Below are 576,716 nucleotides of genomic sequence, written 5' to 3'. Positions count from 1 at the left end.
AATCAAGAAATGAGCAGAGGACATGAACAGACATTTCTGCAAAGAAGACATCCAGATGGCCAACATGAAAAAGTACTCCATATCACTCGGCATCAGGGAAATACAATCCAAAACCACAAGGAGATATCACCTCACACCAGTCAGAATGGCTAAAATTAACAATTCAGGAAATGACAGATGGTGGCGAGGATGTGGAGAAAGGGGAACCCTCCTACACTGTTGGTGGGAATGCAAGCTGGTGCAACCACTCTAGAAAACAGCATGGAGGTTCCTCAAAATGTTGAAAATAGAACTTCCCTATGACCCAGCAATTGCACTACTGGGTATTCACACTAAAGATACAAACGTAGTGATCCAAAGGCGCCTGTGCACCCTAATGTTTATAGCAGCAATGTCCACAATAGTTAAACTATGGAAAGAACCCAGATGTCCATCAACAGATGAATGGATAAAGAAGAAGTGGCATATATACACAATGGAATACTATGCAGCCACATTTGCGAAATGTGGATGGAACTAGAGTGTATCATGCTTAGCGAAATAAGTCAAGCGGAGAAAGACAACTATCATATGATCTCCCTGATATGAGGAAGTAGTGATGCAACTTGGGGGGTTAAGGGGGTAGGAGAAGAATAAATGAAACAAGATGGGATTGGGAGGGAGACAAACCATAAGTGACTCTTAATCTCACAAAACAAACTGAGGGTTGCTGGGGCAAGGGGGGTTGTGAGAAGGTGGGTGGGGTTATGGACACTGGGGAGGGTATGTGCTTTGTTGAGTGCTGTGTGTAAACCTGGCGATTCACAGACCTGTACCCCTGGGGATAAAAATATGTTATATGTTTATAAAAAATTTTAAAAAATTAAAAAAAATACCCAAAGGAGACCACAAGGAAAAATACAATATTAAAAAAAGATGTGTGACACTATGGTATATAAGTGATAAATCACTAAATCCTACCCCTGAAATTAATATTAAACTGTATGTTAACTAATTGGAATTATTATTTATTTATTTATTTAATGGTCAGGGAAGGTCAGAGGGAAAGGAGGAGAATCTTAAGCAGACTCCACACAGAGCACAGAGCCTTACATGGGTCTCGATTTCACAACTGTAATGTCATGACCTGAGCTGAAATTAAGAGTTTGACTCTTAACCAACTGAGCAACTCAGGCACCCCTTAACTAACTGGAATTTAAACTAACACTTGAAAAAAATATTAAAAAATAAAAATAAATAGAAGTGAAGAGTAAAAAGGATGTGTATGAGAGAAATGTGAGATACACATTACACATGACTTTTCACTATGTATGTTATATTTAAGTAAAAACATTTTTTTAATTAAAAGTATTTTTTTCCAGCTGGTTTTGCGTTTTTAATACTCCAGATATTCTTTGAGGCCATTTTATCAATTTAAAATGAAATTACTCTTAATTTGTCACTTAGTGAATTAAGTTTATAAATTATTTTTTAGAGGTCTTTCATTTTTACAAATCCCATCAACACACTTACCACATGTATACCACATCACTTATTCATTTTTTAAAAATATTCTTAGTTAATTTCAATATACTTCAACAGTTTTACGATTCTGCTCCTGGAGATTTCTTATGAAGTTTAATTTTGAGTATACTTTGACAATTCCTGAAACTATTTTGAATATAATACTTTATATTGTTTTTCTTGAAGGGTTTTATGGTAGAGAAGCTATTGATTGCAATGTATTTATTTTTTTTCCTATTACTATACTTCAGGTAGAAAAGTCATGTAATATGTACATCTTAATTCATATTTATAATTTCCTTATTTATATCTTTGATTTTAAATTCTTTTAAAATCACATATGGTAGGAAATGATAGTTGTTTGCAGTGTCACGGACATACTCCTAGTTCACTAGGAGTATTACTAATGTAGTGGTTCATCCCAAGGGTATATTCATAGTACACTGATGGGACTCTCCCCAGGAATAAACACAACGGGTGCCTACTGACTGAGAGAACGAAAATACAGTAAATATTTTATTTATTTTCTTAAAGATTTTTTATTTATTTATTTGACAGAGATCACAAGTAGGCAGAGAGGCAGGCAGAGAGAGAAAGGGAAGCAGGCTCCCCACTGAGCAGAGAGCCCGATGCGGGGCTCGATCCCAGGACCCTGGGATCATGACCTGAGCTGAAGGCAGAGGCTTAACCCACTGACCCATCCAGGCGCCCCAGTAAATATTTTAAATATAGAGGGGCACCTGGGTGGCTCAGTGGGTTAAAGCCTCTGCCTTCAGCTCACTTCACGATCCCAGGGTCCTGGGATGGAGCCCCGCATCACGCTCTCTGTTCAGCAGGGAGCCTGCTTCCCCTTCTCTCTGCCTGCCTCTCTGTCTACTTGTGATCTCTGTCTGTGAAATAAATAAATAAATAAACATTAAAAAATTATTTTAAATATAAATTAATAGATAGGTAAATTTATTCTCTGATCTTACAAGGGATTTTTATTTCACCATTTTCAAATCTCTTCCTAAGTTTAAAGAATTTGGTCTTCTTTTTTTCTATATACCATACATTTCCTAGATTATACATCATATTATATGAATATCATACAAAACAATCATATATATGATTGTAATATTTCTGAAGAATTTAGCATCATCAATATTCAAAATCCATTATATGGCTACCTAGTCTTATTCTTTTTGACAAATGCTTGGCCATGCAGTCCAACAAGCCAAGTTGTATTTTGAGACAATGGTTTCACCTGCAAGACTTTTGTATTAAACTTCTCTACATTTCAGTATATTGGAAACAATATTAACATATTGTAAAAGTAGAAATGTTTTACTCAGTTGTATGTGTATCTATATATCTACATTTATCTTTGTCTATCCATGCAAATTACAATGATAATTTCACTGAGAGATTTTTTGATTGGTTCCCATTTTTACATAATTTTCACAAAAAATCCCTACATGATATCTTTCTAAAATGACACTATGATGATGATACACTCTGCTATAATATGAAATACGCCCATTAAGTATACATTAGTACTACTAAAATACACAGAAATTTCCTACTTGTATCCTGAGAAGCTAAATGGTCCAGGTTTTCTTTCCAAGTCAGACCACTAAGTGAATAGGGATGCAGCTTTAATGGTGGCTAGAGGTGCTATGTGGTAAAACAAAATAAAGCAAAGGATGAGCACCTACAGCTGTGCCTGGATATGTAGAGGAAAACAGGTAATACATATAGGAAACACCTATTTGCACAAGCCTGTCTTCTTCACACATATGCAGACACAGATACACACACACACTTAATTTATTTAAACTTACAACATAAATACAATTACTATTCATATGTTAGAAATGAGGAAACTGAAAAATTAAGGTACTTTATTAAGGCTATATGGAATGTTAAACAATGTTACACAGTAGTAAGTAGAGCTATGATTTAAACCCAACTGGTATATTTTATAATCCCTCATTTAACCATGTTGGATTTTGTTTGTTTGTTTGTTTTACCTCTTATGTAGAAGCTAAGAGTATATAGACAACATGACCTATATCTCTAGTTCATCATATTTATAAAGCACAGAGCACTATTCCTAACCTGTACACTCAACTAATGCTCCCTTTACTTCTATTTTTCTCTACTATGTGCAAAAACAGTATCTGCTGGGTATCAGATAGACTTTAACTTAGCATTACAATGCACTTTAGACTGTCAGACAAAAATCTTAGCAAACATTAAAATTTGGCAAGTGATTTCATTCTTAACCACAGTAGAGTAAATGATAGAATGATCACAGCTATTTGCCCGGGATGTCCAAGTTTGCAACTGTTACTTGTTATGATTATCAATAGCACTAAATTCCTGCTCAAAAGGGCATTCTAATTCAGAGGATAAATTTTATGACAACCCTACATATAAACTATATACCTGGTGCTGTTGACTGATTTGTTTTTTCCATAACCCCCTTTGTGATGGTATTTGGAGATGGTGCCTTGGGAGGTTATTAGATTTAGATGAGTTCATAACAGTGCGGTCCTTATAAGAGGAGAGAGCAGAGAACTTGGTCTCTTCACCCTATGAAAACACAGACAGAAGCTGTGAAAGCCAGGAGGGGGCTTTCACCAGAACCTAACTATGTTGGTGCCATGATCTCAGGCTTCCAGCCTCTAGAACTGTGAGAAAATAAGTTTCTGTTATTTAAGCTCAGTCTGTGCTATTTTGTTATGGCAGTTTGCACTGACATACACATGGCATCAAAATATTGTTAAATACATTGTATTACAACGTAATAACTTACAAACTAAAGTATATGCATATAATATCTAACTTGCTTTATAGTGTTTTCTATGGACTAGTCACAGTACTAAGTATTTTATCCCTGACCTTATGTTTGCAAATCACTGCCTCACTATAATTTCATCTTAATTCACATTAAAAAAATTCCACTAAAGTTTTGGTAATGGCAGTTTGTTATAGGAAGGAAAAACCAAAGCCACTACTAAACAAACTAACAGTTTATAATTATTAGACTGGCAGTCATTCTATGGTCATTTGCATTACTACATACTGCATATTGTAATAGATATTTACACAATAACATTTTGAGGAATTTTTTAAAAAACTAACATTTAACCTAAACATATACATAACTTTGAAGATTTAGCCATCAGAATATGTTAAATTTCATTTAGGTTATTTATATACCTAGCATCAGTTAAATGCTAAGGTTTATTCATGAGTAGATTTATATAGGCCTTTTAGTATTTTTGGTTTTAGAGAAGATTGATTTTCACAGATTTTGAGTGAAATGAAACACACACAACAGTCATTAATCTGTTCCTCCTTGTTTCCCCTCCCTCTCTGCTAGGGATCTGGTGTTATGGGTATAATTGTCTAGATTCTGCCACGGTCGCCAAACTAAAGAAAGAACCAAGATGCCCTTCAACGGATGAATGGATAAGGAAGATGTGGTCCATATAAACTATGGAGTATTATGCCTCCATCAGAAAGGATGAATACCCAACTTTTGTATCAACATGGACGGGACTGGAAGAGATTATGCTGAGTGAAATAAGGCAAGCAGAGAGAGTCAATTATCATATGGTTTCACTTATTTGGGGAGCATAACAAATATCATGGAGGACAAGGGGTGTTAGAGAGGAGAAGGGAGTTGGGGTAAATTGTAAGGGGAAGTGAATCACGAGAGACTATGGACTCTGAAAAACAATCTGAGGGGATTGAAGTGGCGGGGGGGCGGGAGATTGGGGTACCAGGTGGTGGGTATTATAGAGGGCATGAATTGCATGGAGCCCTGGGTTTGGTGAAAAAATAATGAATACTGTTTTTCTGAAAATAAATAAACTGGAAAAAAAATAGACACTTCAAAATGTTTCAGATTTTTTTCCTTTTGGTTTTTCCAATAAATCATCTTAAAAAACCATGACTTCCCTTCCCCATGCCTCTGAGAAGAATACAGTTTTCCTGATACTTAACTTTTAAGTAATTTTGGATCATCAAAATATATCTTGAATTTTTGATGGGAAGTGTCAGTTTTGTATATTAGAAGTCATGGACCAACAACAGATAAGACCAAGTCCTAAACATTATATAATCTTATGATGTCTCTCTCCATGCTTCTTTGTTATGTATAGGGTGACCTGGGACTGTCCAGGGTTAAATCTGCCACAATAATTCAGTAATATTAACTTTCATTCTTAAATGTGTCCCAGTTCAGAAGATAAATTATATGGTCACTCTATTTATGTGGAACATAATATGGATGGGAATGGAGGCAATTGAGAAGAATCTGGGAAAAGTATTTAATATCAGACCATAGTAGCTCTTCCAAAATATACCTCTTAGAGTCGGGCTTCCAGAGGGTATTCTTTGATTTCCCACGTACAGTGAAGCACATATAGTCAATATTAACTGCCAGGCTGTTATGAGCAAAAAAGAAACACAGCTCTTTATTCTCTTAAGACTATAAAGGGTCACCCTAGTAACTTGGCTCTTGAAATAGAAAAGAAATTAAAATTTTTCTTTTGTACAATCAGGACACATTTATACTTGTATATTATTAGTGCACAGTTACTTTAAGACACCTGATGGAGGGCCATAATTCAGTAATACAAACAGGTAAATTGGTGTAACTAGAAAACATTAGAATCTATGTATGAAGATGTGTTCTTTCCAAAGCAGAGGGGACTAAGATTCTGATTTAGTAGGTATGGAAAGGAGCTTCAGGATCTGTGCTGAACAGGTCAAAACCAAAAAATAAATTCCTATAGATAATGATAATTTTCCCCAGGTTGAGAAACACCACTGTAGCTCTACTTCACTTTGTAATACTATTGATTAGAACCTTTCAGACATGAGATACTCGTATGGCATCAGGTAGATTGGTGGACACAAATACAAGTGCTGTAATTTTTAAGACTTCAGGATAGTTGGGAAGGCAGGCAAAATGAGTAAGCAAGTAGTTAAATAGTTATATACCCAGAAACTGGTAAATGTCATCAAGAAAAAGAGCAGCAGGCTCTTTGTAAAAGATAACAGAGAAGGAGTCCTTTTGATTGGTAGTGGACAGCTCCAACTTGATGGGTGTGTCATTATTATAATGTGACCTTACCTTCCACATGAGTATGCCTGTGACCTAGATTCCCCATTAAATTTCTATATTTTTAAATAATTTTTTATTTTTTATAAACATATATTTTTATCCCCAGGGGTACAGGTCTGTGAATCACCAGGTTTACACACTTCACAGCATTCACCAAAGCACATACCCTCCCCAATGTCCATAATCCCACCCCCTTCTCCCAAACCCCCTCCCCCCAGCAACCCTCAGTTTGTTTTGTGAGATTAAGAGTCACTTATGGTTTGTCTCCCTCCCAATACCATCTTGTTTCATTTATTCTTCTCCTACCCACTTAAGCCCCCATGTTGCATCACCACTTCCTCATATCAGGAAGATCATATGATAGTTGTCTTTCTCTGCTTGACTTATTTCACTAAGCATGGTATGCTCTAGTTCCATCCATGTTGTCGCAAATGGCAAGATTTCATTTCTTTTGATGGCTGCATAGTATTCCATTGTGTATATATACCACATCTTCTTGATCCATTCATCTGTTGATGCACATCTAGGTTCTTTCCATAGTTTGGCTATTGTGGACATTGCTGCTATAAACATTCGGGTGCATGTGCCCCTTTGGATCACTACGTTTGTATCTTTAGTGCAGTAGTGCAATTGCTGGGTCATAGGGCAGTTCTATTTTCAACATTTTGAGGAACCTCCATGCTGTTTTCCAGAGTGGCTGCACCAGCTTGCATTCCCACCAACAGTGTAGGAGGGTTCCCCTTTCTCCTTATCCTCGCCAGCATCTGTCATTTCCTGACTTGTTGAATTTAGCCATTCTGACTGGTGTGAGGTGATATCTCATTGTGGTTTTGATTTGTATTTCCCTGATGCCGAGTGATATGTAGCACTTGTTCATGTGTCTGTTGGCCATCTGGATGTCTTCTTTGCAGAAATGTCTGTTCATGTCCTCTGCCCATTTCTTGATTGGATTACTTGTTCTTTGGGTGTTGAGTTTGCTAAGTTCTTTATAGATTCTGGACACTAGTCCTTTATCTGATATGTCGTTTGCAAATATCTTCTCCCATTCTGTCAGTTGTCTTTTGATTTTGTTAACTGTTTCCTTTGCTGTGCAAAAGCTTTTGATCTTGATGAAATCCCAATAGTTCATATTTTAACATGATTTTTTTCCCCCAGCAATGGCATATGACCTAAGAATGAGAAATCATTACTTTGTCTGGAAAATTTACTGCTTATGGGGAAAGAGGAGCCATCTTTACTTTGACATCACTACTACAAGGATGACTAAGCCTAGACCAACCAGTGGGCATATTTTCTACCACAAAGGAAAACTTTCCTATGAAAGTTGCCACCCAGTAAGAGGGTAAAGGTCAGAGATGAAGAGACAGAGCTCTAATGGCATAGTTGATAGTATGCTTGTTTTTCTGTACATGTAGCTTGGCTTCTGGAACTCAGCTTCATTCCTTTTATTGCCCAAGTATGTGACCCAGTGATTCTTTGTTTAGCTTACATTAGTTGGACAGTTGAGCTTCTGTCACTTTCAACTGAAAAATACTGACATTTGTCTGAGATACAGATTGCTTAATCTCAGTTCAATGGTTTTTTTTTTCATTTTAAATAATTAGATGCTTTTATTTTAATATTCTTAGGAGTATAGGGAGAGATAGGTGCTTTCTTTTTTTAATTTTGGGATCACTTCAAAACCTGAATTCCTTCTAAGAAAAACGATATGAATTGAATGTATTTTTTTTCAAGATTTTATTTATTCATTTGACACAGCAAGAGGGGTAACACAAGCAGGGGGAGTGGGAGAGGAGGAAGCAGGCTTCCCCCTGAGTAGGGAACCCAATGCCAGGCTAGATCCCAGGCCCCTGTGATCATGACCTGAGCCGAAGGCAGCTGCTTAACCGACTGAGCCACTCAGGCACCCCATGAATTGAATTTTAAAAATCTGTAGGTTTCCGTATCTGAGGAACTTGTAATGATTTCTGAAATTGTACCCAGCATGGAAATAAGTACTAAGCCAGAAATGAAAAAGTCTCATAATTCTCAAGGAGGCAGAATATGTCTTTGTATGCAGTACCTGAAACTTTCAGCAGATCTGAAGGACACTTGAATTGGTGGAAAGCTGGATCACTAAATGGCCAGGTGGTGAAAACAGGTTAACTTCCAGGAAAACAAAATTCACAGAAGAGAAAGTTTCCAGAGGGCTGAGGAGGAGCCTTTTTGGAGTAAAAGGTGTTAGTGGCTTAAATGCTTATCACTTTAAAAGGAGATCCTTCTCCCTAAGTAAAACAGGAACTTCAAATAAATAATAATAATAATCAATCAATCAATCAAGAGGTCAGCCCACCAAAAAAAAAAAAGGCCAACCCACAATTTATCACTGGCGTTTTGGTGAGGGCATACCACTGGGGACTTATGGGAGTGGCCTATCCACATAGAATATTTCATCACTGACCTTGCTTAGCATTGTTGGGTATCGTGGTAAACAAAGTTGGCCAATTTTCACTATTTTTTATTGCTACTTTTAAAAATTCTCCTGAGACTATGCAATCCCTTTTTACCTACCTTGGGGACAGCCTGCCCCAAGTGCCCCACACCCGTGGTATGCCATCAGCTTAGGTAATGCTGGCATGACTGTAATCACTAAAATAACTTCAGTCTTCCTTACTAGCCCTAGGAGAGTGGTTAACTTGGATGACTGGGAGAAGAGACAATTACCAAGCAAAAAACTGACCATCAGAGAGAAGGTATAACTACAAAATATCACTATAGACCCATGTGCAATTCCTCTCTGTTCATTAGCATAACTACACGAGAGAAAAAACAGTCCTTCATACCACAGAAAAGTAATAGACTATAATTTCCTGAGATACAAGGACTATGATGGTATTTTTTGCTGTTCAAGTCTGTGTATATAAATCCCACAAATCTGCTTTCTTCATACTGCCCTCTCAAATTAGGGGACTACACATTACACATGGCAGGTGTTTCCTGAAGTTGTATTCTCCAATACATCTGGATGGGGAGCTTAGGTAAGATGAATGAGACAGTCTACCAAAATATCCCGAGACCTTGCTGCTGTAAGCAGTCTCCCCAAAGTCACCTCAGGTGATAAAAATTACAGCCACCACTTTTTGAGGGCTTAGACTGTGCTGGATCCTATTCTCAAAGCTTAGAGTATTTTCTAATACTTATAAAATGTGATGACAAGATTACAATTAACCCTATCTAAAAATGATGACAATGAATCAGAGAGAGAATAAGAAATTTATTAGGTCACAAGTAGTATATTGTTTTCCTAAGACTTTCATAACACATTATCACAAATGGGCTAAAGAGCAAAATAAATGTATTGTCTCACGGCTGTGGAAGTCCCAAGTCTGAAATCAGTGTGTCGCAGTGTTGGTTCCTCTGGGAAGCTCGATGGGAGAATCTATTTCATGTATCTCTCCCAGCCTCTGATGCCTGTTGGCAATCTTTGGCATTCCTGGGCTAGTGGTTGCCCTCAAATATCTGCTTCGTCTTCACATGACCTTCCCCTTTGTGTCTCTGTATTTCTCTAGTTCCCCTCATCCTCTCATAAGAACACCAGTCACTGGACTAAGTCCTATATGTGCCCATCTTGAGATCCTTACCTTAACTACATCTGCAAAGACCCTTATGCTCCGTTTGGTCCTATGGCGAGGTTCTAGGTGGAAACGAGCATACACAATCTAGCTCCTTTCAACTACAATGTTAATCTGTTGTTAAAAATCTTCTGGGGGGCGGTTGGGTGGCTCAGTGGGTTCAGCCTCTGTCTTTGGCTCAGGTCATGGTCTCAGGGTCCTGGGATCCAGCCCCACATCAGACCCTCTGCTCAGGGGGCAGCCTGCTTTCCCCTCTCTCTCTCTCTGCCTGCCTCTCTGCCCACTTGTGATCTCTCTCTCTCTCTCTCTGTCAAATAAATAAGTAAAATCTTAAAAAAAAAAAAATCTTCTGTTGAAGCTTTTTGATAGTCTCTAATGGAATCCTACATTGGATTATTGGATTTCATGAATTTATCTTTTGCAGAGTACCTCAACAAACTAAAGATATGAAAGCAAAACCCTGGGAAGCAGTTTTGTGGGAGCAAGCCAACAGAGCACAGGTATGCAGCTATAGGATCTCGACAAAATCAGAGGGGAAGTGATGGTAAATCTCAAGGAGTGGATTGTTTATACATTCTTCAATCTTTTATAATTATTACTTTTGTCACACAGAATGAAGTTGAAGAATGCTTTTATTTCTCAGCTGTTTAGATTTTGTCTTTAGTGAAATGCTAATTGTGTACTTTATTTATTTTCTTTTCATATTATACCACTTATTTCTCCTTCTTTTGTATAGCTTATTTAAATATTGTAGAAGTTAACACTCTACAAAATACGTTGACTCTTTGCCTTTTCAATGTATTGTGATCATTTTCAATTGTCTTTTTCATTTGGATCTAGCTTCTTTTAAAATCTTTTTTATCAGGGTTATAAATAAATCTATATTTTCTTTCAGAATATCTGTATTTTCTGGTGTTACATTTAAATATTTGTACAAAGTGTGTGAAAATCTAAATTTGTCTTTTCTATGTTGCCACAAATCATTAAGTGATTAATTGTTCTTTTCCAATGAATTTAATTTCTACAAAACATTAAACAGTAATTGAGCATACTAAAGATTTTATATAATACTATTAAATTGGGTTTAATTTATAAATCTGATTTTAGGCTCTTTGAGAGTAGGAAGTGTGTTTACACTCCTCAGGTTTATCAGTCCATTAAAAAGAAGTGCTAAGGAGGGGTGCCTGGATGGCTCAGTGGGTTAAAGCCTCTGCCTTCAGCTCAGGTCATGGTCCCAGGATCCTGGAATCTAACCCCGCATCAGGCTCTCTGCTCTGTAGGGAGCCTACCTCCTCCTCTCTCTCTCTGTCTGCCTCTCTGCCTTACTTGTGATCTCTGTCTGTCAAATAAATAAATAAAATATATATATTTTTTTAAAGTGCTAAGGATAGGGGTTCTTTGGTGGCTCATTGGTTAAGTGTCTAACTCTTGATTTCAGATCAAGTCATGATCTCGGGGTTGTGAGACCAAGCTCCAGGTTGGGCTCCCTGCTGAGCATGGAGCCTGTTTCAGATTCTCTCTCTTCCTCTCCCTATGCCCTTTTCCCCACCCACCTTCTAGGCCCCCACTCTTCACCCCCTCCATGAATGCGGGAATGCATGCACTCTCTTTTTTTCTAAGAAAAAAAAATTTTTTTTCAAAAAATAAAAAGTACTAAGGATGTATTAAATTGAATGGAAAACACTCATCTCGACATTGGATGAAACTTAGAATATTTGTATTTACATTCCAAGAGCCCCAACTCAAAAGGTGTAGGTTGGAATTAAAATTTTATCACATTTTTATTAGAACTGTGTTGAAATTATAACTTACGAGACAGAAATGTGTATCCTCATATAGTAGATGCTATGTCATCTCATTTGCTTAGGTTTGTTTTGTTGTATTTCAGTACATATATAAAATTCAGTATGCAAATAAGTTATAATAATATAAATTCTATATGTTGCTATGTTAATACTAGAAAATTCATACTTTCTTTGTAATTGTGAATAGAACTTTCCATTCTACTGCACAATGCTTGTGGCTAACAATACCACTAATATTTTTACAGTTAATTGGTAAGCAGAAAATTTTGCAATAAGTGTACCACTTACTCACATAGTGGTAATTGTCTAATTGAATTGACCAGTGTTACAATAAATAATATTTAATAGTGATGACATTTAAGCATCCTTGTTTTTCTTCTGGTTTTAAAGAAATCCCTTTTAATATTTATTCTCGAATATGATACTGGCTCTTGGTGAAATGTTTTACTGTGGCTTTAAATTTAGTTAATAAAACAAATAAATTATGTTACTAGGCAATTTTAAAACTCTGAAATACATTATTAATATTCACATTCATTTTCTCTTTCACTTATTAGTATGAAGGTTTATTTATGAGATCGTGTTTGTTGAAACTCTTTTTTTTCCCTAAAATAAACCTTGTACAATTTGAAAAATAAACCCCAATTGCTATAGTGTGTCATTCTTATAAGGTACTTCAGATGTTAATTTACTAATTTCTGTTTTAAATGTTTGCATATTCATTCTGCAATAATATTAGAACACAAAGTGTTTTAGGTGCTTTGATAGTTGGGTTTTGGTGTAAAGTTTATATTAGTATTCTGAAATTAATGGGATATTTTTCTTCCTTATGCTTTGGGACCATTAGACTAATACAGATACTATTAATTTTTGAATGTTGAAACACACTTCTTTGTGTAGATGACTAGAGCTAGTGTGCTTTAAAGGGGTTTCACATTTGACAAACTTCATACTATCACATGATTTCTCTTATTTAGATTTCCTACAACTTCTCATAATGTATGTTTCCCTTCATAAATTTATACTGATTTCCAACTTGTTACCATATATTTTTTAAAAGCTAATTATCTTTTAATTACTTCAATTTTCTTTCTGTGATGATATATACTTTTCATGCATAATTTGTAATTTGATCTCCTTTTTTAGTATTTCATTTTCCAAAAGATTAGTTTTTTTAAAAATACATTATATATTTTTAAAATTAATAGCAAGACATTATATCAGTGCAATTATTCCATCTCTCTCTCTCTCTTTTTTTTTCTTCTTTTTTTTTTTTTTTTTTTGAGAGAGAGAGAATGCGTGCACCCTGGGCAGGGTCAAGGAAGGACAGAATCCCAAGCAGTCTCCATACTGGGCTGGAAGCCCTGATGCAGGGCTCAATCTCACCACCCTAAGATCATGACCTGAGCTGAAATCAAGAGTCTTCCCTCAACGGACTGAGCCACCCAGATGTCTGTCCATATCTCTTTTTAAAGCTGGTCTGAGTGAATTCTACTTTTAGCAAATAAATTATTTCTAATACAAACTACTTTCTTAATGTATTAGTTTAGTAGATATTTGACCATCTTTCATTTAAATTTACATTTATATTTTTAGAAAACTTTATCATATATTTGAATTCAAAAATAATTTTTTAACTCAGTATGGCATTTTTAAATAAGCATGCTTGTCGCATTTACATGTATTTCTTAATTGCTTTATTCTCACATTTATAATCTTATTTAATATTTTTTTGATTTAATGTTTTCTTTATCTTTATTTTTACTTTTGTAGCTATAGAAATTTTTGTTTCCCTCTATCATTTCAGTTGAAACAGAGGTTATTTTCAAACATTTATATAACATGCATGAACTTTAGTTAAAAATCAAGGTGTAACTATGTATGGAAAATAGTTTGGGAAGCCATGTTAGAATTATATGACCTTTTAAGGAACGCTAGGACAGAGCCACCATGATGCTCTCAGAAATTTGAAATGTCGGTAGTGATAAGCCACATTAATATGAGGTAGGGCTCTAAAAGCAATTTCTGTGAATCTCTACACATAAGATATGCATTGCCTTTGTTTCTGTTAGGATGCACAGCTCCAGATAGTATTTTAGAATTTAGGCCAGGCTCTCTATTTGTGCAATGTACCCATGACCTTCAAGTCACAGAAGGATGTCATTGCCGTTAATCCCTGCTCTGCATCATGCTTTTCACCCTGGTAATTGGCTTTTTGTCATCAGCATAACAACGTTCTTTAATATCACTCATATTGAAAATTTTCCCAGACAAAACATCTTGTCACTATGGTCTTCTAAAAGAACTGCATTTTTTCTGTCCAGTTTCCAGGAAAAATATTCACCATTATACCCCAAGAGTTTATTCATTTATTTATTTTTAGATGTTATTGATTTATGTGAGATAGAGGGAGAGAATGAGAGAGAGTGAGCTTGAGCTGGGAGTGGGGGATGTGCAGAGGAAGAGAGAAAAGCAGATTCTCCACTGAGCAGGGATTTTTTTTTTCCCCCTGATGCTGGGCTCAATCCCAGGGCCCCAGAATCATGACCTGAGCCAAAGGCAGATGCTTAATTTATGGGGACATCCAGGGACCCCCAGACCCCAGAATTTAGAGCCGTTCCTGGCACACAATAGGAGTTTAACCTATTTTTAATGATTAGATAAATAAACTGAAGATGCCTGATTTCCTGGCAAGTGCTGAAATACTCAGAAATTATTCCAAAAATTGTGTTTTCCCTTCCTAGTCAGAATCACTTTCTGCATGTCAGCTTTGTTAAGGAAGAAAGCAGCCAACTAAGACTTTTTCCACCTCTCACCTATCTAGTTTTCTAATTGGGGCCAGTAGTTGGCTATTCGTAATCATTGTTAAAGAGAATAATGTATATGTGTTTTCATGTTCTTAACATATGTATGTGACTTCATATTACTTTTAACTATCATATATTTTATATCAAAGTAAATTTAATACTAATTCACATACACATATTTATGAGTATATTCTTGTAATCACAAGTTTTGTAGTTTTTGTTTTTTTCATAAAGAGATTTGTGCAGAAATTTTCTTTTTCCTAATATCATTTAAAATTTTTCTATTCTCGGGGCGCCTGGGTGGCTCAGTGGGTTAAGCCGCTGCCTTCGGCTCCGGTCGTGATCTGGGGGTCGTGATCTCGGGGTCCTGGGATCAAGTCCCGCGTCCGGCTCTCTGCTCAGCGGGCAGCCTGCTTCCTTCTCTCTCTCTGCCTGCCTCTCTGACTACTTGTGATCTCTCTCTGTCAAATAAATAAATAAAATATTAAAAAAATATTTTCTATTCTCTTTGTTGTATTTGCCTGTTAAGATACATATATATCTCTGTAATACCTCCATTGTCCTAACTGTGGGGATATCAACTTTGTTTTTATTTCTAATATTTTTTCAATAGATCGTAAGATTTTCTTGAGATTACACTTACAGACCTCACTTGTTTTTTATTGAATATAATTTTATTATAACTTTATTATGATTCATTTGTATCCCAACACTCTTTTCTCTGACAGTTTTCACCTAATTTTGTAGTGGCCTCTGCACGAAATGAGTTGAACTTTTCATTTCTCACCTTCTTAGCCATACCCCAGGTAAATCACTTAACATTTTCCAAAATAATAGATTCTTTCATTTTTCTTCCTAAAGAAATTTTTTTGTACTAGTTACTTAAAAACTGTGGACTTCTCAGGTCATCTTCTGTTTTCCAACTCTTACTAGTGACATGAATATAGTGTCTTTTATAAGATATACATCAGTGAAAGAGTTGTCATAAATGATCAAAGATAAACCCTCATAGCACCAGGAGAGTAGTATGTAAACCAGAAAACTCAATATGAGATACCTGATCTCCTCAAGAAAAGAACATAATTGATGTATTTCTGTTAATTTTATAATTGTTTAGTATTAAAGCAATTTCTTTAATAAAAAATCACAATATAGAATTTGTCCATTGGGGCATCAATTTCTGAACATTCCATTAATACACAGGTAGAGAATTTCCTCATATACTTACGTCTCCTGAAAGGAGGAGCAGGAATTGAGATTTTATAACTCAAGATCTTTATTTTTCTTATGTAAAAAAGTGAGTACATCCACTTTAAGCACACTTACCACTTTTTTTTTTTTTTAATTTGAGTATAGCTGAGCCATGGTTACAATAGTTTCAGGTGTACAACACAGTGAGTCAATGAGTCTATATGTTATGCTACACTCACCACAAGTGTAGCTCTCATCAGGCACTATGTAATGCTATTATAATGCCATTCACTATAGTCTCTATGCTACCTTCTTTATTAAGACCTATATGTCATCAATTCTGTCCAAGACATTAGCTCTTAAAATCCCATTAAAATAATTACTTGGATTTAACTTAGTAACAGTCTTTGTTCTGTAGACCAGAATGCTGGAGCACTTAATCACATGAAAACACCTGAGGACAAGAGTTCTCTCTAAACATTCTATGTGTTTCTAGGTATGAAGCATAGAATTTTTTATAAAAAAAATATTGAATGTAACTTTTAATAAGCAAATGTGAAATATACATTTGACTATTTCCATAACATCTTACAAAATATAAGCAAAACATTTCACTAATTTATACCTCAATAGTTTGTCAGAGAAAATATATGGGTAGATCTGCCTACAGCTCAGATAACACGATGACTAATAGGGTTGTAATTTTTAAAAGTTGGCATTCCTTAGAAAACATACTTAATAAATATATAATATCATTTTAACTAATAGGAAATCAGTTGTCATGGCAGCTTTTCAGGAAATTTAATCTTTGTCTTCAAAGCATGCTACTTACTGAGGTGTTTCTAAAATGTAGGTAATGTGAAATTAGTGATATTAGACCCCATTATATCTACTTGTTTTTATAGAAGATTTATTTGAGGTATGGAATTCGCTCAGGTATGGGGACTATTTTGTGCATGGAATTTCTTAAAGCCTCCAGAAATGCCTTTTATTGTTAAAACATACACAGTGAAATGTACACATCAGACTAAGAATTCTAGTAGGTAGATTTATAATGAAGATGATAAATGTCCATACTAAATAGCTTTTGAAATGACAAAGGCAATAAACTAACCATTAGGTATGAGTTAGATAAGCTATGTTTTTCTTAACCTTTGGATCCAGTTTGAGTGGGTATGTGCATTCAATTTTCATTTCCATACAACAGTCAGAGATTTGACATAGCAATAACCATAGTTTTCTCTGATTAAAAAGGAAATCACATCAAACCCCTCCGATTGTTTTTCAGAGTCCATAGTCTCTCATGGTTCACCTCCCCTTTCAATTTCCCCCAACTCCCTTCTCCTCTCTAACTCCCCATGACCTCCATGCTATTTGTTATGCTCCACAAGTAAGTGAAACCATATGATAATTGACTCTCTCTGCTTGACTTATTTCACTCAGCATAATCTCTTCCAGTCCTGTCCATGTTGCTACAAAAGTTGGGTATTCATCCTTTCTGATGGAGGCAAAATACTCCATAGTGTATATGTTTGAAGTGGCGGGGGGTGGGAGGTTGGGGTACCATGTGGTGGGTATTATAGAGGGCACGGATTGCATGGAACACTGGGTGTGGTGCAAAAAATAATGAATACTGTTATGCTGAAAATAAATAAAAGAAAAAAATTAAAAAAAAAATAAAAAGGAAATCACGTCTTCTGTTTTGGCAACATAGCTGGTAATCACTACATACTGAAAATATATTAAAGGCCTCTACTTTTTCAAATTGGCAGTTATTTTACAACTATTAATGTAATGTTCTTACTTTCTTTTCTGTAATTAAAGGCAGAAAGCAATTGTGCAAGAAAATCTTTAAAGACACAAAATTATTACTATTTAGCATAACATATTTACTCATTAAAAAAAAAAAAGTTATTCAATACCAGTACCTATGTGACAGATACCATGTTGGAGGATATGATGTAATCACCCCCTAGATTAGGAGCACACCATTGATGGATAAGAAGAAAATTTTGAGAGACCAAAAGTGTCGTTTTTGTAAAAATCTGAGTCTTTTAAAAACAATACAGGAAAATCGTATGGTTGAAACTTAAATAGATATTATCTGGGAATGCTTCCTTGATATAATTTGTAACTGACATAATTTAGCTACTAGAGGTATTACTAACTTGAATTAGGGATGGAAAAAACTGGGAGAGACATATAGTTTTAGGGGGAAGGAAGGAGAAGTCATTCCAGGAAGAAGAAATAGAATCTTCACAGGCTAAATGGTAAGAGAAGTGAGAAAAGAATGGCATATATAATGGAGTATTCGTGGTTCAGTTTAGCTAGTACAAGAATGTTCTCATTGGGAAAGAAAGTCAGAGGTCAGACTCTGAGGCAGGTATTGAACTTTTTTTTTTTTTTTTTTCCTGGACAGCATCTTGATTTGAAATGTCTTTATTGATTCTGTGCATATTATATTGTGGGTTTCTAAAAGATACGTTTTGATGACAGACATGATTCCATTGTTTCTGTTTATTCGACTCAATCTGACCAAAGTTCCCCAGGTGGTGATGGTGTTCCCAGATCTGACACTACACGTTTTTATCATTCCATGTATTTTCTCACCTAGAAAAAGCTATTCTAGCTTTCTTCCAAAAATCTGAAGAAGGCTTTTCTCCTGTAGTGGGATGCTGCAGAGAACTTTCTTTATTGTGTATGTGTGTGTGTGTGTGTGTGTGTGTGTGAGAGAGAGAGAGAGAGAGAGAGAGAGAGAGAAAGAAATACTTATTTGGATCATTGCAGTAAATAACAGATTGAAAGCAGTATTGCCAGAAAGCAATGCCAAAGCAATTAGAAACAGGAATATTCAGCTCCTCTTTCCAAACCAAGGATTAGGAAAGGTAGAGAGAGAGAGAGAGAGAGAGAGAGATGGGTAATTAGTGACTACCTATAAGAACATCGAATATTAATAGGTCCCTAATGAAATCCCAAAACTGAAAATGCAACTATAACTTGCCTTTAGCCAGGCATCTTGCATGTAACAGATCTTTAATAATTAGGCTCTGAAACTGAGACATCCAGATCAGCTTTATATTTATGTATTCAGAAGAAGGACCTGTTTTGCTGAGTGAAGTTATTATTTACAGAATGTTAGTATTAATTTTAAACATGTAAACAATTATCCCACTCTTTCCCTTCATATATTATCATGCTTCCTGTACTTATAATTCAATGCTATGTTACCTTTTGCTTATTTTATTAACTTGACTGAAAAGGAAATGTAACAAGAATAAGCTTATACTTACAAGAAGTAAGATTATATGACTTACTTTTTTTCCAAACTTGAGCAATTTGGAAAATTTGGTTGCTATTTCATGTAATCCTACTAATACTTTTGAATGTCTGTTATTTCTGAATCAAGGGGGTTTATGAATCTGATAAGCAATATTTAAACTATATTTTTCAGGTATTTTTTAAAATATCAAAACAACAATGTGCATGTTGTATGAGTGATTATATGAAATAATATTTTATATATTTTATGGAATAGATGAAATAAAATTTCCACCATAAATAAATACTTTCCTAACCATAAAATATTGCCAGATAACCAACAGGGATTGAGCACCATGTTGGAACAAAAATAGTCCAGAACTACACTTTCAAAGTTGAGCACCTGCTGTAAAATAACCATCTGTGATTAACTGTAATTTAATTATGGATTCATTCCTTTTGTGTACACTGGAAAGATCTCATAGGTCTTCCCCAGTTGGTCGACAATCAACTTCTGGCATTTTGTTAAGGAAACTTGCATATTCTCTTAGTAGCACCTGCTAACTCTATCTCATTACAAATTTTGTAAAGAGCTTCAGGGATTTTATGGTGGCATTGATAGGCGAATAAATTATTAAACTTGGAATCAAAAGCTGCATTAATTAATCATCTGCCTGAGAAAGCTGATACCCTCAGCCTTAGGATAAGTTGGTGTTTACCTATAAGTCATAGGGTAACTTCAGATATTTAGTGGAATAATTTAGGTAGCTAAATATTTGTGACCCATTTTAATACAGAGAGGCTTTTCATTGTTTTATCCAGAACCATTTATCTAATTGTTGTCTCCCTTTATAAGAATTAGATGTGATCAAATGAATGGTGTTACATATTTTATCTTTGCATTGATTATCTGATTGCTCTTTTTAATTAGATATTTTTAAAATATCATATTCTTTTTTATTGTGTTCAGTTAGCCATGCAATACCATATTCTTATAAAGATTCTTCATTAAAATATTAATAGTTCAAATTTTTCTACCTTCACAATAACCATGAGGTAGAACCAATTTTTCTCTGACCCAGATCACCTTCTGTAATGGCAGAGTGAAGGACTGTGTGAACTCCCTCTAAAACAAACAAACAAAAAATATATGGTAAAAGAACTACAATTACAATTTTGGAAATCCTGTATTTTTTAAAAAAGATTTTATTTATTTGACAGAGAGAGACACAGTGAGAGGGGAATACAAGCAGAGGTAGTGGGAGAAAGAGAAGCAGGCTTTCAGCCAAGCAGAGAGCCCAATGTGGGGCTCGATCTCAGGACCCTGGGATCATGACCTGAGCTGAAGGCAGTCACTTAATAGCTGAGCCAACCAGGTGCCCCAGAAATCTTGTATTTAGCTAAAGCCACAAAACAAAAATCAGTTATCAAAGAGAAATTATTAATCTTCATTAAGATAGCAGTCTATAATGCTTTAATTTGGAGCAACTCAACACCCCCCCCCGCTTTTTTTCTCTAAATAATCTGAATAGATCTATAAAAACCAAAGAGTTTCAACTAGAAAAAGAGAGAGAGAAAGAACCAAAGAGAAGAGGTAGAGAGAGAAAAAGAAGTCCAGGCCCAAATGACTTCACTAATAAATTCCTGCAAACCTTTTTTGAAAGACTTAATAAGCATCCTTCACAAACTCTTCCAAAAAATAGATTACACTTCTCAACTTATTCTATGTGGTCACTATTACTATGATATGAAAATCAGACAAACATATTACAAGAAAAGTACAAGCATCATTTTGTGGCAGTGAGACCACAAACAAAGGAGAGTGCAGGGCTATTGTAGTAGGAAGAGGAGGAGTGTTGGGTGGCTGTGGTCTGCTGTGGAGGCCAGGTCAGTGATCCAGCTGCATGGCCTTCGCCTATGGGAATGGGTGGCAGCCTCCTTCTGAAAAGGTTTCAAAATGACCAAAGAGAAGCCTCTTCCCAAGAAGTTTCCATCGAGTAAAACAGACTTCAAAGCTATAGCACGTGATGAGTTTTTCAAAGATGGAAACAACGTGACGCATATATCCAATTCGAATGAGGTGACTGGCTTAAAGGAGTCTGAAGAAAAACTAAAGCAACAAGATTCTGCTCAAAGGGGAAAACATCCTTGTAATGCCACTAACAACCAAGGAGCAAGAGATGAAAGAGTGTGTCATTCAAATTAAGTACCTCAAGCAAGTCAAGCAGCCTAGTGTTGCCCAACTGAGATCAACAATGGTAGACCCAGTGATCAACTTGTTTTTTCCTAAAAATGAAAAATGAACTATAATAAGATGGAGCTGGGGGTCCATGGGGGACTCAATCCCAGAACTCGGGGATTATGACCTGAGCTGAAGGCAATCACTTAATCAACTGAGCCACCTAGGCACCCTTGTATTGCACTCTTAAAATTTATTTATTTATTTATTTGAGAGAGAGAGAAAGGGGAGGGACAGTGGGAGAAGCAGACTCCCCACTGAGCATGGAGCCAAACCTCACAGGGCTCAATCCCAGGACCTGAGCCAAAGGCAGATGCTTACCCAACCTGGCCACCCAGGCACTCCTGTATTGCACTCTTGATATTCAATTAAATGTGCCTTGAAAAAATATTCCAAGAAAACTACAGAGCAATAGTTCTTATGATTATAAATGCAGAATATCATCAGTAAAATGCTGACAGACTGAATCCCGCAAAGTATGAAAAGGATTGTATGCCATCATTAAGTAGAGTGTATCCCAGAAATATAAGGTAAATTTAAGATAAAAAAAAATCAATCAACATAATTCTGTATATGAATAGAATACATGATAAAAGCTATATTTATCATCTTTTCATGATAAAACTATTTAACAACTAGAAATACATGGGAATCCTCTAAGTCTGAGAGTAAAACATCCACAAATAACTGGATATTCAATGAAGAAAAATGAATGTTTCTTCTTAAAATCAGGAACAAAAAAACGGTATCCATTTTTACCACTTCAACTTAATATTTTAAGGAAGATTCTAGCCATGACAATTAGGTAAGAAAAAAGTAAAATGCACCCAGATTATAAAAAAAGAAGCAAGAGTATTTTTATTGGTAAGCAACCCAAACCTGGATATAGAAAATCCAAAGGAATGCACACACACACACACACACACACACATTATCTGAACTATTTGTTCATCACTGTGGTAATATCCAAGTTGTAAAACCAACTGTGTTTTTATACACGAGCAATAAATGATCTGAACATCAAATAAGGAAACAATTTAATTCATAATAGCAATAAAAAAATAAGTAGAAAAATTTTAACAGAAGAAACACCAGATTTTAACACTGAAATTTTCAAACCATACTGAGAGAAATTAAAGAAGATCAAAAACATCCCATGTTTCAAGACTTAACATTGTTAAAATGGCAATATTCCCCAAATGTATACATTCAAAGCAATTCCCATGTAATTCCTGCTAGCGTTTTGCAGAAATTGGAAAATTGATCTTAAAGTTTATGTGGAAATTCAAAGGATCCAGAATAACCAAAACTGTCTTAAAAAAAAAAAAAAGAACAAAGTTGGAGAACTCAGATTTCAACTGACACTTTACAGGCTACTGTAAAGGTAGTGTTACACTGGCAATAAACAGACACATGGATCATGAAGTAGAACCAAGAGTCAAGAAATATATACTATATTTATGGCCAATTGATTTTTGACAGAGATGCCAAGACAATTCAATGGGGAAAATAGTTTTTTCAACAAATGGTACTAGATGATTAGATATCTACATGCAAAATAATGAATGTGGACTCATACTTCACACAATACACAAAAATGAACTCACAGTAGATCACAGACTTCAGTGTAACAGTTAAATATGAAAAATTCTACAAGGAAGAATAGAAGTAAACATCTGTGATCTTGTATTAGGCTATAGTTCCTAATGTATGCCACCAACTGCAAAAGTGATACAAGAAAAATATAGGTAAAGAATTCTCACCACTTAATAATAAAAAGGAAAATGACCCAATTATAAAATGGACAAAGGATTTGAATCAACAGTTCTTCAAATAAAATATGTAAATTACTTATTTCATTCAGCAAAGTGTCTCCACGGTCCAACCATGTAGCACATATAGGAATATCTTTCACTACTGAGGCTGAATAATATTCCATTGTGTGTATACACCACATGTTGTTTATTCATTCATTTCTTGAATGGATAAGTCACGTGGATTGTTTACATCTTTTGTATGTTTTAAATAATGCTGCTATGAATAAGAGTGTATTAATATCTGTCAAGATCCTGCCTTCAGTATCTGCCCTTGGCTCTGGTCATGACCCTGGAGTCTTGGGATCTAGGCCTGCATTGGGCTCTCTGCTCAGTGGGGAGTCTGCTTCACCCTCTCCCTGCTACTCTACTTGTGTTCTCTCTCTCTCTCTGTCAAATAAATAAATAAATATATGTTACATATTTGTGGAACATAAGGAATAGCATGAGGGACATTAGGAGAAGGAAGGGAAAATGAAAGGGGAGAAATCAGAGTGGGAGAAGAACCATGAGAGACTGTGGACTCCAGGAAACAAACTGAGGGTTTTAGAAAGAAGGAGGGTGGGGGGATGGGAGAGCTGGGTGATGGGTATTAAGGAGGAATAATTTCATGGAGCCCTGGTTGTTATAAAACTAATGAATCATTGAACTCTACATCAAGAACTAATGATATACTGTATGGTGACTAACATGACATAATAAATAAAGAATAAGAAAAACAAACAAAAAATAATTCTATGTTTAATTTTTGAGGAACCAAAACTATGCTTTCCATAGTCTGTTCAGGAAGCTATAGCAAAACACCATAAACTGGGTGGTCTTAAATAACAGACATGTATATTTCATGATTCTGAAGGCTAAATCTAGGACCAAGGTGCTGGCCAATTTGGTGTGTAATGAGGGTCAGCTTTCTAGTTTGTTGATGGAATGTGTCATCACATGCCAGAAGGGAAAAGACACCTCCCTGAGATCTCTTTTATATGGGCATTAGTCACATTAATGAGAGCTCAACAAACATCATCAAGAAATCTTTGTTGCAAATAATCTTATACTGTAATAGTAGTAAAAACTGTTTCTCAAAAATACGTCTCCAAAAAACCATATGAATTATATGGAAGGGAAACTATTTAGAAAGTTCTTTCCATCTTGTAAGGGGACAAAAATCTTTCCATTTTAAGAGATAAAGTTGCCCATGTTAACTAAAATCACGTTACTATTTTGAAATTTAAGGACAGATATTAAGATGGATTATCTTGGGTATGATGAACTGCCAATAAGCATCTTTCTAGTAGTCTAGTAGACCTTTCTATAAAGAATAGACTGGAAAGTTGGAAACTAGTTTCCAGCTCCCCTTTCATTTGGGTTCATAATGTGGATTGTCCTCTGCCAATTAAATTGGCAGCCAGGATTTTGAAACTAGATTTTCATTGGCTTTTCCAAATTTCTGGTTTATGGGAGCCAAAGTCAGAATATTCAGTGGCATAAGGAAGGGAGATATAGAGCATTTCTCCTTCTCTCTGCCTCAGCTTTCTCTCTAGCAACTAACACAACTTCTCCATGGCTCCCACTCCAAAATGGAATGCCTACCAAGCTTACTGGATATCTATGGTCTCTAAACTCTGGTGACATTTCCTCTTTATCTTTCCTTAATAAGAGTAAGAGTGTTTCTTTGTCTTTAATCTTGGGAGTTAGGGAAGAGATCACTATTCACCTTTGGCTTCTGAGAAAACAAATTGTCTTAATTAAATTTCCTCTGTTTAAATTCTTAGCTTGGTTTTTGTGATTCTGGTAAATGATTGAAATACTGTAGACATTTCTTCTCTCAAATAAAGCCTTATAGAGAAAATTATTGCTTGAAGTTGCTACAGTAGACTCAGTGTGCATTGTCCAGTCAAAGCTTCATTTATATCAAGAATCTATGGAGAAAGCTGGCCTCAGCATTCTGGGTATCTAGTCACCATTTTGTTGATGTTGGCCTACAGTTGTGGCAGTGGCTTCTTGATTGCAGTTTTCAAAAATACAGAGGTACAGCTAAGATAATATGTTCTCAAACTCCCTATTTCTAGAGGTGTTCTCTGATTTCATAAACATTTCCATTTTCTGCTAACAAAACAAACAAACAAACCTAAAGCTGTCTTCCTGTATAGAACCTTTATTGATAAACCTGAGAGTTTAAAAATATAAAATTCAGCTTCAGTTAAGATATTACATTTTTTACTACATTTTAAAACATTGTACATTTTTATCTGATCCATTTTGAACCATAATTTATCAAAGAATTAGTGTTCACATTTTATTAAATTTATGAAAAGAATTTTTCTTACAATATGAAATAGTCTTTTCTTTTTTAAAAAGTTTTCTAGCTACTTATAGGACTTCAAGAGTTTCATAAACCTTGGATTGATTAAACAAATAAAAACTAAACCCTAACTTGAAAACCAATTTCAAGTGGTTATGTTGTCATGCATTTAAAATTATAGTGTTAAAACAACTTTTCTCAAGGGTATCCAATAACCTGAAATATATGACAACATGAAAGGTTTAAAGTTAAAAGAAATCCAATTTCTCTGGCAAGTTGGGTTTTTTTTTTCCATGTTGTATGGAATCCCAGAATTAAAATGTTAATACATATTATTATATTTTAATTTCTATTTTATTTTTTTTTCATATTTTTACATTTATTTTTTTTTTTTATAATTTTTTATTTTTATAAACATATATTTTTATCCCCAGGGGTACAGGTCTGTCCAGCAAACATTTCTTTTAATCACAGTGGTGTTACCAGTAGTACAATGAGATCTGGAAAACTGAGCTGTCTTGTTGCTCTGAATTAATAAATTTTCTTAATGCTAATTATTACCCTTTACCAACAGATTGCCAACACCACACGGTATATATTACTAATCAGAAAATACTGCAGAACAGGTTACAATGTGTAGAAAATAAAAATGAGACATGGTAACTCTGTAAGAGAAGGATTTACACTCTTAAGATTTCTTTAAATCTCTCTCTCTCTCTCTCTCACACACACAAACACACACACACACATATACACACAGAGTCAGACACTACCTATTTATCTATATAGGGATTTATATCTATATATATGGAAATAGGTGGATATATAATCTAAATACAAATATAGATCTATGGAGAAAGACGTTTAAGTATCCTTGGAATGTACATTTTTACATAAGCTTAATAATGCAAAGTATGTATTCACTCCATTGTAATGTCAGTTGGCATTTTCATAAAAATTGATAAATTTTAATTACTACAGTAATTAAGATGATCTTAGAAAATACTTATAATGAGCTGAAGTCATATGTTTTTTTGTCACCCTGGAGCTTTTAGGCACCTGCCATATGTTGCCTTTAATAATTACTACAGTGGCCTTCTCTATGCAACGTAAGTACTTATTATGTTACAGTGGCTTACACAATACATTCAGTTGTAACCAATATATATTTGAAAATGTCTCTATCTTTCCTTTTTCATTTTATTTGAAGATGCTTCTCCTCCTTGGGGGTGGGGAAAGATCAAAGAGATAGTTAAAGAAAATCATTTGGGAAACAATGTAAACAAACAAAACAACCAAACTGAAGTAGTGATCAGAAAGCCTGCATGTTAAGAAGCCTTTTTCTCTGTGGTTTGTGATTTGGGAAATAACATTTAACCTGTTTCAAACTGTTTCTCCTTTAGCTCTAGCAGATTAACAGAGGTGATTTCTTCTCATGTACATCATAAGCCATGAATTATAGTGGAAAAGTGACAGGCGGAAGAGAAGACTCCATGTAAAAAGTACATAAAGTACACAACGAAATAGAAATATAAAGCATTTTGTTACTCTTCTTTCCAAGATAGTTTTGAAAGCAAAGAGACATTAACAATTTGCACTACACTTCTCATGGTCAAAAGAAATACCAAGAATTTCTTTTGCAATGGAGTTTCGGCAGCTGTGGAGAAAAAGGATGACACATCCTATTGTTTTTGCGCTCAAATTCTTCTGCCTAGGACATGAAGAGAAAACATCTATCCTCTGCCCTTGCTTCTGCACTTGCCTGAGACCCTCAAGCTTTTAGGAAACGGAAACCTGTGATTATTGCAGACATATAATAAAATTAGCTGGAGGAATATTATATTATATAAACCCTCCGCGTGCACGCACGCGCGCACACACACACTAAATTATAAGGCTTTTCTCATTTATCTTTTAATGTACGGAATTTAAAAATATGGCCTTTAAAAATATGGCCTAGTTTATAAAACATGCCAAATGGATGTTTTTCAAAGAGCCCAGCAACTGGGAGGTAAAACTTAGATCTCAGAAATTCCAGTAGTTAGAATAATACTATTGATTTTATGTTCTCCACTTGTTTAATTCTGCCCTAGTATATTTTCCTACAAGGGTAAGTGGTAGGTATAAGCATAAGAAAATTTTTAAGGATATGAATGCAGTTTTTCTCCATGAAACTTGTGTTTTATGTACACTTTACAAAAGTGTCTATTTCCACAAACATTCTACATTCATTAATATGGGTTATCAGTATTGGTTTTTTTTAAAGATTTTATTTATTTATTTGTCAGCAAAAGACACAGCGAGAGAGTGAACACAAGCAGGGGGAGTGTGGGAGGGAGAAGCAGGTTTCCTGCCAAGCTAGGAGCCCTGTCTCGAGGCTCAATCCCAGGTCCCTGGGATCATGACCCGGGTGGAAGGCAGATGCTGAATGACTGACCCATTTGCCCCTCAGTATTGCTTTTTTTTTTTTTTTTAAGATTTTATTTATCTGACAGACAGAGATCACAAGTAGACAGAGAGGCAGGCAAAGAAAGAGGAGGAAGCAGGGTCCCTGAGGAGCAGAGAGCACGATGCGGGGCTCGATCCCAGAACCCTGGGATCATGACCTGAGCTGAAGGCAGAGGCTTTAACCCACTAAGCCAGCCAGGCGCCCCTCAGTATTGCTTTTTATTATAAAAAGCTGCAGAGAACAAAGCTGTTTGCTCTTGTTTGATTTGCAATTATTTTGTTATTGGAAAAGTTAAGTATTTTGCTAGTACAAATAATGACTTTTTCTGTTTCTTATTTCATATCTTGCCTAATGACATTATATCATTATATTAAATCAATAATATTTTATATTCTAATTCATATTGCTATCTTTACATTTCTAAGATATAAAAACTTTTTGTCACCATTTTGATTGCAACCTGATGAGAGATTCCAAATCAGAACTCTAAGCTCCTCCTAAATTCTTAAAGCCAAGAAAAGTGTGAGACAATAAATACAAGCAGTCCTCATTTTGGCTGGCTCTTTTTTTTTAATTTTTTAAAAGATTTCATTTATTTATTTGAGAGAGAGTAAAAATGAGAGAGATCACAGAAGGTGAGGGACAAGCAAACTCGTTGCTGAGCAGAGATCCCGATGTGGGGCTTGATCCAGGAACCTGGGATCATGATCTGAGCCAAAGGTAGTCACTTAACGGACAGAGCTACCCAGATGTCCCATTTTGCATAGTTCTAATATGCACAAATATAACTCACTGTTTTTTAGTTAAATAAAACTAGTCCCCCAACAACACCATTCCAATTACAGTTACATAGTCCATTAAATATGAGTAAATGCAGAATGTATACACTTTGCTGTTTGTTCTTTGGTCCATAAGTCTCTATGTAAACACAAAGGATGTTATCACTTTTAGTTATTAATCAACATTTTTTTCTGTCCGTTACTGACTGGTCACCACATATCTATTACTCAGTTCTTTCACAGACAGCAAAGCAGATAGTTGTGTTGTTTCCTGTGTCTTAGTGATAAACCCACATTTTTGTCATTTTACAAAAGTGGATAATCAAAAGAGGGACTTACCCAACAAAGATAAAACTAAAGCAAATTAAAAAAAAATTAAATATTTTACTGTGCTGTGCAAATAACTGCAGGATTCAAACTAAATGTAAATGAAACTATGGAAAAGAAAAAAAGAAAGAGAAATCACAGAACACGCCGAACATGCTTTAATGATCTTTGATCACTGTTTTGAAATTCTGAATAAATTTTTTGAACTTTTGTTTTTTAAATTTTTTTATTTTCTTAGAGAATTTATTTATTTGAGAGAGAAGACAAGAGGGGGGAGTGTCAGAGGGGGGAGGTTCAGAGGGAGAAGAAGACTCCCCACTGAGCAGGGAACCCTACACAGGACTGGATCCTGGGACTCCAGGATCATGACCTGAGCTGAAAGCAGTCGCTTAACCAACTGAGCCATCCAGGCAGCCCCAAACTTTAGCTTTTTTAATGAAGTCTCATGGGATAATCAAGTGTGCAGGTGACCGACCATAGGACATTCACACAATATCTTTGCCTGCCATTTCTTGCTGTATCATTTGCACAGGGCCTGCACGACACCCCATAAATAGAATGTTATGGTGGATCCTCCCTGAATGGGAAGCAGCAAGACTCAGGCAAGTAAAAGCTGAACATATATTTCTGGGATTGAGCAAGTGGGGGTGCTATTAGCCCAGAAAGGCCAAACATTTTTGTTTGAAACAGAACTTCTTTTGAATGCAGAAAGAAGACAATGGTGTTTTAAGATATTGAAACAACCAAGAAATTCTATGGTATTCTTTCTCACCATTGTTAATTCCCTGTCTTTATTTATGCTAAAATGATGACATAGAAGGAAAGAGAAAGATAAAGCAACTCATTCTTCACCATTCAGTCCATTACTTACTCATCAATACACTAAGGACAGTGCATATTGGTACAATGAATGTATATCAAGAAGTGAAATAAAGAGCAGTTGAATTAGATTTTAGAAGTGTTTTCCCTCTTTTGGTTAGTGGAGATAAAATTTCAGTTTAAAAATGGCATTCACTTTTACAGTGGGTCATGGAAAAAAGTTTGGTCAATTCATCCCAAAAATTCATAGGCTCTCCACAAGAATCTTCTTTTAATTTTCCCTGGAAATATAGAACATTAAAAAGTAATAATTGAACAGATTGAGTCGTTCTAGTTCTAGAACATTTATCACACTGCTATGCTAATAGAATCCACTTCCCCTTCCACAGGAAATGGAGGAGGAATCAGGCTATTGTAAACCTGCGTTTATAATAACAGAGGAAATGCAAGTGGTATGCAGGGGGTAGAATCCAGAGTTTCAGACATTTTATCCCGTTCCTGGAATTTTGTGCATTGGCCTTGTAATTCAGAATTTCAGCAGCTGAGTCATTCATTCAGACTAAGTGTGCTAAAGACTGTTTTCTAATCCACATTCATATACTCCATCCAAGTAAGTGCTAAAGTCAACCTAAATCAAGTGCCATGTTTTCTTTTCTCTTTTATTTCCTTAAAAAAAAAAAAATCAGTGTTCACATATACAAAAATTCCTAGCAACTTACTGAGTTTTTACTATCAGATACTATTTTCCAGGTGTCTCTGTTTTTAAACAAAGTTGGTCTCAACTTAAAAAAAAAAAAAAAGAAAGAAAGGAAAATACATAAAAGGTCCAAAGAAATGAGTGTCTTCTATAAGTAATCACTTATACATGTGTGTACTTGGAGCAGAAACTTCACGTTTATTGAAGAATGCAGAATTTTTGTCTTCTTTATACTGTGGTGTGATCTAAATTATTCTTTTAGCCTGATATTATAAGAGACATTCCAATTCCCAAAGCTTTGACATCTGTGCTCTTTGCAAACCTTTGCCCAATGTTTTTATTAACTCAATTTAATGGAACCTTTTTTATGGTGACCTTAAGAATTTAATAACTCCTCAATGCAAGGACAATACCACCTGCAGGCTCCGCTGGGATTAAACCGTGGTAGTTCAATATGTCTGCTGGAAGACATTAAAGAAAAGAAAGGGCGGTGGAGGGGGGCGAAGCCGCAACACAAATCAGGCACTTCCCTCTAACTGACAAGTCCTGCTACTGTTTATGATGGTCAGTCTGTTCCCGACACGTGTAGAAAATTTCTGTGGTTGCTAAGGCGATATGCAGCTCACTTGCAACTCCTTAATAATATTAATCTAACTTTGATCATGTCAGATAGGCTAGCGATCTTCAATTCCAAAGTGTCTCTCTTCCTGACAGACACTCTGCATATCTTACAGATGCAATCAATATGTTATTAGTCAACAACCTGACGCTAGCCCATGAATTAATCCCTTTCTGTCAACCTAGCAGTTTCCAGTCTTTGTAACCTCATCCTCTCAGTATGGATGGGACCTGGCTTAATCCAATTAAGGTAAAATTAACTTTTTTTTTCCTTGTGGTACTCTCCATCTATGTTAATTCAAATCTCTGAGGGCTGCTGCTCCAAGCAAATAATTTTATGCTTGACCTTTTATGTGCAAGATTAAAGTGGGATAGATGTATGCAAGGGAAGTCAATGAGCTGTCTCTCTATTTTCACCCTCCTTTAACTTCCTAGTAGTGCTTAAAAAAAAAAAAAAAAAAAAAAAAAAAAAAAAAAAAAAAAAATTCACCCGAACACACAGGATTGCTAAATGACAGTGATATATTTATTTGGGTTGCAAAAAGGACTCTGTCACTTCAGCTCTATGCTTAGTATATGCGTTACTTTTGTCTTTTTGAAAGGTAAATTAATAAGTGGTGACAGTACTCTGGGCAGTATTGTAGATTTGACAAGCAAACGATGTTAACAGTCTGTAATATGCAAAACTAATCATTTATATTCCTGGTACTTATGGGATACAGTGACGCTACCTGCTAAGAAAAAAAAAAGAAAGATTACTTCTTTCTGAGTCAAGGCATGAATGCCAGCCTTTCTCTATCATTTTACCAATATGAAGATTATATTAGGATAGTAGAGCAGGCTTTATTCTTAAGAACCTAGCATGCTCGGCTTTGAGGCTCAGTGGCTACCATACTTTAAAGATCAAAGATCTAGTAATCCTCAGGCCAACATTGGAAAGGAATCTGTCTCCTGGGCAGAATTGTTTCCATTTTATATCCCTTCTGTCCTCTTCCTCGCCCACCCCCACCCTCACCTCTTAGCTGGCTTTGGTCCCTATCTAACCTCCTTAGAGGCATTTAGGGAAATCTTGCTTTCCTCTGCAAATAAAATCTGTTCTGAGAAGATGATATATGACAAGTCATTTCCAATTCTGTGTGAATTTAAAGAAATATATTGTCTTCTTGCAGCTCTGTGAGAATAAGTCTTTGACCCTGCTACAGAGAAGTGAAATATTGATAAGGAAGAAATGGAAATATCTTTACTTCAGGAAACTCCAAATATTGGTTTCCGTTAGTAAGTGATTGTTGCTAGGAAGAACTATAAGAAGCAAAGACTCAACAAATAGAGAGCAGGGGAAATGGTCAGAGTTCAGACTAATGAAATATTAAATTTATTTTACATTTCTTATCAGCCACAGAATCCCAATGTGTATATAACCTATATGATTATTATTTTTTAAATTGAAGCAAATGAACATATAGTGTTATATTAGTTTCAGGTATACAATGTAATGAGTTAATAATTCTATACATTATACATTCTATGCTTTAATATAAAATGTTTTGATGAAATAGCAAACACCTCTAGATTTGGGCTCTCTACATTTTCATGAGGGACATTTGCTTTTATTTACTCTACCTTAGACCATTGGGATGTTTAAATATTAGACATTTTCTCATCAGTTCTGGAATGGTCTGCAATTTTCCCTATAAAACAAAGATTCCCCATTCTCCTGCTCTTTCTGTCTGAAATTCCAAGTAGATGTGTTGAGTATTTGCACTCTGCCAAGACCTTTAATTTCTTTTGCACCTTTTTCTATCTCCGTTTTCCTCTAGACATGGTCTTTGTCATTTTTCAATTTTCATGAAGAATTTTTTTGTGGCATTTTGTTCCTTTCTCAAGTTTTACCTTTAAACTAACAACTATATTTTATTTTCTTAAACAAAATAACCACATTTATTTTATATAGCATATCTGAGAAATTGCAATATCTTAAGTATTTGTGTATTTGCTGTGTATTGTTTCTGGTGGCTTACATTCATTATTCTTCGTTTCCTTGTGTGCTTTGTGATTTTAGGGCTCATGGGACCGTGGGATCTATATTTTTGTTATTGTATTAAAGAATGGTTCTTGTATAAATCATTATTTTTGTTCCTCCAGAAATAAATTTTTGTTTAGAGCACAAATTCAATGAAGGTCATAAAATTATGAATCTTCAGCAAAAACATCCCCCCTCTTCCAAATGCCTAGATTGAGACAGAGACATTTTTAGTATTTCTTTCTGTATGTCAGCTGTATTTCTTTTTCATCCTTACAAAAAGAATGTAACATCTGGAGTCCGGCTACACGCAGAATGTTTCCCACTACATCCATCACCAACTTTGTCCAGTCCAAGAAATTACTTTTTCTGTCCCTTGAATCTCATAGAGCCCTCAAAAACTGTAATTTGTGCAATCTGCATGTAAATTGTGTAATTTGCGCAGGATCAATCTCAGGGAATCTGTTGCAAATTCATGCTTACTTCTGGGGGTGCTTGGAACCTGAGTATGACCCTTGGTCAAACAATAAATTGTTCTAAATAATGTTTAGTATAGTCCCATAGAAGGATTTGAGACAGACCCAGAGGAAACTAGCAGCAGTTTATAAGCCCTGTTTATAGAAAATGATCAGATAGATGGTTTGTTCCTGGCTTCTGTTTTGTCTCTCTTGGTTTCCACTGTTGAGTATAGTAAGGCAGACTGGTTTTGACTACATTAACAAAGGGGTATAAAATTCCTTCCTTCTTTAATAGGGCAAAGGTGCCCCTGAGACTTAAGTATTCACCCCCCCAACCCCATCCTGAACCCATTCCCCATGTGGAGATTAACAGTCTCAGGACAAAGTGTGACTTGCATACCAAGAAAGGACCCTGGGAATTGTGAGTATAAGACTTGGGCTTCCCTGATGTTTGCCTGCGCCTTTCTTTCTCCTGCTGTACTGTATATTTTACCTCACGCATTACACCCTGTGGAGTATGGTGAGTCCTCTCAATTATCTGACCCCATGTAATTGCTCTTCAAGCATTTGACAGATACCCTCAGGGCAAAGCCCTTCAGAATGTGCTTTCCTCCTGCTCCAGTCCCAAGCTTCCTGCTCTCTTTGTTTTTAGCCTCTTAGAATTTATTTTCTTGCCAGATCAGCTTCCATTTTTAAAATATTTTCAAAATATTTTATTGAGCGGTTTTAGGTGCTTTCAGTGGGAAGGTCATTTAGGATGTCGACTGCGGCATACTGCCGGGGATGACAGCGAAAATTAATACAGAAAGATAGAAAGTGGAACTGAGGGAGACACCACTTATTATATCCTTATCAGAATATCAAAGTAGTTTTTACTGAAATAAATTGCCGAATGCTCATCTTACATATCACTGCCACCATCATTCCATCCACATACACGCGTCCAAGCGCAGAACTACTTAGCATTATGTATGTGTGTGTATATGATTTATATACAGAATAAACGAGTAATTCTTAAATGTTGGGGAATTTACACTTCCAAAATATCCTTCTCAACTCTGTGGCTGTTGTCATTAAATATGCCTGACTCTGGCCTTACGTATTATCTCATACAAAATGACAAATTATCATAAAGGGCATTAAGCCTTATGCATAATTTCCATCCTGAAGCGAATAGATGAATGTATCACCTTTTTTTACTGACAACGGGTTGTAATGAGAAAGGAAGGGGAAAATGATGAGTGCCCAGGTAAACTGGAAGAAGTCTTATGGGAAGGGAGGTGTGCGCCAGCTCAGAAAGGCGTAAAGTAGGAAGAATACAGGGTACCGTAGGCAAAGTTGATCACGTGTGCTTAGCTCTGGCCCAATATCCCCTGATAACTTGTAAAGACCATCATAGTTCGGCCTAACATGCTTTCATTGGCCAGATTGTATCTATTCGGCAAATAAAAAGAGAGAGATACTTCATTGCCCATGTGGGTCCTACCTGCTTGGCTTCCTTTTAATTGGCACCTGCTCTCTTCCGAGTGGTGGGTGGCAGAGTCTCAGTGAGTGTTCTGCCGCTGAGCGGCTATGATGAGCCAGCCTCCTTCAGAAAGATTCTAAGCTTTATTTCTGAGCTTAGCAGATTTAGCTGGTTTCATTTGTAGAAAACCTGCAAGTAAACCTTTCACCTGAATAAAGATGAAAGACATTTCCCATAGAGAAATCATCCAGGGACCCAAAAAGGAGACAGCTGGAGATAGACTATTTAAAAATCTTTTCCGCTCATTCTGATGATGTAAAAGAAGGATGAAAATTTCTGTATAGAGCTCAAAGAGGGTAAAATAAGTCTCACAGTCCTTCCTTGGTCCTGTGCTCTTCTTGTTAGCTGAAGAATCTATTGTCTTCCTTAAGAAGCGCATGCTGTGAACTAAAATTTTTTAAAAAATAAATAATAATGTTTCAGTATTTAAAAATTAACTCTTTGTTTAAACCTTAAATATATATATAAATATATATATATATAAAGATTTTATTTATTTATGTGTCAGAGAGACAGAGAGAGAGCACAAGCTGGCAGAGTGGCAGGCAGAGGCAAAGGGAGAAGCAGGCCTCTCACTGAGCAAGAACACTGATGCGACACTCAATCCCAAGACCTTGGGATCATGACCTGAGCCGAAGGCAGTGGCTTAACCCACTGAGCCACCCAGGTGTTCCAAAACCAGATATGTTTTATTTTATAGTGGAAAACACACTTGTTTCCATTTTAAGTTAGTGGGAAACTGGGCAATGATTGCTGTTTATTCATGGAAATTAAAAAAAAAAAGCTATTCTAGATTATTCTTATAATCTCAATAAAAATATCAATAGTCATAACAAATGAGAATAGCTCACCTTCAGACAAGACCTAAATTGATTAAATATTACCCAGAGTCATTCCAGTTTACTACAAACCAATAATTTCCTTGTAAGTTGAAAATTGTAAGCTCTCTTTTTTAAATGGATTTTGTGAAACAAAATGATTAAATGCATGTATGCCCTGACATAGAAATGAATTACTGAAAATTCTCCTAACTTCTCATTCCATGTTTTTGGACAGTGGGTAGCATAAGAGCATGAGGACATTTATTGTTCCACATTCACATATATTCCCATCCCCTGTCCTCTATAGCAGTTCTACATCTCAATAAAATGCACATCTTCTGGAGGCAAAGTATTCAGATGATCCATTCTCTAGGTCTGCAATGACCCTTAAAGCAAAATATTTAACTTCTATGAGTTTTATTCTTTCCATCTGCAAAATGGGGGCAGTCATTAACTACCTAAAGCAGAGTTCTTGTGATAAATTAACTGAGTATATATAAAACAATAAGAGTGGCTGGTACAAGCTAATCCTAATATCACTAAAAATATGAGCCATCATCATTATTGAAATATAGGGAAGTCTATTAATCTGGTGATCAATTGATAAAGTAACTCAGAAACATTAAACATCTGCTCTCCTAAACCTATGCCTTTGAGAAAAAGGAAATATAACTTACTCTGATTATAGGGGGAAAAAGTAAATCTCCTGTTTTGCTTCCATATGTACTCAAAGTATTTATTCTATTATTGACTCAAGGAACACTGAAGAAAAATAATTTTTAAAGTACAACTTGGAACAATAGTACCTGGTGACTATATTGTAGGGATACAAATGTATAATAATAAAAATGTGTACAGTTGTTACTGTTTGTTTCTACTGTGTGGGTTTTTTTTTATCATACAGGTCAAAAGTATATTTGTTCTTGTTTTAAAAGGGATAAATTATAATGATATAATCAAGTGATATTATACATACAGATCTTAGTAGAGTATCTACTGCATATAAAATATTCTTTAAAAAGATGTCATTATTATTACTATCATCTTTATCATTATTATTATTAGTACAAGCAGTATTTGAAAACTCAGTTCTTGTTTATTTTCTTTGAAACATTTCAATTAATAACCAAGATAATAAGAAATAAAACACCCAATAATTGTCACCCATGTAATGCCGACATTCTGCAACACTTTTGTAGCTTTTTATTCAAAACATGCATGCAAATAGAGATAAAGTTCTTCTTTGCAAAATAAGGGTTGGGTGGTTCTCCTTTTTACTTTATTGCTAGTTTGTTTAAACATATTTTGTGAAACATTCCCAGAAATTCTGTTTTCAAATGTCATCCTTAAAGGTAAGAATAAGTCTATCTCTCAGTAAAAATTGCTCTCTCTCCTGTGAATACTTCCATACTTCCTGTGAATTGCTGGAATTGCTGGAAAAAATCATTGGCATATTGTTAGTTAACCTTATGATACATAAGATAGTTCATTTTGTTTGCACTAAACACAAAGTTGAAGATATGAATTTAAAGAGACAAGAAACTGCAAATGATGTGAGATAAAATACACATAAAATAGTATAAGATACTCCCCATTCCCAGAAACAGTTTAGAGTAATGAGAAACTATAAGCAGTGAGAAGGCATCAGCTATTACAAAAGATGTCTTAGCATTAACGACTCTCTAGGTTGTACCACTTGTTTCAGATTACTTTCAATGTGAACTTTAAAACTTAAAAAATGTACTTCCTCAGTAATATACTCAGATTGACTAAAATGCGATTTCTGACCTACTTACAATGAAATAAACTTTTATTGTAGATATTCTTATAATTCATTAATATCCAACTTGAAAATCTTACTTTTAGATTGGCCACATTTCCCATAATTACATTCCTTTTACTTTACATTACATTCCTGTACACTTGTTTCTACTCTTCTCAGACCAATACTCTAGAGGTTAGTTAGCAGCTGGGTGCTTTGCCAAAGATGGCATAGAAGCTCTTTGTAAGTGCCATGACCCATTTCCTTTGTAGCAAGAATCTCAGTAACTTATGGTTGTGCTAATTCTTTCTATTTCAAGTTCTACACAGTTTTAATTATTTGGTTATTTGAAGTATTGAATGATTTGAACAAAGCAATAGTCACAATAGTCAAAATGTGAAAACAACCTGACTGTCCACTGATGAGTGAATGGATAAAGAAAATGTGCATATATAACCAATGGACTATTATTCAACCAGAAAAAAAGAAGAAAATTCTGCCATTTGTAGTATGGGTGAACTTTGAGAGTATTATGCTAAGTGAAATGAGTCAGGAGAGAATGACAAATACTGTATAAGACCACTTCTATATGGAATTAAAAAAAAAATGAACTCAGAATAAGAGATTGATGGTTACCAGGGACTGAAGGTAGGTGAAGGAAATGGGAGTTGATGTGTAAATGGTACAAACTTTCCATTAAAGATGAGTAAGTTCTGAAGATCTAACATACAGCATGATAACAATAGTTCAATACAACATAATGAACATAGATATACTGTGTTATATACATGAAATTTGTTGAAAGAATAGATCTTAGATGTTCTTGACACACACACACACACATGTGATGTTGTCTTTGATGTAATGGCTGTGTTAAATAACCTTATTACAGTAATCATTTCACAATACAAATGTATATAAAATTGTCACAGCATATACCTAAATTTACACAAAGTTATTTTTCATGTCTCAATAAAGCTGGAAAAAATAAAATGATAATCTTCACAAAAGGGAAAAATTTGACTAGGATTGCGATCACATATAACTAAAGAAGTCTGGCATCAAAGACTAATTAAGAAGGCTATCACAGTGCACCTTTGATTTGGAAGCATATAGGGCCATTCACATTAGATCATTCAGGTTTTAAATTGCTGAATATAAATTGAAGGTAGAATCTCACTCTTGTGAATTAGTCAAACAAGACGTTAATTTTGGAGTAGATGAAGACCAGTGAACACTCAGATATCCGTAAGATTCTCCAAGTGCATAGATACCAGGCTTATACAAGTTAGACTATTTGGGATTGCACTGGAAATCTAATATACCCTCACTGCTTTGTTCAAGTCATTCAATACTTCAAATAACCATCAGTAATTAAAAATGTGTAGAACTTGAAATAGAAAGAATTAGAACAACCATAAGTTATTGAGATTCATGAACAGAATTCTACATCCTAGAAGGACAGAGTGTAGAAATCAGGTCCCTAATGGTTAGGAGCCCTCTGGGTCTGACATTTAAGGGTTGATCTAAATAATTCAAATCACTTGCAATTTGCTGGAGTTGTAGCAGGCAAATATCAGAAGGGGGCAGCAAAGAGCTATCTGGGCTGAAGAAAGTATAACAATTTGAAGTGGAGAAAGAAGAGGAAGTTAATTTAATGTGGATTAAGTTACATGAAAAATGCTATTCCAGGTGGGTGTCAAATCACATCAGAGTTGTAGACCTAAGATGACCTGTGACCTCTGGGTGTTATTTTACCCTGGTTGTCTTCCTATCTCTGAACATTTCTATTCAATTTTCTTGCTTCGATCTTTTCTTCTATATGCATCCCTTAAATAATGGTAATAATTATCAATATACCAACAGAACCTCCACAAGCATGTAAGACAGCCTTAGTGCCAATTAGAAAACCATGCCATTTCTTGGCAGATGGATTTCAAATAGCAGTTCCCACCAGGGTCAATAACATCTCAAGCAAACCAAAAGCTGTTTATACTCTTTCTTATCCCCTCAGCCAAGCCACATGTTGCGAACCAGGAAAACAAGTCTTATGTGCTCAGAATTCACAGATTCCCTATCATTAACCACTCTTTCAATAACCAGACTTCATTGCTATCTTCAAACCAGATATTTCCACCAGCACATGTGGTAGACATGTCAAAAACCAAACTCAATCTATTACACCAGGAATACATGTTTTCTTGCATATTTGTTCTCCTGGTTAATCATGACTCCTTATATCCCATCTGTCAAGGTAGAAGGCTCTCATTCTCTATTTCCTATTAACTTTATCTTGTAAGTGACATCTCTACTTAGAAATTTACTAACCTCATTTCCCAAGACTTCATTAATACTGAACTTGGAGGATAAACATTAGTCATTAAAAATGGGTAGAACTAGGAAGAGAAGGTGTTTTCTTTTTGCTGATCTCCATAGAGTAGTTTACACTTTCTCACTCCATTCTTCATGCAACATTTAATCTCTCTTTATAGGAAACTACACTCTCTTCTCTTTGTAATGCCCAAATGCACACTTTCAGTTCTTACCTTCCTCAAAACTGTTCTACATCAGCTTTAGGGAAGTGTTTTGTCCTACTTATTTCTTTTATAACTTCTTTCCAACTAGTGTGAGTGTGCGTGTGTGTGTGTGTGTGTGTGTGCGTGTGCGTGTGTGTGTGTGTAGTCAGGAGTGGTCAGCCTCCTCTCTCTGCATCTTCTACATAGATATTATGGTCACATCCACGGCTTCAAAAGATATTATATGTCAAAGACTCCCCATACTTGTACTTATATCCACATATATGATATCTTCACTTAGAGGTCACTTGGACACTGAAAAATAAACATAATTAAAATACAATGTAAGTTCTTCCTTAACTATGATACTTCTTGGGCTGTATACATATCTGTTAGTTTAAAAAAAAAAAATCATTTACCCACATGCACAAGCCTGACTATTGGAAGGCATCTGTGATTCCTTGTTCTACCTCTCTTTCATCCCTCACAAAACATCAATCCCTGTCTTGCATTTTTCTTCCAAAATGCCAATACTTCCTCTCAATATACTCTATTGCTGTTAGAATTATTGTTTCTCCCTTAGATTGCTGTAATAAAACTCCTAATAATTAGTTTTACTCTACTTTTATCTATTCTATCACAGCTTTCTACAATGTAAATCAGATTGAATCACAACCTCCTACATTTGTCTTTACATGCTCCACAGAATCTATACAAAAGTGTACACAATTCTTAAAGTCCATTATTTGCTTTTCAGCTATTACTCTAGCTGAAGTTGTCATCTCTCAGTTCCCCACATCCTCCTCTGCCACTACAGGAAAAAAAGAAATTTCATTAAAAATAAAAAATAATAATAATAATGGTAAATATTTACTGAATATTTACTATATGCCAAGTATTGCAGTTGCTTAAGTGTATCAGATTCTCTCAGTTTCAGTTTTTCCACAGTCAACTGCAGTCCAGAAGCTAATGATACTCCTTATGAGGGATTCTCAGAAGGTCAATGGCAGCCTAACACTATGTCACAACACTTAATGTTATTCACTTCCATTCATCTCATTTGGGAGGCATTTTACCATCTCACATTATCACAAGGTGAGTACAGTAGAAGATTTCTAGAGACCACATTCACATAACTTTTATTATAATGTATTGTGATAAGTAATATATTTTATTATTTTATAATTAGTTATTACCATTAATCTCTTACCATATCTAATTTATAAATCAAACTTTATTATAGGTGTGTATAAATAGGGGAAAATACAGTATATAGAAATTTCTATACTATCTTTGGTTTCAGGCATGCCCTGGGGGTCTTGGAACATGTCCTCTGCAGACAAAGGGGAGTACAGTACTAACAGCACCATTATTTAGCATTCAAAATGGGAGCAAAACTCAAGATTTAAAGTAAAATAGTCGACCTACCAATTTATTCAATAAAAGAATTGGATACACAGCATTTACATTTGCCATATACATGTATATAATGTAAGGGCCTGCAAATATAATTGAGACTTAAATATACATACAATTAAGGAGGAACTGAGGTTTTTGGCCTTGGGAGACTGATCCTTAGTTATCTTTATGTTTCTTCTAGCAATGCAGTAATACATTCTACATTTAAAATTATGATACAATTAGATATGTAGTCACTCTATATATTATCTATTGGGAGATTATTGACATCCTGGAAGCAGGCATTATTGGAGTAAGGTACTAGTTTCATGAGTTGATAGCGGTCTTGACGACTACTTTCACTAAGGATTTTTTAAAATGAAATGTAAATTCTAGGTTTCTCTCTGGTCAGCTTCATTTTAAATGTCAAATCATATTTAAAACAATAGGCTCAACTCTTAAACATGTGATTCAGATATCATCCTAGCATGAGACAGCATAGGCAGATTTTCTCAGCTTCATATGGAAAGCAGATAACTGAGAACTCACTATCTCCAATTTCTACAGCATTGCAACACACAATGGCCAAAGCAAAGACATTGTTATTGACTATATTTTGAAAGCAAAACTTTGAATATGGAAGTGTCTTCAAATTTTCTTTATATGATTTAAATCTTTAATATTGTACAATCCACTTGCTAACAGGTTCAAGCCACTCTGGAATGTGGTTTCAACAATTGTATTCTCTTTTGTGGAAAGATCTAAGTATCTGACTGTGTATGACAAAAATACATCAAAAGTTATCCAGAAGGGGGTGCCTCGCTGGTTCTGTCAGAGGAGCCTGCCCGGCTCTATCAGAGGAGCCTGCCTGTACTTGATCCTGGGATTGTGAGGTTTAGCCCCATGTTCGATGTAGAGATTTTGAAAAAATAAATGAAGTGAAAAAATAAAAGTTCATTCAAGGGAACAACAACAAAAAACCCACCTTCTATTTCATCAAATGGTATTAAAGCTTTTACTTCTTCCTTTGCTTTTAGGGCTCTTGTATGTTTTATTATTATTTTGTTTTATGATGGTCAAAGCACATAACATAAAATTTACCATTGTAACCATTTTTAAGTATACAGTACAGTAGTGTTAACTAGATGCACATTGTTATGCAACATTTCTAGAACTTCTTCATCTTGCAAAACTGAAACTCTGGATCCATTGAGCAGCTCTCTTTTTTCCCCTCCTCCAAGCTCCCGGCAAAGGCCGGTCTACTTTTGTTTCTGAGAGTCTGATGATTTTAGATAGTTCAGCTCAGCAGAGTCATGCAGCATTCGTCTCTTTATGACTGGCTGATTTCACTTTGCATGATGTCCTCAAGTTGCTTTCGTGTCCCAGCATGCTGACTTGTCTTCAGTTTGCTGATTATCCTGCTTGGTCAGTTCTGTAGATTTGTTTTAATGAACTTTTCAGTTTAGTTACTGTATTCTTCAGCTCCAGAATTTTAGTTCTTTCTCCAGTTTCTATCTCTTTAGTGATACTCTTATTCTGTACCTTCATTGTTGTCCTGATTTCATTTAGTTGTCCATCTGCGTTGTCTCGTAATACTTGTAAGTTCCCATTTCTTTTCCCGGTTTTATGTTTATGTATTCCCGTCTGCAGTCATTTCCTGAATATATTTCTGAAGACAATTATTTGTCAGGTTTTTATTCATGCTTTCGTTCAACATCTTGGTAATATTTTTAAGCTCTACTCATTTACCATTTTGTGTCACAATTTCTAAAAGATCTTTTACTCACAATTCAGAAATTAAAGGAAATCTCCTTCAGATCACACTTTCAGAAGCTTGGAATATAGACATCAATGTTGGCAACAAAATTTTTTAGGAATGATCTCCATTTGTTTTACAAGACATAATATTGAAAGTACAAAAGTCATGCTCAAGACGTGAGCAGATCAAATCCATCCATTCCAATAGCAAGAACTAATGAGTGACTTGAAAAAAGAATTTACATTGCAAATGTAAATTTAAAAAAAAGAGATTTGAATCAAGATGAGGAGAAAGTCAGTATGATCTGTGAGCCCCCACATGCTCAGGGAGTGTGAGGAATGTGAGGAAACCCAAGCTGAGCAACTGAGCAACCCAAGCTGTGCATGTGAGGAAACCCAAGCTGAGCAACTCCAATGCAGTAGTGATACGCCCAAGCCCTGAGGTGTGTTTGATATCAACTAGTGTAGGTCAGATGTAATAATATTATATTTAAAAATACAGAGACCCAATCATGGGGAAATGCTGAAGCAGGCCACTTTGGTTCAAAAAAGGATTTGAAAGCCCTTTTTCTTACTTCCAAAACATATTGTGCTTTTAATTTTCTTTTCCTTTTAATTTATTTTTATTTAGAGAGAGAAAGCACATGCATGCACACCTGTGCAGTGGGAGCCGCAAAGGGAGAGGGAGACACTCTCAAGCAGACTCCATGTTGAGCACAGAGTCCTTGAAGAGCTCAATCTCACAACCCAGAGATCATGACCTGAGCCGAAACCAACAGTCAGAGTCAACTGACTGAGCCACCCAGGCACCCCTGTGTCTTTCATTTTCATTCATTTCAAATTTTATATTGAAATGATTCTATCCTTTACTAGTTTACAGGCATGGGAAACATGTTTCTGTTCTGTTTGCTTTTAATATTTGCATCATTACCATCTAGCTTGTGGTTCAACATGCATTAGGTTGTGAAGACAGGTTAAAGAATGAATGGTGGAGAAAAGGCATTGAAAACATGTTGTGAGTCCAACTAAGGTCTACCTGTATTAGATAGAATCTGTCAGCCCCGCAAGGGATTCAGCAGAGATTTAGAGAATGAAGTTTATGTGATATTTAATAATCAATGTCTTGGTCCCATCTGACATTTACCTACATAAACAGCAACAAAGATAGTTCCTATTATTTTTTATGTGCCTTAAAAGATCTTATTTGGTTTGTACTAAATTTCAAAAAAAAAGTTTTATTGTACCATCCTGCTAACATTATAAATAAAACTTTTATGAAAACTCAATACAGAGATCGTTATATATATATATGTTATTTGATATACATATAAGATCATTAAAAGAAAGGAACAAGCAACAGAATTTTAAATCACCTAAGTATAAAAATAGCACATTTTCCCATGAACCCACTGAATTAACTTCATTTATCCATTTAGTATCTGTATAAAATAGTTGGTACTCCTCATACAGTTATGCAGTCATTAACTCCCTGATTCATTTATTCAGTGAAACAGTAATAAAACAGGACATTCAGAGAGGGTGAGATTGAGCACTTAGTCGTAGGTCAACCCCTGAGGCATGGACGCAGGCTGGCTGTATCCTCCATCTTTGTACTATCAGGTCCAGTTGCCTGCTTTCTCTCTGAAGTTCTGTCTCCAGAATACAGTAACTTCTCCCTCCTTTTTTCCTCGACTTCCTGGGTAAGGTGTCGGTTGTTTGCTACTATCCCTACACCAATTGTGCTGCTTTTCTTAAACACTTAAACACTTAAACACTTCTATCATTTAAGAACAGTGGAAAAGATTATTAAGCAAAAAACCCAATTACTAGTTTAAATTTTCCAAAAAAAGGAATATGCTGGGTCTTTCCATCTGTTTCTTCATCTTGTTTAGGATATTCTTCTTCAATCTATCCTTTTTCCATAATTTCCTCTAACCAAATTAATTTATGATTTCACCTTAGAAATTACTTTCTTTAGAGGCAGCTGGGTGGCACCGTTGGTTGAAACTCTGGCTCTTGGCTTCAGCTCAGGTCATAAACTTAGGGTAGTGAGACAGCCCCGTCTCAGCCTCTGTGCTCAGTGTGGAGTCTGCATGAGTATCTCTCTTCCTCTCTCTCTCTATCCCTCCTGCTTGTGTTCCCTCTCTCTTTCTCCCTCTCTCTAAATAAATAAATCTTTTAAAAATAGAAAAGAAGGTAATTACTCTAAGAAGCCCACCCTTTTCCCCATAATTAGATGGTCTTCCCCATCTTTGTGGTTTCACAATATATTGTTCATCCACATAACAATATTTAAAACACTACACGTTTTTATTTTTGTTCTTTTTTGTCTGAATAACTCATTAAAATGTGCCTCATTGAGAGAAAATATATGTTTGTTATATTTATTATTTCTTCAATAAGTGATATCTGTGTCTAGAATATAGAGGACAAAATAAATATTTGCTCAATTGAATAGTTAACTAACAGGTAAATAAAATTGTATAAGACATTCATTTGAACTTAATGACCTCTGGTTTAAATACTGGGAAAACGTTGAAGAGCTGAGATATCAGAATGTCCTTTATTAGACACTGAGGATATACAAATTTGAAGCTATGATAATCCATGCTTTACACTACTTCAGCATAGACTACTTCAGCATAGACTTCAGCATAGACTAATGTGTTTGTCACATTTTATTATAATCTATCTCAAGCTTATCTTTTTTTCTATTCTTACTTGAGTTTCACCCAATAGTGGATCGCCTCCATGACTTGAATTAGCTCATTTCTACTGTTATGACCTTCACACTTAATACATTGCACCTTTGATATCCTTTTCCATGTGAAGGGAATTTCAGTGGAGCAATTTTTTGGTATCCTTCTGCCCAAAATAGGAAAAGGAATAACTTATATGATTGAAAATTTTGGGAAAAAAGAAAACAACTGGGTTTGCACTGCTTCCTTCTCTTTGGATCTGTTTATTCAAAGAAGAAATATATTCTAATATCCTTTTAGCCATGTGATAGACTTATTAGGGCAGGTGATCATGGGGGAAGAAATATGAATTTCAAATACCATCAAAGAATGTGGATCTATTTCTTTAATTCAATATTCAAATGATAATTGTAGCTGCACATTTAGGTTATATCCTCCAATTTTGTTTTACCAATTTTAAAAATAAAAGATCAGCATCTGACTCTTACTTCGATTGGTTCTACATTTAGGCAGAAAATACAGCATTCATTTATTCAGACTCTTAAAGGCTCCAAGAATTTTCATAATTATATCACCAGCCCAAATCTATCCATACCCACAAATACAACTGAGAACTCAATCTTTCCTTTCAGAGATTTCAGAGACTTACCAAGCTCAACACTTAAAAACTTTTATATCTCTATACTTCATAGTGTATATAGAATCCATTAAAATTGGTTATTTACACATGAAAAGGTGTTCCACATCACTTGGCATCAGGGAAATACAAATCAAAATCACAATGAGATACTATCTCACACCAGTCAGAATGATTATAATTAACAAGTCAGGAAATGACAGATGCTGGCAAGGATGCGGAGAAAGGGGAACCCTCCTACACTGTTGGTGGGAATGCAAGCTGATGCAACCACTCTGGAAAATAGCATGGAGTTTCCTCAAGAAGCTGAAAATAGAGCTACCCTATGACCCAGCAATGGCACTACTGGGTATTTGCCCTAAAGATACGAATGTAGTGATCTGAAAGGGCACCTGCACCCAATTGTTCATAGCAGCAATGTCCACAATAGCCAAACTATGGAAAGAACCTAGATGTCCATCAACAGATGAATGGATCATGAAGATGTGTTATGGAATGGAATACTGTACAGCCATCAAAAGAAATGAAATCTTGCCATTTGCGATGATGTGGATGGAACTAGAGGGTATTATGTTGAGTGAAATAAGTCAATCAGAGAAAGACAATTATCATATGATCTCCCTGATCTGAAGAATTTGAGAGGCAACATGGGGGGTTTGGAAGGTAGGGAAGGAAAAAATGAAACAAGATGGGATTGGGAGGGAGACAAATCGTAAGAGACTCTTAATCTCATAAAACAAACTGAGGGGAAGGGGGCTAGGGATAGGCTGGTGGCGTTATGGACACTGGGGAGGGTATGTGCTATTGTGAGTGCTGTGAAGTGTGTAAGCCTGGCAATTCACAGACCTGTACTCCTGGAGCTAATAATACATTATATGTTAATAAAAAATAAAAAAATTAATTTAAAAAAATAAATAAAATCAGGGTGCCTGGGTGGCTCAGTGGGTTAAGCCGCTGCCTTCGGCTCAGGTCATGATCTCAGGGTCCTGGGATCGAGTCCCACATCAGGCTCTCTGCTCAGCAGGGAGCCTGCTTCCTCCTCTATTTCTCTGCTTGCCTCTCTGCCTACTTGTGATCTCTCTCTGTCAAATAAATAAATAAAATCTTTAAAATAAATAAATAAATAAATAAAATCAATGTGACTTAATTTTTATCTAATGGCATATGTGTTAGCCATTAATTATAATAAAACCATAGTAAAATGTTTTTTAAAAAGGTTGTTTAACCAAATATTTGATATGTAAGAAACAAATGACAACTGGTGACTAACTGCGTTATGGTCTTTCTGCCTTCTGATCCTTCTACACTGAAATATTCTGAATTGTAGGTGGCAGAGTTAACACAATGAGTCTGATTGGTCCTTCACAGTTTGTAATCTTAAGAGATAAAGACAACTCGTGAATGATTTAAGGTATCTTTAATGGTTTGACTCTATTTCTCCTACTTCATCTCTTAACCCTCCCACTTAACAGTCTCTGTGCCATCCTTTTTGATCTTTCTATTCCTGGAAAAACCATGAAATGTGTCATTCACAGGACTTTGCCTTTGATATTCCCTGTGTCTGAGATTCTCCTCCCCACTTCTATCCCTGACTATTTTCTGTTGACTTTTAGAATTATCATATTTGGTATATCCCTCTTGGAATATTCTTTTGTCTCTGCTTTGGATAGCAACAGCAATTCATCTCCAAACTTTTAATTCACTCTGTTGTAAAATTCTTGATGCATTAACTTTACCAATATGCAATTTCCCTATTTTTAAATCTGTATCCCACTTCAATATTAAGGTAAGGACTGTGTCTTCATTAATATTATGTTCCTATGTCTTAACATTACTTCTATTATATATAAGGGTCAATAGTGACTAAGGGGTGACCAAATAATTTTTTTTTAATTCTCAAATTCCCCAACATAAAGCTAACTAAAAATTACCTTGAAAAGTTGGAATCAAGAAGTCTGAATTTTATCATCACTCTAATTAGCTTTTATTTTTATTTTGGCATGTTCTTTGCTTATCTTAAAAATGAAGATTGTGTGTCTGGTCTCAGAGAAAATACTAAAGGGTAAACAAAATAAATAGCCACAGACAAGTTAAAATTTGAGGAGTAACAAGAGTCTCTCTACAATCAATATTTTTTAAAGGGCATATTGATATTAAGATTAAACAGAGAGGACCACATATCTTTGAAAAGTGAAGAAAACATTATTTAAAACTTAGCAAAGGGGTTATGATGTCATCTTATAAAAATGGTTATCAAGCTAAAATATAAATGGAAAAATAAAATAAGATGCAGTGAATTGTAAAATGGTTATCCAGAGGAAGTGTCAAATGACAAATAAAGGGCACCTGGGTGGCTTAGTTGGTTAAGTGACCAACTGTTGATTTCAGCTCAGGTCATGACCTCAGGATCTTGAGATCAAGCCCCCTGTCAGGCTCTGTGCTCAGCAAGCATGGTGTCTGCTTGAGATACTCTCTTTCCCTCCTTCTGCCCTCCCTCCTCTCACATGAGTGTGCTCTTTCTAAATCAATCAATCAATCAATCAATCAATCTTTTTCTTTTTTAAAAGCATCTATAATAACACAGAAAATCTCACAGGATCAGCCTCATTCCTTTGCTTTAATCTTGTGCTCACTGAATCCAGTCAATTACTCATTGGGTTCTTAAGCTGCTAAATAAGGGAGCAGATGTCTTCCAAGTAGAATCTCTGGAAATAAATGCATTTAACAAAATTAATCTAAGTACCCAAATACCCTTCTGGATTACAGATCAACTTGATTATTCCTGTGAACTATGAAACTTGAGTTCATGACCTCCTTCCTGCCTTCTTCCGAAGAATCTGTCTGAATGTCTGAAAGCCTGCTTTAACATGTCAATATTTTAACAACACTACATAGGAGCAGAAATAATATTATCTTACCTTATAATGTGTTTTTATCTGTAAGCTGATAGTCTTGTTCATACTTTAAATTCTCATAAAAATAAAAATAAACAATTCATTGGAAATAATCTGTAATTTCACATTTCATATAAATATTTTCTAAAAACCCAAAAGAAAGAAATTTAGAAGACATAATGCACAAGTTCCACAAAGTAAAGGTGAAAGGATATAGCATTGTAGATTCATTATACCATTTACGTATTTTAGAACACAGCTATATCCATGAAAAGCATTTGTTTTCTTTCCAGAATTCTTTAGTTCAAGATGTGTCGTGACCACTTGTAGCTTTATAACTAGAAAGATTTCTCTATGAAATAATATATATTTCTTCATCTGAATTCAAATAAAGTATTTTAAGACAGCTACAAAGTAAAATAATGCATAATCAAAATTAATCATAGTAATGTTAGAAAGTAAATATGTTGGTGGCAGATGTTCATATAAAATAATTTTGGTGCTGGTTATCTTTCAGAATATTAAGCAAAATACAATGTTATGATTAGAAAAAAAGTTCTAGGATGTACTAAATTTTACAAAACAAAACGTACAGGTTCTTTTTAGTAGTTTTGTATGTTTTTAATTTGAAACTTTTATAAGATAATATATCTGCTTAACCAAGTAAAAATTTTTGCCACATTCTCCTTAGTTTTATAGTCATAGTTCTTCTCATTAGACTTTTTCTTGCCCATCAGGAAAATAACCTATGGTTCCCTATGAGCCACTAAAAATGGGGCTCTTGTTAGCATCTTACAATTGCTCCATAAATAACTTTATGAGGTAAGAAACCTATAAAAAGCTGTTGGTATCTCAGTGTGGAGACAAAAATGCATACTACAGTCTGTAAAGGAAGGAATCCTTCATGTGTTCCAAGGGACACACTTTGCCTATTTTTCTACAAGTCAAATTACTGAGATGTGGGATATAATACTACATGTTTTAAGAAAATTATAAACTTTTCCTATTCTTTCAAAATTATATTTATTTAAGTCATACAATTGTATCCTCACAGTGCAATTATAAATTATGAACTTGTAAGGCTACAATTATAATTTGTAATGTAGACGCTGAAAAGTAGGTAATTGTGACTAATACTCATGCTTTAAATTTTTTTAGAACAATTTGTCCCCTAAATTATTCTGCCCTTATAATATCCATTATAGTTCTTTTCTTGCCTGCTGCTGTTCACAGAGTTTTGATGATGGCAATGAGAGATTTATTTTTTAAAGTCCTTTGACACATGTGGATGCAAAGGGAGAAAAAGAATGCCACTGTGCCTCACATGGGACACAAAAATGAAAGATTCAAACTGTATTAATATTCATGAAGCAAACAACCAACTCTTATTTTTGAAATATTGACTGTAAGGATGTTTCATTTTCCATTTCAAAGAGATTACTATTAGCTAAGTGATCACTATACTCAGATAGCATTCTGATTTTAAAAAATGGTCAGGAGAAGATTGTCATTTGAGTTAAGGAAAGACCTACTGGCACTTGAACATAGGATAGTATTGCTGGAAATGTCCAGCCTCTTTGGATGTCTTCTCTTGAAGAGAATTGCAAAGCGGCAATTATAGACTTTTCTTTCTCTTTGGGAATTAATTTGATATGCATTTTTTAAATGGTAGATGTTTGTAGTGTAATGCCCAGATATTTTGCCAAAATTTTCATTTGTTTTCATCCCCTGGTCCAATTTTCCCAGTGACAGTCCAATGTCTATACACTGTCCTCCTCCACATTTCAGATCATGTACAAATTGCATAATTCTACATCTGTCAAGCCAAATTCTTTGTGAAACCATCTCCTGCCTTGATTTTAGTCATTTTGGACTCATCAACTACATATGCTCATCATATGCTTGTTTTCTCTGCCCCTGTGCAATGCCATTCAACCCTTGTCCTTCTTGAAGTCTTCTCTGACCAGCCATCTGAATAACATGACTTCCTGTTAACTCTGACAGTAGCTGAATATACTCTATGCATTTTAATCCCTGATCTACCTATACCTTTTATCCCATATTATAAACTCCTTCACAACAAAATAGTAATCATTATTACACTTCAATTTCCTCAGAAATTAGCATGATGCCTAGTATATAGCATGTGCTCACAAAATGATTCACTGAAATGCATTTATCTTCCATCTGCTTCTTCGTCTTATTTGTCCTATAAGAACCACATAACCACTTACATGAATACATTGCCAAGAAAAACCTTCATACACAATTGTCTCTTTTAAATCATTCAATTCCTGAATAGATTAACATACCAAAACATAAAAGAACACAAATATAAAATACTAACACTAATGAAAATATCCTCAGATAGACAATAGTATTAACATCAATATAATTTGGCATATATTGAGCACTTAATATGCACTATATGTGTGCTGAGTGCTTTATGGGTTTTGCCAAATTCAAATCTCACTAATAACCCATAGTGTAAAGATTATTATCACAGCTATTTAATATGTGAGGATATAAATGACTTGTTCAAGACAATACAGCTTGGGCTGTGTACATCAGAGTTAATCTAAGGACTGATTGACTTGAAAGCCCATTATAATTTTTTGAATACTTTATTATATAGCCTTTATAAAGCATTTTGTATTTGAACAAAATAAATATTTCCATAAATATTAGTTATTATTTATTGTCTATTTTATCTTACATTGTTTTTCAGTTGGATTATTTGTGCAAAACTTTGGTCTCAATTCCATGAAGCACATGCTTTCCTTCATAAGCTTAACATATCTACATTAGAAGTGGTAACTTTACACCTATCAAATATGTATGGAATAGAACTGACCCTAAATTGTAACAATGCCATAGACACCAGACCAGGTGAAATGATATGGAGGTTATCTGCTATACTATTTTAAAATCATTATAAGCTTTGATTACCTAATTACTAAAAATATTAAAACACAAGTTAGGCTGAATTTCTAAACAGATACAAAATCATGCATAGCCTATAATATAGTTTCCTATGACAGCTTTAAAAATTGAATCTTGTGTCTCAAAGACCTGCATTTCATAACTATTTTGGGTTTGCATTTCATTATATTTCTTTCCTAAAACTTTGAGTCTACATATTCTAAAGGTGACTTATGCAACCATCCCATTTGTAAAGTAAAAACAAAACTATGTTGAAATTGAAAGTTAGAATATGGGATTTGCTTTAAAATTCTTCAATAACAGTTGGAGGAAAGGCAGATAATGCAACAAAATTGGCAACATTTTCTTAATTACTAAGGCAGGGTTACAGGTACATTAGGGTTCATCATGTCATTCTATTTTCATGTTTTAATATTTCTATAATAAAGATTATTTTTAAAAGTAAAAATAAATAAATATGGCAAGTGTATGTGCATTCATTTCAGTTAAGATTTGTGTTTCCTCCATTTTTCCAATGCCTCGGAATCTAGATATTCTTTCAGCCACACAACAGAAAATGAGGTCTTTGTTTTTTGGTTTTTGGTTTTTGTTTTTCCTAACATAACTCTAATGTTACCAGGGCTACCTCTTTAACATCTATTTAATCAAAATGCTTTAAAGAAACAAATGTGTCTAATGTGTGTAAATTAAAGTTTAAGAGTCAAAAATTAAACCAGTGAACATGAAATTCACCAAATTTCTGGATCTACAAGCTGTCTTTCACTTTGAGCTAGACTGAAGGTGTTACTAATACCAACATATCAGACCATCCATTAACCCACAGGCCTAAAATATACCTGGCACTGTATTTTAATGCATCCTTGCAACATATCACAAGGATAATGTGGTCTTTCAAGAGTCTGTCTCATGGAGAATCTATTATCTTATCCTTTAATGGTGCAAAATAGACAATGATTATGAAAAGTAGTGCTTAAAGTTCAGAAACTTCTTTAAAATGAATTTCTCACTTCTTTGGGCATTAAAGTTTTTTTAAAAAAATTAATAATGATCACACTTAAAAAATTGAAATAAAAAGCCCTAACAATTGGGTGATTGTAGGAAAAGCTTAACCTTACAAAATAAACACCTGCCCCAAAATACACCTCTATTTATTCTATTTAACTAATTCTGTTTCATAATATATTCTGTCACCTAGAAAGTAAAAAGTAAGGCATTTTCAACGATGCACAGAAAAAGAGACACAAATGCAATAAGAAAAAGCAATTTAAGTAAAATGAGCCACTTGTTATCTATAGAAAAGTAAAAAAAAAAATAGATTACTGTAGAAGTTCAAGAATAAAAGCAATTTCACAACAACCATAATGTGAAAACCATATTTTGACTAAATATTTCACGAAACACTTACAGAAGCTGTAATGATTAAATATAAACGGTACAGTGCTAAAACAGTAATAAGTATCACCAGTTTAAAGGATTGTGTGTCACTAAACCACATCTTGAGATTATTACTTCATCTGTAAGAAAATTGTGCTTGCGTTTCAGAGACCACTCACTTTGTTCCTTCTCTAATATTAAGGATGTCAAAGAAAATATCATTAGTTATTAACACTTGTTTGTGTTATACATTGAAGAATCACAGAGGGTAGACTATGATAAGTTGAATAACGACTCACCAAAGATGTCCACACCCTAACGCCCAGAACCTACAAATATGACACATTACATGACAAAAAGAACTTTGTGGATATGATAAGGTTAAGAATTTTGAGATGGGTTTTCTCGTTTAGTGCTCTGAAAATATCATGCCAGCTCTTTCTGGCCTGCCAGGTCTCTGTGGACAAGTCAGCTGCCAATCTAATATTTTTACCATTGTATGTTACAGACTTCTTTTCCCGGGCTGCTTACAGGATTTTCTCTTTGTCGTTGAGACTTGTAAATTTTACTATTAGGTGACGGGGTGTGGGCCTATTCTTATTGATTTTGAGGGGCATTCTCTGAACCTCCTGAATTTTGATGCTCGTTCCCTTTGCCATATTGGGGAAATTCTCCCCAATAATTCTCTCCAGTATACCTTCTGCTCCCCTCTCACTTTCTTCTTCTTCTGGAATCCCAATTATTCTAATGTTGTTTCGTCTTATGGTGTCACTTATCTCTCGAATTCTCCCCTCGTGGTCCAGTAGCTGTTTGTCCCTCTTTTGCTCAGCTTCTTTATTCTCTGACATGCAGCCAAGAATACTATATCCAGCTAGGCTATCATTGAAAATAGAAGGAGAGATTAAAAGCTTCCAGGACAAACAACAACTGAAAGAATTTGCAAATACCAAACCAGCTCTACAGGAAATATTGAAAGGGATCCTCTAAGCAAAGAGAGAGCCTACAAGTGGTAGATCAGAAAGGAACAGAGACCATATACAGTAACAGTCACCTTACAGGCAATACAATGGCACTAAATTCATATCTCTCAATAGTTACCCTGAATGTGAATGGGCTAAATGCCCCTGTCAAAAGACACAGGGTATCAGAATGGATAAAAAAACAAAACCCATCTATATGTTGCCTCCAAGAAACACATTTTAAGCCCGAAGACACCTCCAGATTTAAAGTGAGGGGGTGGAAAAGAATTTACCATGCCAATGGACATCAGAAGAAAGCAGGAGTGGCAATCCTTATATCAGATCAATTAGATTTTAAGCCAAAGACTATAATAAGAGATGAGGAAGGACACTATATCATACTCAAAGGGTCTGTCCAACAAGAAGATTTAACAATTTTAAATATCTATGCCCCCAATGTGGGAGCAGCCAACTATATAAACCAATTAATAACAAAATCAAAGAAACACATCATCAATAATACAATGATAGTAGGGGACTTTAACACTCCCCTCACTGAAATGGACAGGTCATCCAAGCAAAAGATCAGCAAGGAAATAAAGGCCTTAAATGACACACTGGACCAGATGGACATCACAGATATATTCAGAATATTTCATCCCAAAGCAACAGAATACACATTCTTCTCTAGGGCACATGGAACATTCTCCAGAATAGATCACATCCTCGGTCCTAAATCAGGACTCAACCGGTATCAAAAGATTGGGATCATTCCCTGCATATTTTCAGACCACAATGCTCTAAAGCTAGAACTCAACCACAAAAGGAAGTTTGGAAAGAACCCAAATACATGGAGACTAAACAGTATCCTTCTAAAGAATGAATGGGTCAACCGGGAAATTAAAGAAGAATTGAAAAAAATCATGGAAACAAATGATAATGAAAATACAACGGTTCAAAATCTGTGGGACACAACAAAGGCAGTCCTGAGAGGAAAATATATAGCAGTACAAGCCTTTCTCAAGAAACAAGAAAGGTCTCAGGTACACAACCTAACCCTACACCTAAAGGAGCTGGAGAAAGAACAAGAAAGAAACCCTAAGCCCAGCAGGAGAAGAGAAATCATAAAGATCAGAGCAGAAATCAATGAAATAGAAACCAAAAAAAACAATAGAACAAATCAACGAAACTAGGAGCTGGTTCTTTGAAAGAATTAATAAAATTGATAAACCCCTGGCCCGACTTATCAAAAAGAAAAGAGAAAGGACCCAAATAAATAAAATCATGAATGAAAGAGGAGAGATCACAACTAACACCAAAGAAATACAAACTATTATAAGAACATACTATGAGCAACTCTACGGCAATAAATTTGATAATCTGGAAGAAATGGATGCATTCCTAGAAACATATAAACTACCACAACTGAACCAGGAAGAAATAGAAAGCCTGAACAGACCCATAACCAGTAAGGAGATAGAAACAGTCATTAAAAATCTCCAAACAAACAAAAGCCCAGGGCCAGACGGCTTCCCGGGGGAATTCTACCAAACATTTAAAGAAGAACTAATTCCTATTCTCCTGAAACTGTTCCAAAAAATAGAAATGGAAGGAAAACTTCCAAACTCATTTTATGAGGCCAGCATCACCTTGATCCCAAAACCAGACAAGGATCCCACCAAAAAAGAGAGCTATAGACCGATATCCTTGATGAACACAGATGCGAAAATACTCAACAAAATACTAGCCAATAGGATTCAACAGTACATTAAAAAGATTATTCACCACGACCAAGTGGGATTTATTCCAGGGCTGCAAGGTTGGTTCAACATCCGCAAATCAGTCAATGTGATACAACACATCAATAAAAGAAAGAACAAGAACCATATGATACTCTCAATAGATGCTGAAAAAGCATTTGACAAAGTACAACATCCCTTCCTGATCAAAACTCTTCAAAGTGTAGGGATAGAGGGCACATACCTCAATATCATCAAAGCCATCTATGAAAAACCCACCGCAAATATCATTCTCAATGGAGAAAAACTGAAAGCTTTTCCGCTAAGGTCAGGAACACGGCAGGGATGTCCATTATCACCACTGCTATTCAACATCGTACTAGAGGTCCTAGCCTCAGCAATCAGACAACAAAAGGAAATTAAAGGCATCCAAATCGGCAAAGAAGAAGTCAAATTATCACTCTTCGCAGATGATATGATACTATATGTGGAAAACCCAAAAGACTCCACTCCAAAACTGCTAGAACTTATACAGGAATTCAGTAAAGTGTCAGGATATAAAATCAATGCACAGAAATCAGTTGCATTTCTCTACACCAACAGCAAGACAGAAGAAAGAGATATTAAGGAGTCAATCCCATTTACAATTGCATCCAAAACCATAAGATACCTAGGAATAAACCTAACCAAAGAGACACAGAATCTATACTCAGAAAACTATAAAGTACTCATGAAAGAAATTGAAGAAGACACAAAGAAATGGAAAAATGTTCCATGCTCCTGGATTGGAAGAATAAATATTGTGAAAATGTCTATGCTACCTAAAGCAATCTACACATTTAATGCAATTCCTATCAAAGTACCATCCATCTTTTTCAAAGAAATGGAACAAATAATTCTAAAATTTATATGGAACCAGAAAAGACCTCGAATAGCCAAAGGGATATTGAAAAAGAAAGCCAACGTTGGTGGGCATCACAATTCCGGACTTCAAGCTCTATTACAAAGCTGTCATCATCAAGACAGCATGGTACTGGCACAAAAACAGACACATAGATCAATGGAACAGAATAGAGAGCCCAGAAATAGACCCTCAAATCTATGGTCATCTAATCTTCGACAAAGCAGGAAAGAATGTCCAATGGAAAAAAGACAGCCTTTTCAATAAATGGTGCTGGGAAAATTGGACAGCCACATGCAGAAAAATGAAATTGGACCATTTCCTTACACCACACACAAAAAATAGACTCAAAATGGATGAAGGACCTCAATGTACGAAAGGAATCCATCAAAATCCTTGAGGAGAACACGGGCAGCAACCTCTTCGACCTCTGCCGCAGCAACATCTTCCTAGGAACAACGCAAAAGGCAAGGGAAGCAAGGGAAAAAATGAACTACTGGGATTTCATCAAGATCAAAAGCTTTTGCACAGCAAAGGAAACAGTTAACAAAATCAAAAGACAACTGACAGAATGGGAGAAGATATTTGCAAACGACATATCAGATAAAGGACTAGTGTCCAGAATCTATAAAGAACTTAGCAAACTCAACATCCAAAGAACAAATAATCCAATCAAGAAATGGGCAGAGGACATGAACAGACATTTCTGCAAAGAAGACATCCAGATGGCCAACAGACACATGAAAAAGTGCTCCATATCACTCGGCATCAGGGAAATACAAATCAAAACCACAATGCGATATCACCTCACACCAGTCAGAATGGCTAAAATCAACAAGTCAGGAAATGACAGATGCTGGCGAGGATGCGGAGAAAGGGGAACCCTCCTACACTGTTGGTGGGAATGCAAGCTGGTGCAGCCACTCTGGAAAACAGCATGGAGGTTCCTCAAAATGTTGAAAATAGAACTGCCCTATGACCCAGCAATTGCACTATTGGGTATTTACCCTAAAGATACAAATGTAGTGATCCAAAGGGACACATGCACCCGAATGTTTATAGCAGCAATGTCCACAATAGCCAAACTATGGAAAGAACCTAGATGTGCATCAACAGATGAATGGATCAAGAAGATGTGGTATATATACACAATGGAATACTATGCAGCCATCAAAAGAAATGAAATCTTGCCATTTGCAACAACATGGATGGAACTAGAGCGTATCATGCTTAGCGAAATAAGTCAAGCAGAGAAAGACAACTATCATATGATCTCCCTGATATGAGGAAGTGGTGATGCAACATGGAGGCTTAAGTGGGTAGAAGAAGAATAAATGAAACAAGATGGGATTGGGAGGGAGACAAACCATAAGTGACTCTTAATCTCACAAAACAAACTGAGGGTTGCCGGGGGGAGGGGGTTTGGGAGAAGGGGGTGGGATTATGGACATTGGGGAGGGTATGTGATTTGGTGAGTGCTGTGAAGTGTGTAAACCTGGTGATTCACAGACTTGTACCCCTGGGGATAAAAATATATGTTTATAAAAAATAAAAAATTAAAAAAAAAAAAAAAGAATTTTGAGATGGGAACATTGCTCTTGATTATCTAGGTGGGACCAATTTGATTAGAAGACCCCTAATAAGAGGGCAGTTGGAGGGCCGTAGATACAAATGGTATTCTGATGATAGAGGTAGGGTACTAATTTGAAGAAGCCATGTTTCTAGCTTTGAAGATAGAGAAAAATCATGAGACAAGGAATATAGGAGGACTTTATAAGCTACAAAATGAAGAAAACCTCCAGAAGAAATGTAGGCCTTTTGACGCACTTTAGAGCTTCTTATCTTGAAAACTGTAAAAGAATAAACTACTATGTTTGTGATAATTTGTTATAGCAGCAATAGAAAATTGGTACAATTTCCCTCTGCTAAAGACACTTTCCAACATCTAGCATCAACAACAGGATGCTAAAAGCTAAGGCTATTTTACAGGCTAAGTTATGCTCCTGATTCAAATTTCCTTCCCAAAATTAGTTTTCTAGGAAATCTGACCTAAATTAGTAGTGGTCTAGGATGAAGGACATTTTAAGTGTGCACAGTGATATATTTCCCATTGTTTAATCAATGGTCACTATGACCCTATATTTAGGTAACCATACACTGGAGAAAGAATTATATTTAGATATTTCAAGGACACAGAATCCAACTGTACACTGATACCTATAGACTCAAAGCATTTTCAAGTTCTCTAATATAGATGGAGGATGCATGGGGACCAGATAATTAATGGAAATTGGTTCAGTTACAACTCACAGTCAGTCCACTTGGGACACAAACTCTAAATGTATAATTGGAATAGGCATATTTGATAATTATCGTAACTCCCACACTGGTTCCTTGGCCAAGGAAGAAAGAGTTGGCACAGTCGAGATTGGCAAGTAAAAGCTTTTGCTACTAAACTTTGGCCAAGATAATGCAATAATACCAATACTATATTTGGTGGGAAACAATTCTCCACGAACATCAGCCTGATTAGAGTGAGAAAATGATCTTTTGAATGTTCAACTGAGTTGCCCTCTTGGAGATAATGCCATGCAAGAATGAAGTGCTGTCCTCCAGGACACAGTGTGCACCCTTAATTAATGATCATGATACGATGCTGTTTCCCCCAGGAAACAGGAAGCAAGGGATGGAGTAAGAATATCTCCATTTATCATCATACTCAGTGATTCATTTCAGGGAATTTGTGCTTTATATCACAACACTGAACTCTGAAGATTTAGATTCCAGTCGCGGGAAGAGAATTCCTCCACCAGAGGCACAGCAGGTGTCCCCCTACACTTTAAGCTGCCATTTGATAAACTCAAGCCAAGCGGGGTGGGGATCACCATCCTGACAGGTAGGCTATTGTTACAGGCAGGCTACAATAGAGGCAGGAAAAAAAAATGATGATGTCATTATTGATCTCTTGGAATCCTTTGCCATATTTTCATGGTAAATTGGCAAGTGCCTCAGTTTTGGACTGAGACAAGTCTAGTGATCAGAGGTTCAGACCATTCAGGGATAAGTTTCTGGGTCATGCCGGTAGGAAAGTCACCTAGATCAGCAGAAATGCTAGCTGATGGTAAAGAGATTATAGTGGACATTATGAAGTAAACAACAAATATCAGTTGTGTCCTTAAGAATAGGTTTAGAGATCTGTGTTATAGTTGGTCTCATTAACCCTCCCTCCGTAGGTTTTTTTGAAGAAATGAGACTGACCAGAATACTGGAGGAGCTGTTTCCGAAACTCCTTATATGAAGCAAATGAATCCAGGAGTCACAAAAGGTGGGCTGAAGTTGATGGACCCAGAAACTCCCTTTCGGACTGAGATATTCATTCCCCCAGCTCTTGGTAGTGACTGTTGCTACTTATTAGCTAAGTACTTGTTCAGGTACTCTATGTAGTAGAAGAGAGCTGGTTCACCCAAAGTCATATTCCCACTTCAGGAGCCACATACACCCAAAGCCTAGTCCATGTAGCATAGGAAGCCTAGGATGATTCCTTCAGGGATGGCTAATTATGAAAAACCATACCAGCTCTAGAACTGCCTGTCTTATCAATGAGGTCTTTGATGCAATGCATCACAGCTCCACTATCTATCCACGTCTCCCTCTTTGGTGCCTCCACATATGTTGATCCCAAAGGGAACTTCCAATAGATTTTCTACCTATAAATCTTCATCTCTGGACCAAGACAAGTTTGAAGCATGTGAAAACAATGGGATATTTTGTCAGAATATCAAATGAGATTTATTACAAACTTCGGGTATCTGTTCTCTATTTCACTTACTCCTAATAATGACATATGAATTAATGAATATATATGTGCATTTATACATACCATATATATATATATATATATACACACACACACACACACACATACATATGTATGAGACTCTTGTTTGAAGCATTTATGGTTTTCTGAATTAGCCATTAGTATGACAACTACTGCTACAGATTACACTGTTCCCCAGAGCAAATTACCTGTCCTTTTATAGCAGCACCCACAGAATTGAAGTGTGAAACTGACAACCCAATTTTTCAAATGAATTTGCAGAGACTTCAGCCAAAAATAAGACAGAAGTAGAAAGAGAATGGTTCACACAAGAAAGAAATAGATTTTCTGCTTTGACTGCTTATAAGAACTTGAGATGATAAATGAACTGATAACAATAGTATCTCTTATTTTCAGGGAAAATGTCTTTATGTTTCATTTATCTGGTTATCAAAATACACAGAATATTTGAATAGTATTCAAGAATCCGCTTGTAAAAATATTGGTAATGTTTCCTCCATCCTATCTATATTCCACAGATAATATAGGATGCTATACAGATTGTCATAGATACATGTTTACTTTTTAATTGCAGATACTATTTTACCCTTTATTTTTGACATATTTATATTCATATCCCTTATAAGATTACTTATTTTTATTTTTCTGATTTTCACTTGTCTTCATGTTGATTGTTTTGCATATGCACTTGTTCGCAGGTATAAGATTAGTAATATACTTTTTTCCTTTTTTTTTAATGGTTTAGTCTAAAGAATAAGTCTGAACATTTTAAGGAGACCAGATTTTTTTAAAACTGGGCCCTGGCATTAGACTTAGTGGCCTGTATTATTTCCTGACTACTTCACACATCTGCACAGTATCGAAGTTCTGTGCTTTGGCTCACTTAACATCTTCTATTTGAAATTTTTCTTCCCTGGACCTTAAATTTATAACCTGCTTTTCAAGTACAGCTTTTCTCCAACAACTTAGTGATGGATCAAAATTACATATTTTATAAAAATAATAAATGATCTTTCTGCATCTTTGTGCCTACGTGTTTACAATTACACGTTCGCTCTAATAGTTTTTTTTTATTTTGAAAAAGCATAAAGAGTGAAGCAGATATTAAAGGAGGTATGTCCAAATTGTTTATATTTGATTTATAATTTCTGTCACTTCCAGTTCTCAACACCTCTTCATCCAAACATCTGAGACATATAGCATTTAATTCTGTTTGCTCTTTTTTTTAAAATGTAAACTGTACATTTTTTATTGAAATTTATTTTTGTTGAATGGTATTAGATAATTATTTGTTAATTCATCTTCCCAAATTTCAAATCAGTATTTCTAATATTATTTAATAAATAATACCTTTCGTTTTCATTAATCTGGGATTTCTTTTTTTTTTTTTTTTTACTTATTTTATAAATTAAACTCTGTTTGGGGAGATTATCTGTTCAATTCCTGTTTGTCCATGTAACCAGCTAATTAGCATAACTAAGCTTTCTTTTTTTGTAAAGTGAGCCAACAAAATTTATGATTAAATCGTACTGTAAGAATGAAATAGAAGTTTATATTATATCCATCACCAGAACCAAGAAATGATAATCCCTTACTATTTATGAATTCATGCATTTGTTTAGCACAATATGAGTTTATTTAATTAATCTTTTATTTCAAACACTCTCCTGGGCATTGGGATATACTACTGAAAGCAATTTTTGAAAAAAACATCTTCTGCTCTCCGAGATGTCAGAGTGTTTTGACACTGGAGATCAGACACATTACTGCTTGATTACATATGTGTGTATATTCATATGCTAAATTAATAGAAAGGAGTCCAAATAACCCAAATCGTGGATCTCAAGTGGATGTGTCCTAGAAGAGGAGATGCTCACATTGAGACATGTATATTTGGATCAGTATTACAGTGTTAACCCAGGGGGTCTAATTCTAAGGCATGCTGCCAACACTCTGATAGGAAATCCTACGTGCATTCATGTGAAAAACAGTTTTGAGATTATTTTTACAAGCATCCTAATTTTTAAATGAGTTTCACTTTTAAATGTAGAGATTCGCAATTGTTCCTAGACCTGGTAGTTAGTGGTGTCCTTTTTTACTACCCTCAGTTACTTTTCCAGACTACCATTTCTACTAGCTCTAAACACCATCTCTCCCTGGCCGTTGCCCTGAAAATCTGCTAGACACCGCTAGATGACCAGTATCCCATCAGGTTTTGATAATTTAGTAAAAAGCAGTAAGAAATGCTTTTTAAAATAAAATCTTTTCTGATCTTCTTTTATTCTTGTTTCTATTTGCATTCTCTAGTAGCTGTCTCAAGTTAAAATTAATATCCAACATGGAGTTTTATTGACGTTGCATCAATCTCTCAACAGTTTAGCATCAGGTGATATCTTTATAATGTTCAATTTTCTCAATCTAGAAATCTCTTACTGCTTTACTCAAGTCTTTGATATTTTCTAGGGAACATTTGTGGTTTGATAATTTGAGTATCATATATTTTATATTATCATCTTTTCCAAATATTAAGGGGTTTTTATTGCTCTTGGCTGCTGGTTATAAATATTTAGTGTGAACTCATTTGTAGTTCTGTTCATACTTTTTCAATGCCTTAAAATCTCTCTAATGAGGAAAACCTTCAAAAGCCTACAACTCTAGAAGTGTCATCAACTTCGTTCACTTTTTTCATATTAATTGCTTGATTCAAGATCGCAGAACTGGGAAGATCATATATCTTGGAACTACACAATCATAGCCACCATTACTGAGCTGTCAACAGAATTTTCCCACAAATAATAATTATGGTCCTTCATCCTCTTGAGAATCTTGCTACTCCCACCATCAAGATGTGGGTGCTATACATTCTCGCCTTGAGCCTGGGTGAACGTCAGTGACTTCCTTAATAGACAAGAATGTAGCTGATACAGCACTTCCCAACTGTTGAGTCTAGGTCGCATTAGAAAAAGAAAAACTAAAAAAATTTTCGCATGAAGCCAATTGAGAAAAGCCTCTCGCAAAGACCACATGCTTTGGAAAACCTTAGCCAAGTTCTGTTGGAACTTGAAGTTCAACTAGAAAGTTCTGTTATCCTGAAGCCTCTCAGCAGTAAAGATCACATAGAGACTATAGGGAGTTAGTGACATTTATTCTAGATCCTAAGCTGGTCATGTCTTTTCTGCCCAGATATGAGATATGTAATAGCAGATACCTTGGACTGACCATCATTGCAATATTTCTCCAAGGAAGAATTATTCATCTAGCATAAGTGAAACATTTTATCCTTTGAATAGCAACTACCCATTTCCCCCTCCCTCCAGCTTCTGCATTCTAATCTCTGACTCTGTGAGTTTGTCTATTTTAGATGCTGGATGGAGGATAAATGATATCATGTAGTATTTGTCTTTCTATGACTAGGTTATTTCACTTAGTATAATGTCTTCCAGTTTCATCCACGTTGTTACATATGGCAGTATTACCTTTTTAAAAGCTTAATGGTATTCCATTGTATGTAATACATTTTCTTTATCCATCATCAATAGACATTTAAGTTGTTTCCACATCTCAGCTATTGTGAATAATCCCACAATGAACATTGGTGTGCAAACTGCTCTTCAAGATCCTATTTCAAGTTTTTGGAGATATACTCAGAAATGAGATTGCAGATAATATGATAGTTCTATTTTTAATTTTTTGAGGAACCACACACTGTTTTCCATAGCAGCTACACCATTTTATATTCCTACCAACAGTTTACACCTTCCAATTTCTCTACATTCAACAGTTGCTATCTTTTGTTCTTTGATAACAGCCACCCTAACAGGTATGGAATGATATCTCGTCATGGTTTTGACTTGTATTTCCCTGGTTATTAGTGCTGATGAGCATCTTTTTATTTACCTTATCTCTTTATCATTATAAATATTTCTTTCTAACACACTCTCTATTCTTAAAACTCAGTCTTTAATAAAAACAACACTTCATCTTTATAGACCAACAATGATAATGTACATCAATAAAAATCTCACCTTTTAGATCCCATCTTATCACATAGAGAACTAGTAAGTTGTTAGAGGAGGAATGATATAATTGATTTCATCATTATTTCTGCCTTGTAATGTCAGCAACTTCACTTGCTTCAGCCCGAGTGCATCTTAATCATTATATTCAAAGACAATTGCTTGACTCTCCACCCCTAAAGCATTCTTGGCTTCCCTCCATTTTTTTAATAGTGTTAGATTTTTTTTTCTATATCCTCTTGGGTAAAAACCTGTAGTTAATATGCAGAGCATCTCACTTTGTAATCAGTACTTTTGAAAGGTTGTTACCAATGTTCTCTAAGGACCCTACAAATCCTGAATCAGGAGGAAACACCATGCCAATCTAATTATTCTTTGCCCTCAACCTCATATCAATGACAAAATTATATACATACCGTTAGTGTAATCAGAGTGTTTACTAAAAAAATATTATTTTGTTTAGGATGTTACAATGGCATACACACACAGACATATATACTTGCATACCTTGCATATACATATTTTGATATATTATACTTTAAAATATTTATATTATATTTAGTTCTCTCAACTTGTTTAGCTATAGATGTTCCTCAAGGAGATGCTGTATTTCATTACATAACCCCTCTGGGGCAGTCTATCCTTATATTTGTCCTCAGAAGAGTTGTAAGCCTGATAGTTCTGTAATAAGTGCAAGATGCTTCATATTATTTAAAATATTATCACAGGGAAGTACAACCTGTTCAAAATCCTTTGTGCCCTATTTCAGTTATTAATGAGGTTCTTTTTAAAAGAAGTATTAAAACCGGAGGGAAAGAGTAGAAATGCATTGACAGGGGAAATTTCTAAACTCTTAGGAATTTAGAGTTCCTTCTGTTTATACTAAAAGTCCATGAGTGTTGTAAAAGCATAGCGACTTTACAAAAAGTGTTTCATAATGGGCTATTTGAGGTTTAAGGACCATAAAATAAAAAAACACAGTAGTTTTAAATGACTTATGAATTTGACTCAATATATAGTGTCATGTTGGCTAAATCTGAGAAGAAAGTAAGAAAATGTGCTTCTATGTTTGAATAAATTTGTAACATTCTCTGTCTCAAAAAGAATCTAGATTCTATACTATGGGTTATTTAATATGCTATTTACCCCCACTTGTGTTATAATGCTTTATGGTGTCTTGTGCTAGGATTTAGTAGGTACAGGTAAAAGTGTTTTATAAATTTTCTTATACAAGCTGATGACATTCTTATACTATATTTCATACTTTGCAAAATATAAGTACATAAATAAATAAGCACCATGGTAAATCCTAAGTACTATATACAGAGGAAAAACACACTTGAGAGGCAAAAGACAGATTATTAGCTACAAAAGGCCAAGAGGCTAACTCAGTTCATAACAGAAACAGTGCAAGTAACCAGTCATCATACCATAATTAAAGAAAATAGAGGACATCATCAAGCTAGAAGGGAAAAAGGGATTGAAAACCAATCATGTTTGGCATTAATGGTTTCCATGTTCTCAAAGAGTATAAATCTCACAAGCTGAAAATAAAAGATGCAATTTTAAGCAAATAAATATTTAGGTAGGAAGTTGGGATTTTTTAACTTTTTTCTTTTTTGTCAAACATTTAGCTTATCACTTAACAAATAAAACATACATTTTTAAATCCTTAAATGGAATTCTTGTGTCACTGAAATTATAATAAGCTAATGGTATTCCAAATGACAAAGTAGAACTCTGCTCTTGGTATAATAAAATCATTAATTATGCTGGATTTTATAAAATATTTCTTTATGAACTGATTCTACTGGAAAATGAATTTGCTTAAGATTCAGAACTCTCTTGGTGTCAGTGATCACATCGCCAAATCTGTATCTTAAATTCTGATATTTCTCCCAGTAGCTCAGCTTTCTCCACTACATTTTCAACATGGAGACTGCTTACAGGAAATGCTCTAGAAACTTTTTCTACAACTGCTAATTTTGAAAGGAAAATTTAAAGACGTTTAAAAATAGGAGGTATTTAAAACCCATACTAAAAGTCAGATACCACATTCAAGCTGAGTTATATTAATTTTCAAGATGCTTGCTTTGTGGTAGGATGCAGTCCAACCAAACTACAGGAAAAACAGCAACAATTATTATTTTTCTGAGAATGTGTCTGAAAGCTTTATCATAAAAAGTATTTAGACGGTTTAGATAAATAAATGTACTTATTAATTTCCAATATTTAATTTAATTAAATAATTCAGTAATTTTATTTTCTCAAGTACTCAGAATTGTGATACCATGAATTATTTCAATAAAACATTCCTATTGAACTGAGGATTGCTGGAGGGTGGGCACTAGGGATGGGGAGCTGGGTTATGAACTCTAGGGAGGGTATGTGCTATGGTGAGTGCTATGAAATGTATAAGCCTGATGATTCATAGACCTGTACCCCTGGGGCAAATAATACATTATATGTTAATAAAAATAATTTTTAAAAGACAATTATGGGGTGTCTGGGTGGCTCAGTGGGTTAAGCCTCTGCCTTTGGCTCAGGTCACGATCTCAGGGTCCTGGGATCAAGCCCCACATCAGGCTCTCTGCTCAGCAAGGAGCCTGCTTCCCTCTCTCTCTGCCTGCCTCTCTGCCTACTTGTGATTTCTCTCTCTGCCAAATAAATGAAATCTTTTTAAAAAAAGACAAAAAAATCCTATTAAAATACACTATCTCAATAAATAGGTGACAAAATTCCATGTATGATCAAAACAATAGGGCACCTGGGTGGCTCAGATGGTTTAGGGTCGGCCTTAGGCTCAGGGCACGATCCCAGGGTCCTGGGATGGAGCCCAGCATTGGGCTCCCTGCTAGGCGGAGAACTTACTTCTCCCTCCCCCTCTCCCACTACTGCAACCCCTGCTTGTGCTCTCTTGCTTCTCTGTCACATAAGTAAATAGAATCTTAAAATAAATAAATAGGGGCTCCTGGGTGGCTCAGTGGCCGCTGCCTTCAGCTCAAGTCATGATCGCAGGATCCTAGGATCGAGTCCCGCATCAGGCTCTCTCTGCTCGGTGGGGAGCCTGCTTCCTCCTCTCTCTCTCTGCCTGCCTCTCTGCCTACTTGTGATCTCTCTCTGTCAAATGAATAAATAAAATCTTAAAATAAATAAATAAATAAATAAATACACTCATTTAGTAGTTATAGTTCAAGAACTGACCATGTTGTTCTAAAATCAGAGGCCTTTTTGAATAAAACTTGTTAATCTATTATTAAAAACATAGATTTGAATAACTTAGAATTTCAGAATGAAGCTTATGTGTAAAACATAGTAAAGTTTTCAAACCTCACAACTAAATTGCTTTTAAAAAAAAAAATGATTTTATTTATTTATTTATTTATTTGACAGAGAGAGAGAGAGAGTACAAGAAGGCAGAGTGGCAGGCAAAGGGAGAGGGAAAAGCAGTCTCCCCACTGAGCCATGAGCCTGGCATGGGTTCAATCCCAGGACCTTGGGATCATGAACTGAGCCCAAGGCAGCTGCTTAACTGACTGAGCCACCCAGGCGCCCCTAAATTGCTTCTTTATGTTGATACATTATAATGAAAGAAAGGTAATCTGGTTTATTTACACAACAGGGGAAAAGTAATTGTCGTGCATGCTAATGCTGGTTCTTTAAAATAGAGCCTTAGAAAAATGGTTTACAACTCTATCACTTATCTACATATTAAAAAATGTGTGGCAGATATTTTTGAGTGTTTGTTATGGAAATAGTATGACCAAAAAAATGGAACTAGGCTCAGATAGAGTATTGTATGAATTTTGTATTACCGAACGAGCTGCTAGATGTCTGCCAGTAAGCAATATACATCCACTAAAGTTAACATTTGTCTTAGTCACAAGGTTAAGAGGGATAGAAGCTTAACCATAGACTACAATAATCTATAACTCTTTCTAAGAAAGCATTGTTATTAAAGCATTAACAAAAAGAAAAAAAAGGAACCACTGAAAGGCATTCATGGGTAAATTGGAATATATTGTCAAATATAGGGCTCTTATCCTGGTTGACTTCATATTTTCAAGGCCTATCCATAAACTACTTTGACTGATAGCTTACCCGATTTCTTTAGTCATCAAAATATTCCGAACCATATTTCCCTTATCTGAAGACTGTCTTTCACAGTCATATTGCTGATGAGTTCACGATGTTTCCATTATTATCCCATTCATCTTTTTTTTGTTTGAAACCAAAGATTGATAATAAACTACAATTGGGATTCCATACTATGCACAACATTTTGTCCCACTGTTTTCTTTTACACCTCTGCAATTAATCTACAAATGTCTTTCAAAAGAGGAAATGTCTTTTTCACCATGATTACCCCCACAGTGCCTACCAAAGTGCCTTGTATTATTAGAACAAAATGTATAAGTTAATAAAGATAACTAGTGATTAGCCCCCATTAAGATGAACACTGAGGGTGGAAAATCTTTTCAGCTTTTTTCTTAATTTATAGTTGTTCACTTTAAACAAACTAGAATATTTTTTCCACTTTAATTTTCCAAATAAGAATTAAGTAGGCCCTTGATGTGTTAAGTAATCACCATTCCAAGAGGTTGTATTAGCTGAAATTATGAATATTTCCAAGTAATGTTAAACATTAGATAGCCTATTGGAAAAGTTGTAATGTTTGCAAAATAATTATGTAATGTGTGAGTTTGCTACCAAGATACAAAACAAAGTAGCCTATGCTAAATCCGTTGCAAACAATTAGACATTTGGTTTTGCCATAACTTGAATTTAGTAAATGGTATAGATTCTGATCTCAGAATTAATATAAGAATATTACTTTCTTTCTAAACTCTATAGTTAGTACTATTATTATGAAATTCACTGCTAAATTTCTATCACATTACTACAGTAGAAACAATGGCTATGACAGGCAACTAATGACATTGAAAGAGGATAGAACCTGGAGTTAGCTACTCTAAGTCCCCCTCCAGCTCTGTTGGTACTAGTTTGTGTAACTGAAATTAACTCCTTTCTCTCTCTGTTTATTCATCTATAGAATGGCAATTGAAATAAACCATTCTCCTCTCATCCCATAGAATTCTGGTCAATTTTAAATAATTCATGTGAAAACATTTGTAATAATACATAACAAAAATTACTGAATCTTGAATTATGATCATTTCTCTTTATTTTTCATTAGCATATACATATACTAAGAGTGGATATTCTGTTGGAATGTCACAAGGAAAGACTGACAATTCCCAACCCACTACCTATATCTCTAAGTTCTAGACCTATATATTCAACTGGATACATCCTTGCCTCCTTATATTGCACAGGTTTTTCAAACTCAATACACCTGTATGGAGTCCACCTTATATTATTCTCCTTCTACTGGACCTATAGTACATCCCCAAATCTGATCTTCCATTTGCAATCTGTCCTGTAAATGGTGTCACCATCTACTCACTTATTTAAGCCAGATAATCATCCTTGATTCATTCTTTTCCATTATCTCTCACATTTCTATTTGCTTGCTATTTTTCAGTTAATTAGCTTTGATTATTGCAATACACCTTAACTACCCTGCCTCTATCTCTGCTTTTATAATTTCTACACATTACACACAGAGTAATTATTTCTTTAAGATTTTATTTATGTATTTGACAGAGAGAAACAGAAAGAGGGAGAGAGAGAGACAAGCAGTGGGAGTGGGAGGCAGAAGGAGAAGCAGACTCCTTACCGAGCAGAGAGCCAGGAATGCGGGGCTCCAACCCCGGACTTCGGGATCCTGACCGGAGCCTAAAGCAGATGCATAGCTGACCTAATCAACCAGGTGCCCCAAGCAATCTTTCTGAACTTTGCATCTGATCATATATCTTTCCTGATCAACATTTTTTATGATTTCTGTTGTCTCCAATATAAAATATAAATGGCTCAGCACAATATAAAAGACACTTTCAAGAATTTGAAGCTTTCCCATTGTTACAGCTTTGCCATATTATAGTCATGTAAATATTTTAAGTTCCTAGGATCATTTTACTCTTCTAGGTCTGACGTATATGTTTTTTTTTAAAAGAAATATTGTTTACCTTGCTTATTTTTTCCCATTTTTGAAGATTTTAAGACTCAACTCGAATATCATCTTTGAAAAACAAATGCTTATTCTCTCCAATTTCTTCTCCCTTCTACTAACACTTGTTTGGTTAGGTGTCTCTCCTATGTGTTCCCAAAGCACTTCAATAATATCCTTTAACTCTTATTTCTCTATATGCCAGTCATCAATCTGTAGCATTAATCAGTGAATGTCTTTGATTGCAAGGAAAAATATCTTTTTCATACTTGCTTGTATTGTTGAATGAATAGAATTAATACATAAATAAATATGTCAAAGGGCTATGCTTTAAAGATCTGAACTCCAGTCAGAGCTATAAATTAACCAAGGGGTGAACAGTCAGAGGACACTGCTATTTTCAACACAAAACATCTAATAAACACATTCTATTGAATCAATCAATGTGCATTTATACATGTAAACACCAAAGGGATTTTCTTTTATGGAGTGAAAATAGAGAGCATCTTTAAAATATTTTTTTGCAGACAATTAAGAAATAGGTGCATAGATGGAAAAGGCAATCCTAAGAATAATCCAAACCGGATTTGCCTTTGAATTTCACCTCCACTTGCAATGCTCCACTTGCAATTCATACTTAGCATAAATAGAAGAATTTTAGATCATCTCTCAAAACTAGAAAATTCATTTCTTAATTTTTTCTAACTCAGGAAACGGCACCATCATTCATTTAATTTCTTAAGTCAAAGTGCTGGCAGTTTTACAGGTAACTAGTTTTCCTTTAACCTTATATGCAATATCAATAAACAATTGTGGATTATGATCTATGTAATTTATCATGCGTAACTATAGATAGACAAAAAGACAAAATAATAAATCTAATCTCAAGCTATTGAGTGCAGATGACATAATAAGGATTAAACCAGAGGAAGGTGCCAAGGGCTCCAGAAGTATAGAGGAAATCAAAGAATTGACATGACCAGATCCATACGTAAATTGCTTTGGAAGGAATATAAGCTAGAGAATGTAAAATTAGTGAGGAGCTAACCATAATTATTCAAGCATGAGAGTAAAATAATTAAATGTAGAAGGAAGGTCCTTTTCAATAGGTTGATGGGTCATGTCAAATTGAGACATTAGTCAACGCTAAGAAGACTTATAATGGTGAAGTAAAATACCAGTGTCCTTGAAGGTCTAGGTCAGGAAGATGAAAATCCTGAGCTGGAAACACAAGCATTCTGATAATTAAAGCAACCTAAAATAAACAGAATGTTGTCACTCTGAGTCTTCAAGGAAAGGGCCCAGGGATTACCACTGGGTACCATTTCTGCACCATTTAAGTGCACCATTTAAGTGCACCATTTTAAGTGCACCATTTCTGCACTTAAAAAGTCCTATAGAAGGTGGTACACAGAAAAAAGAAGAAGAAGGAGGAGGAAAAGGTTGTTTAACAGTTATGATTTGGGCCCCATGTTTAGGAAGAACAGAGGTTTTATATATGTATATAAAATATATATAATACACATATACATCATGCATACTTACTGGGACATATTTAAAGGATGTTTGAATTTGCAATGGATACAGTGTAAATGTTTAAGAAGAAAGGTATTCAAGCAAGTGCTAACTTTCTATGACGGACTATGTTATTTGAGAAAATATAACTATGTTATGGAAAAAGTAAGATTCTGATTTCAGAAATTATAAGCACAGGTTAAATATTTAACTGCTCAGCTTTACAAAACACAAATTCAACTTTTTTATTTCAGTTCTGGCAGAATACATTCTAACTTCTTGAAGTGCATTGGATCCTTCCTTTGGAACTATTTTGTGATACATTATAGCTATACATTTTTGCCAATTAGCTGAGATTTCTGCTTGACAGAAAGTCAGCCAATATATAGTTCTTTGAATATGTATTTGATAATACGGGGCTAGCAGTTTCTACAAAATGGAGTTATTTAGATCTATGAACATTTACACTGGCAGTTTTCAGAAATTACATTGTTGATAATGGAACAGATTTTGCCCATACCATCTGTTATCGTTGAGAGACTTTAATTTCACAAATGAAAAACTAGTTGATAAAATCATCAATGCTAAGACTGCTGAAAGGTATTTCTCCTCTAAATATTATGATTTATTTGTTTTCTCAACAATGTGTTCTTGATGATCTCAGCTATAGGATAAGACACGATGTATTTTACTTTATTTCTTTACTGAGCCTAATTTACCATTTGCCATCACTTAGCAAAAAGGATATAACCAGCAAATCAACCTAATCGTTCACTGAGAAAATTTGCATCATGGCAGTAGAAAGTAATGTCTTTCATTCCAATGATACAATAAGAAAGATAATTGTCACAAAACATACATAATGAAAGGAAAATGTACTCAAAATGTTATTGGAAAAGACCCAGATTATATCTCTGAGTTGCTGCCAAATTGATTTTTTTGCTATTTAATATTATTCCTCGCTGATAATAACTCCTTTTATCATTATCAGTGTGATCAACTCTGCAGTTGATTTGATTCAGTCACTAAGCCACACAAATCAAGAGATTGATGGTTCCTTTTGTAGCCACTGTATTACAACCTCTCAACATGGCTCTGGTGGTATAATCATCTTCTTAGGGTATAAAATTAATACCCAGAGATAGGATGGTAGATTTGTAGTGAATGATTTAAGTACCACAGGTGATTTTGTCTATATATTTTATATTGTGAGATGTAAACTATCATAGTCAATATAACTTGGACTTGGAAATCAAATTGCTCTGCCTACAAACCTTGATTCTTTCATGAGTCAGAAACTTTTTGAATCTTGACGTCTTTATCTGTAAAATGGAGATAACAATCCCCATTTTTAGAGATTTTTTTTTTAGGATAAAGTGAAATAACATGTGAAGAGTATTTCTTGCTAAAAGGATTACGCCAGCATCATGATTAAGAACTTGGTCCCCATAATCACACAGACCTGATCTGCCACAGGTTATTTTCATGCTTTGGCCAAAATCAGTTGATACCATTAATCATATCTTTGTTCATGAACAAAATGAAAATTATTCCTTCAGTATTTATTGGGCACTCACAATGCCTTCATGGAGTTTATTTTCTAGTAGGGAAATAATAATACCTAACATGTAAGGTAGTTTTTAATATTAAAAGAAGTAATGCACATACAACACTTAGCTACTAATAATTGTTTTATACAGTTGTTGGCTATTGTCATTAATACATGGGAGAAACCTTATTATATGGGAGAAACCCATTATTATATGGGAGAAGCTGAGGATTTAAGAGATAAAAGTAGTGGATGAAAATTGGTGAAAGGAGATGCTTGAGTGAGGGAGGGAAATAGAAGACAGAAGAAGACAGGAATGGATAGGTGTCTGTTCTCACAAGAATGGACAGGAATGGGGTGTGATGGGTGATGTCACTAATTGATTTGCCGAAAGCAGAAGGTCTGTGTAAGAAAGCAGTGGGAGAGGGGCGCCTGGGTGGCTTAGTGGGTTAAGCCGCTGCCTTCGGCTCAGGTCATGATCTCAGGGTCCTGGAATCGAGTCCCGCGTCGGGCTCTCTGCTCAGCAGGGAGCCTGCTTCCTTCTCTCTCTCTCTCTGCCTGCCTCTCAGTGTACTTGTAATGTAATTTCTCTCTGTCAAATAAATAAATAAAATCTTTAAAAAAAAAAAAAAAAGAAAGCAGTGGGAGAAAAGGTCTGAAAAATGATGTGATTGCACTTTATGAAAGGCATTGAAGTTATATTTTATTCTCTGGTCAATAGGGATTCCTGGTGCCTTCTGACGTGAATATTATTCTGTGAAAAATATAGAGTGGCCAGTTAGATTTCATTGCCCCCTTCTTATAGGATGTGAAATCCTTAGACCCCATCAAGGTCACATGATTTTAGGGGATCATATTTTAAAAATGCAAGGAATTAGTCCTATCACCATGTTCCATATTATAGATTTGGGGTCTTCTGATATATCCCTTCTAGAAAAAAATAGCCTTGAAACGAGTTTGATCCTTCCCGCATAGTAAACTGTTGTTTACTTCTCCTTGTCTCTTTTATCTTATCTGAAAATATAAAGCTGGAGCTTCAAAGTCATTAGGAATAGAGAGTCTGTCCTACACTTGAATATCCTTCATATGAAGTGCACTCCAGAGGAAGAATTTAATGATTATAGTAACAGACTGATGCTCTCAACACCCCTGAAATTCTGCCATGAAGGTCATTCTACAAGAAGTTCCTAGAAGCAGCGGCACACAGCTCTGCTCAAAACTCAGAGTAAGCGCCTCAATAGGTCACTTCCAGAGGTGAATCTGATCCTCAGTCTTGTTTGCTTGTCAGGCAAACATCTCCTTAGTTTTATTTTGAATTTAGGATGGCTGCAAACAACAAAAGAGAGATGAGACATGCACAGTGTCTTCTTCCAAGAGGAAACACACCAAGGTTGTGTGACTGAGCTAGACACCGGATTTCTAATTTCAACCCTGCAACTAATTTGGGAAGTCGAATGCTCTCACCTCAGTTAAGTCACATCCTTTTCTCTCCATAGTGAGTACAAAAAAGCATACTAACTGCTTATACGGAGGCATATGATTAGTGCCTGTGTTGTAAACAAATGTGTTCTTCCAAGATCCGCTGAAGATGTAGTTATTATACTCTTATATTTTATATTTTCTTCTCAGAGTACAAAGGAGTGATTTGTAGCCCTGTTGTATATCTTTAAATCTTTCTAATAATAATGTTTCTAACCATCATCTAACTCAGTTAAGTAGGAGAAGTGTTCCCTTAGTGAAAAGAGATTAAAAAGAAATATGAGCATATTGGGAAAAAAAAGAATAGCAGACAAAATTATCAGGAGAGACTAAATTTTACTGGAAAGATTAGAACACTATCCCAGGGTATGCTGTGAATGACTTGAGGACATAGAGAAAATACATTAAGAAAAATAAATCTTCCTAAACCTTGCCAACGTCAGTTAACACTAAATTAATACCTACAAGTAAATTTCCAGTTTTATGGTTTAATTCTGACTCGAAATGTTTGGATTTGTGAAGAACATGTCCAGGCCCGCTGTAAAGCAATTGTTAAATACCAGATACATAAGCTTCCCAAAAGTGGAATCTTTCCCAGTTTCTTCTGCAGCAAACATTACCCTGTATTTCTACTCCTCAACTTACATTTCAGCCTAAGTCTTTACAGTTAGGCTCACAGAACTGGCAGGTCATAAAAGTGGTAGGCTTAGGAGAAAATTTAACAAGGAAATTAATTCTATTTTCTTTCCAAAATATTATTTAGAAGGATATAGGAATCCATGTGTTAAAGCAGGAAACCAAAATCTAATTTCTCCCCCATAATTGTATACTAAAAATAGCAAGCAAATATTTTCATAAATTAAAAAAAATCCTTGACTCAGTTAATACAAAAATATGAATCCTGACTTTCAAAAATGTGTAATATTTTAAAGATGTAAAATGGTATTTGAGGACATACATATTTGAAGATCTGACAGAAACTATGTAATACGAAACACTTTCCTGAAAAGGGTGAATATAGTTGATTCAAATCTCTAAGAGAGATCTCTGGATTTTGATCCCAAGAACAATGTATACCTCACAATTCTTTTATATTTACTTCCATAATCACTAAAGAGCACCAAACCAGCGATTACTAAACATTACTAATATGAATATTTTTAGTAAACAATTTAGCACTTTGCACACCCATGTATTCATTGTAATCCTAGTCTTCCTAGTCACTCTGTCATTAAAATAAAGGAATGGGATCTCGGAATTTCCTGTACAGATTTCAAAAAGAGGGATACGTTATTAATAAAGTAAAAATGAGCTTACACATTTGTTTTTAGAGCCATTACCTGTGGCCCTTAAGTCTAATTATTTCTGTTAGCATTTAAGCAGTGCTTGTTAACCTTCAGGATATCTGTTAACACATGTAAACATCTGCTTTTCCTAAGTCCAGAGTCTGTATATTAATGAATTAACCAACTAGACTTTAATTCAAATGAGATCATCTCTGTGTGGTCTTTACCAAATTATTTTAACCTCCAAGAAATTCAGTTTCCTTATCTATAATATGGAGAAACTGGTACTGATCTCTTAGGGAAGAATTGAGTATTTAATTGAGATAGTTAAGTATGGAAAAACTATTATATTGCCTGCCAAATAATAAGGTATTTAAAAAATACATGCGTGGGGTCACCTGGGTCGCTCAATGGGTTAAGCCTATGCCTTCGGCTCAGGTCATGATCTCAGGGTCCTGGGATCCAGCCCTCCATCAGGCTCTCTGCTCAGCAGGGAACCTGCTTTCCCCTCTGTCTCTGCCTGCCTCTCTTCCTGCTTGTGATCTCTCTCTCTCTCTCTCTGTCAAATAAATAAATAAAATCTTTAAAAAAATACATCTGTGTTTTCAGGGAATTACTTTTGTATCTCTGTATCATTGTAGTTATGACCAACTTCCTTTTTTTGTAGTATATAGGAAGACATTTCTAGTTCTGGTAGACTGTGTCCATCAGAGTCTACCCATTGATTCAGGTTTATCTTTTGTCATATTTTATAAAACATTCTAACTCTAGAGGCTTATGTAAAAGTAGAATACATTTTACTTAAGTACTATAAAATCATTATTACCCAATAGAGGAGAAAAATATTTTCTATAGCCAATAATAAAGTTTTTAATTAAATAAAATTTCTTTTTAGTCAACTTAGAGTACAATTCTAGGCTCCCAATTTTAAAACATCTACCTATTTGTATTGCTGTTAAATGAGCTCTGCTGGTGTCTTTAGATGATATCATGTTCAGATATTACATTGTAAGTTATGATTAAGCAAAAAAAATCACTAAGAATATTCCTTATTTATTTTGTATAATAACTTACCTTGGGAGTCAGTTGGCATAGAGACTAAGAATGTACCTTCTGGGTCAAGAATTCCTGTTTTGAATACTGGCATGACATATGACTAGTTTGATGTTCCTGAGTAATTTCTTAAGGTCCACCTTCCTTAATTTTGTCTGTTTAAAATAAGGATATTAATAGCACATACTTCATGAAATTATTTGAAGATTAAATGAGTTAAAATATGCCATCATAGTAAGCAAAACACAAGTGTTAGCTACTGTCATTGTAGTGCTTCACTGTCTAGAATTGTAAAAAGAACCTTTTGAGAAGCTTCCAGCCTCCATCATATAAATTTATCGTGAACACTTTCACCCCCTAATTAGAAAAATTGTATACTTAAATTGTCACTTAAAATAAATTATATATATATATACATATATATATATATATAAAACCATATATATATATAAAACCAAATAGCAATAGCTCTTTATCAAAGGCTATCCAAAGGCATATCTTGAGTTTTTTTTTTTTTTTTTTAAACCCACTGAGCCACCCAGGTGCCCCTCTTGAGGCTTTTTTTTTTTTTTAATACTGATGAAAATATTTTTGTTTCAATGAACACAAGTTAATAGGTTTGGAATTTTGTTAATTAAAACTCATCTCTGACAACCAGTTGTACCTTCTAAAGGATTAAGATTAAGTGACGCAAGATTTCTGGCTTCTATCTTGGATAGAAAAGCTAGAAAAACTGTCACATCTAATTTACTAACAAGAATAAGTTAAGATGATATACCAAATCAGGAATCCAGAGAGCAGGAGTCACAAAATAATCAACAAGACAAGAAATGAAAGAAAGACTACAGTTTCAAAGGAGATACGGCATGTGGCAATAGGAGAAAGACAAAGATGTCCATACAAGTGGATAGGAAGAATTCAGCAATTCGTTTACTGAATTACAAAAATCAAGTGTGAAATAGTAGGAGGTATAAAACCTCAAAATTCTGTAGACACGTGGAGTTCGCACTCACAGGCTCTTTTCCGTAGAATACCCTGGGTGATCACAAAGACTGACAACGGCAGTGTACAAGGTAATGCTTTTCTTGGTGATGTAGAGCTGCACGAGTGGAGGACTGCTACCCTACCCAGTATCTACTCCACTAAAGAACAAAATACTAAGTTACCAGAAAAAGGAAAAGTAGAAATGCTTTTGCATTAAACAAATGCTTTTGCCTTAAACCTATTGCTTCCAAAAGAAAGATAAAAGAAAAAAACGCTTTACTCCTGGAGAACAAGCAGGAAACTCTCCTGGTCCCAGACAACTGCAGATCTCTTGCTGTTGGTGCCTTATGTGTTGACCTAAGACCAACCCAAAAAAGTACTCATTACATTGTATCCATTGTCTGTACATCAAAAGGATACAGAAATATTCAGTCTCTGATGAATTTCTTTTTTCAACTTCAGGACATTGAGGAATTATAGAGGGAGGCTGTGCCTTTTTTTTCTTCTGTTGATCTCTTTATTCTACCAGTTATCCACTAGTTGAAAAGTCTAAATGTCCATAATATGTACTCTGCTTATTCCCACTGACATTGAAAAGAATACTAGAAATAGGATCAACTGTAAGCCTACAAATTTAAAAAGATACCTGAGAGCTCTAAGTAAGTATTCAGACACATCTATGTTTCCTCGCATTGGCCATGCACATCTTTTCTTAAAATGTAGCATTGTTTTGGAATAAGTTACTTACGAGGAGTGAGATTTTAAGAACATTATTACGTTTACGGCCATTATCAATATATAAATGTACTGACTTTGTAGCAAACTCACTGGGATTTAGTGCTCAAAAAGTCAAATATTGGGATGCCTGGGTGGCTCAGTTGGTTGGACGACTGCCTTCGGCTCAGGTCATGATCCCGGAGTCCCAGGATCGAATCCCACATCAGGCTCCCAGCTCCATGGGGAGTCTGCTTCTCCCTCTGACCTTCTCCTCGCTCATGCTCTCTCTCTCAAATAAATAAATAAAATCTTTAAAAAAAAAAAAGTCAAATATTTATGAAGTCTATAAATATAACTGTGAAGAGTTTTGTGGAAAATAGTGGAAAATAATTTAGAGTACTTATTGAAAATTAAGTTTTGTGAAGTTCTAAGGGGGAAATACCAAAATAAATTCAGAGTAAACCAGGAACATTAGACTACACTCCCACTTTCACTGCTCATCACTCTTCATATTTTCCCTTCCTTGCCTACATATATTAGATTCCATAATGTAACACTCCCTTACAAATATAATCAATACTTTCAACACTTGCTAATCAATCTTTAGTTAAGCCCAGCAATTGACTCTCAAGAAGTTATCTACTATTTGAAAACATCTCTAAGCAGCATTGACTGCTGTCTTTAAACTCATGACCATTAGTCTCATGCTGGTGTTCAACAGTAATAAATTACAGCATCAAATTTCCCTAATAGATTTGGTTTCAACATGTTCCATTCCCCAAACCACTTCTCAGTTGAATCTCAGTTCTGTTTTCTGATGATAGTATCATTTCTGAGGATAGACAAATCTAGATGATATTGGAGGATCGTTCTCCTTTGGGAAGCTCAACAGAGCGATTTCTCAGCAAAACAGCAAAGACCACCTTTGGCTGACGTCAGCATTCTTGACAGGCCGAACTTTTGCAATAGCCTGGAGTGCAAAACATGGACCTATTCCCCAGTATTCAAGTTCTTTGAAATATTTCTCATTACTTAGAGGAAATACAGCTTCTGTAGTCCAGTTTACGCTAACCCTTTGGTATGTAAGACAGTGTGGGATGGGCTTGTTCAAGCTCTCATAGTCCATCTGCAGCCCACACAGCCTCCTCCCTGCAGTAACCTTGGTCTTGCTGGGCACGTGTCTACTTCGTCCAGGCTGTGCTGTGGAATAATGAGATTTCTAGGGATTGAGTGCACTCTAACATGTTTTTGTTTATAGGATTCCCCCCTATAAATGTTCGATTATATCTGTTCTTTTAAAGCAATGTGTTCATGGTGCTCTTGAGTGACATTGAGACATTACTGAGAAAATAGAAACAATCTTTTGGAAACTCACTTGTCTTTTCTCCACGAAATCTGCCAAAAAAGGCAGTTTAGCCTCGTGCTTAAGAAAGGCTTTTCTGGAGCCCACCTGATGGAGTTTGCATCCCAGGTCCCAGTTACCAGCTATATGACCTTGAGCAAATTGTTTTTCTATCCCAATTTTTTTTTTTTTTGGTCTGTAAAATAAGAATAATACAACTTGGGGGACACCTGGGTGGCTCAGTGGGTTAAGCCACTGCCTTCGGCTCAGGTCATGATCTCAGGGTCCTGGGATTGAGCCCTGCATCGGGCTCTCTGCTCTGCTCAGCGGGGAGCCTGCTTCCTCCTCTCTCTCTGCCTGCCTCTCTGCCTGCTTGTGATCTCTCTCTGTCAAATAAATAAATAAAATCTAAAAAAAAAAAAGAAAAAAAGAATAATACAACTTGGTAGAGTTGTAGGGAGGACTCAATTAATACACGTATACAACTTAAAACAGGCTCTGACATATAATGAACCAGTATTAGTGTTTGTTCAGTGAATGATGTCTATTGATAACTAAAAAAACATTCTCTGTGTTTCCTGCTAGTACAATGGAGGATGCAGGAGTCATCTTTTTTTTTTTTTTTTAAGACTTTATTTATTTGACAGACAGAGTATCACAAGTAGGAGAAGAGGCAGGCAGAAAGAGAGAGAGAGAGGAAGAAACAGGCTCCCCACTGAGCAGAGAGCCCGACCCACGGCTCGATCCCAGAACCCTGGAATCATGACCTGAGCTGAAGGCAGAGGCTTTAACCCACTGAGCCACCCAGGCGTCCCAAGAGTGGTCTTTTCGAAGGCCAACTCTATGTCTTGATTCGGGATCAGATCCTATTTATTTTATAAACATTTCACTTTTGCATGCTTTCTCTCTTTATGCTATCATCAATTTTTCTAACTCTTCCAGATCATTCTGACTGGCAGGAAAATAATCTTTATTATCTTTCAAATTAATAAAAATCTTTCCCTACCCTTTATCTTCTCCATGCACCAAATCAATTATATTCCCTCCTTGATGACAAATTCGTAGAAAAAGGTTAGTTGTGGCAGATTATATATTCCAAAACTGTCTCTAACAATATTTCTAGTTCCACTCTAAAGTCCCATCAAGAGATAGGTTTGTTTCCCCTCTCCTTGAACTCACTGTGATTTTGTTACTGCCTCTATAAATAGAATGTAAGAAGTGATGTCACTCTGGGCATAGGTAATAAAAAATAATATGTTTTCACATACATCTATTGGGATATTTACCCCTGTGGTCCAGCCATCCTATAATGAAGAACCCCCAGCCATATGGAGATGTCAAGTTTAGGGGCTCTGTTCAAAAGCTCCAAATAAAGTCAGTCTCCAACCAGCTTCATCCTCCAAACATGTGAGTGAGTAAGCCTTCAGATAATTTTAGCCCCAAACCTTTGAAACTTCCCATTCGAGGTCCCACGTATTATGGAGCAGAGATATTTTATTCCTGTGATGATCTGTTCAAATTCTTGATCCACAAAATCCATGAGTACAGTAACTAATGGTTTTTTTTGCCACTGAGTTGTGGAGTAATTTGATATGTGGCCATAATAACTGAAGCAGTTGTTTGTAATAATTGGAGTGACTACCTCAGGGCTCAGCAATTTTCATAAGGCAATGCCAAATTGTTGGAGATATGGAAATTATAGGAGAAAAGTTAAAATAAATGAAGATATCATTCTGAAATCCTGCTAACTGAATTTCTAGGAAAAGGTTATGAAAAATACAATTAAGAAATAAATAAATCAAAGAAGAAATCCTCTAAAGTGAAGAAAGACTCTTCATTTTACTTGCACATATGGGTGTGTCCATTGTTATCACCCTAAATTATCCAACTTATATAATCAGAAAATATATTAGTGGTAATATTATTCTTTCTACTCTTCTGTTTAAAAGATTATTTTACTTTCTTAATAATCAGGGTATATTAAGCATATAATATTAAAGCATATATTTTTAATTAAAAATTCAAAAGAAGTAATAATGTTTCAAAGGGTTTATGGTAGAGTTCTATATAAAATTTCTTTTCCTTCCAACATTGCCTTTTTAGATTGTTATCTTATCATTACAAATCTTGAAGAAATGTAATAAAACTAAACATCATTCCCTGTAGGATTCATGACATTTGATATATGTATTATTGACACTGACAAGAAAATTAATTTTAACTTTCAAAAAGTAGGACATCATCCATTCATAATTTGAAAACAAGGTGTAATTCAAGTTTTTAAAGATTGCCTGGTTTAAGCAAATGATGAATTTGTATGATTTCTTTACATAATACCTTTATATCAAAATTTCACATATTGGATGGAATGCTAGGAAAAACATAGCTTTTGCTAGTTACAAATATGTGCATAGTCATTACTTTTACCTACATATTTTAAATGTCCCCCAAATTCTGAATCTAATAATTATACAAATGAGTGAAAATAAATATTTATTCCTACCTTGAAACATGAACCATCTAAAGATCTGGTATCATCCTAATTCTGTCATTATCAATAACAGCACCACCTACAAATTGCTGATTTTTAATATTCCTGTTTGTACACAGCTACATTTTTTTCTTCAGTTTCCTTTTGTTGGTAACTACACTTCCTCTGGAAATTTAATCTATTGGTCTTAAACATGTGTTTTGTTTTTCTTCCCATCCCTTCACACCCTTTGTTGTTCCTCATATATTCACGTTCCATGAATATTGGCACTTTCTTGCCTACTTTTATCTCTGTCCTCTTTATTCTTCCATTAAAAATATCTCATGCTTGTTAATTTGAACTCTGTGCCAACATCATGGCTATACCCAAAGAGCAACCTCAGTAGGGCCGGGAAAAAAATCAAACACCCATACATGATGGGTGATCTCATTTTAAAATTTAAACATACCTCTCAGTTGTTCTCAGAAATTTCCACCAAACCTACACTATTTCCCAAGATACTTGATCATTAAATATTATCAGACAACATTTTTACACATTTTCATCTTTACTCAAACTTCAATGTCCCCTTTTTCCTTTTTATTTTCAGCGATGATATACTTTTTTCACTGAAAATGAGAAGATTCTCATCTTCACACCAATCAGTAATAACAACTGTTTGTGTGTCTGTTCACAGCCTCATATCACAATAAATGGTGCCATGTCCTTTCAGAAGTCAAACTTTCCACTTGTGTGCTATATTTCTCCTTTTCTCCCTCCTTACTCATGCATAGAATTTTTATTCTGCAATTATTTCTTTTCTCTCCTGTTGGCTTTCCGTTCTTGATGATGACCACATAAACAAATATGTAGATCTTTTTTTTCTTTTAAAAAAATCCCTTCTTTTGCCATATGGCAAATCCCAACTAATGGAATGTTCTTCAACATTTTATAGATCATAATCTTCATAATAGTTGGCTACATTTACAGTTTTCACTTCCTCACCTCTATCTATTTTGAACAATACAACCACTTGAACATAATGACCCCTTTCAAGATTACCAATAATGATTACACTCCCTGTATGGAGAATCCTCGTTACTCAAATGAGATGAGCAGCAGCTTTTGAAAAATGGATTATGTCCTCCTTCTAGACACACTTTTCACTTGATTGATAGGACACCACACTTTCTAAATGCTCTGCTCATTTGCATGTATTTCACAGCTATGTGTATGAAATATAGATAAATTCAAGCAAAAATATTTCCCATTAAATTAAAACATTTAAAATCATTGCTTTCCTTTGCATTTTATTTCAGTCCTCTCAAATTTTAAAATTATTTACTAGATTATGAATTAATCTAATCTTGTGCACCATACTATTCAGGAATATAAATTTTAATTATGCTCATGTATGAATATTTACAGCTTTGTAGTTGTTAAGTTTGTCCAAGCTTTATTCACATTTTTGATAAATAATAACAATAATGTGCCAAATAGTTTGCTTTGTTATTGACATTGTTGGTTTTTTTTTGTTGTTGTTGTTTATTTTTGAAAGAAATTTAGAATGTTTAAAAAGAAAGTATCATAACAAGAGAATTTTTAAATTTCCAGATAAGATCTCTACTCAAACCCACTGTATCCAAATGATTTAGAATCCACTTGACTTTCATCTTTAACATGAAAGGGACTTTCATGTAATTCAAATAAATTTTGGAGAGCAAATACAAGAGGCACATTCTTAGATTGCTCTCCATCTCTTTTATTCTTCTGCAAGGATTCAGATGCCAAGAAAGTAATTCAATAGTGTCAAGAATCAATTTTTTAAAAAGTCTTCTATTCAATATATTCTGCCAAAGTCTCTGACAGATTCACTCTGTTTACTTCCTTTGTGCATAACCCTTATTCCTCATCAGTGAAATGTGGTACTCAGCAGGCAGACACAATTCTACTGCCTCTATGTTTATTATAATAATAACTATTATTATTTTAGAATTGACTCGTGAAGACACTTTGTAGATTTATATCCTTCTCTCAAGTTAGATTAGGTGCTTTAACAGGAATAAGAAGAACGATGAATGGGTGTTAAAAATGTGAATAAGAGATTAAATTACTAAAGAACCATCCCACCTTAAGAACTTAGATTTTAAAATGAGGAAACTCTGAAAATAAGTGTGTTCATGATTCGATTTAGGAAAAATACCAAATAAAAAATAGAATTTAGGAATTGATAATAAGTGATCTGAAAATAATGAATGAAAACAATAAAAGTCTTAGAGTAAAAACAGCAAATACATTTTTAAAACTTGTTTAATAACACTAACACACACAAAAACCTGAAAATTATAAAAAGTAAAAGTATGATATTTAATATTAAAAATAGAAAAACTCAGCTACTGAAGATATTTAAGATACTTAGGATATCATTAAAATTCCAACACAAACCTTGAAAATCTAGACAAATTAGATAATTTTCCAGCAAAGTATAAAATGTCAAAATTGACCCTGTTAAAAGTATTAAGTTTGAATAACAAAACACTCTAAAGAGATAGTAAATGCAGAAAGCAGTAGATTCCATTTCTAACCTCAAAGTTAATGACATATCCACAGAACTTAAACCGAATGTTGATTAAAACAATATTCAAAGCTTATCCTAATGTTTTTATTAAGTTCACTTAACCTTAGTAATGAAACCTTATCAAGATGGTAAAGAAATACAAATTTAAATTGTGAAATAATTTTATTTATGACTATAGAAGCTATAATTCTAAATAAGGTAATAGCTAATTAAATTCAGCAAAAGGATATCAAAAGGATAATATATAAGTGGTCAGAGAGATTATATTCCAATATTGTAAAGATTTTTCCACATTTAGAATTCTACATGTATAATTTACTTAGAAACTATAATTTAGTTCAGAATTTACTTAGAACCAAAAATCCTATAGGAAGCAGGAATTTAAACTGTAAATCTAATTAAATAGCCTGAGAAACTATAAAATTTTAATAAGGGACATAAAAAAAAGCCTGGATATTGATTAAAAAATCAATCAACTCATTAAAACAGCAATCACAAAGAAACATGATTTCAATGCAATTTTTTAAATAAAATTATTTCAAATTTGTCATAGAAAAAACGATCGCCTTAGTAACTAAGAATTCATGGTTGAATTCTGGGAATTATATAGAGTGAACTACACCAAATCAATTCCTATATTCGGTGACAGTCATTAACAACTAGACAGTCTTGGTTTTCTTGACAAATCACATACCCATACCCTACTGCAACACAATAGAAGGGTTGTTGATGTCCAAAGAATTTTGTGAACTCTCTGTGGAAAAGGAAAAAAGGAAAATTGATAATTGATAAACAACTACCAATGTCCAATTTGCCATGTGAGATGTTAAATTTCTATGGGTTAAAAATCCACATGCAAAATATAAGATAAGAGAGTTACAGGTACTAGGTATAAATCTGAGAGTTGTTAAATAAACTTGTAGTGCTAGAGATCTTCCTATATTCTTTGCAATCACTTTTTTTCCTAGTTATACACTGAAAATACATAAATCATTCTTTTTCTACGTGCTGATTATGAATTTCCCATTTAAATGTTTCAGGTAGATCATTATCTCTTTCAAAATAATAATGTGAATCACAGCTGACTTTTTATTATCTGATACAAATTAATTCTGTTTGCATTGTGTGTATTTGGATATCTGGCTAGAGATTTAGGTTATTGACATTGAACTTAAAACAATATAAAAATTAAAAAGATCAATGAAACAAGATGGGATTGGGAGGGAGACAAACCATAAGTGACTCTTAATCTTACAAAACAAACTGAGGGTTGCTGGGGGGAGGGGTTTGGGAGAAGGGGTTGGGGTTATGGACATTGGGGAGGGTATGTTCTATGGTGAGTGCTGTGAAGTGTATAAACCTGGCGATTCACAAACCTGTACCCCTGGGGATAAAAATACATGTTTATAAAAAAATAATAATAAAAATAAAAATAAAAAAGATAGCCTCCAAAAGAAATCCATAAATATTTTATCAGTTTGTTTTTAAAATTTTAACATTTTAAAAATCAAAACGGGTTTTTAATCAGTGATATATCATATTTGAACTGGGAAAAGAGTGTTATTTCATTAGAGTAGTTTAAATGGTGTGTCCTATAATGGATAACATTTTGTCTGATATCTAAAATTTGAGTATTTTGTAAATCACCAAGAAGAACATAAGAAGTTCTACAGAGTGGAGGTGCCTGGCTCAGTCAGTTAAGCGTCTTCCTTCAGCTCAGGTCATGATCTCAGGGTCCTGGGACAGAGGCTCGTATTGGGCTTCCTGCTCAGCAAGCAGTCTGTTTCTCTCTCTTTCTCTTTCTTTCACTCCTTCTGCCCCTTCCCATTGCTCATTCTCTCTCTCTTAAATAAATAAATAAAATCTTTTTAAAAAGTTCTACAGAATGACATCCTGATTTGTAAAGATTAACATTCATTGATAAATAAGTTAATTAAGGTAGTTAGAATAAGCTATGAAAGCTGTAAATTGCTTACTAAGCACTGGTTTCACTCTATCTTACCAGTTTTATATGTGACATTCTCAATGCCAAGCAATTGTGTTTTTCTTTTATTTCCATTTACTCTTCTTTTACCATGACTAATTTTAAATACACACTAAGATGCTCAAATACATGGAATTTTTATTATAGCTTTTTGTTACTAGTTTCTAATTTGTTTTTGTTTCAAAAGAGAATGGGCTATATGTGATACCAGTTCTCAAAGAATAATGAAATTTATTCTATGGTAAATCGCATAATCATTTTTATGCATGTGCATTTACTCTTTAGAAGAGGGAATATTTTCCCATTGTTAGATACAGAATTCCATAAACATGCATTAGCTAAAGCTCATGATTTTATCAATTTTTTACATATTTTCTGATGTTTTCTGCTCAAGCTATCAATAGTTAAAAAAGTATATTGAAGTCTTATGCAATGATGTTGATTTTTCAGTTTTTCCTACAATGCCCTACATCTTTATTTTAATTATTTTAATATTTTTTGATGTATCTATTTTAAAGTCATTAGAGCTCTTTAACAAAGTCAACTTTTTCTCAAAAGATTTTTACTGTCTTCAATGATGCTTTTTATCTAAAGCTATTACTCTAAAAGTAATACAGCCTTATCTTTATTTATTCCTCAGTATATACTATAATACTGAGCTAATTGTAAAAACTTGAGACATTTGTCTTAAAAAAATTGACTTATTATTGTTTATCTTTATTTTATTTTTATTTTTTTTTTAATTTTTTATTTTTTATAAACATATATTTTTATCCCCAGGGATACAGGTCTGTGAATCACCAGGTTTACACACTTCACAGCACTCACCCAAGCACATACCCTCCCCAATGTCCATAATCCCACCCCCTTCTCCCAAACCCCCTCCCCCAGCAACTTTTTTTAAAGATTTTATTTATTTATTTGACAGTCAGAGATCACAAGTAGGCAGAGAGGCAGGCAGAGAGAGAGAGAGGAGGAAGCAGACTCTCCGCGGAGCAGACAGCCCAATGCGGGGCTCCATCCCAGGACCCTGGGATCATGACCTGAGCCAAAGGCAGAGGCTTTAACCCACTGAGCCACCCAGGCGCCCCTATTGTTTATCTTTAAATGACTGATTTTTAAGTGATTCTGAAGTCAGTATAAGATAACCATCTTTCAAGATGACATATGAAGATGTCATAGCACTGAAACAGCCATTAACACTTAGTCCAGATACCTTATTTAAACCTGATTTTCTACAATGTCAGGCACTATTATTGTAGGATTTGGATTTTGGTTTCTCGCTTTAGCATCAGCTGCTTCTCCCCTAGCCTCTGTAACTAACCTTTTGGTTGGTAACTTGATATATTTTAGGAAGTTCTGTTTAAAGACCAGGCTGATGTTTTCTAGATTGCCTACCATGGTCTAATTTTGTACTCTTGATTCAACCCTACCACCATGTACTGGTTCTTGTCTATTCCACATATGCCTGTTTTGCTAGCAAATCCCCATAGAGAGGAAATTTCCAGTTAGTTCTTTGTTGCCATCTCTTGGATCCTGAACATTACAATTAGAGTAGGCTGAAGTGATTTTTTTTTTTTTTCTAGTTATAGACAGTTTACTCCTTTGGAACCAAAAGTGTAAAGCAGGCCACTACAAAAGAAAAAAGCTGTTGGCAACAACACTTTTCACTAGTGGCTAAAACTTGCAGAAGTGTTATTAAATTATCTTGTGTGGCTAGAAATTCTGTGTGGAAGTTTAAAGATTTTCTACTATATTCAAAATATAAAAAGATTAGATAATTATACTCAGCCACAATTGAAGTACAAACATAACAACAGAAACCTAAAAGACTTTCTTTCTTAGATAAAGGACTATTTCATGTCTTACAGATTCTGTTAATATGTATCATATTTAACAAAAGTCAATATATTTAGATTTTATATATTTTATCAAACCATAAATAAATCTTAAATTGATGTTTAATTCATGCAAAATATGCTTGTAACCTGTGAAAAGACAGGAAATTGAGAATGTGGAGGTTCACAAAATATATTTTTAAATTAATTTTATTTATGTATAATTTATGTCTCATAAATAACAGACATTTATGTACACTGCCTGAAGACTTTTATAAAATATTTTATAAAAGATTTTGTCTATGTCTATGAGGTCTTTTTAGGGTAACCTGGGTTTTTATCAAAGACATAGATAACAAATTTCTTAAAAACGAAAATCAGAAGAGAATTTAATTGAGCTTAGGATATACTTAACACGTAATCATTTTCAAAAATCACACAGCTGTTTGAAAGAGCTCAGTGGGTTAGGCCCCTGACTTGTGATCTCTCTCTCTGTCAAATAAATAAATAAAATCTTAAAAAAAAAAAATCAAGAACAATGTGGGCTGCACCAGCTTGCATTCCCACCAACAGTGTTTATAAAATAGATACAAAGTTTCATATTCAGTAGACCCAGGACATTCCACAATAAGAAAAGGTAACTGAAGGAATTGTTATACTTTTTAAATTAGAACCTACTTCATTTACCTCTAAGATATAATAAAATGAATTAACAAACAAAGTAACATTTGTACTACCTCACTAATTAAAGTTTGAAAGCAGTATGCTCTCAATGCAGAGTTGTTTAGGAGATAGATTCTTAAATTCTTTTTTACTTAAACATAAGAAAGTGTTTAAAAACACAGAATCCAAGAGCTTCATCACGGGCTTTCATCACGGGCTTCTAATTCAGTGGAGATGAAGCAGAGGACTCTTTAAGTTAAACCCTCCCCTGGTAATAAAGATGCAGAGGGTTCCAAGACTATTCTTGAGAAAGAATGGGTAGAGAATGTTTTCCTAAGGGTGTACTATGAGTGGTCACACTTCACAGATATATATATTAGGTAACACCTAATAATTTAAATAATAAAAATAATTAAATGATACACACTAAGAAACTTGAAATCAATGACAATTTAACCAAGTAAGTATAGTTTCTTTTGTGTGTGTGTATGTATGTGTGTGTTATGTTATTCACCACACAATACAACTTTAGTTTTTGATGTAGTGTTCCAAGATTATTTACACATAATACCCAGTGCTCCATGCAATACGTGCCCTCCTTAATACCCAAGACCAGGCTCACCCTCCCCCACCATCTCAGGTTGTTTCTCAGAGTCCACAGTCTCTAAGCTTGGTTTCTTAATATTTTCAGAACATCACTGTGATTTTTCTAGGTTTATTTTAAGTTGTTTTGCAGGGCAATGAGCTTTGGACAAAACTGCTTATTCTTAACTGATACAACTATTTACTTGAAAAATCATTCAAAATAACTTTCCCATAGCAGTGATAGCTAGTCAGTATTTGTATGAGTCCATGACTGATTTGCAGTACTCTCCCAAATGTAAGTATCACTTATGTCTACCATCAATCCTCTTACCTCTACAGGACTTTGAGAAAATATTTTGCTTTTTCCAGTGCATAGTTAATAAGAAAAGGACAGCTATTGAATGTGTGTTTAACAGGATGAAGAGGAGACCTGGTATTAGAGAAAGTGTAATTGAAATGTAAGTAACTGAAGCATAAAAAAATTCACCAGTAAAGGCTTTTTATCACTTCAGTCTAGCCTTCAATTGCTTCCTATAATTTCTGTATATATGACTTTGCTCACTCTCTTGCTCTCTCTCAGGAAACATTTGTGATGTCAGAATTACAACCTGAGGTTACAGCACTGTGACACTTTCAGACTCTTCAAGGTTTGTCAAGCACAGTTAATTATATTTACTAGAAGTCTCTCACCTCTCATACTCATGCACCTTAATCATACACACAGAGGAAATCTATAAAGGTCTAGAATAAAAGGATTGTGCTTAAATGCTGCTTTTAGGACACAAAGATATATCTGAGATTTTGAAAATAAGGTAATCTGAACAGATAATTTTAAGTTTTCATTTTTTTTTTAAAGCTAGCGTGAAAACTGGCAATGGGCTTTTCAACATGGATGCTATAGTTCGAAAAATTTATTTGAACAAGGTGATTGGGTAGTAAGGAGGGCATGTGTGGTAATGAGCACTGGGTGTTATACGCAACGCATGAATTATTGAATACTACCTCAAAAACTCATGATGTACTATAGCTGGCTCACTGAACATAATGAAAAAATCCATTTGAAAACTCTAATTACTCAATATATTTCTACTGAATAATGAAAACTTTCCATATCTCATTTTGAGGCATTATATATTTTCTATAACTGAAACTATCAAAACTATTCTATAGTGGTTAGTAATAGAGAATTTTAAGTGCTACTAATTGAAATTTATGAAGTTTTCAATGCCAAAAGTCTATTTAGAAATACTCTATGACCAGTATTTTTGAAATTTTGTTGTACCAACTAGAAAAACAATATTTAATAAATTTTATTCAGTTTTTTATTAAAAACGTTAATACCTGTTTTGAATGTTGTGTACATTGGGAATATAAACATTTGAAGGTAATGTTGTTGGATATGAAACTTCTGTTCTTGACAAGAAAGATAAGAGAATTCATAAGCAAACATCAACTAAGTGACTCTTTAGTCATTTTGTAAACATTAGTTACAAAAATACAATAAAATCATATACAAAGATAAACACAAATATAATTTAGAACTAAAATATTTGGGAAAGCAATTCTAAACATTTATTTTAGGCTTCATTTTAAATTAACAAAGATAACACATGTAATGAAGATAAGAATCCAACAATGCAGAATTTTAATTTAAAAATGTTAATAATCTAAAAGTAAACAGTTTTGCTCTGTGAAAGTCTGTTAAGAAAATGAAAAGACAAGATACAGACTGAAAGAAAATATTTGCAAAACATATAAGTGGTAAAGGATTGTATCCAAAATATACAAAGAAGGTTTAAAACTCAACTATGAAAAAATACAACTTAATAATGGGTGAAACATTTGAATAGATACTTTACCAAAGAAGATATACAGATGGAAGATAGGTATGTGAAAAAACACTCAGTGTCATTTGTTATTACCAAAATATCCTCCACAAAGAATGGTACACAAACTAGAAACTGTTCTACATCCATACAATGGAATATAAAAAGAAATGAATAAAAAGAAATAAACTTTCAAGGCACAAAAAGATATGCATGGATAAATTTTAAATGCATATTTCTAAGTGAAAGGAACTAGTATGAAAGAGCTAAATACTATATGATTCAATCTATACGACATCCTAGAAAATATAAAATGATCAAGACAATAGATGGTTCATAGTTGGAAGGATGAATGTTGAATTTGTCTGACACCTCTGGATGCTTTACTCACACCTAGCCTGTTCTCTGTCCAGGGGACATGCACTCTTAAAGACAGATTTATTTATTTATTTATTTATTTATTTATTTATTTATTTGGGAGAGAGAGATTAAGAGGAAGGGGAGGAGCAGAAGGAGAGAGAGAATCCACAACAGACTCCCAACTGATTATGGAGCCCCACTTGAGGCTCCATCTCAGGACCTTGAGATCAGGACTCTGAGATCATAACCTGACCCTAAACCAAGAGTTGGTCTCTTAACTGACTGAGCTTCCCAGGTGCCCTGGACATGTGCTCTTAAACTTTCAGGGTTTCCTGTTCTCCTGTAAATTTTGGACCAAAGTTTTATTTTTTATCTCCCTTTAATGCTGGGGCTCCTGAAGGTGGGTGACCCTCAGTCTTAACTGTCTCCCCCACAGTGTCCTATACTCACAGGTTCAAGGGGCTCCCCTGAGAGCATACCCCATGCTGGCCCGCTCTCCTTGGGGCATGGACCCTTGAGTTTCAGTGTTGAAATGGAACAATGGTATAAATATTTATAATTTTTTATTCTGTTGTAAAAGGAGAGCAAATTTGTTTTTTTTATAAAGGTGACACAGATGTATATTTTGATAACCAAAATTATATGCTCAGTATTGTGATGGGGAGCATCACAGAGAGAACAGAATTAAAATGATTTTATAACAACAACAAAAAAATAGGTCATAGTTGCTTAAGTTGCTGGTGAGGTTTGAATAGATGAAACACACAGGATTCTTAGGGTGACAAACTATATTGTATAGTTCTAGAATGGCGAATTCATGATACTTTGCATTTCAAACCCATTGAACTTTACATTCCAAAGAGTAAACTTTAGTGTATGCAAATTTTACAAATCATTTAGAAGGTCTGGGCACAGGATGGAATGCAAACTGTGACAAAACAATCTAAATATGTTATGAATGTATGAAATAATCAAACATAAAGGGGGTAGTAACTAAAAATGAATAGAGACTGTAAGACTTAAAATACATGAAACTATGCACAGTCATCATATCATATTTGGTAAAGTTGTTTTACTATGGGGATTTAGGTTAACAGTTCTGAAACCGTTATACATATATAGTAGAATTCAACAATGAAATAAATGGGTGGCAGATGTTAGAAGCCAGGCTTTTCACTGTTGGAGTGGGAAGTTTCAGACAGGCAAAGTGAAAAAGCTAGAATGATCCATATGTTAATGGATTGGAGTTCCAGATAATGTGAACTCATAGTTAGCTCAGTGCAGACACAGATGGATCCATATAGAAATATTTATTTCTACCTTGGAAGCAATGTTGGCAGAGAAAAATGACATTAGGTAAAACTAAGGGCATCTGAATGAAGTACAAAGCTTAGTTAATAATAATGTATCAAAATTAATTCATTAGTTGTGCCAAATTACCATACTAATGTAATATGTTAATGTAGGGAAAACTAGATGTGAGATTTATGGGAAATATTTGTACTATTATTACAACTTTCCATAAAAAGAAAACTTCTAAATCAAAAGTTCATTCTTAAAGATTTTAATCTTTCACCCCACAAATGTCATTTCCAGTTAATAGCAAATGTTCAAATTTTGATGTATTCCTCCACACACTGTTTTACCATTTCCTATAAATTTAAGCAAATATCAACATTTCATTCTTTTGAGGGAAAAATGCATTTTGTGACTACAAAATATATCAGTTGTGTAGTTTGTTTTCATATTCTAAGTAATCTCCTATTGTTTCCTTAAATATGCTTAGGCATAGAGTTTAGTGGATGCATTTCCAGCAATCAAAATTGTCTTTTGGTTCAAAATTCAAAAATGTGAATAATTTGCTCTAAAAGTTACTTGCTTTTGCATTATTTTCATTAGCATTTAATTGTGTGCTCATCACTTTTAAGATGTGTTATCTCAAACAGAGATAACTCCCTCACTTGGGCTTTATGCTCAAGAACAGTAGAGTTCTGCCTAACAGTAAATTCCTTAACTGAGATACAATTAGTAAAGGCACAAACCTAATATAACTGAAGGGCTATCTACCTCCCTACAATAGTTGATGCCACCATTATATTTGAAATTAGTTTATATTTGGTGGTCAAATAATATGTATTATGCCGGTATGAGCTGAGGAGAAAATCAAGGTGAATTGATTTCCTCAGTTAAATGTAATCATTTATGTATGTATAATAATGGTCATAATGTACATTATGAACAGGTAAGAAAACCAAAACAATCAAAAGTCAAAGAAATTATAGTCATTGGAAACTGAAGAAGATCATAGCCAAATGTATAAATAACACCTGATTCCAGACTGATAAGTGATAATGACATTTAGGGAGATGTGTAATATTTAGATTACCTAAAACGTATACAGAGTCAGCTTGTAGTTAAAATTTCTTTACATGGGAAAAGAAAAACAAAACAATAAAGCAAAAAGCATAAATAGCCTAAATTATTTTAACAAAAAGAGACGGAAAATGTTATTTAACCTTCAAGTAACTCTAGCATGCATTAATGCTTCATCTACTCAGCCCCTACTAAAGAAACTTTAGTATATTCCTGCTTTCCCATTGCATAAAATCTCTAAATTTCATAGCCAAGTTTGTTTGTCATTTTAGCATGTAATTGACCTTTTTTCCTGAAAATCTTTCTGCCTGGATCCTGCCCTTCCCAGACATAAAGGGAAAAATATACTCCAAATGGAAGATTGTACAAAGTTAGAGATTCCAATTTTAGACAAATTTTCAGTCTATGAAAATGAAGAAATCATCCTCATCGACCCAGAAATCCTGAGACTGATAACCTATGCAAGTCTCCATAGAAATTGACATGACACTTTGCCAGTGTTTACATCACTTTATTTATTTTTGTCATTGTAATAGATACAGACCATGAATACATATGACTCTTGGCTGAACTTCATATATTTAATCTTATGTTTACTGTTTTTTTTTTTTTCCTAGTCAGTGATTAACTGGGACTGCATTGTAAATGGGATTTATTTCATGAGGATCTAAAAGGACCTTTGGGGATATTGAAAACTTTATCTTGATTGTAGCAGTGGATGCTTTAATGTACACATCTGTTAAAACTAGTGAGTACAGTTTTGTATATAAATTTGCCTCAATAAAGTGGATAAGTAAATATTTTATAAAAATAATCATGCCATAAAGTAATAATTCTTATTAGCTAGCTGATAATTACTCCTCAGTAAAACCACAGGGGAAAGAAAGAAATTTCTGCTCTAGGTGCTGCTGAAATTCTTTCATGTGATTTTCTTAACTGTGAACAGGAATATAATTTAAGGATAGACTAAAGTTTGTGAAATAAGGAATCATCTATCATCTATTTTGTGTATGCCTATTGTTAATTAATTATTGGCCCCAGAAATAGTCATCACTGTATTTAATGAAGCTCTATTGTTTTGATAGTTTTTCCCCAAAATATGTTCTCTATAATAATGGTGCACAAAATATTATTTTTGCTTGCTTATAAAGATGAACATGGATCATGTATTCCATTTTCAAATAAGCTTGGGAAAAATTATTTAAATAACTTATAACAGAAATCTCTGCTGTAGAATGTAAGTCTTTAATATACCCATAAATCTCATGATTCATTTAAAAAACCTACTATGCTATGCTTCCCATTTAAAAAAAAAATTTTATTTTATTTTTTTTGTACAGCATTTGTTTGGTTTTCTGTTTTGTGAAATAGGTTTGGGAAAAACTTATACGAATATTTCCATTCCCTGAAGTCACAGCCATATTTCTATATATTTTTCATTACTGCTGAAGAATGCAGTAAAATTCCCCGATGGCAATTGCTCTCTTCCACTTTAAACACTACTTTTGGTTAAAAAGAACAAACTGTGGTAAGTGATTTATCAATCTTAGAGGGGTTCCCACTCTGGTTTCATAAATGATAGTTTATATAAGTTAAACTAGCCTTCATGGAAAGCTCCAGCTCTACTAACTATTCTTTAAAAAGTTACATGTACTACAAATTTTCCCCCTAGGTGAACTTCTCCCTTTCCCAATGTATACAAGCAATAACCTCCTGCTTCCCAAATTTCTAGAGGCATGGTTGTCTCTAGTTTCTTCTGAGCTAAGACACAGAAACACTGTTGTTTTAGTTTAACATGATCAGTAATTTTGTATGCTTTTGTGGATACATGTGTTTTTATCTAAACTTTGTATATTATTATAAGTCCTTTCAATAGCATTACCATGAGTCATGGCTATTTGTTCTATTATCATTTGTTTCTCTATCATTAGCTCGCTACCTTAATGTCTAAATACATAGGTTTTCCAAAACATATTCGTATAGTTAGAAACTGTGTTATTCATCCTTTTGTTTTTTAATCAGTGTGGGGAAGGTCATTGACCTTCCATGACCACCAGTTGACCCAGAGGCTGTACTCACTTCATATCATTTTTGTAAAATTCCTAAAAATCTGACATGTTGTGATATAAGGTTATCAGCCATAATTTCAAAATGTGTGTTGCAGGGGCGCCTGGGTGGAGTTTCTGGGATCTGGAACTGGGATCTGGAACCTGGGAGTTCTGGGATTGAGTCCCGCATCGGGCTCCCAGCTCTATGGGGAGTCTGCATCTCCCTCTGACCTTCTCCTCTCTCATGCTCTCTCTCAGTCACTCTCTCTCAAATAAGTAAATAAAATCTTTTTAAAAAAAATGTATTTTGCGGAAGTAGCCAAATTGCCTTGTCAGTTGCATTGTAATAAATTCTCATCATGTTTTTAACCATGGCCATTTTTTAGTATTTTGTCATTTGCAGACAGTTATTATTTTACTCTGATGCTTTGACAAAAAGTGTTTCTGTGAATGTGGTTCATCTTCAAGGAGAATCATGGAAAAGTCTTTGATAATTACAAGTTTCTAAAAACCAAGATCAATCTGTCATCTTGTGGGAGAGGCAATAACAAAGTGATTCCCAAGACTACCAGCATAGTCCCACAATATGTCATAAGCTGGTAGCCCGAGATCTGTCCTATTCTTTTTCCCCAGATCAATAAAATGTACCCATTACATTGATGATATAATGTTCACATTGAAGACTTGCATATGCTGCAGGACTTTGCTAGACCATCTGTGAGGGAAAAGATAGGGGGTGAAACCAAAGAAAATTTAAGGTCCAGGCCCTGCCATAATGTTTCAGGAGACATTCTGTCAGGCAAGACCCATGTTATCCCATAAACTTTCTTTGATGAATGTAAAGGAGATGCAGGCCTTTGTGGAGATTCTGGGGTTTTAGAAGACTTTTATTCCCCACCCAGCATGATGCCTCTGCCCTTATGCCACCTGGTAAAGAAAGGGGACCTGTGGGACTAGGGATAAGAACAATAGGCCATATTTGAGAAGGCAAAAATACTAGTGAAACAGATTCAAGCTCTGAACAACCCCCAAACCGGGCTCCCATTTGACTGAGCTATGCTTATGACTATGTCATGGTCAGGCACTGGGGCAAAGACAACAGAAGGGGAGAGTGACCCTAGGATTTGGGTGCCAGTTCTGAAAGGGAGGAGATATGTGTATGATATGCTGTCATTGGACAATAGCTCCTGGGAATGCACAGTGCTGCTTAGATGGACACTTTCAGGAAAGAATGAAACCGCAGTCAATGGAATGAACACAGAGTGGTTTGGCTGGCAATTATTTATTAGCTCTGGCCACCAACCCTTTGCACTGACTGTTGGGTTGCTCTAAAGGAATTAACCTTACAGTTTGGACTGTTGGGAGCTGAGGGATAATTCATGACTGGGCCCTTGTGGGATCAGAATGTGTGAAGAGACATGTGGGGTCACCTTCAAGAGCCTGAGGCAATCCTCATTGCCTTCCACTTCCCACCTCATAAGGCATCGACAGCCCCTGACAACCAGGAAGCTGCTGTTCTAGTTCAGGTACCCTAGCACTGCCCCTTCAGTAGATACAGAAGATTCATACAGAAGAGCAGCGACCATAATACCCTGGTGGCATGGCAGACTGCCAAGGATCCTGGATTGCCCTTGAAATATAGTAACTTGCTTAATGTAGTAACAGCAGGTCATGTATGTTCTAAACACATCCAAGGCAACTGCCAAAGGAATTCCCATTCATTGGAATTCCCTACCAGGGAAGGAATAGCAAATTGATTACATTGGCCCTGAGTGAGGTTCTAAATATGGCTGGATACCCTTGTTAAATGGCTAGTGATCTAGGGTCACATTTCAAAAGTCATGATACAGAAGACTAGGCAAAAGAAGGTGACATTTGAATGCATGGTCCATCTTCCCTATAACCGACATGCACCAGGACTTGTAGAAAAGAAAATATTAAGTTACTAATATATAAAACCATCTCTGGTAGGTGGACTAATGTACTGTCACAGGCTTTAATATATTTGAATTCTCAGCCAATAGGGCTGTTGCCTCATATGCCAGATTGGGTACCCCTGCTGAGGCATCCAACACCATTACAGTACAGAAATTGCAGGAAACTGTACTGCTCAGACTCTCATAAAGGATCAATAAACTATGCTGTTCAGAATGCCAAGCCTCATAATGCCTGACAAAGATGTTATCTAGTGGAATTTGCATGGAATGTTTTGCTGGGATGTGTGAATTACTTTACACCCCTTGATGAGGGAGAACTACCCAATTTTCATTGGGATTTCATTGTCCTGCTGCAAGTTTGACCTTTTAAAAATGCCCTATACTGATAATGGAGCATGCACCATATGAAGAGAAGAGAGATGAAAGTTCTGGTCTGACATATCTTGTCCCATCTCTTCACACCTGCCAGTGCTGCCTCCCTGACCAACATGTATGGTATACACAACTAGATCAAATTCCTAAAGCTAACTTCTCTCTCCTCAAGGCCGGGGGGGGGGGGCATGTTCTATTTATCACTGGTACAATCATTTGGCTGCTCTCTCTGTTCCTTCCATTGGCCTGGAGGGCCTTTAAATTCACCCTGCAAACTTTTAATGACAGCCAACAGAGCCTATCCTTACAGAACACTGAAACGTCTCTAACAGGAAAAGCTGCCCTCCAAAATAGAATAGCCTTGGACATTATTAATGTTTCTCAAGGAGACACCTGTGCAGTTATCCAATTAGGAAGGTGTGTGTTTATACTTGATGAGTCTATTGTCATTATTAAATCACATGAGGATATAAGTGAATGTCCTGAATGAGCCAGCTCTCAGGGTAGGGGACGTAGTAGATGAACAGTCCCAGTAATTTTCCATTTTTGAGGAAAGTGTTGTCATAAATTTGGCTAATATTGTCTTTTTTTGTTTTTTGAGAGAGAGAGAGTGGGGGGGGTGGGGGCTAAGGAAAGGGCAGAAGGAAAGGGAGAGAGAGAGAATCTTAAACTCAAGAGCCTGAAATCATGACCTGAGCTGAAACCAAGAGTCAAACACTTAACCAGTGAGCCACCCAGGCACCCCTGGCTAATTATTGTCTTAACCTGTGTTTCCTCTTGCATGTGTCTGTCTGTTGCTGTGGCATCAGCTTCCAGTGCAGCTAGAGAGATGTGTACTGCTTGCCTTCTCTGTTCTCAGGGGCTGTCCCAAGGACATAGCCTTGAGATGGAAATGTGTTACGGAGACCCTCTGGACAGTATATATAACTGAATCCAGTAAAGTCCTCTATCTAAACTTTTAGGATTTGACAGAAGTGTGGGAATCTACCCATCTTGCAGACAGACCCCAAGACAAGCCTTGTAAATTCCCTCGTTCATTATAACTTCCATCTGTCCTTTGCCCACAGGAGTAGGTTTCAGATGATACCTGGGAAGCTCCCTAGGGGGTTGTGAACAGTGAGGGAATTCTATATGATTAATGAAGTTTTTCTCCTTGTATTTATGCTCTTAGAGGACATTTTGCTCTTTAATGAGGATAAAAATCATATATTTGAGTTTGGAAAATGTTTACTTGAAATTTATCTATGCAGGGTAACACCTTTCATGATTTTAATTGTGAAATATATACATATATATTTCATATATATTCACTGCACCTCAGATTCATATATGAGTGTGTGTGTATGTGTGTGTGTGTGTGTGTGTGTGTGTGTGTATATATACACAGACATATATATAATGAAAAGAGGAAAAAACAGGTACTAAGTATTTGAGTCATGGGAGGGAAGCACAGGCAAGATGTAATTGATCTGACAAACCTTTGATGGTGAGAGGCTAGTAGTTCTATCATATTCTATATTAAAAAAGAAGAAAGAAAGAAAAAGAAATTCATCTTCCCACATGGTCAGTGACCCATTATTCTCCAGATACCTAAACCTACTGATTTAAAAATAAAAGGAAAAAGCCCAACCAATAATCAAAATATAACTGCCTTAGCTTACCACATTTTCAGTGATAAGATAAAGGATGCAAATTAAATACTCATTGGGTATTTGAGATTAATATATGTGTGTACTTTGAGGGTACTGCTGCACACCTGCAAACAATATGACTTACACTTTTAAAAAAGAGGTCAAAAAATTTCATTGCTCTTTTAGGTATATTCAGGTAATATGTAGAAAGGTATTACTGTTTTAAATTAATATTTGTATTTCTATGTAGTGAACTATGTGGAAAGTAAATGATACATGCCTTTTACCTATCTCCAAAAATTAATGTAAATTTGTCCTTTATCACCATATGCACTTGGGAATATGCCCATTTATACCATATTAATTTTTATCAATAAAAAGCTCTTATATGCCTTGTGTAAAAATATTCTCAAAGTAATTCTCTAGTTAAATATGTTCCCATGAATTTAAGTAAAAATGTCTAGCTCTTGTTTATGAGAAGAAATGGATCTCCATACCAAGGATTATAATGTGACTACAGTTCTAAAATGTACAGTGCTACAATTATATATGTGTATAGACATTTTCCCTTAAAATATTTCATTTATGATCAAGCTAAGTTGTAAAATAATACTAACATATAACAACCAAATTGTGCCATTAAGGATTTGACTACATATTTAAGATAAAATTTTTTCCAAAGAAGGTTGCAATAGGCTATAGAATATACTTTCAGTAAGTAAAACAAATAATATTTGTCCTATAATCTTACATTGTAATATTATTTCTATCATGTATTTCCAGAATACTTACATATCCACTGACATAAATATATTTGTATTTATTTGTAAAATTATCTATTAAGATCAGTATTGTTAGCATTGCTTTATAGAAGCAATGTTACTGATTTTTAATGGGGTAAGTGGTTGTCCAAGGTCGTAAAAGTCATGCTGTTATAAGGAAGCAAAAATTTAATGTAAGCCTCACTCCCAAGTGTATATGGCTTCCACTCTATCATCTGTTTTACCATATTTTTTCATTTGTGAAATTTAGAGTGTTTATGCCATGATATAACACTAATATTGGTTATTGTGTGCTTATTCTGTTCCAGGTAGTATTCTAAATTCTCTTCCATGTAGCAAACTTAGGAAGCAGGAACTATTGTTATTTCCATTTTATGAATGAGGTAATTGATGGCTAGAGGGAATAAGTAATTTGCTGAAGTTTTTACAACAGCCAATGAATAGATGGGGATTTCCCCCATGCATCCTGCACTTGGAAGTGAGTCTAGATAATACCACAAAGTCTCTGGGTACAGCTTGGTATCAAGAATCAGTACCTAAATAAGCAAACTATTGTCTGCAAGTCTCCCTGTGTAGATGGGGTCTTAGATCTGTGTACATGTCTATGTATGTGTGTGTGTGTGTGTGTGTGTGTGTGTGTGTGCCTCCTCTTCTGGGAATTAGAATCACAGTTTCTTTTTTTTTTTTTTTAAGATTTATTTATTTATTTGACAGACAGAGATCACAAGTAGGCAGAGAGGCAGAGAGAGAGGAGGAAGCAGGCTCCCTGCTGAGCAGAGAGCCCGATGGATGTGGAGCTCCATCCCAGGACCCTGGGATCATGACCTGAGCTGAAAGCAGAGGCTTTAACCCACTGAGCCACCCAGGCACCCCAGAATCACACTGTTTCTGACTGGTCCATCTCTAGTAAGGCTGTTAATAGATGATATGCAGCTTGTTTTCATTGACTCATTTACCCCCAGGTTGGAGACCAACTCAACTAATTACATCTTTTATAAGAACCATATCTTCTTTTTTTTTTTAAAGATTTTATTTATTTATTTCTCAGAAAGAGAGAGAGACAAGCAGGAAGAGTCAGAGAGAGAAGCAGGCTCCCTGCAGAGCAAGAAACCTGATGCAAGACTCGATCCCAGGACCCTGGGATCATGACCTGAGCTGAAGGCAGCCGCTTAACTGACTGAGCCACCCAGGTGTCCCCCATATCTTCTTTTTGAATAGGACTTAGTGAACAACAAGATGGTATGTCAGTTATTGTACCATTCCATACTGAAACTGACAGAACAGCTTCTATTTTCTTAAAGAATGAGTCATATCAATAATCTTAAGCAACTTTTTAAACCACAGACTAACACTTAACTTTTTATACTTATGCACCTTCTAGCAAACCAAAAATTCTCTATCACAGAGACTATAATTCTCAGAGTTTTTTTATGTTAAAGACTGTAATAATAATATTTCTGCAATTGACTGCTATTAATTATAGTAATATTATTTGTAAAGTGCTTTAAAAGTACTTCCTTATGTGAGATGTTATGGGTTAATCTATACCAACAACTATCATAAAGGGAAAGTGCATAGACGAAGCATAACAATATAGCACTACATGAAATAATATTTAACTGAATAATGATGAAGCATGATGCATTTGAGCTGTACTCAGCAAAGTTTAAAAGCAAGTACTCATGATAACAATGAAAAGACAAACTCCAAGATATTCCAAAAATGGTGGCACCTGGGTGGCTCAGCCGATTAAGTATCTGATTCTATTTTGGCTCAGGCCATGATCTCATGGGTCATGGTATCAAGCCCCACATTAGACTCCCTGCTCAGTGTGGAGTCTGCTTCACTCTCTTGCCCCTCCAAGCTCGCTCTTTCTTCCTTTAAAATAAATAAATAAATCTTTAAAGAAAACCTCTATATAAAAACTTTAGAAAAAAATAAATATTTTTTATTTTTCTATTTTGTAAATAAAGCCTCACTTTAGTAGTAAGTTAATTATTTAAAGCTACACAAGTGGATTAATTAGGAAGGAGACTATCAGATCATAAGTTAGTGTCCAAGAGAGTGACTGGAGACAAGTGTGTCGAGTTGCCAAAAGACAACTGGCGAAAACTCAAAGGAGTAATTAAAATTTCAGCCCTCAACAAAAATGAGACTACAGCAGAACGTTAGTCAACCATAGTTGGGACCCTTCACAAATAAACACAGAGAAAGAAAAAATAGAGTGCCTCTGGCCTCATTGTTCTTCACTTAACTAAAAACAAAGTGTTCCTGAGAGAAATTTATTGACTAAACATGACCCAATCTTCATAAGTCAATCCTTTTAAGATGTTAATCTACCAGAACAAGACAAAAATAAACACATGTATGTGTTTGCAAATGAACATTAGTGCTGATGAATATATTGAAAATTGTAAGCTTTCCCCTCAAAGAAATTGTCCTTGTGGAAATCATACTCACTAATAGTATTCCAATATTATTCTAAACTGAAAGAAAACAGATGGTCAACTTGTGGTTGGTATGATACAGACAGGTAATCTGTCTGAGGAAAATCCAATATTTTGAAATACTGTAAATTGAATATTTTTGAGAAGAATATTTGAAAAAATGTGTTTGTAATACAGAATTACATAAAAATGGTCACAAATGATGGCTATACTTTTGCATTTTATGTAGCTTTCATGGTGCACATAATTCAAGTGGCTAGCACAGTTTTTCAAAATGAGCAACCCACAAACAAGCTTGTTTAGGAAGAATTTACATAAAGCCAATCTGTGACGACAATTCTGGTGTAACCAGTTCACTAAAGGATTGAACATTGTGAAGTTTAATCTAGTTTAGTAATGTTAAGATGTAAAAGGTGACTGGGGATTTGGGATCAGATGAGAAAATGTATAATTAAAGCATTTAGAGGTTTGGGTTATGATAAGTGATCAAATACTTGGTTGACAGAAGGTTATTTTCAATCAAATTATTATGTGACACACAGCACAGAGATTTCTAATTTCATATTCATTGTTGAAAGAATATGTCTCTTCCCTAAGAGTATTCAAGGTCATCAAAATAAGCTGACCACAGGAAAAATACGGATCTGACCTGGATGAGTACAGTTCTACATAATGGTGGAAAGGTTTAGCTTATACTATAAAAGAAAGCACTTTGTTATATATAATGGGTCTGCAAGATTATCTATTTTAAGGCATTTTTAGTATCACTAATAAAAGGAAAAACGTTTTCAATTATAATTACACAGATTCATAAGTTTTGTTTTAAAGATTTATTTATTTATTTGAGAGAGAGAGAGCATGAGCAGGAAGGGCAGAGGGAGAGGGAGAAAGAATCTCAAGCTGACTCTGCACTGAACATCGAGCAGGTCACAGGGCTCAGTCTCAGGACCCTGAGATAGGGCTCAGTCTCAGGACCTGAGCCCAAACCTAAAGTTGGATGCTTAACTAGCTGTGCCACCCAGGTGCCTCCTATATTCACAATTTTTAACATGCATCATGATTTAAGACATTCTAAAATGTGGGATAAAGTGCATCTTAGAATTGATAAAATCCAGGTTTTGCATTACAGATAAATTAATAACAGATATTTACAAAGACATCTGATTAATTGGGGCACATAAGCCCCAATAATCTAACTAGTATATTTTTTGTTTCTTTTCCTTTTTATTTTCTTATAATTCATACAAGTTCAGTTTTGTTAATGATGCCGAAGTCCCTATATGTTATGGGTTGAATTGTGTCCCCCTAAAGACACTGGATGTTCCAGCTGGCCAGTATCTTTGGGTGTGAACTTTTCTTGAAATAAGGTCTTGGCAGATGATCAAGTTAAGATGGGTCACTAAGGTGGGCCCTGATCTAATATTGTGTCCTTGTAAAAGGAGGAAGGCTTAAACACTAAAACAGATGCACACTGGGAGAATGCAGAGTAAAGATGAAGGCAGACATCGTACTGATGCATCTAGGTGTCAAGGAGTGATGCAGATTGTCAGCAAACTACTAGACCTAAGAGAAAGGCTAGGAACAAATTCCACCACACAACATTCAGAAGTAACCACGGCTGACTCTATCCTCCAGAACTCTTAGACAAAAAAATTTTTAAGCCCCCAGTTTGTGGTGCTTTCTTATGGCTGCCCTAGAAAATGAGCACATTAGGATAATTTACTCACACTTTACCAAAAAAATTTTTGGTGCTACTGTTTGAATAACAGAAATAATTATAATTTGTTTCTTCTTATTCTTCAGTTAGGCATATAACATAATCAGAACCCTAATATTACCAGCATTTTTACACTTTGCCTGTTATTCTCCACCTGTCGGAAGCTTATGTATTTAAAAAGTTGTGAATAAAGGATCTGAGAAAGAAATTAAATATTTGCTGCCTCTAAGCAGGCAAATAAAAATCTAAAATCATGTGCTTTCTTGAATTGACTAATATTTATCATAATGAAGTTTTCCAGAGATATGTCATGCTACACACTGGAATAGTTTACTTCTTTTAATACATACATGTCTCTGTGTGTACACACATGTCGGTAAGCCTGTGTGTGTTTAGGCCTTTTGTGTGTGCTGGAGAGGGAGGAGAGGGCTACATTTTCACATGTCCTTCTTCCAGTGTATCTTTTTGTTTGGTGTGGTTCAGTTTTGGTTTCCTTCAATAGGTCTACTCTTCACATCTTTCTTTAGTTAGTGTTTAAGAAAATCACATGTTGATTAGTAATTGTTAGACGCTTGTGTATCTAAAAAGAACCACTGTGGTTTATCCTTAGCTGTACTCAGGGAGTGTAGGGAAAGAAATACTTCCTCTGCTATCCTAGCTTCTATAGGGGAGGGAGAATAATTTTTCTTTACCCTTCTGAGTATTTGGCTAGGACTCCTGTAAGTTAACAAGAGGAAAACAAAGAGAAGTTTATTAGCATGTATACCTCAAGTATATATGGGAGATACCCAGGAAAAATGAGCAACTCAGAGATGGCTTAGAATTCCAGCTTAAATAGCAACTTCAACAAAGAACAATACATTTGCGGAGAAATGCCAAGACACAGGAAAGTCATTTTAGGCCTCCAAGAATTGAGATAGAGACCAATTAGTAAAGTCTGTTTTGTAGATTCCTTTGATACCTTCTCCAAGCTGATAGTGTCTAATTTATAGGGTGATTAACTTTTGTTCTTCCTGGTAGAGATGGAGGAGGGATGTCTTTAAAAATGGGAGGGCAGGGAACTTTTCTTGTATCTTCTTAATTGCCTTCAGTGCAAAATAATCCTTACCTCAAAATCACCTATTTTAGGGGGCGTGGTGGCAAAGTTGGTTAAGCCACCGACTCTTGATTTTGGCCCAGATCATGATCTCAGGGTGGGGAGGTCAAGAGGTCATCGCCTCCACTCTGCAGAGTCTGCCTAAGACCCCTCTGTCTTTGGGGTCCCTGGGTGGCTCAGGCTCTTAAGCATTTGCCTTCAGCTCAGGTCATGCTCTCACAGTCCTGGGATTGAGCCCTGTGCTTCTACCTCACCTGCTCCCCTTACTTGCTTGAAAGCTGTTAAGTAAACAAATAAAATCTTAAAAAAAAAAAAAAAAGATTCTCTCTCCCTCTGTCCCTCCTCTCCAAATCACATATTTTGGGGCGGTATATTCTGTTATCCTTCAGTTCAGTAGCTAGGTCTATGAAATAAGCAAAAAGCAAATTAACAGGTGAAAACATGTACAAAGCTATTAATATTTAGTATTGCATGCATGGGGGTATCAAGGAAAAAATCATGAATGCCCAAAATAATGGTGAGATTTGAGAACTTATGTATCATCTTAAGAAGGGAAGAGGAAGGGTGATATTGGCAACTTAGAGAAGAGAGTAAATGATTTTTAGTAAAATGAATGGGCCTTTTCTAAAACTTTTTTTTTTTTTTTGCTTTTTCTCTTTTCTTTTCTTTTCTTTTCTGCAAAAAGTTTTATTGTTTCCATTTGGCCTAGGGCTTGGGAGAGGCTTCAGTAAGAGGCTCAGGCAGAAGCCCTGACACCGGAGGGAAGGGGAGGCGGGGGTTGTCCATGAAAGGCTGTTGGGCTGGGGCTCCGACGCGTGAACCTTCCCAGAAGATACTCCTCCAGCCCAGCCTGGGGGCCGGCCAGCCTGCGCTGGTCGGGTGGTCACCACCTTCCTGGTGAGTTTCACCTCTGCTCGGAAGTGTCCCTCCAGGGAGTCACGGACGTGGCGGTCTCCGTGGCATAACTCAAGGCATGCAGATCCCAAAGGGCTCGGTTCGGGTTCTTCACCAGAAGCCTAGCGGCCTCCTTGGCATCCATAGTTTTACCCCACTTCTCTCGCACCGGCTTCTCTACTTTCCCTGAGACGGCGCACCTGCTTGGCGACTTTGCTTCTCCTCGCCAACTCGCCCAAGAGGCCCACGCGGGGCAGAGCCACGTCCTCCAGGAGACGCAGAGGCCCGGGGGCACATGTGCGAGGCGCGCGAACACTGGCTGCCCCGCCTGCGGAGCGCAGCCTCTGCCTTGGGTAGTTCTGACCAATCTGGGAGCTCGTGGTCGGTAGGTAGCAAGCTGCACAGCACAAACCAACCACATTGTTTAGCCTCATCGCGGAGGCAGAGGACGGCAGAAAAGATGGCCCGAGGTCGTGAGGGGAAAGGAGGTTGGAGGCAAGTCAGAGGCTGGTCAGAGTCTGGAAGACGGGGAGTCCTCGGTTCTGTTTCAGGGGAGCACTGCGGAAGGAAGAGACAAATCCCAGGCCGTTGGAGTACTGCCCCCTCCACACACACACTCTCTTTTTGAAACAGAACAAATCAGGGTGGGGAGCAGGTGGTAGTGTGATGTTGGAGAGCCCAGAGCTGGACGGGGAGGAAGCCCCGGGTGTGGCTCTACCTGCCAGGCCAGGGCACGCCAGCTTGGGTCTCCCATCTGGGGGAAGGGGAAAAGGAGGCAGAGGCGATAGCCACCTTTCCTGTCTGTCTGTCTGTCTGTCTCTCTCTCTCTCTCTCTCTCTCACACACACCGAATTAAATAAAAAGCAATTTCATAAAATAGAGATATAAGCACGTCCCCTGAGCCCCAGACTGGCCTGTGCAGGGTGGGAAGGGCAGCGCTGGAGGACAGCCTAGGGGCCTCTACCTTTTGACCTAGCTTTAGGCCCCTCTCCAACACCACAGAGGTAGGCGACTTTGAACAGGAAAGAAAACTCTAACTTCTAACTAACTTCACACCCTAAATTCCCTTGACCTCCTAGGCAGGTAGGTCCATCGGTGTGGAGGAATCCTGGGCTCAAAAGTTTTCTGTCCTCTCAGATCTGAAGCTTTCTCAGGAACAACTGCCTTGAACTTCCAGAGTAAGTGGGAGGTATGACAGTTTGTCCGGGTGCTGTGTGCCTTTCTAGTCTCTTCTGAGATAAGAGTCAGTCTTCTCTGGGAGATGAAATTCCTGGGGAGGGGATTAAAGCAATTGAGTTCTCTTTGGACAAGTCTGTTTTTCAGGCAGATCAGGAAAGTTCAGAGAAAGCTTCTTCCTGCATTTACTGTTTTTTCAGGTGCTCTCAGCTCAAAATTATCAATAGATCAAAGTGACATATTTGGTGATGGCATGTCAAAGTACTTCAAGGTGATACAGTTCTAGAGAAAATACCTGTGATAAACTCGGTAAAAAATCAACATGTGGAAAATAACCAGAATGTAATAGAAGACCATTTATATATGGCCACTATCATAATGCCGACAGATTTTTTTTTAATATTAACATCAGTATTTTCTGAGCCCAGACTAAAAATACCAAGATTTTTGTGCAAGTAGTTCATTTCAGAAAAAAAAATTGAAGCAATAGAAATGCCTGTCAAATGCTTCAGGGATGAATTGAGGGATTATATTTCATTTTTCCTTGATAAGTACAATCATATATGTTTAAAACACGCCTTCCAAACATGTCAAGAAATATACTATAATTTAAGATATATTTTTGAGCATTTCTTTCAAACTTTGTGGTATTTTTCAGAATTACAAAGAATTAGTATCCTTTGATAAAAATTGCTTTGGAGGGAGCTCTACTCCAGAACAGCTGTGTGAGGAGCTCTATCGCCCTCACCTCAGCAAAATAACCATGACAGGTAAAAATTACAAAAGGAGTGACCATTTAAAGTGTCTGCCAATAGTCCTAAGAACATACAGAAAATAAACTGTTTTCAGAAATCTCTACTAGACCTCAGGGCATTCGGGACCCTGGCTTCACCCAGCTCTTAGTTAAGGGCTGTGGAAGGGTCAGGCTGGCAGATTGTCCTTCTGTGCCATCGGCTAACTGCACGAGGGTGACATTGAGGAGTTAAACTTCAGTCAAGTGCAACTGATAAATTAGGGGCTCCTTTCTTCCACCTGGCCCCAATTTGTAGGGTGAATGGCCTTATCCAGATGTGGCAGGGGTGAGTACTTTGACCTAAGTTTCCCCCACCCCAGCTCACTTATATTGATTGTAGAGGTTCCTCCCTGAAGCAGGTGGAGAAGGCTAGGGTTAATTAACAACCTCTGTTGAACACCCTGCTTACAGCAGAACAGTCATTCCAAGAGAAGAGGGACACGGCCCCTACCCTCATCTTCAGAACTGAAGCTCAGATTTTTGCTCAGGGAGAGAGGCAAGCAATAAGAGCAGAGAACATGAAAGCTGTCCTCAAGAGAACTGTCTTTATTTGCGACATAATTTGGGAAAGTTTAAGCCTAAGAATGCTGTAAAGAAAAGAAAACAAACAAACACGGAGATTTTGATGATAATCCATTAAGATAAAGCTGGTAGTTTCAAGAAAGAAATTAATCACAGGCCAGCTCCTTTACCAAAGAGACCTAGGAAGAGATACCTAAAAAGAAGCTGCCTGTGGTCAGAACAAAAATTGACCTCAAAATACTCATGCAAAGGGACCTAATTTTTTTTTTTAAGATTTTTATTTTATTTATTTGACAGAAATCACAAGTAGACAGAGAGACAGGCAGAGAGAGAGGGAAGCAGGCTCCTTGCTGAGCAGAGGGCCGGATGTGGGGCTCAATCCCAGGAGCCTGGGATCATCACCTGAGCGGAAGGCAGAGGCTTTTAACCCACTGAGCCACCCAGGTGCCCTGCAAAGGGACCTAATTTTAACTCAAGTCCAACAATTACATCAAAATCAATAGAGTGCTTGGCTGGCAGTTAGTGGAAGATAACAGTCAGATGTGATCTCAGCAGAAGATGACAACATAGCAGAAGATCAAGGAAAGAGACAAAGCTTTGCTAAACACTGTTGTTCCATGGTTAGCGTGAATATGTTCAAGACGGAACTCTTGAGGACTGGTAGCAGAGGTTTTATATGGTGGGGAAAATAGACTTATGCACCCATGAGTATATGCCTCTAAATTAGTCCATCCAAGTCAATAAATAAATAGCAAGCACCATCAACAGCAAGCTCCAAAGAGAAACAGTTCCATATCCAGAGTCAGAAAGCAGTCATTGCAGGGCCCTGGGTTAAGCATTTAACTCTTGGCTTCCGCTTAGGCTCTGGTATTAGGGTGATGATATCCAGCCCTGCTTCAGGCTCCCTGTTCATTGGGAAGTCTACTTGAGATTGTGTTGGTCTCCCTGCTCCTCCCACTGTGCTCTCTCTCTCTAAAATAAATAAATCTTTTAAAAATAATAATAATAATAATAATAATGCAGTCCGCGCAAGCTGCTTGCATGAAACCTTTTGTCTCCACCTTAACAATAGACTGTCAATGCTAATGTCAGTCCCTCAATGATGCTGCCACACTTAAATACCATTGCTTTTATTATCAATTATTTCTGCGCCCAGTTTTTACCCACTGGAGTTGGTTTAAATGGTTTAATGGTTTAAGTGTTTGTAATATGTTTAAAATCTTTGTTTCTCAAATGATTTATTACCTAAATTTATCATTTTAAGGGTGAAGAGAAGCAAAACATTTCAATATATTAACCATTATTCCCTCACTTAAATATAACAAGTTCTTTGTAAGCACTACTGATGATGGAACATGTCTCTTTTCATTAAAAAAAATAATTTTAATATTTAATTATAAATCCTAAAATGTTGGTAGCTACTACATAAGGCAGCAAAAGAATGGCATAGTCCATACAAACTATGAAAAAAAATTAAGAACATAATTTGAAACTTTGCATTTACATTCAATATCTCAATACTGAGGACATTTATGACAGTAGAAGATGGTGACTGCATATTGGAACTATAATTTGTAGCCTTAAGAGAATTGGGAGTATTTAAAGATATCAAATCTTTGGGAGAATCTTTTATTTTTTATCATTTTTTTTGAAGCTTTTTCTCCAGGCACCAATACCAAAGGATAAAGAAACACAGTTCAAATGACAGCCACTTCACAAGCTTTGTAAAACTTGTGAAAAATACATTTCAAAAGGAAGAAAAACTCAAGTTTTTCCCATAAGTATATACCACTGGGTTCTGTTATTATTTTTGTTGTTTTGTCAAGTGAGAAGTTTAAGAAGGGAACCTGAACAAAATAAAGGTACTAGTTTGTGTTATAATTCAAGGGGCTTTATAATGAAAATTAAATGATATTAGAATGTTTAAGTACAGTTTTAAGGATTTCAAGCAAATGACTATATTATTAAAATAGAAATTTAAAAAAATGATTTCTGTTTCTGACATTCAAAATTTTTATACTTCTTTCTTTTTATATCTTTCCATCTTCTTTACCTCAAATGAATAAGATGTTTTGTGATTTTTTTTGTTTTAAATATTTTTCATATACAACTTTACTATTGAGATTTTCTTTTTATTTTTTTAAGTATAGCCATATATATCACATGGCAACATATAAACTTTTGATTAAATGTATTTTTTTTTAGAAATTAATGAAGGCATTAAGACTCTTATTCTCAGGGTTATAATAAAACAGAAAACTTAGTCCCAGCACATTAAAAAGAACATCAACTTAATTAATTCATTTTATAAAATTGAAAATATCTGCTGAGATTAAATACTATCTTTTCTGAGTTGAATTTTTATTTCAACTCCCATTGTGGATTCTCATTTATTAATAGCTGTAACTCCCAGAAATCATTGTTTTAAAATCTTATAAACATTTCTTTATTAGCTAAATATAGTTGGGAAGTCTAAAGTAAATAAAAAGCGATAAATTATTCTGTTTTCAACTATAACCTATTATGTATTTATAGCAAAAACCCAGTAGATTCAATTTAAGCTAATCTTAACCAACAATGAAAGATGAGTTCACTTCCTTGGAATCTTGGCTTAGTTTGGTGCCAAAAGCACTTGGACAGCAAATTCTCAAGCCTTACCATACCAGAAAGAGAGGAAACAACTTTGAAATAGTTTTCAGAAGTCAGAAAGGACACCTATACAACCTTGCCCTGTGTGTTTGGCTGCATAGCAAACACTGAGTAAAAGATTTGATTTCTCTTGTTTCAATTCAGTTGTTTTGCAATAACAGCCCTTGCCACTAGTAATGTAACACACACTTCCAAACTGAATCTGTTTAAGCTGCATAGTCTTACAACAGAAATAACTTTTGAAAAGGTACAGTACATGCTCTTTCTACTGGGTTTTTCATAGGACCAGACTATATACCTTTGTTGTTTAAAGTAAAATTTTCAAACTACTTTATATTTTTAGAAGTGACAATATATAACAGATGTAGAAAGGTGATCAAAATGAATTAAGGTAGGTGTTTAAAAAAATGACAGTGTTTCATTTCTTACTTTTTCCAGTTTTATTGAAACATAATTGACATTTGTTAAATTAACATTTAACATTATATAAATTTAAGGTGCATAGCATAATGATTTGATATAGGTATATATTGCTAAATGATTACTGACCTAAGTTTGATTACATCCATCACGTAAAATGGTTAATAGTTTTTTTCTTGTGATGAGTACTTCAAGATCTACTCTCTTAGCAATTTTCAAATATACCACACAGTATTGTTAACTCCAATCATTTTGTTGTACATTATATACGAACTAATTTATCTTATAACTAGATGTTTGTACCTTTTCACCACTTTCAACCAATTTCCCCACTTCCCAACTCTGGAAACCACAAATCTGATTTTTGTTTTTATGATTTTTTTGGTAATTTTTTTAAGATTTCACATGACTCCATAAATTAACACTCAATGAATGAGGTACCCCCAAAATATTGATAAATAAGATGTAGTCAGTCTTAGGAAAAATTAGTAAATTAGCGAAGCATTTGTTTCTTCATCTTTTTTTCAATTCATCTCTTCCTTGACATACATTTTGCCCTTTTGCTCCATAACTATTCAAGACTTTCTAGGCACTGCGCTGCCTAGTAGCTGACATATAATTTTGCCTTTTTTGTTATCTTCCCCATAAATACATATCCATCTGTTATCTATTTCCACAGGTCCATTAGTGTTTCTAAAGTAAACTTCATTAATCTAAAAAATAGTCTGGAAAAATGTGTTAATGGGTATTAATAGCTTACAGTTTGTTCTTCCAAAATAATATAGTTACTTTTCAAATAGGTTCTTCTGTGAATGTGCAGCATTAAGTATAAGGAATAATTATAGCAGTACAAATTTACACAGTTAACTAAATGGTTGGTTTGTTTGTTTGTTTGCTTGTTTTTGTAAACTGAGTCTTTTAGAGCCTATTCTGATAACACATACTTTGGAAAGTCCTTTGAAATATACCTCTAGTGGTCAAAATAAAGCATGATGACTTTTCAAGCACGTCCCAAACTTTGAGAGAATATTTTAAAACTTCGTTCTGTATCTGGTGGATATTCTGGGTACTAAAATCTCATCTGCATTTATTAGGGACCAGAGATCTGTAAGTGTACAATGAATGTACACTTGAAGGCTTGAGATTTATTGCATATATATAAGAATTATATACAATTTTTCCCACACCTTAAGCTTAATACTATGTAATACACTAATATCATATATAGCAGGTTTCTTATATTTTCTAATTTGTTCTCAACATTATTCAACTCTCAAACAATGGTGCCAAAAGTAAGTTTATTGTCTTTTTCTACTTTCATTTTCTTGTGGCTATTAAACTTGTTTTTAGATTTTTTTCTGCATTTTTGAAATTAAAGTGGTTACTTTTGCATGCCAGGTCCTTTTCATTAGTTCACTTTAGTCACATTGTCCTGTTCTGAAATCAAATATCAAACTTTTAAAAAATTGGCATGGTTAACTTATTTGTATAATTTTCTTTACCTCTGCTCGAGAGATTTTCTCTGCTTCACATACATTGATGAGAATGTCCGCCCCTCTGCTTATTCAGGGAGAGTGATACACCTATATATTCCCTCTGTCTCTGAGCTCCACTGTGCTTTCAGTAGCTGCCTCTGCCTATTAGCCCCACTTCTTCTATGTTCCTCCATAAAGTTTTCCTGATAATGAAACAGTGGAGTGATTACTTTTCATCCTGTACATCTGAATTAAGTCTTGGTTTAAAATGGATTTCCCCTTGCAAGAAACATGCATGCAATGATGCCTTTTGTGCTACACTGTTAAACATGGAAGAGGCATCACAGAAATTTGTGCTTTAACGTTTTCATAATCGCAGTTACACATGCTGTCTTTGTCTTTTAAAGCTATAAAGATATAGATGCAAAAATTATCAGGGAATTTCAAATTCAGTTTCTCCAGTTGACTTAAAAAAATGTACATTTAGGGGCGCCTGGGTGGCTTAGTGGGTTAGGCCTCTTTCTTCAGCTCAGGTCATGATCGCAGGGTCCTGAGATCGAGCCCCGCATTGGGCTCTCTGCTCAGCAGGGAGCCTGCTTCCCCCTCTCTCTTGGCTGCATCTCTGCCCACTTGTGATCTCTCTCTCTCTGTGTCAAACAAATAAATAAAATCTTTTTAAAAACACATTTATACATACATTAAAAATAATTAAAATATAACAAGAAAGCCCATATAGTAGATCATATCATTATGAATTGTTCTTCCTTTTCACTTTCAGTAATTTTCAAGAAGGCAACATGCTACAAATATTTCAAGATAATTTAATATGAAATATAGCATATATAACCCTCCCTTATATATGTAGATATAGATGATACAAATACAGACACAGATACATATTAGTCAAGGTTTCTTCAAGAATGCAGAAGCCTGTATATGTTCCAAGAATAGCAGAGGTCAGAGGAGTCATTACCAACAATTTCAGCCAGCAGTATGAAGACAGATGGTTCTTAATAATGCTCTAGAAAGTTACTGCCATTTATAAGGATCTTTGGGTAGTCTTCACAGATTTTGTGGTTTGGGCCACAAAAGTGAACAGTTATCCAGAAAGCCAACTGTGAACTTCCTATCTGTAACTGCCATAGGCACCTCTTCTCTCATTGTATATAAATTTTGTGAGATTACTTCTCATTGACAAATTTTGGACCAGAGTACAGGATGTGAACTTCCAAGAGACCACCTGGGACAAACACACATACAGAAAACTGAATGAAACTGAAATGTTCATGCAGCTGAGCAATAAATTATAAAAACAATATCCAATGTAAGTACTAATCAGATAAAAATAAAACAGCATCCATGAAGGTTGTCTCATACTTCTTCCTAAACTATTCTCTTTTTCCCCAAGAAGTGATCACAATCAAAAATTTTATAATAATTATTTCCTTACATTTCTTTATTTTTTTTACATATAACACAATTATTCTTAAATACAATAGCTTACATTGGCTAATTTGATCATATTATAATTGAAAACAAAGTATGTATTATGGTGTCTTGCTTCATTTACTAATCAGTAAGTTGTGAAATTTATTTATGTTACTTTGTGTAGGAGATATTTATTCATTATTGTCCAGATTTTTTGTTGTAAAACAGACATAACATAAAAGATGGTTTCATCTTGACCATTTTTAAGCATACAGTTCAATGGTAGTAAATGCATTTGTAATATTGTGCGGCTATCACCGCCATCTTTTTCTGTAATATTTTTATCTTACAAAACTGAAACTCTATGCCATTAAATAGTAACTCCCTATTTTCCTCTCCCCAGCCCCTGGTAACCATCATTATATTTTCTGTCTTTATAATTTGGACTACTCTTAAGTGACCCATATAGTGGAATCATACACTATATTAGCCTTTTTGTGACTGGCTTATATCCCTTAGCATTATGTTCTCTAGGTTCATTCATGTTGTAACATATTGCAGAATTTCCTTCATTTTTTAAATTTTTTTAAATTAATTTTTTATTTTTTATAAACATATATTTTTATCCCCAGGGGTACAGGTCTGTGAATCACCAGGTTTACACACTTCACAGCACTCACCAAAGCACATACCCTCCCCAATGTCCATAATCCCACCGCCTTCTCCCAAACCCCCTCCCCCCAGCAACCCTCAGTTTGTTTTGTGAGATTAAGAGTCACTTATGGTTTGTCTCCCTCCCAATCCCATCTTGTTTCATTGATTCTTCTCCTACCCACTTAAGCCCCCATGTTGCATCACCACTTCCTCATATCAGGGAGATCATATGATACTTGTCTTTCTCTGCTTGACTTATTTCTCTAAGCATGATACGCTCTAGTTCCATCCATGTTGTCGCAAATGACAAGATTTCATTTCTTTTGATGGCTGCATAGTATTCCATTGTGTATATATACCACATCTTCTTGATCCATTCATCTGTTGATGGACATCTAGGTTCTTTCCATAGTTTGGCTATTGTGGACATTGCTGCTATAAACATTCGGGTGCATGTGCCCCTTTGGATCACTACGTTTGTATCTTTAGGGTAAATACCCAATAGTGCAATTGCTGGGTCATAGGGCAATTCTATTTTCAACAATTTTAGGAACCTCCATGCTGTTTTCCAGAGTGGCTGCACCAGCTTGCATTCCCACCAACAGTGTAGGAGGGTTCCCCTTTCTCCGCATCCTCGCCAGCATCTGTCATTTCCTGACTTGTTGATTTTAGCCATTCTGACTGGTGTGAGGTGATATCTCATTGTGGTTTTGATTTGTATTTCCCTGATGCCAAGTGATATGGAGCACTTGTTCATGTGTCTGTTGGCCATCTGGATGTCTTCTTTGCAGAAATGTCTGTTCATGTCCTCTGCCCATTTCTTGATTGGATTATTTGTTCTTTGGGTGTTGAGTTTGCTAAGTTCTTTATAGATTCTGGACACTAGTCCTTTTTTTTTTTTTTTTTTTTTTTTTTTTTTTTAAAGATTTTATTTATTTGACAGAGAGAAATCACAAGTAGGCAGAGAGGCAGGCAGAGAGAGAGAGAGAGGAGGAAGCAGGCTCCCTGCTGAGCAGAGAGCCCGATGCGGGACTCGATCCCAGGACCCCGAGATCATGACCTGAGCCGAAGGCAGCGGCTTAACCACTGAGCCACCCAGGCGCCCCTGGACACTAGTCCTTTATCTTATATGTCGTTTTCAAATATCTTCTCCCATTCTGTCAGTTGTCTTTTGATTTTGTGAACTGTTTCCTTTGCTGTGCAAAAGCTTTTGATCTTGATGAAATCCCAATACTTCATTTTTGCCCTTGCTTCCCTTGCCTTTGGCGTTGTTCCTAGGAAGATGTTGCTGCGGCAGAGGTCGAAGAGGTTGCTGCCTGTGTTCTCCTCAAGGATTTTGATGGATTCCTTTCTCACATTGAGGTCCTTCATCCATTTTGAGTCTATTTTTGTGTGTGGTGTAAGGAAATGGTCCAATTTCATTTTTCTGCATGTGGCTGTCCAATTTTCCCAGCACCATTTATTGAAGAGGCTGTCTTTTTTCCATTGGACATTCTTTCCTGCTTTGTCGAAGATTAGTTGACCATAGAGTTGAGGGTCTATTTCTGGGCTCTCTATTCTGTTCTATTGATCTATGTGTCTGTTTTTGTGCCAGTACCATGCTGTCTTGATGATGTCAGCTTTGTAATAGAGCTTGAAGTCCGGAATTGTGATGCCACCAACATTGGCTTTCTTTTTCAATATCCCTTTGGCTATTCGAGGTCTTTTCTGGTTCCATATAAATTTTAGCATTATTTGTTCCATTTCTTTGAAAAAGATGGATGGTACTTTGATAGGAATTGCATTAAATGTGTAGATTGCTTTAGGTAGCATAGACATTTTCACAATATTTATTCTTCCAATCCAGGAGCATGGAACATTTTTCTATTTCTTTGTGTCTTCCTCAATTTTTTTCATGAGTACTTTAATTTTTCTGAGTATAGACTCTGTGTCTCTTTGGTTAGGTTTATTCCTAGGTATCTTATGGTTTTGGGTGCAATTGTAAATGGGATTGACTCCTTAATTTCTCTTTCTTCTGTCTTGCTGTTGGTGTAGAGAAATGCAACTGATTTCTGTGCATTGATTTTATATCCTGACACTTTACTGAATTCCTAGCAGTTTTGGAGTGGAGTCTTTTGGGTTTTCCACATATAGTATCATATCATCTGCGAAGAGTGATAATTTGACTTCTTCTTTGCCGATTTGGATGCCTTTAATTTCCTTTTGTTGTCTGATTGCTGAGGCTAGGACCTCTAGTACTATGTTGAATAGCAAGAATTTCCTTCATTTTTAAAGCTGAATAATATTCCACAGTATGCATATACAGCATTTTCTTATAGAGTCATCTACTAATGAACCCATGGGTTCCTTCCACATTTTAGCTATTGTGAATAAGGCTGCTATAAACATGAGTACACAAATATCTCTTTGAGACCCCGCTTTAAATTTTATTGGATATATACTCTAAACTAGAATTGCTGAATCATATGATCATTCTATTTTTAATTTTTAAGGAACTACCATACTGTTTTCCACAGTGGCATTGTACATCCTAACAACAGTGCACAAGGATTTTAATTTCTACACATCCTCACCAATATTTGTTGTTCTATTTTCTTTTTCCCATAGGAAACATCCTACTGTGGGTAGTAAGATGATAATCTCATTCTAGTTTTGACTTGTATTTCCTTAATATTTAGTGATGTTGAACATCTTATTGTTGTGCTTATTGGTCTTTTGTACGCCTTCTTTAGAGAAGTTTCTATTCAATTCCATTGCTCATTTTTTAACAGGGTGGTCTTTTATGGGGGGGGGTGTTTGTTTTTTGTTTGTTTCTTTGTTTTTGTTATTGTTTTTTTTCTGTTTTGAGATTTTGGGGTTCTCTATATATTCTGGATATTAATGCTTTACCAAATATATGATTTGCAAATATTTTCTACCATTGTGTGGTCTGCTTTTTATTTTGTAGATAGTGTCTTTTGGTGCTCAAATTTTTAAAAAATTTTCATGAAGATCAATCTATCTGTTTTTATATTGATGCCTGTGCCTTTTATGTCATATCCAAGAAAGCACTGCCAATACCAAATGTCATGAAATTTTGCCTTTATCTTCTTCTAAGAGTTTATAGTTTTAGGTGTTCCATTTAGGTCTTTGATCCACTTGGAGTTTATTTTTGTATATGTTTTTAGGTAAGAGTCCAACTTCATTCTTTTGCACATGGATATCCTGTTTTGCCAATGCCATTTACTAAAAAGAGAGTCCTTTTCTTGTTGAACAGTCTTGGTATCCTTGTCAAAAATCATTTGACTTCATCTGTAAAAGTTTATTTCTGGATTCCTGTTCTGTTCTTTTGATCTCTATGTCTGTGTTTATGCCAGTACCACACTGGTTGGGTTACTTACTGTAGCTTTGAAATTAAGTTTTGAAATCAGAAAGAGTGAGTCCTCCAGTTTTGTTCTTTTTCAAGATAGTTTTGGCCATGAAGGGTCGTTTGAGCCTCCATATGAATTTTTTGATAGGATTTTTTTTTTATTTCTGCCAAAATCATCATTGGGATTTTGATACGGATTGTATTGAATCTGCAGATTGCTTCTAGTAGTATTGACATTAGCATTATTAAATTTTCCAATCCATGTACGTGACATATGTTTCCATTTATTTGTGTCTTTAAATTCTTTAAGTAATTTTTTGTGGTTTTCACTGTATAAGTCTTTTACCTCCTTGGTAAATTCCCAAGTATTTATTCTCTTTGATACTATTCTATATTTAGCTGTTTTCTTTTTCACACTTTCAAATTGTTTATTACTGGTGTAAAGAAATGCAACTAGTTTTTGGGTGTTGATTTTGAATCCTGCTATTTTGCTATTTTGCTGAATTCATTTGTTCTGACAGCTTTTTTTTTTTTCTTTTTTTTTTGGTGGAACCTCTAGGTTTTTCTGCATATAGGATCACATAACCTGCAAACAGAGATAATTGTATATTTTTCCTTTCCAGTTTGGATGCCTTTCACTTCTTTTTCTTGCCAGATTGCTCTGGCAGAACTGCTAGTATTAAGTTGAATGGAAGTGGTTACAGCAGGCATTCTTGCCATGTTCTTGTCTTATATAAAACCTTTCAGCTCTTCAACATTAAAAATTATGTTAGTTATGGGCTTTTCACATATGGCTTTTATTATGTCGACCTAGTCTTCTTCTATTCCTAGACTGTTGAATGTTTTTATTATAAATGGATGTTAAATTTTATTATAAGCTTTTTCTGTGTGAATTGAGATGGCTTATTTTAAGATCATTGTAGATTCACATGCAGTTGTAGGGAATAATAAGAGATCCTGCATGTCTTTCACCCAGTTTACAATAATAATCTTGCAATTGGAATAATATTTTGAATATATCATTGTGCTTTTATCTTCTACCTTCTAAGTTTTGCCACTAATTCCAGATGTCTACCTGCTTTGGAATCAAGGAGAGAGAAATGGAAAGAGGTAGGGAAGCCAGGAGAACTGTTAAACTAGGAATGAAATAAGGAGACATGATTGCTGACTCAACACTAACATTATAAATAGACTTTGAAGCAAGTCATGATCTTTAAAGTTTTTACCTGAAAAATGGACTTACTAAACTTGCTAATTGTGATTAATATATTAGGATAAAATTTAATGCGCTAACATGATATTTATAAAAGAGAGTTCCTCAAAATACAGGAATTGGGAAGGAGTTATTGTGTCCTTTCTGATCCAAGGAACTGTGGGGGAAAAAACAACTAAAAAAGACGGACTGATAATTGTGTTTCTTCTCTTCACTCTCTTGCTTTGGGCTGAAGGGCAAGTTTTAGGTGAAATGAAGGGGATATAGAGGACATGAGATATTTGCATCAGTGTAATCTGAATCTATAAAGAAATAGTAATTCAATCTTAATAGTAACCTAGGATAGCCTGTTCATAATTATCTCAAAGTTAATTCAGTAGTATAGGATAATTATGTGGCATGAAGGCAACTGTTAAGTCATTTTTAGGAGTCACTATCAAATTCTCCTTTGGCATGAATTAGACCCAAATTTCCCAAAATACTTCCAATTAATAATACAGAAAATAGCAGAAATTAAAACCACCAGAAGTGCTTGAGGCTAGCTAAGACAAGGATCAAACGAAACAGCCTAATGCTGGAAAAGTGGAAACGGTGACTGCCTCGACCATGAGAGAGAGCTGGTTAATGCCTTGAACATGTGTCAGCTAAAGCAAGGCCAAGTCAGCCATGGATTATATTAGTCCTGCATAAAGACATGAGGCCACAGATTTCACCATTCACAGATACAGAGAAAACCCCTCCAAAGCCTTGTGATCGAGAGCATTTATATCTTAATCGTTACCAGTTCAGACAGTAGGTTAGACCAGTGACTACGCAGCAGACATCAAGCAACATGAGGATTCTGTGAGGTTTGAGGTTCTCTTTCTTTTGCTGCTAATAGAACATAGAAGTCAATATGCCACAACACTGTGGAGAGGAGCAGAGAGACAGAGATACAACATTGCTTAGACCAACTCAGAGAACTGGGAAGAGAATAAACATTGCTTAGACCAACCTTTAAATGTGTTTCATGGAGTAGAGTAAAATTTAGTATTCCTGCTGACCCATCAGTTGGCCTTGGAGATCAGGTTGGTTACACATAATATAAAGGTGTTTTCATCTGCAGATGTAGCTCATCATGAGTACTTCTTTAACCCAGTTATGTACCTATTGATATATATTTTCTCTCTACGCTACAGTTCAGTTGTTCCAAACTAGATCTTTCACTGTCTTCCTCATGTACTCACTAATTATTTTTTACTTTTAATGGTACAGTACTTCCCTGATCTTTACTTATGCAAATCACCATATGTTCTTAAACATTAAGTTTAATATGTTTATATCTCCGCTACAAAGACTTCACTCCTGACTTCAATCCATAAAAATTTTTCACTTCTCTAAAATATTATTTGTGATAATTATCACTCAGTTTAATATAAAATTACAAAAAGCAACATATAATCCATAGTTCGTTCTTTCTTTCCATATATCTCATATAAAGTATATATAACCTAGTACCTGGGAAAGAAACAACAATTTTAGAAAGAAGTATTTTCTCTGAAAAGTGGTGTCCATTGTCCTGTTGTCCTGTCTTAGAGATTTTCTGAGTTTTCCATTGTGTTTGTTAGGCTCACTCTACCTAATTAAATACATATCTTTTTGTCTCATATATTTTCATGTGAAATTTTTACCTTATTTCACAGCCTTTTGGAGAACTGTGACATGTATAAAGCATATGAAAAGTCTCTAAAACTAGGAATTCCTACAAAACCTGACATGCTTTCAGGTTTATTTACTATTTTAAATTAATATTGTCATTAACGAACACTGAAAAGATTCATGCTATTTGATTATGCAAACATATCATAAAATTATTCCTTTAAAAAATTACAAACTAAACAAAGGGAAAGATAATTAGCAAATAACTGAAAAATTCAACAAATTAATAATTTTACTTTATCAACTTGTTACCAAAGTAGTTAATATAAGCTTTTGCTTTATTGTCTCTATGATGTATTGTTGGAGTGTTTAAGTACTATCTGGTTTCTTCTTTATGTAACTGAAAAACCTACAACTGTGGTTAATTCACTGTCAATCTTGTGTGTTTCTGCACAATTAATCATAACAGCAGAGAAAATATGTGTGATTGAGAAGAGGCAGAAAATGAGGATAATGAAATTTATGGTCCTTAAAATAATGCACACTTACCACATCAGTCTTTCTCCCATTTGTCTTATATTCACCTTGAAGAAAAAAATATAAAAGGATAATATCATTGCTTCATTCCATATACTCTCTTTCACCACATAGATTCACAGTATTAGTTGAAATCATTTTATAATGTTTTACAAATATTCTTATTACTTTAACACATCTTCTCAGTCAGATGATGTTTTACAAATTAAAAACAGAATATATGTCTTTTAAATTCCTACCTTAACCACCTCATGTGGCAACTATGAATTTAAAAAAGTAAAAAATTGATTGGCATGCTTTGATATGAGTCCTATTCACTTTGGTTTCATTTCTAAACAATCACACAAATTTTCTTATTTTTCATAGACATATTCCTAAGAGTCAATCATGTATGCTTCCTAGGAATATATATTAAATTTGAATCTGCTTGTATTACTGTGCTGAAATATGTATTATTTAGTATCAATTACAACTAAAAAAATGTTGATTTAGGCCCTATATAGGGTTTTAAGTTAGATGTCATTATAAAATCCAAGATAATTTGCCTTCTATCAGCATTTTCTATTTTTTTGACACTTTCTTAAGTTTCATTTTATATATATATATATATATATATATGTACATATATATATAAAAGATACATTACAAAATATATATCTGGCTATATATGTATAATCTATATGAATATATATTATTCTGTAGTTAGAAATATATGTATATAACTGCAGTTAGAAATTGCTCCCCTAAAACAATGTCCCATGACTACCCAAGAAAAAAAGATAAGACCTAAAAATTATCTTTATATAGTCAAAAATGATATATTCTTTTATGGTATTTGGAGTTTTTTTTAATTGTTTTTATTAACATATAATGTATTATCTGCTTTAGGAGTACAGTTCTGTGAACCATCAGGCTTACACATTTCACAGCACTCACCATAGTACATAACCCTCCTCAGTGTCCATTACCCAACCACCCTATCCCTACCCTCCCACCACCCCAACAACCCTGTTTGTTTTGTGAGATTAAGAGTCTCTTGTGGTTTGTCTCCCTCCTGATTCTATCTTGTTTCATTTCTTCCTTCCCTACCCCCCAAGCCCCCCATGCTGCCTCTCAAATTCTTCAGATCAAGGAGGTCACATGATAATTGTCTTTCTCTGGTTGACTTATTTTGCTCAGCATAATACCCTCCAGTTCCTTCCATGTTGTTGCAAATGGCAAGAGTTCATTTCTTTTGATGGCTGCGTCATATTCCATTGTAGATTTATACCACATCTTCTTTATCCATTCATCTGTTAATGGACATCTAGGTTCTTTCCATAGTTTAGCTATTGTGGACATTGCTGCTATAAACATTCGGGTGCATGTGCCCCTTTGGTTACTACACTTGTATCTTTAGGGTAAATACCCAGTAGTGCTGGGTCATAGACTAGTTCTATTTTCAACTTTTTGAGGAACCTCCATACTGTTTTCCAGAGTAGCTACACCAGCTTTGCACTCTGATCTTTTATTGTATTTGTTAAACTTAATATGTCTCTTGGCATTTTATCAGCAAACTAGAAAGATAATTAAAGTAATATCACTCGATGAGTTTGTTCTTCCCCCTCTGGCAATGAGACCAAATATTTAAAATACGTTTTCTTAAGGAAGAACTATAAATGTTATTTTCAATAAAATCTCATATTTTAAATACATCTAAGACTGTTCTAGTTAAAAAGATTAGTTCATCATAGTTGCACATGTTCATTTACCCACACAATAATTTTTAAGAAATATGATTAGAATTTTCCCAGCATAAATTATTTGTACTCATCTCATTACTTACTGCTTTTGGTGGCTGACATATCTCAATAAATCAATAGTTATGTAGCTCTAAAATTTCTAATGTTCTGATTGCATGCAGAAGATTAATATATTTTGATTTATATACAATATTTAGATTAAATATAAAACATCTTGATTAGATATGTTTTATTAAAATAATATGGGAAATATTAATAAGGATGCTTAAGGAAATGCATTTCAAAAGCATGCTCACTGACATTTAAAAAAGATGTTTCCTAATATAAACACAAATAGCAGAGAATTTTAAATGCCTTTTTGGAAAGCAAGACTAAGAATTTGAACTTTAATTTCCTACTCTTCACCTCTTGGGCTCAGGCTTTTCATGGAGAATACAGAGTTGATTTGAGAAAACAAGAATTAATCCAAGTGTAAAATATGTAGAGTTGCTTTGTTTTTTCTATTTTTTTTTTATTATGTAAAAACCAAACATCTTGGAGAACTAGGACAGGATGAGTCCCTGCATAATAATTTTTGGGAGTATAAAATATTACCTGACCAAATTTGAATTATGTATTAGAAACCTTTATTTAGCCCTTAACTACCCATTCAAGACCTTTCGCTAGAAGTAGTGCTAGAAATAATCAGAGATACAAGATAAGGTTTGTTTCAAAGGCTGTATATCAGAGTGATATTTATGTGAATGAAAATTCTAAAGGAAAAATAAAACTAATGGTGAACAATGTGGAATTGTTTGACTAATGCACTGCATATATGAATAGTTATATATTAAGTAGAAATCACATTTTGGTTAATATTTAATGCTAAGTAAAATATTGAAGACATAAATCAGATGAAAATGCAAAGATAAAAAGCTATATATATATCATCTTATTCTCAATTATATAAATATAAATTTATGTATATAAGCATAAACACATACCTATACACACACATATACATATATACATGCATACGCATTAATGAAAAACAGTTCTTGGAAAGAAATATACAAAATGTTAATAGCAGAGTCAAGATGTCTCTTTAAATGTAAGATAATCAAATGTATTAAGTACTCCCTATATAGCCAATAAATAAATCCACACTATTTAGAAACTTCTCCCATCCTGTCTATTCCTGTAGTTCAATTTACATTCTTTAGCTATTTGTAAGGGACCCTTTAAAAATGCTCACTGCTTTAAATTCAAGTATTATTCATTTCTACTACTAACCTAGAAATTGAGGCTAAAGGAACTTAAATGTGAAAATATAATAAGACCTATGTGATAGGGAGTTTTAATTTGAAAATGAGATAACCACTAATTGGATTCAGAGTTTGGAAAAAAAAATTATGGGACTAACTTGTTAGAAATTAATTGATGAAGAAATTCACAGGACAGTAACTACCATAAAAAATAGATGAACTGAGGCATAAACAAAAACTCTGACCTTGGGGAAAAATGATTCAGAGAAAAGATTCTAACTTTTGTATTTGAAGGTATGCAGTGGACTAGAGGATGGAGTGTAATGGCGCTCATCAGTATGTAAAGAAGCACACTGGAAGAACAGACTTCCTGAATTGCTATGAAGAAGGTGTCGGATAAGGAAAGTTCCAGAAAAAAAAAAGTTTATACTTAATTATTCATAAAATATAAATCCTTCATATATCTATATGTTACACATTTTATGTTTTTTTTTCAATTTGTTTATTTTCAATTCTACGTCTCGCTGATCCAAATTAAGGCATCTAGAAACTGTGGATTTAGACATGTCCCTATAATGTTTGATTTTAGCGCTGTTCCTAGCATAGAATGGCAAAAGAGTAGAAGGAGTCATAGGAAGTTTTGGGAAGGAGATTAAAGGTTTTCTGTTTCTTCTGATTCTTTTAGTTTTTTTATTTATTTTTAAGGTTTTATTTATTTATTTGACAGAGAGAGACACAGCGAGGGAGGAACACAAGCTGGGGGAGTGGGAGAGGAGGGAAACAGGCTTCCCGCTGAGCAGGGCGCCAGATGCCAGGCTCCATACCAGGGTCCTGGGATCATGAGCTGAGCTGAAGGCAGTTGCTTAATGACTGAAGCACCCAGATGCCCCTCTTCTGATTCTTTTAAAGGTACACAAAAGGAAACTGAATGCATAAAAATGTATTGAGAAAAGAGAAAAAAGAAATCCCTACAGTGGTTTAATAAAAAAAAGTTTCCCCACCAACACACTACTCCTGTATCTCAACTCTTAACATAGGTAACTGTATAGCATAGATAACTGTATGCTCATTTAGTCATCTTTGCAATCTTTTTTTTAGCTAAATATGTGTTTGTTTTTGAAAAACTATTCAGAAGTCCAGATGTTAGACTTAGCAGGAAACCAAAGCATCTTTTATAAATATGTTCAAAGTACAAGTAATAGAGTACTGTGTAGTACAAAGTTCTATAAATATATTCAAAGAAAACCGTGTTTAAGATTTAAAGGAAAGTTTGATGACAGTGACTCAAGAAATTAATGAAGACAGCAAGAGATAAAAATCATGTTCAAAAGAACCAAATGAAAATTCTAAAGTTGCAAAGTTCAATACCTAATGTAAAAAAAAAAAAAAAAAAAAAAAAAAAAATTTCACCAGAAGGGCTCAATTGCAGGTTTCAGCTGGCAGAAGAAATAATGAGTAAACTTGAGGATAGCCCAGAAGCAGTTAGGCAACCTGAAGAAGAGAGAAAAAAATGAAGATGTTTCTCAGAGAACTTTGGGACACCGGGAAGCATGGCAACACACCCATGGTGGACTAGACTAGAAGAGAAGAGAAAGAAGTGCAGAAAACTACTTGAAGAAATGATGACTGAAACTTTCTAAACTTGAAAAAAACCTTAATGTACACATCTAAGAAAACCTGCAAACACTGTAGAGGATAATATAACCTATACAGCACAAAGTGTTGAACGAGACAAACAGAAAATCTTGGAAGCAACAAGAGCAAAACAATTTGTGCAGCAAAGCCCAGTAAGATTAGCAGCTCACTTATTAGAAATATTATGGAATGTCTTTAAGGCCTCATATTAATAAATAGTAAACTAGGCATACAGATCCTGTGGTCTTCATTGAAGGTAGATAAATATTGCTCTTCTGGAGTTCGGTGTTGAAAAATGCCTCACTTTCTTGATCTTTGAAACGAAGTCTATATAAGAAGAGTGAGTTGTTTGCATCTGGGTGTGAGCCAAAACTTGAGAAAATAAACAATCCAAGAGTTAAGTGAGAATATCAAAGTTGGTAACCCAGAAAGTATGGCTTGAAATGGAGCTGGTAAGTCAGAGTACCTGGTACTATCAAGAAAGCAAAGTGCTAGGAATGTAATCAAGCTTTTTAAAATGACAGTTTTAAAAATATAGTGAGCAGATGTAGACCAAGAAAGAGTAAATAGATTTCTTTTTTTTTTAATTTTTAAAACATATTTTTTTGGGGGGCAGCAGAGGGAGAGGGGAAGCAGATGCCCCACTGAGTGTGGAGCCAAAAACGGGGCTCCATCTCAAGACCCTGAGATCATGACCTCATCTAAAATCAAAAATAGAATGCTTAACCGACTGAGCTACCCAGGTGCCCCAAGGGTGGATAGATTTCTAACTCAAGAAGTTTGGATAGACTTAAATCAATTGTAAAAGATTTACTGCAGATCTTGTGTCTATATGTAAGTACTTCTGTAGGCTGTAAAGATGTGAGAGAGTAAAATAATTTGTTGGAAGAAAACCATAAGAGAAGGAAGAGGAATTCAGCAAAAGGTGCAGGAATCACGTGGAACGACACGGGAGACATTTTCAGTCCTAGAAGCAGTATGGACTATATAGCTCTTTGTTATAGTTGGTTAAGAAAGAAGCAAAGAAACAAGAAAAATTTAGCCATTTCTTAAGAGAAATGTGATGCACTCTCCTTCAGCATAAAAATAACTCTGTATTAATCTAAATGTTTTTTGATTATATGGAAATGTATTTCTTGAGAGTAAGAATCTGAGATAATAAAAATCTGGCATCTGGTATTATGATTCATAATACCTCCCAAAATGTGCTTTAATAGCTGAAAATTTCCCTCTGTGTCTTACTGTTACTTAAATTACATTGTCCATTAGGGAAATTGTGGTCACTGACATACAGTTCACATTCAGATAAACCCAAATTGTATTCTTTGACCTAGAAGTTTTAAATATATCATTAGGGTAGACTTGTACTTTTGAAGTTGTGATGGGTAAGCAGGGGGAAGACTGCTGTCAAATCAAAATCATTCCTTGGACAAATCCACTCTGTGACACATGCAAAGCCCGAGTGCCAGATACGGGTCTTGAACATTGAGATGTATACTTTGCATTTTCGCCATCTCATTATTTTGACAGGGTGTCTGGATGAGCTGGGATACACCAGCTGTAACAGGAATTATGAATGCCGGCACTGTAAGAACCCAAAAACATAACTCCGGAAAACTGTTCTGGATTGTATTAATCTGAGAATTCTAGCAGGTTATGACTCATCAAGTAAAGTTTGCCGTGTAAGTAAGGAAAACAAGACACCAGAATGATTTTGTTATTTTGGGGTGGCTCTCACTGTAAGCCTTATAACTACTCATAATTAAATATTTATGTGTAATTTCTGTGTGTGTATACATGCATGCATATATACATAAATACATACCTATATAATATTCATATATTCATGACATTGAGGCTTGACATTGAGTAACTGAACTCCTGTGAGCATGTTGTGAGTTTTAGATTTCAGCCCCATAGTAACTAGCATTTTGCATCCATGTTCTTTGCTGTAAACAGTACGGGGACTATTAAAATTATAGGGTGGTGAATTCCTTTTGGTTTCTCTCTTCTCCCTGTGTATGCCTCCTCTCCTTCCTGCTGCTTCCTGACATCTCCAGATGACAGTCGCCAAGTGCTGGCTCCCTTGGCCCTCTCCATCCAAGCTAGCACTCCTCACCAGAAGATAGTTTTAGTCTTTTATCTTAATTCAACTGGTATTAATTTGGCTAAACATGTCTGCACATTAAATAAAATGAAGGCCAATTACACACATTTTAGTAGGACCAGACTCACTGACATAATCACAGTGAAGAACATCTGTATTCATGGAAAGAGTGAATATCTTTATAGACATTTCAAGTGACTAGTCAGGCAGTCCAGGGAGATAGTGTAATCTGCTTTGGAGCAGAAGGGCAGAAGTCTGGATCTGACTTTTTTACCCATGTATAACAGCACCTGTTTCACCTATATGCAGAACATTCTCTGGGTAAAAGTATCCTTCCCAGTTTTGACATAGCACTGTATTTCCTTTATGTTCATCTGGCTTTGTTTCTTTGTTACATTTTCTTGAAAAGTTGTCCCCAGGGTTTATAAGCAACTCCTCCTTGGTGAAGTCTTTTTCTCCACTTTACTCCACTTTCCCAATTTGGGAAACCTGGCTTTTCCAATTCCACAGTAGGGCCTTTGGCTTCTTCTGTTTTGCGGTTCATCACTTAGCAGGTGCTGGCCACGGGGTGTGCTCTGTAAGTATCTGGTCAATAGAAACAGAAAACTTGTATCAGTGACTGATACTTTTAGAAAGACTTTTTAAAACCTCTGAAGAACATGTATACATAACTGTGAGGAGCTCAGCTGAACTGGAAAGTGCTAAATATTCAGGAGTTCAAGTAGCTGATCAAAGCAACAAATCCAAAATAAAAGTAACAATCAAACCTTTAATAACTTGTTGTGATTACGTAAACAAAAGCTAAAACCAGAGATTGTGCCTACTTGCCCCATCTGTCTCCTCCACCCCTGCGAACTTGAACTGGGGTACAGGTGAGGGTCAGCGGGGATCAGCACAGATCTAGGGGTCCTCTCACTGCCCAGGGAATTCTGAACAAGACTCCTACAACTTTATGGACCCTGAGACAGCAGAGGGGTGGGTAAGGAACAGGAACAGGACAGGGCTTGGAGAAGGAAAGTACTGAGTCCTGAATTAGAGAGGAGAAAAGTATCTTCAATATTTTCCCCTTTTCCTCTTACTTTATAAGGACACCTCTGGAGGTCCCAGATAACGAGACATAGGAACAAAAGTGCATAGGCAAAGAGTGCAAATATGTGGATATGCAAATTCACAGAAGGGACTGTGTCCTTGACTATGACTTTCTGGTGTGAGGATGTACAGCTTTTCCCCATGAAGCCTGCTAGTAAAGCCTCTGTACTAGTCTAGTGTCAGGCCTGAAAAATCACTCGGAGAATTTTTAAGTAGGTTATCAGCCTCCTTACACTCAAAGTGAACTATTGAAATCCGCATAATCTTTTCACAGCCTGTGTGAGGTTGTTCTTTGTTTGGGGCTTATTAATCTGAGTTTTATTTGTTTTGAAACTTTCTTCTGGATAGAAAAAATTATAATGCACAGTGTTGACTATAAACATGTTCTCTACAGACGCACAAGAAGACATGCATCATTCTAATTAACAATGTGTATGTTTCTCCTTTATGAAACAACTTATATAATAGAATCCAGAATCTTTTACGATACTTTAAGGAAACGGGGAAAACCTTGCTTAATAGAATTGCGACATTCAGTGTTCTGTAGCAAGCCATTTTCTCTTTCAGTGCTCCTTATGTATATTAAAACACAAGCAAAGTATTCATCTAAGCTTGATGCCTCTCCTAATGATCTCTTCTCCCTAATTTTGAGAATAAAATATAATATTTTCTCTTTACAAGTTAATTATATAGAAAAATAGCACTGCAGCCCTGAAGACTAGAAGAAAGTAATTAGACAGACATGTACTGCTTTAAATATTTTGAGACCCATCTGGGATAAGTGATGGCTTAGTCACTCTTCACACTTCTCTGACACTGGGGACGATGCTTAGTTTGCACCTAATAAACAGTCAAGAATGCATAAATGAATGGATGAGCTCCTCGTTTTGCTGGGTTGCGTGCCCGTCATGAATCTCTCCAGGGAATGACTTTGCTCTGACATCCAGTGCTGTTATCACACAATTCTGCATGTTCTCCTCCCATTTTCTGTCCAGGTTGTAGTTACAAATACAATATCCTGTAGAAACAAGGGGAAAACAAAAGCAAAAACAAAAACAAACAAACAAAACTTTGGCAGTTATGCAAAAAGCTGAGGGTCTTTCTACTTAGGAGGAAGCTATTTTATATTTGTTAAAAGCATGTATATAGAGGAAGAGAGATCTAGAATTGAGTTTCAGCTGTACCATTTCAGTTTTTCTACTAAAAAACCCCAAAAAACAAACAAACAAACAAACAAACAAAAGAAAAGAAAAAGGTAAACCACATATTTTTCTCTCCTCAAATGTTTTTAAGATGATTAAATAAATAATGAAAACAGAACTTCTGGTGAACTCAGAATTATAACTCCTAGAATTCAGCATTATACACTCTAGTCAAAACCTCAGCATGTACAGCATAGTGACTGTAGTTAAAAATGCTTCATTTTGTACTTGAAAATTGCTAAGGGAGTCGATCTTAAGCATTTTCACAACACAACAAGGTAACTGTGAGGTAATGGACATGTTCATTAACTTTTGTTGATCATTTCACAATGAGCATGCAATATGTCAAATTATCACATGTATGCATTAAATGTATTCAAATTTATTTGTCAATTACACCTCAAAAATGTGAGGGAAAAAAATAAGGGAAATTGATGTGCAGTATATTGCAACTCTCCCACCTCCTCTTCTGAGCTGATTCACCTGACCCTTGACTCGTGCACAGTTCCACAAGGTGAAATGGCACAGGATGAGTCTGTTCTTCCTTTGGTTTTAGGGTCTTGCTTATACCCTTGCAGAAAGTGAGTAGTCCTACCTCTCATCTTTGGCTTGTTGCTTTAACTGACTACTCTGTTGCCTGGCAGCTCAGCTGAGCTCCTGACAATCATCAGAATTGGCATTGAAAACCTCCTTTGTGCCAAGTCAAGAAACATTTTATCTCATTTGAAACACATCTTCTTACAGAATAAGCAAAATTTACCCTCCTATCATTTTATTTTACAGTTGAATCTACTCAACACCATAGGATGCCCCCAATTCCAGAGTACCTGCCTGGTGTTGGTTTGGAGACTGTGTCTGTGTCTCCTTAAATGGTAGCATTATAGACCCCATAATCCTAGGCAGTGGGCACAGCTTCCTTCGGCCTCATGTTATTGGTAAGGAGTCCTGTCCCAATTTCTTGCAGTGGACATTCATCACAGGTTTGCTTTTCTTATTTCTTTTACCGTGAAGCCAACTAGCTCTTAGCTACCTGTGTTTGCTTCGCTGCTTCAAGCTTCATTCTACCCTATTTTGTTTGTTTTGTTTTTGGTGAAGATCTTTTTCTTGATTTTGAAAATGGTTATGTCTTTTTTATTTTGTCTTTTATAGTTTGCTTTTCCTTGGAACATATTTATACCTATTTGTCAGTAACTTTTCTTGTTTTTATCTTTTGGTATTTAACAACGGTGACTTTTGGGCTATAGTTATCAGAACTACAACCTCCATATAATTAAAGTGTTGAATTGAGAATTAGAAGCAAACATATATTTTACTCATAATTTTTAATGAAGAACAATTAACCAATATTTTTTGTCTAAAACAATTATGCCTTTTAAGTTGCACTATAATTAATGTACGATACCAGATTTATTTCAGGTGTATATCATAGTGATTTGATATATTTATGTATTACAAAATGATTCCCATAAAAGTCTTGTTACCATCTGTGGCCATGCAAAGTTAATTTAATATTATTAACTACAGTCCTTATGCTATACATGATAGCACCATGATTTATTTATTTTACAACTAGAAGTTTGTACCCCTTAATCCCTTCCAGCTATTTTGCCCACCCCAACTGCTCTCCACTCTGGTAACCAAGAGTTTCCTTTATCTATGAATCTGTTTCAGTTTTGTTTATTTTCTTTATCCATTCAGTCTTTCAGGACACACTGAGCTTGTTTCCGTATTTTGGCTATTGTAAATAATGCTGCAGTGAACATAGGGGTACATATATTTCCTCAAATTGGTGTTTTCTTTCTTTCTTTATTTTTTATTTTTATTTTTTTTGGCTAAGTACCCTGAGGAGCAATTGCTGGATCAAATGGTAGCTCTATTTGTAATTTTTTGAGGAGCTTCTGTACTGTTTTCCATAGTGTCTGCACCAATTTACATTCTCACCAACAGAGCATGAGGATTCCCTGGCCAACACTTGTTATTTCTTATTCTTCTTGATAATAGCCATTCTGACAGGTGTGAGATGATACCTCATGGTGGTTTTGATTTCCATTTTCCCGATAATGAGTGAAATTGAGCATCTTTTCATGTGCCTGTTGGACACCTCTATGACTTTTGGAAAAAATGTCTACTGAAATCAGCTTGTTTGGGTTTTTTGATATTAAGTTGTGTAAGTTCTTTACATATTTTGGGTGCTAACCACTTTTTGTATATATTATTTGCAAATATCTTCTTCTGTTCAGTAGGTTGCCTTTCCATTTTGTTGATGGTTTCCTTCACTGTGCAAAAGCTTTTTAGTTTGATATAATTTTATTATAAAAGCTAAAATAGCTTTTGTTGTCTTTGTTTCAGGAGACTAGTCCAGAAAACTATTGCTAAGACCAGTGTCAGAGAGCTCATTGCTTATGTTTTCTTTTAAGAATTAAACGATTTCTGGTCTTACATCAAGTCTTCCCATTTATTTTTGTATGTGGTATAAGAAAGCAGTCCAGTTTCTTTTTTTTTTTTTTTTGAACGTGTAGCTGTTCTGTTTTCCCAGCACCGTTAATTAAAGAGAATGTCTTTTTCCTATCTTATATTTTTGCCTCCTCCGTTGTAGCTTAGTTGAGTGTATATGTGTGGATTTATTCCTGGCCTCGCTAGTCTATGTGTCTATTTTGTGGCAGTACCGTACTGTTTTGATTACTATATCTTTGTAGTATAGTTTGAAATTAGGGAGTGTGATACCTTCCGCTTTTTTCTTTATTTTCAGGATTGCTCTGACACTTGTGCCTTTTTTTCTTATTGTATAACTATAAATGTCAATTTTCAATACTACCTACCTACATTTTTTTCAGTCTCACCCATATACATTTCAAATAAATTAATGAAAAATATACTTTTTTAGGTTTTGTAACTTTAATAGCTTGATAACAAAGAAGAATCTTTTGAGGAAAAAGGGAATTTTATAATCAGAAGGAAACTTTAAATATGTTATGGTAATAAGATCTACCTAAGGAATTTTTTTAATCTAATTTCTGCTCATTCCATCCTATTAATTCTCATTTTCCTAGGGTTCATTGGTCTCTAGTACATTTCAGTCAAGTTCATTACCAACTAAATATGACTATAAGAATGTAAATTAGAGGGATGCCTGGGTGGTTAAGCCACTGACTTCAGCTCAGGTCATGATCCCAGGGTTCTGGGATAGCGTCCCACATGGGAAAAAAAAAATCCTTTCTCAGCAGGGAGCCTGCTTCTCACTCTGCCTGCTCTGCCTGCTTGTGTTCTCTCTCTCTCTCTGACAAATAAATAAATAAAATCTTTTAAAAAAGAAAAAAAAAGGATATAAATTAGAGGAAAAAATACACAAACTCTAGCTTTAGATTTCAATGCTACACATTATTTTAAATCCCCAGAGAGATTAAAATACATGTATAAAAGATTGTAACTCTTACGTTTTTGAACTCAGTTTTTAAATATTATTCTGTGAGATATTTAGGCAGAGATAATAAAATAAGTTACCTTACAAAAATTCCTAGGACACTATGCTCAATGAGAGAAATCAGACATGAAAAATACATATTGCATGATTTTATTTATATGAGCTGACCAGGAAAGGCAAATCTTTATAGATACAGAAAGCGTCCCGTTACCAAGGATGAGGGGTGGAAATGACTAACTGGGCATAAGATTTCTTTTTAAGATGATGGGAATGTTCTAAAATTTGATTTTGATCATATGTGAGCATGCCTTTAGAATTCTATAAATATGCCAGATTCATTGAATTGTTGAAACATGGCTATTTTGATAGAAAAAAATCGATAGAAAATAGTTTAACATAAAAAGAAAACACATGCTTTATGGCTTTAGAGTGAGAGGGACTTGGGCTCAAGTCACAGCTGCACCATCAGTTGGCTATCTAAACTTGAGCGATTTATTCCACTTCTCTGCACCTTAGTTTTCTCATCTCTAAAATGGAGGTAATAGTACCTTCCCTGTGATGATGAATTATAGCCCATAGAGATAAGAAAGGTAAATATGTTGTATCTTTTCTTCTAGCATTCACTTAACCATATATGATCTATTTGAGATATTTGGCATGTCTCTTTCTAGGAAGGTAAGACTGACCTCTTGAACCCACATCGGTTTTTGTTTTGTTTGGTTTTGCTTTGCTTTCTGTAATAAACATGAAGAGCCAGATCTAACTCTCCCTGTCAAATCTTACATATTTTCCTCAGTTTGCATTAGAAAGTTGTCAGCATTGTTTTCTCGATTTAAAAAAAAAAAAGAAAAGAAAAGAAAAAGAAAGAAAGTTCTTCTGCCCTATGAGGATGGAGATTGCAAGCCAGACTGAATATTAATACCAGAAGGGTTGAGTTTTAATGCTGTTGTCCTAGTTGGCTACTGTTGAAATCTTACTTGCAGAAAGGAGACAGCCATAGTATCCTATTAAAACTTCGCTACAAGTTGAACAGCCTAATGCCTCCTACTCACCTCTTTGTGAATACATTTGATGTAAGGGCTCCCTGAGAAATGAAAAGTGCTGAGGCTCTAATTTAAAAAATTTTGTTTCTCTTGGGCTAACAGGCACTACAGTTAATTTCAACTGTTGGCAGTAAACAACTCCAATATGAGGGCTCTTAAGCAGCAATCATTTTAAGAAAGCTTCCAGGGTGACAAAGCCCATGGTGCCAGCGACTCATTGAAATGACGGAAGCCACAAATACTAAGAAAGCCCAACTGAGCTCCATGGATTAATGAGATGTAATCATGCAGTTCAGAGAATCAAAACTTCATAGCCTGTTTTACTGGATGTGATTTTGTTAAGTGTGCCATTAAATTTGAAAGCAAGGCATTAGCTCGTCTTTGTCCCTGTATCTACGTGTTTCTGAATTAAAAAAATAAAAAACATATTCAGTTGTAAACTCTCAGGATGTTCTAAAGTGAAAAAAGTGATACTCTTTTCCCTTGATGTTTCCACTACTGTTTCTCTTATAAAAACCCAAAGCGATTTTGTAATACAGACACTAAATTGATTCAGATATGGTAATGCTGCATTTCAATACTTTTTATCTTTTGTATACTCAGAAATATTAAAAATCAAACACTTCTAAGCACTTTTTTCCCCCTATTCCCACAACGATACTTTAAACTGTTTGGTGGTTTCTAGGCAAAGTAATGTGGCTGCTTCGTGCCATAGCCTTAGGCTGCAAATGCTCTGAGTCCTCTGATTCTGTCCTTCAAAATTGTTCAAATTGTCTCAGTGCTTTGTTGAGCAGCAGCACCGACTCTCACATTCAGGCTCAACCATGTGAGCATCCCCAATAATTAGCAATCTTTCAACTTTTAAATAGCACATTGCCAACAACACTTATGAAATGCAGATCTTATTTTGGGTTACGTACAAACACTTCTGCTTTTCTAAAGACTGTAATGAGTTAGAATCCAAATAACAGTTAGACAAAAAATAAAGTCAAAACTGAACTCCTGGCCTCAGGGATTATGTATAATATTGATTATATGTTCATATTATCCTAGCAGTAACTGGCATCAGTTTGATAAATTGAAATTATCTACATTTGATCCTTATTGAGTTATTTTTCTGAACATATTGTGCAGAGTTCAGTTTTTGGAATATGGTACTGGAGTATTATCTTTTCGATTTTTCTATTTTTCGAACCATGTAGTATACTGGGTTTGCATATATACCTTAGTATAAACACATAAGTGAGTTAGAAGGAGTGCCCCTAATTATGGGTGTGCCTAAGATGGTGCCAGTGAAGATGATAATGAAGATGTATGGTTTATTTTTAATTATATTTTTAAAAAAGACTATTTCTTAGAGCAGTTTTAGGTTTATAACAAAATTAAGAGTAAGGTATTGAGATTTCCTATATAACCTCTACCCGCCGTGCGTGTGCAGCCTCCCCCATTACCAACATCACTCACCAGAATGGTACATTTTTTTACCAAGCATAAACCTACATTGATACATCGTGATCACACGAAATCTCTAGTTTACCTTAGGGTTCGCTCTTGGTGTTATATAGTCTTGAACTGAACAAATGTATAATGAAAAGTCATAATTTTTATAGAGAGTATTTTCACTGCCTTAAAAATCCAGTTCTCTGTCTATTCACTTTCCATCCCCACACCCAATATTTACTTTTTATCAGACCGCAAACTATGAATTGTCCGTGAACTATTGTATATACACCTTACATCAAACTCTCTATTACTATTCAATGGGCATATTCTTTCTTTTGGAAGTTTTCCACTGGTTTGGGGTAGATTGCAGAAATGGGTGATAAAAACTAGTATGGCAATCACCAGACACCGTGTTCTGTTTACATTTTTTCCATGTACAAAGCTAGAAATTAAATCATACATATTAGGAAAAATAATAAATAAGAAGCAAAAGTATAGTGTTGAAAGAGAAAAAGCCTGGGTTTGGGATTTTTGATGATTTTCTAGTTCTTGTCATTTGTGAGGCTCTGTCGTATTTGAATTACAGCGATATTTCAGCATGTTTCCTTTCCTTTCACTTGCTTGAATTCCATTATTTGCAGTCCACAAAACCTTACCTGAAGCTAATATTTTGATTATAAAATGTATACACACACATGTACATAAATCTGACATTCTACCATCATTTTAGATGACTGAGATTTGTATTCCAAAGTAGGCTACAGTTAATTAGTCAAGCCAATAACTGTATAAAGACAAAAACAGCAACAGAATCAGAATGATCAGTATATCTAGAATGAATACACCATCCATTTGTTATTGCCTTTGGGATGTTGGATTAGTAATTCACCACCTTTTTTATGCCAGTTTCCTAAACTGTCCAGGCAGATATTGAATTATGTAGTAGTTTCAATTGTGTGTAGAGTGGTCAGAGAGTTATACAGAAGACTCTCAAGGATTGGGGCTGAAGGGGCCAGGTGGGCAAAAAGAGCGAATGGACGGGGCCCTTCTGTCATTCAAAGGGCCCGGCTTTCATGCATACACATACTCTCACACAGACTTATGATACTTGCACATAAACATGTATTTGTCAATTCTGTGTGAAAATGAGTGATTCCCCTGCTTGACTTTGTCATCTTTAAAAATGTGTTCTGTTATTAGCATTCTGTGAGAAGAAAAGTTTTAAGGAACTAAACCGAGGCCACTCTTCACCAGTGGGAATCTTTTAAGTCTAAATCATTTTGCTTCAGTTAGGAGCAGGCTTTGAAATTAGAGAGAGACATCCAGGAATAGCTGGAGGGCTTGTCCAGGTCTTGAAGAAGTGTAACCATCTAAGACCTGTGACCAGGAGTAGTTCTGAAAATAAAAAATGCTTTTTTTTTTTTTTTGGCTTTAATTGACTTCAATGCATTTTTCTTCCAACTAAGACCTAGAGTTGTTTCCTAACCATGAAAAGATATCATTAACTTTTTTTTCATATGTTTTAAAAGGCAATACAAGCAGTGACAAAAAAAAGAACAGCGGCTGCAGAGAGTATCTGCAGTAAGATAGCAAGTGTTTCTGTAAAATAATTAGACACTGAACAAATAGCTAAATGTCTGTTCTCCCTTTCAAACTTCATACTATTAAAAAAATACTTACTACAATTACAACAATGAGAATAGTATAGGCCATTAAGAGAATGAGTTTTTTATTGGCAAAGAAAAAAGATAATATGGGGAGATAACATCATGAAAGAAAACAGATAGAAAGCCCCAGGAATGAGTCCCTTCACCAAAACTGGCCACAATTGTCTAAAGAGAATTGAGAGAATGAGAAAACAAGCCACAGACTGGGAGAAAATATTTGCTAAAGACGCATCTGATATAGGACCGTTAACAAAATATCCAACAATCTCTTACAACTCAACAATAAGACAAAAAAACCTAATGAAAAATGGGCCAAAGACTTTAACAGATACTTAACCAAAAAAGTGATGCAGGTGTCATATAAGCATATGAAAAGAGTCCATTAGATCATTTTAGCATCTAGAGTTGTCAACCTTATTAAAGTTCCCAAATAATTGTGTGAAATTTCTTGGAGTTTTCTAAAATTATTATTTTTTAACATTTGTTTAATCTAATTGAAAACATAAATGTAGCAACACAGTTATTAAAATTTATATTTTTCTAAATGTGGCAGATTTATCTGCCTTTGAATTTATTTTCTCATTGTATTATGTCCAGTATTGTCAAATACTAAATTTATACAAAAATATACATGTTAAAAATTATATATATATACATATCATATATATGATAAAATTATATCTGTAATTTCAATTAAAGAGAAAGACTGAAAAATAACTAACTGAAAAATACATGCAGACAATCAAAAATCAAAGAAAGGTAAAATTAGACAAATCACCAAGTAGATAATTTTTAGATAACAAATCCAGTGAATGATTGATTTGGATATGCTGCTTTTTACTCTTAAATATTGTATATAGTTGACCAGTTTCCCTTTGTCTTTACTAGAAAGCATTATGACTACACATTATTTGTCTAGACTGCAAACCTTCTAGTGCTATATGTGGGAAAGACTGGTGGGAAGAAATGTGGACTCAGGGAGCACAATATTATACTATTCCCATAAAGACATAGGTTTATGAGTACATTTATGAAAATATCTTCCAGAATGTAATTCATATGAAAAACATGATTATATTCTACTTAAAAGAAAGTATCTGTTGAAGAAGAAGGTTGTAGAAATAATCAAAAGGTAATTTTGATTAGTATCACCGTAGTACCTAATTTCTATGCTCCTGGATCCTTGGCAGCACTAGCAAGCCAACATAGACAAACTGAACACTCTTTTAACATTCTGTCACTGAGAAAAAATGAAAACTGGCTAACTGAAACCGCATTGTTAGATGAAATAAGAAAGTTCAGAGAAATGGTCATTCGACTAATGGACCATTCAGTAAATTAGTACAAATTGACCAGTTACTGAAGTGGCAAGAATGAACTTATATTGATGGAAACTGGTCTAACAATCCCATAAACATAAACTCTTGGCACTTAAGTGGAAAGGAATTCATAGGGATGCAGAGGAGTACCACAAAATAAGATAGCCAATAAAAAGATATTGCTGTTATAAACTTCTATTCACCTAAAAGGAAGACATGAAATATATAAACCACATCCCACAAACTGAAAGACCTACAAAAAGATATGATAGATTTTAAAAGGGCTCAATAAGAAACTCATAGATAAAGCTGTCAAAGTTTTTCCAAGGATTCACAGTATTTAAACAACATAATGAACAAAATTAGCCCAAAATATATTTTAGAATATTTCATCCAAATAATAATATAGATTGAACATTGATACAACCAAGCCAGGAAAGAGACTATAAAATAAGACATAGTTTAAAAAACATCTTCTCTGACTCAAAATGGAATAAGAAAATATTAAAGTCTAAATGCCTCATGGATTATTAGAAGATTAGACTGGACACCGAAATATCTAACAAAGAATGCCAGGAGAGGCATTATGTAATATATAAACTTGTATATTACAACATAACAGAGCTTAAAAGAAATTTTATAATTACATTTAATCCATTAATTAAAAAAGAATAACATTTAAAAGGAGCTCAGTTTTTAAATAATAAAATAATTAGTATTAAAGTCATATAAATAAAAAGCAGTAAAAAATATTGAAATGGAATAGAATAGAGTCCAAAAATGTCAAAAGATGGTTTTAGGAAATATCAGTAGATAGTTCTATAAGCAAAAGTGATAAAAAATAAATGGAGAAGCAAAACTGAAAAAGACTGTGAGTGATATACCCACATTTCAGGTTAAGGATTAACATCTACAATTAAAAAAAAAAAAGTAATAAAAGTTGTAAGAAAAATCTATAACTCAAACAAAAAAATGAGCAAAGGAAAAAGTAGAAAATTTGTATGTGGAATAAAAACCTTTTGAAAATAGGGCCTAGCGGAAATTGTTTGTGAGAGGGTAAATTTTTTGGAAAACCACCTTACCACCTTAAAGTGCTATTTTGCAGCTGTGCAAACACATATACACTAATTCAAATTATGAATATATGCTAGAGACATTTAACAGATTTAAATAGGGAAACACAAGTTTGCTCATTTCAGTTTTTTGTAATCATAAAACTTTGAAAAAGATTATCCATTAGTATAAGAATGATTAAATAAAATTTGGATATTCTTTTATTCATTCTGGGTAGTTTGCAAAACTAATTTGTTCATTCTAGACAGTTTTCAAAGTGAATAATGTTACTTGAAATGTTAAGTTTTGAGAAAATACCATTTATGAAAATGTAATTAAAAATCAGATATGTTTTTTCATAGGCATATGTAAATAGTTAAATGGCTTTATACATTCAAATTCATGATGGTGACTTTTAGGATGGATACATAAAAGAATAGGATTATGAACACTGTATAACAATTTTTTTATAAAAATAATCTGTATGGTATGATTCATCCTTTATAACATTCTGTAAAAGGCAAAACTATGTAGACCTGAAAGATCATTGATTGCCAGGGATGAATAGGCAAAACACAGAGGATTTTCAACACTGTGGAAATACTCCGTTTGACACCGTATCTAACCAATGTAAACTCTGCCTTGGGGTGATAATGACGTGTCTGCGCAGGTTCACATCTCTACCTTCCTGTCAGTTGTACTGTGTACCTGAAACTGATCTTGAAAAAATGAAGTTCTTAAAAACACCTGAGAAATGAGAAAATCTGAAAAACTAGCTAGGATGATGTAAGGTTTGGTTTATAATTTTGAATAGGCGTGATTGATTTGACTGAGGTAGAAAGTGAATCAGCCGATGACTTCTGGTATTGACCATTACATGGATCCAGACTTATAAGGAGAAAAACTCCAGGGTCTTGCTGGCAATCCTATACGACGATTACTAAGCTTGCTGCCTGAGGTGTTGTCTCTCCCCAGATAATAGGAGAGATCCGGACAGGAGCATTTGGCCTCATTTAGCAGATTCTGCAAGGGACTGTTGATTCCAGCGCTTGCCCAGTTGGGTAGGGCCTCTTTCCCTCACATCCACATTCTTTAGCCAGATGATGAGTTTATGGATATGAGTTTGTAGTCATGGAACTAATCAGAGGAGAGCAACCTGAAATAAATAGCCACGTCTGAGACTTAAATGACAGTCCTGAGCTGGGATACACTTACTCTGATACTCGCATTACAAAAGAAGATTTTTATAAAGAGTACTTAGTGTTTCCGATAATGACTATTGCTGGTGTGTGTGTTTTACCAGTTTTGTTTATAGGTGAACTACAGGTTGTGTCCAAGAAAAGGAGTGATTGCTCCTTTATTGGTGCCTGTTTTCTATCAGCCTGTTGAAGTAGCCTCTGCTTTAAATTTGTATTCCCCTCCAAATGATGGTTGGTGTGCTATTTCATTGTATACAAACAAACCAAAATCAAACCAAACAAACAAAAGGTCCTAACATAAATAAAGGTAAAAGATGAAGATACCTGGGTGGTATTCTTGATGTTTTATGGTTTTTAAGTAGTTTGCTAATAAATATGCCCATCTCCAGTGGGACCCTAAACTACGATGATGTCGGTAAATCTGGATGTATACAACAGGGGAGGGGGGTTGGGGAGACAGAAAACCACAGTACAGGATGGCAGAGATTATGGTAAGAAGTAGAGCCAGAGGAAATTTCATGGTTTACTTTCTTCTCTTAACTGATACACTACTCTACTGTTAATGCAGTAGATATAAATAATAATTTTGATAGTTTGCTATTTTAATACAGGTAATTTCATGTTTTTCTCTACCTCTGTGCATGTCCAATTACGGCATTACCATGAACTTCCCTGTTAAAAACCAATTACCTTCTTTTTGCTTCATATAACATTCTTCATTTGCCCTTTTAATTATTTTAATGGTTCTATAGAGTAATGCAATTATAAGAAAAATGAATAGTTTAAAATCTGAAGTTTGTCATTGGAAAACTAGCATGAGACACATAACAAGAGAATTCTCAGTAGGAGATCAGATGAACTGAAGGAGGCTTCTGCTTAGCTGACAATATTTAGGTTGTTGCCTGTTTTGTAATTTAAATCCCTCCCTCAGCTCTCTAAAGGACAGTAATTTAGATGTATCATTTAAACTTCTACTGTCACATTGTCTTCCCACAATTATTCAAGCTGAAGTAAAAAATTACTCCCAGGCTATTCTTAACCTGATATTTTATCAAATAAAGGGATATATGGATTGTTCTAGGGAGCATTTAAATAATAAATGAAAAGAATTCCAGATGCATACATTGTCCTTTAAAGTTAGAAAGGTTTCCTTCCTCAGAGGAGCAACTAAGATGCCAGGCCCTCTCCATGTTGACTTATTGGTGTCACCAAAAGGAACTAAATTGTTGTACAAATACAAAGAAAATAGACACATAGTCCTCGTGTGAATTATTCATGCTCAGTAGATGTTATCACACAGTTTCTGTTGAAAAATAAAAAACATATAGAGATATAGACACACAGACTCTTATGCTCACCCACATTAACAAACATTTTTTACCTTTAAAATACTTCATCATAAGACAAATAGGAATAATTAGAGTTTAGAAATTAGAAATCTTATGAAGGACCAGTCTGGTTCCCACTGGTAAGTGTAGGAACTTGAAATAAAAGTAATTTGTGCGCTCACCTAATACACCATTTAGCTCAGCAATTGATAGTTTCTGTAAGGCTTTCTCTCTTGTGCTTATTTCTTCCTTCTCCTCCTTTAACATAGAATGGTTAGTTAATTAATAATAAGGTCCAAAATAAACAGCTTCTATCAATTTTTAAAAATATTTATTATTAAGTTATTATCTCTCATTTTACTCCCTCAGAAAACATTTATTTCCAAGAAACTTTGGAAAAGGTAACAGCATTTTTCATTAGACTAACACAGCTCATTAGACCTGGTGATTAAATTGTACTTGTCTTTTTTTTTTTTAAAGACATCAACTAAACTGTACGTTATATTCATCATCAATTTCTTCACAGACATATCAGGTATCCTTGCAAACAATTAGGGCTTTGAAATAACTGTACATAGATTAGAATCTCAGTTCCCTCAATTTCTCTCCCCATGATCATTTCCAATAATTTCTGCCTTTAATTCCTTCAACTCCATTTTAGAGTTAAAAAAAAGTCTTTTTCTGTTTATAATCTCATATTTTTAATTGAGGTATAATTGACATATAACACTATATTAGTTTCAGATCTACCACATAATGATTCAATATTTAAATACATTGCAAAACAATCACCACAATAAGTCTAGTTTACATCCATCACACATAGTTTCAAATGTTTTTTCTTATGAGAACTTTTGAGATCTACTCTATTAGCACTTTTTCACTATGCAATACAGTATTATTAACTATAGTCCCCATGCTTACATTTCTTCCCCATGACTTTATTTTACAATGGGATGCTTGTGCTTTGTGACCCCTTTCACACATTTTCTCCCAGTCTTCATCCCCAACTTTGGCAACCATTAATCTGTTCTCTGTATCTAAGTCTGGCTTTGTTCTGTTTTGTTTGCTTCCATGTATCAATGAGATCATATGGTATTTGTATTTCTCTATCTGACTTACTAGACTTAGAATAAGGCCCTCAAGGTCCATTCATGTTGTTGCAAATGGTAAGATTTCATTCTTTTTAAGGACTGAATAGGATGTGTATATACATACTATTTTTTTTATCCACCCATCCATCAGTGGACACTTAGGTTAAATATCTTGGCTGTAATAAATAATGTTGCAATGAACATAAGAGTGCATATATCTCTTCAAATTGGTGTTTTTGTTTTCTTTGTATAAATACCCAGAAGTGGAATTGCTGGTATCAGCAGTGGAATCAGCAGTGGAATCAGACAATGGCTCTATCTATAAGTTTTTAAGGAATCTCTGTGCTGTTTTCCAGAGCAGCTGCACCAGTTTACAGTCCACCAACAGTGCACAAGTGATTCTTTTTCCTCCACATCCTTTCTTGCGTTTTGAGTGTAACTATCGTAATATGTGTGAGGTGATATCTCATTGTGGTTCTGACTTACATTTCCCTGATGATGAGTGATGTTGACTATCTTTTTATGTATCTGTTGACCATCTAGATGTCTTCCTTGGAAAAATGTCTATTCAGATCTTCTGCCCATTTTTTAATGGATTTGTATTCTTTTGGTTATTGAGTTATATGAGTTCTTTATATATTTTGGATGTTAACCCACTAGCAGATCTTTGCTTTGCAAATACTTTCTCCCATTCAGTAAGTTGCCTTTCATCTTGTTGATGGTTTTCTTTGTTGTGCAGAAGTTTTTTAGTTTATTGAAGGCCACTTGTTTATTTTTGCTTTGTTTCTCTTGCCCTTGGAATCAGATGAAAAAGCATCACTAAGACCAATGTAAAGAAGATTGTGTTTTCTTCTAAAAGTTTTATGATTTCAGGTTTAACATTCAAGTTTAATCCATTTTGAGTTGATTTTTGTGTATGGAATAAGATAGTGGGCCACTTTAACTTTGTGTTGCTGTCCAGTTTTCTGAACACCATTTGTTGAAGAGACTTTCCTTTCCTCATTGTATATTCTCAGCTCCTTTGTCATACATTAATCAGCCATATGTGTTAATTATATAAGAAGTCTTAAAACATTAAGATTATGTGTTAATTACTAATAACAAATAATTATTAATCACCTGGTGAAAATAAGCACTCACTCAAAACAGTATATAATACCATTACTGCTATCTTTCTGTTATTTTCATTTCAATCATTTTACCCCATTAGTAAAGAGCTACTTGTTTGCATTTTTCATTGATGATTTCTTCAATCCTTATGACTTGGTATCCATATAATATTATAATTGCATTACCTCTTTTGTTTTAAAAAAATGATATATCCAGGGTGCCTGAGTGACTCAGTCGGTTAAGCATCTGCCTTCGGCTCAGGTTTAGGTCATGATTCTGGTGTCCTAGAGATTGAGCCCCACATCTGACTCCTTGCTCGGCAAGGAGTCTGCTTCTCCCTCTGCCCCTCACCCTACCCGTGTTCTTGCTTACTTTCTCTGTCTCTCCCTCAAATAAATAAATAAAGTCTTTAAAAAAAGAAAAGAACTGGAAAAAAAAGAAAAAAAAAACAGAAAAAGAAAACAACTAAGATACCTACTTTGCCTGAAATATGATTTGCTAACTCATCTACCTGGTTCATTGAAAAAATGTTAATATGTGATTACATATGATGTCATCTCTTTTCTAGATACTTGGAATCTTCTGTTAAAATAGAGTCGTTCTGGGTCATTTAAGTACAAGGAATTTGGGGGGTTACTTCTTCGGAGCATATATTTAAATTTCCATATGTGTAATACAAGTCCTAACTAGTTATTTTTTAAATGTCCCATATTGCTGAAGAAAATATTTCTTATTCCTAAATAATATCCCATATTGCTGAAAAAAATACAGAAGCAGCTGGCTGATGAGGTCCATATATCCCACAAATACCTTCCATCTCTACGGTTGATGATTCAAATGGGACATAAAGATGTTAGTACATATGTGTCACCACTAAAATGTTTTAAATTTTGCCTCAAAATCTATCTCATGGGCTCTATTTACATATTGACAGTTTGTTTGTTAATGCCCCAAGTTGTCCCAGAAAAGTTGAGTCTAATGTGTGTCAGGAAGAAACACACTTTAAAACACTACTACTTTTCCTTTAAAAGAGTTAATAATGCAACTGATTATTTGAACTAGGAAGATTGTAGGATGTTATTGGATAATAAATATTCAGGATTAAATTCAGAAATTAACCTTAAGTGGACTCAATCCAATTTTATTCTTAAATTGTTATAGTATATGAAAACTTGATACTGGTCAGTGTTAAAATATTGGTTGCTATAAATATATCTGTAAGAACATATATCTACATCTCAAACTTATAAAATGTAAGAAGTACTTTATAGATTTGACGTCCTCATTATTGAATAGTACTGGGACTCAAGAGTACTCTTACATCTTATATTGCTACATCAACATTAGGCTTATGAGAACATTTAAATTGTATCATAACAGTCTTTTATCTACTAAATAACTTTTGGCTGGGAAGGTGTGTTTTTTTGTGTTACAGTTGCAGAATTGTGAAATTCTTCTGTATGTGTGGGTTTTGTTTATCCGTATTTTCCTCTATAATTTGACTGCATTATAGCTAATGTGTATTTATGACTCTTTTTTTTTTTTCTTTTTTTTTTTTTTAAATTTTTTATTTTTTATAAACATATACTTTTATCCCCAGGGGTACAAGTCTGTGAATCACCAGGTTTACACACTTCACAGCACTCACCAAATCACATACCCTCCCCAATGTCCATAATCCCACCCCCTTCTCCCAAACCCCCTCCCCCCGGCAACCCTCAGTTTGTTTTGTGAGATTAAGAGTCACTTATGGTTTGTCTCCCTCCCAATCCCATCTTGTTTCATTTATTCTTCTTCTACCCACTTAAGCCTCCATGTTGCATCACCACTTCCTCATATCAGGGAGATCATATGATAGTTGTCTTTCTCTGCTTGACTTATTTCACTAAGCATGATACGCTCTAGTTCCATCCATGTTGTTGCAAATGGCAAGATTTCATTTCTTTTGATGGCTGCATAGTATTCCATTGTGTATATATACCACATCTTCTTGATCCATTCATCTGTTGATGGACATCTAGGTTCTTTCCATAGTTTGGCTATTGTGGACATTGCTGCTATAAACATTCGGGTGCATGTGTCCCTTTGGATCACTACATTTGTATCTTTAGGGTAAATACCCAATAGTGCAATTGCTGGGTCATAGGGCAGTTCTATTTTCAACATTTTGAGGAACCTCCATGCTGTTTTCCAGAGTGGCTGCACCAGCTTGCATTCCCACCAACAGTGTAGGAGGGTTCCCCTTTCTCCGCATCCTCGCCAGCATCTGTCATTTCCTGACTTGTTGATTTTAGCCATTCTGACTGGTGTGAGGTGATATCGCATTGTGGTTTTGATTTGTATTTCCCTGATGCCGAGTGATATGGAGCACTTTTTCATGTGTCTGTTCGCCATCTGGATGTCTTCTTTGCAGAAATGTCTGTTCATGTCTTCTGCCCATTTCTTGATTGGATTATTTGTTCTTTGGGTGTTGAGTTTGCTAAGTTCTTTATAGATTCTGGACACTAGTCCTTTATCTGATATGTCGTTTGCAAATATCTTCTCCCATTCTGTCAGTTGTCTTTTGATTTTGTTAACTGTTTCCTTTGCTGTGCAAAAGCTTTTGATCTTGATGAAATCCCAGTAGTTCATTTTTTCCCTTGCTTCCCTTGCCTTTTGCGTTGTTCCTAGGAAGATGTTGCTGCGGCAGAGGTCGAAGAGGTTGCTGCCTGTGTTCTCCTCAAGGATTTTGATGGATTCCTTTCGTACATTGAGGTCCTTCATCCATTTTGAGTCTATTTTTGTGTGTGGTGTAAGGAAATGGTCCAATTTCATTTTTCTGCATGTGGCTGTCCAATTTTCCCAGCACCATTTATTGAAAAGGCTGTCTTTTTTCCATTGGACATTCTTTCCTGCTTTGTCGAAGATTAGTTGACCATAGATTTGAGGGTCTATTTCTGGACTCTCTATTCTGTTCCATTGATCTATGTGTCTGTTTTTGTGCCAGTACCATGCTGTCTTGATGATGACAGCTTTGTAATAGAGCTTGAAGTCCGGAATTGTGATGCCACCAACGTTGGCTTTCTTTTTCAATATCCCTTTGGCTATTAGAGGTCTTTTCTGGTTCCATATAAATTTTAGAATTATTTGTTCCATTTCTTTGAAAAAGATGGATGGTACTTTGATAGGAATTGCATTAAATGTGTAGATTGCTTTAGGTAGCATAGACATTTTCACAATATTAATTCTTCCAATCCAGGAGCATGGAACCTGTTTGCAGAATTGCTGTTCTTCTTCTCTTCGATCTGCCGATGGATTTTCAGGTGTTTGCAATCTTTAGATAAGCTATCTAGCTGATCTCCGGCTAGCTGAAGCAGTCTCAGCTTGCTACTTCTCCGCCATCTTGACTCCTTCCTCCTTAAAATATTACTTGTATACTCTTTTCTTGGTACAAATTTTCCCACTTAAGAATTTTGACTTGGGTTTATTTTTTTAATATAGGTCTTGAAACAAGAATTTTGGAGGGAAGGGGATTGCTCTTTTGCAGGTGCCTCTCCTTCTGTCCATTTTATTCTGTGAAGTTGTGCTTAGTTTCTATTTCTTAACACAGTACATAATTTCAAGGGAAGCTTTCTCATTTCTAATAGATTCCCTTAATGTGTGACTATAGTGATTATGGAGATTGGCAGTTATTATCACCTTTAATTATACTTTCTATTTGTGATGTTTTTATTACTTTTTTTCAATATCTTGATTTTGCAGAATTGATAAAGTCCTTTTCATATACATTTTTCTTTAATGATTTACAGAATATACACTTTATTCTTCCCATAGCACAGTCAACATTTTAGCAAGAATATGTTAATCAGAATCTTTGACTTCTTGTAGAATAAAAAAGAAATCAAAATAGAATGATTTCTCTTTGAACTTCCCTCTTCCTTTGCTATGCTGTTTATATCTATACTTTCAACTACAGTTTGTTTTGAATAGGAAATTTGCATTTGTATTACTTACTTAATATTTACTGTAAATTATCATTCATATCTTCTGATTTGCAGCATGAATTTCTTTGTTTGCCATAGCTGTTTCTCCTTTTTTTATTTCTGGATTAACTTTTCTAATGAATTAAATTTTCAAACTAATGAATGATAGTCTTTAGTAATCCTTTCGCTGAGGGTCTGTAGGGAGTAAATTTCTGTATCATTTTCACTCATGTTGACAGTGTGTCCTTCCACTCAGATAACAGTAGAGAGTAACCACGTTCCAATTTAACTTGTTTTCCACTTAACTTTGAAGCTATGACTCCAATGTTTATTGATCCATTCCTGTTTATAAAACATCTCTATCAATTTGATTGTCATACTTTTGCAGATCTGTCTTTTCTCTTTGATTGATTTTCATATTTGTCTTTGTATTTAAGGTTCTGCAATTTCAGTATGGCTTGGCTATGTGGTGGTTTTTCTAAAATTTACTTAATTTGCTACTATAACTTGGTAATGCTTTTAGCCAAGGAATTCAAACATTATATGGTGCTAGAAAATATTCAATCATAATATTCCTTCATCTTCACATAGTCTCCAAATATTCCTTCCCCTTCTTCTCAGTATTCCTTCCCTTTACTTCCTTTAGCTCTGTGGTAGAGCTATTCATTCTAACCACAGTATCTCTGCACCTATTTGTTATATTTTCCATTTATATCTCTATATGCTTTATTTCAGGCTACTTATATTTATTCTGCAATTTACTAATTATTTTTTTGGCTGTGTTATATCTACTATATATTCTGTTCATCAGTTGTTTGTGGGTGAATTTTTATTTAAAGAGGTGAATGTTACCATTTCCCAGGTTTTTTTTTACACCTTTTATTTCTTATTCATGTATTTTCTTTTATTGTATAATGAATTACCAAAACTTACCAGCTAAAAACAACATATTTTTTTTTCCCAGGCGTGGCTTAGTTGGACTCTGCTCCTGTCTTAAAAGCCAGTAGCCAGGATATCGGCCAACCTATATCTTCTTCCGGTGACTTGTCTGGGGAAGAATATTCTTCCAAGTTCATTTAGGTTATTAGGATTCATTTCCTTGTGACTCTGTAAGTGAGGGTCCTGGGTTCTCCTTACTGACATTAGTTTAAGGCCAACGACCACCATTCTGAAGGCTACCATGCTTCCCTGTCATGTGGTCCTCCCACAGACCCTCTTACCACATGGAAGCTTGCTTCTTCAGGGCCATCAGGAGAATCTATCTCTCCAGTGGCTAAGAGTCTTACATAACAAACACAGTCATGGGATTGACACCCCATCATCTTTATCAGATTCCACCTGCACTCCAGTGAAAGGGAGTGTACTAAAGTGTGACTCACTGGGCACGACCTACAATGTGCTCACCACATTATTTAAAACAGCCCCTTATTCATTTTCATTTTAATATCTTTTAAAATACTATATATTCATTATTATTACATTTTAAAAGATATTAAAATGTAATAATAATGATTATATAACCATGAATCTAGCCTGGTCTGTATCCATCTTTATCCCAGCATAGTCATACTATTTTTTTACTGAGGAAAGGACCTGTAAAAAATGACAAGAACTCGTATCAACCATAAATACTGTCTCACTGGACACTTTAACTTTTATAGAAAAAAGAAAATGTTCCTTAGTACTTATATATCCGTTTAGTTGAACTATTTTAGAACTCTGTTCACTTGCTTGGTCAAAGATTCTATCATCATTTAAGAAAATCCTCTGACTTCCTGTCTCTCATGGGGCTTACTTTAATCCCTTTGCTTGTGTATACCTATGTAGACTGATCCTTATTCTCTACTCTCTAGTGTCACTGGCTTTATCCTTCTGTCCATGTTCCTATTCATTGCTTCTCAGAGTCATTATGGTACTTACTGCCTCTCTCTATTTTTTTTTTTTTTAGTGTGGCTGTGTGTTTTACAGTATATTTTTTATCTCTTTTACCTTGCATTTCTTTGAATTCAGAGAAAACGTGGGTAGCTATGCTATAGGCAACTATGAGAAATAAAAAGAAAGAATGGCTCTAAAATGAAGGGATAGGCAAAATCATTATTATTGAGTATTTCTTTTTTATTCTGATATTCAACATTACTAAATCCACTTTGTTGGGCTTCTCCGGTGATGTCTGGACCAACTACGACCATTTCAGGTAACTGTAAATCCATCACAGCTTCTAAGATGTTTTGAAGCTGCAATTCAGTCTTGCTAAAAGACTGATGTTGCCAGTAGCATTAGAATGAGAATGTGGGAATCATTTCAGACCCTCTGGCCATGGCCGTAATATTGTTAGGTAAGATGGAACAGTGTATTCATTAAGGGTCTGCTTTATAATCTTGAGTAGTGAATGAATTGGAAGGTCCATCATCCGCTATCTATAGAGGTGGCCATGTATTTAAGCATGGCTGCAAGATAAGTAGGCAATCTGTAATCTTGCTATCTGAACAGGCAGAGGTTACTAACAATAGAGTGAGTATCGGAGAGAAAGAAAAGACGGGATGATAAAAGTCGTATCTTCATTACAAATGTGCTGTTTTAAGTGAGAGGAACCCCTTAGCAACTGCAGCAAATATTCAGAAGACCTAATGTTGTCAGCAAAGGAAAATAAGATTGTTTCAACCTTCCTGCCCGAGGCTGTTCTTTGGTTCATAGGAGCACATTACCATTCCCCTGAGATGCATGATAACATCCGCTGGTGATGAGGGATCCATAAAAATGCTTTCTTGATAGTAAGCAACACCAGGTTAAAGTTGCCTGGGTGTGTTTGTGCATCTTGGTTTAAATAAAGAGGAATCCAGTCTACAATCAGAACAAATTTCATCAGTTACATTAGATATCATTATCAAAATATTCTTATTTATTCAATAAAAGAGAAATATTTCTATGCTGAAAAATAATAGATGCAGAAGGTTGTACATAATTTTTGTTTTTGTTAATAAAGGAAAATGATAAAGATTGCCTTTCATTAGAATATTTCAAAATACAGTTGACAAAATGGTTTTAAATATTTTATTCAGTAGTGTATACCTAAATTGCAATTCCTTAAAAGTTTTATACTTGGGTTTTAACCAATATATGTTGAAAACTTTAATTGTCCTAAGAAACAATGCACTTATATTTCAAAGAATTAACTTTCCTCATCTTTTCTGTCTTGGCTGGTGAATGGTACTTTTCTTTCTAGCTAATGACCTAGCTAACCTAGGAATAAGTTTTAACACTAGCCGGTGGGGAAAAAAAAAAGGGTGGATTACTTTCAAAAACATGGGGGTAATAGCCATTTTTAGCATAAAATATTTCTCATAATGATGCTTTTCTGTCATGGGACTCTCTCATGAGAGATGCATTCTTTGACAATAATTGTGGAATGGAAGAGATTAATTCATTATGCAAAAATTAGCATTACTCCTATAGCAGCATTCCACCACTTATGTCTAAGTTCAAAATATCCCATTCACAAGTCAAAATTCCCTATTTCCATATATCTACCCTTAACAGAACTTAAAAGGCAGGAAAGACAAATAGTTCTGTGTATTTATAATGCATTGATTAGTTATTGAAGAAAATGTTCTATTTTTTGGTACCCCAGAAATTTTCATATTTCAGAGCAATAGAGCATAATGAGATTTGGGATGAATGAAGAATATGTTTCTTTTTCATCATGAGAAAAAGGTTTTTGTTAGAGCAACTACAAAGATCTCAAACTGACTCCTCTAAAATTATCTTTGTTTGCACAGTCTTTGAATGTACATTTTTCAGATTTTCAATATATTAACATGTTTCACAGACAAAAGAGTTCAGTATCATAATTTCATTGTATTTTGTTTTCCTGAAATTGAATGAAGCAGTGATTATTAATTTTTTCACACATGTTTTTTTGTTTCAATCCAAACTATTTGTTAGAGGCCTAGTCATTCATTATTTGTTTCTTCTCTTTCTCCTCCTCCTCCTTCTTCTTTTTAAAAGATGTATTTATTTATTTTAGAGAAAGCACGAGTAGGAGGGACAGAGGGAGAGGGAGAGAAAATCTCAGGCAGAATCAATCGCTGAGCTCAGAACCCAATGAGGGGTTCGATCTCATGACCCTAAAATCACCACCTGAGCCAAAACCAGGAGTCAGATGCTGTGCCACCCAGGTGCCCCTCCTTCTTCTTCCTCCTCCTCCTCCTCCTTCTTTTTATTATCATTATCATTATTATACTGCTACCTATAGCAGAGTCAGAATGTTGAGTATGCTTACTCACTACCATGCCTTGTATTTGTAGAAAATGAAGCATAAGAATGAAAAGGAATGACAGATAATGCATTTATTCTTCTCTTTTTTAGTAAAAAAAAAAAAATTAGAAGTAAAGAAAACAATAACATAACTAAAAGAATAAATAACAATTTTTAAAACTCTTGGAACCAATGAATCCTAACAATTTTGTTTTATTTGCTTTATATTTTCCATTAAAAGTACACAAGAGTACACATAAAGTGGAAATGTTTCATTTTCTTTTCTCTCTCTCTAGATTTGTCTTCCCTTAGGACCAACTATTTTAGAGTATTTAGGTGGTAAATCCTTTATGTTAAATGTTTGAAAATTTCTGCATTTAGCTTCATTTTATTAGCTGAATCTTATTTCTTACTGATAAACAATCTGTTACTATAATTTGTTTGATGTTTTCTTCCCAGATTCCAAGATTTTTCTCTTCATTCTTTTTTTAAAATATTTGTTTATTTATTTTACACAGAGAGAGAGAGACAGACAGAGAGTGTGAGTGAGTGGGGGGAGGGGTAGAGGGAGAGAGAGTCCTCAAGCAGACTTCCTGCTGAATGTGGAGCCCAGAGTGGGGCTTCATCCTAGCACCCCAAGATCATGACCTGAGCCAAAATAAGAGTTGACTGCTTAACCCAATGAGCCACCCAGGCACACCTTTCTCTTTATTCTTTGTTATTTTTCTGTGATATAACTGTGTATAAAGGAAAAAGAAAAAAGTCTGTCTTGCTTGGTATTTGGTGTGCTGTCCATCTGAAGAAGACAAATGAAGAAACTATTTGTTTCTTGTCAGTTTTGGAAAAAAAGCTCAGCTCTGATTGTCCCTGATATTCCCTATAATTCCTTCTCTTAACTCTTGGTATGTTCCCCATGTATGGGTGATGAAATTTCTCAGCTGAGCTGTATCTCTGAACTACTCTGTTATGTATATTTATTTATCTGCTTGTGGCTTGCTTAAGGTATATCTCAGTTTTGAAATATTTTTTAAAAGTAATTATGTTGTGTGTATGTATACATAGATAGATAGATATAGATAGATATAGATATAGATATAGATATGGTATATTTATTTTAGGATTTTTATTTATTTATTTGACACAGAGAGACAGCAAGAGAGGGATCACAGCAAGGGGAGTGGGAGAGGGAGAAGCAGGCTTCCCGCTGAGCAGGGAGCCCAATGTGAGACTCAATCCCAGGACCCTGGGATCATGACCTGAGCTGAAGGTGGGCACTCCCATTACATCTTCAATGTATTCTGAAATCCAGTGGAAAAATGGTAACTAATGTGCTTTGTGCTCATGGTATCTTAATGGGAGCCAGTAAAACATGATGATTAAGACCAAAGTTCTAAGTAAAACTTCCCAGGTTCCCTCTTGTTTTGCATGCTCTGAGGCAATTCACGAGGTATTTTTTGTCCTCGATTCCCCAGTTGAAAAGCAAAGATATTATTTTCTCACAGGGCTCTTCCAAGGGCTAAGAGCCTGTACATATAGAAGTTAATTACAAGAGCTCCTGACACATAGTACATAGTAAGCCCTCAGTAAATTTCAACTCTTGTTAACATAGGGTTAATATTTGTAGTTCTAGCTGATGGTGGTTTGGATACTATTACCACAGTTTGGATAGTTGGTTAGGAGTATTTTCAAGAGCCAGTAAATTAGTTTTTTCTGAATTAATGAAAGCATTAAGACAAGTTACATTTTTTTCATATTTCTCTTTAAAAAAATAAAATAAAGTTCAGAGTTTTCACTGTAATACTCAAACTGTTTAAATCATTCAACCAATGACTATAGTCATATACAGGAAAAGGATATATAACAAAGCAAACCTAAGTTAAGTACATTCTACTAATACATAATAACTAATATCAAGCAAGATTTTTCTCTAACAGCAATTAATTTTGCACATATCTTAAAATCCTGGTTTACACCAAAGAATAAAAACTTCCTGTCCTTACCTTTTTATTCTTTATTTGTAAATGACTCCTCTCATTACTTCCTACATGAAGCCAATGGATCTTTGGGACTATGCATTTTAACCTACCCCGTGGGCATCCCATCATCAAAGTCTTTAAGTAGCAACTTTCCAAAATAGTTTAGCTAGGGTTCTGATTTTGCCTAACTTGATGATTAATCTTCCAAAGCCAAGTATAGTGTAGGTCTTCTTTATGATTTAACTGTGCTCAGACCTTGCTTCTGGTCTCTGTCCTTGTTCATATGGTTAAATATAGAAAGGAAGAATAATATGACCTCATGATTCCTTTTAAGTTTCTTTTATATTAATCAGGAAGGCTTTTGGCAACATGTCCTGGATGTATTTATTTTTAAGTGCCTTCTGTATACATGGCACTGTTCTAAGCCCTAAGGATCTCATATGAAAAACGTGGTTTATATTCTAGTGGGTGTGGTGGGCATAAACAAATGCATCAATGCCCAAATAAAAATGTTATGTGATGATCTGTTTAAATTGTGAGAAATGTGACATTACTATACAGTGAGGGAAATGTTGGGGTTTTGTTCAGTTTCTTATATTTATGTTATTAATGGAAAATTTAGCATTTTACAGATTGGCATTGTGTCTAAAAAGACCGTTCCTGGAAAAAACTGCACCTTAAATCTCACTTATTAATATCTAAGTACTTGTTACTAAATTTCTTTGTTACTAATGTCTATGTAGAAATTATTGTAAAAATTCTGTAAAAGGTTGGGAGAGAAGGCTAAATAAAATTTATGCCACACATTTAAATAAATATGTTGAAGAAATGACTACATGATAGTTTATCTGCAAATTCCTTCTAAGAGACCTACCAGAAAATCTTAAAACCAGGTACAATAATGATAATTATGTAACATTTTTCTTGCTAGAGCTGGAGTTCTTGAATTTATTTATATTGTAAAAAGTTCTTATTCAGTATATTCACCATTGACTCATCACTCAAACTCTGCATGTGATTACAGATTAGGATACGACCTGCATTTTACAGTACTGATCACCTTTTTCTGACAAGTATTAGTCAGGTAGGGTTTCAAGATACCCAAGTCATCAGAAACTTTTACCAGTTCCTTCTCAAAACTTTAATAATATACCTAAATGACCTTAGTTTTTTCTCTCCTTACCCAACTGTCATTTCAAAATGCCTGAAGCTGAAATAATATTCTTTGCCTGGAGCAACCTCATGCCACCTGCCCCAGCTTGAACCACCTGCACTTCCTTCATCTCCCACTCTTCAACCGATTATATCATATTGTATTTGATTTTTTAGGTTGAATTTAAACTCCCGGTTAAGGTCATTCCTCCTTTTCTTAGATTTTTAGTTTCTTTGCCTTTCTTCTTTTTTTAATATGTAGAAGCTACTAGTTAAAATTTGCAAAGATTTTTTTTTCTTCTCTGCCTTCTCATCACTATTCCCCTTAATGAAGAATTATTTAATGACTTCTAAGACTGATGTGCTGTGGATTGTCCATTATTCCCTGTAGGAGCATAAGCCCCACATAGCTCAGTTACCTTTAATTTTAAATCTATTATAGACCCACTGAAATAAAGTCAATAATACGTCGCTGACAGATAAGACATCTTAATGTCGTTTTTGTCAGCTGACTTAGTTATTAAATTTAATAGCTTATAGGTGATTCATAAAGTATTATCTACATTAAAATAACTTAGTAAACGGGTGCCTGGCTGGCTCAATCATCAAGTGTCTACCTTCAACTCAGGTCATGATCCAGGGTCCTGAGATTGAGCCCCACATCAGGCTCCCTGCTCTGCATGAAGCCTGCTTCCCCCTCTTCCACTCCCCCTGCTTGTGTTCCCTTTCTTGCTCTGTGTCTCTCTCTGTCAAATAAATAAATAAAATCTTAAAAAAAATTAGTAAAATAAGTCAAGCTCTAAATGATGGCATTACATCACTACTTTTAAATAATAAAAATAACAGTGTTAATTTATTGAGAAAGGATTCTCAGTGTTATTAGGGGAATTATAGGAGTTATGTTGTGTCACTTCCATTACACAATTTTAATTTGCAGAGGGACTGACCAAGAAACAAGGAAGCCTGTTGAATGTCAAAATGGGTAAAATAAATAGTTAGACTCTTACATACTAGGTCTTCTCATCCACCTTTGTAGTAACTCAAGCTACTTTTTTTCAAGACCCCACCAGCCCCCTTAGACTAAAAAAAAGACGCATTTCTGTATTCTGATAACGCAAAGTTGGAGGATTTTTTAAAAATATACTCTAAATATATAGGCATTTTTATCCACTTGATTAATTGCCAAAATAATACAATTTTTAAAAAAAATCCAAATCAGTTTTTGTCTAATACTACCTAGGTGGATTGTCCCCAACATCTCATCAGTGTTTTCAAAGTGAGCAATTTAAGCAAATTTTTAAAAATTTCCTAAGAAATGACTGCTAGGTTCACCTATGTCTCTTATGCAAGTCTTACAGTCTCAATAATTGAGCATCTATCTGTGCAAGGGTATGTGCCAAACACGTGCCAAACGTTCCCCAAATTGGGAAAGACAAGGTCCCTCATAGATCATTTAATAAATGATCAAGGAAATATAAATCTAAAAGAAGTAAAGAATGGCTTTTATGTGTGTGTTTAAATCAACCTAAAATTTATAAAGAAATGTGATATAATCCACAGAAGCATTAAGAAAAGGAAGAAAGTGTTGATTCAAGTTGAGGCAAATATCGGAGGGTTTCTATAGCCAAGGATTAGAAAGAAAACTCTTCCCGCATGGATTTATTTATTCAACACATGTTTATTGAGTATGTACTGAGTGCCAAACACAATTCCAGATAGGAACCTATTAACATTTCTTCTAATCATGGAATCTATACTGGGAGTGAGGAAAAGCAATGAGTAGGCAAATAATATATGCTAGGAGACAATAAGTGCTATTTTAAAAAAGCAGGTGAGGAAATATAATAAAGTAAGCAGAGTAGTGATCTGTTGCACTAAAATGTTTGGACCAGGTGGACATCACTGAAGGTCAGATTTGAGTCAAGTTACAAAGAAGAGTTAGTTAGCCATCCAATATCTCTGGAAGGAGCATTTAAGGCAGAAAGAACAACCAAAGGAAAGAAAGGTTCTAAGGTCCAAGTAGACCTTATAGGTCTTGATAATCATTGCAAAAATGTTGGCTTTTACTCTGAGTGAAATAAGGAAGTACTGTGGAATTTCAGGCTTAGGAGTGACATGATCTATGTTAAGTTTATCATCTGTGTTGAGGATCAATATACAAGTGTATATGTAAATGAAGGTGGATGAGATTAGAAATAAAGAAACATATTATAAGACTTTTTTCAGTCCTCCAATTAAGTCCTAAGCTAAGGATGGCTTAGCTCTGGTGGTAGCAGTGGAAGTGGGAGAAGTTATTGGAATTTGAGAAAGATGGAGCTAACAGAATTTCCTAGCAAATTAAATATGGTATATGAATAGATTAACCATATAAATTATTGTCAAAACTGAAACTACTGTGAGAAAGAGGATACTAAAATAATCAGTAAATATATATTATAACTATATGTTAATTATATAATGATTATTGGATTTTAATTAATTGAATTCTTATATTTCCCAAATAATATATTTGCATTAATCTTCTGTTATGAAAAAATTACCACAAATTTAGCCACTTAAAACAGTACAAATGTATTAGCTCGCATTTAGAATAGGAGTTTGGATATAGATTAATTGGGTCCTCTACTTAGCATCTCACTAGGCTGACATCAAAGTTTATAAGGGTCACTGTCTCATCTGAGGTTTGGTATCCTCTTCCAAGCTCACTGGTTGGGGGCAGAGTTCAGTTCCTCATGGCAGACTGAAGTCCTACTTTCTTGAGGACTCTAAACTAGGGGACACTTTCAGCAATTTGATTTGCCCTCAAGTCCTAACTATGTGGCCCACTCCTAACATGGCAGCTAAATTAGTTGAAGTCAGCAAGAATCTCTCTCTAGTCCACTATAATTGAATTCCTTTTGAAACATGTTTTTATGGTTGTTGTTGTTTTTAATTTGAGAGTAGCTGACACAATGTTATGTTAGTTTCAGGCTTACAACATACTGATTCAGCAATTTTATCCATTATGATATGCCTACCACAAGTGTAGCTCCCTGTCACCTTACACTATTATAATACCATTAACTATATTGCTTATGCTCTGCCTTTTATTCCTGTAACTTATTCATTCCCTAACTGGAAGCCTGTATTTCCCACTCCCCTTCACCCATTTTGTCCACCTCCTACCCCTGTCAATGATCAGTTTATTCTCAACTACCAGTATTTATAGGTCTGATTCTACTTTTTGTTTATTTATTCTTTTTTTTTTTTTTTGTTACACACGTGAGTGAAATCATATGGTATTTTTCTTTCTCAGTCTGACTTACTTCACTTAGCCTAATACCCTCTAGGTCCATTCATGCTGTTGCAAATGGAACAATATCATCTTTTTTATGAGTATGTAATACATATGAATATATATATATATATATATATATATATATATATTCCACATATATATACCACATATTCCTTATCCATTTGTGTATAAGTGGACTCTTGGGTTGCTTCCATATCTTGGCTATTGTAAATATTACTGCAGTAAACATGGGCGTGCATATATCTTTTCAAATTAGTGCTTTCATTTTCTTTGGGTAAATATCCAGTAGTGAAATTACCAGATCATAGGGAGTTTCTAATTTTAAGTTTTTGAAGAATAGCTATACTGTTTTCCACAGTGGCTGCAACAGTTTACCTTTCCATGAACAGTGCGTGAGGGCTCCTCTTTCTCCACATCCTCACCAACACTTCTTATTTCTTATATTTTTCATTTTAGCCATCATTACAATAGAATGTTGTATAACCTCGTATAACACCAGAAGTGATTATCCTGTCATATTCTCAAACTCCTTCTCATACTCTACATGATGGAATTATCCAGGAGGCATGTAATAGGGGCAAGTACCTTGGCAGGAATCCCAGACATCTTTCTACCACAATTCATTTCTCAAAAGAGTTTTATTATTTTAATTTTTATAGAAGTTCTAGCAGTTTTCTTCACTATTACATTTAATGGTGAGTAAATCATTGTTGATGTACCTGGTTAGATCAGAGCAATTTTATGTTAAGTAAAGGATATTCTTAATTTTCTGAAAATAGTTGAAAAAACAGATTTACATGGTTGCAAAGGTTTCCAGGTAGGTATGTTTGAACATGTGAATCTGTGGAAGTTATAGAACTGACAATTAAGGAGAATCAGACCAAGAGAGGATCTTGTTTAGTGAGGGTTGATTCTATTTGAGCTAAATTTAATGGAACAACTAGCATTTGAGTGATGGAACATACTGGCAGTCATTTCTATCTCGTAGCCAAATTCCACTCTTAATTTTATCCTACGATCTAAGCCACACCCATAAAAGAATCGCAAGGTCTAAACACAATAATGGTGAGATAATTCTAAAGATCAAAGTTACCTTACCAAGTGGAAAAAATTTGCCTCACATAAAAAGTTACTGTGCTGTGTTCTTTCATGGAAGACACAGTGGCATTGCACAGTTATTTTGAAGAATTTTAGAAATATAGGGGCATACGATCCTCACATTTTCAATTAGATTTGTAGTAGGCATCATTTCTTCTCATTAGTGGCAGAGAAATAGCCCTTCACCACCCCCACTAAACTCACAGGTCCAATAAGGAAGTTCCACAACTGTACTTCAAAATTAGCAAATAAACATAGGAACTTGCCACATCTCGGTGATTATTGGTTATAAGGGAGTAATAAGTAGGTATCTGGAGAAATATGTTATCAATGAAGCTATTAAGAAAAATGAGTTGGAAAAGAAAGGGTAATTTATTAGCACCATTTTTTCAGTAAATTCTACACTTATAAATATGAAAATATAATAACAAGCTAGTATATGGTGAATTCGGAATTTAAATTCCTAGTTAAAGCTTAATCTTGCTCAAATAGAGAAAAATAGAATGATAATAAACAGGGAATCATCGTAATTGTACATGCAATGATCAAAATGTCAATGTACTGATTTTCCAAAATGCCATTAAAAAGGGTAATATTCTCACTTCCTCATATCAGGGAGATCATATGATAGTTGTCTTTCTCTGCTTGACTTATTTCGCTAAGCATGATACGCTCTAGTTCCATCCATGTTGTCGCAAATGGCAAGATTTCATTTCTTTTGATGGCTGCATAGTATTCCATTGTGTATATATACCACATCTTCTTGATCCATTCATCTGTTGATGGACATCTAGGTCCTTTCCATAGTTTGGCTATTGTGGAAATTGCTGCTGTGAAGTGTGTAAACCTGGCAATTCACAGACCTGTACCCCTGGGGATAAAAATACATGTTTATAAAAAAATAAAAATAAATAAGTAACAGTTTTTCACACAAGAGAATAAAACTTAGAGTTATGCATCTACCGCAAAAAAAAAAAAAAAGGGTAATATTCCAAGTTAAACCTATCCTGTTTCATTTGTTTTCCTTAAGGTCATACATTGCCAAATGGCATATGAATCCATTTCTACTGTCCTGTTGACAGTGATTACGCAGCCTGCTGTAAGATATCAAAGGAAACAAAGAACAGAGGGAAGATGACAAGACTTTGAATTAGAAGACTTGGGTTTAAGTGAAAGTACTGGTTCAATCCGATCACTTAATTTCCAGGAGGTGTTTTCTTCATTTGCAAAATGGACGTTATAGAACTTGTCCTGTGAACTTCAGTTTAAAATCATATCAAAATGAGATTATGTGAATGCCAATTATTTGAAAACTTTAAGGAATTTAAATAAGACATTTTTGTGACATTTTTTACAATGTATTTTTTTTTTAAGACTGTGTGGTTTGTTTTTTGGTTTGTTTGTGTGTTTGTTTGTTTGTTTTTTTAACTTTTGGAGAGAAAAAGAGTGGGGGGTGGGGCACAATCAGAGAGGAGGGGCAGAGGGATAAGCAGACTCCCTGCTGAGCAGGGAGTCTTTTGAGGGACTCAAACCCAGGGCCATTGGGATCATGACTGAGTCAAAGGCAGATGCTTAACCAGTTGAGGCACCCAGGCACCCTTACAGTCTATTCCTATTGAAAAAATGTTATGGTTAAATATTTTGTTTGTGAAATACCAGAAAAGAAATACTATCCAATTCCTATACCAACAGTAATCCTAACTTAGTTTTCTTAGTATGATACTGACACCCACAAAGGCATTAATAAAACTTACACTTGCTCACTAGTTCTAAATGCCTCTTATAAAATATTTGAAGGGGGATTTTCCAAGTTTCAAAAGATTTATGAGATCTCACCTATTGCCAAATAGGTGAAAAATTAAGGGGAAACATTTTCACTTATTGCAAATGTGATCTTGAATTTTACAGTTTGATCAGAATGATTTATTCACTATAAATTGAGAACATAGATCATAGCTAAATTTCAGCATTTTAATTCTAATTCTCCATGTGAATTTTAATTAAAACATAAATTATATTAATTTATTATTTATTGATTGATATCAGATTCACAAGTTTAGAAATTATGTTATATGGTTAATTAAGAAGTCTTTTTTTCTGATTCATTTCTTTTCTTTTAATATGAGAGAGAGAAAGAGAGCATGCAAGGGTTGGCAGGAGGGGGAAGGAGAGGGAAAAAGAAATCTTAAACAGGCCTCACACCCAGTGTGGAGCCCAACACAGGGCTCTGTCTGATGACCCTGCAATGATGACCTGAGGTGAAAGCAAGAGTCCGACACTTAACTGACTAAGCCACCCAAGCCCCCCTGATTCATTTCCTAGTAAACTTTATTTTCAAAGCACTTTTAAGTTTACAGAAAAATTAAAGATATAGTTTGAGAGCTCCCACATATCTCATAATATTTCATCTATAACCAGCATGTTATGTCAATATAGTAACTTTGTCACAAATAATGACCATACCTAAAGTCATACTATATTTAGATTTCCTCTATCTGTCTGTCTATCTATCTATCTATCTATCATCATTGCTTATGTCCTTTTTTGGTTCTGGGATCCAATCCAGGATATCATATTAATTACATTTAGTCCTGTTTCCTTAGGCTCTTCTTTTATGAAGATTACCTTGAGAGCTGAGGACCACTGACAAGATATTTTGTGGAATATCTCTCTATTGGAATTTGTCTTGTTTTGTTTGTTTGTTTGTTTGTTTTGTTTTGTTTTTTCCTTCATAATTAGAATGAAGTTATGGTTTGGGGACAGGAAAACCACAGAAGTAAAGTGAGAGTCTCATCATCTCATATTAAGGATACATGATTTGCATGATTTATCACGATTTAGCACTGTTCATATTAAGTTTGATCATCTGGCTGAAGCAGTATTTTTCAGTTTTCTCCACTGTAAAACTACAATTTTTTCTTCCTTTCCATAATGCATTCTTTGAAAAGAAGTCACTAGGCATGCCCCAGGGAGTAGGAAGTTACAGTCTACACAAGTGTGGGGTTTCTACACCAATTATTGGAATTCTTTGCATGGGAGATTTGTCATTTCTCCTCTGAGGTGTTTTTATTTTTTTTATTAATTTATTATCAGTATAGACTTTCAGAAATTTATTTTAGGTTTTGTATTATAATCCAGTACTACCTTATATTTTTGTTCAGCTTTGGCTAATGGGAACTTGTCCAGTTGGCTCCTAGGTGTCCCCCATCATTATGTGTGTGTGTGTGTGTGTGTGTGTGTGTGTATTTAAGAACTTCCTTACTTTCTGGCATTATAAGATGCTCCAGGCTAATAGTGTGTATTTCCTTTTATTCTTTTTCTTTTTCTTTTTTTTTTTAATAGTGTGTATTTTCTGTCTCAGTTCTAGAATCAACCAGGTAAGGAGCTCAGGCTTCTTTTATTAAAAAATAACATTAGAGACCAGAATTTGGGTCCAAGTGTACTTACTGCTTTTGAAGTATCTTTGCACATTGGCACTGTGAGCTGACAGAGAAAGGAAATATATATGAGTTTAGTAAGCTGTGGCTATAAACATGTCTATAAATATTTCTTTATGTAGCCATCTATCTTAAAGTAAGCATTAGTTCATACTAATGTCTCCAATCTGTCTTATTACCACGTGGCTCACTCTAGCTTTACCCACTTTGATTATCTGTAACCTTCCACTCCAACTGTGAAAAACCTGTTCCCCATCATCTGACATCCTATTACTTAACAGTTCAATAAATCTGAGGTAGAAATTATTAAAATGGGACTTTCAGAAATAAGTTTGAACATATTAAATCATATAAAGCTATACCTGCTGTCTCAGTGGAACCCTCAAAAATTCAGAATTTGTTTTGGACATATGACAACTGAGAACAGCACTGTTCGATTGTTATACAATGTGAGCCACATATATAATTCAGGATTTTTTTGTAGACACATTTAAAAAGTAAAAAGAAACAAGTATATATATAACTATATAATAAAATAACAATATATAGTACATAAATATAAAAATATATAAAACATATAGTGGTTTTAGAATTGTCAGTCCTTACTCTGTGGATAACAACTTTATCAAATTAAAGTACTCATGTATGGTTTCTTTTGCCTTTATTCGTACGGAATCCACTCATTTCCAGTATATTTTCCTCCATTTTTTTCAGTGAGGTTATTTCATACATATGCAAAAGTTACATTATTATGTCAAAATCTAAATTTCATCTTGGAATTTCTTAGTTCCTCAATGATTATTTATTTGACTACATTGAGGCTGACTCTTAGTGCTAAAAATTTCTATGTGTTTTGACAAAAAGACTATGTCATGTGTTCACCACTGCAGCTTCATCTAGAATAGTTTCACTTAAGACCATTAAAAATCCCTTGTGTTTTACCTATTAACTTTGCACCTTAAATTCCTATCAACAACTGACCTGCTATTATTTCTATAGTTTTTTCTTTTCCAAAATGTTATATAAATGTAATTACAAAGTATGTTGTCTTTTCACACTGGCTTCTTTCACCCATCAATATTCATTTATGAATAAAATTCATTTATGCCTTTGTATGGCTTATTGTTTTGTTATTTCTGAATAATATTCCATTTGTATTCGCTTACCACAATTCATTTATCCAGTAACCTATTGAAGGATATCTTGGTTGCTTCCTGTTTTGGCAATAATGAATAAAGTTGCTATAAATAGTCACTTACAGGTTTTGGTGTTTTCAAATGAGTTAGTAAATACCTAATAGTAAATTTCTAGAACACAACGTAAGATTATGTTCCATTTTGTAATATGGTGAACTCTCTTCCAAACTGGCTGTACCATTTTGCATTCCCATCAGCAATGAATGAGAGTTCCTATTGCTGAATATTCTCACCATCAATTGCTCTTTTCCATTTTTTTGGAATGAAGCCTTTAAATAGATATTTAGCGCTACCTCACAGTGTTGTAATTTACATTTCCCTAATGACAGATAATGTTGATATCTTTCCTTGTGCTATTTGCTATCTGTATATCTTTCTTGGAAAAACATCTGTTTGGGCCTTTTCCATATTACACAGTTGGATTGTTTTGTTTTCTCAGCATTGGGTTCTCAGGGTTCTCTATACACTTTGGATACATGCTCTTAACCAGATATATATTTTGCAAATATTTTCTCTCAGTATATAGCTCAACTTCATTCTCTTAAAAGTATTTTTGCAGAACAAAAGTTTTTCCATTTTAACAAACAGCCAACTATTTTTTTTTCCTTTTATAGATCATGCTTTTGGTTGTATTCTTTAAAGTAGTGGTGAATAATAGTAGACATCCATGCTTTGTAAACACCCATGCTTTGTTATTTCATCTTAGATGAAAAAGATTTTGTCTTTCATCATAAAATATAATGTTAGCTGAAAGTTACTTGTTGATGTTCTTTACCAAATTGAGGAATTCTTCCTCTATTCCCAGTTTTCTGAGTTTCTATCATAAATGGATGTTGGATATTATCAAATGCTTTTTCTGTATCAACTGATGAGATTATATAATTTTTATCCTTTAACCTCTTGATATACTGGATTACACTGATGTATTCTTGAATTTTGAACCAACCTTGCATACCTGTAATTAATCCCATTTGGTCTTAATTCATTTCACTTAATATGATAAATAAAAATATAAATTTAGAAAATTCAGATAATTGTAAAATCTATCACAATTATTTAAGTACAACATTATTATATTTTAGGGAATCCATCTGAGGTGTCTCATTTAATATATGGATGTTTTAAATCTAAAAGGTAGTATTATCATCATTAAATTACATTACTTTAATTAAATTGATTAAAAGCTTTTTACCAGCGTACCTAGGTGGTATAGTCAGTTAAATGTCCGACTCTTGATTTTGGATCAGGTCGTGATCTCAGGGTCATGGGATCAGCCCCACATCAGACTCGGGGTTCAGCTCTGAGTCTGCTTGTCCCTCTCCCTCTGCTCCTCCCCCTGCTCTCACTCTCTCTAAAATAAATAAATAAATAAAATCTTTTTTTTTTTAAGTAGTATTACCATCATAGAATTCCATTACTGCAATTAAATTGATTAGTCCTTTTGAAAATTCAGAACTTTATACTTTTTGTAACATGTATTTAGAGATTTTGCTTTAAAAAGACTAGAAAATGAAGGTCGTAAAAGTATAAGTATTTGCTTTCTTATATCTCCAACAGCTAGCATCTACTGGAGTATTTATGAGAAATTACTAAATTCTTTTTGTGCTGTTTTTATTTTTCTCCTTTGAGAGTAAAATATAATAAAACACCACATAAAACATCCATTTTCCTTGATTTGCTAATATTAACCAGTTTTTCCTGTATTAATCAAGAAAAATACAATTCCCTATAGTTAAAGCCATTCAAACTAACAGTAGGAATTTTTAATGTTGATGGAACTATTGATCATACAAACATTAAAATTATGTCTCCTGTAGTAAATGCCAATAAAAGAGTTGTACCTTAATCAGGAAATCAATAGACTTGTCAATAAAAAGCCTACATTTGGCAGGATGATGTTGTAAGAAGACCATGTCCGAGAGACCAGAAACTAAGTAACGCAGTGATTGACCTATTTATTTGACTTCAGGCTACTCTCAAATTGTGTATGAAGAGATACAGTCGCAGAAACAAAATACAGGAAGCTGCTTATTTCTCATTCGTCTAGTTTGAGTAATGGCTAGCTTATTATTGTAATAACCTTTACTTGTTTAGTTTTTAAAACACTTACCTTGTATTTCATATTATATTCTACTAATTGTTCCAAACGGGCTGAATATTTATGAGATCATTAATCATAATTTTCTACTCTCCTACAAACCCTGCTATTATTTTTCTAAACTGTTCTTTTTAGCAATATATATTTAAAAATCTGTGTACTTAATTTAATCCAAACTAAACCAAGCATATAGCTGAATTAAAGTATTTAAATATTTTAAGCTGACACAATCCAAAAAAAAGGATAATTACTGCATCAAAGAAGGCTTCACATTTTCTTTCTAAATTATTTTATTTTAGATAATTAATCTACTTATCTATTTAAGAAAAAATAAATACGAGAATCTGATTTTTTTTGCATTTTGCTGTTTCGAAATTCTTTGTTTAATTTATAAGTCAATTAAGACCATTTAAAAAGTATATCTTATTAAAAAATATATATGTATATATAATTTATTTATTTATTTGGAAGAAAAAGAGAGAGAGTGAGCGGGGAAGAAGCAGAGGGAAAGGGACAAACAGACTCCGCGTTGAGCTCAGAGCCTGACTTGGGTCTCAGTCCCAGGACCATGTTATCATGATGTGAGCCAAAATCTGGGGTCGATGCTCAAATGACTGAGCCACTGAGGTGCCCCAAGAGCATTTTTGTTAAGTGTAGAGGTCCAAACTGTGATAGTATAATTCTTCAAATGATGTTTTTTCCATAATGGTAGGTGTGTTATCAAGACTTGTAGAAAGAAAGATAAGAACAATCAAAAAGGGTGTCAATTTTGGGAGTCAAGATGGCAGAGAAGTAGCAGGCTGAGACTACTTCAGCTAGCCGGAGATCAGCTAGATAGCTTATCTAAAGATTGCAAACACCTGAAAATCCATTGGCAGATCGAAGACAAGAAGAACAGCAATTCTGGAAACAGAAAAACAACTGCTTTCTGAAAGGTAGGACCGGCGGAGAAGTGAATCCAAAGCGACAGGAAGATAGACCCGGGGGGGGGGGCGGCTCCAGGTAAGCGGCGGAGCAACGGAGCACAAAATCAGGACTTTTAAAAGTCTGTTCTGCTGAGGGACATCGCTCCAGAGGCTAAACCGGCGCGAAGCCCACACAGGGTCAGCGTGGCCTCAGGTCCCGCAGGGTCACAGAAGGATCGGGGGTGTCTGAGTGTCGCAGAGCTTGCGGGTATTGGAACGGGAAAGCCGGCTACAGAGACAAAGCCGACAGTAAGCTCACAGCTCGGTGTAACCTTGAACCGGTCGCAGGCTCGGTGAGCTCGGAGGGCGGCTGGAGGTGAGGCAGACGGGAGTAACTGGGCGCTGTTCTCTGAGGGTGCACTGAGGAGTGGGGCCCTGGGCTCTCGGCTCCTCCGGGCTGGAGACCAGGTGGCCGCCATTTGTATTCCCGTCCTCCGGAACTCTACAGAAAGCGCTCAGGGAACAAAAGCTCCTGAAAGCAAACCAAAGCGGATTACTCACCCTGGCCCCTGGGTAAGGGCGGCGGAATTCTGCGTGGGGCAAAGACACTTGAGAATCACTACAACAGGCCCCTCCCCCAGAAGATCAACAAGAAATCCAGCCGAGACCAAGTTCACCTACCAAGGAGTGCGGTTTCAATACCAGGGAGAGCAGCAGAATTCCAGAGGAGGAGAAAGCAAAGCACGGAACTCATGGCTTTTTCCCTGTGATTTTTTTTTTAGTCTTGCAGTTAATTTAATTTATTTCTTTTTCAGTTTTTCTTTTTTTTTCTCGCCTTCTGGTAAAATTTTTTTTAACTTTTACCTTTTTCTTTTTTAATGTTTTTTAACCAGTTTATCTAATATATATATTTTTTCTTTTTAGCATTTTTCTTATTTGTTTTCTTTTTTTAAAATTCTTTTCTTTTCTTTTTTTTTCTTTTTTCTTTTTTTTTTCTTCTTTCTTTCTTCCTTTTTGAACCTCTTTTTATCCCCTTCCTCCCCCCTGACGATTTGGGATCTCTTCTAATTTGGTTAAAGCATATTTTCCTGGGGTTGTTGCCACCCTTTTAGTATTTTCCTTGCTCCTTCATATACTCTTATCTGGACAAAATGACAAGACGGAAGAATTCAACACAAAAAAAAGAACAAGAGGCAGTACCGAAGGCTAGGGACCTAATCAATACAGACATTGGTAATATGTCAGATCTAGAGTTCAGAATGACAATTCTCAAGGTTCTAGCCGGGCTCGAAAAAGGCATGGAAGATATTAGAAAAACCCTCTTGAGAGATATAAAAGCCCTTTCTGGAGAAATAAAAGAACTAAAATCTAACCAAGTTGAAATCAAAAAAGCTATTAATGAGGTGCAATCAAAACTGGAGGCTCTCACTGCTAGGATAAATGAGGCAGAAGAAAGAATTAGTGATATAGAAGACCAAATGACAGAGAATAAAGAAGCTGAGCAAAAGAGGGACAAACAGCTACTGGACCAGAGGGGAGAATTTGAGAGATAAGTGACACCATAAGACGAAACAACATTAGAGTAATTGGGATTCCAGAAGAAGAAGAAAGAGAGAGGGGAGCAGAAGGTATACTGGAGAGAATTATTAGGGAGAATTTCCCCAATATGGCAAAGGGAATGAGCATCAAAATTCAGGAGGTTCAGAGAATGCCCCTCAAAATCAATAAGAATAGTCACCTAATAGTAAAATTTACAAGTCTCAGTGACAAAGAGAAAATCCTGAAAGCAGCCCGGGAAAAGAAGTCTGTAACATACAATGGTAAAAATATTAGAGTGGCAGCTGACTTATCCTCAGAGACCTGGCAGGCCAGAAAGAGCTGGCATGATATTTTCAAAGCACTAAACGAGAAAAACATGCAGCCAAGAATACTATATCCAGCTAGGCTATCATTGAAAATAGAAGGAGAGATTAAAAGCTTCCAGGACAAACAAAAACTGAAAGAATTTGCAAACACCAAACCAGCTCTACAGGAAATATTGAAAGGGGTCCTCTAAGCAAAGAGAGAGCCTACAAGTGGTAGATCAGAAAGGAACAGAGACCATATACAGTAACAGTCACCTTACAGGCGATACAATGGCCCTAAATTCATATCTCTCAATAGTTACCCTGAATGTTAATGGGATAAATACCGCTGTCAAAAGACACAGGCTATCAGAATGGATAAAAAAACAAAACCCATCTATATGTTGCCTCCAAGAAACTCATTTTAAGCCCGAAGACACCTGCAGATTTAAAGTGAGGGGGTGGAAAAGAATTTACCATGCTAATGGACATCAGAAGAAAGCAGGAGTGGCAATTCTTATATCAGATCAATTAGATTTTAAGCCAAAGAGTATAATAAGAGATGAGGAAGGACACTATATCATACTCAAAGGGTCTGTCCAACAAGAAGATTTAACAATTTTAAATATCTATGCCCCCAACGTGGGAGCAGCCAACTATATAAACCAATTAATAACAAAATCAAAGAAACACATCAACAATAATACAATAATAGTAGGGGACTTTAACACTCTCCTCACTGAAATGGACAGATCATCCAAGCAAAAGATCAGCAAGGAAATAAAGGCCTTAAACGACACACTGGACCAGATGGACATCACAGATATATTCAGAACATTTCATCCCAAAGCAACAGAATACACATTCTTCTCTAGTGCACATGGAACATTCTCCAGAATAGATCACATCCTCGGGCCTAAATCAGGACTCAACCAGTATCAAAAGATTGGGATCATTCCCTGCATATTTTCAGACCACAATGCTCTAAAGTTAGAACTCAACGACAAAAGGAAGTTTGGAAAGAACCCAAATACATGGAGACTAAACAGTATCCTTCTAAAGAATGAATGGGTCAACCGGGAAATTAAAGAAGAATTGAAAAAAATCATGGAAACAAATGATTATGAAAATACAACGGTTCAAAATCTGTGGGATACAACAAAGGCAGTCCTGAGAGGAAAATATATAGCAGTACAAGCCTTTCTCAAGAAACAAGAAAGGTCTCAGGTAAACAACCTAACCCTACACCTAAAGGAGCTGGAGAAAGAACAAGAAAGAAACCCTAAGCCCAGCAGGAGAAGAGAAATCATAAAGATCAGAGCAGAAATCAATGAAATAGAAACCAAAAAGACAATAGAACAAATCAACAAAACTAGGAGTTGGTTCTTTGAACGAATTAATAAAATTGATAAACCCCTGGCCAGACTTATCAAAAAGAAAAGAGAAAGGACCCAAATAAATAAAATCATGAATGAAAGAGGAGAGATCACAACTAACACCAAAGAAATACAAACTATGATAAGAACATACTATGAGCAACTCTACGCCAATAAATTTGATAATCTGGAAGAAATGGATGCATTCCTAGAAACATATAAACTACCACAACTGAACCAGGAAGAAATAGAAAGCCGGAACAGACCCAGTTCCTTACTGAACCAGTAAGGAGATTGAAACAGTCATTAATAATCTCCAAACAAACAAAAGCCCAAGGCCAGACGGTTTCCCGGGGGAATTCTACCAAACATTTAAAGAAGAACTAATTCCTATTCTCCTGAAAATGTTCCAAAAAATAGAAATGGAAGGAAAACTTCCAAAGTCATTTTATGAGGCCAGCATCACCTTGATCCCAAAACCAGAAAAGGATCCCATCAAAAAAGAGAGCTATAGACCAATATCCTTGATGAACACAGATGCGAAAATACTCAACAAAATATAGCCAATAGGATTCAACAGTACATTAAAAGGATTATTCACCACGACCAAGTGGGATTTATTCCAGGGCTGCAAGGTTGGTTCAACATCCGCAAATCAGTCAATGTGATACAACACATCAATAAAAGTAAGAACAAGAACCATATGATACTCTCCATAGATGCTGAAAAAGCATTTGACAAAGTACAGCATCCCTTCCTGATCAAAACTCTTCAAAGTGTAGGGATAGAGGGCACATACCTCAATATCATCAAAGCCATCTATGAAAAACCCACCGCAAATATCATTCTCAATGGAGAAAAACTGAAAGCTTTTCCGCTAAGGTCAGGAACATGGCAGGGATGTCCATTATCAACACTGCTATTCAACATAGTACTAGAGGTCCTAGCCTCAGCAATCAGGCAACAAAAGGAAATTAAAGGCATCCAAATCAGCAAAGAAGAAGTCAAATTATCACTCTTCGCAGATGATATGATACTATATGGGGAAAACTCAAAAGATTCCACTCCAAAACTGCTAGAACTTATACAGGAATTCAGTAAAGTGTCAGGATATAAAATCAATGCACATAAATCAGTTGCATTTCTCTACACCAACAACAAAACAGAAGAAAGAGAAATTAAGGAGTCAATCCCATTTACAATTGCACCCAAAACCTTAAGATACCTAGGAATGAACCTAACCAAAGAGGCACAGAATCTATACTCAGAAAACTATAAAGTACTCATGAAAGAAATTGAGGAAGACACAAAGAAATGGAAAAATGTTCCATGCTCCTGGATTGGAAGAATAAATATTGTGAAAATGTCTATGCTACCTAAAGCAATCTACACATTTAATGCAATTCCTATCAAAGTACCATCCATCTTTTTCAAAGAAATGGAACAAATAATGCTAAAATTTATATGGAACCAGAAAAGACCTCAAATAGCCAAAGGGATATTGAAAAAGAAAGCCAACGTTGGTGGCATCACAATTCAGGACTTCAAGCTCTATTACAAAGCTGTCATCATCAAGACAGCATGGTACTGGCACAAAAACAGACACATAGATCAGTGGAACAGATAGAGAGCCCAGAAATAGACCCTCGACTCTACAGTCAACTAATCTTCGACAAAGCAGGAAAGAATGTCCAATGGAAAAAAGACAGCCTCTTCAATAAATGGTGCTGGGAAAATTGGACAGCCACATGCAGAAAAATGAAATTGGACCATTTCCTTACACCACACACAAAAATAGACTCAAAATGGATGAAGGACATCAATGTGAGAAAGGAATCCATCAAAATCCTTGAGGAGAACACAGGCAGCAACCTCTTCGACCTCTGCCGCAGCAATATCTTCCTAGGAACAACGCCAAAGGCAAGGGAAGCAAGGGCAAAAATGAACTATTGGGATTTTATCAAGATCAAAAGCTTTTGCACAGCAAAGGAAATAGTTAATAAAATCAAAAGACAACTGACAGAATGGGAGAAGATATTTGCAAACGACATATCAGATAAAGGACTAGTGTCCAGAATCTATAAAGAACTTAGCAAACTCAACACCCAAAAAACAAATAATCCAATCAAGAAATGGGCAGAGGACATGAACAGACATTTCTGTAAAGAAGACATCCAGAGGCCAACAGACACATGAACAAGTGCTCCATATCACTCGGCATCAGGGAAATACAAATCAAAACCACAATGCGATATCACCTCACACCAGTCAGAATGGCTAAATTCAACAAGTCAGGAAATGACAGATGCTGGCGAGGATGCGGAGAAAGGGGAACCCTCCTACACTGTTGGTGGGAATGCAAGCTGGTGCAGCCACTCTGGAAAACAGCATGGAGGTTCCTCAAAATGTTGAAAATAGAACTGCCCTATGACCCAGCAATTGCACTATTGGGTATTTACCCTAAAGATACAAACGTAGTGATCCAAAGGGGCACGTGCACCCGAATGTTTATAGCAGCAATGTCCACAATAGCCAAACTATGGAAAGAACCTAGATGTCCATCAACAGATGAATGGATCAAGAAGATGTGGTATATATACACAATGGAATACTATGCAGCCATCAAAAGAAATGAAATCTTGCCATTTGCGACAACATGGATGGAACTAGAGTGTATCATTTTAGTGAAATATGTCAAGCAGAGAAAGACAACTATCATATGATCTTCCTGATATGAGGAAGTGGTGATGCAACATGGGGGCTTAAGTGGGTACGAGAAGAATCAATAAAACAAGATGGGATTGGGAGGGAGAGAAACCATAAGTGACTCTTAATCTCACAAAACAAACTGAGGGTTGCTGGGGGGAGGGGGTTTGGGAGAAGGGGGTGGGATTATGGACATTCGGGGGGGTATGTGCTTTGGTGAGTGCTGTGAAGTGTGTAAACCTGGTGATTCACACACCTGTACCCCTGGGGATATAAATATATGTTTATAAAAAATAAAAAATTAAAAAAATATATGAAAAAAAAAGGGTGTCAATTTTGGATTTCCTTTAAATTTTCCTAGAAACTTTTAGATTCTATAATTGAAATTATTAGTGGTATTGATTTCAATATGTATGTATGTGTATGTATTTGTATACATACAATGTACATATTGTATACATAACCATATAATATAACCATGCTATAACTAGTAACAACATTTGGCAACTGTTTAATTTTGAATTTTCAACAAATATTTGCAAGACAGCCACTAGCTCACTTGCTAAAAAATTGTTGCAAGTTTATAGAGTTGTTCTTTTCTCTCCCTTCTTCAATATTACAGGTAATAATTAGTTGAGAGAAATAGGAGTTTATATTATTTCTTTTAAGAAATAGTAATCTATAAATGTGAATAAAGTAATGTTAACAAATTATTTGTATCCTATGTATATTAGTGTAGAACTCAAAATCAAAATTTATATCATACCAAACAAAGATTCTAAAAGATTTATGGAAGTAAAGAAATAATTCTCTTGCAAAAGGACATCATAATTTGTTTTAAGCAGAGAAAAATATATTTTTAAGTTTCATGTACCCATAAATTAAACACTGCAAAGAAGCATGAGATTCTTTTTTTTACTCACCGAAAGTAAAAAAAAAAAAGTTGAAGACTATTAACTCTGATATTGACATTATTATTACTAAATGTTATATTTTATTGAAAGGAAATTAAGGTAATTATAATTTTATTAAGGAGGTCATTTCATGTGTTCAGAATGATTTCTTGTGATTAGATCTCTTTGTTCTCTTTCTAAAATGCTTCATAGTGTAAATGTCACAGATTACAGATGGCTCAATTAAATAATGGAAACATTTTTTACTTAGTCAATTAATATTAATTTTAAGAACTCTATATATCAATTGGAATGTACATTTATTTTTTTATAATATGTATCAGGTGATAAACATGATCTTTGAAAACTTTTGATGTTTCCAGTTCTGTTAGATATTGTTAAAAGCATATTCTGAAAAAAATGTAAGCATAAAGAATCCCAGCAGTATTCACTTTTTAAAGGAAACACTTAAATGCTTAATATTCTCATGTAATTAAAAAATCATAGTATAGTTACAATTTTTTAATAGTATCATTTTCTTGCTTTCTTTTTATTTTAAGTGTGAACTTTAAAGGTTTTCATGGTCTTTCCAACCAAAAGGATAGTGGAAGAAAATGTTATTAGAACATTTTTAATATTAAGATTAAAAAATACTTTTCATGTTAAATATGACAAAAAGTAGAAAGTGCTTTGTGTTTAAAGATGTGTAACAGTAAAGAAAGAAAATATTTTAAATAAAAGAGTTGAAAAGGGGATAATGGTGAAGTCATTTGAATTAAATTGTAAATTAGTTTTAATTTTACCTTAAAGGTCAAAAGACATAATTGGGAAGTTAAATCTACAGAAAAAATGTATTCTGAAAAGCAACACGTTAATGTTTAGTGAAAAGTGTTAATGATTAATGAAAAGTGTTTTTGTTTTAAATTATTAACTTACTGTTTTCTGTGATTAACTTAGGTAATCAAAGGTGATAATAATTGGGTTTTTTAAAATATATATTCTGCACATATTGGTTTATTATTTCTATTAAGTGCAAAAGCTGTCATTAAATCCTATAAGACCAGCAAAGTTAGAATCACTCACAGTGCTAATGAACTCTGCCAAAAATTTTAACAGTTTAATTATTTTCACACTGGAGAATCTTTAATTTTGACAATATTCTTCCTTGAAGCAATTCTAATTATATGGAATTTGAAGTTGAATTTGTACATTGATTAATGCCACAGTAATCAAATCCAAGTGTTAAATGAGTCTGAGTAATAAATCATTAAAAATGTAGTAATACAGACTCATTTGAAAATCAAAGAAATTAAATCACAATGTTTTTGCTTAGAACAACAAATGTGCAAATATTATGATTGCAAATTATTTATTTTACTTTTTATTTTAAAACATCCTTTCTTGAAACTTAATTTTTCAAATATGAGTGTATTACACTCAAATTTAATAATGTGTATTTATTACATCTATATGATTTTGGAGCTTGAGAAGAAAGCTCCAAAATCATATAGATGTAATAAATACACATTATTATGTGTATTATGTGTCTGCTTCCACTAAATATGATACATCAGGTTTCTGTATCTACATATGGTTTATTTCCTACTTTCTGAGGACATTGGTCTTGCTAGGGCCATTAGAGTGATAGATATTTCTTGATTATTCATCTTAATTAATATAATGTAGTGGATTAATGTGATGTGTTTGAATATCCAAATGGTTCAGATCTATTAAATGAAGAGGTGATATAGCTCTGGGGCAAAATTGTAAATGTGTTTTGTTACCTATTCCCCATAAATGTGAAACTGTTTCTAATCCTCTTTCTATTAACAATAAATAATAAAAAAGAAAGCATTCACCAAATAAATATGGCATTCTTGCACCCAACACCATTAATCTGTTTTAGCAAAGACTACGTATGTGGTACTGCAATTGGGCATGTTACTTGTTTGAGTTGGTCATAGCTTATAGTCATCCTCCAGGATCCATCTGTTTTCTGCAAGAGCCAGACTGGTGAAGGAAACAGAGATATGATGGGAACCATTGCTTCTGCATCCTTTAGATCTTTATTAATTTATACTATTTGGCCCAAATTGCATTATTGTTTTCTATTTGCCATCTTGGCAGTGTGGCATTTTTAGTCTTTATTTTGCCTTCTGTGTTATAAGAGACCTTACCCCACAAACCAAGTAATTGAAGTGGGAGTTATGCCAAATATTAAGTACGCCAATTGTAATTATACTTGGAGTTACTATAAAATGATCGCTAAGATGATTTCATGGGTCCTTATAGATCCAAAGTAAATCTGAACCTTGGTCATGAGTCCATTATACCAAAGGTAAAGACAAAGCCAAACAAATAAATAAAAGCACAATAAAACAAGTGATTATTAGCTCTCACAATCAACTGTGGAAAAGGTAGAGATATAAATTACGTTAACCAGCACAATTCCAGTAGGACTCCTTTTTATTTTTATTTCTTCCTTTCTATTCTGTTCTGTGTTTTGGCTTTATTCTATTACGCTGACTTTGTCAACTAAGCTAGAATCATGAACACCAGTGACTTCTAGGGTTATGTTTTTCCAGCTCCACTGCCAGAAAGGATGAACTCCTTTCCTTTTAGTTTAAACTTGGAAGTAGTGGACAAGAACTCTGGCTGGCCTCACTTCAGATCATAGAGCTGCTCAGGTGTCCAGAGATGTACTAGCTACCAATTAGTAGCCCCTACTGGAGCACTGTAGTTAGAGATGGACAAAAATAATCCACCTAAAAGAAGGTTTTGTGTATAGAAGTATGGAGGAATTCGAGAAATGATAGTAAAATGTGTAACTACTGAAGTGCAGAGCTGGTTCTAAATAGTTTCCCACAATTGATTAAATGATGGGGTTCATCAATAATATTGGACTTTTAATTTTAGGATAGATTTAAGTAATGAAAATGAGATGAAATATGGATAACATACTTCAAGAAAACCTTACATTCCTCTTACAGAAATGCAAAGAGCCTCTTAATCTCGTTCACTTTTTAAATGTCGTAGAACAATGTTACCTACTTAAGGAATAAATAAAACTAATGATTTTTTTTCAGCAAATAAATTATTCTTTATATGTTCAACTAGTAATAGTAATAGTTTTCTATTTTATGTTTTTCACATATCTTCTTGGATGTAAACCCTTTAGGAAATTTAACTTCAGATGACATTACTGCTTATAGAGAGAATAACTGAAATATTTTCTCACCAGTGTTTATATTCTTTAATAATATTCTTTAATAATATTGAAAAATATTGTGTATTTCCCAAAACTGGCATAAACTTATTATATAGGGAGACATTAGGGTTTTTTTTTTTTTGGCATAACTTGATTTCTAACATTTATATTTTATATAAAACCATTATTGTGAGAACTTAGTTTCAAAATCTAAATGATTCAGAGACATCTAATATAGTTAAATGGCTTGATCTCTACAGTAACATTAAAGTCCTTTTCTCTCTGAGTTACTAACATTTCATCTTTACTTAATTCAAGTGACTCTTTTACTGCCATTACTCTTCCAGTAATGACTATTACTGCTAGTTACCAAACTTTCAGCTAAAAAATAGATTTTCTTTCTGGGATGCCTGGGTGGCTCAGTCGGTTGGGCATTTGCCTTCAGCTTGGGTCGTGGTCCCAGAGTCCTGGGATCGAGTCCCGCCTGGGGCTCCCTACTCGGCAGGGAGCCTGCTTCTCCCTCTGTCTGCTCTGCCTGCTGCTGCCCCTGCTTGTGTGCACTCTCTCTCTGACAAATAAATAAAATCTTAAAAAAAATTCATTTTCTTTCTAAGCTTCTAAATGATAAAATGCATTATGAGTAATCAGAGTTATATATCTACAGCATTAGGTTCCAAATATATTCTTATTTTTATTATTGAGAAGTGATAATTGATATTAAATATTATGTTCTTTTCAAAATGTGTTCATAACTGATGTGTTTGAAAATATCATTGCAGTAATATAATTCATATTCTCTAACAATTTTCTACCTTCTTCATTCTCCATTCATTTTAGAAATATTTAGAGAGTAGGAATGGGAAATTATTATATGTTCTCTCAAATAGCTTCTAATTTGCTGCATTTCCTAATTTCATGTTAACAGAATATAGTTCTTAGGATTAGGGTATATTAGTTTTCCATTCATTTCCATTTTTTATCCTAGTAAATTAGATGTCTGTGCAAGCAGTTGAGGTAGTGGACTCAAACACTTTAGGCTCCAGGAGAGCAAATGCCAAGTCTTTCAATTCTCCTTTCTATAGCCAGTACCATGTACAATGGAGGGTCTTACATGCTGAATTAATTGAACTGAATTTGATAACATTAGTGCAAAGCCTTTACTAAGACAAAGGGGACTGTATATATTCAGTTTAATATCTACAGTTAATTACATTTATCTCTTAATTTTGCCCTAAACTGTAACCTGGTCATGAATGAAACACTGAAATAAAAAAAAAAAAAAAGAAAAAGAAAAAGAAATAAAAGATTAAGAAGATACAGTATAGGGCACCTGAGTGGCTCAGTGGGTTAAGCCTCTGCCTTCTGCTCAGGTCATTATCCCAGAGTCCTGGGATTGAGCCCCGCATCGGGCTCTCTGCTCAGCAGGGAGCCTGCTTCCTCCTCTCGCTCTCTCTGCCTGCCCCTCTGCCTACTTGTGATCTTTGTCTGTCAAATGAATAAATAAAATCTTTAAAAAAAAAAGATACGGTATAAACAATGCATGGTTATGTTAGTCATAATCATTGGGTATTCAACATACAGTGCCTTTTTTTTTTTTTTGCAAGGTATTTTTCTAGCCATCAAGGCAGGTAATTTTGAAATAAAGAAATATATCATGGAAAAAAACCTGTGCAATGTAACTTTAAGACACATAACCTCTAACCCAAGTGAACTTTCTGACGCATTCACATATGAAAATCTTTCTGGGATGTCCTTTCCCATTTATTGTTAAGACAGGTGGCAAAGAGAAAGTTAAATAAATTATAATAGTTCATTTGAATCCTGAAAATCAGAGACTAATATATCAAATTTATTGAGGCTACAGTATCAAAATACAGTATAATTTTTTTAAGTCTAAAAAAATACTATGATAATCTGAGAGAAAACCTTGAAATCTGGTTTAAATGTAGGTATTGAAGAACTAGTATTCATTATGATGAGGTATAGTAATTTGAGGAGGATATCAGCCAAGGCTGATTTCTTATCTAAAGGCTTGGCTGGGAAGGATCTGCTGCCAAGCTCACTCAAGCTGTTGTTGGCAGAATTCATTTCCTTCTGGCTATAGGATTCATGGTAACTTGCTTATTCAGAATTTTAAGCAACTCTATTGATAAGAGTATGTCTTATCTAACATAATTACCTCCCATCTTTACAATATAATGTAATGTAATCATGGGAGCGATATCTCATCAACTTTGCCATATATGTGTTAGAAGGAAATCACAAGCGTTGGTTTGAGAATCACACCATTCTCAAATGGTTGGTACTGCAAAAGAGAATAACTACCAAGTGGTGTAGATCATAGGGAGATCTTCAAGTCAGCCCAAAACATACCTCTGCAAATAAAAAAACACCAAATACAATAGAATAAAGAAGATATAAAGGGAACAATTAAAAAATGTTACTGATATATAGAAATAAGGTGAAATCTGAGCACCCTGTGGTACAAATTTATACATAAAATTGACCATTACAACTCCACCCCTTGCCATCTTGGTATCCATATATAACTCCTTTTTTTTTTTTTTCCATATATAGCTCCTTAAACCATATTTAATTTTTCAAATAAAGACGATAACAAGATCATAATTCCACCTAATGTGATAGAACTTAAGTACAATGATATCTAGTGAATATATCTAATGTTACACAGTAAGGGAATAAAAGAAAAAAATGCAAATATAACACATATATATGCATATATATCTCATCAAATGTCATATATATCAAAGATGTATATATACATACATACATACTGATAGCAAAATAAAGAGGAAATACTTATGACAATTTCAGTCCTCTTTTTTTGGTAACTGATCACATGGTTGTAGCTGCTATTTATAACTACTTTCTTCTACTACTCATTCTGTATTTTCTATGTCTTCAGCTAGCACTTCAGCAGACTGTGTTCTTTACCTGTGGGGTCATCCAAACCTTCATTCCTAGAGTCTGGGCCATTAATATCCCTCCTGGGTTGGATTGTGGTTTTCAATCGACATTAATCAAAGGGCATGGTAATACTAAAAGATGCCCTAAGGGATCTCCTGTCTTCCAGATGTATTCTTCCTGACTCTGTTGTAGCATAGCTTTCCAATTTCCCCACTTGGTAGTTAGATTCAATCACCAAAATGAGTAACTTAATGCCCTTCTTTGCCTGTGGATTCAGAGATATGAGGACCCCAAAGTAGCTGGACTGCAGCCTTAACTTTCAGTTCAAGGGTCTCATTTTGAGCTGCCTGATAGAAAATTAATTCCTCTGGAAATAAGACCCACAGGCCAGTAAAGGATAAAGTCTCAGAAAGAAAAATTTTGCTAGTGGGTCAGAAGGAGTAAAAGTGAGGAATGCCATTCCCATTTCCACCCCTTGATTCCTGGCTCTGTGAATTTTGGTTATGGGAAAAATAATACCATATATTGGATGCTAATTCAGAACATGTACAGCCTTTTGGAAAATGGTGCCCAATGCTACAAGGTATTGTCACCTAGCTGGTATTGTAACTTAGTTTTCAAAAAGCCATTCCATCATGCTTCAAGATGGTGGAGAAAAAGAAAGACTGGTGAATTTCTTGAGCATGGGCCCAATGCCACACTTCTTTTGCTGTGAGTTGAGTTCTTTGATTGGAAGCATGCTATATGGAAAACCATGACTGTGGATAAGCCCTTCTGTATATCCATGGATGGTAGTTTGGCATAAACATTGCCTTCAGGGAAGACAAATTATCCAGAGTAAATTTCTATTCCAGTAAGAACAAAATGCTACACCTTCTGTTATGGAAGGGGTGTAATTAACCTGTTACCAGGTTGCTGGCTGAGCACCCTAGGGAATAATGCCAATAGGAGTCGTGGTATTGACCTATGTTGCTGGCAGTCTGGACATTCAGTGGGTAGCTGTAGCCACATCAACCTTGTGAATGGAAGTCCATGTTGCTGGGTCCATGCATAACCTCCATTACTTACACAGTGGTCACTTTGTTCATAGACCCATTCATGAGATCGGGGGTGTTTGGGGAAAGAACTTACTGATAACCACTGCATGGTTTATCCTATTTACTTGATTATTAAAAGTCTCCTCTGCAATGTCACTCTTTGGTAAGCACTGACAAGGGACACATGCCCATTCAGAGAGGTCTATCCACATACCACTTCCACAGAGTTCCTTGTTACTAGCTTTCCAATTATGTTCCTTCTAAGTCCCTGCCCATCTGGTCAAATGACTGGCCACAGCCCATGAATCACTGTGTAATAGCATGGCTAGCCATTTCTCTTTCCAAGCAAAGTGAAGAACCAGGTATGCTGCTCAGAATACTGCACATCTGGTCAAATGACTGGCCACAGCCCATGAATCACTGTGTAATAGCATGGCTAGTCATTTCTCTTTCCAAACAAAGTGAAGAACCAGGTATGCTGCTCAGAATACTGCACTCTAAAAGAATTTCCCTTTACTACTGCCCTTTAGGGATGTCAGATAGAGGGATGTAGTGCTATAGCTGCCTACTTTTGGATGATACATGCATATCATCCAGAACCATGAGTAAACCAGGCCTGACTCTTCTCTTCCCTTGTCAACTGTCTGTAGGGAGGCCACTGGTGTGGGCTAGGAGAGAGAAAACCATACATCAGTGGTGGAAACCAGATATTTAGACCACTTTGTATAACTTATTTGTTATACAGGCCTTCAGAGCCTGCTCGGGCCTGATCCCATTTTGATGATGGAATGTGCTATACACACCTAACATTATGGCTTGGCACATCAAATAACCCCTAGTTTGTGATGAGCAGCTCAGATTGCATGTGCTGGCCCTGGTTAAGCAGTCAGTCTTTACTAAGGCAAGCCAAGCCCTGTTTCTCAAAAGGTGTATTTTTCTGCAAAGGATGGCTGTCTTAAGGTCCACACTGAGATTGATGTTTGGGAGCTGACGAGAGCTCTGAGCACCATCCCTCTCTACCATGGGTACTTTCCACACCACTGGATCCCCTGAATCATGTGGCCCAAATGGCAAAGTGGAACAGCTGACATGGCAATCTGGACCTGTTGTTGCACAGCCTTCTCCTGTTCTAGGGCTAACACAATATAAGCAGGTTTCTAGGTCACCCCAAAATAGACTAGAGTAGCACCTTCAAATGAGGAACAGTTGGCATTCATAATCCAAACACTCAATCAAACTCAATCAAAATTAAACTATTTTTTCTATTAATGGTACCATTTAAATGGAAATACATAATAACTGAGTAATAAAAAGCCAAACAGTGCAATTTAAAAATGAGCAAAGAATTTGAGCAGTCATATCTTTAAAGAAGATACACAAATAACTGACAAGCACATGTACCTGAAAGATGCTCAAAATCATTTTTTATATGTTAATACTGGTTAATTAATTATAATGAATGTACCAATCTAATATAACATGTTAACAATAGCGGAATTAGGGCTGAGGTATATATGGGAATGCTTTGTAACATCTTAGCCATTTTCCTATAAATCCCAAACTGTTTAAAAATAGAATTTATTTTTAAAAATCCATTTAAAACTCTGCAATATTGGGACGCCTGGGTGGCTCAGTGGGTTAAGCCGCTGCCTTCGGCTCAGGTCATGATCTCAGGGTCCTGGGATCGAGTCCCGCGTCGGGTTCTCTGCTCGGCAGGGAGCCTGCTTCTCTCTCTCTCGAGGAAGATGCAAAGCAAAATTCTAATGTCTTACCATTTTATAACCAATAGGACAACTGTAATCCCAAGACAGGAGATAATCAGTGAGAATGTGGGGATTTTGATACTCGCATAGGCTTCTGGTAAGATCATAATATGGTGCAGCTACTTTGGAAAACAATGTGGACTTCTTCAAAATGTTAAATAACAGAATTACTATATAATCCAGCATTCCACTTCTAGGTATATACCCAAGTAAAATGAAAACATAGATCCACGTGAAACATTTTGCCATGTTTAATCAAGTTCAAGTAAAAATGTATGCATGCATAGAAACTTTTATTAATTACGACAATATTTTCATTTAAATGACACTGTTTTAGTGCATTCTTTGGTTTGGTTTGGTTTGGTTTGGTTTGGTTTTAGAGAGGGACACGGGGAGGGGCTGAAAGAAGAAGGGAGAGGATCCTAAGCAGGCTCCATGCTCACTGCAGAATCCACGCAGGGTTCAATCTCATGACCCTCAGATCATGACCTGAGCCAAAATCAAGAGTTCAATGCCTAACTGACTAACCCAACCAGATGCCCTTAATAAAGTCCATATACTACATTTTGGTAGAATTCTTAAAGTGTTAATTGGTTCTAAAAATGATACCATTTGTTTTTATCTGTTAACTAAATAAGTAAATAAAAAGCTGCTTACATAACTTGTTTAACTCTGACTACAATCTATGATACTTAAAAATTTTAAGAAGAATTGATATACAGTGGCTTTTTTTGGCCAAAATTCAGGTACACTTTTAGTCTCTGGAAAAAAAAAGTTACTTCCACTGTAAAATGGTCAGTATTGTAAATATATCTTTACTGAGTTCTAATTCTCAGTACCAATTGGCATGGTTTATAACTTTATTTGGATGATCTCCAAGTTTATATCCATGCCACTACGCTTCATAATTACTTTATTTAAGAGGATTCATCAGATCCTTGCTACTCAGAGGTGGTCTGCTATCAACTTCTGGAATTATGACATATATTAACCAGATGTCAACATTACAGATTTTTAATTAGTTAAAAAGTATTTGTATCATTTCCTCATATCTCCAAGTACTATAGTCATTCCTTGCCGGACCTCCATGTCACTATTCAAATCAGACAGAAAACACTCTAGGGAAAGTGGCAGCCAAGGCCAAACATATGTTGCCACCACCCTCTCTTAGAGTAGTAACTTGGCAATAAACATGGATGTATACAAAAGAAAGAGAGGATCTATAAAAGTATGCATTCTTACTTCATTCCCAGTATAGACAATTTCAACTGTAACACCCTTCTCAAAAAATGTCCCTCATTTTACACTCAACTATCTCGGTGGAGAGAATCTTGCCAGATGTTAATACATGAGTAGCTGAGTGGTGTGAGTGAAGTTTTTCATCATAAGGTAGCAGAGAAACTGCCAGAAAAAGCAAGACAGCCCTATAGGACCTATATGAAAGAACTTACAGAAGAATTTAAGATGATCCTCCTATTTGAAACCCAAGAATCTCAATTACAAAACATCCAAGCAAAATGATTTTGTATAATAATGAAGAAAGCAGCTTTTGCAGTGAGGCAGGTTTGGCTTACATCCCTGCTCTGTCCCTTGTTGTGGGATACTGGAGAAGTTATTTAATACTGCTGGGTTTCATTCGTATATTAATGCATTTGAAAAATGATAGTGAGCATATACTGAACCAACACAGTGCTGGGAATAAAATCTTGTAAAAGTCAAATGAACATTTTCCTTATTGGAACATACATTCTTTTGGGAAAGATATACCAAATCCAGTTAAAAATCAATCATTAATGAATTCCCAGCAGACTTAGGTAAGAGCTTGCAAAGAGAAGATACAGAGTACCAGCATTGAGAATAATATTGCAAACTATATAAAGGGATGTTCAGGTAAAGCCCCTTGAGGGAGTTGGAAATTCGGGTCAGAACTGAAGAATAAAAACTACAGTATCTCTAGAATAGAGAATTTGTTGTAAATGATGATTGAAAAAAAAATTCTATAAGAATTTTTAGCATAGTTTCTGGCACAACATAAACACTCAAAATTGGGGTATCATAATATTACTATTTTTGTCATCACTATCTATTCTATTTGAAAGTTGCTCCAGAAAATATGTATTAAGGACTTCTTGGGGTGCATGTCTGACCAACATGTGGCTGACTACCTTGGGGTTTGGAGTTTTAGCTATTTTTTTTTTTAAGATTTTATTTATTTATTTATTTATTTATTTACAGAGAGAAATCACAAGTAGACGGAGAGGCAGACAGAGAGAGACAGAGGGAAGCAGGCTCCCCGCTGGGCAGAGAGCCCAATGCGGGACTCGATCCCAGCACCCTGAGATCATGACCTGAGCCGAAGGCAGCGGCTTAAACCACTGAGCCACCCAGGCGCCCGAGTTTTAGCTAATTTAAATGTAAAGGAAAACCACCAACTCCTTAATACCTTATTAGACCATTTATTGAAATGCACGTATTTATCATTTAAGAAATTTATTCCACTCCTCAAGTTTTAGGGGGAAAAATGTATATGTGTGTGTGTGTGTGTGTGTGTGTGTGTGTGTGTGGTAACCTTTGTAAAGTGTATGGAAGGTCTTCTTCAGTGCCTGGCACTTAAGAAATTATCATCTAATTCTTGGAATTATTTACCCGCTTTATCCAATAATACTAAAAATTTATGTTGTTTCATAAATTTTCATGTTTATCACCTTTATCCCAAATGGGCATATGACAGGTCCTCCACCAGAATTCTTATTAAATACCTCACAGTAAATAATGAGTACCTCCCTCCCCCTTTGCTCTAGTCCTTATCACCATGGCCTTGTGATGAAAGATAGGTCAGTTGTTCAAGTCTAGTTCCAGACACTTCACACTGAGAGAAGCAGAAACAATTTTTCTCCGCTTATAAAAGGCATAGGGGGCAACTGTCCTCCTCCTGAAAAGATTTCTTCCTTATTCCAGCCTTTTGTATGTAAATAAAATCCCTCCAGAGCCAGATAGCCCCAGGAGGTTTGCCTTTTACAATACAGAGATGTCTCCTTGAAATGTAAATAGCTAGGAAATGCTCCGGTCTCCCTGGTACCTTCTAAACTAACCTAGGTGCCTTTCCCTCAACGTAATTGATAGACTGACTATTAGATGAAAGAAGTTTTCAAGACACAACTACAGATTTAACTTTATGGTGTGTGAAAACACTTTTAGCAGAAGTGAAAGTAAACATTCTCTAACTGTATAGCATATGTTTCTGTATCTTAGGAGGCTAGGGCTCTATAAAAGAACACTGAGAAACCCACGGAAGTTTCATTTCTCCAAAATTTGTGTATGAGAAACTGATAGCATATGTAGAAAACATTCCTACTCCTCTCACTGATTTTGTTAAAAAGAAAAAAGAAAAAACACAACGTTATCACATCAAAACACAGTAAAATGTGTTCTTACTTCTTGAGGTTTTCTCGTGTACTCTGTATCTTTGTATTTAAAACTCAATTGTCTTATCAACTCTTTCGTGAAATTATGCTGAGATTAAACAAGAGTCCACCTGATCTCCTAAACAAAATTAAGTTTCTAAGCCTTGTCTTGCAATTGCAGAATTTAAGATGCAAATTTATTAAGAAAATATCATTCAAGCGAAAGTTTGACTACCATTTTTATGTCATTGGCTCTGGACTGCCTTTATAAAAGAGATGATTGCTTTTTTGATACCAATGGTAGGCAGTATTGTACTGTATTTAACTTTAGTTCAAATTTGTGTTTATTTAATCTAATTAAAGTCAGATTTTCAAATTAGTAAATGTCTCCAAGTGTGTAAGAACAGTGAAATCTGCTCTCAAAGGGGCATCTGTCTCCTAGACTACAGCACATGGTTTCACCTTCCCCTTCACCCACACCCCAAGTGTGCATCAGTATGGAGAGAGATGCAGTTCCATCTGTGACCCTGTGTAGTTCAAAATACTCCATAGAGTCAAATACTGGAGACAAACGGTGCTGAAAATGTATATTCATAAAGCAATATTCAATAATAGTCAATTGTACGGTATTAAGAATATCACCAAATGCCTTTTCATGAATGCTTGTATTTTAAGGAGACCAGTTTAGACATATGGCCATAGAACGTGACTATTTAAGTGGTCATCAACATCAACATTACTAACCATCATGTGTATAACAGAAAGGAATAAATATATAATTTATATGTATATAATACATGCATATATATGTGTCTTAAAAGCAGATTTCTAATTTTAAAGCATTGCTTTGGGGGCCCCTGGGTGGCTCAAGGGTTAAAGCCTCTGCCCTCGGCTCGGGTCATGATCCCAGAGTCCTGGGATCAAGCCCCACATCAGGCTCTCTGCTCAGTAGGGAGCCTGTTTCCTCCTCTCTCTCAGCCTGCCTTTCCACCTACTTGTGATCTCTGTCAAACAAATAAATTAAAAAAAAAATTTAAAGCATTGCTTTGATATATAGTGAACTTTATTGTTTTTTAAATTGATAGTGTCTTATATTAAAAAAAATACCTTCTTATGAATTTTAAAATTATGTCCACCCTTGAAGCAGCAAAAAATTCCTAGGAAGGAATGGCAGAACATGATTCCAATGGCAGAAAGAGAATATTTATAGAACTCTAGAGGCCTGAGTATTTGAATTTCTGCCACTCACCAGATCAGCTAGATTTGTGGAAGAACCTTACCTCAAAAAAGAATAAGAAAGTAGTGTCGTAATTTAGATTAAGACCATATATCTAAGATAACTTGAAGCATACATCACATAATGCATAAATGACTCATTGTACTCTTAGAAGAGGTTGCCTAGAAACCCTAATTCAGAAAACAAAATCAAAAGTTAACCAGATATCAGGCCAATCAAAGAAATAAGAATTGCCCACTGGATTAAAAGCTCATGAAATTTAGGGTCCTCCTTGCTGTGAGACCACAGGCATAGCCATGACTTCCATCAAAATTTAGAATTTGATGATGTTAAGATGTTTTGTTTTTAATCCTTAAAATTATTTTTGTTTTTACCAAAGCAATATATGTTTATATATATATTTAAAATAGGCATGGTCTATTTCCATATATCAAGATAAACAGAAGAATTTAACAAGTGAGTTTTAAAGATACATTAAGTAGGGATAAATGTAATTAAGGATGTGAAAGATTTTATGGATAATAATATGACAAAGCTTTATTGAAAGATATTGAAGACATCTTTAAGAAATGATTGTCTGTGGGGGTGCCTGGGTGACTCAGTTGGTTGGACAGCTGCATTCAGCTCAGGTCATGATTCTGGAGTCCCAGGATTGAGTCCTGCTTTGGGCTCCCTGCTCAGTGGGAAGTCTGCTTCTCCCTCTGACCCTCCCCCTTCTCATGCTCTCTCTCTCATTCTCAAATGAATAAATAAAATCTTAAAAAGAAATGAAGTCTATGGTCATGCCATGGAGATAAAATATTGTAAAAATTTTGGTGTTCCCCAAAGTAATATATAAATTCAAAGCAATGTCAACCTAAAGATCTCATTTAAATGGGACAAAACCTGATAGAGAGACAAACCATAAAAAACTCTTAATCTCAGGAGACAAACTGAGGGTTGCTGAAGTGGAGGTGGCTGGGAGGCATGGTGTGACTGGGTGCTGGACATTGGGGAGGGTATGTCCTATGGTGAGCACTGTGAATTGTGTAAGACTGATGAATCACAGACCTGTACCTCTGAAACAAATAATACATTATATGTTAATAAAAAATAAACAATTGATATGCTATTATCTAGAAGCCACGTGAGGGGCACCGGGATGGTTCAGCAGGTTAAAGTCTCTGCCTTCAGGTGAGGTCATGATCCCGGGGTCCCGGGATGGAGCCTCACATCGGGCTCTCTGCTCAGAGGAGAGCCTGCTTCCCCCTGTCTCTCTACCTGCCTCTCTGCCTACTTGTGATCTCTGTCAAATAAATAAATAAAATCTTTAAAAATAAATAAATAAATAAATGCCATGTGAGAACACAAAGGTCCAAGAACAATTCATTAATGTTGAAGTCATGGATAAGAAATCATGTGTAAGAAATCAAACTACAGTTAAAATATGCTATCCTAAGAGAACTATTTGATGAATTATCAAAAAGTAAATACACTTGTATACCCTCCATAAATAATTAGCTTTAGAAAATTCTCATTCCTGCACTTTTCCAAACACCTCCTTCTTCCTTCCTAAAGGGAACTTCTATCCTTATTTCTAATATTTCTTAACTTTTACATGTTTTCCTTTTAAACATTATAAATATAATATGCAATACTTCTTTTTAAAAATTAAGTATTATTCAAAATATCCTAAATCTGGAAACAATCCACATATTCATAAACACTAGAACAGATACTTAAAGAATGCTGTATTCAGATAAAGGGAAGACTACATGGTAATGGAATGAACAAACAACTTCCATCAACAATAAGAGAAGTATTTTTTTAAAGATTTATTTGTTTTAGAGAGAGAGAGGGAGAGAGAGCACAAGTGGGAAGGGCAGAGGCAGAATCTCATGGCAGGGAGAGAGAATCTTCTGCCAGCTCTCCACAGAGTGCAGAGCCTGACCTGAGGCTCAGTCCCAGTACCATGAGATCATGACTTAAGCCAAAACCGAGTCAGTTGCTTAGCCGCACCCCAAGAGAGATTGTTACAAACCACATTCTAAGCAGAAGAATTTTAAAAAAGAAATATTGTATATTATATTTATAATGTTTAAAAGGAAAACATGTAAAAGTTAAGAAATATTAGAAATAAGGATAGAAGTTCCCTTTAGGAAGGAAGAAGGAGGTGTTTGGAAAAGTGCAGGAATGAGAATTTTCTAAAGCTAATTATTTATGGAGGGTATACAAGTGTATTTACTTTTTGATAATTCATCAAATAGTTCTCTTAGGATAGCATATTTTAACTGTAGTTTGATTTCTTACACATGATTTCTTATCCATGACTTCAACATTAATGGCAGTATTATTGGTGTACTTATATATGCTTTTCCCTTGGGTATGTACCTAGGACTAGAATTGCTATGTCATAAAGTATGTTGATGCTCAACTTTAGTAGGTACTGCCATACAATTTAAAAGCATTTATACCAATTTATGTTTCCATCTGCAGTGTATGAAAGTTTATGTACACCCTTGACGACACTCAGTATTGTTTTTCTCATAAACTGTTTTATTTTGTTTTATTTTCCCATAAGGTAGGTCATATGATACTAGGGTAGTATATGTTAAACTAACTATAAAATTTTGAGCATAGTTTTTGACCATCTTTTCTTAGAGTTTATTTGGGCATCTTTTATATGAAGTACTCATTTAAATTTTTTTGTCTTTTTCACAGAGTTTTGGATCAACCTTTTATATTATATAAATACATCCTTTGATTGAGACATGTATTGAAAATATATTTTGACACTGTCTTTTATCAATTACTTATGGGGTATTTTAATCGTTAGTAGTCTCTAATTTTAATGTAGTTTAAATTGTCAATATTTTCTTCATGGAAGTGCTTTTTGTGTTCTTTTTAAGAAATCTTTGCCTACAGAGAGGATATTGTTTATTTTCCTACTTGTTTTTTTGAAGCCATATTACTTTTTTTTTTTTTTGAAATAAATGATTAACTGTCAGGTCATAATATTTTCCCCACCTACACACATGCATAAGGATCTGATTCTTCTTTGAACTACTTTCCATTTCAATTAAGGAAAATGATGGTCTTACTGAGTTAACTGTACTGAATTCATTTACAAGAATGACTATATGGGGGCGCCTGGGTGGCTCAGTTGGTTAAGCTGTTGCCTTCGGCTCAGCTCATGATCTCAGGGTCCTGGGATCGAGTCCTGCATCGGGCTCTCTGCTCAGCAGGGAGCCTGCTTCCCTCTCTCTCTCTGCCTGCCTCTCTGCCTACTTGTGATCTCTGTCTGTCAAATAAATAAATAAAATCTTTAAAAAAAAAAAGAATGACTATATGAATGTGTAAGTGGTTGTTGGAAATTTATGTTATATGTAAAAGCATTCTATCTCTTTCATTTTATCAGCATTGTCTTGTATATTTACTAGAGGAGTAGCTGAACCAAAGAGTGCAAGCCAGTCACATAACTGGGAGGCAAGGCAGGATGGGGAGCAACAAGGCTTGTGACTAGCAAGATAGCAAAGCTGGAGAGATGCAGGACTCAGTTACCCTGTGTTAAGGTGGTCTGCACCCATTGCAGCTTGTCTGTAATGGCTCTGTGGTGTGTTCATTTGTGTATATGTGAGTGTGCATATGTGTGTCTGTCTGAGAGTTTTGGAAGCTATGCCTGGGAGTTAAGAGAACGCTGCTAGGATGTTGGCCTGTACCTTTTCTTAAGCTTCAAGAAACTTGGTGCTAAACCAAGTCTACAATGTTTTGTGAGTTTTATTGTCATTCCAACCTTATACCCCTCTCTTTTTAGTGGAGATATATATATATATGTATATATTCTACTTCCCAGTAGAAGTCAATTTACATGTATATTGGATAATGATAAAAAAATTCAATTGTATTTAATATAGATAACCCAAGACCCTATAGAATGCATTAAAAAGACTATCTTTTGGGGCGCCTGGGTGGCTCAGTGGGTTAAGCCGCTGCCTTCGGCTCAGGTCATGATCTCAGGGTCCTAGGATTGAGTCCCGCATCGGGCTCTCTGCTCAGCAGGGAGCCTGCTTCCTCCTCTCTCTCTCTGCCTGCCTCTCTGCCTACTTGTGATTTCTGTCAAATAAATAAATAAAATCTTAAAAAAAAAAAAAAAAGACTATCTTTTTCACTCTGCTCTGCAGTGCCTACTTTTCCATAAATAAATGGTCCATATGGGTCTGTTTTAGGATTCTTTGTTATTTCATTGTTTTACTTTTTTTTTTTAAGATTTATTTTTTTTATTTGAGAGAAAGAGAGCATTCACAACAATGGGGAGGGGTACAAGGTGAGAGAGAGACTCTAGCAGACTCCCCACTGAGCCTGGAACCTGACTCCTGGCTGGATCCCATGACCCCCAAGATCATGACCTGAGCAGAAATCCAGTTGGGCACTTAACCAGCTGAACTACCTGGTCACCCCTCATTGCTTTGCTTTCATTCTTCTCCAATGGTATGTTTTCCTAACAGTGAGGGCTTTGTACTGGATTTTTACAGTTGTATTATCTTCAACTTTTGTCTTTATTCTCCAATATTTCCTTGGCTAATTCATAACCCTTATAATATCCATATAAAGTCTAGAATCAGCTTGTCAAATACCATAAGAAACGTAGTACATCAAGGTTTGAATTAAACCTACAGGTCAATTATGGGAAAATTTATCTCTTGACAATATTTAAATTTACAGTACATTAACTTGTTATACCTTCTAATCTAGGTTAAGTAAAATTATTAACTGAACAATTAAGGAAATATGTTTTAAATTTCTGTTACATTTAAAGTTCTATCCTATGCTCTTTTATAATATTATTTAATTGTATTTTAATAGTAATCCTATGACAGTCATTTTATTATCTTTACTTAATAGCCAAAGATGCTGGTAATTTCTGGAGCTGAATTAGTTCTCCCCTTTTCTTCCCAATAAGCACTAAAATTGTTTTCAGAAATGTTTTAGTTATTTTCAGTGATTTAGTTATTATTTGAATTTTATGTTCTCGAATAGTTTTTCTCATCAAATGTCTACTTCTTTCCCATTTCATTATTTTCCGGTTTTAATTACATGTAATAAACACCTGTTCTTCTATTACTATTATTTGTATAGTTTTTATTTTATCAGCCCCTCTATTTCACAGCTGCGATGCTTTCATAGGATTGTACAGTTGAAAGGACTCACAAGATTCTGTAGACTATACTTAGTAGTACTTTAATCAAGGTCAAAGATACAGGAAAGCTGGAGAAAGGAGAGGCAAACCTCAGGGTCCCACGATACACCCCGATGTAGCACCCAAGACTCTCCTTAACCCACAAAATATGCTTCATCTTTGGATTATGAGCCACTAAAAATAAGAGCACAGAATCCTCATTTTACGACAACTTGGACAAAAGTTTCTGGTACAACCTCTTACAACACTAGTTATGTTGCCAAGCCTTTTCTTTAACCAGTTAAACCATATAAAGTAGCCTCTATATATCTCTAAAAATACTAGAGCAAGACAAAACAGGATTAACTCGGAATTCCACCAGGGGAGTCTTAAACTTTAATTACACAATATAAACTTACTAATTAGCTCATCTCATTCTTAACTCAGGCCAGAGTCAATACTAGAGGTCCAGGCATTTTTGGAGCTAGACATAAGTATGTTCCAATCTGCCTGTAAGATAACTCTATGTTACACAATACTCCCAGCCAGTTATTTATATGTTTTTTTTTAATTAGGAGCAGGGATTGTATTTCAGTTTTGTGTTATATCTTCAACACTTTGGTTATCAAACTACTTCATGCAGTGATACTTCAAGGAACAGCAGCAACATTCATATTTTTGAATGTTAAGTAAATTGTTTTCCACAAATTAAGCAACTTTCAAAATTTAAATTTCACAATTAAATGTTTAAGGTTTAACAGCGGTGCAAGAGATCACCATTCACACAATACAGCTCTCTATATTCCAAAACAAGTTAAATTGAAGATTTCATTATTGCCATAGCTCATTTATACAAAGAGCTTGTGAAAATGAATTCTAATGTAGGTCGTATATCACATATTTACATACAAATAAAACTTTTGCAGAGGCATAAACAATATATATTTTTAAAGATTTAAAATGGAGATTTTAAAGATTTAAAATGGAGAAAGAGGGGAAGAGCAAAGGGAGAAGCACAGAGAGTCTTATGCAGTCTCTTAAGATGAACTCAGGGCTCCATTTCATGACCTGGAGACCAGGACCTGAGCCACCAAGAGTCAGTCTCTTAACTGACTGCACCACCCAAGCACCCTGCATATACAATATTTTTAACTTTATGATTTATTCAGTAGATAAGTAATGATTTGCCTTGGAATTAATAAGTACTTTTCAATAAGGAAGTTATATTTGCTAAACAATTTTGAGAACAGGAAACAGAAAAGAAGGGCCTACTATAATCATTAAAAAAGAAACCAAAAATTCACCATGATCTCAGAAGAATATTTTTCAAATTATTAACTTACAAGGAAGAATACAAAATTCGATATGACCTCAATTAACCACTTTAAATGTTAAACCTTTGGATCTTTTAAGATGGAGGTTCAGGAAATTTTATACTCAAAATAATTCTAATTTGAAATATCAAATTTTTTGGAATAGACTAAATTTTGTGACTTCATAAAATCTAGTAAACACATTATATCTATTTATAGCTACTAATTAGAGCATATTCCTAAGCCAGAACATTATGAAGAGTTGGGGGAATGAAACAAATATAAAAGTTAGGCATAAGAAGTTTGTAGTAGTTATCAGGAAGACAGAAATTCTCATGATACTGAAAAATAATACCTCTACTGCTGATAAGAAAATATACTAGCTTTGGGAAGAATACTAATCTTGGATAAAGAAGAGGGCCATCATAGGAATTTACAGAAACCATGGAATACTGGCAGACTTTCTTAGATAGAGTTGGAAAAAAGGCATTAACAGGTATAAAAGGGAAAGAAGTTTCAGAAGGCCTGTTTAAGTGGTATGTTATTATTCACATGGTTGTGAAATACAAACTCACAATAAGTCTTACTGTATTTAAAATAGAGTATTAGAAACTTTGAATATAGTGAACTTTGAATATATATAGGCTACAGATTCCAGAATATGGAATTTTTTATTGGCATTGCGTTGTATCTTTAGATCAAAAGTTAACAAAGCTGACATCTTGGCAACATAGTCTATTCATGAACATGGAATATCTCTATATTTATTTAGTTCTTTGATTTCTTTTATTAGAGTATAGTTTTCTTATACTAACCTTATACATATTTTGTTAGATTTATACTTCATTTTGGGGAGTGCTAACATAAATTATATTATATGTCTTATTTCAAATTCCTCTGTGAATTGCTGGTATAAAAGAAAGTGATTGACTTTTGTATATTAACCTTTTATCCTGCAACATTGCTATAACACTTATTAGCCTCAGGAAGAGATATTTTTAAGTAACTATTTAAATATTTATTTCTTTGGTATAACCACTTGATAAAAGGCCAACTGTAGACTTTCTCTAAATTATTTAGTTATCATGCTGTGATAGCTATTAAGTTAATGTTTGACTTCAAATCAAGCAGAATATACTTACCAGTTTGTACAAAATCCCTAGCTACAAAGAATGTTAAATATATAGTTCCATTAGAAAATTGCAGGTGTACTTGGTAGTTTTATGATTTCAGATATCTCTTTTTACTCTTAGAAGAAACGAGCAACTGATCACTGATATCACGGAGAGGAAAATATTGTGAAAGATAACAGGTGTTAAAACTGCTGAAATTTAGACAAAGAGGCAATTTCATAGTATTGCATCATCTGCTTAGTAGTGTTTGTGAAATGTATGAACTGTTCTCCATGGATATTTGAAAAGAGCATTAAAGTGATCATAGTATTATCATTGTCTAATAAAAGAGAAGGTACTTGGCTCAGTCATCTTAAAGGAAATATTAAACTCCTAAGCCACTGATAAGAATCTGACTCATTGATCTGTCTTACTTCTACAATAAATATAATCATTTATGTCACCAAAGGGAGGAATTTTTTCAAGTAAATGAAATACAAGGATTATTGCAAACATCTTGGTAATCATTATTACAAGTATATCATTGATTCCATACACCTGTAAAATTGTAATAATAAATTAGAATATTCATTTATGTTTACATGTCCTCTGTCAGTAAAATTTAAAATCTCTGATTTAAATGAATGCTATTTTGTTTTCTGGGAGTGCAAGCATTAACTGTCAGTTTTAGGAGACAATTTCAAACATGTATTTATAAATATTAAAAACCTCATGGAAATTCTTCAGAAAATGCTTAGTATATGCTCATCTTATTATCATGTGGAAACTTAAAATATGTTTTTTGTTAGAGAAACTGAAGTATGACAGCTCTGTTGTTTAATTATAGATAATAGGAAAAAGATAAGGTCCTAGAAAATCAACAAAATAGCAGACTATCCTGATAGAAATGTACATATCTAAGTTCTGATTAATATATAAGAATAAGTTATTGTGGTTTTAATTAGCAATTTTTTGATAATCAATGAATCTGAATATGTTTTCATAAGATTATTGGCTTTTTATATATTCTCTTTTCTGAAATGTAAGCTTCTATTTCATTTGTGATTATTTTTCTTAATTTATTTATAATATGTATTTAAATGATGTGGATATATAACCTCTGTCAGATGTATGTATTATACATAACTTCTCTCATTTTGGCTTGGTTCTTAATTTTATCACTTTACTTTTCCTACTTTTTGCCTAACTTCTAAGGTCATGGAAACACTTTTTTCTATTTTTTTTTTCTTTTCAAAGCACTTTATCATTTTACTTTCACATTTAGATCAGAAATATATCTGAATTTATTTTTGTGTACTATAGGGTAAAGGTCAAAATATGTTATTTTCCATATGGATAACCAGTGATTCAGCACTATTTATTGAAAAGATGGTCCTTTTCGTGCTGCAACATTGTTTTACATAAATCAGACAAACATATATGTGTGTGTCACTTTAGGTTATCTGTTCTATTCCACTGTTTTATCTGCTTTCGTACCAGAACCAGTATCAGATTGCTATGACTTCATAATAATTATAGCATCTTTTTTTATGTTCTTGGCCTTTGACATTAATATTTAAACTTGAACCTGACACATTTTATAAGCCATTAGTTTACAAACTGAACAAAATTTCAGCACATAAGTACTAGAATAATTAACTGTAGCAGAGTGCCTTAGTTACTGAGCAGAAAAAAAAGGAAAGAAAACGGAAATAACCAAAATAGTCACTGCTGTAAGAATGAATCAGTAAATCGTGGTATTCACAAAATGAAATATTACATCAGGAAAGAGAATGAAGTTCAGTTTCAAGCTACAACAAAGATAAATCTCAACATCAGGTGTAGAATGACAGTGTTTTATAAAGTTCAACAAGTAAAACTATTTAAGAGATACATAGATAGAAATAGGCAAGATAAAATGGTCTAGGTACGTGTGTGTGTATGATGAAAACATTTTTGAAGAAAGAGATTAATAAAGCCAAAAATCTGATGGGGAAAAAATGGGAGAAACACATAGGTTGGTAAGAGGCTATTACCTAGGAAGGTTCTTGGATATATTCTGCTTCTTGCTCAGCAGAGTTTTTACATATATGCTTGAATAAATAATCCCAAGTTTTTTTAAAAAATTGGAATTGTTCTCTTGAAACTAAAATATGCATTATTCAACTTTGCACTTGAGATCTGAAACAATTAGTCAATTACATAAACACATTGGTCATATAAATATTAATTCATTTCATACCAAATCAGTGAACATGGTTGTTTCCCCTAATTTTTTTGTTACTGTTACCTGAAGGACATTTATATTTTAACTGTATTTCTATATTTTAAATCCTGCAGGCTTCTTTCATTGTGAATTGATATGATAACAAAAAATTGGGGGTTATAAATAAAATTCACATAGAAAATTGATATTTTATAAGATCTGAGTAGAATAGAAACCAATCTAATATAATACATTTTGAAAGTTCTAATACCTGGTCTCTTCCAAGAGGAACTTTATGTTTAACCAGATTGAAAGTTGCAGATCTGCTCATATAAATGCAAACTCGATGTGCCTTACAGGAAAGGCCATTTCCTCAATCTAAATCTCTTTAAATATCTAATCTAATATTGGAAAAATTTCATCAGAAAAGTAACAACAAACTTTTCTATAAAGGCCAGGGAGTATCCAAAAGAAAATGGGAAAAATAAATAATTAGAGATATAATGTGCAATAGTTACTTTCAGCAATACATTCATCCATACATACAGTTTATTCTTTTCCCTATATCTCAATAGATCTGTCCCTATAACATAAAGACTACTTTGTGCTTCTAGGAATAATCAAAAGGCTTACTATTTTAAACAGGTATGTACATAGAAGAATAAAGACTAATTTTCACCAGTGTCAAATGGAAAAAGGAGATTTTGAAAATGAATGCAACTTTTGCAAAGAATTGTTGCATGATGTTTTGAGACACCCAAAAGGAGATGTGTTATATTTTTGCTCCTTTAAGCCTGCTGTTCTTCATACAAAGAATATTATTTTCTAAGAATTCTAAATCTGCAGGCAAAAGCCTGTCAACCAGTATCATTTAATAGTTGTAGAAAGAAGCCTAGGAAGATTGTTTATGAATCAGATATTATGGGATCAACCTCATTATTTATTATTTGCTATGGTACGTAAAGATCTCTCTCTCTAAACTCTGACTGGACCTCTTTCCTTCTTTTTATTTAGTTAACTGGTGAGCTCATTTAAGTTCAGTTACCATCTACATGATGGCAAGTCCTACTCGTACATTCTTACCCAAGATGTCTCCTCTTATTTCCAGACTTATGTACTCAATTATTTACTCTGTATTTCACTTAGATCACTGTAATACACTTCTTATGGTTAACATGTCCAATGCTGAGTTCTGGACATTCTCTTGAAACCTGTCAATTCAATTATTTTGGTAGCACAAGTTGAATCCAGATGCCATCTTTCATAAATTCAACTTATATTCAATTTCTCAGTACATTCTGCGGACTCTACTTGAAATGTATACCAGAATTTGACCAGTTCTCAGAATCTCCATTGCTACTTTTGCCCAAACCATCCTAACTTTTTATCTCATAATTTGTTGCAGTGCCTTCATTGGTCACCTTTTGGTCTTGCCTTATTACTTTCTCCTATCCAATGGCAACCAAGAGGAATGTTTAGGATTATTATTCAGATAGCATCATGCCATTGTTCCAAACTCTTTAAAGCCTTTCTGTGAGACTCAGAGAAAAAACAAAAGCTCTTTCAATGTATCCATCCTCCTGTTAACTTTTTGAAATTGTCACTTACCGTTCTGTTCCTTATCAAAAGACCTCGGCTTCCTTGGTGTTCTGCATACACATCAGACATTTTCCTCATAGTAAGACCTTTGACCACGGTTCACTCCTACACCACTCCTGTGTACTTCTATGATTAGCAACTGAAATAGTAATATGGGAAGTCTAACATTTGTATTTCATTAATTAATATGTATTATATTAATATCATATTAAATGTAATATTTATGCACCTCATTAATATATTTTCATTTCTTTGATAGAAATAAATGGCTGAGGTTGTTATTATTGTGTTATATGGTAAATATATGTTTAACTTTTTAAGAAACTGTCAAATTGTTTTCCAAAATGGCTATTCCATTTTACATGCCTCCCAGTAATAGTATGAGACCTCCATTGGCTCTGCATCCTTATCCGTATCTTATCTGTATAAACTTTAAATTTCTAGTCTTGCTTAGGAAGTCTTTCCTGATACTTAGATTGTACCTTTTTTTACATCTTTATCATTCATTCTTTTTTTTTTTGCATTTGAGTGCATAACTCATAACTATGAGTGCTTGTTATATATGGTACAAAATATTTATGTTTACTTTCTTCTGTATGAGTGGAGTGCTTATGAGAAATATTGTTCTGTGGTTTTGTTTCCTTATAAGATCTTTCTGTAATTTTGGTATCAGGGCAGTGCTGATGGGGTATTAATATAATTCTAACACTATAGAATAAGTTAGAGCTTTCCCTGGTTCATTTGTACATTTTATATAAATTCTATTTTCCTCTCTCTTTAATCAATGATATTACTTTTTAATACTTTTAGTGCTTGTTCTAGAGTTTGCAATAAACATTTTAAACTAATCTAAACCCCTCTTCAAATAACATTGTACCACATCATGTACACTGTTGTTACCTCACAGCTCTCTCCCATCTGTTATGACATTGCTGTCATTAATTTCACTTACTCATATGCTGTAAAGACCCAATATATTGTTGCTATGAACTAACTTTAAAATCAGTTATCTTTTATTTGTTTTTAAGATTTATATATCTATATTAGAGAGGGAAAGAGCAAAGAGAGGGGCAGAAAGAGAGGAAGAGAGAGAATCTCAAGCAGACTCTCCATTGAGGGTAGAACCAGACATGGTGCTCAATCTCATGACCCTGAGATCATGACCTGAGAGGAATGAAGATTCAAATGCCCAACCAACTGTACCATCCAGGTGCCCCTAAAAGAAAAAAAAAAAAAGATGGTTATCTTTTAGATCAATTAAGAATAAGAAGAGCCAAATGTCTTATTAAACCTTTATCCTTTGTTTAACACTCTTCCTTTCTTTATATAGATCTGAGTTTCTGACTTATATCATTTGCTTCTGTCTGAAAAAGTTCTTTTAACAATTCTTTAACTTTTTATTTTTTATGAACATATAATATGTTTTTATCCCCAGGGGTACAAGTCTGTGAATCACCAGGATAACACACTTCACAGCACTCACCATAGCACATACCTTCCCCAATGTCCATAACTCCATCCCCCTTCTCCCAACCCCCTCCCCCCAGCAACCCTCAGTTTGTTCTGTGAGATTAAGAGTCACTTATGGTTTGTCTCCCTCCCAATCCCATCTTGTTTCATTTATTCTTCTCCTACCCCCTTCAGCCCCCATGTTGCATCTCCGCTTCCTCATATCAGAGAGATCATATGATAGTTGTCTTTCTCCGCTTGACTTATTTCGTTAAGCATGATACCCTCTAGTTCCATCCACGTTGTTGCAAATGGCAAGATATCATTTCTTTTGATGGCTGCATAGTATTCCATTGTGTATATATACCACATCTTTTGATCCATTCATCTGTTGATGGACATCTAGGTTCTTTCCATAGTTTGGCTATTATGGACATTGCTGCTATAAACATTCAGGTGCACGTGCCCCTTTGGAGCACCACGTTTGTATCTTTAGGGTAAATACCCAGTAGTGTAATTGCTGGGTCATAGGGTGGTTCTATTTTCAACATTTTGAGGAACCTCCATGCTGTTTTCCAGAGTGGTTGCACCAGCTTGCATTCCCACCAACAGTGTAGGAGGGTTCCCCTTTCTCCACATCCTTGCCAGCATCTGTCATTTCCTTACTTGTTAATTTTAGCCATTCTGACTAGTGTGAGGTGATATCTCATTGTGGTTTTGATTTGTATTTCCCTGATGCCGAGTGATATGGAGCACTTTTTCATGTGTCTGTTGGCCATCTGGATGTCTTCTTTGCAGAAATGTCTGTTCATGTCCTCTGCCCATTTCTTGATTGGGTTATTAGTTCTTTGGGTGTTGAGTTTGCTAAGTTCTTTATAGATTTTGGACACTAGTTCTTTATCTGATATGTCATTTGCAAATATCTTCTCCCATTCTATCAGTTGTCTTTTGGTTTTGTTAACTGTTTCCTTTGCTATGCAAAAGCTTTAGATCTTGATGAAATCCCAATAGTTCATTTTTGCCCTTGCTTCCCTTGCCTTTGGCGATGTTCCTAGGAAGATGTTGCTGCGGCTGAGGTCGAAGAGGTTGCTGCCTATGTTCTTCTCAAGGATTTTGATGGGTTCCTTTCTCACATTGATGTCCTTCATCCATTTTGAGTCTATTTTTGTGTGTGGTGTAAGGAAATGGTCCAATTTCATTTTTCTGCATGTGGCTGTCCAATTTTCCCAACAACATTATTGAAGAAGCTGTCTTTTTTCTATTGGACATTCTTTCCCGCTTTGTCGAATATTAGTTGACCATAGAGTTGATTTCTGGGATTTCTATTCTGTTCCATTGATCAATGTGTCTGTTTTTGTTCCAGTACCATGCTGTCTTGATGATGACAGCTTTGTAATAGAGCTTGAAGTCTGGAATTGTGATGCCACCAACTTTGGCTTTCTTTTTCAATATTCCTTTGGCTATTCGAGGTCTTTTCTGGTTCCATATAAATTTTAGCATTATTTGTTCCATTTCTTTGAAAAAGATGGATGGTACTTTGATAGGAATTGCATTAAATGTGTAGATTGCTTTAGGTAGCATAGACATTTTCACAATATTTATTCTTCCAATCCAGGAGCATGGAACATTTTTCCATTTCTTTGTGTCTTCCTCAATTTCTTTCATGAGTACTTTATAGTTTTCTGAGTATAGATACTTTGCCTCTTTTGTTAGGTTTATTCCTAGGTATCTTATGGTTTGGGGTGCAATTGAAAATGGGACTGACTCCTTAATTTTTCTTTCTTCTGTCTTGTTGTTGGTGTAGAGAAATGTAACTGATTTCTGTGCTTTGATTTTATATTCTGACACTTTACTGAATTCCTGTATAAGTTCTAGCAGTTTTGGAGTGGAGTCTTTTGGGTTTTCCACATATAGTATCATATCATCTGCGAAGAGTGATAATTTGACTTCTTCTTTGCCGATTTGGATGCCTTTAATTTCCTTTTGTTGTCTGATTGCTGAGGCTAGGACCTCTAGTACGATGTTGAATAGCAGTGGTGATAATGGACATCCCTGCCGTGTTCCTGACCTTAGCGGAAAAGCTTTCAGTTTTTCTCCATTGAGAATGATATTTGCGGTGGGTTTTTCATAGATGGCTTTGATGATATTGAGGTATGTGCCCTCTATCCCTACACTTTGAAGAGTTTTGATCAGGAAGGGATGTTGTACTTTGTCAAATGCTTTTTCAGCATCTATTGAGAGGATCATATGGTTCTTGTTCTTTCTTTTATTGATGTGTTGTATCACACTGATTGATTTGCAGATGTTGAACCAACCTTGCAGCCCTGGAACAAATCCCACTTGGTCATGCTGAATAATCCTTTTAATGTACTGTTGAATCCTATTGGCTAGTATTTGGTGAGAATTTTCACATCCGTGTTCATCAAGGATATTGGTCTATAGCTTTCTTTTTTGATGAGATCCTTGTCTGGTTTTGGGATCAAGGTGATGCTGGCCTCATAAAATGACTTTGGAAGTTTTCCTTCCATTTCTATTTTTTGGAACGGTTTCAGGAGAATAGGAATTATTTCTTCTTTAAATGTTTGGTAGAATTCCCCCGGGAAGCCGTCTGGCCCTGGGCTTTTGTTTGTTTGGAGATTTTTGATGACTGTTTCAATCTCCTTACTGGTTATGGGTCTGTTCAGGCTTTCTATTTCTTCCTGGTTCAGTTGTGGTAGTTTATATGTTTCTAGGAATGCATCCATTTCTTCCAGATTGTCAAATTTGTTGGCGTAGAGTTGCTCATAGTATGTTCCTATAATTGTTTGTATTTCTTTGGTGTTAGTTGTGATCTCTCCTTTTTCATTCATGATTTTATTTATTTGGGTCCTTTCTCTTTTCTTTTTGATAAGTCTGGCCAGGGGTTTATCAATCTTATTAATTCTTTCAAAGAACCAGCTCCTAGTTTTGTTGATTTGTTCTATTGTTTTTTTGTTTTCTATTTCATTGATTTCTGCTCTGATCTTTATGATTTCTCTTCTCCTTCTGGGTTTAGGGTTTCTTTCTTGTTCTTTCTCCAGCTCCTTTAGGTATAGGGTTATTTTGTGTACTTGAGACCTTTCTTGTTTCTTTTTCTTTTTTTAAGATTTTATTTATTTATTTGACAGACAGAGATCACAAGTAGGCAGAGAGTCAGACAGAGAGAGGAGGAAGCAGGCTCCCTGCTGAGCAGAAAGCCTGATGCGGGGCTAGATCCCAGGGCCCTGGGATCATGACCTGAGCTGAAGGCAGAGGCTTTAACCCACTGAGCCACCCAGGCACCCCACCTTTCTTGTTTCTTGGGAATGTCCTGTACTGCTATATATTTTCTCTTTTAACAATTCTTGCATGGCATGTCTGCTAACAATGAATCCTCTCTGTTTTAGTTTGTCTACAAAGGTCATTATTTTTTCTTGAAATTTAAAAGATAACTTTGCTTGATAAAGAATTCTGTGTTTGTGGCTTTTTTTTTTCCTTTTCTCACATCAAATATTTTACTACATTGTCTTTTTGCTTGTATGGTTTCTGAAAAGAAGTATAATGTAATTCTTATCTTTTTTCTGTATGTTTGTGAGAGAAGGTTTGTTTTTGTTGTTGTTGTTGTTTTCTTTCCAATCTAGTTTATTTGGAAATTTTTCTCTTTGTCTTTGGTTTTCTGAAGTTTGCATATTTGATGATTAATGCTGTGGATCAACTTAGCATTGGCTGGGCTAAGGATGCCCAGATAGCTGGTAAAACATTATTTCCGGGTGTGTCTATAAGGGTGTTTCTGGAAGATATTAGAATTTGTCTTAGTAGACTGAGTAAAGAAGATCTGTCCTCACCAATGTGGTGGTCTTCATCCAAACCACTGAGAACCCTAATAGAACAAAAAAGTAGAGGCAGGGTGAATTCTCTTTCTCTCTCTCTCCTTGAGTTGGGACACCTGTCATCTGTCTTCTCCCCTTAGACATTAGAGCTCCTGGTTGTCAAGCTTTTGAACTCTGGAACTTCCCTAGCACCATCTCACTGCCCCTTCTACAATGCTCCTCCCCTTCACAAGGTCTTCGGCCTTGGGCTGGGCATTATACCATTCCCCTCCACTGATTCTCAGACCTATGGACTCAACTGAATTGTGCTTTTGGCTTTCCAGGTTCTCCAGCTTGCAAGTGTCATATTGTGAAACTCCTGATAAAATTATGATGTAATTTATAATATAATAATGGCTAGGACTTCACCCATAATCAAGTGATCCAATTCCCATAATAAATCTTTTACATATTTTTTTCCTCTGAAATAAATAAATATATATAAGTAATAAATATATGATATACCTAGGTGTAGATGTTTTGATAATTCCTTACACTATATTCTCTGAGCTATGGTGCTGTGGGTTTTTTTTTTTATTGTCACTGATTCCTCAAAAGTTTTGGCAATTATTATTTCCAATTGTTTCTTCTCTCTGTTCTCTCTTTATCCTGAATTTTATATTCCAATTGTGCATGTTATGCCTTCTGAAATTGCCCCACAATCCATAATTGTTCTAGTCACCTCTTTTTATTTATTAATTTTTTTCTCTTTATATTTCAGATGAGGAATTTGTAACTGACCAGTATTTATCCTCACTGATATCTTCCTTTGCTAGGTCCAGTCTACAGCCCAAGAAAGGTACATTTCATTCTGTTTCAGTATTTTGGATTTCTAGCATTTCCTTTTTTCCCCCTGAGTTCCATCTTTCTGCTTACATTCCCTGTTCATTTTGCATGTTGTCTACTTTTTCTACTATGGCTCTAAACACATTAATCATAGTTACTATGTATTCTTTATCTGATTATTCTAAAATTTTTATTGTATCTGAGTTTGGTTCAAATTCTTGATTTGTCTCTTCAGGCAGTAGTTTGTCTTGCCTTTCACATTTTTTTGTTGAAAGACAAACACGATATTTTGGGAAATTGGAACCGAGATAAACAGACCTTTCTGGTGAGACTTTATTCTAATATGGCTGGGAGTGTGCTCTATTCCTTATTTACTCTAGTTGTAGGTGTTAGGGGGCTTTAAATTATTCTGGTATCTAATGGTTTTGTCTCCCCTGCACCTTTGGACTTCTCTAAGAACTCCTCTCAGTATGTGTTTCTTGCAGCTTTAATTCTCTTTCAACTATAATCCACTTATTTTAGGAAAGTTCTGTTTGTATGGGGACAATATGGGGTAGAAGGTAAGCATCCTATAATCTTATGATTAAATCTCTGTCTTTCAGTGGGCCAGTGTCCCTACATTATAATGTTCACAAGTGTTTCTTTTCTTCAACCCTTTTTCTCAGGCTAGACCAGAAAGCTGGAGGAATTGGCGTTGGGTAATGCTCCTTCCCCCCATCAGGATAAGGCTCTGATAAAGTCACCTCCTTCAAGTTCTTTCTTTTAGAGAGTCCTCTATATATTTCACACCAGTCATGCTTTCTCTCCCAGGGTCAGTGATTGGAAATGATCTTTCTTGGCTTTTTATGATGAGTATCTAGTACACGTGATAATGTTCCTAGAGATACTGACTGAAAGTTGGAAAGAAGGTTGCCATGACTGAGGCCCATGCCCTCAAGCTGTCCCACACTCAGCCTCCAGCAAAAATTCATGAAAATTTTATGAAAATCTGTGTTCCTACCAGTTGAGTGCTCTAGTAGCATCTGCTCCTGGTAAGGAGATCTTAGCTTTAACTATCTTTACTTGCCTATCTCTCTAGTTTTGGGAGGTAGTGTGGTAGTGTTTTGCCCTGCAAACTCAATTCTCTGATGGGTCCAAGAAAAGTCCCTGGCTTTTGTTTCTTCAGCTTTTTCTTTGCTCTAAGGACAGAATGACAACTTCCAAGCTCATTACATGTCGGGGCTGCTATTTATTTGCAAAGATTAGTATTCTGTTCTGAAGTATTACTCTACCAGCAGAGTTCCTTAGGACTGAGTTAACATTCAAACTTATAAACTTCACCCAGCTCTAATTTTACCTAGGTTTTTAAAAACTTGCGGGTTAAGAAATAACATAGCTTTCATTGTATGCACATAACCAAAATACCATAACTCTAAGGAACAACTCCTGTCCCCAGTCTGTCCTTGACCACAGGATGATCTGAATGTATGTGGCTACCTCCACTCAGGGAAATCTTTAATTTAAGGGTTATTTAAGCATTTATACTTAGTCGATACATCTTGGTCAATAACAGCCAGTGCATGTAACTAGCTATCATACATGTGATTTACTCAGGTCCCTCAGAAGTGTAATTAACCCCTTAATCTCTGATACACCTGTATCTCATCAATACAATTTATCCTTTGCTTGATCTTCATAATGAGTTTGGTAGTCCCACATATAAGTCCATGTGTCATGCATGTAGTGTAGGTAAACCCGTAAATTATCTTACATTCAATATTTGACCAAAGATCAAGTCTACAGACATTTCTGAGACTAGAAAAGGACAGAAAACCAACTCAACCATTTTCTTCCCTTTTTATTTGTTATTCTCAGTTTTCTCTTCTGAGAAATCTGTTTACTACATTGAAGCTACAAGACAATGGAGTGGCATCTTCATTCCACTGAGAGTAAAAGACTTCAGCCTGAGGGACCCAACTCAGACCAAATTTTAAAGCTATTAATATTTTTACATTTTAAATTTAAACTAAGGCATTTCTTGCTTCTGATCCTTATGGTCAATAATTAAGAAATCTACTAAAACTATATTCTACTTTATTTTTTCTACTATATAAAATTTTCAGTTACTAGAATTAATTTGTATTCTTAATTTTCCTCTCCTCTGCATTTTTTAAAAATTTGGTTTCATCTCCCATAATCTCCCATTATTTTTCTGTAATTGGAGATGAGTTATCTTCCTATCTCTCTGGAACTCTGTCCCTTTTGAGTGACTTATTCTTTGTATTTGTTAATTCATTGTATTTCATTATATTGTTGCAGTTCCCTAAAAATTGCTGGAAGATGAAAAGTTCTCCTTTTCTGCAGGCATCTAGAACAAAAAGTGCAGGTGGTCAGTACCCTGGTGAGGAAGTGTAAGAAGTCCTCCTGATTGAAGGTGTATCTCAACTCTCTATCTTGAGAAGCAGGAAAGACACAACACAGCTATTCTGCCCCAATCACAGGAGGTGATAGTTAATGGGGTGTGGGAAATTTTTGGAGAGTTCACAGAACCTATCATTAATTTAGATGTGGTGTGTGATATAAAAAGTAAAATCAGTAATGACTTGCAGAGTTTCTTACAACAGTGCACAATACAAATATGCATAACTTTCTACTTTCACCCTACTAATTATATCAACCACTTTTGTTAAGTTGACATTCTGTTTTTATAGTTGTATACCTGTGAAAATGTTTTTTCACAGCTGAGCCATATAGAATAGCATTTCATTTCATAGAAAATATTTTTATTTCTCTGGAAATAATAACTGCTTCATTTTTTGTTTATTTTTTTTCTACTCATTTAACACATTCATCCACAAACTCTAAGTGTAATTGTTATAAATAGGTAAAATTCCTCAAGAAAATGACAAATTCCATTTTTTCCTTCTCTAACAACCTCCAGCATTCCTTTATCATCTTTTCAGGCTGGACTGTGAGCCTGCTGTATATAGTTTTAAATGACTAGGGAAACATTTCTTTCATTAGGAGAGGTCTTTCTTTTTTTGGATTGGAATAGCTTTTCCAAAAATCCGTCTTCCTTAATTGCGTATGTCTTCCCAAATTAAATAATTCCCTATTTTGGTGGAACAAATCCTTTTGTGGCCATCTGAATAAAAATCCACAAGAAGTACATTTCTGTGATTTTTGAGATCTTGAGTAATGAAAGTATATTTCAACTGTGTATCTGCTCTCTTTAGTCTTTTTTCTCTTAGTTATTTCTTTCTAACTGGTTTTGTTGTTGTTGTTGTTTTAAAGATTTAAGGGCACCTGGGTGGCTCAGTGGGTTCGGGCCTCTGCCTTTGGCTCAGGTAGTGATCCCGGGATCTTGGGATCAAGACCCATGTTGGGCTGTCTGCTCAGTGGGGAGCCTGCTTCCCCCTCTCTCTCTGCCTGCCTCTTTGTCTACTTGTGATCTCTGTCTGTCAAATAAATAAAATCTTAAAAAAAAAAAAGATTCATTTATTTGTCAGAGAGAGAGAGCACGTGCATACAAGCAGGCAGAGTGGCAGGCAGAGGCAGAGAGAGAAGCAGGCTCCTTTCTGAGCAAGGAACCCAATGGGGGCCTCGATTCCAGGGCCCTGGCATCATGACCCCAGCCAAAGGCAGATGCTTAGCAGACTGAGCCACCCAGGTGTCCCTCTCTCTGTTTCAATGTAAACTTTTTTCCACTGGAGTACTTACAAATAGAATACTAAAATGCAGTTTGGAAGTTCTCTGGGCATGGGTGATCCTTACCGTACAGACAGATGGGTCAGGAAACTGGCTCTTTCATTGGAGAGTCCCCAAAATTCAGTATAGAGTTGTCTTGTTTTGTTTGCTCTTAGATTCATTTCCCCAGAAAAGAATTCTCAGTTTGTTGTCCGGGGGAATGTAAACTTGGATTTCATTATTCTGAGAGAATTCAAAAGAAAGAACTTGGAGGTATCAAAATTTATTGTGAAAATGTTCCATTTATCCACATATCTTTAGTAGGGTGCCTCATCACCTTCCTCTTCCCCTGTGCTGACTGTTCATATTCTAGCACTTTATCTGTTCCAGTGTCTAAGAGCGGACTGTTTACTTCTGCCAACGCTTGGGTTGGGGAAGGGGCTGGCCACTTGATGATAGGACTGACACGGGATCTGTGGATTAACCATCTCCTCAACCAGGTATTTAATCAAGCCTCCTTTTTTCAAGATTCTAATATTCAGTCTTTAAAATTACCCAAACCTCTGATTCTCTATGCTTTCTAAGATTCTCTATAAAACACTGCTTTTTCTTTCCACTGTGAAGGCAGTTAATTTTCTTTTATTTTTTTCTTAATCTGATATGCTAAGTTATCTTATTTCTTTGTCTTTCTTACACTTTCCAAAGTTTTACTGATATTTACAGTTTGCTTTCTCTTCTTTCCCATCATCTTTGTTTCTATTTTTAAAATTTGCTTGTTTTGTTATGAATTTTAGTGCTGTAATGTCAGAAATATTTTCATCCAGATGTGCCTTACAGTATGTCCCTGCCCTCAGTTTTGCAGGGTTAAATGAAGAACATATAACAAAGAGAAAAAAAAAATTAAGTTATGACCTTATATCTTACCTTTTATAGTTAGAAAAATATGGCTTATAAGAAAGAAAATATAAGTAAAATTAAAAACTAAAAAGATATTTAAGCCTTCCTTAAAGACTTCTCCACATAAAACTTGAGCCAAGGCAATTTGGGTAAAAGAGCTAAAGACCATACTGAGAACAAAGAAAATGACTTTCGCTTTCAACTAAGTTTTGCTTCTGGAGGGATAGAGAATTACAACTTGCCTCTGTCTTTACACCCCCTTTTCATTATTAAGCCAATTACCTCATAGATTAATTCTTTTGGTATGACTTCACATATCTTACTACATTTCTTATTCCAGTCTAAAAATGGTATACTCTCAAAGGCTATTTTAGACTTGGTATTTCATAAATACACAAACTTTTCTGATATCTCAGGCATACTTTAATTTTTTTATGAAAAATACACAAAATCACTCTTTTTTCCCATGGTACATGTATTTTATATGGATCTACTCAATATATCCATACCATTGCTAGTTAATAGAAAAAACATTTGTTCTTTCCATACAGAGGGTGCAACAAGAATGACAAATCAAGGCACATTAGAGCAAGTGTAATAGTACATTAACTATCCTCAGCTACTGCAAGGTGATAATGTCTCACAATTGTCATTTAAAATAAGATGCAGTACATCATGATGTAATCTCCTTGGTAGTTTGGCTTCCAAGCTACCAAGATAAATTTCTAAATATTCTAAGATAAATTAGATCTTAGAGTATTAGTTTAATCTTAGAAATTTTAAAATTATCTAAGACTGGATAAATTTCTAAATCCTCTAAGAACAAAGAATTACTGCAAAGAAACAAATAAACAGGCATGCCTGAGTGGCTCAGTCCCTTAAGTGTCTGCCTGCAGCTCAGGTCACTACCCTGCCGTCCTAGGTCCTAGGATTGAGCCCTGCATCAGGCTCCCTGTTCAGCAAGGAGTCTCTTCTCCCTCTGCCTACTTCTTCCCCCATTTGAGCGCTCTCTCTCTTTCAAAATAAATAAAATATTTTTTTTATATAAATAAAATCTTAAAAAAAAAAGAAACAAGCAAAAAGAGTAAGGAAGCATTTACTATTAACTTGTAAAGAGAGAAGTATCACAATACAGTGATACTTCAAATGCAGTGATACACAAATACAGAGAAGTTTTATCACAATACAATACGGTAATTATTATTCAACCATGTTTAAGTCTGCATGATCCCAATTTACCCTACCTTAGCTAAAAACAACATTAATATGTAGATATAGATCTGAGTTTGGTAAATAAGATATTAATATGATTTTACAATCATATTAAATAAAAATAATACCATAGGTAAAAATCAATTTGTAAAAAAATTATGCCTACAGCCCTGTGAAAATAGACTTAATTTTATGTGTAAATGCAGAGGGAGAAAGTAGAATAAAAGCTATAATAACATCATATGAGAGAGATTAAAGAAATGCACATCTGAAACAGAAGAAAAAAATCATTAGTATTATGCAAGCAGAGTACTCTGAACACGCAGATTTATGCAATGCAAGTCTCCAGGAAAAAAAAAAAAAAGCTTTTTTTCTAAAAAGCATTTTGATTTAGCATTTATTAATAAATAAAATTTATGTATTATTTAGAGATAGCACCATTTTTATTAACTTTCTTTTTGTAAATTTTTAATCCTAAAGATTAATTTAAAATACAATGTATTTCTGGGATGAGGCTCAGTCAGTTAAGCATCTGACTCTTATCAATTCAAGTCTTGACCTCAGGGTGGTGAATTAAAAAATTAAAAAAATAAAATAAAATAATGAAATAAAATATATTGTCAATCCCTTCACCTATTTCATCCATTCTCCCACCAGTCTCCTCTCTGGTAGACAATCTATTTGTTCTTGGTAGTTAAGAGTCTGTTTTTTGGTCTGTTTTAGGAGATTAAGAGTACACGTATCTTGAACACTGATGAATATATGGAAGTGTTGAATCACTATGTTGTACACCTGAAACTAATATAGCTTTGTATATTAATTACACTGGACTTAAAAAAAAGAAAGAGAGAGCGAGTTTGACTAACTTGAATAAATACATATATACATACATACATATATACAATGTATTAATGATGTATTTATAATAGCAATAGTAATGCATTATACTTTAAGTTCATCCTTGGGGTCAAATGATCATATTAATATGCAAAAGGGGGGGTGCCTGGGTGACTCAATGGGTTAAGCTTCCCCCTTTAGCTCTGGTCATGATCTCAGGGTCTTGGGATGAGCTCCACTTTGGGCTCTCTGCTCAGCAGGGAGCCTACTTTCCCCACGCCCCTGCCTGTTGCTCTGCCTACTTGTGATCTCTGTCTGTCAAATAAGTAAAATCTTTGAAAAAAAAAAAAAGTTAATCCTTAGGACTGAAATTATGAGTAATAAATTTGGTCATAACTCTATTAATCATGCTTGTAGATATTTTCTGGAATGGAAACTAATTCTTGCATTTTACATTCAATTAGAGCTTTTATGGTTAGTGAAGGTGTGTTTTATTTTAAAATTTATTTTAACATACAGTGCCATAATTAATGCTTTTAATATAACTGTTAGATTTTTCCTAGGTAATGTCTATGAGATTACTAATTGTTGTATTTTGGAAACTGAATATGTGTTTGTGGCAGTTTCTATCCCACAACTTTGTTTCTGTTTTCACAAATAATTTATTCTGTTAATTAAATAATAGCATATTGAACCAGAACGCAGCGGCTTAAAAGCATAAATAAAAAATGACATTGAAATTATACAATCCAAATTAAACAGAAATTTGTCTTATTAGTAACAGAAAACAAGCTTCACACATAGACCTATAGCAAAGTAGACTTTAAAATTTTTTTAATAAACACACGGACATCTATATAACTAAGTGTTTTAAAAATCTCTACAACCAAACCTAGTTCTAAGTACCTAAAGTAAGTTTAGGCTTATTTAGATTCAGAATTTTCACCATTTTTAACGTTTACTCCCTCCACTTAAAAAATTATTTGCCAAGTCACACATATGTTAGTACCTATATCATCCAGAATGATATAGGTACTATATCAGGAAAAAGGATGATCAAACTCAAAGAATTTAATAAAGGAACTATTTACAAAAGGAAACCAACAGGGGGGATAGGGTACTCTAGAGGTCACATTATAAGTACCATTAGGCCTCAGTAGTCTAGAGAAGAGACCAATTACTCAAACCCTGAGTGGCTGTATGGAAAGGGTCAGGAGCTGTGGGAAGTAGACAGACAACCAAATATAACCTGAGAGTGAGGAAAATCAATGCCCTAAATCTTCTTTCCTCCTCTGTTTTAAAGTATCTTCTATTGGCCAAATTCAGCAGTTTGATTTGCAAGGATCTCTTGAAGCAGACTCTGGGTTTAGCCTCTTCAGACGAAAAGCAGCGTGGAGAAGATGGACGGTAGCATTGGAGGTGGTCCAGTGTCAGCACCACAGACAGTAAGTAAATAGTGTATGGCTAATGGTTTGGAAGAAAAGTCATCAACTTTTAGTTTTTCTGGTTGAAAGATTATTTAGGGAATAGAACATGTGGGGAGTAGCAGAGACAGTAGCCAAATAGATAATTAGGAGGCTGACTGTGAAAAGGCATAGCACTATAAATTGAGTTTGGGCTTTAACCTATAGGAAATGATAAGAAAAGTTCTGAGAAAGGATATTGCATGATTATGTTTGTTTGCGCTTCAGAGAGATCATACGGTATGTGTAGATTACAAAGAGTGATCAAAGGCCATGGGCAAAGGTAACACTTGATTTCAGAATGACAAATAGGAAGCCACTGATTTCATTCCCTGAGATCAAGAGATTATTGGAGGAGAGAGAATTTGAAGTCAAGGAAGGGAAGATAATTAGCTCGATTTTAGACATGCTGAATATAATAAGTTTTCAGCGGAATAACCAAGTTAGAATTTCCAGAAAATAGTGGTATATATTCCCTTGGTGCTTAGAAAATACAATAAGTTGGCAACAATTATTTGGAAGCTATCAATCTAGAATGGTAATTAAAGCCAAAGTAGAGAAGAAATTAGACACAGATTGCAAAAGGAAAACAGTACAAATTAAAGCCCCAATATATATCAAGATTTAAAGGAATGAGGAGTTGGGTGGGGTTTCTTCTTTGTTTCTTTGTTTTTAAGATTTCCTAGTCTTTTTTTTTTTTTTAAAGATTTTATTTATTTATTTGACAGACAGAGATCACAAGTAGGCAGAGAAGCAGGCAGAGAAAGATGAGGAAGCAGGCTACCCGCTGAGCAGAGAGCCCGATGCGGGGCTCGATCCCATGACCCTGGGATCATGACCCGAGCCGAAGGCAGAGGCTTTAACCCACTGAGCCACCCAGGCGCCCCAAGATTTCCTAGTCTTGACCATTTGTTTCCTCATTAAACTTAAGAAGTTGTACTGTCTTTGAGGCATTGTAGTAGGCCCTTAGGACAACATCGTGAAGTTGTTTAGTCTTGCCTTTGCAGACCTTCCCGTCAGAGAGCTGACAGACAATGAACATATAAACCAATAAATATATAATTATCAAGTATGGTTAGAATTAAAGAAACAGACTTCAATGATAATTTGTATTGGAATACACTTGGGTAAGACCTTTAAAAGTCATAGTTATTTAAACTGAAGCCGAAAGAGAAGCAGTCCACAGCAGGAAGAGTAAGAATAGAATACCCGGGGCGCCTGGGTGGCTCAGTGGTTAAAGCCTCTGCCTTCAGCTCAGGTCATGATCCCAGGGTCCTGGGATCGAGCCCCGCATCGGGCTCTCTGCTCAGCAGGGAGCCTGCCTCCTCCTCTCTCTCTCTCTCTCTGCCTGCCTCTCTGCCTACTTGTGATCTGTCAAATAAATAAAAACCTTTAAAAAAAAAAAAAAAAAAAAAGAAATAGAATACCCATCATTTGAAAAGGCAATTGGAAGCCTCTTTTCTTTTACCAAGATCGTAAAGAACTCCTACCTTTTCCTCTCAGAGTTTTATAATTCTGTTTTTTAACCTTGAGGCCTTTGGGCCACAACCGTTGTAGAACCGTCCTTTGATGGAGAACTTGTATTTCTCCTGAGAAGATTTTACAGTTCCTGCTGTAGAATCTTGGGCTAGAGTAATCATTACACTATGTCTATGTTTATCAAATCATCATTTTTATAACTTATATACACATAATTTTTGTTGAAAATAAAGATACTGATGGAGATTTTGAATATATTCATTGTTTTGATTTTGGTGACGATTCCTTAGATACACACATATATCCAAACTTACCAAATTGCACACTTAAGATATGTTCAGCCAATTCTGTGCCAATTATGCCTCTATGAGGCTCTTAAATACTTAGTAATGAAAATTACCTTTGTTCTTAGAAAGTCACCGTTAACTGGGTGTGGTGCATAAGCAATGAATCTTGGAACACTGAAAAAATAAAATTAAATTAAAAAAAAAAAAGTCATCATTAAAGGTGAGAAAATGAAAACCACACAGTGAGAAGAGATATTTGCAATACATTTTCTATCACAAGATCTTTTTTCAATAATCACAGAATATTTTTTAAAATAATGACAATATACAATATTGATGAATGTCCCTAATGTGATTATATAGGCATGTTTGTCTCATGCTGCAGGAGGACAAAGTTGTATAGCTTTATTCCAAGGTGATTTATCAAAATTTTATGTATATTTTAAAGCATAAAGTTGCATATTTTTTTGTCACAAAAGTACACCTCTAAGATTTTGCAATAAAAATATTCAAACAACTACTCTAGATATGTATAAAGGAGTTTGCAGCATTTTTATTAATAGTTTTAAATAAAGGAAAATTAAGAATTGCTAAATTGTATTATCAAAAATTTCAAACAATAGAATTAAATGCTGCCAGAATAAGTGGTGATTTAGGTACTTCAAAAGAAAAAATGTTCAAGATAGATTATGTGTTTTATTTTTGCTTACATATATAGGATATATGTATACATACAAACATGTGCAAATCACTTTAATTTATGATAACTAATCTCACTAGTGAACTATGACTAATGCTATGAAGTTGAGTTTACAGATTTTTTCCAAATAAAAAGCTTTTTACAATAAGCAATCAATTAAATGACCTAAACCAAAAATCTACAATTGTAATAAGCCTTTTGAATTAATGGGAGAGAATGAGCATGTGAAGTGAAGGCAATCCCTTTTCTTGATAATAACTTGATATTGGACCTTTAGAGAATTTATTTTGGAGAAATAAATACACTACAAATCATACTCTTTTTTTTTTTTAACAATTCATTATGTTTTAAGTAAGGTAGAATATCTGAGTTTGAGAAGAGAGAAAAACAGGAACATCATGATATAAATTAACTTGCTGTCATTAATTTCACTTCTTAAAAATTAAAATTAAAAAATGCCATTCATTTGTACAATGCCTTATTCACTTCCAAAGGCTTCATTTAAAACAATAACATTTAAATTATTTCAGCTCAATGGAAACTGCCATGGTAATTAGTACAAGTAGGCAAGGATCATACTAAATGAAATTAGAATTTTCATGCTCTTTGTAGGTTTTGAGAGATCAAAAGAGCTAGACTTTTTATTTTACAAAGGTGTGCAGTTTTTGCAGTAAAAGGAAAGAAAGAATGTGTTTCTTTACTTGCCACAGAATATTGTGAATGTTATGATTTACAAAAGATATTCTCTGTTTGAAACCCCGTACTTTTATGCTTATAGGGACTATGTGCTCTATTTTTCAATCTCATTTTTTCATACATAAAAATTTCTTTGATTTTTGGTCTTATCAAAAATCTTACAATGTACATGTAAATAAATATTGCCCTCATGTAATTTAGCTTGTAATAACATTTCCTAAAAGTGCCTTCTTGGAAAATATTAGGAGGATATATAGTTATTAAATAGTCAAATACATAATTGGACTTTCCTTATCTTTCTCTTACATGTGTGTATAAAACCACTATCTGCTTATAATTTATGACACTCAGGAAATACCATAGAAATTACAAGTATACCAGCAAGTAGAGTTAATGTATTTAAAACCTGTTTACTTTTACATTATAGTTTGCATTTCAGTTTTATCTAATTGCAAGATCCATACTTTTGAATAGTAACTGTGTGTGAAATTGATTCCAATGTGGAACGATTTTTAAAAATTTATTCCATAAGGCAGTGATCTAAAGTAATAATGAATGTGTGAGAAGTATGGAAGTATAAGCTCTAATTTTTCTAAATCCTGGATATTCATCTTCTCTAATCTAATAAAATCACTTGAATTTATGGGAGTTAAGGTTGAATTTTTGGAATTTTTTTTTTCTGAAAATCTTTGGGATTCAGATTGTAGAGGCATTGAGGAAGTATAAAGTATCACAGAATTTGTACAGATATGCCCGTGGAAGTCTTCCTAAAGAGATTGGTATTCTGTAACAGTCATCTGGATCATGTCACTGTCCGATTTGGGAAACAGAATTAAATAGATAAAAGCTTTGAAGGGTAAGGTCCTGATACCCTGCTAGTAGGTTTTATTATTATAGTGAGATAAAAATGGCAAAGGCAGATTTTAGCTGAGGCAGTTTAGAGGAAAGAGGATCTGATAAATTGCTCTCTTTCCCAAAAGCTGAATGGAATAATCCAGCAAAGTCCTGAAATATCAGTATACCACAGTCAGAGTTCTTGCTTTAGATCACAAGATGGGTTACTGGATTTGGAGGTATTACCACATTTCATGCTGTTTTGTTTTGCCAATTAGGTGGTTAATTTTTTAAATTTATTTTCAACTTACTATTGTCATGAAAAATTAAGCATATCCACTAATAAGCAAAGGCAAGTCCATACTAGAATATTATTGCATTAGTATTTTAACGAAAATATTATAACCAAACTTCAGTCAATATTTGCATTTTGAATAATGTTCTTGTCATTTTAAATATATTAAACAAGGTTTTAGCTAGCACATTTTTTCTTTATAAATTGTACTTAGTTGACATTCAGAAATTTATAGGGAAAGGAGGTATGCTTAATTATATAAATATTTAAGAAATAATTCAGTTGTACAACTTTCTGTTTTCCTTCTACTGTTTATATCTAAAGGCTTGGAGAAGACACGCTTTTATTATTACCATATAATAATAAAATAGTACACTCAGAACTCATTTGCAGCAGTGGATGCAGAAAAGAGGTTTAACAAGATCCATATTATCTTCTATTTTTTAATTGATTTTACTTTGTTTTTGTTTTTTAAAGATTTTATTTATTTATTTGATGGAGGGAGAGAGGGGGGGAGAGTACAAAGGAAGAGTGAGAGAAAGAAGCAAACTCCCCACTTATCAGAAAGCCTCACATAGGTCTGGATCCCGGGACCCTGTGATCATGACCTGAGCCAAAGCTAAAGGCTTAACCAAATAAGCCACCCAGGTGCGCCATTATCTTCTATTTCATAGGTTCTTTTGAGTTAATTTGCACCCAGGCTTCATTCTGTTTCATGGACTGTGACAGAAATGATATGGCTCCCTCCTGAGAAAAGCAGTTAAGGCCAATGTACCTCCTCAGTCTCTCATTATTTTCAGTATTGACCATGAATGCTATGTGTTGAGATGACAGTGGAATACGATAGAAACAGTCTAGCTACTTGAACCACTGGACTGAGGATTTCTGTTTGGAGGGTATCCCAGCCAGCATCGGATCTTGTGTGAGAAAGAAATATAAGGAGATGCTCCATTGTTATCTAATGATATTTAACATTTCAGGGTCTACTACTTACAATGGCGTTAACTAATACAAAGAGCACAGAGATCAATTACACTGGATAAAGATTAGAAGGTGTTGGTGAAAGAGAAGGCAAAAGGAGATTAGCCTGAGTGGACATTGGTAAACTAGCCTTAAAAAGGTAGAAGGGAAGGGGGTGATAATGTGTGTGGGAAAAAAATCTCATGGAAGAAATTATACATAAAAATTAAGACTTTGGGGGCGCCTGGGAGGCTCAGTGGGTTAAAGCCTCTGCCTTCGGCTCAGGTCGTGATCCCAGGGTCCTGGGATCGAGCCCCACATCGGGCTCTCTGCTCCGCAGGGAGCATGCTTCCTCCTTTCTCTCTGCCTGCCTCTCTGCCTACCTGCTCTGTCTGTCAAATAAATAAATAAAATCTTAAAAGAAAAATTAAGACTTTGATATAATCTAGAAAATATTTTCCTGTACTCTATTGTCATGTGATATATAATTTTTGATTCTTAAGGGTGATTCTTAAGGGTGATTAAGAAAGTGTGGAAAACTAGACTTCTGTCAATTTTAATGGCTCTGTCTTATTCCATATATCTTACTTTTCCTCCTCTAAAATAACTACAATATTAGCCAGGATCCTATCAGGAAAGGAAAGCAGAAGCTAATTAGGATATGTAAGGAAGATATAAAAAAGGAGTTATTTACAAAGCTTTGCACCAAATGAAGACAAATATGGCTAGCTTTTGAGTGATTGTCACCATTCTTAGGACCATGAGAGATGAAGGAAGAGTGCAAGTCACTGAAACTAAAAAGGAGAGAGTATTGGAGAAAAGTTACTTTGGGGCCATGGCTTTATTCCAAGAGACACAGCCAGCCTAAATCTATCAAACAGGGAGGGAGTTAGAGAAACTGATACCCTGAGCTTACTCTCCTCTTCCCAAATATGCTGAAAATTGCTTTCGATAACATTGGATTTAAGAGTGTAAGCTAAGGTCTCTTATTGATTATCTATACAGGTCAGCTTCTTGGAGGAGATGGCAGGGTGGAAAGATAATTAATAGTAGAATGGACAGTCAAACAGAAAAATTCGACATTATCCACACATCATAACCCTCAATACCCAGTTCTGCTTTCAACTAGATGAAAAGTTCATGTCCACAACATACATAGTGTGCAGTTAGGATTAGCTACTTTATAATCTGGAATGATAGCAATTCTCTCATATTCCCATATCAAACCTAAAATACTAGTCACTACTGCCCTTGCTTCTATAGCTGGGAGATAAGCCCTTAACTGGTTAGTATTGATAATTTCATCCACTACCCATTTCAGGTTCCCACTAACTTTTATGAGTAACTCAATCGCACATGGTTCTTTACTTGATGGCATGATTATGAGTTGTTGGCTATTTTGTTTGTATGTGTTTAGGGGCTGTGTGTGTGAGAGAGAGAGAGGGAGAGTTGTTTTCATTTTTTTTTTTTTTTAACCTGAGAAATATCTGACAAGGAATTACTAAGAGGCACTCTAAAATAACTTAGGACTGCAACTATAGTCTTACTCGCCCCCTTGTCTTGCCTTTGTTATCCACTACACCAAATTGTCAATTGACAAATTGGAGCCACATTGGTTCCTATTGAAATCCCTTCTTTCAATTCACTTAGTCAGCAGCATTCAGGAGTCTAGAATGAATTTTTTTATGTAGTGGTTGTCCTTCACAGAATGAAGGAGGAAGTGCCAGGTCTCTTAAGAGTTAGCTAATACCTGGCACTGTGTTACTTCCTCTGCATGCTCTTGACCAGAGCCAATCAAAAGTCCAACCCATATTCAAAGGAAGGAAAACTAGTCTCCATCCCTTGATGGGAGATTGGCATGAACAATTTTTTGGTGAAATTGTTAGTGACCATCTTTGGAAATAAATGCATCACAATTACTTACTGCCAAAGGTAATCCCAATATTACTGAAATTGCTCGGTTCTAAGGCCATGGTTGAGGGAAACTTGTGCTATAACTTGACTCTGCTATAGGGTCCTCTCTTGCTATCAGCCACACTCAAAACTAACATCCTCAAGGAAGGTGAGTAAAAGAGTTATAGAAAATGTGCAATGTGATATATGTTTTCTCCAAACTCTAAAAAGACCCACCTACTATAATGTCATTTTTCATGGTAGTTCATGATTCTCTCACATTAGAGGGAAAAACCTGACTTGCACCAGACCCATGGACTCTTGAAAATTTGATTGATGTGATAGTTTCCAAACAATTTTGCAGCATTTATCTCATAACCTTTGACACAGATATATCTTACTAAACAATTTAGTTTTCTTACTTCCTATTCACCAGATCCAATTAACATAGCATCATCAATATAAAGGATGATAGTAATGCTTTTTGAGGCTCACAGTTTTCCTCCAGATTATATTATGACAGAGATAAAAGAGTTTATATTTCTTGAAATAAGACTTTAAGATTTGACAGCATTTTCTTGCCCTCTCAAATAAAAGCAAACTGCTTCTAATTTTCTTTAATGACATAAATGGAGGGGAGGGAGAAGCATTTTCAGGTCAGGACCTACAAACAAGGTCATAGATTCTGTTCATGGGCTTTATCTTCCCTGTTCCAGAGCTGTGTTGATAGAAAATCAGCAATTTTGGAGGACCAAAATATAGCATTTGGGTTTGCAGTTGTCATTAAGAGATGAATTTTTGTGTTGGCAAAGCAAATCCTCCTTGGATAGCTTTCCATTTTGCTCTAATTTCTTACATCTAATTAAACAATATTTTTAGGCACCAATCTTTATTGAATCTTTTCAGTGCATATAACTTAGCTTTTGTAGAAACACTTTTCTTTTGCCTTCATATTGCATTGGTTCATATAATTTTAATTAAGCTTCATTAAAATTATACTTACAGAAACAAGTACAACTAACACAAAAGGTTTTGAAAAAACATAACTGACTCTTGGTAAGTTAACATAAAACTTGAAGGACAAGGCCATAACTGTGCAGGCATGTTAGGGAGTAGCTGACTGGCAACAAGTATTCATTAGGGCATTAGCTTGTTTAAATCAAGATCAGTTAAGAGGTAGGTTAGTATGTATTCAAAAGACAGAAGATTATCTGATTAAAGGTAGGGCAGGGGACTAAGAACCTGCCCTTTCAGTCCATTTCTTATCTTACTAAAAAAGACAAAGACAGAGAAATGAATATTTCATTGACCAAACAAGCTAGTTAAATGAGATGTATTAGCAGCCACAGGTATACAAAATAGGACAATATTTAGAATTCTGATGAGATTATATATTGATCCATTTGGATTTTGCACTGTCTAAAAAATGGGAATCTATTAGTAGCTAAATAGGAATTTAAATTAATTGGCTAAATGGGAACATCTTAGCAAACTTACTATATTACTTTCTACTGCTGCCATAACAAATTACCACAAACACAGCAGCTTCAAACAACACGATTTTTTTTCTCTTAGAATGTTTGATGTCAGAAGTCTTAGATTAAAGTTTCTATAGGGATATGTTCATTTCAGGGGCTTCAGGAAATTGTTTCCTTGCCTTTTTTAGCTTTTGCAGGGTCCTTTACTCCTTGGCTCATGGCCTCTGGTATACATCACTCTCACTTCTTTCTTATGTGCTTAAATCTCCTCATATTGAATCTGATTCTTTTGCTTCTCTTTTAGAGGAGCCTTTGGAATTACACTGGATCCATCTACATAATGCAGAGTAACCACCCATTTCAGATTTTTAACTTAATCAAATTTACAACATCCCTTTTGCCATGTAAGGAAACATAGTCACAGGTCCTGGGGACTAGGACATGCGTATCTGTGGAGGTTATTATTTAGCCTGTGACACTCAGGAAGGGAGATTTGCAAGAGTGAGTGTCAGCATTCAAAACCGTGATGAAGTGTATGTGATTTTTGCATTCTACTCTTAATAGTTGTGAGTTATTCTTTCATATTCTCCATAATTCTTGTCTGCCAAAAATTTTGCACTATTTCATATCTACTTTTTAGTTCATTATTCTCCAGGTTTTTCTAATTTACTGTGTAAAGTATACCTTTTATTTATAAACAATTCCACTTTTTCATTCATAAAATTTCCAATGGGTACATTTACATAATATTTCTAGTCATTTGTAAATTCCCCAAATTCCCATTAAATATTTCATGTGTAATCACTTTGTACTCAGTATTAAATCACTTCAATATTTAATGTACATGGTGCTATATAAATCTTTATATATTGTGTTTTCTGAATCACACCTGGTTGGCCATTTCCTTATTTGTTATTAATGCATATATACATAATGTATACATAGGAAACATAGTATACATATATATATATAAATTTCAAAAATGACTAGTATATAAATCCTACTTATTCAAATCAATGAACTGATACAAAGTGAATCCACTCCTCTCACCATTCTAGGTCAAAAAGTAGAGAACTATCCACGCCCAGAATTTCCATGTGTAATGTCTAACACAAAGATAACAGATAACATCTTGATGTCTAACTCTATATATTATCTTTTTAAATTTATTTATTTGACAGACATAAATTACAAGTTGGCATAGAGGCAGGCAGAGAGAGAGAGGAGGAAGCAGGCTCCCCACTGAGGAGAGAGCCCAATGTGGGGCTCGATCCCAGGACCCTGGGATCATGACCTGAGCTGAAGGCAGAGGCTTTAACCCACTGAGCCACCCAGGCACATCTATATTATCTTTTTACAAGATATTTGTATCTTTTTCTTAATTTTTTCTATTAACCATTATGCTAGTACTTTTCATTCATGTTATGGTATAAAACTTTAATGAATATTTATGTTTTTTTAGTTAACATATAATGTATTATTTGTTTCAGGGTACGGGTCTGTTATTCATCAGTCTTACACAATTCACAGCACGCACCCTCCCCAGTGTCCATCATGCAGTGACCCCATCCTTCCCACTCCCCTCCCCTCCAACAACCCTCCATTTGTCATATTTTTGTTGTTGCACACGACTGGATTCTATGAACGTGCTACAGTTCCTTAAAAATGTCAAAAGATATATGGGATTCTTTCCTGTTTTGGATATTATGAATAATATTGCTTAAGATATATTTGTAGGTCTTTTAGTATTCACATGCAAACTTCAGTTTGAGTGAATGCCTGAGTATACGTGGATCTGCATATTCAACCTTAGAAGATTCTGCCAAAATATTCATGATGGAAACTTAGAGATGATTTTGTAGTGGTTGTATCAATTTGTTCTTCAATCATTGGTAGTTGGGAGCTCTCATTACTCCATATCTATGTTAAACTTAGAATTATCAGTGTTTAAAATTCAGCAATCATGATGATGTTTGAACTGTCATTTTCCTGATGACTGACTTGAGTAAATATTTATAGTTATATTCTATATAAGATATATTTTTCCATCCTATTGCTTACGACTCTTCTGTCATAATGGCAATTTTTATGAAGAGATTTCTTTTTATATGTTTTGTTTTGTCTAATTTAATTTTAACATTTCTTTTAAGGTACTATAATTTCAAGTCTTATTGTAGAAATCTTTTTTATTCCAATGTCTCTTATAAATTTAGCATTTTTACATTTTACATTTAGATCCTCATATAGTCAGGAATTTCTTTTTGTACACGGTGAAATGCAGAAATCAATTGTCATCTTTTCTCATACTGACAACTAGATGAATCTATCACCATCTTTTGAAAAGACCATTCTTGCTGTACTGTTTTCACAATGTGAAATTTGTCCAAGATGAAGTGTAAAGATATACATGTGTGGTTTTGAATTTCAATTCTGTGGTTTTTTGTTTGGCTGGTTGGTTCGTTGGTTTTGGTTTTCTACCTTTAGATTGGTAAGACACTCTCTTTCTTTTACTGCCCTTATTGAGATGTAATTGATATACAAAGAACTGCACATACATAAGAGGTACAATTTGATGTGTTTGAACATATGCAAACATCCATGATATAAGAAAAGAAATAGACATAACCAACACCTCCCAGTTTTTTTGTGTCCTTTTTTGGTGTGCATGCTAATCACTTAACATGCAGTCCACCCTCAACAAATTTTGAAGTGTACCATATCATATTGTTAATTATTGGAATCATGTGATACAGCATAACTCTAGAACTTATTAATACATCATGTCTATAATTTTATATATATTTAATAACAACTCCTCATTTTCCTCACTCCCCACTACCACCAGTTTATGGCAACCACTATTGTATTCTCTACTTCTATAAGTTTTGACAATTTTAGATAACTTTCATGCAAGTGAAATCATACTGTATTTGTCCTTCTGTGTTGGCTTATTCCTCCACATCTGTCCATGTTATTGCAAATTTTTTTAAAGTAGAATAAAGTGGAATAAAGTAGAATATTATTCCATTCTATATAGATACCACAATTTCTTTATCCATTCATTTGTTGATGGACACTTGGGTTAGAGATCCTGATTTTAATTCTTTTGTATGTATATCCAGGGGCAGGATTGCTTGATCAGATGGGAAACTAGTTGATTTTCAAATATTAAACTACCCTTTCATTCTTGGAATAAAACTAATTAATTTTAGATGATACTAGTCTGATTATTAATATTTTGTTTATAATTTGTCAACTATGGTAATTAGAGGGATTTTCTTTTCTTAATATGCGATGTTAAATTTAATACTTTCACCTCATATGACACAGTACCTGAAAAGATTTTCATAATATTGGCTTTTTTTTTTTTTTTTTAGATATTTGGTAGAATCCACTGTTGAAGACCCATGATTGTTTAGTTTCATAGGAAATTTTTTATTACAGAGTCCATATTTCTAATATTTATAGGAATATTGGGACTTAAAATGTTTCATATTGCCAGTTTGGGTAAATTACGGTTTTCTGGAAATTTATATATTTCATCTAAATTATCAAGGTTAGCTGCATAAAGTTACTCATAATATCATCTTCAGAATCGTTCTAGTAGTATCTCTAATGTTGTCCCCTTTTGCATTTTTTTTAAGATTTTATTTATTTATTTGACAGAGAGAAAGGTCACAAGTAGGCAGAGAGGCAGGCAGAGTGAGTGGGGGAAGTAGGCTCCCTGCTGAGCAAAGAGCCCAATGGGGGCCTCGATCCTAAGACCCTGAGATCATGACCTGAGCTGAAGGCAGAGGCTTAATCCACTGAGCCACCCAGGTGCTCCCCCTTTGCATATTAATATGATCAGTTGTGCTCTTTTTCTATTTATCTTGGTCTGTCATGGTAGAAATTTATTCATTTCATTTTTTTTAAGATAACCAATTTATGTTTTTTTTCTATTTCATTTTTATACTTTAATAAAATTATTTTATTTTTTCCATTTTTATGTTATGGTACATTTAATTTCCATGTATTTTTCAATTTCTTGACACAATGTTTAGGTGATTTTTTTTTCCTTTTATATCTTTACAATAAAATAAAGGTTTAAAAAACTATAGATTTCCCATTAAGCATGGCTTTGGCTCATTTCCATAAGGTTTACATGTCATATTTTGATATTTATTTAGTTATAAACATTTTCTTATTCCATGATGATTTCTTTTATCCATCAATTATTTAGAAATTTTTGCCTAATTTTGAAATACATTATATTCTCTAGCTTAGCATGTAGCTTAGTCCCACTACAGACAGAGATCACACTCTGTATAATTTATTATCTTACAAATATGTTCACACTTACTGCAGGCATTTTTTTTTTTTTTTGGTAAATATTCAATGTAGACTTGACAAGAATATGTACAATGCAGATGTTGTATTGAGTCTTCTTCATTGTTGATGACATTCACATCTTCTATAGTCTTTACCATTTTACTCTTTCTAGGTTAGTTCTCTATACGTTTACATATGTGACTCACATATAATTATATATTATAGCTTATGTATAAATATGTATTATAATTTATAATTTATATAATATATATAATATAATATATACAATGTGTATTATTATATGTAGTATATAAGATTTATAAATTTTCCTATATCTTTTACATAATATGGAAGGGCAAAGTGACCTCAATCCTTGGGAATATTGAATATCTCTAGGGGTTGAGAATGGTATGCAACTGACCCACAAGGATCTTCTTACTTTTCTCCATAAGTGAGTAATAAATCTAAGGCTTCTGGTTACTTATTTTCAGCCCCTATAGTTTTGAGAAAATATCTGTCAGATTTCTTTAAAACCATTTTTTAAAAATTTTGTCAAATGTGGTTTTCTTTAAGTGTTAAATATTTTTTTATACATCTGAGACAGTGATACAGAGAGAGAGCAAGGAGGAGGGGGAGAAGCAGAGGGAGAGGGAGAAACAGACTCCCCATTGAGCAGGAAGCCCGAAGCAGGGCTCGATCCCAGGACCTGGAGATCATGACTTCAGTTGAAGACAGACACAATCATCTGAGCCACCCAGGCAACCCTGAATGTTTTTTTAAAAATATTATTTAAATGTGGTTTTATTCTTTAAATGTGATTCTTTTGATGTGATTCCATGATTTAGTGACTCTAAGTTCAACTTCAGATGTGTGCTATTAAACTCATTTCTTTATTCAAATGTCACACTGAATTGTGATTATTTTCAGGACTTAATATAATATTGTAGAACTGCTTGCTTCTGTCAAAATAAATAGAAAAATATATTTATTCAAACTCAATTTCTATAATATATGTAACTATATATGTTCTTTTATTTACCAATCTATTTACCAATTTATCCAGTGATTTATTTTTTTTTTTAAAGATTTTTATTTATTTATTTGACAGAGAGAAATCACAAGTAGATGGAGAGGCAGGCAGAGAGAGAGAGAGAGGGAAGCAGGCTCCCTGCTGAGCAGAGAGCCCGATGCAGGACTCGATCTCAGGACCCTGAGATCATGACCTGAGCCGAAGGCAGCGGCTTAACGCACTGAGCCACCCAGGCGCCCACCAGTGATTTATTTACCAATAATTTTTCATTAAGTATCAAAGAATCTGTTCATGTCTGTGATTTTTAAGGACTGTGTAAAACTATGTTTTATTTTATTTTTCTAAATAAGCTCCATGCCCAAAATGGGGCTTGAACTCATGACCCCAAGATTGAGAGTCAGATGCTCTTCTGACTGAGACAGCCAGGCACCCCTAGACTGTGTAAAATTTTAAACAACATTTTAAATAATTCTGTTTTATCTAAAAATATAAAGATGAAGAGGAGAGGGAGTTGAGGGAAATTGGAAGGGGAGGTGAACCATGAGACACTATGGACTCTGTAAAACAACCTGAGGGTTTTGAAGGGGCAGGGGGTGGGAGGTTGGGGAGACTAGGTGGTGGGTATTAGAGAGGGCACGGACTGCATGGAGCCCTGGGTGTGGTGCAAAAATAATGAATACTGTTATACTGAAAATAAATAAAAAGTAAATAAATAAAAAAATATATCTATATGTACTAACAATCCTTTTTTTTTTATTTGTAATATTTTGTACAATTCAAAGATGCTGAGTGTACTAAGTAGCAAGATAATAATGTAGTGACTAGGTTTATTTATTTTTTTTTTAATTTAAATTTTTTTTTTAAATTTATTTGACAGACAGAGATCACAAATAGGCAGAGAGGGAGGGAGGAAAGCAGACTCCCTGCTGAACAGAGAACCCAATGCGGGGTTCAATCCCAGGACCTTGGGATCATGACCTGAGCCGAAAGCAGAGGCTTTAACCCACTGAGCCACCCAGGCGCCCCTAGGGGCTAGGTTTAAACAAGACTGATGTGCTACAAATCTTCCCTTTCTGGTCCTCTTCTTTCTATTCTTGTTCCAGTGTTGATCTCTTACTTTCTTTAAGCTTTATCCATCACCTCTATAGAGACAAACATGAGAGGAATAAATCCCAGCTTGATATTTCATGTTCTTTACTCACATTTCTACATTTTTTTCTCCTGGAATTTTATCAACAACTCAAACACAATCTACCCTGATAAATTTATCGAGTTCTGCACAAAACTGGGTTTCCACTCCTTATTCATGATACTAGCATTTTTTTTTTCCTGGTAACCCTGAGTCAGATAATAATCATCACAACACTGACATTTATTGACTGCCTGAAATGTGTCACATTCTCTGACATTCCTTATATGTAAAATGAACATTTAGATGAGACTTCTCTTTGTCTCAGTTTTACATATGAGTAATCAGGAGGCTATGGAATTTTCATATGGTGGATCAGCTATAATTTATGCTTTCAGGTCTAAATTCAAACAATTCTGCTTCTTACAACTATGCAGTATTACCTTAGTATGAAATGTTCAGTTATTTGTTACTCCTCCAATTTTATACTATTCAATAATAAGAGACGAAATGAGTTTTCCTTACCATCTCAATTTTTTTTTATAATTATAAGATATTGGAAAAGTAACAAATGACCCTTGATTTCATCCTAAGTTAATATTGCATAATGGCATTTGGAGCAGAATTGCTTGAATTTACATGTACAACCTATAGCTAAACAACCTGATGCAAATTTCATTGTCTCCCCTTTACTCATTTGTAAAATGGAGACAATATGAAATCCTACTTAAAAATGGGTTTGACATATATAGCATGCAGGATAATGTTTGTCTCAATAAATAGACATATATTTTCCATCCATTCCCACTTCCCCATTCTTGCAGCTGTTATTTTCTGTTATTAATTATTATCTGTTAACAAACTGCATACTCTCTTAATTACTTTTTCTGATTTAGCTTTCTCCTGTTTACCTTTGGGCCAGTCAGCCAAGCAATTCCACAGACACAGAAAATTTAGACTAATTTGAATAGCAAATCCCTCTGGTTGATTCTCTTCCGTGATGAAACCATTTAAATGACTGACTGCTTACCTATCAAAGCTAGATTTTTTGGTTACCTGGGTGGCTCAGTGGGTTAAAGCCTCTGGGTGGCTCAGTGGGTTAAAGTGTCTGCCTTCAGCTCAGGTCATGATCCCAGGGGCCTGGAATCGAGCCCCGCATGGGCTCTCTGCTCAGCAGGGATCCTGCTTCCTCCTCTCTCTCTGCCTGCCTCTCTGCCTACTTGTGGTCTTTGTCCAATAAATAAATAAAATCTTTAGGAAAAAAAACCTAGATTTTGTTAGGTTGAAAATCAATGTCTCTATCAATATTCTGTCAGGTAAAGCAAAACAAAATGAAAACAAATTATACCTCTGCCCTTAGCTACTATTATTGTTGGTTGTGGATTAGAAAGTTGGTTCCAAAGGTTTAAGATAAGAACTATAAACAAAACAAAAAGCAAAGTAATCATAAAGGGAGAAAATAACTCCCAACTCCAAAAGGCTTGACTATAACTAAATGGAATATGTTAACAAAACCAAAAATAAATGTAACCCAAACATAGATAGATAGATAGTGTGCGCTTTGACCAAAAGACTTGGAAACTGTGGTTCTGCAGGCCAGACATTCTTGAGTGTAGTAATGTATATGAAAGTGGTGAATACAATAAATTTGAATATTATAATCCTTAATAAAAGATGGATATGTTAGACTGGCTTAGCCTGGTGCCATTACATATTTGAACAAAATAATTATGGTGCTCTAATGGCACACATTTACAGCAGGTTTTTCAGAATATGCTGAAACATTTTGCAGATTTTCTAAAGGTGGCAATCAATGATAATGCAAAACAAGCCAATTTGCCTTGTGTCACAGTTATATATTTAGTTATAAATGAATAACTTAGCATTACAATTTTGTATAGTAGCCTGAGGAAATTTAGTACGACCAAAATGCCCTTTAGATATAAAACTAAATACTAATGGTATGCCAGGAATGGGGACAAATGTTTCCTAAGCCTATGGACTTGAGGATACGATTTTCTTACAGCATGAATTTAATAAAATTATGACTGACATTATAACTTTTAAGATTCTTAGTAGGAAGCAGAATTAACCAACTCCTGCTCATTTGAGTAAAAACATGATTAATTCCAAAGATACTGAATAAATCATAGTTTATTCAGAACTTCCTTGAAGCCAGGGAAATAATGCCTTCATTCACAGGAGAAGCTGAAGAAGGTACACTTTCACTTTGGATGCACACACAGATAAGCTGGCATCACAGGATCCTGCAACACTGGCCCGCTCGACAATGGGCAAGGCTAGAGTAGCGACCGTGGTTTTGCCTCTGAGCATTAGGTGCCAATCTACTACCGCCTCCCACTTTGACCTCTATTCTGCCTGTGAAAAACTAAATGCTACAAGAATCGCCTTTCTGCCATAAACATTTGGGAAGCCAGACAGTATGTGTGAAATAATAGTATCCAAAGGTCTTGGGAAAAGGGGGGAGAAAAAAAAAAGAGATGTTATACATTTTTTGTAGTTTATTATCAGAGGCACTTTCAAGGTCACAGTAAAGGAGAGGGAAACCAAAGAGCTCCTACACAGGTCAGGGAAGAGTTTGCATGGCCATCAGCTGTAGCAGAGGTACTTCTTTACACAGGGCAATGGGAAGAATCATCTGAAAAGTCATGCCTTAAAATGGGGCTGAATTAGCCCTAGATAAAGGCTGCCCTGAGCATGCCCGAAAAAAAAAAAAAATCTTAAAACACACACTTATTTTTATTTGAGTATAGTTGACACATGATGTTATATTATTTTCAAATGTACAATTTAGTGTTTGGACAAGTTGATGTACTATACCACATTCATTTCAGTACCATTACATTGCTATTCTAATATCATTGATTCTGTTCTTTATGTTCTGTTTTTACGCTTGTGACTTACTCATTCTGTAACTGGAAGGCTATACCTCCCTTGCTCCCTAACCCATTCTGCCCACCCCCCACTCCCTTTCCCCCTCTGACAACTGCACTTCAGATGGCCAGCTCAGGGAGGCATGAGTGGTTCAGTCGTTTAAGCATCTGCCTTCGGCTCAGGTCACTATCCCAGGTTCTTGGGAGTGAGTCCCGCATTGGGCTCCCTGCTTGGCGGAAGCCTACTTCTCCCTCTGCCCTTCACCCTACTCTTGTGCCCTCTCTCACTCTCTCTCTCTCTCAAATAAATAAATAAAATCTTTTTTAAAAAATAAAATAAATAGGGGCGCCTGGGTGGTTCAGTGGGTTAAAGCCTCTGCCTTCGGCTCAGGTCATGATCCCAGGGTGCTGGGATCTAGCCCCATATAGGGCTCTCTGCCTGGCAGGGAGCCTACTCCCAGCCCCACCCCCACCCCGTCCGCCTACTTGTGATCTGTCAAATAAACAAATAAAATCTAAATAAATAAATAAAATGGCCAGCTGATCTGGACTAACTTAACTTCATTCCAGAAGAAGAATCCAACACTATTTAAAGGAAAACAACAAAGATCTACAAGCAACAAAATAAAATTCATAGGGCCCAGAAGCCAACAAAAATTACCAGGAATAAAAAACAACAACGTAAAACAGGTATCTCTATGACCAGTAATACAAGAAAAATTCAGTAAATAAAGCACATCAGAAATGACAGAGATAAAAAAAAGAAAAGAGAGAGAGAAAGAAATGACAGAGATGATCTGTTTGCAGACAAAACAATAAAAACAATTAACAAAAATATAAATATTGTCGAGAATGGGAATGAAAACACAGGTAAGAGAGTGAATCAAGATACAAAACAGACTTAAATGGAGCCCGAATAAATAAAAACTGCTGTGTATCCAATAAAAATTTCCTGGATGGACTACATGGCAGGTTAAACTACAGAAAGAAGTCTGTGAAATTGAAGATACAGTGATAGATATTAGCTGAAATGAAGTACAAAGAGCAAAAGGGACTGAAAAACTAAATAGGGATTAATTCACAGATTAGACAGAATAGTATTCATGTGTGTGGCATTCTGAAAGGAGCAGAATGAGAGAAGGAGGAAGAAAAAATATTTGAAGAAATAACGTTTGCAAAATTTCTGAAAATTACGAGAGGTGTAAATCACAGAAACAAATGTTCAATGAGCCCCAAACAGAATAAAACTAAAGATAACAGTATAAAGTTACATCATAATCAAATTGTTGACCAACAATGATTGGGGGAAATTCCTTTAAATCAGAGGGAAGAAAGAACATGTATGTTTCATATGCTACAAACATGTAATAAATGTTTCATTTCTCCCAATATGAACAAAGCTATGAAAAGCACTATCTTTATATAACTTTTGTGCATTTTCATTTCATTCCTTAAATATAAATATTTGGAGGAAAAAATAACTGGGTCAAAAACCATGCCATATAAAAACTTTCTACACACACTACTTAATATCCTTTTGAAAGTTTATACATATTAAACTGCCACCATCATTATAAGCACGCCATTAACCTATATCTTTATAAATAATGAATATTGTGATTTGAAATAATTACCAAAGTTGATTTATCTTAAATGAACTTACCATAAGCTCATTTTTTTAAAATAAGCATAGTTTCTTATAAAATATTGGCATTTTTAAAGCTTGGCTTCTTTTTTTTTTTTTTTTTAATTTTATTTCTTTATTTGACAGAGAGAGAGATCACAAGTAGACAGAGAGGCAGGCAGCGGGGTGGGGCAGGGGGGAGAAGCAGGCTCCCTGCTGAGCAGAGACCCTGATGCAGGGCTTGATCCCAGGACCCTGAGACCATGACCTGAGCCAAAGGCAGAGGCTTTAAACTACCGAGCCACCCAGGTGCCCCTTGGCTTCTTAAATCAACATTGACTTTTGCTCTGTGTCTTTTGAGACCTTGACCTTTACTATTATTTTGAAAATTTTTAGAATAGTTAATACCTTAATGAACCAAGTACATGAGATACTCTAAAGCACCTGAAAGAAAGGTGAGACATTGGGTGAGGGAACCAAGAGACCTGGCACTGGAACATAAAGTTTTTCCAGGAAGAATGAAAATCAACAAATGCAGGAGAGGCAGTACCTAACATTAGCAGAAAATGTAAGTAAGATGAAGAATAATCGGATCTGTGGATTGAAAGGACTCACTGTGTTCCAGACTGGATTGGTGAGAGAACAAATAAACATAAGCAAGCAACATTCCTGAATCCTAACGATAAGTAGAAAAATTTGCAAGCTTTCTGCAGAGAAAGTAGAAGTTATGGACAAAGGAAACGTAAAACAGTGGTTTCTGACCTCTCAACTGGAATGTTATAAGCATGAAGTTTGAATGATATCAACAGTCTATTGAGAGAAAAGATTGCAAACTGTGAAATCTTATCTGTCAGGATGAAAGAAAGATACCAGAGTATAGAAAGGAGCAGCAGTATATCAACCATGTACCACATCTGAACAAAATTCATGGCAAAATACACTTATCAAACAGCAGTGAACCCGAACAGCAACGTCAAGTTGGGAAAAGATGAAGACGATGAAAATATTGGTGAGCAATGAGTCATGACTGGAGAAATGTTCGTTTGTTTGCTTGTTTTTATGACACTGCCTATTAATCTTTTAGAATTCCCATTTTCTAATTTAAAGCAGGTTAAGCTTCCTATAAAACAATTACACACATAGGATATAAAACAAGTATGATCAGGGCGCTAGGCAAGATGAAAAATAATCTGGGACCATTGTTTGGGAAAGAAAGCATTAGGACATAGTATCAGAAAAATGGTCAGATGAGTGAACACATTTTCACAAAATATTGAATACATGCAACAATCCAGCGAAATTAGGATTTAAAGAAAATCAGAGTAAAGTATTTGAACCATGAAGATACCAAATCAGAGGGCTTAGATACCCAGGAGCGAGCTGAGTAACAAGAATTTTCTGCAGGGTGCCATCAGACCCGCATGTGCCTTGGCTACTTAACCTTTTCTTCTTTCCCTCTACAGGGCACTGCTTTCCATTTTATAGCCCTATCCATATCGATCATAAAAAGGTCTCCTTGATGAATTGAATAGAGGAAGAGTCCCTAATAAATCTCTTTCTGCATTTTCCCTTCCTAGTATCTATTTCTTGGCACTCCTATGACATCTAAGATGACTGACTGTTCTTACTTCTGTCCCCAAAACCCTTCAAAACATCCACACATACAAATACACAGACGATGATATCAGACCCTGTTGACTTTTGTTCTTTAGGTACTGATAAAGTGATGTCTGGAGTATTTCTGTTGACAAAAATGGCCTTATAAAATTTGTTCATCTTCAGACTTTCTGACATTTTTTACCTATTGCTTCCACATACCATGAGCAGCAGCAGAACTGAAATTCACATATTCCTCAAATTCATCATGCCTTTTTTTCTCTGTGCTTTTGCTTACACTACTCTTTTAACCTAGAACTTTCTTTCCACTTCTTTATCTACCTATCTGTATCAAATTTAACTCAGCTTTGGAAGACTAACCCAAGTTATATTCATTGTCACACTTATTTACCAACCTACTTTAAGTTATTCACAGCATTCTAAAGATCTATGTTAATACCTTGATATATCACTATAGCATTTTGTTTTTATTATCTGATTGCAGTCTTACAAATCACGGGTCTCAGAATGTGAAGCCAAATTTTATTTCTCTATATCTCCAAATTATATCACAGTAACTGATACCTAGTAGTCGCTCAATAAATAAAATTCGAGGGCACCTGAGTGACTCAGTTTGTTAAGCGTCTGCAGGTCCAGTCATCATCCCAGGGTCTTGGGATGAGTCCCACATCCCGCTCCCTGCTCCACAGGGGAGCCTGCTTCTCCCTCTGCCTCTCTCTCTCTGTCTCTCATGAATAAACTTTAACAAAAATCTTTTAAAAATAAGATAAAATAAAACTTGAGAGAGTAACCAGAATATCCATTTTACTCTTACTCATTAACTTAATTGTACTATTTGTATCATTGACATCATTTATTCTGATCTTTTGTTTGTTTTACTGAGGAAGCAATTACCACTAGAGCAGTCCTCAGTCCACATACATTCCTTAAATTGGTAATGGAGGAAAAATATTAATTACAGTTGTTCATTAATTCTACCATTCTAATATATTTGTAATGTTTTGATATATTTTAAAAATCTGTCAGAGTTAAAATACTCAGTCTAATTGAAATACAAAGTTTTCTGAGAGAGTAGATAGAAAGTTCTGACATTTAAAGCTGAATTTTGATGAAGCTATATAATTGCATACACAAACTTGCCATGTAAAAAGATAATTTGCATGTACAAATTGCAGAATAGTTACATTTTTTACTAAACCGTATGCATACTTTTGAAAGTAGTTCTGACTTTTTGAAAAAAGGACCCTTTAATAAGTTGCTTTGCTTTTTAAAAATGTTATGGAAGTGGGGGACGCCTGGGTGGCCTAGTCAGTTAAGCATCTGCCCTTGGCTCAGGGCATGATCTCAGGGTCCTGGGATTGAGTTCTGCTTCCTGCTCCCTGCTCAGCAGAGTCTGCTTTACCCTCTGCCTGCCATTCTTTCTGCTTTTGCTCGGTCTCTCTCTGTGTCTCAAATGAAAATAAAATCTGTAAAGAAAAAAAACTTATGGAACTGATATCTATTTTTTAACAAAGAAAACTAATCTCTCAAAAAACACTATCAGCTGATGTCTTTTTTTTTTTCTCCGCCCAAAGATTTTATTTATTTATTTGTCAGAGAGAGAGAGAGAGAGCACACAAGCAGGCAGAGTGGCAGGCAGAGGCAGAGAGAGAAGCAGGCTCCCTGCTGAGCAAGGAGCCCTATGTGGGACTCGATCCTAGACCATGACCTGAGCCGAAGACAGTGGCTTAACGGACCGAGACACCCAAGTGTCCCAGTTGATGTCTTAATATCGAAACAACAAGCATTCAATATACTTTAAATGTAACAACTTTAATTTTTGTGATGACATACTTTCCCAAACTTAAAATGATTAACTGATCAAGAAATACTTATTTGGTAAAGTATGAACTGTTTTAATGGCTAAGAAAATTAAACAAAGGAAGATTTTACTTTTCATATTTTATAAATAGATATATATATAAATATATCTATATTTATATATAAATCTATAAATTTATAAATTTATAGATTTATATATAAATATAGATATATTTATATATATATCTATTTATAAAATATGAAAAGTAGAATCTTCATATATATATATATATATATATATTCCTATATATATATATATCTCAGAAATAGTGCAGTTAAGCTTTACCAAAGTACAGAAATTCTATAAGGACTATATAAAAACACAAAGAGACTAATAATGGAAGACAGAGCTTGGCATTGCCTTATTACTGACCTATGATGAACATGAGAATACATGTGACATTGATAGTATGGTTGGGTTAACTCATCTACTTTCAGAAATCAAGCAATTAAGGACCCAGTTAGCTTTGAGCAGCAAGGTCACCTTCATGATCGATGACTGAAGAAACTCTTCTTAAAGAGAAATAGCACTTAAAACCCCATTGCCTTCTACATTGGTGTATATCCCACTTTTATCCTGCTGTGTTTATTGTCTACTTTTGAAAGAAACCAAGATAAGTCCACAAAGTTATTCTCTTAAGACAAAGAGAAGACTATTTGAAGACTATTTAAAAAAAATCATTAATGTGAATCTTACTATCTTAAAAATTGTCTTTGTCTACATATCACGCTTTAGGTAAAATCTTTTGACTGATGCTCTTTAAGCAGACATCATATTTTCGCTCAAATGCACATGGTACTTTATTGAACTTTAAACAATAACTAAAGGAACATTTTGTAGTTTAGCAAATAGTTTTATCAGTGGTTTTGGTATTTTCCTAAACAATAACATCTTATTTTTAAAGTCACAATTCTGTGGCAAGATTCTCATGATTCGAAAAAAGAAAAAAAATACACTAACAGATTTATTTTAAGAGTTATATTTCATATTTTATTTTTTGGACATTCAATGGTGATAAAAGATAATTTTTGCAACTGCCCACTATACAGATTGATTCGCCTGAATACACCATTTCTGATCAGTCAAAATAATAGTGAATATACTTTATTAATTAAAAATATCTTGTATATTTAATAGTTCATTATTGCTTCAGTCCCTTATTTCTTAATTTAAAATGAATCACAGAATATGTTTTTAAAAAAAAACTCTTACTTATTACTTTACAATTTACATATCTATTTTTGTTACTTCTATTGACCCAATTTTTTGAATGTTTAATTATTGTTGATTATCATAGACACCATACTGTTCCTTCTGTGGGTTAGCAGAGCAACTCATGTTCTTCAAAATAAATCTTATATATGAATAACCCCTTATATTTCTATGTGACTCATAATTTTCCCCTGATCTGGTGTTATTAACAGGTTCAAAGTAGTCATAAACCTAGCTGAAGAATGCAGGACTGTGACAAATATTCATAGCAGAAATTCCAGAGAAAAAAATTAGATGACCATTTGGGTCAGAAAGCTTAAGGATGTTCTACATAAGTGGTGAATCACTAAATTCTACTCTTGAAAGCAATATCACAGTATACTTTAACTAACTAGAATTTAAATAAAAACTTGAAACAAAAAGAAAGCAGGGTATTGGCAAGGAAGACACTTGTAAAGGATGTTAAAATGGGACTCTTTATGTGTTCCAAAGTTCGCTACTAAATTGCTTTAACAGAACTTGCTAGGACAATGACAAGAACTAATTCAACCCAAATGAAATAAAAGGAGATTCAAAGAGGAGTGTTAACTTGCCTCAGAAAACGAAAGTACTAGTCAAAGGAGACCTTCATAAGACCTCTCCTCATGTTATTTTTCCCCAAGGTTCTTACTTGTTCTCTTCCCTACCCCCAACTCCAGCAAACCCACTCTAATACTGGAAGTCAGAATCCTTGGTAACTAACCTGGCAAAGGAGGAAATTTGACATACAGGATAATAGTAACTAACCATGCCCCCACATCATGTTCTTTCCATGATTCTTGCAAGAAGTAGGAGCAAGCTAGGGGAAGAGAGCTGTGCCCTTGTTCTGTGACCAAAAGTGTCCAAGATATTTAATTCTCTGAGTATTTATTTGCAAAGGACAAAATTAGAATATACAGTTGTGTGTGTTACAATCTCTTTGTGCTGGGTTGTTCAACATAATGGTAAATACATTAAAGTTGGTAGGAATGTATTTAAGTTTGACTGCAAAAAAAGGATGTCCAGGGTCATGGTCTTGATGAATATTGTATAATCAGTGACTAGAAGATTTGGACCAACCCAGGTGAAAAAAGTTAACAGTTAAATAAGAACACACACATTATGTATATAATAATTTATTTCATCTACTCTTACCTTGTCTGGTAAAGCAGCCTGTAGCTCATGTATAACAGTTGTGTTTGGTTTTAATATGATAATTAATTAGCATCCAAAATTTTGACATACAGGACCACAATTTAGGTGTCCTAAAAAAAGTCTTCAGCCTGCCATCCATATATGAAATGGCCTAATGATTCATCTTCCACTTTACTGAATCACTACTTACATTTATCTATTACTCAACAGTTAAAATAGTCATTTTACTTAATTTCAGCATTGCACTGCTGAACCAATTTAACAATACATTCCCCATTGCTGTCTTTTCACTTACTAGCCATATCTGGACATCATGCAGATTACAACTGACTTAGTGCTATCTCCAAATTCTTGTTCAAATATCAGTCCTGGAATTCTGGAGAATACATCAGTCTCAATGGTAGCTTCAGAGAAGGTGCTCAGTGATTCCATTTTTTCTATCACAAATAATGCTATGGACTTTAAAGGTCACACTAGACAACTCAGAAAACAATTCTCCTTTAAATCTAAGAACTATTTGTTCTGGTTGGGTAGCTGGAAGGGTTATCCTTGTTATGAAATGCCACTTTTTTTTTTTAAGAAGCCATGCCCAGAACTGTGAGAAGCTGAATCAATTTGGCTAGCAGAGTAGAGATGCTTTCCCAGGGCACATATCATACATCTCTACCTTTTCACTGTAGCAACTTTGGAGTCTTTGTAGATGAAGTCTTATTACCAATAATAAAAATGGTAAATAGTTCATTGAGACAGAAGTTCTTTTTAGGTTTTTATTAGAGATATTCTACTTTATTTCAGGCAGGCGTCTTCTTAACAAGAAATATTTATAGACATGGAAGCTAACAAAGAAAGGATTCATAATCAGAAAAATTTTAAGAGAAGGATGTGACATGAAAAGTTTCAGTGTAGCCTCTTGTATCTGTATCTGAATGGAAAGTCCCCTGAGGTCTTTCCACCACCGCATCTCAGAAGAATTTATTTACATACGGCTAAGACTCAAGTAGCTTGACCTCTCAGAAATGATGGTTTACACTAGTTCCTGTCCCTGACACATAAAATATTTTCAAAAAAAAAGAAACTTGCAGATGTGAAATATGACCCAAAAGTGGTTCATAAGACCAGTTAACAGAGTACCACAGGGACACCATAGTATTACTATCTCATAATATTGCAGGGACATAGTACTTGCCTGCTATATCTCATCTCCCCACCCCAAAATGGATCCAAATGAAATCTATATAGTTTTTCCCTCAACGTTTTACCCAAAGAAATCAAGAAACTCTTATTTGAATTTGTGTTATAGCAACAAAGATAAAGCTGTGACAAACAGTGCTAAAGGTTTTAGGCCACAAGATATCCGTTTCTGCTCAGATTTAGCTGGTAAACAATTTTTTGAAAATAAGACTTGTCTATAAGTTGACAAAAATATGCCATTCATTGGTACTTAGATTTAATGGGTAATAAAATCTTAAATTAGACATAGAAATCCAGGTTAAAGTTTTAACTCTGGCATTTATTCATTATATTGCTTTTTTTGTTTTATCTTTGCGCTTTTTATGTTTTATCTTTGATTGCAAAATGGATCTATAGTACTTGGATCTGTATCACCCATTGTATTTATACTGTTTGTTTATATAATAAGGTAAGTTTCCTAGAGCACTTCTTTTACCTTTAGTATTCCATGGACCTATCCTAAAGGTAGACTCAGTCAAAAATGTACTTCTCTATATAGATTTGTAATCTCTAATATGCAGATAATTATTGTTGCCCTACATTATGAAGCATGAGCACCAGGATAAATGATGTGTTTATGAGTTGCCACCTAAGTAAGGAAGCTAAGAAAGAAAACTCTAATGTCTGTTACTTGATGATTGTAATCCAAAATACTAAATAAGCCAAAAGTTCTTCCTGATTCATTCTTAATATGAAATGATTGATGATGGAGAAAGAAGAAGATACATTCATTTGAAATGATTGATGATAGAGAAGGAAAAACCTGCAGTCAGGTTTGAGCTGAGCAGATTCCATATACACACAGAGTCTGGCATTGATCATGTTGTTATTAAAATTATGCATTTCTGATAGTGACATACAACCTAAAGGAGAAGGTACAACATCCAATTGAAATTTTCTTAGGACCACATTTCATGATGATAAAACTTATTGGAATCTTTATGCACATAAATAGTTATTTTTTCCAGTGTATGTTCCAGCTATACAAAAAGTTAAACACATATTTCTTTTTTCTAAGATTTTTATTTATTTATTTGACACAGAGAGAGAGAGAGCACAAGCAGGGGGAGCAGCAGGTAGAGGGAGAGGGGCAGGCTCTCTACTGAGCAAGGAGCTCAATGAAGAACTAGATCCCACGATCCTGGGATCATGATGACCTGAGCCAAAAGCAGATGCTTAACCCACTGAGCCACACAGGCACTGCTTAAAATGGGTTTTAAATTACTTTCATTACCTAGAGGTTATTACCAAAATTTGAATAAAATTTTCTAAAACTTATTTCATTTTTATTAAGTTTTTATTTTTATTCCAGTACAGTTAACATACAGTATTATATTAGTTTCAGGTATACAATATAGTGATTCAAAAATTCTTTATATCACGTAGTGCTCACATGATAAGTTAATCTCCATCATCTATTTAACACACACACCTGCCACTCCCACCTCCCCTCTGGTGACCATCTGTTTGTTCTCTATAGTTAAGAGTCTGTTTCTTGGTTTGCCCCATCTCTTTCTCTTCTATTGCTTGTTTGTTTTGATTCTTAAATTCCACATGAGTGTAATCATATGGTATTTTTCTTTCTCTGACTGTGTTATTTCACTTAGTGTTGAACCCTCTAGATGCATCCATGTTGTTGCAGATGGCAAGACTTCATCCTTTTTTAATGGCTGAGTACTATTCCCTCGTGTGTGTGTGTGTGTGTGTGTGTGTGTGTGTACTTCATCTTCTTTATCCATTCATCTATCAATGGATACTTGGACTGTTTCCATAATTTGGTTCTTGTAAATAATACTGCATAAACAGAGGAGTGCACATCTTTTGTGGGATATCCTTTGCATATCCCTTTGAATTAGTGTTTTTATATTCTTTGGATAAACACCCAGTAGTGGGATTTCTGGATCATAGGGTAAATCTACTTCTGTTCTGTTTTGTTTCAAATTTCTGTTTTTTTTTTTGTTTTGTTTCATTTCAAGTTTTTATTTAAATTCCAGTTAGTTAATGTGTAGTGTAATATTGGTTTTAGGAGTAGAATTTAGTGATTCAACACTTACATAGAACACTCAGTGCTCAGCACAACAGGTTCCCTCCTTAATACACATCACCCATGTAGCCCGTTCCCCCCCACCTCCCTCCATCAACCTTCACTTTGTTCTCTATTTTTAAGAGTATGTTTTATGGTTTGCCTCTCTTCTCCCCCACCCCATGTTCATCTGCTTTATTTCTTAAATTCCACATGAGTGAAATCATATGATATTTCTCTTTATCTAAGTTATTTCACTTAGCATAATACACTCTAGCTCCATCCACATGTTGCAAATGGCAAGATTTCATTCTTTTTGATGGCTAATATTCCATTATATATGTATATTTCTATATAATATTATTAGCATTTATAATATTTCTATATATAAAATATATATAATATTCCTATATTCATATATAATGGAATATTATATACAATGAGATATTGTATATATAACAGAATACGTAACACATAATATATATAATGGAATATATAATATATAATGGAATATTATTTACATATTCATAAATCATTTTTTATCCATTCGTCAGTTGATGGATATTTGGGCTCTTGCTATAATCTGCTTATTGTTGACAGTGTTGCTGTAAACATTGGGTTGCAGGTGCCCGCCCTTTCGAATCATTATTTTTGTACCCGGTGGTGTAAATACCTAGCAGTACAATTGCTGGGTCATAGAGTAATTCTATTTTTAACTTTTTCAGGAATCTCCATACTGTTTTCCAGAATGGCGGCACCAGTTTGCATTTCCTACCAAGAGTGCAAGAGAGTTCCCCAGTCTCTGCATCCCCACCAACATCTGTTGTTTCCTGTGTTGTTAATTTTAGTCATTCTGATTGGTGTCAAGTGACATCTCATTGTGGTTTTGATCTGTATTTCTGCGATGATGAGGAATGTTGAGCATATTTTCATGTGTCTGTTCATCATCTCTATGTCTTCTTTGGAAAATTGTTCATGTCTTTTGCCCATTTTTTAACTGAATTATTTGTTTTTGGGGTGTTGAGTTTGAGAAGTTCCTTGCAGATTTTGGATACTAATCCTTTATCAGATATGTCATTTGCAAATATTTTCTCCCATTCTGAAGGCCTTTTAGTTTTGTTGATTGTTTTCTTCTCTGTTCAGAATCTCTTTATCTTAATGATTTCCAATAATACATTTTTTCTTTTGTTTCCCTTGCCTCCAGAGACATGTCTAGTAAGAAGTTGCTAAGACCAATGCCAGAAAGGTTGCTGCCTGTGTTCTTCTCTGGGATTTTGGTGGTTTCCTGTCTCACCTTTATGTTTTTCATCAATTTTGAATTTATTTTTGTATATGATGTAAGAAAGTGGTCCAGTTTAATTGTTTCACATGTTGCTGTTCAGTTTTCTCAATAGCATTTGTTGAAGAGATTGTCTTTTTCCCATTGAATATTTTTTCCTGTTTTGTTGAAGATTAGTTAATCATATAGTTTTGGGTCCATTTCTGGGTCTTCTATTCTGTTCTATTGATCTATGTGTCTATTTCTTGCTGTACTATACTGTCTTAGTCACTACTGCTTTGTAATATAGCTTGAGGTCTTGAATTGTGATGTCTCCAGCTTTGCTTTTTTTTTTTTTTTTTTTTTGATGATTCGTTTGCTTTTCTTTTTAAAGATTTCTTTGGCTATTCAAGGTCTTCTGCAGTTCCGTACAAGTTTTAGGATTGTTTTGTTCTAGTTCTGTGAAAAATGCTGGTGGTATTTTCGTAGGGATTGCAATGAGTATGTAGATTGCTTTGAGTAATAAAGACATTTTAACAGTATTTGTTCTTCCAAACTATGAGCATGAAATGTTTTACCATTTCTTTACATCATCTTCGCTTCTTTCCTAAGTGTTGTATATTTTTCAGAGTACAGATCCTTTACGTCTTTGGTTAGGTTGATTCCTAGGTATGTTATGGATTTTGGTGCAATTATAAATGGAATCAATTCCTTGATTTTTTTCTTTTTGCTGTTTCATTATTGGTGAATAGAAATGCAACAGATTTTTGTACATTGATTTTATACTCTAGAACTTTACTGAATTTGTATATCAGTTTTAGCAGTTTTTTGGTGGAGTCTTTAAGGTTTTCTCCATTGAATATCATGTCACCTGCAAATAACGAAAGTTTGACTTCTTCCTTGCTAATCTGGATGCTCTTTCTTTCTTTCTTTCTTCTTTTCTTCTTTTTATTTTCCTGATTGCTGTAGCTATGACTTCCAGCACCATGTTAAATAACAATGGTGAGATCATAAACCCTTTATTATGATATAGTGCCCTTCTGCATATTTTGTTACGGTCTTTGGTATTTTTGTTACAATCTTTGGTTTAAAATCTAGATTGTCTGATATAAGAATTGTTGACCCAGCCTTCTTTGGATGTCCATTAGCATGATTAATGGTTTTCCATTCCCTCACTTTCAATCTGGAAGTGTCTTTAAGTCTAAAATGAGTTTCTTGTAGGCAGCATATAGATGGGTTTTGTTTTGTTATCCACTTGGCACCTTATGTCTCTTGATTGGAACATTTAGTCCATTTACATTCAAAGTAATTACTTTAGATATGAATTTGTGCCATTGTATTATCTGTAAAGTCATTGTTTCTAGAGGATTTTCTCTGTTCATTTCTTGACATTTTTGCTCTTAGTCTTTCCCACTCGAAGAGTCCCCTTTAATATCTTGTAGCAGGACTGATTCAGTGATCATAAACTCCTTTAGTTTTTGTTTGAGAAACTTAGGTCTCCAAATTTCAATTTATTTCTATTAAAAACATCATTAAATAAATTAGTCTATTTTTTCCAGTGGGAAAAGTAAGTGTGAGAAGCTTTAATTAATAATAAGTTGTTAAGCCAAGATTTGTCCCCAGTGTTTATTGCTTTTTCACATTTTTCAACTTGCCTAAACAATTTTTCTTGACTTTACAGTGCTTATATCTCTCTCCTACATACACAGAATGATCTGATTTCAAACAGAAGACTTCCACATGGAAATCATGTTTAGGTTGCATCCACTTTGAAGCCCAAAGTGTTATTTTTCTGTATAAATATCAAGCCATTTAAAAAAAAAACCTCTTTGAACACTTGCAGTACCAGTTGGCTTGAAAAAATGCATTAATGGAAAGAAAAAAAATTATATATTATTAAAATACAGCAAACCATAAAATGGTAAATAATGGCATAGTAAAGCCATTTTTATTTTATTATCACTTATATGAAATTGCCTAATGTAACTCAATTGTAATATTCTTTCATGTAAGCATTCAAAAATAATGTGCATTATAACTTAATAAAAATCAAAGTAAAATCCGTGGTAACTGAAAAAAAAAGAATTTGATAATTTTTAAAGTGAGGTTTTCTTTCTAGTTCTGAAATATTGCAAGTATGTTACTTCAGTTGATTGCCTCATAATATCTAACAGAATCTGGAATACAATAGGCATTTTGAGAAGTTTTTTTTTTTTTTAATTAAAGGAAGATGAAAGAGAAAACAAATGAATAATAAATGGATACATACATAGCTGTAAATAATGCCAGATCTTGCTATTATCCCAGTTTCCAGAGGCTGAAACAAATTTGTGTAAACCGAGTTCATTAGCTTTATCCAATATATTTGAAGAACTGGATGGAAAATGTTATCATGTGTCAATATATTATATACGCTACTCAACCAGCAACAGTGGTTTGAGCTTTGAACTGAAACTAAAACTCATGAATTGAAATAGGCTTTACCCAGGACAAAGCTTACATAGCTTATAGAAAGGATACTTTTAAAGAAGGTATCTCATGACCACTTGACTATCCCACACTTGCTGCATATGTGGTACACTTATTGTCATGATAGATACATGACATGATAGACTGGGAGAGCATGGACAGATTCTTCTAGGAAAGTTATCACCTCTGAGGTCACTTCAGCTTCTATACTTGCTAGACAGGTAGCCCTTAGACTCATATGTAACTAACACTTATTCTGCAACTGAATTGTGTTCACAAAGTTTACTCATTAATATTTCATTGATAAATAACTTTGACTCTAAGATATAGAAACCTAGGTTAATTCATAGTTAACCTCACCAGATACTTGTTTCACTTAGATCTGGATTAATTCTATAAATGCCTTGAGTTAGTGTTGAAATTAAGATTCAAACCTCAGGCATTGCTCAGGCAAAAAGTAAGGTATAAACCTGCTCTTAACTCTTCTCTTTTGGGCTGTCAACAGAAACAGCTTTAGAGAGAGTCTCTTGACAGAGCTTCTTATCAAAGACATCTCAGAATGCACAAAACAAACAAAATTGCATACAGATGTTAAAGTCTGAAGAATCTCTAGTAATTCCTTTGGAGATCTCACAATTTGTACTTTTCCCATTAAATCAGTGCTTGACCATTATTAGCCAACAACAACACTGAGTTGCTCTCACAGTAAATTTTGCTTTTATATTTTTTATCTTTTCCTTTTATTAATTGAGATATAACTTATGATAAACCACATATTTAAACTGTACATTTGATAAATTTCAAATTTTAAAACTGTAGCCACAATCATGATAATGAATATGTCTGTCATCCCCAAAAGAGTCCATACCACCCTCTTTAAAATCTACCCCTTGAGCCAACCAGTAAATTGTTTTATACCATTGTAGATCAGTACACATTTTCTAGAATTTATATTAAAAGAATTATAAAGTCTACTTAAAACAAGTAGACTTTATAAGACTACTTATTTTGGCTTGGCTTTTTTCACTCCACATAATTATTTTTGAAATATATGCATCTTATATCATGCATCACTCCTTTTCATTTCTGAATTGTATTCTTCTGTGTGGATATAGCATGGTTTATTTTTTCTTTCCCATGCTGGTGGACATTTTGTATTGTTTCCATTGGAGGCTATTATAAATGAGGTTGCTGTGAACATTCCTGTATATGTCTTTTTATGGGCATATGCTTTCATTCCTCTTAGTTAAATACTTAAGTGTTAAGATTATACAGTAGAAGTGTGTTTAAAATTTGCATATTAATTCAACAAACAAGTTTTGAATGGCTATTCTGTGCCAGGCACTATTCTATATATTGAGAATAGAGTCAAGATTATAAACTGCTGTTACACAGCTTATACTCTAGGAACTATTGTATTACAAGTGTTTTTCACATAGTTTTTTTAATAAGATAATGAAAATCCCTTAAGTATATTCAACAGATTAGCATGGCCAAACTTAAAAAAAGAAAAAGAGGAAAAGGAGATTTAAAAGGGGAGAAAAAAGAAGCATTTCTAAAGGAAGAGAATCCTTAAAGGACTGGCTGGAACACCTACAAACTCTTTATTAGTTTCTGTATGTGTTTGTAAGTTCTAGTTATACTTAAGCCATATGCAGCAGGAATATCTGGGAGCTAAATATAACCTGAGTTATATATTGGAAATTCATGTATATGAGAATGATAAAAGAAACGACCGGTTTAATCATATTCTAAATCTGACGGAGAAAGAAAGAGAAGTAAATTATAGTGTGCCCCACATAGGCAAATGTGAACAATTGCCATAATAATATAAGTTTTAAATTTCTATCTAATTAATCATAGAAACGATATTTAGAATTCATTTATGTATTACCACTACACACCCTTACGTGAATTTTTCTTGGAAACATACCAAACCAAGATAGTAGGTATATATACCTGATTGCCAAGGATTTTCAACTTCATAATACATTTGAAAATTTTAAAATCACAAACTATTTAAAATAATTTTCTTTAAAAAATTCTTAGGAAAATAGAATATCTTTTTCATCAGTTACCCAAGGCTTTTCATTTTTAAATTTATTATAAAATTAGTTTTTCATTTCATAATTAATAAGATAATAGACTCATATTTAACAGGTATTATTTAAAAAACCTCTTCAAAACTACATGGTTACAAAAAAAATAGAAAAATATGCATTTTCTCAATGTCAGAGTTCTGTTCTTTATATTAAGATAGTCCATGTTTCTCTGAGGATAAATATTAAAACAACAGAATTGAAAGCCACTTCTGAATACAGTGTCTACTTACAGACTATATGTGTGTGTGTGTGTATATATATATATATATATATATATATATATATGTTAAATTTATTTAGGACTAATTTGAAAGGGTTCTGGGAGATGCTTTTTACAACTATGACTGCCTCACTTCTCCTTTAGGACCCATTTCTCACATCACTCCTTCTTGTTTTATTTTATTTTCAGCTACATATACCCCTAATCCACTGGTAAATGTGTACTTAATTTACTCAGGAACTTCATGATAATTTATGAAGTGTTCAGATGTTTGTAATCATCTATTTCTATAGGTTTCAACTTGCAGAAATTCTTACTTTTATGTAGCTTGGGAAATTCACTCTTCTTTAATATATGCCTTTGTAGCCCCAATCGAGAAATGGCTTTTAACTTGTACAGTTATGAGATCGTGAGAAGTTTAGCTTAAGAGCTACTTCCAGCTAAAACTCTATCTGAGAAAGTTACCCATATTTACATAATGTTACTTGCTTTGTCATATTATCCAATCACATTCCACATCTAACACTTAAAGAATGTCATATATGCAAAATCAACTATATGTAACCAATAATGGCATTTTGAAGAACCAAGAAATTGAAATATCATTTGCAAACTCAGTTTCCTTGCTGGCTGTCCTTAATGACAATGCAGAAACTATTATATTTTACAGGATTTATTTATTCAAGGTAATATTTCTTTTTTGTAACTACATGTCATTGTTCTGAAAATTTCAACAAAGGATTACCAATGCAAAAATATTTCACTAAGGCAGTTAGATATATCACATGGAATATAATAATATACTGATTTTATGTCTAAATGGAAGGATCATTTAAAGTTAGATTAAAAAGATAATGAGAGGTGCCTGGTTGGCTCAGTAGGTTAAGCCTCTGACTCTTGGGTTCAGCTCAGGTCATGATCTCAGAGTCCTGGAATCAAGCCACACCTCAGGCTCGGTCTTAAGTGGGGAGTCTGCTTGGGAATTCTCTCTCCCTCTCCCTCTGTTCTTCTCCTAATCTTTTCTAATTAATTTGTTTGAATTTCCTTTATTTTTAGTTGATGCTTCTTTCTTATAATGTAATATGTTCCCCAGAGAACTATGATATCTTTACTGTGGATGGAATTTTCTCTTTTTTTTTCTGTCAGATAAAATCTAAATTCCACTGATTGTAGTAACACTGAGAACTAAATTTCACAGGCCCAAGTAGAGCTTCTTTGTCCAAGTCAAAATATTGAATAAGCAAATTCCACCTGCCTTAACAATAGGTGAATGGAAAATATTAGAAAGGAATTATATCTTCTAATGATGAAGATCCAAGAAAGAGACCCTCATTGCTCTGGCAGGAGAAGAGAAATCAGCGATAAATATGCCCCAGAGCACTTTCTATGACAAAGTTCTACTTTTAAAGGAAGAACTTTATCGTATATGAGGAAAGAACATTCGCCTCACCCCAGCCTGATCTTGACCTCCTGACTCACTAAAGCACAGAAAGACACATAGCAAACAAGGTTCAGGGAATGCAGGAAACCTATTAGGAACACCGTAACTGAAGGAAAGTAGAGGCTATAACATTAGAGAAACACTTCTGAGGTCATAGGCCTGAGACACAGGATCACTAAAACATCAGATTTAATTTGGAGGTTTATGGAAAACTTCTGCTGCCCCAGACTTTACAATTCCAAGAACAGAATTTCAATATGATAGCTGAAAGAGCTTGAATATACAGAATTTCTCTGAGGAGTAATTTGAAAGGCACAAAGAGGGAGACAAAAACAAAGATAAGAAGCCTCTGTAACCTATAGCCACTGTAAAGGTTAAACACAGCCCAACTCATATCAGGATTAATATATATCCTCACACTAAACAACTGTTAAAGTCAGTGTCCATTGTCCAAGGCAACATGCACGACTTTCAATAAAAGATTGCAAGGCCTTTCCAAAGGCAACTTAAAACACAGTCTGAAGAGACAAAATAAGCATTAGGCCAAATTCACACATGGCAATGATTTTGGAATTGAAGGAGAATTTAAAACTATGATAATATATTAAAGCATCTCACGGAAAAAAATAGGTACCATGTAACAACAGATGGGTAATATAAGTAGAAAGTCTGCAAATCTTTAAAAAATCAAAAAGAAATGTTAGAATTCATAAACATTATAACAGAAATGAAGAATGCCATTCAAGGACACACTAGTATGTTCAACATGACCAATGAAAAGATCAGTCATTAGGAACATTCAAAACTGAAATTCAATGAATGAATAAAAAATAGTGTTAAAAAAATAACTAAACATTCAAGAATGGAGGGACAATTTTAAAAATCATCACATATGCATAATTGGAATATGAGATGGAGAGGAAATAAAGAATGGAGCAGAAGAAATATTGGAAGTAAAAACAACAGAATATGTGTTCTTCTCAATCCACATGGGATATTCATCAAGATACACCACATTCTGGGCCCTAAAATACACTGTAACAGTTTGGAAGAAGGAAAATGATGTAAAGTGTATTGTATGTTCCCAGACAATAAAATAAATAAATCAATAACGGAAAGATAGCTGATATATTCCCAAATATTTGAAATAAAATGACACACTTCTAAATAATACAGATGTATTCACCTAAATAAAAATGAAAGTGCAAGTCATCAAAATTTATGAGATGCACTGAAAACAGTATGTGCAACATCAAATGCATACATTTACAACATCAAATGTATATATTAGAAAATTTACAGCATTAGACAAAAATTTACAGCATCAAATGCATATATTAGAAAATAAGAAAGATCCAGAATCAACTTAAGCTTCCACCTTAAGAAATTAGGAAAAAAAAGAAATTAGAAAACGATTATTTTAGAGTTAAAGTAAGCCTAAGAAAATGTATAATAAAAATTAGAGCAGATATGGGGCAACTGGGTAGCTCAGTGGGTTAAAGCCTCTGCCTTCAGCTTGGCTCATGGTTCCAGGGTCCTGAGATCGAGCCCCACATCGGGCTCTCTCCTCAGTGGGGAGCCTGCTTCCTCCTCTCTCTCTGCTTGACTCTCTGCCTACTTGTGATCTCTGTCTGTCAAATAAATAAATAAATAAAATCTTTTAAAAAAAATTAGAGTAGATAATCAATGAAATAAAAAATAGGAAAACAATAAAATCAACAAAAGCAGATTATTTATAAAGATCAGTAAAATTAATAAACCTCTAGGCACATAAACTAAAAAAATTCAAAATATTTATCCACATAATTCAATCTTCATTTATTATTTTACCACAATCAGAACCCATACATATACATATATATATGATAGATAGATAGATAGATAGATAGATAGAATATACCCTTAATATTATATAATAAGACTGGCATTTATTTTATTTTTAATTAAAATATATCTAGTACTTTATGGTTCATCTTCCCAAAATACATATCCCCAGAATAACATGAGAAAAAAGATCAGACAAATTCCAATTGAGGAACATTTTACAAAATATGTGACCAATATCCACTAAAACTGTAAAAATCATCAAAAACAAGGAAAGTTGGAGAAAACTTTACAGCAAAGAGGAGCCTTAGGAGACTTGATGACTAAATGTAATGTTGTCTCCAGTATTGGGCATAAAAGAGACTTTCAAACAGATATTTGTAGGACATGCAGTATATCCTCATTACTAGAAATACTCTGTGTCTAGAAAAATGATAAATGGTCTTTCTGATCTAAAATATGAACATTATCATATCAAGTTAGTGTTGTTAAGATTAAAATGTGAGATTCCTGGGTGGCTCAGTCAGTTAAGCACCTGCCTTCAGCTAAGGCCATGATCCCAGAGTCTTGGGATCAAGCCCCTCATCAGGTTCCCTGCTTGTGGAGGGCGGGGTGTGCTTCTCTCTCTGCCACTTACCACACTCATTCTCTCTCTCTCTCTCTCTCTCAAATCATTAAGTAAATTAAGTAAAATTTTAAAAAAGATTAAAATGATGTAATATATGAGTAGTTACAAATGAAATAGTTGATAATGGGCAGTTGATGAGTAACATAGGCTGTTGTTGTTACTAGTTTTGTTTTTGCTACTTTATGTAATTTTAGAATAAGTGAGCAGCTCTTTAAAAATAATGGATAGATTTGATTACAGGAACTCTTTATTTTATAGGTGAACAGGAAGATCAGATGAGTAACCTACCCAAGGTGTCACAGTAAGGAGGAGAGCTTAAAATTACATGTGTCTCACTGCATTGGTCAAAATGTTATAAGTAACCTAAAATTAATCACATTCCTATTATAGACACATTGCTAACATATTTTTCATGAGCTCCCATTCTCATCCCACAAGCCTAATTTTCTTCTATAAAATTATAGTAACATGAAAGCATATTTAAACAGTATAACACAACTTTCTGGTGCTTGCTCAGATTCTCATAATAATTTTAATCTGGCCTTGAAAAAATAAAATAGGCAGCTTTATTTGGTAAACTATCAAATTATATATATTCTAATTATTCCATGGAAGATACTATTCATTTCCACTATCACTGATAAATCAAGCAAAAGAATTCCATTCATATCATTTGGAAGAATCTTACTTATTTGCCAAATAACCCTTGCCTTAATGTCAGCAGAAGCCCCATAAAGAGATGTATGACTCTGAAACAGACCAGAGTGTGGTCCATCTGCTTTAGTTGATATAGAACCAATTAAGAACCAGGTTTCCTCCAACCTGCTTTCCATCCTAAAAAAGAAAAAAAAAAATAGACTAAATTATCAAGTTCAGATTCATTTTAGAAATGATGGTTATGTCAAACTTGCTGTTATTTCTACTTAGAATCTTATGAATGAATAAGGAAATATATTTTGCAAGGTAAGTAGAAATATTTTGAAGATTAGTTAGCCTCTCATCATAACCCAAGTATGGGAAAGAGTATAATAAGTTAATATATCACCAAACACAGGAGGAGATGCCAAGTTAAATTAATGTAGATCAAGTAATTTTAGGGAACTTTCTTTTTAACTATAATGTTTGGAAAATATTTGCCCAGAAACAAACAATCTTCCTTACTTCCCCATTTATCTACCCATTGAACGCCTGTTAAAATGTCATGAGCTGGAAAATCTGGTTTCTAAAATAGTTTTAAATTCTTAAATTGAGAGTTAATAGGCAGTTTGCTTTGAAAACTTAAATGTGCATTGTCTATTACCCAACTGTGATTTAACATTAGTGAATAATATGAACCCATATGTTAGATGATACCTAGATTGTGTGAGTTTCAGCTAAATGATTGCTACAAAATAATAAATAAGCAATATTTACTTAGCTTCTATGCTTTTCTGCTCAGTAATATAACGATAAAAACAATAATGAAATAAAAAAATATTGAACATTCTTAAGTAGTAGGCACCATGTTAAGAACACCACTTGATTGTCTCTTTTAATGTTCAAAACATCCTTTTTACAAATTTTAAAAATGGCATAAAGGCATAAAGAATTTGTTAAATGTAAGCCAAGTCATACACTAAGAAATAGGTTCAGGATTTACACTCTTATTCTATTCTTTGTCATCTATTAGGGCAGGGTTCTCCAGAGAAATAGATTGAAAAGATGAAGGAGGGAGGGAGAAAGAGAAAGAGTTTGAGGAATTTCTATGGTGTATTATTGAGACACAATTTCTCTTCAGAGAATCTCAGTGTTGCTCTTAACACTTGGGGTCTTGAACGATCCCTTCACATTATGAAGGGTAATCTGATTTGCTTAACGTCAACTGATTATAAATGTTAATCACATCTAAACAATACCTTCACAGAAATATCTAGACCAGTGTTTGACAAAATTGGGTACCATAGTCAAGCCAAGTTAAAATTCTGAAATTAACTTTCAGAACATGGTAGAATAATGGCAGTGCTGGACATAATTAGTTGTGAAACTCAGATACCAAAAGTCTGCCTAGGGTCAAAGTGAGAGCACATGATATACCATCTTTCTTTGAATAGTAGTTATGGAAAGGAAGAAAGCATATCAAAAAGAACATTGAAAAGTGTAATGCAGTTTAGCTAAATAATGAAATTCTGTTTATTATCTATATTAATTAAATTTACAGAGGAAAATTTCTCTGACACATGAAGATTTTTTTTTAAAGTAATCTTTATGCCCAACATGGGGTTTGGACTCATGACCAAGAGTCATGTGCTATACCAACTGATCTAGCCAGGTGCCCCCAAATTAGGATATTTTAACACAAAAGTAGTATCACAAGACATGGATATAAAACTTAAAAGGAAAGAAAGGAGGAAGGGAGGAGAGCATGGGAGAAAGATTTGCCACAGTTCTGCTTAGAAGAATGAGTCTTGTCAAACATTTTATATATGATTCAGTTTGTAACAATATTATTTGCATGCAATGTATTGAGACTACAGATATTATATAAAATTGTATGTGTATATATACATATTTATGATGTGTAGAGGTTATGAGAATATTTATAAATCATTCATTTTATTTTACATCAGCTAATTTACATAATTTTTATTTCTTTCAGCTATGTGATTTAGTAAATGTCACCCTTTTAAATTACTTCTTTTTAGATTCAACTGTGTTCAAATCTTCATTTATTTTTATAATAGAATGATGAATAGCCTTTCCTGTTACTTTTCTATATCCATTTACTCCTTTCCCCTGAAATCAACCTGTTGACTATTACAAATTTTTTATATCAAAAAGAATCTTACTCTCCATGAATTTTTGGTGTGTTTATTGACTTACGGATCCCAGTGATTTAGAACAGAATGGGACACATGGTAGAAGCATATTAACTATATTGATAAATTAGATTAATGACAAAAGCGAAGTGAACTTAGACTCAGCATTATTTTTTTAAAGATTTTATTTATTTATTTGAGAGAGAGAGAGAGCATGAGAAGAGGGAAGGTCAGAGGGTGAAGCAGACTCCCTGCCAAGCAGAGAGCCTAATGTGGGACTCCATCCTGGGACTTCAGGATCATGACCTGAGCTGAAGGCACTTAACCAAATGAGCCACTCAGGTGCCCCCAGAATTATTTTTTTAAAAGATTATATTTATTTATTTATTTATTTATTTGAGAGAGAATGCACTAGTAGGGGGAGCAGCAGAGGGAGAAAAAATCTTAAGCTCTCAGGTGACATAGGGTTTGATGTCACAACCTAGCAACCATAACCTGAGCCAAAACCAAGAGTTGGAGGCTTAACCAACTGAGCCAGTGAGGCACCTCCCCGCCATTACTCTTTATAATCCTTTTCAAAAGATATACTTATTAAATTATGATGTAATATTTTATGCAAAGTTTGTAAGGTAACTTTAAAATTATTCATTGATCATTAATATTCTATTTACATGTTAATATATATTAGCATTAATATATCACCTTCGAATGGGGCTAGTTGCATGATGTCACATATTCAATTTAATAACAAATCTCAATAGAAATGACATTGAAATGGGGTGCCTGGGTGGGTCAATAAATTAAGACTCTGCCTTCAGCTCAGGTCATAATCTCAGGGTCCTGAGATTGAGCTCCAAATTGGGCTTCCTGCTCAGCAGAGAGCCTGCTTCTCCCTCTCTGTCTTCTGCTCACTTCCGCCACTTGTACTCTCTTGTGCTGTGTCAAATAAACACATAAAATCTTTTAGAAAAAAGAAAAAGAAATTATATTGAAATCAGGAATTTTTTAAATTAACTAAAATGTTAACTTCTCTTAAAATGTGTTTGATTATCTTTGATTATGAAATTGATTTCCTATTCATATATGTGGCAACACTGCAAGTTAACAATTTTAATAAATTCAGCTTTGTTCTGTAGAAAATAATGCTCACATTATAATAAATCATAATTCCATTTGTGTTGCAATCATCATAAATTTGTAATTTTAAAAACCCAATAATCCTTGGAGTGTCTGAATGGTGCAGTCAGTTGAGCTCCTGACTTTTGGTTTCAGCTGGGGTCATGGTCTCAGGGTTATGGGATCAAGCCCCAGAGTGGGGCTCCATGCTTATTGTGGAATTTGATTGGGCCTTTCTCTCCCTCTCCTTCTGCCCCTCTGTCCCATGCTCTCGGACTTTCTCTTTCTCAAATAAATAAATCTGTAAGAAAAATAAATCTGTAAGAAAAAAAAAATTACAATAATCCTTACTGCTGACAAAAAGTTAATTTAAGCTTCATCTTTTTTAAGTGTAACACCCTCCCTTGCACGAAGTTGCTAATTTTGCATTTCATTTTTTGTCATTCATAGCCATGAATGTATCTGAAAGAGACTTGTCCTTTGATAGATTTACTCTTTGTTCTAAGAGTCTGCTGAATAATCTTTTTTTAAAAGATTTTATTTATTTATTTGACAGAGAGAGACACAGTGAGAGAGGGAACACAAGCAGGGGGAGTGGGAGAGGGCAAAGCAGGCTTCCTGCTGAACAGGGAACACATTGCAGGGCTCCATCCAAGAACCCTACGACCAGGGTCAAAGGCAGGTGCTTTAATGACTTAGCCATCCAGGTGCCCCCCAAAATAACCTTTTTTTTCTTAAGATTTTATTTATTTGACAGACAGAGATCACAAGTAAGCAGAGAGGCAGGCAGAGAGAGAGAGAGAGATGAAGGTAAGCAGGCTCCCTGCTGAGCGGAGAGCCCAATACAGGGCTCAATCCCAGGACCCTAGGATCGTGACCTGAGCCAAAGGCAGAGGCTTTAACCCACTGAGCCACCCAGGCGCCCCCCAAAATAATCTTATTGATAGCATTTTTGAAAAGTGTAAGGAGAGTTAGTGTAGTTAACTAAGGAATATTAATATAGCACCATTCCTTACTTATATTATATCTGTATTCTAATTGCTCTATTTACCCTTGTGCAACACTTGAAAAGGTCAACTTTATTCAGCTGATTCAATTTTAGGAAACAAAGACTAGTTGTTTCTGGAATGTTCCTAGGCAACACCTTCATATAGCAGAGATGAAAATGCAATAAAGACTGTGACAAGGCAGCTGGCATACTATCCTATGCTAAAACAGTCCTTGACCTCTGACCTGTTCTGTTAGTAGCCAGATGGTCTGGGATTTGTTTGTCAGTGTGTGATACCAGATATGGGCCAACAAGGAATATGAGGTTAGATCAATCACAATTCTCTATATATGTCATTGACCTAAATTAGGAAAAAAAAAAAAAAAAAGAAAAAGAAAAGAAAAGCAAACATCTTTCATCAGCAAAATGCTTGTCAGAATCTACCTGAAGATGATATAGACAATTATGAAACACATTATCTTCCAGCATATTCTTTGCTTCCAAGGTAATATAATGTCTTTTTGTTGTAATGGCTGTTTTACTGATACTGGTTTAGTTTCTCAGGACATATGCACATTCTATCAGTAGGTAGGTTTTTAGAAGTTTCCATTTATTATCCTTGGTCCCTCACGGATGTGATATTGAATTTTCTTGGTTTTCAAAGTAATAATTATTATGATTGTCACCTTAATAAAAATCATATCTACCTGTGATTAAATGAGCAGGTAATTTGTGAATAATTTCATTCAATAGATGGAGACAATTTGACCCTTATTAATATATTTTAATTTACATTAAAGATTATTTGCATGAAAGTACACAGGAAAAGAAAACACTAAAGTGTAGACATACTTTCCTATTTCAAAATGTTTGAAAATGATTTTAACTGACAGTGTTACAGTGGTGCAAACCACAGTAATGTAAAAATTATTGTCACAAATGGCAGAATGTTCTTTTTTAAGGGGGAGCTATATTTCATTGTATGTGTATACCACATTTTCTTTACCTTTTCATTTCTTAATAGACACATGAGTTGTTTACATTATCTTGGTAGTGCAAAAAAATGCAACGAATATGTGGTTGCAGGTAACTCTTCAAGAACCCAGCTTCTTTTGAGCATATACTCAGAAGTTCTATTTTTAATTTTCTGAGGAACCCCCATATTATTTTGCACAGTAGCCAGACAGGCTTATGTTTTACCTAATTCCAATTTCTTCACATTCTCACTAGTTCCTATCTTTCTTTTTTTTTTTTTTTTTTTGATGATGGCCTTTCTAACAGGTATAGGTGGTATCTCATTATGGCTTTGAGCTGCATTTGTCTAATAATTAGTGATACAGAGCATCAATTCATATACCTATTGACCATTCATATGTCTTCTTTGGAGACATGCCCTTTGCTATTTTTTAATCAGGTTATTTTATATATTTTTTCCCACTATTGAGTTGTGTGAGTTCTTTTTATATTTTTTATATTTAATCCCTTATCAGATATATTGTTTGCAAATGTTTTCTCCCATTCTGCAGTTGCCTTTTTACTCCTTTGATTTTTGCTTTGCTGTGCATAAGCTTTTTAGTTTGATACAGCTCCACTTATCAAGTTTGGTTTTATTGCTTGTGCTTTTCGTGTCATAGCCAAAAGACCATTGTTAAAACCGACATCATGAAGTTTTCCCCTATGTTTTCCTGTAGAAATGTTATAGTTTCAGATCTTACATTTAAATCTTTAATCCAGGGGCGCCTGGGTGGCTCAGTGGGTTAAGCCGCTGCCTTCGGCTCAGGTCATGATCTCAGGGTCCTGGGATCGAGTCCCGAATTGGACTCTCTGCTCAGCAGGGAGCCTGCTTCCATCTCTCTCTCTGCCTGTCTCTCTGTCTACCTATGATCTCTCTGTCAAATAAATAAATAAAATCTTTAAAAAAAATAAATCTTTAATCCATTTTCAGTTTGAATTTTGCATATGATTAAGATAGAGGTCCAGTTTCAAAAGAATGACTTTTTCATGTAGCTATCCAGTTTTCTCAACACTATTTATTGAAGAGTCTATTTTGTTTCATTCTTTCTCAGGATTGTTTTGGCTACTGTCTTTTGTAGTTCCATAAAAATTTTACAGCTTTTTTTCCCCATTTCTTTGAAAAATATCCTTGGCAAGGATGTGGAGAAAGGGGAACCTTCCTACACTGTTGGTGGGAATGCAAGCTGGTGCAACCACTCTGGAAAACAGCATGGAGGTTCCTCAAAAAGTTGAAAGTAGAACTACCCTATGACCCAGCAATTGCACTACTGGGTATTTACCCTAAAGATACAAACGTAGGGATCCGAAGGGGCATGTGCACCCGAATGTTTATAGCAGCAATGTCCACAATAGCCAAACTATGGAAAGAACCTAGATGATCAGATGTTCAGATCAACAGATGAATGAATAAAGAAGATGTGGGGTGTGTGTGTGTATAATGGGATACTATGCAGCCATCAAAAGAAAGGAAATCTTGCCATTTGTGACAATGTGGATGGAACTAGAGGCTATTATGCTTAGCAAAATAAGTAAATCAGAGAAAGACAATTATCATATGATCTCCCTGATATGAGGAAGTTGAGAGGCAAAGTGGGGTGTTTGGGAGGTAGGAAAGGAATAAATGAAACAAGATGGGTTCAGGAGGGAGACAAACCATAAGAGACTCTTAATGTCACAAAAAAAACTGAGAGTGGCAGGGGGGAGTGGGGTAGGAAGACGGTGGTGTGGTTATGGGCATTGGGGAGGGTATGTGCATTGGTGAGTGCTGTGAAGTGTGTAAACCTGGCGATTCACAGACATGTACCCCTGGGGCTTATAATACATTATATGTTTATAAAAAAAAACTAAATTAAAAAAAAGAAAAAGAAAAATACCCTTGGATTTTGATAAAGATTGCACTATATTTTTATTGTTTACCTCAGGTAATATAGACAACTTAACAATGCGATTTCTTCCAATCCATGAACATGGACTATCTTTCCATTTATTTCTGTATCCAATTTATTTCATTATTGTCTTGTAGTATTTAGTGTACAGATCTTTCAATCCTTGGTCAAATTCATTCCTAACTATTTTATTGTTTTTGATTCTATTATAAGTGAGATTGATCATTTTCTTAATTTCTCTGTGTGATAGTTCATTGTTAGTGTATAGAAATGCAACTGATTTTTTGTATACTTACCTTGTATCCTGCAACATTAATGCAATCGTTTGTTAGTTTTAATAATTTTTGGTGATCTCCTTAGGGTTTTGTTATGTCATCTGCAAATAGAGACCATTTTACTTCTTCCTTTCTGATTTGGATATCTTTTTTTTCCCCCCGCCTAATCCCTCTTGCTAGGATTTATCATAATACTATGTTGAATAAAAGTGGTAAGAGTAGACATCCTTGTCTTGTTCCTGATCTTAAAGGGAAAGCTTTCAGATTTCCATGGTTGAGTCTGATGTTAGCTGTGGGATTTTTAGACACGGCCTTTATTCTGGTTAGATAACATTCTTGCTATACCAGTTGGCTGAGAGTTTTTTTTTTTCATGAAGGATGTTAACTCTGTCAAATGCTGTTTTTGAATCTATAGAAATAATTATATAATTTTTATCCCTCATTTTGTTAAAGTAATATATCACATTGATGGACTTGTGGATATTGAACCACTTTTGAATTCTTAGAATAAACCCCACTTTTTTTTTCTTTTTTAGGATTTTATTTATTTATTTTGATAGAGAGATAGAGAGAGAACAAGTAGGCAGAGGGGTAAGCAGAGGCAGAGGAGAAGCAGGCCTCCCACTGAGCAGAGAGCCTGAGGAGGGCTCAATCCCAGGACCCTGGGATCATGGCGTGAGCCAAAGGCAGTTGCTTAACTGACTAGCCACTCAGATGCCCCAATAAATCCACTTGATCTTGGTGTGTGATCCTTTTACTGCACTGCTGAATTTGGTTTGCTGAAATTATGCTGAGGATTTTTGCATCAGTGTTTATTAACGATATTGGCCTCTAGTTTTCTTTCCTTGTAGGGTCCTTGTCTAGTTTTAGTTATCAGGGTAATGCTGGCCCTATAACATGAGTTTGGAAGTATTCTTTTCTCTACTTAATTTGAAAGAGTTTGAGAAGAATTGGTAATAATTCTCCTTTAAATGTTTGGTAGAATTCACCAGTGAAACTCTATGGTCCTGAACATTTTTTGTTGTTGTTTTTGGGAGGTTTTTGAATAGTAATTCAACCTCCCTATTCATTGTTCTATTTAGATTTTCCATGACTGATTGTTGTTAGATTGTATGTTTCTAAGAATTTCCCCATATCTTCTAGGTTATCCAATTTGTTGGCATATAATTGTTCATAGTAGTCATTTATAATCCTTTGTACTTTTGTGGTATCAATTGTAATGTCTCTTTTTTTTAATTTCTGACTTCACATTTTGTTTTTTTTTTTCTTAGTTGATGTGAAACTTTAGGTTGTTTATTTGAGATTTTTTTTTTCCTTAAAAAACTAAATGCATGCATTAGTTGCTATAAACTTTTCTTTAGAACTGATTTTATTGCATCCCATAAATTTTTGGCATACTGTATTTCCATTTTCTTCGGTCTCAAAATATTGTTTGATTTCTCTTTTGATTTTTTTTTTTTTTGTCTAATCCATTGATTACTTGGGAGCATGTTCTTAAATCTCCACATATCTGTAAATTTACCAGTTTTCTTCTTATAACTGATTTCCAGTTTTGTACCATTGTGGTTGGAAAAAATATTTGATGTGATTTCAATAATTTTAAATTTAGTAAGATTGTTTTGTGGCCTAACATATCATCTATCCCAGAAAACAATCTGTGTGCAGTTGGGGAGAATGTGTATTTTGCTTTTTTTGGATGCAGTGTTCTATAAATGCTTGTGAAGTCTTTCTGGTCTGAGATGTGGTTTAAGTCCTATGTGTCCTTATTGATTTTCAGTCTGGATGATCCATCCATTGAAAAAAAGTGGGGAATTTAAGCCATCTATTATTGCATTGCTGTCTATTGCTCCCTTTAAATCTGTTAATATTTGCTTTATATCTTAGGTGCCATTAGTTTGGGTGCATAAATATTTCCAAAGTTTACATCCTCTTGTTGGATTGATTGCTCTATCATTACTTAAGGATTTGTCTCTTATTATAGTCTTTGTCTTAAAGTATATTTTGTCTGATGAGTATAGCTATATCAGTTTTATTTTAGCTTTGATATGCACCAATATCTTTTTTCCACCCTCCCCTTTTAGTCTATGTCTTTAAGCTGAAGTTAGTTTCTTATAGGCTACTTATGCTTGCATCTTGTTTTCTTATCCATTCAGTCATTCTATATCTTTCAATTAGAGAATTAATCCACTTATATTTAAAGTAATTATTGATAGGTATAGACTTATTGTTGCCATTTTGTTATTACTTTCTGGCTATTTTATAATTCCGTTATTGCTTTCTTCTTCTCTTGCTCTCTTCCTTTATGATTTGATGGGTTTCTGTAATGATATGCTTAGATTCCTTTATCTTTTGTTGATCTACTTACTATTGGTTTTTGGTTACCATGATTCTTACTTTAAACATCTTAGAGTGGTGACAGTTTATTTTAAGATGATATCTTAATTTTGAATACATTCTAAAGCTCTACATTTTTTATTCTACCCTGCAATATTTATATTTTAAGAAAGTTTTCAGCCATTATTACTTCAAATAAGCTTTCTACCCCATCTCTCTCTTCTTCTTCTGAGACCTCTATTCTGTGGGTATTTGTTGCTTGATGTTCTCCCATCCCAAGCTATCTTCATGCTTCTTCATTCTTTTTTCTTTTTGTTCTTGTGATTAGATGCATAGTATAACAGTCTAGATAGAGATTCACAAAAAGAAAGCTGTCTTTCAACTGAAAGACAGTCTTCAACTGAATATTGATCAACCCATACCTATGAGGAAAATACTAAGGGCTATAGGGAAAAGTGGGGGACACCTAAGTGCATAAAAACCCCAAGGTTTATATCTGTTCATGTTCCTGATCCCCCAAGCCATAGTAGAAAACATCATAATTCATGGGACACAGAATAGTTACCCAGAATTATGTTGTGTCAAGAGTGAGGCACAATTAGCTCTAAAATAAAAGCTTCTCTGGTTCTTTTAGACAAACTTGAAAGCAACATCAAAAGTATCAGAAGTATCAATTAATTGAATCCTAGAACAAATCTCAAGTATATGCATAAAGGAAATATAGGTACAAAATATCTGTCATCCACACACTCATATTGTGTGACAACAGATCAAAAAATCACCGGCATCACAAAGTGGTATAAAATGTGGTCCATTATGAGGAGAAAAATCAGTCAGTAGATAGTGACTCCAAAATAACACATGTGATAGTATTAGAAAAAAATGACACTCAATTAGCTATTATAACTATATTCCTTATATTCAACAAGGTACAAGAAAGACTAAACATTAAATAAAAACAGAAGATTTATAGTCATATGAAACTTCTGGAGATGAAAATAGACTATGGGGAAATAGTAAGGATTAAAAAATAGAGGGAAAATTAATGAAATCAAAGACAGAGCAATCGAATGTATGTGAAATGGAACAGAGGGAGAAAAGAGAAAGAAGAGAACACCAGTTAACTGTAAATCAACTTCAAACATCCTAATTTACATAAAATGTGGGCTCCAAAGAGGGAGAGAGCAGAAAATATTTGAGGAAATAAGGTCAAAAATTTTCTAAAATTCATGAAAACTACAAACCCACAGTTCTAAGAAGGTCAAACAGTACCAAGGAATAAGAACATGAAATACAAAAGCAACTAAACAAAGACACAGTATAATAAAATTGCTTAAACCTAGAGAAAAAGAACAGTTGGATGGAATGGATTTTTTTAAATTCTCCTTTTCATACTTTTAGCTTTTATCATGAGGTATTTACATAATGAGAAGTATGATATTTTATATGCGATTAAATATGATAGACAACTCAAAATAATTTATGATTATCTTTCTTTTCTGAGCACTTTTCAGATGCTCAGAACTAATTAACACCTCCTTTTCAATGAAGCACACAGTAAAAGAAGCTCTAATAAGCTATAATTGGCCATAAGTGCCTAGTGTCAGCTCACTGTGGGAGTTCATGGTTTGAGAGGCATGGTTTGAGTTCATGCCCCTGACTAAGACTTGATGTGCTAACCAGTTGTGCTTTTGCTAATGTGCACAAGATCACCAAGCTTCCAGTTGTCATGACAAGTGGGAAGGTAGGAAACTATAAATTGGGTATGCAAATTAGGTATGCAAAATAAAGGCCAAGCCATTCTGCCTAAAGAAAGTATCCATAGCAGCTTAAAACCTTTTACTACAGTGTTCTAAGAAAGGTGTGATGATGACAGAGTTGACGCACCATATTTTTGTACTTTGCCACCCACATCATGAAGTTGATGTCCATAACCAAATGGAAATCTTAGGACAAATTTTGGAAAGGAAGAACCAGCATCTCCTTCAAGTTTGGTAGTTAATATAAGGTGACTGGCCCTGAAGATGATGATTTAATGCCTGAAGCTATAAGTAGAATGTTAATGAATCACTCTTTGATGTATGGTTTTCATTTACATTGAGTGCATGTTCTTCTAAATTAATTTCACTTGTTTTTAATCTCAAGAAATCTTTGGAGTATACAAAAAGTAAAGCAGCTCCTAGGAAAAGACATAAAAATGTTATTTATATTAAACTTGCAGTCAAACAAAATGCTTTTATCTTGTAGACAGAACTATAAGAAAGGAATAAGTATTAAAAAGTACTTGACAATGGGGACACCTGGATGGCTCAGTTGGTTAAGTGTCAGACTTTGGCTGAGGTCATGATCTCAAGGTCCCAGGATCAAGCCCCAAGTTGGCCTCCCCACTCAATGGGGAATATGCTTCCCCTCTCCCTCTCCTTCTTCTGCCCCTGCCTCTGAGTATGCTCATACTTTATCTCTTTCTCAAATAAAAAATAAAATCTTTTTCTAAAAAAGTATTTGACAATGCTACAATAAAGACTTTAACTATAACAAGTAAAATGGTTTATAAATTTATTGCAAAAATATAAAATCCAAAATTATTTTGAATCAATAAGACCATAAAAAATGCATTTATATTTTTATGATAGAAGCTATTTTGAAGGACTGGTCATTTGTCTAAATTGTAGTATTGTTTTGTAATACCTGTGACATTATTGACATATCAAAGATAATAGCCATATATCAAATATAATTCTTTAAAAATCCTATACCAATTGTACTTCTGTGATGATGATGTATTTTTAGTTTGTTGGCCACTTTTTTTCTCATCTTGGACTTTTACAGTAGTTTCCTGGAGGTTCAAAAAAAATTCAATTGCCAATCTGACTTAAATATGTTAAGTTTAAATGCATATAATTAATTATTTTAAGCAAATTTTGTTATATCTGTGTTTCTGTTTCTATTCTTATGTGTGTGAAAGAGTGACTTGTCATGGGGTCTAAATTATGGAAAATTTACTTTTAAAATTTTTATGTTTTTTATCTAATCTGGGCTCCAGAAAAATCACTATCTTGTTATACGGTATTATGGAGGAATTTGTGTATCTTCCATCATAGACCATGAATTTTTTTTTTAAATATTTTCAGACTTATGTTAGGATTAAGTTTGAAATCCTGATTTCTTGGGAGATTTTGTCCTATTCAGAGCCTTAGCTGTAGCAATCTTACATATCTCCTACTAGAGGCAATAGGCCAAGTTTCTCAGACCTCCTTTCACTAAGGATTCTGAATTTATTTGTATCAGCTCATGCAAGCTTGAAATATGTTATCTTCCCCTACATGGATACGAAAACCCAAACTTTTAGCGTGTAATACTTTTTCCAGACTTGGATATCTTCTGAAATAACAGATTTATCATCCTAACACAGTGGTTATAAAGTAGAAATATAGAGAAGATGATCATTTATACAAGAACTGGCTTTCTTCATTTCAGGATTAAACTTATATTGTTTTCATTTGTTTTCCATGGGCTATATTTCCAGGAATAATTCTATATATCTCCCACTTGCTGCCTTATTTCTCTGTTTTTGTTAGATTTTAATAAAAAAAAATTCTACCCAAACTCAGTCCAAGTGGAAAATTTGATTAATTTAAAAATTGTGCAAAAACAATGTAATTAGAGACCTAGACAGTTTCTAAATAGCTTTCAGTTCCCTCCCACACAACAGGACATAAACCAGAAAATCACTTTGACTTTGATTTATAGTCTAAACTTTCATCTAAGAATATTAAAATTTCATTGTTTTGAAAAATCCAAATGTGGAAAAGCACAAAATATGATATGTTATATGGGCAGAACTCAACTTATATCAATTTACACTATGGCACTAAACAAGTTATATGTATATTATCAACTCATCACATCAGTCAATCTGAAGAATTCTTTGTGCCACGGGAAGGTTTTTCTCAGGTCCCTGACCCTTCTCTAGGTATTTTCTCAATTCTAAGACAATACAGATATGAGGTAGAAATATAAATATGTGGAAAAAGAAAAGATTGGCGTCAAGCTGAAGCATGCTAAGAGGGCAAATGTTTGTGTCTGTTGTGGAAAAATGTTTTGTGTCTGTCCAAAGTTCCTGTCAAAAACTTACCAACCACTGTAATGATATTAAGAGGTAGGGTCTTTAGGGACAAATTAGTATTAGTAGTAGATGAGGTCATGAGAGTGGAGCCCTAGTGAATGAGATTAGTAATCTTGTAAAAGTTACTAGAGATTTGCTTCTTGTCATGTTCTGCCATGTGAGAATTTGTGAAGTTGGCAGCATACATCCCAGAAGACGGGCATGTTATATGTTATGTGTACATGTGCATATACATATATGTGAGAGAGAAATGAAACACATTAAAATTTATATCACTGAGTATGGAATTACATAGATGTTCATAAGTGTGTATGTGTGTAGGTAGATTCTAGAAAGCATGCCAAAATAGTAATTATATTAGTTTATTTATGGTCTAAGAATAATGATTATGTAATTATTTAACTGTTTTCACGTACTGAGCATGTACTTGCAATTTCTTTAAACATTCTATGACTGCTATATAATGTCAAACCCTGAACATTGCCTACATGTCCTAATACAATTTGACCACTGGGTTTGTCTTCCAATTCACACAGTATGACAATTTTCTGAGGGGCTAATGAAGCATAAGCTTTGGTTACCTCACTTGCACAAGCTCCTTCTCTGTTGTGTGGGTCCCCAGCAGTGCATTTTAACAGTTTCATGTCTTTTAAAAATAAAACTTGCAAAAGAGAGATATTATAACGATATAAATTTAAGATTACTGTCTTTTCTAACTTTTCCTCCTGCGGGTGATGTTGGAATGACTGTGGGAATTTTTGGAATTTAGAAAGTTGACTTGAAAAATTTTCTTTTGTTGGGTTACAAAATACCTCCAAATACAGGTAAGTTGTTACTGGTAATCCTCAGAGGGAGTAATATCTAGGAGGATAATGTTCTGAGGCTCACCAACTTGACTTACCTCGTACCATGGCCCAAATGTGTAGTATCAGATTTTTTGCAAAAAGACTCGATCTTCAGGCTCTTGACAATGAAAATATATGAAATATGCAGAGGACGGAGAAGAAACAAAATTTTTAAGTGCATTTTAAGGCCAGAAGCACACTCTGGAAACTTAAAAAATCATTATATGTGAAAGATTTTTCATGGAAGATTTGATCCCATCAGTATCTAGTCACAATGAAATTCTCTTTCTCAGAATATTCGGAACAACGCAGCATTTTAAACTATCAGTGCCACACAAGCCTGTGGACATTTTTCTATTGTATTTCCATAAAATATTTGCTATAGGGCATAAGCTTAGTACCATTACTACAAGTAACAAGATGTCTGTCTGTGAAGTCTCATCTTTCACACATCCCAAAATATAGATTTGAATATTAGCACATTTGATTCACCAATTCTCTTCATAGAAGCTGGTAGTTCCAATAATACGGTAGGCTAATGTGATACAACTGACTAACAAGTGTACCAGTGAAAAAACTCCAGTAGCTATGAATAAATCAAGGTATATAGTCTAAGAGGAATTTGATTACACAACTCAATATAAATGTGCTCAAAATTTTAAAGGCTGCTGATTATGTCTTCATATTAATTTTTATATGTTCCTTCATTAGCACTTAAACCACATTTTGAAAATGACTGGAAAGAATTACCCAAGTAGAACTTAAAGCATAAGTAGGCAAAAGCAAAAAGTTACCAAAAACTTTGAAATAACAAAAGCCTCTTTTTATAAACCAAAAACTCTCATGTTCAATATCATAACAGTAAAGGAAAACATCACTATAGCCAAAAACTGTAGATAATGAAATGATAATTAACTAACAGAAAAACAAATGATCAAGATGCACCCAAACTGGAAAATTATAAGCAGAATGAAGATGAAAATTAATAAAGAGACATATTAGTTGGCTAATCAAAAGCATACATGTGAAAGTAAGGAGCAACTTAATACTATGTATCTTTTGAGGAGTACAATAATTCTGTTATTTTGGTCTTTTAAAAAACGAAGATTTCATGGAAAGTAAGTATTTTTACAATATTATTCTACTTATATTTACAGAGAACCAAACCAAGCAGATATGTGTAAACACATGATTTTTAGTAAGAATAGTCAAATGATCAGATCCTCATCCACATTTTCTTGTTCCAAAACCAGGGTTTGAATATATTCTGTAGTTGGTAACTTTTTTTCAGCAAGAAAGATATTGCATTTGATGGGTTTACAGACTAGATAAATATATTAAAAAACCTAAAATGTCTTAAGGGTGCCACAGAGCACAAAGCTATGTTTATTTGTGTTAAGGGGGAAAATATTTGTAGTATTATGTTTTTAATATCTATAATGGGGATGCCTGGATGGCTCAGTTGGTTAATTATCTGTCTTTGGCTCAGGTCATGATCCTGGGGTCCTAGGATCCACCCTCGCTGGTCTCCCTGCTCAGCAGGGAGCCTGCTTCTCCCTCTCCCTTTGCCCCCCCCCCCGCCGCTAGTGCTCTCTCTCTCAAATAAATAAATCCGTTCTGCTCTCCCTCTCAAATAAATAAATAAAATCTTTAAAGAAGTAGATAACATTTTTCATTTTTATTCTAATTAAATATTCACTTTCTTATGTAATTTGCTCTTATAATTTTTTCCACAATTCTTAGGAGAACGTCCCCCAATTATTTCATTGTTATGACTTATTAAACCTGGGTCTGCCCTTTCTCAATCCTTACCTCCTTACCATCCTTCATCACTCTTATCAAGCTGCTGGTTTTCTTGATTTTTCTATACATCTAATCATAGTTCCAGATCAGGAAATTTACACTCGCTGTTTCCCTTTCTCCCCCACAAAACTAGTTTTCTAATGGCTGCATGTACAGATCAGTGCCCACTTTGTCTAGAGATCTGCTCAAGGATCACCTCCCCAGTGGGCCTTTCTCTGACTGTCCAACCAAAAAAGTAGCTTCCATAACTTTCTTTTTCTTTTCTTTGTATTATTTTTCTTCATAATACAATTTTACTTAACGTAGTACATAATATTCTATTAATTTTCTTTTTAAGACTAATAAAATATAAATTCTATAGGATTTTGTATGTTTTATTCACTCTATGACCTTATAACAGTCCTTGGCACATGGTGACTACTCAATAAACATTTGTTGAACAAATAATTGAACACATTATTATATATTGTTGTAAAAGTCAGAAACTAAAGTTAGATACAGAGCAACCTATAATTTTTTAATATTTTAGTCTTATTTCCCTCTAATTTTTTATTATTAAAGTATATTTGTCATATAAAGCATATTTGTTATATTAGTCTCAGGTGTACAACATAGTGGTTTGGCCATTCTGTACATTACTCAGTGCTCACTACCATTTGTCGCCATACAAGTTTATTCCATTATTATTGACTATATTCCCTATATTGTACTTTTCATCTCCATGACTTACTTATCTTATAAGTGGAAGTTTATACCCCTTAATCTTCTTAATCTATTTTTCCTATCTCCCCACCCAGCACCCTTCTGGAAACCACCAGTTTATTCTCTGTATTTAAGAGTCTTTCTTTTTTGTTACTCTGTTTGTTGTTCATTTGTTTTATTTTTTAGATTGCACATGTAAGTGGGTCATATGGGATTGTCTTCCTCTGTCAACTTATTTCATTTAGCTTAATACCCTCAGATCCTCTATGTTACCACAAATGGAAAGCTTCCATTCTTTTTTAAGGATGAGTAATATTCCATTGTATATATATATAACCGCATCTTCTTTATCCATTCATCTATCAGTGGACATTTGGGCTACTTCCATATCTTGGTTATTTAAATAATGCTACAATAAAAATAAGGATTATATATTTTATATATTATATATTTCAAACTAGTGTTTTACCCAAACTTCCTTTGGGTTAATACCCAGTAATAGAGTTACTGGATCATACGGTATTTCTATTTGGATTTATTTTAGGAATCTACATACTGTTTTTCCACAGTGTTATACCAATTAACATTCTCACCAACAATGCATGAGGATTTTTTTTTCTTGCACATCTCACCAACACTTTTTATTTCTTGTCTTTCTTATCCCAGCCATTCTGATAGCTGTGAAGAAATATCTCATTGTAGTTTTGATATGCATTTTTCTGATGATGAGTACTGTTGAGCATTTTTTAATGTGTCTGTTGGCTATCTCTATGTATTGTTTGGTAAAATGTATATTAAGGTCTTCTGCCAATTTTTTAACTGGATTATTTGTATTTTGAGTGCTAAATTGTATAAGTTTGGATATTTTTTTTCTGCCATTTTTTTTAAATTTTTTTTTATAAACATATATTTTTATCCCCAGGGGTACAGGTCTGTGAATCACCAGGTTTACACACTTCACAGCACTCACCAAAGCAAATACCCTCCCCAATGTCCATAATCCCACCCCCTTCTCCCAAACCCCCTCCCCCCAGCAACCCTCAGTTTGTTTTGTGAAATTAAGAGTCACTTATGGTTTGTCTCCCTCCCAATCCCATCTTGTTTCATTTATTCTTCTCCTACCCACTTAAGCCCCCATGTTGCATCTCCGCTTCCTCATATCAGGGAGATCATATGATAGTTGTCTTTCTCTGCTTGACTTATTTCACTAAGCATGATATGCTCTAGTTCCATCCATGTTGTCGCAAATGGCAAGATTTCATTTCTTTTGATGGCTGCATAGTATTCCATTGTGTATATATACCACATCTTCTTGATCCATTCATCTGTTGATGGACATCTAGGTTCTTTCCATAGTTTGGCTATTGTGGACATTGCTGCTATAAACATTCGGGTGCACGTGCCCCTTTGGATCACTACGTTTGTATCTTTAGGGTAAATACCCAATAGTGCAATTGCTGGGTCATAGGGCAGTTCTATTTTCAACATTTTGAGGAACCTCCATGCTGTTTTCCAGAGTGGCTGCACCAGCTTGCATTCCCACCAACAGTGTAGGAGGGTTCCCCTTTCTCCGCATCCTCACCAGCATCTGTCATTTCCTGACTTGTTGATTTTAGCCATTCTGACTGGTGTCAGGTGATATCTCATTGTGGTTTTGATTTGTATTTCCCTGATGCCGAGTGATATGGAGCACTTTTTCATGCGTCTGTTGGCCATCTGGATGTCTTCTTTGCAGAAATGTCTGTTCATGTCCTCTGCCCATTTCTTGATTGGATTATTTGTTCTTTGGGTGTTGAGTTTGCTAAGTTCTTTATAGATTCTGGACACTAGTCCTTTATCTGATATGTCGTTTGCAAATATCTTCTCCCATTCTGTCAGCTGTCTTTTGATTTTGTAAACTGTTTCCTTTGCTGTGCAAAAGCTTTTGATCTTGATGAAATCCCAATACTTCATTTTTGCCCTTGCTTCCCTTGCCTTTGGCGTTGTTCCTAGGAAGATGTTGCTGCGGCTGAGGTCGAAGAGGTTGCTGCCTGTGTTCTTCTCAAGGATTTTGATGGATTCCTTTCACACATTGAGGTCCTTCATCCATTTTGAGTCTATTTTTGTGTGTGGTGTAAGGAAGTGGTCCAATTTCATTTTTCTGCATGTGGCTGTCCAATTTTCCCAGCACCATTTATTGAAGAGGCTGTCTTTTTTCCATTGGACATTCTTTCCTGCTTTGTCGAAGATTAGTTGACTGTAGAGTTGAGGGTCTATTTCTTTTCCGCTAAGGTCAGGAACACGGCAAGGATGTCCATTATCACCACTGCTATTCAACATAGTACTAGAGGTCCTAGCCTCAGCAATCAGACAACAAAAGGAAATTAAAGGCATCCAAATCGGCAAAGAAGAAGTCAAATTATCACTCTTCGCAGATGATATGATACTATATGTGGAAAACCCAAAAGACTCCACTCCAAAACTGCTAGAACTTATACAGGAATTCAGTAAAGTGTCAGAATATAAAATCAATGCACAGAAATCAGTTGCATTTCTCTACACCAACAGCAAGACAGAAGAAAGAGAAATTAAGGAGTCAATCCCATTTACAATTGCACCCAAAACCATAAGATACCTAGGAATAAACCTAACCAAAGAGGCACAGAATCTATACTCAGAAAACTATAAAGTACTCATGAAAGAAATTGAGGAAGACACAAAGAAATGGAAAAAGGTTCCATGCTCCTGGATTGGAAGAATAAATATTGTGAAAATGTCTATGCTACCTAAAGCAATCTACACATTTGATGCAATTCCTATAAGTTTGGATATTAACCCATTATCAGAGATATCATTTGTAAATATATTCTCCCATTCAGCAGGTTGCTTTTCTTGTTTGTTAATGATTTCCTTTGCTGTGAAAAAGCTTTTTATTTTGGTATAGGCCCAATAGATTATTTCCCTCACACAATTTATACTTTAAAAAGCTGTTAAGGGATGCCTGGGTGGCTCAGTGGGTTAAGGATCCAACTATTGGTTTTAGCTTAGGTCATGATCTTAAGGTTGTGAGAGTGAGTCCCATGTCAAACTCTGCACTCAGCATAGTCAGCTTAAGATTCTCTCCTTCTCCCTCTGCCCTTTCCCTTAGATTTTACTTTATTTTTTGAGGGGGGGGGATAGCAAGAGAGGGCACAAGCTGGGGAGGGGTAAAGGGAGAGGAGAACCAGTCTCTCCAATGAGCAAGGAACCCAACAGGGATCTCAATCCCAGGACCAGAGGATCACATAGATGCTTAATTGAGCCACCCAGAATGCCCATAAATAAAATCTTTAAAAAAAAGCTGTAAAAAAAAAAAGCTGTTAAGTGGTAGTGCTAAAATTAAAATTCAAAGGCAGGTTATTTTTTGGACTCTTAAGATCAGTTTGTAGCCATAAAACATCTCTTTACTTTAAAAAATCCTTTAAAAATAGGCTCAACTTTGAAAAGTGAAATACATATTGTTACTAAGTTTTTAAGGCTTGATATTTAATGTTTAGGATTTAACAGTGCAGTAAAATATTAAAAGATGAAATAGTAATTTTAAATAACAGTTAGTTTAGGCTTTCAAGGGAAACTATGATATCATAATGCAGTGGGAGACCTTTACTGCTGAAACAACCTATAAGAAAAGGTACTTTGTAATGACATCTTAATTCACAAAAGTAACTATTAAAAAGGCACAATAATTATAATGTGAAAAGTAATACAAAATCCACCATAGAGGAAATATGTTGAGAGATGAACATATGAGAAACTTTTAATTGTCTTATTAATTAAGGAAGTGTAAGATTATAATGCTACATAAAGCATTTAACCAATTAAATTAGCAATTCATTATCTAAAATATAAAAATCGCATTTTCATAAACTGCTGGTGTCTATGTAATAGAATTGATAATATGAACTATCTTTGATCTAGTTAATCTGATTCATGAAATAAATCATGAAAAAGAATTATCAAAGCTGGTCATGCAGAAAATGTGCATTTTGATAAATAGTATATTAGTAAAACTAAAAAAATAAAAGTTTGAGTCATGTTAGAAAATTCATGAAGTTATCATATAGCTGAATGAGTGTTCCAAAGACATCAAGCTGCAAAATTTATTTTAAATTTATTGTAGCATTTGCAGGGACTTGAAACAAAGCATAGGCAAATAGTTTCTGAAAGAACCCAGGCTCAACCTGGGATCCTACAAATAAAGTGTCCCTACAAATAAAGTGTCCCTACAAATAAAGTTCCTGGAAAAAATGAGATCACAATTTTAAATTAAAATAAACAAACAAACAAACAAATAAATAAATAAATAAAAGCCTCATATATAAAAGAAGACACTGTCTGTGACATTCAATAAAACACATCAGGAAAATACCAGATTTTGACAAATCTGATGCAAAATATTGCATAAATGTATTGTCATGTTTGGGGTGCCTGAGTGGCTCAGTTGGTTAAGCGTCTGACTCGATTTCGGCTCATGTCATGATCTCAGAGTGATGGGATCAAGCCCCACATTGGGCTCTGAGCTCAGAATGAAGTCTGCTTGAGATTCTCTCTGTTCCCCTCCCTGCACCACTCCCCTTGCTCATATGTGTGCACAGCTCTCTAAATAAATAAAATCTTAAAACAAAAGATATATATTTCAAAAAAGAAAAGGAGTACCTGGGTCGTTCAGTCTGTTTAACATCTGGTCCGTGACTTCGGCTCAGATCCTGATCTCAGTGTCATGGGATCAAACCCCCTCATTGGGTTCTGTGCTGGGAGTGGAGCCTGCTTGCCTGCTTGGGAATCTCTCTTTCTCTCCCTCTGCCCCTCCCCTCTCCCCTACCTCAACTCTCTCTGTCTCTAAAATAAGAAGAAGAAGAAAGAAAGAAAAAAAGAAAGGTGAATTTACAAACTGGAGATAATAAACTACCAAATAATTTTGAAAAAAATAATTACCTAGGAATTATTTGTATATATATCTTAAACAAAAACTAAATGGAATCAGACCATGCATTTTAAAAAAGAAATTATACACATGATACTATTTATAATAACATCAAAATTATTAAGTATCTAGGAGCAAATATTGTGAAAATGTATAAGACCTCTATATGGAAAACTCAATATTATTGAATAATATTGGAGAAGAAATATAAATAGAGTTATATGTCATTTCCCTCAATTTGAAGACTCAGTTTTTGAAGTGTTATTTCTCTGCAAATTAACTTATTGATTCACTGAAGTCAAAAATAAAGATTACAAAAGGTAGTTTAACAAGCTAAACCTGAAACATATAAAGAAATACAAAGAATCAATGATAGTCATGATACTCCTGAAAGGTAAGATAATTTGGAGTTATTCTCTGAGTTACCAGGAATACAGATACACTGTATGTAAGTTACTGTGATTTATAGGGCTGAGGGTAGAAGGTATAGACCAGTGAATGAAGTGAAGTATACAGAAATAGACCCACACACATTTCATTTCTAGATTTAAGGAAAATATACCATTGCAAACTAGAGGTAAGGTGATATCCTCAAAACATGATGAGGTGTTAACTGCATACTCATGTTTCAATATTCCAGGTTGATTACAGACATACATATTAGATATAAAACCAATAAGCTTTCTGGAATTAAAATTAAGAATTCTTGCTCAAAATGTGTTAATAACTGTGCAAAAAAGGAAGCCAAAGAATGGAATAAGATATTTGTAATATGTATAAATGACAGGGGTCTTCAACAAAACAATACAAAACAAAACAAAGCAGAAGGACATATAATGCTTTAGAAAAATGGCAAGTAAACTAAATGGGCCTTTTGCAGAAGATATCCAAATGAAAATAAACATACAAAAATGTGATTTAGTGTCATTATCAGGGAAATGCAAACTAAAACCACATGAGACCAACTGCAAATGAGACTAGATGACAAATACTCAAAAGGCTGACCTACAATATAAGTTTTCTCAAGTATGTAAAAACAGAAGAATTTTCAGTAGCTGCTAGCAAAGGGTGTAAATTGGTACAGTAACCAGTAGGAGAGTCTGTGCTGTGTGACTGGAGGTCTCAGTCCTCGACTTCCCCATGAGAAGATTTACGTGGTGATCCATGCTCCATTAAAGACAGCCAGAAGGAAAGTAGCAAGCACAAAGCAGTTTATTAAAGTGAAAAGTACAGTTTCAAGTGGGAGAGTGAACCGTTTCTGCGAGGTGGAACTGGCCCCTAGGTTGTTTTGGGGGTTGGATATTAATTGGGTCTCTCTGAGCTGGGAGGAGCTGGGTTGTACAGTGAAGTCTTTTGAGGGACTCATTCTACAGCTTGGGGGGGGGTTTACGCTACAGGGTTGTACTGGAACTCTCATGGGAGACTTCCTCCACAGTGGAGGGGGGGTTATAACTGCAATACATATGTATTATTATGAGTCTAGGGGTTACCTTGAAGTAGAGGTGGAAAAGGAGAGCATAGGTTCCACACTTGTAGCTTTCTTTTTTAAAGTTTGATTATTTATTTATTTATTTATTTATTTATTTATTATAGCACACACATGAGCAGAGGGAAGGGCAGAAGGAAAGAATTTCAAGCAGACTCCATGCTGCATACAGAGCCTGACTTAAGGCTCAATCTTATGACCCTGAGACCACAGCTAATCTGAAATCAAGAACTGATGCTTAACCCAATGCACCACCTAGGCCACCTTCCCTCCCCTCCACACTTGTAGGTCTTGATCTGTTTGCCTCAAGTGCTTGGAAGCCATGAGGTCAGGATGTTAATGCCCATGAGCTTTTAATGTGCAGCTTATTTACCACTGTTCTTGCCTCCAGTTAATGTTTCTATCATTCCCCTCCAAGGACTTGGGACTCTGCCTCAGGAAGTTCCTCCCCCGGTCTAGCTTCTAACTAACACAATGACTTCAGAAAATTATTTGTCAATATCTACTTTGTGATTCAGCACATCTTTGCTTCTAGGTCTTTGCTCAAAAGAAATGTTTCCAAACAGCAAAAGATGCGAACAATGCTTCTTTATAATACAGAAATTCTGAAAGTAAACCCATCAACAGTAAAACATGTTATAGGGTAAGTAAAAGATGGTGTACTCATACACGGGAAATATTGTATAGCAGTAAAAACAATAAACTACAGATACAAGCTAAAATGTGGATAAATCTCATAAACATCTTAAGTGAAAAAGCTGATAAAATATTTTGTATGATTCAATTTTTCATATAATTTTAAACCAGTCATTTTGAAATAGTCAATAAGATGGGGAGAAAGAGAGTGAGTATATGGGAAGAGGGAGGAAAGGGACTTCTTAGTGAGGCAAAGTTATGGTTTTTTAACCTAGTTATTAGTTGCATCTTTGTATTCACTTTGTAATAGTTTTTTGAGCTGCATGCTTAGGAATTTTTTTTTTCACTTTTTCTAATGTACGTTATCCTTTAATTAGCAGCTGTAACAACAAAGGCAAAAACCATGTATGTAACTGGACATTATGTTTTAATAAATTATCTAGAGGATAGCATGTAACAGTAAAAATGTATATAGATAATTAAGAAACAATACTGACGAAAAAACCAAGATTAGTAATATATTTGTAGATTAAAATAAGATTAAATATAAAAGTATCCAGATCCCAATTTTAATTTGTGCAGGGGACCAATAAACAATGGTCCAGATGCCAGCTGGGTGTCTTAGAATTTCACTCATTTCTGACATTACCCAGAGTTAGCACCAGATTCCAAAGGTTAAGGGTTCAGTCCAATAAGACTGCCCTCACTGTCCCCCATCACCACCACTTCAGCTGCCAGTTCCAAGCCCAATCGGCAATAGATTGGAAATTCCAACTATCACCTCCTTGGACTTCAGAAGTTAGTCAGTCACAAGTCTGGGTAACAGCTGGCTCGCTATGAATCAGAGGTTCCCATGGCCAGAGCTCTCCGCAGGTTTGATTAATTTGCTAAAGCAGCTCATTCAAAAATCACTCAAAGAAAGATTTTACTTGCTAAATCGCTGGTTAATTATAAAAGGGTATAACTGAGGAGCAGCCAGATGGAAAAGATGCATGGGACAAGGCATGAGGAAAGGGTGCAGAACTTCCAAGCCCTCTCCCAGGAGCACCACTCTCCTGGAATATGCATGTGTTTACCAACCCAAAAGTTCTCTGAAACCTGTTCTTTTAGGTTTCTGTGGAGGCTTCATTACATAGTCACAATTGATTAAATCATGGCCATTGGCACTTGATTCAATCTCCAAACTCTCCCCTCCTCAAAGGTCAGGAAGGTGGGACTGGAAGTTCTAACCCTCTAATCATAGGGTTGTTTCTCCTGGCACTCAGCCCTCCATCCTTGGCTGGTTCAAAAGTCACCTCATTAACATAACAAAAGACACCTTTGTTGGGCTCCTCACTTAGAAAATTACAAGGGTTTTAGGAGCTCTGTGCCAGAAAAAGGGATGAAGCACAAATATATATTTCTTATTATAAATCAAAATATCACAGTAGATAGTTTATAATATTGGCATTAATTTGGAAGGGTCAGTTACTTTTAAAGGGCTTCAGATAATTGTATGGTTAGAAAGAGGAAGAAGCTATTTATATCTGGGCTTGGGCAGATTAATGCCTTCCTTCTCATTCACTGGAGTAATCTACGAGAATCTCAAGAAAAGCAGTCATAGGTGTAAGGGCCTATTTAGCCAGAGTGACTCCATCTTGGTTAAAAGCCATTTTATTGTTTGTGCAGTAAAACTTAAACCAGCCCTGCCCCCCTAGAGAAATTTACTCAGAAGCAAGTCTGGGAAGCCAGTAAAATATGGTCAGCCGGTTCCCTCTTAATAACAGAGCCCAGAATACAAGGACTAGTCGGGCCAGGTGGAGGCATCCAATCAGTAAGAAACACACATACTTTTTCCCTAACCACCAAAGAATGTAAACCCCGCTGTTTGGGCGGCAACCTTGAGCACCAATTCTGAACAGAGTAATAGATTAGGTCAAACAGCTACTATAGGGTAAATTGTAATTCTATTGGCCACCCACACATGGCCTAACATGACTATACAATGTTACAGTCTCATTGGCTACCTATATGTGGCCAGGTTTTTGCTCTATAAAAATTAGTCTGTAAGGCTGGGAAGGGTCACTCTCTTCGGAGCAGCCCTGGCCGGTCAGTCTGATTTCTAATGCTTGGCATAGTCTAAAGCTTTGCATAACTTCAACTTTGTTTACTTCTAATGCTTGGCGTAGAATAAAGTTTTAAATAACTTTCACTTGTCTCAGTTTCATTTCGTTTAATAACGGACCTAACAATAGGTGCATGGTTTCTAATAGAAATATCCTCAGGGGGAAACCAATAGGGAAAGAGAGAAACTCAATAAAAGGGATGAATCCAAGATGGGGTCTGTCTTAGGCAAAGTCTCACAGATGGAAACTTCAGTCTGTTATCAGAGGGATCTAGCACATAACAGGAACTCCGAGTTATCCTGACCTGAGACAAAGGGACTGGGGTCCTTACGCTCCTCCATCTGTCAGAAATTGGTCTAGGACTTACCAGGTGCTTGTAAAGCCCTAGGGACTTCTGTGTCTTTCCTGAATGCAGGCAAAGCAGGTTCCAGAAGCCTGAGGCCCATCCTCCAACAAAGAGCGGCAGTTGTTCGCAACTGGAAATGATAGGCCATGGGGATGGACGGGATTGTGGCACAAGAACAGCTTTAGACAGAGAATTTGGGCACAATGCTGATATTTATTACAATCCACTCTCATCTACATTCCATTTGCTCCAACCTGTCAAGGATTTTTCCAGAGGGCTCTTCGGAATGTATTTTTTTTAAATGTTAAAAGGAGGTTGGAGAGAGAAGTTGTATTTTCATTTGCTGCAGTCATTCTCAAGGCTAAAACTGATATTCAGTAAGTCCCTCCTCTACCACTCTTCCTCGATTACTTCCTGCCTTCACTCACACATCTTTGTACATCACTCCCTATTTTCTCTAGTGCAAAGTGATTTGCCTGAGGACTGACTCAGGATCATATATCTTGCTCAGACCGTGGCTGTGGTAATGTATTTACAGTTTAGAACTGGCATAGGAATCACTGAAAGATGTCCCAGTCTTTTTTTTTTTTTTTTTGATTACTGTCATTCAAGCTTTATTCATTCTCTTATAAATATACAATCTAAGTGGCCCACTTGTTCTTCTTTTTTTTTAATTTTTATTTTTTATAAACATATAATATATTTTTATCCCCAGGGGTACAGGTCTGTGAATCGCCAGGTTTACACACTTCACAGCACTCACCAATGCACATACCCTCCCCAATGTCCATAATCCCACCCCCCTTCTCCCAACCTCCCTCCCCCCAGCAACCCTCAGTTTGTTTTGTGAAATTAAGAGTCACTTATGGTTTGTCTCCCTCCCAATCCCATCTTGTTTCATTTATTCTTCTCCTACCCCCTTAAGCCCCCATGTTGCATCTCCGCTTCCTCCTATCAGGGAGATCATATGATAGTTGTCTTTTCTCTGCTTGACTTATTTTGCTAAGCATGATACGCTCTAGTTCCATCCATGTTGTCGCAAATGGCAAGATTTCATTTCTTTTGATGGCTGCATAGTATTCCATTGTGTATATATACCACATCTTCTTTATCCACTCATCTGTTGATGGACATCTAGGTTCTTTCCACAGTTTGGCTATTGTGGTTGTTCTTTCAAACTTGTCCAAAATGTTCTTTCAAACTTGTCCCATCCAGGGACAGCAACCATACCTCCTCAATATGATCGGGGTTGCTTACACCTGCCAGTGTGTTATTTTCTTTCATTGTCTGCTAACCAACACAAGGAAGCCAAAAAACCAATAAAGAGACACAGATTTAATTTCTGTGAGTCTTTCTGTGTCTATTTGGGGGAGCCATCCCCTTTTCAAACAAGGAGAGCCTAAAGTTGTGGTAACAGGATTAAAAATCCCCTCAGTGGGTGATTGAGTGAGAGGTTAATGATGAAAGGGGCATCTCATATTCCCATTTCTCCATCTGTTGCATGTCTGTAGGACAATGTCCCAAAACTTTAGGTGAGAGTTTTTATAATTTTAACCAGTTAAGATTTCTTTTTTTCTGGGAGAAGATCCTCCTGAGTTCCTTACTCTTCCATTCTAGAATAATTATAAGTAGAGGCCAGAAAGTAATTTTAAGGTTTTGAAAATGGTAGCCATCGAAGGAGGGTAGAGAGTAGTAAAACAGGGATTGTTTTATAAGGTGCTGTTTAAAATTTCAATGCTAAAATGTACAACTTTGCTCTTCTTTTTTTTTTTTATTTTTTTTTATTTTTTTTTTATTTATTTATTTTTTTTTTAATTTTGTCCACCCGCTAACGCCCCCAACTTTGCTCTTCTAATTGAGCTTAAAAAAGAAAGATAATGAATAAAAATTATATTATTTACCCCAAATCTCTATCCAATTCTTAGAACTCCTTTGTACTTCCCTATTTTTTATATTGTCTCTAATCAGATAAAAGGAATATTAGCATCTGTGAGCATTTAAACACAGATAACATTGGGGGGATTTTATTAATGATCCCAATTAAGGAGGATGTCACATTTTTTTTAAATATTAGTGTTGGGGAACCAGAATTCCTGTCCCTTCAAAGATCCTTCTTGCTGACTGAGAATCAAATTGATATGAGGCAAATTAACAGGAGAAAATCACATTTAATAGGCATATGAAGGAGAATCCACATATACTTGGAAATTCCAAAGTCAGTCAGACAAAATGAGGTGAGGTATACTTGTCATTCTGAAACAAGAAGAAGGTGGTAGGAACCTAGGACTTTAGGGGAAATAAATGAATTTCATAGGGTGAGAAGAAGAGTGGATATTTGGTAATTAGATGTTTGCCTTGCCATATAGATGGGTCACTCAGAAAACATTTATCTCTGCTAATAACCCTTATTCTCAGAAAGACTGGCAATTGAGATACTCCTGTGTGGTTAAGGGAGGGACAGAAGCTTCTCTTGAGCCCATTTGGAGCCAAGTGCCTTTGGCTTAAAATAATCCATATGCCAAATGTCATTTTGTGGGGTCAGGGGGAAGGGGTACCTATCCTGAACCTCTTCATTAGCAGTGAACAAACTTTTCCTACTCAGGAGCAAGTAAATCCTACTTAAACATGTCCACATGATGTCCTCCACAATAGAAATTGTCTTCCAAGTTCAATATTCTGAAATAGAATGAATATGTTGGCTTTGCATGACACGCGGTAGCTCTCAGGAAGAAAAGTTTATTTCTGCCTAACAGAAGAAATTATAGACTGAAATGTAAAGTTTAATTCAGTGAATAAACAATGTATATCCTATATTTATTTTTAATGAGTCTATTAAGGAGATATATGTATTTATCTGTTATTTTAAAGATAGAACAAGATAAACATATTTTCTGCTCTTTATGTCTAATGATTTTAAAGTTAGTTTCATAATTTTTTAGATATCAGGACCTTCCAGAATTAATATTTGTTTACGGTATCACAAAGAGTTTTCAAATTTTTCTACATAAAAAATCATTTGTCTCAAAACCACCTAACAGATTATTTCATCAACACTGCTTATTCCTTATCTGTGTAGAAAAATATCTGCTTGAGTATTAATCTGTTTCTGGTGTTTTTCTCTTCAATTAATCTAGTCATATATTCTGTCAACACTCTGTGTATACATATTGTCAGATAGGGAACATGCTGTGAGTGTCTTATTCTCTCAAAATTGTCTTAATTATTCTTGAACATTTGTACTTTCTTTTGAGACTCTGTAGGGTTACATAAAATTTATAAATGATTCATGAAGGGAAGTCATTTTTAAATATTAAAACTCTCTTCTACCCTTAAACATTTCATTTCTCCCATTCAAGTACTTTTATATTTTATTTTTTTGATAATTTTCTCTGTAATAAATTTTTTTCACATTTCTTATTAATTTATTACACTGGAAATTTACAGTTTTTATAATTATTTCTTATGAATGGAATGTTTTTATTACAATATCTCAATTATTATTAAGGCCTTTTCCTATTTAAGCCTCTATTTATTTTTTCTTTTAAGATTTTATTTATTTATTTGACGGAAAGAGAGACAGTAAAAGGGGGAATACAAGCAAGGGGAGTGGGTGAGGGAGAAGCACGCTTCCTGCTGAGCAAGGATTCTAATGTGGAACTTGATCCCAGGACTCTGGGGTCATGACCTGAGCCAAAGGCAGCCACTTAAATGACTTGAGTCACCCAGGCACCTCTGAGACCTATTTAGGCCTTTAATCTGGCTGTTTTTCTAGCCTATCTTATTAGTTCCAGTATCTTTCACTGTGACCCTATGGAATTTTATGTATATGATCACACAGTTTGCAAATAAAGGAGAAGCAACCATATATACAGTTAAGAATATGTATACTGGAAGTAATAGGTCCACTAGAAGTCAGGATTCAAGCCCCAAAACTTAATAGTTACGTTACCTTGGATAAGTCAGTTAACCTCCCTCTATATCAAGTTCCTTATCTATAAATAAGTATGAAAATAGTAAGTACATCATAAAGTTGTTATGAAGTTAATATTTTAAGTACTTGCAAAATAATCTGGCTTGCAGAAAGCATCATATAAATCATGATTAGGTAAATAAGATTGTTTCTTAATTTTTTCCCAATCTTGATACTTTGATTTTTTAAATCTTATTTCATTACTTAGAATACTCACAAGATACTGAATGTTAGCAGTAATTTAAACATCATTTCTTGTTCCTACTTTTAAGGTAAATTATACATAATTAAGTATAATTTTTGTACTGTATTTTTGAGTGATACATTTATCATGTAAGGAAGTTCTTATTTTTCACTAGTCTGCAAAGAGTTCACATTAATAATTAATATTGATTTTTTGAGTTTCTTTAGTGTCAATTAGAATGATTATATGATTTTCTACAAAATTTTGTAAGTAATGGATTATTTCTAACTATATAATAATTACAGCAAATGACAGTAGGTTAAATTCAGTCATTAAACACTATCGGTTGTCCTATTTCATATTTCCTGTTTATTTTTTGTTGCAAATACATCTTACTGTACACCTACAAATTCAGATTTTACATTACAAATTGTTATTATTTTATTTAGGATGTTTGCACCTGTCCTTATAAGTGTGATTGTTCTTTAACTATCTTAGGCTATCCTTACTAAGTACTGACACTGATATTTTTAGAGTAATTCTATATATGCCATACCTAATATGTATTTTTCTTAATATTGTGGAAGATTTTGTGTAAAATAGCTTTTATCTTTGGAATTAGAGTCATTAGAACATCTCATTTTGGTGCCTATCTTTGAGGGTACTATCTGTACGTGTGTGTATGAATTGAAAACACTTTTTCTTTTTAATATATTTTTAAAAGGTCATCTATAACTGGAAAAGTGTAATCAATATTTTATTCCTAGAGACCTGTAGAGCCTCTCTAAATGTTTTTTTTTCCTTTTTTTAAGGCTTTATTTATTTATTTGACAGAGAGAGAGAAAGCACGAGTACAGAAGCAGGGAGAGTAGCAGGCAGAGGGAGAAACAGCCTCCTCATGAAGCAGGGAGCCTGATGTGGGTCTTGATTCCAGGAATCTGGGGTCATGACCTGGACTAAGGCAGGTGTTTAACCCTGAGCCACCCAGGGGCTGGAGCCTCTCTAAATTTTAAAGCTCTTCAGCATAAAGTTATTTGGAAGCCTTGCTTATTTTGTTTATTCATCTTATATATTAGTGCTCTTTTAATAATTTTCCCAGTTTTTCCAGTTATTCTTTATCAACTCTACCAGATAGTTTTGTTATTGTTTTTTCATTTTATTATGTTCTGCTTTACTTCAGCAGTTATTTACTTTCTCTATGTATATTTGGCAATTTTGTTCTGCTTTTTAATTTTTCAATTTCTTATAATTAACTTTTTTGTAATAATAAATGCTTTTCTAGTTATATTACATCCCAGTTTTGACATTTTGGGCTTTATCATCATTTTATTTCTAATTATTTTATTACGATTTACTCTGTTAACCTGTAAATCGCTCAGAAGTGTGTTAAGTTCCAAATATTACAACACATGAGTTTGTGTGGGGAGTGAAGAAGGGTTGGGAGATGTTTTAATGGGCATATTTGCATGTTATCACTTTTTAATTGATGAAAATAATTGTATTTTTTTTTAGTTTCAGACAATTTTTATGGTTAAGATGAAATCATTTTTGAATAATTTTAATGTATTTTAAATTATATTTTAATTATATTAATTACATAAATACTTCCAAATATATATGTATTGATAATAAATGCTTAAAGTTAAACTGATATATTAAAGGCTAGCAATTTTCATCTTAAATAAAAATTAGACTGGAAGCTGGTTCACCAAAAAAGACATTTTCCTTCTCCATACTTTATGGAAACTTATTTTTGTAAACTCAAATTATTGTAAACTATGAGACAAAAATTCTTTATTTTCTGAAAAATCTCATTTTTCAAAATATCCACATAAACTTACTGATTTTTTAACATTTATTTTCTTAGTCCAAAAAATATGTTAAACAAAGAGTAGGGTGTGTGTGTGTAAGTGTTCCTGTGTTTGGGTGTATATACATGCATGTATATATCTGTGTGTATACATACATTTTTGCATATACATACATACATACACTTATACACATACATATACTTACATCTATACATGCATATTACCTATGTGTGTATAAATATCTTCTAGATTTCAAGTTAGAAATGCATTTCTAAAAAACAACTGAATACTCAAAATATTTAGGAAAATGGGAGAATGGGAGAATTATTATTATAGGGAAGGAGCTCAAAGTATTTGGAATAGATAATGGCAACATTTTAAAATCAAATTAAATATTTCTACTAATATAAGCACACTTTGGAATGTTGAACCATTTTTCTTTTAAAATAATAGAAAAATTTCAAAAAAACCAAACTAATAGAGCAATAATAATTGCTAAGAGAACAGGTATTTTATCTAATGCTCACCCAGAACTGAAGAAATTATAGATGTAAGCATAAGCTAAGTAATAATTTTATTTACACTACTACCTGTAGGTTTTAATGTTTTCTCTTGTGTAATTGTGGATGCATGTTATGAGTCTGCAATTATATAGCTTAATTTTGTTTTCTTTTAGAATAATAAAGCTATTTTTTTTTGCTTTGTATAATCAGTTTCATTTACATCTTAATCTGCATTTTCCAAGAAAAAAGCTGTAAGCAAGATATAGACAATACATTTCAAGTCGAAAACAGAGTAAATACACAAAATAAAGATAATTTAATGATGTTTCCAACAGTCTTATGGACATTAATTAAGCTTACCCAGCATGTTTTCTGAAAACTAAATTGTAGATGCATGTATAATGGTTTGAGACTATAATCCTAAACTGAATATGAATATAGCAGGGCAATGAATTATCAAAAATACTTCATTTTAGCCCTTGTATTACATAGAATTGTTATTGTTTTCTCTATATGACTTCCTGAGTTACTAGCCCCAATTAGTCAATGAGTTATTAAAACATGCATCCTTATTTAACACTGCATTTTCTCAGTGAATGATGTAGGTAAAAACCTAATAGCAGGATGCCTGTGTGACTCAGTCCACTAAGTGGCTGCCTTCGGCTTAGGTCATGGTCCCAGGGTCCTGGGATCCAGTCCCAAATCAGGCTTCCTGCTCATCAGGGATCCTGCTTCTCCTTCTCCCTTTGCCCCTCCCCCTCCCCCTGCTCGTGCTCTCTCACACGCCCTCTCTCTCAAATAAATAAATAAAATCTTCAAAAACAAAACAAAACAGGGAGCCTGAGTGGCTCAGTCAGTTAAGCATCTGCCTTTGGCTCAGGTCATGATCCCAGGATCCTGGGATCGAGTCCCACATCCCTGCTGAGCAGGGACCCTGCTTCTCCCTTGCCTGCCACTTCCCCTGACTGTTCTTGCTCTCTCTCTGTCAGATAAATAAAAAAAATCTTAAACAAACAAAACAAAACAAAAACCTAATAGCATTCTGTCTCAGAGTAGTATCAGTATAAAAATTAAAAATCAAGGTGGTTCCTCTCCCCACCAAAACTAAGGTCATCCCAAAAGAGACAGTTTCAATCCATGATACCCTAGAAGTTCAGAAATACATAGAATCTTTAGAGAATGCTTTGATGAGATACTGAATACATTTTAAAAAGTTAGGAGACAATGACTTCCTCAAGATTGTATTTATAATGTCAGAACCAGAGCCAGTACTACTAACATTCAGGGTAAGCAGCATTAGATGATCCTTCAACTCCTGATGACAAGTTTTAATTATTTCTAGACAGATGATTTACAAAAGTCCTGTGAGTTCCCTTAGAGCTACAAGTTCTTAAGTGGCCTAGGATAATACTACAGAATAGTGTATAGAATAGTCATTTTTAATAGAAAGTAGGTTCCTATTGATATTAAACTTTATTAAAATCAAATTTCAATCTACTAAAATTAATCCTATTACTCCAGATTTGCCTCTCAATCCTCAAAAAAATTCCATCCCTATATCTTATATTGGATATAGCATACAATAATTTTGTGAACTATTTATTTTATTTACTCTGTCATTACTTGTGAAGTCATTCACTCAATTTTAAATTACTTTAATTAAATAGAAGTGCAAATAAAAGCATATTCACAGAATTTGTGTAACACATATATTATTGCAATGAAATTAACATATATTTACTCAATATCCAGCTCAGGAAATGGAGCATTAAGATAACAGTTCTGTCCCTTTTTGTCTCTTTTTTTTTCCTCTCCTCATCTTATTATCTCCTTCACCTTTGACAGAGAAAACCACTATAATGAGTTTTGTTTATATGTTCTTCCTCTTTATTGGAATTTTATTTATGTAAGACTTTGTAATCCATACATTGTTATTTTGTGGTTTTCATACCCTAAGGGTCTGTTGTGAGTCTATCCTTCTGCCATGCTTTTTTATTTCCATGGCATTCTACTCCTCACCATTACTCATATTGAGACACAGAGATATCATTAAATATTCCACTCTGTACAAACATATAATTAATTTATTACATGTATGAACTTTACACCAATTAATTGCTAAATCATTCTTAGATATTAAATAGGTCAGGGTATATTTGATTATTTCAAGTAGGTAAATACATATTTGATAAATGTAGTGGTTTTCTTTTTTATTTTTATTTATTATTTTTTTTAGATGTTACTTACTTGACAGAGAGCTAGAGAGAACACAGGCAGGGGAAGTGGCAGGCAAAGGGAGACACAGGCTCCCCGCTGAGCAGGGATCCAGATGCAGGAGTTGATCCCAGGACTCTGGGACCATGACCTGAGCCAAACGCAGACACTTAACCAACTGAGCCACCCAAGCAGCCATTATAAATGGTTTTCTTAAGACTATACAGCAGTATAATGGCTCTGGGAAAAAATAATAATAGTAATCAGGACTGAAGTACAGTACAATTACAGCACACTTTATTCCAAACTGCTTCTCATATACTATGTGCTATGTGTATTGAACCACACAATCATTCACATATCATACTGTTTTTTTTCCTGGGCTTCAACATGTTTGTTGCCTATGCTGTGTAAGCCATTGTCCAGGATCATTAATGTGAATATCTCCCAGTTATCTTTCATTTCATGCACAAAATGGTCATTTTCATTTTTCCACTACTGTACTCATTTTCTAAGCTTGCACATAGCTTTGTTAGGAGCTGCACATGACCTCTGTGATAGTAATACTATACTTTGGGTAATATTTATATCCCTAGAGCACCTAAAACAGTTCCAAGAACAATACAGTTGTTAATACTTATTCTTTGCTGCTTCAAAATATTAAGAATCTCTAAACGTTGTATTAGCTGTCATGTGGTAATAGCGTTTTCATGTGATTCCAAACTCTCTAATTTCTTAAATTAATATAATTATAATATTCATTTTTTAATTTTTTCCAAATTTACCATAACGTGTCAGTCTTTTGCCTGGAAAGAATATAAGCTTTTTTTTTTTTTTTGAAGGATTTTATTTATTTTTTTGAGAGAGAGAGCATGAGAGGGTAGAAGGAGAGAGGGTAGAAGGTCAGAGGGAGAAGCAGATTCCCTGTGGAGCTGGGAGCCCAAATGCAGGACTTGATCCAAGAACTCCAGGATCATCACCTGAGATGAAGGCAATGATTTAACCGACTGAGCCACCCAGGTACCCTGTTTTTTTTTTTTTTCTTTTTTTAATAATATGGTTTCAATTTTTTTTCTTCTTTTAATAATATGGTTTCAATTGTCCTTGCTGTGTCTCAGTTTAGGGTTATTTCTTCCACTTCCAGAATTTTCTGATGAATGTTCTACTTGTTAATATTTAAATTGTCTGTTCTGCTCCAGTGATGGAAAATACCTACAAATAACAAAGAGTAATAATAATAAAATAAAAAGTTTATCTCAATTCTCAAAACTTTTCCTTTTTGTAGTGATATCTAATCCCTCTTTTGATAATTGTCCTGAAGATATTTTTATGCTAGTAAATGATAACTTTTCAAGATCCTCCTTAGAACAAACTTTCTCAAAATCGCTGCCCTCTCAAGTTCTCTGTGTACTCCATAATTCGCTGGCTGCTGTGACGCTGGCATTTTGATCCACACCCACACAAAACTTAGAAACCAATAACAATGTTTCTGTTCAGTTTGACTGTTTCACATCTTTTTCCTTTGTTTCCTTAACTAACACTGCTTGTGGCCAATGATTTCATCTCCGTTCTCTTCAGGTTTCTGTTTCTTTGTGATTTAATCTGTGATGGGGTTTGCCACTTTCCAGTCTTCAGTATCATGGTGACATTTCTTCCATCACCACATTCTCATTTACTCTTTTTTTTTATTACTGTAAAAAAAATCACTTATTTACGTGCACTCTTTTAAATGGTAGCTTGTAAGAGGTGACAGAGAAGCTCATCTCCAAAGCATCATTTGGAAAGAATTCCGCAGTTCATCCATCACTTCTTCATTGGGTATGTTCCCTGGTTGGTCTTAAGATGTTATAGCATTGCTTCTCCTTTGCCCCAGACAGCTGTATTATTGATTCGGAGAAGGAGAGATTATATTCCCCACGACAAATCAAGAAGAATGTGCCACCTAGGAAACAGAGCTGACCTCTCTCGACTAGAAATGAAATTTCTGGGTAACACAGTGTCTTGTTAAGCTGACTGCCTTCCCTGAAATAGCTGTTCGTGGAGGTTTCCAAGGATACAGTGGTACAAAATCTTTTTCTCACATTAAATGGGAGGTAAGAAAAGCCTTGCTACAGTAGCCTAAAAGCCACTGATCTTTTAGAATATCTACCTACCCTTGTATGAAATTACATTCCATCGGATTTGAGATATTGTGTAGGTTTTCCTCTTCCAAAGATAAATTTTTTTAACAACTAAGTCATTCGTCTTCCTCCGTGATGAGGGCTGAAGAGTAGCAGGTGAGAGCAGAGTAAAGAGGACCACAAGCATGAGGCTTGGTCTTTCTACTGCCACCATCCATTCTCAAGCTAAGTCTCTTCGGTCAGTATCTTTACCTCTATTTTCCTTGGATCCATCAAGACTGATCTCATCATGATCTTACTCCTTGCTTTGAACCGTGAGTATAGTAGGCCCCTGAGTCCCAGGTCATCTTTTGCTTCTCATCCTCACATCTAATCCCTTTGAAGCCCTGTACATCCCCGATTCTGTCCCCTATGTTCACCCCACACTCAAACTTGGATCTGGCTTTCTATGCTTTTGTTATTAAATTCTTCTCTGAATTCTCCTTTAATTTGCTAATCTAATAAAAACATGGCCATCCCTCTCTGTAGCTCCTCTAAGGATATTGTGTCGTGGAAGCCCTCTGAAGTTGGGGCTCTTTCCTCCTTTACCACTTGTTCCAGTGGCTCTCAGGTGCTGTAAGTGTCTTGTTAGCTCATTTTTGTCTTCTGGAAATTATTCTTTATTTCTAAATTATCTAGTTTTGAATCTCACATCATTTGATGATATAATAACCGGTCGATACTGCTCTTTCTAACTAACCATTGGACCATTTGTTTTTATTATTGAGTACTGGGAATGGCCAGCAATCCCCCGACCAAGGGATGAAAGATTACTCCAAACTTTGCTATGAAAAAGAGAAGGCAAGGGGCTCAAAATTCAGAGGAAGACACTTTGCTCTTCTTTGCTCCTGCCTTTACTGGTCCTTCAGGATAATCACAAATCCTTATCACTGAAAGAGTTATCATCTTATTTCTCAAGAATGTGAAGTGTCACAAAGGGTTTTACTGGAACTAGGAGGATCTGTTTAGGGAAAGATACTATGCTAATCTGCATTCTAGGAGCTCTGCTAAAAATAGCCTAGGGGACAATGAATACAACCCAGGGCGGCTGTTTGGGCCAAGAAAGCTTCGGGAAGGCAACTCCCCATAGGTCATTCCTATGGCTGAGTGGTCACACAGGCCTGGGCAAAGGCCCACATTCATCTCCCAAACCTTCCCTCCTTCCCAGTGGCCTCAGTGTTATATTTTAGCAAGGCAGGTATTGTGATTTCATGCTCTTCATTAACCCCAACAATTCAGCGATTTTTTTTTTTAGGTCCTGTCTCACTGTCATTCTCTCGAATACTGTTGGGTCCCCCCAAAATTGGGTACCCCAATAATGGGTCCATGATTAAAGGAGCGAGACTGATACAAAGTGAAGGTCAGGCAAAGCTTTATTTCATGCCAAGCATCAGGAATCAAACTGGCCGGCCGGGGCCACACCTCTTACAGAGAGAGGGCGACCCCTCCCTGCTTTCCAGACTAACTTTTATAGAGCAAAGGCCATGTGGTTGGGCCTGGCCACACACAGGTGGCCAATGAGATTGTAACACACACAGGAAACTCCACAGTGATGCTAGGCGACCAATTGAACTACAATTTACCCTAGTAGACATTTGAACCAGCCTATCACCTAGTTCAGAATTGGCGCCCACAAGGCTCCCAAAGGGCAGGGACCCATACTCCTTGGTAGCTGGGAGACAGTATGTGTCCCCACTGATTGAATACCTCCGCCTGGCCTGACCTACCCTTGTACTTGGACTTTGTTACCTGGGATTGGTTTCCTGGACTTGCTTTTAAATAAGTTCCCCTGGGGCGGGGGGCAAGGTCAATTTAAGTTTTACAGCAAAATGACAGTTCAACCAGGGTGGGGCTGCTCTGGCTGCATAGGCCCTTACAATACTACTCTCATAGATGTGCAGGGAACTTTCCAAATACACATCATAGATAAAATCTTCCATATCCTAGATTCTAACCTCTTGAACTCCCCTCCTCCAAAGATCCAGTACTCTACATCAGCCTTATACTTACACGCTCATAAATTAGATCTTTTTTTTTTTACCCAAAATTCTAATCATTCCATAATCTACATCTCATCCCTAATAACCATCTCCTATCTTTACAATCCACTCACTCTTCAAACTAACTTTTCTCCCACCATACTAGTACTTTGTTATCCAAAGCCCTCTCATCTTTTCATTCAGTGATGGAGTTTTGAAATATTAAGTGTGGTCTGGAGCCGACAACCAAGATAGAATTCTTGAGACATCTTTGGTGCAAAATGGTGGTTTATTAAAGTACGAGGCCAGGACCTATGGACAGAAACAGCTGCTACACTGGGGTTATGAGGGGTGGCTGATTATAGACGATGCAGCTGGGGGAGGTAAGGAAAAAGGGAGGTTTCAAAAGAACTTTCATATGCTAAAGAGGACCTATATGATAAGGGAGGCCTTACCATTGTCAGGTTAAGGTTGCTTTCCCCCTCTAATAAGGCATTAACATGAAGATAGAAGATTCCTGGAAAAGTGTCACACATGCCCCACCTAAGAGTGGGGGTTTGGGGGAGGTTGCAGGGTGTCCACTTCTCCTTCATCCTCAGCTTGCCTTCTGTTCCCTCATCATCAGGATACATGGGTGGCTCAGTCAGTTAAGTGTCGGCTCAGTTCATGATCCCAGAGTTGTGGGATGGAGACCCGCATTGGGCTATTTACTCAGCAGGGAGCCTGCTTCTCCCCCTGCTTGCCTATTTCTCTCTCTCTCTCTGACAAATAAATAAATAAAATCTTTAAAAGAAAAGACATGAAAATCTTCTCTGAGCACAATTTCATCACCAAATAACGCCCCATTTCTTTACTGCCACTGATTATATTCACTCTCTAATTCTTTTAGTCTCATTTTCCCATCAGTATTCCCAAACAGGATTTTGCAGCCATCCTTCCATTGAAACTTTTTATTTTTATGTCTTTAAGATTTATTTGTTTATTTGAAAGTGAGAAAGCAAGAGAGGATGAGAGCAAGCATGGAGGGTGGGCAGAGAGAGAGAAAGAGAGAGAGAGAAAGTCTTAAGTAGGCTCGAAATTCAATGCAGAGCTGGATATGGGGTTCGCTCTCACCACCCTGAAATCATGGCCTGGGCCAAAACCAAGCTGGATGCTCAACCGAGTGAGACACTCAGGCCCCTGGACCTGTTTTTATAAACATTACCATGATCCCCACACTGTCGGACTTTATCTTATTTAGCACAAAGTGACATTTTATCAGTCCTTAGAGACCATGTTAAATTTCTTCTCTTATCTTGGAAGTGTTGGGTCCCCCCAAAATTGGGTACCCCGATAATGGGTCCGTGATTAAAGGAGCAAGACTGATACAAAGCGAAGGTCAAGCAAAGCTTTATTTAGCACCAAGCATAAGGAATCAGACTGATGGTCAAACAGACCGGTCGAGGCCACCCCTCCTTGCTTTCCAGACTAACTTTTATAGAGCAAAGGCCATGTGGTTGGGCCTGGCCACACACAGGTGGCCAATAAGATTGTAACACGCACAGGAAACTCCACAGTGAAGTTAGGTGACAAACTGAATTACAATTTACCCTAGTAGACATTTGAACCAGCCTATCACACCTTGGGTAGGATTGGCGCTACCTGGCTTCCAAAGGTGGGGGGCCCCATACTCCTTGGTAGCTAGGAGACAGTATGCGCCCCCACTGATTGAATACCTCCACCTGGCCTGACCCACTCTTGTACTTGGACTTTGTTACCTGGGACTGGTTTCCTGGACTTGCTTTTAAGTAAGTTCCCCTGGGGGAGGGAGGGGCAAGGTCAATTTAAGCTTTACAGCAAAATGGCAGTTCAACTGGGATGGGGCTGCCCTGGCTGAATAGGCCCTTACAGAAGACTAGTTGGTTTTATTTTATTCATCTTTTTTTTTTATTTCTCCTCTGATCCCACCCCCCACTGCCCTTAGGCCTCTTAACACTGGAATAGCTTGGATTTAAGTTCCTCGATTTTCTTCTCTATCTCCACATAACATCTTGGTGATTCTACACATTCTCTTGTCCAAAGTTGAGACAGTTCTTATAAACGCCATAGTCATATAGAAAATTGTCTATCTGATATCTCCACTTGAGTATCTAATAGACATATCTAATCCCATATGTCCAAAATTAAATGGCTGACCATCTTTAAAAACTTAGCTCCAAATTGTCTCCTTGAATTCTACCTTTCTAGCTATGCAGGCTGAACCTAGGAGCAAACCTGATTCTCTCTCATTCACAAGCCACATTCCCTTGGTCATGAAATCCCATTGCCTTTAACTCTGAAATACAACCAATTTATCCAGTCTTTTGTTCGTGGCTATTATTTTTGGTTTCTTGCTGAGAAACCTTTCTATAGTGTGGTAATGATTCTCTCTAGTTTACTTGTAGAATGTTTACTCTTTTTAGGTGTATAATCCATGTGAAATTGTTTTTTATGGTGTGGGAAGGGGTTTCAGTTCATATTTACCACAGGACCCATGCAGGAATGTTCATACCATACTTAGTCATAAAAGCCCAAATCTGAATATCATTAATAACTGGATAAATTGTCATATATTTATGCAGTGTAATACTACTCAGTGATGACATGAATGAATGAATCTCCAAGATATAATTTTAAACTTAAAAATGACACAAGAAACTCTGTATGGTCTAGTTTACATGCATTTCAAAATAAGAAAAACAAATCTGTGTTAATAGATGACAAAAGTAGTAGTGTGTGTGTGTGTGTGTTTGTTTTGAGGAGAGTGGTTTATTGGGGCAAGGAATGAAAGGGTTTTGTGAAATTCTGGAAATATTTTATAAAACAATCTAAGAGCTGTTACATAGACATTTATACATATTAAAATTAATCAAATAAACACTTATGATTCCTGTACTTTACCAAATGTTTGTCATACTTAAATAAAAACTATATCCACTTCTAGTTCTGGGAATTCATCTTTCTATTGCATCTGTTTCTACAGCTCTGTTCCTATCTGCAAACTTTGCTAGCTTACTAGGATAGTCTTCTGTGGTAGGCAAAATAATACCCCTCCTAAAAGAAATCAACTTCTTAATACTCCAGATCTGGTCTTTTGTACGTGCATGGCAAAAGAGCCTTGGACTAGGTCATTAAATTAAGAATCTTGAGATGGAGAGAGTACTCTGGATTGTGTGGGTGGGTCCAATCACAAGGGTTATTATAAGATGGAACAGGTCACAGAGGATGTAATAATGGAAGCAGAGTTCAGAGTGATGCCGCTGCTGGAAAGGGGGCCACAAGTCAAGAAATACAGGCAGCCTCTAGAAGCTGGATAAGACAAGAAACAGATTCTCCCCTGGAGCCTCCACAAAGAACATAGCCCTTATAACACATTGATTCTAGCCCAGTAAAATGGATTCAGAATTTTTAACTTCTAGAACTGTAACAATGTATTTGTGTTGTTTTAAGACGTTTGTATTAATTTATTATCAGAGCAATAGAAAGTTAATATAGCTTTTAAGATGAAAACATATTTACTTTTATACCTATGAAGTTAATTTTCAACACAAATGTTAGAGTAGCTCTTTAAACCCATAAGTAAAATTATACAGCTTCTCAGTTGAGAATTCTGCATTGGTTTCCCATTTCACTCAGAGTAAAAGTTAAAGTCCTTAAATTATGTGATCTCTGTTACTTTTCTGATTTCTTCTTCTGCTACCTTTCCTCCAAACACTATGAATTCCTTGCTATTTTTCTTTTTTCTTTTTTTTTTTTTTTTTTTTTTTTTTTTTAGATTTTATTTATTTATCTGACACAGAGAGAGACAGCAAGAGAGGAAATACAAGCAGGGAGAGTGGGAGGGGGAGAAGCAGACTCCCCACTGAGCAGGGATTTCCCCACTCAGGGCTGGATCCCAGGACTCTGAGATCATGACCCCAGCCAAAGGCAGACACTTAATGACTGAGCCACCCAGGCGCCTCTCCTTGCTATTGTTCAAACACAGCAGTCATACTTTTATTTTCAGTGTTTGTTTTCTACTGATATTTTCTCCCTGGCATATCTTTCTTTATATATGTACATAGATAAAAATACCTCAACTCCTTCAGATATTTGCTGATTTTCACCTTTTTAAAGAGTACTATGTGGAATCCTTCCCCTCCGTCACCCATTCTCTTTCCCTGATCTTTCCATGCTCTAAATTTTGGTTTGTTTGATTTTTCTATTGTAATGTTTATAATGTTACAATATAACAATATATTTTTATTATGCTTCTTTTTCATTGTCTGTATATCCAGTTAGAATGCAAATTCCATAAAGACAGTGATTTAAAAAAAAAAAAAAAGCCCCAATGTGGGTCTTGAACTCACAACTCTGGGATCAAAAGTTACATGTTCTACCGACTGAGCCAACCAGATGTCCGTAAGGCAGTGATTTTTGTCATTGAAGTAATTTAAGTGCTTAGAACAATTTTTGATATATAGCAGATGTTAAATACTTTTTGATAATTAAAAATATTTATTGAGGGATGTCTATGTGGTAGGTACTGCATCATGTGCTGTATTTACAACAGCGAATAAAATACAGTGCCTATCTTTACTGAAGCAAAACAGGGAAGAAAAGGCAATTAGTCAAATGATACATAATATGATATGTAAAGCCAAGTATATTACATGAATACATAGAAAGTCATTTAATAGGGATTTGAGCATCAGTGACGATTGCCTTGAGGAGGAATCTGGAACATGAGAAATGAATGCGTATTTGCAAGATAAAAGGTGACAGAATGAGACAGTGAAAAGTATAAATATAAGTGCATAGGAATGAAAACAAGATAAAGCATGTCTTTGAAGTCACTGAATTTAGTGAATATAGATTGAAAAGAGAAGTCATTGATGAGATATGATGAAAACAGGAGGAATGTTCTACCATGCAAAGTGTTTTTAGGCCAGATATAGTGATTTGGATATTTACCGAAAAGGAACAGAGACACATTGAATGGTTTTACGGAGGGCAGTGAAATGATCAAACAGCTGTTATAGAAAGATAACTATGGCTACAATGTAGAGAACAAGTTAAAGAAATATAAAAAGGGAGACAAGGATATTAATTAGGAAGATTTATATTAAGCAATTCAAGAAATAATGAGGGATTCTAAAGAAAATACATGGAATTCATATGGAAGAGTGACAGAAATTTAGAAGCCAGATTTTTCAGAATTGCTTATTAACTAATTATAAATGAGTAGGAAAAAAAAGGTAAGATGAATGCTATTTTTCAGGTTTGCAGTCATATCAGAAGCAACAAATGAGAAACAAGGATGGCGTATCAACATAGATTTGATAATCATCATTTTATGGTAAGTGGATGAAATGCAACTGTTCACTGTAAAATGTGAGGGGAAGATGAAGATCTAGTGAGGAACCCTGAGGACTACAATTAAAGAAAAGACAGGTAAATCCATAAAGATTCACAAAAGATATGGAATGTTCAGGGAAGTAGAGTTTCAAGGGATATGATGTTTTAAAGAATGGTCGGTTGTGGGGCGCCTGGGTGGCTCAGTGGGTTAAGCCGCTGCCTTCAGCTCAGGTCATGATCTCAGGGTCCTGGGATCGAGCCCCACATCGGGCTCTCTGCTCAGCAGGGAGCCTGCTTCCCTCTCTCTCTCTCTGCCTGCCTCTTCGTCTACTTGTGATTTCTCTCTGTCAAATAAATAAATAAATAAATAAATAAAAAAGAATGGTCGGTTGTTTCAGTTATTGGAAGAGCTCAAACAAGGTAAGGACAGATTAATGTCAATTATTCTTAGCAGTAAAGGTATCTGTGATAACTTTGGAAATAATGAAGTCAGTGGAGTGATGGCCATGGAAGTGAAAGAAAGTGAAATAGTAGTGAATATGACTAAAGAATCCAAAAATTTGAGGGAAACAGAGATATAACACTTACTTCAATACAAAAGGCTTACAAGTTTGAGAAAAGTTCTTTGCTTTTTTGCTTTATCTTGAGTTACTTTTGAAAGAAATGCGATGAGGTAAATCAACCAAAAGGGAGTAAAAGGGGCCAAGTTATTCTTCCACCTGAAACAAGAAGAGAAAAGGAGACAATATATATAAAATGATGGTTTTCAAAACATTGAATATCAGACAACAAAGCACAATAATTCCTGAGATTCAAGAAACAAAAAATTGAGATCTGTTATCGCCTCAGATTCCTGCCTGAAGAGAATTTTCAGGAAATGCACAAGGAAAAAGAACCCAGGCAAAACCCAGCAAACATTCAGAGTTGAAGACATAGAGAGTCTGAGGAAAGGCAGTCAGCTACTATTTCCAGGGCAGAGTGCCAGCGAAAAGGGACCTGTAGAGAGAACTCCAGAGATGTGGACAGTGTCCTTTGAGCATTCAGTAAAGTATTGATCTGTGCATATGTATAAGGAAATTGCCTAAATCCAGTGAAAGAACCTAATGAGAGGATTAGAGGGAACAGAGTTTGGCACTCACATGGGGTTGGCATATTGCCTATTTCTATCAGGCAGGTTGGAATATCTCATAATTCATGAGGTCAAGAGTAGATTACTTATAAGGGCTTTAGATTGGTAGTGAAGAATGATTAGTTTACTTTCACTTACATTTATTTTTTTAAAGCAGGAACCCCAAAGGATCAAACTAACTGTATCCAATGGCATTTATAGTAGTATTGAATTACTGCTCAAGAACAGTTATATGAATACAAAAATATCCATCACTCAACAAGGTAAAATCCACAATGTCTGTCATCCAATAAAAAATGGTTTACTGTCCAAAAAAGTATTCAAATTCAAGCCAGAATGGTGATAAAAGTCATTAAGAGAAACTGATTCAGAAGTAACACAGATAATAGAACAAGCAGTCAAAACACCTTAAAATACTTACTATATGTTCAGAAAGTTAGAGAAAAGATAGAATATGTAAGTAAAGATGAAGATATAAAAAAAAGAAGGAAGATTAAAAAACATTAAAATCAAATTTCTGGATATGAAACTACACAATCTGACATGAAAAATGCACTTGATGGGCTTAATGGCAGCTTAGGCATTACAAGATAAAAGAACAGTGCATTTAAAAACATATCAGTGGAGTTTATTCAAAATGAAAAATGGAAATTTAATAAAATGAATAAAAAAGTAAAGAGCATTAGTGAATGGTGGGACAACTCCTGGTGGCCTAGAACACACCTGTGGAGGGGGATAATTGCAAATATAACAGGAAATAAATTTTCCAAAAACTGATGAAATGACAAACACAATCCAAGAAGCACAGTAATCCCTAAACACAGAAACATGAAGAAAACACCGGCGTCTCACTGAAATCCAGGGATATGTAGAAAATATTAAAAACAGCCAGAGCAAAACATGCATTACATACTAAGGAATAAAGGTAAAGATCATAAAAAATGATGCCAATGATGGGACACCTGGGTGGCTCAGTGGGTTGAGCCTCTGCCTTTGGCTCAGGTATGATCCCAGAGTCCTGAGATTGAGCCCTGCATCGGGCTCACTGCTCAGCGGGGAACCTGCTTACCCTTCTCTCTCCCTGCCTGCTTCTTTGCCTATTTGTGATCTCTCTTTGTCAAATAAATAAATAGAATATTTTTTAAAAAAATGATTCCAATGAAAAGACAGTGGAACAACAACTTTATACATCTGAAATTAAAAAAATTGTCAGCCTTGAACCATTCTCAGTGAAAATATATTTCAAAAATAAATAATTTTAAGATGGTGTTTGATAACATATGAAAATAAAAGATTCATTCTCTGAAGACTCATGTTATAAGAAATGTATAGAAACAAAAAAAAGAAATGTATAGGAAATCCAGCAGGAAGAAGGAAAATGTCACCAGATGCAAATATGGTTTTACATAAAAGAAAGTTGAGTGTCAGAAATACTTTCTTCTTTGGTAAATATATAATATATATTTTTACTACTTAAACCTATTTAAGGTAATATATTATTTAAGATAATATTTACATAAAAACAACAGAAATTCACTGTGGAATTTAGAACAAATGTATATATAAAGTTTATAACCACCCCCCCCCCCAAAAGCATAAAGACCAGGAGGTGAGAAATCAGAGCATACACCTGCAACGTTCGGTATTTACACTGCCTTGAAGAAGTATCATATCACTTAGAACGGAACTGTTAGCTCAATGATGAATGCTATAATCTCTAGAGAAACCACTGTAATTACAAAACAAAGGATTATAACCAAAATGCCAAGAAAAAAAACTAAATGGAATCATAAGAATATTAAATTAAATCAAAGAAAACAAGAAAAAAGGCAAATGAAGCAAAGAACAGACAACAACAAATAATAGATCTATACCTAACCATGTCAATAACCACATTGAATGTAACACTCCAAGCCCAATTTATTGGATTGAATAAAAAAGGGAAGACTTAAATATAAAGACATATAGAGTTCAAACGTAAAGTTGGAGTGGATATGTTAATATTAAAGCAGATTTCAGAGAAGAGACATTTACCAGAAATAAAGGAATTCATATCCTATTCATAAAAGGGATCAATTAATATAGACATAACAATCCTAAATGGTCACACATACAACACAAGAGCTTTATAATACATGAAGCAAAGCTGATAGATATGCAAGGGGAACATTTTGCACAATGACCTACAATTACAACTATATATTTTAATTTGTCATCTTGTGCTGAGTTGAGTGTAATTGAAATATTCTTTGCTAAGCCGCCAAAACTGCATATTTATGAGAAAAAAATGTTTTTTCATGCCTCTAAGTTCGAGGGTGGTTTTCTTGGTATTTGGAAATGTGTTCTTTTTTGCAGCAAAAATTTAAAAGACCTGGAAGTGTCTTAAAGACCAGGTGGCTGGGTGAAAGGAGCGATGTTTGGAGATGCCAATAAAAGTGAAAAGGATTCGGGAAGTCATTTAGCAGAAGCTTGGTGTTGGTAAAGAAGAGATCAGTAGAGGGTTAAAAGAATGTGAAGAACATGCTATTAGAAGCTGGAGGAGGTCGGATTTTAATTAGGTAGTCAGGAGGGACTCGAGGAAAAAAAAAAAAGCCTATCACCTATGGTCACCTGAAAAAATAGAAAATGTGACTAAAGATCTGGTGATTCGGGGCACCTGGGTGGCTCAGTGGTTAAAGCCGCTGCCTTCGGCTCAGGTCATGATCCCAGGACCCTGGGATCGACCTGCTGCTCAGCAGGGAGCCTGCCTCCTCCTCCTCTCTCTCTGCCTGCCTCTCTGCCTACTTCTGATCTGTCTGTCAAATAAATTAAAAAAAAAATCTAAAAAAAAAAAAAGATCTGGTGATTCAACTAAGAAGATCTCAAGGTAGAATGTTTAAAGCACTACTTGAAATTTTTTACTGGCTATGATAAAATGGTAGAAGAGAAGGATGAGCTGAAAATTAATTATTCCATTTTTAAGTAAAAGTTATAAGAAATAGAAAAGCACAGTACTTACTGAGTTAAAGAAAAAAGTTAAGTTTCACGTCTCCAGGCCTTCCCATGTTTTCAAATTAAGAAAAGACTTTAGAGCAAAGGTGAAGTGCAGAATGGGACTATGTAAAATGTCAGAAAGGCATAAAATGCTTCCTTAGGGAACTATTCTGTTAGAAAAATGCCCCCTTAAGGATCTCAAGGATATGTCCTACAAATCGCTTGTCTTAAACAATAGACCATCTAAGAAACAATGTGTTGTCCTCACCAGCTTTTCAGCTCTATAACAACTTTAATGCAAAGCATGGATTCTTTTGATGAAATTTTTGAGCACTGGGAGTAGGTCAGACTTCAGTGTAGGTCAGCTTGATAAACTCCAGATGTAGGAAACTATACATGAACCCTTGAACCCCACTATCCCAGCATCAGAATAGTTTATTATTTTCAATCCTGGAAAATAACTCCTCTGATCAGATCTTTGTTTTCAGAGCTTCAGCTGAAACTGAAACACTGGATGGGTTGTAATTCACAAGGCTCTGAGGATTTGGAGAGGGAAGAAAATCACATGTCTTCATCTAGCTAGTGCCATTGTTTTCCTCAGCTTTTCATTTTTACAGGGCTTTCCTATTGCCCTGATTTTACTCTGGAGTACTCTAGCACTGGAGAGTTGAGTTACTGCTAATATGGGATGTAACTCATTCTTCCAAGGCAATGGCTGGGGAGAAGCAAAGCAAACTCCACTGATTTCTTTCTTATCTTACCTTCCACAACCTGCTTCTTGCAGGATAAAGCCTCTACTCTCATCTCACATATTAATTCAGAACACATCTCAAAATTTTCCTATTCCTCCTGGGTTACAGGAAGGGTAGCTTGTTCAGCATCTTATTAAAATTTGAATTCTCCGTGTTCCATGTTCCATGAATGCAACCTAGCCCATATGTTTTTGGTGTTGGATTTACTGCTTCTTTATTTTACATTGAGGTAGTTTCTACTGACAGTTTCTAACTGTAACTGTTGCTTTACCATTGGAGACCTTGATACTTAACTTTCCTCTAGAAATTAACAGAAATATATCTGTATCTATATGTATAGATGTGAAGTATGAATCTTCATCTGATAGATCAAATATAAGTATCTGTGGGGGGAAAACACGTTTTTGATAGCGTTCTAACAGTTAGTTAGGTTTCAACAAGATGCCTAGAGGCCAGTAAATCATGACCAACTATGAGAAAGGCAGGGGCCTGTCCTGGCAACACTCCAAAACCAAACCACAAAAAACTGGATCAAATCAGAGAGGCCCAACACGGCTGACAAAGTAGGCAGGACAAAGTTCATATTATTCCTTCATTATATTACATTATCATACTAAAATCTCCTCCCTAAAGGTGCCATGACAGGAAACCCCTGACCAAATAGGGAAGAAAAAGCACATAACCGCATTCCTGGAAGAAACCACCCTGTTTCCAAGGAATCCCCTTTCTGTCTCAAAAAATGAATATTCCACCTCTTTGCTAACAAGTGTCAATAAAAGATAGCAACCAGCTTTCCCTGGAGCTCACACACTTTCACACCTGGAGAGTTACTTTCACTTTAATAAACTTTCCTGCTTGTACTGCTAATCCACGATGTTGTGTCTGTCCTTAAATTCTTTCTTGTGGCAAGACCAAAATCCTCTGGCAACGTCTTTGGAGGGATGATGGGTTGAGGCCTCAGTGGCTGAGGTCCCAGCTTCCTTCCCCTGCCCCCCAAACAATATTTTTAATGATTACCCTTTTTAAACTTATATACATTACATCTTCAAAAGAGGATACTTTTGGACTTCATTTTGTTCTCAAATTGAAAAGAAATAGTTTTGTGGAAAAAAAAAATTTCCCTCAGCCTCACCTTCTGTGGTATTTCTCCCCTCAGTTCTCCTTATGACCTCAAAAGAAGCATTACCATGAAGACATATAAAAACATTGTGTTTATTCATTTTAATAAATGACATAGAAGTAATAAAATAATTACTTCAAGTTCAATAATAATGATATTCCAATAACTAGGTATGATCATTCCACTTCAGTTAAATGCAGACTAAATTATATATATATACACACACACATACTTGTATATGTATATACAAATATATGTATTATAATCAAGTCCCAATTAAGCTTGTCAGTTCAAGGATTATGCTTCTGTGCCACATAAATTGTAACTTGAGCATCTTTGTTCAATTTAGGTGTTTCTATTAATTTGAATATCCTAGGTTTGCAATACTACAGTCTTCATATATGTTTCTTTTATTTTTTTTGTCTGTGGAGTGTATGTTTAAATATTTATTTGTTTATATTAAATTGATGTGCTTGATTCCTCAGCCCAGTGTTGGAATTGATTAATCTTTTCCTGCTATTCAGATAAAGGATATGACTGCCATTGTCCCTTTGGGGAAAAAGTATGTTCCCTTTCATTGAAAAGACTCTAGGTTTCTGAAGTGATCAGTGAAATGAACCTTCTGGGGGCTAACAATGTACAGGCAGGTGGTGTCAAAGTGGGGCAGTTAAAAATTTAAGACAGCTCCTCAGAAGAATAAAAGAAATTAAATTTGTGAAGGTCACATCTGGACATTGAAACTTTTGGACAGATTGCACTTCTTCACATACCTTTGGGAGTCTAAATAGTATCATAGCATAGAGCTAAATAAGCCATTTTCTTCCTGATGTATTTTATGACCACTCTACATATTAATAATTCTTCTTCCTCTATGAAATTATGCATTGTATAGTAGGATATTTCAGTTTGAAGCATTACCTTTCACTTTTTTTCAGACCATAAGATCAAGCTATATTATTCATGTGGTTTTTCCAGAATCTACAACTTCAGCTTTTTCCATGGCTGACTTCTTGTTGACTACAGCAATAGTTAAACGTTGACTACTGAAGCATTGTGAACCTACCTCCTATAATGCCAATGCTTCCTGGAGTTGCTACCCCTCAGCTCTTTGCTGCTAGGAATGTCTATTATTTTTTTTTATTTAAGATTTTATTTGTTTCTTTGAGAGAGAGACAGACAGAGTACAAGCAGGGCCAGGAGCAGAGGGAGAGGGAGAGGAAGAAGCAGACTCCTCACTGAGCAGGGAGCCTGATGTGGGGCTCGATTCCAAGACCCTGAGATCTAAACCAGAGCAGAAACCAGTCAGTTAATCAACTGAGCCACCCAGGTGCCCCATGTCTACACCTTCTTGTTCCAAAAGGAACCAATTCTCTAATCTAAAAAACTCTTAATGTTTAATGGACCTCAGAATATTTTGAGTATATTCATCTATGAATCATTTAGCTATATCAAAGTGATAAGTTTGCACTATACTCTGTATTTAACAAGTTTACAACTTGGGATTTGAAATAATTTGAGGACTCTGCTATTCAGAGCACAAAACATTCACAGAATGTTTATAGAATTTTAGAAATATTTAGTTGAATTGTTATCTATTGCTATGTGTTCTAACTGGAACTTGTTTCAGTCAATTCATTATCAACTCCAGGTTCTACAAGTTTTAGTCTTTTTCACAATGTAGGGTTCTTCTTTTCAAGTAGCCCAAACCCCAACAGAACTATCTCTGATATTAGAGACAATGGACTGCCTTCTTTAGTAAATCACATGCCACAGAAAACCACTGCTGTTCAGATTGTTTCAAATACATAACTAAAGGGTTATCTATAATTTTTTGAGTTGTGAACTTTTTTCTCTAGAGAGCACTGTCTTACCTATTGGATGGAAGCATACACATAACTAGTAAAGCTTTCACTTCAAATTTTCTGTGGTATGATCTTAATGCATTATTCCTATTGCTAATATAATGAATTACCACACATTTCATGGCTTAAAACATTAATTTATTGCCTTACAGTTCTGTCCATCCAACATCTGAAATGGGTCTTGTGGGGCTAAAATCAAGGTCATCAACAGGCCTATGTGTCACCGAGAAGCTCTAGGGGGCAATGTTTCCTTCCCTCTTCCAACTGCTGGAGGCAACCCTCATTTTCTATGGGGGGGGTCTCCTGGGGGGATCCCCTTCTTTAACAGAGCAATGGAGCATCCTCACATCTCTGACTCTGTCCTTCCTCTTTCTGCCTTCCTCTTTCGTGTTAAAGCACTTTGTGATTCCACTAGGTCCACATAAATATTCCAGAATAATCTTTTTAAGGTCAATTTATTAGCAATCTTAATTCCATTTGCACATTTAATCCCTCTCCCCCTTTCTCATGTCATAAAACATATTCATAGGTTCCAGAAAGTAGAGCATGGACATTTTTGGAGATGATTATTCTGTAATTGAATTTTCAGAACTTTTACATTTCTAGCAAATATGATATGTAAATACATTTAAAATACATATATATGTATATAGATAGATATTTACATCTATATAATCTATGGAATTTTTAGATATCTAGTAATTCCAATATTTAAATAAATACATTCAGGATCTATCTATATATCTATCTATGTATCTATCTGAACAAACATGACTTTGGAAACGAAATTTGTAAGGTTTTTTAATTGAGTTCAGCCACTGTCAGTTTTGCATTAGTCATTAGTTACTTAAATTCACAGAAAAATGAAAGTCACAGCAAAATTGTGGGGTTGGCTTGAGAAATAGAGGTATTTACCATAGCATTTCATATACTGTAACAGCTTAGTAAATGGCATATATTATTATTTGTGCTGAAAACTAAATCTAAAGGATATAGGGTTTTTAAAAAACTATATTTTTGGGGTGCCTGGGTTGCTCAATGGGTTAAAGCTTCTGCCATTGGCTCAGGTTATGGTCCCAGGGTCCTGGGATCGAGCCCCGCATCGGGCTCTCTGCTCAGCAGGGAGCCTGCTTCCTCCTCTCTATCTGCCTGCCTCTCTGCCTACTTGTGATCTCTGTCAAATAAATAAATAAAATCTTTAAAAAACATTAAAATAAAAACTATATTTTTTAACTATAATAAACACATACCATGCAAATAAGGGAACTTTCTGAAACTTCACAAATTGAACAGACTTGTTCAATACACATCCATACCAAGAAACAATAGTATTAATAGATCTCATTAATACTGTATCACTTCTTAGATAATTACTGTTCTGACCATTCAGAGCATAAATTAGATTTATCGGTTTCTGTACTTTAAATAAAAATGCATAGATACTCTTTTGTGTTTGACTTCTTTGGCTCAACATTATGTCTCTCTTTAACTCACCCATATGTTTACGCATATTTAAGGATTTTTTTTGTCATTGTTCTATACTATTCTGGATAGCATTCTATTCCATATTATGTTCCATTGAATATAGTACAATTTTTGATCCATTTTTTTTTCTGATATGCATTTGGGTAAATTTGTTGTGTAGTTATTATGCATAGTGTAGTTATGAACAGTCCAGTACTTATCTTTTGGTTAACATATGCATGCTTTTTGTTAGATATAAACCTTACATTGGATTTATTGGATGTGTTAGACAGAATAATGCCCCCTAAAGATGTCCACATCCTAATCCTTGAAACCTGTGGATATGTTACCTTACCTGGCAAAAAGAATTTTTGGTTTGATTAAATCAAGGATTTTACTATGGGGAGACTATCCTGAATTATTAGGTCTGCTCAACCTAATCACAAGAATCCCTAACATCTGAGAACTTTTCCTGTCTGAGTTCAGAGTGGAAAGAAAATGTGATTCCAGAAGAACACTTAAAGAGGGATGCAAACTTGCTGGCTTTGAAGATGGATAAATGAGTCCAAGAGCCAACAAATGGGGACAATTTGAGAAGTTGAAAGGGCAAGGAAATGATTCTCTAGATCTTCCAGAAAGGAACTCAGCACTGCCAACACCTTGATTAAAACCCATGATGGACTTCTAACCTACAGAATTGTTAGATATACATTCGTGTTATTGAAAGCTACTAAATTTGTGGCAATATTTTATAGTAGCAATAAAAACAAATAACTGGATGACTGAGTAGTCATGTTCAGCCAGACCATATGAATATACTCTTTTGTAAAATGAATTTAAGTCTGCTTGATTTAAATTATTTGAAATTTGTTGAGGTTGTTTTTCAACATTTTACTGTCAATATTCTGTCTTCTTATTTTTGAAGTCTGTGTTTAATAAGCAATATATAGGGCACCTGGGTGGTTCAGTTGGTTAAGTGTCTGACTCCAGCTCATGTCATGATCCCAGGATCCTGGGATCAAGCTCCGCTTTGGGCTTTCTGCTCAGCAGTGGTGTCTGCTTCTCCCTCTGCCTCTCTCTCTTTCAATCATGAATAAATAAATAAAATCTTTAAAAGAAAAATAAAAATAAATCCTTTAAAAAATAATAAGCAATATCAAATAAAAGTTTAACCATTTACTTGTAGTATTAAATCCATTCCATTTATTAAATAATTGATATGACAATGATTATAGCTATCAGCTTATTGTTTCCTATTTAACACATGTTATCTTTTAAAAAAATCTACTTTGAGGTATAATTTATATTTTAAAATGCACCCATATTTCATATGTCTCATGAATTCTAACAAATATACATACTCATGACTATCACCAAAATCAAGATGTAGAACACTTTCTTCGCCCTAGGAAGGTACCATCATGCTTCTTTTTCAGTCAACTTATCACACCTCTGGTACCAGGAAATAATAATCTATTTCATGTTACTATTAAATTTGTTTTGTATTTGGCTGATTTTCAGATAAATAGAAACTTGAAACCTGAATTATTTTGTGTCTGGCTTCTTTACACAGCATAAAGATTTTGAGATGTATTCATACTATTACGTAAATTACTAGTTATTTTTTAACTCAGAGTAGAATCCTATTGTATTGATATACCACAATTTGTTTATCCATTCACCTTTAGGTTTTGATGATTATTAAGTAGAGTTAATATGAACTTCTTCACATAAGTCTTTCTGTATGAAAAAGTTAGCATTTCTTTTGGGGAAACACCTAAGAGTAGAATAATGGTTTATATTTAACTTCAAAAATGACTACCAGTGATATACCCAAAGTGGTTAAAATTTTGCATTCCCACCAACATTTAAAAGAGAATCTGTTGTTTCATGTCCCCACTGACAATTGGCATATTTAGATATTTTAATTTACTTCCAACTTAACCATAGTTGAGTGGAATAGAATCTCAGTTTTAAGTTGACATGTTCTTGATAACTAATTATGTCAAATGTCTTTTTATGTGTTTATTGGCATGTATATATTTCATTTTATGAACTGCTTTTGTTCAAATTTTTCACCCATTTTTGGAGGTTGTTCATCTTCTTTTTACTAAGTTTTAAGAGTTTTTAGATATTCTGGACACATATTATTAGTCTGTTAAATGGATTACTAGTTTTTTCCCAGTCTGACTTTAGCCTTTGCATTTTCTTAATGATGTCTTTTGAAGAGCAGAATTTTTTTTCAAGATCGATTTATTTTATTATTTTTATTATTTCATTTTATTTTCATTGAATAACTCGTGATTTGTATATTAATATACATAGGCTTTTATAAATATAAATTATGGATGCCTAATTATAGTCTAATAAAGTTATTATTTTTCTACATTCCCTATCTTGCTAGTAACTAGAATCTTTAAAACCCATTTTCATTTTGTATTATTGTTGTGAAGGTGTTTTTTTACATATAATTTAAACTTCACAGGACTTTCTATAATTGTTTTGTACACTCATTTATTTACCTTTTGTGGTGTATTTCAATTCCATTCTATATTTCTATGTCCACATTTTAGATCAGTTTTTTTTCCTGCCTGATGGAAGATCTGGCTTTAATTTAGTATTTTATTTTTAACTAGGTCCCTAATATTGACAGCTTCCCTAAGTTTTTGCCTGCAAACATCTTTATTTCACTTTTACTTTTGAAGGATAAGAATATATTCACTTGTTATAAAATTCTAGGTTGGCAGTATTTTTTCTTTGGAAAAACAAAGATGTCAGTCCACTGCTTCCTGACTCCCATCATTAGTGGTGAGAAGACAGCTGCCATTCTTATGACTGATTTTTCTTTGAACACAAGGCATCTTTCTTCCTCTGGCTGGCTTTTAGGATTTACTTTTTTAGTCTTTTCTTTGCAACAGCTTTACTGTGAAGTGCCTAGTTACACTTTCTTTTTGTATATTATGCTTAAGGTATAATTAGATTTCTTGTACTTATGAGTCTTTTATCATTTAAAAAATTTCATAGCCATTATTCCTTTTAATATTGCTTTTGCCCCATTATTTCTCTCTTCTCCTTCTAAGACTTTGATTATGATTATAATAGACCATTGAAGAGTGTCCAAAATATCTCATATGGTCTGTTCAATTCTACATTTTTTTTCTCACTACTTCAGCTTGTGTATTTTTTTATAGACTTTCTCCTAGGTAACTGACATTTTGTTTTAATGCATCCATTTAAAACTATCCACTATTCATAATTTTAGATATCACATTTTATTCTCTGTAGTGTCAACTTATTCTTTTTTTATTCTTGAGAGTCTAATACTTGGGTAAATTTCATTAACTTTTCATCTATTTATTCACTATGTTCTTTAACATTAATCATAGTAATTTTTAAGTGTTTAGTTGTGCATTCTAGAATATAATGGATCTTTGGTGTTCATTTTAATATATGCATCTATTCTCTGCCCTTTTCTTGATTGTTGTTCATATTTTCTTTTATTCATAGACTGTTTAAAACTTTTTTTAAATACCAATAAGTGTGCAATGACAATTCTAGAGGTCCTAGATGATACTATATTCCATTTAATAAAGTTTACCTTTTCCTCTGTAAGGCAAGTACCTGAAGAGTTAACCACCCAAACTGAATAAAAAATTCAGATGAGTTGGTCTTTGTTGAAGTCTTAAAAGACTTTGTATACACCTGGTTTGTCTTTTTTCCTAAATATGACTCCCACAGACTTTCGATTGAGAGCTTTCCAAGTCAATATCCTTTACCTTAAAAGATTAAAGAGATTCAATTCTGTCCAGTCAAGGATTTACCCTAACTCCACAGTCTTCCCCTGCCCCTGTGGCTTCACAGTTGTGCATATGTCTTACTGACAATGTTTTTAAAATAAGTGCCCTTTCAGTCACATCTTGGTTTCACAAATATCACAGGTGTGATTTTACTGTGCTTTTTGGAAGATTTGTTTTCTATTTTCCCAGTCTCCTGTGTCCCCTCACTTTCCAGGTTATCACTTTTATTGAACTACTAAAAAGTAGAGTTTCTTCTTTGCCATTTTCCTTCTAGAGTTTCTATGCTTTTCCACAATCTGAAAATGTCTCCAGTAAAAAATGGTTGAATATTGTTAACTTACCTTGGGAAAGGTCTCAACTTCTTTGATTTATGGATTTTTAGCACTTTATTCTTTACTGTTTCCAAGAGTTTTTGTTGCCTTTAAAAATGTGATTTTAAAAAAAGAAGAAGAAGAAAAGAATGCACCATGTTTTTATTGTTGTATCAACCTTCAGGGTCATTTCTTCTCATGTGGATTTCCAAATCTTCAAAACAGCAGTGCTGTGTCAAACTCTTACCATGTTTCGTTTTTCTTTGACTTCTTATTCTGCAACCAAAAAGAAAAAGTTCTCTGACTTAATTAAAATCTCATGTAATTAGACTATGCTCCTCTGGATAATCTCCTTGTTTTTAGTTACTCAAAGTCAAATGATTAGTAATTTTAGTTACATTGGAAATATTACAAATGTGACATTTTATCATAGTCATATTCCTGGGGTTAGGGCATGAAAGTTCATACATTTTGGAATTCTACCTACCAAAATGTCTATATTTAAAATATCCCAAAACATCCATGAATTTGCTCTCTAGTTAAATCAGTAAAATAGGCAGCAAGCCATCTAGGTATAGAACTGAAAGTACTGCCAATATTGTTATCTCTGCTCTCTTTATTCTTTAACTTCTCTTTAAGAAGCATTCCCTCTATATGAAGGTTTATTTTGATGACAATTGGGTGCAAAGGTTGTTAGCTGTGGAAAGACAAAGATCTTCTAGACAAAACACTGCTTTTCCTTCTGCCTCATAACTACTCAACAATTAAATAATGAGAATCTAATTTGTGTCAGATTCTATTCTGGGTACTAGAGATAATGCAATGAGTAGACAAAATACCTGCTCTCATACAACACAGTAGTAGCCCCAGAAAAATAAATTTTTTAAATATACTATTAGATATAAAATATCTATTATGTCAGAAATTAAAGACAACTGAATTTTTAATTTTTTTTTAATAAAGCAGGAATGGGGGCTAGAAAGTGTCTTAGAAAGAGTTGATGGTTGAACTTTTTTATAAAGTGGTGAGTGAAAGCCTCACTGAAAGCTGATATTTGAACAACAATGTTAAGACTATCCTCTTCAATTTTGTTTTTCGTTACTTTTCTTCCTATATTTTATATCTTAGTTTTCTTCTTCAGAGCTCTATCAATGGTCTTTTTAAAATTTTAGGTCTACTTGTACATTTAATAATCTGTGTTTCTCAAAGTGCAATCTGAAAACCAAATGTCTTAGAATCATCTCTAGTCACTTTGCCATAGCAATTTCTAAACTGAACACAAAAATTTCAGTCTGAAATTGGTTATTATATTCCCAACTTTTAACAAGCACCCATTTTGATGCTTATGCAAAACAAATTTGATAACTTCCTTTGATGAGGAAATGATTAAATCTATTTCCCATGGCTTTTCCTGGCACACATATGTTGGCAACAGCTTTGCATCTCTATTGTCTGGCAATAAATATCCATTGAATAAATTAAAGCATGAAAGGCTTTCAAATAATTCCTGCACAGAAATTTCACCTGTGTGTTCTGTTCATAAATTCCAATGGATTTTACCAGTTGTCTTTTAAATTTTGAAAAAAGAGCCATCATCTTGAGCAGAAAATTCATATTTATTTTCTAGTTTCAACATCACATTTTAGTCTATATCACATGAAAATTTATTAACCAATTAAACTCTATATTTGTATTAGTTATATATTGCCACACAATGCTATTTAATAAATAACCACAAAAACCTCAGCAGCATAGAAGAATAAACTGACCATGATCATAGAAGAATAAACTGACGATGATCATAAAGATCTATGGGTAGATTGATTGGGGGATGGGTTCAGGTGATTTCAAATGGGTTCACTCATGCATCTGTGCTCAGCTGAAGGCTGATTGGGTTGTTCCTGAATGTCCTGAGCTTAGACAGCCTGTCTTTGTTGCATATGGCATCTTATCTTCTAGGAGACTCGGAGAAGGGCAAAATTTTAGAGACTGGAGAATTTGATATTATATGTGGGCAATATCTGAGGGGCAGAACTAATAAATAATTCTTAAACTATTCTTATAGTCATTCAGAAATTGGCCATAACAGCAGTACTGATCGTTAGTTAAGTTAAAATTATTAATAAAATTTGGGGTGCCTGGGAGGCTCATTTGGTTAAGTGTCTGCCTCAGCTCAGGTCATGACCCCAGGGTCCTGTGTTGGGCCCTGTGGTGGGCTCCCTGTTCAGAAGTGAGCCTACTTCTGTCTCTCTCTCTCTCTGCCACCCTCAATCTCTCTCTCAAAAAAAAATATAAATAAATAAAATTAGATTTTAAACAAGATTTGCATAATACACACATTACTATTATTGAAAGCAATAAAAATTACACTTAAACAACAATAACAACAAAGAGGAAAATGAAGGAATTAAGATTTCACCTAAATATAAGGAAGAATTTTGCATCAGGAGTTCCCGCAAAAGGAATTAGCTGCTTCATGAAGTAATGATTTTTCCCATCACTGACAGCTTTCATGAGCTTTATGGTATTTATATGCATTATTTTAGAGTGGATTTTAAACCTTAGAATAAACTGGTCTAATCTCTATGATTTCTTCCAATCATTAGATATTATTATTTGTAAATAAAAATTAAGCTGACATGCAATAATCACAAAAATGGGACTATAAATTATATATAAAGTTCTATGTAAATTCAAATTAAGAATGAACTTAAAATAAATATCAACTAACATATTATGATGTAAGTTGTTATAGTGGATTATTTTCTTGTTTGGGGACGTTAAGTTTTAATCTAGCCTGTGTCACAAACTGTCATACACACTTTCTGTCATTTGGTATGTTACTTGATCTGTTTCCCTCAACCGTAAATGTACAGTTAGATGACCTAAGTGGCATGAAGGAGGGAGTCATGTGAATAGTTGTATTAAGAATATTTTAGGTAGAGGAAATAGTAAGTGGAGAGACTGTGAGGTAAGGATATGCCTGGGTTATTAAAGGAACAAAAGGTTTTTGTGGCTGGAAAACATGAAAGAGGAAGACAATGAAGTTGAGAAGCTCAGGGAACATTGTAAAGACTTTGGAGTTTTATAGGGGAGGCTGTGCAAAGCAATGACAGTCACTTCAATTCCAGTTGCAGAACAGTGAAGAGACTGTGGAAGACAAGCAAGGAAGCAAAGAGGTCAGTCTTAGTCACAAGAGTCCAGGATAATGGATCTTAAAGAGCACGTCAGTGGTGAAGTGGTAGAGCATGGTTGCAAACGGATGGCACTTCACTGACAGGATTTGGTGGGTATCATTGGAGGGTATCATTTGGTGGGTATCATCAAGAAGACCTGACCACCAGTTGACACTCGAGTTAGGCTTGGACAATTGAGGCTTCTTACCTGTTCTTAGAAATGATGGTGTTGTCCACCGTTCCTACAGAGGGGGCCACTTTCAAGGACTCAGAAAGCAACACGGTGTTGAGAACCTCTGGACAATATTTGTGACTAAATCTAGTGAGGGCTTTTATATACAAACTTTTAAGATTTGGTGGACTGGTGCAGAAAACTATTCAGTTCACATCTGCCAAAGACAAGCCTGGTAAGTAAATTCCCTTGCTCATTAAAACTGCCACCTACTTGGGGCGCCTGGGTGGCTCAGTCATTAAGTGTCTGCCTTCGGCTGAGGGCATGATCTCAGAGTCCGGCTGGGTAGTTAGGCTCCCTGCTCAGTACGAAGCCGTCTTCTCCCTCTCTCACTTCTTCTGCTTATGTTCCCTCTCTCACTGTGTCTCTCTGTCAAATAAATAAATAAAATCTTAAAAAAAAAAAAAGCCTGCCACCTACCAATCTGGAGTAAATAAATATTTTATTTATTTATGAGAGAGAGAGAGAGAGAGAGCCAGAGAGAGAGTGGGAGAGAGAGAGAGCTTATGTGCACACAAGCAGGAGAAAAGGGAGGGGCAGAAGGAAAGGGAAAAGCAGACTCTCCGCTGAGCAGCCCCTGAGCAGGAAGCCCTAGATGGGGCTTGATTCTGGGACCCCAGGATCATGACCAGAACTAAAGGCAGATCTGAGCCGAAGGAAGATGTTTAACTGAGTGAGCCACCCAGGCACCCTCTCCTTGCCTTGCATATATGGGGGCTGCTTTCAGATTATTTCCAGGAAACTCCCAAGAAGGTTATGAACCAATGAATATGATAAAGAGAAGCCAATTATAACATGCAAGAAGTGTATCAGAGTTTTGGGTAAGCCAATTATTGGCTGAGTAGGCTGTTTTAGATTTTAGTCAACAGAAGCATGTCCCAAAACCATAGGTATAACACAATAAAACAAATTTTTCCATTGGTATGCCACAGTTTTTAAAAGTTCTAATTAACAGCATTATTAAATAAACTTCTGAAAATTTTTAGATTTATCTAGGTTTAAAGCATTACATTATGCACAGGAGACTTTCTTAATTAATATACTGATTTATATTTTTCCAATTTATTGAAAGACGGTATAACCTATGATCAAGTGTAAGACTAGCCTCTTTGAATTTCAGTTCTGGATTTTGTGGGCTTTGTGAGCTTGGGAACTTACCTAAGTTCTCTGGGTGCTCTAATTTCCTTACCTATAAAATGAGGCTTATTAATTACCATACATGATGCTTCTAAGGGTGAGCAGTGTAGGAAAAAATGCTTATAATGGTATTATATAGCTAACTATCACCATCATAAATGAAACTTATTCTCCCTCACAATAGCCCTATGAAGTAGCAGAGTGAAGTGCCAGGTAATTTTGATCACTGGACAAACAGGTTAATTTAGAACTTGCAATCTGGCAAAGGAGGCAAGAGTGTTACAGACTTGAGGTTAGTGAGAGGAAAAACCTCTTGATCACGGAGGTGAGATATATCTCATTTTACAGCTTGCCTAGAATAAGCATTTCTCAGCATGTTTTTCCTTCCAGCTCCTAGAATATAAATGTCACCACTGGAAGGAAAACATCAATAAAGTAGAGGCTTGAAAAATCTTCAAATTCATCCTATGAATAAACACTTCGATTTTTTGTTTACAGAGAAAGCACAATGCATATAACATAGAAATCATCTAAAAGAAGAGTCATTGATGTCATCCACACTCTGCAAGTTAAGAAAAATTCCTCTGGGTAAATCTTACGTTATTGAAATATGCCACTTGAAGTGTGTATAGCAAATGTAAAATGAGAAGACAGGAATAAACCATTTATTAATAAACACTAACAGTTAAAAATATTCTATATTATTAGATTATATCTATCAGTTCAGTAAACTGAAACACAGTACCTAAGGCTAAGAAATAGTCTATTTGTTCATTTATTAAAAAAATCAGGCTTTTGCTTTTGAGGCTCTGTGGAGTGCAACAGAATAAGCCCACATTAAATTTGTCTTTTTTTAAATACTGAAATTTTGATGTGGAAAGATACTTTATGCCTTAAAAATAGCCAACTTGTAGAGGCATAACTGATATAAAATCAACTGCCAAGTATTTAGTGGGTAGAATCTGGTAAGTTTTGATGTATCTATACACCTGTGAAACCGTAAAAATATTTTTACGAGCTTAAATAAGCTTTTTTTTCAACAAATGTAGTACCTCACGCTGACCTTTCATTCATAGCTTGTACACTTACAGTTCTTCCTCATTGATTTTATATGTAAAATTATACTAACATTTTCTTATGTACCTAAAACTATGTTATCCCTTTCCATACCTTGCTGTTTATTCAAGGCTCAGTTCCAATAACACACTCTTTGAAAATTTTCTGATGTCCTCTTCAGAAGAAACCTTTTCCTCTTTGAACAGCCTTTATTCTGTTTTATGGCCCACTGAATATATTATCTTACACTAGACTTGCAGATTAGTACACTCCTTATAGATCATAAGTTTCATGATGCAGAGAATCTGATTTTTAAGAATTTTTTTTTAAGATTATTTATTTATTTGACAGACAGAGATCACAAGTAGGCAGAGAGGCAGGCAGAGAGAGAGAGAGGAGGAAGCAGGCTCCCCGCTGAGCAGAGAGCCCGATGCGGGACTCGATCCCAGGACCCTGAGACCATGACCGGAGCCGAAGGCAGCGGCTTAACCCACTGAGCCACCCAGGCGTCCCAGAGAATCTGATTTATCTTTGTACCCATTTCAAAGCCTAACACGGAGTGTGTATTGAACAGAGTATAGTGCAGACTGATGAACAAAGATTTTCTAACCTAAATTTGCAAGCATGTTCTTCATGTAAAGTATCAGCTAACTATGCGGACAAGAGGACTTACCAGAATGAAGGAGGGGCGGAAAGGAGGCTGAGGGGTAAAGAGGAAGGAAAGTAGAACGAAAACGACCACCAGGAAAGACAAGAACTTCAGGTTTTTTAGTGGTAAAGATTACAGAGATATACTAAGATTCCTATCTGAAAACTATTTTAGGAATATTGGCACTTGCACACATTAGTGCACTCATAGAAGAAAAGCAATTACTAGTTATTTTGACAAATTGACGTTTGATTGCATAATTCATGTAGGAGCTACATAAGAAACTTAATGTAACACTAGTAGGGGGTGCTCGGGTGTCTCAGTCCTTAAGCCCTGCGTTTGACTCAGGCCCTGGGATTCAGCCCCACATTGGGCTCCCTGCTGGGCGGTAAGCCTGCTTCTCCCTCTTCCACTCCCCCTGCTTGTGTTCCCTCTCTCGCTGACTCTCTCTGTCAAATAAAGAAATAAATTCTTAAAAAAGAAAAGAAAAGAAAAGAACTGAAACAAAACTAGTAGGAACAAAGGAGTCACTTTAATCATAAGTGACAAAAATTCATCCTCCCCAGAAAACAAGTTTATTTGTTTGTTTAAACCTTCGTCCATTTAGATTCAGAACTGGCACTGAACCATTTTCTCCAACATGGCATGGCTTGTGTTTAGGGACTTTAGATGTATAATAACCAAAGTGTAGTCCAAGGGCAATATATGTTTAAATTCCATATAGAACTTTATTTCACTTTTATCATTTGATTTGTAAACTCTCTTTTATTCCCTCCTCATAACAGAGTATACAGTGAACTTGGCAAACACAGATAAGGATATTAGAAACTTGAGTTGCTTTAACACCTACAACACATTAGGGGCTGGAGAGAAGGAGCTGGATGAATATAAATGAGCATAGAACTGGGCATGCAAAATTGTCCTTTATATATAAACAAAATTTGGGGGTAGGACTGGATATTTAAAATGTGACATATTTTAGAGATATTAAATCATGGATATAGCGCATATAAATCTATATGAATACATATACATATACAACTTATATGAAGCTCTTCTTTCTTAGCCAGACTATACCCTTCTAAAAAAGATCAGATGGTAAATACTAGTTAGTGCCTTCCATAGATTTTTAATATATTTTTCATTCACGAAAGGCAAAAAATTACTAAGACTTTCTGTGTACACCTTCAAAACACAAAACCAGCATCAAAATATTAGAAACAAAGGCAAACATAATGAACTCTGAGAAAAAAATATCAAACATATTAGACTCCTGCAGTTAAGTGTGGCAAGTATTGTTTTTGTTTGTAAGACCCCACTAAAGCAGAACAATGGGTCTGAAGGTACAGGATAAACGTCTCTGATAGCCAAGAGTGTTATCTATGGTTGTTTATAAAATGTGCTGTCACAATGGCAGGCTGCTTAGGACCTCAGTAGGTACGGAGTAGCCTTTTAGGTGCCTTCTGGTATACAAAATTTTTAAAGAAGGAATAGAAAGTATGTTCAGCTTTGACACTGTAAAATTGCTCCTTATCTTTCACAACAACATGATCAGTCAAAAGCCAAATGTGTGAAATTTTCACAAAAGGAAACACACTTGTGTAACCAGCATGCAAATTTCTGTAAGGTTTTGTGTAATCTTTTTGTTTTGTTTTACAGAACCTCTTTATCAGATTAAGGATGTTCTCTACTCTTCCTAGTTTGCTGAAGAAAGTTGTATTACTATGTTTTTCTTTTTTGTCACATGCTTTTTTGCATCTACTGAAATTGTTTCTGTCCTTGAATCTGTTAATATGGTGAAATATACTGCTTGATATTCTAATATTAAAATGATCATGTGACCTGGAACTAAACCCATTTAAGTCAAGGCACAGTATTATTTCTGTATAATTTATTATAACATTCACTTTGATCTCCTCTAAGTTTAAGATAAAGACTGGCTTGTATTTCTTTCTTGTAAAAGTCCTCGTAAAATTTTGTTACCAATGTGACAATGGTCTCATAGAATGAGCTAAGTTTTCTCACATACTCTATTTTCCCATAGAATTTCTTCCTTCAGTGTCTGGGAAAAATTACAATGAGACCATTTAGGACTGGAAATTTCTTTGACAACCTGCTTTTATGTGCAACTTCAAATTAAAATAAAATATTCACATCACCTATAATGCTTTTTTTCCCCTAGAGATGTATCTAATTATTTAATTGTCAAATATATTACCATAGGATTTTCAAAATATCTTATTATGATTTTCAATATCTGTAAGAACTATGTAGATATCTTATTTTTATTCCTGATATTATTACTTCAGTATATTTTAACTTAATATAAACACTGACATTTCTCAATTTATAGTGGTCTTGCTATTTCCCTTTTTATGTTCTCTTGTATTCTTGGTTGTCTTCTTATAGATTAAACAAATATTTTTATTTTTCTATTTTCCCTTCACTCAGTTTTCATTTTATGTATATTTGTGGGTACACGTGTATACACCCATACTCTTCTTTTAGTGGTTACTTGAGAAATTACAATATACATATTTCAGTTACTACATTCTTATTTAAATTATTACTTTTACCACTTCTTTTTTTTTTTTTTAAGATTTTTTTTTTTTTTACTTTATTTATTTTTCAGAGAGAGAGAGAGTGAGCATGCACCAAGTACGGGGAAAGACAGGCAGAGAGAGAAGCAGGCTCCCTGCTGAGCAAGGAGTCCAATGAGGGACTCAATCCCAGGACCCTGGGATCATGGCCTGAGACACCAATGCATTGCTACTTCAACATTTTCTAAAACAATACTGGGACCTTAGTAGACTTGAACTGAATTAATGTACTTCCAGATGTTTACATTTTTTCATGAGTTTTAACCTACATGTATTAAATTACATTAGAGATTATTATTTTCTTGTCTACTTAACAGTTATTCAAATATATTTACTCTTTGTAAGGCTTCTTACTCCTTTTTACATACCTCTACTTTGTTGTAGAATTTTTTCCTCCCAATTTCTTTTTGATTTTATCTTTTTGTTTGTGTGACACTGTTGCCATCAATTTGTTTAGTATTTGTTTTCTTGAAAATGCATTTATTTTGCTTCAAATATTACAGAATATTTTGACAGGGCATAAATTTCTAGATTGACATTTTAACTTTTCTTTCACTACTTAAAGATGTCTTATTGTTTCCTTCCGGCTTACTTCATATTTGCTAAAAACTAACTGTCAGTCTTAGTTTTGCTCCTGGCAGGTGTTTTTCCTTCTGATTTAATATAAGATCTTTTACCTTGGTTTTTAAAGCAGTTTATTAGGATATACTTAGGTGTTGGAAATGTTTCCATTTCTAGTAGATGTTATAAATCATAGCGATATATCAAATTTTTCTTGTGATTCATAGAATAAAAACCAAAAAGAAAGGAAAGAAAAGTACACAAAATAAGTTGCTAAAAGAAGATATAGATAATTATTCAACTAACTCAGAAGATTAAAAAGGAAGGAAAAGGTGATATTACAGTAGAAGGTATGAAATAGAGAATAAGGACAGGAGACTTGTCAAATGAAATAAATCAGTAATTTTATTTATTTATAATTATATTTAAAATATATTAAATTTTAAAATGTAACTAAAAAGCTAAGATTGTTAGATAAGCTATAAGTACACGAAACCCTGTGTATGCCGTTCTCAAGGGGCTTAACTGAAAATTAAGGTAACAGAAAGACTATAGAGACATAGAAAAAGATTAAGTTTGCAAATAGTATCCAAAAGAAAGCTGTTGTAGTTGTTGTCCTATTAGACAAGGTAGATTTAGAGGCAAGTGTTGCTAGACAAAACCTGGAATATTTATTTGATTTTATTTTATAAGATTTTACTTATTTATTTGACAGAGAAAGAGATCACAAAATAGGCAGAGAGGCAGGCAGAGAGAGAGGGGGAAGCAGGCTCCCCACTGAGCAGAGAGCCCAATGTGGAGCTCAAACCCAGGATGCTGAGATCACTACCAGAGCGAAAGGCAGAGGCCTAACCCACTGAGCCACCCAGGCGCTCCCTGGAACATTTGTTAATACAATGAAGGCCCATTGAAGGCAACACTCTAGCATCTATTATGTCAAAACTACACCTATAGGTAAATCTGCTCAAAGCATTTTGAATAGGCTTTATTAGGCAGATGTCTGCAAAGTATAGTTATCATTTTTTTGTTTCTAATGTGAAAAATTATTTTCTCTTAGCAAAGAATCAAAGTACAAATTTTAAAGCTGAATGAATATTTACCTCAATTGGGCTAAAAAAAAAAAAAACCCAACTTCTTTTGAATTCCTATTTGGGATTCTTAAGTAAATATAAAATCCTGAACATCCTGACTGAGAGCCAAAATAGAATGTGACATAAGTATGACCAAAAAACAACTTTTTTACAAAGAGGACATCTAATGCAGGCAACAGAAAGTGCTCTCAGACTATGGAAATCTAATTTTTCACTCAAGAATGTCTTTTAAGCTAATGTTTGTTTGTTTTTTTCCTGGTCAATCTAGCTATCTCAAGACTTCATGGCAATTAATTGATCTTTGCAGAGCCTCTTATGCACTGAAAGCATGTGTAATAGATTGGAGATTGCAATTAGAACTAAACTGACTTTGACTTTAGCTTTCTTCCATGCAGGTAGTCTAACTACCTTTGTTTTTTAAATATCAACTTGGCAGAGCAGAGTTAAGATCAACACATTGGACAATATTACCAACTGATTTCATTTGAAAACAAAATTGAGAATCAAGTGTTTTAAGTGGTTTTATTCCTTTCAACAATTTACTTGAGCGTTTGTAGAAGATACTTCTATAGTCATCACAAAATGACCTTTTGGAGAAAGCACTCAACATGCTGAGTGAGTGCCCCTTTTGATAATGGGATTCAAACAACTAAATAATACAATTGACTTGAAAAAAAAAAATGACTCTGACCTGTCTAGAAATTTGCTTCTCAAAGAAAAACATCTGATTTTGTTTGAGAATATATGAAGCACTTTTCCATATGTGAAATTTCAGATTACACTTGAAATGAAATATTTTACACTTCCGTGCACATTATGGTTTGGGACAGGTAGTATAATTTTATGTGCATTTTATATAAGCAATCAATAGAAGTTATCTGAATGATGATGTTTCATTAATTCAGTTTGATCGCCTCATTCAGACTGAAAAACCATTTTGAAGTCAGGTCTTCAAAATGTCTGTACGGATCTTGTACAAACCATGTCCTGGCTAATTTGTTTTCATTATGTAGCCACAGGCCTTTCCCATTATATCCATTAGTTTTTCAATGTAGACTTGTAGCTAAGATGATCCAAGAAAACATAATAATTTGCTTTGGGAAATGTAAAAAATCACCTAGGCATATCAAGAAAGAATATATATCAAATGAAAGTAATGGCAACTGAGATTAATAAAGGAAGTGAGACTATTACTAATCCTGTTATCATATTTTAAGTATAAGTAAACTGTGATTCAGTGAAGTTACGTGAACTTGATCAATATCATATCACACAGTTAGTGCCATGCTCTCCCATGTCTATTTTCCTATAAAGGCTCTTTTCTTACACTACCATGTTTATTCTATATAAATACACATGTTGAAGAACAAATTGGTATTAAAGATAGTAGCAGATTAAGCACATAGGCATTTTGAAGAAGTTTCTATATATGAGCAGTTACCTAGAGAAAATGATCTTTGGTATGGGTATATTATTTCTACTGGGGCTGCATAATTTTGAACTTAATTATTGATATAAATGTTTATAGTCAACAAATCATTTAATTATAAATATCATGTTTGGAAGTATGAAATAGAAGTATGTCTTGCTCAGTTTTTAGGTAGAAGAAAAGTAAGAGTTCATATCTCTACATGTGAATTAAATCAATGAAGTAGAACTTTCTGAGTATAATTCCTGGGATGAAACCAAATAATATGGAATTTGTAGAGATTGGATCCTAGTAGCTACCTGAGTATGCAGAGATATCTAACCATATGCTTTTAGTTGTATGTAACATTACGTAATGGAAAATTCAGTAAGTATATAAAATATGAGTGAATAATGATTTGACGTTAGCAAAAAAGTATTTGCACCGACCGCTGTCATGTGCTTTTTTACTGTCTTTTCAGTTATACTTTTTCTATTTCATTCATACAACTCATTGATACTAATGTCATGCTTTTACAAAATAGTTCACCAAGGTTGAGACATTGCAAAGAACTAAGAGAAAATTGTTTACCAGCCCACTAAATCATTAAATGTAGTAACTTGTTCTCAGGTAAAGAAGTTATTTCTAAATCATATACCGAAAAGCTGTTTAAATTAAAACACCTATGGATGTTTATATTCTAAAAAATCTGTGTAATACAACTATCATAAACTTTACATACTTTTTAGGAAATCAAATAAATAATTACTAAAATACCACTTCACAGAAATATTTAAACACAGAACACATCCAAAAATTTCTTGTTTATCTATTGCTGGTCTTTATCTTTTATTTAATCTTGAAATGTTAAATCCTACCCATTATCTGTTATGACTAAATTTACATTCCAGATCATCATAATCCCACTAAACGCTCCTATTACTGTAATTTACACACTCATACTCAGCACATAGGGAGATTTTAGATGGGTGTATTATCTACATCTAAATTAAATTACATTTAATTTTTAATAAGCCAAGAATGTAACCAATGTACACTGTCACATTTGGAAAGAAACTTCTATTTTTTTTTTTTAAGATTTTATTTATCACAGAGATCACAAGTAGGCCGAGAGGCAGAGAGAGAGGAGGAAGCAGGCTCCTTGCTGAACAGAGAACCCGATGTGGGGCTCAATCCCAGAATCCTGGTATCACGACCTGAGCTGAAGGCAGAGGCTTTAACCCACTGAGCCACCCAGGTGCTCCAGAAACTTCTATTTTTGGTTTTATATTTAAATCAATACTGCTAAAGAATTGATCTTCTCCTTATACATTTAATAATTATATACATTTTTATATGTATCTTTTCTGTTAAGGGCTTTTTAAAACTATTTGTCATAGCAGATACTTTTGCATTTCTATACTGTATCACAGACGGGCCAGGCTAGTTGGAGGCATGTTAGCACTTCAGAACATTTCTGCCTTAGCTACTTCTCCCAGAAACACACATGATTCAGGTTTTCCTCCATTATAGCAGCACACAAATATGAAGAAATCATATCAGTATTGATTTACAACATAGATAATTACAGAAGAATGTGTGAGAAAGCTTTCTAATAGAATTCTGTCAATCAACGCCAGGCCCAACTTTCTCATTATGTGTTTGCTGAAACTATATGATGGAATTTCTCTGGTGACATTTCAGGGATAGTGACTTTGATTTCAAAGGAAATGTTTCAGGTTCATTTCATTACCTTAGAAAAGTAAAAGCAAATTTGCCTTATAAAAAGCAATTACTTCTTAGCTGACCAGTGCACAATAGCAATATAAGAGAGATTTCTCATTCCACTATTCAAATTCTGAACCAGCAAACTAGTGTTTGATTTTGCTTTAAGCCAATTTTACCATGTTTGAATTGCAAAAGCATTTAATCTTCATAAAGTAGGTTATTATAATGGAGATCATATTGTATTGGTATGGAATACCAGCTAAAGAACAACAGGGTGGGATTTCTTCCCCACGATTTAAACCATTTAAAAAATGATATTTGGTAGAAAACATTCATGAAATTAAAAAAAATAAAAGAACATATTTTAAAGTGAGACATTGTGCAATTTTTTGCTTTGCAGTTGTACTTATATTAATTTCAGATTATAGTTCTATGAATTTTTAAGTGATGGATACAAAAAATATTTCCATTCAACTAAAATGACTGTTATGAACAATATTGGAAAGATCTGACTGAATCTATTTTCTTTTATCTTTAGTATTTTAAATTTGTTCTCTATAATAAAATATATTTCATACTTATATAAACTTTTTAAAATAAAAGTATTTTTATTTAATTTTTAATAGAGAATACAGAGTAGGTAGTATTAGCAGGAAGTGGAATCACACTTCCAGTGGAGACTTAAGGAGGACCAACTCTGGGAACTGCTGTGAAAATTTTATGAAGAAAACCAACATATTAAATGAGGTAAAGTGGTTCAAAACCCTGGACTTCCTCCCTCAAACCATTGGAGATTTTTACTTCTGGTGGAAGAAAGGAACAGTTAGTGAGACAACATCCTCAATCCTGATGATCCTTCCTTCTCATCTGTATTCCTAGGACTGGTATATTCATTTTATGGATTATTAATTTCTCAAATATCTGAATTTGTCAACCTCCACACATTTTTAAATTTAAGGTATACTTTGTACTTAAGAAAAAAAAAATAAAGAAATCAGTGGGGCCATCTGCAAGTAGAGATCCTCTTCAGTATCGAATCTAATAAGGGGTTAGATGAAAGCTACTGTTCATAAAAATTGTCCTATAAATACAATGGAGTGGTAAAACCTAAAATTTGAAGTTAGCAAAGAAAAAAAAGATGTGCTTAGATTAAACAAGATTTTTTTTTCATTAGCATCCCTTCAATTTACTTTCTAAAATAAATACCCAGTGTGAAAAATAAGAAAAAGAGAGAAAAAGTATCAACAAATAAACAACACTGAAATGTAGAAAAAGTTGATCTCCCAATTTAAATGAGCTTTAAGTGTCTACCATTAGATTTAGTAATAACCATGGTATAAACTAATTTTAGTATTTATTTTATTTAGCTTTTTAAGATTCTATTTACTTGAGAGAGAAAATGCAAGAAAGGGTGGGAAGGGCAGAGGGAGAGAGACAAGCGGATTCTGGCTGAGTAGGGAGCCCCAACTGGGGCTGGATCCCAGACCCCAGGATCTTGACCTGAGCTGAAGGAACACTTAAACGACTGAGCCACCCAGGTGCCCCAGATTTTAGTACTGTAAATAATAAAAATTTATAAATGTATTTATCTATAAACATTATTAAAAGGAAACCTATTTTGGACTGGAGGCCAGAGGCCAGGAGGGGGAGCTCTCACACCCTACCTCTTGTAATTGCCTCCCTAAACAGGAAGAGACTAATCTTTCAAGTCCGTGCTACTTTAGATACTACTTCACTACCCCAGGAGGAGGAAAAAAGATTTTCCTCCTCTCCTGGAAATAGCTCAGCCAATAAGAGACTGTCGTAACTCTCCCAATGAAAAGCCAATATACTTCGAATTCCCAGTTTACTCCAAGGGCCTTTTTGTTTATAACCTGCCTCCCAACATCCCCCTTGTCCTCTATACAAGAGTTGGGTTTTTCCTTTGTTCTTCAGACTTACCTACAGTTTTTCCATAGTTAGCTTGTCCTGGATTATAATTCTCTGTTATTCTTCAATAAAGCCATTTTTTTTTTTTTTTGGTGGCAGTTTTATTTTGAAGGTTAACATATCTATTTATATATGTTTTGTGTGAGTGTCAAAATATCAAGGACAAGAAATAAGAACGTGCCATGTTATTTTCTCTTAAAGTGTGTTAACATTTTTGAATGTTATCTGAATATAAAGTAATTTTTACAGTCTGATATAAGAAGTGATTTAAATATCACTATATGTTAATAAATGATTTAAATTTTCAATTCAACACTACCATGCTTAGAGCCAATAGTCAAGTGACTTATTTTTTGTCAATGGAACTGCAAGAAGTTTTTATGCATCAAATAAGTATCAATGAACCTTGTAGAGCTATAAAACTCTATCTTTACAATAGTAAGTCTAGCAGGCAAATTTGAGTTTTTATCTCTATAAGAACAGAAAAGAAAACCATGACTAAAAATGACATATGAATTTCACCATATAATATTAAAGAATAAAAGAAAAATGTAAAAACCCGTGATAAAATATACATTTGTAGGAACAAAGAGGATGTAAATCACCTAAGTGGGGCACAGTAATTCCAATAGAATACAAGAGAATGGAAATAAGGTAGTGAGGTGTCAGTGGACAAATACAAGAATGATGCATGAGTCAGAGAGTTTCAACACCAGTCAGGATAAATGGGAGAAACACATGCAACACGCCTAAGTGAAAAAACACTTTTGGGCAGGAGAGACATTTACAATTGGAATTCTAAACTAAAACTCACATTTAGCATTGTACATAGAAATACTTAGAGTTAGGGCACCTGGGTGGCTTAGTTAAGTGTCAGACTTCGGCTCAGGTCACAATCTCAAGGTTCTGCAATCAAGTGCTCTCTCTTGCTCTCTCTCTCTCTCAAATAAATAAATAAAATCCTTAAAAAAGAAGTACTTATAATCACAAAGCTAGAGTTTTTTAGACATAGACTGTTTGTGTGAACTTGAGAAAAATAGAATCAAGATCTGAGGTCATTTGGCAACATTTGCTGAGGTGAAAATAATTTATTTTCAGGTATTTCAAAAATAGGATTGAAATACTATTTTAAGTGTAAAGGAGGAAAAATAATTTTTGTCTTTACCCTTCTAAGTTCTTGGCCGAGATACTCCTATAATGAAAGACAAATTAACAAGAGAACAAGACACATAAATTTAATAACATATATAACTCCTGAATACATGGGAGATAAGCAAGAAAACTGAGTAACTCTCTCAAGTGGCCCAAGCCGTCACTTTAACTACCATCTCTAGCTAAGGGCAAAAGGTGTTGAGTTTGGTGGTGCCAGTTCAGGAGTTACAGTTCTCCATTAATAAGAGGTTCTGGAGATTTAGTTATCCTCTTATTGGTACACAGGAGAGACCATTACAATTGGAGATTTCCTTTATAAATGTAAATGTTTCTAACAAAAGGGTGACTTCTATTTGGTTTTCAGACTTTTCCCTATGTCTCCTGTTTCTTAAGAATAATCTGCTCAAGATAATCTTTACACCAAAAAAGGCATATTTTCGAGTGGCAAATTCTGCTCTCCTTCATAATAAAATGTTCAATTGTCACATAGTCTTGTCTTATTTTTTTTAAAGATTTTTATTTATTTATTTGACAGACAGAGATCACAAGTAGGCAGAGAGGCGGGGGGTGGGGGGGGGGAAGCAGGCTATCTGCAGAGCAGAGAGCCCGATGCGGGGCTTGATCCCAGGAACCTGGGATCATGACCTGAGCCAAAGGCAGAGGTTCTAACCCACTGAGCCACCCAGATGCCCCTCCTATGTTTTAATTAAGACCTTAATTAAGACCTTTAATTAAGACCATAATTAAAATGAAAAGTGTCATTCACTTCTTGGAAGCGCTTTTACTTTTATTTAGAAAACTCTGCTTTAAAAAACTGAGAGATAAATTCCTGACAGATATCTTTCCTTTTTTCTTTATATAGAGATGATTTATGGTATTGGTGGATCAGTCAGTTAAGTGTCTGTCTTCAGCTTAGGTCATGATCTCAGTTTGGGTCCTGGGATCCAACCCCCTGTAGGGCTCCCTTCTCAGCCAGGAGCCTGCTTCTTCCTCCCCTTCTGCTTCTGCCCCTCCCCCTGCTCCTGGTCCTTCTTGTGCATGCACACACACTATCTCAAATAAATAAATAAAATCTTAAACAAAGAGGAAAGAACATTTGTAAAGTATGCATATGAAATCCACTGGTGATGTCTTTAATAATAATGTAAGCCCTTTTTGATTATTGTTTAAGAAACATTCAAGAGATCATTGTTTCCTTATGGCTTACTTATAAGTCAATCAGCATCCCCAGATTCAACTCCATAAAGCATGCACTCCAAACTCTACATTACTCAATGATCCCCCCATAGAGTACACATTCCAGTGTTCTCAGCCCTTTGGTCCCCATTTTATCTTTGCTTGATATACTTTGGAATCACATAACAAATATCACTTTCTTTCTAAAACTATGCTTGCCACTATTAGGTAGGTTTAACCTTCATTCATGTTCCTTCAACCTTCTTTATAAGCCTCTTTTGTGTAAAATACTTCATCTCACTCTCCCATAAGATGGAATTTCCAAAGAGGCAAGTGTTCTTATTCAATGTTATACCCTAAGCACCTATCATAGCATCTGATGTGTTCTACCATATTATGACAAATGCAATAACTATAGATGATAACTGCTAGCACAGAGCAGCAACTGTTGGTTAAAGTTATAGATAATGTGCTGTGTGTCTACTGATAGGCTCTTTACATTGGTGGTTCATTTAATTATGCAACAACTCTATAAAGTTGATACATTATTATATCTCCTATGTTGTAGAGGAAATAAAGGAAGATAGAGTAATTTATGTATGGATGTTTGGTGATTATGGATACAGTTCACAAGGTAGCCTTGAATTGTGTACATTGAATTGTGTTGCCTCTGTGTGTGGTCTTCCAGTTCTGTATAACTAAAGACAACAGTATCTACAAGTTTGAGAGGACTCACCAAAAATGAGAGTCCTCAAGATGGCTATAGGCCCATTGGGGGAAAAATGACATATGGAGAAATAATTATAACCAGCACACTAAAAGCTACCAACTCTAGGATAAAATTTAAACATTGCATCTGAATATAATTTAGGCAGATTTGATCATGGTATGATAAAACGACAGACCTGGTTTTTTTTCCTATCTATAGGCCATTTCATATGCTGACCGAGCTACCCCAATTTCTCTGCTTAGAAAGCAAGGAAGAAAACTAACAACCAATCAAACAAACAAACAAACAAAAAACAAAGGCCCACAGATCCTGCTTTGCTTGGAGCACCTACAGCAGAAGCAAATGCTCAATCACATCTTCCCACCACAAGCTCGTTCAGAATTTTGCTATTTGGACCCTCAGCCCATTTGACTCTCTCTATCTACCAGCTCCAAATCAGATCAATACATCAAGCCTCAAACTACTTTCACATAGTTAGCAAGATTAGTTCCTGGGTTTATATTACATTGGTACCACAATTGTAAATCTTCAAATGCAATATGATGAATAACTATTTTTAAATGTCTTTGGAGATTAGTACCTTGTTCCTTTGTGTGTGTGTGTGTGTGTGTGTGTGTGTGTGTGTGACAGCAACAGTTAAGGAAAGAATTAAGTGTAGCATTATTCCAATGAACACTGCTTAACTTTTCTACTGACTCTGAAACCCTGAATCTCCTAATGTTGAGTGGAAAGGAGAGTGGAGATAATACCAGAAAAACTTTCTGGATTCCACTGTGGTTAAAAAGATCACTAATTCAAGATTTTAGTGTAAAAGAAAATGCCATGAAGAATTACTAACTTTTAACAATAACAAACATTAAAGGATGTGGGAATGTAAAAAAACTGGTCTCTTGGGGCTCTGTTGTTTTACCATTTAAAATGAAGTAATGAGATAATTCAACAATTAACAGCCACATACAATAGGAAGCTTATCAAATACGACAGTTCTATGATTGCTAAAATGATATATTTTTTTCAGAATTAAGATGTAGTCTAGAAATACATTGTATTCTTACCTAAGTGCCAATAATTCTGAAATATTCCTTCAAAAAAAATCCGCAGAATTTTTCACATCATTCAACTTACCCACAAGAAGTTCTAAAAACTTACTGAACTCGGTATGAAATTACATTCATCAAAAGCTGTAATGAAAGGTTAGGGTTTGAAAAGAGTGTTTCAAGCCAGCATTATAATTACAAACTAAATCTTTTCCAACAAAAGAAGAAGCATAAATGATGCAGGAGTTAAAATAAAAAAAAATTTAAAACGAAGTATGATTCACACAAAAATAAGTTTAAGAGAAAATTAGTACACAGGATGAATGATAAATTAAAGAAAAATTTAATATGATTTACTTTAAAGGCAATTAAAATTCCAGTTTTATTAATCTTATTTTACTTTATTTTATAATTTTGATTATCACCACTACTCAGTCACCATCAGACCATATAATGTGATTCGTGTGTCTTAAAGTCAGATCACCTATTTTTTTTAAAGATTTTATTTATTTATTTGACAGAGAAAGATCACAAGTAGGCAGAGAGGCAGGCAGAGAGAGAGGGGGAAGCAGGCTCCCTGCTGAGCAGAGAGCCCGATGCAGGGCTTGATCCCAGGACCCTGAGATCATGACCTGAGCTGAAGGCAGAGGCTTAACGCACTGAGCTACCCAGGTGCCCCTCACCTATTTTCTTGATAGAAACGTTCTGCCATTATTTTCCTTGGCTAATGAATTTGTTCTCTGCCAATCGCAAAATGTAGTCTCTGAGAGTCTCATTCAAGATTTTAAATCAACTCCTCTAAAAATCAAGTGACTATGTCGTTGATCCTTTGCAAAATGACTATTTTCTACTGAATTTTTCTGGGGATGAGACTGAAAGGCACACCATACTACAAGAATCTCAGAGGGGAACAAAAAACAAAGAGCAGGACAGCTGCAAATATCCATGTCCAAGAGATCAGTAGACAACATTAGTGATAAGCTGGAATCAGGAAGCCACAGGAGAAATTTAGGAAATTTAGGGAAATTTAGGCCAGATCAAAGACAAGCAATCACAAGCCAAGTTAAGTGTCATGAACACACTATGAAGACACACGTATGGCCTGGGTCTTTCCACAATGTCAGCTTTATTCAGTCATAGAGTAAAACAGGTTCAGGAGTTCAAACTCAATGGCATTATACTACGCATTTAACTTGCATTCCTACACATCACAAAACCAAAGCACAAAATAGACACACAACAAACACGAAATAACAAAGGCTGAAAAGTTAATGAACCAAATGTGAAGTCAGTCCCTGAGTGCAGCTGAGATGAGCCCTCAGTCTGGTCCAGGCCATCTCTCAGCCCATGCTGCTTATTATGTTCAAGCAGTGGAGGGATCTCTGTTATGTACTGCGATCAAGGATCAAGCAGGCAGAGCCTTCTGTGGCATTTGCCTTTTTAAGACCATCAGATGTGAAAAGCTCAGTGTTTGGAGAGTCCGACAATTTGCTGCAAATGTCCTCCCTTTATACCCTTTTCAAAGGACTTTAATCAGTCTTGGACCTTTGCAGGTCTCCTCTGATTCTGCTGGCTATCAGTTCTGGGTGTTGTCAGTCTATGCTGGTTTTGGTGAGATCTGTTCTTAGCTGCAACACCCTTGGATGCTTACATCACTGCTTGACATGGGTGACTCCATTTTGCTCTCTACAGTAAGCAACAAAGGGGCAATTGAAACAGTAACAAAACCTGTGACTACAGGTGTTTGCAAGCACTGAGAAGATATTATCACCCTAAAACTTGGCAGAGCCTGCTTAAAGAATATCTACATTTTTTAAGCAGTAAGAAAAGCTGGTTTGATCTTTCAGTTGGGAGCATTCATTTGGCCATAGTTAGGAAGTGTTAGGCAAGTGGATGAGCAACAGCTTGTTACAAGATTCTTAAATGGACACCCATATGTTGTAAGCATTTGCATTTAACAGAGTCACATCATCATCCCAGAGGGAGATATCATGTTAAATTTGCCCTTTGTGACAATGAGTCTTGTTGATTATGAGTGCTAAAAGGGACCATAAAAATTATCTAGTCCAGTGTCCCAGTTGTATTATTGTGAAAAGATAGTCTAAGTCAATTTAAATAGCTATCCAAGGTCTAAAATTTAGGCAAAAAAAGTAGTCTAAAACCCAATGCTCTCGACTTGTTTTTCACGCCTTTCATCACAAACCTTCTCCCACCACACTGGCAATTTTTTTCCTAGACTAAAAATGAAATTACACTTCACTGCTATAGTGAAAATGGATATAATAAAACTAGCTTTGGTGAAAATTAATATTTTGGCTATTTCTCCAACTATAGAATGTTCCTAATATAATAGATACCTATAAGCAACTCCTTTCTTGGCAGCTCAAATAATAACTCTATAAAATATTATGTCTCTGCCCTGCTGATATTGTAATAGACTTTTGCTTCAATCTTCAGGTACCATTGTACAGTTTCAAAAGAACACTATCTCCTCTGCTATGCTATGAAATCAAAATAACAATTTTCTTTAGCTCCATTATTTTTCCTATGGAGTTGAAGAAATTTTAAAGCATATTAATGTGTTTCACCTGTTAGTAAATTGCTTTTTCTTCTTTTGGAAGAGAAACTAATAAATATGGACTGAGGCATTGAGAAGTCCTGGAGTTACAAGCTGAAGAATATCTTAATTTATGATAGTCAAACCTGCTATTCTAGAAAATCCTAAATCGTCTGTAGAATCTAAAGTACAACCTGAGGATGTTTTTTCTGATGTATAAATTAGGGGTAGAGTTTGAATTTAATTGCAATGAGTTAATTCAACATCAGGTTAAACCTGAAACTTGCTTAGTTGATTTTGCCTTCTCAACTTTCTTTAAAATATTCCTTGCAAACTGTTAGGAAAAGTCTTTATTGGTACTAGAGGCAATTCTATAATGATTTAAAAAGAACATAGTGGAATTGTGGCTAAGCCCTGGGAATGGATATCTATCCTATGAATCGTGCCAAGGAGAAATACATATTTGGAAGATTTATAAAAGGGGAAAGTAGTAAAGAAGGCTGGTCAGGGGTGGCTGAGTGGCTCAGTGGTTTAAACCTCTGCCTTCAGCTCAGGTCGTGACCTCAGGGTCCTGGGATCTAGCCCCGCATCAGGCTCTTTGCTCAGCAGGGAGCCTGCTTCCCCCTCTCTCTCTCTGCCTACTTGTGATCTCTCTGAGTCAAATAAATAAATAAAATCTTAAAAAAAAAAAAAGAAGCCTTGCCACACTACAGTTGATCTAAAGAATTGATATCACTACAGGAAAGACTTGTGCTTACACAAGTTTGGACATGAGGAAGATAATACTATATATATAAACATCTGGTGATAATGTAAGGGAGGCAAATGTCCCTAGGTAACTTTGGAGTACCTTTATGCTATAGCTGTGACACTTTCTACCATTTGGTGTTCACTTCTTTTCTTTTCTTTCTTTTTTTTTTTTTCTTTTAACTTGGTGTGTTAAAAAATGTGAACTCTGTCCTGGAATTTTAAATAACAGCAATTTTGTTTTTCTCTCCCTTCACTGGATTGTAAATATCTGTAGCCTTCCTGCCTTCCTTCTTTCCTTCTTTCTCTTTTTTTTTTCTTTCTTTCTTTTCCTTCCTTCCTTCCTTTCTCTCTCTCTCTTTCTTTCATTTTTTTAACTAATGTACTATAAACCACCAAGATATTGAATAGATAACTCACTGAATGGGAGACATATTTATTTATTTATTTATTTATTTATTTATTTTTTTTAAAGATTTTATTTATTTGTCAGAGACAGAGGGAGAGAGAGCAAGCGAGCACAGGCAGACAGAGAGGCAGGCAGAGGCAGAGGGAGAAGCAGGCTCTCTGCCGAGCAAGGAGCCTGATGTGGGACTCGATCCCAGGACCCTGGGATCATGACCTGAGCCGAAGGCAGCTGCTTAACCAACTGAGCCACCCAGGGGTCCCGAGACATATTTAAATTGTACATATTTAGGAGGAGGAGTCAAATGGCGGAGAAGTAGCTGGCTGAGTCTACATCAGCTAGCAGGAGATCAGCTAGATAGCTTATCTAAAGATTGCAAACACCTGCAAATCCATCGGCAGATCGAAGAGAAGAACAGCAATTCTAGAAACAGAAAAACAACCACTTTCTGAAAGGTAGGAATGGCGAAGTGAATCCAAAGCGACAGGAAGATAGACCCCGGGGGGAGGGGCCAGCTCCCGGCAAGCGGCAGAGCAACAGAGCACAAAATAAGGTCTTTTAAAAGTCTGTTCCGCTGAGGGACATCACTCCAGAGGCTAAACAGGGTTGAAGCCCACTTGGAGTCAGCATGGCCTCAGGTTCCGCAAGGTCACAGAAGGATCGGGGGTATCGGAGTGTCACAGAGCTTGCGGCTATTGGAACGGGAAAACCGGTTACAGAGACAGAGCCAACAGTAAGATCACAGCTCGGGGTTACATTGAACTGGTCGCAGTCTCGGTGAGCTCGGAGCGTGGCCGGAGGTCAGGCAGACGGGAATAACTGGGACCTGTTCTCTGAGGGCGCACTGAGGAGTGGGGCCCCAGGCTCTTGGCTCCTCTGGGCCAGAGACCAGGAGGCCGCCATTTGTATTCCCATCCTCCGGAACTATGTGGAAAGCGCTCAGGGAACAAAAGCTCCTGAAAGCAAACCCAAGCGGATTACTCAGCCCAGCCCCTGGTAAGGGCGGTGCAATTCCACCCGGGGCAAAGACACTTGAGAATCACTACACCAGGCCCCTCCCCCAGAAGATCAACAAGAAATCCAGCCAAGACCAAGTTCACCTAACAAGGAGTGTGGTTTCAATAACAAGGAGAGCAGCAGAATTCCAGAGGAGGAGAAAGCAAAGCATGGAACTCATGGCTTTCTCCCTGTGATTTTTTAGTCTTGCAGTTAATTTAGTTTTTTTCTTTTTCTTTTTTTTTCTCTTTTTCTGCTAAAATTTTTTTAACTTTTACCCTTTTCCTTTTTAATGTTTTTTAACTAGTTTATCTCATATATATATATTTTCCTTTTTATACTTTACTTTATTCATTTTCTTTTGTTAATTCTTTTCTTTTTTACTTTCTTTATTTCTTTCTTTTTGAACATCTTTTTATCCCCTTCCCACCCCGCCTTATGATTTGGGATCTCTTCTGATTTAGTTAAAGCATATTTTCCTGGGGTTGTTGTCACCCTTTTAGTATTTTGCTTGCTCCTTCATATACGCTTATCTGGACAAAATGACAAGGCAGAAAAATTCACCACAAAAAAAAGAATAAGAGGCAGTACCAAAGGAAGGGACCTAATCAATACAGATATTGGTAATATGTCAGATCTAGAGTTCAGAATGACAATTCTCAAGGTTCTAGCCTGGCTCAAAAAAGCCATGGAAGATATTAGAGAAACCCTCTCAGGAGATATAAAAGCCCTTTCTGGAGAAATAAAAGAACTAAAATCTAATCAAGTTGAAATCAAAAAAGCTATTAATGAGGTGCAATCAATAATGGAGGCTCTCACTGCTAGGATAAAAGAGGCAGAAGAAAGAATTAGCTATATAGAAGACCAAATGAAAGAGACTAAGAAGCTGAGCAAAAAAGGAACACAGAGCTATTGGACAACAAGGGGAGAATTCGAGAGATAAATGACACCATAAGATGAAACAACATTAGAATAATTGGGATTCCAGAAGAAGAAGAAAGAGAGAGGGGAGCAGAAGGTATACTGGAAAGAATTATTGGGGAGAATTTCCCAATATGGCAAAGGGAATGAGCATCAAAATTCAGGAGGTTCAGAGAACACCCCTCAAAATCAATAAGAATAGGCCCATACCCCGTCACCTAATAGTAAAATTTACAAGTCTCAGTGACAAAGAGAAAATCCTGAAAGCAGCCTGGGAAATGAAGTCTGTAACATACAATGGTAAAAATATTAGATTGGCAGCTGACTTATCCACAGAGACCTGGCAGGCCAGAAAGAGCTGGCATGATATTTTCAGAGCACTAAACGAGAAAAACATGCAGCCAAAAATACTATATCCAGCTAAGCTATCATTGAAAATAGAAGGAGAGATTAAAAGCTTCCAGGACAAACAAAAACTGAAAGAATTTGCAAACACCAAACCAGCTCTACAGGAAATATTGAAAGGGGTCCTCTAAGCAAAGAGAGAGCCTACAAGTGGTAGATCAGAAAGGAACAGAGACCATATACAGTAACAGTCACCTTACAGGCAATAAAATGGCACTAAATTCATATCTCTCAATAGTTACCCTGAATGTTAATGGGCTAAATGCCCCTGTCAAAAGACACAGGGTATCAGAATGGATAAAAAAACAAAACCCATCTATATGTTGCCTCCAAGAAACTCATTTTAAGCCCAAAGACACCTCCAGATTTAAAGTGATCAATAGATTTTAAGCCAAAGACTATAATAAGAGATGAGGAAGGACACTATATCATACTCAAAGGGTCTGTCCAACAAGAAGATTTAATAATTTTAAATACCTATGCCCCCAACGTGGGAGCAGTCAACTATATAAACCAATTAATAACAAAATTAAATAAACACATCAACAATAATACAACAATAGTAGCGGACTTTAACACTCCCCTCACTGAAATGGACAGATCATCCAAGCAAAAGATCAACAAGGAAATAAAGGCCTTAAATGACACACTGGACCAGATGGACATCACAGATATATTCAAAACATTTCATCCCAAAGCAACAGAATACACATTCTTCTCTAGTGCACATGGAACATTCTCCAGAATAGATCACATCCTCGGTCCTAAATCAGGACTCAACCAGTATCAAAAGATTGGGATCATTCCCTGCATATTGTCAGATTACAATGCTCTGAAGCTAGAACTCAACCACAAGAGCAAGTTTGGAAAGAACCCAAATACATGGAGACTAAACAGCATCCTTCTAAAGAATGAATGGGTCAACAGGGAAATTAAAGAAGAATTGAAAAAATCATGGAAACAAATGATAATGAAAATACAATGGTTCGAAGTCTGTGGGACACAACAAAGACAGTCCTGAGAGGAAAATATATAGCGGTACAAGCCTTTCTCAAGAAACAAGAAAGGTCTCAGGTACACAACCTAACACTACACCTAAAGGAGCTAGAGAAAGAACAAAAAAGAAACCCTAGGCCCAGCAGGAGAAGAGAAATCATAAAGATCAGAGCAGAAATCAATGAAATAGAAACCAAAAAAATAGAACAAATCAACGAAACTAGGAACTGGTTCATTGAAAGAATTAATAATATTGATAACCCCTGGCCAGACTTATCAAAAAGAAAAGAGAAAGGACCCAAATGAATAAAATCATAAATGAAAGAGGAGAGATCACAACTAACACTAAAGAAATACAAACTATTATAAGAATATACTATGAGCAACTCTATGCCAACAAATTTGACAATCTGGAAGAAATGGATGCATTCCTAGAAACATATGAACTACCACAACTGAACCAGGAAGAAATAGAAAGCCTGAACAGACCCATAACCAGTAAGGAGATTGAAACAGTCATTAAAAATCTTCAAACAAAAGCCCAGGGCCAGACGGCTTCCTGGGGGAATTCTACCAAACATTTAAGGAAGAACTAATTCCTATTCTCCTGAAACCGTTCCAAAAAATGGAAATGGAAGGAAAACTTCCAAACTCATTTTATGAGGCCAGCATCATGTTGATCCCAAAACCAGACAAGGATCCCATCAAAAAAGAGAGCTATAGACCAATATCCTTGATGAACAGATGCGAAAATTCTCACCAAAATACTAGCCAATAGGATTCAACAGTGCATTAAAAGGATTATTCACCACGACCAAGTGGGATTTATTCCAGGGCTGCAAGGTTGGTTCAACATCCACAAATCAGTCAATGTGATACAACACATCAATGAAAGAAAGAACAAGAACCATATGATACTCTCAATAGATGCTGAAAAAGCATTTGACAACGTACAGCATCCCTTCCTGGATCAAAACTCTTCAAAGTGTAGGGATAGAGGGCACATACCTCAATATTATCAAAGCCATCTATGAAAAACCCACCGCAAATATCATTCTCAATGGAGAAAAACTGAAAGCTTTTCCACTAAGGTCAGGAACATGGGAGGGATGTCCATTATCACCACTGCTATTCAACATAGTACTAGAAGTTCTAGCTTCAGCAATCAGACAACAAAAGGAAATTAAAGGCATCCAAATCGGCAAAGAAGAAGTCAAATTATCACTCTTCACAGATGATATGATACTATATGGGGAAAACCCCAAAGATTCCACTCCAAAACTGCTAGGACTTGTACAGGAATTCAGTAAAGTGTCAGGATATAAAATTAATGCACAGAAATCAGTTGCATTTCTCTACACCAACAACAAGACAAAAAAACCCAGAAATTAAGGAGTCAATCCCATTTAAAATTGCACCCCAAACCATAAGATACCTAGGAATAAACCTAACCAAAAAGGCACGGAATCTATACTCAGAAAACTATAAAGTACTCATGAAAGAAATTGAGGAAGACACAAAGAAATGGAAAAATGTTCCATGCTCCTGGATTGGAAGAATAAATATTGTGAAAATGTCTATGCTACCTAAAGCAATCTACACATCTAATGCAATCCCTATCAAAGTACCATCCATCTTTTTCAAAGAAATGGAACAAATAATTCTAAAATTTATATGGAACCAGAAAAGACCTCGAATAGCCAAAGGAATATTGAAAAAGAAAGCCAAAGTTGGTGGCATCATAATTCTGGACTTCAAGCTCTATTACAAAGCTGTCATCATCAAGACAGCATGGTACTGGCACAAAAACAGACACATAGATCAATGGAACAGAATAGAGAGCCCAGAAATAGACCCTCAACTCTACAGTCAACATAATCTTCGACAAAGCAGGAAAGAATGTCCAATGGAAAAAAGACAGCCTCTTCAATAAATGGTGTTGGGAAAATTGGACAGCCACATGCAGAAAAATGAAATTGGGCCATTTCCTTACACCACACACAAAAATAGACTCAAAATGGATGAAGGACCTCAATGTGAGAAGGGAATCCAACAAAATCCCCGAGGAGAACACAAACAGCAACCTCTTCGACCTCAGCCGCAGCAACATCTTCCTAGGAACATTGCCAAAGGCAAGGGAAGCAAGGCAAAAATGAACTATTGGGATTTTATCAAAATCAAAACCTTTTGCACAGCAAAGGAAACAGTTAACAAAATCAAAAGACAACCAACAGAATGGGAGAAGATATTTGCAAATGACATATCAGATAAAGGACTAGTGTCCAAAATCTATAAAGAACTTAGAAAACTCAACACCCAAAGAACAAATAACCCAATCAAGAAATGGGCAAAGGACATGAACAGACATTTCTGCAAAGAAGACATCCAGATGGCCAACAGACACATGAAAAAGTACTCTACATCACTCGGCATCAGGGAAATACAAATCAAAACCACAATGAGATATCACCTCACACCAGTCAAAATGGCTAAAATCAGGAAATCAGGAAATGATAAAATCAGGAAATGACAGATGCTGGCGAGGATGCGGAGAAAGGGGAACCCTCCTACACTGTTGGTGGGAATGCAAGCTGGTGCAGCCACTCTGGAAAACAGCATGGAGGGTCCTCAAAATGTTGAAAATAGAACTGCCCTATGACCCAGCAATTGCACTACTGGGTATTTACCCTAAAGATATAAACGTAGTGATCCAAAGGAGCACGTGCACCCGAATGTTTATAGCAGCAATGTCCACAATAGCCAAACTATGGAAAGAACCTAGATGTCCATCAACAGATGAATGGATAAAGAAGAGGTAGTATATATGCACAATGGAATACTATGCAGCCAACAAAAGAAATGAAATCTTGCAATTTGCGACAACATGGATGGAACTAGAGCGTATCATGCTTAGCAAAATAAGTCAAGCGGAGAAAGACAACTATCATATGATCTCCCTGATATGAGGAAGTGGTGATGCAACATGGGGGCTAAAGTGGGTAGGAGAAGAATAAATGAAACAAGATGGTATTTGGAGGGAGACAAACCATAAGTGACTCTTAATCTCACAAAACAAGGGTTACTGTGGGAGGGAAGTTGGGAGAAGGGGGGTGGGATTATGGACATTGGGGAGGGTATGTGCTTTGGTGAGTGCTGTGAAGTGTGTAAACCTGGTGATTCACAGACCTGTAGCCCTGGGGATAAAAATATATGTTTATAAAAAATAAAAAATTTATAAAAAATTAAAAAAAAATAAGTTGTACATATTTAAATTATGCAAATTGATGTGATGAGCTTGACATGTAAATACAGTGGTGAAATTGTTATAATCAAGATCGTGGTCATTTCTATAATTCTCAAAAGGTCTTTTGTGCCTTTTGCAATCCATTCCTCTCTACATTCTTTCCACAGGCTTGTTGATCTGTTCTATTGCTATAAATAGGTTTTGATCTGTTCTATTGCTATAAATAGGTTTTTACCTTTTAGACGTTTTTCCAGATGCAGTCATACAGTCTGCATTCTTTTTTATTTTACTGTTGTATTTTAGTAAGATACTGCTTCAGATATTCGTCCATGTTGTTTTACGCATCAGTTGCTCTTTTTTGCTGCTAAAAAAAAATATCCCATTAAATGTGTGTCAAAAAATTTGTCTCTATCAGTTTTGGTGTCTGGGTAATATTGTTCTCATCGAATGATTAGATACATAATCTCCTCTTCTTTTATTTTTTTGAAACAGTTTATTAAGAATTGGTATTAGCTCTTTAAATGTTTGGTAGAGGGGTGCCTGGGTGGCTCAGTAGGTTAAAGCCTCTGCCTTTGGCTCAGGTCATGATCTCAGGGTCCTGGGATCGAGTCCCTCTTCAGGCTCTCTGCTCAGCGGAGAGCCTGCTTCCCCCTCTCTCTCTGCCTGCCTCTCTGCCTACTTGTGATCTCTGCTTGTCAAATAAGTAAATAAAAATCTTAAAAAAAAATGTTTGGTAGAATCCAATCGTGAAGCCATCCAAGTCTGGTAGTTTCTGTTTGTTTGTCTATTTCCAGTGTAGTAAAGATACAGTGTTCTATTCATTTTAATTGTACAATATAGTGATTCAACAATTCCATATATTATGCAGTGCTTATCATAATAACTGCACTCCTTAATTCCCTTCACCTATTTATACCTCCTACCCCCTTCCCACTGGTAACCACCAGTTTGTTCTCTATAGTTTAGAGTCTGTTTTTTGAATTCTCTCTCCTTCTTCTTTCTTATATGGGTAGCTTTTGATTACTGATTCATTTACTTCACTTCTTATAGGTCCATTAAGATTGTCAACTTTTTCATACATCAGCTATCATAGTTTGTGTGTTCTTAGGAATTAGTCCTTTTCATCTAAGTGATCTAATTTCATGGAGTCCATAGGATTCCATATATAATCCTTTGTATATGTGTAGAATCAAGGGCAATGTCTTCTATTTCATTTCAGATTCTAGAAATTTGAGTCTTCTCTCTTTTCCATAGTCAATCTAGCTAAATGTTTGTTAGTTTTATTTTTTGTTTTTTGTTTTTTTTAATAGAAGCAGCTTTCGGTTCCATTAATTTTCTCTATTGATTTTTTTTTTGTATTGTAATTTAATTAACTTCCATTACAAACTTTATTATTTCTTTCCTTCTGCTTCCTTTAGTTTTAGTTTTCTCTTTTTTCCTCCAACATCTTAAAAAGGAAGATTATCTTCTGGTATTTCCAGTAAGCCTCCATTGATGCACTTAATGGTGTCCCACATTTCTTTCCTCTTTTTTTTTTTTTTTTTTTTAAGATTTTATTTATTCATTAGAGAGAGAGAGAGAGAATGAGCAGAGGGAAAAGGCAGAGGAAGAAAGAGAAGCAGGCTCCCTGCAGAGGGCTGGATCCCAGGACCCTAGGATCATGACCTGAGCCAAAGGCAGATGTTTAACTGACTGAGCCACCCAGGCACCCAGTGTCCCACATTCTGACACTCATTTTAGGTTTTTTTTTCATTCTCTCTTCTCTTTGTTCTTCAACATTCATAATCTCTATTCATCTATCTTTGGTTTTGCATGTTCTTTCTTCTGCCAGTTCAAATGTCTGTTAAGCCCCTGTCATGAGTATCTTCAGCTGTACTTTTCAACTCCAGAATTTTCAGTTGATTCTTATTCATAATTACGATTTGTTGGTATTTTTTACTTGATGTGACATTGTTTTATACCTTCCTTTTTTCTTAATCATGTTTTCTTTTAGGTCTGTGAACATGTCTATTATGGCTACTTTCAAGTGTTTATTTTTCAGATAACGCTGACATCTGGTTCCTCTCACAGGTAATTTATGTTGGCTGCTTTTTTCTCCCCAAGTATATGGGTCATATTTTACTGTTTCTTTGCATGTATCATTTTTTAATTGGATATTTTATATATTACAGCAACTTGGGACTGCCCTCCCCTAGAGCATGTCATTGTTTATTTAGTCACTGACTGAATTATTTCAGCAAAATCTATTTCCCTCTCACAATCTTCAGACTCTGATACTCCATTGGGAGGTGTAGCTTTGGGCATTCCAGAGAGTCACCATGGGATGGCAGTGGTTTTGGTAGGGCTGTCTTCTTCTCTTTTCTATGCCATACCTCTTAAACCCGACTAATTGCAACTGATTGCTCTATTATTTTCAACAAAGTCCTGAGTGGTCTTGGTTCAAATACCACAGACTCTTGTCACTCCTACTGAATTTTTGTAAATGCTTTCTGAAAATATTTTTTTTCTATTTGCTGATCACCCTAAGGCCATTTCCAGAGGCCATTTTTGAGTTGATCTTTTTAAATAGTTCCTACTAGTTTTACAGGGAAGTGGCTCCATGCATTCCCTCATGGTGTCATGATTAATGTTGATTCCCTGTGTGGGTGTTTTTTACTTTTGAGATATTTGGGTATTTCCCAAGCATCTCTCTGTCTTTTATTTAAGATGTAATTACTTTATCCTCAGAACACATTCAAATTTTAAAAATATATTAATATTTGTTTCATGTTATATGTTAACCAACTGTATTAAAATAATAACTTTTTAAAAATATATATATTTATTTATTTATTTAGAAAGCATGAGCCTGATGCATGGCTTGATCCCAGGACTCTGAGATCCCAGGACCATGACCTCAGGTCATGACCTGAGCTGAAGGTAGATGCCTTATTGACTGCGCCACTCGGGGCCCCTAAAATAATAAGTTAAAAATTTTAAAAAATATTTGTTTTGTGATCCAGAATATAGTCTTACTATATTTTTCATGTAAACTTGAAAAGAAGTGTCTATTTATCTATTAGGTGAAATGTTCTATAAATGTCAATTCAGTCAAGTTGGTTATTAGTGTTGTTCAAGTGTTCTATACTTTTTGTGATTTTTACTTGTCTTACTTATTGAGTGAGGAGTGTTGAAATCTCCTACTAGAATTGTTGATTTGTCTATTTCTCCTTTCAGTTTTAATTTCAAGTATTTTTAAGCTTTATTATTACATACATAAACATGTAGTATTGCTATGTCATCTGGATGAATTGACCTATTAATCATCATGAAATGAACTTCTTTATTCCTGGTAATATCATTTTCTTATCTATTTTTTTCTGAAACTAATGTAGCCACTTAATCTTTCTTTTGACTGGTGCTAAAACGGTACATCTTTTTAATTTCTTGTACATTTAAGCTATCTATGTCTTTATATGAAAAGTGGGTTTCTTGTAGACAGCATATAGTTATGTCTTGTTTCTTTTTTTTTAAATCAAGCCTGACAATCTCTACTTTTAACCATTTACATGTAATGTCATTATCATTACAACTGTGTTTAAATCTACCATGTTGCTATTATTTTTCTGTTTTTTTTTTCCTATCTGTTCCAGCATCCTATGTGAGAAATCTTACCATATCCTAGAGTCACAGGGTGTTAGATAACAGATTTCTTTTTATTATGTTCAGTTAGCCCACACACAGTACATCATTAGTTTTTGATTTAGTGTTCAATGATGCATTAGTTGTGTGTAACACCCAGTGCTCATCACAGCACATGCCATCCTTAATATCCATGACCTGGCTACGTTATCCCCCAAAACCCCCTCCCTTCTGTAACCCTCTGTTTTCCCGAGTCCAGAGTCTCTCATAGTTTGTCTCCCTCTCTGACTTCTCCCTATTCAGTTTTCCCTCCCTTCCCCTATGGTCCTCTATGTTATTCCTTATATCCCATGTATGGGTGAAACCATATTATAACTGTCTTACTCTGAGGTAACATATTTTTATCTCACATAAATACAAAATGAAGCAATAATATGCAAATTATGTTTATATGTAAAAACTGAACATATCAGGGGCACCTAGGTATCTGTTGGATAAACTTCTTCTGCCTTTGGCTTAGGTCATGATCCATGGGTCCTGGGATCAAGCCTTGAATTGGGCTCCTTGCTCAGAGGGGAGCATGCTTCTCCCTCTCTCTCCCTCTGCCTGCCACTCCCACTGGTTGTGCTCTCTCTGTCTTTCTGTGTGCCATATAAATAAATAAATAAAATATTTTTAAAAATCAACTTATTAGATGGTTAAATATATATGGATGGGAAATAAACTTTATTAATATAACATCAAAAGTAAAACCTATGAAGAAAAAATAGTGTCTTGAAGTAAAAAAACAAAAACAAAACCAAAATGAAACATAATAAATCATAAAATAACAGCTAATTTTAAAATTAAATGCTAAAAGTCTATAATTACATTTTCTGAAATTATTATAAACCAAAACAGTAACCTAAGGAAAGCAGACATAAAATACATCATTGGGTTAGCCATTGTGGTATGCAGAATTCAAGTTGACTCTAAATGAGTCATACTCTTAAGTGATCCATAATGGCTCCTCGGATGATGGCTAAACTTGTGACTGCTTCCAGGTTATAAAGCAAAGGTGATGAAATAATCACACCTGTGATTTTATCTTAGCCAACTGGAGAGAGCCTTCCTGACTTTGAAGAAGGAAACCTCACATTGTGACAAGGCCCATAAAAGGACTTCATGGCAAGGACTGGGAGCAGCCTTTGGGGTTAAGAGTAGGCCTTGCTATTAGCTTGAAAAACACTGGGTTTCTTCACTGAACTGAACTATGTATGATACAACTTCTGACAACAACTATGTGAGCTTGAAAGAGGACCCCAAGCTTTAGAAAGGTATACAGACCTGATAAAACCTTTATTTCAGGACACCTGGATGGCTCAGTTGGTTGGGCAACTGCCTGGCTCAGTGGGTTAAAGCCTCTGCCTTCGGCTCAGGTCATGATCCTAGAGTCCCAGGTTCAAGTCCCTCATCAGGCTCCCTGCTTGGCAGGAAGTCTGCTTCTCCCTCCAACCTTCTCCCCCCTCTCTTGCTCTCTCTCTCTCAAATAAATAAAATAAATCTAAAAAAAAGAAAATACCTTTATTTCAGCCTGGTAAGAAGAGGACTCAACTAAGCCATGCCTAGATGTTAGACTCACAAAAACTGTGACATAATAAGTGTATGTTGTTTTAAGATGCTAATTTTGTGTTTATGCAGCAGAAGACTGATGCATCTATAGGAGGATAACATCACCAAAATGTTCAAAAACATAAAAAATACAACTAACAATGAATAGATGTCATTGTTCATTTACAGCATAAAAGCATAGCATGTATAAAGCATTAATACATGCATTTATATACTTTATTTATGTTTCTATTATTTTGTTATTTATAAAGCTTATTTTGATATATTTACATTTAATTTCTTTCTCCATGTATATCTACTATAATTTTTACAAATGTTGGTAATCTCTATGTCTATATGCATAATACCACCCTTCTTGACATGAATACAGAGGATCAAATATTTTCATGTTACTGATGAAATCTATATTGGATACACATTTATACAATTCCTGACAAGGTTGAAAACTCAGCAAATATTTGGTACTTATGACAACGTTGGCTAGCATATACAGAAAATATAAGGGAAATGAATTACTATTCTAAAAAGTTTTATTTATTTTTCTGACAGACAGAGATCATAAGTAGGCAGAGAGGCAAGCAGAGAGAGAGAGGAGGAAGCAAGCTCCCCACTGTGCAGAGAGCCCAATGTGGGGCTCAATCCCAGGACCCTGAAACCATGACCTGAGCCAAAGGCAGAGGCTTAACCCACTGAGCCACCCAGGTGCTTCCATTAATTTTTTCTTATAAATTCTTTTTATTTTATATTATTCTTCAATGCACACTTTTGTTTTTTAATATAAAAATTAGAGTTTTAATATTTCTTATTTATAAATAATAAGGTGATATTTTATTATCTTATCTTGGTTTTACAATTGTTATTTTAGTACCACAAAAGTGTTTTATTTTATGGTCATTAATGCACAAATTTTATCTCTTCTCCTTGTTTTTAATCTCCCTGAGGTGATGAAAGGTACATCCTTTTTGTCAGGTGCTTGATCAGTATGTGTAAAAAAAATAAGTGAATAAGTTTCATGATGAGCCATGTGGCAGTCCTTTACATTCAAGAATAATTTATCTTTCAAGTAACAATCCTTTTGGAAAAAATTCAGTACTTTGAATAGCTACAGTACTGCCCCTTTTACCATGGTTTCGCTTTCCAGTTCCAGTTACCTGGGGTCAACAGTGGTCTGGAAGTAGATGATTCTCCTGATGTATCATCAGAAGTTCGGTCCCATCATCAGAAGGTACATCATTCACCCCACTTCATCTGATCAGTTAGGCCTTTTAGCACCTCATAGCATCACAATAAGAAAGGCGAGTACAGTATAAGATATTTTCTGAGAGACCATATTCATGTAACTTTCACTATAGTTAAAATTGTTCTATTTTACTATCAGTTATTGTTAATATTTTACTTTGCCTAATTTATTAATTAAGCTTATCATAGGTATGTATGTATATGGGAAATTATAACGTACAGAGTTTTAAGTACCATCTGTGGTTTTAGGCATCCACTGGGGGTCTTGGAATGACCCCCATACATAAGGGGAACTACTTTAGTTAGATTCCTTTCTATGGTTTGATAATATAGTTACTTTTCAAAACACCAGGGATTGATTTAGCAACTTTTTTTTTTTTCTACCTTGCAAAGTACCATTACCACTCAAAGGCACTAATTAAACTCAACTGAACACACAGGAGGCATTAGGCAGACAGAGTTGCAGCCTGCTGTGAGCCTAATAATCTTGGTATAAGAAATGTTTAAAAGCAAAATTCAGCTGAATAAATTGTAAAGATCTTATTGGTTTTACTCAACAATTCATGAATTGGACAGCATCCCATCTAGCTGATAGAAAGGAACTCTGAGGAGCTATACAGAATGAAAGGCTTTTATAGGCAAAAGGGCAAGGGAGTTATACTAGCAAAAAACAAATTGATTTTGACAGGTCACCTTCCTTGGGGGACAGTAAAGCTCTCTATCAGGCAGATTACCTCACTAGTGCTGACCAGGTAACTCCTGATTGACTGGTTTAAGATTCCTTCCTGGGATAGGCCAAAACATTAAATGAAGTATTAAATCTCAGTTTAGTGACATGAAACTTAGCATAAATAATTCCATTTTGGGCCCAATATCTTGTTTTGAACAGGAGTATTATTAAGAAGAAAGAGGGAAGGTCATAGACCTGAAGAAGGAATCAGTTGAAGTCACTTTTCATACTGTTCATCCATTCACAAGTAAATTTTTTATATTTTTGCATAGTTTCCTCTAACTTTCAAAATTCCTTATAGCATACTATCAATTCCAACCACGGAAATTTGAATGATCTCCAAGAATGCTAAGACTGTCATCCTAGCTTCTAAAATAGTCACTCTTGGGGCAGCTGGGTGGCTCAGATGGTTAAGCGTCTGCCTTTGGCTCAGGTCATGATCCCCTGCATTGGGCTCCTTGCTCAGTGGGTAGTCTGCTGCTCCCTTTCCCTCTGCCTCTCCCCCTGCTTGTGTTCCCCCTGTCTCTCTCTCTCAAATAAATAAAATAAAATAGCCACTCTTTCTCTGTATGCTGTCAATAGGATAAAGGAATGCTTCTTGGTTGTTGTTATTGACAAAAATTTTAAGAGAAATCCAGTAGTAGAGTACTAAGAACAGAAAGAGAATATCTAGAATAATACTTCTGAAGTAGTTAACAATTAGTAAGTGCTTATTAGGGTGCTCAAATTCTTTACATGTATTAGGTCATTTAAAATTGTGGGAGGTGGAAAACATCTTTGTTACAATTGTGGATGCCATAATAACTCTAAATTACCTTTATTGTCCTCTTATATGTCCCTTATTTAACTTTCAATAAGCCTGAGAAATGAATGAGATTTATTTCCCTTGTAAGAATATTAATTTTAGGACCTACATGTAACATAATATCATTTAAAGGGGGTTTGTTCACTTGTTTAGTGCTATTCTGCTTAACATTCATGTAAAAAGAAATTTATGACTTGCTTATGTAAATTTTTAAATTGATTTTGATATTGTCCTGGTAACTTGCTGTGACCCAGAACCTATTTCTCTCATAATAAAAGTGGTTTTAAAGGCAGACCATTTCACTGAAAATGTGCAACTATTAAAACAAAAAAATGTTATTCTCAAAATCATGCATATTTGAGCAATATGTACAGGTAGAAATTTGCACATTTGAAAAGCCCTTATGGTCCTAAATGGTCCCTATGGTCAGGCATATATGTATAGTATATATGTAGACACACACACACACGTATCTCCTATTTCTCACATTGGGTAGAAACTAAATTGAGAGAATATTTATTAATTGGATCATTCGTAATTAGATTTTCTCCCCAAGGATGATGAAATGAGCTTTTGGATATACACGGTTGACAGTTTTCATTACATTTATTTTTGAGAAATAATAAAAATTTAAATGTCACAATATCTATTTCACATAGTGTTTAAATTACTTTTGTGGATTATTTTAACCTCTTTAAATTAGAAAAACTTAGTTTTGCACTTCCTGTAGAGGGAAAGTTTTCCCTGCTTTGTGTTTCTTTCTTGTGTGTCTCCTTTACTGCCAAAATGTAAGACGACTCACAAAGAGCACTTCACTTCTGATACTTGTAGTTACCAAATACGTGGAGGTTTTTCCCCCCACACCAAGAAATCTTTGTTATTCCATCTGATTGTCTTAAAATCCAGTTCAGTTCTGACACTATCTACCTGGATATAATGTCAGATTCCACAGGATAAGGGCTCAGTCACTCAAGACTGTTCCCAATCTCAAGGTCTCCAGCTTACCCACAATTTCTGTCCAGTTTGGCTATAAATATAATCTCCCGTTGGAGGTAATCATGGAGTCTCCCCTATTCAGCCTCAATTAACTCGTTAGAGTTGGTTCACAGCACTCAAGGAAACATTTACTTATGTTTATCAGTTTTTTAAGGGACATATTAAAGGGTACAGATCAAGAGCCAGGGTGAAGTCTGGGAGGATCCAGAGCACAGAACATTCTGTCCTTGTGAAGTCAGGGTGTTTCATCCTCCTGATATAGATGTGTTTATCAAAGTGGAAGCTCTCTGAACCCTGTACTTCTGGATTTAATAGACACTTCCTCATGTAGTCATGATCAATCATTAACTTTATTTTCAGTCTTTCTTCCTTCTCAAGAGATTGGGATGTGGGGCTAAAAATTCCCACTTATGGCTTGTTCTTTTCTGTGACCAGCCTCATCCAGGAGCCATTAGGATACCAGCAAGAGTCAGCTCATTAGAATAAAAGATACTCCCATCACCCAGGAAATTATAATGGTTTCAGGAGGCTAGTGTCAGCAATGAGTCAAAGACCAAATTTTAGAACAAGAGATGTTCCTCATGTTATTATCACTAAAGAAAATATAAGGGTTTTAGGAGCCCTGTGTCAGCAGCCATAGGCAGAGACCAACACATAATTCTTATTATAAATCACATCGCAGTCTTGACCTGAAGATAACATAGAGCATTTAAGATTAACTAATGTCATTTGTAAATGTCTCCAGCTCCCAATACACACTAGTTATATCAATCTTAATTGTTAGTCTAGTTTTCCATATAATAAAATAGAAATAGGGTACCTGATCTCGTTGAGCTTATTCTCCAGTACTGGGGAAGAAGTAGGTTTTAATTTTTTTAAAGTGTTAAAGAAATAAAAAACAAAAGCATCATAATAAAGTGCTAAAATATTCAATGTACTTTGAGAGGGTATTACAAGTGGACATAATTTAGAAGAGGGATTCATAAAAAAAACTTTTCTGATGAAATGACATTTAAGCTGAGTCTGGAAGGATGGGTATGAATTGGGCAGAAAATGTGTGCTTGAGTTGAGAAACATTCTAGAGCAGAAGCACAATTTGAAAAAGCCCTGAAGTGAAAAGAGTTTGATGGATATGGAAGCATATGAGTCTGGTGTGACTGAATTGTTACAAGGGCAAAAGTGGCTTCAAATATTCAAATCTGGAGAATTTATAGGTCAGAATATGCCTGATTTCATTGGTGATATTAAGGATCTGGGATATTGTTATATGTATATATATAGAAGGTTTTAAGGAGGAGACTCAGATGTTTGCATCTGCACTTTAAACAAAAACAACCCATTCTTTCTCTTTTGTAAATAACTATTTAAAGAAAAACAAAAACAAAAACAAAAATGGAGATGGGAATGCCCAAACTAGTGGAAGAGCAGTCACACAGAAAATAGGAAGACCTGAGCAAAGCTGATATACATTGGAGGACAACCTGAAAAGGACTGGTGATTAGTTAGATGAAGTGAATGAGTGAGAGGGAGAGTATCAAAAAAAAAAAAAAAAAAAAAAAAAAAACCCACAAAACTCTATGTTTGTTCGTATCAGCAACATAAAAGTGATTTTTAAAATTTTTATTTTATCTGTTGGTTATCTGATTCATGTCACTGTCAAGTCAAGAAAATTCAACATTCAGTTAGATCAAAATTTATGTGGTTCATATTCCTCCAGAAATGGTCCCCTTTGCCATGGTATAAGATCTAGTATAGTATATTTTACTAGGATTAATTAGCAAAGATATAGATATGACTACTGAAAATAGTTAATAATGAATGTGTTTCTTCAGTCATCTAACTGCTTAGACTCATTCCTTAAAAGATCCTGAGGCTCAAGATAGGACAAAGCTAGTCTAGAGACTATTGGGGAGAAAAATAACAAGAGGACAGGCTTCCAGATTTGCCAGGCTTTTCAGAGACTTTAACTTTTCAAAAAACAAAGCCCAGTTTATAGAAACTCACATGGTTTTTAGTAACTTTGAAAAGTGCTATGGGCCAGAAAAAGAACTTAGCTGATTATTCTATGTGGAACTTGGAGAGATGTAGGAAATAACTCCTAGAGAATTACAAATATACATTTGAGATATAATTTATATAATTGAGCAGCTTTGTAAGCATATTCAATTCTTTGGATACCATTTTAGGAACAATAAGAATTAAGTGGAGACCATTAGGTAAATCTGTTAAGCCATTATGCAAGAAATATGTGTATTTAAAAATACTATGTCTGCAGTGTATTGAATAGATTATAGATATTTAAAAAATACTATAAAACATGGGAGGAGATATAACAAGAAAAAAATCAACTAAAAGAAAGCCAAAATAGCTATATTAATATCAGACAAAATAGATTTCAATGAAAATACCATAACTAGAGATAAAGAGGCCACTGTACAATAAGACTTAGTTCATCAAGATACAATAATTTAAAAACTGTATGCCTTGGGGAGCCTGGGTGGCTCATTCGGTTAAGCATCTGCCTTCTGCTCAGGTCATGACCCCAGAGTCCTGAGTAGGGCTCTCTGTTCAGCAGGGAACCTGCTTCTCCCTCTCCCTATGTCTGTCACTCCTCCTGTCATGCTCACTCTCTCTCTCAAATAAATAAATAAATCTTTAAAATAAATACTATAGGATTGAAGTTTTAAAAAGATTATGGTAACCCAAGTAAACAAGGTGGATCCTTTATGTAAGGCAGTATCTATGAGATTTAAGATTCAGGTAACTTCGAGATATTTAAAAGATATCTTTAATAGCAGTCATAGTTTCACATTTGACAGGATAATTAAATAAAAACAATGAATAATGAGCATTAACCACTTTCCTGTGATTCACTGTAGAAGTGCTTTACTTTTAAATTTTGAACATCACTGTAATGCTTTATATAGACATCTAATTCATAATATGTAGCTTAGTAAACTGAAATTTTTAAAAGAAAATGAATAGTTCACTTAAGTTCAGAAAACTCAAAGTGACAAATCTCTGTCTTGTGCCTTTTGATCTGGGTTTAGAGGGTAACTATGGTATAGAACAAGAAAAATGAATCAAGGGTAAAATCTGGGTTTTCTAATTAAAAAACTGTTTGGATGTAATACCAAAAAAATTGGGTATCTAAAACTGAACAATTGAGAATCAGAACCTGAGCCCAAAAAAACCCATGATCATATATTCTATGAGGTTCTGTGTGGAATAACTTATAAGACTCTGTAAAGAGTCATCTGAAACTGACAAGTTTCATTCTCTCAAAATGTCTGAATTACTTTTTACTTCCTTCAGAGTTTTGGTAGAAAGTTTTAGGAATTGCTTTATTTTTTAACTGAGTAAGTTCCAAGTTTTGATATGTAAAATCTCATAAATCTATTCTTTTAGCAATTGGTCAGTATTTTCCCAAGACCTAGATAATACATCTTTTAGACATGTATGCCTATAGTTCCTGTTGTAACTATTGGAATCTACTCTTGACTGACTACTCCAAGGTAGTTATAGACAGTATGTAAATGAATGGTCACGGCTATGTTTCAATAAAACTTTATTTATAAATACAGGTGACCAATTAATAGGGTCATAGTTTGTTGAACCTGGATGATACATATTGAGTATAAATATATAAGATGCTCAATCTAAAGAAGATAATGTTATAATGTGAAAATAGTTTTATTCAAAATCAATAAAATAAGCTATGTTCTTAAAAATAACAAATGTGGCAAGTTTTATTTAGACTAAACATTGTCCAATCAGAGTATTTTTTTATTAAGAAGAATCAAAGAAAATATTGTTAATGGAACCTACCCCAAACTTGCAGATAATGCAAAAAACAATACAACCAGTACTTCTACTCTCATACTGGGCATTTTTGAATTTTCTATTTAAGCATTCTCTAAAATATCTACTTAATTATCTAGAGAAATTAAATTTTGGTGAGTGCTGTGAAGTGTGTAAACCTGGTGATTCACAGACCTGTACCCCTGGGGATAAAAATATATGTTTATAAAAAATAAAAAATTATTAAAAATTAATTAATTAATTAATTAATTAATTAAAAAAATTTTGTTGCACTTTAACTGAATACCCTCATTCTGTGAGTTTGCCTAGTTACGTGTACATTGGGTGCTGCAGAAATACAAATAATCTTTGCCAGGTGCAAAAATAATTTTGTAGAATATTGTCATCTTTGCTGGCAGCACATTAACCAGATCTGTCTCCAACTTGAAATGTGTTTCCTGATGAAATCTATAACTTCATCTAATACCCCTTTCACCTGTTTACAATCTTACATGTTCTCTCATTAATGAGGCAATAAACATGTTCATTTTATGTTTGTTTAAAGTGCCATTTTTAGAATCTTTAACATTTAAAAATTATACTTTGATAGTATTTCACATTTAAGGCTTTATATTTTTGAGTAAAATTCATGTAATATTTTGATACTTGCAGAACCTCTAACCAGTGTTTTTTTTTTTTAAGATTTTATTTATTTATTTGCAAGAGAGTGAGCATGCACAAGCAGCAGGGGGGGAAGCAGACTCCCTGCTCTGCAGGGATCCCAACAACATGGGGCTGAATCCCAGGACTCTTGATCCCAGGACCCCAGGATCATGACATGAGCTAAAGGAAGACACTTAACCAACCAAGCCACCCAGGAGCCCCAGTGATTCTTCATCTTCCTTTATCAGAAACCCTTCAGTCAATGGACAGTGAATAAGAAATTTCTTTCTAGAACATATAGAACATATATTTAATCACAATTATGTGTAATGGCCATTCATATCCTACTCCCTGAATCTCATTTAAAATTCTTGAATTTATTCAAGAATAATATTGATTAATAATATTGATTAAGCACAGCTTAATCAATATACATAGATGTGGGGCTTGTTTAATTTCCTAAAGTGTATCCTTTTAGCTTTTTCTTTTTTTTTTTAATTTAATTTTTTATTTTTTATAAACATATATTTTTATCCCCAGGGGTACAGCTTTCAGTTTTTCTCCATTGAGAATGATATTTGCGGTGGGTTTTTCATAGATGGCTTTGATGGTATTGAGGTATGTGCCCTCTATCCCTACACTTTGAAGAGTTTTGATCTAAACTCAGTATTCAAAGCACCTTTGGCTACAAATACGCCTCCCAAATCTATCACCTTTATGTGTTCTCTACTCTTCTCTGACAAAATTCATATTCTGTTTAATTTATTCATGTAAGAGAGAAATAAGTGCCACAGTGTTTGTGATTTAACACTAAGCAAAGGCTGATATCAAAGTTTTTAAAAATTCTGGAATTTTAGGTATTCATTAGCCAAATATAAATGAGGTCAGATACATTTCATAAATATGTAAATCTTTGGTTTATCCATCCAATAGGACTTGAGCTGATCAATGGAAAGTAGCATCTACTGATGACACAGGAGGTGGTACAGCTGAGGGAGGTGACATCCCCACGGTGAGCGAACATGTGGCTAACCCCGCTGCCCGTCAGCACATCCCACAGGCAGATGGGATAAATCTCACAGAGATGTATCATGAGATCGACTGGGGTTTTTCCAGGTTTGTACATCATTGTAAAACTATTATGCAATATTAACTCGTGAGATTCTCCTATCTTCTTTAGGAGTACATATGCATGCCAGGATATCAAGTTCTCTGATTGATTTTATATACATCCATTTTAAATTCACTTGGTACTCATATTTTGCTTTTTAATCTCTAAATTAATCCTTTTGTTTCCATTTCAGATTTGTCTGACTCACCTGTCCAATTAAATGCTACATTACATTGCATGCTGGAATTATTTTTATTCTTTTCTTTGTTACCTTGTAGAAACTATGACTGTTTAATGTACACATAGAAATATTAATGAAATAAAAGATTGATGATAATAATTTTAGAGGATTTGTAGCTATGGTGAGAGAGGATAATGGTACTGTAGTAGGAAAATGTGGTTTTCTTTCACTCAAAATGCTTTCTCCAAAATGCGATTTTTTTTAAGTCAAAGTCCAACTTTCTCTAAAATAGATTTGTTTGAGAATTTCAATTATGGGACAGATATTTTTCCAAACATTTACTTTCTTTCTTGGGAATATATCATAAATTCTCATATTTCAGAAAAATCAATGAATCTTACATACTTTCCTCTTATCTGAATTTCTCAGTATTGTATCAGCAGATGGCACTCTCTGAATAACCCATTTAAATTAATTTCTTTGGTACTTATGCTATTTTTTAATTATTTTAAGTGTACTCATGGGGAACAGAATGGTTTTGTTAAGAAGCATAAGGAACACTCATTCTACATTTAATGCAGAATGTAATTATTTAGTGGGCACATCCAGACTGACAATAAGCTTCTCTACTTTAACTTCATACCAGAAATTGAATGTTTCCCTTTTATTAATGGCCAGGTCATGAAATTTTGCTTTTGTATCAACAGAAGGATTTCATGTTTCATTTATTTCTAAGGATGAAATTGCATTATGTCTTGGGTAGCTATAACAAAATACCACAGACTAGATAGCTTATAAACTACACAGTTTTGTTCTCACAATTCTAGAGGCCGATTTCATTTCACTTTCATTTTTTAATAAACTGAACCTACACTTAGCACCACCAAAGATTAAAGTTGTCCTGTAAGTTAGAATTCAGGAGTAGATTTCACTTTCTTGAACTCATTTACTAAAATCAACACCAATTATATGGACGGAGAAGCAGTTTCTTCCTTGATTGCCAGTAAAGGCAATTGCTTAGGGTGTGCTAGGTAGCTCAGTGGGTTAAAAATCTAAAAGATTTTTACAGGATCTCACAAATCTAGAAGATCAAGGTGCTAGCATTGCTGGACAAGGGCCCCCTTCCAGGTCAAAGACTTCTCTGTCCTCACACAGTGGAAATGGCAGGCTCACTCTCTGGAGCCTTTTTGTGAGGGCACTGATGCCATTCAGTGGGGGCTACACCATCATGACCTAATCATTTCCAAAAGTCCAACCGCCGATACTGTCACCTTTGGCAGTAGGTTTTTCAACATAGAAATTAGGGGGCTGGGACCAGGTACAGTCATTCAGAACATAACAACTTAGGTGAGGTTCTATTTTGTTTCTCTAAGTCCTTTTGAAGCAAATCCACAATTATAATAACTGAACCTTCACTCTCTTCTGCCATATATCACTACAGCATTACATGCTTTAATCCTTTATTTTTCCTTCTGATATTGCAATGGATAGCTAGAAAGAAGTTGTAGGTAGTGTCTGCCTAAAGATCTTTCAGGGTCTTCTTCCATGACCTCATAATCTCTATTAACACATTAGTGTGTAAATACGATACACCTGTAAGGATTTTACCACCTGCCTGAAATTTCTCTCTCTCTCTCTTTTTAAGATTTTATTTATTTATTTGACAGAGAGAGAGAGATCACGAGTAGGCTGAGCAGCAGGCAGAGAGAGAGGGGAAGCAGGCTCCCTGCTGAGCAGAGAGCCCAATGCGGGGCTCGATCCCAGGACCCTGAGATCATGACCTGAGCCGAAGGCAGCAGCTTAACCCACTGAGCCACCCAGGCGCCCGAGAAAATGGATTTTAACCGTTCTCACCACAAAGGGGTAAAAAAAAGTAACAGCGGGAGATGATGTATCAGTTTTTTAACTTGCTTCAGATGATCACACTGTATACGTCTATCATGTTGTACACTTAAGGTATGTACAATTTTATCGGTCAATTCTATTTCAATAAAGCTGGGAAATCAATCAATCAATCAATCTCCGATAAGAAAAACAAGTATCTGTCAAAGTCTAGATAAGAGGGGTTTCAATATTTAAATCATCCAAAGGTAAACAAGAGGCTATTTCAAAAACATTTGCCCCAGTTGATACCTTTTATACAGGTCAGGTTTATTTGACTTCTCTACTCCTCATCAAGTATCTATTTCTGAAATTATTCCAAGACCAAATTTTTCAGTGACACTTTATGAATTAGCAATAAAATTGGATTAGAGATGGCACATTGTCTCTTAAAATAGGTACTCATAGTAATTGATTAGAGATTCAAGAGACATAATGGGCTACTCACATTTTTAGTTTTTTTCTGCACTGCTGCTGGCAAGTGACAAACTGCAGACAGCACGACCAAACAGCAGAAACAAGTTTTATTTTTTAATCTAACAAACCCCAAAGGAATTCTTTTTACTGATTTAGCATTTATGCCACTAAGTAATAGACAATTATCTCATGGAAGGAAAATACACACCCAATGACAGTTGTCTCTCCTGCAGCCTGATCTTCCTCCAGACCTTACCCTTCTATGTTTTATTATTCATCTTAATAGCATTTCCTGTTATATAATATCAAAAAGTGAACACCCTATTTCTTAGCAAGTGAGATCAGAGAAATGTTGCAAATTTTCCTTCATGTCCCATCATTATGACCAAGGATTGCTGTGCAACCAGAGTGGAAAAAGAATCTCCACTTGGAGTACTTGTGACACCGCCAGGAGGGGACCAGTCACTCCAACCAACCCTCTCAATTACATTGCGTTTGTCGGTTGTGACAAGACTTATTACGCAAAATCCTTTATTAATGATTTTTGGAAATGGGAATTAAGTTTTGGCTACTAGTGTCATCCTTTCATTATTCAGCCTCCACTCATTGACAAAACGTCTTATTAGAGTTTATAATATGTAGTTGGCACTATTTCTCAGTTTCTGTAGTTTTTCTCTTATTTTTATTTGTATTCTGCTCATTCTTTTTATAACTTGGTAAGTCTAGTTTGGAGAGTTTGCTATCCCATCATTTAGCGTTCCAGAAGTCTCACTATTTAAATATATTTTAGTGTTAACAAAACACTGACAGAGGGAAATGAGAAAGGAAAGGGGGAACAGGAGAAATCGACAGAGTGAAGAATCAAGGTGGTTTCGGAGCTACCTCCCATTAGGACATTTAAAAGGACAGAAAGAGTAAAGGATCAGTGGGGATGTAAGTTAGTTTAATGCTCTGGTTACAGGACATTGAGATAATGAACAGCCTATAGCCCTACATTTTTACTGGAGTAAGAAGCAAGGCTATTTGCTCAGAAAGAATACAGAAGAACCACATAGTGTCTTAGTTTTGAACACTGTGGGATTTTTTTTTACATTTTTTGTTGGTTGTTCATTTGTTTGCTTTTCTGAATTGTGAAAGCCCTTGTATATTGTATGATTATTAACTTCTATGCTGATTATTATTATTTTATTTTGGCTAGATTTGTTATATCTATCATTCATTTTAAGTATGCTTTTTAATTTGTGGTCAAGCTGAGAAACTTCAGTGATACTTTGCTATTTTTTTTTTGCATTTTTTTGTTGTTTTTTTTGTTTGTTTTTTTAATTTTTTATTTTTTATAAACATATATTTTTATCCCTAGCGGTACAGGTCTGTGAAAAGAATCAATGAAACAAGATGGAATTGGGAGGGAGACAAACCATAAGTGACTCTTAATCTTACGATACTTTGCTATTTTTGTCACTTGCTTTTTACCTAGTATCAAATTCCTCTTCCTATAGCAACCCCAATTAACTTTGGGGGCATTAATTCTTTTTTTTTAAATTAATTATTTATTTATTTGACAGGGAGAGAGATCACAAGTGGGCAGAGAGGCAGGCAGAGAGAGAGGGGGAAACAGGCTCCCCGCTGAGCGGAGAGCTCCACATGGGGCTCAATCCCAGGACCCTGAAACCATGACCTGAGCTGAAGGCAGAGGTTCAACCCACTTAGCCACCTAAATGCCCCATGAAATTCTTATTCATAGAATTTTTGGTTCTATAAACTAGATGTCACAGGAGACCCAAGGTAGATTTATCAGACTTATCCTTAGGATTCTGAATCTAGATTGGACAAATACAGCATGGGAGGAAATGATGGGAGCACATTTGTTTTCATGCTGGTGCCCATGTAAACAATTGCCCTAAACCTGATCTCTGACCATTATATTTTCTTCAGAGTAAGTCAACAATTATAATTACTACATTTATACATACATATACATGCATGCATATTTCTCTTTCTTGCTTATATTAAAGCATATATCATCTGCAAAATACAATTTTTTTTGTTTCTGCAATTTTATATCCCTTACTCATTTATATTATAACCTAATTTCTCTGGATTATTGCATGGATTAAACTTCAGGAAAGAACAATTTTCAGGGACAATGTGTCAGAGACGTTGACTATTTGGTAATAAAATACCGTGTTTTACATTATTATAAGGACTGTCAAAACATCTAACATGTAACAATAGTCCTATCAAAACAGCTATGATATGATGGTGTACTTTCTTTGTCTAGATGGATTCACAAAAACAGGGGTGTTCTGACAGTCCTCTTAACCAGGATACAGTGCTCAATTTCACTACACTATGTTATTCCTTATTTATTATGGATGCATGTTTAACTACTAAAATAAGTATGACAAGATAAATTCCCCTCCAAATATTATTAAAATTCACAGACTTTGTTGACTTTATAAATCAAAATACATGTATTATTCCATTCCATTTCAGTAATAATAGCCTAAAACAGATTTCTCATTTACTGTGCTATGAAAAAACTAAAGAAACAAAAGTATAGAATCTGCCTGTTTCATATATTCTTTTCCCTTAGAAAGTAAAACTTAAGACAAACTTTGTAGATATGGGCACATATTTAATACTCTTTTCCTGATATAATCATATAAAATATTTAATATATTAATTTTATTTTAAATAAAATATATTTAATAAAATATAATTAATACATCAATATAATAATTAATGATATATATAAAATATTTTATCCAAATGAAATCCCCAAGTTTCAACTTTAACTAATGAAGTAGAATATTACTTTAATCCAACTGTATGTACCTTTCAGAGAGTATAGATTCAAAGACATGCCAGTAAAATATTCCAGCATTAACCAAATATTTTTTCTAGTACAAAATTATCTTTTTATCTGAAGGCAGGTACCTTCTTTTGATTCCATTGTACTGTAGAAGGACACATTATTCAACTAATATTGACCAAGCACTAGCAACAGAATAAAAGTATAAAAGCTTCATTTCTCAAGGATAATATTAAGGCATCAGAGTTTTATCTAAGATGGACAGAGAATAAAGTTTAAGAGAAACTATGTATTTAAAAATCACTACCCTAATGAATGACATGTATAACTAACATTTGTTGTGTAGTAAATATGATATAACTATTCCTCTTCTTATTCATAGGTTTACTTATTTAATTTTACCATGAAGATGGTGAGTAAAATTATCTATTTTCTAACAGATCAAGAACTGATGCACAGAGGTTAAGTATAACACCCCAGGTCATACAGCTATGAAACACAGGGAGATGTCAATACAGATTTTCTGGCTCTAGCCACTATGATAAACTGTCAGTGAAAGCTCAGCATACTATTATTCATAGGTTTACTTATTTAATTTTACCATGAAGATGGTGAGTAAAATTATCTATTTTCTAACAGATCAAGAACTGATGCACAGAGGTTAAGTATAACACCCCAGGTCATACAGCTATGAAACACAGGGAGATGTCAATACAGATTTTCTGGCTCTAGCCACTATGATAAACTGTCAGTGAAAGCTCAGCATACTATTAGATACAACTAATGTTCATCAACTGCTTACTAAGATTAGTATTTCCTGACAGAATGAGTTTTTTTACACATTGTAGTATAACCGTAATTATCAGTTATACTGTATTTCATCTAATTGAAGTTGCTATTAAATATAATTCATACTACTATTTTATGTACCACTAAATAGTAATTGTTAATTTAATTATAATATGATTTTTGCCAAATTTTTATTTTGTAATTATTGAAAGAATTCTTTTGACAGATCTGACAGAGTATTTAGAATGATATGCCACTTTACACTAATACACACACACATCTTGACCTTTTTAGTGTATTTAGCATCAACAGTATCATTTCAAGGTGCATCATAAACATCAATTATAATAACCATCTCAGTTTTAGATATTCTAAAATGTGAAAAAATTTTGGAAGAGATAAAATATAAAAGAAGCTGTCATTTACTGCAGGTCTACAAAAACCACAGTATTCTACTTGTTGTCTTTACATGGATTATATCATCAAATTTCATCAAAAGAAAACAGAGGACCAGAGCTGTAACAAACCCAGGTAAAAAAAGGAAGAGCTAGCAGCCATAAAGTAAGTCCTACCATAATGTGTAATTGTTCACATTCTTTAAAAAGAAATTTAAATTTAAATTTAGTCTTTTGGGACTAAAAACACATTCATAGCCAAGAACTTCAACACACTAACTATAATGTGTTCTACTATAAGAGAGACTTGATTCCTTTAAATCATGTTTATTTATGACCCAAGTCAGAATTTAAGTAAAATCTTAAATCAAGCTATGATTCAGCTGAATGCCTTTTTTTTTTTTTTAGAGTAAAATGTATTCTATAGCATTCAGATGTTTCTTAAAGTTACTTACAACATAAATTTAACATATACAAACTTAGTCATTTGGATAATTACTAAATATTTTTAAAGACTTGCTAAAAGTATGTCATGAATTATAATAAAGTCTTAAATTATAGTTTTAATATTTTGTTTAAGACTTAAAAGAAAATATAAAAGGAATATGAAAAAGCAATGCAATATCAAGGGAACATATAAAACCTTCATACTATTAAAATTTTTTCAAAATTCTGACCTCCTTTCTCACGTTATGTCCAAAAATTGGAAGTGCAGAACTCCTGAGGTATTGACTGAAATATTTCTATGAACAGAGCTTATAGGTAGAGACTTACTTTTTGCTTAGGCAATAATTCCACAGTATCAAAGAAGAAGGATTTCAAGAATAGCATTTTGGGAGGCTCTGGTTCAAAATATGACAGCTGTTCCAAAAAAGAATGGAATACTGTATGACTAGAAAAAAATTTGGTTCTTCCTTGAAATGTCAACTAATGCAAAAGAAGATAAGGAAAAGGGAAAATAAAGAGCAGGATGGGGGGAAATGGGACAAAAACAAAAAGCAAAATGATATATTTAAATCCAACCAAGATGGTGACTGTATTAAATATAAGTAGGTTAAACATACCAATTATAAAGCAGAGGTTGTCAGACTATATTTTTTTAAAAGAATCAATTAGGGGCACCTGCGTGGCTCAATCAGTTAAGCGACTGCCTTCAGCTCAGGTCACCATCCCAGATCCTGGGATTGAGCCCCATATCAGGCTCTCCACTCAGCGGCAAGTCTGTTTCTCCTTTTCTGTGATCTCTCTCACTTCCATTCTCTCTCAAATAAATAAATAAACATCTTTTAAAAAAATAAAGTGATCAATTATATTCTGAAAGAGGAAATTCACTTTATATAACAAGAGAAAGATGGATTAAAAGTTAAAGAATGAGACAAGGTATATCAGGCAGACATCAACTAAAAGGAGGCTATATTAATATCAAATAAATTATGTTCCATTAGTGATAGAGAAGGCTATTTCATAATGACAAAAGTGTCAATTCATCAAGAAGCCATAGAAATCTTTGAATGCAATTGATCAAGAGAGAAAGAAGGAAAAGACCATTTATCAATATCAGAAAAAAAGAGGGTTGTCACTAGATAGCTTACAGAATTTAAAAGATAATAAAAACACAAGCCAACCTTATGCTGGTAAATATGACATATTAGATGGGATAGACTTGAGAAAATGATCATGGGACTATATTAATTACTAATCAATTTAATAGAAATATATCTATACAGATTTTTAATAATATCAATTATTAGTGTTTTTCAAAGAAGTTGTCTATCCCATCAAAATTGTCTGAAGTTTTCCTTAAAGACAAGATCAAGTTAAAAAAAAAAAAAGACAAGATCAAATTATTTTTAAGATATTAATTCATCACTAATTATTCAATATGGTCCTATCTCATTTTACTATGCTCACTGTGCTTTGCCATAGTTCTTTTGTTTTTAAACAAAATAAATATTTGTGGCAACCCTGTGTTGAGGATAATAGGCAGAGAGACCTCAGTATAAACTGTGGATGCACTGGAGCCTGTGAACTGGCTTCAGCTCCTCTTGGACAGGTGGGGGAACACCTGGGAAAGCCTAATTTATGCAGACACTCGCAGACTAGAGCCTGTGTAGAAGTCCAGATTTTAAGAAGATACATTTCAGCATATTCTGCTGGAGTGTGTGTGTGTGTGTGTGTGTGTGTGTGTGTGTGAGAGAGAGAGAGAGAGAGAATTTGGATACATTGGAGTGGGTAATAGAAAATTTGCCAGCATCACCGTTCTTCTATCAGTGCCATTTTTTTTCCAACAACATTTACTCACTGTTTCTCTACATCACATTTTGGTAATTCTCACAATATCTCAAACAGTTTTATTATTATTATATTTGTTATGGTGATCTATGATCAGTGATCTTTGTTGTTGCTACTGTAACTTGGGTGCCATCAACCACATCCATATAAGACAGCAAACTTAATCCATAAATGTTGGGTGTGTTCTGACTGCTCCATTGACTGGCTAACCCCATATCTCTCCCTCTCTTCAAGCTTCCCTACTCCCTGAGACACAATATTGAAATCAGGCCAATTAATAATTCTACAATTGCCTATAAATGTTCAAGTGAAAGGAAGTCACATGTATCTGGGAAGAATGGTGATGCTGGCAAATTTCCTCTTACCTACTCCAATGTATCCAAATTCACAAACACACACACACACACACACACACACACACACTCTCCAGCAGAGTATGCTGAAATGTCTCTTCTTAAAATCTGGACTTCTACACAGGATCTAGTCTGCAGGTGTCTGCATAAGTTAGGCTTTCCCAGGTGTTCCCACACCTGTCCAAGAGGAGCTGAAGCCAGTTCACAGGCTCCAGTGCATACCAGTCTATACTGAGGTCTCTCTGCCTACTATCCATTGCACAGCTGGGTGAGATGCCTCCCGGTCCCATGACCTACAATGTTGGAATCCACAACTCCCAAAGGGGAATTTTTGTTTGTAAATGAACGTCAAATTTTAGTTGTTAAAAGAGGGACAAAAACGAGGGATGTCTTCTCTCACCATGAATGCTGACATCACTTCTACATTTCTGAGTTATAGTTGGTATAAGGTTTCTAGCTTTTTTTTTTTAAGATTTTATTTATTTATTTGACAGAGAACACAAGTAGGCAGAGAGGCAGGCAGAGAGAGAGAGAGAAAGAGAGAGAAGCAGGCTCTGCATTGAGCAGAGAGCCCGATGTGGGGCTTGATCCCAGGACCCTGGGATCATGTCCTGGGCTGAAGGCAGAGGCTTTAACCCACTGAGCCACCCAGGTGCCCCAAGGTTTCTAGCTTTTTTGAGAACTAAGTTGAAATCATTGATTTTAAGACTTTTTATTCATATATATGGATCTAATGCAATAAATATTTCTTTGGGTACTACTTTAGCAGCAACTGTCCAGTTTTGACATGCCAGATTTATTATAGTTCACTTCTAAAATTTGGCTGTCTCTGAAAATTATACATTACTTAAAGTTGTTTAATTGTTTGAATTCCAGGCAGTAAGAGATTTTATATATATCTTTTCATTACTGTTTTCCAGTTTAATTCTATCACACTCAGGAGAGATTATTTTGAATGATTTCAGTCATTTGAAATTTGCAGAAGCTCTTTTTAGGGCCTAAGACACTTGAGTCCATGTACACTTGATAAGAAGTTTATTCTAATCTTTAAGATTTTCTAGGTATTTACTGCATTTTTCTTATTTCTACTGTTGGTAGTTTTATTTATTCTGTTTACTTTATATTACTTACACTCATTCAATGTATACCATCTGTATTTATTCTTTTTCAACACTGTTTTGTATCTTCTACAGCATTTTTATTTGTGTAAAAATTAGAATAAATTTGCTGAATGCTACAAAAATGTCTTCTGGGTTTATTTGAATCTATAGATCTATTTGGTAAGAAAATCATTATGGCTTTGAGTTTTCTGATCCACATACAGTTTACACTTGTATTTTATTTCCTGCACAGTATTCACTCTAAAATGAATAATTCTTTCATTGGTTTACCCTTTTTTTATGTAACTATTGCTAATTTGTCTCATAAACTACATGAATCAGCTTTGAACATGTGTTCAGTTATCTGGCCTTCTTCCAAGGCCGCACATCTCTAAATACTAATGTAAACAAAATTTAATTCTTTATTTAAGACATTATTTTCCAAGTTTAAATCCAAGTATGAATCCAAGTTTAAAACAAGTGGTTTATAGATATCAACCTGTATTTTGCCTAAATAAAAAAATATAGAGAGAAAGCTTATTCCCATCCTTACTTTAAGGTCTAAAATTCTTCTCATTGTAAGGGTATCTACCCAGATTTTTACCTAGAGCCATACATGATGTGGCCCTGTGCTATGTGGCCGATTCCTTCCACTTTCTGCAGGGGTGTCACACGGAACCACCTACAAACCAAATTTCTCCCCCTTCCTTAGGAAACTAAATATTTGTAACAATTTCATGGGTATGTAGATGAAGGAAAAGTGGAATTATTATGGAAATAAGTGAATTAGGTGAAAAAGCTCCATATTCATGAACATTACTTACATTTTCAGGAACTTAGGTCTGATCTTGAATACACTTCCAATGAAGAAGGGATGCTATTGCGCATAGTCAGTTTCATGATTTATTAGGTCAGATAAAATTTAGGTCATGATAAGCAGGTCAGTCAGCATGGGTTCTGTTGTTCCATAGTCTGGTGATCAGTTCCTCCCAATAACAATGTTAAGAGTTGTTTCTCAATAGGAAAATATGAAGTCTCCAAACACGGAAAATATGAAGTCTCTAATACCCTAGAAGCACATTTTATGTCTCTCCTTTCAGAAAGTGCTTGAGTCTCCAAAGAGCATCCTGATCTGCCACAGACACTTCAAGCAATATTTGATCTGCTCAAGGTCAGAACTGCTTGCACCATGCCATAAGGTGATGGATAGAATTATTCTCCTCTAGGAATTTTTCCAAGACACACACTTCCTCCCTCCTGAGAGAGATCAGTATACAGATAGTGATATGTATAGCATATTGAATTCAGTGGAGACCTTATAAATTTTTCTATGACATGTACAAGAGCAGCAAATTCTTTTTCTTTCTTTCCTTTTTTCCATTTTAGAAGTATTCTGGCATGCTCCATAATTCTGTCTCTTCAAAACTACACTGCAGTATAGTAGTGAACCCCATGAAAAGATGTAGGCTTACTTGCTCCAATAAATAAGAGATACCAAGAGAATCTTCTTCCATTGGTTGTATCATCTAATTATATTTGTGATAATATTGCTGTTTTTACAAGATTCATCTGTTTTCCTCATAGGCCATACAAATAAATAAAGTAGATTTTAATGTCAGGAACATTCTCTTCTGACACACACCTCAGAGTTAGAAGAACGTCCAGAATAGGTGAGTTTCCATATCTTCACTCCCAGAGTACACTGCAAGATGGACTTATGTCCAAATTCTATTCATTTTCTGAATTCCATGATACCCATTTGAACTGGAGGCTCATTTTGGTTTCCTACATTATAAAATATTAGTAATACTGGGAGGCCTGGGTGGCTCAGTTGGTTAAGCGGCTGCCTTTAGCTCAGGTCATGATCTCAGCGTCCTGGAATCGAGTCCCACATCGGGCTCCTTGCTTGGCAGGGAGCCTGCTTCTCCCTCTGCCTCTGCCTGTCACTCTGTCTGCCTGTGCTCACTCTCTCTCTCTCTCTCTCTCTCTCTGACAAATAAATAAATAAATAATTTAAAAAATAAAATAAAATATTAGTAATACCTCAAATCCAGGATGTAGTCTTTACCCATGTCATTCTCCCTCAAAAACAATCACTCCTGTATATATGAGCCTTTGAAGAAGACAGAGTGGAATAATTTTAGTGAAAACTTATGGTGGTACCATTCAAAATGCTTTAGGTTGGTGTCATGGATCTTCATCATGGTAATGATTCAAGCTTCCCTTTTTCACATTTAGATTTTGTTGTAGCTATTTTGTAGATATGTTAGAACTTGTTCATTGCCCAGCTATATCTTTTATAGGTACCTGGAGATCAATTCAGCATCACCAATGGTTCTTCTGGTGCAATCTTCCAATTACCTCTCTAGTTATACCACCTATTATTATACCCATTCTGACTTTTCTTTGGCTGGTTAGATGCTGCCATTTAGACTCTGCCACCCAACACATCTGCTCCTTTGATTCAGGGAGCCCATTTTCCATGGAAGCTTCTCCTACTCTTATCTCCAATCTACAAAGGAAAGCTACTTGAGGGTTTTGAAAAAATGTTGGTGATTCCCTAATCCTACTGCCTTGTTGAAAATTTTTTTCAGTGTTCTCTCAGATAAGAAAAGTTGTGTGAAGTCATACTATAGAACTTTTCTGTATGCCTATTTGAATTTCTTCCTCAACATTAAGCTATGGTATCTTTGACCTCCAAATACTTTTTAGTATGAATCGTTCTTTTTTTAAGATTTTATTTATTTATTTGACAGATATTACAAGTAGTCAGAGAGGCAGGCAGAGAGAGGGGGAAGCAGGCTCTCTGCTGAGCAGAGGGCCCGATGTGGGGCTCGATCCCAGGACCCTGAGATGATGACCTGAGCTGAAGGCAGAGGCTCAACCCACTGAGCCACCCAGGCGTTCCAGTATGAATCGTTCTTGAATTGAGATTTCAAACTATCAACTGAGTAAGCAGCCGTTTAAACTAATGCACTACATTCAGAAACTATTTATCAATACTTTATATCAATACTTACATCAATAATTTATATCAAACTAAAGCTAGAATCTATACTACCTGTTCTATCTTTACTTACTTGATATGTTACATGTATTATTAATGCATATGTTAATTTTTAGAGAGAAACATATACAATGTCATATTTACAGGTCAAAAATAGTGAAATATAATTTCATATGATTTAACCTAAGAAATAAGCAAAACCTCATTTCATTTTAAGGAACATTTCATAGATTTTCTGAGATCTAACTCATATGTAAAAGAGGAGTGGGAGCAACATGAGGAAAATGTCTTTTGTTAGGTCACTAGTTCAAGTGAGGTAATTACAGGGTTTCTAGGCAAGCCAGGTGCACTTTTTAAGGATCTGCTGTAAAGCTGCATATGCTGGCAATGGTGTTGGGCACTTAGTATCAACTGAATTGACCTAAAAATGACTGAAAGAAATGTCCTGTCTCTGCAACTCCAGTGATTGGAGTTTTATTGTTTCCAAATCTGTGCCCGACTTTTTTTTTTCTGTGGGAGACCCAGAAATATTTGTAAATTCAACTGATGTTCTAACTCAGCAACTCATGGCATCAGATTTGCATGTAATTTTAAGTATGTCACTCCTGTGGCTAATGTCAAAGAAATTATTTCAGGACAAAAATAAAATCTTTTTAGTTCTTCATCATGTTTTAAACTAGGACTTTAAAGTTCTGAGCTTGCCTTTTTTTTCTTCAACTTCTCCAATTCGGACAGAAACTGCCACCCTTCCTCATGTAGCTTACATTATTTATTTGCAATAAAATGGCCAATCACATTAGTATTTCATTCCACATGACTATGAATAATAATTTAAGTATTTTCCTGTTGCATTCCATGAATTACTGATGTTCTCTTTCCCAATGATAATTGAGCCTCACTGAAAACCCAAGAATGTCAGATAATCAATCTCAGTTTCCATCTTTGAGTCATATTTACCCACTACCATTTCCAGTTATACCACAGATTGTCATTAAAGATATATGGAAAGGAAGATAAATTATTTTAGGTATTACAGCAGTTATTTAAAACAGGAAAATGGATGCTTATAAAGTTATTAGAGGTTTTAAAGAAGTTAGCTTCTGGCTGGGGCTTCTCAAATGATTGCCAGAAAACAAGAGAACAGGCCTCTGTTATCATCTCTGTCACAGTTGTGAGCACAGAAAACAAAATGGTCATTGCAGCCACTACTGGGGTCAACTATGCACGCTTTACCTGAAATTCAGGAACCCAGAATCAGGAATTAGTACCAGAATTTCCACAATGTCATGGACACTGGAAAGTGAAACCCAGCAGCTTTCGGTACTGCACCATCTTCCAAAATCTCCAGAGTGACTCATCATTGTGACATCCACAATCTTGCCCAACAACCTAATGTAGCAGGTAGTTGGCCTCTGCTTAACTGCTGTCTTTCTAATTTGGAAAGCAATAAAATTTTGAAACTTAGCTACAATCTAGAACCTAATTAATATCAAGGGAAACTAAAAGAAATGTCCTATTTCTGCAACATAGGAAAGAAAACTGGAAGGGGCTTGAAATCAGTTATATCCAGTTCAACTTAAAGGCCAGCATATTGAATGGGAAGAATTGTAAGATTACAAAATGATGACTATCCTTGGAATGGAAAAGAGTGTGAGTTAGCATCCAAATTTTTCAGATAATGAAAAGAATTAAACCTACTGGTATTATTAATCAAATACATGAATTATATATATGAATATATTTTTAAAAGATTTTATTTATTTATTTGACAGACAGAGTTCACAAGTAGGCAGAGAAGCAGGCAGAGAGAGGAGGAAGCAGGCTCCCTGCTGAACAGAAAGCCCGATGTGGGGCTCGATCTTAGAATCCTGGTATCATGACCTGATCCGAAGGCAGAGGCTTTAACCCACTGAGCCACTCAGGTGGTGCTGAATTATATTTTTGATCAGGGGCTGGTAAACAACCATTTGTGGCCTGTTTTTGTAATGTACATGAGCTAAAAATGTATTTTTACATTTTTAGTGGTAAGAAAAAGTGAAAAGAAGATGACCGATATCTTACGTGGTGAGCAAACCCTAAAATATATATTACTGGGCCTTTTCCCCAAAAATGTCTGCTGACTGTTTGTCAGATGAGAACAAATTGGTCAGAGAGAACATAATTAATTAGCATTTAGTATCCATGAAACCAAAGACCTTGTGTGCCTTGCCTATACTCATTCCTAGTATGGTGTCTGATACCTGGCACACAGTAAGTACTTAAGTGCTGAATAAATGTAATTTACAACACTACCAATCGTTAGCAGATTTTAGCATGATCTTTTTATATAGTGTCTTTTCGTACACACATATTAAAATTGTCATTCAGATAATGCAATAACATAAGCAGTATGTTATTGTAGATTGATACGCTTGTCCAAGTATTGCACTTACTGATATCCAACCACATATAAAATCAACTCTGGTTTTGATAAGAGCTTTATCACTAGTCAGTTTCTATCCAACTTTGATCTTTTCCTCTTCTGGTGAAATTTATCTCAAGCAATATATTCCATGTCACTGAAAGCCATTAATCCAGTTTAACGGCATTTTATTCAAACCTCTGTATGCGTTAGAAGACAAAAACAGAACAACAACCAACAAAACTCTATTAAGAGATAGATTTGCCTTTGAACACCCAAGGATTCATGTGCAAAATAAATCCCTTTTACTACAGACATGACAAATAATTACTTTAACTGGGAATATAATATGTTTTAATACCATTTTACTATGTATTTTTCTTTTGAACACCTAAATAAACAAATCTATATTTTTTAAAATCTGTTTCTCCACATGACAACATTGTTAAAATTATCTAAAACTAATATTTCAGATTTTATATTGACAAGTACATAACATATATAATATAAAAGATACTCTGTCCAATTATGTTTGAAAATGTTCAAATAAAGATAAAGAATAGCACAAATTCAAATAGCAGGAAGAATATTCAGAGTATTAGAATAAGTGAACATGACATAAAATGCAAATAAATTGTATCTGATCAAAGAGAAGAATGATGTCGTATAAGCTCTTTTGTCTCTAGATATGTTACTGAAATTTCAAATGGACTTTACTAATGACATGATTTTCTTTTAAATATTTTGTCAATACAGAGACAAATATGCTATTTGGGTGCGTGTGTGTTGAGTGAATTTTATTAAGTAATTTTTCTAAGCAAAAGCTTTGTAGCACCAAGGTTATAACCTAAGAGAGTGGAAAACTGGTACTTTAATTTTTCCCATCCTTAAGAAATTGGTTAATTTCTCAAGTTAAGGTACCTTTGAATAAATATATGAGAACCTTTTTTTTCTATCTGAAAAACCAAGCTACAATTATAATTAACTCACAGATAAATTAAAAACCATATTTTCCCTGACAGATTATGACCAATCACAATATCTACTTTCTGGGAAAAATAATCTTTTATTTTAAATACCTTCTATTTTTCTTAAATAGCTTTCTCTTTAGATTCAATGATACATTCATAAGTGTTAAATTAATAAATGATATTATATTTCTAAAAGGCATTCAAGATGTCAGTATAATTTTAAAAGGTGGAAAAAATGTTCTCAAAATCTACCTAAAGTCATTAGAAAAATACAGTGTATTTAATATTTCCTTACATAGGCAAAAATATTTTAAAAATATTGTTCACAGTCAATTTATTTCTTTTTATATTTTATGTTGTATAATTTCAAATAAATTTACCCAGCTTTTAAACACTTTTAAATGTAGCATTTGCTGTTAAGATAAGAAAGTAAATTTTGAATTGTAGTAGTCCATGAGTCAACAACTAGTTTTGACTTTTTAAAAATTTTTTGGGTTTCTGGAATTTTTTAATTTTTTAATTTTTAATTTACAAGTGTCTGTTTCTATTCATAATAAATTATGCCTACTGTCCACCTCTAGCCATAATAAATTAGACCAAAATGTTTCTTTCATGACAGATTTAGAATCCATTGCTGTGGATTATTTTCCTCATATAAATTTTCACATGAACAGCTGGATGCTACAGTGATTATAGTGTTTCTTGTGGACTGACAGCCAACATAAATGGTTCACAAAGAACAAGAGCAAACCTACAGAAAGAAGCAGAGATGCTGTTGGAGTTTATATAAGAACTTCATTCTTACCTTGGATTTCTGTGAAACACAGCTCTATTTGTAGAAAGTCTTCTCTAATTTATTGAATTATTAGTTATTTTCCCCTCAAATTGGTTTTTGTTGCCTGCAGCAAAAGAGGCATAATTAATGAAAAAGCCCTACTCTCTTCATTGTTCTAGTAATGTTATCAGTAGTTCTCCTAATCAAAAGGGCAAACTTATTAACCTGGAATTATAATTTAATACATTCTGGGTTTTAAAATATCTTATGAAAACTGTTGCTTCAGTTTTTAAAATTTTTCTGTTCTTTGTATATATATTCTTTCCTTTTTTATAAATCAAAAAATATTTGTATTTAAATTCCAGTTAGTTAACATACACTATAATATTAGTTTCAGGTGTACAATTTAGTGATTCATCACAGTGTCCTCCTTAATCCCTATCACCTATTTAACCCATCCCTCTCACCCACCTCCCCTCTGGGAATCACCAGTTTGTTCACTGTAGTTAAGTGTATATATTTTTATTATTGATTCACAAATATTTATTGAGCTACTACTGTGAAAATGTCACCAGGTTAAGTATCATATAGTCACATTTTTCTCTCTCGCATTTTCCCTGGGTTTTGAGTTGAAAATAATTGTTTTGCTTTTCTGAATAATCATGCTTTGTTATTTGTAATTCTAATATAATCCTATGTTTCTGACTTACAATAACATGATTAATGCATATGACCAGTCTCCTCTTCTGGAATTTAAGATCTGTTCATACATTTTAATACATAAAAATACCATAATACATAGATAATCAAGATATTTGTTGAAGGAATGTGGGTTATTGAACATTAGCCTCTCTATTTTATTATTTTTATTACTCCTTATTATATGAACATTTCTATTTTATAAAATCCAAGTTTCTATCTCTGTGGTTACAGTTGCCTGTGTCAGAGGCATAATTTTATTCTTCAGGTCCTTTCTTGCTTTCTGCAGTGGAAATGTACTTTGGCCCATGATCCCTTACTCCATAACTCTCATTGTATAAACTAAGCACCGATTCCCTCACTGCTTCCTGGTAGTCATTTTAAACAATTATGATAATCTTAGTCTAAGCCTTGGTAGTCTTTTAACCATTAATTTTATAATATTTTTCAAACTTCTTGACATTCAAAACTATAATTTCATTTACCACTTCTTTATTAATGATTAATCTGCATCTTTTGTGTTATTTAATTCTTCATTTAATTTCCCTATTCTTATTTACTTCATAGATACTTGACTATCCAATTTATATATTGAAGTACCCAGGTATTCTTAACTCTTGCGACTGGTGGAAGCTTCCCCTCCCTGAAACAGACTCTAGTAACATGGAACCCAAGGGTATGGTAAAAGATCTCCCTGATATGAGGAAGTAGAGATGCAACATGGGGGGTTAAGGGGGTAGCAGAAGAATAAATGAAACAAGATGGGATAGGGAGGGAGACAAACCATAAGTGACTCAATCTCACAAAACAAACTGAGGGTTGCTGGGGGGAGGGGGGTTGGGAGAAGGGGGGTGGGGTTATGGACATTGGGGAGGGTATGTGCTTTGGTGAGTGCTGTGAAGTGTGTAAACCTGGCAATTCACAGACCTGTACCCCTGGGGATAAAAATATATGTTTATAAAAAATTTAAAAAATTTTTAAAAATATTTTAAAAAATGCCTGGGAATGATGGTAAATGGGTCTCACTAATACTTCCAAATGCTACCATTTTGGGGTCTATCTTTTGGGAATTGAGGCATATAATAATTATTAATTTAGAGGGTTAATTGTTCCCATCCTTAATGGTGATCTCCAAGATAATGGCTTAGATGCACTTTCAAGGCTGATGCAAAGGCTGTTTACTCTATAAGGCTGGGAGCTGTGAGTGGTTCAGCAGACTAGTGTTTCCATGATCATGTGTCCACTGCCACACTGCATTTTGCCGGTTTTTTTTTTAACTTTTTATATAAATTCCAGTTAGTTAACATAGAGTGTAATATTAGTTTCAAATATACATTTTAGTGATTCAGCACTTCCATTCACCATCCAGTGCTCAAGACAAGTGCACTCCTTAATCCTCATCGCTTATGTAACTTATCCCCTAACACACCTCCCCTCTGGTAACCATCAGTTTGTTCTCTATAGTAAAGAGTCTGTCTCCTGGTTTCAAGACTCTTTTTTTTTTTTCCCCTTTGTTTTGTTTCTTAAATTTCACATATGAGTGAAATGACATGGTATTTGTCTTTCTCTGACTTCTTTCACTTAGCATAATACTCTCTAGTTCCATCCATTTTCTTGCAAATGGAAAATTTCATTCTTTTTTTATGGCTGGATAATACATACATACACACCCACATCTTCTTTATACACTCATCGGTTGATGGATGCATGAGCAGTTTCCATAATTTGGCTATTGTAGATAATGCTGCTATAAACATTGGGGTGTGTGTTTCCCTTTGAGTTAGTATTTTTGTATTATTTGAGTAAATACCTAATAGTGCAAATGTTGTATTGTAGGGTAGTTTGATTTTTAACTTTTTGAGGAACCTCTATACTGTTTTCCAGAGTGGTTACACCATTTTGTAAATTAGAGTTTAGTTTTGGGGCAATGTTATGTGTGATTCCCTATCAGCGAATCAAATAGTTAGCCGTCAGATAATTGCTGGTTAGGGCCCTCTGAAAAAGAGTGATATGCCATAACTAAAATATATGTGAGTTCCAATAAAGATGAATTGAAGAAAGACTTCCAATTCAACAATCTCACCATGAAATAAGTGGTTGATCTTCTCAAGGGATGATGCTATACTGTAGACTCAACATTGATCCTTCTTTCTGACTAGTTATATATTTGCTGTGGACTTTCCTTATGTATGGGATCACAGCTGTGGGGTCAGTGAAAAGCCTACTTTCTTGCCACCATTGCCAATCTGTCATCATGCTTTGTTGGGATGTCTCGTGTAAAACTCTAATAATATCACTCAGTAAGTCTTTCTGTTCACTCATTTCTTAGAGATTTTTTTGTAGTCAATACTGTGTGGTGTTAGAAAGTAATACAAATATCTTTACCCACTCTGTACCTACTCTCATAGAATCATCGACATGTTCTTTTTTGGTCAAACCTCATTATCCCTGAGCTTCTATTGTCATTCTCTAGTGTATTGATTATATCTAGTTGGAATCATCTAATTTCCATATTTAAAATTACTAATCCTTTAGAATCAACTCCCTGAGAACTGTCTCTTTTTGTGTATTCACCTCTACCAGTATCTTATCCAATCATAGCATCAGTAACATTTTATTTATTTTTTATTTTTTTATTTTTTAAAGATTTTATTTATTTATATCTTTAGGGTAAATACCCAATAGTGCAATTGTAGTGATCCAAAGGGGCACATGCACCCGAATGTTTATAGCAGCAATGTCCACAATAGCCAAACTATGGAAAGAACCTAGATGTCCATCAACAGATGAATGGATCAAGAAGATGTGGTATATATACACAATGGAATACTATGCAGCCATCAAAAGAAATGAAATCTTGCCATTTGCAACAACATGGATGGAACTAGAGCGTATCATGCTTAGCGAAATAAGTCAAGCAGAGAAAGACAACTATCATATGATCTCCCTGATATGAGGAAGTGGTGATGCAACATGGAGGCTTAAGTGGGTAGAAGAAGAATAAATGAAACAAGATGGGATTGGGAGGGAGACAAACCATAAGTGACTGTTAATCTCACAAAACAAACTGAGGGTTGCTGGGGGGAGGGGGTTTGGGAGAAGGGGGTGGGATTATGGACATTGGGGAGGGTATGTGATTTGGTGAGTGCTGTGAAGTGTGTAAACCTGGTGATTCACAGACCTGTACCCCTGGGGATAAAAATATATGTTTATAAAAAATAAAAAATTAAAAAAAAAAGATTTTATTTATTTATTTGACAGAGATCACAATTAGAGAGGCAGGCAGAGAGAGGAAGGGAAGCAGGCCCCCTGCTGAACAGAGAGCCCGACGTGGGGCTCAAACCCAGGACCCTGGGATCATGACCTGAGCCGAAGGCAGAGGCTTTAAACCAACTGAGCCACCCAGGCACCCCGATCAGTAACATTTTAATAGAAACACTTTGCATTCCTGGCTAAAGTTGGCCAGAGATTATTATCTGACACAGTGATGAGGTGAGACTGGCAGGTGACCCCTACTCTCAGGAAGAAGATGTAACTTTGAGAAAAGCTTCCTTTAGGATATGGTTATTCCACTTGAGGAAATCAGCTTTGTGCCATTAACAGCCAACAGTCCACATGGTTAGGAAAGCAAGTACCTCAGTCTTGAAGAGAGGTTCTAATTATTGTTCCATTGCATTCAGGATGTTTTCCTTCTTATTTTTAAATGCCATTCCAGGTGCATTTTCTTTTATTCTCCACTTTCCACATTCCACTTTGCACTTTCCTTTGGCTATACAAGTATTTTTCAAAATAATGTGATCAAGAATCAACATTGATCATGTCATTCTCCACCCAAAACCACCAGCAAATGTCTGTCTTCTAAGGGAATATAGGGTCCTAACTTAATTTGCTATGAAGCTTTAAAGCATCTTCTATTTGATTTATATATCACAATTGACCTTACATATTTTATATCCTTCAATTATCCTTAATTTCATATTTGGATACTCCCCTGACTTCAAAACTTGTTGTGAAAATAGTATACATTCATACAAATTAAATGACAAAGATGCCACACTTTAATTTATACTCAATTGTGAAATTAGTATGCAATTGGTAATACAGAATAATGGAATAGTGAGCACATTTTTTTGTGGTTGACTTGGGAGATGTGCAGAAGGTAAAAGGAAGGAGATGGTATTCCAGGTACTGGAGAAGACAGAGAAATGGTTAGGTGAAGTGCATATATAGCCTTTGCATGGACAACATAGAGGAAAGTCTGAACAACAACAATAAGGGAAAGGTTTTAATTTTGGTGACTAATGGGGGATACAGATGTAAAATAAGGATAGTTTTAGATTATTAATGACCAGAACTACCATTTCACAAAATTTGGATTTTATACATTTTAAGGAAATGGAATGATAAAAGGGGTTTTTCAACTGATCTGCAAAGAACGTATTTGCTCTATGATGTTATTTAGGATTTATCTTTGTATTAGTTGGAAAATATGTCATTTTTACTTATTTCAATGCAATGTATAAGTTCAAAATAATAAGAATAATAGCCATTATACATTTTTTACTTTCTTCTGGGTAAGTTAAAGAACCTGCCATATATTAAGAAAATTCAATATATGAAAGAACTTTTTATACCTTCTTAACTGTAATTTAAGCAACGGAATATCTCTGAAAAAGAGAAATATAGAGAAACTAATAGAGAAAAAAAAGAGGTCATTAATAAAGTTGTTTTTATTTCTGATGGGTTATCTAACTGCAGGTATTCATACTGATTGGAATTAGGCAAACATTTGAAGAAATAATATAGTATAGGAGAAAATCACTAGATTGATTATCTGTGAAATTGGCTTAAATTAGATCAATCACTAGATTGATTATATGTGAAATAAGCTTAAACAAATAAGCTTAAACAAAACCAACCCATTATAAGACACTGTAATAGGTAGTAGGATATGGTGATGTAGAATTTTAGTTTTCTTTTGATTGATTCTTTTTCTTCTCTTCAGTGAAATAAAATGCAAAGTTATAAAATAAATGGAGGATGGAGAAAGATTGCTGTATGCCTGAGGAGCAAAAACAATGTCTGAAATCATCACACAGGCAGTGGAAAGATGAAGGAATTGGATGAATATAGAAAAATGGCTTGGCAACATTAAGGACATGTTGAGGATGATGATAGTGGAGATAATGTGATTCCGCTGAAAAATTTAGTTGAGATATCCTGAAAGTAAAGTGGCTTAAAAAGCTGTAAGTTTATTGCTCTTTCCATTAACAGATCTGAGGTGATTGCCCCAGGTTAGTAGGGAATTCTAATTCTGCTTCTGATAATCATTCAATGCCCTAGTTTCTTCCCAAACTTAATCTTGGCTTTTCTCCAGGGCTGACTTTATCTGCATGTTCGAGTATAGCTAACAAATTTATTCCAGGCGGTGGGAAAGAGAGGAAGATCATTTGCTTAAAATTTTTTATAAGTAAAAAAAAAAAAAAAAAAAAAAAAAGACAAAGTATGAAAACACCACTTCTGCTAACAGTGAACTGGAGAAAAATTAGTGATGTAGGCACAGCCTGCCATAACGGTGTAAGATGGTGGAAAGTTTATCTATCTGCACATGCATCTATTGCAGAAGATAGAGATAACGGACTATACTAATGTCTTCCACATATAGCAAACTTTGAAAATATGTTCAGCACATCCACATTCAGGTGTGAAGTCAAGAAAGTTTGGATATAAAGAGCTTTATTTTCCAAGAGACTACAAGGAAGGGAGCAATATCCAAAGAATTTCAGGGTCTTTGCAAAGTTGTGATTATAATATTGGGCAAAGGGATCCAAGCTTTGGGAAAAGTGAAATAAAGATGCGAAGTTGGGGCTGCTGCTGAGGGTTACTGAAAAAATGCTGAGAAACACTTTTACAGGAAGTGGTTGTGGCTGTGGGAATTGACTTTAAATGGGTGGAATACCTTAATTCAAGTTTTTTGTTGTTATGGGTTTGTTTGTTTGTTTGTTTGTTGTTTTTTAAAGATTAGTAAGAAATAGTGAGAAGTTCGAAGGAATAAATACAGGACTGTGTTACCAAGTCATGCGTTAGATAAGGTAATTGGAGGAGAGAAATTCAAGGAATTAAGAGGCCGGATTCATAGTTGCAGCACTGAAACACTACACTGGAGAAGTTACCATCTGTAGGTCTACTTAAATGCCAATCATTCATCCTCTTCTCTTGGAGTAGGATCTTGGCACAGCTTTCTATATAAATTCTCCTTGCTTGCTTCTCATTTTACTGATGAGCCATTCCCAGTCATTATAAATACCATCTTATGTGAAGAATTTTAAAAACAGTACGACTTTACATTCCTAAGCAAAAGCAAAACAAAGCAAAACAAGAAACAAACAAAAAAATGGATTCCTACTCAGTAAATTGAAACAGTGAGTCAGACAACATATCCTGTATCTTTCCATCCGGGTTTTGATAAAATAATTCATGCTATCTGCCTGTCAATTCATAGGTAATTCATAAAATAATACATTTTAGTGTTTTGTGCAGGAGGGCATTTAATGCTTAAGAAGAGAGACTATTCTGCTTAGTAGTCCAGGCAGGAAGTTATGTGTGTGTTTTAATCTTTACTTGGCATAAATAACCCTGCCACTTTTCATTTAGATTGCATTGCTTCTAATTCTACTTCCTCCTCAAGAATTCCTTTTCTACTTGTTATTTAGATCTTTCAAATATTTACAGATCGTTTTCATATTCCCTTTGCCCCACTATAAATATTATGTTGCTTTAATGTCCCCCCATAAATCAGTCTTCCCTTCTCATTATTCAGTTGTTGTCTTCCTGGACTTTTTCCAGCATTACTACATAAATCTGGTATTGGAGTGCCCCAGAATTGACACAATATTGCAGTTGCAGTCCCATCAATGATGATATCAATTTACATGCTGAGTATGGGATGTCTCTTAATTTTGTATTTACTATTACATTTGTGGATTTTCTTTCTTTTGTTGACTGTGCTATATCACTTTTCTTTATGGAATATTTTAGTTAAACTAAGGCTTTCATTTATTGTCATTTCTAATATCCAAGGATTAGTCACAAAAATGGTCTCTAAAATCCATGATTTTATTTCACATTCAATTGTGATTTTATTTTCCCTAGAAATTTTATTTTCAAGTCACATTATCAGCACATCATTACACTATTAATTCCTTCTTTTAGATATTTGGAAAGGGTTTTTTTTTTTTAAGATTTTATTTTTATTTATTTGTCAGAGAGAGAAAGAGTGAGTGAGCACAAGCTGGGAGAGCAGTAGAAGCACACTCCCCACTGAGCAGGGAGCCAGATGAGGGGCTCAATCCCAGGACCCTGGGATCATGACCTGAGCTTAAGGCAGCTGCTTAACCAACTGAGCCACCCAGGCATCCCTAAATATTTGGAAAGGTTGTGAATAAAAGACAACAAAAATCTAATTCCTGAAGGTAAGCTTATTATCTACAGGTAAAGTCTCTCTAGTAGATAGTTATCATTACTCTGATGACTTATATTTCATTCAATATTTAAACCAAGAAAAAATGTTTGTATTCTCCATAAATTAGATTGGAAGTAAAATTTAATGAAGTACATTCTTATCCAAAATATAATTTTGAATGACCTGGCATAGTGTGATTCCCAGGGAAATAGAGAATTTCTAAACACCTTGAAGAATATTACATAGTTTCCAGTTGGTGCTATGATGCTATGTCCCTAACTCCCAAAGTACTATCCATATTTTAGTATTAATGTTCTGTCTTAAGAAGCACAACACAGAAACCTGAAAAATAAATCACTAACTCTGTATAAACATTTTTATAATGAATTTAACATATCTTTTAAGACTTAAAGTATGATTATAAGTACATCATGCACAGTGAGATAGTAAGAATGTAAACTGGAAATATATAAAAGCAGAAGTCTAAAAGAATATATTCTGGACACTTAAATTCCGGCAGGATGACAGGTTTGGGGGAATAAAAGAAAGTGGCTTTAACTAAAATCAGATGACTGGCTGCTATTGGTTCCTACCCCAAATCCAATGCCTGGATTAATTTTGTTTAGGTGCCCACTCCTTTAATATGTGACTGAGGTCAATATGGTCCCATATCCAGCTCCAGAGTTTGTTTATGATTAGTCACAGTCAATATCAGTCATCTTAATATATGCAGGAGAGATTGAATACAGTCCAAAATGCACTCCTAATAAAACTTTCAGCAAACTAAGAGAAAAAGGGAATTTCTTCAGTCTGATAGAAGCATCTACATCAACTCTAGAGCAAACAACTAAATTATTTCCCTGTAAAATTAGGAAAAAGAAAAGTATGTCCACTCACAACTTCTATTTAGTATTGTGTTGGAGGTTTTAATAAGTGTAATAAGATATGGGGGAAAAAAGTATCCAGAACAGAAAGGAAGAAGTAAAACTATCTTACTTTGCAGACAACATGATCATCTATGTAGTGAATATGATGGATTTGCAGAAATGTTTCTAAAACTAATAATATGAATATAAAAAGGTTGTGGAATATAACATGAATATGTATTTCTATACTAGTAATAAACTGCCTGAAATTAACATAAATTAACATAAAAATAACATTTATAGGGCCACCTGGGTGGCTCAGTGGGTTAAGCCTCTGCCTTTAGCTCAGGTCATGATCCCAGAGTCCTGGGATTGACCCCCCCACACCCCCACCCAGGCATCAGGCTCTCTGCTTGGCTGGGAGCCTGCTTCCTTTCCTCTTTATCTGCCTGCCTCTCTGACTAATGGTGATCTCTGTCTGTCAAGTAAATAAATAAAAATCTTTAAAAATATGAGGAAGTGGTGATGCAACATGGGGGCTTAAGTGGGTAGGAGAAGAATAAATGAAACAAGATGGGATTGGGAGGGAGACAAACCATAAGTGACTCTTAATCTCACAAAACAAACTGAGGATTGCTGGGGGGAGGGGGTTTGGGAGAAGGGGGTGGGATTATGGACATTGGGGAGGGTATGTGATTTGGTGAGTGCTGTGAAGTGTGTAAACCTGGTGATTCACAGACCTGTACCCCTGGGGATACAAATATATGTTTATAAAAAATAAAAAATTTAATAAATAAATCAATAAATAAATTTTTTAAAAAATAACATTTATAGTGATATCAAATGTATGATAAATTTTAAGAAAACGTGCAAGACCTGCACATTGAGAACTAAAAAATCACTGATTGCCGTTAAATTAAAGAAGGCTTAAATAAAAGGAGACAGGTAACTTGGTCACATCTCAGAAGTCTTAATACTTTGAAGGGGTCAAATCTCTCTAAAGTAAATGATAAATGAAATACTTATTAAAATCTCAGTAGTCAAAAAAAAATCTCAGTAGCTGTTTCTAAATTCATTCAGAAATGCCAAGGACCTATAATTGCCAAATAATTTTCAAAACATAAGGACAAAGTCAAAGGGCCAACGTGATTTTAAAACTCATTATAAATCTATACAGAATTATGACAGTGTCATTTTAACATCAAGATACAGAAATAGATCAATGGAAAAGAAGAGAAAATCTAGAAATACACTGACACACATAGGCAACTAATCTTTGTAATAGTTTTATTACACTATAATTCATATGCCATGAAATTCACCAGCTTAAAGTGTACAATTCAATTTCATTTAGTATGTTGACTTAGTTGCACAACCATAAACACAACCAAATTGTGTTAATGGTCGTTTCAAAATGAAAAACCATACTCTAGATACCACCTCTTCTTCAGCCCTAAATAAACACCAATCTACTTTCTGTCTTTATAGATTTGCTTATTTTGTCCTTTTTATATGAAATAATATGTGGTCATGTGCAACTGGCTTCCTTCATTTAATGTGTTTATGAGATTCATACATGGTGTAGCATGTATCAGCACTTCGATCTTTTTATGGCCAAATCATACTGCACTGTGGGGGTACAACACAATTTTGTTTATCCATTCATCAGTTAATGAATATTTGGGTTGTTCCCATTTTTTTGGCAATTACAAATATTGCTGCTGTCAACATGTGTGCAAATTATATGCACACTTATTTTCATTTCTCTTTGATGTATATGTAGGGTGAAATTGTTGGGCCAATTGGGAACACTATGTAAAATCTGAATAACTTTTGGTTTATTCTCCAAAGTGACTGCACCATTTTTATTTCCACCAACAATGTAAAAGTTTTGACTTTTCTACATCCACATCCTTGTCACTTATTATATGGCATTTTCATTCTATTGGGCTAAAAGTGGAGTCTCACTGTGGTTTCGATTTGCATTTCCCTAATGACTAATTATGTTGAGCATCTTATGTACTTGGTAGCCATTCATCTATCTTTTTTTGAGAGATGTTTATTCATAAACTTTGCATGTTTTTAATCATTTGTATTTTAACAATTCTTTAAATATTCTTATCAGTTATATAATTGGCAAATATTTTCTGCCTTTCTTTAGGTGTCTTTTCACTTTCTTGGTAATATTCTTTGATGCACAAAAACTTTCAATTTCGATGTGCTACGCTTTATTTTTTACATTTTCTTCCTTGTGCTTTTGCTGTCATATCTAAGAATCCTTGCCAAGTCCAAAGTCACAAATATTTATTCCTAGGTTTTCTAAGAGTTTTATAGTTTGAGATCCCACATTTAGGTCTTCATACATGGTATAAAGTAAGGTGTCAACTCCATTCTTCGCAGGTGGATTTCCAGTTGTCTCAGCACCACATGTTGAAAAGATCATTCTATCCCAAGGCAAATGGTCTTGGTTCCTTTGTCAAAAATCAGTTGACCACAGATGCGATGCATAAGTTTATTTCTGTCTCACTGATCTATGTTTTTATCCATGTGCCTCTACCACATTATTTTAATTACTATAGCTTGTAATAACTTTTGAAGCCAGAAAAATCAATCATCCTAATTTGTTCTTTTTAAGACTATTTTGGCTTTTCAGTGTCCCTTGACCTTCCACAGAAATTTTAGGACAAGCAAATCAATTCCTATAAAGGAGCCTGGAATTCTGATAAGGATTATGCTGAATATAGTAGATTAGATCAGTTTGGGCCATAATTCTACTTAAAAAATATTATATTCTAATCTATGACTACGGGACTCTTTCTATATATTCAGATATTTAATATCTTTCATAAATGTCTTATTTTTCAGACTTTAAATTCTGTACTTTTGTTAAAGTTATTCCTAAGTATTTTATTATTTTGGATAATATTATAAATGATATTGAATTTCAATTTTTTTATTATTGTGACTATTTTTATAGAAACACAACTGATTTTTGTGTGTTTATGTTGTATCCTGAACTTTATTGACTTTTTTTAGCTCTAAGTATTTGTGTGTCTGTATGAATTCTTTAGGACTTTCTCTATATTAAATTATGCCACCTGCAAATTGGGATGCTTTAATTTTTTCTTTTCCAATTTGGATGCTTTTTATTTCTTTTTTCTTTTTTCAAAAGATTTTATTTATTCATCTAAGACAGAAAGATACAGAGAGAGAGAGAGAGCATAAGCAGGGGGAGACACAGAGGGAGAGAGAAAAGCAGATTCTCTGCTGAGCTGGGAGCCCAATGCAGGACCCCAATGCGAAACCCCATCCAAGGACCCTGAGATCATGACGTAAGCCAAAGGCAGATGCTTAACCATCTGAACCACCCAGGTACCCTATTTTCTTTTCTAATTTAATTGCTCCAGCTCAAACTTCCAGTACAAGGTTGTACAAAAGTGTCCCATTAGACATTCTTGCAATGTTCTTGATCTTAGGTTAAGATTTTCAGTCTTGCATAATTGTAAATATGAGCTGTGGGGTTTTTACAAGTGTCCTTTTTTGAGTTTTGGAGGTTCATTTTAATTCTTAATTCATTAAAGATTTTTATCAAGAAAGGGTGTTGAATTTTTTCAAAATTGTTTTCTGTATCAGTTGAGATAATCATGTCTGGGTTCCCCCCTTATTTTATTAATGTGCTATATTACACTGATTTTTTTTGGTATGTTGAAATAACCTTGCATTCCTGTGACAAGTTCCATCTGGTCATGCTATACAATCCTCTTAATATAACGCCTGGGGTTAGTTAGTTTGTACGCTGTTGAGGGCATTCACTTGTATATTGATAAGACATATTGGTTTGTAGTTCTTTTCTTGGAATTTTGTTTGGCTTTGTTATTAGGGTAACGATGGCCTTATAAGAATGAGTCCTCTTCTTTTTTGGGAAGAAATTGAAAAGGATAATTATTAATTCTTTTTTGAAGTGATTGGTAGAATTTACCAGTGAGCCCATGTGGACCTGAACTTTCCTTTGCTGGGAGGTTTTTGAGTACAGATGTTTTAATTTGATAGTTCTGCTCATATTTTCTATTTTCTTGATTTGGTTTGGTAATGTGTGTTTTTCTAGGAATCTGTCAATTTCATCTAGGTTTAATTAATTTGTTGTCATCTAATTGATCATAATATTCTCTTATAATCCTTTTTGTATCTGTAGAGTCAATAGTAATGTTCCCAATTCATTTCTTATTTTATTTATTTATTTTTAAGATTTATTTATTTATTTGAGAAAGAGAGGGAGGGGAAAAGCAGAGAGAGGAAGAGATTTGAAGCAGACTCTGTGCTCAGGGTGGAGCCTGATGTAGGCTCCACAACTAGGAGATCATGGCCTGAGCTGAAACCAAGAGCTGGTCACTTAACTGACTGAGCCACTCAGGTGCCCCTCATTTCTTATTTTAGTAATCTGAGTATTTTATTTTTTCCTTAATCAACCTACTTAAAAACTTGCCATTTTTTGTTGATCTTTTCAAAGAAACATTTTTTTTTTTTTTTGAGAGAGAGAGAGAGAAGAAGAGGTGGAAAAGGGGCAGAGGAAGAGGGAGAGAATCTTAAACAAGCTCCTTGCTCAGAGTGGAGCCAACGTAAACTCATTGCAAAGTGAACATGTAAATGTGTAGTAAAAGTGGAGGAATCACAAAAACCATATTAAAAGCACAGACGGAACTAACTATACCATGGTTTACAAATTATAATATGCTACCTTGCATTGTAGATTAATTGACCAGTTCAACTATTCCATGGGCTAGGTGTATTTTTGTTGTGGCAGACGATATTTAAGATAATTGATGCAAGAGCTTGAATATGTATACCGGTAGCAAGTGATGACACCAAATTCAAAATATAGATGTCTTTAAGCCTCTAGATTCTGTGCTTTTCCCTCTTTTATAAATGTTTTACAAAATAGTCCATTTTTACTTACCCATATGTAAATTATCAATATCAGTCACCAGCTCATATATCAAAACTTTCTGCTATGTTTTAGTTTATGTATCTTCAATTCTAATTTCATTTATGTAAATTTTTATGTTTGGAAAATTAGTAAACATTGTAATTTTTACATGACAACAGTTTGTGATGATTATCATTCTGTTCATTTTATAAATCCAAACTTACTGCCATTGCTGTATCTTACATTTTAGCAATCATTTTTTCCCTTCAGTTTTGTACTGTACAGAACTGGTCCAAATCTATGTAGCATACCTGGATGTGAAATGAATGAAAGTCTGCCTATATCCGAGTGGATGTAGGTCTACCAAGTTAGATTGAAAAAAAAAGCTGCCAGATATCACAACTATGCTAATTTTTCTTGCTTGGAAAACAGTTTCCCCTCTTGCACAGATTTTTCATAGCTCCTATTTAAATTATTTGAATGTGAGCCAGTCTTATTTAGGTTCATCTGAACATGTGACATAATCAAATTAGAGTATTTTCTCTAAAGACTAATAAGAAATTGAGAAAGAAAAACCTTGTAAGTTATAAAACTGGTCCATGCAAATACAATCTGCCTGTAAGAAGAGATCTGAAGAGGCAGACATGAAAAGTTAGGAGAACAAAAGATCATTTTGGAAGCCCTCAAGATTTTGTTGTAGTTGTATTTTTGCCATAAATCTGCCACCATTTTCAATTAATGTACTGAAATCCTGAGGTATAATATTTTAATCATCAACTGTGTTCTCTATTCTTTAAATTAATGAATACCAGAATAACTTGTCCTATTACTCTAATGATTTAAATCTGCAATCCTTTCTTACTTGATTAACCATTTCCAGAGTAACTATTAATCAAAAAGTCATTTAATCTTTACCTTATTGACATGAAATCTATCTTAACTCTGTTAACGATACAGCTCTCCAAACCCTCAACTTTCAAGTTTCCCAAATCCCATTCTCATAAATGGCTTATTCAGCTTTTTCTTTGCCTTTGGAAATTTTTTTCCTACAGGTATTATGTGATTTGTAGTATTTTAGATTTATTTTTCCTTTCAACAGAGAAATAGATAAGACCCATATACCTCAGAAGAGGAAGTGTTGGTGCCCTTAAGTAAAAGAGACAAGTGAAGAGACAATGGTTCTCATTTTCACAGATAGAACAGATAATGAGATCATGACCTGTGCGGAAATCAGGAGTCTGATGCTTAAACGACTAAGCCACCCAGGTGCCCCTATTATCAGATTTCTATTTGTATTTCTTATGTCACGTTAATTTTTAAAAAATATTTTATTTATTTGAGAGGGCATGTGCTGGGGGTGGGGCAGAAGGAGAGAGAAAAGCAGGCTCCCTACTGAGCAGGGAACCCAATGGGGGGATCTCAGGATTCTGGGATCATGATCTAAGTACAAGGCAGACATTTGGCTGACTGAGCCACCCACACCCGTCCTATTTCTGGTTAATTTCAATGAACAAATTTCCTTGGTTGGTGAATTGAATGTGAGTAAGTTAATAAATGCACTAATAATAATTTATACTTTCATCCTATAGCCAGACCCTGCTAAAATGAGGTGGGGGTGGGATTACTGTGAATAAGAATGTCATTATCATTTTTGTTTGTTTTTCTTATTGGAACAAAAGAATTTTTCTTTTTTTTTTTTTTTTAAAGATTTTATTTATTTATTTGACACAGAGAGATCACAAGTAGGCAGAGAGGCAGGCAGAGAGAGAGGAGGAAGCAGGCTCCCTGCTGAGCAGAGAGCCTGATGCGGGTCTCGATCCCAGGACCCTGAGATCATGACCTGAGCCGAAGGCAGCGGCTTAACCCACTGAGCCACCCAGGCGCCCAAAAGAACTTTTCTTCAAAGGTGAGTAAGCTCACTAACTTCCCTTTTTATAGCTCTCTCAAACTGCCATAATAAATAATGTTATATAATGTCTTCTTGATTCATAATGGACATGATCGAATCTGAGCAAATTCACAATGAATAGTGTTTAAATGTGCTGTCACCTGCATAGCTTTTCCTTTTCAATTAAAAGAATGCCACAGATTAAATTATAAGAATATCTTAATGAAATATGCATAGCTTCTAATTAGGAAGAGTAGCACACTTATTTTTAGGGCATTCTTGAATATTTAAAGAATAAGAGAAAGTGGATGAATTCACAACTTAAATATTATGCAGTGTAATAGACAACAATAGTATACAGTATATAAAAGATTCTGCCATGGTGCTTTGTCTCCTTAATTAACAGCACGAGAAATTGGATCAAATTATTTTCCACCCAGCATCTTATTTAGATATATTATCCAGTCTTATGTAACATTAACTGATGCTAAACAATTTCCTAGTGCTTTATCAAATTTTTTTTCCAGCAAAGTGAATTCATACTTGGAGTTAACATGATAGGAAATAGAAAAATAAGAATTTTTTCATGGTTGAGTAAAGACTGTAATTATTCAATAATCAGTAATCAAACATCTTTAGATAGACAAATTTCAAAATTACTAATTTAAGAAATAAGAAAAATACTGCTGAAAGTATGTAATGTTGCCACTTAAAATATCAATTTTAAAGTTTGTAGACACATATAGGTAATTTTACCTGCTATTGATTATAACTGTCAAAAATCAAAATGCCTCTTCACACTGGGATGTAGTCTTAAAAATTTGTGTCCTCTCCCAGGAAACTAAAGTATCTGAAGCTTAATGGTACTCAAAATATTTTTAATGAATTAGCAAATAATTATTTTATTATCATATTTACATTCAATTTATACATTTTCAATTATTGTGGACAATGAAATTGCTCTCACTGCTAAAAAATACATACGCACAGATATAACTTCAAAATAGCTGTGTGTATATATGTGTTTGTTTTGTCAATGGGAGCAGTAAAAAGAGGTCTTACATATGAAAAAAAATATGCTTTTAAATTAAAAATAAATGAGATGATATTTATAGGTGCTTCTTTATTTTGAGCCTTTTGAGGGGTGCCTGGGTGGCTCAGTTCATTAAGTGTCTGCCTTCAGCTCAGGTGATGTCCCAGGGTCCTGGCATCAAGTCTAGCACTGAGCTTCTTGTGTAGCAGGGAGCCTGCTTCTCCCTCTAATTGCTGCTCCCCAGCTTGTGCTACGAAATAAATTATTTTTAAAAAAAAATCTTAAAAAAGAAGAATAAGAAAATGTGTAGAATTAAAGAAAATACACAGTACAGGTACTGTCCAGAAATGTTTCTGCAACCAACTATCCATCTTTCTCCAAAAGAAGCTGTTGATAGAGCAGATTATATAGGATAAGAAGTTTCTTAATATGGAGTTCTTTTATATGTGGTAGTGCTTGAAAATGGAAGAAAAATAGTTTTCCTCTGGAGCAAGTTAACCATGCACTGTGTAAGTTTGGTTTTTACTTTTCTGTGACACCCATGTCTCAGGCTACATAACACAAGTTTGGGTTTTTTTTTTTTTTTTTTTTTTTTTTTTTTTTTTTGACTCTAGTGTGACTCTGGTGAAAGGAGCCAAGTTTATTGTCTTATTCAGTTATATATTCTTAAAACTTCTCAAAAACTTGTACAGGATATATATATAATTTGAAGCTGATTTGAATCTGAGACCATCATTACTGTTAAAAGCTATGGAAATACAGGATTAAGAGCATTTCAAAGACTTCTTGGGGGTGCCTGGGTGTTTCAGTTGGTTAAGCAACTCTTGATTTCGGCTCAGGTCATGATCTCAGGATTGTGAGACTGGACTGGGAGTCTGCTTAAGATTCTCTCTCTCCCGGGTGCCTGGGTGGCTCAGTCCTTAAGCCTCTGCCTTCGGCTCAGTTCATGATCCCAGGATCCCAGGGCCCTGTTCTACGGAAAGCCTGCTTCTCCCTCTGCCTCTCCTCCTGTTTGTGTTCCCTCTCTTCCTGTGTCTCTCACTGTCAAATATATAAATAAAATCTTAGGAAGGAAAAAAAAAGATTGTCTCTCTCTGTATCCCTTGTCTCCCCTCCCCCACCCCTGCCACTCTCTTGCTCTCTCTTTCCTTCTCTAAAATAAATAAATCTTAAAAAAAATAATAATAATTGTCCTAACACATTTCAAAGACTTCTTGACTATGGCCTAGTCATGTTTGTTTCCTAAAAGACGCTCCATATGGTGCCTGACTCACAGGAGCCACTCCTGTATATTTACGGAATAAAAGACCAAGTCCATCCTTCCTTCCTTCTCTTTTCTTTTTAAAATTTAAGTATATTAGGAATGTAGAAGAAAACAACAATGTACAAAAGAAGACTAGATGTTTCCTCACATGTCAGGTGCATGGGTGGGTGACTCAGTCAAGAAGCATCCAACTCTCCATTTAGGCTCAGGTCATGGTTTCAGGGTCCTGAGATTGAGTCCTGTGTCAGGCTCCATGCTCAGCAGAGAGTCTGCTAAGATTTTCTCTCTGGGCCCCCCCTCCCCTACTCTCTCTCTCTTCAAAAAAAAAAAAAAAAAAAAGTTTTTTCACATGTTGCAGTCTGTCACTGTCCCCAAATCTTAGTTGTTTCCTCCCTAAGATGATTCACTGATCAGTATCTCCACCAATATTTAAGTCCTTTTTTTTTCTTTTTTTCTTTCTTAATTCTTAATTCCCTCATAGCTACCACTGTGGTCTGGAAACTTGTGGTCCATATGTAAGTCTAATAGGCATGTGAATCATAATTTATATTTCTTTGTTTATATGTTTACTGCAAAGTGTTCTTATATCCTAAACACTAATACTTCACCTCAACCATAGTCTTAATAATATAACAAATGTTCTATTACAAAGTATACTGTTTTGGGGGAAAGAGGAATGGCCAATAGATAGAAAGATATGGGAACAAAAAAGAAATGTCTTAAGATTAAAAAAACAACAGAAAAAATAGAACATACTTCATCTCTCTCTTTAAAGTTAAATGAGCCTACTTATACATTCACTGCATATTGTGTGCATTCTCAAAACCATACATTCACGGAATCTGAAAAAAAATTGGTGAAGGTAGAGGCATCTAGAAAATCTCTGTGATCATATCATATATTGTTGGCAATGTTAAAGGAAGAAAAAACTGGGGTTTAAGAAAGTGAGTTGTTGACTCTGTTGAATTTTCCTCTGAGCATCCTAATACTCAGAATTTCATACATAATTACAATTAGTACTGGCAATTAAAAAGTTTCCTACTATTAATAGGTAAAATGCTATTCTGAGCTTATGTTAAAATTTTTAAAAAGAATTTACATACAAACTTTAAAAATCCTAATAATGATGAAATGTTTGATCTCATTGCAGATAACTTTTTAATAATTGAGTAAATTTTTGTGACTTTTTACTTTTTATACTTTACTGTGATTTCTACAATTTGATCATATTTTACCAATAGCTGAATGCTTCTAGCAGAGCACAGTCTGAAAAGCCACATATCTGTTTTCCAGTCAGTTCTCAAGCATATTTGAGGTATAAATCCTAGATTTCCCACAATGTGTGTATGGTAGAGAGATAAGAGCAGAAGGGCTCTGATGAATCCTGTATGACCGCTCAGTATTATTTCTACCAGTCAGTTGTGAAGTTATTGAAATACTTAACAGTATTGATTTTAGCCTTTTTGGGAAGCCTCAAATTTAAGTCCTGGGTGAGTTTAAATCAGTACTTAATAAGAAGTAGGAATCCTTGATGTGGATCCTGGCTCTCCTATAAACTGGATACACAAAGTTGACTTTAAGTCACCTTTCCGAACTTGAATACATAAAGCAAAATGCTCATGACTCTTTCTCTATATTAGGTAAGGGAGTTGATGAGAATATACTTAATTTGGGGCATGGCAGTGCCACCAGTGGGTTGGCTGTTCTCCAATTAGCCTATAATTCTCCAGTCTCTTTCTCTGTTGTGTTTTTTCTATCTCTCAGAAATTGTTTGGTTTGGAGAGACTGATTATGCGTATTTTTATTCTGTAAGGTACATGCTAGAGATGCTTCAGGAACTCAGAAGTTTAGATAAAGTTAGGCTTGACTTTAGCTGAAAGTTACTTTAATATTATATTTATCTGAAATTGTGTTAGAAAAGTAGGCTCGGTAAATGTAAACCTGGTTGAAAATTCAGTCTATATCCAGATGTGTAATAAAAATGTAATTTCTTGGGGTACCTGGGTGGCTCAGTGGGTTAAAGCCTTCGGCTCAGGTCATGATCCCAGGGTTCTGGGATGGAGCCCCGCATCGGGCTCTCTGCTCAGCAAGGAGCCTGCTTCCCCCTCTCTCTCTGCCTGCCTCTCTGCCTACTTGTGATCTCTGTCAAATCGATAAAAATCTTTTTAAAAAAATGTAATTTCATTATTTCATATCGTTTATCTGACCCCTATAATGAGCTTCCCCTAAGAGGGTTGCCCAAAAAACCCTTACAACAATCTGGTTTAAATAAACTGTTACAGAGATGATTGTTTGATGGGAATATCTATCCTCCCCTATCTCTTCTCCTTAAAGATGACAAAATAGGAAGAATTTGATTATGAAAAAAAGTCAGTTTTACCTTTTACACTTGAAAGCTTCTGAGCATTGCACATATGCTTTGTTTCTTTCAGACACTGAGTTTCTAGATCCTTATCATTATCTTTGTTTCATTGATTTGATTTCTTTGCTCAAGGGTAATTTTGAATAGTGTAAGTGGTAGCTCATAGTTCTTAGCAGAAAGAGGCTAACTTGGAATTTCAGCAATACCTGAAGTCTGATGCTTAGATCCAAGCCACTATTTACCATTGCCTGGCAGAGTCTGGCATACTTAGGGTAGAATTGGAAGTAAAGCAGAGAGTCATTATTTTGCACAATAGTACTTCAATTTATTGTTTATATTGGGGAAAAGATGTTTAATTGAAACAAAGATGATAGAGGACTGCTAAGTAATGTTTTAATGATATATTACTGTATGTGCATACATGCATACATGTAATTGTGTTTGTACAGACAATTATTTACACAAAAACTCTATTCAGTTTTCCAAATTTCCTGAAAGTTAATCCTTGTTATTGCCATTGGGAGGCAAAGTGCAAGTAGATACTCTTGTGCTAACAGCTCATGAGTGAAACTGAATTACTACCTATGGGACTTTTTGTTCTCACTAAGCCAAAATAGCTGTCTTCTGATACTGAAAATATAAAAACTGCTAGAGAGTCGATCTAAGGCTGTTTTTTATTTTTTTTAAAGGTTAAAAACTAGGGATGCCTGTCAAATTTCACTTTTGTATTATAAAATTATTTTATCCTGTTATAAAATTTTATGGATTATGCTTAGAGGAAGGTAGTAAGGTCTGTTCTTAAATTATATTATTTTTTCTTTCCTTTTAAAAAGGAGACAGAAAGTCTTGAAATGATTTCTCATGTTATCACCTATTTTGCATATATCATTTATCAGTATCTAATGTATATGCCAAATATGTGTTTAGTCTGTTCATCATATTAAATAATTAAATAAAAAGTTAATGCTTTTAATTAAGGACATTGAATTTTCTTTACATTGATTCATGATTCCATGAAGACTAGTGAACAAGGAAACATTTAATAATCATTTTGCTACAAGTATATTGTAGATGGAGTTTAGGAGAAGATCATAGAATAATTAAATTGATAATATAAATCATGTAAAAAATATAAACTGCCTTTGAAAATGTCCAATTTTATTAACACATCTCATTAAGAATCTGGTTGAGAATTTATTTTAAACAGGTATCCGATTTATGTAAAAAGCACACTGTAAAGAGAGGGATACTCAAATATAAAATCAAAACATAAAGAAAACATTCTAATACTATGGAGGAGTTTTTTGTAAAACCTAACAAAATTATACATGCAGTTATCTTTTTTCATTCAGAAATCCTATTTTTTTTTTTAAGATTTTATTTATTTATTTGACAGATCACAAGTAGGCAGAGAGGCAGGCAGAGAGAGAGGAGGAAGCAGGCTCCTTGCTGAGCAGAGAGCCAGACGCCGGGCTAGATCCCAGGCCCCTGGGATCATGACCTGAGCCGAAGGCAGAGGCCCTAACCCACTGAGCCACCCAGGTGCCCCTAGAAATCCTATTTTTGAAGGTGCAATGGTAAAACCATAAAATGTTATATTTGCACTTTTTTTTTATACAAAAATTTGAAAACAAGGACATGGATTTAAGTAATGATTCTGTTTTTTTATTTTGAAATCATGTGTATTTTGACATAGCTCAAAAGCAAAATAAAATAAGATAATATAACAGTTGTTAAAAATGAAAATAATGAAGTCTAACTATATATAAACTTGGTTGCATTAATTCAACTAAGAAGAATTATATTTGTGAACTAAATATATATTTTGACTATAGTCTTAGTGAAATAAACCCTATGGCTAAAAAGGATGGCAAATAAATTAATAAATTTCATGTATTAACCCCATTATTTAATTATTACTACATGGCTTTTTGGAACATTATATAACTATGCAAATGTGTGTAGACAGATCTAGAGAAATAGGTGAAAAAAATAATCATGTCCTTGTTTATATCATGTCATAAATTAAGTTTCCAAGTAGAAAATATATGCAAATATAAAATCCAAGTAGTCAAGCAAATTCTGTAATCTTGAATTTCAACTTATTTTTTTCTAAAAAAAAAATACATATTTCCAACTCTGCTCATTGCAAAGGGCTAGAAGCAATGCTAGTTCAGAAAAATAAGTGGTCTAAACACCCTGATAATAGTTTTTAAGTTGAATTCTATAAAATTCTTACCTATTATCTCCTCGAATATTTTCTCTGCCTTCTGTAACTCTGATAAGATGAATGAACTTCCCCCTTAATCTCTTCACTAAGCTAACAAAACTAAATATATCACTTGAGTTTCATTGGTCAGTGTAAGTAATGTGCATTTGAGCTGTATCTCTACACAGAGATCAACTTGAGAATATAAACTTTCAAATATTTATTTTGTTTTTACTCACTGTGCTCTGACTAGCACCAAATAGCTTTTCATGAAATTTCCTGAAGATAGGAGATGGAGTAGATTTATTTCTGGGCCACTGTTAAGTGGCAGGTGGTACTTTTATTTCCTATTCTTGTCAAGAGGGTGTCTTATCTTAGATTTTGCAACACATAACATGTCCTGAGTATTATCTTTTTTCCTACATGTTCCTCAGATTTGTGAACACAAATCTCAAATTCACTATATTTGTGGAATATCTTCAAAAACCATTTCAGTATTCAGTCTATTGTTCTGGATCAATCCTATGTTTTGGTCTGATAATTTTTTATTATATTGTCAACATTCAGATACTTTTAAGAAGTTTATTTTTTTCAATATTTGTCAATTAGTTAAGGTTTTTCTAGCGAAGCTAACACTCAAACACTAGTCCATCACATTACTAGAAATAGAATTATAGACAAAACCGTATATAACAAATGTTCAAAGTACCCTTTGAGTTTTTAACATTAATTATTACAACTTTTCCCAGAAATTTTATTTAGGTTATTTTAGTCAGTTCTTCTTTCATGTCATCCTTTTATTCCTTTTTTTTAACCACATTAAATATACTTTTTTTTTTTTTTTTTTTTTAAAAGATTTTAATGACACAAAGACTTCATAGGCTCAGGCAGAGAGAGAGGGGGAAGCAGGCTCCCCGCTGAGCAGAGAGCCCGATGCGGGGCTTGATCCCAGAACCCTGAGATCGTGACCCGAGCCGAAGGCAGAGGCTCAACCCACTGAGCCACCCAGGCGCCCCAAATATACTTTTTTTTTTAACTCATTGAATGACAAATACTTATCTCATTCATTCAGCTAATATGCATCAAAGACAGTTATAAGATCCAGGACTGCAATGCCTAAAAAAGGTAAAAAAAATCCTTGTCCTAAGAATTTCAAATTCTAATCATGGAAGCAAAAGATAACCAAATATAAGTAAAATATTCAGTTTGTTAGAAAACAGTTAAGTGCTAAGGTGAAAAACATGGATGGAAAAAGTATAGCCATTGTCAGAGAGAATGGTGTTTAGTTTAGAGGAGTACTCAGTAGCTAGAATTGAGTAAGTGAGAAAGAAATTAGGATAAGATTTCAGAAAGACAATAGCAAGCAGAATTGTAGAGGTGTCTGGCCATTGTAAAGAGTGGAGGATTTTAAATAAGGAGGTAACATTATTTAACTCATATTTAACAGAATCACACTGAATGGTGTATTAAGAACAGGCTGCAGGGGACAAAGATAAATTCAGATACAGCAGTTAGGATGTTTTCTAATGTACTGTCAGTAATATTTGGTGGTGACTTGAATCAGGGTTGTAGCTACAGTGGTGAAGAGAAGTGGCTAAATAAGGAAATATTTGTTTAAAAGCCAAGCATAAGGAATACACACTGGAATCAGAGTTTCTTAAATTTCTTTCATATGCTGGGTCACTTCCATAACTTGCCAATAGTTCAAGATCTTGATGTCTAAAAGCATGAATGCAATATCTCCCTCAACAATTTGACCTACCACCTGTTTGTTTAAGGTTGGTCCCTCTATATTCTTTCTTGTTCTCACATCTAAGATGATTAGACTATACCTTTTGTTGATTCTAACTTTTGAAATGTTTCTGGTGGCAGTTTTGTATTTTACATACCCAAACTCTACTCAAAATTTTGGATTTATCAAGACCTTTATAAAAATTTTCTAATTTCCATTTTTAACCACTCTTGGCATATCAAATTCTCAAAAATTTTTATCTACTCTTGGCATATCAAATTCTCAAAATTCTGCTTATTTACTTAATTTCTTTAATGACTCCTCATACCTAAAGCTAATCTCCTTTAAAAAAAAACTATGTAAAGCCTGAGGGGTTTAGGCTGGCAAAATTACTACTTGTTGGGCTGGGTAAAAGTCACAAATAATGTGCAGAATAGGACAAAGAGGAGAGTGCACACCGTTCTTATATATTATATATCACTATCTTTCTGTATATCTAACTATCTTTGGGTGAGTTTTCTACCAGATTGATAGCATAAACTGACTGAACAAGTAGATGGTCTGCCTATAATTCTTTGGTTGCCTATAATTCTAGCCCTAAAGTTAGAACTTTTTTTTATACCATCTCAAGCATCTGGAAATATGATCCATTCCTTAAATGATCCATTCCTTAAAGTAAAAATTTAATTTCCTAACTAAAGATTCCTTTTCTAATCTCTCACAGAATTTTGTTGGTTATTATTATATTATTAGGCTTACACTCTAATGTCTTCTTTACTGTGATTTATACACATTTAGTGGTTATTTTCTCTAATGGAGAGAATATTCTTGGACCCAACCGTTCAACAACTGATTCAATGTCTGTGTCTGTCTGTCTTTCTTTCCCTTTGAAATGGCATTCATTGAAAATTTACTCATGTAATATTTGTACTGAAGTATCATATAAAATAGAATATTTTTCTTTATCTCAAATATTCAAAAGATAAAGCACTAGGGAATGTTTTTACATTAAATGTTATTTATATAGGATTTAAAAATGTGGAACAAAGCTTAATTCTGGCTTGTTTATTGAGTCTTCTAGTCTGTGGGTAGAGTACATTCATTTAATTCCGATAATTTCATGAGAAATCAAAAAAATTGTGGCTTCTGAATTTACCTATCTTGCTTTCCATTGAAGGTAATTTACTTTAACAAACTATAAATTTAGGAAGTTTTCCCTCCCCCCCCGCCAAATCTCTCGTATTAGATCCACAGATTTAAGTGTGACCAATTTGCTCTTCCAAGACTTGTTTCATTATACCAATCTGTTCTCTAAGCTACCAAATACAGAATCCAAAATAGAACAATTCTCTTGTCTTGAGACTGCTGTGAGATTATTTATATTTAAGAAACTCACTTAAATACCTGCAAAATATTGACTTTTTATTCTTTAATTACATATTTTATATTGTCAGCATTTTGGTAATGAATATCCAGTGCAGTAGCATAGCCATTTAGTGCTAAAATGAATTTATTTTTAAAGAAGATGACATCTTATTTTAACTAGGTTTTTCTCATGCCTCTACTTATAACTAGCATGTTTTATCTAAATAATTGGAAATATACTTCCTATATTAGTTTGCTAGAGCTGACATAGAAAATACCACACACTAGGTGACTCAAATAACAAAATGTATTCTCCCACAGTCTGCAAGCTAGAAGTCCAAAATGAAGGTATTACCAGGTTTGGTTTCTTCCAACACCTCTCTCCTTAGCTTCTGGATTGCTGGCTTCCAGTTGTGTCACCTGGTCATTCCTCTATGCCCAAGTATCTCTGGTGTCTCCTTTTGTGTGCCCAAATTTCCTGTTCTTATGAGGATACCAGTCAAATTGGATTAAGTCCCACTCAAATGGTCCATTTTAACTAAATCACCACTTTAAAGTATTCATCTCTAAATACCATCAGATTTGGAGCTATGTTGGGGCTTCAACATATGAATTTGGGGAGATGTTCAATTTAGTCCATAACACCTCTCTTGTTGATTATTTTGATTTCTTTCCCTTTGATCAGTAAAAAACTATCATTTATAAACTCACCTTCAACAAGGATCTCAAATACTTAAAACTGCTTGCTAAAGCTTAATTTATTTGATATATTTCAGTTATGTAGTGTCATGTTATAAATATGTACTGGTAAGTGAAAACTGGTGCTTAGAGGATAGGATGAGATAAAGGAAGGAAAAGCTAAAATTATCTGGGAAAAAAATGTAAATTTAGAATAAAAGAGATGCAGCTTAAATATTCTCCATTCACTTAATTTGGGCCTTACGTTTTAATAGTTTTACCTGAAAAATCATGCACTCATACATTAATAGACAAGTTTTATTGTTTGTTTGTTGACTGCAAAAGCAATCTCTAATCTTTCAACCTTTTAAAATTGTTCAGGGCAATTAAGCCCTAGAAATCCAGAAACAAGGGCAGAATGTGGAGTGCTCAATTTACATATTCAAATTCCCAATTATGTGCATAGTAATATGCAAATAAGCCTTATTTTCTCTTGACTAAGAACTTTATGGTAGGAAAATTGCCTATTTGTCCTTGCAAAAAACCAGACATGAACCACAAACCTTCCCCCTAAATGATGAGACTGATGAGTTCTGTTTTTCTGAGAACTACTTATCTGGAAGATAGCAACTCTTCATATTAAACTGTATCAGAAGTACGAAAAACATAGCACTCTAAATATTTGCTATTTTATCTATATATACATTTGTGTGTTCACATATGCATGCATATGCATGCATATATAATTGTGTCTGTGTGTACACATTTCCATAATTTCTAGACAGCTCAAAATATAACAAAACCTGATATACTGGATAGTACAGTTATTGAGAGGGCAGGACATCGGGCTGGGATTGAATACTGTGCAATATGATACAACTACTTTTAAACATAAATATATTTATGTTTAACATATCATGTATTTATATTTTAGAGAGAGAGAATAGAGGTCAGGGGCAGAAGAAAAGGGAGAGTGAAACTGGTGCTGAGTGTGGAGCCCCACAAGGGGCTTGATGTCATGACCCTGAGATCAGACCTGAGCTAAAACCAGGAGTCAGACACTTCAACCAACCCAGGAGCCCCTTAAACATCTATCTTAAGGACTAAAGTTAACATTACCTATAGATATCATTTCCTACTCAATTATAATTAAGTTCAATTTAAGTTTAACTTTGAAATTATTAAAATTGTTTTTCTGAATATTAACATTAACATTATATACCATAAAACATGCAAATACACAAAATAGAACTAAAATTTATTAATTTTGATAAATGATTTAAGGTTTTCCATCCTTACTTGTAAATATCTAAGTACAGCCTTTGTGTTCAATAATTATTATTTACAAATAATTATTTGTAAATAATTTCACTGTAAAGTATTTTGCTAAGTACCATGTCTTATTTCAAATTCTGTTTATGATATGAATTTCATTTATTTGTTTGTATAGTATTAAAGTTCAATCTGACCTGGTGTTTCTAAAATTTATATGGATACTTGAAGGACAAAGAATCATAAACGTACTCTATAAGGGGAAGAACAAGATACCAAATTGTGGTGTCTTTTAAATAAAGGTGTATAAACTAAGACACTATACATTACCATAGAATAGGAATAATATAGTGACTAATGGATTAGAACAGAACATGACAAAAATGTAAGAAAGAACATGGGATTCAGAATCAGTCTATTTCAATGGGAGGCAGTATAATGTGGTATTTGGAGATAAACTAGCAAGTGACAAATTAGTGTCCTTGAGAAATTAAAAATTACTTACATCCGGGTATCTGATGTTTGTCCTCTATAACATGTAGATAATAAGTGTTATGGACTGAATTATTTGTGCCCATTCTTCTTACGTTGAATGCCTAATCCACAAAGTGATGGTATTTGTAGGTGGGGCCTTTGGGAGATAATTAGGTCATGAGGGTGGAACCCTTATGAATAAGATTCCTGCCTTTAGAAGAAGAGACCAGAGAGAGAATAGTTCTTTCTTGGCCGAGTGAGGAAACAGCAAGAAAGCCAGGAAGCTCACTCTCCCCACATATTGAATCTGCAGGCAGTATGATGTTGTCTTCTTCATTTTTTTTTTTTTTTGAAGATTTTATTTATTTGACAGAGAAAGAGAGAGCATCCACAAGAGGGGGGGAGGGGCAAAGTGCTGAGCAGGGTTCCTGACCTGGAGCTTGACCCCAGGATCCCCGATCATGACCTAAGCTAAAGGCAGACACTTAACTGACTGAGCCACCTAAGCACCCCAGTCTTTTCATTCTTTTTTTTTTTAAGACTTTATTTATTTATTCGACAGATAGAGATCACAAGTAGGCAGAGAGACAGGCAGAGAGAGAAGAGGAAGCAGGCTCCCCACTGAGCAGAGAGCCCGATGCGGGACTTGATCCGAGGACCCTGGGATCATGACCTGAGCCAAGGCAGAGGCTTTAACCCACTGAGCCACCCAGGCACCTCATAGTCTTTTCATTCTTTACATGTTACTGTCACCTGACTTCAGGGACATTATTCTGAGCCCTGCTTTCATAATTTCTCTATAAAGGAATTTTGCTATACATTTGGCAAGTTTTAAAATTTTACATATATTCCATTATACTTTGAAGGTCAGTTTTCCCTGTATGTTTTGAATAAACTTTGCTTTATATCTTTTGAGCATATCAATTTGGAAAGCTTAACTATGTGACACAGTTAAGACTGTGCAGAATCTATCCTCCTTCGATTGAATATTTCACTTATATTTTAGTTAGTTTACTTAATTTTGTGTCCTATTTCAAAAAAAGCTTATTTTGGTATACATATTTGTGTTTACATGTAAGATATTCTCCACAATATATGTGGAATGCAAGTGGAATCCTGAGCCCTATGCTATAAGCAATGTCAATGTTACAAATTACTAAAAAATATCTTTGAAAAGTGGTCATACCATTTTCATGGGCAGTGAAGATAATTCCTCTTTTAACATACATGCTAACACTTTGTGTCAAAATATTTAAGTTTTATGAAGTGATGATGTTTATGCAATTTTATCTCATTTTTCCTTAAATTTGTTTTCAGAGATCATGCATGAGTTTCTTTTCATATATTTAATGGCTGCAAAGATTTTTCTTTATGGAAATAGCTTTGTTATATCTTGCCTATTATTGCATAGTACTTTTGCACTGTTTTGGCCCAGCTGTGTAACGAAGTTATGCTATTTCTGCTTGCCATGTGTATGTTTAATATATAAACCAATTTTCTTTCTGGCTTCTCTTCCTTATTATTTCATACAAGGAGTATTAGTGGTAGTTAAATCTAGAATTTAATCTTTGGGTGACCAGATGTACTATGGGGTTGTGATTGAAATAGAGAGAGAACCAATATCCCAAGAGGCTTTGGAACTGAATGTTTCTCCACCTATGGAATTGTGTGCTGACATTTTTTTTTAAAAGATTTTATTTATTTATTTGACAGAGAGAAATCACAAGTAGATGGAGAGGCAGGCAGAGAGAGAGAGGGGGAAGCAGGCTCCCTGCTGAGCAGAGAGCCCAATGTGGGACTCGATCCCAGGACCCTGAGATCATGACCTGAGCCGAAGGCAGCGGCTTAACCCACTGAGCCACCCAGGCGCCCTGTGTGCTGATATTTTTATAAAGATAGTTGATTTTTCTTTTGTTCACACCTAATATTATTTTTGTATCAAAGTTTAAATATAAGAAAATTGCATATATAAATTATGAGAAGCCATTTAGTTGGACCCAGCTGATGACTAGACTGTTGCAGTGAGGTCTAGGCCCATCCCTCTATGGCACCTGGCTCTATGGCATCGTTGCTATTCTGCACACCACACTCCCAGACTCCCTTGGCAACCAGCTGCTGGTTAAGAAAGTTCTGACAGTGAACCTCACTGATGAAAGATAATGCAGAAAGAAGAAAGGACTCTTTTTGTGCTTTGATCTTAGGTCGGCTTCTCTCCAGCAACAACAATTTTAGCTCTAGTCTCCAGCTTTTGGGGCACTCCCAGCACCAACTTTACCACACTTCCTCAAAGGCACCAACAGTATACTTCCACCCCTCAGTTAATCTGAGCCATGCACTTTGCTGGTCAAATAACAAGCTAGATTTACCCCTCTCTGGCTATTAACACCTGTTACGCTACACACACAGAGGTAATCAGAGCAGGATCTCTTTAGTGTCCTTCCCACTGTAGTTTACCAGCAGGAGGGCAGCCAGCCTGGAGTTCCAAACACCAGCTACCAGCTGCAAGGCAATGCCTCTAACAGGTGTGAACACAGACTCCATGGTGAATATTTGTGCACTCTGAGGTTTTATTAACTCCTCCTCTTCCTTTCTCGTTTTTTTTCTTCCCTCTCCTTCTTCCCCCCTTCTTCCCTCCCTTCATTCTTTCCTTCTCCTCCTCTTATAACCCTCCCTATTCTCCTTGATTGACACCTTTGATTCACATCTCCATATACTATTATTAACTCATTTAAGATGAGTCTTGAACACTAGAACATTTAAAAGATCTGCAAGTTACCCAAAAGTTTGGCCAAGGTTTAAAAACTACTACACTATTACTTGCTTTATACCTTGGGTTTGTGAATATTCATTACATTATTAAGAAATTATAACTAAATATAATAAACACAATAAGGCCATGCGTGAACCAACAGTAATATTGGTTCATGAACTATGGATGTTAGTAATCCAATTTCACACATTTGACTTTCCAAAAAGGAACAGGAAATGGTCAAGTTTCTTTCCAACAAATTGGCAGACAACATGGAGAAACTCTCCTTATACAGATAAAGTAATGACTATAATTAATTAGATTGTAAATCAGCTACTCAGCCAAAAGAAAAATAAGGGAAATATACCCTCTTTAGTTTAGAGACAGAGGGAGCAGGAGGAGGGGAAGGGACATGGCCGGGGGAAGGGAAGACAACTCCCAGCTGAGCACAGAGCCTGATGCAGGGCTCAATCTCAGGACACTGAGATCATGACCTAAGCCAAAATCAAGAGTCAGAGCCTTAACCAACTGAGTCACCCAAGCGCCTTTCACTGTGGAAATACTAACAGTGGGGGGGAGATAAGTATATTTGAAACTGAAGGAAGTAAATATATTTTATGTTTCTTTTATTTTGATTATGTATTGTCTTTCCATTCACATGTGCTTGTTGGTAATGGATGTGAAGTCAAGGCCAATTTCAGTCTAGAGAGACCTGAAGTGTTTGCATTAGTGGATATTTTCTGCAAAGGTAGCTTGCTTCTATTTTGCTACATGGAGGAAAAGGGTAGGCCATTTCAAGACAAATACCACCTCTAAGGGACTTTAATTCAGAGTCAGAATCTTAAAATCGGCTATTCTGCCTAATGATTTCATAAAATAACACACATAGAGTTCCACATTCATGTGATTTTATATGTGCGCACCTGTATGTTTGTGTAAGGAAAGGAGCAAAATATCATAATTCTTTGGTGGTCAAATTCCTCAATTTAAGTTTACTTTCATAATTTTACTTTCATAAATTTAACTTCATAAATTTAATTAATAAACATTTTTTTAAAGTGGAGCAATTACTCTCTAATCTTACTGTGATTAGTTTCTTATTATTCTCTGAGAACACTGGCTCCTGAATAGGAAATTGTTACCTTTTCCTTTGTGCATTTTTTCACTCCAGAAATTTACCTTAATTTCATCTACATGCCCTTTTAATTAATTATGTAAATGAATTATCTGAAGTTAATCTTAACCATTTATTATGGGTATTGATACTTCTAAATATTCTTGTTCCTTCTATTTTTTATGTGTTCCTTATATTTTGTAACTTTTCTAATTACTGAGAGCATCTAATAATCTTCCATTATTTTCCTGTACTTAAATTACTGCACAATTTGCTTACTAAAAAGTGAACCAGTTCTCAGGATTTTCAAGACTACCTTAAATTTAAACATGATTAAACATGAGTGACCTAAGTTGAATAAAAATATTTTCTTACAATCATTTTTATAACAGTTAATAATACCTAGTATATGGCAAGCATATTTCTGAGTGCTTTCTAACGATTAACTTTTTTAAAAGATTTTATTTATTTATTTGAGAGAGAATGAGAAAGCACATGAGAGTGGGGAGGAGCAGGCAGAAAGAGAAGCTGAGCAGGGAGCCCAATGCGGGACTCGATCCCAGGACTCCAGGATCATGACCTGAGCTGAAGGCAGTTGCTTAACGAACTAAGCCACCCAGGTGCCCCCAACTATTAATTTAAATATTATTCATTACAATGTATTAGGTAGGTAGTTAATATTCCCACTTTACAGAAGAAATTGTGGCCCAGAGAAGAAAAGTAACTTGCTCAAGAACACAATCTTATGCATAATACTGCCAGATTTAGGATGCAGCAAGTTTGTTGACTTCAAAGGTCATGTTCTTCATGCTATTTTTTCTCTATACCAGTCTTCTTTGGGAGTGAGTCTTATGTGATTCAGTATGGTATTTGCCTCTGGTGCTAATAATCAAAATGACTGAAAGGCATTTTTGTTTATAATTAGGAGATTTCAGTCAAATTATTGAGGTGACATGTATATACAATCCAATGAATGAACACAGCACAATGTGTTTGCATGTTATGGCTAATTTATTTTGAAAATTAACTATATGCTCAATTATTGCAAATGCATTGTGTGGCAAAATACTTTACCCAAAATTTCAAAAAAAAAATGATGCTACAGAAATGATTTTCTTTTAAAAAAAAAAAAAAACAAAACTTATTATAGGGGCACCTGGGTGGTTCAGTGGGTTAAGCCTCTGCCTTTTACTCTGGTCACAATCTCAGGGTCCTGGGATCGAGCCCCACATCGGGCTCTCTGCCTGGCAGGGAGCCTGCTTCCTCCTCTCTCTCTCTGACTGCCTCTCTGCCTACTTGTGCTCTCTATCTGTCAAATAAATAAATAAAATCTTTTAAAAAAAGAAAAGAAAAAGAAAACATTAAAAAAAACTTATTATAGTTGAACTACATTATTTTGAAAACTGTAAGGATGTTAATTAATATGTTTTCTCAGGGATATTGTAGAAGAGCTAGTGAGAAAAAATGTACTAAGTAATGCCATCTACAGAAATATTAAGGAAACAGAGAAGTAGCACAAGTTGTTTTATGTGAAAGGCAACAAAAGGTGTAATATGAAAAAGAAAGCCTTACAGATTTCTAGGGGATACATATACTATGATTTCAGAGCATACTAAAAATTAAACCAACAAAAGGACAAGAATTAAATTAAGCATTTTATGTATATTATACAGATAACCAAATTTACTATATCAAATTAAATTTTTACAGTAGATTGATGGTGCTAAACATTTTTAAAGTAAAAAAACTGTACTAATCATTTAATAACAGTGTTTATGTGATTATGTTATTATAGTTCATATAAATAAATCTTTATTGAGTGCTAAAGTACAGATATTGTGTGAATACCTTATGATTAAAAATTATTTATAAAGGATGACCCATCCCTTGTTAATTTTAAGCTTAATGAGAAAGGCATGCTTATAACATATTGTTTTATTAAACTATGGTTTATACTGAGACACAATTATATATAGCAATGCATATGGGAGCTCAGAAGAGGGTCACAGTCCAATTGATAGGTTTAGAGAGGCTTTCTGTAAGAAATAAATCCTTAGTTGCCCTGAATAAATCAAAGGCATCAAATTTTGCCTCTATGAAATTAGATTGAATCTGGTATTTTGTACAAATGATTTCTTCATAGAGGAGAAATTTAATATTTAAATATTTTAAGAACTAAACATTACTATAGGAAAGAGAATAATTTGGGATGAAAATGTGGGTCAATGAGCAGCAGCATGTGGCTTAATTTGTCTCCAAGTAGAAACTAAATTAACCTTTGAATGATCAAAAGTGTAAGTAAATAAATGAAAGACATCACTAATGGATTTCAACAGTAAGAGAAATGCTCACATGTTGCAGAGATAATGATTTTTGATGGACTGCATACCTCTTTGTTATAATAACCAGTTTTATTTAATGAAGTGAAGCATTTTGAATTTCTGGCTTAGTATTCAAAGCCAGTAATGGCATTGTGTCAACCAAAAACTCTATAGAAAAATAATCACAACTAAAATAATTTTTGTACTTTAAAAGAAGAGGCAGATTAGCCTAAATATTTACTGTTTGTTAAGAAAGTAACTTGACTTACTGAAACTCTGATCTCAGACAAGGTCTCAAACTTTCAACCTTATTTTCCATCAGTGTTAAATCAGGGATTTTTTAATTTTTTTCCTTTTTAAATTACGCTATGTTGTTTTTTTAAAACCATACAGCACATATGAGTTTTTCATGTAGTGTTCCATTATTTGCCTGTTATCATGGCTTCTAAGATCTTATGTGATGTGACTCCTACTATCCCTCATCTTCCTTATTCCTTGTGTTCCAGAAACATTGCTCTTTGTGCCTCCTCAAATAAAGCTAAGCATGTTCCTACTTAATGGCATTTTCATGGTATGTTCTTTTCTATCAGAACTTTTCCTCAGATATTGTATGGATTATTTTCTATTCTTCTGTCACATCTCATAGTGGTCTTCTCTGACAACGTTAATTAAAATAGCAAAAAATGCCTGTGATCACTCTAACAATTTGTATTATTTTACCTCCTTTAATTTTTAGAGAATTTTTAGGTTCATAGTGTAACTGAGGGGAAGCAATAGAGATTACCAATAGTATCTTCTACCTTTATACATGCACAGAACCAATCTTATCATCCCCTCAACAGAGTAGCACATAGTTACAACTGACATGTCATAATCACATAAAGTCCATGGTTTACATTAGGTTCATCTACCTTTATACATGCACAAACTCAATCTTATCATCCCCTCAACAGAGTAGCACATAGTAACAACTGACATGTCATAATCACATAAAGTCCATGGTTTACATTAGGTTCACTCTTACCTTTCTTTTTTAACATATTTTAACTAGTTTTTCTAATATATATATTTTTTCTTTTTTATATTTTTCTTTATTCATTTTTTTTTTTAAATTCTTTTCTTCTCCTTTCTTTTTTTTTTCTTTTTTTTTCTTTCTTTCTTTTTGAACCTCTTTTTATCCCCTTTCTCCCCCCTCACGATTTTGGATCTCTTCTAATTTGGTTAAAGCATATTTTCTGGCGTTGTTGCCACCCTTTTAGTATTTTACCTGCCCCTTCATATACTCTTATCTGGACAAAATGACAAGAAGGAAAAATTCAACACAAAAAAAAGAACAAGAGGCAGTACCGAAGGCTAGGGACCTAATCAATACAGACATTGGTAATATGTCAGATCTAGAGTTCAGAATGACAATTCTAAATGTTCTAGCTGGGCTCGAAAAAGGCATGGAAGATATTAGAGAAACCCTGTCGAGAGATATAAAAGCCCTTTCTGGAGAAATAAAAGAACTAAAATCTAACCAAGTTGAAATAAAAAAAGCTATTAATGAGTTGCAATCAAAAATGGAGGCTCTCACTGCTAGGATAAATGAGGCAGAAGAAAGTATTAGTGATATAGAAGACCAAATGAAAGAGAATAAAGAGGCTGAGCAAAAGAGGGACAAACAGCTACTGGACCACGAGGGGAGAATTCAAGAGGTAAGTGACAGCATAAGATGAAACAACATTAGAATAATTGGGATTCCAGAAGAAGAAGAAAGAGAGAGGGGAGCAGAAGGTATACTGGAGAGAATTATTGGGGAGAATTTCCCCAATATGGCAAAGGGAACGAGCATCAAAATCAGGAGGTTCAGAGAACGCCCCTCAAAATCAATAAGAATAGGCCCACACCCCGTAACCTAATAGTAAAATTTACAAGTCTCAGTGCAAAGAGAAAATCCTCAAAGCAGCCCGGGAAAAGAAGTCTGTAACATAGAATGGTAAAAATATTAGATTAGCAGCTGACTTATCCACAGAGACCTGGCAGGCCAGAAAGAGCTGGCATGATATTTTCAGAGCACTAAACGAGAAAAACATGCAGCCAAGAATACTATATCCAGCTAGGCTATCATTGAAAATAGAAGGAGAGATTAAAAGCTTCCAGGACAAACAAAAACTGAAAGAATTTGCAAACACCAAACCAGCTCTACAGGAAATTTTGAAAGGGGTCCTCTAAGCAAAGAAAGAGCCTACAAGTGGTAGATCAGAAAGGAACAGAGACCATATACAGTAACAGTCAACTTACAGGCAATACAATGCACGAAATTCATGTCTCTCAATAGTTACCCTGAAAGTTAATGGGCTAAATGCCCCTGTCAAAAGACACACGGTATTAGAATGGATTAAAAAAAAAAAAAAAACCCATCTATATGTTGCCTCCAAGAAACTCATTTTAAGCGCGAATACACCTCCAGATTTAAAGTGAGGGGGTGGAAAAGAATTTACCATGCTAATGGACATCAGAAGAAAGCAGGAGTGGCAATCCTTTTATCAAATAAATTAGATTTTAAGCCAAAGACTATAATAAGAGATGAGGAAGGACACTATATCATACTCAAAGGGTCTGTCCAACAAGAAGATCTAACAATTTTAAATATCTATGCCCCCAACGTGGGAGCAGCCAACTATATAAACCAATTAATAACAAAATCAAAGAAACACATCAACAATAATACAATAATAGTAGGGGACTTTAACACCCCACCTCACTAAAATGGACAGATCATCCAAGCAAAAGATCAACAAGGAAATAAAGGCCTTAAAGGACACACTGGACCAGATGGGCATCACAGATATATTCAGAATATTTCATTCCAAAGCAACAGAATACACATTCTTCTCTAGTGATATGGAACATTCTCCAGAATAGATCACATCCTCGGTCCAAAATCAGGACTCAACCGGTATCAAAAGATTGGGATCATTCCCTCCATATTTTCAGACCACAATGCTCTAAAGCTAGAACTCAACCACAAAAGGAAGTTTGAAAAGAACCCAAATACATGGAGACAAAACAGCATCCTTCTAAAGAATGAATGGGTCAACTGGGAAATTAAAGAAGAATTGAAAAAAATCATGGAAACAAATGATAATGAAAATATAAGGGTTCAAAATCTGTGGGACACAACAAAGGCAGTCCTGAAAGGAAAATATATAGCGGTACAAGCCTTTCTCAAGAAACAAGAAAGGTCTCAGGTACACAACCTAACCCTACACCTAAAGGAGCTGGAGAAAGAACAAGAATGAAACCCAAAGCCCAGCAGGAGAAGAGAAATCTTAAAGATCAGAGCAGAAATCAAAGAAATAGAAATAAAAAAAAAAAACAATAGAACAAATCAACGAAACTAGGAGCTGGTTCTTTGAAAGAATTAATAAAATTGATAAACCCCTGGCCCGACTTATCAAAAAGAAAAGAGAAAGGACCCAAATGAATAAAATCATGAATGAAAGAGGAGAGATCACAACTAACACCAAAGAAATACAAACTATTATAAGAACATACTATGAGCAACTCTACGCCAATAAATTTGACAATCTGGAAGAAATGGATGCATTCCTAGAAACATATAAACTGCCACAACTGAACCAGGAAGAAATAGAAAGCCTGAACAGACCCATAACCAGTAAGGAGATTGAAACAGTCATCAAAAATCTCCAAACAAGCAAAAGCCCAGGGCCAGATGGCTTCCCGGAGGAATTCTACCAAAAATTTAAAGAAGAACTAACTCCTATTCTCCTGAAACTGTTCCAAAAATTAGAAATGGAAGGAAAACTTCCAAACTCATTTTATGAGGCCAGCATTACCTAGATCCCAAAACCAGACAAGGATCCCACCAAAAAAGAGAGCTATAGACCAATATCCTTGATGAACACAGATGCGAAAATACTCAACAAAATACTAGCCAAAAGGATTCAACAGTACATTAAAAAGATTATTCACCACGACCAAGTGGGATTTATTCCAGGGCTGCAAGGTTGGTTCAACATCCGCAAATCACTCAATGTGATACACACATCAATAAAAGAAAGAACAAGAACCATATGATACTCTCAATAGATGCTGAAAAAGCATTTGACAACGTACAGCATCCCTTCCTGATCAAAACTCTTCAAAGTATAGTGATAGAGGGCACATACCTCAATATCATCAAAGCCATCTATGAAAAACCCACTGCAAATATCAATCTCAATGGAGAAAAACTGAAAGCTTTTCCGCTAAGGTCAGGAAAACGTCAGGGATGTCCATTATCACCACTGCTATTCACATAGTACTAGAGGTCCTAGCCTCAGCAATCAGACAACAAAGGAAATTAAAGGCATCCAAATCGGCAAAGAAGAAGTCAAATTATCACTCTTCGCAGATGATATGATACTATATGTGGAAAACCCAAAAAACTCCACTCCAAAACTGCTAGAACTTATACAGGATTTCAGAAAAGTGTCAGGATATAAAATCAATGCACAGAAATCAGTTGCTTTTCTCTGCACCAACAGCAAGACAGAAGAAAGAGAAATTAAGGAGTCAATCCCATTAACAATTGCACCCAAAACCATAACATACCTAGGAATGAACCTAACCAAAGAGGCACAGAATCTATACTCAGAAAACTTAAAGTACTCATGAAAGAAATTGAGGAAGACACAAAGAAATGGAAGAATGTTCCATGCTCCTGGATTGGAAGAATAAATATTGTGAAAATGTCTATGCTACCTAAAGCAATCTACACATTTAATGCAATTCCTATCAAAGTACCATCCATCTTTTTCAAAGAAATGGAACAAATAATTCTAAAATTTATATGGAACCAGAAAAGACCTCGAATAGCCAAAGGGATATTGAAAAAGAAAGCCAACGTTGGTGGTATCACAATTCTGGACTTCAAGCTCTATTACAAAGCGGTCATCATCAAGACAGCATGGTACTGGCACAAAAACAGACACATAGATCAATGGAACAGAATAGAGAGCCCAGAAATAGACCCTCAACTCTATGGTCAACTAAGCTTTGACAAAGCAGGAAAGAATGTCCAATGGAAGAAAGACAGCCTCTTCAATAAATGGTGCTGGGAAAACTGGACAGCCACATGCAGAAAAATGAAATTGGACCATTTCCTTACACCACACACAAAAATAGACTCAAAATGGAAGAAGGACCTCAATGTGCGAAAGGAATCCATCAAAATCCTTGAGGAGAACACAGGCAGCAATCTCTTTGACCTCAGCCTCAGCAACATCTTCCTAGGAACAACTCAAAAGGCAAGGGATGCAAGGGAAAAAATGAACTATTGGAATTTCATCAAGATCAAAAGCTTTTGCACAGCAAAGGAAACAGTTAACAAAATCAAAAGACAACTGACAGAATGGGAGAAGATATTTGCAAATGACATATCAGATAAAGGACTGGTGTCCAGAATCTATAAAGAACTTAACAAACTCAACACCCAAAGAACAAATAATCCAATCAAGAAATGGGCAGAGGACATGAACAGACATTTCTGCAAAGAAGACATCCAGATGGCCAAGAGACGCATGAAAAAGTGCTCCACATCACTCGGCATCAGGGAAATACAAATCAAAACCACAATGAGATATCACCTCACACCAGTCAGAATGGCTAAAATCAACAAGTCAGGAAATGACAGATGCTGGCGAGGATGCGGAGAAAGGGGAACCCTCCTACACTGTGGTGGGAATGCAAGCTGGTGCAGCTACTCTGGAAAATAGCATGGAGGTTCCTCAAAATGTTGAAAATAGAAATGCCCTATGACCTAGCAATTGCACTATTGGGTATTTACCCTAAGGATTAAAGAGTAGTGATCCAAAGGGGCACATGCACCCGAATGTTTATAGCAGCAATGTCCACAATAGCCAAACTATGGAAAGAACCTAGATGTCCATCAACAGATGAATGGATCAAGAAGATGTGGTATATATACACAATGGAATACTATGCAGCCATCAAAAGAAATGAAATCTTGCCATTTGCGACAACATGGATGGAACTAGAGCGTATCATGCTTTGCAAAATAAGTCACGCAGTGAAAGACAACTATCATATGATCTCCCTGATATGAGGAAGTGGTGATGCAACATGGGGGCTTAAGTGAGTAGGAGAAGAATCAATGAAACAAGATGGGATTGGGAGGGAGACAAACCATAAGTGACTCGTAATCTCACAAAACAAACTGAGGGTTGCTGGGGGGAGGGGGTTTGGGAGAAGGGGGTGGGATTATGGACATTGGGGAGGGTATGTGCTTTAGTGAGTGCTGTGAAGTGTGTAAACCTGGTGATTCACAGACCTGTACCCCTGGGGATAAAAATATATGTTTATAAAAAATAAAAAATTTAAAAAAAAAGGCATGGAAGATAACAGAGAACCACTCTCGGGAGATATAAAAACTCTTTCTGGAGAAATAAAAGAACTAAAATCTAACCAAGTTGAAATAAAAAAACTATTAATGAGGTGCAATCAAAAATGGAGGCTCTCACTGCTAGGATAAATGAGGCAAAAGAAAGAATTAGTGATATAGAAGACGAAATGACAGAGAATAAAGAGGCTGAGCAAAAGAGGGACAAACAGCTACTGAACCATGAAGGGAGAATTCAAGAGATAAGTGACACAATAAGACAAAACAACATTAGAATAATTGGGATTCCAGAAGAAGAAGAAAGAGAGAGGGGAGCAGAAGGTATATTGGAGAGAATTATTGGAGAGAATTTCCCTCATATGGCAAAGGGAACAAGCATCAAAATGCAGGAGCTGAAGGGAACCCCCCACAAAATCAACAAGAATAGTAAAATTTACAAGTTTTAGTGACAAAGAGAAAATCCTGAAAGCAGCCCGGGAAATGAAGTCTGTAACATACAATGGTAAAAATATTAGATTGGCAGCTGACTCATCCACAGAGACCTGGCAGGCAAGAAAGAGCTGGCATGATATATTCAGAGCACTAAACGAGAAAAACATGCAGCCAAGAATACTATATCCAGCTAGGGTATCATTGAAAATAGAAGGAGAGATTAAAAGCTTCCAGAACAAACAAAAATTTAAAGAGTTTGCAAACACCAAACTAGCTCTACAGGATATATTGAAAGGAGTCCTCTAAGCAAAGAGAGAGCCTAAAAGTAGTAGGTCAGAAAAGAACAGAGACAATATACAGTAACAGTCACCTTACAGGTAATACAATGGCACTAAATACATATCTGTCAATAGTTACCCTGAATGTTAATGGGCTAAATGCCCCTGTCAAAAGACACAGGGTATCAGAATGGATAAAAAAATAAAACCCATCTATATGTTGCCTACAAGAAACTCATTTCAGACCCAAAGACACCTCCAGATTTAAAGTGGGGGGTGGAAAAGAATTTACCATGCTAATGGACATCAGAAGAAAGCAGGGGTGGCAAACCTTATATTGGATTAATTAGATTTTAAGCCAAAGACTATAATAAGAGTTGAGGAAGGACACTATATCATGCTCAAAGGGTCTATCCAACAAGAAGATCTAACTATTTTAAATATCTATGCCCCCAATGTGGGAGCAGTCAACTATATAAAACAATTAATAACAATATCAAAGAAACACATCAACAATAATACAATAATAGTAGGGGACTTTAACACTCCCCTCACTGAAATGGACAGATCATCCAAGCAAAAGATCAACAAGGAAATAAAGGCCTTAAATGACACACTGGACCAGATGAATATATGACAGATATATTCAGAACATTTCATCCCAAAGCAACAGAATTCACATTCTTCTCTGGTGCTCATGGAACATTCTCCAGAATACATCACATCCTCAATCCTAAATCAGGTCTCAACCGGTATCAAAAGATTGGGATCATTCCCTGCATATTTTCAGACCACAGTACTCTGAAGCTAGAACTCAACCACAAGAGGAAGATTGGAAAGAACCTAAATCATGGAGACAAAACAGCATCCTTCTAAAGAATGAATGGGTCAACCGGGAAATTAAAGAAGAATTGAAAAAAATCATGGAAACAAATGATAATGAAAATACAAGGGTTCAAAATCTGTGGGACACAACAAAGGCAGTCCTGAAAGGAAAATATATAGCGGTACAAGCCTTTCTCAAGAAACAAGAAAGGTCTCAGGTACACAACCTAACCCTACACCTAAAGGAGCTGGAGAAAGAACAAGAATGAAACCCAAAGCCCAGCAGGAGAAGAGAAATCTTAAAGATCAGAGCAGAAATCAAAGAAATAGAAATAAAAAAAACAATAGAACAAATCAACGAAACTAGGAGCTGGTTCTTTGAAAGAATTAATAAAATTGATAAACCCCTGGCCCAACTTATCAAAAAGAAAAGAGAAAGGACCCAAATAAATAAAATCATGAATGAAAGAGGAGAGATCACAACTAACACCAAAGAAATACAGACAATCATAAGAACATACTACGAGCAACTCTACGCCAACAAATTTGACAATCTGTAAGAAATGGATGCATTCCTAGAGACATATAAACTACCACAACTGAACCAGGAAGAAATAGAAAGCCTGAACAGACCCATAACCAGTAAGGAGATTGAAACAGTCATCAAAAATCTCCAAACAAACAAAAGCCCAGGGCCAGATGGCTTCCCGGAGGAATTCTACCAAACATTTAAAGAACTAATTCCTATTCTCCTGAAACTGTTCCAAAAAGTAGAAATGGAAGGAAAACTTCCAAACTCATTTTATAAGGCCAGCATCACCTTGATCCCAAAACCAGACAAGGATCCCATCAAAAAAGAGAACTACAGACCAATAACTTTGATGAACACAGATGAGAAAATTCTCACCAAAATACTAGCCAATAGGATTCAACAGTACATTAAAAGGATCATTCACCACGACCAAGTGGGATTTATTCCAGGGCTGCAAGGTTGGTTCAACATCCGCAAATCAGTCAATGTGATACAACACATCAATAAAAGAAAGAACAAGAACCATATGATACTCTCAATAGATGCTGAAAAAGCATTTGACAAAGTACAGCATCCCTTCCTGATCAAAACTCTTCAAAGTGTAGGGATAGAGGGCACATACCTCAATATTATCAAAGACATTTATGAAAAACCCACCACAAATATCATTCCCAATGGAAAAAAAAACTGAAATCTTTTTTCCTCGTAAGGTCAGGAACACAGCAGGGATGTACGTTATCACCACTGCTATTCAACCCAGTACTAGAAGTCCTAGCCTCAGCAATCAGACAAAATCTGAAATTAAAGGCATCCAAATCAGCAAAGAAGTCAAACTATCACTCTTCACAGATGATAAATACTATATGTGGAAAACCCAAAAGACTCCACTTCAAAACTGCTAGAACTTATACAGGAATTCAGTAAAGTGTCAGGATATAAAATCAATGCACAGAAATCAGTTGCATTTCTCTACACCAATAGCAAGACAGAAGAAAGAGAAATTAAGGAGTCAATCCCATTTACAATTGCACCCAAAACTATAAGATACCTAGAAAAAACCTAACCAAAGAGGCAAAGAATCTATACTCAGAAATCTCTAAAGTACTCATGAAAGATATTGAGTTAGACACAAAGAAATGGATAAATGTTCCATGCTCTTGGATTAGAAGAGCAAATATTGTGAAAATGTCTATGCTACCTAAAGCAATCTACACATTTAATGCAATTCCTATCAAAATATCATCCATTTTTTTTTCAAAGAAATGGAACAAATAATTCTAAAATTTATATGGAACCAGAAAGACCTCGAATAGCCAAAGGAATATTGAAAAAGAAAGCCAAAGTTGGTGGCATCACAATTCCAGACCTCAAGCTCTATTACAAAGCGGTCATAATCAAGACAGCATGGTACTGGCACAAAAACAGACAAATAGATCAATGGAACAGAATAGAGAGCCCAGAAATAAACCCTCAACTCTATGGTCAACTAATCTTTGACAAAACAGGAAAAAATGTCCAATGGAAAAAAGACCGCCTCTTCAATAAATGGTGTTGGCAAAATTGGACAGCCACATTCAGAAAAATGAAATTGGACCATTTCCTTACACCACACACAAAAGTAGACTGAAAATGGATGAAGGACCTCAATGTGAGAAAGGAATCCATCAAGATCCTTGAGGAGAACATAGGCAGCAACCTCTTCAACCTCAGCCGCAGCAACATCTTCCTAGGAACATCGCCAAAGGCAAGGGAAACAAGGACAAAAATGAACTATTGGGATTTCATCACGATCAAAAGCTTTTGCACAGCAAAGGAAACAGTCAACAAAACCAAAAGACAACTGACAGAATGGGAGAAGATATTTGCAAATGACATATCAAATAAAGGGCTAGTGTCCAAAATCTCTAAAGAACTTAGCAAACTCAACACCCATAGAACAAAATAATCCAATCAAGAAATGGGCAGAAGACATGAACAGACATTTCTGCAAAGAAGACATCCAGATGGCCAACAGACGCATGAAAAATTGCTCCACATCACTCGGCATCAGGGAAATACAAATCAAAACCACAATGAGATATCACCTCATACCTGTCAGAATGGCTAAAATTAACAAGTCAGGAAATGACAGAGGCTGGCCAGGATGGGAGAAAGGGGAACCCTTCTACACTCTTGGTGGGTATGCAAGCTGGTGCAACTTCTCTGGAAAACAGCTTGGAGGTTCCTCAAAATGTTGAAAATAGAACTATCCTACAACCCAGCAATCATACTACTGGGTATTTACCCTAAAGATACAAATGTAGTGATAAGAAGGGGCATGTGCACCGAAATGTTTATAGCAGCAATGTCCACAATAGCCAAACTATGGAAAGAACCTAGATGTCCATCAACAGATGAATGGATCAAGAAGTTGTGGTATATATACTCAATGGAATACTATGCAGCCATCAAAAGAAATTCAACCTTGCCATTAGCGGTGACGCGGATGGAACTAGAGGGTAGCCTGTTTAGCGAAATAAGTCAAGCGGAGAAAGACAACTATCATATGATCTCCCTGATATAAGGAAGTGGAGATGCAACATGGGGGATTAAGTGGGTAGGAGAAGAATGGATGAAAGAAGGTGGGATTGGGAGGGAGACAAACCATAAGTGACCCTTAATCTCACAAAACAAACTGAGGGTTGCTGGGGGGAGGGGGTTTTGGAGAAGGAGGTGGGGTTATGGACACTGGGGAGGGTATGTGCTATGATAAGTGCTGTGAAGTGTGTAAACCTGGCAATTCACATACCTGTACCCCTAAGGATAAAAATACATTATATGTTTATAAAAAATTTAAAAAAAACCTTAGTTTGGGATATATTGTTCCATGTATATTAAATATTCCAGAAGATGAGTGTAGAACAAAAGAAGACTTAGACAGATAAAATGTGGCTTTCTGATATTTAGAGGCCATGTGAATAGGGACACTAAAAAATGCAAATGAATATACAAGGAAGAATTACAGAAGAGTGCAATATCCTGGAAATAAAAAGATGTCATTAATAGAAGGCAATGATCAATAATATGAAAGTAAGCTACATCTTTATTGTTAATGATTATTTGCTAATGAAACAATTTGAAGTGTCCACTGGCAACTTAACGTCCAAAATAAATACTGGTTCCAGAGTTAATACTACATTATACTACAAAGCAGAGAACATGGACTAAATTCCCTGGAGTTTTTCTTATGCCTTGTTACACATTCCTGTACAAAATTATTTTCATATTTTTATTTCTGAGTTAAAAATGTTGTATTTGCAAACATTTTTCTAGAAGTACTTATCTAAACTTAGCAACGCTTCTCTATAATGTAGCCATGAAAGTGCATGTTACATACTACTAAGTGTGGGTATACACACACACACACACACACACACACATCTCATCTGCATCTGGTTTTCAATCCAACAGGGTTCATAGGATGAATTTTATGATTATTTTACAGAGGCTACTTTAGACTAATGATTGAATGTGACCAGTGTTTTCAAGTATACACTCTTTCCTTCTGCAATACTCATTGTCACCCATACACATGTGTCTAGACATTAATGAGACAATTAAAGTTGACAGATTGATATTAGGATATTTTGTTCATCTTGCCATAGGGCACTGGGTGAACAATGGTTGATATTTGGAAACTTTTTATGGAAGAAAAGTAATAGTAGAAACTAATCAGAGGAAATACTGGATGTAAGAAATGGATACGGCTGTGCTGGTGCTCATGTGCTAACAATTAACCTGCATATAGCAGGTGAGGACTTGGATGATCTTTAAACTTGGGTCTTGTCCTCAACATTTACTAGTTTCTTAAGTTAGGCAAATCAATTAACTTCTTTGTTATACAAGTATAAATAGAAAGTCCCAAGCTCTGAGATGAACTGTTCAAATGCATGCAATTTGAAAAGGAATTATTCCCCAATAATAATAGCCATTAGGCCCTAGGTTGTTGTCAGAAATATGGTAAGTCTATCTGACCAGATTATTCTCAGCTTTGACAGAACAAGCATCTATAAAGTCTTGGAAAAATGTGAGGTTATATTTCTTAAGCTGGATCTACTGTGCTGTTAACAAAAAAAGAAAAGGAAAATAGATGGCTTGATCATTTTTTTCAAATATTAAGTTTTGATTACATCTTCCTTTTCCACAAGATCTTTTTCAGTTGTGTCATTGAATCCATTTTTCTCCTTTCAAAACGTGTACTAAAAGCTTTGTATATGTAACAGGAAACAGGTTCAGTGGATAAATTTAATCCATATAAAGTAATTGAGCTGTAAAGCAGTATCATCTATAAACTACTGTTAAGTACTGATTTCCAAATAATCTCAGTAAAACCCATCTCTTTGTTCAAACATTTTCAGTGTCCCATTTCATCTTTTGATACTTAATATATTCAAGATGTTTACCTCATCATAAAGAAAAGCACATCCAATAAAATTAAACTGTATCAATCATGATGAGCAAGCCAGGCCATTATTATATACACGTTTGTATAGGTATATTAACATAAATACACTCAAGAATAGTTTAAATAAGAGAAATAATAACATTTTTAAATTTCCTTTCAAAATGAAATAGATTGTTTGAATTGCCTGAAGTAATGTTTCTTCATTTTACTTTTATTTATTGATTATAGAATACATGGTTAACAGCTTATAAAATTTTAATTCATAATTAGAGATTATCATAATTTAAGAATACACTTTTAATTTTTACATATTATTTGTAGGTATTATTTATTTATTTTTAACAATTTTTATTATTTTATTTAATTATTTGAGACAGAGACAGACAGAGAGAGACAGAGGGCATGAGCAGGGGGAGAGGCAGAGGGTGAGGGAGAAGCAGACTCTCTGCTGAGCCAGAAGCCCAGTGTGGGGCTTGATCCCAGGATACTCAGATCATGACTTGAGCCAGTAGACGCTTAACCATCTGAGCCACCCAGTCACCTCTATAGATATTATTTAATTAATATTTAGTATTAAAATACACCTAAATACATACATATATATATAGTTCATACATATAACATTAAATTAAATGTTTAAATATGAAATGTTTAAAAAAACTGTGTTAAGGTGAAATGACTCATTTGATTTAGCTAATCATTTAATAGTCTATAAACCTAAAATCTAATTAGCACCTAGTCCAATCTACCTCATAATTCAGAAACACTATATTCTCTAAAATGAAGTCTTTGAATGCTTCCAGCAATAAGCAGTATATCCATATTAAGAGTAATTGGACTGGGGTGCCTGGATGGCTCAGTGGGTTAAAGCCTCTGCCTTCAGATCAGGTCATGATCCCAGGGTCCTGGGATCGAGCCTCACATTGGGTTCTCCGCTCAGCAGGGAGCCTGCTTCCTCCTCTCTCTCTCTCTCTCTCTGCCTGCCTCTCTGCCTACTTGTGATCTCTTTCTGTAAAATAAATAAATAAAATCCTTAAAAAAAAAAAAAAGAGTAATTGGACTATTGTTAGAAAGAGAAACAGCATTAATTAAAAGTAAGAAGTAATAAATTTCAGTCTGGACTCCTACATTTCCTAAATTTATATACTTAAGGAATCAAATAATTTCTCTGATCTAACTTTATCAGTATTGCAAAAATAACAGGATTATTGAGGATCAGATGACATTATTTGGAAGTCCATGGTAAGCTGGATATTATATAACTTAGTATTTTTTTTTTTACTATTTAATTTAATATTACTAATTTGAAATATCCTCCAAGTGACACCCACAAGTGGTCTCGGATCTAAATATAGACTGAAGAAATCTACTTTCTTGTATGTTCTCCGTTTTTCTCTTTTATAGGCAGCCACAAATGCCTTGTGACTTTTTCTCCTGAAAACGTCCTGTAAGGGCCTGCCCCTCCTAGAGGAACTTGCTTATGGACCCCCGATATAGGAGCAGGGCAGGCTGGGTGGAGACGTCCAATCGGTGGGGTGTGTGTATATCCACTGGGGTGAATTGGGATTCAATTGGCCACCTGTGTAGGGGCAGGGCTCAACCACCCCCATAAAGGTTGGTCTGCGAGGCTGTCAGGAGCATTAGAAGGAGAGCTGTAGAGGAGGAAGGGGGAAGCTGAAGGAGTCTGCGGAAGTAGAAGAGCTGTAACAGCTCTTGTAAGAGCTATAAAGCACCGCCAGTGGCCCCGACACCAGTGGTCCCGAGCCGAGTGGCCAGCGGCCCTGAAGCCAGCGGTCCCCAGTCACTGAGCATTCCCAAGCCGCCAGCGGCCCCAAACCACCAGCAGTCCTGACACACCAGCTATTCGAGACACCAGAAGTCCCGATGCCAGTGGTCCCGAGAGGCCAGCGGTCCTGACGCCAGTGGCCCCTAGCTGCCAGCAGCCTCGCTGGGAACGGCCCCACTACCCCGAGCCACGAGCGGTCTTGTCACCTTGAGTCGCAGCCTTGCCAGAGCTGCATCATTCCAGGGAGCGGCTTCCTCTGGGAAGAGGCCGCCTTGGTGAGCGGCCCTGCGGGAGCAGCATCATCAGGAAAGAGGCTTCCTGCAGAGTGGCCTCTTTTTGGGAGCAGCCTCTGGAGCAGCCTCGTCTGGGGTGCAGCCTCATCTGCGAGCGGCCTTGTCTGGAGCGGTGGCCTCCTCTGGGGAGCAGCCTTGTCAGAGTGGCATCATGGGGAGCAGAGTCTGTGTCATCGGGGTTGTTGTCCTCCTTGTCATCCTCGCCTCTTCCTCGTTGGGAGCGATCTCGTCCGGGAAGCAGCCTCGTCCAGAGTGCCCTCTTCTTGGGAGTGGCTCCGACCAGGGAGCGGCCTCATCTGCGGAGCGGCCTCGTCCGGAGCAGCCTTCTTGGGAGTGACCTTGTCAGGATCATCATCGTCACCTTTTCATAAGAGATAGCCCTGACCGGTCAGTTTGATTTTTTGATGCTTGGTGTGAAATAAAGCTTTGTTTGATTTTCGCTTTATATCAGTCTCGTTCCTTTGATCATGGACCCGAACAGTCCTAATTTCTTTGAACAATTATTTAAGTGATATTGTGTTTATATTCACATTTTACAGTTACATTTTCTTCGTGGATTAGAAAGTTTCATTTGGTTGGCTTATTTATTTTTTTTTTTTTTGCAATGCATAGCTGTAATATAGGTACTATGAATCATCTTTCATATTTTGAAAACTTTTATCAAGTCAGTACTAATGTTATAAGAATGTAGCTTCCTTTGGGGATAACACATATTAATAAAATAATTTACTTAGTATCTTAGACACCACAATTTTCATAGGAAATCAGGACTACACTTTGTAAAAATGCTGCATTGACTTCTTGATTCTGAGGCAGATAGAGTCCTCATCAACAGTAATCCTCCAGCACGTGAAAGTTCCAGAGTTTATTTACATGAATGTACTCTTGCATTTGTCAATAGAATAAAAATACAATCTTTTTGCTGTATTTCTCCCATCATCATTTGGTTCAATGAACTTCATCCTCTCAATTTGCCATCAAAGAGGGCTCATGGGAAATATTCCCTTAGTTTATGTATGGTTTTCATATTTTAAGAACAGATTTTCTGGATCTAATATTTTTGGTTTTATTTTTTTTCTCTAAAACACAGAGTGCCCATTCAGTATGTAGATTCGGTCTTCTTTAATTCTGTGCATTTAAAATTATAATAATTAACATTTGTTGAGTATTTACTATGTACTTTATGCATTTATTCAGCAAATATTATTAGAGATCTATTGTGTGCCTAGCATTATCCTCACTACTAAGAACACAGGAGCAAAAAAATAAATAAATAAATAAATAAATAAATAAAAATAAAAATAAAAATCAGGCAAAATCTCTAACTTCAATGAGCTTGCATTCTAGTTAAGAAAGATAAAAGAGAAACAGCAAATAAGTAAATCATACAAAATATGAGAAAATGATGGTCTATGACAAAAGTAAATCAGGAGGGGTAAAAGATGCAGAGAACCCAGTTACAATTTTGGAAGAGAACATAGTTGGAGGACTGACATTACTTGACATAAAAGACTAACTATAAAGTTACAGTAATCAGGACAGTGTGGTACTGGTGAAAGAACAAATAATCAATAGAACAGGACAGAGAACCCAGACATAGACCCACACAAATATACGGAGCAAAGATAGTCTTTTCAACAAATGATGCTGGGATAACTAGATAGTCACATGCAAAATTAAAAAAAAGAAAAAGAATCGAGCCAGTCTTTCATCAGTCATAAAAGTTAACTCAAAATGGGTCATAAACCTAACTGTAAAATGTAAAATGGCTAGAAAATAATGTAGGGAAAGCTGAAATGACCTTGGAAATGGCAATAGCTTTTGAGACACAACAACAAAGGCATGATCCAGAAAGAAACAACTGATAAGCTCGACTTGAGTAAAATTAAAAATTTCTATTCTATTAAACACGGCATCAAGAGGATTAGAAGACAAGCCATGGTTGGGGGGAAAGGGGGTTTAAGAAGACCAGCCACAGAATGGGTGGAAAATACTTGCAAAGACATATCCAATAGAGGACTGTTATTCAAGATTTGCAAACAACTCTTAAAAATAGAAAAACAATGGTTAATGACTAAGTGATTAATGGAGACAATAATTTAACAAGAATTCAAAAAATAGGCCAAAGACCCTAACAGACACCCCATCAAAGAAGATATACAGATGAACAATTAGCATATGAAAAGATGACCCACATAATTTGTCATTGTGGAAATGCAAATTAAAACAGCAACAAGATACCAATACACAGTTATTACAATGCCCCAAATCTGGAACACTGACAACACCAAATGCTGACAGGAATGGAGAACAACAGAAAACGCTCATTCAGTAATGGTGGGAATGCAAAATGATACAGTCAATTTGAAAGGCAGTTCTGTAGTTTCTTAGAAAAGTAAACATTATCTTCCCACGTGATTCAATAATTGCACTGTCTGATATTTACCCAAAAGAGTTGAAACCATGTGCCCATAGAAAAGCCTGCACATGGATGTTTATATTAGCTTTTGACAACATTATCAAAACTTGGAAGCAATCAAGGAGCTGAATGAATAAAACACTGTGGTACATCCAGAATGGGGTGTTATTCAGCACTAAGAAGAAACGAGCAATTGACCATGAGAAGACAAAGAGGAATCTTAAATGTATATTACTAAGTGAAAGTAGCAAATATGAACTGTCTATACATTGTATGATTCCAAATATGCGAAATTCTTAGAAAGGAAAAACTACAGAGACAATAAAAAGATCAGTCATTGCCTGTAGTTAGGGGATGACAAGGAGGATGGATAAAGCACAATTTTTAGGGTAGTGGAAATACTCTGTATGAATACACTTTATTATACATTTGTCCAAACCCATAAAATCTACAACACCAAGCCCGAACCCTAATGTAAACCATGTTTGAGTATGATACATCAATGTAAATTAATCAATAGAAACATATGTACCACTCTACCGAGGGATGTTGGTAAGAGAATCTTTGCATGTACGGGGGTAGGAGATACATGGGAAATCTCTGTGCTTTCCCCTCAACTTTTTGGGTGGGAGGGGTAGAGGAAGAGAGAGAGAGTGAATCTTAAGCAGGCTCCGCATCCAGTGCAGAGCCCCATGTGGAGCTCAATTCCACAACCCTGAGATCATGACCTGAGCCGAAATCAAGATTGGACAATTAACCGGTTGAGCATGCAAGTGCCGCTCCCCTCAGTCTTGCTGTGAATCTAAAACTGCCCTAAAAAACTTAAGCCTTTATAATAATCACAGCAATGATACTCTGGCAATGGCAGATTGAATACTGAAGGATGCCTGGATTCTTGGGGACTTTAAGAAATTGTACTATCATACCAGCCCTGGACTGCCTTCTTCCAGATTTTTATATGAGATAGAAAAATATTTTGGTTTTAGCCCATTTAACTTTGTTTTTGCATTGTTTTCAGGTGAAATTAATCCTAAATGATAGATTCGCATTAAAAAAAGCACCAGAACAGAATTTACTAATTATTTTTATTACTCTTAAAGTGAGGAATAAAATATCTTCCTTCTGGTCAGATCATTTTATGTTGCGTAATACAACTTGAATACCTATCATTTTCTCAATATGTTATTTTCTTTCCATTTTCTTCCTTTTATGTGAGAAAGGAATAATAGTTATTCTTTATTCGGTAGTAAGGATTTAATAAGGTGCAATCATGGAGCAGTCATGATATAGATAGGTGCCAAGAGTTTGACAGTGAATTATAGAAAGGTTAAAATAGTATCTGTGTATGAGTATACCTAAAATTTTTAGGTACTAATTTTCTGAATTATGTAACAAGGAAATCCTTCCTAAAATGTGTTATATAGGAACCCAGTATATAAGCAGAAAAACAACTAAGTTCTTTAGTAGGGGTAAATTTCCTGTTTTTCCGTCCTACCACTTGTTCAACATGGCAGCCTTAATAGAGCTCTTAGAACTATTAAGCAGATCAAAATTTGAAAACACCATATAGAAATTACAGTTTTTACTGTATGTATCAGTTTTTAATGTATGTTTTGGTTATATTAGCATGAGCATGAAACCTATCAAGAATTTTAGGTGATTAACATAACCTATCATTGAGACTATGATACTTGGAGAATACACTGGGGTTGGGTTGAGGGAATGAACAAACTGCTGAATGTCTTTAAGCAGTTTGCTAAATCCTAGGTAAATAAAATCATGTCTCTACATGTAAGAACCCAAGCATAAATTTCCGTTTTTTCTTCAAAGACTGTGCTTGTTGTTGTAAATGAGGACCCACATACTCAATTACCTGTGATTCGAGAAGGCAGCTACAAATATATGACACCATGAATGCATCTGTAGAAGAAGAAGAAGAAGGAAAAAAAAAAAAAGGCAGATGCTATTGATTTTTATTTAGACTCCTTTCAAAGAAGAGATGAGACCCAATAGGAAGAAAAGTCACTAGACAATTAATAAACATTACTTTTCATCTCACTGCTTTACTTTTATTGCCTCATCCGTTATAGTTTTATGGGTTTGTTCTTGCCGCCCTAATCTTTCCCTCTTGTAGTTTTGTGTTGATTTAAAATCAGCTTTCCTGTGGCTTTTTTAGACTAGGGAGTTCTCCATTAATAGTGTGCTTGCCTAGCATTTTTCCTGTCTCCTTCACAGCTCTATTTAAGAGTTAAAAAAGTAGGTGATAAAATTGAAATATGTCAATATAAAAATGAAGAAAAGGATTTGTCTTAGTTTATTAGGAAGATTAAGCAACAGTGAGAGAGTTCTAGACCATCTAGGTTTTATCTTTTGCTTGTTGAAGCTGCTCTCACATCTTTATAAAGACTACTGGATGACAGCTCTCCTCCAAGGTCAGGTTATTTTGTTACTGCAAGTGAAAAGCATGAGGGAGATTTATTAGGTAGCAACGTGCATCTATGCATTTTATCTCTCTCCAATATAAATACCTAAGAGATGCTTGAAACAGTGTTTAAAAAGAGTCCTAATGAATTATAAATGATGATAAATCTGACATGATTTCAAAGTGATGGGCATTTTATATTTAACACTTTTACTATAGAGGTTGCCTTTGTTACTTAGCTCTTTTAAGTTCAAATATATGATGCATTATGCAAAACTGTGATTTAAGGGCATCAATTAAAACAACAAAAATACAAGAATAAAATATAAATATGGAACGGTCTTTTATTGGCTAAACACTGAGAATTTGCATATAGAAGCTTACACACCATACATGGATTATCTGTTTGGATTTACTATTTGTCTACACGGATTTATTTTTTTGTATAAAATACATATTAGTTTTTGAATCAAAGGCATATTTAATTTTGACAAACTACAGACTCTTGTTATTGTTATTATCTAAGAAAGGTCCAGTTACTCCCAAAAAGGCTGGAAATGTTTTATATGAGGAAACTATAAATACCTTTATAGTTCACCTTTATGATGTTCCTTGCTATTTCGAACATGGGTATCTTAGGTGCATGACAGAAATAATATGTATTTTATAACTTTAAGTTGTCTGTATGCTTGTTTAAATTTCTCCAGGAATGAAAAAACATATAGATTACAACATTGGTTCTTTGTATGCACATTATGTAAACTAGACATGCAAATTGACTAAAAAAAATGTGGTTTCAGGATATGATTAGAAGTAAGCTTAATTATACCTATTAAGAAATGAAAAGCTTTGAAATTCCAAAATTCTGGCACTCATTTTCTAATCTCAAGTTCTACATTTCTAGATAATAGTCAACAAATAGTGTGTACCTATTGGTTACCGTAAAAATTATGTGTACAAAAAGTATTAATAAACTTATAGCTGACAACAAGTGCTTACTAAATGTTTGCTATTAGATAATGACTTATTCCTTCTCACTACTTTTATTAGTTGGAAAAATGTTAAATGCTTTAATGTATTAGATACTATTTTCAACATGTAAGTGCCTACTTTTGTGGAGGTTATATTCTGGTGGAGAAAATGGAAAGGCAGGTCATAAAGAGATGATCGATATACTTGTACCATGACAAAGAGTAATATATTAAATGCTATGAAGATAAACCCAGGTAAATTATGAGAGACAGTTGCACTGACGCTATGTCAGATAGAGCTGTTGGAATATGATTTTATTCATAGTAAATCGACTCATTTTTTTATCTATACATTTCAATGTTTCAGTAAGAAACTGTATTTAACACCTCCATGTTTTTTAAATACCAAGACCTTGAACTGTCATTTTCATCCCTATCCTTTCTCTATCTGTAACTCTGATTTAAACTCTAGTGAAAATGGATAAAACATTGTAACTTTGAAATCTTTAATTTTAAAGAAAAAAAAGAAAATATAAAGGGAAAAATGCCTAAATCATGAAAACTATAAATAAAGTCATTTCCTTTTCATTCTTCTAAATTTATCACATTACTCATGTACTGTTACTAAGAAACCTTGGTTTCATAATGTTATGTGGATCATAGGCCATCCAGGCCATAAGAGCACAGTAACATCGCTAGATTGTTTTGTTTTGTTTTTTTAAGATTTTTATGTATTTATTTATTTGACAGAGAGAGATCACAAGTAGGCAGAGAGGCAGGCAGAGAGAGAAGGAAGCAGGCTCCCTGCTAAGTAGAGAGCCCGACGTGGGACTCGATTCCAGGACCCTGAGATCACGACCCCAGCCGAAGGCAGCGGCTTAACCCACTGAGCCACCCAGGCGCCCACATTGCTAGACTGTTAAATGTCCCTAGTGGAACTAGAGGTCTATATTAAAGATTGTGATGGTCAAGATTTAAATGATGTCACTTTGGCCTATTTACAATTTTAATTTTTTTTTTTTAAGATTTTATTTATTTACTTGAGAGAGAGAGCATGAGAGTAGAGAGGTCAGCAGGAGAAGCAGACTCCTTGCTGAGCAGGGAGCCTGATGTGGGACTCGATCCCAGGACTCCAGGATCATGACCTGAGCCGAAGGCAGTTGCTCAACCAACTGAGCCACCCAGGAGCCCATGGCCTATTTCCAATTTTAAATTTACTGGTTCTTTCTGTGGGGTTGATGACTAAGATGTAAAATTTGGGTTTGAGGTAGGTGTGAATCACACAGACCTTATTCTTGAAGCAAACTTATTTTTTTAATCAGTAAAGTTCACACTGTAATATGAATCTTTTCCTCTTACATAATAATATATAGATTGTTTTTACTCTTTTCCCCACAAAGACAAGGATCCAAAACTATTTCAGAGTGATTCAAAGTTTCTTTTCAGAGACACATTTTAAACCTTAAAATATTTAGTCTAATTCTAATAAGAGTTCCCCACAATACCTAATCCAACTTCCAGGAAACTGCTTCTGTTCAGGAAAGTTGGCAATGAGTTTAGTTTGCTAGACATAAGTGTCACTTTTCAGTCTTAAGTGTACTCGATGCATCACAAACATTTTATGCAATTGACAATCCTTCATCATAGAAAGACTTTCTTTAGTTGCCTTTCTGGACATCACACTAACATTGTGTTTTTGCTATATTATTTGACAATTTCCTCCATCATATTTTCTGAATCTTCTCTAATTTCCTGAACTAAAATATTAGGATATTTATATCTCATTCCTCTAACTTCTTGTTTTCCCTGTTAACATTAATGAGATTTTAGGTACATTTTCCTTAAAGAACTAATGAGATTCTTAAGCAATATAGAATACTGAGGGAAGAGTCAAATATGTTTACCAACTGTCAAGTAGTGTCATTAATATGTTACTCTGCTTAGTTACAGTTAGAAGGAATCCTTGACTGGGATGAAGAAGCAGTCACAATCATGTCATGAATTGTTTGTCCAGAAATCAAAAGGTAGAATAAACTTTTCATCAAGTGCAAATGCAGAGAGTGATTACAACCAAGAAATAGGTAGTATCATCTCCAGCTTAGGGAAGCCAGCAAGGGAAAATAATGAAAGGGGATCAGCAAGAACTTAAATTATCCCAGTTATCAAATCAATAGACCCTTTATTGACTAAATAAGCCTTTAATTTACAGAGGAAAATACTCCCTCACCTCTTTGAAATTATCTAGAATTGACCAATATTAAATTGTGATCATCACCTGATGGAATGAAGGATCAAGAAATAAATTATAGGGGCACCTGGGTGGCTCAGTGGGTTAAAGCCTCTGCCTTCAGCTCAGGTCACGATCCCAGGGTCCTGGAAATGGGCCCCGCATAGGGCTTTCTGCTCGGCCACGGGCCTGCTTCTCTTCCTCTCTCTCTGCCTGCCTCTCTGCCTACTTGTGATCTCTCTGTCAAATAAATAAAATACTAAAAAAAAAAAAAAAAAAGAAAAATTATAGCAAAACAAATGTAGTTTATTTTTTAAAGATTTTATTTATGTATTTGAGAGAGTGAAAGCAAAACAGCTCACAGAGGGAGAAGGAGAAGCAGACTCACCGCTGAGTGGAGAGCCTGTTGTGGGGCCGGATCCCAGCACCTTGAGATCATGATCTGAGACGAAGACAGATGCTTAACTAACTGAGCCACCTGGGCGTGCAGAACAAAGGTAGTTGACACTCCTGCACATTTGAGTCTATAGATGAGAAATATGTGTCTATTTTATTATCTGTGTTATAGCCAAGAAGATTTTCTACTGTAAACACATCTTATTTAACTTCTTCTTTTTTTAAGATTTTAAAATTTGTTTAATAGAGAGAGGGAGAGCACAGAGAGAGAGGACGAGGGAGAAGCAGACTCCCTGATGAGTAGAGAGCCTGACATCACACTCAATCCCAGGAATCTGATATCAAGACCTGAGTTAAAGGCAGGTCTTAACCGCCTTAACTTAACTGAGCCACCCAGGTGCCCCATTTAACTTCTATTTTTTGGAAACAAAGAGAAAATATTATCTGTATATAAAGGCACAAAATCTACCCTAAAAAAACTCCAGTTATGGCCTCTAGTTGCCCAACTTGGAACAAATTCCCTGTACTTGGACTATAAATAATGGCTGAAAATGTAGGAATAGTCTACTTCTGAGTCTGAGAGATAGGAGCTCTTCTTTTATTCTACACTAATCCTCTGGGTTATTCAATAAACATGTAACAGTATATCCCAAACTAAATCTTTGATGTTTACTTCTCATCCTGGTTCCTCCACAGATTCCTCTACCTTAGTAAATGGTAACTAGAAGTCATCCTTCACTTTCTTCTTTTCTCATAACCCGTGTCCAGTCTGTCAAATGTTCGTGTAGAGGCAAAATATAGTTGTCTTATTTTTCTATATTAGAAATTTATCATTATAAAATATAATCACAGTGAAATATTTCAATAAAATATCTGTAGCTTAATAATAATCATAGGATTCATAGTCATGCATTAAGGAAATAACATTGATTTGGCCACATCTTTAGTTTGCACTGTGAGGAGAATCTGAATAAGTGCATTTTGTGGAATGTTAATGTATTTAATGAACAGATTTGATAACTATTAATTAGGCCCATACTCCTATCTGATATTCAGATTAATAATTCCTTTTGATAGTAAAAATAGCCAAATCAGTAACACATATAGCATTATGATATTATGATATTCACATATTGGTACCTCCTTACCAGGATAGTTATGATTATTGGTGTGTCTATTCAAAACTTCACAAATGCTGAAAAACATGCCATGATTTTAATGCCTTGTTAAATAACATTTAAAAATAATAAATACCGAAATTAAAATTATAATGTAAATTGACATCTTTCACTTAGACATTGCTCATCACTTCTGCATTTCTTTTAATATGTCTTCTCTAAGGCAATTTTGTCAAAGAGCTTAAAATGGATACATTGCCTGATAATATATAGTCTTAATACAACATTCAAAGAGGTATATTAAGTTTTAAAAAAGTTTCTCTTTACCTCTATTGCATACCAAAAATATTGTTAGGATAGTAGCTACAGTGGTGCCTGGGTGGCTCAGTGCTTAAGCATCGCCTTTGGCTCAAGTCATGATCCCAGGGTCCTGGGATCCAGCCTCACATCAGGCTCCCTGCCCAGTAGGAAGCCTGCATTCCTTCTCCTACTCCTCCTGCTCTCGCTGTTTCTCTCTCCATCAAATAAATAAATAAAATCTTAAAAAAAAAAAAAGAATAGTAACTACATTCTTCAATATAGGATCTTAGGGAAAAAAACGTATTCTACAAAATGTTAACAAAACCTTAGTTTTATATATAAGATAAAGGTATAGATAAAGAATATTTTAAGCCTATATATTTAGCTAAACACCATGTGAATTATTCAACAACATGTTCATATCAGGTATTCATCATTATAACTTATTCTCATTTTGATCATTTATATAGTGTCCATATCTACACACTAAATATAAAATCAATAGAAGCACAAACATAAAAATAAATACATATATTGGGCTTCTATCAATGAAAAACAAACTTTAAAATATTTTTTATTGCTGGGCACATGTGGTTGATTGTTTTTAAAAAAGTGTTGTTTAGGGCGCCTGGGTGGCTCAGTGGGTTAAGCCGCTGCCTTCAGCTCCGGTCATGGTCTCAGGGTCCTGGGATCGAGTCCTGCATCGGGCTCTCTGCTCAGCAGGGAGTCTGCTTCCTCCTATCTCTCTCTCTGCCTGCCTCTCTGCCTACTTGTGATCTCTCTCTGTCAAATAAATAAATAAAATCTTTTTTTTTTTAAAAAGTGTTGTTTAGTCTTTCAAAAAATAAATTAGCCTCTGAAGATGTTACAATGATATACCAGCAACTCAAATAATAAATTGAAGCTTCAAAAGCATGTAGTTAGCATTTATGCTTAAAAGCAATTGCATTAATTGATCTAAATGCAAAAGGTAACATCTGTTTTTGCTTTTCTTTAAGTATTAACCCAAAATCACTTTCTTTTTTTTAATTTTTAATTTTTTATAAACATATAATATATTTTTATCCCCAGGGGTACAGGTCTGTGAATCGCCAGGTTTACACACTTCACAGCACTCACCAAAGCACATACCCTCCCCAATGTCCATAACCCCACCACCCTTCTCCCAATCCCCCTTCCCCCAGCAACCCTCAGTTTGTTTTGTGAGATTAAGAGTCACTTATGGTTTGTCTCCCTCCCAATCCCATCTTGTTTCATTTATTCTTCTCCTATCCCCTTAAGCCCCATGTTGCATCACCACTTCCTCATATCAGTGAGATCATATGATAGTTGTCTTAAAATCACTTTCTTATGAGCCAGAAAAAATATGTGAACTAGCATTAATGTACCAAAAGTATTCTTTTACACGAATTAAAAATTTTAGTTGCTCCAAAACCAAATGGTTAAGATAAAACTTGCATCACCTGTGAAGCTTAGACTAAAAATGTGAAGTAAGAAATTTTACAGGAAAATCATGGATAATAAGATTTTTTCCTCAATTTTTCATGGCTTTGATTTGATTTTTTAAATGAATTATCTGAATAATATTCTTTATTTTCTAGTGTCTTTTGCATGTTTACATGAATTAGTAGCAGGATATTACTTTAACAATATAATTCAATGAATTTAGTATTTTTATTAGTACACAGCATTTTAACAAGTATGTAAAAACCTGGTATATTAGGTATAGAGTAGTACTATTTAATATTTACTAAGAGTATATTACATGCTAGACATGCTTCTAAGCCCTTTGCATACTAATGCACTGAAAATTAAGTTTAATCCTCAAAACAACCCAATGAAGTCAGCATTATTTTAATCCAATTTCACAATTTAGAAACCTAAGAAGGATAACTATATATCTAAGTTGTTTCCGAATTTGTTGGAATGATGTTTGTATAGTCATGTATCTCACCCCATGCACAAGTAAGGCTGAAAATAAATACATGTTTTCTTTTTTTTTTTTTTTTAAGATTTTATTTATTTGACAGACAGAGATTACAAGTAGGCAGAGAGGCAGAGAGGCAGGAGGAAGCAGGCTCCCTGCTGAGCAGAGAGCCCGATGTGGGGCTCTATCCCAGAACACTGGGATCATGACCTGAGCTGAAGGCAGAGGCTTAACCCACTGAGCCACCCAGTTGCCCCGAAAAGAAATACATGTTTTCAACACTCTTTCTCTCATGGTTTCATAAAGACCACTATCTTCCGATTTATAGCAAAAAGTGGTATCTCTAAGTAAGATGCCATTTGTAAATTACCAGCTATAGCTCAATTTTTTTCATTATAGAAACATAAATTTTTTGGCCAAAATTATGACATTTTTCTGATGCTTCCAATTAAAATCTTCATAATTTTATTACCCATCTTACATGCTACCATCATGTTAGCACTGTTATCTAACCACAAATAGGTCTATTTTTGCCTCTTTCTGGCAATAGCTTGGTATTAGAAGACTCTCTAATTTCTTGGATGCTCCAGTTGGTGATTACAGAAACTAGTAAAATATTCACATCATGGGCAACATTAGTGACACTGACAAAAGGTCTCAAAATATTGGATGTAAGATTAACATAGCTATCCTACTCATACAGAGGCATTAATATAGTTATTAGCTTATTACATTAGTTATGTATTACCAATGTTTTAATTGTTATCTTGGGGTAACTCTAACATTTTTACTTTAGAATGATGTTTATAGCTGTATTAATATATGCGTTTTTGTCATGTGGGAAAGGGTTCTTGTATTCTGAGGTTTTGAAGATTTTCTTAAACCAGGAATTGGGTGTTAAATATTACCTACTCTTTATCATTAAAATGACTATACTTTCAGGTTTTATTATATTAAGATTTTTAACATCAATAATTGTCTTAATGTTAAATTGTTTTTAAATTTCAAGAGTGCCCAAATAATTTTTGCAACTTGCCTCATTTTAATAATTTTTAAGTTACTTGCTTAGTTTTGATAAATGTTCCATGACTGTTAAGATGCTCACATTAGAGAAAGCTGAGTGATAGGGATTTGAGAACTTTCTGTACTATCTTTGCAACTCTCCTGCAAATCTAAAATTATTTAAAAACTTTTTACATGTCCCTGCCCATTTTAGGACAATACTGTCTTGTAGCCATGAAGTCATTAATCAAAGAACTCTTTTAGTCAGTTAATATTAGTTCTATGGCCATTATAATTCTTGGTCCATGATAGCATGCTCTAAAATCAGTAACAACTCACATTAGTGAACCCACTCTGAAAGCTAGCCAGTCAGTGTCTACCTAATTTTTTGAAAGTCAGCCTTTCAGTGAACTTACTCCAGTGGACAGTATCCTAAAGATGATGTCACCAAATTCACACATCTGTACCCAACACAAGATATGAACGATTACATGCTGCATTCTCAAGACTGATGTCAACTCACTCTAACCTCTACAACAACACCTTAAAAACAAAGGCTTTCCAAATACTTCATAGAAGATCAGAATACTTTGCTCAAGAACACCATGTTTGACCAGCATAGTACTCCCTTATTTAAAAAAGCAATACAGGGACGTCTGGGTGGCTCAGTGGGTTAGGCCTCTGCCTCCTGCTCAGGTCATGATCTCAGGGTCCTGGGATCAAGCCCCGCATCGGTCTCTCAGCTCAGCGGGGAGCCTGCTTCCCACCCCCCCTCCCCTGCCTGCCTCTCTGCTTATTTGTGATCCCTCTCTCTGTGTCAAATAAATAAATAAAATCTTAAAAAAAATACATTCAATCTTGTTAGGTACAGATATTAAGTGGTGCTTTCATTATTTGACAAAGTCATTTATTCTTTTAATACAGTTCACCTGGGCCTGCTACTCTCTCGTTTTTTCAAGGTCATAACTTCTCCTACCTCTGTTTACTCAAGAGACTCTAACTCTCAGACCCAGAAATAGACCGTTTCCATATTTTCAGCCATTGTTTGTAGTGATTAGCCCAAGTGCAGGAAATCTGTTCCAAGCTGGGCTAATTGGAGGCCTTAACTGGATTTTTAAAAAATTATTTTGTCTATCTAAGTTTAATACAACTGTAGACTCTTCCTCCAATGATATCTTACCTGGGAACAATGCTGTTGATATATATCTCCCACCTCTATGCCCACTGACCCAGTGAAACCTGTATGGCTTCAGTTACATGTTCTTCTAAAACCTATGTTCAAATACTTATAACTTGAACAATTTATGCAACCTAACAGCAACACAAACAATCCTTTTAGCTAGATCTTCTAACTAGTTCAAATTACCACATCATATCATATATCATATAAATGTAGATTACTCTGATGCAGACTGTGTTATAAAAACTAATGGGGGTTAAATAAGTGATGCGGATTAAGGAGTTCTTCTGTGATGAGTACCAGGTGTTGTATGGAAATGTAGAATCACTAAATTGTACACTGAAACTAATATTACATTGTATGTTAACTAACTGGAGTTTAAGTAAAAACTTAAAAAGAAAGAAAAAAACTAATGGAAAAAATTAAAGAGCACATTAGAAGGATATGATGAATACACTTTTTAAAATAACTATGATATTTGAAGGGAAGTATATATTATGATAGTAGAAATAATTTTCAAACTATAAACAAATCCCAATGGGAGTTCTCTTTCATTTTTTGTCCTAAGTTTCTTCCATTTGCAATTTCTTTTTTTTTTAAAGATTTTATTTATTTATTTGTCAGAGACAGAGAGAGAGAGAGCAAGTGAGCACAGGCAGACAGAGAGGCAGGCAGAGGCAGAGGGAGAAGCAGGCTCCCTGCCAAGCAAGGATCCTGATGTGGGACTCGATCCCAGGACCCTGGGATCATGACCTGAGCCGAAGGCAGCTGCTTAACCAACTGAGCCACCCAGGCGTCCCCCATTTGCAATTTCTAAACAAAGTTGTAGTCATAAGAAATTAATGATAGTGGATTACTAGGAGTTGCAGTTTTCTTGTCAAGGACTCTAGTAGTAGGAGGTAGTACTGTCCATAAGCAGAAATTTTAATTTAAGAATGTGTTATTTACTCAGAACATTTCTAGGATTCCTACAGATCTATGGAGATTTGGTATATAATATGTACAATCTTATAACAATTTAGTAGCTTAGTTTGGCAAGTAAACACAACAAGTTTTGTATGGAAAATCCAGTTACTGAACTTACAATGATAAGATCATTCAAAGTTAAGTATTTCTGAAGGTTTGTATATAAAAACAAGTTTCAAAATATAAGTTTAAATAATCTTATGGGCACTAACCATTCTTACTTTAAGTAGTATGCTTTACAATGAAATTTTGCTGCAGCTTACATGAATTCATAATCCAAAATAGAGTGGTGCCATAAATTATGTATCATTTAGGATGTCATACTCCCAGGGAAACTCCTGAGAAATGCAAGGTCTACAACACTCATCCATTTATCTAAGCAAAAAGTATTTATTGCAGATATCATGATAAACAAAATAACTACAAAAACTAAATGTTCTTCTTGGAGTTTATATTCCAGAGAGTGAGAAAAGACCAAAATCAACATAAATAAGGAAATTTATAGAAATATGTGATGAGTGCTATGGAGAAAAATAAAGTCAGAAATGTAATAGGGAGTGTGGGTTAGAAATTGTAGCTTTTGATAGACGTGTGTGTGTGTGTGTGTGTGTGTGTAATGCTTTCCTTTTAGTGCAAGTAGTGCTTCTTGAATCTCTAGATTGATGCTTCTCATGGTTTTGTGAAAGTCTCACACTAATCTTTGCCATATTCTCTTGCTTCTTTCACTCTGGAATGCCAGTTATATTCACAGTAAAGGCTTCAACATTTCCCTTATGTTTTTTATCTTCTTTCCTTTTCTATATTCGTAAATCAATATTTTTCTTGCAAAATTTTTCCTCTGACCATTCTTAAGGTCTTAATTCCTATTTATCTGTGCTGCTTCTCTTTCTTGAATGCAATTTGAGTTACCATCAAGATTTTCCATTCTTTATGTTCCATTTTATTTCTTTAAAGTTAATACATCTCTATTTTAAAGACCAGTCTTACATGCAATAAATACTACTTTTTTTCCCAAAATGCTCTATCTTGTTAATGAGTTGACATTTTAATAACTATTCCTTCATTTTTTGTAAATGCACAATTAAACCTGGACAAGAATAAATAAATATTTTTTTAATTTTTGATAGAAATGAGATGATAGATCCACAGAATTATCTCTCAATCAGATTTCATGGTCACATGCTTTAAACATTTTGGGGGAAATAGTTTGAAAATATCTGTTTTGAAATAGATGCTGTATTTCTTCAGCAGATTTTGTTTTAGTGTTTAAGGACATACTACAGCTGCCACGATGGATGGGAAAGGCAAAAAAATTAGGTTGTGCACTTTGAAACAAAAAAAAAAAATTATAGATTTATATAAATAGCTAATATAAAATATTAAGTCCCTATAGTTAGAGTATTCAGACAGTCATCTATGTACTGTATTTATTTCCCACACTGACCTATAATAAACAATTTCCCTTTTGATTTAACCATCTAATATCTTGGTGGCTTCGTGGCATTGTCCATAGGACCATTGGCTGGTACACAAACTGACTGCAGAGATAACTGTTAAATATTTTTCTGAAAACCACTTAACCCAGGAAAAGGTAAGCTATTTAAGAGCAGATGGTGTACAATGAACTAAGTAGAAATATCTGGAATATCAGTGGACAAGGATAGGTGTTAGTATCATATAGAATGGTGTTATTATCATATAGAATATAGGTTTTTTTCAAGGTTTTATTTAAATTTAAGTTAATTAACATACAGTGTGATATTAGCTTCATGTGTACAACTTAATGATTCAACACTTCCATACAAAAACACCCAGTGCTCATCACTCCAAGAATCTTCCTTAATCCCCATCATGTATTCCGTATAAAATATGTTTTAAGCTAAACTACTTATCTAGGAAGAGGGAAGGAAGTTCATACATGAATGATACAATTGTACTGTACATTTCAGGGAAAAAGCAAGTGTGTATTCATTGATAAACAGATAAAAGTGAAAAGAATCAATTTACGTGTAATTTTAGAGTTTAAAGACATCCTGTCTATTGGTTTCTATTCCTGATTTTTCAAGGTTGAAAATGTAATTTCAAAAGGTGGGCTGACATGCCAAGGTTGAATAACTACTTAATGGCAAGGTAAGTAATACAACTGGACTATCAATTCCAAATTTAATATGCTTTCCACTTTTCACCCTTTGCCTTAATATAATAAGATACAATATAATATAATAAAATATAATAATATAAAATGTAACATAATATTGTTAGTAATATAAAATAAAATAAAATACACAATAAGTTAATATACTGCCCCTGTTTTTAGAAATTAACTTTTATTGGCCCTTTATAGGAAAAGTTTGTCTACCTCTGATTTAGAGTGAAGGAAATGGTTTAGTTTCCAACCCCTGCAGACCAACACTTTTTCAAATACTAAAAAAGTATTACAAAGCAACCATGCAGATGACACATCAATGTCAAACAGCTCTTATGTTTATAAAATAACCTCAATCTGTGTACCTACCCACTAGTAAAATGGATCCAAACAGTTTTTGGATAACACAGTAGTACACTGGATGTACTCTGAGTAGCACAGTTATTGAGGTAAATAAATAAATAAATAACTCCTTAAAAAACTGCATAGGTTGGTTTGAATCACAGCTCTGAAACCTATGAATTTTGTCAAGGTACTTCTATCTCTCTTTCTTAAGTTCCATATGTGAAAAATGAATATAGTAATAATAATAGTGAAATAATGTTTCTGGTCTCATGGAGTTCTTGCAAACATCAAATTAGTTAAAATATAAGGCACTTAGAACCTGCCTAGCATGTATTTAAACATTGCAGTGCTGGCTATTATTATTACTTCTTAATATATGAAACAGTTATAGACTCAAAATATACCTCATCTATTTACTCACTTAAATGTAAATTATGGTTTACTCTGGATAAAGAAAAGAAAATATTTATCTGGATAATATTGGCCATAAATAAGTCTAAAATTTGCATAGAGAAATCCAATTAAAAATAATTATTTTTAACTCCTTTGGTAACCACTAAGGCTTTTTTTTTTTTTTTTTTTTTTTTAACGTACACTCCAGCATCTAGCATGGAACCCAATATGGGGCTTGAACTCGTGATCCTGAGATCAACACCTGAGCTGAGAACAGGAAAGGACATTCTGAGAACAAGAGCGAGTCACCCAGACATCCTTCACTGAAACATTTTTTAAATTAATTCTTTATTTTTTGTAGAGCAGTTTTAGGTTCATAATAAAGTTGGGGTGGAGGGAGGAGTACAAAAATTTCCTATGTACACCTTTTCTCCACACATAAATAGCTTTCTCCCACTATGAACATTTCTCACTAGAGTGGCAAATTTGTTTCAGCTGATGAACCCATACTAACACATCATAATCACCCAGAGTTGAATTTACATTACAGTTCACTTTTGGTGTTGTATAGTCTGTGGATTTGGTCAAGTGTAAAATGACATGTGTCCATCATTGTAGTATCATACAGAGTATAATTTCCCTGCCCTAAAAATTGTCAGTGCTCTATTTTTTTCTCCCCTCCCCCAATGACTGGCAACCACTGATGTTTTTACTGTCTCAGAATCATACAGTATGTAACCTTTTCAGATTGGCTTCTTTCACTTAGAAATACATATTTCAGGTTCTTCATGTCTTCTCCTGACTTGATATCTCATTTCATTTTCACGCTGAATAATACTGAAACATTTTTAAAGGAAATGTTTTTCAAGCAAGGTTGAACAAAATCTGTTAGCCAGGAGCTACACTAACTTTTTGCTCAATACACAACCTTCTTATTCAGCTACTTTCTTTTGAACTATAATTTACAATATACCACAGAATATTATGCCCTTTGTTTATAATTGAGCTTCAGTTTTCAGAACCCACAGGCAATGATGCAGGTCACTTGTTCTCAACCTCATGTGCCTTTCTTTCAGAATTGTTTACTTCTTCTTTCAAAATCTCAGGTCTATGAAGAATTCGGAAGTCCTTCTTAGAGGACAAACAATTTTTAAACATGAACTAGTTGATGTGTTTGTATTCAATATATGAAAAGACAGAATCATATGTTTCTTAAGAAACATGTAAAAGTTTATCCAAACCAAAATCTAATTAATATAGTGTGATAAGATCATCAAATTATCAATAAAATATTTTCTCTCCTCTGACTATATTGTATCCATTTAGGTCTCATCTCAAATCTCATTTTTTGTGATATAGTTACCAATCTTTATAATCAATAATTAATCCTCATTCTTTTTAAAGCCTAGGATACCTGATTTGTACATTTTAGGGCACTAAGTTGTCTACGCTGTAGTCATTTTTTTTCTTTTTTAAAGAAATTTTATTTATTTATTTATTTAACAGAGAGAGAGATAGAAAGCACAAGCAGGGAGAACTACATAGGGAGAGGGAGAAGCAGGCTCCCTGTTGAGCAAGAAGCCCCATGTGAGACTCCATCCCAGGACCCTGGGATCATGACCTGAGCTGAAGGCAAGATGGTTAACCGATTGAGCCACCCACGTGTTCTAATTTCTTTTCTTCTTATTAATCTATATTGTGAGCTCTGTAAGCCTAGAACTACATCTTACTAATACTTGTAACTTTTTAAACTTTGTGTTTTTTTAATTTTAAAATGTAGCCACCTAATGATAAAATTAAATCAGTCCATAATGGCAAGCCAATTGTGGAGAGCGAGTTCTCAAATTACTGAGATTTTCAGGCAGGACTGGTGAGCCATTGATAATTGCACAGATATTGATCATTTTTTTAGCTATAAAGCTCATTTCCCCTCAAAAGCAACACAAAATAATATAAAACAAAGGTTAGGTGAGAATACCTTGCTTAATAACAAGCAATATTTGTATAGTGATTTTATATATAATCTGATTTAATTTTCATACAATACTGGGAAATTATCTTTATAACTTTGCAGATGAAAGAAGAGACATTTTGAAATGGTCATGGGAACAGTGGACTTAAACCTTAAATCCTGGCTTTTTGACTTTCTATAAAGGTTTCTTTCTTTTACACTACAGTTATGTTATAATTTAAGTATTATTTTCCCATGTATTTTAAGGATGATTATATTATAAATTTTCACTAAAAGTCCACTTTTCTTACTTAAATTTTAATAATCTCACAACAGGAACTATTTCTGGCACTGGTTTATCTGGCCAATAACATTTACACTCATAAAAGGATTTATTTCCCCTACTACTAGATAACAAAATTCTGCTTCCAACTGAAACTTGACCAACACATTGAATGTGGAAGGGAAGGAAAATAAAACTAACTAAATAATAATTGATGGCTACGTTGCTTAATTCTTCTTGGATTTGATGAAATGGGGTATAGTAGTGGGCAGGCTCTTGAACTTAGAATATCTCTCTTTGATGTGAAGTACGTCTAAAGGATTCTCATGTAAGAGTTGTATGAAAGTGGCCTAACCACCACTCAATCTATTTCCAACAGTTACCTGTCAGTACTAGTGCTTCTGTACCATTATAAAAATCTGTCAAGCATTCAAAACCAATTACACACAGGATGTCAAGTGTTGTCATGCCAGCTGTCCTTTGACTCCTTGGGGGCTCCCACTGTCCATTTTCAGTTAAAAATATATCCGGCTATATTGAAGTTTTTGCCAAGATAAGCATTACTATTTTTATGTCCATCTCTTAAACAAAAGTAAATGTGATTGTCTTTGAGTGACCAATAGTTGTCATAGGTTACAGATGATTTTCCTGGTCATTACATTCTACAAACTTCTCTTATCAAGAAAAAAATCTCAATCTTTGCAGGTGATTTTCCAAATTTTAGGTCTATTACTGAATAACTTTCAGAGAAAAACTATTAGAGAACAGTTACCAACATGCCTTATTTGATCTAAAAGATGAAGATGTAGCAGCTAGTAATTAGAGTGAATAAATTACTGATAATATTTTAGAATAATTTCCTAAAATTGTTGGTGTATGTGTATCATTAAGCATTTTCAAATATCTTTGTTTGACTACTTTTAATGAACTCAGCAAAATTTTAAATCAGTGATCAATAGCAACAAATCAAGTACCTACTTCGCACTAAGAAGTTTTAAGACCTTTGAGGCCTAGAGTGAGGTAATGTGTTGAAAATATTTGAAGACTATGAATAAATATTGCAATAAAAAGTATTAAATTCTAAGTCCTAAAATGTTCTTAAAGATTGTAATTAAAACTTTCTGGAGAAAAATAATAACAACTATATAAATTATATGTTCTGGCTTCAGTGGATTTCTTCCCTATTTAGATAATTAAATTTAGCACAAAGGAATTGATAATAACAAAATGAGTGATACAGAATTTAAAAGTATTATATCAAAGATCCTCAAAATATATTGAAAAATATTAATACATATCATAATTAAAATATGTACAATGTGGGGCGCCTGGGTGGCTCAGTGTGTTAAACCCTCTGCCTTCAGCTCAAGTCATGATTCCAGGGTCCTGCGGATCCTGCTTCCCTCTCTCTCTCTGCCTGCCTCTCTGCCTACTTGCAATCTCCGTCTGTCACATAAATAAATCTTTTTAAAAAAAGTACAATGTAACATTTATTTTGTCTAAAAGACAAGATTTATTAGAAGTTAGAAAATTCTGAAAATATTACCAATTCTATAATTGAGTAAGAAAGATAGGAGTTGTAGGTGAATATAAGCCAACATCAGACTGATCAATAAAAACATCAACAATATTATTTATGAAAATTTATATCAAAACAGTATGGTATTGGCACAAAATACACAGAACAATGGAAAAGGACAGAGTCCAAAAATAAGCCCACTTCTATAGTCAATTATCTATGACAAAGGAGGAAGGAATATACAATGGAAAAAAGGCACGTCTTCAATAAATGGTGTTGGGAAAACTGGCCAGCTACATGCAAAATAATGAAACTTGACCACTTTCTTACAACATACATAAAATAAACTCAAAATAGATCAAAGGCCTCATTGTGAGGACTGAAACCATTAAACTCTTAAGGGAAAATATAGGTACTAATCTCTTGGACATGGGACCTAGCAAAGTATTTATGGATTTGTCTCCCCAGGCAAAGAAAACAAAAGCAATAATAAACTACTGGGATAATACCAAAATAAAAGAGTTTGCACATCAAATGAAGGAAACCATCAACATAACAAAAAGACAATCTAATAAATGGGAGATGATATTTGCAAATGGTATCTGTTAAGGGGTTAATATCCAAAGTATATAAAGAACTTGTACAACTCAACATCAAAAAACCTTCCAAATAATCTGACTAAAAATAGGTAATTTTCTGAAGAAGACATACAGATGCCTACTAGACCCATGAAAAGATGCTGAACATCGCTAAGTATCAGGGATATGAAACCCAAACCACAATGATATTCCACCGTATACCTGTCAGATGGTTAAAATAAAAAATATAAGAAACAACAAGTGTTGGCAAGGATGTAATGAAAAAGTAATCTCTGTGCACTGTTGTTGAGAATGCAAACAGGTGTAGCCACTGCGGAAGTCAATATGGAGCTTCCTCAAAAAATTAATACAGTACAATAATCTCAATTTTGGGTATTTACCAAGAGAATACAAACCCACTAATTTAGAAGATATATGCATGTTTCTTGAAGCATTATTTACAATAGCCAAATTATGGAAGCAGCCTAAGTGTCCATCAATAGGTGGATGGATAAAGAAGATGTAGTATGTGTATACAATGGAGTATTATTCAGTCATAAAAAATGTGAAATTTTGCCACTTGCAACAACATAGATTGATCTAGAGAGTATAATGCTAAGCAAAATAAGTCAGTCAGAGAAAGACAAATACCAAAGACAAGTACCAAATGATTTCACTCATAATCTGGAAGTTAAGAAGCAAAACACAAGAGCAAAGTGAAAAAAAAAAAAAGAGAGAGAGACAAACCAAAAAAGAGACTCATCATAGAGAACAAACAGATGGTTACCAAAGGAGAAGCGGGTGGTGAGATGGGTAGAATAACTGAAGAGGACTAAGAGTACATAATCTCGATGAGCACTAATTAACATACAGAATTGTTGAATCACTGTACTGCACATCTGAAAAGAATTTAACACTGTATGTCAACTATACTGTAATTTAAAAAAGAGGAAGAAGAACACTTAACAAGATTAACCCACCTGGCAAATGTTTTAAGTATACTGTTTGGTATTATTAACCATAGACACTATGCAATAGAGTAGATCTCTAGGACTTTTACATCTTGTATAATTAAACTTGTACCCTCTGACTAATCCTCCCATTTTCCCTTCCTTCCATTCCCTGGCATCCACCATTTTACTCTATGCTTAGATTCCTCATATGAGTGGGATCATGTAGTACTTGCAACAATATAGATGAATCTGGAGAGCATTATGACAAGTGAAAAAAGCCAGACACAGGGGCTACAAGGTATTCTTGAGTGTAATAATCAATGGATAATCCAAAAGCAATGCTTCCTGATAATTAACTTAGAATATTACAAAAAAAATGGGTGAAGATGCATTGAACTGTATTTGTTAATGGTGGGAAAGCAAATTATTCAGTGGAAGTTATAATGTGAGAATCCACAGCAATTAGTAAATCATTCATTCTTTCATTCATTCAAAACAGTATTTTTTGGTGAGATAACTGTGGCACATGGGCAAAATAATCTGTGCTACTAGGTAGGATAAATGGTTATAGATCATCAAACTTTGGAGACAAAAAAAAAAAAAAGTCAAGGTTTAGTTCCTTGTCACATAATTGTTCAAGTTACGTTTTTCAGGTCACAGGCAGTTCTTTGTCACATAATCTTTCTAGAATCCAGGCTGATGGATGCATTGCCTCCTTCAACTCCCGGCTTCTGAAAGTCACTCTGGTCATTGCAATCCCAGCCTAGCTTGGGAAAATGGAAAGAACAACAAAAAAAGCACAGCCACTTTCTTAAAAACCCTGTCATGGAAAAGAAACACATTACTTCCATTCACATTTCATTATAGAGATATTGGTACAGGGCCACACTTAACTACACTGAAGTCTGGGAAAGGTAATTTTGCTGTGTGTCACAGAAGGGGAAATAGATTTTTGTGGACAATTGCAGATTTTGTCCCAATCAATAAGTGACAAATAGGGCTTTCAACCCAAGCAGGCAAGAACAGAGTTTATGCTTTTAAATATTATACTAAGCAAAGAACTGGAGTACTAGATCTCACTGTTAAGTAAGTCTCTTGTTAGACATTGATAAAAAGAAATACCTTCAAGCTTAATTTAATCAAGTTTTAATTAGCTGTCTTTCCACTGGAACTCTTTCTTAGCTATAGCTATTTTTTATTACTATTTCATATGTAGTGTTTAATAACTGTAAATATTGTGCACAGAAAAGTAAAACTTCTGTTGACTCATCCAAGTTCTTACTGACTAAAGTCAAGTTTGAGGGACAATGGAAGTAAAATTAGAATGAGAGAGGGAGCTACTTGCATTCTATCACATTTTTTCCTTGTAGACTAATTGTTTTAAATAACTAAAAATAGAAATAAATTACTGGATTGGAATTTAATTACATATATTAAGTATTTTTATATAGACATATAGCATCCATATACTACATATGACATTAATCTGATATTTTTCTATCTTCTGTCTACTTATTATCTTTACATGGTACTTTCCTACCTAGTTTCCTTTTTTAGACACTGGATATTTGTGGAGGGAGGAAAATTGAAGCCCTAAAAAAGTGCTATCTTCTTGAAGCTATTTGAAATCATAGCTAAAAATCACCATTGAGCCAAAAGGAAAACTACAGAAATGTCTCATCCCAAACCCACAACTTGTTATTCCATTGATTTACAAAGCCCATGATTTCATAAAACTCCCAAATCTCTCAACAATAAATTATATGATTGTGGAACAATCTTTATAAAAACAGAAATATTAATTTAATTTTAATTAAAATGGAAGGAGAAAACATGTAAAATGATTAGGTTGAAACAGACAAATTCTGAGAGCTCAAGAAATTTGAAAAATTACATGCTTTTCAAGTAAGCGTATTTTTCTTCTATGTTAGATTATATCAGAGATCTACTTTATGAGACTGACACACTGCCTACTGCACTAAGAAGGCACTCAGAGATCTACTTTAATACAAAAATTCTGTCATTTGAGGCAAACACATGATTTCAGCATATCCTTTCCATGACTAATACTTGTGTAAAGTGTTTTTTGGTAATATGCAGTTTAATTAAACATGCATTAAAATTAGTTTCTAGAACTGAACAAATAAAAGATACAGGTGTAATACAAATATTGTGTTTTCTTGGAATTTCATATACTTAGAAATGATAAGAAGTAGTAATTGTGTCATTAAGAGCTGTGACTACAAAATAGTAACTCAAAGATATTTAATGACATTAGGTATTATATTTTAATATATTTGCCACTAATTTGAGGTACTATCACTTCTGAAAATAAAAGTAACTGTGTACAACCAAAGCAGAAAAATAACTTATAAAACTAAAATTATCAAAGCAATTTTTCTTGTTAGCCTAGCAAATGGAATAAAACCAAGGAATAGAGGGAAAGAGCAGGTCTGCTCCAGCAGCTAATTTTTGGCAGATTGATCTTTCAGGAACCATGGTAAAAAGTGCATTTTAAGTAGCTATAATTTTGTTTTAAATAGAGAGATTCTAAGACACAGTCAGAGATGCTTTGGGAATAGGAAATGAGGAAATAATGTGCAACTACTTTACTTTTGAATCTTCAAATACTTTAAAACTACATTTGGGTCTTTTAATTGGTGGGTCTGACAGTTTATATCACCTGTTAAAGTCCTTTACCATTATACTTTATAAGGCCACGTTGATATTTTACTTTATGTTCAATTGAAATTTTGAGCTTCTAAATTTTATAAGTACTATTTCAAACACCCAATTAAGAATGTGTTTCTTCAATATTTCTATATATTTTGGAATGTAAATTATATGACAATAGAAAATATTAATTAGTTTATTTGAAATCTTATTGTTAAAAATGTTCTCATAAAATTATAACTTATTATTAAAAATTTCTAATTAAACTTTTTCATTGTAGTTTCAATTTGATTAATCAAAAATTGCTTTAATTCTTTAACTTGTTTTATATGTAAACACAGATTTAGAAGATCAATCAATGCTTATTAAATACTCCAGTAATGATTTGTTTATACCTTTGGATCCATGGTTTTGTGTCTGCCCTTAATTTTGGGAAATTCTCAGTCATTACTGTTTCAAATATTCTTCTGTTCCTTTCTTTCTCTTTGCTTCTGCTGTTTCCATTATGCATATGTTACACTTTTTGAAGCTGTACCATAGTCCTTCGATATTTTGTCTGCATTTTTTAGTTTTTGTCATCTTTTGCTTTTGGGTCTTTAATAATTCTATTGATATATTTCTAGCTTAGAATTTCCTAAGCTGCTTCTAGTCTACCAGTAAGCCCATCAGAGGCATTCTTCATTTCGGTTATGGTATCTTTTATCTCTAACATTTCTTTAAGGTTGTTTCTCAGTATTTCTCTGTTTATATAGCTTATCTAATGTTTTTGCATGCCATCTATTTTATCTACTAGAGCCCTCAAGTATTACTCATAGTTGTTTTAAATTCTTGGTCTGATAATTTCAACATCCCTGCCATCTCCAGTTGTTGCTTATTCTGTTTTTTAATTTTTTTAAAGATTTTATTTATTTATTTGACAGAGAGCGAGAGAGCGAGAGAGAACAAGCGAGCACAGGCAGACAGAGTGGCAGGCAGAGGCAGAGGGAGAAGCAGGCTTCCCGCCAATCCAGGGACTTGATCCCAGGACACTGGGATCATGACCCCAGCCAAAAGCAGCCGCTTAACCAACTGAGCCACCCAGGCGTCCCGCTTATTCTGTTTTTAAATTGTGTATTTTGCCTTTCATCATGCCTTATAATTTTTTGATAGCTGGATATGCTATAACAGAGGGAACTTCTGTAAATAGGTTTTTAGTAATAAGGTGGTGAGGCGAAGTGTTCTTTAGTCCTTCAGTTCTCTAGTCCTATGATAAGGTCTCAGTCTTTTAGTGAGCTGGTGCTTCTGGACTGGGAATTTCACATGAGGACAAATATCCTCCATTATGTAGGACAGGATGGCAACCGTGGGCTAGAGTTAAGAATTTCCCTTCCCTCAGGGCAGTCAGGTTCTGACAATAACCCAGCTGGTCATACTCTCATTAACTAGTTGTCCCTGGAACAGCCATTGGTCCAGGGGAACTGAGTGTTGTTATATTAATCAGTCCTTTCTGCCAGAACCAGGAAGTAACATTCACAAAACTCTGCCTGTCCCCCCAACACTCTCATGACTGGCCCCTGGCGTTATTAACATTCATATTTGTCTGCATTGAGCCCCAGCAACTTGTCACTTACTGTTCAGGTCTTCTTACTCTGTCAGCGCTTCTGTGCGTGTTTCAGCTTTTAAGTCTCTGCTTTGGTAAGCCATGACTCCCGGTATTCACCTGGCTCTACAGTCTTGAGAGTAGGGGTTTATCCTGTTTCCACCTCTCAAGCATTCTAGAGGAGTTGCTGATTTTTCAGTCTGTTCAGTCTTTAAAGATTTTATTTATTTATTTATTTATTTGTTTGTTTGTTTGACAGATATCACAAGTAGGCAGAGAGGTAGGCAAAGAGAGGAGGATGTAGTCTCCCTGCAGAGCAGAGATCCTGATGCGGGCTCTATCCCAGGACCCTAAGATCATGACCAGAGCCGAAGGCAGAGGCTTTAACCCACTGAGCCACCCAGGCACCCCTGTCTGTTCAGTTTTTTACTTGTTAGGACAGGGTGACAGCTTCCAAGGACGTTACACAAAGAACTGGGGACATACTACCTTTGAAGAAGCAAATAAAGTTGATAGCTGATAATCTCATTAGCACTGACAGTGGCTTAATAATTTTAAAAACATATACACATATATAATTCAAAAGTATGAAGAAACACTATCTGACATAAATTTGAACAAAATCTAAACATTTGAATAGACATTTCACTAAGAATATACACATTCACACGTGCTGCATGCACACACACAGAATTCATTTTCATGACCTTGATAGTTATGGTCTATAAAATTGCCACAAATGCTAAATCAGAAAGTACTGAATGATTGATCCTACCAGAAATACAGGGTTAGGTTCCTGTAAACCTTTGGTCACAATGTTTTCGTCAAGTCATTAATAAATAACCTTGTTTTATGTGTGTTTCTCTTTAAAGATGCTCATTCAATATATATTGTTGGTTCATTCACATTAAACTTAAAAGCCAAGAGCACATAACTCAAGAATGAATAAAGCTTACCTTACATATATTTTCTCTGTCAGGTCATTTGAGGGAAAGTTTAAATAGCAAAACCATCAATGAAAGCATAAAAATACAAAAATCATGGCACTAAACAGACTGCAAAATGGACACTGTGTATAGTATGAGAAATGAAACAAGTAGTCAGAGCAATGCTTTGTTCACCTTCAGCTAGGAATATTCATGTTGAGGTATTTAAATTTTTTACTGCTCTTCACATGCCTGTAAATGACTGTGAGTGTTGATTTAGGGGATACAAATAATTTTATACTTAATAGGATATTTTAAAATACAAATCCTTGAATAATGAAAATTGACTATATATATATGTATATGGAATATGTCTATATTTATTTTATAATACATACATAAGTATGATTGTATATATAGTATATAGAAGTAAAATATACACAAATTTTATTTATATAGCTATATACATATATAAACTTATAAAAGTTACTCATTATAACTATTCATCAAGAAAATATATATTAATACTACAGTGAGATACCACTATCTGCCTACTAGAATAGCTAAAAGTAGGAAACACTGACAATACTGAGTGGTAATGAGGACATAGAGAAAGAAAACTCTCAATTACTATTAGTAGAAATGTAAAATATTACATACATTTTGGAAAATGTACTCTTTAAAAATTAAACAAATTACTTTATAACTCATCATTTTAACTACTAGATACTTATGTAAAATAAATGAAAGTACATGTTCTCAAAAAGACTTATATAACAATGGTTATTGGAGTTTTATTCATTACAGCCCAGATCTGGAAACTACTCAAATATAAATCAACAGTTGAATGAATACACAATTTCTGAACTATTCATACAATGAAATAATATTCAGCAAGGAAAAAAGGAATGAATCACTGATACACACATGGATAACAACATGGATCTCAAAACATTATGCTAAGAAAAAGAATCAAGTTAAGAAAGGATACAAACGTGAACAGGTGAAATAATGTGATTGTAAAAGAAATATTACTAGTGATCGACTGGGGCTATGCTGGGAAGTGACTTCAAAAAAATCCAGAGGAAATATTTACTGGGTGATAGAAATATTCTACATCTTGGGGAACCTTGGTGGTATGGTTGATTAAGTGTCTGACTCTTGGAATCAGCTCAGGTTATGATCTCAGGGTTGTGAGATTGAGCCCTGCGTTGCCCCACACAGGGTATAGAGTCTGCTTCAGATTCTCCCTCTCCCTTGGCCCCTTCTGCTCATTCTCTCTCCCTCTCTCTCTAAAATAAATACATAAATCTTAAAAACATATAAAAGAAATATTCTGCACCTCGATTCTCCTGGTGATTGTGCTGACATTGACATTTATCACAGTTTATCCAACAGGACACTTAATGAATGCTTTTTGTTGAATGTAATGTATACATTGATAAATTAATATGAAAAAAGAGACAAGGGATTTTGTAAAAGTAACTAACTTGGTGTGCAATTCACAAAAATGGAAATCAAAACAGTCAATATAATATGAAAATATAAATCTCTGTAATCAGGCAAATTCCAATTGACAAAAGATTTAGAAAAATTAAAATGTCTGACAATATTAGTGTTGACAGATGTATACAGGAATTTGAAACACTGCAGGTAGATTTATCAATTGATATAGCTGCTTGGGAAAAGTTTATTATACTATGGTGAATTTTAAGATCTACATCCTTTTGACTTACCAATCCCTAGAAAAAATGTTGGTCATGTACAGCAAGAAAAGTATGCAGCATGTTCAAAATACTATTGTTTCTTAATAAGATAAAATTGGAAACAAGTTAGTAGTTAATTATAATTATTTCACAGACTATTTTATAGCAATAAAAAAAATTGGCTACATATAGCAACATGAATGCATCTCTCTAACATTGAACAAAAGAATGAAATCACTAAAGAATACCTAAGGTATGACTTCATTTACATTTACTTGAACAATATTAAAACAATTATTAGGATACCTATGTAAGCAATAATATTATAGAAGAGTAAAGCTATGATATATCCAGAAGTTGAATTTCTGCTTAATTCTAGGAGAAGATAGAAGGATGTGATATAGTGAGACATGAAGTTTATTGACACTATCCAATTTCTAGCGAAGGTGTTATAGATAAGGGTAGTCAAAGAAAGACAAATAATATATAATTTCACGCATATGTGGAATTTAAGAAACAAGACAAATGAGAAAAGTGAAAAAAAAGAGATGAACCAAGAAACAGACTCTTAACTATATAGAACAAACTAACAGTCATCAGACGAGAGGTGGGTGGAGGATGGGTTAAATAGGTGATGGGGATTAAGGAGTGCATTCATAATCATGAGGGCTGGGTGATGTATGGAAGTGTTGAATCCCTTTCTATCTATCTATCTATCTATCTATCTATCTATATATGTATGTAGGAATGAATACACCCACCCACCCACACACACACACACACACATACACACACACACAGCTATTCATCAGTGTGCAAGTCAAGGCTTGCTTTCCTTCAAGCCTTAATTTCATATTGTGAGTTGGGTTGTCATCTGCAGCTAACATTCCTATCTCCAAATTCTCCTCAGATAAAGGCTCTAACTTGAACATATTCTTCTCACAGAGAATCATAAATGCACATTGGACTTGTTAATTCATATAGGTACATTTAATCATTCTGCTTGCATCAGTTTGCTAACATTTCATTAACTTAAAGTCAGTGGGTTAGGGTTGTATCTTCTGCCACAGAGAAGCATAGAGGAGTAAATATTTGTTGAATAACAATACAATTTTTCAAAGATGTAGATGACCTAAAGTTGAGAGAAAGTTTTTTTTTTTTTTTTTCATTTGAATCGTATTTTCTTTTTTTTTTTTTTTTTTTTTTTTTTTTTTTTATAAACATATATTTTTATCCCCAGGGGTACAGGTCTGTGAATCACCAGGTTTACACACTTCACAGCACTCACCAAATCACATACCCTCCCCAATGTCCATAATCCCACCCCCTTCTCCCAAACCCCCTCCCCCCGGCAACCCTCAGTTTGTTTTGTGAGATTAAGAGTCACTTATGGTTTGTCTCCCTCCCAATCCCATCTTGTTTCATTTATTCTTCTTCTACCCACCTAAGCCTCCATGTTGCATCACCACTTCCTCATATCAGGGAGATCATATGATAGTTGTCTTTCTCTGCTTGACTTATTTCGCTAAGCATGATACGCTCTAGTTCCATCCATGTTGTTGCAAATGGCATGATTTCATTTCTTTTGATGGCTGCATAGTATTCCATTGTGTATATATACCACATCTTCTTGATCCATTCATCTGTTGATGGACATCTAGGTTCTTTCCATAGTTTGGCTATTGTGGACATTGCTGCTATAAACATTCGGGTGCATGTGTCCCTTTGGATCACTACATTTGTATCTTTAGGGTAAATACCCAATAGTGCAATTGCTGGGTCATAGGGCAGTTCTATTTTCAACATTTTTGAGGAACCTCCATGCTGTTTTCCAGAGTGGCTGCACCAGCTTGCATTCCCACCAACAGTGTAGGAGGGTTCCCCTTTCTCCGCATCCTCGCCAGCATCTGTCATTTCCTGACTTGTTGATTTTAGCCATTCTGACTGGTGTGAGGTGATATCTCATTGTAGTTTTGATTTGTATTTCCCTGATGCCGAATGATATGGAGCACTTTTTCATGTGTCTGTTGGCCATCTGGATGTCTTCTTTGCAGAAATGTCTGTTCATGTCTTCTGCCCATTTCTTGATTGGATTATTTGTTCTTTGGGTGTGTTGAGTTTGCTAAGTTCTTTATAGATTCTGGACACTAGTCCTTTATCTGATATGTCGTTTGCAAATATCTTCTCCCATTCTGTCAGTTGTCTTTTGATTTTGTTAACTGTTTCCTTTGCTGTGCAAAAGCTTTTGATCTTGATGAAATCCCAATAGTTCATTTTTGCCCTTGCTTCCCTTGCCTTTTGCGTTGTTCCTAGGAAGATGTTGCTGCGGCAGAGGTCGAAGAGGTTGCTGCCCGTGTTCTCCTCAAGGATTTTGATGGATTCCTTTCGTACATTGAGGTCCTTCATCCATTTTGAGTTTATTTTTGTGTGTGGTGTAAGGAAATGGTCCAATTTCATTTTTCTGCATGTGGCTGTCCAATTTTCCCAGCACCATTTATTGAAAAGGCTGTCTTTTTTCCATTGGACATTCTTTCCTGCTTTGTCGAAGATTAGTTGACCATAGATTTGAGGGTCTATTTCTGGGCTCTCTATTCTGTTCCATTGATCTATGTGTCTGTTTTTGTGCCAGTACCATGCTGTCTTGATGATGACAGCTTTGTAATAGAGCTTGAAGTCCGGAATTGTGATGCCACCAACGTTGGCTTTCTTTTTCAATATCCCTTTGGCTATTCGAGGTCTTTTCTGGTTCCATATGAATTTTAGAATTATTTGTTCCATTTCTTTGAAAAAGATGGATGGTACTTTGATAGGAATTGCATTAAATGTGTAGATTGCTTTAGGTAGCATAGACATTTTCACAATATTTATTCTTCCAATCCAGGAGCATGGAACATTTTTCCATTTCTTTGTGTCTTCCTCAATTTCTTTCATGAGTACTTTATAGTTTTCTGAGTATAGATTCTGTGTCTCTTTGGTTAGGTTTATTCCTAGGTATCTTATGGTTTTGGATGCAATTGTAAATGGGATTGACTCCTTAATATCTCTTTCTTCTGTCTTGCTGTTGGTGTAGAGAAATACAACTGATTTCTGTGCATTGATTTTATATCCTGACACTTTACTGAATTCCTGTATAAGTTCTAGCAGTTTTGGAGTGCAGTCTTTTGGGTTTTCCACATATAGTATCATATCATCTGCGAAGAGTGATAATTTGACTTCTTCTTTGCCGATTTGGATGCCTTTAATTTCCTTTTGTTGTCTGATTGCTGAGGCTAGGACCTCTAGTACGATGTTGAATAGCAGTGGTGATAATGGACATCCCTGTCGTGTTCCTGACCTTAGCGGAAAAGCTTTCAGTTTTTCTCCATTGAGAATGATATTTGCGGTGGGTTTTTCATAGATGGCTTTGATGATATTGAGGTATGTGCCCTCTATCCCTACACTTTGAAGAGTTTTGATCAGGAAGGGATGTTGTACTTTGTCAAATGCTTTTTCAGCATCTATTGAGAGTATCATATGGTTCTTGTTCTTACTTTTATTGATGTGTTGTATCACATTGACTGATTTGCGGATGTTGAACCAACCTTGCAGCCCTGGAATAAATCCCACTTGGTCGTGGTGAATAATCTTTTTAATGTACTGTTGAATCCTATTGGCTAGTATTTTGTTGAGTATTTTCGCATCTGTGTTCATCAAGGATATCGGTCTATAGCTCTCTTTTTTTGGTGGGATCCTTGTCTGGTTTTGGGATCAAGGTGATGCTGGCCTCATAAAATGAGTTTGGAAGTTTTCCTTCCATTTCTATTTTTTGGAACAGTTTCAGGAGAATAGGAATTAGTTCTTCTTTAAATGTTTGGTAGAATTCCCCCGGGAAGCCGTCTGGCCCTGGGCTTTTGTTTGTTTGGAGATTTTTAATGACTGTTTCAATCTCCTTACTGGTTATGGGTCTGTTCAGGCTTTCTATTTCTTCCTGGTTCAGTTGTGGTAGTTTATATGTTTCTAGGAATGCATCCATTTCTTCCAGATTGTCAAATTTGTTGGCGTAGAGTTGCTCATAGTATGTTCTTATAATAGTTTGTATTTCTTTGGTGTTAGTTGTGATCTCTCCTCTTTCATTCATGATTTTATTTATTTGGGTCCTTTCTCTTTTCTTTTTGATAAGTCGGGCCAGGGGTTTATCAATTTTATTAATTCTTTCAAAGAACCAGCTCCTAGTTTCGTTGATTTGTTCTATTGTTTTTTTGGTTTCTATTTCATTGATTTCTGCTCTGATCTTTATGATTTCTCTTCTCCTGCTGGGCTTAGGGTTTCTTTCTTGTTCTTTCTCCAGCTCCTTTAGGTGTAGGGTTAGGTTGTGTACCTGAGACCTTTCTTGTTTCTTGAGAAAGGCTTGTACCGCTATATATTTTCCTCTCAGGACTGCCTTTGTTGTGTCCCACAGATTTTGAACCGTTGTGTTTTTCATTATCATTTGTTTCCATGATTTTTTTCAATTCTTCTTTAATTTCCCGGTTGACCCCATTCATTCTTTAGAAGGATACTGTTTAGTCTCCATGTATTTGGGTTCTTTCCAAACTTCCTTTTGTGGTTGAGTTCTAGCTTTAGAGCATTGTGGTCTGAAAATATGCAGGGAATGATCCCAATCTTTTGATACCAGTTGAGTCCTGATTTAGGACCGAGGATGTGATCTATTCTGGAGAATGTTCCATGTGCACTAGAGAAGAATGTGTATTCTGTTGCTTTGGGATGAAATATTCTGAATATATCTGTGATGTCCATCTGGTCCAGTGTGTCATTTAAGGCCTTTATATCCTTGCTGATCTTTTGCTTGGATGACCTGTCCATTTCAGTGAGGGGAGTGTTAAAGTCCCCTACTATCATTGTATTATTGTTGATGTGTTTCTTTGATTTTGTTATTAATTGGTTTATATAGTTGGCTGCTCCCACATTGGGGGCATAGATATTTAAAATTGTTAAATCTTCTTGTTGGACAGACCCTTTGAGTATGATATAGTGTCCTTCCTCATCTCTTATTATAGTCTTTGGCTTAAAATCTAATTGATCTGATATAAGGATTGCCACTCCTGCTTTCTTCTGATGTCCATTAGCATGGTAAATTCTTTTCCACCCCCTCACTTTAAATCTGGAGGTGTCTTCGGGCTTAAAATGTGTTTCTTGGAGGCAACATATAGATGGGTTTTGTTTTTTTATCCATTCTGATACCCTGTGTCTTTTGACAGGGGCATTTAGCCCATTCACATTCAGGGTAACTATTGAGAGATATGAATTTAGTGCCATTGTATTGCCTGTAAGGTGACTGTTACTGTATATGGTCTCTGTTCCTTTCTGATCTACCACTTGTAGGCTCTCTCTTTGCTTAGAGGACCCCTTTCAAGATTTCCTGTAGAGCTGGTTTGGTATTTGCAAATTCTTTCAGTTGTTGTTTGTCCTGGAAGCTTTTAATCTCTCCTTCTATTTTCAATGATAGCCTAGCTGGATATAGTATTCTTGGCTGCATGTTTTTCTCATTTAGTGCTCTGAAAATAATCATGCCAGCTCTTTCTGGCCTGCCAGGTCTCTGTGGATAAGTCAGCTGCCAATCTAATATTTTTACCATTGTATGTTACAGACTTCTTTTCCCGGGCTGCTTTCAGGATTTTCTCTTTGTCATTGAGACTTGTAAATTTTACTATTAGGTGACGGGGTGTGGGCCTATTCTTATTGATTTTGAGGGGCATTCTCTGAACCTCCTGAATTTTGATGCTCGTTCCCTTTGCCATATTGGGGAAAAGAGAGAAAGTTTTTTAAAGATAAGACCATGGTTGACTTTCTCGATAATGATTAATTATATTTGAAACAGAATATTAAGGAAGATATTAGTGATGTCCACATATGCATATACATTTTAAAAGAATATTATAGGTTTACATATTTATAGTAAATATGGAATGACATTTTTGAAGTTATAATTCCTATACACTTTAAAATTCAAGTACATTATTAAACCAAAACCTAACAAATTTTAATAAGTGTGTACATGTTCACATTTCCCTAAGTAGTTAAGAAAAGTTCTAGACATGGAAGAAGAATAAATTTTATCAAACCATTTATTCATTAGTGCATTTCATCTACAGGTATTTAAGTGAAATCTGTACTCTAAATACATGCTTAGACATAGAAATTGCTATTTATCACTTGATTCATGACTCTTGGGTTTCATAAAATCAATTTTTAATCCCATTGGTTATTCTATATTTTTAAATTTCTCTTTGAAATTTGTCAAATACTTCTTTTAAATAACCTAACTTCTCTCTTTAGACTATGAATTTGCTTAGCCTGATGGTTGTTCAATACTAATACCCAAAATCCTTTAGTAATACTATCATTATAATAAAGGACACAAATGGAATAATTTCATAATTTACATGCTGATCAAGGGATTCTCAATCTGCATCAATATTTCCATGTAAAAATAGATCACTAAAATAAAAACATGTAAGTCCAAGGAAACACCAGGAGATAAATTTGCTATAGTCGGGATAATTTATCTTGCAATGCATAGCCTATGCACTTGCCAATATAGTGATTATTTTCAATAAAATTTGAATTTGATAATAACTAAAATGATTAATAGGATAGTCGTCTGAAATATCATGACTGTATTGACTTTTAATATTTTTCTAAATATTATCCACATAAAGTGTGGTACTTGGATATAGGGAAATTTAAGGTAAAATTATAAGTAGATGTTGTCACAATGTCTTATTAGTCCTCTAGGTGAGATCAGGTATTAACTAATTCTACTGGTGAGGAAATAAAACTACAGAGAACTGACTCTCTCTGGTTTGTTATATGAGTCAGATTCATAGTAGTCACTGGTGATAGAGAGAAATTAATCTCCTAGTCTCCTGGCAATAACTGTTCATTTTTCAAAGATTATTTTAATCATACCTGCTTGAGGAAATCTTATCTTTTCCTCAAGCAGAACTATTTATCTTTTAGTATCAAAGACCATAATATACTACTTTGTTCTCATAAAAAAGTATTCAATTTGCTGCACATTTATAACATAATTCAATACTAAGCTTTGGTAAGACATGGACTTTATTCAAATTATTTCCGTTTATATACTATCATCTTGCATTAATGATATCTTTAGAAAATGCTAACTGAAAGAAACCGTATATACATTCCTAAATGTGGATGAGAATGTAACATAAAGTTCATTAGAGGAAAAAAGAATATTAGGTGGAAAAATTTTTTTAAAAATAGTTGGAAAGGAAACTATATTCCATTTTTCTTCTTCCAATGCATGACTTTATAATAAGGAGTTAAGAAGCATAAATATATTTCCAACCCTGAATTAGCTAAAATAATTTTTGAAGGACTAATGGCCAAGATATGATGAGTGAAGTGAATTTACTTTAAACCAAATGACGACTAGTCAACTGATGCTCTGGAAGTAAAAATGGAAGGAGATAAATAGGAAAAAATATGAATGTTATGATCATGTCAACTTTAAAAACAAGCTCAAAATTTAGTTAGGAAATTTGACAAGTCAAAGATTAGTATTGAATTATTGAATGGTTCTAAACAATAATGAGGCCTAAATGACCTAAATTTTTCAGGGAGCTCAAAGAATTCAGGATAGTATCCAGACAAAAAAAGAAGATTCTTTTTTTTTTTTTAAGATTTTATTTATTTATTTGACAGGCAGCGATCACAAGTAGGCAGAGAGGCAGGCAGAGAGAGAGGAGGAAGCAGGCTCTCAGGAGCCTGATGCAGGGCTCAATCCCAAGATCCTGAGATCATGACCTGAGCCAAAGGCAGAAGCTTAACCCTCTGAGCCACCCAGGCACCCCAAGAGGGAAGATTCTTAACACTTTAAGGCAATCCCAGTGAGTTAGCTTTGAACATTTAGTTTTATATCCTTTATATTTAATGTTTTGTTTTGTTTTCAAAAGCAATGCTCATTTCTGTTCTTTTCTTTCATGGAATTTCTATTTTAGTATTCTGCTTCTATGGTGACAGACTTTTTCCTCATTAATGTTTTAGTATTGATTATATGATAATATTTTGGATAGATTGGTTAACTAAAATGTAGTATCACATTTAATTTATCTGTTTATTATATTTTTAATAAAGTTACTAGAAACAACTTACAGCATCCTTGATTTTTTTATTGAGATATGATTGATACAGAACACTGTGTAAGTTTATTGTATAAATCGTTGAGTTGATGTATTTATATCCTGCAATATGATTACCAGCAAGGCTTTAGCTAAAACCTCTTTCATGTCACATAATTATCAATGCAAATTTGTGGCGAGAACATGTAAGATCCAGTCTCTTAGCAACTCTGAAGTATATAACACAGTACTGTTGACTATAATTATTATTTTGTACATTAGACTGCCAGAACTTATTTATCTTTTAGTTGCAAGTCTGTACCATTTAACAACATCTCACCAATGCCCTCACCCCTTAAGCCCTGGTAACCACTATTCTACAGCTTCTGTGAGTTGTTTTCTTAGATTCCATGTATAACTGATACACAATATTTGTCTTTCTGTGACTCATCTCACTTAGTATAATGCCCTCAATTTCATTCATGTTACCACAAATGGCAGGATTTATTTCTCATAAATTATATATACATACAGTCATATATTCTTCATCTTTTTTTTTTTTTTTAATGGGGTAGCGGTAGAAGGGGAGGGGGAAGGAGAATCTTAAGCAGGTTCCACGCCCAGCATGGAGCCTGACGTGGGCTCAATCAAGATGATGACTTGAGCTGAAATCAAGAATTGGACGTTTAAACAACTGAGTCACTCACGAACCCCTATAGTTACATATTCTTTATTAATTCATCTGTTGACAGACACTTAGGTTGTTTCCTTATCTTGGCTACTGTATATAATACAGCAATAAACACTGAAGTGCAGGGGCACCTGGGTGGCTCTGTGGGTTAAGCCTCTGCCTTCGACTCGGGTTATGATCTCAGGGACCCGGGATGGAGCCCCACATCGGGCTCCCTGCTCAGCGGGGAGCCTGCTTCTCCCTCTTTGCCTGCCTCTCTGCCTACTTGTGATCTCTCTCTGTCAAGTAAATAAATAAAATCTTTAAAAAATAAACATCGAAATGCAGATTATATTTTGATATGCTGTTTTCTTTTCCTTTTTTTTTAAGATTTTATTTATTTATTTGTCAGAGAGAGAGAAAACACAAGCAGGGGGAGCAGCAGGCAGAGGGAGAGGGAGAAGTAGGCTATCCCCTGAGCAAAGAACCTGATGTGGAATTTGATCCCAGGACCCTGGGATCATGACCTGAGCTGAAGGCAGCAGCTTAACCAACTGAGCCACCCAAGTGTCCCTCCTGTTTTCATTTCCTTTGGATATAATACCCAGAAATGAGATTACTGGATCATATGGTTATTTCTATTCTTATTTTTTGAGGAACCTCCATAATGTTTTCCATAGTGGCTGAACTGAACAAATTTACATGTCACTAAAAATGCACAGGGGTACCTTTTCTTCTACATCCTCTCCAACAGTTTGTCTTCTTAGTAATAGCCATCCTAGCAAGTGTGAGATATTATTTCATTGTGTTTTTGATTTTCATTTTTCTGACAATTAGTGATGTTAAACATCTTTTCATAAGTACCTGTTGCCCATTTGTATGTTTTTGAAAAAATGTCTATTCAGTTCCTCTGCCCTTTTTTAAAATAAGGCTATTTTTTGTTTTTGTTTGCAATTGTTTTGTATGATTTCTTTTTATATTTTGGGTTTTAACCTTATTAACCATAAGGTTTGAAAACATTTTCTCCTGTTTCATAGGATGTCTTTTCAATTTGTTGATTGTTTTGCTGTGTAGAAGCTTTTTAGTTTGATACAGGTTTGATACAGTTCCATTTGATTTTTGCTTTTGTTGCTCATGCTTTTGATATTATATCCGAAGGATCATAGCTAAGACCAATATAAAGGAGTTTCTGCCCTATGTTTGCTTCTCGGAGTTTGTGTTTAATCTATTTAGTTAAATCTATTTTTTTTTTTTCTGATAGAAGTCTAGCTACTCCTGCTTTCTTTTGGCTACCCGTCACTTGGCATATCTTTCTCTATGCCTTCATTTGAGCCTATGTGTGTCCTTAACCTGATATGTGTCTCTTATAGACAGCATATAATTATGAGATATGTGTGTATATGGCAAAATATCCATTTTTCAGCTTGCCTAGCTGCTGTCTTTTCATATAACAAAACTTCTTCACTTTTATGTCGTAAAGTTCATTGATTATTACTCCAATTTATATAATCTTGGTTTCTTAAGAAGGCTTATCATAACCTAAGACAAATTAAAATTATGACTGCAGTAAAAATTTGTTTAGTTTCACAAATAACATCCAAATATTTAATCTATTAGTAATTAATACCTTTGTATAGTATGAGGGGTTATTCCATTCTATTTTCCTTTCCCTTCCATAAAGATAATCTATTGTCTCAACACCATTTTTGGGATAGTCCTTTCTTGCCCAGAGATCTCCAAAGCTACCTGCCACATGGCTAGGGTGTCATGGGTTTGTTTCTAGGATCTATAGTTTCTTTCATTCATCAGTTGTCTATCCCTACCATAATACCAAATTCTCTAACAATAATTTTTTAATTAAAATTATTTTTTTAAATAAACATATAATGTATTTTTATCCCCAGGGGTACAGGTCTGTGAATCGCCAGGTTTACACATTTCACAGCACTCACCAAAGCACATGCCCTCCCCAATGTCCATAATCCCACCACCCTCTCCCGTCCCCCCTCCCCCCAGTCTAACAATAATTTTATAATGAGTCTTGATATTTGGTAGGTATATCAGATATCCCTCTCATGATAAGCCCCTATCTTATGTTTCTTATTCAGGAATATGCTGCTTCATTATGTCCATTTTATCTTTCACAAAATATTAACATTAATGTCCTCATAAAAACACTTTGAAATACTGACTCAAATTGTAGTACTTTTACAGGTAAGTTTTGGGATAATTAATACCTTTACAATACTGAGTTTATCTAGACATGAACATAATTTATTAGAAAATTTATTCAGAAATTCTTATAGTCTTCAATAATGTGCTGTTTTAATTAATTGGTTTTTATTATTATGTTCAATTAGCCAGCATACAGTACATCGTTAGTTTTTGATGTAGTGCCTAACGATTCATTAGTTGCATATAACACCCAGTGATCATCACCACACGTGCCCTCTTTAATACCCATCACCCAGTTACCCTGATACCTCCACCCCCCCTTCTGTAACAATTACCATATGACTTCACTCATATGTGGAACACAAGGAATAGCACGGAGTAACACAGGGGAAGGGAGGGAAAACTAAATGGGAAGAAATCAGAGAGGGAGACAAACTGTGAGAGACTCTGGACTCCTGGAATGTGCTGTTTTAACTACAAAGGTCCTGTACATTTTTTACCTTTATTTTTATATACCTTAATTTTTCATATGATTGTGAAATTATATTTTTGAAATTGTGTTTTTGAACTCTTTATTGGTGCTGTATTGAATTGCATTTATTTTTTGTGCTTTCTATTTATAGCAAATATTATCACTAGAGTCTGCCATTAAGTTTTCTGCAGTATTAATGTAATTACTTGTGAATAATGGAGGTTTTGTTCATTCTTTTTCATCTTTATATCATTTTATATATTTTTGGCAATTTTTCAATGGCTATAAATTCCACTGCAATATTAATTGCAAGTGATAATAGTGACTTTGCCTTGCTATGATATTTTTTCTTTTTTTTTTTTTAAGATTTTATTTATTTATTTGACAAAGGGAGAGAGAGATTACAAGTAGGCATAGAAGCAAGTGGAGAGAGAGGGGGAAACAGGCTCCCCGCTGTGCAGAGAGCCCGACAGGCCTCGATCCCAGGACCCTGAGATCATGACTTGAGCCAAAGGCAGAGGTTTAACCCACTGAGCCACCCTGGCGCCCCATGCCTTGCTATAATTTTTAAGGAAACACTTCTGCCATTTTTAAAAATTTTTTTAAAGATTTTATTTATTTATTTGACAGAGAGAGAGAGATCACAAGTAGGCAGAGAGGCAGGCAGAGAGAGAGGGAGGGGGAGGCAGGCTCCCCACTGAGCAGAGATCCAGATATGGGGCTGGATCCCAGGACCCTGAGATCATGACCTGAGCTGAAGGTAAAGGCTTAACCCACTGAGCCACTCAGGTGCCTCATATTTCTGCCATTTTAACACTGAGAATAATGATCACTAGATTTTTGGCAGATAGAGTTGTGACCACTTGTGTTCAAAACTGTGCCTCAGGAAGAGCAAACAACTGCACTAAACAAATATGTTGAATTGATGAATTAATGGAGCAAAAGATACTAGGAATTAGACTAGGGTGTCATTTTGTATTTATTATTAAGATTCATACTTGTATGTGGGGAGGGATAATGTCAAAAATAACATTAAATATATTTGAATTTACTCCCATAAAATAATTCTTATGAGGAGACGTCAACATTTCTTCATTACTTATTATATTTGTGCATATTTGATAGTGTATATATCTGAGCACCAGTTATCATATCTGATCTAGGGGAAAATTGGTAATGCCTCTGAAAATTATTCAAAGCATGGCTTAAGGTGACTACCGCAATTACAGGCTTCATTTTCCCAGAAAGCTTTTCTGTGGACTGTAAAAGCTTAACTAAATGTTAGCAACTTGACAGGCTGCACCTGCAAAAGGAATATTTTATTTCTAAATTACTATTCTGTAGACCCCATAATATTTAATCTTTTAAAGTGCCATAGTTATTCAGAGTAGATAAAATTGAAATGCATGTTTTCCAGAAGACAGGGACCGAAACCTATTAAGCCAGAAAACCTAGACCATTAATTTTCCTCTACCGTCTATAATGGGAGGTTTGTGATAGACTTGTGACTGATCCCTTTCCTCAGAGATCATTTCCTGGCTCTGTCTGTGTTCAGTAAGATGTAATATCATCCCCCTGATAATAGGTATTTGTTACTTAGCAACAAGTTTTACTTGTATATACTACAACTCATGGTTAATATATCTACACATTCTCTCCAAAAATGAATAGTTATGATATTTTAGGCTGAAATAATACTTAAATTGAATGGAATGTTTTAAAAATTCAAACCAACTCCGCTAGCAGCTCTGAAAAAAAGAATATTAGACTATAAAACAATCTAAATGTAAAATAACATAAACATGTTCAGTTTGAATAAGTATTAATATTTCCTGACTGTTTTGGCTTTTAAAGGTTGAAACCGAACAAAAGTCAAAATAATAAAAATAAAGTATGATTTCTTTAAGAAATGAATGAAGGGGACAAGTTCATTTGAATAGATTCCCCCAACTAAAAAGTTTAAGTTAAACTATAAACTCACAATGACTAAATACTAATGAGGCTGTTTGAAAGCTGAATGTGACCAAAGACCATTTCAATAATATGAGAATATTTGTTGGGAAAATGGAATTTTCTGGCACTGTGATTTGTGTGACACTATGTACATTTTGGCCCAGAAATAAAATAAAATGCCATAACATAAAATAGAACCATCTACAAATTAGCCTGTCAAAAAATAAATATGGTTGATTCAGGACAAGTTAAGTTCCCATTACTATAAAAAATTAAGTAGAAACTGGATTATGTTTTGAGTGGGAAGTCAAATAGGGAATTTATGCATTGCTAGAGAGTGGTACATATTAAATATGATTAATCCTGGTTTTCAAATTAAATAATAACAATATAAAAAGCTTGCAGTCATTATATTATTACTCCAAAAAGTAATTACTCGTTAGTTTTTTTTAATAGGTGACATATGATTTAAATTTTTTAACAGAACAACTTTAGTTTTTAGAAGAATCGATGACTAAATGTTAAGTGCTATATTTTGCTAGTCATATAGGAGACTATTGATGTGAAACACATCCACTCAATATTTAAAACAGAAATTTCAAAAATGTACAATAATGATTCTTAAGCTTCTGGGCTGTCACAAACTCCTGAAAACATATAATTAAAGATAAGACTTTAACTCAGGAACTTGTAAATACATAAAACTTGTTTTAAATAGTATTTCAGTATTTATATGGGATAAATCTAATAAAATATAGTGTTTAATAAAAAGTATTATACATAATTGACATAAAGGTACAGTTTTGCTCTTTTGATGTAATGGTAATGTGAGTACTCAATCTGCTTTTCTTCTGCCAATTACAGATTTTTTTGAAATGGCATAAGGCAAGAAGGGGTTCTTTGTTTCTTATTATTTGTATTCCTCAGCACCATTCATGTGAGATTTCTTTTAAGCAGGAAGAAGTCAAATTTTTGTACTGTATAATGTTTTAAAGTCAAATTCCATGCACTTAAGAGTATTTTTCTGGATCCCTCTTAAAACTCTCAGGGGTAGGCATGAGGAATAAAATCTGAAGAATGGTAATACTTGATGTATTGAAGCTTAGAAGAAAACATTCATTTTCATTTGAAAACTTTTTAAAAATTCCATTTCTTATTCTATAATCCTGCTTTTGCTACAAGTTTAACTTCCAACAGTTACTACAGCAAATTTAAATTCTAATTTTAGCATGACCTAATATATCTTACCACTATATCCTTTAACTTCTATGCCTAGATTCAGTTTGATTATTATGTACAAATTAATTATAGCCCAATTTTATTCTTTATGGTGGCCAAGTAGTTATCTTCTTTTCTTATTTTAGAGTCAAAGAAAAAAGGATGTATTAAGGAATTCTGTTTTCTCTGGAACTACTTCATATCTTGCTTCTTCATCTTATTTACTTTGTATACACATGCAAAACTTCAAATTATAGCTCTTTATTATTATAGCACTTTATTTGTTTTACATTTTAATTTTTCAAAAGATTTTATTTATTTATTTGAGAGACAGAAAGAGCTGGGAAAGGGACAGAGGGAGAAGCAGACTCCACGCTGGGCAGAGAGCCCTATGTGGGGCTTGATCCCAGGAACCTGAGATCATGACCTGAGCCAAAGGCAGAAGCTTAACACACTGAGCCACCCAGACACCCCTATTATTATGGCATTTTAAATAAATATTCTATGTAAGACTTAACTTATTATGTTTACTTATTTATTTCCATAATTATAACTCAAATGATATCTGTTACAATTAGCTCCATATATACAGAAGCTTCCCTCCTGAGAAACAAAGCTATTTGACTGAAAAACAAGTTGCATGTGACCATATCCTATGTCTGTAGCGTATCAACAATATATGAAATATCTAAATATCTCATTTTCTCAAGATTCCAGAATAGAACAGACACTATGTTATTGTCTTGGGTATTTTACCAGGTTGCTAAATTAATATTCTATGGTTTTCAATGATAGTTTTGGGGAAAAACTCCAACTATCCCTTATAATATCAATTATTTTATTCTCATGAATACTGATACAAATGAAATTTACTGTCCACTCTTTCAAAAGTGAACTGTATACTGTTTCTCTTTTATGTCAATGAACTCTATTGGAAAATTTGTATACAGTCCTATCTTATTTATTCATTTTTTAATTTTTACTTTTTTATTTATTTTTTAAAAATTAACTTTATTACAAAAGTAAACAAGTTTGTACAGAATATGAAGCAAAAGTAAGAAATTAAACAGGGTTTCAACAGAGCAACCGCTATACTCAATAAATTATAGGCAGCTATTGCTAGATAATATATACTCTAAAAGAGGGAAGTTTAAAATAAGAAACACTTAAATTCACTCCTGTGTCTACCAGCTAACTTGGAGTGAAATGAATAGGTGGGACCTGTCTAGGTTCCAAACCTCAGGTCTGTTGAATGGATGAGCGGTGCTCCTCCACATCTTTATTTTCCTTGGAGCAGTAGGAAAGGTCAGGCCATGATCTTCTCATTGTGCTGGCAGGGGTGCAGGAGGTCAAGGGCCAAAAGGCAAGCATATTTCAAGTCTTTCCTTGAATCATGTCCAATATCCCGCAAGTCAAAGTTAATCATAGAGCTAATTCCTAAATCAATGGAACAGTGAAATATACAATGATCATAGTGGGAAGGAGCAAAGAAGGGAAGATTTCCTGAACAATAATCCAAAGTATTTCTTCAAACAAGCTTTGCTCAGCTTTACAGATAATATGGATATTACTCATATTTGGTAATTTATATAATTCATTTTCTAGGTTCTTGCCCTTTCCTCTGCTGTTCCCTCTGCCAGAAATGTCCTAGCTGATTAAATTCGACTTATATTTCAAAATTTCCTCAGCATCACTTTTATTGAACTAAGTGGCTCTCTTATTTTCAAATTTTTATTGAAATCATAATCATAATCATAATCATAATGAAGCAACAAAAAGAGAGATCAAGGAATAAGTCCCCTTTACAACTGCACCAAAACCTACAGGCAGATACCTAGGAATCAACCTAATGAAGGAGATAAAAGATCTGTATTCTGAAAACTAAAACGCTGATGAAAGAAGTTAAAGATGGCACAAAGAGATGGGAAGGAAAAAAAAAAAAAAACATTCCATGCTCATGGATTGGAAAAACAAATATTGTTAAAATCTAATCACCATCACACATCAGTCAGCTCCATTCCACTGTGACATGAATTCTTGAGTGGGAGGGAAAGTGGTGTTAATTCCATCACGCTGCAAGTTGAGCATCACCTACCTACCCCAGGGGTGCGTGTCACTCAAGAGAACACTGTCTTTTTGGGAGTCATGGTGAGGAAAGGAAGGGCTGCTACAGGCTACATAGAGACAAGGTAGGGCTTAATAAAGCAGAGGTATGCAATGGTCATGTTTATATTCAGCTAGATCCTCCTGGCAGCATTGTGAGAAACTGGTTGTTGGATGGTGGAAGGATATATATATATATATATATATATATATATATATATATATATCTCCACTTCTTTTTTTTTAAGATTTTATTTATTTATTTGACAGAGAGATCACAAATAGGCAGAGAGACAGGCAGAGAGAGGGGGAAGCAGGCTGCCTGCTGAGCAGAGAGACCGATAAGGGGCTTGATCCCAGGACCCTGGGATCATGACCTGAGCTGAAGGCAGAGGCTTTAACCCACTGAGCCACCCAGGTGCCCTATAACCACTTCTTTATCCATTCATCAATTAGTGGACATTTGGGCTTTTTCCATAATTTGGCTATTATTAATAACATTGCTATAAACATCAGGATGTGTGCATCCCTTCGAGTTAGTGTTTTTGTATCCTTTTGGTAAATACCTAGCATATTAACTAATATTATAAAATATATAATATAATATAATATAATATAGTATAATTATATATAAACTAATATACAGTATAATAATTAGTTTCAGATGTACAATTTAGTGATTCAACACTTATATACATATATGTGTGTGTATCTATATCTATACCTATATATCTATATAGATATGTTTTTTTGATGATTCTCATTCTAGTTTCCATACCCATATCACAAGCTCATCCTCATGGTTGCTGACATCTCCTAATTGGGCCCATATCTCTCATTCAGCAGTGAGCAGATGACAAAGTACAGCATTCCACATCTGCCAGAAGACCCCAATGCAACTTTTCTGCAGACCAGAGATTTAAAAAAATAGCAGTGGGTTGAATAATGACTCCTAAGAAGATATGTCTATGTCCAAATCCCTGGAACCTAGGAATATTAGCTCATTTGGAAAAAGAGTCTTTGCACATGTAATTAAGTTAACGAGCTTGATATGATATCATTCTGAATTCCTCAGGTGGGCCTCAAATGCAAAGACAGGTGTCCGTATAAGAGACAGAAGAGGAAAAGACCAACAGCGAGGGGAAGGTGATGTAAAGACAGAGGCAGAGATAGAAGCGATATGGCCATAAGCCAGGGAAGCCAAGAATTGCTGACAGCCACAAGGCTGGAAGAGGCCATCAAGAGTTCTCCTAGAGAGCCTCCAGAGAGAGGGCAGCCTTGCTGACACCTTGATTTTAGACTTCTGGCCTCCAGATTCTCTTGTCTGAGGATCTTAATTAATCCTTCCAGGCTTTCATAGATCCTCATGATATTGAACAGCCACACAACCTATATATATATATAGGTTGTATATATACAATGGTAAACAAGGCAGTGATTGACTTTTCCTCATGGAATAGATATGTTCTGTGCTCCTGAAACTGTGAAGCTAACTGCCTCTGTTAGGAATTGGGAGGTGGGAAATCCAAGACTGAATCCCAGAATAGTATGTTATTCCTACTCAGCCTGAGATTCCAAATCAAATAACAGGGTTTCACTCTTATTTTACTATTTCTCTTTTTAATCTTGTAGGTTTTCTGATTAACATGCAAGAGCTTGAGGATTTGATCACTATTGTCCTTATTTACAATGAAAGAATCATCAAAGTAATTACCCAATGGGCATATTTCCTAAAACCATATGTTGATTCCTCTGTCAGGAACATTAATGTCATGGACTGGATGAACTATTTGAAATTTCTCAAAATTTAAAACTGAGATTCCACAGCAGGTCACATAGTTCACTGCTTGGTATTTGAACCTCACATTCAGGCTTCCCCTCCTGCCCAGGAGTGGGGAGGGGCAGAGAATTGTAAACAGGCTTCCTGCCCATCACGTTATCCCGGCATCAGGCTTGATTCCAACAACCCTGAGATCGTGACCTGAGAGCGAGTCAAGAGTCCGACCTTTAACTGACTGAGCCACCCAGGTGCCCCCAAATACTTTTATTTTTTTTTTTTTGAGAGAGGGAGAGAGAAAAAGAGAGGTGGGGTGGGGGGAGGCAATCAGCCTTTTTCAAACTGTTCTGCTTTCATCCCTCAAACATCAAATTTAAGACAGATGCTAAGGAGCCTCAAATGCTTCATTAAAGTAGTGTCTTCCATTATTTATTCCCCTCCATACAAACAAACAGTGCTTCTAATTACTGAATAACTAACATCTGATATAAGACATTTTGTTTTCTACCAGTTTTTCTATTTATAATTACTTGACCTATTTTTTTAACTTGGAATTTACTTGATATGCAATGTTATTTCTGTGATTCATCTGGTTATATGTGACTTTTTCCTAATAAGAAATATACTTCTTTTTATGAAGTTGCTACTGATATTATTCCAATGCCAAAATTAACAATATTGAGCTTATGTAATGTAGTAATTTTTTTTTAAAGGAATGAAATACTGGCAGCTATGCTAATCCAGAAGCCCATCACTACACAGCATGACATAATTTCTAGTTCAGCAATCTGAAGCTTGTTAAGATCATCAGAAATTGAAACTGAAATAATTTATTTTATTTGACATTGATAGATTGAAATTAAAATATAAATGAATTAGATATGTTATAGATAATTAGTTTTCAAAACTCCACTTAACTTAGGTGTCAGACTGGGAGTACAAATTTCATATCAAAGATTATTTTCTGATTTTCCATGACAAACAGATGGTCCCTACTCAGAGAGAGAGGAAAAGAAAAAAATAAACTTCTTTATAAATTTTTAAAACAGCATAGATCCAATTTAAAAATATCTTTTAGCCTGAATTTAAATAAATAATGGGCCAACTTCAATTAAACATGTCTGACTCCCAAACCGTGACGGCCCAACAGCCACAGGGGCCTTCATAAATGAACTATCATCTGGGATATAGGATCTCAAACACATTTTGAGTAAAACAATCACTTAAATTAAGACTTTTGGCAGTGATTCAAGATACTATAATTATCTAGTAATCTTAAAAAATATTCACAGATGGAATCAACAAATTTTAAATGCTATTACTATTGTAATCATTTACAATTATGTAAGATGTATTTTTAAGTAAGTGAAAGTGTAGTGTAATACTTCTGCATCAAGATTTCTGCAGATCAGTTTTATTATTTATACCAACAGGATGAACGCAAATGAGATGATAGCACTTAAGTAGTCTTCTTCCTTTTAGACTATGTTAAATCTCCATAAGCATCAAACCAGGATGTATGCAGTTACTTGCTTTGGAATGCTTTTATATACTTAGATATTTAGAGAAACTGGTCTTCAATTTAATATTTGAAACTTTAAAAAAATAGAAGAATGACAATCATCATAAAATTCTGATCTATTTATTCTTAGTTTCAGCTTTGGGATATGATTTGCTTTTTGTTTTTTAATATTCACAGGTTACTCTAATGAATTCATAGGATTGAGAATTACTTTTATAATTATATTTAAATATTTTTCTTTTCCATTCAGTTTGTCAACTTAGATCTAAAAACAAGTATCCTGCCCTTCAAAATAACTTTGTTAGAAATGAGATAAAGGTCTTTAAGCAAAAGTAATAATAAATTATGTTGGAAAATTTAAAAATCATAATTGAAATATACTGTATTTAAATTACTTTAATTTAAATTAAACAAAATTAAACATGGTGGAAGTAATATTTGCATTTATTTTTACTCCTTCCTGAAACCCACAGGAATAGCAGTAAAAGGAATAAAACAGAAGAAATACCAGCATAAATTGTGATGTTGAAAATTAGGTAAGAAATCCTGAATGATATGTTTTAGCTTTCTCCATTTGTTTAAATATCCTCAAGAGATGAACCAACAAAAAGCAAAGTTACTTACAACAGTTTCTCAGAAAGATTCAGGAATTGAAGACCTCAGTTATCTCTTAAGGCCAAGGTTTTGGTGGAGCTGAAAACTGAAGGCTTTGAGTAAAATGTTTAAAAAAAAAAAATGGGGGGGCGCCTGGGTGGCTCAGTGGGTTAGGCCGCTGCCTTCGGCTCGGGTCATGATCTCAGAGGCCTGGGATCGAGTCCCGCATCGGGCTCTCTGCTCGGCAGAGAGCCTGCTTCCCTCTCTCTCTCTCTCTGGCTGCCTCTCTGTCTACTTGTGATTTCTCTCTGTCAAATTAATAAATAAAATCTTTAAAAAAAAAAAAAAATGGGGGCGCCTGGGTGGCTCAGTGGGTTAGGGCCTCTGCCTTCGGCTCAGGTCATGATCCTAGGGTCCTGGGATTGAGCCCCACATCAGGCTCTCTGCTCTTCAGGGAGCCTGCTTCCTCCTCTCTCTCTGCCTGCCTCTCTGCCTAGTTGTGATTTCTCTCTGTCAAATAAATAAAATATTTTTTAAAAAATGCGTAATGAGAGATGCCTGGGTGGCTCAGTTGGTTAAGCAGTTGCCTTCGGCTCAGGTCATGATCCCAGCATCTTGGGATCAAGTCCCAAATGGGGCTCCTTGCTCCACAAGTAGCCTGCTTCTTCCTCTGCCTCTGACTGCCATTCTGCCTGCCTGTACTCTCTTTGTCTCTCTGACAAATAAATAAATAAAGTCTTTTTTAAAAATGCATAATTAAACTCCCTGATTCCATCCCTCTACCTGCACAGTCAGTAAATGACTCTCTCATATCTGAACAGAAGACAGAGGTTTTACTATTTGGAAAAACTGATAGAGATTATCTCTAAAATCTCCTGTGGGCTGATGTGACTCATTGAGAGATGATGTGAACATTTGGACAATATAGAATGAGACTGCGAGGTACTAGATTATACCCATTTCTTCCTATCACACCATACCTTGCCCTATCAAGATACTGGATACTCTTCTCTGGGGTAAGTTTCTTAATCAGAAAGAAATTCGTATTGATATTTGGAAGCCTCCAAAAGAAACAGACTGATTCTTGCCTAAACATCATTACAAAGGTCTAGGGGTTCACCAACCCCATCAATTTATGAGGATGTCTTCTCAGTTTTAAATTGATTCATTAATAAACATGGGGAGATGATCATCTAATCTATTTTTAAATCAATTAATTTGTTTATTTTATAGAGAAGGTGCGCAGGGAGAGAGAGAATCTCAAGCAGATTCCCCACCTGAGCATGGAGCAGAATGGAGGGTTGGATCTCACGACCCTGAGAGCCAAAACTAAGAGCACGCTGCTCAATCAACTGAGCTACCCAAGTGTTCCAGTTGTCTAATCTTTGAAGGGGGTTCCAGCATGAAAACGAAAGAACACAATATATAAAGAAAAATAAATTGGAAGTGAAACAGAAAAATGCAAGCAGAAAAAAATATAAAAAGAACTGAAGTCATTACAGTTAATATACAGAGATAGTGAAAATAACTTATATTCATGAATCAAAGATAAAATGCATCTCAAAGAGCAAACATTTGGAAATTAAAAATATTATTATGTTAATAAAAATTGAAAGAAATGTTATGCAGTAAAGTTAAGGACATACTGAAGAAAGTAAATACAGAAGCAGTGTTACAAAACAATGGAAGATAGTAAAGTTAGATGAGTGTTCAGGACATACAATTTATAATTGTATGTATATCAGAAATAGTTAAGAAATAATATATGCGATGTCTAAGAAAATATCTAAGATACTAAAGATAGGATATTTCTCTTTTATTAAAAGATTTTATTTATTTATTTGACACAGAGAGAGAGAGAGAGAGCACAAGCAAGGGGAGTGGCAGGCAGAGGGAGAGGGAGATGCAGACTCCTTGCTGGGCGGGGACCCTCATGTGGGGCTCCATCCCAGGACCCTGGGGACCAAGACTTGAGCTGAAGGCAGATGCTTAACCAACTAAGCCATCCAGGTGCCCCAAAGATAGGATTTTTCTAGAAGGGTTCAATAAAAGCTCAACATAGTTAATGAACAGAGAATCATACAAAGGCACATCAATGTGATATTACATAAAATTTTAAAATAAATGATAACCTTAAAAAGTTCCAGTGGGGAGAAATTATGGTCACATACAAAGCACTGGAGATCAGAATTGCATTGTGAATATTATGAATAGCAAGAAAAAATAAGTGCAAAGACAATGTTGTTCAAATAATGAGAGTTAATGGTTTGCATCTTGGGACTCTGTACCTAAACCATCGCACTAGCTCTTTATATGCTCCAGCTAATGCCTTATATATTGTTCTTTGCCTGAAACATGAAACTCAAGAAACTTTGATGATAATTACTAATTTGCATATTTTCTTCCTTAATTTACAAAAAAAGTTGCATAATATGCTACTATTTATTTTCCTGGTATCGCCACATTCTTTAGAACAAATCTCTGTCTCACCTCCTGGGAGCCTTCTCTGAAATAATGCTAGTTTTATCTTTTAGTTCCCATATAATATATTTTTAATATTTATACTATATTTTCACATTAATTTGTAATTATCTTTTAAAATGTCAATCTTGGGGTGTCTGGGTGGCTCAGTTGGTTAAGTGTCTGCCTTCAACTCAGGTCATGATCCCAGGGTCCTGGGATTGAGCCCTTTGTCGGGTTTCCTGCTTGTCGAGGAGGCTGTTTCTCCCTCTCCCTCTTCCCCCACCCCTGCTCATGCTCTCTCTCTCTCAAATAAATAAAATCTTTAAAAAAAAATGTCAATCCCTTCTCTCTGACATATCCTTTTAAAGTAAGGAATCAGTATTTGTTCAACCATCACCAGAATCTAATACAATGCCTGCAATGTAGATTATACTCAAACAAGTATTGAAGGGAAGTCTATGAAGGCATAAAGTCTGAAACAAACACATCAACAAAGAAAAACATAACTTTCTGTAAATGGAGAAGTTTCTCTGTAGACTTACTTATTTATTTTTTAGAATCCAAACAAAAATCTGGCTTGTTGATTCTGTTTGTATAATTTTAAAAAGAGTTACACAAAAGCCATTATTTTCAGGAAGTAGAGTTCTATATACATATTGAAATCAATTAGTTGAGCAAATTTTGTGATAGGGCACAGACAAGCACTATTGTCCACTCCAAGTTTTGGGATAAGGACAAATATGCAGTATTGTTCATTCCCCCTCAAAGTAAAATTAATAAATTATCTTGGAAAGAATTATTAAAGGCTGGACTAATATTAGTTTTCAGCTTTATATACTGCAGAGCAAGTAAGGGATTAGAAAAAACAAACAACAGCATGTAAGAATTTTAGCACAACAAATTTTTAACTGTATTTGTGAAATTCATAGAAGTCCTAAGTGCTGCTTTGAGAAACAAAACATCTTGCTAAGCTATTTGCAGCATCATTAACAGCATCTGCCAATGCACTTTCTGATAACCAGGAGAACAATTCAGCCATTGATGTAAGTAAGAAAAGAGGTGGAGGGCTTCCAGGAAATAGGCACACACAAACACATTAACAAATGCACTCATATTGTCTATTCATTTCATTATCTCAATGAAAGTACTTTGAAATTTCCAAGAAGATTTACCAGTATGCTATGTATATTATACTAAATTTTGGCAACTGAATTAATAGTCTATGGTTTGAATATTTTCTAAGTTTTAATATTTCAAACTGTGGAAAACAGAGAAGCAACTTGTAATGAGATGAAAAAATCGTTTTCTTTCCTACATTATTAACTCTATTAGAAGAATTAAGTTGATGGTGCTTCTTTATGAAAGGCTGACAATAGCAAAGCAATAGAAAAATAATTATCAAAATGTTAAGTCTACTATAAAGTTATAAAACTGTAACAAAATCCGCAGCCTCTACTTGTGTTGCTAGTGGGCTATTCCATTTTTATTATACTTAGAGCTTCTCTCTATCTTACATGATACAATGTAAAACAAAACAAAACAAACACACCCAAACTAAGTGGCAGATAACTGGGAAAAACTGTTAAGAATGGAGGTCCTTGATTCTCATCACTCTTTTGCCATCAGTTGCCAAGTGCTGCTATTGAGATCTGGTTCTCACTGGCTAGGCAGTATGTCCTAGATAGACTGAGAAATCCTTTTTATAGCAAAGCCATATACTCCAATGATTGCCAACTTGTGCCCAGGATTGCCTGCCAAGCCTTCTGCACATAGCATCAAAGTTCTATAAGTTATTCTACATTGATTCTTGATTTGAGGTAATGTGTGCAAGTGGGGTCTACACCTCAGACATATATTTTTAAAAAATCACTCTTTTCTGGGTTTCAGGTATACCCAGTCCTTCTAATTTGAACTCTAGCTTCTCACCCTCAATGCATTTAGAGCTCACCTCCCATGCTACAGGAAAGCCCTTTTAATATTCCTCAAATGTCCTGCATCGAAATAAATTTATTTATTTTTTATGAAATGAGGGATAGTTCTGGGAAATAGCACAGATCTTTAGGATAAATTTAATAATTTTTATCTGAAGCCAGGCCTCAGCAAAACTACCTATAATACTTACTATATTTGTTTACTAGTAGATTATTATATATCAAGGTATTTCTTCTCTGGATCATGCATCTCCTTTCCTTCTTTCTATAGTTTTGAATTTCTAAATTCAATTGTGCTCAAGTATCTGAAGTGGTAAAGGTGGGTTTTTTTTTTTTTTCCTTCCCTAGCCTACTCCAACTCCTTCTATTATGTTACTATGTCATATCTACATATTAATCTTTTCTTTGCAACTCTCACTGTGAAATTCCATGCGTGCCCCCTCCGTTTTCTATTTTTATTCTTAGTTATGCAAGGAAAACAAAAGCTATGGGATTCTAAAGGAAAATGAGAAATAAATCCCCTCTTCTCAGTAAGATAATCATATGAGATTTATGGATGGTATGTTCCTTATCATACCATCAAGTATTAGGGATAGGGTTTTTTTTTCCAACTAAACTACAAAACAGGCTTTAGAAGTTTTTGTATGCCCTCCCATGCCTCATTTAATCCCCATGATGTATACTGTGATTTTTTTTTTCAAAAGCTTTTATTTATTTATTTGAGAGAGAGAGAATGAGGAAGAGAGAGAGAGAGCATGATAGAAGGGAGGGTCAGAGGAAGAAGCCGACTTCCTACGGAGCAGTGAGCTGGATGCAGGGACTGGATCCTGGGACTCCAGGATCATGACCTGAGCTGAAGGCAGTTGCTTCACCAACTGAGACACCCAGGAACCCTACACACGGTTATTTTAAGAGAAACAGTCATTCTTCTGCTAAACTGCTGCACATATATCGCAATGTTTGTTCCCATTATATCTTCTCTCTGACTACTCATGTGAGATACTGGTATCTTTATGAGACTCTGTCAATGGCCAGAAAGAAATTTAAGCCTAAGGTAACAATACAAATGCTGTAATTTGGGCATCCCCTGCAATATATAATGTAAGCAGAAGAAAACTATTTTAGGTCTACATTGATAGGTATAATGAACAAATTATTTAAAATAAAAATAACAGAGACTCTCACTAGGAGCCCTCAAACACTAGTAAAGGAGACACAAGATAAAGAGAGTAACTTTAACACTGTAAATCTTGAAGTGCAATGCAAAAGTGTAAGTGAGTAACACTTGGCAAAGAAGCTAGAAAAACATGCCATTCCAAAGAAAACAATTTTTAACATACAAGAAATGGCACTATCCTGCACAAGAATTCTTTCTCATCTTCAAAATAAACACCAAGTGAAGTTTCTCACTAAGGGATTGAAAAAATCTCTTTCTGTGGCCACAGACATAAAGAATTTAGCAAAGGAACGTGGATCCATGGAAAACAGGGTCCTCTGACAGCGTATTAAGGTTGGAAAGACAGAAAACTGTAGTCATTTAAAGGATTAGCAAAGTCCAGGGAATAGCTCTAAAAAATTAGGGCTGCCCCAGCCTATTTTTATTAAGTGGATCTTATTTTTTTCAAGAGGATGTACAAAAGCCTTCATACCAAATGGGGGACTGAACTTTTCCTTTAGCTATATATTTAAGGATTATTAGCAGCAGTTTCTTAATTACATAACCCATGTTAAAAAAAAATCATTTATGCAGACAACAGGAAAAAATGAATTAACAGAAAGTGCACACACACACACGCATGTATTCAGACATATACATATGCATACATGGTGTGATGGGATGGGAAAATATGGAAGTACTTAAAATTTCCTTAGCTGGGAAAGACTTCATACTGAGTAGATGTTTGAACTTTTTGTATGGACTAGAGTCTTAGAACCTGTAGAGAATTATAGGCATACTGAATAGCATGACACCTTTGGTCTTGAGTGATCAAATACAGTGTGTAAAAGTACTATTCTGCAAACTCACGAGACTCCTTGGTGAAATGTGAAACTGGCTCCTGTAATGCATACGGTAGGGACAGACCAGAGAGAACAGCCACTCCAGATCAGTAGGTGGCAGGTTTAATAAGCAAGGGATCTTAGCAGACTTGTCTTAGACGGTGGCAAAATGAGCTCTCCAGACCTGCCTGCCAGAATGGTAAACATTTATAGAGAGGCCTTAATGGGGTTCAGCTGTAGTACAGATAGTCTCAGCAATGCATTGCTCTTTCAAGACTGTGTCATTTCAAATGCAGGAATAGTGGATGGAATGTACATTCCAGAGATATGGAAGAGATGAGGAGCTTCCAATTACCCAGATCCTGCATTCAGGTCAACTAGTGATCATACCCTCTCAAAAATCTCCTCCAGCACTCCACTTCTTGTTCCTGGCTCTTAAATTCTTATACACCCCCTTTCTCACAATGTGCCTTGAGCAGTCAGCAAGGGGTTTCACTAGCATGGAAGCGGTTTGTTTGGAGGCTATCTGGAGGCACTGGAGTCAGATACCACAGCAACAACATAAGGACATACAAGAGAAAACACAGATTAAGTCAGTAATTCCCCAAATAATTAACAATTACTTCCACCAGGAGCCACTGATCTGAAACACTGAATTATTAAGTCTCTTAGTCTGGGATCAGACCATTCAAAATGTCCTTCTGTGATTGAATAAGGATACCGTATTAGCAGACTCCTCAGGTATGAACACACAACATTCTGTTTGGTTAATGGCACAAGCGCCTCCTTTCGAGGCAGCAATAAAGTTCAAGACCATCCTAGTTTGGTGGACAGCCTACTTCTTTAGATACATTTCAACATTCAACAAAGACAGGCTTTGCCAGCTATCATATGATGCTTGTTGGGTGAATGTAAACTATAGTTTCTCTCGGGTCATTGGAAGGAATAAAGATGGGCAAATGATAATTCCAGTAGAAAACAAAACGTGCCCATTTGGCATTGAGGAAAGGAAGACAGGTAATTTTTGTTACCATGGGACAGAGTCTCCCCTGTGCCCAGGGAAACCTCAGGGTACAGCATCCCAATCTCCCATAGACAGCCACAGCCAAAGACTGTGCCATACAGTGCATGTGGTCCCATTTGGGGTTACCCAGTAAATACCTGGTGGTATGCGACCAAGCAGTGCCAAACCAGTGACTATCTTCTAATGGGACAGAACTCCAGTGATGCCATTCCATATCCCTGGTGCAATTAGGCTGTTTCTGTTTAGAGTGATTTTTCTATTCCCAACACAGGGATGCCTGAGTGCGCAAATATCTATAACCTGGGATAAGCCGCATGAACTGATCCCAAATCTGAGTACAGCTACCCTTCATGGCTGTAAAAAGTCCTCCTTTTCAGGACCCTTCTGGTCAGCAGTTTGGCGGGCTGCCTGGGTAGTTTAATTGACAGAAAAAGCACATCCATGCCCAATGTTATTGAGAGATTGAGAGTGTGTGCCACAGACCAGGTTTCTGCATTGGTACTGGTGGCATCGTATGAATTGAGAGTACTAGTCCTAGCCTGTTCTTCCTTCATGTACTGTTTTAGGGGCTCCCGGTCCCTCCCCTGGAATAGTGATACTCACCATGGTAATCCTGACAAGCTATTGAGAGGAATCTTTCCCACATACCTAGCAAATGTACTGGACTGATTCCTTTGCTGGACATATGAGTGGGCCCAGTGCAGAAAGATATTTCCAACAAGTGCCCATCCCATGACCGGACACCACAGGCACATCAGAAGTCTAAGGTTGAAAAGACAGGTATTTCACAGGTACTTGTATGGGAAGGTCTTCCCTTTGTATAAGAATTACACTTGTGGTCTGATCCTTAGATGTTAATGTGAGAATTTGGTTGTGCGTAACATACCTGTTGCCTGGAGGAGGCAGCACTGTCAGGTATGAGCAGACAGAATGGGGGTGGGATATGCCAGAGCAGGATCCCCATCTTCTCCCCTCGTTCAATGGTGTGTGTTCCAGTCGAAGTATAGTGCATTTCCACAGGTCCAGCCTGCAGCAGAATAACAGAATTCCTATGGAGTCTGAGTAGTTCTCCCTTACCCATGGGTGACAAGTGACTCACTCATTCTGGTGGAATATCCAATATTCCAGTAGATAATGCTTTTCCCGGGCTTGAAAGGGCTTCATGCTGTCAGAAGCATTACATGTTGATCCAGGGAGAGAAGGGGGGCAGTGGCTGTCTCCTGAGCCTTTCATAACTTTATGATGGTGTTGTATATATTCCCAGGGGTCCTCAGTATAGCATAAAGGCAACAGGCCCCAATGGCTGAAGGTTCAAATTCATTAAATCCTGGCACAGTACTTTAATCTACCTCACTAAGGTAGTTTTACCTGTTAGTCATTTAATCAGCTACTTCAATATTCCATTTTTCCTTTCTATGAACACTGTTTCCACATTATAGGGTAGATGGAGTCTCCATTGTCATAATCTTTTGCCCAGTCTTCCATGTCATGATCTTTGAAATGTGACCCCTGATCACTGTCTAATCGATAAGGATATCTACACATGGTACTCAGCTTCTTTAATTTTCAGCTTCTCTAATTCCCTAATGGTGGCAACCTGGTTTGCGAGGTGACTAGGAAAGTCTGGGTTAAGTCAGATGCAGACTGTACATTCCAAAGCACATTTAGAACTCCCACGCGGATGGAGTGGGCCAATAAAATCAATTACCAATCCCTCACTGGTTCAGAACTCTGATGGAGGGCTGCAGACACCTTTGTCAGTTGCCTTGGGTGTTGTTTAGAACACAGAGAACATGATGGTACTGCATTAAACCAAGGGCAGCCCAGCATCCTTGGCAATATGCCATCCCACCTGGTCACTACAGTACAGTGGCTGCTCTTTTTATGCACTCAAGTGCTATAACTAATGAAAGGTCAGTTGCTAGGACCTGTACTTAAAATAGAGCATCAGCTAGCTAGCTTGCTTGCTTTTTCTTTCTCCTTTCCCCTCCCCACTCCTCCTTCTGCCCCTCCCCTCCCCACCTCTTTCCCTTCCTTCCCTTTTCCTTCAACTCTTCCCTCCTTCCTTCTTCTTCTTCTTCTTCTTTTTTTCTTTTGGTGGAGGGAGGGGCAGAAGTAGAGGGAAAGAGAATAATCTAAGCAGACTCCATGCAGGGCTCTATTTCACAACTCTGAAAGCATGACCTGAGCCAAAATCAAGAGTTGAATGCTTAACTGACTGAGCCACCCACATGCCCCACGGGCACTGGCTTTCTGATTGCCAGGGGTGTCAATGCCTTATGAGCCAGGATGTAAAAACAGTGAGAATTGCTTTAGGCTCTCGCAGGTGAACCCAAAATGTTTTTCTGCATATCCTGACCCCACAATGACCTATTCATGATCATCCATCCCTTGGCTTCCTATCCTCCAAGCCACAGTCTCTAGAACAGCTTAATTATCATTGCAAAGGTTTTATCACCAGGATTCTTGAGTGAATGAGTTCAGCCCACTGGAAGCTGTGATTTGTTCCTGCTTCCATCCAGATGGTGGCAGTGTTGGGCTGAATAGTGACTACCGTCCAAGTGGGCGGGTCTCAAGATCACATTGCTCTTTCAGTCATGTTCTTGAAAATGGCTCCCACTGTGGGAATGGTGGGCAGAAAATACATTACAAGGGCAGGGGAAGGGTGAGGAGACTCCAGTTGCCGAGGTCCAGCTCATGGGTCAATGAACAGTCATATTTATTTGATGGCCTCCTCCAATAGGCAGAAATAGAGAAGATGAGCTTCAAAGTTAACTAAAAAAAAAGTCTGAATGTGATGTACAGTACTTTGGACATAATTATAAGGGAGAAGGATATATTAAATAGTTGTAAGTAGCAAAGAAGGCTGAACAGACACAGTGACCACCGATTCTATTTGACTGTCTGATACTTTCTCGGATGAGCAACTTCCTCGGCTCTACCCCATGAGATTCTTTAATCATGTTGTCATGAAGCACTGAAGCTTTAATCACACTGTCATGCCAAATACATGCTCATAAGAGTGGAATGACTAAACATGGCACCTGGTTTCCCTATAGTCTAGACAGAAACAATCAATTTTGTTCTATGAGATTTATTTGATAGACAGGCATGGTATTGTCATTCTTTGGGGATCAAAAGCTCTAAGGCTAATACATTGTGGAAATATTGAGGCTGCCTTTACTTAAAAAAAAAATTAAGATTTCATTTACTTATTTGAGAGAAAGAGAGAGCATGAGCAGAAGGAAAAGGCAGAGAGAGAAGCAGACTCTCCACTGAACAAGGGAACCTGATGAAGGGCTCAAGCCCAGGACCTGTGATCATGACCTGAGCTGAAGGCATATGCTCAACCGCATGAGCCACCCAGGTGCCCTGTAGCTATTTTTAATTAGTCAGAATAAAGGAAAGTCAGCCCAAGTAGGAAAAATGATAACTAATATTAAAAGAGAAACAGCGAAGCAAAGACAAAAGATAGCTAGAGAAATATAGAACCCTAGCAACAATGAATGATCCACTGTATTTGGCTAGGTAAGAAGTGGGCGATTTCCAGCACCATGTACGTATGTGTATATATATATGTATGTGTGTGTATATATATCACATATATATGTATTTTCATTTTGTATAAGCTATTGTTTACACAATAGTTTAATATATTTTCACTTTGTATAAACTATTTTAAGTTTGATAGTTCTCACTTGCAATTGCTATTGAATTTAAATCTATCTGTGATAAACTTTTTATGTTTCAATGTGGAGAAAGGATCAGAGAAAAGTCATTCCTATTGTTGTGAACAAGTTGCAATGCTAACTGATAGTGGAGAAACCATATTTCGTTGTTTTTTAAATAATCTTAAGATGGTATTTGGGATCAAATAATATTTTTTAAAATATTTGAATTTTAGTAAGATGAAAAAAATTGTGCAAAGAAAACTTTCACTTACATGTATGAAGAAGAGGCCATTTAGAATAGTTTAAAAAGCTGTGAACTTAAGAAAAACCTTACAGTAATGTTGAAGTATCAAGTATTAGAACCAAAGATTCTGGAGGATGAAGAGTTGCAATAATGTGAAGAGACTATGGTTCCATTTTCCTTGAGTACGTAAGATAATTACAGATGGTACACAGAGCAAGAGGATAGGTGTCTGGGCTTTAGTCTGTCTGGCAAAGGGTACTTCTGGGAAATACAAAAACCTGAAGATTGCTTCTGAAAGCAGAGCTTTGGTGCTGGCAATCTCAGCATTTGACAGAGACAAGGATTATAGGCTGGTATTTGCCAGGAGAATGGCAAATGTCAACAAAGCAGGATCTCAGTTTTTAATGCCTGAAGACCTACAATTTGGGTGAGCAAAAATTTAGTAAAACTGCAAACCACACTCAATTTAGCTCAGTCTCTAATTGAATTACAGTTATTATCCCCCACTCTAGCTGTCTAGCAGAGGAAAGGATTAACCTCTCTAGAGAAAGGTATCATAACGAGCTATCATTCCAAGATATCATAACCAGATATCATTCAGAATTAAGTCCTAGAAAATTAAAAAAATAATAGTAATAGATTTTTGGGTGATCTTGATACTAGATTTGGTAGTCAAAGGCCTTGAAATAACTCATTGATTTGCTCAAGAAAATAGAGAAAAAATGGAGAAAGGGGGAAATAGGGTCAGAGATATTCATCATCATTTGAACTTCACAAAGATAAAACAATCACACCAACAGGGAAAAAATACAACTCTGAATTGGTCCATAGCTGTTAACATAGGCTCAAAAGCTAAAAAGCACAATTAGACAACAGCTAATGAAACAGACAAATCAACAATTATAATGGAAACTTACAGATACTCCTTCCAGGAATTGAAAAAAAAAAAAAAAAAAAAAAAAAAAAACCAGATGATCTGGCAATAGACCAATGCATATGGTCCCTTAATTTACGACAAAGGTATTATTACTACAGTGCAATAAAGAAAAAAAACTTCAATAAATGATTCTGGGTCATCTTACATAGATGTAAAAAATTAATCTCCTTTTCCCCACCACAAGCAAATAAACACTGATTTCAGGGGGACTAATTGTTGGGCATAATGAACTTAAGAGAAGAAAAAGAGGTAAAGAAATAATATTAGTCAAAGACTTTATACAAATCTAGAGACACTAGTAAAAAATGAGAATCAATGCAGAGATAGGGAAATTATATTTGCAACACATAACTTCAGATATGCACATATGCATGCACATATTCATAATGGCATCATTAATAATAGGAAAACACTCACTGTACAAATGTGCATCCATTTCAGAACAGATAATTGTGGCTTATTTGTATAATTGATATTTATTTGGTGATTAATAAGAACTACAAAAAAAAAAAAATCTGACTAAAAAACCCCACTACATCTACATGCAATAATATACTAAACAAAAGAAACCAGACAAAAGAGAGTATATATCATATGAATCTATTTTAAAAAGTTAAAAAAAAATAAAAACTAATGTACAATGATAAAAATCAACATGGTAGCTACCCTTGTGAGGCCAATTACTGGGACAAAACACAAGTGGAGCTTTTAAGTCTCATTCTATATTATGGTTATATAGAGTTTCACTTTGTGAAAATGTATCTGTACACTTCTCAAAATATATGTTACACTTCAATAAAATTTATTCCTTAAAATTACAAAATATAATCTTTTAATGCTGCAGAAAACCAGATATAGGAAAAAAATGAAGAAAATAAGATAAATATTTCGTCATTCAAATAACATTTACTTCCCTCTCATATTTTACCTAGCATATACAGGAGGCTTTATTTGGATACCCATTAGCCTGTTTATGACTAACAGTTTTCTCTACCCCCTCAGTGGAGTTCTATAATTAAGCAGTGGTGATTGCCAGCCCTTGGCATGTTATGTGAAAAGGAGACAAGCTCCCAGCAGTATTCATGGAGACAACCTGTGAAGTTGAAGTGGCTCAGCTTGGATCTTATCTCCTCCACACAGGGTGTCAGTCAGAAATAGTTATTATCAGTTACTGACTTACTTATTTTATTTTTAGAGAAAGAGAGAGAGCAAGCAAGAGAGAGCAAGCAAAACGGCAGAGGAAAGGGAGAGAATCTCAAGAAGGCTCCATACGAGAGCGGAGCTGGGCTGGGGCTTGATCTCATGACCCAGAAATCCTGACCTGAGCCAAAATCAAGAGGTGATGCTTAACTAACTGAACCACCCAGGTGCTCCAGTTACTGACTTATGTTTAAGCTCTGTGTGAGTACCGGGCATCCCCTCCTATTATGCCTTAATAACTGCTATTTTTAAATATTCCTTTTGTTATTATTTGTTTGTGTTTTAACTATAACTTGGGCCCTCTGTGACCTCCTTTATCACCATTACCCAGTTACTATTTTACATTTAATATTTTATATTTATAAACTTTATTATCCCTAGACATTCCACCATGTAGCACAGTGCCCCAGCATATATGTACGTGCACTTTATATTTTGGTTTTAAGGGTATCCCTAGAGGAGAAAGCAGAAAATCTGAGTCCAAGATCTTCAGCAAGCTAGCCCCTTTATCTATAACCATTCCCTCTACTACCTGAGAATAGGGGCTGTGGGTATACACCCTTGAAATCGTACTTTATGCTTTACTGGAACTTTTATCACAGATACGAAGTGTCAATATTGGTAAACTGAGGCTACATATAAGCATCAAGTACTATATTTATATTGGACATCAATTCTGAAACTTTTGTTTGTATTAAAATCATCAGGAGGCGGGTACCTGGATGGCGCAGTCAGTTAAGCGTCTGCCTTCAGCTTAGGTCATGATCTCAGGGTTCTGGGATCGAGCCCTGTGTCGGGCTCCCTGCTCAGGGGGGAGTATGCTTCTCCCTCTTCCTCTGACCTCCCCTCCACTCCTGTTCTCTCGAGTAAGTAAAATCTTAAAAAAAAAAAAAAAATTAAAAAATCATCAAGAGGGCTTGTTGAAACACAGAGTCCTAGGCCCCACAAACACAGTAACTAATTTTGTGTATCTGAGATGAAGCTTGAGGATTTTTTTTTCCAACAAGTTTACAGGTGACGGCAGTGTGGCTGGTCAGGGGTCCACGCCAGAGAGCCACTGTGGACTCAAGGGAACCTAATCCTTAGCCCCCTTACCTGCCTTCCATCCTTGCTTCTGCTCCACTGATAGCTGCTGTTTATGACTGCTCAGTCAACTTTACAGCCCTCCTCTTATAATAGCAATTTTCTTCACATAATAGCAATTTTTACCTCCTTCACAAATACTGGGTGGGTCTAATGAGTGTTAGTGTGTATAGTAAATCTCTGTCCCTACCTATAAGCAAATTCATTCGAATGAAATAATAATCCCAGACGAAAGATTCAGACAGTGCAGTGGTGTGCCTCCAGGAAAGTCAGTCAATGTAGATGCGTGCATATATAAATACAGGCAAAGACAGATCGGTATAAATGCAGGTGGAAGTCAGTTTTCTGTTAAAAATTCTCTACTAGCGCTCCTTTTACACTAAGAATACAAAATTAACATGCTCTAAGTGGCCATGCTCTAAGTGATCTATAACCTGCAACCCTCATTTAGTTCTGTTCTAGTTCCAATGGCCTCTTCCAACACTCCCTTTTTTGACTGCCGGGAAATCTCATTGTCACTGTCTTTCTGCGACTCTCCTGGCACAGGCACCAACTGCTCAGTCTGGCCTACTCTAGTTACTACACTTAACCTTTCAGTTTTCTCTTGCCAGAGACATTTTCCTCCTGCTTTTTTCTTCATCACCTTCAAATATACTGTTAAATACACAACTTTTAGGGGCGCCTGGGTGCCTGGGTGGCTCAGTGGGTTGGGCCTCTTCCTTCGGCTCAGGTCACAATCTCGGGGTCTGGGATCGAGCCAGGCTCTTTCAGCGGGGAGCCTGCCCACCACCACCCCCCCGATTGCTGCCTGCCTCTCTGCCTTCTTGCGATCTCTCTCTGTCAAATAAATAAATAAAAAAGTACACAACTTTTTTTTTTTTTTTAAGATTTTATTTATTTATTTGAGAGAGAGAAAGTGAGAGAGAGCATGAGCAAGGAGAAGGTCAGAGGGAGAAGCAGACTCCGCATGGAGCTGGGAGCCCAATGCAGGACTCCGGGATCATGACCTGAGCCGAAGGCAGTCGTCCAACCAACTGAGCCACCCAGGCGTCCCAAAAAGTACACAACTTTTATGGGATATATTTTACTTCTTGCCTCTTCACCTAAACATAATTTACTGAAGGCAATGACTTTTGTTCATTTTATTCACTGCTATATCCTCAGCACCAATAAAATACAGAGGGTCCTAATAGTATCCAATAAATATTTGTTGAATTATTCTTAATAGGTATAGACATATAAATAATTAAAAATGGATCGCACTGCAGCTTATTTCAATAAGGTATGCCAAGTTGACTTTACTTGAATTTAGCTAAATAAATCTGAAGCAAAAATGAGAAAGCGGCTAGCATTCCAATAAATGTTTCTTTACTATAAATGTTTATTCTAAAATCATTCCTTTTAAGTTTTCTAGTGTATAAGGTTGAAGTCATTACAAGCTCTATTGTCCACCAATAAACATAATAACCATGGCATCTTTATAGATTTCTCTATCTCCACTCTCCCAGCACACTTCTCTAGATTTTGCTTAAGTTATATGTATATTTTCAATATTAATATTTGCATTCTTATATTTAACCATGGTTCTTATTTTTATACTAAAATGGATTCACCACTCTTTTACCAACAAGTCTCTATTATTGGCTGAAATTCAAAATAATAGCTTCACTACCCTACCCCACCCCAGGGTTTACACATGTGCGAATGCTTGAGAATATACATTATTATCCAATTTGTCTTTCATTAATTGCCTCTGGCTAATTCATGTGACTGGTCTTTTAGATCCACTTCCCAAACTGTTCTATCAAGCTAGACTTTAAAAAGACTTAATCTGGGACGCCTGGGTGGCTCAGTCGGTTAAGCATCTGCCTTCAGCTTGGGTCATGGTCCCAGGGTCCTGGAATCAAGCAAGCCCCACATCAGGCTCCCTGCTCAGTGAGGGGCCTACTTCTCCCTCTTCCTCTGCTGCTCCCCCTAGTTGTGCTCTCATGCTCACTCTCTCTCAAATAAATAAAATTGTTAATAAAAATAAAAGACATAACAATAAATAAATAAGTAAATAAATAAAGACATAACCCCTATCTTCTCTGTGGCTTTTCTAAAACCTTGTATTACATCACTTCCAAAAAAAAAAAAAAAAAGCCACTGATGATTCTTTTTAAGACTCTGGCATTTACTTTGGGTACCTTCTGTATGTAAAAAGCTAATTTGGCTTTCAGAATGCCCCTGGATTGACTTTCTGAATGTTCTCTCATCTTCGTGACTCATGAACTGGTCTGTCATACATTATGTTCATTGAAGATATTTTGTTTATAAACAAGTGGGCATTTCTTAGTTTTTCTAGTATTTAGAGAAGTTTCATTAGTATTTCTAGTCATAACTCTTTCATTTTGAGAATTTTCCTTGACTTTATTGAAAAAAATTCATTTTTCATCTCCTTGATATGATCAGAAGCTAATATTTATTTTCTTCTGTTATTACTATCTTCACAACAGCAAGAATATTCTCAAAGCTCTGGTCCCTTGATATTGTCCTTCCTTTCTATCCAATAGTGATATTGCTCTTCTTTTTCCATTTTCAACTTTTTTTTGAACTTTTTAGTGGGTTCATTAAATAGCCATAGATATAATTATAACTAAAATATTTGACAGAAGAGAAAAATATCTAAATGGGGTACTGGAGAGGCATTTTGGTAACTGCCTATTGATACATTTGGTGACTGGTTCTAATGTGATTATTATCTCTTCTTGAAAAAGTATGTATTTTATTAGTATATAGTACAGGTTTTTATTACTCATACTGTTTTTAGCTTTAAAGCTATATTTAAATTATATTTAGTATGCTATTAAGATTTTCTAGAAGTTATTTCAGGTTTCTTATGTGTGTATTTGTGTGTGTGTAAAATTCATATATGTATCTGTGTGTATAGACTGCTTGATCTTTGTTTTTAATATAATTTGGAATTTGTCTATTCATAGCAATTTAATTAATTTGTGTATATTACAATTATTATTTTGGAAGTATTCTCTGTTAATTTAGTTTTTTGTTTTATGTTTTATATATTTTTTTGATTTTATATTTTATCCTTAATTTTCCTTGGTTCACTTGGATTTTCTCTGCTATTCATACATTTATTTTCTTCTTCTATTGGTTGTCGTTAGTTTATTACTATCCATTGTATATACTTATTACATGTTAGTTTAGATTTCCAATATTCAAACCTGCCAATTTGGAATTGGTCAAGATATTCAAATGACTGTTTACTTGCATGTCAGTGATTTACAAAGGAACTATTAATCTCTTAAGCACTTTCAAATATCATCTAGTGAGAAGTTGGAAATGATTTCTATCTCTTGCTGGTGAACCTTTTTCCTTTCTGGTGGTTCTAAAATTATGTTTCCTTTGAGGTTCTTATATTTAAAAACAGTATTTCTGTGTGTTTGTGTGTGTGTGTGTGTGTGTGCATTTGATTTGCCCTTACATATTCTGCTGGTCATTTCCATGTTTAATTCTGAAAAATTCTAGTTATTATATCACGAAGTCTTTCCATCCTCCTTCATTTTTTCTCTTATTTCATACTCATAAAACTTATGCTGATGTTTCTAACTCAGTTATTTTGGGATAGTTCCCTTACCTCATCATCGAGGTCATTAATTCCATCTGTTGACCAAATTCATTTTTCTACCCAAAACATTTATTGAGATCTTTCACAATTAAAATTTTATACATAATAATTTAAATTGGCTTACTCCTGCTGCTAGTTTGTAACTTCATCTCTACCCTTCCTTGGCATATTTATTGTGCATTTTTTAAAAATACTGTTCTGCCTTATGTATAAATTCAGTTGTTTAGTTTGCTATCTTTCTTCATAGTGCTTGTGCTCTTCTGATATTCTGCTTTGTTTTTGTGAGGCTGTTATATTTGGTGCTTGTATTACCTAGTCAGTCATTTATATGTGAGGAGAAAGGTGAGATTTTAAACTTTATTTTGTGCTATTTCATATGAATTTTGGATATGGGGTGAACATTAGGACAGAAAAGTCTAGTATTACATATGGTTCTCAAATATACCCTATTTAGTTAATTCACCTTCCTCCCCTATGCTGATGCTAATCCTCACGATGCCCTTGAATGCTCTGATTCCTAAGTTTCAATATTAAGTTTGATGTTTGCGTTAGGTTTCTGGTAGATACATTTTAACTTAAAAGTATACATACGGAGTCCTGTTTTGTGAAGTTTTCAACCATCAGTATATACCTAATTTTATGTTTCCTGAAACTGATGAGGTTACGGTTCTATTTATAAGTCATGGCAGATTAAAAAAACATCTCTGTCTGATTTGTGGATGTTGAACCAACCTTGCAGCCCTGGAATAAATCCCACTTGGTCGTGGTGAATAATCCTTTTAATGTACAGTTGAATCCTAATGGCTAGTATTTTGTTGAGTATCAGATAAAGGACTAGTGTCCAGAATCTATAAAGAACTTAGCAAACTCAACACCCAAAGAACAAAAAATCCAATCAAGAAATGGGCAGAGGACATGAACAGACATTTCTGCAAAGAAGACATCCAGATGGCTAACAGACACATGAAAAAGTGCTCCATATCACTCGGCATCAGGGAAATACAAATCAAAACCACAATGCGATATCACCTCACACCAGTCAGAATGGCTAAAATCAACAAGTCAGGAAATGACAGATGCTGGCAAGGATGCGGAGAAAGGGGAACCCTCCTACACTGTTGGTGGGAATGCAAGCTGGTGCAGCCACTCTGGAAAACAGCATGGAGGTTCCTCAAAATGTTGAAAATAGAACTGCCCTATGACCCAGCAATTGCACTATTGGGTATTTACCCTAAAGATACAAACGTAGTGATCCAAAGGGGCACGTGCACCCGAATGTTTATAGCAGCAATGTCCACAATAGCCAAACTATGGAAAGAACCTAGATGTCCATCAACAGATGAATGGATCAAGAAGATGTGGTATATATACACAATGGAATACTATGCAGCCATCAAAAGAAATGAAATCTTGCCATTTGCGACAACATGGATGGAACTAGAGCGTATCATGCTTAGCGAAATAAGTCAAGCAGAGAAAGACAACTATCATATGATCTCCCTGATATAAGGAAGTGGTGATGCAACATGGGGGCTTAAGTGGGTAGGAGAAGAATCAATGAAACAAGATGGGATTGGGAGGGAGACAAACCATAAGTGACTGTTAATCTCACAAAACAAACTGAGGGTTGCTGGGGGGAGGGGGTTTGGGAGAAGGGGGTGGGATTATGGACATTGGGGAGGGTATGTGCTTTGGTGAGTGCTGTGAAGTGTGTAAACCTGGTGATTCACAGACCTGTACCCCTGGGGATAAAAATATATGTTTATAAAAAATTAAAAAAAGAAAAAAAATCATCTCTGTCAATTTGTAAGTCTTCACAATGAGTACGTAAAGTGAGACAAGTAGAATGGTATGGTATAACTAAAGTTAATATATTTATCTGAAAGTACTTCCCTTCAAACGGGACTAGAAATGGGAGACTACTTATGTTTGGAGACTGTGTAATCACGGCAGTACCAATATTTCTGGGCAAAATATTTTTGTCCTCCTTTATGTTATTCTGAGTCTCCAAGGAGACATTATTGTAAAAGAAATTTTACATTCTTACTTTTTACTTGCTGTGGTTTCTTTTCATCAGTCTCACAGCTTGTTATTTTGGTGTTGTTTCCTTCCACTTCCTTGAATCCGAAAAAAAAATCAGTGTTGGCCTGATGTTAGCTATAGATGGGATGAGTGGATTTTCCTTTATTCTCATTGTTTTTTAATTTGGTAATTCTTGAAATCCTTCTCTAAAATCTGTAATGCTCTGCCAATTGCTCTAAATTTACATTAATATATCAACAATTCAGTAGCCCCAAAATGGAGGTGAGATGGAGGCAGCTCTGTGGTGCACTACTTAATGAATCCCCAAGACTTCACATATCTAACATTTCAAGTGTGGCTGAAATGGCCTACTGTGAAATGGCATCCAAGTGAGGTTTTTGTTTTTGTTTTTTCTTTTTCTCTCACAGTGTCTCTAATGTCTTCATCTCCAGCTCTTGCTCTCTATATTGTGGGTATTACTTGGTTTCTTGTGGCATTTTCTCCTTTTACTGCCTGGTAACATTATTTTATCTCAGAGGGGATAATTATAAATCTAGTACTCATTCATTTTCTCTATCAAACTCACCCCATCTGTATTATATATTAACCTTCCATAGTTTTTAGTGAGGTTGGAGGTTACTTTCATTTTACTTATAATCCCTTTATTCACTTCCTAAGATATACATGGCAAGCAGATAATGACTTGGTAGAGAGAGATGATATCAGGCCTCAGTACTTACTTAACAATATTACGTGGAAATCTGTAACAAAGCAAATCTTTGTTAATTTACCTTTTGAGAAAACCATAGACTATATTCAGTAACTGGCTTACTCAGGTTTTCATGTTTCCCAATATATTTATGCAACCCAGAAATAATTACTTTCAATTTACCCACTGGCATCTAACATCAATTTTTGACTTAGCAAGATTTTAGGTGTGCTTTCTTATGACTCTAGTCTAATTCAGACTCCAGATGATATCCAGGAGAATTAATTTATATACATATATATATTTTTTTTTTTCCGAAAAAGAATCAGTGTAATTAGGGTCTCTTCTCTCAGACTTAAAATGATTATATCATGGAATGTAACAAAGAGGTAAGCATCTTCAATAATCACTCTCTTCTAGATTGGATGCTAATTAAAGGATTATTGTGGATGAAATATTAGTAATATAAGATAAATATTAATTTCCTTCTCTTCAATCTGGTCTCTCAAACTAGGTAACTCACATATAGGACTATTTGGGAATATAATCATAAAAAATTATAAGATAATCTGACCATTACAATAAGATGATTTTGTAAGGAAAAGAACTTATTTAATGTTGTCTGGTAAATTGAAGTTGCCATTTTAAGAACTAGAAATCTTATAAAACATGATGGACTATAGCTCATAAAAAAAAGTTGTATGTTGTGAACAGACTGAGGAAAAAAGTAAATACTACAGTTAAATATCCATAAATGAAAGAAGGCCACAGCTGCATAAAAACAGACTCTTTCCAACCAAACATTGTGTTTTAATTAAATTGCCTGCTGAGCCAAACAAAAATCAAGTCTCTCCCAGAATCAGACTCTGACTGTCATGCACTTTAAGTGAAGGCAAGCAAAATGCCTCTCCAAGCTTCCGTAGAGTATTATGGCTTTCACAGGGTTTTGGAAAGCTTTTCAACAGGGTTTTTCGTAATTGTATTTTTCCCTAGGTTAAAAGAAATCTCTAATCACAGTGCCTTTTTTATTCCCTCAGGTACTTCCCTACCTGTGTTACATGACAGACCACTGTGATTCACAGGAGGAGCCCTCTTTGCCAGATTCAAACTAATTTTATACAAACTTCACTGAAGCTTTAGAGTATTGGATTTTTAAAGTAATGCAACTGCCTTTAAAGACCTTTTCCAATTAACATTTTCTCCATCACAGCATCTCTCATCCGTTTTAACTTCACAGAAAAATTTTGGGCTGTATGCTATATGTTATATTCATACACATCTTTTATCAAATGCGATACAGAGATACAATAGACAGGTTATGTTATATATGTAAATAAAACACATCTTATAAATGATAGCAATTTTTTTCTTTTTTTTTTTAAGATATATGTATTTATTTAAAGACAGAGAGGGGGGAGAGAGTGAGAGACAGCATGCACACACGGAGGGGGTGGGAGGGGTAAAGAGAGAGGGAGAGAGAGAATCCCCAGCAGATTTAAGGCCCAGCACGAGACTCCTAGGCTTGATATCAAGACCCATGAGCTCACATACTGAGCTGAAACCAAGAGTTGACTATTTACCTGACTGAGCTACCAGTGCTCCAAATTTTTCTTTTCATAATATATAACATAAAAATAGAGTATAAAATGTGTTCATTAAAAAAAAAAAGTATTTAAAAAGAAAATACCTATTTTACCTCAACATGACTAAGTACTAGAACATAGCTCCTTAAAGCCTACTTCATATTTCTTCCTCTGTATACTTCTTTCTCCCCTTCTTTACTTTGCTAGTCTAGTCTGACTTTTGTGCTAAACATTATCAAACTTTTTATATCTCATCATCTCTGTGTATATTCCAAAATTATATTAAGTTTTTCCTTCCTTTTAGAAGTAGTACAAATGAAATCCAGGCAACTGTTGATGAATGTTCATGTGATTCACTGTGTCATTGTATGACTTTTTTGCTAATGAATATTTGGATTGATTTCAGTTTTACAGATGAATAAACTGCTACAAATACTACTGCATGTATCTGTTTGTCGTCATTTTCTAGTAGGTTACATGCAAGTTCACTTTTAGGAGAAAAAGAAAATTGTTTTTCCAATGGTTTTTAGTATTTTATACTCTATGAGTTAGCATATTGGCTAAACTGCTATTACAAAAAGTGCCAAAAGCACAGTAACTTGGGTATTTATTTCTCTTTTATGAAATATTCGAGATGAACCGCTTTGGGCTGACAGGACAGTTTTACATATGAAGTTGTTAAAGAACAGAATCCTTTACTTTGTTCTCCCCTCACCCTAAGGGTTTTGTCTTCATCTATGTGGTAGAACAGCTCACTTTCACGACCACTTTCCTACTCAAGGGAGAGTTAAGCAGAAGAGTTAAGAGTTAAGCAGAAGAGCAGAAGTAGAGGACAAATGCTTGTTTTAAATGAAATGATCCAAAAGTTACACTCACCATTTCACTTTGTCCTGAAAGCTATGATAGCATGAAAGGAAAATTAAATTGAAATTTGGAAGAAATTTTAATTTCCAAAGATACTAAAAACTTAAAGTTGAGAGTACTTCCCAGAAAGTAAAACATAGACCAAATTAAAGATCAAAGTACAAATGTCTGAATAATATGAGCACCAGAAAAATTCAGGAAAGAAAGAAAATGGGAGACTTTAGAGCATAAAAAATAAATAAATATAAAAACTAACCAAAGATCATGGGTTTCCAAATTAAAATGCTTTACAATTAGGATATCATCAAATTTTAGAAACTTCATGATAGAAAGATCTAAAGAGAGAGAGAGAGGGAGGAAAAAGAGGGAGAGAATTAAAGTCAAGAGAATTAAAGGTGGTATAAAACTGGTTGGGAACTGGAGTAGCATCCGATTTAGAAATAACACTAGAACGTAGAAGCAAAAGAACAAGACATTAAAAAAGTCTGTAAGGTGACTATTTCTAAGATAATTAATTCTAAAATAATTGTTTCTAAAAAATTTCCAAATTTTAAAACTAAAATTTTAGTATGCAAAATAAGAATCAGATGTGATTGTAGACTACATTACATTTAAGTGGGCAATGCTCCCACAGGCTCTTTCACAAAAAGTTACTAAAAGCTATCCTGCAGAAGAATAAATAAATCAAGAAAGAGAAAGATCGGGCGCCTGGGTGGCTCAGTGGGTTCAGCTGCTGCTGTTGGCTCAGGTCATGATCTCAGGGTCCTGGGATCGAGTCCTGCATCGGGCTCTCTGCTCAGCAGGGAGCCTGCTTCCCTCTCTCTCTCTCTCTCTGCCTGCCTCTCCGTCTACTTGTGATCCCCTCTGTCAAATAAATAAATAAAATCTTAAAAAAAAAAAAAAGAGAGAAAGATAGGAGACAAGAAAACTAAAAATATACTACCATAGAGAAGTGCTGTTGTGTGACTGGCTCAGAAAGCAGCTAGTCCATATTTGAGTAGTAGAATGGAAGGCTTCAAGATACGTGCCTTCAAAGGTTGATACCTGATCTTTATGAATATATTAAGAAGATATTTAAAATTCTGAAAGATTGCTTGTGGATAAATAAAAGATGGGTATATAGAAAATTTAACCAAGGAGACAATGACTAACTGCTGGGCAAACAAAAGCTATACAAAGCAATGCACACATTTATTCAGCATTATGGACGCCAACTGGGAATAATGTTACATAATCATTAAGTATATAAACATGATAATTATGAAACTCAAAAAATTGTGCTAATTGTGAAAGAAGTGAGCATGTGTGCTGCAGGGAGTGGTGTAAGGGGACAGTACAGTATAAACAAAATAAAATATGGCTTCCATAGGAACAAAATATTAGATAACATATAACACTGAAAACTTAGTAAGTTAAGATATAAGCACCTATTAAGATAAATGCCAAAAGAATAGTAAAAGAAAGAAAAGTGACAGCTTCTATGAAGTAGGAATTGGGAATGTCTGGAATGGAGGAGTAGGAAGGATTTATTTATTAGGAAGTATGAATAGGTAACGTAAGGAATGGAGCAATGTCTGGTTATCTTCTTTGCAAGAATTTTTAGAACTCTTTGGCTTTTTTTTTTTTTTTGTATTTTATTTATTTGAGAAAGAGAGAGTAAACACACACAAGCAGCAGGGGGAGTGGCAAGGGGAGAGGGAGAGAATCTGAAGCAGATTCCGTGCTCAGCACAGAGGTCAATGCAGGGCATGATGCCATGACCAGAGCTGAAACCAAGATCACGACCAGAGCTGAAACCAAGGATCAGATGCTTAACTGATGGAGCCATCCCAAGAACCCCTAGAACTCTTTGACTCTTTAACTATATTCATGAATAACTCTGTTAAAAATAAAATTATATATATTACATATCCACCATTAGCTTTATCTTTTAGAAACCTTCTTGACTTATTTGTCTACAGAAGGAGTAATATTATATACCATACCAGCATGTTATGCAAATGAAATGACATAATATCTGTAAGATCTCTAGAACAGTGCCTCAAGGGCATATTACAGGATTTAAACTAATATTGCACCTGCCATTTTAATTGATCAGGAACTAAATTCTAAAAATGTTAAGTGATATGACCTAGTGACAGAGGAACAAAATCAGGAAAGAGAATTCAGATCGAATTTCCCTCTAAAGCATGAGTTTCATTACATTTAACCTTACTTATGTATACTAAGAAGCACATTCTATGGTACATATTTGTGCTCAGTGTGATGATTAAGAACAAATCCAAAATATTCCAAGTGAAAGTCTTCACCTAAATCTGTCATATTTTTATCACTTTGAAAGTGGGAAAGTATAAATCCACAAGTATATGTCTAATGAATCTCAAATTATCCATGGCTCCTTTTTCTTTTTTAATTTTCTATCTTTCCATTTCATAATGGTTTACAAAAAAGCAACACTGCCCAAATTTAATATCACTTACTGCCTTGCAGCCATAAAAGTGATAATAAAAATGGACTATTTTTGAATAGTTTCCAGATGACTTTGATATATGATAAAATTCATTATTAACTCCAACTTTTTTGCTTTTGAGTAAACATATGTGATATATAGTTTTGAATCTTATTCATAATTCAACAGGACTACAATGTATACAGCAATAAAAAATGCATTAACATCATGAATGCCTGTGAAAGAGCAAACTTACAAAAGAAAATGGGCAATGATGTCAAAATAAAATTATATTACATGTTACTCTCAGTTTTAGTACTTCCATTACTGGTATGGGATTTGGGAGATTGTGGAGGAAGCATTAGTACCAAGTGATTTTTCATTAAGGTTGATCCATCCATGTTATCATACACATACCAGAGAAATGAATATAGATTGTGGTTTAGTTCTTAATAGACACATACGAACACAGACTTTATGCAGGGTAGTGTCTTCTTAACTATGAATAATAAATAGCACCTCATGCTGGTAATATTTTGAATTTTATGTGAATATTGTTCACATTGTTGGTGAAAGCATCGCTGGTGTCAACCTGCACTTAAGAAGGTAAGGATTGATATGTTTAATACATTCCAGTGTTAGAAATAGACAAAACTGCATATGGCTTTTTTTAAATTATATTTTCAGTGCTTAGAATAAAGAATGCTATAGTCTAGGGATTTATTCCTTCATTAATCCTTTTAAATTTCATTCATCAATTTATTAAATAAATATTTATCATGAATATGTAACAACTATTTTCCACTTTTTTGCACCAAGAGTAGAATATAATGTAAAATAGATCAAAACTTCTTCCCTCATAGAGGTTAAAAGCTTGTGGGAGGAAACAGACAATAACATAAAAGCTTACTAAAATATATAGAGTGTAAGATGGTGATATATACCACAGAGAAAAATAAATTAGGAAAAGCGACAGAGAATGTCAGGTGCAATTCTAGATGGAATGGACAGTGCTATGGGGTTGATCTGTGTCTGTCAAAAAAGGTTAGTTAAAACATAACCCTCAGTACCTCAGAATGTGACCTTATTTGGAAACAGGGTGGTTGCAGATGTAATTAGTTAAAGTAGGTTATGTAGGAATAGAATGGAGCAGAATGGACTCTTAGTCCAATGTGACTGATGTCCTTGGAAGAAGGGAAATGAGACACAGAGGGAATCTGGCTGTAAGAAACAGAGAAATAGAGATACCATGTGAAGATGGAGGCAGTGATTGGAGCAATGTACCCACAAGGCAATGTATGCAAAGGACTGGTGTTCAACAACCTAAGCTAAGAGAGAGACATAGAAGAGATTCTCTCTTAGGTTCCTCTGAAGGAACTAACCTTAATTAATTCCTTGACATTAGACTTCTATCCTCCAGAATTGTATGAAAACATTTCTGTTCTCCAAGTCACCCAGTTTGTGGAACTTTGTAGAACAGCTATGAGAAATGAATACAGTCAGGAAAAGCCACAAGCACCCCCACAGACACCCCTACTCTGTCTAGTTTAGACCCCAAAGGCACAAAGCCTTGTGAAAATCACTGGAGGAGATTCCACGCAAGAGGAGAATGCAAGTTCAAAGTTTCTGAGGCCAGAAGGCGACCTCCATGTGGCTGGAGCTGAGTGATTAAAAGAAAAGTTTAATGGGAGATAAATTCCAAGAATTAAGGGGTGGGAGAATCATTCAGGCCCTTGATCAGGAGATTTTGAGCAGAAGAGTGAATGGATCAGATTGTGTTTTAATTGGATAAATCTAGATGTTATGTTGATAACTTTAAAAAGGGCAATGTTAGAAGCAGGTGAAACATTTAAGAAAATATTATAGTTATTCAAGAAAGATTTTATGCTGCCTTTTCCAGAGTAGTAGCAATGGCTGTTGAGGAAATGAATTAATTGGATATTCCAAATATACTATGAGGGTAGAGCTTAAAATGTTGGTTATGGACCAAATATAGGATATGAGAGAAAGAAGAGAAGTAAACAATGCCTGCAAAGTCTTTGTCCTAAAAACAAACCAACAAACAAACAAACAAAAAACTAGTGGAATAATGTTACCATTTATTATGATATAGAAAAGAATGGAGCTGACCTTAGGGGAAAGAACAGGAGGTTTTGATGTTAAATAGATATTCAAGTGGAACTATCAAATAGGCTATCAAGTATGTGAGTCCAAAAAGAAATCTTGTACTTTTATCATGTATAAAAACATGGAATGGATGAGCTCATTAAATAAATGTGCATAAATAGAAAATAAGGCAGGACCAAGAACTGAGTCCTGGAGAACTCCATGGTTAGGGGTCAAGAAGATGAAGAAGAACCAAAAAAGGAGTTTAGGAGCACTAGACAGAAAGTTAGGAGGGCAGGAAGTTTTAAGTGGAGAAGGTTTCAGGGAAGAAAAATAGGGGGGAAAAGCATCTGGGATATATACTGCCTATCAGCCAAATAAAACTAAGACTAAATTTTAACCATTGGGTTTAGCCACAGAAGGATCACTAGTAATTTAATTAGGGGCAGTTTTAGTGTAGCATAAGAGATGAAAGTCTAGAGGAGTAGGTTGAAGAGAGAATGAGAGGAGAGGTATTAGAGAAAATCCAACAATTGTCTGTAAAGACTAAAAAAAAAAAAAAAAACAAATGCTGTGGTATCCAGAAAGGTCAAGTGATATTGTTAAATGTGTTTGTGGGAAGATGCAAAAGACCCAGTCAAGAGGAAAACATCAACTGATTCAGAATAAGACAAGAGAACGGTTATACGGTTATCTTTGATTAGATTAGGGGTGGGCAGCACAGTTATTTGAATCAGAGTACTAGCAAGTTTGATTTTTATTGTAAAAAAAGGCTTACCTATAGTCTCAAGAGCAACTACACAGAGTAAGAGCACAGATGGGAAGCTTAAGTAAACATGGCAGGAGGACTTACAGAAGTCCTCTTTTTTAAATTTTTTATAAACATATAATGTATTATTAGCCCCAGGGGTACAGGTCTGTGAATCGCCAGGTTTACACAGAGAAGTCCTCTTTTTATAGCTTCAATTTTCTCATCTCTGAAAGAGAAAGCAAGGTCAGGAGCTAAGAGCTAGAATTAGGTAGGGAGAGATTTGACGAGCAATAAAAGGCAATGAAATTAATGACCAGAGAGTGAAAGAGTGAATGAACTAGGACAATATTATAAGATTGGCAGGCGGCATTTGGAACACATTCAAGGTAAATGATAGTGTCTTTAGAGTGAGGTGGTCAGATTTATTGTGGACTTTTTCTCTATACCTGATATTATAAGGTTGCAGGCATGAAATGTATAGAAAGTTGGATTTAACCAACCAGGCTATAATACAGCTTAATCTTTTTTCATATAATCACCCATCACTCCCATGACTCCTCACTATGTTAGAACTATAGGTTAACTTGCCTATTCCAGCTACAGGTTGTCTTGCTGATCCTCAATGTTGCTATGGCTTCAGACATTAGCACTTTCTAGTTTCTTTCTCGTTCTTCACACTACTTGAATGTTTTATCAGTCAGAAGCCTGAAGGAAGGTCCTCTTTGCCCATTCATCTAAATAGTTCATCTCTACCACAGAGGCTCCATTTCCTTTCCTTCTATATTTATTATTGAAATTTATCACTATCTGCCTTTATGATAGCCAGTAATTATATCTGTTTAACCTTTTCCTCTCTAGAATGGGTGTAAAAGGTATGCAGCTTACATAGAGGTTAGAATTCTACGCAAAGACTTTAGATTTCATTGTGAATGGTAAGAGGGACCATTAAATGATTTTGTGTATGGGTGTGATATTTTTGGATTGTTATATTTAAGGTGACACTGAATACTGAGTGGAAGCCCCTCAGTAGGAGAGAGGATAATAGAAATCATGGATATCAGTTTGGAAGCTATTGAAATATTCCTGATAACAGATGAAGCTGTCTTAGATTAAAGATAGATTAGCCTGATGGTAAGACTTGGAATCAGAGTAAAAAATCCTAGTGATGAAAAATGTCAGAAAAATAAAGGATCAGAGAATTCTAAGCTTTTGGCTTAAGAAATTGAATGTATCATGGCAATATTTACTGAAGTGTTAATATTGGTAGATTTTCACATTTTATTGAAGATGACATGTTTGAAGATGTGAATCTAGAATTCTGTCTTAAATCAGAGATAAACTAAAATTTAAGTGGGATTACAAATCACTGAACAAAATGATTTCAATATAATGGATATTTTTGTCATTATGAATGAAGGACAAGGTACTGTACTATGAATTGTACATAAATTTATATATGTGATTTTAACAAAAATTCTGAGGTGGGTATTATTTTGGGTTTAATTCATAGATAAGGAATTTGAGTAATAGGAAAATTAAGAAGCTGCTTATTCCTGGCATCAAAATAGCACTGGTCTTTTAGATGTTCATAAAACTGATTATTAAGTTTCATATTTACTACCCAGTAAAGATTTTAAGTAATGTATTAGTCAACCCTTTTTCACTATAATTCTGAGAAACAACTCATTCTAAAACCCAGAGCCTCAACACAATTATTCATCTTGGGGCACCCAGCTGACTCAGTTGAAAGAGCATGAATTCTCATGGGTTCTGAGTCTGAGCCCTACATTGGGGGTAGAGATTATTTAAATAACTAAATAAATGTAACAAAAAATCATTTTTTAAACATTTTATTTATTTATTTGAGAGAGAGAGAGAAAGAGAGCATGAGCAGATGGGGAAGAAGAAGAGGCAGAAGCAGACCCCCTACTCTGCAGGGAGACTGACGCAGGCCTGATCCCAAGACCCTGAGATCATGACATGAGATGAAGGCAGACGCTTAACCAACTGAGCCACCCAGGTGCTCTTAAACTTAAAACAAAATAAGAAAAAAAATAATTATGCATCCCATGGATCAGTGAATCTACTTGGGTTTTGCTGAATCCAGGCTGGGGTAGACAATGAGACTCTGCTCTGACTGCAGAGCCTGAGGTGAGTCTGATTTCTATTACAGGCCTGTGGGCCAAATAACTCAGTTTCTTATGTCTGGTACCAGGAAATTAATCCAAAGCAATATTTGATGGCAAATAACAAAGGTAGAATGAGAGTAAGCCTAATCTCAAAACTGGTATATTTTGTTCCATTGCATTGATCCAAGGAAGACACCCAGACAAATCCAAAGTAGAGAGGTGATGAGATATATCATATCAGTAACAAGCTTACAGCAAGCATATATATATACTAGAGCTGAAAATTGTAGAGAAAAATTAGACCCAATTATTAAATCTTTAATAAATAGTTTACATGGCTGTGTGGAGTTTAGTGGAGATGACTGAAATGCAGTGTGTTGTTACTTAGCATACTTAAGGTTTTTAAACCATGGAATTGTATGCGGCAAATAAGAAAGTATAGATGGAATAGAGGGTGTATCATAAAGGGTAATAGGTTTGGGTGTTCAAATGGCACATTCCAAAGAAAAACCTGGCCCATTCCTCTCTCCCCTATGATCATCTGCCTTGTTTCTTAAATTCCACATATCAGTGAAATCATATTATAATTGTCTTTCTCTGATTGACTTATTTCAATTAGCCTAACACCCTCTAGTTCCTTTGCAAATGGCACTGCAAATGACAATATTTCAATTTTTGGTGATTGCATAATATTCCATTGTATATATATACTACACCTTTTTTTAATCCATTCATGTGGATGGCCATCTGGGCTCTTTCCATAATTTGGCTATTGTGGCTATTGCTGCTATAAACATTGGGATGTAGGTGTCCCTGAAACAAATAATACATTTTAAAAAACCCAAACAAACAAACAAAAACAAATTAAACAAAACCTGGGCCTTGACCAGTTTCTAGGATTTATCCTCTAGGCACTTAGAATATCTTTCATGATAAAAATGTGTTTGTATCATGCCAGATAGTTCATGTTAATTGTGATTTCATAGCCTTTGGTAATTCTGTATCAGTTTGAACTTTGGAGAAGTTGGAGAATGAGTAATTTAGGTCAGTTACACAGCACACTATGCCTACATGGCTATCACCCAATAAATATCCTGGACATCAAAGCTCAGGTGAGCTTCTCCATGGTTAGCAATATTCAAACATACCATCAAACATTGTTGCTGGGAGAATTAAGTACTGTCTGTAGGACTCCACTTAGTAAATAACTGGGAGCTTGTACTTGGACTCGACCCCATGTGCCTTTTTTTCTTTTTTTCCCCACTCAGCCTTCCCTTTGAAATCAAGAACACGACAAGGATGCCCACTCTCACCACTCTTGTTCACCATAGTACTAGAAGACCTAGCAACAGCAATTAGACAAGAAGAAGAAATAAAAGGTATTCAAATTGGCAATGAAGAAGTTAAGCTCTCTCTCTTCGCAGATGACATGATACTTTATATAAAAACCGAAAAGACCCCACCCCCAAACTACTAGAACTCATACAGCAATTCAGTAATGTGGCAGGATACAAAATCAATGTACAGAAATCAGTTGCTTTCTTATTCAGTAACAATGAAAATATAGAAAGGGAAATCAGAGAATTGATTCCATTTACTATAGCACCAAGAACCATAAAATACCTGGGAATAAACCTAACCAAAGAGATAAAGGATCTGTACTTGAGGAACTACAGAACACTTAGGAAAGAAATTGAAGAAGACACAAAAAGATAGAAGACCATTACATGCTCATGGATTAGAAGAATAAACATTGTTAAAATGTCTATACTGCCTATAGCAACCTGTACTTTCAATGCCATCTCGATCAAAATTCCACCGGCATTTTTCAAAGAGATGGAACAAAAAATCCTATGTGCCTTTTGCCTTTTTTTATTTTCATCAGTATCTGTTTCCCATAAGAAAAAATAACCATGAACATTATAGCTTTCATGAGTTATGTGACTCATTCTAGTCAATCCCTGTCCTGAGGGGGGTCTTGGGACCCCTGATCCATAGGAGCAAAGATAAAGTCTGAGAATACAAACTTCAGGAGTGAAAGATGAGAAGCCGAATAAAAATCTGACAGATTGTAAAAAAAGCTGCTGGTGAAAGTGACAGAATAAAAAACTGTAGTATCTTGTCACAAATGGGAATAATGTTTTCCAAGATGGAGGAAGTTTCACTTGGATCACATGCTGAGAAAAATGAAAAATAACTAATCAATTCACTTTAAAAGAGTATTAAAGCAACTAGAGATGTGAAGAGAACATTATTGTAAGCCTAGTTTGGAAGGATTAAAGGAGAATTGGGTATAAAACAACAAAGTGGTAAATAATGACCGTACTTTGTTTTATGTTGCTAATTAAAGGAGAGAAGAATAGAGTAGTAAATGAAGTGAGAAATACTCTTATGAGCTTTTTAAAATTTTTTTGATGCAACAGCAACATACTAGAACACATTTCTATGCTGAGGTCAAAAAACAAAGCAGAGAAGGAAAATTGTGTGAAATATGAAACAGTGACATCATTTTGGAATTAAGTCTGTAATAGGAGACAATGAGACTGTGAACAAGCATAAAATTTGGCTTCAAAAAGGAGATAGGGCAGTTTATTTAATAGGAAAAGAAATACTACATAAATAATGATACCAGTAGGTTTATAGTTTAGAAATGGTGATTAGGTAGTTACTATACAATTGCTTCTATTTTAGTCAGGAAATGCTAAGATGTTATAAAAATATTGAGGTAGGACGGGTATAGAGAGGTTTGAGTTTGATGAGCAGGCTGTAAAATATTCATTTCAGAGTCTAGAGGATTAAGTTTATTGAGAATAGTGAAGTGAGATTTAAGCAGAGGGTCCCTTGAAATGTGTGGTCATAAATTTAAAGTAAAAGCAATTGATATGGCTTGCTTTTATACCAATTTTGCTCAGCTGCCAGAGTTCAGAATATGTGTAAAAAAAATGAATTTAGTCAGATTTGGAGTTTTTGTAAGTAAGTAAAGTTGATACATAAGGAAGTTGAGGATAAAAATAAAGGGGTAAAGATAATGATGAACTATGAAATCTAAGAATAGAGTATGTAGTGAGGTTATAGCAGGGGCAATAAACATATGTATTGGTATACATGTAATAGAGAACTTAAATTAAGTAGAGAATCTTAGGAAGGTAGTCATGTACCTTTTAAGTAAAAAAAAAAAAAAAATGGGAAGTTGGAAAATGGCAATCTTCCAAAGTTGATGCTTAAAATAAAACCATGATCTTAAATGAAGTGCAATTATTTGTAATTAGAAACTCCAGTATATGACCATGTCAGTGAATTGTTGAGGTGTTGTGGGTAAATAGACCACTGGGAGGGAAGAGTTCCCATAATGAATGTGGAAATTGCCATTATATTAAGATCAAAATTATGAAAGAATATCTTGATAGTTCAAAAGGAGTATTTCTAAACATACATATAATTTCTATAATATTATGTGGACTTTGGAAAAACATAAATAACAACAGATACTTAAGCTTAATAATATATTACAGAATCAGTTTTATTTTGCAGTTCATTTATTTATTTATTTATTTATTTATTTATTTATTTATTTTTAAAGATTGTATTTATTTGTCAGAGAGAGTGAGCGAGAGCGAGCACAGGCAGACAGAGTGGAAGGCAGAGTCAGAGGGAGAAGCAGGCTCCCTGCGGAGCAAGGAGCCCGATGTGGGACTCTATCCCAGGACGCTGGGATCATGACCTGAGCCGAAGGCAGCTGCTTAACCAACTGAGCCACCCAGGCATCCCTTGCAGTTCATTTATGAACCCTCTCAACACCATTCTTATTGTTGGTATACTTTAACAGTTTCATGTTTTATGTAAATATAAACCAGATAAATGGAGTTGAAAAGTATCTAGCCATAAAAAAACTTTAATTTTTAAATCTAGTGAAAAAGAATTATCTTCAAAAACTAAATCATGCCAAGTAAATTACTGAATCTGTTTCTATGTTAACTCTGTAATCACAAGAGAATTACAGTAAGTACCCTAAAGAAATTATGGTGGGTTTTTTTGGTATTATAATTAGTATAAGACAACCAGCTCCTTAATTTACTAAGAATAAGTGTTTTTACTTACTAGCATCGGACCACAAAATCCTCAAACCATGGAATGTTAATTTTTTTGTTGTTGAAGAAATATGCTTATGATACATTTGTACAAATTCTAGAGCTCTGGTTATGGATTCTTTTCCATATAAACAGAAAATAATAAAATAAAGCAAGAACTGACATAATAATCCATATAGAAACTGAATGTTGTCTTTACCTCCTCACAGGTGTCCTGTTTTTGTCATTCCTATACTGGAAGTCTCATTAGTGAGAACATGAGCATTTGTCCCCACAATTACATTGCCTTTTTTTTTCCAGTGTATTTGTCAAATTTGGATTCTTTAACTCTTCAATGCCAGTATGATGAAGACTCTCAGTATTTACTGTGTAAATATAACAAGGCTGACTAAGACTTGTATGCTTGTTGTTTTTGTTGACATGTGGGGATGGAAGCATATCTTCATTCTGCTGTCCTTTCACATTTTTTATTATCCTCTATTTTACATGTAGATAGTTCTTTTGCTATGACAGGGGCTTATAGTTTCCTTTTGAAAACTGTTATGCAAAAACCAATGGCTTTACTTTCCCATTATATAAATTAATATTCTACAACTTAATATTCCAGCATACTAAATTCTTAAGTAAGAATGTCTTGTAGGTCCCATCATGTCAAAGTGTTCAATGGTGTGAACAAACTCCAAACAGCTATCTACCTCAGATCATCCTGGCAAGTCAAGGTCTTTTATCCTCTATTATAATTTACTACCCTTTCATTCAAAATGACAGCTTATTTTTTTTTCAAACTCTATTCCTATAAGTATTTGTCAAACTTATGGTGTCTAATTACTATTAGGTCACACGCTTAATGTAGTTCCTGACTTCTCAGCAATTTACATTACACATAATCCCTACATTTTAAGAAATGGTGTAGGTATGAGTTCTCTCAATTGTTCTGGAATGGTCTTTTATGTATGTTCCTCACAAAAGGTGGATTCCTCTGATATATGAAAGCAATCATGACCTTGAAGTGTTCTCCTGTTTAAGGTAAAGAATTTAATAATGTCATTTATATCAGCCAATTTTTCCATTAAAACTAATCTTTGAAAAAAAAGCTTTAGAAAGATCACATCCAATTTTCCCACAGGAATTGCTCTTAGGAATGTCAAAAAGCTTAGAACAATTTCTAATTTTTTAAAATAATGAAAATATAGCTTTATTTTTTAAATCCTCAGCTGCACCTACATAAAAAGAAAAAAAGAAAGCAATGGAAGTTCATTTCTCACAACATTATGCACACATTTTTCACACTAGTATAAACACAGTTTTGAACCGAATTCAGGATACACTGAGCTATATTTAAACAAACAAACAAAACACAAACAAACCAACAAAAACTGATCTTTGGTTTCTCTCTTATTGAGTTCCTACTATGCAGTTTTTTCACCTTAAATTAGGGGTTATTTTCCCAAATTTTGCTTGAGAATTATTGGAAATTCTTTTTTTATATAGATATTAAATGCAAAGCACTTAGGTCACATCTAGAACATAGTGAGTGATCAGTTTGATAATGGTAATGACTTAATTTTCTTTCTTTCTTGAGAATCAAAATTTCTACTGTATTCATCAATGGCCATTTCTAGGTGAAATGCTGTGCATAAATTTTGCAGCGCCCTATGATGAATCATCTGAAGGCATCCTCCATTCTTTAATTAGTAGCATATTTTTAGAGGTGGTTATTTTATCCTAAATAACATAACAAACACTTTGTTCTCAATAAACACTGCTATGCTTTAGCCCATTTTAATTTCAATATATCAATTCACCATTTTAAATGAATATGAATAATCTTTAAAAAAAGCTTCATCTCAATTCTTTCAGATAAAAGACTGGCAATTAATCAGGCCTAAGAATTTTTTTCTTTAGATCACTCAACATTTGCATATTTGATTCTGTAAAACCTATAACTGTTGTAACAAATGAAAATCCATAAGTTAGTGACTATTTGAGATAATTTGCATTAATTTTAATATATTAACACTTCAAAACTAACATCTAATTTTCAGAAAGAAGCCTTATAATGTGACTGTTGCAACATTATTGTGGCAGACTGAATTAATTAGCTCCCGTAAAATTTCCCTAGAGCCTTTTCTTTCACACCTTTCTGTAGGAAGTTATGCTTTTTTGATTTTTAGTTCCATAGGGATCAGGATAATGCCCAACACTTTCAAATCATTTTCCAATGTACAAATTACCAATAGGTGTTGAATTATGAGTTGAATAAATTACAAAAATGATGCACACCCAGAGAAAGTTTAGGTGATTTTAGAATTTAATCTCTTTTTTTTAAGGCCAAAGAGGGTTTTCTAATTAAAAAATATAGTAGTTCAAACTTTATCATGCAATTTGCAAGTGCTTCATCAAATTTTTGATCAAGTCATTTGTGAAGTATCTTCTTGATAAAAAGGCACTATCTATTATATATTAGGACAAGTTAATCAAATGAAATTTGATTTTTCCAACAACTGATTTTATCAAATCATGCCTTCAGTGCACTTTTTTTCTCTGAAGATTTCATTTATTTTACACACAGAGAGAGCAAGCATAAACAGGGGAAGCAGCAGGCAGAGGGAAAAGAAGGTCTCCCACTGAGCAGGGATCCCCACTGAGGGCTTGATGCCAGGACCTGGGATCACGACCGGGCGGAAGGCAGACACTTAACCAACTGAGACACCCAGGACCCCCCTTCAGTAGACTGCTAACCAAATATTCAGTCTACCAGAGCATCACATCTATCACCTTTTGCAACAGGTAAATGATTAAGCACTTATAATCTTAACCCAATCTTAACCAAATTGATAAAGAACAAATGTCATTTCCACCACTAGCTTCTTCATTTGAAGTATGTTATCTAATACTTGGAATCTCAATGCCCTCCATGGAAAAACAGTACCAATTTCATTAGATAATTTTGAGAAATAAGTGACTGAAACATGTAAGTCTCTTTGAACAGAGTATAGTAAGTCTGAATACTTGAAAAATATTAGCTAGTTTTAATTCTGGGGGATTAAGCTTTATATAATGGCCCACATTCAAACATTAAGTAATGTGGTAACTTTAGCATGTAGATTTTATTTTCATTAGTTTTTAAAACAAAGTAAGGGGGTACCTGAGTGGTTCGATCGGTTAAGCATCAGACTTTTGATTCTGGCTCAGGTCATGATCTCAGGGTGGTGAGACTGAGCCTTGTGTTGAGATCTAAGCTTAGCTGGATCTATGGAGTCTGCTTGTTCCTCTTCTTCTGTCCTCCCCCCACCAACTCTCTCCTAAATAAATAAATAAATAAATAAATATAAAGGAAAAGTAAATATTCATGTAATCTTTCATCTATAATTTTCAATATTATGTTTATATCTAAAATATCGTTACCTGTCCTGAAATAGTCTCTTTACTTATTTCATTCCCCTTACTGTGGACTCATGGAAGGCAGAGACTAGCTCTTGCCCACTGCTGCATTTTCAGTGCCTTGCATACAACCCAACACTTGGTAAATGTTCAATCAATATTTTTGAAATAGATGATCATATGAATATAAGTTTCTCAATTTTTAACACACAGAAAGAGGCTCCACTGTATGGTCAGTAGCAAAATACATTAAACTCATTAATTATAATTAAAATAAGTAATCATAAAATAATTGTATATACAAGCATACCTTATTTCACTGTGCTTCACTTTATTGTGCTTTGTAGATATTACATTTGTTAAAAATTGAAGGTTTGTGGCAACCCTGCATCCATCAACTCTAATGGCACAATTTTTCTAACAGTATTTGCTTACTTTGTATCTCAATGTCATATACTGGTAATCCTAGCAATATTTCAAACTTTTCCATCTTATTATATTTGTTATAATTAAATAAAGAATTTATTTACATATATATAAATTTACATATACAGTATCTATTAATATTGATTGTTATGGTGCTATGTGATCAAAGATTATAACTCACTGGAAGCATTTTTTAGCAATACAGCATTTTTAAACTTAGGTATATAATGTTTTATTTTTAATTTTTAAAAATTTATATTTTTATTTGAGAGAGAGAGAAAGAGAGAGCACAAGCCTGAGGGGCAGAGGGAGGAGGGGATACAATCTCAAGCTGACTGTGTGCCAAGAGTGGAGCCTGACATGGGGCTCACTCTCGCAACCCTGAGATCATGACCTGAGCAGAAACCAAGAGTTGGTTGCTGAGCTGAATGCACCACCCAGGTGTTCCTGAAATTTTCTTTTTCAGACATGATGCTATTGCTACTTAGTAGAGTACATTATTGTATAGATGTAACTTATAAACACTGAGAAACCAAAAAAATACATTTGATTTGTTTTAATGCTTTATTATAGCAGTCTGGAAACTGAAACTGTAATATCTCCGAGGCATGCCTGTAAAATACATTTCTTATTGTATGCAGATAATAGGCTGTATGTTCTAGGAATTCCTCAACGAAACAATCAGCCTACTAATAAAGCATTTCCATAAAAGCCTGATTCTGCTGTGCTTCATCTCTACTAATATGATAGGGGGAAAAGTTGTTGTGTAGATAAAATTGATTATTGCTATTCTTCCAAATGTTATATCAGTTATCCTGAGATCATCTCACTGGACAAGGTGGAAGCTAAATAGCTAAAGATAAACCTACAAAACAATATTTTTAAAAATGTGTTCATTATTTATATGATCTCTTGAGTATATAATAAGTATACTTATAGTATCACACAGTTATATCATGAAATCATAATGTGTTTCTATAGCAAAAATAATCTTTAAACAATTATATGGCTTTCAAAGTAAAAAATGCCTATTCAGTTAGGGTCATTTTAAAATTGTTTATTCAGACAAACAAGCATTCTGATATTCTGAATATTAGTCTTAGCTAAAAGCTGAATTAAATAATTGCATGGTTTGAGCAAAAGAAAAATTTAACAGAAGCTTGTCTAAATACGTTAATTTGATGAATTTTCAGAATAGTATAGGAATGTGTATGGTATTATATTTGTAAATTAAATATAATCATAGAGTGGGTCAACCTTTATGTATTAACTAAATTTTCAAGTAATTAGCAGATAAAATAGAAAAATACAGTCTTAGAAGTTTATTTATTTCTGAATACTGTTGGTAAGTTCAATACATGGCATAAACTAATTAACTCTTCATTATATTTTTATGACCATATTCAGGACTTAATAGAAAACATAACTAAATTCCTCCAGGCCAACATTTGCAATCTAAGAAAATCAATATCTCTAAACATAATCAATATCATAAATTTTAATTAAAAAGTCAAGCACTAGCTAACACATAAACATTTTAAGTCATTTTAGCATGAAAAAAATAGAATATATTCTTTTGTCAGCTTAAAAATAAAATGAAGAAAAAACTATACATGTAAAAGAAAATATCCTTAATAACTATTGCTCATACATAAGATGGGTGCTTTGCTGTGACCTTTCAATTGTAGTAGTATAAAATACATTTCAATAGCTATTCTTAAGTCAGTTTATTCATTTTACATTACATTCCCTACAAAATCAATGGATTCATCTTTACAAAACAAAAATCCAAAGAGTATCATTTCTCTACTCACACAATTTGAATAGCTTGTCATTGTAAGGAATATAAAATCTATGCCCTTGAATTTGCTATATGAATGCTACACATCTGTTGCAACTTCTCTCTCCTGCTTTCACTCTATAGTCCCCTGTTCCAATCATGATAAGAATATCTTCAATCCTCTGACATAACCAGAGTAGGCAGCCCCTTCATGCCTGTGTGTTCTGACCTGGTAATTTCTTCTTTCTTTCATACTCCCTGATTTGGACTCAAACTTATCAGCCTCACTCTTACCCTGCAGAGCTATGAATTTATATGGGAAGCTTCAGAAACTCATCTACCATGCTGCTATGCCAACACTGTAAGCAATCTCTGTACTCCATGGTAGGTCATAGTTTAACTGTCTCTTTCTATGCCTGTCTTAATGGAGCATGAGTCCCTCAAGAGTAGGGCAAAAGTCTTATTCATATTTATATCTTTCCTCTTTTTTTTTTTTTTTTTAAAGATTTTATTCATTTATTTGACAGAGAGAGAGATCACAAGTAGGCAGAGAGGCAGGTAGAGAGAGAGAGAGGAGGAAGCAGGCTCCCTGCTGAGCAGAGAGCCCGATGCGGGACTCGATCCCAGGATCCTGAGATCATGACCTGAGCTGAAGGCAGCGGCTTAACCCACTGAGCCACCCAGGCTCCCTATATCTTTCCTCTTTAGCACAGTCCTACACACATATGTTTCCACTTTCCCAATTTTCTATGTGCACAAAATTGGGAAACTTTATTTTTTTGAGCTTTTTCTTTGCCTTAAAAATGAGGTTAAAGATATTTCCTCTACAAAATGAATAGGGGGTGCTTCATTTGGTGGCAATTAAGCTCTGTATGTAAAATTAACTACTCTCTCCTAGAAATGTGTAATATGGTTGAATAAATATTGGCTACCACAATTTTACTTAACTTCCATTACATAGTAACAATTGTTACATTATTAAAGAATAATAAGTGATGAGAATATGATATAAACTAAAGCTAAGAGGGAATTAATATCTTTATCTAAGATGAAAAATACAACCCCACTCCAAAAGTCAGTTTTCATTAATTAAAAGACCAGAAGAAGCATTTTAGGAATTTTACAGGACACTTCTTCCAAATGTAATACAGGCTCTTACAGAGCTCTGTACTTGTTTATTACACAGGACATGTTACCTTCCAGATATATGCCTGGCTCATTCTTTTGTTTTTCAGGTCTCTATTCAAATATCTCCTCTTCAGAATACTTTACCCAAAATAATTATCTTTCCTATTTCTTGTCATTTCCTTATTTTGCTTTATTTTTCTTTGTAACATTTACAACTACCAGGTAATATATTTTTATTTACTGGCTCTATATCAGACTAGAATGTTATTAAGCTTGACTTAGTCTGTTCAGGCTGTTATAACAAAATACCACAGACTGGGAGGGCTATAAACAACAAAGTTTTATTCCTCACAGTTCTGGAGGCTAGAAGTCTGAGATCAGGGTCCTCAGCCTAGTCAGCTAAGGCCCCTCTTCCAAACTGTAGAATGCTCGCTTCTCACTGTATCCCTGCACAGTGAAATGGGGCTAATGAGCTCTTTGGGGCCTGTTATAAGGGCACTAACCCCAATCATGTGGGCTCCATACATGACCTAAGCACTTCCCCAAGGCCTCTCTTCCTAATACCATCATATCAGGTATTAGAATTTCAACATGTGAATTCTGGGAGACATAAATATTCAGACCATAGCAGTACAGAACATGAAGTAGTTGCCAAAGAACTAACTGAATGAATGCAATTTGAAAAGGATTTAAAAAGTATTCCATCCCCAAATATATCCCCCCGCCACCGACTTTCAGAGCACTAGAAATTCTTTCCAAAATGTGTTCTGAGGTATAGTAAAGGCACTTTCCTACAAGAAAAGGAAGAGACATCATGGCTCTCTTTCTACATGTGTACACATGGAGAAAAGGCCAAATGGGGACACCTTGGGGAGGCTGTATCGCAAGCTGAGAGAAAGGTTTCACCAGAAGCCAACTCTGCTGGCACCTTGATCTTGAGCTGCTAACCTCCAGAACTGTGAGAAAATAAATTTCTGTTGTTCAAGTCACCCAGTCTGTGGAATCTTGTTATGGTGGCACAAGCAGACTAATAAAGCATATGAATAACAGACTGGAAATTTCAGAAAATGCTAACACAATTATTTATTTCACCCTGAAACATTTACTGACTTCCTGGCCTATGAGGGAGCCTTGGAAATTAGGCCAAAAGTTTTAAAGGCAGAGTAAAATTTCTTGCAGTCTCCCAGTGCTTAGAGAACAAAACTACTAGGTGAGAGGGACAGCTCCAAGCAAAAGGTCATTCTGCCAATAAACATACTGCCAGATTTTGAAGTTCTACCAGTAAAAAGCTGGAAAGCTGAGGTGGGGATTTCTAAAGGAAACAGCTTAATCTCACAAAGACTTCCACAGCTCTCAGAACCCCTGAAGGCTATATCCAAGTGTCAGGCTTAAACCAGATTTAAAATGACTTCTGCCCCAGCAACTGCACTACTAGGTATTTACCCCAAAGATAAAAAGATTGTGATCTGAAGGGGCAGTTGTATCTCAATGTTTATAGCAGCAACATCCACAATAGCCAAACTATGGGAAAAAGCCCAGATGCCCATCGACAGACGAAAGGATAAAGAAGATGTGCTTTATATATACAATGGAACATTACACAAAAGGAGAACAATACAAAAAATGAGATCTTGTCATTTGCAATTATGTGAATGGAACTAGAGGGTATTAGGCTAAGTGAAGTAAGTCAGTTAGAGAAAGACAATTATCATATGATCTCACTGATATGTGAAATTTAAGATACAAAACAGGATCATAGGGGAAGAGAGGAAAAAATGAAATAAGATGAAACCAGAGAGGGAGACAAACCATAAGAGACTATTAATCATAGGAAACAAACCAAGGATTCCTAGGGGAAGGGGTGTGGAGGGATGGGGTAACTGGGTGATGGACCTTAAGAAGGGCATATGATATAATAAGCACTGGGTATTATATAAGACTGATAAATCACAGGCCTGTACCTTTGAAACCAGTAATACATTATATGTTAATTAAATTTAAATTTTAAAATAAAAATTTAAAAATAAAATAAAATATCAACTATAAATTTTAAAAAAAAGTGCCCCCTGGATAGAGACCAAGGACAATTCTTAATTAGATTGAGATGATCAGCCTTGGGACTTATCTCCTAAAGAAAGGGGAAATCTCTGTGATAGAAGATAATACCACTTAGAATGTACATTATTTTTATATACAATATTTGGTGTATAATAAGATATTATAAGGCAGGGGAAGAAGTGAGGATATATGACATAATCAAGAGAAGAAATAGAAATAGAAGCAGATCTACAGGTTATTTGGGAACAGATTTAGTGTAAAGAACCTTCAAATAATTTGATTATGAGAGCAAGAAAATAGAGTCACAGATGAAGGAAAAAGATGAGAAAATCGAGAATTTTACAAGAGTATTGGAATTTATGAAAAAAAAGTCAAAAACTACAGAAAAAAACAAGCTGTCTGAAATTCAAATCTTGACTAATGTTTGCCCTAACTGTTTGAACGCAGTTGTTCAAGAGATGACCTAAAGACAAAACATAGAGGATACTCAAAGTGAAGCACTGAAAATAACAAATAATGGAGGGAACAGGTACCAGAGCATAAGATAAACACGTAACATGTTTTAAACACAAGGTCTCTTTCTTTTTTTAAATAAACATATTTTAACTGAGGGAAATTATTTTTTTTATCTGCATGGTAGCCATTAAAAATTGTAAAATATATTATAATTTGGACAGTAATAGAATAAAAATTTGAATAGTTAATTTTTGTTAGTAAAATACATTATAACTGGGACATTAAGAGAGTAAAAATTTGAATGATTTGAATAACTTTTCATTAACTGAAGAACAAAGAATATATAAAATAGATGAATCAATGATAAAATGGATAATGAAATACTAAATATAAACCTAAATTTGTCAGTAGATAATTTAAATATCACTGTAGTCCATATTCCAAGTAAAAGACTTATTTTGTCAGAATTAATGGAAAAAAAAACCTCAAATGCTGTTTAACCAAAACATACTTTAGAAAAGGAGAACAGAAATACGACTCTAAAATGATAAAATACATGCTATTAAAGCCCATCCAAAATTGTATGTACAGACTATACTAATATCAAATAAACTGCACTTTCAAGCAAGAAGCCTTTCCAGTGATGAACAGTATTTTATAGTTAAAAGTGGGTCAATATCATAGGAAGTATTATAATCCTAAATGTAATTTATAGCTTCAATGTAGCCCCCCCCAAAAAAGCAAGCACTAAGAAGAACAACAGAAAAATCCAGAATCATTGTGGGAGATTTTAACAATATGTTTTCAATTTTAAGGGCAGGGGAAAAAGTCTACTGGCATGGATAATACTAGCACTAAAATTAACATAGTTTTATTGATAAGATTGTACATTCCACCAAAAAATGACAGAGCTTTAATTTTATTTCAAGTGTATGTAGAACATACAATGAAATAAAGAAGAGACTCTTGAGAAATTTCAAAATATTGAAATTACCTGGGATATATTCTGTGACTAGAATAGAATTAATGCAGAAAAAGGTTAACTTAAAAACTTACATTTTTAAAACTAGAGCACTTCTATAAAATTGGGTACTCCAATAACTAATTATAGTAGGAGTTGTTTAGGACTGAAACATAGTGACTGAATAACACATCAATATTTGGGGAATTTAACTAACATAGTGTATAAAGGAAAAATAGAGTCTTGAGTTCACTTTAGAAAAGAAGAAAGGTAAAAACCAGTGATTTAAATTTGATCTTAAGTAGTTAGTAAATAATAGTAAGACAAAACAAAAAATGTAAAACAGAAGAAATATTTTAAATATGAGAGCAGAAGTCAATGAAATAGAAAATCCTAAAACACAAAACTATGAACAATTTTTTTTAAAGAGATTAATACAGTTGATAACACCCTAACAATGATGATTAAGAAAAAGAAAAGAAAGAGAAGTTGCTTATTTGAGAAATAGAAAAGGGGCATTGCTACTGATTTAAAAATCTGTAAAGAATACTAAGAAAATAGTGTAAACAAATCTATACTAACACATCTGACAATATATAAGGAATAGAAAAACCTCTAGAGAAATCATACCAAAGCTCAAACAAATAGAAAATCTAAATAGAAAGATACACTTTAAAAAAATGTTTTTAAATCATTTCTACAAGAAAGAAATTACATTCTTGAGTAAACTCTATTGGAGAGCAGAAAAGGAGATGACAGATCCCCAAATTTTTGTGAGACCACCATGATGATGCATCCAAAACTTGTCAGTGATATTTCAAGAAATAATACTAACGTGATTAATTCTGATACCTGAGATGGGCTGAGGCATAGATTAAATGCCATCAATAACCTAAATTAGATCTTTAATTAAATTTATTTTAGATCTAGTTACATGATTAGAAAAGGGGGAAGGATGGGTAAAAATGTTTAGAGGAACACACATACATTGATGAGGGGGAGGGAGAGATAGTGACTTTAGTAATTTTGGAACAGTGAATCCTGCTGAGAAACTATTATGAACTATTTCTTTGAAAAACTGGCTTATGAGCTAGGGGGAAAATAAAAAAAGTAAAAGTTAGCCAGATGCTGAAAACTACAGTCAGAAAGCACTATAGACCAAAGTAATGACATGTTGCAAAGTGTGAAATGTGTGAATTGTTTAGGGAAAACCACATGTTTTGGTAAAGTTGATGGAGGCCCACCAGATGACATTTATCTCCTAAGAATTAGCTCACCCATTGCTTTTCAAAACACCTTTTCTTAAGCAATGTCATATGTTCAGCAAACACAAAGGAGTTCATCAACTATTAAGCAGGATATCACAACAGGAGATAAGGGTGGAAGTATAGGGAAGGTCTGAATCACTCAGGACAATTACACAAGGATTTTATTAAAGATAAGGAGCTGCTGACACAATAAACATGAGTGTAACATGATCATATTTGTAATTTAGAAAGAGCACTCTGGGAGCAATAGATTGAATGAATAACAAGGGAAAAGTCCTGAAAATGAAATCATCAGGGAGGCTCTTGCTGAAATTCATGAAGATAATGATGAGAACTTGGTTAAGGTTAAGAGCATAGTGATGGAGGTGAGTAGTTTTGGTCTATAAATTTTTAAGAAATAGAATAAATAGATGCAGTGATCCATGTTATTAAGGAGATGTAAGAATCTTTTAAAAAATCAGTTTTGTCCTTTGGAAACCCGTAAAACCATCATAGGACAGTTTTCAACAAAGTAGTTTTTACATTGGATGATAGCATGAGACCATCTTCAAACAGTTCTTTGAAAAAAAATTCAAAAATGATATCCAAATACTAGTTGGACTAAATCATCCTGAAATATTTTAGTAGAGCAGTCAGTAATGACCACTTACTGCCTACAACTACCAATTTATAAACATCATTAACAAATTAATATTCCTTCTGGAAACTGGTAGGATTTGATGCCAACTCAATAAAACAGAGACTCTAAAATCTATAATTTTCACCTAATTAGTGTTTAATCTTTTTTCAATCCTGTGATTTAATTACAAATGTTTTAGTTCAGTGAAATGAAAAATCTTTTTTTTTTTTTTTGTCATTCTTGTTCAGTTAAAATCAAGAAGGTTTCCCGATAGATATAGATTACCAATACAGGTTTGTCCTTATATAATTAGTCTAAAGATTAAGGCAGCAAAAAGAAGTCACTAATCTTAAGAACAATGACAAAAGGTTTATAAAACTTATTATTTTTGTTAATCTGCCCATCAGGAGTTAAGGTTTGTTTGTTTAATAAATGTGTTTCTCACTTCTCTTGGGAAATACAAACTTGTTGTATTAAATATGCTATGGTATTACTGCATATATTTAATATAGTTTGAAAAATTTTAACAATATTTGTCTCTAATTACCCAAAGCCTTTACATATTTGAAATTTAAAATTAAAAAATAATACTGATACTGATCAATACTGATATTTTTCCATGATTTCTTTCTTCTGAAATTACATGAATTGATCCAATAATAAAATACATGTATTCTACATGTTTATCTACAAAAAGAATGAGCTTTTTGAAATTACTAAGTTTAGAATATTTAAATTAAAATTGGTATAAGTGATTACAAAGTTCAAATTGGTGTAAGTGATTAGAAAGTTCAACTAACAGGAATTTTGTTTTTTTTAAGATTTTTTATTTATTTATTTGACAGACAGAAATCACAAGTAGGCAGAGAGGCAGGCAGAGAGAGAGAGGAAGAAGCAGGCTCCATGCCGAGCAGAGAGCCCGATGTGGGGCTCGATCCCAGAATTCTGGGATCATGACCTGAGCGAAGGCAGAGGCTTTAACCCACTGAGCCACCCAGGTGCCCCAAATAACAGGAATTTTAAAAAGGAATTACCAAGTTTAGCATTTAGGCAATATATTAGATCTTTCCAAGTAAACTGGAGTATAGTCATATTTCAGAAATAGTGGTAAAAGATAGACAACAGGCAAAAAACGCGCTAACAAACAACTATAAATATACATTTGCATACACACATACACATCAAATGTAACCTGTAACACTGATGTATATGTAGTCTTTTGCCTACTTTTTAGCCTAAGCTGCCCTGAGAAAACATCTCTTGCCTAAAAATCTGTTTCAATGTTTCAGGTAGCAGTTAACCCACTGAACTTTTATTAGAAATGAAGCATTTCTGGGATGCCTGGGTGGCGCAGTGGGTTAAAGCCTCTGCCTTCGGCTCGGGTCATGATCCCAGGGTCCTGGGATTGAGTCCCACATGGGGCTCTCTGCTCAGCAGGGAGCCTGCTTTCCTCTCTCTCACTGCCTGCCTCTCTGCCTACCTGTGATCTGTCTCTTGGTCAAAAAAATAAATAAAATCTTAAATAAAGAAAAAAAGAAACGGCATTTCCTATTTCTTAGGCAATGCAGAGTGGCTTGACAGTTTGGTCCACTGATAATTCAAGTGGTGACTACTTACTATTTTCTTCAGAACCAAGGTTATCTTCAAACTACATAAAATGAACAATAGTAAAAGAGAAGTCAAGAAAATACGAGGGAGTGAGTGGTTCTAACTTGTTAATTCATTTGGCATTCTTTATTCTTGTCTACATTACTTAAACATAACTATGAAACTTCTTACAACAGAAAGCAATCAAAATCTGTTAGTTTTGTTGCATATCATCCAAGAAAATAAAATAAATGTGAGTAATTGAGATGCTGATGAAATATCCAGAGATATTTCAGGTTGAAATATCCAAGGCTGAGAATGGCACGTATATACCTAACAGATACCAGGAGATGAAAAAGAAGCAAAATAGCAGTTTGGGGACAGGTATTCGGTTTTTACATATTAGATATAGGACATGTGTTTATACATATAAATTCAAATACCAGTGTCATAATATTAACACCTCCGCCAAATTTCAGTGGTTGCAGTTGCATTAGAGAGAAGTTCCTTGGAAAGCAAAAAATAAGAAAATCCAATTGACAGTAGTTTATTTAAAGATTACTGTTTTCCTGGGGTACGTGGGTACTTCAGTTGGATAAGTGTCTGACTCCTGGCTTCAGCAGAGGTCATGATCTCAGGGTCCTGGAATCTAGCCCCATGTTGGACTCCGTACTCAGCATGGTGTCTGTTGGAGATGCTCTCTCCCTCTCTCTATGTCCCTGCCCCTGATCTAAATAAATAAATAAATATCTTAAAAAAACACTATTTCCCAATATCAAGAAGTCTGCATATTTATGGTCAGTGATGTTGATTGAGGTATTCAACAGTGTCATTGTAAGTGACTTCAGATTATGTTACTTGTGTTTCCAAGATGTATCTATGTTATAATCTAGGCTTCACTAAGGATTTAAAGCCGGAACAAAATATGTTCAGAGAAAGTGATGCCACCATGTCTATTTCAGCAATAGTATTTTCTGTGATAACCCCCTCCTTTCTGAAAGTCTTCCCTTTAGCCAGTTATTGGCTAGAAGTAAATCACATGGTTACTCCTAGCTGCAAAGAATAAAAAGGAAAAGAATAACATATTGGCTTAGAACAATCTTGATCCATGGTCAGGTGTGAGCTTAATGTTGCCCAAACATGTCAAATTCTACTGGTAGAAAAATCAGAGAAAATGGACAGGCCATGAAAAATTTCTCTTTTTTCTCTTTTCCCTTTTTTTTTTTTTTAATTTTATTTATTTATTTGTCAGAGACAGAGCAAGCATAGAAGCAGGGGAGTGGTTGGTAGAGGGAGAAGTAGGCTCCCTGCAAGCAGGGAACCTGAAGCAGGACTCCATCCCAGGACCCTGGAATCATGATTTGAGCTGAAGGCAGTTGCCAAACCCACTGTGCCACCAAGATGTCCCTAAAAATTTCTTTGATTAGTGATCTACTGCAACAAAATTTGATGCTAGGTGTTACATATCTTTAACACTAAAATAATAAACACTGTATTTTTTAAATAAAATACATTTCCAAAATTCCCTTAAAATTTGGAGAAGTAAAAAAACTAAATTAAAATATATTTCAACTATTGCTTGTACTGTAAAAATCCATATGTCACTTTTTATTTTTAAATTAGGATACTCAATGATACAGAGTTCACTATTTGGAAAATTTTCTTAAAGGCTAGTGAGGGTGAAATAATTAAATATGAAGTTTGTGTGAGAGTTACTTTTCGAAGTAATTCTCACACAGAGAGAAATTATTTCTGTGGATGTCTTTTCATAAAAATTTTCTTAAGTAAATAAATATCATGTGGAAAATTTTAGGAATAGCATGTCTTAGTAAATATCACTCTATGTTTTTAATCTCAGTTACCATCATTTTACTTTAATACCATGATAGTGTGGATAAGTTAACATGGATAGGACTGGAAATAAAAACAGCCTGCCTATTTTTAAATATATGGCCATAAGACAGAATCTCTTTTTAAGAAATCAAATTATAATGCTTAAGCTAATATAATTCTTATACCCCTCTAGAACTAGTTGAATGAATTAATTGATGAGACAACCTCTGGCATATGCATGAGAGTAACACAGAAACAGTTGCTTGTCAGACACAGGGGCATTAATACAGATATGCCAGCACCATAGCACCAGCCATAACCACTTGGAAAACAGGCTAAAGAAATACTTAACTGTGGCTAAGTTCTATGCATGCCTTTATGACAACCACACCTTGTCATGAACTGTTTCCAACTGAATTTTAATTTGGTTTACTTTTCTTTTTTATTTTCTCTTTGGTACTTCAGATCAGCAATCTGTTTTGATATTATTCTGGTTGAGTGAAATTTGACAGAAAGAGGGTTTTTTAAAAATTATTATTTAATTCCAGTTAGTTAACATGTAGTCTAATATTAGTTTTGGTGTACAATTTAGTGATTCAACATTTCCATACAACACCTGGTGCTCGTGACAAGTACAGTCCTTAATCATCATCACCTATTTAACCCATTCCCTCACTCACCTCCCCTCTGATAATTACCATCAATATGTTCTCTATAATTAAGAGTTAGTTTCTTGGTTTGCCCTCTCTCTTTCTCTGTTTTTTCCCTTTGCTTGTTTATTCCTTAAATTTCAAATATTAGTGAAATCATATGGGATTTATCTTTCTCTGTCTGACACATTTCACTTAGCATTATAGTTTCTAGCTCCATCCACATGAGTTGTGGCGTTTCTTTTTTTTTTCTTTTTACTGTCCAAATATGTACTGTTCCTTTCCTTTTACATCTATATTCATTAATCTCCATCTTTCCCACTCTATCTCTTTCCCATTTCACACTTAAGTTCTGCCCTTCTCCATTAAAAAAAAAAAATATCTTTTTTTCCCAACATGAATTTTAAAATGCTAGTGGCCCCTAAAAAATGCATTCTAGTTCTGGTGGAATCTTTGGATCTATATATGTAAAAATTTATAAATTATAGGTTTATAGCTCCTACCTTTACAGTATAATGCTTTGTATATGCTCATAAAGAGAAGAAATCAACCCACAAGAGTTACCTAAGAATTATATGAAAGTTTTAAAAATGATATTCAGAGTGATTGTGTTAAAATTATCTTCCAGGGGAAAAGCGAATTATAACATTCATTTTCCGGTTATTTCCTGTACTTTCAAGCATGACAGTGTAAAATTGTTCAAATAGGATTGGTTTTATATGTGATCCAGTTTTACTCCATTGGACACATGCTGAATTTAAAATATTAGGTAGTAAAAAACAGTAAGTACCGAATTCATCTAGTTTGCTAATACTGAGGCAAGGCTCTACTGGATAGATGTGGAGAAAAGATTAGATTCCTTCACTCAACTAGTACCTATAATGAAAGCTATAATGGTTGAATTACAAGAAAAAGAAAAAAAATAGGTTCCTTTCTTTTTCAGTCTGCATCCACATTAAATCAATTAAACATACTATAGAACATTTAAGGGAGTGTAATTCGGTTATTGGGTTGAAGCATGACTGAAAACAACCTGTATAAACTTAGAATAATTGATACTAGGATATTCAATAGATTATTTTTATTTCTAATGCAAGTGATTGGATTCCAATCTCTTCACAAGTGTAAGGATCTAAATGTCAGTTTAGATACTGAAGAAATATTTGAGGTCAACTAGGAAACATGTTCATTTATCAAATGAGGTCATTAAAGTTCATGAGTATTAATTTCTTAGGGATTCATGGTGGCCATTCAATGGTGGTCAAGCTGTAACAATAATTCATATACTGGTGTTTCTCGAATTTGAAGTTTTCCTGATGATGTTTTAGAAAAAACATACTTATTATAAAATAACTGAGATGGCGTATTTTAAATTGCCTTGCATACCAGAAAGATAATATTATTACTGTAATTTAGAGCATTAATCCCATATGAAATAAAAAGTTTTATTGTAAGCATTGAAGGAAATATTAATACTTGGTTGTTTATTTACACACACACACACACACACACACACACAAGTGTGACCAGAAAACACCAAACTGGCCAACTGGTACAAAGCTGGAGTTGTAAGTCTAATTCAGAAACTTACAAGAGTCCTTCTAAATATTTGAGCGGGGAGGAGGGATGAAAGATACAAAAATATGTTAAGAAAAGAGCATCTCAGCATCTCGCTATATTTGGATTTTATGGTTAAACAGAAAGTTAAAGCTGGCTTTCAATAAATGAACCAAGATGGTGAAAAGAGGTGGTTAACTTATGAAGCCAATCAATTGACAAGATCAAACCTATTGATTTTGAGGTGCTTACAGAATACATATGATCAGTCTGTTGATGCATTTAATCTTCGGATAGCATAACAGAGATATGATTTGTTCTTGTACATTAAACTTCATTGTGATCACTATTTCACAAGAGTCAATAGACAGGAAACCTATACAGTCATGTGAAGAAAACAAAATAAAGAATTCTGAGAAAGACTGAATAGATGGAAATGAAGGAAACAGGAAAGGAAGCAGAGAATGACAAAACAAAGAAAGAAAAGAAAACTCAGAGAGCCAAGAAGGTACAAATGCTTTAATGATGTTCCACAGTTATCAGCAGATAGGAAACTATGTAGAATGCTAATAAATGAGATAAATTCCCTAATACTGTTAGTTCTAAAATTATAAAAATTGACATAGTAGCTTAGAACTATTGTAGCTTTTTTTAATCATTATTTATGACTGGATATTCAGGGATTTTGAATATAAGTCCTTGAATCCTACTTTGATAGGAATTCCTCTATATTCTGGATATTTTAAGCCACATACTTGAATATTAGTCAGGCTACTGTGTGTATTACCTGAAAAAAAAAAATTACTGTTGAACAAACTGTATTTTCCTCATGCTACAGCATTCCAGCAAATTAAAAAATGGTAACTTTGGTTTTTAGTTCAAAACTCACACAATGGCAATCAGATAGCTAGTTTTATATTAAGTGATTCAGATTAGAGGAAATATTTTCATTTTCAGAATATGTGTTTAATTATCTGAAATCCTGAACTGCATGAGTAGCAATTTCTAAATATGGTAGCATATGGAGAACTTGTTCATAAAAACTATATTTACAATGAACGATAGTTTTCTTTGATTTAAATGATAGACACTAAAACTTTTACTAATAGCATTATCAATTATGTTAACCTTTCTCAGTGAGAAAGTAAAACAGGCACTGTGCTTTTGTATAATTAACTGAATGTATAAAAGAGCACCCTTTTTCCTTGAAGAGTGTCTGAACCAAGCTAAGGCAGCTTTCCTGAACTGTTGATAGCTACCAAAATATTTCAATAAATTAAGAATTGAGTTAAACTTGACCAAAAAACCTAATCATAATCCATAAATTTAATTTTCATTGCTCATAACGCAATTTCAATGCTTATACTTTAAATCACAGTATATAGTGAGAAAATTGGAAGACATTTTGCAACATCTGTCACATGTCCCATCTATATAGAAAAATAACATTTTAATGAGGTATAAATAATTTGCCAAGGAGCAAGTTCATAGAATCAGTTCTTATTTTTCATAAAGTCTCAAAGTTATCAATTTATAGAATTCCAAAATAAGAATTCTTTGAAATACTTAATTAAAAGTTTAAATCTAATCAACATTATGCACTGAAAATACTGTTTTTCCAAGAATTTGAGATCTTTCCTACAGACTAGAATACTAAATGATTCTTTGATAATATCAGTACAAACAATTCCTTGATAATTGTAATGGTTAATTTTATGTGTCAACTAAGCCACCAAGTGCCCATATCTTTGGTTAATTATTATTCTGGTTATGGTCAGGAGGGTATTTCTTGATAAGATTAACATTTGCCTTTGCGAATTGAGTAAAGCAGGTTTGGGGGTTGGGGTTTGTGTGTGGGAACTCAGGGGAGTAGACATCTGATCTGATGAAGGCCTAAATTGAACAAAAAGCCTGAGGAAGAAAGAAGTTGTTGTTTCTGCCTGTTTTCCAGGTGAGAAATTCTTCTCCTGCGTTTGTACTAGAACTCAGATTGGAATTTACACTATTGGTTTTCCTAGTTCTCAGGCCTTCTGACTCCAACAGAACTATATCCTAATGCTTTGCTCACCTCCAGCTTGTAGACTGCAGATCTTGGGACTTCTCAGCTTTTACAACTGAGTGAGCCTACTTCCTATACTGTTCTGTTTCTCTGGAGAATTCAGAGTAATACAGTGTTTGGTATGAGAGTGTATCTAGAGGAACAAAATTTTAACGGTGAGTTTTCTGAATCAGTTCTAGAGTTACTAAAATTGACTCTGTAGCCTAATTAGAGATGCTAAAAACTCTATTTCACATAGAAAAGAGAGTGTTGATAGTCCATACCATAGATCAGGCAATAGAGATACACAAAATATCTCCATTGGATATTCCTAATCAATTGCTTATAAGAAGCAAGGAGTGGGTGAAACTGCATATTGTAATTTTGGACATTTTTGGAAAACTAACAAATAAAGTGAGGCTCAGTGGTTGTTTCTAACATCACTGGAAAAAGTGGTGAAAGAAAATGATAAAATATATGCAGCACATATATTTTCTAGGAAAATATAGGAAGCATTTCTAGAATATATAAAGAACTTATAATAAGAAGGCAAACATTTTCTTTTAAGATTTTACTTATTTGAGGGAGAGAGGACACAAGCGGGGCAAGGGGTAGAGGGAGAGAGGGAAAAGCAGACTCCCCGCTGAGCAGGGAACATGATTGTGGGGTTCTATCCCAGGACCCCTGAGATCATGACCTGAGCTGATGGCAGCCCCTTAAACAACTGGGCCACAGAGGCACCCTGAAGGTAAACATTTTTTAATTTGCCAAATTTTAAAACTGAAAATTGACAAAGGCAGTTATGCAGATAGAAAATAAGCACATGAAAATATGTTAAAAATCATTACTACTTGAGGAAATGCAAATTAAACTGCAAAGAATTACTACACTCAACTGATAAAATGGCTAAATTTTAAGAAGATGCCCATAGCAAATGCTGCCATAGGTGTGAAACAACAGCTGGTGGGAATGCATAACGATATAAGCATTTTGGAAAACTGTTAGGCAGTTTTTCAAAAAAGTTAAATATGTACTCATCATATGACTCAACCATTACACTCTTGAGCAATTAGCAAAGGAAAATGACCTGTATATGAAATTTCATAGCAGCTTTCTTTTTAGTAGTCACAATCTGGAAGAAAAAAAAAAAAAAGTGTTCAAGAGGTGAAAGATGATCTACATACTATTCCACATAAGAGTCCTTTTTTATTCTAAAAAATACATGAAATACTGATATTGCAAAACAGATGAACCTCAAAATAATTATGTTGAATTAAAGAAGGCAGATAATCAATCAAAATTACACAATTAACATAAATTCTAGAAATCTAAAAATAATCAATATGGACAGAAGGGATGGTTGCTTGGGGATGAGAAATGGGAGGAGGGAAGGACAGATTACAAGGATACGTGAACAAATATTTAGGAGTTTTGGATGTCTTGATTATTTTGATTTTGATAGTAGCTTCATGGGTATTTGCATATGTCAAACACACTAAATTATAGTATTAAAATATGTGATTTATTATACAGCAATTACATACCAGTAAAGCTCTTAAAGTTATTTTCTCAGTGAGGCTATCTTATGCCACTATATGTAAAATTTCACTTACCTTCTTGACATTTCTGGTCCCCTTTATTTTGCTTATTTATATTACCTTAAAATTTATCACTACTAAAAACATGTAATTTATTATATCAACTTGCTTACAACTAGGCATATATTTTTATCTGTTTTGTCCACTGATTTATTTCTACTGACTAGAAAATTCCTCACCCAGAGTAAATGCAAACTTAGTATTTGTTTAATGAATAAATAAGTGGCTGAACAAGAGGTATGAAAAATTGATGATATTAATTATATGTCACAGTGGGGTCAACGGATGGATGGAGTTGGGTTGCTAGCAGTTTTTGTGAAGGAAACCTAAGAAGATGCCTCAAAGATATATGACTGAATAATTACTGGAAATATTATATTATTGGCAAATGATAATGTTTAAATTTAGGCCACAGGACTGAGTTACTAGGAAAGGTGGGGGAAGGAATATTTAAAGGGAAAGAAATAAAAGGAGGCCACAGTTTTAGAAGGACTTTCTTTTCTTTTTTTTGATATCAAACTTAGGAGAAATTTAGTTGGAAAGAATTATAGTATGCCAAGAGCTCAAAGGAATCAAGTAAACTCTGTGATGACAGATTTCTATAACAAGTAGGTACCTCAGTGGATAAGCTGATACCATGAAATTCAGAGTTTCCTGGCTTTACGAAGAAGAAACATCTGCAAACAAAACATAGTTGCTACAAGCAACCTACTCAAATCTTAGATAGCAGAAGAAAGAGTCACATTCTGAGAAGGCTGTGAGGGAAACGGTGTCTAAAGAAAAACCAGAACACAGTGAAAGGGAGAAAGCCAAGGGATCATTCTGAAAAGAGGTGAAGGGTATAGAAGATATGGTTGATGACTGACTTTGAAGACTATTTACAGAGCTCTGCTCAGATTTAAGGGAAAATTATAAGGGAAACTGAAGGGACAACAGGATTGAACAGATTCTACAAGCCCATGAAAGACATCACTGTAGGAGGGCTAACAGGAGCTTGGGCCTTCAATAGAGGGATAGTCCAGGTCAAACACCATCCCTGCAAGGTCACAGGCAGGGGATCATATATCCTGACCTCACTGATTTTCAGATGGTGGCTTCTAATGACAAAATCCAAATAGAAAAAGTATGGAACAAAAGATCGTGATTCTTGAATTATGGAAAGGTCAGCCTCCTAAGGCAGGTCACAATGCAGAAAGGTAGAGAGTGAATTTGGAGGAGCAAGTGATGACTTCATAGTAAAGGATCTTTCTGTATTCCCCAACAATAGGACTCAAGTTTAAAAAGATGTTAATTTTCCCTGAATTGTTTAAAAAACCAGTAGAATTTCCTTTAAAAATTACATTTGTATTTCACTTTAAATAACACATTCGTCTAAAATATTTTTTGGAAAGGATTAAATTCCCTGATTTGTTAAGCTGACTTGGAAAACCAAGTAAAGAACAATATTTGCCTTACTAAAGATGTCCTATTACATTACAGCAACAAAATTATTTTGGAAATATTTAAAAACACATGGTATATGCCACAATAATAGAATAGAGACCTCAAATAGACCATGTATGTATGAAAACTGGATGTATGATAAATTCAGAATGTCTAATAAATGAGGAAGAGATGGAATGTGTTTTACACAGTTCTTAGAAAAATTGCTCACCCAGTGTGGAAAAATTATTGTTAACCCTGATAAACTTTTCAGCTCCTGCTTCATTTTCAGGAAGCTTGAAAATGATGTTGTCCTCTCATTTATAACATAGAAAGCCAGATGATGTACAAAACACAACTCTTCATAAATCCATGAGAAAACTGAGATCATAGGACAATTAATGAACCTGAAATTTAAGGAAAGATAGATAATTCCAAAGGAAAGATGTTGAGTGTGACCTGGGGCAATGCTAGCATCCAGACAGCATGGAAGTCAATAAGAGAATTCAACTAAAATTTATAATGAACTGCTCAAAGTCAAGTGTAGGCTTTGAGAAATGTTTTGTGGAAATCCTGGAAGTCACAGACACAGACTGAACTTTTATCCATTTTTAGTCTCTTCACCACAAACTTGGTTTTCACAAGAAAGACAGGGAGCTGAATAGGAGTCCTGAGAAAGTCTCTGTCATAGTGTCGTCTCGGGTTAGTAAATAATAGCTGTACAAGGAAAAAGATGAAGCCCTCTCTGGGCTCTCTCCCATTTACCCTATGGAACAAAAGCTCCAAACTATTTGTGAAAGGAACACAAACCTGCTGTCCTTAGGGCACAAGTGAAGACCAGTGGAATGTGGAAAGGTCCTGGGCCCAAAATATGAGAGGTCTTTTAAAGTAGGGAGAAGGGTAGGTAGTCGCTTAGAAAGCCCCACTCCTGGTACGGAGTGCTGCAGTTCCTGCAAGAAGGTGAAACCAAAACACTACCACAGAGAATGCATCCTCTCCTTTCACTCCTTACTACCAACTCCAGGCTAACAAGTATAAAGTAACAATTAAGGGTGGTTTATTGTTAGGGAAGTTAGAGAGGAAAGAGATGTTCCCTGAGGAGGAATTACAAAGGGAAGTCCTAAAGCTGTGGGCAGAGCAAACATTAAGAACAATTCATTGACAAACCAGTCCCTATAGACATTACAAGGGAACTCTAGAAATATTTAAAGCCTGTGGGGCTCTGAGGGTTGTAATAGCAACAACAAAATCTAAATGCTGCTGAAATCCTAACTTAATTGACTAAAACCACAGAGTGTGGATATTTATAAAGGTGGATAAGGCCAACAAGTGGGCTATGACAACACAGGAATTTTTATGTATTCTAGAAGACACACAGACATTTGCATTCATGTAACTTTATGGTCTACCTCTGAGAAAAATGTCTAACAAAGGTCCATAAAAAGAATGTTCACTGATTATAGTAACAGGGAGTTGAGGAAAACTGGTTTCCATCAGTAGGGCAACTGATAAAGAAAAGTGGGTCATTTGCCCCATGAAATATGTACTTGTTAAGAGCAAAACGGGTGTCTATAAAGATTGGTGTTTAAATCTTAAACGTATAGTGCCAAGATAAAGGGAAAAAGATGTCAAAAAAAAAAAAAGGGAAAAAGATGTTGACAGCAGGATATAATTTTTTTAAATAAAATTTCATACACATAAACAAATTAAATATAAAAACTAATTATTTAATGAGGACATATATCAGTAAAATGACACCCACCTACAAAGGCCATTAGAATGGATGATCATATGACGGTATGGGACTAGGAAATTAAGAATAATACATAGAATACATAGAAAAATATACAAATAAAATAGGAGTGGACCTCTTCTTTTTTTTAAAGATTGTATTTGTTTATATGACAGACACCGATCATAAGTAGGCAGAGGCAGGAAGAGAGAGGAGGAAGCAGGCTCCCTGCTGAGCAGAGAGCTCGATCCCAGGACCCTGAGATCATGACCTGAGCTGAAGGCAGAGGCTTTAACCCACTGAGCCACCCAGGTGCCCCAGGAGTGGACCCCTTTTGAGGACTGATGTAAATTCACTGCTAGCAGTACAGGAGAATAATTAATTTAAATATTTGACCTTCAGTTAAATGATCATATAAACACAATAAAACCTGTAGTGGTCACTAAACGCATGGGGTTCTCTCTAGTTTGATTACAGAAAAATATCTAGAAGTACCTAGGACATCTTTGTGTGTGTGTGTGTGTGTGTGTGTGTGTGAGAGAGAGAGAGAGAGAGAGTGTGTGGTTTAAAAAAGATCTATCAGTCATCTACTGTTTAGAGGTTTTTTCCTTAATTGACATCTAATACCATTTACTTATCTCAAAAGACATTTAAATAGATGGCATTTCTCAACTGTGACACAAATTCAACTTTAGTAAGATTCATATTTACAAAAAAGAAGACAACAGAAGTAGTGGTTTTCAAATTCTTTCCTGACTCCAGAAACCCTAGAGAATTAATCACAATCTTCTTTCCTTACGAACATAAAGTGACAAATCTGGTGAGTGCTACAATGATAGTTTAAATACTATAAATGAAACTGATGAAAAGATGTTCCTTTGAAGGCACTCATAGAGAGTTTCATAGTGTCTCCTGGCTTGTTGATAGGCTTATTACTCAAACAAAATAGTGACATCTGGGACTAAGAATTAAGTCTAAATATTAGACTCAATTTTCATTTACATATCTGTATGTAGATGCATGTTGTTTCCCAAATAAAAGGAAGTACCTAGTAGCATTATCTCAGTATTAGTCACAGAGGAAGACATGGACCATGAATGTCTGGATATGCCAAAAAAAAACCAACCCAGAATATTTAGCTTGAATTTTCATTAAGGAAAAAATGACTTTTTAAAAAAAGATTTATTTATTTGAGATAGAAAGAGGGAGAGAGAGAGAATGTGTGTGAGCCCAGAGGGAAGGGCAGAAGGAGAGGGAGAGAATCTCAAGCAAACTCCTTACTGAGCATAGGACTAATGCAGAGCTTGATCTCATGACCCTGAGATCATGACCTGAGCCAAAATCAAGAGTTTGACACTTAACCGACTAAACTACCCAGGAACATCTGGAGAAAAATAGACTCCTCTCTCAGTTACTGATTTCTGATCATCCCATCATCCAATCAGCTGTTATCACATATGGCTAAGTCCTTTTCATTGTTTCACCCATAGCCATATGTACTAGTTTAAATTTAAATCACTTAAATTAAGTAAAATTTAAAAGTCAATTCTCCAGTCACACTAACCACATTGCAAATATTCATGAGTCACATGTGGCTAGTGGCTACCCAATGGACAGTGCAACTTTAGATCATTTCCATCATCACAGAAACAACACTGTTGTAAAGCATACCCAACAAGAACTGGTTGCTAAAATGAGAAAGAACAACCTACTCATTTTGGAAAGCATTTTTAATGCTGATAAGGTAAAGAAATATTCTACGAATCTGTGGTCTATAAATTTTTGTGTTAGTGTCTGACATGGAAACAGCCGTCCAAAACAAGGGTGGGTTATACAGATCCAAATAGCACATGCAATTCAAACTATGACTGATATACCATCTAAAGCCATTTATTTCTGGAGGGTTTTAAGACTCTTAGTTTTACATTTCCTGATATAATGGCAGTCCGTGTCTTATATCTTTTCAACTTGACAGAAAACTAATCAAAGGAAGATAAAATGTACTTAAGAGACATAAGCACACAGAACCGGGAAGCTTGTATGACATAATATATATACATATATGCATATATGCATATATGTATATAGTTTGTAGATATGTATTCAAACAAAAATCTTCAAATGTATTTCCTAAAAAGAGATACAGTAACACTGTGTAGTAAATCTTAGGTAACACTAAAAATAAATAAAACTTCCCATAACGTAACAAAAAGTTTTTTAAAACAAATTTTATTTAAGAAGTACTATTATCAAACTTTTCACACTTTGATGGAAGTTTTAATGTTACCAATTTTTCAATGTACTTATGTACATAGTAAGATTTCGATGCAATACTGTTGTTAAATATATGCCACCTTTTCTGGTTTCCTTCCTCGTCCTCATCTGTAAGCAAATTTAATCACAAAGGCAACCTCCTACAAAAAAAACCTTGCAAATTGTTTCATTGTTGTTGCTTTCTTGACTCACATTTTCTTGTTACATTACATATAAAAAATAAATTTGTAGTTGAGTCCAATTACTTATGAAATCATTTTTATTTTATTTATTTAAAAATTTTTGGTTCAAAAGGGCATCCATAAAAAAGAAAAGTATGCAAGCCAATACTGTTTGAATTAACATTTAGTCAAATAATAATTTAAAAAATATTGAAGCCAGTGGTTGGACTCACAATGACTAACTAAATATACAGAAGATAATTTTAAGTATAGAGACATTATAAATATCATGGTTAAGATTTAAGAAATATGCTAAAAGAAAAGAGGAAATATGATAAATAGAAAATAACATGCCAATTAAAGCACGAAACTGCTTATAATGTCTAGATTTTGTTTGGTAGATCTTATGTGGGATCTGCCCATGTCATGCAATTATTTTCTTGATCTAACTTGGGTAAAGCCTGGTCTCTTTCTGTGCCAGTTTCCTCTTTATTGTCTCTCAGCTCCAAATTCACATTTCATTTTTTGCTATATGATGTGGGAGCTGTGTCTTTGAAACAGTTCCCCTTTGCCAGCAAAATGTTAAGCTTTGTTAGTGGAGATTATGAGAAAGACATGGAAAAAAGAAGGGTTTTCCCTCCTTTTTCCAATGCACTCACTTGGCTGGCTCCTGGAGCACCCACAGCTTCCCTACCACCTAACTCTTGCAGTGTGGGTGGCTTCTATGGCGTCCAACACCTTCAGTACATGGTGCTCAGCAGTACCCAGAAAACAAAAGCTTCCCTTGGGATGTGCCCTGCCAAGGTAGCTTTTGTAGCAGAGTATCCTTAGTTTCCCTAGCACCCTGCAGCAAGTTCCAGAGAAGAGATTACCAATTAGCTAAGCAGCAAGCATCACAACTTCTTTGTTCCTCATGAGGCCCCACCCTGCTGTCTCCAACAATTTCTGGATCTGAGCTTTGTTCTTTATCTTTTATAGTTATTTTTATTTTATTAGCTATTCCCATATTACTCAAATCCCCTGCTATAGTTAATAATTCTTTATATTGACCTTTCCCTGTTCAAATTATTTTGTGGTTTCTTTCCACTGACCAAACTATGACTGATATACCATCTAAAGCCATTTATTTCTGGAGGGTTATTAAGACTCTTAGTTTTACATTTCCTGATATAATGGCAGTCCGTGTCTTATATCTTTTCAGCTAGGACACATTTAACCATGGATCAATACTCTGAAGATTAAGTGCTGCTTTAGTGTTCAAAAGTATTTAATAGGGTCTTTTCCAACATGATTCTAAGGCATTTTCCTGTTCTGGTATATTTTCAGAAGACATATTCTTTAGTTTTAGGTCCTTTAGAGCTGACTGCAAGAATGTGAAGAAACAAAGTTTGTACGTGTTGATGACAAAACCAGATATGTGCATGAGTCCTATGCGAAATTTGTGATGTATTCCTGAGAAAAATAGAGTCTAAAATCAGGAGTGCAGCAGCCAGTCTTACTGAATGATTACTGTCAAACCTGATAGTGAAAGTCATGAGCCCTGGAGAGTGTGGAACCCAAGGAGATGAAGGCCAGAAATAGCACTCTTGGCCAAAGAAGCCCAAGAGCATAAGCTAACTTTGATAGCATAGTTTAAAAATGTCACTGGCTCTCTTTCCTTTCCTATGTATTACGGGTGATAGAAATAATGAAGTCTCTTAGTAGGTGGTAAGACTTTTCAAATTTCCCTCTTAAAAATCCCAATAAAGTGAATGTCTATAACTGGAGACTTAGTTTGAAACTACTCAGCCTCAGACAAAAAAATCAAGTCAAAGTTTTGCTTCAGTCAGATTCAGAACTCTCCAGAAAAGAATTGTATTAGCTTGAAAATAAGAAGGGGGGGGAGCTTATTTTTAAAACCCATAGCAGGTGGGGGGTTGTTGAAACCTATTTGGAGATGTTCAAAGAGACACAGAGGTTTGGATGACTATCCATTTTCCACCTTCACACTTTTGTTGGAATAATTATTGTGACAAATGATACATATATCAAAAGACATCAACCCTAATGTCAAACTATGTTCCTCTCAAAATTTCCATGTTGAAGGTTTAACTTCCAGTACTTCTGAATGTGACCTTATCTGAAGATAGGGTTTTTATAGAGGTAATCAAGTTAAAATGAGGCCATTAGGATAAGCCCTACTACAATAAGTAATGTTTCTATATAAAGGGGAAATCTGGACACTGAGAAGGAAGATGGTGTGAAGGTGCGGGGAGAAGATGGCCATCTAAAAGCAAAGGAGAGAGGCCTGGAACAGATGCTTCCCTCAGTAGTAATAAACCCTGTCACTACCTTGATCTTGTATTTCTAGCCTCCAGAATTACAAAACAATAGATTTTTGTTGTATAATCCACCCAGTCTTTGGTACTTTGTTATGGAAGTCCTAACGAACTAAATATACATCTTTCTAGTCTACTATACATACTGTGATCAATAAATGATACATTATATTGCTTTTCATATTCTAAACACTATAAAAATGGTACACTTTCATTTACTTTTCTCTTGTTAGTTAATAACATGACATATATTTTGGAATATTGTTTTGGCTCATATATTTTCAATGGTATTTCATTGCGCTACCTTCCCATTATCTTGTATGTTGAGATGGTGAGCATAGTTTTGCGCAAAAGTGAGGAGCAGTGCAATTACATCAGCATAAAAGCAATTTAAGCTTATAGGAATTTACAGGAATTGGACTTGGCCTCCACTTAGAAAACCTGGGGGGAGTTTTTGTTTTGCTTTGTTTTGTTTTTTAAAGATTTTATTTATTTATTTGACAGACAGAGATCACAAGTAGGCAGAGAGGCAGGCAGAGAGAGAGGAGGATGCTGGCTCCCTGCTGAGCAGAGAGCCTGATGCGGGGCTCCATCCCAGGACCCTGGGATCATGACCTGAGCTGAAGGCAGAGGCTTTAACCCACTGAGCCACCCAGGCACCCCCTGGGGAAATTGATACTGAGTGTAAGTCTTCCTACTGGAATGAGGGATACTCATAATTTTACGAGAACTGTTTGTAGACACAGTCTCTTGGACAGTCCAGAGCAGGCAGTTTGGGTAGGTGGCCGAGGGTGCGGAGGGGCAGTCCCTGGACCCAGGTTAATCCACTGACAGGTAGACATGAAAGAATTCTCTAAGGATTTAAAGCAAGTAATCCTGTTTGTCTTTCCACATGCTTATAAACAGAAAGGCATTTTGACCTGAATGTCTCCTAAAATTATGAGTATTATTTAAAGTTTAAGTGCATTGTCTTGTTGACTGCATTGGGTAAAGCTTTCTCATGATACAATGTAAATATTAGTTACTTCTATATCTCCTACTCTCTTAGAATACCTTATTCTATTCTGATTTCTTCTTCATGCATTTTAAATGCAGACATGATCTTTGTTTTCCTTTTCATTGCTAACTTTTATTTTCATTACTTTTCTCATTAGTATCTTCAGTTTTCTATATTACCTTTTTCATTTTTTATTTTATTTCTGCAATTTTAAATTCTTTTTCCCCCTGATTTCTATTACCTTACATTTTGTTACCTATTTTTTCCCATCTTCTATCTTCTCTCTGTTCTTGCCATAGGGGTTTGTGCTTTCTCTTCATATTGTGAAATATTCCAATGACTGTTTTATTGACATTGTAATATTGTCTCAGTTTTTGTCCATTTATATTGAGTGCTTTTCAACTATTATTTGTTTTGCATTTCAAAATAATATCTCCATATTGATGGTATTATTTTTTTTTCCTTTTTAAAATAATTATCCTTGAAACAGGAGAAATTTACTCAGATTATGCATTCACAACCTTCTTGGATAAGGGTGAAGGAAAAATCTGGTTTTCAAAAGGCTAATATTTTCCTTTTGTGTTACACTTTTGTTTCTAAGAGTATTTATATTTTAATTCTCCCTAGACAACTGAGACAGGAGCTGAGCATTTAACCCAACAGAAAGTCTTCGCTTCTCTACCCTTCTGCCCCCAAATTCAGGGCCATGGAGACTTGACTGCATCTTGAAAGTACAGTTTGCCTCAAATATTCTCATTTGGCCTATCCCAGTGTCTCTCCAATTTAATGTGAGTGCACACCATTTAAGCATTTTCCTACAATGTAGATTTGGTCTAAGTATGGCTCAGAGCTTATGATTTTGAATTCCTAGCCATCTCCATAGTGATGCTGACACTTTGCTTCTCAGACCACATGAACAGTAGCAGGAACTTCGCTTAGTCTGATTTTTGGCACCAACTGGTTCTACAAAAGACGCTGCAAAATGATTTTATACCCCTTTGTCCAAATATTTTGGAAATTATATCTCGCTACATGTAGCTTGCCTTTTTTAAGTTTATTTCTCCAGCTTTTTCTAAGAGCAGCATCCATGGCATTTGGTCTCCATTTCCTTCAATTCACATTAACTGTTCTTTGGTTAGCCTTGTACCTTGTTTGTGCTTGTTAACTCCATGTACACTAAATGAGGAATTTATGTTTTTACTCTCCTTTCTTATTTTGCATGATTTCTAAGGAGACTAAAATAATGCTCAAATTACATCCTGCCTTAAAACCTGAATTCTTTTTCATAGTTTTATAACTGAATTTTATTACAGTCAGAAGAAGTTACCTATATTATTTAAATTTTTTAAATGATTGAAACTTACTTTAAAGTCTGGTTAATAGACAACAATGCATTCTCTAATTATTAAGTTGATTTTTTTAAATTATGTGTTCAAAATTTTATGTCCATGTTGATTTCTATTTGCTTGAGGTATTAAATCTTGAGCAAGAATTGATAAAATCTTCCAAAATAATGATGGATTTTTCAATACCCACTTGTCATTTTACCAGTTTTGGTTTATAGATATTGAGAGTTTTTACACAAATGTAGAAAATCATTTCATATAAATTTATTATGACTACTATATTATTTGTGATTATCTATAGCATCTTATTTTTAATTTATTATTCCTAATTATATATATATAGTCATATTATATTTTATAGTGTTTTGTAGAATATATACTATATTTTTATTATTTTAGTGCTCACCTCTAATAGTCAAAAATAAATGTTTGATGTTAGATAAAATAAATCACACATTTATCTATCTCTCATTAATAATACAAGTGCCACAAAATCCCTTAATTCCAATTATAATTTGTATTAGTTTGCAAGAGCTGCCAGAACAAGGTATCACAGACTGGATGGCTAAAACAAAAATTTATTTTCTCAATGCTCTGGAAATGAGAAGTCTGAGGATAAGGTATTGGCAAGGTTGGTTCCTTCTAAGGGACACAAAAGAAGGATCTGTTCTAGGCCTTTCTCCTTGGCTGGTAGATGGCTATCTTCACCCTCCATTTACACATTATCTTCCTTATCTTCCTTATATATGTATCTGTGTCCAGACTTCCCTTTCTTATAAGGATATCAGTAATACTATATTTAAATGCATCTTAATTAGTGAGCTCATTTTAACTTAAATACCTCCGCAAAGCCTATCCCCAATTACAGTCATTCATAGGTACTGCGGGTTGACACTTCAAAATAGGAATTTTGAGTGGAACACAAATCAGCCCATAAAACCACTCTTACATATTTGCCTGTTATTAACTAGAAAATTAATTTCACATTTTTAATAAAATAAATTATATATTATATTCAATGTAATCTCAAATTTAACTACTTCCTTACATATACCTTTTCAAAAATTACTTGTTGAGATATCTACTACCAGTAGAATTGTCCCTGTCCTTTGCTTCATTTAAGAAGGTTTTAGTGTATTTTGAATTCTATAGATCTATTAGTATGTCTCTAATATTATCTGTAAATTGAATTATCTTTATCCTATCTTTGATATGTTGTTATGATTCTAAGAAATAATTTTTTTAAAAAAAATCAGTATCAGTTATCTCATCAAATAGTACTTCTCCTCCACTACTACTATTTTCTTCCATAAGTCTACCTCATTCTAACCTCTGTGTATCAATTTCTCTTTAACATCTTTTACTCCTGTGTTTTTGTGTTGCATTTGAGTCTTTTCTAAAAATCTACCTTCTAGTTCACTGATCTGTTTTCAACTATTTTTTTAAAGATTTATTTATTTTAGAGGGTGGGGAGGGACAGAAGGATATGGAGAGAATCTTAAGCAGACTCCCTTTTGAGCATGAAGCCTGCCTCTGGGCACAATCTCAAGACACTGAGATCATGACCTGAGCTGAAATCAAGCAATGGACATTCATCCCACTCAGCCAGCCAAGTGCCCCTTCAACTATTTATAATCACATTTAATTTGTAAAGTATTTTAAATAATCTTAATTGAGACATTATTTAAGTAAAAACAAATAAACAAAGATTACCTATTTAAATTACACAAATTGTCAAATTTTTAAAACTACTACAGCCCCAGAACAAGAAGTACATGTTCTCATTCAATACAGAATATTTCTATCATCCAAATTTTCCTCAGGTTTCTTTCTAGACAACCCTGGTTTCCACTCTTAAACTCAGATCACTGATCTTCCATTCTACATTTTCTAGAATTTCATATACAAAGATTCAGACCACATTCACTCTTTTGTGTCTGTTTTATTTAATATACTGTTTTTGAGATTTAGCCATGTTGATGTATATACCAAGTTTATTTCTTTTTATTGCTGATATACCAAAGTTTATTTACTTACTTGTTGGTAAATGGTAATACATGAAAATATGCCCCATGACCCACTCATTAGAAGAGTTAACATTAAAAAAATAATAATAATAATGCTAAAAGATGATGCAGATGTGGAATGACTATGACACTTATACTAATGGTGAGAACAGAAAACTGCATAACCATTTTGGAGTAAAGTTTCTTACAAAATTTCTTAATTTCTTATAAAATTAAATTTAAGCCTATTATATGACTCAAGAAATGTCATTCCTAAGTATTTAACTAAGAGAAATAAAAACATACTAACATATGTATATAAGTATATATGCATATAAATATAAATTTTTGTATGACAATATTTACAGTAGTATTTATAGTAGGTAAATACCATAATTAATTAGGTTTTTAACTTATTTTTAACTACCAGAAGTTGTGTTTAATTTCATTTCAAAATTTTCTTACTTTTTGATGCTATATTTTCATTATTCAGATTATAGGTTTTGGAGTGGGGGGGTTGTTATGTCATTTTAAATTATTTTATATGTATTATAATTCTATTTGAAGTCCTTAGGTGTCTGAGATATTTTAAGGTTTTGTTGACTCTCTCTCATGGTGGTTTAATTCCTTGTTAGTAGTATAAGTTTTAAAAATGACTATTAGTTTTTGGTCCTATTAATGCGAATACTGTAGGTTATGTCTGAAAGTATCCTCCTTCCACTGCATACCCTTTGGAAATATATTAGGCCACCTTATTCTAACCATGCCAGTTTGTGTTAATGTCTGAATAATGCTGGTAATGTTGATTTTATACAATACTTTTCTTGTGCCTAGAGTACTGATTTTGAATTCTCAGAAGACTATCTTAATTTTTAAACTCATAGCTCAAACTAAAAGAAATATTTCCTTTTTTTTCTTCCTTTTCTAATGTTTAGAAAAGTTTCTGGCCAGGGGGAGGAGTCAAGATGGCGGAGAAGTAGCAGGCCGAGAATACTTCAGCTAGCAGGAGATCAGCTAGATAGCTTATCTAAAGATTGCAAACACCTCCAAATCCATCAGCAGATTGAAGAGAAGAAGAACAGCAATTCTAGAAACAGAAAATCAACCACTTTCTGAAAGGTAGGACTGGTGGAGAAGTGCATCCAAAGTGAAGGGAAGATAGACCCCGACGGGAGGGGCAGGCTCCCGGCAATCAGTGGAGCAACGGAGCACAAAATCAGGACATTTAAAAGTCTGTTCCACTGAGGGACATTGCTCCAGAGGCTAAACTGGGATGAAGCCCACACAGGGTCAGCATGGCCCCATGTCCCGCAGGGTCACAGAAGGATTGGGGCTGTCTGAGTGTCGCAGAGCTTACAGGTACTAGAACGGGGAAGCCGGCTACAGAGACAGAGCCAACAATGAGCTCACAGCTCAGGGGTACCTTGAACCATTCACAGGCTCGGTTAGCTAGATGAGCGGCCAGAAGTTAGGCAGACGGGAGTTACTGGGCGCTATTCTCTGAGGGCGAAAATGAGGAATAGGGCCTCGGGCTCTTGGCTCCTCCGCAGGAGGCCGCAATTTTCATTCCCATCCTCCAGAACTCTACGGAAAGCAATCAGGGAACAAAAGCTCCTGAAAGCAAACCCGAGCAGATTACTCAGCCCGGGCCCTGGTAAGGGTGGTGCAATACTGCCTGGGGCAAAGACACTTGAGAATCACTGAAACAGGCCCCTCCCCCAGAAGATCAAAAAGAAATTCAGCCAGGACTAAGTTCACCTACCAAGGAATGAAGTTTCAATATAAAGGAGAGCAGCGGAATTCCAGAGGAGGAGAAAGCAAAACATACAACTCATGGCTTTCTCCCCATGATTCTTTAGTCTTGTAGTTAATTTAATTTTTTTTTCTTTTTCAATTTTCTTTTCTCTTCTTCTGCTAAATTTAACTTTTACCCTTCTCTTTTTTAAAGTTTTTTAACTAGTTTATCTAATATATTTATATATTTTTCTTTTTTATACTTTTTCTTTATTCGTTTTCATTTTTTAATTGCTTCTTTTCTTTCTTTCTTTCTTTTTTTCTTTCTGAACCACTTTTTATGCCCTTTATCTCCCCTCACAATGTGGGATCTATTTGGTTATAGCATATTTTCCTGGGGTTGTTGCCACCCTTTTAATATTTTACTTGCTCCTACATATACTCTTATCTGGACAAAATGACAAGAAGGAAAAATTCACCACAAAAAAAAGAACAAGAGCAGTACCAAAGGCTAGGGACCTAATCAATAGACATTGGTAATATGTCAGATCTAGAGTTCAGAATGACAATTCTCAAGGTTCTAGCCAGGCTCGAAAAAGGCATGGAATATATTAGAGAGAGATAGGGAGATATAAAAGCCCTTTCTGGAGAAATAAAAGAACCAATATCGAACCAAGTTGAAATAAAAAAAGCTATTAAAATGAGGTGCAATAAAAAATGGAGGCTCTCACTGCTAGGATAAATGAGGCAGAAGAAAGAATTAGTGACATAGAAGACCAAATGTCAGAGTATAAAGAAGCTGAGCAAAAGAGGGACAAACGAGGGGAGAATTCAAGAGATAAGTGACACTATAAGATGAAACAACATTAGAATAATTGGGATTCCAGAAGAAGAAGAGAGAGGGGAGCAGAAGGCATACAGGAGAGAATTACTGGAAGAATTTCCCCAATATGGCAAAGGGAACAGGCATCAAAATCCAGGAGGTACAGAGAACACCCCTCAAAATCAATAAGAATAGGCCCACACCCCATCACCTAATAGTAAAATTTACAAGTCTTAGTGACAAAGAGAAACTCCTGAAAGCAGCCTGGGATAAGAAGTCTGTAACATACAATAGTAAAAATACTAGATTGGCAGCAGACTCATCCACAGAGACCTGGCAGGCCAGAAAGAGCTGGCATGATATTTTCAGAACACAAAACGAGAAAAACATGCAGCCAAGAATACTATATCCAGCTAGGCTATCACTGAAAATAGAAGGAGACATTAAAAGCTTCCAGGACAAACAAAAACTGAAAGAATTTGCAAACACCAAACCAGCTCTATAGGAAATATTGAAAGGGGTCCTCTAAGCAAAGAGAGACCCTAAAAGTAGTAGATCAGAAAGAGAGACAATATACAGTAACAATAACCTTACAGGCAATACATGGCACTAAATTCATATCTCTCAATAGTTACCCTGAATTTTACATTATATGGGCTAAATGCCCCAATCAAAAGACACAGGGTATCAGAATGGATAAAAAAATAAAACCCATCTATATGTTGCCTACAAAAAATTCATTTCAGACCCGAAGAAACCTCCAGATTTAAAGTGAGGGGGTGGAAAACAATTTATCATGCTGATGGACATCAGAAGAAAGGAGGGGTGGCAATCCTTATATCAGATCAAATAGATTTTAAGGCAAAGACTATAATAAGAGATGAGGAAGGACACTATATCATACTCAAAGGCTCTGTCCAACAAGAAGATCTAACAATTTTAAATATCTATTCCCCCAGTGTGGGAGCAGCCAACTATATAAACCAATTAATAACAAAATCAAAGAAACACATCAACAATAATACAATAATAGTAGGGGACTTTAACACTCCCCTCACTGAAATAGATCATCCAAGCAAAAGATCAACAAGGAAATAAAGGCCTTAAATGACACACTGGACCAGATGGACATCACAGATATATTCAGAACATTTCATCCCAAAGCAACAGAATACACATTCTTCTCTAGTGCACATGGAACATTCTCCAGAATAGATCACATCCTTGGTCCTCAATCAGGACTCAGCCAGTATCAAAAGATTGGGATCGTTCCCTGCATATTTTCAGACCACAATGCTCTGAAGCTAGAACTCAACCACCAGAGGAAGTTTGGAAAGAACCCAAATACATGGAGACTAAACAGCATCCTTCTAAAGAATGAATGGGTCAACCAGGAAATTAAAGAAGAATTGAAAAAATTCATGGAAACAAATGATAATGAAAACACAACAGTTCAAAATCTGTGGGACACAACAAAGGCAGTCCTAAGAGGAAAATATATAGCGGTACAAGCCTTTCTCAAGAAACAAGAAAGGTCTCAAATACACAACCTATCCCTACACCTAAGGAGCTGGAGAAAGGACAAGAAAGAAACCCTAAACCCAGCAGGCGAAGAGAAATCATAAAGATCAGAGCAGAAATCAATAAAATAGAAACCAAAAAAACAATAGAACAAATCAACGAAACTAGGAGCTGGTTCTTTGAAAGAATTAATAAGATTGATGAGCCCCTGGCCAGACTTATCAAAAAGAAAAGAGAAAGGACCCAAATAAATAAAATCATGAATGAAAGAGCAGAGATCACAACTAACAACAAAGAAATACAGACATTATAAGAACATACTATGAGCAACTCTACGCCAACAAATTTGACAATCTGGAAGAAATGGATGCATTCCTAGAGACATATAAACTACCACAACTGAACCAGGAAGAAATAGAAAACCTGAACAGACCCATAACCAGTAAGGAGATTGAAACAGTCATCAAAAATCTCCAAACAAACAAAAGCCCAGGGCTAGACGGCTTCCCGGGGGAATTCTACCAAACATTTAAAGAAGAACTAATTCCTATTCTCCTGAAACTGTTCCAGAAAATAGAAATGGAAGGAAAACTTCCAAACTCATTTTATGAGGCCAGCATCACCTTGATCCAAAACCAGACAAGGATCCCATCAAAAAAGAGAACTACAGACCAATATCCTTGATGAACACAGATGCAAAAATACTCAACAAAATACTAGCCAATAGGATTCAACAGTACATTAAAAAGATCATTCACCACGAACAATTGGGATTTATTCCAGGGCTCCAAGGTTGGTTCAACATCTGCAAATCAATCAGTGTAATACAACACATCAATAAAAGAAAGAACAAGAACCATATGATACTCTCAATAGATGCTGAAAAAGCATTTGACAAAGTACAGCATCCCTTCCTGATCAAAACTCTTCAAAGTGTAGGGATAGAGGGCACATACCTCAATATCATCAAAGCCATCTATGAAAAACCCACCGCAACTATCATTCTCAATGGAGAAAAACTGAAAGCTTTTCCATTAAGGTAGGGAACACGGCAGGGATATCCATTATCACTACTGCTATTCAACATAGTACTAGAAGTCCTAGCCTCAGCAATCAGACAACAAAAGGAAATTAAAGGCATCCAGATTGGCAAAGAAGTCAAACTATCATTCTGTGCAGATGATATTATATGATACTATATGCAGATGATACTATATGTAGAAAACCCAAAAGACCCCACTCCAAATTGTCTAGAAATTGTACAGTGTCAGAATTGTACAGTGTCTAGAATTGTAAAGTGTCAGGATATCAAATCAATGCACAGAAATCAGTTGCATTTCTCTACACCAACAACAAGACAGAAGAAAGAGAAATTAAGGCGCCAGTCCCATTTTCAATTGCACCCAAAACCATAAGATACCTAGGAATAAACCTAACCAAAGAGGCAAAGAATCTATACTTAGAAAACTATAAAGTACTCCTGAAAGAAATTGAGGAAGACAGAAAGAAATGGAAAAATTTTCCATGCTCCTGGATTGGAAGAATAAATATTGTGAAAATGTCTATGCTACCTAAAGCAATCTACACATTTAATGCAATTCCTATCCATGTACCATCCATCTTTTTCAACGAAATGGAACAAATAATCCTAAAATTTATATGGAACCAGAAAAGACCTCGAATAGCCAAAGGAATATTGAAAAAGAAAGCCAAAGTTGGTGGCATCACAATTCAGGACTTTAAGCTCTATCACAAAGCTGTCATCATCAAGACAGCATGGTACTGCCACAAAAACAGACACATAGATCAAAGGAACAGAATAGAGAGCCCAGAAATTGACCCTCAACTCTATGGTCAACTAATCTCTGACAAAGCAGGAAAGAATGTCCAATGGAAAAAAGACAGCCTCTTCAATAAATGGTATTGTGAAAATTGGACAGCCACATGCAGAAAAATGAAATTGGACCATTTCCTTACACCACACATGAAAATAGACTCAAAATGGATGAAGGACCTCAATGTGAGAATGGAATCCATCAAAATCCTTGAGGAGAACAGGCAGCAACCTCTTCGACCTCAGCCGCAACAACATCTTCCTAGGAACATTGCCAAAGGCAAGGGAAGCAAGGGCAAAAATGAACTATTGGGATTTCATCAAGATCAAAAGCTTTTGCACAGCAAATGAAACAGTTAACAAAATCAAAAGACAGCTGACAGAATGGGAGAAGATATTTGCAAACGACATATCAGATAAAGGACTAGTGTCCAGAATCTATAAAGAACTTAGCAAACTCAACACCCAAAGAACAAATAATCCAATCAAGAAATGCACAGAAGACATGAACAGACATTTCTGCAAAGAAGACTTCCAGATGGCCAATAGACACATGAAAAAGTGCTCCATATCACTCGGCATCAGGGAAATACAAATCAAAACCACAATGAGATATCACCTCACACCAGTCAGAATGGCTAAAATGAACAAGTCAGGAAATGACAGATGCTGGCGAGGATGCGGAGAAAGGGGAACCCTCCTACACTGTTGGTGGGAATGCAAGCTGGTGCAACCAGTCTGGAAAACAGCATGGAGGTTCCTCAAAATGTTGAAAATAGAAGTACCCTATGACCCAGCAATTGCACTACTGTGTATTTACCTTAAAGATATAAATGTAGTGATCCGAAGGGGCACGTGCACCCGAATGTTTATAGCAGCAATGTCCACAATAGCCAAACTATGGAAAGAACCTAGATGTCCATCAACAGATGAATGCATAAAGAAGATTTGGTATATATACACAAGTGAATACTATGCAGCCATCAAATAAATGAAATCTTGCCATTTGCGACAATGTGGATGGAACTAGAGGGTATCATGCTTAGCGAAATAAGTCAAGCAGAGAAAGACAACTATCATATGATCTCCCTGATATGAGGAATTGGTGATGCAACATGGGGGGTTAAGGGAGTAGGAGAAGAATGAATGAAACAAGATGGGATTAGGAGGGAGACAAACCATAAGTGACTCTTAATCTCACAAAACAAACTGAGGTTTGCTGTGGGGAGGGGGTTGGGGGAGGGGGTTGGGGTTATGGACATTGGGGAGGGTATGTGCTATGGTGAGTGCTGTGAAGTGTGTAAACCTGGTGATTCACAGACCTGTACCCCTGGGGTTAAAAATATATTATGTGTTTATAAAAAATAAAAATTAAAAAAATTTTAAAAAAAAAGAATAATTTCTGGCCTTCATTTTTTCCCCAATGTGTAGCACTTTGTCCCTCCACCCCGCTTTTTAAAACATTTTATTTATTTATTTGACAGAGAGAAAGGGAGAGAAGTAACACAAGAAGGGGAGTTGGAGAGGGAAAAATGGACTTCCTGCCTCCTGAGCAGGGAGCCCAACTTGGTGCTCAATTCCAGGACCCTGGGATCATGACCTGAGCCAAAGGCAAATGATTAAGGACTGAGCTACCCAGGCGCCCCTGACTATACCATTTTTGTCAGGCGGAGGGATTATAATTTTCTTTCATGGTTATTTGTACCCAAGTATTTTTCTTTTATAACTTACATGGTCATTAAAACCCAAGCATCCAGGTCCCAGAATTTGGAGAATGCCTCAAGTCTCTCCGCACCTTAGTATCAGCTTATTGTTTGGTTTTCTGTTCACTTTTTATTGTTGGGGTCTTGGATTTTGTCCTCAATTTTTGGTAAATTCACCTCTGAATTTTAAAAAGTTTATGTAAGCCAAGCAATAATTGTATTTAAAAGATTGTTTGTAAAGGAATAGCTTTTCAGACTCTTTATTCCATATTTGCTAGAAAATGTGACTTTCTACCATTTTCTTAATCCAGATTTTAGTCAAATATTTTCACAACTATATTCTCCTTCACTGACCTTGTAACAGACATTTGGGCTTGGCCATTCAATCTATTTTCATTAATGGGATATGAACAGAAAGGCGGGTTGTACTCCAAAACTTAGAAAACATTTTAAATACATTTGACTGGCTAAAGTGCTCTTTCAACTTGAAAGTTGGAATGACATGATGTATACAAAAGCTGGAAGAGCTACAAGTGACCCATACGGCCCTCCTAAATAGAAGCAAATAAGTAAATATTTGCTACCGTTAGCCATAAAATCAATTTGGGATTGTGTGTTGTCACAGCAAATGTGACTAATACACCAAGGAGTCTGGCTTCATTTGATTTTGGTTCTTATTTCTCTACTATTGAAAAAAACGGATACTTTGCTATGCTTTCTAGACTGCCTACTATTTTTTTAAATTAATAATAAAAATAAAAGAAGATGAAAGAAGAATATAAACTGATTTACTGATAAAATAATAATGTGGTACTCAAAAAGTCAACTACATACGTAATATATATAAGTAATAAATAATTGCATTAAATAAGTAATAAGTAATTGTAATAAGTAATTGCATTAAGTGTAAATTGAGTAAATTCTCTACACAAAAGATTAATACTGTCAAACTTGATTAAAGTAAAGTTAAACCTACTATATGCTGTTTTCAAGGCACATATTTTAAATATAATAATGTTACATCAAGAGGGAAGATAAAGCAGATATGCCTTGCAAACAATAAAGGAAGCTGATTGTTAAAATCAGTATCAGACAAAAAGATGTTAAAACAAGTAGAATTATTAAAAATATCTTCAGCATTACTGTAAATACTGTTTCCTTTGTACAGATCTTAGTTACTTGAATATTTTGTGATAATTACTTTAATTAACACTAAGTTATAAAATGCACAGATTAAGTAGAGCACAAATAAACTATAATATGTCATATTATCCTGAAAGACACAAATTAATTATTGTCAACTAACTCACACTGTGAAACTCTGTTTTCTCAAGATATCTCATATTATACATGAACTTCTGACAACAAGCAATGACTATATTTGGTAATTACTAACAAAACTTAATTCCTCTCAGAAACTTAACATTGAATTTAAGAAGTCGAATACAGTGATTCAATTTGGACAACATTTAAGAACCTGGCAAAGTGAATCCATGTAGAATAGAAATCAGAACACTGGTTACCCTTCCAGGAGAAAGCTTTTAACAGCAAAGGGGCATAAGGGAGCTTTTGGGGGTTCTCATAAGAATTTATTTCTTGATCTAGATAATTGCTAAATAGTCAAAATTTCACTTTGTGAAAATTCATCAAGCTTTACAATTATCAGTTGTACATTTTTCTGTATGTATGCAATATTTCAAGTTTTCAATAACTGAAAAAGTGCGTGTATAAAATATTTTGAGGGAACAAAAAGTTCACAAAACAATACTTAAACAATACTTGAAGCAAAACAGTGCTTTAACTGCTAAACTTTACATGTTTTCTATCCATTACTATCAGTAAAATAAGCAAAATTTTCATTTATTTTTAACTGTTGGTCTTTTCATTATTTCAAGACAAATTATTAATAATATTTCTTTTTCTTTAAAAGATTTTATTTATTCATTTGATAGAGAGAGTGAGAGAGTACAAGAAGGGGCAGTGGCAGAAGCAGAAGGAGAATCAGGCTCCCTGATTTTAATAATATTTCTAAAGCATTTTTCAGTATTTGAAATTTTTGATATAAGGTGTTCTCACAAAGCTGGGCAAACACATAATATCTAGAAGGAAAAAAATTAATGAGAGGGCAGAAATTGTTGTCTGGTATATAATTTAAAATTTTAAAATATAAATTTCATGAGGAAATTTTTCTCTGAATCAGACTGAGAAGGAACAATTTTCTAGTGGAAGGATTTAAAAAAAAAAAAAAAAGAAAAAAGAAAGATAAATGGAATAAAAGCCAAACATCTGAAGGAGGTAAATACATTTTAAAAAATGAAAACAGAGCATTGGCATGACAGGATTAATGTCCACAGTTTCAGTGTCAAAAAGATATATGGGAAAGAATTAACAATACATGAAGCATGAATATAAACCACCTGAAACAAATGTTCGACAAGAGGATAAATGGAACATGAAACACTCTGTCCTTAGCCTCAAAGATAGACACAATAATTGAGAAGATTATGCTTTGTGATCCACTGTGATAAATTCTATTGACAGATACAATAGGCTGGGCATGGAACAGAAACAAAACTTCTGCTACTATAAGGATAATGAAAATTTCATATGTGACATTTTAAATTCAATGACCAATTTAAACCTTAAAACCAGTTAGGTATGCTTGAATTTATAGTACATAAGGCTAAAGAAAATCTAAAAGTATGGTTGCACTTAATACTTTACCAAGATTTTTGCATATAGAACTATTGAATATGTGAATTATAAACATTTTTCTTAAGAAGTAATTGATGTGGATTTTAATCCTGACTGTAATTGATAGTTTAATAGTTGATATTATAAAATATTTTAATGAAAGGAGAAAAGGGAAGGCTCTTTTGAATTATGGATATTGTGAAAACATAAGTGTTTATCCTACATTTTTTTCTTTTTCCTACGGCACTATAAGTTTCAATCGATGGTCATATTTATAGAGGATTAGAAATTTTGCATGCACTTCAGTTTAAATGCACACCAATCTATAGAAGTTCTGGTCTGGAAGTATTTAGATGCAAGAATAATTATCAGAGCAAGTAAAAAAAAATGAAATTCATTTAAATGTGAAATGATTTTTAAATAGTTTAAGGCAAAGCAAAAATTCCCTAATGCTTAAATGTGTTAGTAAATAAATAGTACATTCGATCTAATTTCAACATATGTTCTAAGAGCAGGAATACAGAAATGAACCAAAGTAAAAACAAGAATGCAATGTAGTTCCTGAATGAAACATCATATAATGGTGGAAACATCAAAAAACAAAACACAAAACACACACACACACACACACACACACACACAAATTAAGTTAAATTTGATCAATTCTTATGTTGCCAAGGGAGCAAAGGAAGGTCACATATTCTGAGACATAAAGGGTAAGGTCTCAAATGAAGGTGTACTTCAGCAGGGAGTCCATTATAGTAGACATTAGAGGGCAATAAAGTGCGAGGCAGAGTGAAAGGAAAAGATGTGAAGCCTGACAGTCCTATTTAAGATGGATCGATAAGATGAGACTATGGCCTAAAATAAGTACTACTTTGATGGGATTCTTGCTTTTCAGGACAATAACATTCATATTACAAAGACATTAACAGTAACATTCCTGAAAAGTGGAGAAGCCCATAAAAACTTTTTTAGTAAAGAGTATATATTTTAGGGGCACTTGGGTGGCTCAGAGGGTTAAGCCTCTGCGTTCAGCTCAGGTCATAATCTCATGGTCCTGGGATCAAGCCCCTCATCAGTCTCTCCCCACCATCACCCCCGGCCCCCCCCCCCCCTGCCTCTCTGTCTACTTGTGATCATCTCTCTCTCTGATCATATCTCTCTCTGTGTCAAATAAATAAAGTCTTAAAAATAAAAGCATATATTTTATGCTTTAAAGGGATTATGCCTGGGGGATCCTTGAAAATTTGGTTTGTAATATTTCCAGAGAACAGAGAGACTAAACAGTACATGGTTAAAATTTATCATTATAAATCTTTAATACTTTATACCATGGAGTTATGTCTTATATTTATAACTATATATATAATTATATATATATAAATTACATTATATATATCGATAAATATTTATTTATCGATAAATATACATCTATTGATATATAATGTTTTAAATGACTTATGATATATATTATAAATAATATGATTGATATAATATTGATTACATATTATTGAATATTTAATCTCTGCAAGAAAAGTATGATTGTACAGACAGAAGCACACATATCTCACCTGATGTGAGATGCACTTATAATCTCAATCATTCCTCTGAAAATACCCTCCTTACTGACTTACAGTTTTGCTTATTCCTCATGTAAGTCTTCCCAAGAATTTTATGTATCTTTTGATTACCACCTACCATGTATCTGGAACAACTTAAGCTCTTAGAATAAAATGGTCAGACAGAAAGCGTCTCTATCCTCAAAAAACTTACAGTAATGTGTAATAATAAAGAGTACATTCCAAGAATTCTTTGGCTGAGGGCCTTGGAGAATAATAATAATTTCTCTATGTTTGATATTGTCATCTACAGAGAGCTGCTGAATAACCAGGAAGCCTGGTAGATCTAAACAGGTGTATCTGTGTGGACAGAAGAGGACAAATAATTGTTTCAGGGTGCATGTGTCTGGTACCAGCTTTTCTTTGAGTCTTGAAAACAGTCTCCCAGTGGAGGGGAAATAAAAAGATTAAATAAAAAAATTTAGAATAATATATTAAGAAATGACAAGGCTTATAACTTACATAGTAATTATTTTCAAAAATACTAACTACATAGGAAAAGAAGACTCAAGCTTATTTTCAAATAGATCAAAATTCTTAGTTTATGTTTCAAAGAATTCACAAAGAAAATGGTACACAGGATTTCCTTTCAGCATTTACACCATGTCAACACATTTCATCCAAAGCACAGTATGCATTACACACGTCCAATACCAAAGCCAGGTAGGAGCTAACACAGCACTTTTTCAATGCATTGCCTAAGAATTAGAATAATTACTCCATATATTAGATCCACTGGGATTTCAAAGAAAAGAACATTAAATTATGGTTGGTTGTATTTGAATTCCTAAAATACTAGCTTAGTAATGCATGTATGATGTATAAATAAACCTATGTAAATGTTTCATTTGGAGTTCAAATTCTAACATTCCTTCATGCCTTATACTTACATTCAAAACAGAGGACTGTCCAAAAGTAAAAATTACGAGTTTTAGTGACTGCATATTCAACATTTGGGGGCAGGGGTGGTTATATTGAGATACAGCTAGATCCTAAGGCAAGAGAGAAATGAGAAAAACAAAAATGAGTTGGAATCTAGAATCGTTTTAGGTGGAGAGAAAGATGCTATGAATAGCTAACTGTGAAGTACCCATATGATTTGTCCATCACTATTCCTAAGAAAGCACAGTGCTACCTTTCTTCAAGCAATGTTACCTGTACAGGAGCTGGTGTTATCTATTTGTAATGAAAGAAGGGAAGAAGGGTTTCATCACTTTCTCAATTTTTCTTATCTAATAATGTTGAGTATAGACTCCTGTCTCCTTAGATGTGTTATGAACAGGATAACCCATTTACAGGGAAACTCATTAGCTCTTCAGAATAGTTTAACATTTATTTTCAATATACTTATTTCAGAGTTTACCAAAACAGGACTATAATGGTTTTTGCTTGCCTGAAATATCACCCACTAGGTGAGTTGAAAAAATTTTGGTCTAATGTCACAAAGCACTAGCTCAAAAGGCATTTAAGTTGTTTGCTATGACAGTTATACAGTAAAGATCTGAAAATAGTGACATATATTTTGTAAAAATAAAGTAACAGAATTACTTATGTCCTCCTTCGTTATCCCTCTAGAATTAGTGTTTTGAGTTGCAAACAACACTGTCACTCCAAAGGACCAAAGATATTATCTTCAAGATCATCCTTGGTCTTTTATTTTTCAGATGACAGAAAAAAGCATTCATGGTTATTTGTTATAGCCATATCCTACCTTCTCTTTTCTCACCTTGCACACAAACTTCAAACTTTTCATTATTTTATCTAAAACCTCTCTACTGATGAAACAATATTCTCTTCCTTAATTTTCATTGTTTAGATGAAGTCTTTCTAAATGACTACTAAATTGTGTTTTCCTTAATACTTAATACTTAATTCTTAATACTATGCCTATGACCTCAGTGAGAAAAACTTTCTTCATACATTTGTTAAATTATTATTATTAATCTTATGGCTTTAAAGATTAGAATCTAGCCTTGGTAAGCAAATACTGCATATTGTGCCTATGTAAAGGCTGCCATATCAGAAGATGATTCAAGACTTGTAATTTTCACCTTCCATTTTAATTACTCCTTTCCATTACTGCCAAAGGCACTTAAACTGACTTTTAAAAGGCCATTCAAGATGATCAGTGAGCACATAAATGTTCTTTAATGATTTCCTATTTGTTTTCCACGTAGTATTTCCCAATCTAAAGCTAGACTGACAGAAGAAATATCTAAAGTATTTAGTGAAATGAATGATGATTTTTTTTAACTTTTTATTTTTTATAAACATATATTTTTATCCCCCGGGGTATAGATATGTGAATCGCCAAGTTTAACACTTCACAGCACTCACCATAGCACATACCCTCCCCAATGTCCATAACCCCACCCCCCTTCTCCCAAACCCTGTCCCCCCGGCAACCCTCAGTATGTTTTGTGAGATTAAGAGTCACTTATGGCTTGTCTCCCTCTCAATCCCATCTTGTTTCATTTATTCTTAACCCCCCATGTTGCATCTCCACTTCCTCGTATCAGGGAGATCATATGATAGTTGTCTTTCTCTCCTTGACTTATTTTTTTTGTAATTTTTTATTTATCATAAATATATATTTTTATCCCCAGGGGTACAGGTCTGTGAATCGCCAGGTTAACACACTTCACAGCACTCACGAAAGCACATACCCTTCCCAATGTCCATAACCCCACCCCCCTTCTCCCAACCCCTCTCCCCCCAGCAACCCTCAGTGTGTTTTGTGAGATTAAGAGTCACTTATGGTTTGTCTCCCTCCCAATCCCATCTTGTTTCATTCATTCTTCTCCTACCCACTTAAGCCCCCATGTTGCATCACCACTTCCTCATATCAGAGAGATCATATGACAGTTGCCTTTCTCCGCTTGACTTATTTCGCTAAGCATGATACGTTCTAGTTCCATCCATGTTGTCGCAAATGGCAAGATTTCATTTATTTGATGGCTGCATAGTATTCCATTGTGTATATATACCACATCTTCTTGATCCATTCATCTGTTGATGGACATCTAGGTTCTTTCCATAGTTTGTAGACATTGCTGCTATAAACATTCGGGAGCACATGCCCATTTGGATCACTACATTTGTATCTTTAGGGTAAATACCCAGTAGTGCAATTGCTGGGTCATAGGGCAGTTCTATTCTCAACATTTTGAGGAACCTCCATGCTGTTTTCCAGAGTGGTTGCACCAGCTTGCATTCCCACCAACAGTATAGAAGGGTTCCCCTTTCTCCACATCCTCGCCAGCATCTGTCACTTCCTGACTTGTTGATTTTAGCTGTTCTGACTGATGTGAGGTGATATCTCATTGTGGTTTTGATTTGTATTTCCCTGATGCTGAGTGATATGGAGCAATTTTTCAAGTGTCTATTGGCCATCAGGATGTCTTCTTTGCAGAAATGTCTGTTCATGTCTTCTGCCCATTTCTTGATTGGATTATTTGTTCTTTGGGTGTTGAGTTTGCTAAGTTCTTTATAGATTTTGGACACTAGCCCTTTATCTGATATGTCGTTTGCAAATATCTTCTCCCATTCTGTCAGTTGTCTTTTGATTTTGTTAACTGTTTCCTTTGCTGTGCAAAAGCTTTTGATCTTGATAAAATCCCAATAGTTCATTTTTGTCCTTGCTTCCCTTGCCTTTGGCAATGTTCCTAGGAAGATGTTGTTGCGGCTGAGGTCGAAGAGGTTGCTGCCTGTGTTCTCCTCAAGGATTTTGATGGATTCCTTTCTCACATTGAGGTCCTTCATCCATTTTGAGTCTATTTTCATGTGTGGTGTAAGGAAATGGTCCAATTTCACTTTTCTGCATGTGGCTGTCCAATTTTCACAATACCATTTATTAAAGAGGCTGTCTTTTTTGCATTGGACATTCTTTCCTGCTTTGTCAGAGATTAGTTGACCATAGAGTTGAGGGTCTATTTCTGGGCTCTCTATTCTGTTCCTTTGATCTATGTGTCTGTTTTTGTGCCAGTACCATGCTGTCTTGATGATGACAGCTTTGTAATAGAACTTGAAGTCCGGAATAGTGATGCCACCAACTTTGGCTTTCTTTCTCAATATTCCTTTGGCTATTCGAGGTCTTTTCTGGTTCCATATAAATTTTAGAATTATTTGTTCCATTTCGTTGAAATAGATGCATGGTACATGGATAGGAATTGCATTAAATGTGTAGATTGCTTTAGGTAGCATTGACATTTTCACAATATTTATTCTTCCAATCCCGGAGCATAGAACATTTTTCCATTACTTTGTGTCTTCCTCAATTTCTTTCATGAGTACTTTATAGTTTTCTGAGTATAGATTCTGTGCCTCTTTGGTTAGTTTTATTCCAAGGTATCTTATGGTTTGGGGTGCAATTGTAAATGGGATTTACTCCTTAATTTCTCTTTCTTCTGTCTTGTTGTTGGTGGAGGAAATGCAACTGATTTCTGTGCATTAATTTGATATCCTGACACTTTACTGAATTCCTGTACAAGTTCTAGCAGTTTTGGAATGGAGTCTTTTGGGTTTTCCACATATAGTATCATATCATCTGCGAAGAGTGATAATTTGACTTCTTCTTTGCCATTCTGGATGCCTTTAATTTCCTTTTGTTGTCTGATTGCTGAGGCTAGGACTTTTAGTACTATGTTGAATAGCAGTGGTGATAATGGACATCCCTGCCGTGTTCCTGACCTTAGTAGAAAAGCTTTCAGTTTTTCTCCATTGAGAATTTTATTTGCGGTGAGTTTTTCATAGATGGCTTTGATGATATTGAGGTATGTGCCCTCTATCCCTACACTTTGAAGAGTTTTGATCAGGAAGGGATGCTGTACTTTGTCAAATGCTTTTTCAGCATCTATTGAGAGTATCATATGGTTCTTGTTCTTTCTTTTATTGATGTGTTGTATCGCATTGACTGATTTGCGGATGTTGAACCAAACTTGCAGCCCTGGAATAAATCCCACTTGGTCATGGTGAATAATCCTTTTAATGTACTGTTGAATCCTATTGGCTAGTATTTGCGGCGAGAATTTTCGCATCTGTGTTCTTCAAGGATATTGGTCTGTAGTTCTCTTTTTTGATGGGATCCTTGTCTGGTTTGGGGATCAAGGTGATGCTGGCCTCATAAAATGAGTTTGGAAGTTTTCCTTCCATTTCTATTTTCTGGAACAGTTTCAGGAGAATAGGAATTAGTTCTTCTTTAAATGTTTGGTAGAATTCCCCCGGGAAGCCGTCTGGCCCTGGGCTTTTGTTTGTTTGGAGATTTTTGATGACTGTTTCAATCTCCTTACTGATTATGGGTCTGTTCAGGTTTTCTATTTCTTCCTGGTTCAGTTGTGGTAGTTTATATGTCTCTAGGAATGCATCCATTTCTTCCAGATTGTCAAATGTGTTGGCGTAGAGTTGCTCATAGTATGTTCTTATAATGTCTGTATTTCTTTGTTGTTAGTTGTGATCTCTGCTCTTTCATTCATGATTTTATTTATTTGGGTCCTTTCTCTTTTCTTTTTGATAAGTCGGGCCAGGGGTTTATCAATCTTATTAATTCTTTCAAAGAACCAGCTCCTAGTTTTGTTGATTTGTTCTATTGTTTTTTGGTTTCTATCTCATTGATTTCTGCTCTGATCCTTATGATTTCTCTTCTCCTGCTGGTCTTAGGGTTTCTTTCTTGTTCTTTCTCCAGCTCCTTTAGGTGTAGGGTTAGGTTGTGTACCTGACACCTTTGTTGTTTCTTGAGAAAGGCTTGCACTGCTATATATTTTCCTCTCAGGACTGCCTTTGTTGTGTCCCACAGATTTTGAACCGTTGTGTTTTCATTATCATTTGTTTCCGTGATTTTTTTCAATTCTTCTTTAATTTCCCAGTAGACCCATTCATTCTTTAGAAGGATGCTGTTTAGTCTCCATGTATTTGGCTTCTTTCCAAACTTCCTCTGGTGGTTGAGTTCTAGCTTCAGAGCATTGTGGTCTGAAAATATGCAGGGAACGATCCCAATCTTTTGATACTGGCTGAGTCCTGATTGAGGACCAAGGATGTGATCTATTCTGGAGAATGTTCCATGTGCACTAGAGAAGAATGTGTATTCTGTTGCTTTGGGATGAAATGTTCTGAATATATCTGTGATGTGCATCTGGTCCAGTGTGTCGTTTAAGGCCTTTATTTCCTTGCTGATCTTTTGCTTAGATGATCTGTCCATTTCAGTGGACATTTCATACTATTATTGTATTATTATTGATGTGTTTCTTTGATTTTGTTATTAATTGGTTTATATAGTTGGCTGCTCTCACGTTGGGGGCATAGATATTTAAAATTGTTAGATCTTCTTGTTGGACAGGCACTTTGAGTATGATATAGTGTCCTTCCTCATCTCTTATTATAGTCTTTGGCCTAAAATCTAATTGATCTGGTATAGGAATTGCCACTCCTGCTTTCTTCTGATGTCCATTAGCATGGTAAATTCTTTTCCACCCCCTCACTTTAAATCTGGAGGTGTCTTCAGGCTTAAAATGAGTTTCTTGGAGGATACATATAGATGGGTTTTGTTTTTTTATCCATTCTGATACCCTGTGTCTTTTGATTGGGGCATTTAGCCCCATATAATGTAAAATTCAGGGTAACTATTGAGAGATATGAATTTAGTGCCATTGTATTGCCTGTAAGGTGACTGTTACTGTATATTGTCTCTGTTCCTTACTGATCTACCACTTGTAGGCTCTCTCTTTGCTTAGAGAACCCCTTTCATTATTTCCTGTAGAGCTGTTTTGGTGTTTTCAAATTCTTTCAGTTTTTGTTTGTCCTGGAAGCTTTTAATCTCTCCTTCTATTTTCAATGATAGCCCAACTGGATATAGTATTCTTGGCTGCATGTTTTTCTCGTTTAGTGCTCTGAAAATATCATGCCAGCTCTTTCTGGCCTGCCAGGTCTCTGTGGATAAGTCAGCTGCCAATCTAATATTTTTGCCATTGTATTTTACAGACTTTTTTTCCCGGGCTGCTTTCAGGATTTTCTCTTTGTCACTAAGACTTGTAAATTTTACTATTAGGTGACGGGGTGTGGGCCTATTCTTATTGATTTTGAGGGGTGTTCCTGAACCTCCTGAATTTTGATGCCTGTTCCCTTTGCCATATTGGGGAAATTCTCCCCAAGAATTCTCTCCAGTATACCTTCTGCTCCCCTCTCTCTTTCTTCTTCTTCTGGAATCCCAATTATTCTAATGTTGTTTCATCTTATGCTGTCACTTATCTCTCTTAATTCTCCACTCGTGGTCCAGTAGCTGTTTGTCCCTCTTTTGCTCAGCTTATTTATTCTGTGTCATTTGGTCTTCTATATCACTAATTCTTTCTTCTGCCTCATTTATCCTAGCAGTGAGAGCCTCCAGTTTTGATTGCACCTCATTAATAGCTTTTTTGATTTCAACTTGTTTAGAGTTTAGTTCTTTTATTTCTCCAGAAAGGGCTTTTATATCTCCCTAGAGGGTTTCTCTAATATCTTCCATGCGTTTTTCGAGCCCGGCTAGAACCTTGAGAATTGTCATTCTGAACTCTAGATCTGACATATTACCAATGTCTGTATTGATTAGGTCCTTAGCCTTCGGTACTGCCTCTTGTTCTTTTTTTTGTGTTGAATTTTTCTGCCTTGTCATTTTGTCCAGATAAGAGTATATGAAGGAGCAAGTAAAATACTAAAAGGGTGGCAACAACCCCAGGAAAATATGCTTTAATCAAATCAGAGGAGATTCCCAAATCATGAGGGGGGATAAAGGGGATAAAAAGAGGTTCAAAAATAAAGAAAGAAAATAAAAGGAAAAAAAAGAAAGAAAAAGAAAAGAATTTAAAACAAGAAAATGAATAAAGAAAAATATAAAAAAGAAAAAATATATATATTAGAAAAACTAGTTAATATATGTTAAAAAAAGAAAGGTAAAAGTTAAAAAAAATTTTTTTAGCTGAAGAAGAGAAAAAAAATGAAAAAGAAAAACATTAAATTAACTACCAGACTACAAAAATCACAGGGAGAAAGCCATCAGTTCCCTGCTTTGTTTTCTCCTCCTCTGGAATTCTGCTGCTCTCCTTGGTACTGAAACCCTACTCCTTGGTAGGTGAACTTGGTCTTGGCTGATTTCTTGTTGATCTTCTGGGGGAAGGGCCTGGTGTAGTGATTCTCAAGTGTCTTTGCCCCAGACGGAATTGCACTGTCCTTACCAGGGGCCGGAGTGAGTAATCTGCTCGGCTTTGCTTTCAGGAGCTTTTGTTCCCTGAGCGCTTTCCGTAGAGTTCCGGAGGATGGGAATACAAATGGCGGCCTCCTGGTCTCCGGCCCGGAGGAGCCGAGAGCCCGGGGCCCCACTCCTTAGGGTGCCCTAAGAGAACAGCGCCCAGTCACTCCCGTCTTCCTGACCTCCGGCCGCACTCCGAGCTCACCGAGCCTGCGACCGGTTCAAGGTAACACCGAGCTGTGAGCTTACTGTCGGCTCTGTCTCTGTAGCTGGCTTTCCCGTTCCAATACCTGCAAGCTCTCGACACTCAGACACCCCCGATCCTTCTGTGACCCTGCGGGACCTGAGGCCACGCTGACCCCGGGTGGGCTTCGCCCCGGTTTAGCCTCTGGAGCGATGTCCCTCAGCGGAACAGACTTTTAAAACTCCTGATTTTGTGCTCCGTTGCTCCGCCGCTTGCCGGGAGCCAGCTCCTCCCCCCGGAGTCTATCTTCTCGTCGCTTTGGATTCACTTCTCCGTGGGTCCTACCTTTCAGAGAGTGGTTGTTTTTCTGTTTTCAGAATTGCTGTTCTTCTCTTCGATCTGCCGATGGATTTGCAGGTGTTTGCAATCTTTAGATAAGCTATCTAGCTGATCTCCTGCTGGCTGAAGTAGTCTCAGCCTGCTACTTCTCCGCCATCTTGACTCCTCCTCTGCTTGACTTATTTTGCTAAGCATGATACCCTCTAGTTCCAGAAGGATGATTTTTTTTAATGTACTCACTAAACAGCCAGTATCAGATTACTAAAGGAAACTGTGTATTCTTGCTTCAAAGGTATATGTTATTTTATACTGCTTACCTCACAAACGAGGAAATCTATGATTAATAAGGTTCTTTTCTGTGACAATGTTCCTAACATTGTTGGATTTCCATGTGTATTTATACTTATATAATTCAAAATAGAGAAGAGAAGAAAAAGTAATTTTTTAAAGATTTTTATTTATTTATTTGACAGAGATCACAAGTAGGCAGAGAGACAGGCAGAGAGAGAGGAAGGGAAGCAGGATCCCTGCTGAGCAGAGAACCCGACATGGCCCCAGAGGACCCTGGGATCGTGACCTGTGCCAAAAGCAGAGGCTTTAACCTACTGAGTGTCCCAGGGGCCCCAGAAAAAGTAATTTTCCTTCAATATCTACTAAATGTCAAGTTCTATACTAGTTTCTTTTTACATGTTAACCTATTTAAACCCCAGCATAAAGGGACATTATGAAAATGAGAGGTTCAGATTTTTGGTATCATCACTACATCAAAAGATGTTTTGAAAGACATTTTTTTTTTTCTCATGGCTTTAAATGATTTAAGTTTGGGAAGCAATTTTAAAATAGTAACTACTTTATTCAAAATAAGAGTTAATGAGAACTGGATGAATAAACACCAAGAACTATTTATGTCTTGGTGATGCAAAGGTGAATGAGATACTCTTGTAGTTCTCTTACTAATGAATGCCTGAGTTTAAAAATTTGTAAATCATATTTTGGTGTGAGAGTGTGTGCATGTATGAGAGAAAGAGAAAGAGAGATTGATATTTCTATTATCTTTAAAGATTTTATTTATTTCTTTGAGAAAGAGTGTGCGAGCTGGGGAGAGGGAAAAGGTCTCTGCCAAGCAGGAAGGCTGATGTGGGATTCCATCTCAGGATGCTGGGATCATGAGCTGACCCAAAGGCAGACACTCAACCAACTGAGCTACCCAGGTACCCCAGCAATTCTATGTTCTCTATATCCTTTTATATTCCATTTATATTTCAGAGAAAATGAGATCTACTAAGTGTATGTTATGACAGATAATTGTTATTTCATTCTCTTTACTCTCTAATGAGGATTTATTTGCCTCACCTTTAATTAGTTTAAGTGAAGACTGACATATGAAGTTGGTGGAGTGGTCCCTATATAATTTTAAAATTAAAAAGCCAATTTTAGGACTGCTTATCACATGGAAGTCAAGTTTTCCACAGAGAATAGATAATTGTTTATACTACATAAGCCATCCAGTTTCCAGAATCACCTTTGAAAAGTAGTTGAAAAGTTAAACTGTTGTTGTGATTAATATGTGTGATTAATATGAGACAAGGTTGTGATATCTATAGTTACCCTCTAGAGGTCTGTTCTTTAAATTCTTTGACAGATAATTTTACAGTTCTCTCACATTTATTGCCTCACTTCAGAATAAGTTCCAAGTGTTTTTCTTAGCATGTGAGAAATGTCATGTGTAGGGGAGAACTGAAAAAGCAGTTAGGAGAATGGAAGGAAAATCCATGAGTAATAAACCAAACCTTCCATTTATTTTGCCTCCAGAGGACAAGTAGACACCCAGAGCCTCATGATGGTTATTGTAATAACTACAGTCTCTCAGAGTTCAGTCAGCTCAGGTCCTTATCTTCTGCCTATTAACTCTTATCCCTTCAGGTGAAATATTGCTTTTGTAAACTGTGACAGTTGATTGAGCTACCAATAGTAGCTACGCCTGAAGAAGTTCTCCAGTCTCCAGGCTCACACATCATCTTGAGCTGAATGGGTGTAGAATTACCTAGTGGATATATTCCACTAAATATGGATGTAGTCCAGCAAAATGTGAATTTTCTACCCCAAATCTCTAGACTATAACTGATTAAAATCTTAATCTAAGAGATACTTCTGCAAAGAAATGGGTGTTCTTTAATATGCTGACTTCCCTGATCACCTATTCTAAGGCTTTGTTCTTAACTAACCCTTCTATCTCCATCGTTTTCATCTTCTCCCTCTATAATGGTTTATTCCCACTACTATAAAAAATAAAATTTCCCATAAAAGAAACCTGACTTCATTATTTTCATTTAATTTCTATTTTATGTCTTTATTATACTTTGAAACTCAATTTAATGAAAATAGTTGATGGAAAGGTTTACTTTATTACTTTTCTTTTGTGCTCTGCTGAGGGGTCTGAGTCTTAACCCCTATCCAAAATCTTCCCCATGAACACCAAAAGGAGGCCTACAACAGGCCCTGTGAGTAGGCAAATCAGTGAATGTCAATGGAAACTAGGAATCATAAATTCAGTGCTCTAAAGACAACAAAAAAAAATGTACTGAGGCTATAAAACCATTAGATAATATGGAGTAATCTAATAAATGGAGCCCCAGAAAAGAAAGGGAAAAGAACAAATAGTTCAAAAGTAATACCTGAAGTTCTTTCCAAATTTGATGAAAAGTATAAATCCATATATCCAAGTCATTAAATAAACTCAAAGTAGAATAAATATAAAGAAAGCAATAAGCAGACATAGCAAAATCCAATTGATAATAAAGCAGTGAGTAATAAGGATAAAATCTTTTTTAAACCTCAGAAGAAAAATATGTGCTATATAAACAGAACACAAATAGGGATGACAGAAAATTTCTCATCAGAAACTAAGCAAATCAAAAAATGAAGTTACTTTTTCAAGGTAGTAGAGAAAAATAAAACTGTCAACCTAGATTTCTATACCAGCTAACATACTTAGAAATAAGGGCAAAATGAAGCCATTTTAAGACCAATCATGACACAAATAATATGATGGCTATAGTCCTAAAATCATTATCACCATCGTCATCACTTAACAATACCATTTGCTGGAGAGGACACAAAGCAACAGGAAGTCGCATTCTTTGCAAAATTAGAGTTGTTTTAGAAGTCATTTGGTAGTTCCTGACAAACCTAAACATAGTTTAAAATATAATTAGGATCCTAACTATTTATCCAAGTTATTTGAAAACTATTCCTACACAAAAGTCAGAATCACCCAAACTGAAGAAAACAAGAGCAACAAATAAATGAAATATTACTGGATTTTATTCCAAAGTATAATATAAGTGTCCACATATCCACATTGGTATATATAAGTGAATAAATAAATGAATCAGAGAGAATGTACAAGTTCTTTATGAAACTAATTTTTTTTAAAGATTTTATTTATTTATTTGACAGAAGGAGAGAGATCACAAGTAGGCAGAGCAGCAGGCAGAGAGAGATGGGGAAGCAGGCTCCCTGCTAAGCAGAGAGCCCCATGTGGGCCTTAATCCATATAATGACCTGAGCCGAAGGCAGAGGCTTAACCCACTGAGCCACCCCGCTGCACCATGAAAACAATTTCAATTGAATAACTCTCCAATCTTTAAGTGTGGATTTCACACAATGATTTCATTCCATAGAGTACATTCCATAGAGTACACAGAAAGGAGGAAAATATTATTTTTATAGTGGAGAAGCCTGACATACATTACATAAACTAAGTGAGTAAAGTTAACATCAATAGTGATATGTATCGTTATTAATACGTATTCTTGGAATGAGGTGATAAGAATAGCACTTTATAGTCTACCTTCCAGAAAGCCATTATCCTATTCTAACCACGAGAAAAACATCAGACAAATCATAAATGAGGAGCATTCTAATGATCAGTCCTTCTCAAAACTGTCAAGGTTATGAAAAGCAATGAAAATCCAAGAACCTGCTACTGCTAAGAGATTCCAAGAGATGTAATGACTAAAGTAATGTGGTATACTTGATATGTTTAGGGACAGAAAAAGGATATTAAATAAATACTAAGGGTATCTGAGCAAACTATGGACTTCAGATAATATTAATGTATTAATATTGCCTCATTAATTTGAACAAATTTGCCATAATATATAAATTGTTAAGAATGTGACATCCTTGGTATTTTTTTTTTTTTGGCAGCTGTCTGTATTACCTTAACAATTTTTCTGTAAACCTAACACTGTTTTATAATTAAAAGTTACCTAAATAATACAAGGAAATTAATATATATGCAAGTACTAAGAGAAACTGAAGAAAGCTGGAGTGGATAGATTATCAGATAAACCGTTCAAAAGGAATATTACTAGGCATGCAGGGAAACATATCAAAATGCTAAAAATATATTCACTAAGAGATCATAAACATCTTTAATACATACTAACTCAATAAGAGAGTTTCAAATTACCTATAGCAAAAAATTATAGAATTCCAAAGAAAAATAATGAAACCTTCAAATACAGTAATAGATTTTGAAACCTCTCTCAGTAACTAACAATACAAGTGAACAAAAAAATCAGTAAGACTACAATGAGACCACAAAAACACGATCACTAAACCTGATCATATATGAAGCAGTAGGATATAATTTATTTTGAGCTGCACAAGAAATAGTTCATAAAGGAAACCATATTTGGTCTTGCTGGCCATAAAGCAAGCTCTGATGAATTAAAAGCACTGAAACCGGGGGTGCCTGGGTGGCTCAGAGGGTTAAGCCTCTGCTTTCGGCACAGGTTATGATCTCAGGGTCCTGGAATGGAGCCCTGCATTGGGCTCTCTGCTCAGTGAGCATCTGCTTCCTCCTCTCTCTCTCTCTGCCTGCCTCTCTGCCTACTTGTGATCTCTGTCTATCAAATAAATAAATAAAATCTTAAAAAAAAATTAAAAAAAAATAAAAGCACTGAAATCAATCAGTGTAAGTTCTTTGACCATACAGAATCAAAATAAAAACCAATAACAAAGGGATACAGAAAACTGCAAAAACAGAAAACTTTTTATTTAAAAAGTAATCAAGAGGGAGCCTGGGTGGCTCAGTGGGTTAAGACGCTGCCTTCAGCTCAGGTCATGATCTCAGGGTCCTGGGATCGAGTCCCGCATCAGGCTCTCTGCTCAGCAGGGAGCCTGCTTCCTCCTCTCTCTCTGCCTGCTTCTATGCCTACTTGTGATCTCTCTCTGTCAAATAAATAAATAAAATCTTTAAAAAAAAGTAATCAAGATATTTTTAAGAAATCCATGTATTAAATTGTCATAGTAAAAATAACCAATGAGGTTAGAAAATGTATTGATTTGAATGAAGAAGAAAAGACAATATATCAAAATAATATGTGGGGTGCCTGGGTGGCAACTCGGTTTGGATTTCAGGGCCATGAGTTCAAACCCTGTGTTGGCTCCATGCTGGGTGTGGAGCCTACTTTAAAAAAAAAAAAAGGGATATAGTTAAAGCAATACTTACAAGGAAATTTATATCTTTAAATATTTATATTAGAGAGAAAAATAAGGTCACAATTCAAAGAACTATGCATATACCTGAAGAAGTTTAAAAGGAGAATTATATCCAAAGAAGCAGGAATAAGGAAACCAATGGCAAAGGTGGTGACAATTAAGACAAAATCAAAACAGAAAAAGCACAATCTGGGTTCACAAAGTTTATAAAATTGATAGCTACCTAGCTAGACTGATTTATTAAAAAAGAAGAGAAAGAAATACAAATTATCATTATCAGTTATGAAAGAAGAGACAACATTCCAGATCCAATAGGCATTAAAAAGATGATAAAGGAATATTATGAAAAATTCTAAAATTGAATGATTAAATGAAATACAGAAGTTCTTTAAAGTACCACAATATGAAAGTTTACTCAAGAAGAAATAGATAATCACAACTGCCCACATCAAATAAAGAAACAGACTTTATATGTAACAACCTACCCACTCAGAAAACATCATGAACAGATCACTTCAATGGTCAATTCTAACAAATACTTGAGGAAGGAATACATCAATATAGAACAGGAGAGAATATTTCACAATGAATTTTAGGATGTGTTCATTACCATGATAAGAAAACCTAGTGGAGCTATTATAAAAAATGGATACTAAATACTGATTTTCATTGTGGACATAGATGCAAAAATTCTAAACCAAACAGTAAGAAATTAAATCTATCCATATATAAAAAAGATAATCACCAAGTATAAGTACAATTTATCCCAGAAATGGAAGACTTACATTTGGAAACCAATCTATATAATTTAATTTATTAAAACAATAAAAAGAAAAACCTAAAAATTTTATCAATGGATATCAAAAAGCACTTAAAAATTCAATATCCATTCATGATAAAATCTTGCCAAATTAAAAATGAAAGAACATTTCTAAAGCTGGTAAAGGGAAACTATCAATACCACTACTACTACTACTAATATATTATTAATATTATGAATAATATTAGTATTAATTAAATAATATTAATATTATTATATATAATATACCTTTAAATATACAATTAATATTATTAATATTATGAATAATATAATAATACATTATAATACTATTATAATATAATTATGATATACAAATATTATATATATTACATTATATATAATAATGAAAAATTAAAGTTTTTCTTATATTATATATATAATAATGAAAAATTTAAAGTTTTTCTTAAGAATAGGCACTGTGGTTTATTATCTCTACTTTTATTTACCATTAGACCCAGTTTCTTTTTAAAATTTACTTGAGAGAGAGAGAGAGGGAGCAAGTACAAGAGAGGGGAAGGAGCAGAGGGAGATGGAAAAGCAGACTCCCCACTCAGTAGACAGCTCAACACAGGGCTGGATCCCAGGACCCCGGGATCATGACCTGAGCCGAAGGCAGCAGCTTAACCCACTGAGCCACCCAGGCGTTCCAATATCTCAATATTTTTAAGATCTCAATTTCCCCCAAATTTACCTGCAGTTTCAAAGGAATTCAAATAAAAGTTCCAAAAATGTGGTTTTTTTTTAATCCTTTGGTAGAAATTGATAAAGTGATCCAAAAATATAGAGAGAGGAGAAATGAACATGGAATAACTAAAATAGTATAAGTATTTTAATAGAACAACGGTGGAGAAGAACTCTTTTATTTTTTATGTATTTTTAATTTTTTGTTATTTAAAGATTTTATTTATTTATTTGATAGAGAGACACATGTGAGAGAGGGAACACAAACAGATACATAGTGACTGAGCCACCTAAGCACTCCAAGAACTCTGTTTTAAAGACTTAGTATAAAGTTATAGTATGCAAAAGAGTGTATCATTAAAACCATCAACGCATAAACATTAGTGAATGAATTTTATTTTATGAAAAATATACCTCAATAAAGCTGCATTAGTGCTTTACTGTTATATATGTAATTATATAGAATATTTAAATAATGTATTATAGCATAATATAAAATACATATTATATAGAATATTAAGTATACATAATATTAAAACACTATAACAGTTTTACCCAGGTATATTTTATTCCATTGGTGGAATCGTTTCTTGGCCTTTGGCTAAGATCAACTGTATTCCATTAGTGAAGATATTATACATAATAAAATAATTATGTATCATTATTAAATTATAGAGCATACATACAATAAAATATATTATAAAACATTCAACAGTGAAATAGAGTCCAGAAATAGACCCTCAATTGTTTTTTGATAGCTGTTCTAAAGTAAATTCTAAAGGGAGATAGAATAATCCTAGAAAATTTGTCAATCTCCGATATGATGGGTATTAGCAGATGGGTCTTTTTGGAGGTTATTAGATGCTCATGAAAGAGGAGCTCTTGTGATTAGATTAGCATCTATATAAGAGGATGAGGCCAATTTTTTCTTTTTCTCTGCCCAGTAAGGATACAGGGAGAAGGCAGCTCTCTGTAAGCTAGGGAGAGAGCCTTACCAAGAACTGAATAGATCAGTACCCTGATGATGGACTTCCCAGCCTCTAGAACTCTGAGAAATAAATATGTGCTAAGACACCCAGTTTATGGCTATTTGTTATAGAAGTCTGAGCTAAGATACTTACCTTGTACCCTATATTTAAAAAAAATAATTGAAATTGATTATAGACCTAAATGTATAAACGAAATCTATAAAGATTCTAAAAGAAGAGCTCAGAAGGAAATTGTGGCTTTGGTTAGGGGGAGGATTCTTCAAACAAAATTCTTCAAACAAGCAAAATATGATTCTTCAAACAAAAATATGAACCATATTTAGAACAAATGTATAGACTGAACATTAAAATTTAAAAATGTGCTCTTATCATTGTTAAAAAAGTGAAAATGAAGATACATGAAGAAGACTAATTGGTATTTATTTATATTTATATAGTATTATATATATTTGCTTATAAAAATTTGTATGTAGATAATAAAGAATTCTTACATCTCAACAATAATAAACCAATTTATAATATGTGTAAAAGGTCCAAAATATATTTTAATCAAAAAACAAGATTCAATGGCCAATGAGCCCTTTAAAAGTGGCTCATTATATATTAGTTGTTGGAAAATGCAAACTAAAATCAATGAGAGACCACCTCCCACTAGAATAGCTAAAATAAGTACTGAAGAGCTAAATAAAAAAGACAGAAAACCAATTTTAACAAGGATGCCATGCATGGGGATGGAAATGCAAAATGGAGTAGCCACTTCAGAAAACAGTGTGTTGGTTTCTTACATAATTAAGCATACATTTCCTATGTCCACAATCCACTCCTAGATATTTACCCAAGGGAAAAGAAAACATAGGTCCATGCAGTGATTTGTATGCAAATGTTCATACACTATTCCATAGTAGCTCAAAGCTGGAAACAATCTAAACGTCCATCAAATGGTGAATGTTGAACTACAATGAACTACAATGAACTACAACCTGATAAAAATAGTGAACTGCTGACACAAACCATTACATAGATGAATCTTAAGAGCATTATGTTACATGATTAAAGGCAGACACAAATGACTACATACCATTTTGTCCTGTTTATGTAAAATTCATTAAAAAAAGCAAAATTATTGTGGCACAAAGCAAATCAGTTGTTGTTAGATGTTGGGTTTGGGTGTGGGTCTTAATTGTAAAGGGACCATGGAGGAACTTTGGAAAGTGCAGGAAATGTTCTGTAGCTTGATTGTGACAGTGTTACAAAACCTTATTTGTTTGTCAAAACCCATCAAAGTATAAACTTGAGTAAGTGAATTCTACTGTATGAAAAATATCTCAGTAAAGTTTAAAATTTTAAGGATATGCTTAGCAAAGTACTTACCTTACAGTAAATGCTCAATACATGACCAGATAAAATCAGTTTTTATTAGCAGGTTGCAATGGTCTCTTTACATAGAAGCAGAACTCCCCTAGATTTTAAATACTACAAAATGACATCATAAGTTCAAGCTTTGGTAAAATTTGGCTTTAAACAAGTGCACCCTCCTTCATAATAAACAAATATTTAACTGGAATTTAAGTCATCTTAGAGTGTTAACATGAAAAACACAGTCCTTAATAAGTAATACACTTTACACATTGGAAAGAAATGTTTTCATGCCTTAACTTTTTCCTGTGCTTTCACAAGTTCTGACACAATGAAAGCCTGTTTCAAACATTAAACTTACTTTTGCCAACTTACAACTGTGTAGAAAAGGCATGTTACTGCCCAATGTAATCACCCTTCTCTTCAGCAGCATCAAAATATTTGGAATGCCAGTTGTAGAAAACTCTAGCAATTATGAAGGGAGGGTTGGATCCACGCCATATCATTTTGAGCAGTTCCAGCTCCCTAAAATGGCACCATTTTAGAAAATGGCATTATAACACTGTGGGTGAGTGAGAATGTTCTGCATCCTCTAACACCTGGGCA

This window comes from Mustela putorius, unplaced genomic scaffold (assembly GCF_011764305.1).
Source record: "Mustela putorius furo isolate JIRA1106 unplaced genomic scaffold, ASM1176430v1.1 tig00000585_pilon_pilon_pilon, whole genome shotgun sequence".
NCBI lineage: Eukaryota > Metazoa > Chordata > Mammalia > Carnivora > Mustelidae > Mustela > Mustela putorius.
This window is presented reverse-complemented; position numbering follows the sequence as displayed.